This window comes from Pristiophorus japonicus, chromosome 7 (genome assembly GCF_044704955.1).
Source record: "Pristiophorus japonicus isolate sPriJap1 chromosome 7, sPriJap1.hap1, whole genome shotgun sequence".
Taxonomy (NCBI): domain Eukaryota; kingdom Metazoa; phylum Chordata; class Chondrichthyes; family Pristiophoridae; genus Pristiophorus; species Pristiophorus japonicus.
The window spans coordinates 91,819,174-92,395,889 of NC_091983.1; the positions used below are offsets into that span (position 1 = coordinate 91,819,174).

The 576,716-nt window shown below is 45.0% G+C and overlaps 3 protein-coding genes across 6 annotated transcripts; 2 read left to right on the forward strand and 1 right to left on the reverse strand.

Moving 5' to 3' along the window:
- The first annotated feature begins 18,706 nt into the window (after positions 1–18,706).
- Positions 18,707–306,329, forward strand: gareml (GRB2 associated, regulator of MAPK1-like). Of its 3 annotated transcripts, none has more exons than XM_070884410.1 (6): positions 18,707–18,897; positions 134,496–134,636; positions 219,487–219,617; positions 233,357–234,571; positions 294,439–294,608; positions 304,289–306,329. In XM_070884410.1, exons 1-6 carry the CDS (start codon positions 18,789–18,791, stop codon positions 305,313–305,315), a joined length of 2,793 nt encoding a protein of 930 aa, XP_070740511.1. In that variant the 5' UTR covers positions 18,707–18,788; the 3' UTR covers positions 305,316–306,329. The 3 variants fall into 3 exon arrangements, with proteins under 3 accessions (XP_070740511.1, XP_070740512.1, XP_070740513.1); XM_070884411.1 differs by having other exon boundaries at positions 233,357–234,544; XM_070884412.1 differs by lacking the exons at positions 18,707–18,897; positions 219,487–219,617 and having other exon boundaries at positions 134,558–134,636.
- A 47,016-nt stretch (positions 306,330–353,345) lies between these two features.
- Positions 353,346–458,913, reverse strand: hadhab (hydroxyacyl-CoA dehydrogenase trifunctional multienzyme complex subunit alpha b). Its single transcript, XM_070885137.1, has 20 exons — positions 458,812–458,913; positions 437,404–437,445; positions 435,513–435,583; positions 417,999–418,132; positions 414,619–414,757; positions 408,689–408,808; positions 407,819–407,921; positions 405,571–405,693; positions 395,977–396,095; positions 395,821–395,877; positions 394,984–395,093; positions 378,470–378,604; positions 377,693–377,864; positions 375,174–375,260; positions 370,931–371,071; positions 360,294–360,362; positions 358,549–358,744; positions 357,333–357,447; positions 356,134–356,279; positions 353,346–353,563 (listed from the first exon to the last, which is right to left on the reverse strand). Exons 1-20 carry the CDS (start codon positions 458,876–458,878, stop codon positions 353,418–353,420), a joined length of 2,292 nt encoding a protein of 763 aa, XP_070741238.1. The 5' UTR covers positions 458,879–458,913; the 3' UTR covers positions 353,346–353,417.
- On the forward strand, positions 458,839–507,233 carry hadhb (hydroxyacyl-CoA dehydrogenase trifunctional multienzyme complex subunit beta). Of its 2 annotated transcripts, none has more exons than XM_070885139.1 (17): positions 458,839–458,985; positions 460,565–460,640; positions 461,480–461,563; positions 463,104–463,145; positions 463,281–463,377; positions 468,456–468,500; positions 468,594–468,693; positions 475,001–475,088; positions 476,074–476,261; positions 479,872–480,052; positions 483,518–483,639; positions 491,455–491,534; positions 491,642–491,689; positions 491,780–491,867; positions 497,476–497,550; positions 500,012–500,176; positions 506,852–507,233. In XM_070885139.1, the coding sequence occupies exons 3-17, from the start codon at positions 461,497–461,499 to the stop codon at positions 506,888–506,890; spliced, it is 1,425 nt and encodes a 474-aa protein (XP_070741240.1). In that variant the 5' UTR covers positions 458,839–458,985; positions 460,565–460,640; positions 461,480–461,496; the 3' UTR covers positions 506,891–507,233. The 2 variants fall into 2 exon arrangements, with proteins under 2 accessions (XP_070741240.1, XP_070741239.1); XM_070885138.1 differs by lacking the exon at positions 458,839–458,985 and adding an exon at positions 459,439–459,553.
- The last annotated feature ends 69,483 nt before the right edge of the window (positions 507,234–576,716 follow it).

Sequence of the window (576,716 nt, forward strand, 5' to 3'; positions counted from 1 at the left end):
GCAACATGGGTGCTCCCAGGGTATCTTGCATCGACTGACATGATACGATGCATGTCATCACACACGAGCTGTAAATTAATGGAGTGGAAGCCTTTTCTGCTCCCGTACATCTCAAAATCCTCCAAAGGCACTCGCAAGGCGAAGTGGGTACAATCAATACAGTCCTGTAACTTTGGGAAGCCAGCAATCCTGGAGAAGCCCATTGCTTGGCCGGTCATGGGGAACTTTAAGAAGTCATTCCTCCACATATACAGTGCACTGTCACCGGGCAAATGCAGACATGTGTTGCATGTTGAGAGATGGCACACACATCCCCAGTTGTAGCTTGAAATGAGCCGGAAGCATAGAATGAAAGTGCATCTGTAACCATCACTTCAACTGACAAAGCAGTCCTCGCGATGCTTCTAGGTTGCAGGTCTGCTTTGACCAACTCACAGATCTCAGTTACAACTTCTTTGTGGAAACGCAGCCTTCTGACACAGTCTGCATCACTCAGGTGCAGGTACGAACGCCTGTCTCGATATACCCGAGGTGGGTAAGGCCTCCTGCCCAGCAACCTACGGGTTCTGATGCGATGACATCGAATCAATTGCCTCCTACCATGATGCAGAAGGCTCGCACAAGGGATGCGTGCAATAAAGGTACAGCAGTTATCATGGGTGACTTTAATTTACATATAGATTGGGCTAACCAAACTGGTAGCAATACGGTGGAGAAGGATTTCCTGGAGTGTATTCGGGATGGTTTTCGAGACCAATATGTCGAGGAACCTAGAGGGCTGGCCATCCTGGATTGGGTGATGTGTAATGAGAAAGGACTAATTAGCAATTTTGTTGTGCGAGGCCCCTTGGGGAAGAGTGACCATAATATGGTAGAATTCTTTATTAAGATGGAGAGTGACACAGTTAATTCAGAGACTAGGGTCCTGAACTTAAGGAAAGGTAACTTCGATGGTATGAGACGTGAATTGGCTAGAGTAGACTGGCGAATGATAGTTAAAGGATTGATGGTGGATAGGCAATGGCAGATATTTAAAGATCACATGGATGAACTTCAACAATTGTACAGCCCTGTCTGGAGTAAAAAATAAAATGGGGAAGGTGGCTCAACTGTGGCTAACAAGGAAAATTAGGGATAGTGTTAAATCCAAGGAAGAGGCATATAAATTGCCAGAAAAAGCAGCAAACCTGAGGACTGGGAGAAGTTTAGAATTCAGCAGAGGAGAACAAAGGGTTTAATTAGGAGGGGGAAAATAGAGTATGAGAGGAAGCTTGCTGGGAACATAAAAACTGACTGCAAAAGCTTCTATAGATATGTGAAGAGAAAAAGATTAGTGAAGACAAACGTAGGTCCCTTGCAGTCAGAATCAGGTGAATTTATATTGGGGAACAAAGAAATGGCAGACCAATTGAACAAATACTTTGGTCCTGTCTTCATGAAGGAAAACACATATAATCTTCCGGAAATACTAGGGGGCCGAGGGTCTAGCGAGAAGGAGGAACTGAAGGAAATCCTTATTAGTCAAGAAATTGTGTTAGGAAAATTGATGGGATTGAAGGCCGATAAATCCCCAGGGCCTGATAGTCTGCATCCCAGAGTACTTAAGGAAGTGGCCCTAGAAATAGTGGATGCATTGGTGATCATTTTCCAACAGTCTATCGGCTCTGGATCAGTTCCTATGGACTGGAGGGTAGCTAATGTAACACCACTTTTTTAAAAGAGGAGGGAGAAAGAAAACGGGGAATTATAGGCCGGTTAGCCTGACATCAGTAGTGGGGAAAATGTTGGAATCAATTATTAAAAATGAAATAGCAGCGCATTTGGAAAGCAGTGACAGGATTGGTCCAAGTCAGCTTGGATTTATGAAAGGGAAATCATGCTTAACAAATCTTCTAGAATTTTTTGAGGATGTAACTAGTAGAGTGGACAAGGGAGAACTACTGGATATGGTGTATTTGGACTTTCAAAAGGCTTTTGACAAGGTCCCACACAAGAGATTGGTGTGCAAAATTAAAGCACATGGTATTGGGGGTAATGTATTGATCTGGATAGAGAACTGATTGGCAGACAGGAAGCAGAGAGTAGGGATAAATGGGTCCTTCTCAGAATGGCAGGCAGTGACTAGTGGGGTGCCGCAGGGCTCAGTGCTGGGGCCCCAGCTATTTACAATATACATCAATGATTTAGATGAAGGAATTGAGTGTAATATCTCCAAGTTTGTAGATGACACTAAGCTGGGTGGCAGTGTGAGCTGTATGGAGGATACTCAGAGGCTGCATGGTGACTTAGATAGGTTAGATGAGTGGGAAAATGCATGGCAGATGCAGTATAATGTGAATAAATGTGAGGTTATCCATTTTGGTGGCAAAAACATGATGGCAGAATATTATCTGAATGGTGGCAGATTAGGAAAAGGGGAGGTGCAACGAGACCTGGGTGTTAAGGTACATCACTCATTGAATGTTAGCATGCAGACACAGGAGGCGGTGAAGAAGGCAAATGGCATGTTGGCCTTCATAGCTAGGGAATTTGAATATACGAGCAGGGAGGTCTTAATGCAGTTGTACAGGGCCTTGGTGAGGCCTCACCTGGAATATTGTGTTCAGTTTTGGTCTCCTAATCTGAGGAAGGATTTTCTTGCTATTGAGGGAGTGCAGCGAAGGTTCACCAGACTGATTCCCGGGATGGCTGGACTGACATATGAGGAGAGACTGGACCTGTGTTCACTGGAGCTTAGAAGAATGAGAGGGGATCTCATAGAAACAGATAAAATTCTGACAGGATTGGACAGGTTAGATACAGGAAGAATGTTCCCGATGTTGGGTAAGTTCAGAACCAGGGGTCACAGTCTAAGGATAAGGGGTAGGCCATTTAGGACTGAGATGAGGAGAAACTTCTTCACTCAGAGAGTTGTTAAGCTGTGGAATTCTCTACCGCAGAGAGTTGTTGATACCAGTTTGTTAGATATATTCAAGAGGGAGTTAGATATGGCCCTGATGGCTAAAGGGATCAAGGGTTATGGAGAGAAAGCAGGAAAGGGGTACTGAGGTGAATGATCAGCGATGATCTTATTGAATGGTGGTGCAGGCTCGAAGGGCTGAATGGCCTACTCCTGCACCTATTTTCTATGTTTCTATGTCCTTGTCAGTATTGCCCCCATACTTAAATTTAACATTTGAAAGGAGCTCAAAATGGCAGGAAAGGAGGCAGGACAGGTTCACAGTTTCTCTCCCCAAATCTGAATGGATGGACCACACCCAAGGTCTTGTGACTTCTCCCCTTCGCTCTCTCTCCACCACCCGCCCCCCCCACCCCCCCATCCCATCTCATTGCAGTCATCAGAAGCCTTCTGACCAGCACCTCACTCTCTGTCTCCTTGCCTCCCCCCACACCTCCCACCCCCCACCCCCGGGCTTGTTTTCCAGCTGAGCCCCAAGCCCCATGTGTCCGGGCGCGGGGCCTATTCTGCCAGCCAAAGCTACAACCCTCCAGCCCTGCTTCAAGATGTTCGGTGGTGGCATGTGAGTGAATAAAAAAAAAAGAGAAAACTTCTGAAATCCAACAAACTTCCATTTACAAGTTGACAGGTAAAAAAATGTTGAACTTTGTTATTGATTTTTACAGTGTTCTTGAGTTCCTCCAAAATCTTCGATTAAAAATGATGGCGTCTTTCAGTGCTGATTTGTCAATATACGCTGGTTTTCTTAAATGTCCAGAAGGTTTTTTGGGAGTGGCCAGATACACCGACTTAGGAGGAAAAAGTTTTGGCCAAACTGCGAAAAATTATAAAAACCAGCACAGACATGAGGAACCGTCATGAGGGAACATGATGCAAAAAGAAACTGGCCTCGAAAATCGGCACTAAGTCAGTTACACCAGCGCAGATCACAGAGGGAAACTTTGAAAAAAATAAATACACCAAAAAAAACAGTGCACACCAAAAAAACAATGCAAATGACCCATGAAAACTGAGCCCTATATCAATGATTTGGATGAGGGACCAAATGTAATATATCCAAGTTTGCTGGTGATAAAAGCTAGGTGGGAATGTAAGTTGTGAGGAGGATGCAAAGAGGCTTCAAGGGGTTATAGACAGGCTAAGTGAATGGGCAAGATCATGGCAAATGGAATATAATGTGGAGAAATGTGAAGCTTATCCACTTTGGTAGGAAAAATAGAAAAGCAGAGTATTTTTTAAATGATGAGTGATTGGGAAATGTTGGTGTTCAGAGGGACCTGGATGTCCTTGTACACGAATCACTGAAAGTTAACATGCAGGTACATCAAGCACTTAAGAAAGCAAATAATATGTTCGCCTTTATTACAAGTGGATTTGAGTATAAGAGTAAAGACGTCTTACTGCACTTATAGGATTCCAGTGAGACCACACCTGGAGTATTGTGTACAGTTTTGGTCTCCTTACCTCAGGAAGAATATACTTGCCATAGAGGGAATGCAACAAAGGTTCATCAGACTGATTCCTGGGTGGGTGGGGGATTGTCCTATGAGGAGAGATTGAGTAGACTAGACCAATATTTTCTAGAGTTTAGAAGAATGAGAGGTGATCTCATTGAAACATACAAAATTCTTACAGGGCTTGACAGGATAGATGCAGAGAGGATGTTTCCTCTGGTCGGGGAGTCTAGAACCAGGGGTCACAGTCTCAGAATAAGGGGTCGGCCTTTTAGGATTGAGATGAGGAGAAATATCTTCACTCAGATGGTGGTGAATCTTTGGAATTCTCTACCTCAGAGGGGTGTGGAGGCTCATTGAGTATATTCAAGACAGAGATCGATAGATTTTTGGATATTAAAGGAATCAAGGGATATGGGTATTGTGCAGGCAAGTGGAATTGAGGTAGAAGATTAGTCATGATCTTATTCAATGGTGGAGCAGGTTTGAGGGGCCAAATGGCCTACTGCTGCTCCTATTTCTTATGTTCTTATTTGTAATATAAGAAACGTGGCAGCCAATTTGCGTACAGCAAGCTTCCACAAACAGCACTATGATAATGAACAGATAATCTGTTTCAGTGATGTTGGTTGACGGTTAAGTATGGGCCAGGACACCAGGGATGCCGGAGGGGGATGAGAGGTAGGATCTTCCCTGCTCTTCTCCAAATAATGCCATGGGATTTTTTACATCCACCTGAGAGGGCAGATGGGAGCCTTGGTTTAACGCCTCATTAGTACTGCACTGCAGTGTCAGCTAGATTATGTGCTCAAGTCTCTGGATTACTTCCTACAGTTTCTCCTCTCTGGGAATTAAACTTGCTCCTTTTGGCACTTCCCTGTACGTCTACGGGTGAGATTGAGAAATCAATTGTATGGACAATTGTAGGTAATAATCCCATGTTTCTCCACTCCCTGCTGACAATCCTCTTTCACTATGCAGCTCAAGTAATAAAACAATTAATAAGGAACTTAGCATTTTTGCTATATAATAAAATAATTTCTCTTGCAGTTTTCTTATTATCTGTTTTGATTTTGGGAGTGGGAGTGATGGTTTGGTTACACATCTAGACATGAAGCTGATAATCAAACTCCAATTCTTCCACCCTGCAAGCACAGCACAGCCAATTTCCAATGATTGACGTGTGATTACATAACCTCCTCAGCTCAAAGGTCAACGGGTTAATATCACCAAAGGGGTTTAATTGTTGGTACAACTCTTGCTCAAAGGCCACTTGTTTGGTATGTATGCATATTATTGTGGATTTCATGGGGAATGTACATTTGCGGTTGTTGTAATACTCGTGACTAGGTGACTTGATGCCAAGTGACTCTATTAAATAACTTCTGAGTGAAAAATAATGATCTGCTTTTGACAGGGGCCAAGTAGTGTAAAATTAGCTTGCAACACACATGGTAGAAGACATAAACAGATTTGTCTGACAGCTTCCTATTGCCAAGTCCATAACCTATTGCCAGATTGCTAAAGTGGCACATTTACTTCCAGAAAATCGTTATTAAAATGAATACTGTATTTCTGTTTAAATTAAATCTAACTTACCTTAGAATAAATGAATTAAACATTTTTAAATTGAACTCAAACTATCAATATTCATTGTGTCAGAACAGAACTCAAATTCATTGTCTAATACTGACTGTCCTGTTATTGTGGCAAGAAACAGCTGCTATTGTGCACTGGAAAGACCCTTCTTATTAGGTTAAAAATGCTTTCATTTAAATGTCATCAATAGGTAGCTAAACATTGTCTTGATTCCAAAGTGGAGATCCCAATATAGAATTATAGAAAATAAAGCACCGAAGGAGGCCATTCAGCCCATTGCACATGTGCTGGTGCTAACAGTTCAACTGGAGCTATGTATTCTAATCTCATTTCCCTGCTCTTCCCCATGTTGTTTTATATTCTTCCTTTTCAAATTAATCCAATTCTATTTTAAATAATGTATAGCTTATGCCTGACTCATGGCTTGTGTTAAAGCATTCCACCTCTAATAAAATGCTGTGAAAAAATATCTTGTAACTTCCTCCTTCTTTCTTCTATATCTTCAGCCTCCTTGTTGCTGATTTGTCAATCAGTGGAAACTATCTTTCACTCTTTATCCTCTGAAACCCTCTCATAATTCTAAAAAAAACTATTAAATGCTTCATTAATCTTCTCTGTTTCAGTGAAAAGAGTCATATTTTTTCAGCCTTCATAACTCTCATTCCTTATCATTCCAGTGAATCTTCACTTTACCCTTTCTTTGGCTATAAACTCTTCCCATATGGGGTGCTCAGAGCTGCATACAAGGTTCTGACTATGACCTATTCAACATCACTCCTTACACTTAAATTCTATGGGCTGGATTTTCGGTTGTCTTTAGCCTCAATTAGTGGCCAGAGGGGGCGCTAATGCGAGCATTATTGCTTACCAATCGGGCACGCAGCTTTTAGCACCCCAACGGAAAAGTCATTAGAGGTTTACCGGGGGCGCAAACTGCTAGCGCCTGACTGCTGACGATCAGTCCTATCATGACGTGAATCCTGGTGCAACGCCAACACTTGCGCCCCGCTCGCTAAATGAGGTGCGGCCGCCTCATTTTGCACCTGCAAATAACCACATCTAAAAAAACAGTCACTACAGGCTTACAGTGGTTAACTGGTGGCTACTTAAAGGGATGAGGATGCGTTTCCCTCGGAGCTCACAGTCAGTACAACGTTTACACAGAGCATGGTGCATAAGCCTCCGAGTTTGCAGCGGCAGATAGACATAACACTTCGGCTTGAGAAAAAGTCATTTTGAAAACTTTAATGGGGGCATTACTAGTTCGCCAGTGTTGCATTCTACATGCTCTGGCAAGGCGGTGTCAAGAGAGAAGGGCTGTTAGCCATGTCTTTGGCCGAAGGAGGAGAGCCCCTAGAAGTCGGAGCAGGAGGCCTTATCCCCCACGGTTTTGCTGGCGGCAACACTCATACCCGGACCTGTCCGAGGAACAGTGTGTCAGAAGGCTGCGCTTCCGAAAGGGATATGCCATCTCTTGCACATAGACCTGCAGCCTCACATTGGCACCAGGACGGCGCTGCCTGTTGCAAGTGACAATCACGGTGGCACTCACCTTTATGCCTCCAGCTCCTTCCAGGCTGTATCATGGGACATATGCAGCATCTCACAATTCGCAGCACGACGCTGCAGTCTGAGATTGCATTCCAGCAACCAGTGTCTGCATGAAGATCTTGTGTGGTTTCGGCCTATGATGTCAAAGCTCATTGAGCTCGCTTTTTAATTTAGCCAGACAAGGATGGGCTCAGTGGACTGCCAAGAGTCATGGGCATTACTGGAGGGGGCCTCCGCCACACTCATAGCATGTGTATTCACGCTCTGCACCCATCATCTCTCAGTACATCTGTATGGACTCCCTGGACCTAGCCTTCCAATCCAGGTCCTCATCTGCCTGACTCTGAACAGGACTCCTGGGCCGACTTACCCTCCGGTGAGCTGGACCCCAAGTTTCCCTGCGCACTGCAGGCCACTGGGGCCAGGAGCCTCAGGATCTGGGAACCCCAGGAAAGTGGATTCCTCCACCGAGCTGGTCTCCCCACTCATCAGTACTGAGGACAGGTTCCCATCTGTGGCCACACACGTCTCCATGTCCTTCTCATCCTCCCCCTTGTGTGACGATGGCGGCTGATGAACAGGCTGTGGCTCATCTGGTTCATCATCTGTAAGCACAAAGCAACGCAAGTGTGGGTAGCAGTTGGGGAGGGGTCAAGAAGCCAAGAAGGAGGGGGCATCGTTATTTTGGATCTACATGTTGTAAGGCATGTGGGCTCAAGGGTCAGGGCTCTCATTCACAAACCATCACTGTTGTGTGGGGGCTCTGCTTCGTCGGCCGCCACCACCCTGACTTGTGCATCCATGAGGGAAAACACTCGCTCCTCAATGGCAGTAAGGTACAGGAGATCTGGCTCCCCACCCCCTGTCCGCTCCTGCTCTCTCTTGCTGTGGGCAAGTTTGGCCTGCAATGACCAAAACAAGAAGTTGTCAGTAGGTCTGTAGCTGCTCGTGTGCCACATGTGTCTGCAATAAGTGACTCGATTCTAATGTCACGAGGTGTGAATCTCTGCTTCTCAGCCTGCGTGGCAGCACACAGTGGATGTGTCAAAGGTGGGTTTTGGGGATAAAGAACTATGTAAGTATGAGGCTGAAGGCCTGTGAGCGCATATGGAGAGTCAAAAGGTGTTGGTGGGTATCCTCAGGCTGAGTCCGGAGCTAGAAGGTGAGAGACACTTGGATGGGCGGGGCATGTCTAGTGAAGCGATGGAGAGCTTTTAGGGTGTCTCCAACAACTAGGCGCATGGCCTAGTACACAAAGAGAAGGGATGGGCAGTGTAAAGCCTTTACATTGTGTGAGGCATAGACAGGTTAATGAAGTGGCCAAATAGGTAGCAGATGCAGTTTACTGCAAAAAAACCTCTCTGCCCGCGACACGTTGGCCAGGACAGCGACTCAGTGTTGCAAGAAATACAACAACCTCACTAGGATCATCAGGGTAAGTACCCTTTACATTAACCTTGCAATGCGTTCATGTGAGAGACGTTTGGATGGGCTTGGGTTAATGCTGCAACAGAGACGCGACCGAATTTCCACCCCAATGTCCCTTTATGTAAAACCCAGAATCCGAGTTACTTTTTTATAGCCTTTCCTACCTGTGCTCCCACCTTTATATACCTGCATCTGCACTCTGTTCTATCCCCCTATTACAAATCTTACCATTTAGAGCATACTTACATTCATTGGGTTTTTTTTGCAGTAAACTGCATCTACCACCAATTTGGCCACTTCATTAACCTGTCTGTCTTCCTGAAATCTCCTGCATTCCTCTCTGCAGTTTGCCCTGCCCCATAATTAGTTATCATTAGCAAATTTCAGTATGATTCCTCTTATGCCGCATCCAAATCACTTATATAAATGAAATTCCAGCATAGACCTTATAGGGTGCAGTAGTACCCACATCCCACCAATCCAAAAAGTATTAACTTACTCCCAGTTTTTACTTGCTATCCCCCAGCCACCTCCCTATCCTTACTACATTCTCTTTAATGCTATGTACCTTAATATTTTTCAACGTCTCTTATGTGGCACCTTATCAAACACCTTCTGAAAATCCATATGTACAACATCCACCATATTTTCTTTATCTATACACTCCGTAAATAATCAATTAGTCACAAATGACCTGTTCTTTAATAAATCCATGCTGACGATCGCTAATTAGCCCTTGCATTTTTCAGTGTTCACTAATTTCATCCCGGATTATGAATTGTAGAAGTTTACTCACAACTAACTGCTCTTTAAGTTATTTTCTTACCTCTTTCTCCTTACTTATGCAGGACGTTAACATTTGCCACCCTTCATTCCTTTGCTACAATTCCCATTTCCAAAGATTTTGGGAGAATTAAGATTAGCGTCTTCATTGCGGGCAATTTTTGATAATGGCATAGATCGGGCGGGCAGTGGGCCGTGCGCTTCGCCCGCCTGATGCAGTCGGTGGGAGGCACCAGCAGTTTTCATGGCTGCGCCTCATTTAGCTTTCAGCAGTAGCTACGCTGCTTATAGGCAGTTAGCCATCTGGGAGGGCATAAAATCCAGCAGGGCAGCCAATAATCATAGGCCTGCAGCTGCACCTTAAAGGGGAAGGGCAGAAGCATCAGTAGAGAAATGGAGAAGCAGTTTTCAGCAGCAGGGTAATTTTTGGTAGTACTCACATCAGCAAACACATGAAATATTGGAAGCATTTTAGGCTCAAAACACACGAGACTGCGCAAAAGTGAGTGCGAGACCTGCTTCCAGCTCTCCTTGACCGCAGCTAAGCATCTCTGCAGATACCGTTGTAAATGGTTGCCTCCCAACATGTACCATTCATGGTTTATGGGTGGGTTCAGGAAGTGGCAATAACAATGCAGTTAATGTCGAAAATGGTGTAGGGTCTTAACAATGTTAATTAACCCTCATTAAATACATTGCTGAAGTCCCTGCCTGTCTCTGACAGAGTGCTAGTGTAAAAGTCCCTCAGAAAACCGGAGTGGGTCATCTTCCAGCAATAAATCAGTGGAACATTTTTCCCAATTTTTGTCCTGCTGCCAGTTATAGGCATAAACTGGGTGGTATGAGATGAAAATTGGCTTCAGTATTTCTTCTGACTACCTTTAGAAGCAAAAGGCGTATGTCAGACTGGGGTTCCATGGATAAATAGAGATAAAGGGAGCTTAGAACCAAAATCAGGTTTAAAAGAGGTGTATGATGCACAATTAAATATTAAATCATATATATTACATATAATATATTATATTAATTTATTGGCTTAAACATTTTCCCTTTTTTGAACAGGAGTGTAACAGTAACCACACTTCAGTTATATATATTATATAATGCATTAAGGTATGAGGCGTGAATTGGCTAGGATAGATTGGCGAATGATACTTTAGGGATTGACAGTGGATAGGCAATGGCAGACATTTAGAGACCGCATGGATGAACTACAACAATTGTACATCCCTGTCTGGCTTAAAAATAAAAAAGGGAAGGTGGCTCAACCGTGGCTATCAAAGGAAATCAGGGATAGTATTAAAGCCAAGGAAATGGCATACAAATTGGCCAGAAATAGCAATGAACCCGGGGACTGGGAGAAATTTAGAACTCAGCAGAGGAGGACAAAGGGTTTGATTAGGGCAGGGAAAATAAGAGTACGAGAGGAAGCTTGCAGGGAACATTAAGATGGACTGCAAAAGCTTCTATAGATATGTAAAGAGAAAAAGGTTAGTAAAGACAAACGTAGGTCCCTGCAGTCAGAATCAGGGGAAGTCATAACGGGGAACAAAGAAATGGCAGACCAATTGAACAAGCACTTTGGTTCGGTATTCACTAAGGAGGACACAAACAACCTTCCGGATACAAAAGGGGTCAGAGGGTCTAGTAAGAAGGAGGAACTGAGGAAAATCCATATTAGTCGGGAAATTGTGTTGGGGAAATTGATGGGATTGAAGGCCGATAGATCCCCAGGGCCTGATGGTCTGCATCCCGGAGTACTTAAGGAGTTGGCCTTGGAAATAGCGGATGCATTGACAGTCATTTTCCAACATTCCATTGACTCTGGATCATTTCCTATCGAGTGGAGGGTAGCCAATGTAACCCCACTTTTAAAAAAAGGAGGGAGAGAGAAAACAGGGAATTATAGACCGGTCAGCCTGACATCGGTAGTGGGTAAAATGATGGAATCAATTATTAAGGATGTCATAGCAGCGCATTTGGAAAGAGGTGACATGATAGGTCCAAGTCAGCATGGATTTGTGAAAGGGAAATCATGCTTGACAAATCTTCTGGAATTTTTTAAGGATGTTTCCAGTAGAGTGGACAAGGGAGAACCAGTTGATGTGGTGTATTTGGACTTTCAGAAGGCTTTCAACAAGGTCCCACGTAAGAGATTAATGTGCACAGTTAAAGCACATGGGATTGGGGGTAGTGTGCTGACGTGGATTGAGAACTGGTTGGCAGACAGGAAGCAAAGAGTAGGAGTAAATGGGTACTTTTCAGAATGGCAGGCAGTGACTAGTGAGGTTTCGCAAGGTTCTGTGCTGGGGCCCCGGCTGTTTACATTGTACATTAATGATTTAGACGAGGGGATTAAATGTAATATCTCCAAATTTGCAGATGACCCTAAGTTGGGTGGCAGTATGAGCTGCGAGGAGGATGCTATGAAGCTGCAGAGTGACTTGGATAGGTTAGGTGAGTGGGCAAATGCATGGCAGATGAAGTATAATATGGATAAATGTGAGGTTATCCACTTTGGTGGTAAAAACAGAGAGACAGACTATTATCTGAATGGTGACAGATTAGGAAAAGGGGAGGTGCAACGAGACCTGGGTGTCATGGTCCATCAGTCATTGAAGGTTGGCATGCAGGTACAGCAGGCGGTTAAGAAAGCAAATGCATGTTTACCTTCATAGTGAGGAGATTTGAGTACGGGGCAGGGAGGTGTTACTACATTTGTACAGGGCCTTGGTGAGGCCATACCTGGAGTATTGTGTACAGTTTCAGTCTCCAAACTTGAGGAAGGTCATTCTATTGAGGGAGTGCAGCGAAGGTTCACCAGACTGATTCCCGGGATGGCGGGACTGACCTATCAAGAAAGACTGGATCAACTGGGCTTGTATTTACTGGAGTTCAGAAGAATGAGAGGGGATCTCATAGAAACGTTCAAAATTCTGATGGGTTCAGACAGGTTAGATGCAGGAAGAATGTTCCCAATGTTGGGTAAGCCCAGAACCAGGGGTCACAGTCTAAGGATAAGGGGTAAGCCATATAGGACCGAGATGAGGAGAAACTTCTTCACCCAGAGAGTGGTGAACCTGTGGAATTCTCTACCACAGAAAGTTGTTGAGGCCAATTCACTAAATATATTCAAAAAGGAGTTAGATGTAGTCCTTACTATTAGGGGGATCAAGGAGTATGGCGAGAAAGCAGGAATGGGGTACTGAAGTTGCATGTTCAGCCGTGAACTCATTGAATGAATGGTGGTGCAGGGTCGAAGGGTTGAATGGCCGACTCCTGCACCTATTTTCTATGTTTTTTCTAAGCCTCCTTCATTCAGCATTCTGGATGAGTGCCATCTGGGCCTGTTGATATTTTGCATTTTTAGCCCCAGGAACTCATATTTATAAATTTTCTTTTCAATATTTATCTCCACTGATGAGTCTTCCACATCCTCTACAGATACTCCGACAGTCCAACTTTCACTTTCCTTTGTAAAAACTGATATAAAATAAGCATCTCCAACATTCCTTCATTCTTCATCCCTCAGTAGTCTTGCATTTTTAACACTCGATTTATCCATTGAATTCCAACTTCTAATTGGCCCCTTTGCTCCCAGTCAGAACATATTTAACCTGTACCTTACTCATTGCATATTTAAATATTTCCCATTGTTGGGCCACTGTTTGATCTGCCATTTTTTCCAATTAATCTGGTCCAGGTGCCTTTCATCCAGTGAAATGAACTAATTTCCAATTAAACACTTTTATCTTTAATTATTTTTATTTATTTGTTTTCAATTTGCAGCCAATTAGATAAAGGGTACAATTTCTCAAGTGTTCTACTACCTTCAGTTTATTTATTTGCCTGCCTCGTTCCCAGTACCAGACCTAGAACTGCATTCTATGACATCTCAGGAGATCTGATAAGTCTGATTGCTGGAGAAGATTGGCATTACAACATTGCAGCATTGTAATACCAGTTGGTTCATGAATCCTCTTAACAGTGATTCATGAACCAATATCCACATAATCTTCACATTTATGATCTTATGATGATAGGCTGATCCTGTGTGCTGTTACTTTCCTCCAAGATTAGATAGCTGCTTGAACTGAATTAATGTATAGTGTAAGTTACTCTACTTAAAAAGCATATAACATTATTCATTTTTATTGGAACAAATTACCCATTGAGTTAAATTTTGAATCAAATAGTTAACACAAGGTCTGAAAAGCATCACAAAAACTCTAGTAACAAGTACAAAAATGTGTTTCGGCGATTCACTATTGGTGAGGACTGACTGCAGGCTGTTAGGTAATTGGTTACTTTTTTCTGATATGAGAATTGTATCCTGTTATGTCTTCAGATGCTCTAATAATGACTCCACGGGACAATGTGTTGTGCTTGAACTGTAGTGACCTTTGTCCATTTAATGTAACTCCAGTGTGAGGATCACACATGGTGGCCTGCCTTTTATACAAGGCCTGGCACACCTGTACAGATAACCTACAAGTCTCCCAATGCAGTGTCCTCAGGTGGCACACCTTGAATAGTACAAGGTGATGTCATGTAGGATACATGACATCACTCTCCCCCAAGTCTTTAGTGCAAATCGCCTTTGCTTTGACTGTGCTCTGGGCTTACCTCTATATGGTTGACCCTTGGAGGGTCGTTTCCATCTTGGGTGAGTAGGTGGTGTTTCATTGGCAGTAGAGTTGCTGGTGGTGTGTCCATGACCACTCCATTCTCTCCCCGCCCCCCCTCTCCTCCCCACATATAGATTGTGCCGTTGGCTCATTACATTCATATACATTCAAGTCCAAAATAAAATGTGCATTTATTGTATTGCATTCGTGGTACTATCGTGAGGTAAGTACATTTGAATGGTGAGGTACATAGTTGGAATATACTTGGAGTCAGTGCTGGGGTCAGCACCAGTGCGTGAGGACAAACTAGTGCCAGAACTGCTAGATGGTGTCCAGGAAGTCTGGTGGTGGCGCGATGCCCAGTGCTGGCAGTGGGAACCCGGGTGACTCAAGTTGCCTGCTCTCGGGGCTTTTGCCGTTGCTTCTAGCATCGGGCAGGTTCACCGATGCCTGTGACCTCCCGGTCTTCTCCTTGCGCCCCGAGTCACTGCTGCTCTCTGAGGAGCAGTCGTCTAGCAGTGCACAGGGAATCGCTGACTCGCTTGCCTGGACGTTATTTGGTTTGGGATCCTGGCTGGTCCCAGTCCCATTTGGGAGAACCATTGCGGGTGACCCTTCGTTCCTGGGTGTAACCTTGGTGGTGATAGGGTCTAGGGGCTATGCCTTAGCGCAGCTTGCTCTTTCAGGCTCGTGGCGGTTGGTGCCATCGGATGCCTGAGAGGTGGAGCCGATCGGGGGCAGGGTGTCGATACTGTTGCCGTTGCCCTCCTGAGATCGCTTGTTCTGCAGTTTGTATATATTAGCTGCTTGTGGCCACGCTCCGTGGTGCATCACTCTGGTCCCAGGAATGCAGGCTACAGCATTGGGTATCTTGCTGGACCTCATGGGTGCTCTCATGGGTGTTTGTCCGCTGCATTGACTGTATGCAGTTGAAATCCTACATCGCACAACGTTTCATTACTTATTGTGAATAACCTGTCGCTCCGATCGCAATTGCATGACTTTTCCTTGCTTATTGCATGTACACAACTCTGATCATCAATTACACATTTTACATGATGGCAATCGCGCGACTTTTCCTTGCTTATTGCATGTACACAACTCTGATCATCAATTACACATTTTACATCTAACTCACAGTTGCTGTTACATTGATTGAGAGTGTGGATCTATCCCTTTAAGTGCGGTGAGTTGTGGGCCTCCTTTAAGAGAGCTTTGCTATCTTTACCCCAATCCTCTTCTTCGTTTGGTGCCACGTGTTGCTCCATCAGCGCTGTACCTTGTGGTCTGGCTGCCACTATCTTTTTCTTCAGCGCCTCACCTCATGGTTTGGGCACCATCTTTCTTCCATCCACGATGTCGACTGCTATGATCCTCTTCTCCCCGGGTTCTGCCACCGAAGCTGGGAAATCGCCTTTGGATCTGATTTTCTTCCTCTGGAGTCCTGCCACTGGAGCCTGGAAGGTGCGTTCGGGTCATCTCGGCTGGATCATCTCCACGCAGTTGTGCTGAGCAGCCTGTGCCTTGGGTGCTGTGCTGGCCTGCTCTCTGGTGCCGGATCCAACCTCAGGTGGGGGTTTGCTTTGCCTCTAAGCGCGGAGGACGTCGGTTGCTGAAGGGATGAAATCTTCCCAGCTCCAATGGATCTTCTCCATCCACCTTCTTCCGAGTAGCATTGGTCCATCGCCAGCAACAATCCACAGAGGTAACTTGTGCACTGCACCGTCATGGAGTACCTTTACATCCGCACTACCAACGACTGGGATAAGTTCATTGGTGTAGGTGCGCAGCTTTGCCTGAACCGGGACCAACTTAAGTCATTTAGCCTGATTGTCCCATCGCCTCTCAAAGGCTTCTTGATTCATTACTGACTGGCGCGCCCCTGTGTCCACTTCCATGAATACTGGAACACTATTTATCTCGACTTCCATCCTCAACGGAGAACATTTGGTGGTGCAGGTAAACATGCTATATACCTCATCGTGGGGCTGAACTGCCTCTCTGACTATCGCTTCATAATCCGCAGTGATTCATGGCCATCTGCAGATTCTTCATCAACACAGTGAGTCATATTTCTTTTACACATTCGCTGGAGGTGGCCCTTTGTGCTGTAGCTTTTACATACATAGTCTTTAAAACGGCACTGGTGAGCCCTGTGATTCCCTCTGCAACGCCAGCATGGTGCTACTCGATTAGCCCCCCTCGGCAGACTCTGAGTTAAGGGACTCGGGGGCCTGTTCTCTCTTCCCTGAGAAGATTCATGTTCTACAGTACAGCCTCTAAAAGGTGCCACTCTGTGCCCAGTACTTGCCGAGTTTGAGTCCTGAGGATGAGTCGTCCGCCTAGAGCCGCAGGTCGAGATCGTGAATGCTTGGTTCACGGAGATGGCCTTCTGCAGTGTGACTGTGGTATCCGCAGATAGTAGCTTATGAAGAAGGCCCTCATGACCGATTCCGATGACAAAGATATCCCACAGCGCTTCGATGAGGTGGTCGCTGAAATCACATGGTGCCACCAGCCTCCTGAGGTTTGCAGCATATTTCACAATCTCCTGGCCTTCGGGCCGTCGGTGTGTATAAAACCGGTGTCTGGCTGTGAGGATGCTCTCTTTGGGCTTGAGTTGTTCTTGGATCAGCGCTACAAGCTCCTCGTACGTCTTGGTCGTTGTCTTCGCTGGTGTCAGCAAGTCCCTGACGAGGCCATAGACGGTGGGCCCACAACTGGTTAGCGGGATAGCTCTGCGTTTATCAGCCAGTGTGGCCGGATTGTCGCCTGCCAGGTCGTTTGCTGTGAAGAAATGGTCGAGCTCGCCACAAAGGCTTCCCAATCATCACCAACTGCTGCAACTTACCAAGGTTAGCCATTTTCACGTGAAGGTCCGTAATCTTGTTGCCAATTGTTATGACCTCAGATGCTCTAATAATGACTCCACAAGACAATGTGTTGTGCTTGAACTGTAGTGACCTTAGTCCATTTAATGTAACTCCAGAGAGAGGATCACACATGGTGGCCTATCTTTTATACTAGGCCTGGCTAACCTGTACAGGTAACCTACAAGTCTCCCTGAGACGCAGTAACCATGTAGGATACATGACATATCCCAATATTTTTTTTAAATTAGTGACTGTCTACAAGAACTATCTACAGGTTGACATGTAGTAATCAGATTTTGTTGCTGTTTATCTTGCAATGTAATGAGGTACAGTGTTAGAGTTTTCAGCGCAAGAATAGAAAGTGCATCAAAGAACTTAGAGAGAGCAGGTGCAGTGTTGAGTTTGGAGTGGAGTGGCTTCTGAGTTGAGTTTACAGAGAGGAGAGGTGCAATATTGTGTTTGGGGAGGAGAAGTGCAATGTGTTTAGAGAGAGGAGAGGTGCGGTGTTGGGTTCGGGAGGAGAGCAGTTTTCCAGTGTTGGGGTTGGGGAGGAGAGCAGTGTTCCAGTGTTGGGTTGGGGAGGAGAGCAGTGTTCCAGTGTTGGGTTGGGGAGGAGAGCAGTGTTCCAGTGTTGGGTTGGGGAGGAGAGCAGTGTTCCAGTGTTGGGTTTGGGGAGGAGAGCAGTGTTCCAGTGTTGGGGTTCGGGAGGAGAGCAGTGTTCCAGTGTTGGGTTGGGGAGGAGAGCAGTGTTCCAGTGTTGGGTTTGGGAGGAGAGCAATGTTCCAGTGTTGGGTTTGGGGAGGAGAGCAATGTTCCAGTGTTGGGTTGGGGAGGAGAGCAATGTTGCAGTGTTGGGATTGGGGAGGAGAGGTGCAGTGTTGAGATTGGGGAGGAGGGGTGCAGTGTTGAGATTGGGGAGGAGAGGTGCGGTGTTGAGATTGGGGAGGAGAGGTGCGGTGTTGAGATTGGGGAGGAGAGGTGCGGTGTTGAGATTGGGGAGGAGGGGTGCGGTGTTGAGATTGGGGAGGAGGGGTGCGGTGTTGAGATTGGGGAGGAGGGGTGCGGTGTTGAGATTGGGGAGGAGGGGTGCGGTGTTGAGATTGGGGAGGAGGGGTGCGGTGTTGAGATTGGGGAGGAGGGGTGCGGTGTTGAGATTGGGGAGGTGAGGTGCGGTGTTGAGATTGGGGAGGAGGGGTGCAGTGTTGAGTGGGGAGGAGAGGTGCAGTGTTGAGTGGGGAGGAGGGGTGCAGTGTTGAGATTGGGGAGGTGAGGTGCAGTGTTGGGTTTGGAGGGGAGAGTTCCAGTTTGGGTTGGGGATGAGAGCACAGTTCCAGTGTTGAGCTGCTCTGAGCTGAGAGGAGGTGCTGCCGAAATCCTCGCTGGGGGTTTGCCCGACTCTCTGCTTCTTTGCAATATGGCGTTTGGAGGAATCCCTGATCTCTCGGCAAGAGTTCGCGATTGCAGCTGCCTCTCGCACATCGCCAGTCGACGGCATAAGTTATGATGCCGGAAAATGGATAAGTCTTCGGGCAGTTCTGAAATCAAATGGAGCTCGATATCTTTACCTCTGGATCTTATCGTCGGCAAATTTCGGTTACCAACACTGGCACGGCTGAGCCAAGGTAAGGAAGGTTGCAGAGGGCTCGCTGAGATTGTCAGGACAGTGAGCTGCATTCTATGTACATTGTTGAAGTGCAACATTGTGTGGCTGTCTGTAAAGTCCCACACCAGACATGGTCTGACCTGCTGATAGTTGCACCGAACTTGTGGACCTGCTGGACGCCACGTCCCGTTAATAATAAAAGTTGGGCGTTTGGCATCGCCCAGCGCTCTGTCCTCCCGGATTTGCTCGGTGCTTGGCTCTGTGCTGTATGTTTCAGGTGCCGCTGTATGTTTCCTGGCGTTTGGGATTTCTCGGAGGATTGCTTGAAGCCAGTGCTGCCGACTTGGGGACCCAGCCGCAGCGGGTCGAGGTTTATCTGGGCTGCTTGTTGGAAGGAGCGGGCTCGGCGCACCGCATGTTACTGACCGCAGGGAGACAACCGCAGCGATCAGCCCCAGTTAGCGGCAGATACACAGACCGTTCATTGCTTTACAAGTTCACCTCCAGCCCGGGGATCATCAGCCCGGGACCCTTACCCTGGGACCCCCAACCCGGGGATCATCAGCCCGGGACCCCCAACCCGGGGGTCATCAGCCAGGGACCCTTACCCTGGAACCCCCAGCCCGGGACCCCCAGCCCTGGACCCTCAGCCCAGGACCCTCAGCACAGGGGTCCTCAGCCTGGGACCCCCACCCTGGGACCCCCAGCTCTGGGATCATCAGCCCGGGACCCCCACCCTGGGACCTTCAGCCCGGGACCCCCAGCCCTGGACCGGAGGATGCTCAGGCCGGGGATCCTGTTACTACGTGCAGTTTATGGCACAGCAAGTATGAGGGATGTTTTAAGTTCAGTTCAATAATGAATTGAACAAGAAAAATGTCTCAATAAACAGCGAACGCTGGAAAGGCACCTTGCAGGGCGTTGAGAGTGAATTTGTAGACTAGAAATCTACAAGTTGCATGTTTTCTTGTAGTTCAATATTATTGAGGAGAATTTTATATCTCACATAGATTTCCTCCAGATTGCGACGGGCAGCAACCACATGAACAAACCACCAATCGAGTAATAGTAATGGATCAGATATATTAGAAGTTTATAATCTTTCCTGCAAGTACTAATACCAGGGTGAGGTAAATTAAATCGATATTTACTTTGGAGCATTGGATGTTTGTGTCGAGGTTTATCATCGTTTGTATTTTGTAATGAAACAAACAGTTCATTGAGCTAAAGTAGTTTGACTCCCGGGGTGAGTGACTACTTTATTTCACTGGTTAGATAACTTGCCACCGCACAGAAGCAGAGCGTCACATTCAAACCAAGGAGAATGTTTGCTGTAGAATATTAACTGCAGGAGTGCTGCGGGCCATTGCAGTTTAAAAAATTCAAAAGCATTTTATATTATACAACCTATATATATTAGAAAAAACACTTTGATTGTTCTTGATGTTAGTTATTATAAAGGTGAGTAAAATAAGAACAATTTTTAATTTATATTTGTCTCTGGAAAAGAACTAAAATAAGTACAACCTTATTAAGTATTGTTCATGGTTTGACGTTTTATTCAATGGTCTGGTTACTTTTAGTTCCTACTGTCAGCTTGTTTTATTTGGTAGCACTCGGAGGAATAGATTCGAGCCCCACTCCCAGCTTTGACCATATAATCTCGGCCGGCATTTCTGTGCATTCCTGACCAAATGCTGCATTGTTGGAGGTGCCCGTCCTTTGGATGAGCTATTAAACCGAGACCCTGTCGGCTTCAGGAGGGTGTAAAACTCCCATGGCACAATTGGAAGATGAGCAGGGAGGTTCTCCCAGTGCCCTGGCCAACATTCATCCATCAGTCAGCACCACGAATATTTTAACTTGTCACTCATCTTATTGCTGTTTGTAGGATCATGTATGCAAATTAGATGAATGACCAGTTAAACAGTTAAAGGTGCTTGCCGACACAACAAACACGTGAAAAAAGTAATTCATTGGTTGTGAAACACTTTGGGCCATCCCGAGGATTTGATACGGTCTTAATGTATGTTGTTCCTTTTCATTTCTGGGTTCCCCGTATCATACATAAGTTTTCCAACAGTGAACTGCACAGCCGTAATGGTCTCCGATAACTTTCAAAATATTCACAAATAATCCTTGCCATGCAACTGAGCACATAAGCTTCATTTAGACTTTCTAAAGAATCATATATTAGTTGTAAACTTTTAAAAGCCATTTTGAAAACATCAACACCTAGTCTTTTTTTACAATGGGTGTTTACCATGTTTTACCAATAAAGAGATCTACTACATGATTCAAGTCCTCATCTCATGATATGTCTTCATTATTCAACAATATCTGTCCTGTGGCGCCGGCAGTGCTTCCAGTACTTCGAATTGGTTTGTTGCAGAAATGTCACTGCAGTTACAATTGGGTGAATGAGGTCCATCCCTGTGATTGTCTGTACTGCTGTTTCTCAGTGAGAATTGCAATGGTGTGGTTTAAAGGGATTCAGTAATAAGGTCAGAAGGTCCAATATGCCCAGCAAAAAGGTGTTTATAAATGATGCACTTGTCAATAACTGAAACTCCACTTATTGCCATTCACCTCTGTGTCTAGTATGTAGTGCTCTGCCTTACTGGCCCAGGTCCAGGAATCTGATGCTCTGCTTCTTATCAGAGAATTATAGGCATTACAGTACAGTAAGGAAGCCTTTTGGCCTGTTATGCCTGTGTCGATGATAACAATTCAATTAGAGCTACTCACTCTAATCCCATTTCGCTACCCTTTCGGGACCCAGTGAGGGAGAGAGATAGAACTCACCTCTGTCTTTAGTGACCCAGTGAGGGAGAGAGGGAGAGCTAACTTCTGTCTGTAGGGTCCCAGTCTTCTGACTGTCAATTCATGTAGTTTCCCATGTGAGGATTGTTATAAGTGTATGTATTTCATAGAATCTCAGAATTCATAGCATAGAAGGAATGCAATCGGCCCATTGTGCCTGTGCTGGCTCTCTGAAAGAGTTATTCAGAGTCCCATCCCTCTGCCCTGTCTCTATACATTTTTAACATTTCACTTCTAAAAACTATCATGATTTTGCTTCCACCACTGTTTCTAGCAGGGCATTTCATGAACTACTATCCTTTCATTCTTTTGGTGATGATCTTACATTTTTGCTCCCTAGTTACCAACTCATTGACCACTGGAAATAATGTTTCCCTATTTACCTTATTCTTGAACATCTCTATCAGATCTCCCCTTAGCTTTCTCTGTTCTAGGGAGGAGCCGCAATTTCTCTAGCTTCTCTTCTCCGGTATTATCTTAGTAAATCTCTTCTGTACCCTCTCTGTAGCCTTGACATCCTTCCTTAAATGGAATGTCTAAAGCTGGAGACGACAGGGTAAGTTTTGTAAAGTCTTGCACCTCTGACAGAGTCTCACAATTGATTGTATTATTGTAACTGCCACATAATCAGTAATTTGTATAGATTTAGCATTACCTCAGCAGAAAACAAACATTAATATTCAACAAATCACCCTCACTACACCTAGTAATCATTCTCACTCTGAAATCTCAAATGAGATTTTAAATTTTTGAATGGTAGTAGCTAAAAATTGAAATTTAATTTGATTTTTACTAAGTCAAGACACTGCAGAACTAATTTTCTGAATGTGCGCCATCAGTGGCAGGACTTGTTTGTCAGCTGTGCATATTGGGCGATTGTGGATGTGATGCCTGTTATTTCCCAATATGACCAGCACACGAGGTACCTGCAAGTAGCGTACATTCAAACACTGACCCCCATAGGTAAAATAAATTTAACCTGGTTCTGAAGTTAGTTGGAGTTGCATTTTTCTTTGTAATAGGTTTAATTTTCTTCTCTTCCCTTTCTGTGGAATTCTTATACATAATCATTCGTGAGCTGAGGGGGCAGGAAGTGGCCTGGACCTTTGCCAGTGCTACTTTATACATGGCTACTGGAAAATGTGCAAGATGGAGTGACATTTTCTTCAGTTCTCCTTTGATTCTTCCCTTCAGTAAAGCATGTGACTTCCTCTCCATGACAACATGCCTGATACTGGTAACTCATTATGGGGGAAGATGTCCTCTGTGTGCTAGGTACAGTGAAATCATAAATGTGTTTATAAAGAGTGGATCTATAATAATGGCACAAAGGAAATCTCCCCCTCCTGCCTTCCCTCCCCCAATGTAGCAAATCACGGTCATAAATCTGTGTCAATTTGTACTTCATTAATCAGTTGTACTTGTCCTTCAGAATGGAACAGCAGATTTTAAGTCCTAGCAAAGTATACCTCACTTGTTGAATTTCACATATATATATTTACAAATCTATTAATATCCTACTATGATCAGTGCAGCAAATAGTTCAGGACTGTGAAAACACCACAATATAAAGGTGATCTTCTACTTAAAATTAGGAATAGTTATGGTCAGAATTTATTTTCTTAACTTTGGGTCAAATTTGCAAAATTCTATCTACCTACCTTGCTAGGAAATCAGTCATTAGAAATTAATACACACGCAATCTATGTCCAAATATGATGCATACAAGTATGTTTATTTTCCAGCTTGATTTTGTGTAAACATCTCCTGCCATTGGGAAAATGCAGCAGTTAGATATTCAGCCACAAATTGTTGGAAAATATCTGAGGGACAGTATTAATCGTCATTTAGAAAGGCACAGATTAATCAAGGACAGTCAGCATGGATCTGTTAAGGGAAGGTTGTGTCTGATTAACTTGATTGAATTTTTTGAGGAGGTAACAAGGGAGGTTGATGAGGGTAGTGCGTTTGATGTAGTCTACATGGATTTTAGCAAGGCTTTTGATAAGGTCACACATGGCAGACTGGTCAGAAAAGTAAAAGCCCATGGGATCCAAGGGAAAGTGGCAAGTTGGATCCAAAATTGGCTCAGTGGCAGGAAGCAAAGGGTAATGGCCGAAGGGTGTTTCTGTGACTGGAAGGCTGTTTCCAGTGGGGTTCCGCTGGCTCAGTACTAGGTCCCTTGCTTCTTGTGGTATACAGCACTGATTTAAACTTCAATGTAGGGGGCATGATTAAGAAGTTTACAGATGATAAAATTGATTGATAGTGAGGAAGAAAGCTGTAGACTGCAGGAAGATATCAATGGACTGGTCAGGTGGGCAGAAAAGTGACAAATGGAATTCAATCTGGAGAACTATGAGGTAATGCATTTGGGAAGGGCTAACAAGGCAAGAGAATACACAACAAATGGTAGGATATTGAGAAATGTAGAGGAACAGAGGGACTATGGAGTGTGTGTCCACAGATCCCTGAAGGTGGAGATGGTCATCACATTTAAAAAGTACTGGAATAGGCACTTGAAGTGCCGTAACCTACAGGGCTACGGACTAGCAGCTGGAAAGTGGGATTAAGTTGGATAGCTCTCTTTTGGTCAGCACAGACACGATAGGTCGAATGGCTTCCTTCTGTGCCATAAATTTCTATGATTCTTTGAAACTGTGAGTAAAAATAACTGTGAATATGCAAGCTTGCTTATGTTCAGTTAGTTTCCTGAGTCCTGTAGAAAGCATCTCACAATGTAGATGTTGTGGTGTTTACAGAACACAGGATCCTAAAACACTCACGTAAAACTGCTTCCTAAAGTTAAAACAAAAATTTGTTGGAAACACTCAGCGAGTCAGCCGGCATCTTTGGAGAGAACAAATTAGTTCATATTTCAGGTGTGGCCCCTACAGCAGAGTTCCTCTCTGTTTTCTCCACAGACACTGGCTGGCCTGATGAGTGTTTTCAACATATTCTTTTTTTGTTTCAGATTTTTAGCAGCTACAGTTTTTGATGTTTGCTTCCTAAAGTTGTTCTGCAACAGAAATAGGGGTATAAATTGGACCTTTTTGCACTCGTTTTACGGGCATAAAACAGCCGCAATGAGGGCCAATTTCAGGGACCAACATCCTGCACCCTAAGGATACCTGATAGATGTCTGACCTGATATTGGGTTGGTCCAGGTCGGCTTTCAAAAACAAGTGTTAAGTACCATGCATATGCTAATAAAGGGCCTAACATCTGTTCTCATGGAAATTGGATAATCCTGAGGTATCGGGCCTACTCTGGTTTTCTAGGCGTGGATGCACCCTAGCAAGTGGCCGCCACCAAAATGTATTTTAGGTTTGATGTGGAGTCAGGAAAAGGAGGAGTGCTCCTCCCAACTCCACAGCATTCCCGAGGGCCAGTGCCGGCCCGCAATTGCCCCTTTCTTAGTTTCCTCCCATTTTGGAACTTCCCTTCAGGCTGCTACCGGTGAAGCAAGGTGCCAGCAACGCTCTCGAGAAATTTTAATGTGGTCCGAGGCCCAATTTCGGGCCTCCCGATTGGGGCTTGTGGTCCATGTGTGGTGCCCATTTTAGGCCTGAAAACAGACCTAAGGGAATGTCTATCCCATATGCTGTTGGTATCTTTCACACAGAGGATTTGGCAGTGTATTGGATGATATGCCCCAACAAAAAAATAACAGTATCGATTTAAAAATAAAAAGGGGGGGAAACTACAGGTGCTGGAATATTGAGACTGTTGTAAAGCAGAGGTTCATCAGCTTCTAAAAAGAGCAAAGACAGGGTGTAGAACTGTGTTTTAGTTGCTGGCAGATCAATTGCAACATTTTCTGTCTCATTAAACAAGAAAATTATGCTATTTTTAATAATTTGAAATGGTTTTCTGCAAGCTCTCCTGTTTGATTTTTTATTCAACATTTGTACAGAAATAATGGAGGTTGTTTTGAAAAGTTGCCTTGTAATTTGTTTGCTGATGGTTCCAACAGTTCCAAACCTAACAGTTTACCAGTGGTAATAACAGGATGGTGTGATGAAAGGATTTGTATTATAGGTTATTTTTAGTAACAACCGCTGTGTGTCATTTTCATGTCCTATGCCAGCCAAATTATTGTGGCCTTTCTGAGAGGGCTTGCAAAGATAGTGCCAATTAATCCTGAAATATGCCCAGTTTTATGTTGGAGCTTTGCAATTACCATGGATGGGTCTGAGGCTGCCCAAATCCATTTCAATTAGAACATATACAGGTGGTAGAGAGGAGAATCTTTTATCTATCAACTGGACCTAAACTTGAACTCAGTTTCTCGAGTCAAAGTGAATGGACAGTCAAAACGAATTTCTCTCGGATCATATTAGTGATACCATCTTTCAGATGAGATGTTGAACCGAGGCTTCGTCTGCTGTCTCAGGTGGACATAAAAGATCCCATGGCACTATTTCGAAGAAGAGCAGGGGAGCTATCTCCGATGCCCTGGCCAATATTTATCCCTTAACCAACATAACAAAAACAGATTATCTGGTCACTATCACATTGCTGTTTGTGGGAGCTGCCCAAATTGGCTGCTATGTTTTCCACATTACAACAATGACTATAATCCAAAAGTACTTCATTGGCTGTAAAGCGCTTTAAGACGTCCGGTGGTCATGAAAGGCGCTATATAAATGCAAGTCTTTCTTTCTTGGAGATTTGGGGCGAGAAATTGGACCTCGTTTTTCCCGTTTTCCAGGGTGGCGATTGCACCCGTCTTAAATTTTCCGGAAGTTCATTGACCACTATTTTGGTTTGAGCACCCTTTAGTTGTCCCAGATGCCTGCCTGAAAAAAACGGTCAGCCCCTGACTATGACTCCTGCCAGGAAACCGAGCACTGGATGCTGAAGAATGTTACAATTAGAGCCATGCTCTGATGGAACAAACCATTGGCTTTCTGAAGCAGAAGTTCCACTGTCTGGACAGGTCTGGAGGCATTCTGCAGTACAACCCCGACAGAGTCTTCAGATTCATTGTATCTGCTGCATGCTCCATAATTTTGCTCTGCAAAGCCGGCAACTCTTAGAGACAGCTGGGGAGGAAGAAGTGGAAGAGCAGGAACAGGAAGATCAGCAGGATGATGAGGATGTCAATGAAGAGCAAGAGCCACCAATTCTGTACACCAGCAAATAATCCAGGAGAGGTTCAGTTGAATAATCCCTTCCCTCCCCAGTGCATCCAGTCCCTCCCAGCATCTCACCAAGGTCCATATACCCACCACCTCAAATTATACACCTTCTTGGCAGGAACATCCACCAACAAAAATTTCAGCTCGGGAATCCAGAAATCCTATCCTCATCGCCAATGTGATATAGCTTTACAACATCACTAAGAAGCACACTACACAAGATGGCTCTTGACATAGAAAACTGTCATCATATGACCTTGCCACATGATCCTTTATTATTTACATTAGTAGTTGCAGTACATCAGTAGTTCACTAGTGGAATAATGTGTATGTTGGATAAAAGATGGCAGAAGTGTGGGGAAGTGAGGGAAGTAATTGTGAGGACAGTAGCTGGTGCTGAGTGTGCAAGTAATGGCAGAAGGAGATTCAATGAATTGTGCTGCTGTGATTGAGGTGAGTGAGGGAAAGCAGGATAGGGAAGGCTTGTGTTGTGAAAATTGGGACTACAGGTGGTGCGGGGCTCAGCAGAGAGTAATAAATATGATAGTTAGGAGTCTTACATTAGTAATCTGGTCAGGTCATTAAACTTCTTCCTGCATTGCAGCCAGGTGATCAGTGCAATGCTCCTGGCATTGACTTGTTTGGCCACCTCATACTAGGCTACTTGTTTGGAGACCCTTCTCCTTCCCTCGAGAAAAGCATTTCCCTCCTCCTACTGACCCCAGCCTCTAATGTGGCATCTGAGAATCTGGGGGAGCAAAGAGAGTCCTTGTTGATTTATAAATGTGACAAGAAGGTAATTTCCTATTGTGAAGTGCTTGATATTGATTATTATAGGTAAGAGCCTGACTGCTCACATCATTAAATATTTATTTGTTAGACCTTATTCTATTTATGCTGTGATGCCATTCAGTAATTTTAGTTTTGTTTATTTCAGTACTTGAAAGACGGCAGTAATTCATTTATCTGCTTGAGGCGATAAATGTAGAAATTTATTGACCAAGATTGAAATACTATAAGAATTGAACACTTAATTCTGAGAGTAGTGAATATTGTTCAAAGAACAATATTCTTCGATTTGAGCCTAAATTTCCACCTCCATCACATCGCCTGCCTCTGTCTTTGCCTCAGCTTATCTGCTTCGAAAACCCTCATTTTCAATGTTCACAGCAGAATTGAGGTTGCTTGCAGCCAAAGTGCAACTGCCCTTTAAGAGGTGCCTTTATACCGTATCAGTGATGCATTATATCTACCACCCCACCATTCCCCCCACCCTCCCCCGGAATGAAGCGAGGTGCCAGTAAAAAGCATGAGTAATTCTGGAAGCTTGCCTGTTTCAATCAAATGAGGCAGAAGCACCAATATTACTTGTACCCACGTGATTGGGCATGTCAAGCGATTGCTACACGAATTTCTGACCAGCTATGGACCTAAATGATTTCATCCCCCTTTGAGGTTATGAAACTCAGTCTAGTGGTCGAGTGCTGCAGCTGATGCCCAAATAAGAAGTGCGCAACATATATAGCAACTTTAATATATTATAGATATCCTGCTTCATGTTCACATTAATGCATTAACTTTAACTACGGAGGCCCAATGACAACCATCCGGTATTTTTCCAAAGTGGTCCAGCGTTGGTTATTCTCTGTGGTTTAGGGTTAGAGTTCATTCAGTGTCTGTCGCCAGACAGATTTTGATTTAACTTTAAACAGTTTGTGGGTGAACATTAACAATGCTAATGTCACTGCAAATTCACAAGATGTAACCCACAAAGCAAAGAGAGTCCTTGTTGATTTATAAATGTGACAAGAAGGTAATTTCCTATTGTGAAGTGCTTGATATTGATTATTATAGGTAAGATCCTGACTGCTCACATCATTAAATATTTATTTGTTAGACCTTATTCTATTTATGCTGTGATGCCATTCAGTAATTCTAGTTTTGTTTATTTCAGTATTTGAAAGACGGCAGTAATTCATTTATCTGCTTGAGGCGATAAATTTAGAAATTTATTGACCAAGATTGAAATACTATAAGAATTGAACACTTAATTCTGAGAGTAGTGAATATTGTTCAAAGAACAATATTCTTCGATTTGAGCCTAAATCGCCACCTCCGTCACATCGCCTGCCTCTGTCTTTGCCTCAGCTTATCTGCTTCGAAAACCCTCATCCATGCCTTTGTTACCTCGCGACTTGACTATTCCAATGCACTACTGACTGGCCTAACAAGTTCTATCCTTCATAAACTTGAGGTCATCCAAAACTCTGCCACCCATATCCTAACTCACAACAAGTCCTGCCCACCCATCACCCCTATGCTCGCTGACCTACATTGGCTCCAGGTTAAGCAACACCTCAATTTTAAAATTTTCATCCTTGGCAATAGAGCAGGGTAGTGATGGGGGAAATGATAACCAGACAGGAAGGGACAGGATATATAAAAATAAGGTTATATCAGAAAGTGGGGTCAAAGCAGGAAAAATGGTAAAAAGGCAAAATTAAAAGCTCTTTATCTGAATGCACGCAGCATTTGTAACAAGATAGATGAGTTGACAGCACAAATAGATAGAAATAGGTATGATCTGATAGCCATTACAGAAACGAGTTACAAGGTGACCAAGGCTGGGAACTGAATATTCAAGGGTATTTGACAATTTGTAAAGGATAGACAGAAAGGAAAAGGAGGTGGGTAGCTGTGTTAATAAAGGATGAGACCAGTGCAGTAGTGAGAAATGATATTGGTTCAGAAAATCAAGACGTAGGATCAGTTTGGGTGGAGATAAGAAATATTAAGGGGAAGAAGTCACTGGTGGGCGTAGTCCATAGGCCCCCTAAAAGTAGCTACACTGTAGGATGGAGTATAAATCAAGACATAATGGAGGCTTGTAAGAAAGGTACGGCAATAATCATGGGCAATTTTAATCTTCATATTGATTGGACAAATCAAATTGGCCAAGGTAGCCTTGAGGAAGAGTTCATAGCATGTATCCGGGATGGTTTCCTTGAACAGTATGTTGCAGAACCAATCAAGGAGCAAACTATTCTGTGTGATGAAACAGGATTAATAAATTATCTTGTAGTAAAAGATCCTCTAGGAAAGAGTGATCATAGCATGGTTGAATTTCAAATTCAGTTGGAGGATGAGAAAGTTGGATCTCAAACCAGTGTCCCGGTCTTAAATAAAGGTGATTACAAAGGTATGAAGGCAGAGTTGGCTAAAGTGATCTGGGAAAATAGATTAAAATGTAAGATGGTTGATAAGCAGTGGCAGATATTTAAGGAGATAGTTCATAACTTTCAACAAAAATATATTCCAGTGAGAAGGAAAGACTTTATGAGAAGGGAGAATCATCCGTGGCTAACGAAGGAAGTAAAGGATGGTATCAAATTGAAATCAATGGCATACAAAGTGGCCAAAATTAGTGGGAGGACAGAGGATTGGGAAATTTTAAAAAACCAACAAAGGACAACTAAAAAAATAATAGAGGGAAGATGGAGCATGAGAATAAATTAGCAAGAAATATAAAAACAGATAGTAAGAGCTTCTACAGGTGTATAAAAAGAGAGTAGCTAAGTAAACATCCTTTAGAGGATGAGACTAGGGAACTAATAATGGGGAACAGGGAAATGGCGGAGACGTTGAACAAATATTTTGTTTTGGTCTTCTTAGTAGAAAACATTAAAAACATCCCAATAGTGGATAATCAAGGGGCTATAGGGAGGGAGGAAGGAACTTAAAACAATCACTACCACTAAAGAAGTAGTACTCAGTAAAATAATGGGACTAAAGGTGGACAAGTCCCCTGGACCTGATGGCTTGCATTCTAGGGTCTTAAAAGAAGTCGCTGCAGAGAAAGTGGATGCATTGGTTGTAATCTACCAAAATTCCCTGGATTCTGGAGAGGACCCAGCGGATTGGAAAACCACAAATGTAACGCCCCTATTTAAAAAAGGAGGCAGACAGAAAACAGGAAACTATAGACCAATTAACCTAACATCTGTCATTGGGAAAATGTTGGAGTCCATTATTAAGGAAGCAGTAGCAGGACATTTGGAAAAGCATAATACGGTCAAACAGGGTCAGCATGGTTTTACGAAAGGTAAATCAGGTTTGACAAATTTGCTGGAGTTCTTTGAGGATGTAATGAGCAGGGTGGATAAGGGGGAACCAGTGGATGTGATGTATTTGGATTTCCAGAAGGCATTTGATAAGGTGCCACATAAAAGGTTACTTCATAAGATAAAAGCTCACGGGGTTGGGGGTAATATATTATCATGGATAGCAGATTGGCTATCTCACAGAAAATAGAGAATCGGGATAAATGGGTAATTTTCCGGTTGGCAAACAGTAACTAGTGAGGTGCCACAGGGATCGGTGCTGAGGCCTCAACTATTTACATTCTATATTAATGACTTGGATGAAGGGACCAAGTGTAATGTAGCCAAGTTTGCTGATGATACAAAGATGGGTGGGAAAACAAATTGTGAGGAGCACATAAAAAATCTGCAAAGGGATATAGATAGGCTAAGCGAGTGGGCAAATATTTAGCAGATGGAATATAATGTGGGTAAGTGTGAGGTTATCCACAGTGGCAAGAAAAATAAAAAAGCAAACTAAATTTAAATGGAGAGAAATTACAAAATATTGCAATGCAGAGGGATCTGGGGTCTTTATGCATGAAACAGAAAAAGTTAGTATGCAGGTATAGCAAGTAATCAGGAAGGCAAATGGAATGTTGGCCTTTATTGCAAGGGGGATAGAGTATAAAAGCAGAGAAGTCCTGCTACAACTGTACAGGGTATTGGTGAGGCCACACCTAGACTACTGTGTACAGTTTTGGTCTCTGTATTTAAGGAAGAATATACTTACATTGGAGGCAGTTCGGAGAAGGTTCACTAGGTTGATTCCTGAGATGAGGAGGTTGACTTATGAAGAAAGGTTGAGCAGGTTGGGCCTATACTCATTGGAGTTTAGAAGAATGAGAGGACATCTTATTCAGGCTATGTATAAGATTCTGAGTGGGCTCGACAAGGTAGATGCAGAGAGGATGTTTCCACTCGTGGGGACATCTAGGAGGCATCAGAATAAGGGGGCATCCATTTGGAACTGAGATGAGGAGGAATTTCTTCTCTCAGAGGATCGTAAATCTGTGGAATTCTCCGCCCCAAAGAGCTGTGGAGGCTGCATCATTGAATATATTTAACATGGAGATAGACAGATTCTTGAGCGATAGCGGAGTGAAGGGTTATGGGGAGCAGGCAGGGAAGTGGAGCTGAGCCCAAGATCGGATCAGCCATGATCTTATTAAATGGCGGAGCAGGCTCGAGGGGCAAAATTGCGTATTCCTGCTCCTATTTCTTATGTTCTTATGTTATGTTTTCAAATCCCTCCATGGCCTCACCCCTCCCTATCTCTGTAATCTCCTTCAGCCTCACGATCCTCCAAGATATCTGCAGTCTGCCAATTCTGGCCTTTTGAGCATCCCCAATTTTAATTGCTCCTCCATTGGCATCCGTGCCTTTAGCTGCTGAGGCCCTAAGCTCTGGAATTTCCTCCCTAAATCTCTGCGCCTGTCTACTTCTCTTTTCTCCTTTAAGACACTCCTTAAAACCAAGCTCTCTCATCTACGCTAACATCTCCTTATATGGCTCGGTGTTAAATTTTGTTTTGCTGTTAACACTCCTATGAAGCATCTTGCGCCATTTTATTACGTTAAAGGCACTTATATAAATATAAGTTGTTGTAAATTAGAATTTTTAACATAAGGACTTTGCTGTTTTCCTTATTTGTTAATTTTACATTGCTATTTTTAATTTTTTGCTCTAAGAATGTTAATACACTAAATTTAAAAAAATCATGCATTCATACAGATCACTATGCTATAATCCAAAGAGCATAACATTTCTCATAAAATCAGAGCAGCTGTGGAATTAGATATAACATTTACTCAGCTGGCTGAAAACTGCATAAGTTATGACTGTGATTTTCTTTTCTTTATAAAGTTTAGCACAAACACGATTAAAACCAACAGTAAAAAGTTGGAATTTAATTCAATGCTTTTCCTGACAATTTTTGACCCTTTTAGGTTTTTCCAGATCAGTTGTTATCGAGTTTTTGCTCAAAAATTTACAAACATTCCTTTGTGATTTTGTAAATTCTTAGGCCGTGAAATTCGGTAGCACCCCGTTTGGGGGCGGTAACAGCTGCGAGGTGGGAGTTACTGCGCCAGATGCGGAAGTCCTGCCCTGGAACCTATATTCGGGTTACCGCCCCTGAGAAGAAGTGCAGTGCAAAATATCGCGCTCCACTTCCTCAGTGGAACGAGTGCAGGTTCTGTAAAGTTCGCTGCGCTATACGTTGGGACGTAGACAGGGCCCTCCACTTCATTAAAGGGTCGATTCTGCAGGCGGGAAACAGGGCCACCCTGGACCACCAGGGAACGGGTTGCCACAGCAGCACACAAGCAGACTGCCAGGCTGCAAGATCGCGGCACGGACCCCGCAATCGACCAACAAGAAGGCCGCGACCAGTAAGTCGGCCATATTTTTTATTCCTTCCACTCTTCTCCTTTAATTATCGGCTCACGAGCGGCCTACAGCCGGGTACATGCCCCGTGAAGCTGTTGCACTACTGAAATTTTGCTCTGGGGCGAAACGGGTCGCTGAGTACGATGATGAAGTCAGCATCGCCGACGCAGCGGAGCGGGGCGCTACCAGTTACCGCTGCCGCTCACCTCCTGCAGAATTTCCCAGGAGTCAGTAGGGGCGCCGCAACCGGGCAGAGGTGCAAACACCCTGAATTTCTCCCCCTTAGCATTTCAACTCTTTCCACTGTACATGGAGATTGCGTCTGATGTGGTCAGAAGTATATTATTTTCTCTCCTCTCTCATCTCCTTTCAGTCAGTTACATAAGTGAACTAAATGGTTCGACATCTTTACCTACTAAGATACCCAACTGCCAGATACCTCATGCCCCTTTTGGAATCGCCGATATGTCAGTGATCATTTTTTCTTCCCTATCTCCATTTTTCCTGTTCACTCATTGGTCTCCTTGGCCTTATTTTACTGAAGCCGTAAAACCCCTTTCCTCTTTGTCCAGGGAACCTCAGACCTTGTTAATCTACGCCAGATCTCATGGGGTAGATTTTAAAATTGCTGGCTGGGCGTAAATCTAATGTTGCCGATCAGCCACCCATTATAGAAACCGCCTGATTTCCATATCCATTGACTTCAAAATGGAAATAACGACGGTGCTGTTTCTATAATGGGCAGTCAATCCACAACACCAGACTTGCAGCAAGTTGAAAATCTACCCCAACCGATCAGCTTTCATTTGTATAAAGATAGATGCAGTTCTAGCATCATTAGCGTAGTTGTCATTATACGAGTATGCTCTGCGTTATCTGCGTCATCGCCCCAACCCTCTTCTCAATCTTCCTCGCTGACATGCACCACCTCACAGTCGACAAGCTCCCCGCTGGAGTGGAACTAAACTACAGAACTAGTGGGAACCTGTTCAACCTCCGCCGTCTCCAGGCCAGGTCCAAGACCACCCCAACCTCTGTCGTCGAACTACAGTACACGGACGACGCTGGCGTCTGTGCACATACAGAGGCTGAATTCCAGGACATAGTCGACGTATTTACTGAGGCACACGAAAGCATGGGCCTTACGCTAAACATCAGCAAGACAAAGATCCTCCACCAGCCTGTCCTAGCCACACAGCACTGTCCCCCAGTCATCAAGATCCAATGCGCAGCCCTGGACAATATGGACCACTTCCCACATCTCGGGAGCCTCCTAATAACAAGAGCAGGCATTGACGATGAGATCCAACACCACCTCCAGTGCTTCAGTGCAGCCTTCAACCACCTGAGGAAAAGAGTATTTGAAGACCAGGCCCTCAAAACTGCCACCAAGCTCATGGTCTACATGGCTGTAGTAATACCCGCCCTCCTCTGTATGGCTCAGAAACATGGACCATGTACAATAGACACCTCAAGTCGCTGGAGAAATACCACCAATGATGTCTCCGCAAGATCCTACAAATCCCTGAGAAGATCGACACACCAACATTAGTGTCCTCGACCAGGCCAACATCCCCAGCATTGAAGCATGGACCACACTCGATCAGCTCCGCTGGGCAGGCCACATAGAGTTCTCATGCCAGACACGAGACTCCCAAAGCAAGTGCTCTACTCGGACAACTTCACGGCAAACGAGCCAAAGGTGTGCAGCGGAAACATTACAAAGACACCCTCAAAGCCGTCCTAATAAAGTGCAACATCCCCACTGACACCTGGGAGGCCTTGACCAAAGACTGTGCTAAGTGGAGGAATCGCATCCGGGAGGACGTTGAGCACCTCGAGTCTCGTCGCCAAGAGCATGCAGAAACCAAGCGCAGGCAGCGGAAAGAGCGTGCGGCAAACCAGTCCCACCCACCCCTTCCCTCAACGACTGTCTGTCCCACCTGTGACAGGAACTATAGTTCTTGTATTGGACCACCTAAGAACTCATGTTAAGAGTGGAAGCAAGTCTTCCTCGACTCCGAGGGACTGCCTATGATGATGCTCTGTCTGATAGCTGTGAATGGAGAAGTTTTTAAGATAACATTGAAGGGTTGATATCCTTACCAAATAGTTTATGACCATTCAGACCTCCAGAATCTCACCACTGGATTATATTTTTTGATTACTTTTCAACTTATGTTCTCAATTACTTTATGTTTATCTAGACTAAGAGGTATCGGTGCTGGAGAACTGAACACTTCGACGACCTAGAGATTTAATTTTCTGTATGGGTTGCAGCTAATGCGATGTGATTAGGCAGTAATTGACTGGGTATTACCTTTTGCTCACACTCCTAAACTTGTCCAAAGACTTCTTATTTCTGGTGTACATTAATACACAAACCTGGCATCAACACTCTTTTTTTGCTTGTTGTCAGCTTGTTAAGCAGAAGTTAATGGAGAAAGAAATATGCAAATTTTCTCAAGATTTGCTCGATTCTACATTGCATTAACTTCTATTTAAAGTTGGCATCTAAGTCCCAGAGAAAGACAGAAAAGTTACAGTGGTGAACTGAGGAGAAATTGCCGAGAGGAAGGGGGCAAAATTGACCTTTTTTATAGCCCCATTAGCAACTCCGGGGGATGCTAATGGGGTGCAACGCAGTTATTGCCTGGGGGAAGGGATCAGTAGTGCCTCCGAGGAAATTGCCCAGGAGGTTTGGGGGGGGTTGTTGTGCCGTTAGCCCCACGCCCCGTGATTTGCGCTCCAGACTGGCACATGCACGACGATGACATCATTGCCATGTGCACCGACCCTTTTGCATCCCGCCGTGTGAATTGCTCGGCAGGCAGCAATGATGACACCGGGTGATGTCACCGTCAGCTTCATGGGTCACGAAACTGGCAGACATCCGCTGCTAGGGCGCCCCTTAAAGGGGAGGCCGTTTGCGCCGTGGGCGGCCATATATTTATGTCGGCTGACTCTTCTGTCGATCCGACAATGGTGACCATCGTCTCGACCGGGCCGCCACCCTGTAGCCCGGCACTTTGTTATGTTGTCCCGGTCGAGGGCATCCCTGGTGGCCCAGTGATAGCTGCCAAAGGAACTGGTGAGCGCGCAGCAGCCCTCCCCTTTAATTGAAGGGAAGGGGCGTTCTGCTGCTCCATCGTTACGTGGAGCATCTGCCCCGGGAGCACCCTTCCACATACATGGAGCACCTCCGATAGCGCTCCGCCTCCGCTGAGAGGTGGAAGGGACGAATTCCGTGCTGGGGGTGGAACTTCCAGGCTGGGCAATAAATGTCCCGGTCCTGGAAGCTATCTGCCTCCAAATGGGGCATGGGGCAATTTCGCCCCCGTAGAGTCTTTTGGTAAACTCTGCAGGATGATTATCACAGCAAGAATCATTGGAAATGTTTGATACTTTAGAGGATGAAGAGGGACTACATAAGGAGACTGTAGTCTGGGGGGTTTAAGGTTGTAGGAGACAGTCCTATAAAACCCACATCAGTGTGGGTGCAGTGTGAATACATATTACTTATTTGACCTTCAGCAAGGAATGCAGGGTACGTCTCGACACAAATGCAACCTCAGAGCTCTGTTCGTTCCTGGAACCAAGGAGCAACATTGAGATGGCAATTCCTTCTTTTCTGAGATCACAGCAACACTGTGAATCATTTGCAGAGACAAAAGCAAGAGATTTGGGAGGTGAAATCCCTCGATTGGGGGCGGTAACTTGCTGTGGCTGGGACTTCTTCCGCCTGGCGCAGAAGTCCCGCTCCGGCCACTGAATTGGGCATACCGCCCCTCAAAGGAAGTGGAGCATAATCTCGTGTGCTCCACTTCCTGACGGGGTGGGACCAATGGCACTAATGTGGAGAGATGTTCAGCGCTATGCAGATACTCCGCGTTGCGCTGATGTGCTTCAATGTCCCTCCCCTTCACTTAAAGAGGAGGGTCACAGCGCACACAACAAGGTCTCTGATGGCTGGCTCTGGACCACCAGGGCAGCGTGGTACTGGGGCTGCAGCCCAGCACCCAAAATAAAGTGCTGGGCTGCACGATGGCGGCCCCGACCACTCTAGGGGACCACCTGAAGCCGACCCGATAGCCGGCAGAATGTTAAAGATGGTGGCGCGGGGCAATGGTAACCGCCCCTTTAACACCCACCAGCCTCGCAGGTCAAGGGGCAATTTCTCCCGTCGGGCGAAAGAGGTCAGCACGTGGCGCTGAGGGGTTGCCGCGAATGGCGATGACATCATCACCATTCGCGTAGCGGCCCAGGGTGTTACCCATGGGGCGTGATATTACCACAGCAATGCCTTCGCAAACACCTGGGCAATTTCCCGGGAGCCGGTAGCTCCCACCCCCGCTGAAAAAAGTCTTGCACCTCCTAGACGTGCTCACGTGCCTCTTAAAAAGAGGAAATTTTGCCCCCCCCTCCGGTTTATTCATGTAGATTTCTGTATAAAGCAAATTTTATTACAATGGATTCCAACATAGCTGGGTAAAGCTGTGAGTAATATAACTATTCAGACCAGGTCGCTTCAGACATGTTTTGATTTAGCTGATCTCAGCTAGATGCAGTAGAGGTACTACATCAATCAACAACCTCTGTACGTGTGTGGGCGTCAGGTGAAGACCAGATTGGGCTCAGCTGTGATGCATCCATGATAAAATATTCTGATGCGATTCACTGGCCTCACAAATGAAAAACAACCATTTGGCTGACTTGCCATACACCAGCAAGGAGCCAATATCTTTAAAGGATCAGTGAGGAGAACAGAAGAAGAAAAGGAAGGGAAATATTGTATCACAATAAGGCTTTGTTCTTGGCTGATGTTCAATATTAATCCTTAAAGTTGAAAATTCTTGAATTTGCATGTGCTGTGCAGAATTGCATATATAATGGGTTGGTCATTTATGAGAACATTTCAGGAAATGTCCATGTTTGGATAAGTAAAAAATGTATATAATTGATCGGTTATTAATTCCAATGTTGTAAATTGTATTATATTAATTCAGCAATGAAACTGATAGACAGTGTGATGAAATAATTATACGCACAAGGTGTGCTGCGAGAATCAACCAGATTGAATAACTAGTTTGGAAAAAGAGTACTCAGACAATTGGCTTCCTACACGATACATTATTGCATCAAATATTATATGATGTTCAATTACAATCTACTCCTTTTAGTTCAAAGTAGCTTAATTCATATTATCTGGCCATTCAATTTTTTGTTGCTTAATTTAAATTATTGGATAACACAATTTTTTCCATGCAAGAAAACAACTATCAGGAGTAGACTGTATAATAGTTAAGATTATAATAGCGGAAAGTAATAGAACACACAGGGCAGAATCTGGCTACCCATGCTCCAACCCATGTTGACATGTTCTCCTTTCGACACATCAGTCAGTGTGCTGCAATGTAATTCTGCTTTATTGACATTTTTCCTGCTCCCGAAGATACAATGTTTTTCCTTTCTTTCCTAAAGTTAGTGATTCATGCCTGCATATTACTGCCAGAACATAATAACATAAGAAACAGGAGCAGGAGTAGGCCACACGGCCCCTCGAGCCTGCTCTGCCATTCAACACAATCATGGCAGATCTGATCATGGACTCAGGTCTACTTCCCTGCCTGCTCCCCATAACTCCTTAATCCCTTATCGGTTAAGAAGCTGTCTATCTCTGTCTTAAATTTATTCAATGTCCCAGCTTCCACAGCTCTCTGAGGCGGCAAATTTCTCAGAGAGAGGAAATTCCTCCTCATCTCAGTTTTAAATGGGCGGCCCCTTATTCTAAGATCATGCCCTCTAGTTCTAGTCTCATCTATCAGTGGAAACATCCTCTCTGCATCCACCCTGTCAATCTTATACATTTTGATAAGATCACACCTCATTCTTCTGAATTCCAATGAGTAGAGGCCCAACCTCCTCAACCTTTCCTCATAAGTCAACCACCTCATCTCTGGAATCAACCTAGTGAACCTTCTCTGAACTGCCTCCAAAGAAAGTATATCCTTTTGTAAATATGGAAACCAAAACTTTACGCAGTATTCCAGGTGTGGCCTCACCAATACCCTGTATAACTGTGGAAAGACTTCCCTGCTTTTGTACTCTATCACCTTTGCAATAAAGGCCAAGATTCCATTGGCCTTCCTGATCCTTGCTGTACCTGCATACTAACCTTTTGTGTTTAATGCACAAGTATTCCCAGGTCCCGCTGTACTGCAGCACTTTGCAATCTTTCTCCATTTAAATAATAACTTGCTCTTTGATTTTTTTCTTCCAAAGTGCATGACCTCACACTTTCCAACATTATACTCCATCTGCCAAATTTTTGCCCACTCACTTAGCCTGTCTATATCCTTTTGCAGATTTTTTGTGTCCTCCTCATACATTGCTTTTCCTCCCATCTTTGTTTCATCAGAAAACTTGGCTACGTTACACTCGGTCCCTTCTTCCAAGTCGTTCATATAGATTGTAAATAGTTGGGGTCCCAGCACTGATCCCTGCGGCACCCCACTAGTTACTGATTGCCAACCCAAGAATGAACCATTTATCCCCACTCTCTGTTTTCTGTTAGTAGCCAATCCTCTATCCATGCTAATATATTACCCCCAACCCCGTGAACCTTTATCTTGTGCAGTAACCTTGTCAAATATCTTCTGGAAGTTCAAATACATCACATCCACTGGTTCCCCTTTATCCACCCTGTTCGTTACATCCTCAAAGAATTCCAGCAAATTTGTCAAACATGACTTCCGCTTCATAAATCTATGCTGACTCTGCCTGACCGAATTTTGCTTTTCCAAATGTCCTGCTACTGCTTCTTTAATAATGGACTCCAACATTTCCTCAACCACAGATGCTAGGCTAACTGGTAATGCCCCAAGATGCTTAGAGAAGAGAGGAAAAAAATATATACGGACTGAATGGCAAGTGATGTAGAGGGCAGGGGTTCGAAAGCTTGGTTGAAAATGTTTGTAGTTCCACAGGCACTGGCAGCCCTTTGATATTTTTCCTGAGTGACCATTTTTCTCGTGTGAACAAAGGCTGTGAACGTCAGCAGCCAATTTGACTATAGTGAGCATCATAGCCAAGACAGATCCTGTCTTCACTTGACACCCACGTATACACTTTTCAGCAGTGATCATTGAATAACAATCAGGAGCAAGAGCTCCAAATGATTTCAATAGGGTGCTGACGCCAGTAGTAGCATTCAACTGGTACTCTGGTAGACATTACTCAACCTGCTACAGGCTGGGAATCAAACTTGGGATTTTCAGCTCTTTAACTCGGGAACATATATTTATTAATCATTTAATTACCATGATACATATTCAGGATTCACTTCCCATGCAAGACTTACAAATTTACATTAAAAAAAAATTAGTGACTGCACACTGGTTTTCTATTGAATATTTCCTTCAGTGATGGTTTCCTTTCAAAAGTTATCAATTTATTACAATTGGGAGTCTGCCAATTGATGAACTGAAAATAGTCATGGTGTGAAGAGGCATTGTGGCACTGATGTAACTTGCAAGAAATGTTCTTATCCTTGTCCAATTTTCATATCCACATTGACAGTCCGCACACATCATGTAAACAAATGTGCCGTGGAAAGATCAAGTGTGAAAATATCACTAAAGATGAAATATTTGCAGAATGACTTAACAGTAGCTTGGAATTAAAGTTGTACAACTTACACACTTTGTGCAGTAGATCCATTTATGAATCTGTATTCTCAAAATTCATTGGTTTTATCTGTCTCCCTGGTCAATCAGCTTCCCTTGTAAATAAGGTTAGGCATTTCCTGTTGGGGTGCTCTGTGCAATCAGATTGTACGGATCACTGAAACGAGAAAACCTTACACATTGTCAGAAGTTGGATACCTACTGAAAACAAAAGGAAACAGTTAATTTTCGCTGCTGAAATATTTGCTGCAAAAAATTAATAATGAGAATTGAAAGCCCCCCCACCGCCATCCCAACCCCCCTCCGGAAGTCGGTGTGAGCATCAAGCAGGGAAGCCAAAGCCACAGAGCTGTGAGTGAAACACGATCAGGACATTGCAAAGCACAAGTGCTTGTGAAACACGATTAAAAATGACAGGAACTGATTTTGCTGCAGTTGACAATGACATTTAATTCTTCTAAGCCTAAGGAATGGCTGAGTTGCAAAGTGTTGGGAATTCTATCATCTTGTTTCAGGTTAAGTGGATAGAGCAGAAATTAAACAAATAAATGCATTAATTTTCAGTATAGATGATAAAGCAGAGGATTGAATCTGACAGATAGTGATAGTAAATAAGCAGGACGCGGGCAATTTCAGTGAGGATTTTGCCATCAAGAAAAATATGTTTTATGATCGGACTAAATTAAAACAGCAAATGTCATTGCTCAGAGAAGGTAATCCACAGTAGGCTGCAGCACCTGTCAGTACAAACAAACACACAAGCAGGAAAGTATCCAATCTCAAGCACGAGAAGAATTGTAATAGGCCTGGTAAGTGCAATAGATGTGGATGACTGCCACACAGCAGGAAGAACTGTGCTGCCATAAATACTGCAAGAATGCTGCAATTGTGGGGAAAACAGACATTTTGTGCATGATTGCAGTTCAAGCAAACGATATGTACACCAAAAGATAATGATGCATGATTTAGAAAATTATTATGATCAAAGGGAAGTTTCTCTAAATGAAATATGAGTTCCTTTTTGGAAACCGGAGCAGTGGAAGATCACGATTTGGAGGAAAACATCACAGTCAGCAACACTAAAACAAACGTTAAGCTTGATACCAGTGCACGAGCCAATGTCATAACATAAGGAGCAGTACAGCAAATTCCAGCTGAAGGACAGGGTGTTATAGGTACTGCCTACTAAACTGGCATAATTCACTAAATACAAATTAAGCTGAATTTTCGCCACCATTCTGCGCCGTTTTTTTTGGCCTATGCTGGTTTTTTTTGAGCGGACTAAAATCTGCAAGTTTCGCCATAGTTTCTGCGCCATTCTAAACAACTTAAGGCTGATTTTTTTAGTTCCCATTTTTTGACGTCACCGGGATGCCGGCTGCGCCATTTCTGGCCATTTAAACATGTTTGGCCAAGTAGTATTTTTTCAAAAATGGCGCAGCGCACCATTCTGAAAAACCTTATGTGCACTTAAGAAAATCGATGCAAAGAAGAGAAAATCGGCGCAGAGAAGACGCCATTGTTTTAGCGGAGCTGAAGACATGGCACCAGGGGCGGGGGGCCTTTCGGCCCGGGATAGTAGCAGCACCGACAGGAGGCGGGGGGCCTTTCAGCCCGGGATAGGAGCAGCATTGGCACCTGGGGTGGGGGGCCTTTCGGCCTTGGATAGCAGCGGCACTAGCAGGGGTTGAGGGGCCATTTGGCCCGGTATAGCACTGGTAGGTGGGTGGGGGGGGGGCCATTCGGCCCGGGATAGGAGCAGCATCGGGGCTCTACAAAAAAGTGGTAACCTAATGTGCGATTGTGTGTGGAATGACTTTCATTTTATTAGGCCTGTTTCATCTAAAATTACATAAATAAATATTGCAGAGTATGATAGTTTGTCTCTACAATCTTCCAATAAACAGAAGTGAAGAGATCTTGGTAATGGTAATGCATCTGTCTTGCTGCATCTTGTATACTTCACTTTGCAACCTCAGCCTTTCAGTGTGTCCCTCGTTACCTTGGCAACCTCAGTTTTTCTGCGCAGACCTTAAGCTCCACCCACAGAGCTGAAGGACAATCTTCGCCGCTCCAAAGTGAAAGGTAATGTCAGCAAAACTTGACACTTTTTTTTGCCGCAGTCGGCCACTAAAAAATCAGATGTATCTCTACAACTGTGCCAAAAATTGGCCATGTGGAAAATTGGCCCCAAAGTAAGGCCAGCTCAACCAAAGAAACTGGCTGTCAGACCGTGGGAACAATTAAATGTTTTGAAATTCTAGGTGGTGAGCCTTAGGCAATTACTGGTAAGAATGGTGATAGGGAACTAGGCCTGGTGACAAGAAGTGTTAAGTTTGATCAAGTCAGCAATGCTTCATGTACAAATATACTTGAAGAGTACAGCAAAGTAGCTGACAGTTTCAGTTTCATTAACCACTTACAATTTCAAAACTTATAGGCCGAGGACTTGCATACCAGTGGAAAACGTGCCAGCACTGCGATGTGAGATATGCCCGCGCCCGTTCAAAAAGCTCAGACAGCACATCAAATTCATGTTGTATGCTAATTACCACGATTGTAGCGCACAGCCTAGTGAGGAACTCGTGCTGAAAGGCCGTACGCACAGCAGGGACCGTAGCTCGCGTTGCTGGAGCGAATAGCTCTTAAAATTTCTGCAGATAAAAAAAATGAAAATTCCTTCAGCACTAGACCGTCTGCACCTCTTAAAGGTGAGCTACCTTCTGCTGATCAAAAATGCTGAAAGTGCTTCAGCACTAACACAAATGGCTCAACAGGTGAGGGAAAGTGCACCCAGGATCTCGGATGCAGCACTCGAACTTTGTGCAGGGGCTCAACACTGGAACAGAGGTGCTTTACCCACAGGGAGCCAGGAGACCCTCCAGAAAGAACAGACGGGCAGGTAAAGACCCTCTGGTCTGTAATGTATCTGCTTCATAGAAACATAGAAAATAGGTGCAGGAGTAGGCGATTCGGCCATTCGAATCTGCACCGCCATTCAATAAGATCATGCCTGATCATTTCCTCAGTTCCCCTTTCCTGCTTTTTCTCCATACCCCTTCATCCCCTTAGCCGTAAGGGCCATATCTAACTCCCTCTTGAATATATCCAATGAACTGGCATCAACAACTCTCTGCAGCAGGGAATTCCACAGGTTAACAACTCTCTGAGTGAAGAAGTTTCTCCTCATCTCAGTGCTAAATGGCCTACCCGTTATCCTAAGACTGTACCCCCTGGTTCTGGACTTCCCCATCATCGGGAACATTCTTCCCGCATCTAACCTGCCCAGTCCCATCAGAATTTTATAAGTTTCTATGTGATCCCCTCTCATCCTTCTAAACTCCAGTGTATAAAGGCCCAGTTGATCCAGTCTCTCCTCATATGTCAGTCCCGCGATCCCGGGAATCAGTCTGGTGAACCTTCGCTGCACTCCCTCAATAGCAAGCATGTCTTTCCTCAGATTAGGAGACCAAAATGAAAACACAATATTCCAGGTGAGGCCTCACCAAGGCCCTGTACAACTGCAGTAAGACCTCCCTGCTCCTATACGCAAATACCCTAGCTATGAAGGCCAACATACCATTTGCCGCCTTCACCGCCTGCTGTACCTGCATGCCAACTTTCAATGTCTGATGAACCATGACACCCAAGTCTCGTTGCACCTCCCCCTTTCCTAATCTGCCGCCATTCAGATAATATTCTGCTTACGTGTTTTTGCCCCCTAAGTGGATAACCTCACATTTATCCACATTATACTGCATCTGCCATGCATTTGCCCATTCACCTAACCTGTCCAAGTCACCCTGCAGCCTTTTAGCGTCCTCCTCACAGCTCACACTACCACCCAGTTTAGTGTCATCTGCAAACTCGAAGATATTACACTCAATTCCTTCATCTAAATCATTAATGTATATTGTAAAGAGCTGGGATCCCAGCACTGAGCCCTGCAGCACTCCACTAGTCACTGCCTGCCATTCTGAAAAGGACCCGTTTATTCTGACTCTTTGCTTCCTGTCTGCCAACCAGTTCTCTATCCACGTCAGTACATTACCCCCAATACCATGTGCTTTGATTTTGCACACCAATCTCTTGTGTGGACTTTGTCAGAAGCCTTTTGAAAGTCCAAATACACCACATCCACTAGTTCTCCCTTGTCCACTCTACTAGTTACATCCTCAAAAAATTCCAGAAGATTTGTCAAGCATGATTTCCCTTACATAAATTCATGCTGACTTGGACCAATCCTGTCACTGCTTTCCAAATGTGCTGCTATTTCATGTTTAATAATTGATTCCAACATTTTCTCCACTACTGATGTCAGCCTAACCGGTCTATAATTACCCGTTTTCTCTCTCCCACCTTTTTTAAACTGTGGTGTTACATTAGCTACCCTCCGGTCCATAGGAATTGATCCAGAGTCGATAGACTGTTGGGAAATGATCACCAATGCATCCACTATTTCTAGGGGCACTTCCTTAAGTACTCTGGGATGCAGACTATCAGGCCCCGGGGATTTATCGGCCTTCAATCCTATCAATTTCCCTAACACAATTTCCTGCTTTATAAGGATATCCTTCTGTTCTTCCTTCTCACTAGACTCTCGGTCCCCTAGTATTTCCGGAAGGTTATTTGTGTCTTCCTTCGTGAAAATAGAACGAAAGTATTTGTTTAACTGGTCCGCCATTTCTTTGTTCCCCATTATAAATTCACCTGAATCTGACTGCAAGGGACCTACGTTTGTTTTCACTAATCTTTTTCTCTTCACATATCTACAGAAGCTTTTGCAGTCATTTTTATGTTCCCAGCAAGCTTCCTCTCATACTCAATTTTCCCCCTCCTAATTAAACTCTTTGTCCTCCTCTGCTGTATTACAAAATTCTCCCAGTTCTCAGGTTTGCTGCTTTTTGTCTCCAATTTATATGCCTCTTCCTTGGATTTAACACTATCCTTAATTTCCCTTCTTAGCCACGGTTGAGCCACCTTCCCAGTTTTATTTTTACTCCAGACAGGGCTGTACAATTGTTGAAGTTCATCCATGTGATCTTTAAATGTTTGCCATTGCCTATCCACCGTCAACCCTTTAAGTATCACTCACCAGTCTATTCTAGCCAAGTAATGTCTCGTACCATCGAAGTTACCTTTCCCCAAGTTCAGGACCTTAGTCTCTGAATTAACTGTGTCACTCTCCATCTCAATAAAGAATTCTACCATATTATAGTCACTCTTCCCCAAGGGGCCTCGCACAACAAGATTGTTAATTAGTCCTTTCTCATTACACATCATCCAGTCTAGGATGGCCAGCCCTCTAGTTGGTTCCTTGAAATATTGGTCTAGAAAACCATCCCTAATACAGTCCAGGAAATCCTCCATTGCTACCAGTTTGGTTAGCCCAGTCAATATGCAGATTAAAGTCGCCCATGATAACTGCTGTACCTTTATTGCACACATCCCTTATTTCTTGTTTGATGCTGTCCTCATCCTCACTACTACTGTTTGGTGGTCTGTACACAACTCCCACTAGCATTTTCTGCCCTTTGGTATTCTGCAGCTCCACCCACATCATCCAAGCTAATGTCCTTCCTTACTATTGCATTAATTTCCTCTTTAGCCAGCAACGCCACCCCACCTCCTTTTCCTTTCTGTATATCCTTCCTAAATGTTGAATACCCCTGGATGTTAAGTTTTCAACCTTGGTCACCCTGGAGCCATGTCTCTGTGATGCCAATTACATCTTTTCCGTTAACTGCTATCTGCGCAGTTAATTCGTCCACCTTATTACGAATGCTCCTCGCATTGAGGCACAGAGCCTTCAGGCTTGTCTTTTTAACACACTTTGCCCCTTTAGGATTTTGCTGTAATGTGGCCCTTTTTGCTTTTTGCCTTGGGTTTCTCTGCCGTCCACTTACTTTTCTTCTTCCTATCTTTTGCTTCTGCCCCCATTCTACTTCCCTCTGTCTCCCTGCATAGGTTTCCATCCCCCTGTCATATTAGTTTAACCCCTCCCCAACAGCACTAGCAAACACTCCCCCTAGGACATTGGTTCTGGTCCTGCCCAGGTGCAGACTGTCCAGTTTGTACTGGTCCCACCTCCCCCAGAACCGGTTCCAGTGTCCCAAGAATTTGAATCCCTACCTTCTACACCAATCCTCACGCAACGTATTCATCTGAGCTATCCTGCAATTCCTACTCTGTGACTAGCACGTGGCACTGGTAGCAATGCTGAGGTTACTACTTTTGAGGTTCTACTTTTTAATCTAGCTCCCAGCTCCCTAAAGTCGTCTTGTAGGACCTCATCCCGTTTTTTACCTACATCGTTGGTACCCATATGCACCATGACAACTGGCTGTTTACCTTCCCCCTTCAAAATGTCCTGTACCCGCTCAGAGACATCCATGACCCTTGCACCAGAGAGGCAACATACTATCCTGGAATCTCGGTTGCGGCCGCAGAAACGTCTATCTATTCCCCTTCCAAAAGCATCCCCTATCACTACAGCTCTCCCACTCTTTTTCCTGCCCTCCTGTGCAGCAGAGCCCCCCACGGTGCCATGGATTTGGCTGCTGCTGCCCTCCCCTGATGAGTCATCCCCCTCAACAGTACCCAAAGCGGTTTTGCAGGGGGATGACCGCAGGGAACCCCTCTGCTACCTTCCTTCAACTGCTCTTCCTGTTGGTCACCCATCCCCTATCTGGCTGTATAACCTTTACCTGTGGTAAGACCAACTCACTAAATGTGCTGTTCACGTCATTCTCAGCATCGTGGATGCTCCAGAGTGAATCTACCCACAGCTCCAGTGCTGCAATGAGGTCCGTCAGGAGCTGCAGCCGGATACACTTCCCGCACATGTAGTCATCCGGGGCACTGGAACACATGCGTTCTTTGCTTAAGAATTCATAGCAACATATTGCTATTAAGAACTAGTTGGTTTATTAACAAAGGTTTAACAATCCACTACCCATTACCAGTTCATCCACTAGGCTCACAACTGCATGCCTCATCATGGATGACCCAGAGCCAACTGACTGGGGTTTTATTGAGTCTTATGAACATCACATTACTGGCTAAGCCACTCACAATGCAACTGTTCTACAAACCTATGAGCATACTCACAGGTGCATACATTACATGTTCCATCGAGCCTGTCCCACACAACTGCGATATCTTGTGTGTCCACCCCACCCGAAACCATGTGATCTCCTGAGAGAGGCAAAAAATAAGATTAAAAATCCCAGGCCAATTTTGGAAAAAAATTTGGGAAATTCCTCTCAAACCCCAATCTAGGTGATCTAAACTAGTCCAGGAGATCACTCTGGCCCTGAATTCCCTGCAGTATCTACCTTCTGTAAGAGGTGATCTCCGCCCCAGCCAGAAACAGGTTCAGCTCTCACTTGAAGGAATTCAGTGAATCAGCATCCAACGCAGGAGATGGCAGCCTGTTCCAGAGGTCCATTATTCTCTGGGAAAAGAACCACCTCCTGATATCTAACCTAGATCTGGTCTTACACAACATAAGTTTGTGACTCCTGGGCCTCCCCTGTTTAATTGGAACAACCTGCCAACTAGAACACAATCTATTCCCTTCATTATTGTATAACCTCAGAGTCTACGCTTCTCTAAAGTGTAGAGTCCCAACTCTTTTACTCTATCTTGAAAACTAAGATGCTTTAAATTGGGAATTAGTCTAGTGGCCCTCCTCTGCACCCTTTCCAAAGCCTCGATATCACCCACCATGTGAGGAGACCAAAACTGGACATAGTATCCCAAGTGCGACCTCACCAAGGTCTTGTACAAGGATAAAACAGTACGCCTTGTCTTATACAATTGTCCTACGGATACACCCCAAAACCCTATTTGCTCCAGCTATCACTTTGCTCATGTGCCTTTAAAAATGTATGCACTAGAATGCCTAAATCTCTTTTTATCTACAGCTTCTTTAATGCTTTTCCCTGAAGGATGTATCAATGTTGAGCATTTGCCCTGCCCACACATATAACACTGCACTTATCCAAGTTATACATCATCTGCCAGTTATAAGCCCAATCTCCCAACACATTAAGATCTGCCTGAAGCAAATGAACCGTGATAATCCTGACACTCACACAGATCTTGGTATCATCTGCAAATTTGCAGGTTGTGCCCCCAACACCTACATCCAGATCATTAATAAAAATAGTAAACAACACCGATCCCAACACCAATCCCTGCAAAACATCACTGGTGAATTGTCTCCAAATTGATCTATAATTCCTTTTCACCTATGTACTGCCAGCCAATTCACAATCCAGTTCAATATATTACCACTAATACCAGAGGCTTCGATCTTATGGGGAAGCCTCTTATTAAAATGTTTTTGGAAGTCTAAGTACCAACTTTGTAACTTTTTCAAAAAATACAATTAGATTTGTAAGACATTGCATCCCAAGGATGTGGGACCAGATCACCAAGGCCATCACTGCCAGAAATGTTGCCCCCAGGACCTGGCTCCGGTGCCCAAAGACCTCAGGCGAGTGGTCAAGGTCAGTGAATGCAGCTTCAAAAGCCATCTCCTACCAACTCCAGCACTAGCCACACACACTGCTCAGTGTACGACCCCCTGCCCATCACTCAGCTACAAACAATCTCAACCAAATGCGAGGCACACCTCACATTCCTAGCTTTACCTCGCCCCCTTGGAGGAGACGGTGCTGGCCATTCTTGGTAGGGGCATGGCTGAGTCTTGGCCAGTGGCAGGGCTGAAAGAGTACAAGATGCCGGTATCCTCATATGTCATCCTCCTTCTCACATCCCACTTCCCCCTCATCCCACAATCTCTTCTGATTTACAAGCTGCACATGGTGTAAGCATGCACCTCTTGCTTCCCCTGCCCCACCTTGTGCCTCCCTCATTTAAGACACCCAAGAAATCCAGCCTGCCCAGCCACTGTGTCAACAAGAAGAGGGAGAGTAGGAGGAAGAAGAAGAAGATGACAACGAAGACAACAGCGTCACTCCATTTCACACTCCCACCCACCAGCTCCTCGAGGTCATCCTACAAGGCAATCTGTGGTGTCCCCCACTGAAAGTCAGCAGTCTTCCACCAGCCATGCTGCAGTCACTGCAGCCACTGCGTAGGACCACCAGGATAGGCCAAGACACACGCAAGACAGTCACGAAGGGAATGCACAAGAGTGATTAGTTGATTTGTTGTAATATTGGATGCATATATGGATAAAGTTTGACTGGAAAGTTTGCTTTGTTGTGGCTTTTATTTCAGTATTGTGGCCAAGAGGATGCTGTGATGGTCAGTAACAGAAGGAAGGTAAGATGAAGGACAAATGTTGGAATTGTGGTTGTGTTCACTGGTACCGCAGGCGGATGATTCAATCTCAGATATCCCGGCCAGAAAGAGGCTGTCCGGGTTGCCTCCTTCCTTCTGCTTCCTCCTCCTCCTCCCTCTGTGAGCAGCTTGTCCGCTTTACTGTCTCTGCTCCATCTCCATGTCATGCTGCAGCCCTAGGGGAACTGCAACAAGTGGTGTTCCCAGAGGCCTTCCTTTAAGAGCCAAAGCTTTTCCAACGTAAAGCAGCACTGCCTGCACACTTTAACAACTTTTTAAATATATTGCACCAAGCCACTGCTCCAATAAAATATAAAGAAACCAGTCCAAAAGCAAAAATCTAAACTTGCCTGAAAGTTGTTCCTTTAAGAAGCGCTGGCAGCGGTTCGGTTGTATTGCTGTACACACGTTCTTCCGTGCATGGTATGGAGAGGGTGGTATCAAGAGTAGTGATGTCCAAAATCACAGATCATGCGTCAATTCAGGTATTGATGATTGATGGTACGATCTAGCTCATTTAAGTATGGGAAGCGAGTGCAGGTAACAGTAGCACTGCCGACCTGCCCGAAATGGCAGCCGCCATGGCAGGCAGAAGCGAGGCCGCTGTCAGCTTTTCTTCCAAACCGACTTTAACGGCCGGCACTAAGGGCTCCAATTTCCCATTAGGTGCTGTTTCTTTTGTCCATCTGACCTTCCTTTGAGTTTGATGAATGATCCTAGGTGTTGTTACCTAGGAGAGTACCATTAATGATGCCTAGAAAAAAAATGGAGTGTAGTTAGGCTGTTATCAGAAAAGTTTCAGAGCCAATGGTATTAGCTCGATGCTAAGAGTCAACCAGAAAAATTCCAATCGGATTCCCATTTTCATTGATCTCAAGGATATAAACAAGGCAATCATGAGGGAACACTACCCACTGCCAACAATTGAGGACGCTACACTAAACCTACCAGTGCGTGAACCTTCTCTGTGCTTGATGCCAAGTGATGATATTTGTAAGCAACTCTTGATGAGGAAAGCAGTAATCTGACATTTAATATCCTATTTGCATGATGAAGATTTACATGCATGCTATTTGGAATCACATCAAGACGTATCCGAGAGAAAAGTCCATGAGGTACCAGCCGGATTTGAGGGAGTGGAGATGAGAGTCAATGATATTTTGATATTCAAAACTACACAAGATTCATATAACAAAAACCTTAGAGCACTACTTCAGGGATGCTGGGATAAAAATCTAAGGCTGAGGAAGTACAAGATACAAGTCACAGTTCCAAAGGTAACAGTTATGACGAATGATCTTGAACCAGATCCTAAGGTTGAAGTTGTCCAAAATATAAAGTCCCCAAAGACAAAGGCAGAACTTGAGATGATCATGGGCGTATTGAAATAGTTTATGAAATGTTCATGCTGTATCTGTAATTGTTTACAATTCGTGCTCAGTGAGTTACATGTTTAACAGGAGAATGTTAAATCAGAATAACTAAGAAATGAAGCAAATGAAATGAGATGGAATCACTATTCAAACTTAAGTAAAGGAGAAAGATGCGGTGAATCAATCTGCATGATTCTGTATTCCCTATAATCCATTTTTTTGCCAGTTTCTGTGATCAATTAGCTTTCTTTGTAAATAAAGTTACGCACTCCCTGTTAGGTTGTTATCTGCGATCAGTCTGTCTGTATAGATAACGGAAATCAGAAAACTTCATTTCTATTGCCCAAAAATTGCTAATTATTGTTAGTGGTGTGATCAGCAGTCCTAATGATATTTATTGGTGTACAAATCATGTGGCATATTTTAATTCTCCCTCATTTGGAGCAGCATTGGAATGTGGCATTGGCCCATTATGGTGGAGCTACATAAATACTTCATGTGGTACAGGAAGCACTGATATCAACATTAGAGTTATGGTTGAATGCTCATCTCAACTTTCTGCTATTGAGGCAGATAACTCAAAGATGGTATAGCTGTTTGTAATTATTTCCAAAGGAGCTTTACATTATACACACAGCTTACATAAAGACTTGTGAAATGTTTGTCACTGGACTGTCTAATCTAGCAATTCTTGTAGGTACCATTTTTGAATACCTTTTTACAATTTATGATTATAAATTAAATAAAGCCTACAGAGTGAAAAATGTCTAGGCATTTGTAATTCTGATTCTAAACTGGAAGCTCTGGCAATTGTGGGAAGAGAGAGATCAGGTCAATAAAAATCAATTATTTAATATAATTAATTAGAAGAGTCCTGTAGTTTTTTTTTTACACAGCCTATGGGTGTTACAATAAGCTGCGATGTGGTGCTCGTGCCCAGCAAGCTGCGCCATGACTATGGGATTCGAAGATCCTATTTCCCATGTGTCATGTAGCTCAGCTCATCTGCACTACTATGGGGAGGCAGTGAGTAGAGACTAAATGTATCCCTACACGGATCGAGGGAATGTGGATAGAGAGTTACCCATGCTGCTCTTTCACATCTCCTAATGGGCACTGGAGATCAGTACTGATGACGGCCTTGGAGCAGACCCCCAACCCATTTGAAAACACAGCATCTGACCACCACGTGAATAACGTTTTAGTGACTTGAATTATGTTACTTAAGTTCCTTTAACAAAAACTAACTAATCGTACACAGTGGGAACAACGGATAACTGAAGCATCTTGTATTCTGTGAAGTCTATTGCAATTCTATCGCATCCAGAATAAAAGCTGTCTTGAAACATAAAAAATTGAACATAGAGACACAAAAACTCCTGTCCTTGATGCTGAATTTTAGCAGGTTGATGTAGCGGCAAAGTATGCTAGAGCACGAGCATTCGATGCTGTCGAGCGGTGGGATGTGGGTTTATGGTCACATTTCCTACATGCCAAGCTCCAGATCTTGGTTGTGTCACAGTGGGGAGTTGGGATGGGGAAAGGATATGCGAGGGAGAGTCACTTCTGACTGCTGCTGTGCACTTTCTGGAAGCCAGTTTTAGAATGACAGAGTCCAGTGAGCAGGTCGTCTGCTTGTTCTGTTGGTGTCCGGTGGCATTGGATACAGAGTGGGCGTGTGAACTGCAAACATAAACATGAAAAAGTTTAGTACTGTGTTGATTGATGCCTGTTTCCTTTAATGATGATGGAGCTGATAGTATTTGCATTAATAAAATCTCACTCATAAAAATATGTTAGGATAAACAGTGCATTTAGTATTCTGTCAATATATTTTTAAAGTTAAACTACAAATAATATTTCAATTTGAATATTGTAAAACAGCAAAACTTTTTTTGTGGATGTAGGTAAATGTTTTCTCCTGATTCCCTTTGTTTTTGTATCTCCTTTTCTTTGTCTGCTTATCTGATGCCTCAGCCAAGAGGTCAGTGGGATGCTCCGAGCTTGCTGGCACTGCCTCTCTTAGGCAGCTGTCAGGAGACTCCAGAAACCACTCAGGTGTGATCCTCCTTCTAGATTTATTTTTCCCTATTGAGATGCCATAGCTTCTGCATGAACAGAGCAGGACTGCAATCTGTACTCACATCTGCTCTGTGTTAATAACAGTGCCAAAAATTATAGAGTATCTGTAAATAACTGATCATTGACAATGTTACTTTGTAATAACATCTGTGTAACTATCAGGCTGTGGAGAATGTTGCCAGCATTCAGTGGCAACTGCTGCAAGCTTTCAGTATTGTGTAATTGGATAGGAATTATATATCAATATTGTATTAAAAACCTTACACCTGCATGCACTTCCTGTTAACACACTGTCATCAGACTTTTGTACTGCAGAGGGACTCCAAGCAACTTGATTTCTCAGCTTCTCAAATTGATGTAAATTTTGTACAAAACTATAAATAACATAAAATCAAAGTGCTATATGAAAATAAGGACAAAATGGATGACTTTAAAATGGAAATGGAATTGCATTTGCACCTTTATTGTGTATTCCCTTGCTTTGTTAGTCCTCCCCAAATACATTGGCTGGAATTTTCTGTACCTGGGCAGGTCGGGTACAGGCAGTTGCCATGGCGGGTCGCAACCCCGTTCTACATTCCATCCCGCTCCTGAGATTGGCTTTCTGTTAATGGCGCCTATTAAGGCAGCCCTACGCGTTACCTGGCCCTATGAAATGGTGCGGGTCTGATGACATCAGTGATAATGAGTTTTCAGCCAGGAGCCATAGCCACATTGCATTTGAAGTTTCCACGAGGATTGTACAGGCACTGCACTGAAGCATTGGAGTGTTGCAAAGAGTGGCAAACATGACTGCACAGAGGCAGAGGGCTGCGCCCAGGTTCTCAGATGACACCCTCCACATGCTTGTGGAGGGAGTGAGAACAAGCAGGGAGGTCCTCTTCCCTTTTGATGGGCGGAAGAGACCTCCACAAGCCAGAAACGCTTCAATGATCTCATCAGATCAGGAAAGGTGAGTACAAAGCCACACTCAACTTCATCCAGCTGTGCCTCTCATCACATTCCCATCACTCTGCCTTCCCAACCCTACTCCTGCACATCATTACTCACACCAACATACATAGAAACATAAAAACATTGAAGCATAAAAAATAAATGCAGGAATAGGCCATTCGGCCCTTCGAGCCTGCACCACCATTCAATAAGATCATGGCTAAAGATTCCTTCAGTACCCCGTTCCTGCTTTCTCTCCATACCCCTTGATCCCTTTAGCCGTAAGGGCCATATCTAACTCCCTCTTGAATATATCCAAGGAACTGGCATCAACAACTCTTTGCGGTAGGGAATTCCACAGGTTAACAACTCTCTAAATGAAGAGGTTTCTCCTCATCTCAGTCCTAAATGGCTTACCCCTTATCCTTAGACTGTGTCCCCTGGTTCTGGACTTCCCCAACATCGGGAACATTTTTCCCGCAACTAACCTGTCCCGTCCCGTCAGAATCTTATATGTTTCTATGAGACCCCCTCTCATCCTTCCAAACTCCAGTGAATACAGGCCCAGTTGATCCAGTCTCTCCTCATATGTCAGTCCTGCCATCCCAGGACTCAGTCTGGTGAACCTTCACTGCATTCGCTCAATAGCAAGAACGTCCTTCCTCAGATTAGGAGACCAAAACGGAACACAATATTCCAGGTGAGGCCTCACCAAGGCCCTGTTCAACTGCACTAAGACCTCCCTGCTCCTATACACAAATCCCCTAGCTATACCGCCTGCTGTACATGCATGCCAACTTTCAATGACTGATGTACCATGGCACCTAGGTCTTGTTGCACCTCCCCTTTTCCTAATCTGCCACCATTCAGATAATATTTTGCCTTCGTGTTTTTGCCACCAAAGTGGATAACCTCACATTTATCCACAATATACTGCATCTGCCATGCATTTGTCCACTCACCTAACCTGTCCAAGTCACCCTGCAGCCTCTTAGTGTCCTCCTCACAGCTCACACCGCCACCCAGCTTAGTGTCATCCGCAAACCTGGAGATATTACACTCAATTCCTTCATCTAAATCATTGATGTATATTGTAAATAGCTGGGGTCGCAGCAATGAGCCCTGCGGCACTCCACTAATCACTGCCTGCCATTCTGAAAAGGACCCATTTATCCTGACTCTCTGCTTCCTGTCTGCCAACCAATTCTCTATCCATGTCAATACATTACCTCCAATACCATACGCTTTAATTTTAAACACCAATCTCTTGTGTGGAACTTGTCAAAAGCCTTTTGAAAGTCCAAATACACCACATCCACTGGTTCTCCCTTGTCCACTCTACTAGTTACATCCTCAAAAAATTCTAGAAGATTTGTCAAGCATGATTTCCCTTTTATAAATCCATGCTAACTTGGACCGATCCTGTCACTGCTTTCCAAATGCGCTGCTATTTCATCTTTAATAATTGATCCCAACATTTTCCCCACTACTGATGTCAGGCTAACTGGTCTATAATTACCCGTTTTCTCTCTCACTCCTTTTTTAAAAAGTGGTGTTACATTAGCTACCCTCCAGTCCATAGGAACTGATCCAGAGACGATAGACTGTTGGAAAATGATCACCAATGCATCCACTATTTCTAGGGCCACTTCCTTAAGTACTCTGGGATGCAGACTATCAGGCCCCGGGGATTTATCGGTCTTCAATCCCATCAATTTCCCCAACATAATTTCACGCCTAATAAGGATTTCCTTCAGTTCCACCCTCTCACTAGACCCTCGGTCCCCTAGTATTTCCGGAAGGTTATTTGTGCCTTCCTTCGTGAAGACAGAACCAAAGTATTTGTTCAACTGGTCTGCCATTTCTTTGTTCCCCATTATAAATTCACCTGAATCTGACTGCAAGGGACCTACGTTTGTCTTCACTAATCTTTTTCTCTTCACATATCTACAGAAGTTTTTGCAGTCAGTTTTTATGTTCCCGGCAAGCTTCCTCTCATACTCTATTTTCCCCCTCCTAATTAGACCCTTTGCCCTCCTCTGCTGAATTCTAAATTTCTCCCAGTCCTCAGGTTTGCTGCTTTTTGACGCCAATTTATATGCCTCTTCCTTGGATCTAACACTATCCTTAATTTCCCTTGTTAGCCACGGTTGAGCCACCTTCCCAGTTTTATTTTTACTCCAGACAGGGATGTACAATTGTTGAAGTTCTTCCATGTGATCTTTAAATGTTTAGCATTGCCTATCCACCGTCAACCCTTTAAGTATCATTTGCCAGTCTATTCTAGCCAATTAACATCTCATACCATCGAAGTTACCTTTCCTTAAGTTCAGGACCCTAGTCTCTGAATTAACTGTGTCACTCTTCATCTTAATAAAAAATTCTACCAATTTATGGTCACTCTTCTCCAAGGTGCCTCGCACAACAAGATTGCTAATTAGTCCTTTCTCATTGCACATCACCCAGTCTATGATGGCCAGCCTTCTAGTTGTTCCTCGACATATTAGTCGAGAAAACCATCCCTAATACACTCCAGGAAATCCTTCTCCATCGTATTGCTACCAGCTTGGTTAGCCCAATCTATATGTAGATTAAATTCGCCTATGATAACTGCTGTACCTTTATTGCATGCATCCCTAATTTCTTGTTTGATGCTGTCCCCAACCTCACTACTACTGTTTGGTGATCTGCACACAACTCCCACTAGCGCTTTCTGCCCTTTGGTATTCCGCAGCTCCACCCATACAGATTCCACATCATCCAAGCCAATGTCCTTCCTTACTATTGCGTTAATTTCCTCTTTAAGCAGCAATGCTATCCCACCTCCTTTTCCTTTCTGTCTATCCTTCCTGAATGTTGAATACCCCTAGATGTTGAGTTCCCAACCTTGGTCACCCTAGAGCCATGTCTCCGTGATGCCAATTATATCATATTCATTAATTGCTGCCTGTGCAGTTAATTCGTCCACCTTATTATGAATACTCCTTGTATTGAGGCACAGAGCCTTCAGGCATGTCTTTTTAACACACTTTGCCCCTTTAGAATTTTGCTGTAATGTGGCCCTTTTTGCTTTTTGCCTTGGGTTTCTCTGCCCTCCACTTTTACTTTTCTTCTTTCTATCTTTTTCTACTGCCCCCATTCTACTTCCCTCTGTCTCCCTGCATAGGTTCCAATCCCCCTGCCATATTAGTTTAACCCCTCCCCAACAGCACTAGAAAGCACTCCCCCTAGGACATTGGTTCCGGTCCTGCCCAGGTGCAGACCGTCCGGTTTGTACTGGTCCCACCTCCCCCAGAACCGGTTCCAATGTCCCAGTAATTTGAATCCCTCCCTCCTGCACTACTCTTCAAGCCACATATTCATCTGAGTTATCCTACGATTCCTGCTCTGACTAGCACGTGGCACTGGTAGCAATCCTGAGATTACTACCTTTGAGGTCCTACTTTTTAATTTAACCCCTAGCTCCCTAAATTCACCTAGTAGGACCTCATTCTGTTTTTTACCTATATCGCTGGTACTTATATGCACCACGACAACTGGCTGTTCACCCTCCCCCTCCAAAATGTCCTGCAGCCACTCCGAGACATCCTTGACCCTTGCACCAGGGAGGCAACATGCCATCCTGGAGTCTCGATTGTGGCCGCAGAAACGTCTTATCTATTCTCCTTGCAATAGAATCCCCTACCACTATAGCTCTCCCACTCTTTTTCCTGCCCTCCTGTGCAGCAGAGCCACCCACGGTGCCATGAACTTGGCTGCTGCTGCCCTCCCCTGATGAGTCATCCTCCCCAACAGCACCAAAAATGGTGTATCTTGCATGTCCACCCATCCCTTGATCTCTATCTACATTATCACATCCCCATTTGACTAACCATCCCTCACACTCACTCTCATCCCAATGCAATCATACCTATTAACAAGGAAGCCATTTGGAATGTCACCCCACTCCATCATAGTCACCCTCTAAAGATATAACCCATCCATTCCTTACACTCATTCCATCACTCTCCCTCAAACTTCTCTTCTTTCCCTCCTTGCAGGAGAAGAGAGGCCACAATAAGAGGGAGAGGGAGAGAATCGGAGGTGGCCTTCCATCATTGGCCACCATAAATGCAGCAGAGGAGGCCGCCCTGGAAGTATCAGGGGCCGCAGAGCAGCTGGTGGTGGGAGGCGGAGAGAGGGGGACATCTTAGCAACCTGGTGACAGAATTACATCTCATACAGCCACATGGCATACAGGAGCCACTCATATTGGGATTGATGTCACAGCCAGTGAATGTTCATCATGTGCATAATGGTATCGTTACCCATTCTTGATATGACATTTCTAACTCATCTCTTTACTGTCCCACTGGTCCATTAAAAGTCCCCCTCCCCCCACTGTCCAGACAGAGGAGGCAGATGACTCTTCAGAGGAGCCTCCAGCCTCTGAGGGTGCACCGTGACCAGACATAAGCGCACCCAGCACCAGCGCAGATACACACACCTCAGTAGATCCCACACAAGATAGAGTAGTGTTGTCACCTGGTGTGTCACAAGTCACAAGTGAGCAAGAGGCGATGGTGGAGACAGGGACAGCAGTGGCGACTCGTCGCCGCAGAGCGCAGGACACTCCTAGCTCTGTTCAGCTCTGTGCAGACGCTGAGCATAAGAACATAAGAAATAGGAGCAGGAGTAAGCCATACGGCCCCTCAAGCCTGCTCCGCCATTCAATACGATTATGGCTGATCCGATCATGGACTCAGGTTCACTTCCCTGCCCACTCCCCATAACCCCTTATCCCCTCATCGTTTAAGAAACTGTCTATTTCTGTCTTAAATTTATTCAATATCCTAGCTTCCACAGCTCTCAGAGGCAACGAATTCCACAGATCCACAACCCTCAGAGAAGAAATTTCTCCTCATCTCAGTTTTAAATGGGCGGCCCCTTATTCTAAGATTATGCTCTCTAGTTCGAGTCTCCCCTATCAGTGGAAACATCCACTCTGCATCCACCTTGTCAAGCCCCCTCATAATCTTATAAGTTTCGATAAGATCACCTCTTATTCTTCTGAATTCTAATGAGTTGAGGCCCAACCTACTCAACCTTTCCTCATAAGTCAACCTCCTCATCTCTGAAATCAACCTAGTGAACCTTCTCTGAACTGTCTCCAAAGCAATTATATCCTTTTGTAAATATGGAAACCAAAACTGCACGCATTATTCCAGGTGTGGCCTCACCAATACCCTGTACAACTGTAGCAAGACTTCCCTGCTTTTATACTCCATCCCCTGAACCTCAGGGGCCATGCAGAAAGAGGGTGATCCTGCAGGTGCAAGAAGAAGTTCAGGAGGCTTTGACAGGTTTTACAACTGCAATGTCTGCAAATTTGAAGAGAATGGAAGAGTCCATCTCCAACATGAGCACCACTGTGTCGCAGGCAATGGTGACTTTATGCTCTTCCATGGAAAGGTTGGCCACCTGCAAGGAGCAGATAATGTGCCACTCACATGGCCAGATAGTCTCTATGGAGACTAGATGGCAGATGTTCATAGATCTCTTCTCTAGGAGGGATATCAACATAGATTTGAGTCCTCCTCATGGCCCCACTGATGTGCAGTAAGGTGCTCTCCAGCTCCTTGATGACAGGGAAGTGTGGATGGCCCATGAGAGGGATGGCGGTGAGAGGGGACATGGAAGTGTGGGCTGCTCTCAAAGTGCTCACACTTCTCCCCATTGCCTCCCCCTTAGTCAGAGCCCCAGATGCCTCCTGCGATTGCGATGGCTGAGACTGCCCCTGCACAGTCACAGGCTGAGCAGATTTTGGCCAGGCCATCACAGGCTCCAAAACCCAGAGAACGTTTACCAAAAGTGTCTATGCAATCGCAGCAAGGAAGTGAGCAGGTTGCCTCTACCTCTGCTGAAGCCGCAGGATTAGCACCTCTTAGAAGCACACGTAAGAGAAAGATGAAACACAAGTAGATACACAAGGGTAAACACAAGGGTTGGACTTTCCACTTCAGATCGCTGGGTGAGTGCCCATATGTTGATTAAAAAGTGGAAAGTTGGGCCGGAATATTGCCGGAAAATTGCCCGCCAAACTTTTGTGTCACATCGCCAAGGTGATCTCTGAGGTGATCGCCCACACATCGCCGATCGCAACTTTTGGCACATTGCCCACACATCGCCGGGCTGATCACTCGCTGAAAAGATTGCTGGACATCGCTGGAGAAAAGCTGCTTTTACCTGGCCTTCCTCACAGAACTTGGCACCACGGAAGCCATTTTGGACGTCGGAGGAAGTGAGGAGGCTGCTTAAACAAGGGGCTTATAATTTGATTCAGTACTCATGTGTATGCTGTTCCTTATTTTACTTTCATTAACTCTCCCACTCAGAATGGATTACAAATGCTACAAGCCTGTATAAATGCAACAGCTGGCTTTCAATAGTCCCCAAGACTTTTTAATTTTAGTAATCAACCGTGCAGCAATTTGAAATTCATAATCTTTGTAAATCGTTATTAAAATTAGATATTTGCAGTGGAAGTGATGTGGAGTTGCAGTACACTGTGGTGATCAACAAAATAACATTAAATAAAATTGCATAGCCGGAAGCATACTGAGTTCCAAACATGCATTACCCACCGGTTCTTTATGTCTTTTTACACCAAAAGCAGGATAAGAGGTTCAAACTGGCAAAATTAGTCTCTATGTTAGGAACATCTTCACACAAAGAGCAAATAACACTTAGTGGGTGGGGGATGGGGAGAAGGTTTATTATTTGTCGCAAAATTGTAAACATGGCTCCCGAATTTCTGAGGAACCCGGAGGGTATCACTTGTAGTGACTGATGTGCTCAACTATAAGTTCCAGTTTACTAATTGTTGTGCCTTTGGCAAAATTTAACTCTACTCTGTGTCAGTAATTTGATGCTGACTTTCTGCTAGTCAGAAAATAGAACTGGCTTTGATCATTTTATTGCCACAATGTAATTCCTAAAATGGGCTTAACTTGGCAGTTAATAGTTATTGTGACTGAACTATATACAGCACCAATTGAGACAATTATTAGGAAGCAGATCTAATGTTACATAATATAATCTAATATAATATTATCGAATGAGATCAAATCTATTATAATCTAATCTGATGCAATGTTCATGTAAAGTTTCGGTTAATGTGGTATCAAACATTGAAACCTTTATTTTCAACACTTTGCATTCTTGGACAGATTTGTGTGCACCTTTGGAAGTGGCTGAGTGAATGGTGAGACATAACGGTACCCCCCCCCGCCTCAATGGTCATGAGTGTGAAAGGAATGGCTTGGGCATCGTAAGGGTGCTTTATGGTGTTGGTGTGGGGTGGTGCCAACCTGGTGCACCATGTGGCATCCAAGATATACAGTGCCAAATGAAGTAAACCTGGCCATGGTGAGGCCATCCCTGGTGGCCTGATCATTGTTGTACAACAGTTGCATTAATGTTTTAACTTAACTTATGTTATTAGAAGACACTGCACAACAATTTTTTAATAATTTAGCAATTTAACTAAATTTTTCAATTGTAACAACCCCCTCACCGCCCCCCGCCCCCCCACCACCGCCAACAATCACCCAACAGTAAATTTAAAAAACAGCAACAACAATAAGAAAATACAACAATAACAATAAAACAACCCCCTTCCTACATTTCCCTCCAGATCCTGTACCCCCCCCCCACCGCATCTTAACCCCACCCCGTTTTGGTCTCCGGGTACCGGGAAGCTAGCATGTTGCGGGCAATGACAAGACTTCCTGCCGTGGTGGGGGTGATGGTGGCGTGATCGCCTGTTGTGGGGGAGGGACATCCTCCTCTGTCTCAGGCTCGTTTGTCTTTGGTTCATCATCATCATCTTCCTCCTCCCCACCCCTGGTGAGGACCACCTGCACTGGTGCAGGCACAGGTCTTTCCTCACTGTACATTGGTGGTGTGGGACCTGCAAAACACTATTGAGCTTATTAGAACGGAAGGGTACATGTGATTCTTGCGCTGTGCTGGCATACGAAGGCAGAGTAGCACAAATACAATAAATGAGACCAAGAGATGTTACATAATAATGCATCATACATATGGTAGTACATCTATGAGGAATTCAGTGACCCAGAGAGCTGTGAAGGCTGGATAAGTCGGAGATAGACAGAATGATAAGCGACTGAAGGTTTATGGGGAGCGGACAGAGCAGTGGTCACAGATGGCCTGCTCCTGCTCTCATGTACTTATGTTCTTATGTTGTCAACCTGAGAGTAGCACAGAGGCTGCATGCATAACATGACATCATTTGTATATTATAACTAAATGACGTTACATTACTTTAACACTGCTTGACACATTACTCATGTGATGCCCGGGCAGGTTCTTCATCACCACGGGTGGTGGCCGAGCGGCTGTGGGTCCCCACAAGTGCCGCCGCATGCTTTTTGAGTTCCGTGAGTTGCTGCAGCTGAACAGGACCCCCTTCGGTGCGCCTCTGCTCCCTTCTATTGTGAGACATCTTCCTCTGCAAACATGACAAGAGCATGGTATGAGCTAAGGTACTATCATGGAAAGACAACAGTTTCTAACGTTATAAGCTAATAGGGTTTTTATCCACAATTGATGCACGGTTATAACAAAGATCGTGTTTAGGAGCTAATGTTTGACACTTCATCTCTCTCGACTACAATCTCCATTGAACTCGGCAATAACAGGAGCTAATGTCCCAAAGTGTCCCAGGGCAGGCAGTGAGCAAGGGCAGCCCTCTCCCAATCCATGCTGGTCACTGTGTAAGTGACAGCAGCCAGAGAGACTTAAAAAGGGCACAGGTTCATAGCCCTGTCCTGATCTTAGCAGGGAATATATTTAAGAATAACAAGCTTAAATTCAATCCAGGAGATTAAAATTATAATTACAATTTCATCATTACAAAATATAAAATCCTACTAACTCTTGCCGAAGCAACCAGGCTGTTCCAGTGCTTCCGACACTGGTCAGATCCCTTCGCCTTATGGGAAGCCAAGGAGACCACGTCAGCGATCTCGCCTCAAATCTTGCGGTACGCCCAGGGTGGAGGTTTCCCACGCCCACCCCGGGTTAATCTGGCCCACCGGGAGTGCACCTCCTGGACAAGGGCCTTGTTTGCCTCGTCGGAGAAGGGCTTTGCCCTCCTCCTAGCCCCCTCCACATCATGAATACTGCTATCTGATGAGGACATATTTTCTCTTTATCTTATAATCTCTTTATCTCTAATCTCTTTTTATCTCTTTTCTTTATCTCCTTTTTCTCTTTTTGTCTCTTCTCTCTCACTCTATCTCATCACTCTAACTCTGCTTTCCTCCTCTTCTTTCTCTCTCCTCTCTCTCTCGCTCTCTCCCCCTCCCTTTGCCTTCTGCGCATGTGTGGATGACCCCTGACCTCCTGAAATGCGGGAAAACCTGTTTACCAAAAAAAACCGTATGCACAGAAGGCCGTTGCTGGGGAAGCTTTGCCTTCCACATCGCTGGGCTATCGCTGGGCCCATTCCAAATCGCTGGGGTATCGCTAGGCCCATTTCACATCACTGGGGTATCACTGGGCCCGTTTCACATCACTGGGGTATCACTGGGCCCATTTCACATTGCTGGGGTATCACTGGGCCCGTTTCACATCACTGGGGTATCACTGGGCCCGTTTCACATCACTGGGGTATCACTGGGCCCGTTTCACATCACTGGGGTATCACTGGGCCCGTTTCACATCACTGGGGTATCATTGGGTCCGTTTCACATCACTGGGGTATTGCTGGGCCCGTTTCACATCACTGGGGTATCACTGGGCCCGTTTCACATCACTGGGGTATCACTGGGCCCGTTTCACATCGCTGGGGTATTGCTGGGCCTGTTTCACATCACTGGGGTATTGCTGGGCCCGTTTCACATCACTGGGGTATCGCTGGGCCTGTTTCACATCACTGGGGTATCGCTGGGCCCGTTTCACATCACTGGGGTATCACTGGGCCTGTTTCACATCACTGGGTATTGCTGGGCCCGTTTCACATCACTGGGGTATTTCTGGGCCTGTTTCACATCACTGGGGTATCACTGGGCCTGTTTCACATCACTGGGGTATTGCTGGGCCCATTTCACATCGCTGGGGTATCGCTGGGCCCGTTTCACATCACTGGGGTATCACTGGGCCTGTTTCACATCACTGGGGTATTGCTGGGCACGTTTCACATCGCTGGGGTATTGCTGGGCCCGTTTCACATCACTGGGGTATTGCTGGGCCCGTTTCACATCACTGGGGTATCGCTGGGCCTGTTTCACATTGCTGGGGTATCACTGGGCCCGTTTCACATCACTGGGGTATCACTGGGCCCGTTTCACATCACTGGGGTATCACTGGGCCTGTTTCACATCACTGGGGTATTGCTGGGCCCGTTTCACATCGCTGGGGTATCGCTGGGCCTGTTTCACATCGCTGGGGTATCGCTGGACCCGTTTCACATCACTGGGGTATCACTGGGCCTGTTTCACATCACTGGGGTATTGCTGGGTCTGTTTCACATCACTGGGGTATTGCTGGGTCTGTTTCACATCACTGGGGTATCACTGGGTCTGTTTCACATCACTGGGCTATCACTGGGCCCGTTTCACATCGCTGGGGTATTGCTGGGCCCGTTTCACATCACTGGGGTATCGCTGGGCCTGTTTCACATCGCTGGGGTATCGCTGGGCCTGTTTCACATCGCTGGGGTATTGCTGGGCCCGTTTCACATCGCTGGGGTATCACTGGGCCTGTTTCACATCGCTGGGCTATCACTGGGTCTGTTTCACATCACTGGGGTATTGCTGGGCCCGTTTCACATCACTGGGGTATTGCTGGGTCTGTTTCACATCACTGGGTTATTGCTGGGCCTGTTTCACATCGCTGGGGTATCACTGGGTCTGTTTCACATCACTGGGGTATTGCTGGGCCCGTTTCACATCGCTGGGGTATCGCTGGGCCTGTTTCACATCGCTGGGGTATCGCTGGGCCCGTTTCACATCACTGGGGTATCACTGGGCCTGTTTCACATCACTGGGGTATTGCTGGGTCTGTTTCACATCACTGGGGTATTGCTGGGTCTGTTTCACATCACTGGGGTATCACTGGGTCTGTTTCACATCACTGGGGTATTGCTGGGCCCGTTTCACATCGCTGGGGTATTGCTGGGCCCGTTTCACATCACTGGGGTATCGCTGGGCCTGTTTCACATCGCTGGGGTATCGCTGGGCCCGTTTCACATCGCTGGGGTATCACTGGGCCTGTTTCACATCGCTGGGCTATCACTGGGCCTGTTTCACATCACTGGGGTATTGCTGGGCCCGTTTCACATCACTGGGGTATTGCTGGGTCTGTTTCACATCACTGGGGTATTGCTGGGCCCGTTTCACATCACTGGGGTATTGCTGGGTCTGTTTCACATCGCTGGGGTATTGCTGGGCCCGTTTCACATCACTGGGGTATTGCTGGGTCTGTTTCACATCGCTGGGGTATTGCTGGGCCTGTTTCACATCGCTGGGGTATCGCTGAGCCTGTTTCACATCGCTGGGGTATCGCTGGGCCCGTTTCACATCACTGGGGTATCACTGGGCCTGTTTCACATCACTGGGGTATTGCTGGGCCCGTTTCACATTGCTGGGGTATCACTGGGCCTGTTTCACATCACTGGGGTATCACTGGGTCTGTTTCACATTGCTGGGGTATCACTGGGCCTGTTTCACATTGCTGGGGTATCACTGGGCCTGTTTCACATCGCTGGGGTATCGCTGGGCCCGTTTCACATCACTGGGGTATCACTGGGCCTGTTTCACATCACTGGGGTATTGCTGGGCCCGTTTCACATTGCTGGGGTATCACTGGGCCTGTTTCACATCGCTGGGGTATCGCTGGGCCTGTTTCACATCGCTGGGCTATCACTGGGCCCGTTTTACATCACTGGGGTATTGCTGGACCCGTTTCACATCACTGGGGTATTGCTGGGTCTGTTTCACATCACTGGGGTATTGCTTGGCCCGTTTCACATCACTGGGGTATTGCTGGGTCTGTTTCACATCACTGGGGTATTGCTGGGTCTGTTTCACATCACTGGGGTATTGCTGGGTCTGTTTCACATCACTGGGGAATTGCTGGGCCCGTTTCACATCGCTGGGCTATCACTGGGCCCGTTTCACATCACTGGGGTATTGCTGGGCCCGTTTCACATCACTGGGGAATTGCTGGGCCCGTTTCACATCGCTGGGCTATCACTGGGTCTGTTTCACATCACTGGGGTATTGCTGGGTCTGTTTCACATCACTGGGTTATTGCTGGGTCTGTTTCACATCACTGGGGTATTGCTGGGCCTGTTTCACATCACTGGGGTATTGCTGGGCCCGTTTCACATCACTGGGGAATCGCTGGGCCCGTTTCACATCACTGGGGAATTGCTGAGCTGAAAGTCGCAATCATAAAAATGGGCGCTGTTCCAGCGATCATGAAGGCTGACACATCGCCAAGGCTGGAACAGTGCCCATTTTTTTGGTGATTGCCAGCAAAGAGGAAAGTCTAGCCCTTGGTTGTTTTAATAAATGTTTGTGTAAAGTTTCCGTCACTGTGATGTCACAGATAAAATATATATATTTTCACCACTTTTCGGTTACGGCCAATTTTGTGTGCAACTTTTGGAAGTAGCTCAGTCAGTTGGAGTGAATGGTGAGACATAATGTTACTGTCATGTATCTTACATGGCCACTGTTGATACTATATCAAGGTGTGCCACCAGAGGGCACAGCAGTGGGAGACAGGGGGGTGTGCCTGGCCTAGTATAAAAAGCAGGCCACCAGGTGTGATCCTCATTTTGAAGTTAACTATTGAAGGACTAAGGTCACTACAGTTCAAGTACAACACACTGCCTCGTGGAGTCATTGTTAGAGCTTCTAAGGACACAACAACTGGCGACGAGAATACGAACTTTCATGCAGAAATGGCTACCCTTGGTACTTTGCAGCAGTTTGCCGATGGTGATGATTTGGATGCCTTTGTGGAGAGGCTAGAACACTTTTTCACAGCAAACGACCTGGCAGGAGCCGACCCAGCTGCACTGGCTGATAAGTGCCGTGCTATCCTGCGAACCAGTTGTGGACCCAACGTCTATGGCCTCGTCAGGGACTTGCTGGCACCAGCGAAGACAATGACCAAGTCGTACAAGGAGCTCGTAACCCTGATCCAGGAGCAACTCAAGCCCAAAGAAAGCATCCTCACAGCCAGACACCAGTTCTATATCCAACGACGGCCTGACGAGGCTGGTGGCACCGTGCGAGTTCGGCATCCACCTTAACGAAACGCTGTGGGACATTTTTGTCATTGGAATTGGCCATGAGGGCCTTCTTCACAAGCTACTGTCAGCGGATACCACAGTCACCCTGCAGAAGGCCATCTCTGTGAGCCAGTCATTCATGTTCTCGACCTGCGGCTCTAGGCAGATGTCTCACCCTCAGGACTCAAACCCGGCAGGTACTGTGCACAGAGTGGCGCCATTCGGGAGCTGGACTGTAGAGCGCGAATCCTCTCAGGGAAGAGAGAACAGGCCCCCGAGTCCCTTAAATCAGAGTCCGCCGAGGGGGGCTAATCGAGTAGCACCATGCTGGTGTTGCGGAGGGAATCACAGGGCTCACCAGTGCCGTTTTAAAGACTATGTTTGCAAAGGCTGTGGCACAAAGTGCCATCTCCAGCGAATGTGTAAGAGAAATAGGACTCACTGTGTCGATGAGGAGTCTGCAGATGGCCATGAATCCAACGTGGATTATGAATTGTTCGGCAGAGAGGCAGCTCAGTCCTACGGGGAGGTACATAGCATGTTTACCTGCACCACCGAGTGCTCCCCGCTGAAGATGGAAGTCGAGATAGAGGGAAGTCCAGTCTTCATGGAAGTGGACACGGGGGCGAGCCAGTCAGTGATGAATCAAGAAGCCTTTGAGAGGCTATGGGACAATCCGGCTGAACGACCCGAGTTGGCTCCGGTTCAGGCAAAGCTGCGCACCTACACCAATAAAATCATCCCAGTCATTGGTAATGTGAATGTAAAGGTACCCCATGATGGCGCGGTACACAAGTTACCTCTGTGGATTGTTGCAGGTGATGGATCAACGCTGCTCGGCAGAAGCTGGATGGAGAAGATCCAGTGAAAGTGGGGAGATTTCACCCTTCCAGCGATCGAAGCCCTCTGCGCTCAGATGCAAAGCAAGCCCTCACCTGAGGTTGGACCCAGCACCGGTGAGCTGACCAGCACGGCACCCGAGACACAGGCCGCTCAGCACGACTGTGTGGAGATGATCCAGCTGAGACGACCCGAACGCACCTTCCAGGCTCCAGTGGCAGGACTCAGGAGGGAGAAAATCGGATCCAGCAGCGACTTCCCAACTACGGAGGCAGAACCCGGGGAGAAGAGGATCACTGCAGTCGATATCATGGACGAAGAAAGGATGGCGCCCGCACCACGAGGTGATGCGCTGAAGACAAAGATGGCCACGGCCAGACCACGAGGTGCAGCACTGATGGAGCAACGCGTGGCACCAAATGGAGAAGAGGATTGGGGTAAAGCAAACAAGGCTCTCTTAAAGGAGGCCGGCAATCCACTACAATTAAGCAATGTAACAAGAAGTGTAAGTTAGAGACTAAAAGTGTAACGGACTATGTAAAGTGTGGAACCAACCATGTAAAATGTGTAACTGATAATCAGAATTGTATACATGCAACCAGCGAGGAAAAGTCGTGTAATTATGTACAATGTGTAATTGATGATTTGAACTACGCATATGCAACCAGTGAGGAAAAGTCGCGCAATCGTGATCGGACCCTGAGAGTGTCCATCATAAGCAAGGAAAAGCTGTGCGATGCAGGATTCCCACCACAAGCAGCCAATGCAACGGGCAGACACCCATCGGGTGCACACAGGTCCAGCAAGCTACCCAATGCTGTAGCCTGCGTCCTGGGGACCAGAGTCAGGCACCACGAAGTGTGGCCACAAGCAGCCAACACACGAGCTGCGAAGCAATCGACCTCAGCAGGGCAAAGGTGGTGATACCATGCCCTGGGTCAGCTCCATCTCTCAGGCAATCGATGGCACCAACGGCCACGAGCCTGAAGGAGCAGACTGCACTAAGGCCATACCCCTAGATGTAGGGTCACCCGCCACTGTTTCCCCCAGAGGAAACAAGCACCAGCCAGGATTCCAAACCAAGCGACGCTCAGGCCAGCAAGTTAGCAGTTCCCTGTACACTCCTAGACGACAGCTCCTCAGGGAACAGCTGGAACCCAGGGCGCAAAGAAAGGACGGGGGGGTGGTCACAGACATCTGTGAACCTGCCTGACACTAGGGACCATGGTAACAGCCCCGAGAGCAGGCTACGCGAGCCAACCAGCTTCCCACTGCCAGCACTGGGCACTGAACCGCCACCAGATTGCAAGGACACCACCCAGCAGCTCCAGAACTAGCTCGTCCTTACGCACCGGTCACCGCATCAACAAAGCATCTAACGCTCTTGTCGCACCACGGAACCACACACACAAAAAAAATGCAAAACCCACTTACCTGAATTTGAACGTGCATGAATGCCAGGAGCCCTGCCACACCAACGTGGGAGGGGGGGAGAATGGAGTGGTCAGGAACACACACATACAAACAGCAGCCACCAGCACGTGACTGCACCAACTACTCACCCAAGGTTGAGCCGGCCCGTCAGAGGTCCACCTGACAGAACCCATATAGAGCTAAGCCCAGAGCATAATGCAGAGGCGATTTGCACTGAGGGTTCAGTGGGGAGTGATGTCATGTATCTTACATGGCCACTGTTGGTACTATATCAAGATGTGCCACCAGAGAGCACAGCAGTGGGAGACTCGTAGGTTACATGTACAGGTGTGCCTGGCCTAGTGTAAAAGTGTAAATTGTGCTCCTCACTCTGGAGTTAACTATTAAAGGACTAAAGTCACTACAGTTCAAGTACAACACACTGCCTCGTGAAGTCATTGTTAGAGCATCTAAGGACACAACAGTTACCTCCAGCAATGGTGTTCGGTGTGAAAGGATTGGCTTGGTCAATGTAATGATGCTTTACGGTGTTGCTGTGGGGTGGTGGGAACCTGGCACAGCATGTGGCAGCCATATGGGTGTAATGAGTGAAGTTAAATAAACCTGGCCATGATGAGGCCATCCCTGGTCTCCTGGGCAGTAATGTTCTCGGGTGCTAGTGGGATCCGGACCACACGTTCCTCCTCCTCCTCCTCCTCCTCCTCCTAGTCTTCCAGCTGAATCCCCTCGTCTTCCTCCTTATTCTCCTCCGGGCGCTCAGAGCCTTGCTCCTTATGCAGCTCCAGTCCTCGCTACTGCGCTATGTTATGCAGAGCGCAGCAGACCACGACGATTCTGGAGAGCTTGGCTGGTGTGTACCGAAGGGCTCATCCAGATCTGTCAAGGCATCTGGAGCGCATTTTCAGCATGCCTATTGTCTGCTCTATGACACATCTGGTGGAAATGTGGCTTTCATTATATTTCTCCTCAGCCTCAGTACTTAGTCTCCTCAAGGGTGTCATGAGCCACATCTTGAGGATAGCCCTTGTCTCCAAGCAGTCAGCCAGTAAATCTGTTTGGAGGAGCGAAGAACTGAGGCGGGGAGGGCTGGTGCAGGATGAAAGAGTCATGGCAGATGCCAGGAAATTTGGTGCACACATGCATGATAAGAACATAAGAAATAGGAGCAAGAATAGGCCATACGGCCCCTCAAGCCTGCTCCGCCATTTAATACGACCATGGCTGATCTGATCATGGACTCAGGCCCATTTCCCTGCCCGCTCCCCATAACCCCTTATTCCCTTATCAGTTAAGAAACTGTCTATCTCTGCCTTAAATCTATTCGATTACCCAGCTTCCACAGCTCTCTGAGACAGCAAATTCCACAGATTTACAACCCTCTGAGAGAAGAAATTCCTCCTCATCTCAGTTTTAAATGAGCGGCCCTAAGATTATGCCCTCTAGTTCTAGTCTCCCCTATCAGTGGAAACATCCTCTCTGCATCCACCTTGTTGAGCCCCCTCATAATCTTATACGTTTCGATAAGATCACCTCTCATTCTTCTGAATTCCAATGAGTCGAGGCCCAACGTACTCAACCTTTCCTCATAAGTCAACCCCCTCATCTCCAGAATCAACCTAGTGAATCTTCTCTGAACTGCTTCCAAAGCAAATATATCCTTTTGTAAATATGGAAACCAAAACCTTATGCAATATTCAGGTGTGGCCTTGACAATACCCTGTATAACTATTGCAAGACTTCCCTGCTTTTATACTCCATCCCCTTTGCAATAAAGGCCAAGATTCCATTGGCATTCCTGAACACTTGCTGTACCTGCATACTAACTGTGGTGTATGTAGACACCTTTAGTAATGACTTCACGAGGCAGGGTATGGTACTTAAACTGTGCAGACCTGCAGTCCTTTATTAGCAGCTCCTGAGTGACGACAACAAGCTGTGTGTTCCTTTTTATACTGGGTTACCTGCCGTGTGCAGGCAACCCCGGGTCTCCAGCAACAGCACCCTCTAGTATACCGGTAAGGTGTGTACAGTACAAGGGTACATTCAGTGTTGCATACAGTGTTACAGACATCACACAGTGAACAGGCATGCCTACACAACAATACTCCCCCCGAGCATTTTTCATATCCTAGTTGTCATGACCAGGGGAGGTGATCAGAGGTGGGCTATGGGAGGTTGTGGTGAGGGTTGTGTGATTGCCAGGTGTGACCCCTGTGCTTGAGGTTGGCCTCGTGTGTTTCCCCTCCCTCACACACAAACCAAGTGGGTGTCATTATTGTGGGATCTCTCGGGGAGGTAGCCACGGCAGCAGTGGGTGGTGTGTACACACTGTGATGTGGGTAGTTGTGGGGTGGTGGGCAGGGCCACAAGACTAGGTGGGCTCCTTGTCCACCATTGGGGATGAGGGTATTGGCCTCATGGTTCTGGTATTGGCCCTGGTGGCCAGGGGCTGTAGGGCTGGTCTGGTGCAGGTTGCCATTGGTGGTGGCTGGGCTGCCCATTGACCATTGTCCCTGTAGTGGGTCTGCTCCCACTGCCTGTATGTGTGTCCTGCAAGGGGCATCACATTCGTTCCAAAGGTCCAGGCTACATGGTCAGGTAGCCTGCTGGACCTGGGGGTCTCCCACAGGGGGATTCCATTGGCTTCAGCCTGGTCCCTGTAGGACCCAATGCTGTTTGGCAGTTTCCTACCGGTATACATGACACCTTGGCTCTGATCACACATAGTCGAGCCTGCATTATACATCCTAGCACTTGCATCACTTTTGGTTTCAACAGACATGGTTACATTAGGCATTTCACATTCTCTGTCATTATTGTTAAGCATAATAAACTTGTTCTTAATCTACTGACACCTGCATTCATTTCATTAGTCACATTAGTTAAACCAGCATCACAATTCATGGTTACATTGCATAAATTTTCATACTTGCACCCTTTAATTACATCTTTAGCTTTAAAGTCCGTGTACTCAAAATAGTTGGAACATCCCCTTTAAATGTTTTTTGTTACCGGTCTCCTTTAAGGGAGCCTTCAAATCCGATTGACCGCTCAATGTGACATGATGCTCCTCCCTGTTGACTCGTGGCATGGAGGAGGCCATTTTGAATACAGGTCTGCTGCTTGTGGTGCTGCAGCCATTTTGTGGTGCTCTTTTCTTCCACATGCTTGTGGTGCTGCAGCCATTTTGTGGTCTTGTTGCAGGCAGGCTGTGGTGCTCTTTTCTTCCACAGCACCACTTCGCCTGATGTGGACCTGGTTCATCCAATTCCGGCCCAGCAATGTGGGACCGTCGGCGGCTACAATCCACAGGGGGTGTTTGTGCAACACGCTGCTCTGGGAGACCTGGACGTCCACACTGGCAACAATTTGGATTTTACCTTTGGTATAGGTGAGCAGCTTTGCCTGGACAGGAGACAGTTTTGGTCGAGTGGCAGGATTCCTCCAAATTTTTTCAAAGGTTTCTTGGCTCATCACAGACTGGCTCGCCCCTGTATCGATCTCCATGGAGACTGGGACCCCGTCGATGTCCACTTCCATCATCCACGGAGAACTTCCGGTGGAGCAGGTAAAGATTCCATACTCTTCTCCCAGGGTTTGAGCAGCTTCATCTTCATCTGTATCGGAGCCCCGGGGATTAGCCAACTCATCAGAGACACAGTGAGTACAGCCTTTTCTGCACATTCTCTGAAGGTGCCCTTTTTCTTTGCAGCCTTTGCATGCATAGTCTTTGTAGTGGCACTGGTGGGTCCTGTGGTTTCCTCCACAGCACCAGCACGGGACCATCCGGTTTGCTCCATGTGGCGGACTCAGGGTTGTGGGACTCAGGGCAGCATTTCTGCCTTTAGAAGTGTCCATGCAGTGCACTGCACTCGCCGGTTTAGAGCCCTGGGTCACTATTCGCCTGGAGTCGCTGGCCGAAACCATGTAGGCCTGGCTCACTTGAATTGCTTTCTGCAGGGTGACCGTGATGTCAGCCGAGAGCAATTTGTATAGGAGGCCTTCGTGGCCAATTCCAATGACAAATATGTCCCTTAGTGCTTCATTAAGGTGGTCGCCAAACTCACATGGTGCAGCTAGTCTTAAGTGTGCAGCATACTTGGCAATTTCTTGGCCCTCAGGTTGTCGGTAAGTGTAGAACTGGTGCCTGGCTGTGAGGATGCTTTCTTTTGGTTTTAGTTGTTCCTGTATGATTGTTACAAGTTCCTCATAGCTCTTGGTGGTTGTCTTCTCCGGGGCTAGTAAGTCCCTGACGAGACCGTAGATGGTGGGCCCACAACTGCTAAGTAGGATGGCCCTGCGTTTGTCCCCGTCCAGGTCGTTGGCTATAAAGAAGTTCCAATCTTTCCACAAAAGCATCCCAATTCTCCCCCTCTGTAAATTGCTGAAAGTTGCTGAAGTTAGACATGTTAAGCGTGTAGTTCGTGATCTCGTATTCCCGTCGCCAGTTGTAGTGTATGTAGGCACCTTTAGTAATGACTCCACGAGGCAGGGTATGGTACTTAAACTGTGCAGACCTGCACTCCTTTATTAGCAGCTCCTGAGTGATGACAACAAGCTGTGTGTTCCTTTTTATACTGGGTTACCTGCCGTGTGCAGGCAACCCCTGGGTCTCCAGCAACAGCACCCTCTAGTGTACCGGTGAGGTGTGTACAGTACAAGGGTACATTCAATGTTGCATACAGTGTTACAGACATCACACAGTGAACAGGCATGCCTACACAACACTAACCTTTTGCTTTTCATGCACCAGGAGCCCCAGGTCCCGCTGTAATTTTCAATTTTTTTCCATTTCAGTAATAACTTGCTCTTCGATTTTTTTTCTGCCAAAGTACATAATCTCACACTTTCCAACATTATAATCCATCTGCCAAATTTTTGACCACTCACTTAGCCTGTCTATGTCCTTTTGCAGGTTTTTTTGTGTCCTCTTCACACGTTGCTTTTCCTCCCATCTTTGTATCGTCTGCAAACTTGGCTACGTTACACTCGGTCCCTTCTTTCAAGTCGTTAATATAGATTGTAAATAGTTGGAGACCAGCACTGATTCCTGCTGCACCCCATGAGTTACTGATTGCCGACCCGAGAATGAACCATTTATCCCAACTCTCTGTTTTCTGTTAGTTAGCCAATCCTCTATCCATGCTATTATATTACCACCAAACCTGTGAACTTTTATTTTGTGCAGTAACCTTTTATGGGGCACCTTGTCAAGTGCCTTCTGGAAGTCCAAATACACCACATCCACTGGTTCTCCTTTATCCACCCTACTCGTTACATCCTCAAAGAATTCCAGCAAATTTGTCAAACATGACTTCCCCTTCATAAATCCATGCTGACTCTGCCTGACCTGAATTATGCTTTTCCAAATGTCCTGCCACTGCTTTTTTAATAATGGACTCCAACATGTTCCCAACCACAGATGTTAGGCTAACTGGTCTATAGTTTCCTGCTTTTTGTCTGCCTCCTTTTTCCAATAGGGGCGTTACATTTGCAGTTTTTCAATCTCCTGGAACCTCCTTAGAATCCAGAGAATTTTGGTAAATTACAACCAATGCATCCACTATCCCTGTTGCTACTTCTCTTAAGACCCTAGGATGCAAGCCATCAGGTCCAGGGGATTTATCTGCCTTTAGTCCCATTATCTTACTGAGTACCATCTCCTCAGTGATTGTGCTAAGTTCCTCCCCCCCCTATAGCCCCTTGACTATCCACTGTTGGGATATTTTTAGTGTCCTCTACCATAAAGACTGATACAAAATATTTGTTCAGAGTTTCTGCCATCTTCATGTGCCCCATTACTAATTCCCCATCTCGTCCTCTAAGGACCCAACATTTACTTTAGCAACTTTTTTCCTTTTTATATATCTGTAGAAACTCTTGCTATCTGTTTTTATATTTCGTGTTAGTTTACTTTCACAGTCTCTCTTCCCTTTCTTAATCTTTTTTTTATCATTATTTGCTGATGATGATCTTCCTATGGTTGCAGACGAGCTGCACATTGAGGGAGTGGAAACCCTTGCGGCTGGCAGAGATTCCTGATTGATGATTAGGTGCTCTGATTGCCACATGTGTGTGGTCAATGATGCCCTGCACTTGTGGGAAGCCAGCCAGAGCGACAAAGGCCAGCACCCACTCAATAACATTGGCTTCATCAGTGACAAAGATTATATCATTGGCTGACTTGTCAAAAGGGCATTTGTGACCTGTGTGATGCCGTAAATTTTTGCTGCAGATCCCTGGAAGGAGCCTGAGGCGAAGAGGTTGAGGGCACTGGTGACTTTGATGGCCACTGGTAAGGCGTGTCCATCCGCTCCTCTGGGCTGCAGGTCTTGCTCCAGCAATCTGTAAATGTCTGCAATGACCTGACATAATAGCCTGAGCCTCCATTGGCACTGCTGCTCAGTTACATTGAGGAAGCTCATCCTCTGCCTGTATACCTTGTGTTGGGGGTATCGCCTCTGGCACGGTGGAGCTCTGCGCTGATGTCCTCTGTCCTGTGCAGCACCAGTTGATTGAGTAGAAGGTTAGTGGTGTTGTTATTGGTGTTTCTGATGTTGGGACTCATCGAGGCCTGATTCTGAGGACCAAGGTGAGACAGTATATACAGCACCCATGCTGATGTAATAGATGGCAGGTCAAGTAGAGATGACGGAAGCAATCTGTCGGTGATGTGACAGTGGACCTTGACTTTGTTGGAAACATTTGCAACCTCTAGAAAGATAAATCTGTGCGGACAATGCACTCAGCAACAGCATCTGCCTTAGGAAAGTGACCAGGTGTCAGGTGGGAGTTTTGGTTGTGCTTTTCATGCTGTGCACTAATGAACTGGATCAATGGCCACTCAACGTCCGCCTCAGGTTGACAGACGTGGTTCCTGAGCTGCGTGATTCCCGTGCTCATCCAGGGAAGTTTGAAAGGTTGGGGTAAAAAGACGATTCAGGGTCTGACAAGTACCTCATAATGATCTAAATTACCTCAGCCGCCTCTGCTGTTTGGGTCGCTACCACATTGGCAAATGTGCCCGAGGGAAATGCACGTGGGGGCGGGATGATGGTCAGTTCCTGATCCACTCCAAAGTATTTCAAAATTCCCTCCCGACCCGCCTCCAATCGTGCCCGCATGGACCCCAGAAACTTCATGCCATTATCTCACACTTCTCTGCATTTGCTATTTTTCTGGCCACCTGACCAATCCATTGATATCTTTCTGCTGTCGACAGCTTTCTTCTTCATTTTCAAGCACACAGCCAATTTTTGTATCATCTGCAAACTTCTTAATCACCCTCTAACCATTTTACCTGGGGCTAAACATTCCATTAAACACTCCTATGTAAACATCCATGAACCTTTTGCTGTGTGTAATCCCATTATAAACATTTTCACATTACTGTGACCCTTTACTAAGTCTCCACTAATGGTGCCGTGATTGGGGTTGCAATTTTAGAGAAGTCATGTCTTGCCCATCACATCACACTCAGTGCTCTGCAGGATACTCATATCCGTCTTTCCCCAGAAATCACTCAAGGTGCTTTCTTCAGCTTGGATTGGATGATGTGGAATCTATATGGGTAGAGCTGCAGAACACCAAAGGGCAAAAAACATTAGTGGGAGTTGTGTACAGACCTCCAAACAGTAGTAGTGATGTTGGGGAGGGCATCAACCATGAAATTATGGGTGCATGCAATAAAGGTGCAGCAGTTATAATGGGTGACTTTAATATGCATATAGATTGGGCTAACCAAACTGGAAGCAATACGGTGGAGGAGGATTTCCTGGAGTGCATAAGGGATGGTTTTCTAGACCAATATGTTGAGGAACCAACTAGGGGGGAGGCCATCTTAGACTGGGTGTTGTGTAATGAGAGAGGATTAATTAGCAATCTCGTTGTGCGAGGCCCCTTGGGAAAGAGTGACCATAATATGGTGGAATTCTACATTAGGATGGAGAATGAAACAGTTAATTCAGAGACCATGGTCCAGAACTAAAAGAAGGGTAACTTTGAAGGTATGAGGCGTGAATTGGCTAGAATAGATTGGCGAATGATATTTAAGGGGTTGACTGTGGATGGGCAATGCAGACATTTAGAGACCGCATGGATGAACTACAACAATTGTACATCCCTGTCTGGCGTAAAAAAAAAGGGAAGGTGACTCAACCGTGGCTATCAAGGGAAATCAGGGATAGTATTAAAGCCAAGGAAGTGGCATACAAATTGGGCAGAAATAGCAGTGAACCCGGGGACTGGGAGAAATTTAGAACTCTGCAGAGTTTGATTAGGGCAGGGAAAATAGATTACTAGAGGAAGCTTGCAGGGAACATTAAGACAGACTGCAAAAGTTTCTATAGATATGTAAAGAGAAAAAGGTTAGTAAAGACAAATGTAGGTCCTCTGCAGTCAGAATCAGGGGAAGTCATAACGGGGAGCAAAGAAATGGCAGACCAATTGAACAAGTACTTTGGTTCGGTATTCACAAAGGAGGACACAAACAACCTTCCGGATATAAAAGGGGTCAGAGGGTCTAGTAAGAAGGAGGAACTGAGGGAAATCCTTATTAGTCAGGAAATTGTGTTGGGGAAATTGATGGGATTGAAGGCCAATAAATCCCCAGAGTACTTAAGGAGGTGGCCTTGGAAATAGCGGATGCATTGACAGTCATTTTCCAACATTCCATTGACTCTGGATCAGTTTCTATGGAGTGGAGGGTAGCCAATGTAACTCCACTTTTTAAAAAAGGAGGGAGAGAGAAAACAGGGAATTATAGACCAGTCAGCCTGACATCGGCAGTGGGTAAAATGATGGGATCAATTATTAAGGATGTCATAGCAGCGCATTTGGAAAGAGGTAACATGATAGGTCCAAGTCAGCATGGATTTGTGAAAGGGAAATCATGCTTGACAAATCTTCTGGAATTTTTTGAGGATGTTTCCAGTAGAGTGGACAAGGGAGAACCAGTTGATGTGGTGTATTTGGACTTTCAGAAGGCTTTCGACAAGGTCCCACACAAGCGATTAATGTGCAAAGTTAAAGCACATGGGATTGGGGGTAGTGTGCTGACGTGGATTGAGAACTGGTTGGCAGACAGGAAGCAAAGAGTAGGAGTAAATGGGTACTTTTCAGAATGGCAGGCAGTGACTAGTGGGGTACCGCAAGGTTCTGTGCTGGGGCCCCAGTTGTTTACATTGTACATTAATGATTTAGATGAGGGGATTAAATGTAGTATCTCCAAATTTGCGGATGACACTAAGTTGGGTGGCAGTGTGAGCTGCGAGGAGGATGCTCTGAGGCTGCAGAGTGACTTGGATAGGTTAGGTGAGTGGGCAAATGCATGGCAGATGAAGTATAATGTGGATAAATATGAGGTTATCCACTTTGGTGGTAAAAACAGAGAAACAGACTATTATCTGAATGGTGACAGATTAGGAAAAGGGGAGGTGCAACGAGACCTGGGTGTCATGGTACATCAGTCATTGAAGGTTGGCATGCAGGTTCAGCAGGCGGTTAAGAAAGCAAATGGCATTTTGGCCTTCATAGCGAGGGGATTTGAGTACAGGGGCAGGGAGGTGTTACTACAGTTGTACAGGGCCTTGGTGAGGCCACACCTGGAGTATTGTGTACAGTTTTGGTCTCCTAACTTGAGGAAGAACATTCTTGCTATTGAGGGAGTGCAGCGAAGGTTCACCAGACTGATTCCCGGGATGGCGGGACTGACATATCAAGAAAGACTGGATCAACTGGGCTTGTATTCACTGGAGTTCCGAAGAATGAGAGGGGATCTCATAGAAATGTTTAAAATTCTGATGGGTTTAGACATGTTAGATGCAGGAAGAATGTTCCCAATGTTGGGGAAGTCCAGAACCAGGGGTCACAGTCTAAGGATAAGAGGTAAGCCATTTAGGACCGAGATGAGGAGAGACTTCTTCACCCAGAGAGTGGTGAACCTGTGGAATTCTCTACCACAGAAAGTTGTTGAGGCCAATTCACTAAATATATTCAAAAAGGAGTTCGATGTATTCCTTACTACTAGGGGGATCAAGGTGTATGGCGAGAAAGCAGGAATGGGGTACTGAAGTTGCATGTTCGGCCATGAACTCATTGAATGGCGGTGCAGGCTCGAGGGGCCGAATGGCCTACTCTTGCACCTATTTTCTATGTTTCTATGTTTCTATATTTCAAAACAATTATGCTGTTATTTTTTTCTCAGTAACTGACATTTCTGTTGTTCAAATTAGGGCTTTTAAAATGTTTTTTTAAATAAAAAAACTAAAATATTTCACAATAACACGATTAGATGTTTCTATTGAATTGCCTTTTAATGTCTTTAAAGTTTTTATTTGAAAACTACAGCCTCTTCCAAAAGCCTCGGCTTTGATTTGATATTTTTGTCTCGAGTTGTGAAATTGTTAACGGAATTCAGCTTGGATAGTCTCAGAGTGAGCATAGTATCTAATTTGACCATGATGCATGAGTATCATTCAATAGTTCATTGCTGGAATACATTTTTAAACTCTAGCAGTTTATGCTCAGTTGTTTTTAAAAGTTGTTTGAGAAAAGGCTAGATGACAAAGTCCCACTTTCACATCTGACTCCTCTGGCACTGTGAGGGTAATGAATGTTGGAGTTTCACACGTATAAAGTGACAACAAAGCAGCTGGCTTATTTTGGCTGTTTATGGTTAAAAAGTGGGATGGTTAAACTTCTTAACACACTTCAAATGAGTCCTGGGGTTCAAAGAGGTGGGACCCACTGCTGTAGACACCTCCCTTCACAAAGTGTGTAACTCCTTCTTGTCATTGCCCTTTTAAGCAACAGTACATTTTATATTCTGCTGCACCAGGTTTCTGCCTCTCCTACAGGTATCTTCTGCCCCTAGTCACTCCCTCCTAATCCTCCGCCATCATCCCACTCCTCATTCCAGGTATTTTCCAGCTCCCTCTTGTGGACCTTTTGGGACATAACTCCCATGCCGCCTCTATCTTCCGTGTTCCTCCCCGCCTCCCCATCGGCCCAGCTTACTGAGGGTATTCCCAGGTATTCACAGCCTACATGACTGTGCCTATGTAAATTAAGTGAAACAGTCATTTATGGCAAAGTCAGTGCTACAACCCGCAGGCAGCAGAAGTCTTATTCCACCTTAGTACTGAACGTGCAGTGGTGCAATCAGAATTTCAGGCCCTAATATTTTTATTCTTTCTTCATACTGAAAATGGCACTTTAAACAAAAGTCTAAAGTTATGCCAGGAAATACTGAAGCTTCAAAATTGTGTTGCTCACAAATTTAAACTTACACAGTTTCACAGTTGAAAAGAAAAGGAATATTCATGAACGTAAAATGTGAACATAAATGTGAAAAGAGAAAAAGATGATAGTTTTGTTTAAAATTAAATAATATATAGTTGTCCCATTTTTTGTTTGTATATCAGTTGATACTGCCCGGACAATACACAAACAAATTTCTCCAGGCCAAAGGGGGAATTTTCTCAGATAAGGGTGGAAGGAATTATCATTGCTGGTTTGCAGGCCTGTCAATATTGTGGTAATTTAATTATTTAATTTTCTTGCCAGTGGCTTTCAAGCAATTCCATTAATAACGGTCAAAGGGAATTCTAGCCCATCGTGAAGGATACGATAGATGGAGGCTACTTGGCCACATGGAGCATAACAGTAAACGGAATCCTGACCTCCTCCCATGAGCATATATCCCATTGGTAGTCACTGGAGACTGATCAGGAGTCTATCCCTGGCCAGTTTTTGCTGCCCTAATCTGGGGCCACTGAAGCTAAATGTTTCACCCTGACTGCACCCTGTCTGAGGTCAGCTAACAGTGTCGACTGGAGTTTGAACTTTGGGACCTTGCTAATCTGCTAAGTGCGTTAATCTGCTTCCTGGTCGCAGCTGAACCATCAGAGGAGCTTTGGGGAAAGTTTTTGAAAAGTTCTTTGTACAACTAGCTAAATATTGAGCAAACATTTGTCTGGAATCCAGTGCTGTTGAGAACCGAACTCTAGCCCAGAAGCCCTGAGCTCTGGTCCTTGCAGCTCAGGCATCTCAATCCTATTCGGACGTATGTTTCTTATTTCCTGTGTGAATTTCATGGACCTGGAGGTTTGCAAAAACGTTGTTGCCTCAGTGGTGAATCAGAACATCATTAGCTGATATCAGCAACTTTGTATATGTATGCAGTTTATAGGAATATTTAAACGTGTTTAAATCAATTCATGATCTTGCCTCTCACTACCTCTGAAACCTCTTGTAGCACTGCAATCTCCCCCCTGACCCCCACCCCCCCAAGCTCTTTGTTCTTCTGCCATCCATCTAATATGCAACCCCCTCCCTTTGTTCCCTCATTGGAGGCTATTGTCTCGGTCCCATATTCTGGAATTTGCTCCTTAAATCTTTCTATTTCCCACGCCTCCTTTTAGCCCCTCCTTAAAATGTACCTCTTTGACTAAGAACATAAGAACATAAGAAATAGGAACAGGAGTAGGCCATACGGCCCCTCGAGACTGCTCCGCCATTCAATAAAATCATGGCTGATCTGACCATGGACTCAGCTCCACATCCCTGCCCACTCCCCCGAACCCCTTATCCCCTTATCATTTAAGAAACTGTCTATTTCTGTCATAAATTTATTCAATGTTCCAGCGTCCACAGCTCCCTGAGGCAGTGAATTCCACAGATTTACAATCCTCTGAGAGAAGACATTTCTCCTCATCTCTGTTTTAAATGGGTGGCCACTTATTCTAAGATCATGCCCTCTAGTTCTAGTCTCCCCCATTAGTGGAAACATCCTCTCTGCATCAACCTTGTCGAGCCCCCTCATAATCTGATACGTTTCGATAAGATCACCTCTCATTCTTCTGAACTCCAATGAGTAGAGGCCCAACCTACTCAACCTTTCCTCATAAGTCAACCTGCTCATCCCCGGAATTAACCTAGTGAACCTTCTCTGAACTGCCTCGATTGCAAGTATATCCTTTCGTAAATATGGTATCCAAAACTGCATGCAGTATTCCAGGTGTGGCCTCACCAAAACCTTGTATAGCTGTAGCAAGACTTCCCTTCTTTTATACTCCATCCCCTTTGCAATAAAGGCCAAGATACCATTGGCTTTCCTGATCACTTGCTGTACCTGCATACTAACCTTTTGTGTTTCATGCACAAGTAGCCCTAGATCCCGCTGTACTGTGGCACTTTGCAACCTTTCTCCATTTAAATAATAACTTGCTCTTTGATTTTTTTCTGCCAAAGTGCATGACCTCACACTTTACAAAATTATACTCCATCTGCCAAATTTTTGCCCACTAACTTAGCATGTCTATGTCCTTTTGCAGATATTTTGTGTCCTCCTCACACATTGCTTTTCCTCCCATCTTTGTATCGTCAGCAAACTTGGCAACGTTACACTCAGTCCCTTCTTCCAAGTTGTTAATATAGATTGTAAATAGTTGGGGTCCCAGCACTGATCCCTGCGGCATCCCACTAGTTACTGATTGCCAACCAGAGAATGAACCATTTATCCCGACTCTCTGTTCTTTGTTAGTTAGCCAATCCTCTATCCATGCTAATTTATTACCCCCAACCCCGTGAACTTTTATCTTGTGCAGTAACCTTTTACGTGGCACCTTGTCAAATGCCTTCTGGAAGTCCAAATACACCCCATCCACTGGTTCCTCTTTATCCACCCTGTTCGTTACATCCTCAAAGAACTCCAGCAAATTTGTCAAACATGACTTCCCCTTCATAAATCCATGTTGACTCTGCCTGACCGAATTTTGCTTATCCAAATGTCCTGCTACTGCTTCTTTAATAATGGACTCCAACATTTTCCCAACCACAGATGTTAGGCTAGCTGGTCTATAGTTTCCTGCTTTTTGTCTGCCTCCTTTTTTACATAGGGGCATTACATTTGCAGTTTTACAATCAGGGAATTTTTGTAAATTACAACCAATGCATCCGCAATTGCTGTGGCTACTTCTCTTAAGACCCTAGGCTGCAAGCCATCAGGTCCAGGGGATTTATCTGCCTTTAGTCCCATTATCTTACTGAGTACCACCTCCTTAGTGATTGCGATTATGTTAAGTTCCTCCCCCCCTATAGGCCCTTGACTATCCACTGTTGGAATATTGTTAGTGTCCTCGACCGTAAAGACTGATGCAAAATATTTGTTCAGAGATTCTGCCATTTCCATGTTCCCCATTACTAATTCCCCGGTCTCATCCTCTAATGGATCAACATTTACTTTAGCCAATCTTTTCATTTTTATATACCTATCGAAACTCTTGCTATCTGTTTTTATATTTTGTGCTAGTTTACTTTCATAGTCTATCTTCCCTTTCTTAATCATTTTTTTAATCATTTTTGCTAGCTTTTAAAAGCTTCCCAGTCTTCTGTCCTCCCACTAGTTTTGGCCACTTTGTATGCCCTTGTTATTAGTTGGATACCATCCTTTATTTCTTTAGTTAGCCACAGATGGCTATCTTTTCTCTTACATCCTTTTCTCCTCGCTGGAATATATTTTTCTTGAGAGTTGTGAAATATCTCCTTAAATGTACATCATTGTTCATCAACCGTCCTACTCTTTAATCTATTTTCCCAGTCCACATTACCCAACTCTGCCCTCATGCCTTCATAGTTTCCTTTATTTAAACTTAGTATGCTGGTTAGAGATCCAATTTTCTCACCCTCCATCTGAATTTGAAATTCAATAATCACTCATTCGAGGGGAAACTTTACTAGGAGATTGTTTATTAATCCTGTCTCATTACACAGGACCAGATCTAAGATAGCCTGCCCTCTGGTTGGTTCCGTTACATACTGCTCAAGGAACCCGTCCCTTATGCACTCTATGAACTCCTCCTCAAACTACCCTGACCAATTTGATTTGTCCAATTAATATGGAGGTTAAAATCGCCCATGATTATTGCTGTTCCCTTTTTACAAGCTTTTTACTAAGCTTTTGGTCAGCCCTGCAAATAACTCCTCCTTTGCCTTGACATCATTTTTTTTCTTACACCTCTGTGAAGCACCTTGGAACAGTTTTCCACATAAAAGGTATATAAATATAAGTAGTTGTTCTGGTGGTAGTTGTAATAGTGGCAGAATGTGGCTCCATGGTGCATATCCACAAAAGCAGAAAGCTCGATACTCCAGCTCAAACCATTTTGAGGACTACCATCTATTTTTTTCTAAATTAATTTTAACTGACTAATGCAGAACTTAGAATGTCCTCCAACTATATCACTGTGTCATTGTAAAAAAAGTAGATAATTGAGAGCAAGTTATAGTGACATACACTGATTAATGTAACATGCTGATATGAAGAGACATGTATCCTGTAGGTGTTTTCTTAGCACCACTGGTACATTGGACAATCCCACAACCGGCACAGACACGATGGACCTCCTTCTGTGTTGTCAATTTTCTATGATTCTATGATTGATACAATCATTCAGAAATCCTTTCAAGTCCATCTTGATGGGTCGGTCCCTCCTTAAATAAGTGAGCACTGTCACAGGAAATTTCCTTGGGATTTCTCCCGATTGCCCACCACAACTTCGGCAGAAATTAAAACAGAAACTGCTGGAAATACTCAACAAGTCAGGCATCATCTGTGGAGAGAGAAACATGGTTAACAATGGAGATTGTGACCTTCTGTCAGAACTGGAAAAGGTTAGTGATGTAACAGGTTTTAAGCAAGTATAGAGGCAGGGAAAGGGGGAGAAGAGGAAAGAGCAAAAGGAAAGCTCTGTGATAGGGTGGAAGGCAGGGGAGATTAAATGACAAAAATGATAATGGTGCAAGGCAAAAGGAGATGGTAATGGGACAAGTAATAAAACAAAAGATGGGTTGAGAGTAGCTGTAAATGGCAACAGCAGAATCATACCAGCTCCCGCTGTTAGAGAAAATGGGAGCAGTGGTTGTGGTCTAAAATTGTTGAACTCAGTGTTGAGTCTGGATGGCTGTAAAGATCCTGATGGAAAGATGAGGTGCTGTTCTTCGAGCCTACGTTGAGCTTCAAAGGAACAGTGTAGGAGGCCGAGGACAGAGAGGGCAAAGTGGGAGTTCTGCAGAGAATTAAAATGACAGGAAGCTCAGGCTCATATTTGCGGACTGAACGAAGGTGTTCCGCAAAGCGGTCACCCAATCTGCGTTTGGATTCCCCGATACAGAGGAGACCGCATCGTGAGCAGCGAATACAGTATACTAAATTGCAAGAAGTACAAGTAAATCATTATTTCACCTGGAAGGAGTGTTTTTCCGCTATCTCTAGCATGATCTCACCACCAAACGCATCTTCCCCTCCCCTTTCAGCATTCTGACGGGATTGTTCCCTCCGTGACACCCTGCTCCACTCCTCTATCACCCCCAACACCCATTCCCCTTCCCACGACACCTCCCTGTATAAGTGCGGAGCTGCCACACTTATTGTAGAAATTTACATAAAAATGCATTGAAGTATCCGTTTGTCTCCACAGCACACACCACCAATACAGTCTAAAAAGTGAAACAGCAATAATGAAATTCTAGCTCTAAAATGTTTGAGCACAATTAGCAATAGAAAAGCACACACACATGGATCACAGCTACAGGATCAGTTACCTCTCCAGTGTACAGACTGGAGAGATAGCTGATCCCTTTTACCTCGTCCCTTCCTACAAACCAGGGCCCCAGAATTCAAACTGAGCAATTGATCTCTGAATAAAACAAAAAGTTACCTTCAAAACAAAATAGTTTTTGTCCAGTTTTTTTACTTGCAGTGTTTTTTTTTAAACCAACTGCACCTGAAATATAAAACAAATGCAGTGTTGTCAGGTCACAAAACCTTCATTATTTTTGTAATGCAGGTACTAGTTTTATTTGATTGCAGTAAATTATGGTTTAATTTTAGCATGTTGAGTTTTCACACTGTATTTACTAAAATTCCTAACAGTAAAGAAACCTGGGATATTGAAAGCATTGCACTCCCTGGAGTACTTGTGAGATTTATAACATAGAACAGTGAGAATCCTTTTAGGCTGCAAGACATGTAGCATGCAACATCTGCATATGTATTAAACAACTATCAATATGTTACTTAAAAACTGAACTTTGAACTGGAGGTAATTAACAAAGGAAAACTCCTTCATGTATCTAGCACACCATTACTTTCTAACACTAATTAGCCTGTATCTAACACAATTATAGCTTATGAAAACTGATGCTGTCGACAAAAAACAGTTGTAGACGGCTTCATCGGCAATTGAATTTAAACTCTGAGGGATCATCATGGGAAATCTGAGCTCTTTACACATCCTTGTTAAATATACAGATGGCTTAAAGTACTTCCCAAGCACTATTCAAACCTTGTAACTACTGTTGTGACAAACTGTAACAAAATTTATGGGCCTTTTATATTGCCAAACAAGGAATTAGCGATTTAGAGTCTGTACACTGGAGAGGTAGCTGATCCTGTAGCTGTGATCCATGCGTATGTGCTTTTTTATTGCTAATTGTGCTCAACCATTCTAAAGCTAGAATTTCATTATTGCTGTTTCACTTTTTAGACTGTATTGGTGGTGTGTGCTGTGGAGACAAATGGATACTTCAATGTATTTTTATGTAAATTTCTACAATTGGATGTGGAGGGGCGGCGGAGAGAAGGAAACCAGGAGCGGACCATTTTCTCTCATGTTATGTTTTTCTCCTTTTTAGGTCTCTCGATGCCACTCATCATTTCTTAGCACTTTACCTTGATAAGATGGCATACCAAAAATCTCATCCATAATAACTTGAAATATATCAGCAGATATTCATGACTGTTAAGTGATAACTATTGAAGAGGACTCTAGGCTAATCGATGTCTGGGGGGAGGCAGAAATTGTTCTGTAGATGGAAATTTTCTACATTTAAGTGCATAATATTAAATTATTTGATTGGAAATCTGGAATTATTGGCTGACTGCTGCTGGAAGCTGTTACTCCAAACTCACATTTTACTTTCCCTTTTCTTCCTACTTGAAACAAAATCCAGATTTACACAGGCTGCTACTTACATCTTGGCTACAAATAAGGGGTTTTGATCAGAGACACCGCAACTGCTAACTGATTTATTGTATGGAAGCATCTGCTTGGCATGCTTGCCGTTGACTCATATTTCTCCAAATTGGTTTTGCAATGTGTTTGGTTCATTGACAGGGCATTTAAGATCAAAAGTGTTTTAGCACAACTTCCTTACAAATAAATAATGATGACAGCTAAACTTGACTGTAATATGCTCCCCTTGTGTACCAGTTCTGACTATACTGTGTCAGTGGGATTGTAAGTTGCATTACAGCTCATCAGGGTTCTGGAAGACGACATCCAGGCTTAGGCTAATAAGTGACAAGTAATATTCACACCACACGAGTGCCAGGCAATGACCACCTCCAACAAAAGAGAGCCCAACCACCTCCCCTTGACATTCAACAGTATTACCATTGCCGAATTCCCCACCATTAATATCATGGGGTGTCACCATTGACCAGAAACTCAACTGGACCAGAGCAGGTTAGAGGCTGGCTTTTCTGCAGCAAGTGGCTCACCTCCTGACTCCCCAAAGTCTCTCCACCACCTAAACGGCACAAGTTAGAAGTGTAATGAAATACTCTTTTGCATGGGTGCAGCTGCAACAACACTCAAGCAGCTCGATGCCATCCAGGACAAAGTAGTCTGTTTGATCAGCACCTCATCCATTAGCTTAAACATCCACTCCCTTCACCCCGTACTGTGCTTGCATTGTGTACTATCTATAGGATGTACTGCAATAACTCACCAAGGCTTCTTCTAGAGCACATCCCAAACCCATGACATAGATCAAGTAGAAGAACAAGGGTAGCAGGTGCATGGGAACACCATCACCTCAAAGATTCCCTCCAAGTCACACACCAGCCTGACTTAGAAATATGTATTCCTTCATTGTTGTTAGCTCAAAATCCTGGATCTCCCTACCGAATAACATTGTGGGAACATCTTCATCACATTGCAATGGTTCAAGAAGGCGGCCGGCCACCAATATTCCCGCTAAGCTGCGCGGCCACATAGCTGCATAGCAATCTGCATGGATCAGCAGGCTGCTCACCGATATTGTAAATATCACAGGCTGTTCACCGATATTGTAAATATCATAGGCTGCTCACCGATATTGTAAATATCATAGGCTGCTCACCGATATTGTAAATATCATAGGCTGCTCACCTATATTGTAAATATCACACAGGCTGTTCACCGATATTGTAAATATCACACAGGCTGTTCACCGATATTGTAAATATCATAGGCTGCTCACCGATATTGTAAATATCACAGGTTGCTCACCGATATTGTAAATATCATAGGCTGCTCACCGATATTGTAAATATCACACAGGCTGTTCACCGATATCGTAAATATCATAGGCTGCTCACCGATATTGTAAATATCATAGGCTGCTCACCGATATTGTAAATATCATAGGCTGCTCACCGATATTGTAAATATCACAGGCTGTTCACCGATATTGTAAATATCACACAGACTGCTCACTGATATTGTAAATATCACAGGCTGTTCACCGATATTGTAAATATCACACAGGCTGTTCACCGATATCGTAAATATCATAGGCTGCTCACCGATATTGTAAATATCACACAGGCTGCTCACCGATATTGTAAATATCATAGGCTGCTCACCGATATTGTAAATATCACAGAGGCTGTTCACCGATATTGTAAATATCATAGGCTGCTCACCGATATTGTAAATATCACACAGACTGTTCACCGATATTGTAAATATCACACAGACTGCTCACCGTATCACACAGGCTGCTCACCGATATTGTAAATATCACACAGACTGTTCACCGATATTGTAAATATCACACAGACTGCTCACCGTATCACACAGGCTGCTCACCGATATTGTAAATATCACACAGACTGCTCACCGATATTGTAAATATCATAGGCTGCTCACCGATATTGTAAATATCATAGGCTGTTCACCGATATTGTAAATATCATAGGCTGCACAACGATATTGTAAATATCATAGGCTGCACAACGATATTGTAAATATCACACAGGCTGCTCACCGATATTGTAAATATCACACAGGCTGTTCACCGATATTGTAAATATCACACAGGCTGCTCACCGATATTGTAAATATCACACAGGCTGTTCACCGATATTGTAAATATCACACAGGCTGTTCACCGATATCGTAAATATCATAGGCTGCTCACCGATATTGTAAATATCATAGGCTGCTCACCGATATTGTAAATATCACACAGGCTGTTCACCGATATTGTAAATATCATAGGCTGCTCACCGATATTGTAAATATCACAGAGGCTGTTCACCGATATTGTAAATATCACACAGACTGCTCACCGATATTGTAAATATCACAGAGGCTGTTCACCGATATTGTAAATATCACACAGACTGCTCACCGATATTGTAAATATCATAGGCTGCTCACCGATATTGTAAATATCACACAGACTGTTCACCGATATTGTAAATATCACACAGACTGCTCACCGTATCACACAGGCTGCTCACCGATATTGTAAATATCACACAGACTGCTCACCGATATTGTAAATATCACACAGGCTGCACACCGATATTGTAAATATCACAGGCTGTTCACCGATATTGTAAATATCACAGAGGCTGCTCACCGATATTGTAAATATCACAGGTTGCTCACCGATATTGTAAATATCATAGGCTGCTCACCGATATTGTAAATATCATAGGCTGCTCACCGATATTGTAAATATCATAGGCTGCACAACGATATTGTAAATATCACACAGGCTGCTCACCGATATTGTAAATATAACACAGGCTGTTCACCGATATTGTAAATATCACACAGACTGCTCACCGATATTGTAAATATCACACAGGCTGCACACCGATATTGTAAATATCACAGAGGCTGCTCACCAATATATTGTAAATATCACACAAACTGCTCACCGATATTGTAAATATCACACAGGTTGCTCACCGATATTGTAAATATCACACAGGCTGTTCACCGATATCGTAAATATCACACAGGCTGCTCACCGATATCGTAAATATCACACAGGCTGTTCACTGATATTGTAAATATCACAAAGGCTGCTCACCGATATTGTAAATATCACACAGGCTGTTCACCGATATTGTAAATATCACACAGGCTGTTCACCGATATCGTAAATATCATAGGCTGCTCACCGATATTGTAAATATCATAGGCTGCTCACCGATATTGTAAATATCACACAGGCTGTTCACCGATATTGTAAATATCATAGGCTGCTCACCGATATTGTAAATATCACAGGCTGTTCACCGATATTGTAAATATCACAGGCTGCTCACCGATATTGTAAATATCACAGAGGCTGCTCACCGATATTGTAAATATCACAGGTTGCTCACCGATATTGTAAATATCACACAGACTGCTCACCGATATTGTAAATATCACAGAGGCTGTTCACCGATATTGTAAATATCACACAGACTGCTCACCGATATTGTAAATATCATAGGCTGCTCACCGATATTGTAAATATCACACAGACTGTTCACCGATATTGTAAATATCACACAGACTGCTCACCGTATCACACAGGCTGCTCACCGATATTGTAAATATCACACAGACTGCTCACCGATATTATAAATATCACACAGACTGCTCACCGATATTGTAAATATCACACAGGCTGCACACCGATATTGTAAATATCACAGGCTGTTCACCGATATTGTAAATATCATAGGCTGCTCACCGATATTGTAAATATCACAGGCTGTTCACCGATATTGTAAATATCACAGGCTGCTCACCGATATTGTAAATATCACAGAGGCTGCTCACCGATATTGTAAATATCACAGGTTGCTCACCGATATTGTAAATATCATAGGCTGCTCACCGATATTGTAAATATCATAGGCTGCTCACCGATATTGTAAATATCATAGGCTGCACAACGATATTGTAAATATCACACAGGCTGCTCACCGATATTGTAAATATCACACAGGCTGTTCACCGATATTGTAAATATCACACAGGCTGTTCACCGATATCGTAAATATCATAGGCTGCTCACCGATATTGTAAATATCATAGGCTGCTCACCGATATTGTAAATATCACACAGGCTGCTCACCGATATTGTAAATATCACACAGGCTGTTCACCGATATCGTAAATATCATAGGCTGCTCACCGATATTGTAAATATCATAGGCTGCTCACCGATATTGTAAATATCACAGGTTGCTCACCGATATTGTAAATATCACACAGGCTGTTCACCGATATTGTAAATATCATAGGCTGCTCACCGATATTGTAAATATCACAGAGGCTGTTCACCGATATTGTAAATATCACAGGCTGTTCACCGATATTGTAAATATCATAGGCTGCTCACCGATATTGTAAATATCACACAGACTGTTCACCGATATTGTAAATATCACACAGACTGCTCACCGTATCACACAGGCTGCTCACCGATATTGTAAATATCACACAGACTGCTCACCGATATTGTAAATATCACACAGGCTGCACACCGATATTGTAAATATCACAGAGGCTGCTCACCAATATATTGTAAATATCACACAAACTGCTCACCGATATTGTAAATATCACAGAGGCTGCTCACCAATATATTGTAAATATCACACAGACTGCTCACCGTATCACACAGGCTGCTCACCGATATTGTAAATATCACACAGACTGCTCACCGATATTGTAAATATCACACAGACTGCTCACCGATATTGTAAATATCACACAGACTGCTCACCGTATCACACAGACTGCTCACTGTTATTGTAAATATCACACAGGCTGCTCACCGATATAGTAAATATCACACAGACTGCTCACCGTATCACACAGACTGCTCACCGATATTGTAAATATCACACAGACTGCTCACCGATATTGTAAATATCACAGGCTGTTCACCGATATTGTAAATATCATAGGCTGCTCACCGATATTGTAAATATCACAGGCTGTTCACCGATATTGTAAATATCACAGGCTGCTCACCGATATTGTAAATATCACAGAGGCTGCTCACCGATATTGTAAATATCACAGGTTGCTCACCGATATTGTAAATATCATAGGCTGCTCACCGATATTGTAAATATCATAGGCTGCTCACCGATATTGTAAATATCATAGGCTGCACAACGATATTGTAAATATCACACAGGCTGCTCACCGATATTGTAAATATCACACAGGCTGTTCACCGATATTGTAAATATCACACAGGCTGTTCACCGATATCGTAAATATCATAGGCTGCTCACCGATATTGTAAATATCATAGGCTGCTCACCGATATTGTAAATATCACACAGGCTGCTCACCGATATTGTAAATATCACACAGGCTGTTCACCGATATCGTAAATATCATAGGCTGCTCACCGATATTGTAAATATCATAGGCTGCTCACCGATATTGTAAATATCACAGGTTGCTCACCGATATTGTAAATATCACACAGGCTGTTCACCGATATTGTAAATATCATAGGCTGCTCACCGATATTGTAAATATCACAGAGGCTGTTCACCGATATTGTAAATATCACAGGCTGTTCACCGATATTGTAAATATCATAGGCTGCTCACCGATATTGTAAATATCACACAGACTGTTCACCGATACTGTAAATATCACACAGACTGCTCACCGTATCACACAGGCTGCTCACCGATATTGTAAATATCACACAGACTGCTCACCGATATTGTAAATATCACACAGGCTGCACACCGATATTGTAAATATCACAGAGGCTGCTCACCAATATATTGTAAATATCACACAAACTGCTCACCGATATTGTAAATATCACAGAGGCTGCTCACCAATATATTGTAAATATCACACAGACTGCTCACCGTATCACACAGGCTGCTCACCGATATTGTAAATATCACACAGACTGCTCACCGATATTGTAAATATCACACAGACTGCTCACCGATATTGTAAATATCACACAGACTGCTCACCGTATCACACAGACTGCTCACTGTTATTGTAAATATCACACAGACTGCTCACCGATATTGTAAATATCACACAGACTGCTCACCGATATTGTAAATATCACACAGACTGCTCACCGATATTGTCAATATCACACAGACTGCTCACCGATATTGTCAATATCACACAGACTGCTCACCGATATTGTAAATATCACACAGACTGCTCACCGATATTGTAAATATCACACAGACTGCTCACCGATATTGTAAATATCACACAGACTGCTCACCGATATTGTCAATATCACACAGACTGCTCACCGATATTGTAAATATCACACAGACTGTTCACCGATATTGTAAATATCACACAGACTGCTGACCGATATTGTAAATATCACACAGACTGCTCACTGATATTGTAAATATCATAGGCTGCTCACCGATATTGTAAATATCACACAGACTGCTCACCGATATTGTAAATATCATAGGCTGCTCACCGATATTGTAAATATCGTAGGCTGCTCACCGATATTGTAAATATCACACAGGCTGTTCAGCGATATTGTAAATTTCACACAGGCTGTTCACCGATATCGTAAATATCATAGGCTGCTCACCGATATTGTAAATATCATAGGCTGCTCACCGATATTGTAAATATCACACAGGCTGTTCACCGATATTGTAAATATCACACAGGCTGTTCACCGATATTGTAAATATCATAGGCTGCTCACCGACATTGTAAATATCATAGGCTGCACACCGATATTGTAAATATCACAGAGGCTGTTCACCGATATTGTAAATATCACAGGCTGTTCACCGATATTGTAAATATCATAGGCTGCTCACCGATATTGTAAATATCACACAGACTGTTCACCGATATTGTAAATATCACACAGACTGCTCACCGTATCACACAGGCTGCTCACCGATATTGTAAATATCACACAGACTGCTCACCGATATTGTAAATATCACACAGACTGCTCACCGATATTGTAAATATCACACAGGCTGCACACCGATATTGTAAATATCACAGAGGCTGCTCACCAATATATTGTAAATATCACACAGACTGCTCACCGATATTGTAAATATCACACAGACTGCTCACCGATATTGTAAATATCACACAGACTGCTCACCGATATTGTAAATATCACACAGACTGCTCACCGTATCACACAGACTGCTCACTGTTATTGTAAATATCACACAGGCTGCTCACCGATATAGTAAATATCACACAGACTGCTCACCGTATCACACAGACTGCTCACCGATATTGTAAATGTCACAGACTGCTCACCGATATTGTAAATATCACACAGACTGCTCACCGATATTGTAAATATCACACAGACTGCTCACTGTTATTGTAAATATCACACAGACTGCTCACCGATATTGTAAATATCACACAGACTGCTCACCGATATTGTAAATATCACACAGACTGCTCACCGATATTGTAAATATCACACAGACTGCTCACCGATATTGTAAATATCACACAGACTGCTCACTGTTATTGTAAATATCACACAGACTGCTCACCGATATTGTAAATATCACACAGACTGCTCACCGATATTGTAAATATCACACAGACTGCTCACTGTTATTGTAAATATCACACAGACTGCTCACCGATATTGTAAATATCACACAGACTGCTCACCGATATTGTAAATATCACAGACTGCTCACCGATATTGTAAATATCACACAGACTGCTCACCGTATCACACAGACTGCTCATCGATATTGTAAATATCACACAGACTGCTCACCGATATTGTAAATATCACACAGACTGCTCACCGATATTGTAAATATCATAGGCTGCTCACCGATATTGTAAATATCATAGGCTGCTCACCGATATTGTAAATATCACACAGGCTGCTCACCGATATTGTAAATATCACACAGGCTGTTCACCGATATCGTAAATATCATAGGCTGCTCACCGATATTGTAAATATCATAGGCTGCTCACCGATATTGTAAATATCACAGGTTGCTCACCGATATTGTAAATATCACACAGGCTGTTCACCGATATTGTAAATATCATAGGCTGCTCACCGATATTGTAAATATCACAGAGGCTGTTCACCGATATTGTAAATATCACAGGCTGTTCACCGATATTGTAAATATCATAGGCTGCTCACCGATATTGTAAATATCACACAGACTGTTCACCGATACTGTAAATATCACACAGACTGCTCACCGTATCACACAGGCTGCTCACCGATATTGTAAATATCACACAGACTGCTCACCGATATTGTAAATATCACACAGGCTGCACACCGATATTGTAAATATCACAGAGGCTGCTCACCAATATATTGTAAATATCACACAAACTGCTCACCGATATTGTAAATATCACAGAGGCTGCTCACCAATATATTGTAAATATCACACAGACTGCTCACCGTATCACACAGGCTGCTCACCGATATTGTAAATATCACACAGACTGCTCACCGATATTGTAAATATCACACAGACTGCTCACCGATATTGTAAATATCACACAGACTGCTCACCGTATCACACAGACTGCTCACTGTTATTGTAAATATCACACAGACTGCTCACCGATATTGTAAATATCACACAGACTGCTCACCGATATTGTAAATATCACACAGACTGCTCACCGATATTGTCAATATCACACAGACTGCTCACCGATATTGTCAATATCACACAGACTGCTCACCGATATTGTAAATATCACACAGACTGCTCACCGATATTGTAAATATCACACAGACTGCTCACCGATATTGTAAATATCACACAGACTGCTCACCGATATTGTCAATATCACACAGACTGCTCACCGATATTGTAAATATCACACAGACTGTTCACCGATATTGTAAATATCACACAGACTGCTGACCGATATTGTAAATATCACACAGACTGCTCACTGATATTGTAAATATCATAGGCTGCTCACCGATATTGTAAATATCACACAGACTGCTCACCGATATTGTAAATATCATAGGCTGCTCACCGATATTGTAAATATCGTAGGCTGCTCACCGATATTGTAAATATCACACAGGCTGTTCAGCGATATTGTAAATTTCACACAGGCTGTTCACCGATATCGTAAATATCATAGGCTGCTCACCGATATTGTAAATATCATAGGCTGCTCACCGATATTGTAAATATCACACAGGCTGTTCACCGATATTGTAAATATCACACAGGCTGTTCACCGATATTGTAAATATCATAGGCTGCTCACCGACATTGTAAATATCATAGGCTGCACACCGATATTGTAAATATCACAGAGGCTGTTCACCGATATTGTAAATATCACAGGCTGTTCACCGATATTGTAAATATCATAGGCTGCTCACCGATATTGTAAATATCACACAGACTGTTCACCGATATTGTAAATATCACACAGACTGCTCACCGTATCACACAGGCTGCTCACCGATATTGTAAATATCACACAGACTGCTCACCGATATTGTAAATATCACACAGACTGCTCACCGATATTGTAAATATCACACAGGCTGCACACCGATATTGTAAATATCACAGAGGCTGCTCACCAATATATTGTAAATATCACACAGACTGCTCACCGATATTGTAAATATCACACAGACTGCTCACCGATATTGTAAATATCACACAGACTGCTCACCGATATTGTAAATATCACACAGACTGCTCACCGTATCACACAGACTGCTCACTGTTATTGTAAATATCACACAGGCTGCTCACCGATATAGTAAATATCACACAGACTGCTCACCGTATCACACAGACTGCTCACCGATATTGTAAATGTCACAGACTGCTCACCGATATTGTAAATATCACACAGACTGCTCACCGATATTGTAAATATCACACAGACTGCTCACTGTTATTGTAAATATCACACAGACTGCTCACCGATATTGTAAATATCACACAGACTGCTCACCGATATTGTAAATATCACACAGACTGCTCACCGATATTGTAAATATCACACAGACTGCTCACCGATATTGTAAATATCACACAGACTGCTCACTGTTATTGTAAATATCACACAGACTGCTCACCGATATTGTAAATATCACACAGACTGCTCACCGATATTGTAAATATCACACAGACTGCTCACCGATATTGTAAATATCACACAGACTGCTCACTGTTATTGTAAATATCACACAGACTGCTCACCGATATTGTAAATATCACACAGACTGCTCACCGATATTGTAAATATCACAGACTGCTCACCGATATTGTAAATATCACACAGACTGCTCACCGTATCACACAGACTGCTCATCGATATTGTAAATATCACACAGACTGCTCACCGATATTGTAAATATCACACAGACTGCTCACCGATATTGTAAATATCACAGACTGCTCACCGATATTGTAAATATCACACAGACTGCTCACCGATATTGTAAATATCACAGACTGCTCACCGATATTGTAAATATCACACAGACTGCTCATCGATATTGTAAATATCACAGACTGCTCACCGATATTGTAAATATCACACAGACTGCTCATCGATATTGTAAATCATCATAGGCAGTCCCTCGGAATCGAGGAAGACTTGTTTCCACTCTTAAAATGAGTTCTTAGGTGGCTTAGAGAGGCTTTGAGGGTATCCCTGTAACGCTTCCTCTGCCCACCTTTGGCTCATTTGCCATGAAGGAGTTCCGAGTAGAGCACTTGCTTTGGGAGTCTCGTGTCTGGCATGCGATACGATGTGGCCTGCCCAACGGAGCTGATCAATTGTGGTCAGTGCTTCAATGCTGGGGATGTTGGGCTGGTTGAGGACGCTAACGTTGGTGCATGTGTCCTCCTAGGGGATTTGTAGGATCTTGCGGAGGCATCGTTGGTGATATTTCTCCAGGGACTTGTGGAATTCTCTACCACAGAAAGTAGTTGAGGCCAATTCACTAAATATATTTAAAAGAGAGTTAGATGAAGTCATTACTACTAGGGGGATCAAGGGGTATGGCGAGAAAGCAGGAAGGGGGTACTGAATTTGCATGTTCAGCCATGAACTCATTGAATGGCGGTGCAGGCTAGAAGGGCCGAATGGCCTACTCCTGCACCTATTTTCTATGTTTCTATGTGTCTACTGTACATGGTCCATGTCTTTGAGCCATACAGGAGGGCGGGTATTACTACAGCCCTGTAGACCATGAGCTTGGTGGCAGTTTTGAGGGCCTGATCTTAGAACACTCTTTTCCTCAGGCGGCCGAAGGCTGCACTGGCGCACTGGAGGCGGTGTTGAATCTCGTCGTCAATGTCTGCTCTTGTTGCTAAGAGGCTCCCAAGATATGGGAAATGGTCCACGTTGTCCAGGGCCGTGCCGTGGATCTTGATGGCCAGGTGGCGATGCTGTGCGGCGAGGTCAGGCTGGTGGAGGACCTTTGTCTTACGTAAGGCCCATGCTTTCGTATGCCTCAGTAATACGTTAACTATGTCCTGGAGTTCAGCCTCTATATGTGCGCAGACGCAGGCGTCATTCGCGTACTGTAGCTCAACGACAGAGCTTGGGGTGGTCTTGGATCTGGCCTGGAGATGGCGAGTGTTGAACAGGTTCCCACTGGTTCTGTAGTTTAGTTCCACTCCAGCGGGGAGCTTCTTGACTGTGAGGTGGAGCATGGCGGCAAGAAAGATTGAGAAGAGGGATGGGGCGATGACGCAGCTCTGTTTGACCCTGGTCTGGACGTGGATTGGGTTGGTAATGGATCCGTTGGTAAGGATCACAGCCTGCATGTCATCGTGGAGCAGGTGGAGGATGGTGACGTACTTTTGAGGGCATCCGAAACAGAGGAGGACGCTCCATAGACCCTCGCGGTTGACAGTGTCAAAGGCCTTTGTAAGGTCGAAGAAGGCCATGTATAAGGGCTGGCGCTGTTCCCTGCATTTTTCCTGCAGCTGTCGCGCTGCAAAAATCATATCTGTTGTGCCCCGGAGAGGACGGAATCCGCACTGCGACTCCGGGAGGAGCTCCTCAGCCACAGGGAGAAAACAGTTGAGGAGAACACTAGCGACGACTTTCCCAGTGGCTGATAACAGGGAGATTCCTCTGTAGTTGCCGCAGTCGGACTTGTCCCCTTTTTTAAAGATGGTCATGATCACTGTATCTCTCAGATCTCCTGGCATGCTCTCCTCCCTCCAGATGAGCGAGATGAGGTCATGTATTCACGCCAGCAGTACCTCTCCGCCATACTTCAGTGCCTCAGCAGGGATTCCATCCGCTCCCGTAGCCTTGTTGTTCTTAAGATGTCTGATGCAGTCTTTTTCCACCTCATGCAGTGTTGGGGTTTCACTGAGGTGGTGGCGGGTAGCATGCTGCGGGATAGAGTCGAGAACACTCGAGTCAAAGGCAGAGTCTCGATTGAGGAGATCTTCGAAGTGCTCCTTCCAGCAGGCCCTGACTACCTCGGTGTCCTTGATGAGTGTTTCCCCGTTCTTGGCCAGCAGTGGGGTGGGGCCTTGGGTGTTTGGACCGTAGGTGGTCTTGACTGCGATGAAGAATCCTCGCACATCATGGCTGTCGGCCGGCTGCTGTATCTCCTGTGCTTTCTCCATCCACCACATGTTCTTTAGGTCCCGGGTTTTTTGTTGGACCTCAACTTTGGGCCGTCTGTAATGCTGCTTTGCTGCTCCCGAGTTAGGTTGTTGTTTAAGGCTCAGAAATTCCTTGCGCTTGCGATCTATTAAATATCACACAGACTGCTCACCGATATTGTAAATATCACACAGGCTGTTCACCGATATAGTAAATATCACACCAGCTGCTCACCGATATTGTAAATATCACACAGGTTGCTCACCGATATTGTAAATATCACAGACTGCTCACCGATATTGTAAATATCACACCAGCTGCTCACCGATATTGTAAATATCACACAGACTGCTCACCGATATTGTAAATATCACACAGGTTGCTCACCGATATTGTAAATATCACACCAGCTGCTCACCGATATTGTAAATATCACACAGGCTGTTCACCGATATTGTAAATATCACACCAGCTGCTCACCGATATTGTAAATATCACACAGGCTGTTCACCGATATTGTAAATATCACACAGACTGCTCACCGATATTGTAAATATCACACAGGCTGTTCACCGATATTGTAAATATCACACCAGCTGCTCACCGATATTGTAAATATCACACAGGTTGCTCACCGATATTGTAAATATCACACCAGCTGCTCACCGATATTGTAAATATCACACAGGCTGTTCACCGATATTGTAAATATCACACCAGCTGCTCACCGATATTGTAACTATCACAGGTTGCTCACCGATATTGTAAATATCACACCAGCTGCTCACCGATATTGTAAATATCACAGACTGCTCACCGATATTGTAAATATCACACCAGCTGCTCACCGATATTGTAACTATCACAGGTTGCTCACCGATATTGTAAATATCACACCAGCTGCTCACCGATATTGTAAATATCACAAACTGCTCACCGATATTGTAAATATCACAGGTTGCTCACCGATATTGTAAATATCACACAGACTGCTCACCGATATTGTAAATATCACACAGGCTGTTCACCGATATTGTAAATATCACACAGACTGCTCACCGATATTGTAAATATCACACAGACTGCTCACCGATATTGTAAATATCACACAGACTGCTCACCGATATTGTAAATATCACAGAGGCTGTTCACCGATATTGTAAATATCACACAGGCTGTTCACCGATATTGTAAATATCACACAGACTGCTCACGGATATTGTAAATATCACAGACTGCTCACCGATATTGTAAATATCACACAGACTGCTCACGGATATTGTAAATATCACACAGGCTGTTCACCGATATTGTAAATATCACACAGACTGCTCACCGATATTGTAAATATCACACAGACTGCTCACGGATATTGTAAATATCACACAGGCTGTTCACCGATATTGTAAATATCACACAGACTGCTCACCGATATTGTAAATATCACACCAGCTGCTCACGGATATTGTAAATATCACAGACTGCTCACGGATATTGTAAATATCACACAGACTGCTCACGGATATTGTAAATATCACAGACTGCTCACCGATATTGTAAATATCACACAGACTGCTCACCGATATTGTAAATATCACACAGACTGCTCACCGATATTGTAAATATCACACAGACTGCTCACCGATATTGTAAATATCACACAGACTGCTCACCGATATTGTAAATATCACAGGTTGCTCACCGATATTGTAAATATCACACAGACTGCTCACCGATATTGTAAATATCACAGACTGCTCACCGATATTGTAAATATCACAGACTGCTCACTGATATTGTAAATATCACACAGACTACTCACCGATATAGGAAATATCACACAGACTGCTCACTGTTATTATAAGTATCACAGGCTGCTCACCGAAATTTAATGGAACTGCACATTAAAAGAAACAGGATGCGTAAAACAAAGTGCAGATTACGGGAAACATGACTGTTATATATGTGGACTTGTATTTACTCTGTACAGCCACCAGAAGGCTCATTCTCCGGAGTCCCAAGGGATCCCATAATCCCTTGGGAGCACAGGTATTTAAGAAGGCTTCACAGGTTGGAGAGGCACTCTGGAAACCTGCAATAAAAGACTAAGGTCACACTTTACGTTGAGCTCACAGTGTTTAGTTTGACTCTTTCTCCATACACAACAACTGGCGTCGAGGTACAGATAGCGAACCCAAAGATGCAGAGAATAGTGGGCATCCTGGAGAAATTTTCGGAGGGAGATGATTAGGAAACTTTTGTGGAGCGACTCAACCAATACTTCGTGGCCAACAAGCTAGATGGGGAAGAGAGCGCTGCCAAACGCAGAGTGATCCTCCTCATCGTCTGTGGGGCACCGACGTATGGCCTCACGAAAAATCTGCTTACTCCAGCGAAACCCACGGAGAAATCATATGATGATTTGTGCACACTGGTCCGAGAGCATTTGAACCCGAAGGAAAGTGTTCTAATGGCGAGGTACCGGTTCTACACCTACAAAAGGCCAGGAAGTGGCGAGTTACGTCGCCGAGCTAAGACGCCTTGCAGGACATTGTGAATTTGAAGGACAGTTGGAGCACATGCTCAGAGACTTTTTCGTACTTGGCATTGGCCACGAAACCATACTTCGCAAACTTTTGACTGTAGAGACCCCAACCTTGAGTAAGGCCAGAGCGATAGCCGAGGCGTTCATTGCCACCAGTGACAATACTAAGAAAATCTCTCAGCACACAAGTGCTGCTACAAGTACTGTGAACAAAGTGATGTTGTTTTCGAATCGCAACGTACAGGGCAGGTCACACATACCTGCAGCTGCACGTCCGCAGATGTCTCAGAGTCCACCATCAAGGGTGATGAATGCAAGGCCATTAACACCTTGTTGGCACTGCGGGGGTGATCATCGTTTCCATTCATGCCGATTCAAAGGATACGTTTGCAAGGGCTATGGAACAATGGGACACCTCCAACGAGTGTGCAGGCAAGCTGCTAAGCCTGTTAAAACTGCAAACAATCACGTTGCAGAGGAGGACAGATCCACGGTGGATCACAACGAACCAGAGCCTCAGATAGAGGAAGCAGAGGTATATGGGGTACACACAGTCACCATGAATTGTTCCCCGATAATGCTGAATGTTGAACTAAATGGACTCCCGGTGTCAATGGAGCTGGACACGGGCGCAAGTCAGTCCATCATGGGCAAAAAGACTTTCGAAAGGTTGTGGTGCAACAAGGCCTCAAGGCCAGTCTTAACTCCAGTTCGCACGAGACTAAGAACTTACACTAAAGAACTGATTCCTGTAATCGGCAATGCTACCGTAAAGGTCTCCTACGATGGAGCGGTGCACAAGCTACCACTCTGGGTGATACCGGGCGATGGTCCCACGCTGCTCGGCAGGAGCTGGCTGGGAAAGATACTCTGGGACTGGAACGACGTCCGAACGCTATCGCCCGCTGACGACACTTCGTGTGCCCAGGTCTTAAACAAATTTCCTTCGCTGTTCAAACCAGGCATTGGGAAATTCCAAGGAGCAAAAGTGCTGATCCACATAATTCCAGGGGCGCGACCCATCCATCACAAGGCGAGAGCAGTACCGTACATGATGAGAGAAAGGGTAGAGAACGAGCTAGACCGGCTGCAACGAGAGGGCATCATTTCACCGATCGAGTTCAGCGAGTGGGACAGTCCTATTGTCCCAGTCCTCAAGAGAGACGGCACGGTCAGAATCTGTGGCGATTACAAAGTAACTATCAATCGTTTCTCCCTGCAGTACCGATACCCACTACCAAAAGCCGATGACCTCTTTGCAACGCTGGCGGGAGGAAAGACGTTCACGAAGCTGGATCTGACTTCAGCCTACATGATGCAGGAACTGGAGGAATCATCGAAGGCCCTCACCTGCATCAACACGCACAAAAGTCTTTTTGTTTATAACAGATGCCCGTTTGGAATCCGATCAGCGGTGGCGATATTCCAGAGAAACATGGAAAGTTTACTGAAGTCGGTCCCGCACACAGTGGTCTTCCAGGACGACATCTTGGTCATAGGTTGGAACACAGTCGAGCACCTACAGAACCTGGAGGAGGTTCTTAGTCGGCTCAACCGCATGGGGCTCAGGTTAAAACGCTCGAAGTGCGTCTTCCTGGCGCCTGAAGTGGAGTTCTTGGGAAGCAGGATTGCGGCGGACGGCATCAGGCCCACCAACACGAAGACAGAGGCAATCGAGAACGCACCAAGGCCACAGAACGTGATGGAGCTGTGGTCGTTTCTGGGACTCTTGAACTACTTTGGTAACTTCTTACCGGGTCTCAGCACCCTGCTAGAACCACTACATATCCTACTACGAAAGGGGGGTGAATGGGCTTGGGGCAAAAGCCAAGAAAATGCCTTTGTAAAAGCGAGAAAATTGTTATGCTCGAACAAATTGCTTGTGTTGTATGATCCATGTAAGCGTTTGGTACTAGCATGTGATGCGTCGTCATATGGCGTCGGGTGTGTGTTGCATCAAGCTAATGATTTCGGGAAACTGCATCCAGTTTCTTATGCATCCAGGAGTCTGTCTAAGGCCGAGAGAGCCTACAGCATGATTGAAAAAGAAGCATTAGCGTGTGTCTATGAGATAAAGAAAATGCATCAATACCTGTTTGGGCTAAAATTAGAATTGGAAACTGACCATAAACCACTTATATCCCTGTTTCCCGAGAGTAAAGGGATAAATATCAACGCATCAGCCCGCATCCAGAGATGGACACTCACGTTGTCCACATACAACTACGCCATCCGCTACAGGCCAGGCACAGAAAACTGCGCCGATGCTCTCAGTAGGCTGCCATTGTCACCACGGGGGTGGAAATGGCGCAGCCCGCAGATCTAGCCATCGTTATGGAAGCATTTGAGAGTGAACAATCACCCGTCACTGCCCGGCAGATCAAAACCTGGACAAGCCAGGACCCCTTATTATCTCTAATCAAAAGCTGTGTGCTTCACGGGAGCTGGTCCAGTGTCCCAGTGGAAATGCAGGAAGAGATAAAGCTGTTCCAGCGGCGCAAAGATGAACTGACTATACAGGCAGACTGCCTTCGGTGGGGCAATCGTGTAGTGGTTCCCAAAAAGGGCAGAGACACCTTCATCAATCACCTCCACAGTACCCACCCAGGCATCGTAATGATGAAAGCGATAACCAGATCCCACGTGTGGTGGCCCGGTATCGATGCGGACTTAGAGTCCTGCGTTCACGGATGTAATACATGCTCGCAGTTAAGCAATGTACCCAGGGAGGCACCGCTAAGTTTATGGTCTTGGCCCTCCAAACCGTGGTCTAGGGTACACGTCAACTATGCAGGCCCGTTCTTGGGTAAAATGTTCCTTGTGGTTGTAAACGTGTACTCCAAGTGGATTGAATGTGAGATAATGTTGGCTAGCACGTCCGCTGCCACCACTGAAAGCCTGCGGGCCATGTTTGCCACACACGGCTTACCCGATGTCCTGGTGAGCGACAACGGGCCATGTTTTACCAGTGTTGAGTTCAAAGAATTCATGACCCGTAACGGGATCAAACATGTCACATCTGCCCCATTTAAACCAGTGTCCAATGGTCAGGCAGAGAGAGCAGTGCAAACCATCAAGCAAGGCTTGAAGAGGATAACTGAAGGCTCACTGCAGACTTGCCTATCCCGAGTCCTGCTTAGCTACTGCACGAGACCACACTCACTCACTGGGATCCCAGCTGCTGAACTGCTCATGAAAAGAGCACTTAAGACAAGGCTCTTGTTAGTTCACCCTGATCTACATGAACAGGTAGAGAGCAGGCGGCTTCAACAAAGTGCATACCATGATAGAGCAAATGTGTTACGCGAGATTGAAGTCTATGATCCTGTTTTTGTATTAAATTATGGACAAGGTCCCAAGTGGCTTCCCGGCACTGTCGTGGCCAAAGAGGGGAGCAGGGTGTTTCGGGCCAAACTTTCAAATGGACTCATTCACTGGAAACACTTGGATCAAATCAAATTCAGATTCACGGATTACCCTGAGCAACCCACCTTGGACCCTACCTTTTTTGATCCCCCAACATACACACCAGTGGCAACCAACACCACGGTTGACCACGAAGCGGAACCCATCATCCACAGCAGCCCTGCAGGGCCCAACACACCAGGCAGCCCAGCAAGGCCAGCTGCACAGCAGCCCAGCGAGGGCCCAACAAATGATTCAACAACACCAGCTTTCACACCGAGACGATCAACCAGAACAAGAAGGGCCCCAGATCGACTCACATTGTAAATAGTTACACTATTGACTTTGGGGGGGAAAGTGTTATATATGTGGAATTGTATTTACTCTGTACAGCCACCAGAGGGCTCATTCCCCGGAGTCCCAAGGGATCCCATAATCCCTTGGGAGCACAGGTATTTAAGAAGGCTTCACAGGTTGGAGAGGCACTCTGGAGACCTGCAATAAAGGACTAAGATTACACTTTACTTTGAGCTCACAGTGTTCACTCTGACTCTTTCTCCATACACAACAATAACCATCACCACGTTCTCAAATGCAACTAGAGAAAGGCAATAAATGTCGGCTTTGCCAGTAATGTTCACGCCTCAAAATGATTTTTTGAAGTTATGTGGCTTCATCCATTAGAATTTTCCCATCTCTCGTGAACTTCTTTTTAATAACTACTTGCACCTGATTTTCCATTCACGTATGCCAAAATATCAACACCAGGCTAAATATTGGCCAGAAGCTCAAAATCATATGCGGTCAGCACACTAAAGTGTGGGGAGATGCTAATTCCTACCTGACTAAAATCTTTTCAGAAAATTACACCTGGATGTTTTTTTTCTCTCAAGAAATCACAATTGAAGGATGACAATACTATTTGTGAACATCAATAAGTTTACAGTTCCCCATCACTGGCCTGTTCCATACATCTGTTCTCAGTGAGGAATTATTCTTTCATATAATATCATCAAGCCACCTTCTCTTTAGATTCTGTTGATGCTACGTGTACATAAACAAATCTAACTTTGCCAATTGTAATGTGGCTCCAAGTCTCTCTCATTATGGCTCTGAAATAACTCCTTAAGTGCAACTTGGCCCATTATCTAACAGCTCTATTTCCTGTAGTGAGAATAGATTGGTTTCTGTGCAAGGGAGACTGGAATACTACTGTCTCCTCCAAGCCTTTCCCAAATCTTTCAATCAATCAATCAATCAATCAATCAATCAATCTCTCAGGGCTCTTGAGAAAGTAGTCGGGGTATATGAAGAACCACTTAAAAAGTTTAGGAGAGAAAACAGAAATAAAAAGAGGAAGAAAGAAATTTGGAGCCACTTAGAGAGGCCAGGAGGGAGGACCTGGAATGTAAGGGAAGATGTCTGTGATACTGAGGCAAAACAGAATGAAAAGGTGAAAGAAGACTGGTGAGATCATATTGAAAAGTATAAAAATGAGGACGAATAGAAAAATAGAATAGCTGGCAGAGAAATACAGTAATGAATCAGTCCCAGCAAATGAAATCCCAGAATTCAAATGCTGTGGCATCTGCACACGACAGCCTGGATGCTAATTCAAAGGTATTTATTCTCTGGCTGTAATTCTTTGGGAAACATTAGAAATAGACACTGGTGCTCACTCATTATTTGGACAGATAAGGCAAGTGTTCAGATGAGAAAAATCTGTGTAGCACTTGGAGCTCTTGGTTGAAGTGATGCTAGCATTCATCCAATAGTGGAGTCAACATAAAAACATTAAAAAAATGTGCACACTGTAAGCAAATTGAGTGTAAAAGTATTAGCTTCTGAACACTTTATATTTATATCATTCCCATAAAGAATCAAATGTCATTCAAAAAAGGGTAGGAAATTCCTCACAATTGCAGATGATTCAGAGCTAGTCACAGAATTAGCAATTTCAGAGGCTACAGGAAAGCTAATGTGGAAAGTGCAATAGTTCATAGGGCCTGAAATGATGTGGGAGTTCTCCTGATCTCCCACTGGAACTTCCGCAGGAGAAACAGCAAACACTGCTAACACTCTTGAAAATGTTATAACCAGGCATGTTAAGTTCCCAGCCATTTCCAAAATAATCCATGTCACTGCATCCCTTCCTCCATAATTATTAATAATTAAGTCTCCAATTTTGTTTGAACATTTTATGCATTCACATACAACCTTATTCTTTTGCCTGGTTATCTCATTTAATTTTTTGATATTATTAACCAGCTGACTTTACATAATTTTGTTACAAAACATACTGCAGTCTGAAGATTACTCTTTAATGCTATATACTGCCATATGTATTGGGAATTACATTCTGAGATAATAACCCAAGACCAATTCATGAAAAAAATCTGGAAATTTGGGGGCATGGCGATCAATACTAATACTCGAGACGCTGAAGGATATTTTGGGGGTGAAATAGCCCCACGCCTCGATCGGGGGTGGTAACCTTCCGGGCCGGGACTTTTATTGCCCTGCCCAGAAGTCCCGCCTCCGACCCGGAATTGGGCCTTACGCTCCTCAAAGGAAGCGGAGCGTTGTCTCCGGCGCTCCTCTTCCTTTGGGGGCGATAGCACGGCGCTGAATCCAGCGCTATGTAGATACTCCACTTAGCGCTGATGCACTACAACACCCCTCCCCTTCCATTAAAGGGGAGGGTCGCTGTGCACTTGCATGGTTGCCACTGGGCCACTAGGGACGCGTGAGACCGGCCAAGCAGCCCGGCACACAAGACGAAGTGTCGGCTGCACGATGGCGGCCCAGTCCACTCTAGAGGCAGCCGACCAATAAAGATGACAGCCTGGGGCGCTGCAGGCCTCCCCTTTAAACACCGCCCTGGGAGCATTGACATCTGCCCATGCCAGTCTTGTGGGAAATTATCCCGCGGGGCGTTAAGGGGTCGTTGCGGGGCAGTGAAAGGTCGCCGCGCACGCCGATGATGTCATTAGCTGTTGCGCTGTAGCCCGGAGTGCTAACCAAGGGGCACAGCACTGTCAGGACAGCACCTCCCAAACTTCCAGGGCAATTTCCCGAGAGGCAGGAGTGCCCCTCTATCCCTGGGCGAAAACTCACTCGCGAAAACCCCCAGAGGTGCAAACACGGTGCACAAAAGGGGCAATGTTTCCCCCTTTGTTTCTAAATGTGGGTTTAATTTGGAGCCTTTGGTGATCGACAACTCAAAAGGCTAAACTGTTGAGCACATAGAATTATGGGATAAATCTAAGGATGATCTCTCTCTTTTGCTCTTGCTGACTTTCAGGCAACCAAAGGGCAGAAAACGCTAGTGGGAGTTGTGTACAGACCACCAAACAGTAGTAGTGAGGTTGGGGACAATATCAAAGAAGAAATTAGGGACGTTCGCAATAAAGGTACAGCAGTTATCATGGGCGACTTTAATCTGCATATAGATTGGGCTAACCAAACTGGTAGTAGTATGGTCGAGGAGGATTTCCTGGAGTGTATTCGGGATGGTTTTCTAGACCAATATGTCGAGGAACCAACTAGAGAGCTGGCCATCATAGACTGGGTGATGTGTAATGAGAAAGGACTAATTAGCAATCTTGTTGTGCGAGGCCCCTTGGGGAAGAGTGACCATAATATGGTAGAATTCTTTATTAAGATGGAGAGTGTCATAGTTAATTCAGAGACTAGGGCCCTGAACTTAAGGAAAGGTAACTTCGATGGTATGAGTCGTGAATTGGCTAGAATGGACTGACGAATGATACTTAAAGGTTTGACGATGGATAGGCAATGGCAAACATTTAAAGAGCACATGGATGAACTTCAACAATTGTACATCCCTGTCTGGAGTAAAAATAAAATGGGGAAGGTGGCTCAACCGTGGCTAACAAGGGAAATTAGGGATAGTGTTAAATCCAAGGAAGAGGCATATAAATTGGCCAGAAAAAGCAGCAAATCTGAGGACTGGGAGAAATTTAGAATTCAGCAGAGGAGGACAAAGGGATTAATTAGGAGGGGGAAAATAGAGTATGAGAGGAAGCTTGCCGGGAACATAAAAACTGACTGCAAAATCTTCTATAGATACGTGAAGAGAAAAAGATTAGTGAAGGCAAACGTAGGTCCCTTGCAGTCAGAATCAGGTGAATTTATAATGGGGAACAAAGAAATGGCAGACCAATTGAACAAATACTTTGGTTCTGTCTTCACGAAGGAAGAAACAAATAACCTTCTGGAAATACTAGGGGTCTAGTGAGAAGGAGGAGCTGAAGGAAATCCTAATTAGTCACTGTATTGTGTTAGGGAAATTGATGGGATTGAAGGCCGATAAATCCCCAGGGCTTGATAGTCTGCATCACAGAGTACTTAAGGAAGTGGCCCTAGAAATAGTGGATGCATTGGTGATCATTTTCCAACAGTCTATCGACTCTGAATCAGTTCCTATGGACTGGAGGGTAGCTAATGTAACACCACTTTTTTAAAAAGGAGGAAGAGAGAAATTGGGGAATTATGGACTGGTTAGCCTGACATCAGTAGTGGGGAAAATGCTGGAATCAATTATTAAAGATGAAATAGCAATGCATTTGGAAAGTAGTGACAGGATCGGTCCAAGTCAGCATGGATTTATGAAAGGGAATCATGCTTGACAAATCTTCTAGAATTTTTTGAGGATGTAACTCGTAGAGTGGACAAGGGAGAACCAGTGGATGTGGTGTATTTGGACTTTCAAAAGGCTTTTGACAAGATCCCACCCAATAGATTGGTGTGCAAAATTAAAGCACATGGTATTGGGGGTAATGTATTGACGTGGATAGAGAACTGATTGGCAGACAGGAAGCAGAGAGTCGGGATAAATGGGTCCTTTTCAGAATGGCAGGCAGTGACTGGTGGGGTGCCGCAGGGATCAGTGCTGTAACCCCAGCTATTTACAATATACATTAATGATTTAGATGAAGGAATTGAAAGTAATATCTCCAAGTTTGCAGATGACACTAAGCTGGGTGGCGGTGTGAGCTGCGAGGAGGATGCTATGAGGCTGCAGAGTAACTTGGATAGGTTAGGTGAGTGGGCAAATGCATGGCAGATGCAGTACAATGTGGATAAATGTGAGGTTATCCGCTTTGGTGGCAAAACCAGGAAGGCAGATTATTATCTGAATGGTGACAGATTAGTAAAAGGGGAGGTGCAACGAGACCTAGGTGTCATGGTACATCAGTCATTGAAAGTTGGCATACAGATTCAGCAGGCAGTGAAGAAGGCAAATGGCATGTTGGCCTTCATAGCAAGAGGATTTGAGTATAGGAGCAGGGAGGTCTTACTACAGTTGTACAGGGCCTTGGTGAAGCCTCACCTGGAATATTGTGTACAGTTATGGTCCCCTAATCTGAGGAAGGACATTCTTGCTATTGAGGGAGTGCAGCGAAGGTTCACCAGACTGATTCCTGGGATGGCAGGAGTGACATATGAAGAAAGACTGGATGGAATTTAGAAGAATGAGAGGGAATCGCATAGAAACATATAAATTTCTGACGGGATTGGACAGGTTAGATGCAGGATGGATGTTCCCGATGTTGGGGAAGTCCAGAACCAGGGATCACAGCCTAAGGATAAGAGGTAAGCCATTTAGGACCGAGATGAGGAGAAACCTCTTCACTCAGAGAGTTGTAAGCATGTGGAATTCTCTACCACAGAAATTTGTTGAGGCCAATTCGTTAGATATATTCAAAAGGGAGTTAGATGTTGCCCTTACAGCTAAAGGGATCAAGGGGTATGGCGAGAAAGCAGGAATGGGGTACTGAAGTGCATGATCAGCCATGATCATATTGAATGGTGGTGCAGGCTCGAAGGGCCGAATGGCCTACTCCTGCACCTATTTTCTCTGTTTCTATGCTATTGCTCCTCGTGTGGAAACAGCAGTCACTACGTGGCAAACAATAAAATATTAAAATAAATTGGGATTTTACATGGTGGCTTCTTGTATAATGGGAGAATTGCGTGCTTTTAACCACACCCTGCAACTTAAAGGCCTCTCATTTTGGAGCACAAATGCCCACACCACTGCACAACCGAGACCATGGGCTTAAAACATGCAAAAATCCCAAACTGTCACTACTGGTAGATAAATACCCACAGTGAGGGCAACTGAGAGATTATTCTAAGTTACCTAACATTATTCCATATTTATTGATACCCTTACCTAACAGAAATCTATTGGTCTCATTTTGAAAATTTCAGTTGATCCAAACTGCACAGTTTGCAGGGAGAAATTTCCAGATTTCCACTACCCTTTGTGTGAAAAAGTGCTTCATGATTTATAGCCTAAGTGGCCTAGCTCTAATTTTAAGATTATGCCCTCTTGCTCTTGGGTTGTTCCACGTTAAAAACATTATATAAATGCAAACTTTTGTTATTGACTTTGTCATCATCGAATGACCAATTAGTAACTATCCTGCTTGGGGGATGGGAGGTTGACATGTTCTATGTGAGTTTGAGGTGGCTCCAAGATGGTGTCTGGTGAGAAAAGTTTGGAACCAAGTCAACTTTCATAACAGAGTTGATAACCCGATACCTGAGGTGTGCAGCACTTCAGGATTCTGTTAGGAGATTGACTCGCCAACCAGGCCCACTAATAGAACTTGGAGGGGTGGGAGTTAGGAATCTTCCAAGTAATCCTGCAAACTAATGACCAAATGCGTAAAGAAGTTCTGGCTGGACAAGCAATGGAAAACTTACCAGTGCTATGTGTTGGTATGCTGTGCAGTTTTAGCTTGTCAAACTACCTGAGGGTCCATAAGCCTTAGACTTAGATAAATAGGGTGTGTCCCTATGGGTGTAGGGTGTGTACTCCACATCAGGCCAACAAACCCTCTTCTTTCAATTTAGTATACTGTATTCGCTGCTCACGATGTGGTCTCTACATTGGGGAAACCAAGCGTAGATTGGGTGACTGCTTTGCAGAGCACCTCCGTTCAATCCGCAAGTATGACCCCGAGCTTCCGGTCGCCTATCACTTTAATTCTCCACTGCATTCCCACTCTGACCTCTCTGTCCTTGGTCTCCTCCACTGTTCCAATGAAGCTCAACGCAAGCTCAAGGACCAGCACCTCATCTTTCGTTTAGGCACTTTACAGCCTTCTGGACTCAACATTGAGTTCAACAATTTCAGAGCGTAACTGCTGCCAACCTTTTGCTCCCTACCTCCCCCCCCACTGCTCCCCGCCCCCCCCCCCTCCCCCCCCCCGCAGAGCCTGTTTCTTTCTTTTTTTCTCCTTGTCTCTAATGGCAGTTGGTCATTATCCCACCATTCACACCCTATCTTGACTAATGTTTTTCCAGCTCCTGGCATACCATTTGAATTTGGGCCATCATCCCTTTTGTCTCTCTAATCTCTCCTGTCTTCCAACCTATCACAGACCTTCCCTTTTGTTCTTTCTTCCCCTCCCCCTTTCAGTGCTTGTTGAGAATCTGGTCTTTCCGAAAACTCTACAGTTCTGACGAAGAGTCATTGACCCGAAACGTTAACTCTGCTTTCTCGCCACAGATACTGCCTGACCTGCTGAGATTTCCAGCATTTTCTGTTTTTATTTCAGATTCCAGCATCTGCAGTATTTTGCTTTTGTAATAGTGTTTAATTCACTGCCACTTCTCTTCTCGGAATGCCCACCCTGAAGAAGTTCTGCTCTTCCCTCAGACAGCATTTCCATTTGTCTCTTTTACCTTGTTCATCTTCTTTGCTTTCTGTTTCCCTTCTTGTGTTTGATCAAGTATTTGCCAGGACTCGCTTTCACAGCCACATCTCTTTCCTCATTAACTGTCTCCGCCTCAGACTTAATCCATGTGGATTCCAACTGAAATGCCACCTCTCATGTTTTGGATCCACTCAGGATTGCAGATATGTCTGAGATATTCAGCGTTCCTCCAACCACTGCTCTCGCCGCTTCCTGGGATCCACACTCAATGCTATACACCACTACATGCACACTCTCGACCTCTCTCTTCAACAGCACAGGCTCACTCTATCTCTAAGCTGTCCTGGTCCGCAGTTCCATTTCATCCTTCGCCTCATCTGGCGCTTTAACCAAAAATGTTTTCCTTCCTTTCAGGTGTCAAGATCGTAAACTTCAACAATTTTGGACACCAATACCCCTCCGGAACCTACTTCTCCCACACTTCCCTCTGATCCCATCCCTTCTTCCAATCTCTCCCACTGCCATGTTTTCACTATCCCCTCTGACCTTCCCCTCTCTGACCCTGAACGATCAGTCTTCAGCAAGGGCCTGAGTTTCATTCCCTTACGCTCCCACCTCAATGAATTTCGAGCTTGGCACGATGCTGAGCTCTTTTTCCACCACCTTCACCTCCGTGCCCACTTCTTCGGCCAGAGTCTTCCCCCTGCTCAGCTGACTCTTTCTCTCATTTTCAGCATTCTCGCTCTACCTGGACCCTTCCCTCTGGCCTCTTACCCTCTCTAGACCTCTTCATTGCAAACTGCCAATGGGACATCGGCCGTCTCAATTTCTCTGCTCCCCTCACTCACTCCAATCTACCTCCCTCTGAACTTGCAGCACTCCACTCGCTCAGATCCAACCCCAACTTTGTCATCAAACCTGCTGACAAGGGTGGCGCTGTTGTTTGGTGAACCGACTTCTACCTTGCAGAGGCTGATCGCCAACTCTCTGACACCTCCTCCTACCTCCCCCTGGACCATGACCCCACCACTGAACATCAAGCTATCATTTCCCAGACCGTCACTGACCTCATCTCCTCTGGAGATCTTCCCTCCACAGTCACCAACCTCATAGTTCCCCAACTCCGCACAGCCTGCTGTACCTCCTTCCCAAGATTCACAAACAGGACTACCCTGGTAGACCCATCGTTTCAGTCTGTTCTTGTCCCACAGAACTTATTTCTTCCAATGTCAACTCTATTTTTTCTCCCCTTGTGCGACAGAGGGGCGGCGGGGTGGTGGATTGCGAGGTCAGGCCAGCAATTGAGAGAGTCGGCAGTGAGGAATGCCTTCAATTTGTTCATGTCGGAGTTGTGCACATGCATCACCCAGTGGCCAGGAATGATTCTGGAAGTGGTTCCAGATAAGGGAGTTCTAGATAAGGGAGGTTCAACCTGTACTCAATGTGATTTGGGTCAAGTGTTGTAAATAGTACGTTCTCATTTTCCTCGACATACAATAATGATTGTTATGATAAGAAAGAACTTGCATTTATATAGAGTCTTTCACAACCCCAGGATGTCCCAAAGCACGTTACAGCCAATCAAGTACTTTTGAAGCATCGTCCCAGTTGCAATGTAAGGAAAGCACCAGCCAATTTGTGCACAGCACGTTCCCACAAAAAGCAATATGATAATGACCAGATAATCTTTTTTTTAAGTGGTGTTTGTTGAGGGATAAAAATATTGGTCAGGACACCAGGGCTAGCTCCCTTGTTCTTCTTAAAAATAGAGGTATGGGATCTTGTACATTCACCTGAAGATGGCAGCTCAGACAGTGCAGCACTTGCTCAGTATTATACTGGAGTGTGGGCCTTAATTTTGTGCTCAACAACAACTTTCATTTATATATCGCCTTTAACGTAGTGAAATGTCCCAAGGCACTTCACAGGATTGTTCTCAAATAAAATTTGACACCGAGCAACAAAAGGATATATTAGAAAAGGTACGGTAGGCTTGAAGGAGCGCCTTATAGCAGGAGAAAGAAGTAGAGAGGCGGAGTGGTTTAGGGAGGTAATTCCGTGGCTTAGGCCACAGACAACTAAAGGCACAAGTGCCAATGAAGGGGCGAAATCGGGAATGCACAAGAGGCCAGAATTGGTGGAACACAGAGTTCTCGGAGGTATGGACTGGAGGAGGTTACAGAGGGGTGAGGTCATGGAGGAATTTGAACATAAGGATGAGAATTTTAAAATTAAGATGTTGCTGGATCAGGAGCCAATGTAGCTCTGCGAGCAAAGGAGTGATGGGTGAAGACTGTGGGGTTGGGCTTGAACACAACCATCTGACTCTGAGCTGAGAATGCTATTACTGAGCCATGGCTAACACCATTGATTAAACGTTATAAGAAAATCAAAAGGCAGTTTGTTCAATACTATTGTCCTTTTAACTTCCAGAATGTAGTATCGTGATCATAATCATTCAGTTAAATGACCAGATTAAAAAGTAATGTTTAGACATTTCTGATTATTGTGAAAGTATACTTCAAGGGGCTGAAACTTTGGGAGTCCTGCTGCGCTGGAGAAAATGCCCAAGGAGCCTGCCATAGACACCTTCCCAAATTGTGGGGAAGTGGTCATCATCATATCTGGAGCAGGTGATCCACACCTGTAAAGGTACTTCAGAGGTGTAGCCCTGATCTGCTGGCATAAATCAGACCAGCCCACAGTCGCTCGTCCAGAAGGTTCCAAAGCCCAACCTAGGACGAAGATAACCCCAGGTAGTTTATTCTTCAGCTCTCGGCCCATCCTTGTCCCTCAGCAGAATTTCCTCAGCTTCCAACGGGGTTGAATCCTGGCTGAACCACGATCCATCATAAATTCTGGCCTTTGGTACAAAAAGTGCCAGCATTGCGCCCTCTCGGGCTCCCAGAATTTCAGGACTTATGGGTCAGCAGTCATGACCAAGATGGCATGTAAGATCTGATTCCATGGTTCTGTGTACCGGAAGAGAAGGTGTACCACTTGCAAGGAGGAAGCGTTGAACTGGGAGACTAGGTTCCATGGCAATTTTTTTTTGGCTTCCAATTCCATGCTCTTCTATTGTTAGTGAGGTGAAGTGCTTGCGTCCATTTCCTGGGCGAGCCTCATTAAGGCTTCAGATTTAATTAAAAAATATTTGAAAGTACTTGTGCTAGATTTACTCTATTTTCTTTGTGTACCCATTTAGAATGGGAGGAAGGGAAGGTACAGGAACTCTTAAATAGCCTTAATTAATCAACAGTGTATGGCTTAATATACAAATAATGTCTCAAATACATGAGGATGATTTTGAAATGATCAGTCAAGTAGCTGCAACAGACGGGTACCCTTCCCACCACTATATTTAACCCAGGTCATCGCTGATATAGATGTTGGACACTGCTTCACCACGACTCCCGACAGAAATCTTCATCAAAAGCAAACCACTGCAGATGCTGGAAATTTGAAATAAAAACAGAAAATGCTGGAAATACTCAACAGGTCAGGCAGCATCTGTGGAAATCACCAGCATGGTAAAAAGGGCAGAAATCTTTATCGATGACAAATTGCTGTGTGTTTTTGCAGCTGCTGTAAAGCTTGACGGCTCAATGGAGAAAAAAAACCTTTCATCCAAATTAGAGAAATTACACCGCAAAATGTTACTCTGGGATTTTCTGGAAATATTTCCTTTAGCCAAACAAAAAAATTTTGTCTTACATTATTTCAACTTATTTTCTGATTGCCTGTAGCAATTATGATGACTTTTAACATGCAATTATTATAACAGTGACAAAATTAAACAAATAATTAAAGTACAGACTTAAGGGGATGCCCTGCACTTTGTATTCCGTGTCCATTAATGGTAGCAAGTACAATCAAACTGCAAAGAGAATTAATTTAAATATTAATTATCCACTCTTTTTAACATGCTGGTGATTTTAATCATCGTTATTTATATTAGCAGTGGTTGCACATTTACAGCCCCAAATGTGTGCTTGTATTATAGAGGACTAGACTAAGATGCATAGGTGAGAAAGATTCAATGCAGAAGCTAAGGCTGGAGAGCACAGTAACATATGTGAAACACTGAAAAACACACGTGAAGTGCTGGGAAAAACTCAGATTACATGATTGAACCTTTCATGAAGGATTGTGAGAACTTAAAGGGTAATGAATAAACGTGCCAATTCTGGAGCCTTCTGTTAACAAGAGGAAAACAAGCATGTAAAATTCTTTGTCATACGAATATGTTCGGCCCACTTTAATCCCTGGTTGGAAGAATGTGTGCTGTAGGTTCATACTTATTGACCGAGTTAAGGGAGTTCTTCCGTGTCCTGGCTAATTTTTATTCCTCAACCAACATCACTAAAGCAGATTATCTGGTTAATATTACATTATTGTTTATGAGAGCTTGCTGTGTGCAACTTGGCTGCCATGCTTTCCACACTACAACAATAACGTAACTTCAAAAGTACTTCATTGGCTGTAAAGCACTTTGCGATATCCTGAGGTTATCAAAGGTGCAAAATAAATGCAAATGTGTTGTTTCTTCTTTCGTGACAACTCTAATAGCTTCCAGTTCCATCAAATATCGAGCAATGCCTCACTGCAGTATTTTGAGAGACAGGAGTTTTGAAAAGCAATATCTAGGAGATACAACATTGCAAGCATCTCCCTACAATAACTTTCCTTTTTAATGAATGACAAGAATGATTAACAAATCTGATTTCACTCTGAGAGAATTATATAGTAAATAGCTCAGGCTAGCATCTCTTTCAATAATCTCATTAGTGCATTTGGAACGCTGTCAGCAGCAGATCAATGTCAAATGTGGAGCCTGAGCCAGATTTTAAATGATTTTCTTTTGGGATTCAACAAAATGCACAGCCGACTGGTTTTTCAAGTTTAGAAGATTATTGGTTCCGCATGGCTAATTGGGAAGGAAAAGGTTTAGGACCTACTTTGTAGTGGTAGAGGACAGTATCATTAAGGGGATTGATATGGTTCTCTGCAGCCGAGAGCGTGAGTCCCGAAGACTGTGTTATCTGACCGGTGCCAGGATTAAGGACATCTCCTTAGGGCTGGAGAGGAACTTGGAGTAGGAGGGGGAAGATCCAGTTGTCGTGGTCCACGTGGGTACCAACGACATAGAAAGGACAAAGAAAGAGGTTCTGCTGAGAGAGTATGAGCAGCTCGGGGCCAAATTAAAAAGCAGGACCACAAAGGTAATAATCTCTGGATTACTACCCGAGCCACGAGCAAATTTGCATAAGGTAGATAAGATCAGAGAGTTAAACACATGGCTCAAAGACTGGTGTGGAAGAAATGGGTTTTGGTACGTGGGACACTGGCACCAGTACTGGGGTAAGAGGGAGCTGTTCTGTTGGGACGGGCGCCATTTAAACTGTGCTGGGACCAGGGTCCTGGCGAATCGAATAACTAGGGCTATAGAGAGGGCTTTAAACTAAATAGTGGGGGGGAGGATTCAGGTGAGCGAAAATTTATAAAGTCAAATAATAAGGAGAAGGCAATAGATCAGGGTAGCACTGGGGGAAATGAAAACCAGAATGTGACAGGAAAGGGCAGAATGTATAAACATAAAGGTGAATCAGATAGTGGGATCAAAGCAGGAAAAAATGGTAAAAAAAACAAGTTTCAAATCTCTTTATCTAAATGCACGTAGCATTCGTAACAAAATAGATGAATTGACAACACAAATAGACACAAATGGGTATGATCTGATAGCCATTACAGAGACATGGTTGCAAGGTGACCAGGACTGGGAACTAAATATTATGTGGTATTTGACAATTCGGAAGGACAGACAAAAAAGAAAAGGAAGTAGGGTAGCACTATTATTAAAGGATGAGACCAGTGCGTTAATGAGAAACGACATTGGCTCAGAAGATCAAGATGTTGAATCAGTTTGGGTGGAGATAAGGAAAAATAAGAGGAAAAAGTCACTGGTGGGCATGTCTATAGGCTCCCTAACAGTAGCTACAGTGTTGGACGGAGTATAAATCAAGAAATAATGGAGGATTGTAATAAAGGAACGGCAATAATCACGGGCAATTTTAACCTTCATATTGATTGGACAAAGCAAATTGGCCAGGGTAGCCTTGAGGAAGAGTTCATAGAGTGTATCCAGGATAGTTTCCTTGATACTTGTTGTGGAACCAACCAGGGAGCAGGCTAACTTAGATCTGGTACTGTGTAATGAGACAGGATTAATAAATGATCTCGTAGTAAAGGATCCTCTAGGAATGAGTGACCATAACATAGTTGAATTTTAAATTCAGTTAGAGAGTGAGAAAGTTGGTTCTCAAATCAGTATCCTAAGCTTACATAAAGGAGACCACAAAGGTATGAAAGCAGAGTTGGCTAAAGTGGACTAGGAAAATGGATTAAAGTATGGGACAGTTGATGAGCAGTGGCAGACATTTAAGGAGATATTTCATAACTCGCAACAAAAATATATCCCAATGAGAAGGAAAGACTGTAAGAGAAGGGATAACTATCCGTGGCTAATTAAGGAAATAAGGGATGGTATCAAATTGAAAACAAGCACGTACAATATGGCCAAGACTAGTAGGAGGCCAGAGGATTGAGAAACTTTTAAAAGCCAGCAGAGAACGACTAAAAAAATGATAAAGAGAGGGAAGAAAGATTATGAATGTAAACTAGTTTGAAATATAAAAACAGATAGTAAGAGTTTCTGCAGGTACATAGAAACAAAAAGACTGGCTAAAGTAAATGTTGGTCCCCTGGAGGATGAGATGGTGCAATTAATAATGGGGACCAGGGAAATGGCAGAGACATTGAACAAATATTTTGTATCGATCTTCACGTTAGAAGACACTAAAAACATCCCAGTAGTGGATAATCAAGGGGCTATAGGTAGGGAGGAACTTAATACAATCACTATCACTAATGAAGTAGTACTCGGTAAAATAATGGGACTAAAGGCGGACAAGTCCCCTGGACCTGATGGCTTACATCCTAGGTTCTTAAAAGAAGTGACTGCAGAGATAGTGGATGTATTGGTTGTAATCTACCAAAATTCCCTGGATTCTGGGGAGGTTCCAGCAGATTGGAAAACCGCAAATGTAACACCCCTATTTAAAAAAGGAGGCAGACAAAAATCAGGAAACTATAGACCAGTTAGCCTAACATCTGTCATTGGGGAAATGTTAGAGTCCATTATTAAGAAAGCAATAGCGGGACATTTGGAAAAGAATAATTCAATCAAGCAAAGTCAGCATGGTTTTATGAAAGGGAAATCATGTTTGACAAATTAGCTGCAGTTCTTTGAGGATGTAACAAGCAGGGTGGATAAGGGGGAAACCAGTGGATGTGGTGTATTTGGATTTCCAGAAGGCATTCGATAAGGTGCCACATAAGAGATTACTACACAAGATAAAAGTTCACAGGGTTGGGGGTAATATATTAACATGGATAGAGGATTGGCTAACTAACTAGAGAGTCGGGATAAATGGGTCATTTTCCGGTTGGCAATGTGGGGTGCCGCAGGGATCGATGCTGGGTCCTCAACTATTTACAATCAATATTAATGACTTGAATGAAGGGACCGAGTGTAATGTAGCCAAGTTTGCTGATGATACAAAGATGGGTGAGAAAGCAAATTGTGAGGAGGACACAAAAATTCTGCAAAGGGATATAGACAGGCTAAGTGAGTGGGCAAACATTTGACAGGTGGAGTATAAGTGGGAAAATGTGAGGTTATCCACTTTGGAAGAAAAAATAGAAAAGCAAATTATAATTTAAATGGAGAAAAATTGCAAAGTGCTGCAATACAGAGGGACCTGGGGTTCTTGTGCATGAAACACAAAAAGTGAGTTTGCAGGTACAGCAAATAATCAGGAAGGCACATGGAATGGTGGCCTTTATTGCAAGGGGGATAGAGTATAAAAGCAGAGAAGTCCTGCTACAATTGTACAGGGTATTGATAAGGCCACACCTGGAGTACTGCGTACAGTTTCAGTCTCCATATTTAAGGAAGGATATATTTGCATTGGAGGCTGTTCAGAAAAGGTTCACCAGGTTGATTCCGGAGATGAGGGCGTTGACTTATGAAGATAGGTTGAGTAGGTTGGGCCTGTTCTCATTGGAGTTCTGAAGAATGAGTGGTGATCTTATTGAAACATATAAGATAATGAGGGGGCTCGACAAGGTGGATGCACAGAGGATTTGGTGTCCCTGCATCATACTACAAACTCACACGAGGCATGTACTGCAGACACAGTCACTAAGTGACCGTAACCTTTATAGCCAGGACCAAAGAGTGCTGACCCTGGGTGGGACCTCCCCTTTTATACCTGAAAACCTAGGTGAGGAGTGTCTCCCACAAGTTCACCCCCTGTGGTCAGGGTGTGTATTTCTAGGGTATAAGTACAGTGTACAGGAGTTGCATGAAGGTTATAGTTACATGAAGATTACCGTTGCATGATGGTTACATACATGACAGAGGATATTTCCACTCACAGGGGAAACTAAAACTAGGGGACATAGTCTCAAAATAAGGGGCCCATTTAAAACTGAGATGAGGAGGAATTTCTTCTCTCAGCGGGTTGTAAATCTATGGAATTTTCTGCCCCAGAGAGCTGTGGAGGTTGTGTCATTGAAGATATTTAAGGCAGAGATAGACAGATTTTTGAGTGATAAGGGAGTAAAGGGTTATGGGGACCGGGCAGGGAAGTGGAGCTGAGTCCATGGTCAGATCAGCCATGATCTTATTGAATGGCGGAGAAGACTCGAGGGGCCAAATGGCTTACTCCTGCTCCTATTTCTTATGTTCTTGTGTTCTTACTACACGAATAAAGCAGCTCAATTGTTGCATTGGGTCTCAAACCTGAGGGATGTTAATCTGATATTTTAGTATGAATTCCACATTTATCGCCAGTGTTTTCCTCATACTGATTTAAGCTTTAAGGTAGCAGATGTAACTCCGCTATTTAAGAAAGGAGGGAGAAAGAAAACGGAGGACTACAGACCACTTAGCCTGACATCCAGAGTAGGGAAAATGCTAGAATCTATTATTAAGGACGTGTTAACGGCACTTAGAAAATAATAATAGGATTGGGCAGAGTCAACATGGATTATGAAAGGGAAATCATGTTTGACAAATGTGTTAGAGTTTTTTGAGATTGTAACTAGCAGAATAGTTAAGGGGGAACCAATGGATGTAGTGTATTTGGATTTTCAAAAGGCATTCGATAAGGTGCCACACCAGAGGTTATTAAACAAAATCATGGGATTGGGGGTAATATACTAGCATGGATTGAGGATTGGTTAATGTATAGAAAACAGAGAGTAGGAATAAACGGGTCATTTTCGGGTTGGCAAGCTGTAACTAGTGGGGTACTGCAAGGATCGATGCTTGTGTGTCAACTATTCACAATCTATATCAATGATTTGGATGAAGGGATAAATGTAATATATCCAAGTTTACTAACAACACAAATGTAGGTGGAATGCAAGTTGTGAAGTGGATGCAAAGAGGCTTCAAGGGGATATAGGCAGGCTAAGTGAGTGGACAGGAACATGGTAAATGGAATATAATGTGGAGAAATGTGAAGTTATTCACTTTGGTAAGAAAAATAGAAAAGCAGAGTATTTTTTAAATGGTAAGAAATTGGGAAATGTTGGTGTTTAGAGGTACCTGGGTGTCCTTGTACATGAATCACTGAAAGTTAACATGCAGGTACAGCAATCAATTAGGAAAGCAAATGGTATGTTGGCCTTTATTATAAAAGGATTTGAGTATAAGAGTAAAGGCGTCTTACTGCAATTATATAGGGCCCTGGGGAGACCACACCTGCAGTATTGTGTACAGTTTTGGTCTCCTTACCTAAGGAAGGATATACATGCCATAGAGCGAGTGCAACTAAAGTTCACTAGAATGATTCCTGGGATGGGAGATTGTCCTATGAGGATAGATTGAGTATACTAGGCCTATATTCTCTAGAGTTTAGAAGAATGAGAGGTGATCTCATTGAAACATTCTTACAGGGCTTGACAGTGTAGATGCAGAGAGGATGTTTCCCCTGGCTGGGGAGGCTAGAACCAGGGGTTACAGTCTCAGAATAAAGGGTCGGCCATTTAGGACTGAGATGAGGAGAAATTTCTTCACTCAAAGGTGTTGTGAGTCTTTGGAATTCTCTATCCCAGAGGGCTGTGGACCCTCAGTCGTTTAGTATATTCACGAGAGAGATCGCTAGATTTTTCGGAACAAAAGGAATTAAGAGATATGGAGATAGTGCGGGAAGGTGGATTGAGATAGAAGATCAGCCATGATCTTGTTGAATGGCAGGGCAGGTTCGAAGGGCCAAATGGCCTACTGCAGCTCCTTTTTCTTATGTTCTTTAATTTTTTTACATTTTTTTCGCTCACCATTTAGTCTGATTTATTGCCCTTTGGAGGACGCTTCGCATTGCACACACCTTCCAAGGAAGGGGAGGGTGTAGAGGTGGTACAAGAATCATTGGAAGTTCAGGGGAGCTGAAAGAGATGAGGGGGAGTGGGGTGAAATTTTACTTGTGCTTACAATGGGTGACCTTGCCACCCGCCTGATACTGGTGTCATGAGCACCTCAGTTAGGGCTTCATTTGGGTGCTGCCATTGATCTGTGGACATCTCACTGCATTTGGGAATTTGGCTGAGTTCCATGTTAAGCCTGTTGGCAGGTATGGCCTGGTGTGGGAAGGGGTGGGATCTGATCCGAGAGGGATTGGAGCTCAGGCCCGCTGCTGGCTACAATAGGCAGCAGAAAAAAATCCCCCCCCCCCACAATTTCTGGGTCTTTTCTGGAACGGCCAGCAGCAGTCCCTTTCAGGACAACTAGTTAGGCCGGTCACTTCTGCCCATTTATGCCTGAAAATTGCAAATGGGATCCGATAACCTTGATTTGTATATTTAAGTAGCAGTATGCCTAAACAGGCAGAAATACTGTTTGTCCATTTACAGGCCCATCTAAAAATTACATCAGCCAGGCATGAGTATTAATCAGATGGACTCGATGTCCCAAACCCATCAACTTTCAACTGCTGGCTTCTGTTTTCAGGTTCAAAATGGGCTGCACACATTCTCCAAATCCAAAGATTGAAGGCATTGTAGTTTGATACATTATATCTTCCTATCCTCACTCCACTTTCTTTACCATTACTTGTGTTGATGAAGACAATTTTCTGTTACAAGTTCATGTCCAGCAGAATCTGTTTTATGACCCGCAAGAATCACTAGAGAAAGGAAATTATTAGTCTATTTGTCAGCTAAGTTCAACCTCCTGTTTGGGATAATGTTTACTCATTGCGCAGTACTATATGGCACCCAGTTGTCTAGTAGGCTTGATGTTTGTGTTAACTGACATTTAAAACATATCTGTGTTTAGTGAGATGCAGAATAATACTGGAAATTTGCATAATTTTATCTCATTTTAATTTGATTACAAGGGGTGAATTCGTGAAGATCAATATCCTGAAATGAAGGTTTCAGTAAATTATGGAGTTCACTATGTGTAAACATGAAAGTATTTTCATTTATGCCATTGAAGCTGGGAAGAGTGTGCAATGGCAAGATTTAGGAAGATACATAAGAACATAAGAAATAGGAGCAGGAGTAGGCCATACGGCCCCTTGAGCCTGCTCCGCCATTCAATACGATCATGGCTGATCCGATCATGGTCTCAGCTCCACTTCGCTGCCTGCTTCCCATTACCCCTTATTCCCTTATTGGTTAAGAAACTGTCTATTTCTGTCTTAAATTTATTCAATGTCCCAGCTTCCACAGCTCTCTGAGGCAGTGAATTCCACAATTTACAACCCTCAGAGAGAAGAAATTTCTCCTCATCTCAGTTTTAAATGGGCGGCCCGTTATTCTAAGATTATGCCCTCTAGTTCTAGTCTCCCCTACAGCATTGGGAAACCCATTGTGTTGTCATCAAGTTCATTATTACAGAATCTTCTCTTTGCCAATGAATAGTATTTGATAGGGTAATCAGGGCAATATGTCTGATTTATTTTTAATGTTCTATTATTTGTTATCTGAGAGAAGTTGGTCCCGGTAGTAAATACAAATAACTTTTTTAACTAAAGCAATTTTTCATTTAGGTTAATTCAAGAATACTGTAGATTTTGCTCATCAGACACATTCCTCCTGAAAACAGCAGACAAAATAACATTCCATTTGCCCGTGACTCTGGCATTGAGCCACAGACTCAATTAGAATACTGCAGTGAACTTCAGCCAAGATGCAGTTAAGATGCAATTGCACTACTTTGTGGTTAGTACTTATGTTTAATAAAATTGGAATCCTCAATCTTACTGGGTGGGGAGAGGGTTGAAATAACTATTAACACACAAAAAGTGTTTTTATCCTCATAGTTTGAAAATTACTGACCTGTTGCAAGAATTGTTGCCTATGTATGTTGTACAGTTTTTTTTATAGTATCTTTAATTTGCTTCACAAGGGAAGAGTATTAGGTGCCGAGTAGAAATTGGGAGAAGAGCTAGGGGAAATGATGAAAGAGATGGCTTTTGGGAAGGCTTTTGAAGGTGGGAAAATGTAGCAATGGTTTGGGTTGGGTGATTCTAGAGTGTAAGGCATTGAGGCTAGAATGCCATTGAAAGTGGAGCAAAGAGAAAAGTCCAGGTTCAGAAGAGCAGAGGATGCAAACTGGGACATAAGACTGGAGAAGGTGTGTAGCGATATGGTGGAGTGAGGTCATGGAGAGATTGGTAAATGAGAATGAACATTTTAGAATCAATATACTGAGTGATGGGGAGCCAGTGGGGGTCAGAAAGGACTGGGCTGATAGGTAAGTGTGACGAGTTTGAGGTAGGATGTGGGTAGCAGAAGTCTGGCTCAGTTAGAATTTATGTAGGGTGTAGATGAGAGACCAGCAAGTGTCTTGGAAAAATCCAGCCAGAGGTAAGGAAGATATGATTGAGAGTTTCAATAACAACAGGTGTGATGTAAAAGTAGAGATGGAAGCGATGGCAGAAATAAGCAGTCTTGGTCGTGGATTCGATCTAAGATTTACAACTCAGCTTGGGCTACACAGGACCCATACAGGACCCATACATTGCACACTGTTGGGTTGTGTATGAGCAAGCAGCCAATGAGGGGAATGGAATCGGGTTAAAGTGCAGAGTTTCTGGTTTCTTGTTCATTTTTACCTGGAGGAAATTCTGGGCAGTCTGTAACTTGATATCAGTCTAGCGATAGGCTGTACACAAAGGAGACCAAGGAATGCTCCGACAAATATTTATTTTACCACCGGATCCAATTTTGTAATAAGAAAATAGCAGAATGTTTGCTGTTGCAGGCATGAGCTAATGCAGAGCCTCCCAGTACCTTGAATTTTCCACAGCTGTACTTGAGCCAATCCAAACAAAAAATATTAGAGGTGCGAGTACTGCACAGCGGCAATAGGCAGGTTTGAGCTGATATTCTGTGTTTGGTAGCTTTCGAAGTGGCTCAGCACCAATACTGCAATTATGTTCTTCGTCACCACTCACTTGTGCACTAGTTCTAACGCACCTGTGAATCAACTTCTAGATTCCTGAGAATGCTTTAAAAAAGGAGAAAAAAGATTAACACATAATTACTGCATCTCTCTGTGTTAAGAGTAACTTTACCCTCAAGGTGTTCTGTTAATAAAGTATTATGTAAGATGTTGAACCACAGAGTGCATGCAATGACATCAGCTAGTAGCTGGCAATATTATACTGAGATCATGACATCACCAATGTGCAAACTGCAAGGGTAAAGTCAATCATAATTTTTCTGTGGACGGATAATTTTGGATGTCTCCACTGGCAGCACGCATTGTTAACATTGACCCTTCGAATCCACACACACTACACTAAAATGGTAATGCATCTAAAACAAATAATCCTGAATGATAGACTATCCCATATGATCAATGGTGTCAGATTTGTATTTGGTTTCCAATCTAGAATCTGGATGATCAATGTACCTGTTATGTACTGTTATCCTAATTGATTACAATGTGAAGGCTGATGTGTATTTGTACATTTGCAACATTGGTTTGCAGAAATAACAGAGGAAATACATCTTGTTTGAACAAGTATGATACCATAAATACAGAGACATTGGCCTGGATTTTATGGTCAGTGGCGAAGGAACGGCGCTCGCCATTCATTACACTTACAGCTGCCCACAGACCTTCGTGGGCTTTTGTATGGTAACTTACAATATTTAGAGTACCATTTTAGCACGGTGCCCTCTACTGTGGAACTGGGACCTGTGTGAACAGGGAAAGCAACAGTGTGTCTCTTCAACCAGCCAGATTGAAGAATCTTTACTGATACAAGCAGGGGCTGAAATTGCCCACCGCCCCAAACGAGTCACACCTACCGTTTTCGAACAGTTCCGTCCACTCCAATGCATGGGGCGGACAATCCGTAGAAATTCAGGTGTTGGTACTTTTTTCCTGAGTGCGGCGGAAGTGGTTATAAACATCGGGGCGGAAGTGGGGGCGGGTCAGAGTCGCCGTTGCTAGCGGAACGGAAGTGGGGGTGGAGCAGTGTGACCGATGCTGCTGTCATCGCGCTGGCTCGTCGCAACGTCCCTCCCCATTAGTTAAAGGGGAGGGCTGCTGCGAAATTTGCAGCCACTTTAGTCGCAAACACTGGGCCACCAGGGAGGGTTTCGGCTGGGCCAGTGGCCTGGCACCCGAGAGGGGGTGCCAGGCTGCCTGTTGGCGATGCAGCTGAACCCGCGGCCATAATTGTCGGCCCAACATGGCAGTTGAGCGCCACCTCCCCTTGAAGGGCAGCCACAGAAAGGACACAGACAGGAAAAGCTGTTAGTGGCAGTGACCAGCGGCGGGGCCGCTCCCACAGGGCAATTCTGGGAAATGGGCAATTTCCCGTGGGGCAATTTCGGGAAGGGGTCGCCGCCGGTCGGTACGGGGTTGGCGCGTGCACACCATGGCAGGAAACTGGGCAGAGTGGTCCCCTACACCGCTCCAAACCCGAGGAAGGGCACTTTTTAAAATGGTGGCCCCTCCGCGGAGACGCGGCAGCCATGCCGCACCGACCCATTGGCCGCCGCTTTCAGGCAGCCACGGGCCTTATAGAAAGAGGTAATTTCAGCCTCGGAGAGTCTCAGCCAGGAAGGGTAAGTTAAAATATTGAAATCAATGTAAAATTGTGTACAGAAAGTGAAATAAATAGAGGGAAAGAAAGATGGGATTAAGTGAGAAAGAAATGAAAGAGACAGAAAGAAAAAGTTAAAAATAATATTTTATTCATTAAAAAAAAATCTCCAACAGCAATTAAAATCTGAAGGAATGAGACTCCACACTTGTAAAAATACATTTTCAGGGCCAGAGAGGTTGTTGGCAGTAATTAAGACTTATCATGCCATTAAAAATGCACTCATACTTGAATGTACATGCCCTAACTTTTTCTGGCATGTTTGGTGGGTATTTAGTGGATGAGTACTGCAAATTCACGCTGTTCATATGTTTGAATGCTGAGTCTCTCGGCAAGGTGCCAGTGTAGCGAAACTTGTGGAGGACCAGGGCAACTCGGACAGCATCTTCCTGATTTCCACATTTAAAAGCATATGTGTGGATGCTGGAAGTTGCAATACAAATTACTCCTTAATCACAGTGAGCGTTGATAGCCTCACCTTTATTCCTACCGCAAAATCCGGATCATTGTAAATGGCATCAACTCATTTTTCCGAGCTACAAGAAACTGCTAAAATATTGATTCTAATTGCTCAAGCTTCATTCCCATGATTAATGGCAATCTCATAGTTTGTGGCATCTTCCAAACTCTCTTGAGTATATTTCAGCCGTGTGGCATCTGCCCGGACATCTGTCTTTGTCTTACACTCTGTTTCTGTTTCTGTCTCCGTCTTGTCTCTCTTTCATTCCATTTGCATTATAATCCTACCTTAATAAGTGTAGCACTAATGCTTTGATTAAACGTTTAGCTCCAATTTAGTAATAGAAACATAGAAATATAGAAAATAGGTGCTGGCCCTTCGAGCCTGCATCACCATTCAATATGATCATGGCTGATCATTCAACCTCAATACCCCACCCCTGCCTTCTCTCCATACCCACTAATTCCTTTAGCCGTAAGGGCCACATCTAACTCCCTTTTGAATATGTCCAATGAACTGGACTCAACAACTTTCTGTAGCAAAGAATTCCACAGTTTCACAACTCTCTGGGTGAAAAAGTTTCTCCTCATCTCGGTCCTATATGGCTTACCCCTTATCCTTAGACTGTGTCCTCTAGTCTGGACTTCCCCAATATCGGGAACATTCTTCTTGCATCTAACCTGTCCAATCCCGTCACAATTTTATATATTTCTATGAGATTCCCTCTCATTCTTCTAAATTCCAGTGAGTATAAAGCCCAGCCGATCCAGTCTTTCTTCATATATTAGCCCTGCCATCCCGGGAATCAGTCTGGTGAACCTTCGCTGCATTCCCTCAATAGTAAGCACGTCCTTCCTCAGATTAGGAGACCAAAACTGCACACAATACTCGGGGTGTGGTCTCACCAAGGCCCTGTACAACTGCAGCAAGACCTCCCTGCTCCTATACTCAAATCCCCTCGCTATGAAGGCCAGCATGCCATTTGCTTTCTTTACTGCCTGCTGTACCTGCATGCCTACTGACAATGACTGATGTACCATGACACCCAGATCTCGTTGCATCTCCCCTTTTACTAATCTGTCACCATTCAGATAATAATCTGCCTTCCTGTTTTTGCCACCAAAGTGGATAACCTCACATTTATCCACATTATACTGCATCTGCCATGCATTTGCCCACTCACCTAAGCTGTCCAAGTCCCCCTGCAGCCTCTTAGCATCCTCCTCGCAGCTCGCACTGCCACCCAGCTTAGTGTCATCTGCAAACGTGGAGATATTATATTCAATTCCTTTGTCTAAATCATTAATATATATTGTAAATAGCTGGGGTCCCAGCACTGAACCCTGCGGCACCCCACTAGTCACTGCCTGCCATTCTGAAAATGACCCGTTTATTCCCACTCTTTGCTTCCTGTCTGCCAACCAGTTCTCTATCCACATCAATACATTACCCCCAATACCATGTGCTTTAATTTTGCACACTAATCTCTTGTGTGGGACCTTGTCAAAAGCCTTTTGAAAGTCCAAATACACCACATCTACTGGTTCTCCCTTATCCACTCTACTGGTTGCATCCTCAAAAAATTCTAGAAGATTTGTAAGCATGATTTCCCTTTCATAAATCCATGCTGACTTGGACCGATCCTGTCATTACTTTCCAAATGCGCTGCTATTACATCTTTAATAATTGACTCCAGCATTTTCCCCACCACCGATGTCAGGCTAACCGTTCTATAATTTCCTGTTTTCTCTCTCCCTCCTTTTTTAAAAAGTGGGGTTACATTAGCTACCCTCCAATCCATAGGAACTGATCCAGAGTCCATGAAATGTTGGAAAATGACCACTACTATTTCTAGGGCCACTTCCTTAGTCTGCATCCCAGAGTATTATCAGGCCCTGGGGATTTATCGACCTTCAGTCCCTTCAATTTCCCTAACATCATTTCCCTCAGTTCCCCCTTCTCGCTAGACCCTCGGTCCCCTAATATTTCCAGACGGTTATTTGTGTCTTCCTTCGTGAGCACAGAACCAAAGTATTTGTTCAACTGGTCTGCCATTTCTTTGTTCCCCATTATAAATTCACCTGAATCTGACTGTAAGGGACCTACGTTTGTCTTCACTAATCTTTTTCTCTTCACATATCTATAGAAGCTTTTGCAGTCAGTTTTTATGTTCCCAGCAAGCTTCCTCTCATACTCTATTTTCCCCCCTCCTAATTAAACCCTTTGTCCTCCTCTGCTGAATTCTAAATTTCTCCCAGTCCTCAGGTTTGCTTCTTTTTCTGGCCAATTTATATGCCTCTTCTTGGATTTAAAACTTTCCCTAATTTTCCTTGTTAGCCACAGTTGAGCCACCTTCCCCATTTTATTTTTACTCCAGATAGGGATGTACAATTGTTGAAGTTCATCCATGTGATCTTTAAATGTCTGCCATTGCCTATCTACCGTCAACCCTTTAAGTATCATTCGCCAGTCTATCCTAGCCAATTCACGTCTCATACCATCGAAGTTTCTTTTCTTTAAGTTCAGGACCCTAGTCTCAGAATTAGCTGTGCCATTCTCCATCTTAATGAAGAATTCTATGATATTATGGTCGCTCTTCCCCAAGGGGCCTCGCACGACCAGATTGCTAATTAATCCTTTCTTGTTACACAAGACCCAGTCTAGGATGGCCTGCTCTCTAGTTGGTTCCTCGACATATTGGTCTAGAAAACCATCCCTTTTACACTCCAGGAAATCCTCCTCCACAGTATTGCTACCAGTTTGATTAGCCCAATCAATATGTAGATTAAAGTCACCCATGATAACTACTGTACCCTTATTGCATGCGTCCATAATTTTCTGTTTGATGTCATTCCCAATCTCCCTACTACTGTTTGGTGGGCTGTACACAACTTCCACTAATGTTTTCTGCCTTTTGGTGTTTCACAGCTCTACCCATATAGATTCCACATCATCCACACTAATGTCCTTCCTTACTATTGCGTTAATCTCTTTACCATTAACGCTATCCCACCTCCTTTTCCTTCCTGTCTATCTTTCCTGAATATTGAATACCCTTGGATGTTGAGTTCCCAGCCTTGGTTACCCTGGAGCCATGTCTCCGTAATCCCAATGACATCATATCCGTTAACAGCTATCTGCGCAGTTAATTCATCCACCTTATTACGAATGCTCCTCGCATTGAGACTCAGCCTTCAGGCTTATTTTTTTAACACTCTTTGTCCTTTAGAATTACGTTGTAATGTGGCCCTTTTTGATTTTTGCCCTTGATTTCTCTGCTCTCCACTATTGTTTTTCTCTTTCCTACCTTTTGCTTCTGCCCCCTTTTTACTTCCCTCTGCCTCCATGCATAGATTCCCATCCCCCTATATAGTCATATTAGTTTAACCCCTCCCCAACAGCACTAGAAAACACTCCACCTAGGACATTGGTTCCAGTCATGCCCAGGTGCAGACCGTCCGGTTTGTACTGGCCCCACCTCCCCCAGAACCGGTTCTAGTGTCCCAGGAATTTGAATCTCTCCTCCTTGCACCATTCCTCAAGCCACGTAGTCATCCTGCGATTCCTGCTCTGACTAGCATGTGGCACTGGTAGCAATCCTGAGATTACTACCTTTGAGGTCCTAGTTTTTAATTTAACTCCTAGTTCCCTAAATTCAGCTTGTAGGACCTCATCCTGTTTTTTACCTATATCGTTGGTCTCTATATGCACCATGACAGCTGGCTGTTCACCCTCCACCTCCAGAATATGCTGCAGCCATTCCGAGACTTCCTTGACCCTTACACCAGAGAGGCAACATACCATCCGGGAGTCTCGTTTGTGGTCGCAGAAACGCCTGTCTTTTCCCCTTTCAACAGAATCCCTTATCACTATAGCTCTCCCACTCTTTTTGCTGCCCTCCTGTGCAGCAGAGCCACCCACGGTGCCACGGACTTGGCTGCTGCTGCCTTCCTCTGATGAGCCACCTCCCTCAACAGCACCCAAAATGGTGTATCTGTTTTGGAGGGAGATGACCGCAGGGGACCCCTGCACTACCTGCCTTCCCTTGCTCTTCCTGATGGTCACCCATTTATTTGTTTATTTGTATAATCCAAGTCTCTGGATGTTTTATCAGAATCCACCCATATGTATGCTTTGGTCTGTTTTGCAGGAGAATACATAGAGGGATTGACCGAACAGGACCTACTCCTAATCCATTCGTGTAGGCAGTGGACTACAGTAACTGCACACAGCTTAGAGGAGGGTCACTATGTGATTGGACCGAAGATCGACATCCCTCTACAATACCTAGGTAAGATAAACAATAAGATGAAAAGACTGAGAGTTGCTTGTTTCCAAATTTGGATGGAGTGCATCGGTTAATCCAAAACTTGGACAGCATGGTGTTGAAGCTCAATTTCATCTTCTGTACCCAACTCTACATTTCGGGGGCTAACGAATTTCTGGGCCATAGAGATTAAAATGAGCCAAAAAAAGGAGGCTTATGACAAATATAAGATTCCTAAAACAATCGAGAACCAAGCTGAATATAGAAAGTACAGAGGAGATCTAGAAAAAGAATAAGTAAGGCAAAGAGAGAGGATGAGAATAGATTACTGCCAATGTAGCAGTAAAGGAGGATGTAGTAGCGATATTGGATGGTATAAAGATAGATAAAGAGGTATGTTAGGGTTTTCAGTCTTCAGGGTAGAGGAGTAGCCCGGTCTGGATGGGGTGCATCCTGGGTTGCTGAGGGGGGCGGGGATGAAGGTTGCGGGGGCTCTGGCCGCAGTCTTCCGGTCCTCCTTCGATGTGGGGCTGGAGGACTGGAGAATTGCGGATGTTGCACCCCTGTTTATGGGGGGGGGGCGGGGGGGAATGGGCCTGAGTGTTGCGGGGGCGGGGGTGGGGGATGGGTCCGACTGTTGCAGGAGTTGGGGAGGGGTGGGTGGATGGGCCCGACTGTTGCGGGACGGTTGACCTGACATCGGTGGAGGGGAAACTTTCAAAGACAGTGGTCAACTAAACAATTGACTGGCATTTGGAAGAGTGTGGGCTGATGGATGAGCGTCAGAGCAGACTTGTTGGAGGCGGGTCGTGTTTGTCTGACTTGATTGAGTTCTTTGATGGGGTAGTATGGTTGACGTTGTGCATGTGGACTTTCAAAAGTCTGGTGTTTGATGGAGTGGCACATGGTGAACTTCTTGGCAGAGTTGGGGCCCCTGGGATTGGGGAGACGGTGGTGGCGTGTTTGCGAGGTTGGCTGGGCAGTCGGGGTTGAGTTGGAGGACAGATAGTTGTGGTGAATGGTTGTTTTTTGGACTGGAGGGAATTGTGCAGCGGTGTTCTCTAGCGGTCATAATTGGGATCACTGTTCTTTTTGGTATATATTGATAACCTGAAATTGGGTATGCGGGATGCGAATTCAGAGTTTGTGGATAGGAAGGGGCTGGGAGATGGGCTGGAAGGTGGAGGATGCGTTGGTGGTGGACTTAAGGGGGCGTGAATGGGCTAGTGGGGTGTGCAGACACGTGACAGGTGAAGTTTGGGGGGGAGATGTGGGGTGGTGCATTTTGGTGGGATGAGTGGGGAGAGGCAGTGTAAGCTAAGTGGTTTTGGAGGGACGTAGGAGCAGAGGTGACCTGCAGGTGTGTGTGCTCGGGTCCTTGAGGGTGGCAGGACAGGTTGGGAAGGCGTATGGGATCCTGGGCTTTTTGGGCGGAGGCATGGAGTGTGGGGCAGGGAGTTGTGCTAAACCTTTATGGAGCACTGGTTGGGCCTCGGCTTGAGTGTTATGTTCGGCTCTGGGCACTACACTTTAGGAAGGATGTCAAGGCCTTGGAGAGACTGGAGAAGAGATTTACTAGAATTGTACCAGTGATGAGGGACTTCAGTTACGTGAAGAGACTGGAGAAGCTGGGGTTGTTCTCCTTGGAGCAGAGAAGGTTAAGAGAAGATTTGATAGAGGTGTTCACAATCATGAATGGTTTTGATAGAGTAAATAAGGAGAAACTGTTTCCAGTGGCAGAAGAGTTGGTAACCAGAGGACACAATAAAGGCGGTTGGCGAGAGAACCAGAGGGGATATGAAGAAACATTTTCTTACACAGCGAGTTGTTGTGATCTGGAATGCACTGCTTAAAGGGGTGATGGAAGCAGATTCAATAGTAACATTCAAAAGGGAATTGGATAAATACATGAATGAAAAATCTTACAGGGCTATGGGTAAAGAGCAGGGTTGTGGCATTAATTGGATAGGTCTACCAAAGTGCTGGCACAGGCACGATGGGCTGAATGGCCTCCTTCTGTGCTGCATCATTTTCTATCATTTGATGCCTTGTCGCATGCAGTTGGAAGGCAGCACACAAAAAAGAAGTATGACAACTGCACTTTATAAACCCTCAACCAATTACCAGCAAAATCTTCACTGTTAAACCCCAGGAGCCGTGTAGCATGACGGTAATTGACCTGAATGGTTATAAGGTAGAAAGCTGTGCTGTCAAAGTGAAGTAAGGAACAGGTATTGAAAGTGTTGTACAATTGAACAGCATCATAAATGCCTTCATTATTCACCGATGCTAATTATTCTGACATATTGCTTCAACATTATTCTGGGAAGCCCGAGCTCTAAACATACCATCTGACCCAGTGTGCAGTTAATCTGTGCAAGCGGTGTTTATATTAGAAAATTCCTAACAATGCTTCAATAATTCACAACGTTACGCACTTCCGACTTGTTCCTTAACAAATTAGTGAGGATATTTTTAGAGTAAAGGTGGCAATGAGAAATAACTATTACAGCCCTTCCATCTCTTTTTAATTCTACATATACAGGATTCATTAAATGAATATCTGCTAGGTACAGCAAAGTGACAACCAATTATTAATGATTGATAACTTTAAAGAAGTTGAGGTAAATATGTGAAATAAAACTATTCTTTCTGTGCTTATCTCCATACTGAATGGAGTTGTTTAGTATGAAAGCCTACATGGAATGTTAATGCGCTTTACACTAAAGACACGTGGGAGTAATTTGTTTATAGTGAATGTCTGGTTCTTGGCAAAATCAGGTCTCCAGTACAGTAATCATGGAGATAGCAAAAATAAGCAAAAATAAGAGCTATTTGATTCTCTGCATTTTGTTTTATTTATGAGTAAATTATATCTGAAGCTGGAAAGTCTGTTGACTAAAATGAAACTGCTTTGCAATTGCAGTGCACTGCTTCAAGTCCAATGGTAATCGGTCTGGAACATGACAGACTCTGAAATAAGATAGTGAAATTCGTCTCGGGCAGTGGCGTAAAGCGGGCAGTATGAGATCAGCTGCCCGTTATATGCAGCGTCTGATATTTAATTCTATTGACTGCAGTGGAAGTGAATATCAGGCGCTCTGTGTAACGGGCGGCCGATCCCATACCACCCGCTTTGCACCACCGCCCGAGACTAATTTCTACCCTCAGGAGTCTAAAGCATGAAATTGCTGTTAATTGAACCAGACTCACTCAGAAGGTTGAATTTCTGTAAAACCACAGTAATGTAGCTCAGTTGTTCTGCATTGTAATTATGGCAAGTTGTGGTCATGAAGAGAGGCCAACAGACATGCAGAACAAATGATCCCTTTAAACAGCTTGACTGCGAGTTCGGACACGGGCAGCAGCGTTTTGGATGACCTCAAACTTACTGAGACCTTGGGAGGCCAGTCAGGAGTTAGATGGAATAGTCAAGTCCAGAGGGAACAAAGGCGTGGATGAAGGTTTCAGCAGCAGATGAGCTGAGGTAGGGGCGGAGTCGGGCAATGTTGCGGAGGTGGAAATAGGTGGTCTCAGTGATGGCGTGGATATATGGTTGGAAGCTTATCCGCGGGTCAAATATAACACCAAGTTTGGTTCAGCCTCAGACAGTTGCCAGGGAGAGGGATGGAAATTTCTGCACATCCAGTAATGGATGTTGGATAAGCAGTCTGATAATTTAGAGACAATGGAGGGATCGAGAGAAGTGGTGGTGAGGTAGAGCTGGGTGTCATCAGCGTACATGTGGAAACTGACACTTGTTTTTGGCTGATGTTGCTGAGCGGCAGCTTGTAGATGAAAAATCAGAGGGGGCCAAGGATAGATCCTTGGGGGACACCAGAGGTAACGGTGCGGGAGCAGGAGGAAAAACCATTGCAGGTGATTCTCTGGCTCTGATTAGATAGATAAGAATGGAACCAGGCGAGTGCAGTCCCACCCAGCTAAGCGACGGTGGAGAGGCGTTGGAGGGGGATGGAGTGGTAATCCATGTCAAAGGCTGCAGAGAGGTTGAGAAGAGTACCTTTGTCACAGTTATTTAGGGTGTCATTTGTGACTTTGATAAGAGTTGTTTTGGTGCTGTGGCAGGGGCAGAAACCTATTTGGAGGGATTCAAACATGGAGCTCCAGGAAAGATGGGCACGGATTTTGGAAGTGACAGCACATTCAAGGATTTTAGAGAGGAAAGAGAGTTGGAGGTGGGGCGGTAGTTTGCAAAATGGAGGGTTGGTTTTTTTGAGAAGAGTGGTTCTGATTGCAGATTTGAAGGAGAGGGGCCAGTATTTGAGGAGAGAGAACCGTTAACAATATCAGCCAACATAGGAGCCAGGAAGGGAAATTGGGTGGTCAGTGGTTTAGTGGGTATAGAGTCGAGGGAGCAAGAGGTGGGCCTCATGGACAAGATGAGCTCAGAGAGGGCCAAAGTGGGGATAGGAAAAAAATTAGGGAAAGATGTCAGGTCAGGGCTCGGGCAGGAGGAGAACCTGAGAGGAAATTTGGCCTGGTGGGCTAGGGGAAGGGAGGGAAGTGACAGAGGCAGCTGAACGGATGGTCTGAATCATAGAGAAAAAGGAATCTATGAGGTGAGGGTGGAGGAGTCAGAGTAGACAAGTTTAAGAAGAAGGTTTGGAGTAGAGAAAAGATGCTGGGGTTTATCTTTGCATTCCAGGATAATTCTGGAATAGTGATCAGTTTTGGCAGATGAGAGCAGGACCCAATAATGCTTTGTGGTCCAGCCAGATCTGACGGTGAATGGCTAAACCAGTTGTCTACCACATCCGTTCATGTCTGTGTCCCTTGGACTTAAGGGAGGAAAGATGAAGGCCGTACAAGGGGAAACGGCCAGGGTGAGAGAGACTACTGGTTTTAATGGGCATTAGGTCATCAAAGGTGGTGGTGAGGGTGTGGTTGAGCAGGTCAGTGGTTGCAGAAATGTTGTGGTGAATGGAAGGCCAAAGGCTGGACAGTTGGAATTTTGAAAGTGCAGTTGTAAGTGAATTGGGAGAGAGTTTTTTCAGGGGCAGATACTGAAGGAAGTAGGATTGGGAGGGGGAAGAGGGATGTGGGTGGAGAGCGATACAAGGAAGTGATCATAAATACACTTAGCTGTGATTGACACGATGGGAGGAGCAAGGTCACGTGAGATGGCAAGGTCAGGGGGGGGTGACCGTGAATATGGGTTGGGGAGTTTACATAAGGGAGAGATTGAGGGAGGATAGGTGGCTAGTAAACTCAGAGGAAAGAGTGCATGATAAATTGAGATGGAGGAAAGCAGTGAAGATGTCTCGGTGAGAACTTTTTACGGTACTTGGGTAGGTGGTAGAAAACAAGTATTTTAAATGAGAGGCGAGAGGGGTAGAACAAGGTGAGATGCTCAAGGAGGAGAAATCGCCATAGGGGGACAGACCAAAGTGTGATTTGGTGATAAGAGCCACACCGCCACAGCGACAGTCTGGGCGGGACAAATGGTGGAAAGTATATCCAGGCGGGCAGGCTTCATTTATGGGGAAGGTGTCATCACACCTCAGCCAGGTTTCCATCAGGGCCATGATGTCACTACAATCATGCACAATAAGCTTATGGATGGCACGGGCTTTTTTCACAAGTGAGAGGAAATTCTGGAGAGAGATGCGGAAAGAGGCAGCAATAACTGATCCGCTGCCAGAGTCCACATGGTCAGCACTGGGACGGGTGAGTTGGACGGGGAGGAGATTGGCAAGATTAGCCCCCAGCGAGCACACTGAGTGGGAAGGTCGGTGAGAGAGTAGGATGGGGCAGTTGGGATTGCTGCTTGTAAGGAGGCAGCGACGAGTGCCGCGATGGGCCCTTCGGATGATGCCAACAGAGGCAGAGAGGGAAGCTGTAGCCTTATCTAAGAGGGAGTCAGGCCTGGGGCAGCAGCAGGAGAGTAGGAAGGTCAAGGAGTACTGAAGGGTTGGGGTAGGGATTTAGGAGGGAAGAGTACCCAAGAGGGAAGAAATGAAAGGAGGCATGATGACAGGAGAGAGAGGGATTTAGTAGGGGTAAAGAGAAAAACAAAAGTAAAAAATGGGAAAGAAAAAGTGGAAATATAAGTGATGGACTCGGGTCCGGAGCAGCAGCCAAAATGCACACGTTTTGAGGGAAAACTCAATTTACGTCGGCCTGCTTATGGAGCAATTATTAGGATACTTATGTCCTGATAGTAAATGGGGAATAGATAGGAGACAACATGAGAGAGTCCAGGGGTAAAGTTAGAGATCCTGTGGTGGGATAAAGTTGACGTAGGTAGGATAGTGTCGACATGGAGCATCGATGAATTGTCAAGTTCGGAGACGTGTGGTGGGCGAGTGAAGTCCAGAAGCTATTTGAAGGGGAGAGTATCGGAGGATGGAGATATATCCATGGGAGTGAAGATCCAGGAGGTGTGCAAAATCAGTTGCGGGGCAGAAAGACGATGGCAATTGGAGGTCACCACAAGATCAGTAAGTGGCAGAGAAATGTACTTCGGCCCAGGAGAATGAATCTCTGGCCATAATCCAGGCTGTAGCTGAAGCTGAAAAACCAGTAGAACCAGTAGTCCAGTCTCAGGCTCAGCAGCGGTGGGGGAAGGGCTGTAAACTGATCGAAGAGATGCAGCAGCTGTATATTACGGTGTAGTCCAGTGCAGAAGCGTAGTCTTGATGTCCAGAGAAATCCAGGAATTTGGAATCCAAAATTTGAGCAAAGATTCAGTGCTGACTGAGAAAAACAAAAAGCACTGTGTGATTTTGCCATTCTCCGTGCTTTGTGAAAGATCCTGAATGGAGATCTTAGCTTGAAAATGAAGAATAATTAAACATGCTCTTTATCATAGCACAAGTCCAGTTCATGAAAAGTTCCTCAATCTGCTATTTTGAGAATCTATTTCTGTCCTGACATAGACTGGAAATCTGAAAACCTCTTCAGCACATGTGCTGCCAGCACTACGTTGAATACAAATCTGTAATGACATCACGCACATTGCCAATACCTCAGCAGTACGATGAGCTCAGCGTTTCCGCCCATGTAAGGGAAAACATTATTTTTGTTGATTTCCATTTATAATACGTGTCTTTTGAGTGATACTGCTTGGTTTGCATTTGGATTGGCTTACATGTATAAGAAAAGTGAATTTTACTTCCGTTTATAATCAATGGGCGAAAATACTGCCTTGGAGACTGTTTCTTAAGTGATACCTGTTAAACATTTTTGTAAATTCAGACACTGGATTCAGAAGAATTGGAGGGGCATTAATCCAACAATAGATTAATACAAAAGCAAAATACTAGGGATAGATTGATACAGTTGACATTGAATAAGACAAAGTCGTTGGAGCTTGCTCGATGTTAACACTTTGGGTAATGACATGGCATGCCATTGTTTACGCCTGACCTAAGTTCTCCTTCATTTACAGCAAAACCCTTTGGCAACTATGTGAGTAAGCCATTTCAATATTCAGGGTGGGCACCCATGCCTGCAGTAGTGTAACAGGGATGCCTGTGATCCACAGAGGAGGAGGAAAAACGGGGAGCCCAAGGCCTCGATCGAGCAAAAGAAAAAGGAGTACATTTTCAAAATCTTTTTCTGGAATGCAGTGTGGTTTTTTTTCTAATGGTAAGCAATCCTCCTTGGATTGATTGCTGCTGCCTTCTTCATGTGTAGTCCCACAATGGAACCTACTCATGATTTCAATAGACATAGGGGTCGAGATTCGGTACCGCCGTTTTTGAGGCGGTGTCACTGCCTGAGTGCTGATTTTACCGCCGGCGCAGCCTCAAAGTCCTAAATTCAGTTTTTACGCCCAAAGATGAGAGAGCAGCACTAAAAAGTGACGTTGCACACTCATCCTTGGGCGGGAGCTCAGGAGGCCTATGGAATTTCCTGACAGGAGGCTGCCACCATGCTAGAAAAAAAAACAGGAAGGAAAAAAAGAGAACTAAAACTTCTCCGATCCGCACACAAACGTCTCCACTCTTAAAACTAATGACAACATGCAGAAATAAATAAAGAGAAAAATGTACCCTCCTTTCTGGGAGATTCCACCTGATATCCGCTCTTTTACGACAACATTTTCCTGGCTATACGGCCGCCTGTTTGTACGGCAGCTGAACAAAGCAAATGTCACGACAGGGACATCAAAGAGGCGTTGTACGCTGGATGACGTCACCACACCAGTGGCGTTAGCCGGCGCAGCATTGCCTCTTGGCACCTCTGCCAAAGAGCCGACTGAATTTAGGTCGCGGCGTCGACGCTGCTTACCGTCAACAGTAGGCATTTGTCGCCCGTTAGCCGCCTCCCGCAAATGGTAACAGATGGCAACCACAACCGAATTTCAACCCCATAGGACCTATCAGGGGCAATATGGGCTAAATTCCCAGGGAAGTCAAGGAAACTCCCTGGAAAATGTCCCTGACTGCCACAGTGACATATTGGGAGTTGGAGAAAAAGCATCTTCCGCACACACCATCACCCCCCCCCCGCCCTCCCCGACCCCACCCCCGACCACAGCGTCATTTCAATTTTTAGAAAGCAGCAGAAACCCGGCTGTAAATTACAACTCGCTGCTGAACCAAATGCAAATTGTGTCTGATTTGCACAATTTCTGGGTGATAGGCCCCGATTTTAACATGAGCCCCGCCCAGCATGAACGTGGTGGGTTGGAGTCAGACACCTGTTTTGCACACCACCCAGTTTTACGTTGACTTTAATAGAGAGTAAAATCAAATGGGTGTAAAACAGGCATCCGAGCCGGATCTGCCCTGTTCCCCTCGCGCGTATTAGGTTACAGTCAGAGCTTTAGTCTGTAAGACTGCTTGCACTGATACATCAAGCAAAGCTGTTAGCCACCCACCACCCCAACACTTTTGCTGTATCATGAGCATGGTGCTTTTTATTGAAATTAATTGGAAAATTAAACTTTGTATGCTGGCACAGATCTGCAGCACAATGACAGGAAGCAAAGTTAGTAGCAGGGATAATCGTGCAGGCACTGAGTACGGTCTCAGCAAACTGAGCTCCAATTCTGAGCAAAAGCTGAAGATCCAATACATTTCATTACTGTTGACATCATGGTGGCCACATCTGTATGTCTTGGCACAGGCTGTGTTTGTTAGTTGGCCCAGTGGGATTCCTTTTAATATATAAAACAGATCAGGCAAGAATGGTCAGTCCAGACTTTATATAAATGATCTCAGCTTGACTTTTTGGCAGAATTACTGTCGAAGAAGTTTAATCTTAAACCACTTATTACCTCTGAACCATTGAATTGATTTGAAGCAGCAGAGGATGGTAATAACTATACCATACAAAGGACAACTGCACTGAATGTTGATTTTATTTCGTGACTAAATGCTAATTAATCATCTGAATGTTTACTGTCAATGGCTTGGCTGGAGTCTCCTATAATAACTTGCTTGCAATTTGGCGACTTAACCAGAATCATTTCTCCAATATATTTAGTTTTCAAGGCATCTCAATATTTGTATCAAGGATCATTGTTACTCAAAATTAGCTTTTGCAAATGTTTGCCAGAGCTGTCAATCATGACGATCTAAGGCTTACGCCATTCCTTCCTTTTTCAGACATTCAGTTAACCGAGCATTGATGTTGATAAATGTGACCCAAGCAGACTGTCCTGATGTTTAGTTCTGAATTTTTGATAAAAAGCTGGAAATATCTTGGGCATGAAATGCACTTAAAATGAGAGAAGAAGGTGTGCAACTGCTATAAGGTTGCACAATGCACTGGAACACCAGTGCCCAAGATAATTGCAATATCCAAACAGAGTGTACTAATCTCAGCAGTGGCATTGGGGAGCATAGTAAACAGGCGAGTCGACCCAAGCTGCTGTTGCAAAACCTTTGCTCAAAAACGACTGTGGCCATGATCTGGAACAAGCCCACTGCTTGTGCAGTGGAATGGTGGGTAGTGGGAAGGCTTAAAAAAAAAGGTAAGACAATTTGAAACAAGCAGAAATGTAGTGTTTGTTAAGTAACAAGTTTAACTATGAACTTGGAAATGATCAATAGCCAAAGATTGAGAACTGTGGCTCAAATGTAAGGGAATAAGACATACTTGACAATAGCATTTCATCATCATCATAGACAGTCCCTTGGAATCCAGGAAGACTTGGTTCCACTCTTAGTATGAGTTCTTAGGTGGCTGTATAGTCCAATACGAGAACCACAGTCTCTGTCACAGGTGGGACAGACAGTGGTTGAAGGAAAAGGTGGGTGGGGAGCCTGGTTTGTCGCACACTCTTTCCGCTGCCTGCACTTGATTTCTGCATGCTCTCGACGACAATACTTGAGGAACTCAGCGCCCTCCCGGATGCACTTTCTCCACTTAGGGCGATCTTTGGCCAGGGACTCCCAGGCGTCAGTGGGGATGACGCACTTTATCAGGGAGGCTTTGAGGGTGTCCTTGTAATGTTTCCGCTGCCCACCTTTGGCTCGTTTGCCGTGGACGAGTTCCGAGTAGAGCGCTTGCTTTGGGAGTCTCGTGTCTGGCATGTGAACTATGTGGCCTACCCAGCGGAGCTGATCAAGTGTGGTCAGTTCTTCAATGCTGGGGATGTTGGCCTGGATGAGAACACTAATGTTGGTGCGTCTATCCTCCCAGGGGATTTGTAGGATCTTGCAGAGACATCGTTGGTGGTATTTCTCCAGCGACTTGAGGTGTCTACTGTACATGGCCCACGTCTCTGAGCCATACAGGAGGGCAGGTATTACTACGGCCCTGTAGACCATGAGCTTGGTAACAGTTTTGAGGGCCTGGTCTTCAAACACTCTTTTCCTCAGGCGGCCAAAGGCTGCACTGGCACACTGGAGGCAGTCAATGCCATCTCTTGTTGATAGGAGGCTCCCAAGATAAGGGAAGTGGTCCATGTTGCCCAGGGCCGCGCCGTGGATCTTTATGTCGGGGGGTCAGTGCTGTGCAGCGAGGACAGGCTGGTGGAGGACCTCTGCCTTACTGATGTTTAGCGTAAGGCCCATGCTTTCGTACGCCTCGGTAAATACGTCGACTATGTCCTGCTGTTCAGTCTCTGTGTGTACACAGATGCAGGCGTCGTCCGCGTACTGAAGCTCGACGAGGTTGGAGTGGTCTTGGACCTGGCCTGGAGATGGCGAAGGGTGAACAGCTTCTCACTGGTTCTGTAGTTTAGTTCCACTCCAACGGGGAGCTTGTCAACTGTGAGGTGGAGTATGGCAGCGAGGAAGATTGAGAAGAGGATTGGGGCAATGACGCAGCCCTTGACCCCGGTCCGGACATGAATTGGGTCTGTGATTGATCCGTTAGTAAGGATCACGGCTTGCATGTCGTCGTGGAGCAGACGGAGGCTGGTGACGTACATCTGAAACGGAGGAGGATGCTCCATAGACCCTCGCGGTTGACAGTGTCAAAGGCCTTTGTAAGGTCGAAGAAGACCATGTATAAGGACTGGCGCTGTTCCCTGCATTTTTCCTGCAGCTGTCGCGCGGCAAAAATCATGTCTGTTGTGCCCCGGAGGGGGCGAAATCCACATAGCATTTATGAATAGTATGAACACAATGGGACTCAGAACAGATATCTACAGAGCTCCAGTGGTCACTGACCCCAGCCAGAGCTTTTTCCAGTTACCATCACCATCCACTTTCAATTGTTAAGTCAGCTTCCATTGTAATTGGCCAATTTGCCATGAATTCCATGAATCTGAGTCTTTCCACAGCTATACACGTGGAAACTTATTGGTGCAGATTTTCAGCAAGGCCTCTGCCCGCCCAAGTGCCGCCCAAAGTGCCGTCGTTGGCCGCCGAGGTACCGGACGGTACTTTGGGTGGGATATTCATGAAGAAGGTCCCTCGAAGGTCTGCGGGTGGCAAATGGAAGATGTACGCCGCCAGTCTGGGTGTCAGCAGGCGGGAGGTCACATTCTCGGTGGCAGAGGCACTTGCTGGCCAAGTGCCGCCGAGGATGGAGTCGGGCCCACGGAGGGTCGAAGACCTGAAAAAAAAAGCACAAGGAAAAGATACAAAAGCTATCCGAAGCCCTTCAGAGGACCCCATGCAGGTAAGTCGCTGTTGAAAAAATGTTTTTAAATGTTCACTTACCTTTTTTTCAGGTTCTTCAGACTTACCGTCGGGGACAGACCAGTCTGCAGTCAGCGGTCCACCCCCGTTCTGCCGCCAACTCCCGCCCACAGGAATCTGGGAGCTCGGCAGGCGGGAGCTCAGTGGCACCACTCGGCCATCCGCTGACGTCAGCGGGCGGTTCCCGGCGGCTCTCCCCTCCGCCCACTCCAGGCCACCTCCAAAGTGGCACTGGGCGGATCTGCAGGAGGAATGTCGGCGGGAGTGTGTGGTAGTCGGCAGCAGTGGGCGGTGGGCTGCTGAATGTCAGCCCCATTAAACCTAAGAGAGACCATTTTCTTTTTCCTTGTGCCTGGGGAACTCTTATTTTTCTGGCTGCAAAGCAGAGGGAGAAAGGGCAGAAACCCACAATACCAGGTTTATATTCCCTTTGCATTGCCTGGGGATTTCTGTGAGTCTTCTTGAGTCAGCACAGAATCCTTGAACCAGGAGCAATTGTAAGAATACAGATGCGAAAGAAATGAGGTAGGAGTGATGCCATCACTCTTGTATCTCATTTTTCTGGTCTCTGCATGGCGGAAATGCAAACACAGGTGCATTACTTCTTCCACCCAGCTCACTCAAATCGATCAATGTAGATAAAAGTTGTTAGCAGATTGTAGGCCTTTCTTTTTCACTGGTTCAGCATGAAAACTATCGAGGCTTGAGGCATTCTGGTTGTTCTTTTGGAAAGCATATCCCAAAGATTATGCCTATCTCTGGCACTGCAACAGAAGCTGACTTTCTTTCTCTGCTTCTGGGCATAGGCTCCTGACAAGGACAGATCTGCACCGGGGGAACATTAGGCCTAGGCTAATGTCCTGAACATGAAAATTCAAGCAGGTTCAGGTCAGGTCATGCGGCATGCAGTTTGGTATAGTGCACTCTCATGAAATCTTGACCTTAGTGTCAGAACTTGCTCTTGGACTTCATTTGACATTTCATCAGACTGAGATCTGGATTTCTGTAAAGTTTATGGTCTCTGGAAGTAGGAATTATAATAATATCTACTGTTCCCACATTTGAGATAGTTGAAATCTATTATTGCCTTCTTGAAGCCAAGATGTTCATGCCTGTTCCCTTCTCATTGATTTTGATGTGCCTTCCCTTGTGAATGTGTGCGTGTGCTCCTGTACCAGGCTGCGATGGAAGCAGCAACCCAAGCAGGAGTCTGGATACCTTTGCAGTCGTTACCTTTGCACATAGACCCAGGTGATTTATCTGTTTTTCATGCAAAATCCAGGAATTGGACGCATTTTTGTCCATTATCTTTGTTTGGGGAAACATTCGTAGAGTTAAAATCCATGATTTCTGTAATTATAAGTGGGCAGGTTCAATCAAAATAAAGAAGTCAACTGGATTGGTCACCGTATTTGGAACTTATATTTTAAATTCTACAAGGCAGAACAGAAAAGCTGGTCTCTAGAAATATAACAATGTGGACTGGGATCTTACACACATAAATTGTGTCAGTACTACTTTAGCACAGTATTACAAGAGCATCTTTGCAAATCAATCTTTTGAAAATTTGGGTTGCAACAAATAATTAATACACATGTTTATGAAATGGTAGAATTCAAACCACATAATGGGCCCAAGTTTCGGCCTCAGTTGCTCCTGATTTTTTGGAGCAACTGGTGTAGAACGGAGTATCTTAGAAATTCAAATTCTCAGCATTTAGTTTGCTCCAGTTCTAGTCAGTTAGAACAGTTTCACTTTGGAACAGAATTTTTTTTTCAAAAGGGGGCGTGTCCGGCCACTTACGCCTGTTTTAAAAGTTTCGGCAGTGAAAACTTACTCCAAACTAACTTAGAATGGAGGAAGTGAAGATTTTTGTACGCTCGAAAAAACCTTGTCTACACTTTAGAAAATCAGGCATAGGTTACAAATCAGGCGTAGGGAATGGGGGGAGGAGGGTTTAAAGGGAAGTTTACAAACATTAAACACTTCAGTTTTACAAATAAAGAGCCATCATCAATAATAAATGATAAAAACATCAATAAATCAACCAATAAACCAATCAAAAAAAATTAATAAGATATAATTTTTTTTAAAAAAATCAATAAATAAAACATTTTCTACTTACCGACTGCAGCACCGGGAGCCCTCCAACAGTGTGCTGGGATGCCTCCCCCCCAGTGTGTCTCTGTCAGTGTCTCTATCTCTCTGTCTGTCTGTCTGTGTGTGTCTCTCACTCTCTGTCTGTCAGTGTCTGTGTTTCTGACAGCGAGGGGTAGAGGGGAGGGGGAGGATGGGGAGGTGGGGTGGAGGGGAGGAGGGGTGGTGGAGTGGGGAAGAGGGGGTGGGCGGGGAGGGGGGTGACAAGTGAGGGAGGGGAGGGAGGGGAGGGGGATGAGGAGGGAGGGGGGGTGAGAAGGCAGGGAAGGGAGGGGGGGTGAGAAAGGAGGGAGGAGAGGGGGGAAGAGAAGTGAAGGAGGGAGGAGGGGGAGTGAGAGAAGGGAGGGAGGGAGGGAGGGAGGGGAGGGGGGAAGAGAAGGGAGGGAGGGGAAGGGGGGAGAGAAGGGAGAGAGGGAGAGAGAGAAAGAAAGGAGAGGGAAGCTGAACGGGCCGGGCCCGGCCGGGCCCAAGACTTCGAGTTTAGACTTACCGGATTGACAGGTAGGTGGCGTTGGGTCAGGGGTCCGGGGGGGTTGGGAACGCGGATCGGGGGGAGCGCGGGTCGGGGTGGAGGGGAGTGGGGGGTCGGTTGGGGGGGGGGGCGGAGATGGTCGGGGGGGGGCAGATCGGTCGGGGGGGGTGGAGATCGGTCGGGGGCGGGGGAGGAGATCGGTCAGGAGCGGAGGTCGGTCAGGGAGGGGGGGAAAGGTCGGGAGCAGGGGAAGCGGAGGTCGGGTCGGGGGTGGGGGGTGGGGCAGTCCGGTGGGGGGGAGGGTGGGAGCGGGAGTCAAGTCGGGTCGGGTCAGGTCCGGAGGAAGCAGGAGCTGGGCGTGGGAGGAGCCTTATGCACGCAGCCCCAGTGAGGCCATTCGGCCAGGGCTAGTGGCTGCGTGCTTCGGGCCCCTCCCACACAGTTTTGGGCGCCTGGAGCTACTGCACTTGCGTGCCCACTGTAGCGCGCATGTGCAGAGGTCCCGGCACTGTTTTCAGTGCAGGGACCTAGCTCCGCCCCCTACAGCTCGTGCTGCGCCGCGCCGAGGGCCAGAGGACCAGCAGGGAGCCGGAGAATCTGGAAGTTTTTTTCAGGCGCACTTTGTGGCGCAAAAAACGGGCGTCCAGGTCGGGGCTGAGCCGTTCTAGGCGCGGCCCGAAACTTGGGCCCATTATGTCTTCTTGACCTGTGCTGGCCCTGTGTAGGATAACCCCACCCCCTATATAAGAGATTGCTTTCCACCACATAACTACTCCCTAGGGCCATTCACCACTAAGTCTTTTTTGGGAATGCCTTCTATTTCAATGCCTTCCTCAGTCACACTAGCTTCGCACTGAGCAGAGAACTCCTTCTTCTTCGAGGTCAGATTCAGAATCACAATGGGTTTCTGTTGGTCGGCTATTCAGTGTAAGTCGCTGACGTGCTTCCTGCAGTTTGCAGGTGTTGCAGTTTGAGAATGTGTTCTTGGCGTTTTGGTTATAATACATCAACTGTATCAGCAGTTCTCACTACTTGACATTTAGTCATTGTGAGTTAAAATAAATCTTTACATTTTATAAACTTATAAACTGTATTCCAGTCGAAAACCTAGATTTTCACTGTGTTGTACCATATTTTCTCTCTGGTGCATGTGGAGTGAAAATCAATCTTTTCCTGCACCTCTTCAGTTTCCTTACCAGGAGTTGAAGTGGTCATTTGAAATTCAGGTCAATTCTGATTAGATGCCATATTCTTGCCAATAGACTTTTTAGTGTTGGCTTGATGGGCCATATGATAAAGGATTGGCATGTGGAACATTAGTAGAAATTAGCCAACTTTCTGTCTGCAACCTAAATGATTCTCCCATTTATATCTTCTATCGATTTCTTCATCACGTGTGCAGTAGATATTCAACACTAATACAGAAGGCCACAAAGAGCAATTAGAACATTTCTTCACACTCAATCATTTTTGATCTTGTATTTGAGAAGGGTTGGCTTACTAGATCTTCCTTTCTACGTTTTAAATAATGTAATCACATGAGAACTTGGTTGTTTGGCTATTAAATGTTCTGGATTAAAAAAGTCCTGCAAATTATGTCAATTTAATTTTCATCAAAGCATATTTTACGGTGAAAAATATATTTTAGTAGTTCAAACATAGTTGATGTAATTGAATTAATTAGATTGATGTAAAATGATGCTTTAAGATTTAACCTTACTAGGATAATGTCTGATGCACATCCCTTGTAGGCTGCAATGTAAAGTATTTTACTAATACACTGGCTCCTGTTTATCTTAAAATCAGCATACTGGATTCTTGAATCTACGCACTCTGGCGTGTCATAGTTATTGAATGTTAATGGACAATGTAGACAGGTGAGCATTTTCCTGTGCCAGTTTCTGCAGTACATTTTACATTGGCTACAAATATTTGAGATCTATCAATATGATACCATTCTAAAAGCCATGAAAGTGCTATCTATTGCCTCAGTTGAATTCTAGTGGAAGGTCATTTCTCTATCTTCATCAGGCAATGACCGAAGTACTATTGAGCAGCAGATACCTATACTTACATTTTAATAATAGGAACGTTCTCAAATTATGTGCTGAAAGCTATCCTAATTATTTAAGCAGTGTAATCCATTTGAACCAAAATGAAAAATAACTCTACCACGGATATTATCACAAAGTTTAAACATCAGGGGCTAGAAATTCTGCTTTTGGCCATGGCGGTATTTTTTCGGCATTTATCGTCAAAAATACCGCTAATCACGCCGCCATTTTTTAAAGGCCTAAGTTTCGTCACAAAATGTGCCCAGCATTAAAAATCGGCGTTGCACGAGGATTCACGGCAAAAACCGCGGTCCTCGCCAATTTTAGTCCGAAGCAGATTAGTGCTGTGAGCGAGGCCTTGGGAAGGGAGAAAACACAAAAAAAATAGCAAAAAAAAAATCACAAAACATTTATAAGACCCTTAACTAAGTAATCGCTGCAAAAAAATTTTAAAATAAAAACTTTAACTTACCTTTTTTTGCAGGTCTTTGTACGTACCGCCGTTTTTCTCGGGCGTTTTTTTTCCCCCAGAATATGGGTGTGTCAAACATCCAAACTACAGCGATAATGGCATTTCCAGTCTTGCACACCAGCGGTCTGCTTTTCAGCGGTATTTCAAAACCGCTGGCGCAAGACTTCGACGAAACTTGCGGATCACCGTTTTTCGCTAAAAACAGCGAAATATTGCCGAAAAAACAGGTGTAAGGTTGGTGAATTTCCAGCCCAAATCTCTTTCTATATTTTCATTTGAATATCAGTATTTTCTGCCAAATATGATTTTAGAAATTGTAGGGATGAGCATCCATTATTCTACTTCTTGTGTGCATTGGATCTTAGTTACAGTTACAGAAAAAGGATTGAATGGAACCGTTTAATAGTTATAAGCAACACATTTGTAGAATATTAATATATTGTCTGAACTAACCCCTGTGACTATATTAACTATATCAAAATATAGTGTGAGTTTACTGGTGAAAGGTAACATCCGTGCAATAAATGGCTCCGTCACATTCATTAGCGGCAGATGGTGATGGTATGATTTTATTTTTATTTTGAGAGAATGAGATCATTTAACCACCATAGCGCTCTTAATGGTCTGAGTGCTGCTTACTTTGGCGGTGATGCTTCCTAATAAATAAATAATGTGAAACATAGAGCCGGACCTCTTAATCGTTGTGCTTGAAATAGACGAGCAGCAGGAAGGGAGAGGGGACTTGCTAATGACACTCAGTCTTGGAAGAGGTTTTTGTTGCCCATTTTTGAAAGGTGATGTCAAGTGATTTAATCTTCCGCATGATTCATATTCCTTTCTAAATGATTCCACTATCTACCAAAATGGATTTACTCACTTGAAGAATGAATGTACAAAGATAACCAGGGAAGGGTAAGGAGAATTGTGCATCTCATTGATGCAGTATCTTGCTCACTATCACACTGGTTGTCAGTCCTTTACCTGTTGTCATCCTACATGACTCAGGTTATACATTACATCAGGTCCAAGTTGTCATGTATTCAACTATCATTGTAACCCATGTATAAGCTGACCTAAGTTGTACACCTTGAGAACATTGACCACAAGGGGGTGAACTTGTGGGAAACACTCCTAACCTGGACTTTCAGGTATAAAAGGGGAAGCTCCACCCACCTTTATCACTTGGTAATAAAGGTAACTGGTCACAGAGTGACCTTCTCTCAAGTATGTGCCTCGTGTGCATTTATACTGTATAGTAAGGATATATCATTGGTGACGAGAAACTGGGATTTAAACCATGCGAGCATGGCACTAGCAGAGCAGAAGAAAGGTACTGTGTTGGTGATGATTGGGACGACTTTATTGAGAGACTACAGCAAAGTTTTGTCACTAAGGAATGGTTGGGACAGGATTCGGCCGACAAATGCAGGGCTCATCTCCTGACGGTTTGTGGATCCAGAACGTACTCCCTGATGAAGCACCTTCCAGCGCCAGAGAAGCCGGTGGATAAGATGTTCGAAGAGCTCAGTAGGTTGATCGGGGAACGCCTTAAACCAGCGAGCAGCATGCACATGGCGAGACACCGGTTTTACACGCACCGGCAGCGAGAAGGGCAAAACGTTCCAGACTTCATGGCAGATCTCCGGTGACTGGCGAGCCTATGTAAGTTCACAGATGCATGCAGAGCGGAGATGCTGCGAGACTTTTTTATTGAGGGCATCGGGCACGCTGGGGTTTTCAGGAAACTGATTGAGACCAAAGTCTTGACCTTGGATGCGGCGGCTCTGACAGTCCAGACATTTATCTCAGGGGAGGAAGAGACCAGAATGATGTATGACAAAAATCTTGGCTCAAATGCGGTAAACGACCAGGGAGTCAACATTGTTAACGCGGCACATGGTTCTCTAGGCAGACAAGGGCAATCGGACATGCCCGAGCATGTAGTCGTACCTAAAGGGGGAATTCAACAGAGACAATGGCTAGCTGAACAGCGATTCATGCCATCGCAATGGACAATGCGGCCAGTAATGGGGCTATCAACACCTGTTAATGGTGCGCTTAAGGACAGTTACAGAGACAGTCAGAGACGATCCAACAACGGGGCCTGCAGCTCATGCTGGAGGTGTGGAGGCAAACACCCAGCCAGAGCTTGCAGGTATCAACAATATACCTGCAGAAACTGCAACGTCAGCGGTCACTTGGTGCGTATGTGCAGGAAGTCTGCAGCCAGGTTGATGTACGAGGAGGACGGGCCCGATGTAAGCCCTACGAGGCCAAATGAATACTGGGGAAAATCGCTGGAAGCTAAAGTTCAGCGAGTTCATGTGGAGCACATATACAGTTCATATACCAGGACGCCACCGATAATGATGAAAGTACTCCTCAGTGGCATCCCAGTATTAATGGAGCTAGACACGGGGGCCAGCCAGTCCCTGATGAGTATCAAACAGTTCGAAAGGTTGTGGGTGTCCAAGGCCAGGAAGCCAAAATTATTGCACAGGTACGGACATATACAAAGGGACTAGGCAGCGCCATGGTAGTCGTGACCCACAAAGATTCGGGGAACAGGTACCACTCTGGATTGTCCCGGGGGATGGTCCCGCACTACTGGGGAGAAGTTGGCTTGCTGTCATGAACTGGAAATGGGGCGACGTCAATGCAATTTCTTCTGTGGAACGAGTATCATGCTCACAGGTCCTGAACAAATTTGACTCATTATTTCAACCCGACATCGGCACTTTCATGGGGGCCAAGGTAGTGATTCACGCCAGACCAGTACACCGCAAGGCCAGAGTGGTGCCGTACGTGATGCAGGAAAAGATAGAAAGTGGATTGGACCACCTGAGGGAAGGCATCATCTCGCCAGTCGAATTCAGTGACTGGGCGAGTCCGTTCGTGCCGGTGCTCAAGGTGGATGGGTCGGTCAGGCTATGTGGCGATTACAAGGCCACCATTAATTGGGTGTCACTCCAAGAACAGTACCCGCTACCGAGAGCGGAGGACCTCTTTGCGACGCTATGCGGTAGCAAACTTTTTTCAAAATTGGACCTGAACTCAGCTTACATGACCCAGGAGCTGGCAAGTGAGTCAAAGAAGCTGACCACCATCACGACACACAAGGGGTTGTTTGAGTACAACAGATGTCCGTTCGGGATTCGTTCGGCCGCCGCGATCTTTCAGCGAAATATGGAAAGCCTCCTCAAGTCGATTCCAAGGACGATGGTTTTTCAAGATGACATCCTCATCACGGGTCGCGATACTGAAGAACACCTCCACAACCTGGAGGAGGTGCTACACAGACTGGACCGGGTAGGGCTGCGACTGAAAAAGGCGAAGTGCGTCTTCTTAGTTCCAGAGGTAGAATTCCTGGGGAGGAGGTTAGCAGCAGATGGGATCAGGCCTACTGTGTCCAAAACGGAAATGATCCAGAGAGCGCCCAGACCCCGTAACACGATGGAGCTGCGTTCGTTCCTGGGGCTCCTGAACTATTTTGGTAACTTTCTTCCCAAATTGAGCACACTGTTAGAGCCGCTACACGTGCTCCTACGCAAAGGTCGCGATTGGGTCTGGGGGGAAAGCCAGGAAAGGGCTTTTAATAGAGAACGCAATTTGTTATGATCCAACAAACTGTTAACGTTATGTGACCCGTGTAAGAAACTTGTGTTAACGTGCGTTGCGTCGTCCTATGAGGTTGGGTGTGTGTTGCAGCATGTGAATGCCAATGGTCAGTTACAGCCAGTAGCTTATGCCTCCAGAAGTCTGTCCCAGGCAGAAAGGGGCTGCGGGATGGTAGAAAAGGAAGCGCTAGCATGTGGACATGCAGTAAAAGAAAATGCACCAGTACCTGTTTGGCAGGAAATTTGAGCTGGAGACAGATCACAAACACCTAACGTCCCTTTTGGCCGACAACAAGGCCATAACTGCGAATGCATCGGCCCGCATACAGAGGTGGGCACTCACGTTACCCGCCTATGACTACACAATTCGACACAGACCGGGCACTGAAAACTGCGCCGATGCACTCAGCAGGCTCCCACTAGCCACCACTGAGGGGGCAACTGAGCATGATGCTGAGATGGTCATGGCTGTTGAAGCTTTCGAAAGCGAAAGCTCACCTGTGACAGCCCATTAGATTAAAGTCTGGACAAATAAAGACCCGCTACTGTCTTTAGTTAAGAAATGTGTCCAGAATGGGAACAGGGCAGCCACGTACGGCGCATGCCCTGACCACAAGCGTGTGACTTGTGGGAGACACTCCTAACCTGGACTTTCAGGTATAAAAGGGGAAGCTCCACCCACCTTTACTTTGGTGATAAAAGTAACTGGTCACAGAGTGACCTTCTCTCAAGTATGTGCCTCGTGTGCATTTATACTGTATAGTAAGGATATATCACAAGTTCTGCCCTGTTTATACATCAGAGCTTAGATCGAAGGTACCTGTGGGGAAAGTGATGAATTACAAATGGGAACAACGAGGGAAAACATTGACTTCCAGAGCAAAATGCAACAGGATACAACAACAATAACAACTTTCATTTATATAGCACCTTTAACATTGTAAAACGTCCCAAGGCACTTCACAGGAGTGCTATCAAACAAAATTTGACACCAAGCCACATAAGGAGATATTAACACAGAAGGAGGTAGGTTTTAAAGAGCATCCTAAAAGGAGGATGGCGCGATAATGGTGATGGCATTTCGCGAAGCTGGTAGACATCTACTGCTGGGGCGCTCCTTAAAGGGGAGGCCGTTTGCGCTGTGGGCCGCCATATTTTTCCGTCTGATGACTCTTCTGTCGGCCCAACACTGGCGGTCCTCGCCTCGACCGGGTCGCCATCCGTTTTGTGTGCACGGGCTGTTAGCCCGGTCAAGGACATCCTTGATGGCCCAGTGGCGGCTGCAGAACCAAAGAGACTGCAGAGCACGCAGTGGCCCTCCCCTTTAATTTAAGGGTAGGGCCGTTCTTCTGCATCAGCACTATGTGGAGCATCCGTATGGTGCTGACGTTGCCAGCTGCGCATCCCGGGAGGGTCCCTACATGGACGCAGAGCGTCTCAGATATCACTCTGCCTCCATTGAGGGGTGAAAGGGCCGAATTCTGCGCCAGAGGCAAAACCTCCGGGCCAGGCGATAAATGTTCCGACCCCAGAAGGTTATCGCCTCCAAACAGGATGCGGGGCAATTTTGCCCCCTATACCTCTATTCATGAAGCCCAGGATCCCGTAAACTTTTTAAACTGCTTTCTCAACCTGCCCTGTCACCTTCAATGATTTATACACACATACCCCCAGGCCTCTCTGTTGTACCCTTTAGCTTATATTGACTCTCCTCATTCTTTCTACCAAATGTATCACTTCACACTTTTCTGCATTTAACTGCATCTGCCACATGCCTGCACATTCCTCTTGAAGTCTATCACTCTCCTCCTCCATGTTCACTATACTTCCAAATTATGTGTCATCTGCAAATTTTGAAATTGTGCCCTGTACACCCTCACCCAAGCCATTAACATATATCAAGAAAAGCAGTGGTCCTAGTACAAACCCCTGGGGAACACCACTGTGTACCTTCCTCCAGTCCGAAAAACAGCCGTTCACCACTACTCTCTGCATCCTGTCACTTAGCGAATTTCACATGCATGCTGCCACTGTCCCTTTTATACCCTTTTATAGGCTTCAACTTTGCTGGCAAGCCGATTATGTGGCACTTTGTCGAATACCTTTTAGAAATCCATGTACATCAAGTCAACCGCATTTCCTTCATCAACTCTTTCTGTTACCTCATCAAAAAACTTTAACAAACCCATGCTGGCTTTCCTTAATTAATCCACACTTGTCTAAGTGACTGTTTATTTTTTCCCTGATTATTGTTTCTAAAAGCTTCACCCCCAACGAGGTTAAACTGACTGGCATATAGTTGCTGGGTTTATCGTGACACCATTTTTTGAACAAGCATATAACATTTGCAATTCTCTAGTTCTCTGGCACCATCCCCATTTCTAGGAGGATTGGAAGATTATGGTCAGTTGCTCCACGATTTCTTCCTTCACTTCCCTCAGCATTCTAGAATACATCCCGTCCGGTCCTGGTGATTTATCTACTTTAAGTACAGACAGCCTTTCTAGTACCTCATCTTTATCAATTCTTATCCCATCCAGTATCTCCTCTACCTCCTCCTTTACTATGTTTATGGCAGAATCTTCTTCCTTGGTGAAGACAGATGTAAAGTACTCATTTAGTATCTCAGCTAATACCTTCTGCCTCTATGCATAGGTCTCCTTTTTGGTCCCTGATCAGCCCCACCCCTCCTCTTACTACCTGTTTAATATTTATATGCCTCTAGAAGACTTTTGGATTATCTTTTATGTTAGCTGCCATTCTATTCTCATACCCTCTCTTTGCCCCTCTTATTTTCTTTTTCATTTCTTTGAACTTTCTATATATAGCCTGATTCTCAAATGTCTTCTTGGCCTGACATCTATCTATGCACTCTTTTTTTGCTTCCTCTTATTCTCTATCTCTTTCATCATCCAGGGAGCTCTGGCTTTAGTTGCCCTACCTTTCCCACTAGTGGGAATGTACCTCGACTGTACCAGAACAATTTTCTCTTTAAAGACAACCCATTGTTCCCCTACAGTTTTGCCTGCCAATCTTTGATTCCAATTTACCCGGGCCAGATCCGTTCCCATCGCACTGAAATTGGCTTTCCTCCAATTTAGTATTTTTACTCTAAATTGTTCCCCGTCCTTTTCCTTAGCTAATCTAAACCGTATGATACTATGATCGCTGTTCCCTAAATTTTCACACTGACACTTGCTCTATTTGACCTACCTCATTCCCCAAGATCCAGATCCAACAATGCCTCCTCCCTCATTGGGCTGGAAATGTACTGATCAAGAAAGTTCTCCTGAACATTCTTCTCTGCCCTTTACACTACAGGTATTACTATCCCAGTCGACATTGGGATAGTTGAAGTCCCCCATTACCACTACTCTATCGTTCTGGCATCTCTCTGTAATTTCTCTGCAAATTTGTTCCTCCATATTTTTCCTACTAGTTGGTGGCCGATAAAATACACCTAGTAGTGTAATGGCACCTCTATTATTTCTTAACTTTCGCCATATAGATTCTGTCCTTGACCCCTCCAGTACATCCTCTCTCTCTAGCACTGTAACATTATCCTTAACCAATACTGCCACACCACCTCCTATCTTTCCTTCCCTATCTTTTCTGAACACCCTACATCCAGGAATATTAAATAGCCAATCCTGCCCCTTTTTGAGCCAGGTCTCCATTATTACCACATCATATACCCACGTGGCTATTTGCAGCTGTAGCTCACCAACCTTATTTACCACGCTTCGTGCATTCACATACATACACTGTAAACCTATCTTAGACCATCCTGTGTTCTTTCTTAGTCTGACCCCATCTAATATCTTATTATTTCTTGCTTTAGTGCTATCTGTCTCCCTCAATCCTTTGTGCCCTTTGTTTCTCCTTTCTAATGCTACATCCTGGTGCCCATCCTCCAGCTGACTTTGTTTAAACCCAGTTTCTGTTTTTATTGCAGATTTCCAGCATCCGCAGTATTTTGCTTTTGTATTAGTTTAAACCCTCCCCAACAACACTAGAAAACCTCCCCGTGAGGATATTGATACCGGCTCTGTTGAGGTGCAACCCGTCTGGCCTGAACAGGTCCCACCTCCCCTGGAAAGAATGTTGTTTTTATACATAACCTGTCATTCTCTCAGTGTTGAAGTACCAAACTGTTTAAAAGATAGGTCAAGAAGCATTGTTTGTTTCTGCCATAAACCAACTTTTACCGTGACTAATTTGTCAATTTATATAAAGACCCTCTTGGGCAAAATTTTTATTGTAAACAAGCCGTCATGTTTAAAAGCTTGTTTTCTCAAACTTCTATAAGCATGGACTAAGGGCTGTGCAGATGGGTCAGAGTGAGCCTAAAATTCCTGGGCCTGGACAGGCACCACAAGAGTTTACGCAAGAGAGGTATCTGCTGGGTCTCCAGCACATTTTTCTCATGATGAGACAATGAGCGAGGTGCAGGCATTTCTTCCACCTGTTTCCCCAAATTATGAGATCAGTAGAGAAGGTAGAACTGGTGAAATGATATCACGTGTCAACGCACTGAATGCCTGCATAATGCCTGCTTTACATTCCAGCAGAAATGGGGCTCAAAATGCCAGTTTTCAAAATGCAACTTTTTATTAACAAAAGGATCCTAGGCCAGAACACACCCCGCCCCCCCCCCCCAACTCCATGGTTAAATTGCTGCTCCAAAATTCCTGACTCCTTACAGAGCTGATGGGCTGAAAGCACTGGAAATGACAGGGCCTTTATGCAAATTGACCCATCCCCAGGACTTGGAACAGGACTAGGGCAGGTGGACAGCAGTTCACATCCTGCACACAGCACTTCCAGTGGAGGATCAGGAATCCAAGAATGTTGGGCCCGCTATCTCTTTTATATAATTGCTTTTGGGATGTGGTCAATACTGGCAAGGTTACCATGAGAAGGTGGTGCTGGACCTTCTTCTTGAACCCCTGCAATTCTTATAGTGATGCTGCTCATACAATGGCATTAATTAGGGAATTCCAAGATTTTGACCCAGCAACAAGTCAGGGTGGTGCATAACTTGGAGGGGAACTTAGAGGTGACACTATTCCCATGACATTACAGCTCTTTAGGTCCATGGTGAAGGTTACAGGGGAGGGTGGCGCAGTCAAAGTAATTTTAGTGAGTTGCTGCAGTGTATTCCATAGACTATATATACGACAGCCAAAGTACGCTGGTGGTGGAGGGATACCTCTTGAGTACAATGCCAGCGGCACTGATCAAGGGATCTGCTCTATCCTGGATGATGTCGAGCTTCTTAAGTATTGTTGTGGCTTTACCCATCCAGACAATCACATTCCTAATATGAGCCTTGCAGATGGTGAAGAGGTTTCTGACCTGCTCTTGTAGTCACAGTGTTTATATGACCAGTTAAGTTTCTTAAGCTTGTTATAATTGTCGAAGACTCGTTATCACAGCCCAAGGACATCACTGCAGGACTTCCTCAGGGAAATGTCCTCAGCTCAACCATCTTCAGCTACATCATCATAAGTTCTGGGCTGAGGTTGTTCATTGATGATTCAAGTGTTCAGCTCCATTCATGACTCCGTCAATAAAGAAGCCGCTTATGTGATGCTAATGTGATTGAATGTCAAGAGGAGGCCGTTAGGTGATTAGGCTCTCTCTTGTTGGAGATAGTCATTGCCTAGTACTTGTGTGGTGCAAATATTACCTGCCACTTGACAGCCCAAACCTCGGTATTATCCAGGTACTGTTGTAGGCTGACATGTCATCATCATCATCGGCAGTCCCTCGGGATCGAGGAAGACATGCTTCCATTCTTAGCATGAGTTCTTAGGTGGCTGTACAATCCAATACGAGAACCACAGTTTCTGTCACAGGTTGGACAGATAATCGTTGAGGGAAAGGGTGGGCAGGGAGCCTGGTTTGCCACACGCTCCTTCCGCTGCCTGCGCTTGATTTCTGCATGCTCTCGGCGACAATACTCAAGGAGCTCAGCGCCCTCGCGAATGCACTTCCTCCACTTAGGGCAGGCTATGGCCAAGGACACCCAGGTGTCAGTGGGGATGTCGCACTTTATCAGGGAGGCTTTGAGGGTGTCCTTGTAACATTTCCTCTGCCCGCCTTTGGCTCGTTTGCCGTGGACGAGTTCCGAGTAGAGCGCTTGCTTTGGGAGTCTCGTGTCTGGCATGCGAACTGTGTGGCCTGCCCAGCGGAGCTGATCAAGTGTAGTCAGTGCTTCAATGCTGGGGATGTTGGCCTGGACGAGGGCGTTAATGTTTGTGCGTCTGTCCTCCCAGGGGATTTGCAGGAGCTTGCGGAGACATCACTGGTGGTATTTCTCCAGTGACTTGAGGTGTCTACTGTACATGGTCCACATCTCTGAGCCATACAGGAGGGCGGGTATTACTACAGCCCTGTAGACCATGAGCTTAGTGACAGTTTTGAGGGACTGATCTTCAAACACTCTTTTCCTCAGATGGCCAAAGGCTGCACTGGCGCACTGGAGGCGGTGTTGGATCTCGTCGTCAATGCCTGCTCTTGTTGATAGGAGGTTCCCGAGATAGGGGAAGTGGTCTACGTTGTCCAGGGTCACGCCGTGGATCTTGATGTCTGGGGGGCAGTGCTGTGCGGCGAGGACAGGCTGGTGTAGGACCTTTGTCTTACTAATGTTTAGCATAAGGCCCATGCTTTCATACGCCTCGGTAAATATGTCGACTATGTCCTGGAGTTCAGCCTCTGTGTCTGCATAGACGCAGGCGTCGTCTGTGTACTGTAGCTCGACGACAGAGGTTGGAATGGTCTTGGACCTAGCCTGGAGATGGCGAAGGTTGAACAGCTTCCCACTGGTTCTGTAGTTTAGCTCCACTCCAACGGGGAGCTTATCAACTGTGAAGTGGAGCATGGCAGCGAGGAAGATTGAGAAGAGGGTTGGGGCGATGAGGCAGCCCTGCTTGACCCCGGTCTGGACATGAATTGGGTCTGTGATGGATCCGTTGGTAAGGATCATGGCTTGCATGTCGTCGTGGAGCAGGCGGAGTATGGTGACGTACTTTTGGGGGCTTCCGAAACGGAGGAGGACGCTCCATAGACCCTCGCGGTTGACAATGTCAAAGGCCTTTGTAAGATCGAAGAAGGCCATGTACAAGGGCTGGTGCTGTTCCCTGCATTTTTCCTGCAGCTGTCGCGCTGCAAAAATCATGTCTGTTGTGCAAAAATCATGGCTGATCTGGCCGTGGACTCAGCTCCACTTACCCGCCCGCTCCCCATAACCCTTAATTCCCTTATTGGTTAAAAATCTATCTATCTGTGATTTGAATACATTCAATGAGCTAGCCTCAACTGCTTCCTTGGGCAGAGAATTCCACAGATTCACAACCCTCTGGGAGAAGAAATTCCTTCTCAACTCGGTTTTAAATTGGCTCCCCCGTATTTTGAGGCTGTGCCCCCTAGTTTTAGTCTCCCCGACCAGTGGAAACAACCTCTCTGCCTCTATCTTGTCTATCCCTTTCATTATTTTAAATGTTTCTATAAGATCACCCCTCATCCTTCTGAACTCCAGTCTACTCAATCTATCATCATAAGGTAACCCCCTCATCTCCGGAATCAGCCTAGGGAATCGTCTCTGTACCCCCTCCAAAGCTAGTATATCCTTCCTTAAGTAAAGTGACCAAAACTGCACGCAGTACTCCAGGTGCGGCCTCACCAATACCCTGTACAGTTGCAGCAGGACCTCCCTGCTTTTGTACTCCATCCCTCTCGCAATGAAGGCCAACATTCCATTCGCCTTCCTGATTACCTGCTGCACCTGCAAACTAACTTTTTAGGATTCATGCACAAGGATCCCCAGGTCCCTCTGCACCGCAGCATGTTGTAATTTCTCCCCATTCAAATAATATTCCCTTTTACTGTTTTTTATTCCAAGGTGGATGACCTCACATTTTCTGACATTGTATTCCATCTGCCAAACCTTAGCCCATTCGCTTAACCTATCTAAATCTCTTTGCAGCCTCTCTGTGTCCTCTACACAACTCGCTTTCCTACTAATCTTTGTGTCATCTGCAAATTTTGTTACACTACACTCTGTCCCCTCTTCCAGGTCATCTATGTATATTGTAAACAGTTCGAAGTGTTCCTTCCAGCGGGCCCTGATTGCCTCGGTGTCCTTGATGAGTGTTTCCCTGTTCTTGGCCAGGAGTGGAGTGGGGCCTTGGGAGTTTGGTCCGTATGTGGTCTTGACTGCGATGAAGAATCCTTGCACATCATGGCTGTCGGCCAGCTGCTGTATCTCCTGTGCTTTCTCCATCCACCACCTGTTCTTTAGGTTCCAGGTTTTTTTGTTGGACCCTAGCCTTTAGCCGTCTGTAATGCTGCTTTTCTGCTCCCGAGTTGGGTTGCTGTTTAAGGCTCAGAAATGCTCTGCGCTTGCAGTCTATTAGTTCTTGAATCTCCTGATCATTCTCATCAAACCAGTCCTGGTGTTTCCTGGTTGAGTGACCGAGCGTCTCCTTGCAGTCACTGGTTATGGAGGCCTGGAGGGCAGACCAAGCGCTGTGGGCATTCTGCGTCTCTGGGTCATCAAAGCACGCCAGGTTAGCTGTGAGGCACTGACTATAAAGGGCTCTCTTAGCTGGGTCCTTAAGTGCCCCGGCATTGACTTTTTTGCGACATTGCTTCTGCTGTCCCCTTCGCTTTGGGGCAATGTTAATGTTAATGATGGATTGGATTAGGCGGTGGTCCGTCCAGCAGTCGTCAGCTCCTGTCATGGCGCGAGAGATGCGCACATCCTTGTGATCCCTGGCTCGGCTGATGACATAGTCGAGCAGGTGCCAGTGTTTGAAGCGAGGTTGTTGCCACGATGCCTTGTATTTGTCTTTCTGGCAGAACAAGATGTTGGTGATGACAAGTTCATGCTCTAGACATTTTGTCAGGAGTAGGGTACCGCTGGAGTTGGCTTTCTCTACCTCCTCTCTGCCAATCACGCCTCCCCAGAGGTCTGTGTCCCTGCCGACCCTGGCGTTGAAGTCGCCGAGGAGGACCAGTTTGTCACCCGCGGGGTGCAGGACAGGGATTTTTCGAGGTTGGAGTAAAAACCCTCTTTGGTCTCATCTGTTGCATCAAGTGTCGGGACGTAAGCACTGATGACTGTGGCGCACTGGTTCCGGGATAGGGTGAGTCGAAGCGACATGAGTCATTCGTCAGTCCCGCAGGGGGAGTCTTTGAGGCGGTCGACCAGCTCGTTTTTGATGGTGAAGCTGACTCTGTGGAGGCGGCGTTCTGCTCTGGCTTCCCTTTCCAGAAGAAGGTGTAACCTCTACCTTGTTCCTTGAGCTGGCTTTCCCCTGCCCGCCGGGTCTCGCATAGGGCTGCGATGTCAATATCAAAGCGTCTAAGTTCCTGAGCAATTATGACGGTGTGGCATTCCGGTCTGTCGTTGTTGGGGTTGTCCATGAGGGTCCTGACGTTCCAGGTCCAGAACTTCATGTTAGTGGAGTGGAAGATGCCTGTGCATGATTTCTTTTAACGTGGGGTGATCGTTGCACACTGGCTACTACACGGGCTTAGCTGAGCGAGGTCTTGATCCAGTGGCAAGGGGGTCCAGGACGACTGGAGACCAGGCACTGCTATATGGGCCTAGTTGCCTATGGCGAGATGTTGGCCACAGGCTCGGTACTGGGTAGCGCCCTTGGTGGTAGGAGGTCCAAGACTTGGTTGGGGGTAGGCATTGGGGGGGGCCAGCGGTGCACTGGGGTTCAGAATGAGGGGGCAGGGGGGTCACAGCCATTGTACTCACCATGTGCTGTAGGAGGAGAGGAGACCAGGCCATCGGTGGGGAAGGAGAGCTCCAGGGGGAGGAGGTGGAGACCCGATAGCCAGGTCCAGCCGCCCAATCACCACAGGAAGTCCAGCCGGGAGGTCCAGGTCATATCGAGTCAGCAGGAGGTCCAGCCGGGAGGTCCAGGTCACGTCGAGTCAGCAGGAGGTCCAGCCGGGAAACGCCGATGTGCGGTGTGGCAGAAAGCCTGAGGTCGGCCCGAACTTTTGGGAATCGGGGGATTGGGGTTCGGGGTTAGGGTGGGGATTTAAGTCTTTAAGACCCCCCTATTGGGGTCTATTAGGGCTAGGGCTGGGGCTTGGGGATTTAAGTCTTTAAGACCCTCTATTGGGGTCTATTAGGGCTAGGGCTGGGACTTGGGGAAGTTTAGGCAGTGGGAGGGGAGAGGTTGAGGACCGAGGAGCTGTTTAGCAGGGGAGCTCCCTAGGGACCTGCTACATGTGTGGCTTCATTATTGATGGGGTCATGAATGGAACTGAACACTTGAATCATCAGTGAACAACCCCAGCCCTGAACTTATGATGATGTAGTTGAAGATGGTAGATCCGAGGACATTTCCCTGAGGAAGTCCTGCAGTGATGTCTTGGGGCTGTGATAACGAGCCTTCGACAATTACAACAATCTTCCTTTGACCAGGCAACATCTTTGTTACTTAGGTAGTGGTCTACCTGGTCACTGAAATTGGAAAAATCAGAGAGTATTGAATGGGGTCAAGCTGTAGTAAATATTTAGAAAGACTTGCAATAGACACTTGATTAAGAACCTCCTCGGCCTAAAGATAAAAAAGTATTGTCATGCATGTAACCTTTATGTAACAATGCTGCAATACTGTATATACATAAGAAATGCACACCTTGACCACAGGGGGTGAGCTTGCAGGAGACACTCCTCACCTGGTCATCCAGGTATATAAAGGGAGGTCCCACGCGGGGTCATGACTTCTTGGTCCTGTGAATAAAGGTTCAGGTCATGGAGTGACCTTGTCCATAGAATGTGCCTTATGTGGATTTGTGGTATCATGTAAGGACTTTACAAATATGAGCAGTTAGTATAAGTGGTCAAGGAATATCTGAGCCTGAAGCCACTCATTATTGTGGAACGGTTCAGGTTTAACCAGAGGAGGCAAAGGGATTTTGAAATGTTTCACAGTTTATGGTAGAAGTGAGGAAACTCTCCAAAACATGTGACTTTGGTGGGTTTCTGGACGAGGCAGTAAGAGAATGCTTTGTCTGGGGTTTGAAGCAAACGCTGATATAAAGTAAACAGTTGGTAGAAGACAGACTTGTGCCTGCTAGAGGTTGTGACATAGCACTTGGGATGGATATTGTTGCCAGGCACATTGGTGGGTAACAGGCCACAGAAGTCGCTGAACCATGTTGGAGATGTGGTAAAATAAATTATCCAGACTAATGTTTTTTTTAAAAGAAGGTTAAATGCCACAATTGCACAGAATTGGGCCGTTTCGCTAAGTGTTGCCAGAAGCCAATAGGTGCTGCTAGATTGGAGGCAGGAAGAAGAAATGAAGGCCCCAAGTCATGTCATATAGTATCAACAGCAGAAAAATCAAAAATCCAGTGTCCATTATGTCAGTGCCGACGAGGAACCTGAGAAAGAAACTAGGTGATACGAATCTATCCTCCGTGTAATGAATCAACCACTTCCCAACATGTTATGTGTCCTCTTGACTCCAGTGTGAACTCTCCAGCACGGTATCTGAAGAAAGTTGGGAAACATGAATCTGTCGAAACCAAACCTGAGATGTTCTAGTTCAAGCTCTAATACCTGCTATGGTTATTAGTCCCAGCTCACACATTGTTAAACCTACTCAAAGATAACTTCAGATGTCAAGGAAACCAACAAATTGTTTGGATGTGCAAATGTTATGGCCTAGAAATTCGGGAGTCCCTGAAAACGGGCACGGGGGTCACGATGTGATAGGAGCTCACGCCCGAACGAAGGACTGCTGGCAGCACCTTTCCATGATTGTGGCATTCAGCCCAGTGCTGAACATGCTGCTGAGTGGTTGAATGCTCAGCAGGGGGCCAAGTTTGTGTGAGGCTAGCACCAATTAAAGCACCTCTTAAAGGGAAGGTGCCTTCTTCCTGCAACAGGTGGTGGAAGTGATTGTGAAGATTGAGTAATGGTTTAACAGCCTGGAGAAAGAGCTCCATGATTCTCAGATGCAGCACTGGAGGCATTGGTCCAGGAAGTCAACTCCAGGAGAGAGATCTTCTTCCCACGGGGGTCCAGGAGGCCCTCCAGGCAACAGACGAGCGTGCAGTGGAAGCAGATAGCCAAAGAAGTCAATGCCAACAATGTATCCCCGAGGACCTAGTGCAAAAAGAAGTTTAATGACCTCTCACGAGTGGTCAAGTTCAATGAATTCATCTTCAAATGCCATATCACACGTTCTGCAACACTAGCCTCACACACTGCTCAATGCACACATCCCCATCACTCACCTACCAACAATCTCTACCAAACATGACTCATACCCCTCACAATCATAGTGTCACACCAAAAATCTCACAGCTTGCACACACTCTCAGCTATTCAACCTTGACAGGCACATCACCCAAACACATTGCACCACACTCACTGACACACTTCCCCTTCTCTTGCAGGAAAAGTTGGCACATAACTGCAGACAGCAGAACTTAACCATTGGGGGACAGACATGCCTGCGTCAACTCACCCCCTTCTCACATCCCATTTCCCCATATCCCACAATCTCTTCTGATTTACAATCTGTACATGGTGTATACATGTAACTATTGCTTCCCTCCAGCCCCTCCCCTCACCACAATCCTAGCTTTGTGCCTTTCTCATTTTGGATACCCAAGAATTTCAGCCTGCCCAGCCAATGGTCAAAGAACAAGAGGGAGAGGAAAATCCAGAATAAGAAGGAGAAGAAGAAACACTGTCACTCAATTTCACACTCCCAGCCACCATCTCAGATACTGACACTCCGCAGACTTTAGAGGACAGCTTAGAGGCAGAATCTGCACATGGTGAGGCACAAGTGGCCTGCAGCCAGGGCAGAGGGAAAGGATAGTTCAGGTGCCAGCTCCCCAGAGGTGAGGTCGCACACGAGTTCTGCTGCACAGGACTCAGATGAAAACCTTAGTGGGCAACCTACAGAAGAACGCTAGTGGGTATGTATAAAAAAATGCTTGGTACATTGATAGTCCTGCCAGAAAACCTGGCTGCAATGTCAAGGAGAATGGAAGAGTCCGGCTCCAGTCCTGCACAGGGCTTTGAACAGAGCTTGGAGCCCAACCTTTCCAGCGTGAAAGGGCTGGGCAGATCCATTAATGCACTTGTAGACCATTATGCAGTGTCTGATGGCCGAAGTCTCAGCTTCCATTGCAGCACAAACATCATCCACCCAACATCTGAGTGCTGCAGTGGAAGCTTAGACTGAACTCATGCAAGCACAGGCTGTGCTACCATCATGGCTGGGTTTTCCAGTGTTGAAAGGGGCTTGCAGGGTGTTAGAAAAGTCCAGCAGTCTGTACTCCAGCAGATTACAAGGATTGCTGAGAGGCTGCCCCGGGGGAGTGGCAATGGATCCATGTAGGCTGACACTGCTGTCCTCTCCTAAGGTAAGGTAAAGCTATGAATGTGAGGTAAGAGTCGTGTTTGGTGGAAATTGTTGGTGTTTGATGGAGGTGTGGTGCATTGAGCGTTGTATGAAACTCATGGTGCAGATGGTAGGATATGGCATTTCAAGATGTATTCACTGATCTTGACCACACGTATAAGGTCTTTAGCCTTCTTTCTGCACTGTCCTCGGGGCTATACTGTTGGCATTAACCTCATTGGCTATCTGCTCCCATTGCACTCTTGTCTGTTGCCTGGAAGACCCCTGGCCCCTTGAGGAGTTGACTTCCTGGACCAATGCCTCCAGTGCTGCATTGGAGAATCTTGGAGCCCTTTCCCTGGCCTGTTGAGCCATTACTCAATCTTCTTTTTCTGATAACAGCCTTCACAATTAATTCCACAACCTGTTGCAGGCAGAAGGCACCTCCTCTTTAAGAGGTACAGACTGCCTTTAAGTTGTGCAGGCTTGCATTAATTGGAACTAGCCTCACAGGAACTTGGCCCCCACTGCGTGTTTAGCCACTCAGCAGGACGTTCAGCACTTGGCTGAATGTTGAAATCATGCAAAGTAGTAGGCAGCATGAATTTTATGTCCTACAGTCCTCCAAATGGGCACATGTTGCTATCACATCACGATCCCCACATCCGTTTTCTGGGGCTCCCAAATTTCTAGGCCGACATGTCCTTATTCAGTGCAAAACTTGGTACAGCAAAGGGCATCTATGTTACTCCTTATTGTGAAGGAGGGCAGTGAAGCCAACATTTTGTAAGTCCAGAGCAATACCCTGTGCTCTAAAGGAAAGTGTATCAGTAGAGTGAGATTGCATCGAGAGTAAGGGCATACATGAGTAAATCAACCACAGTAACTAGGCAAGCCCGATCGTGCCCGTGAAAACCTGATCAGAATAGTTCGAAGAATGTTTCTGAAAGTGAAAGCACCAATACCAAAGATATCCCCGATGACAGTTTAGTGTGTAGCTTCCAAAGAAGAGCTGTGGAAGTTGCTCAATCCAGAGGACAAGAAGTGATATGACTGAGAATTTCTTCTTTGTTTCCAGTTCATACCAGCCAGTATCCAGAAATCAAAAGGTTTTTCCAGCAGGTATTAACCCAACCAAACTAATGACAAGACCTATAGGGCCTTCACCAGTGTTGCTCAGGGTCCCAGACTTCATGCCATCCTACGCAGATTGTAGAAGGCAGTTACAAAATGAATGAGAAGAAGTTCCTGATGATCCTGAAATCCACAAAAACACAGAAAATATTCTGAAGAGTGAGAAGCATCCTGAACAGACTCATGCCATGGGTGTTTCAACAGTTAATGAAGCAGGTTCAGCAGCTGACAGTTGATACTAAGTAAGTAGCTGTTACAGCTCCTCAGAAAGCTTCAGTTGTTTTGCGTATCCCTTGTGCAATGAGCCAACCAGCACCCAGGACATTGTACGTCCTCCTGATTCCAGTGTGAACTCTCCTGGATGGTCTCTGAAGAAAGCTGTGAAATATGACAGTGTTGAAACTGAATCTGAGAAGTTACCATCTACTGCTCCTGTTATTTGTTCCAGCTCACCTATTCTCCTATTCAATGTGGGACCAATTAGTGCTGGAAAAAGTTTAATGACTTTACCAAGCCAGACTTTTTCTTCAGTGTAAACATTATAAGTATCTTTAGCCCTTGTAGCTCAAGTGGCTAATCTCTGGTCTCAATTTAATTGCCCTCCCCTGTACACTCTCCAAAGCCAGGATGTCTCCATAGTTGCTCACTGAGACATGTGTACTATCCCTGTGGTTATGCACCCAAAGACCTTGTTTGCATACTGCATTGATAGTTTCAATGAGATATCCAGTAGTAGCTCACAATTCCTCTCATATGCATAACCTGAAATTTCCTGCCATTCACCTCTACTCCCATTGTTTATTCCCTTTCTCCAATCTTTTCACTGTATATCTATTCACATTAAACAACATCTGCCACTTATCAGCCCAATCTCCCAATCTATCCACATACCCCTGATCCATTGTTACCCCTGTTTGTAGTTCTCCCTACCCCTAAGTTTTTTTTATCATCTGTATCTTCCCTGGTTCTGTAATGTATCCAAGTTACCCATGTGCAACATTAACCCCTAATACCATAGGTGTCTTGGTATTGTACAACTCCATATGAGCAGAGTGCAACTGCTCAGAATGACAGAATCAAGAGTTCACATAAAATAGCAATTCTCTATGGGCAGAATGGAAGAACTACAAATTACAAAATCTTTCAAAATGATATGAGTTTCAGGAAAAGGTAATAAAGTAGGAAAACCACATCATAGCCTTACAGCAAACACTGACAAATTATCTTTACTTAGGTAGCTAAAACAGTAATTTTGAAATTCTTTTTTCGGTTGAGTTCTGTAATAGATAGACAATGGTATGGATGGAGTTAACAGGAGAGTCTTTTTTTAATCCTTCATGCCATTCTTTGTTTATAAGTATTGAAGCAAACTAATACTCTTTTTACCTCAGGGTAAAACTGTTTGTAAAAGCTGCACATTTTTCCATTTTTCACTTTGGGGATTTGGTTGAACTGTCTGTCTCAGCTTGTGTGCTGGGCTCAATCGATCTTGCATTACACTCAACTCTAGTGAGGAATGCCATGGTTACATTGATTGTTCTTTGTGCTTTTGCTTCCAGTCATTAGGGAAAAAATAAAAAAAATTAGGCCACAGATAAATGTTAAGTAGTTTACTGGATGTTAGATGTAAATTCAAAGAAAAAAAATATTCTGTACCCTCTGAAAGCTGACCTTGTTATGTTTCTTCGCATTTTTAAAATACTTGCATAGAAAATTACTTTTAGTATCCTTCGATAACAAAAAAAGTGTTAATTTGAATTTCCTCAGACACCCCCCATAACCACTATCTGCTTGGCAGGAGGGCGGGAATTCGGGTGCAAGGAGGGCCCACGGGAACTGTCTCCGGCAGTCAGGTAAGTAGGAGGCGGGGAAAGCCCAGGGCAAGGAACCACTACTGCTCCTCCTGGCCAACAAGGAAACCTGGGGGAAAAAAAGTAAACTTAACCTGCCTGGGTCTTTTCTGTCCACGAACCACCTCCCGGCAGGTTTAGCCTGATCAGGAAGCCATCACTGCTCCCCCACTCAGGCCTCTGACTAAAATTGCAGTTGGGTTCTGATAATATCATTGGGACTGATCTGCATATTTCAGTAAGGCACCGCAGCTTTTCTGCAGGTGTTCTGCTCGTCTGCTCAAAAGCGAAGGTTAAGACCTGGGGAGGAGGCAGCAGGATCACAGGGGGCAAGGCACTGCCGTTATTTTCACTTTCCCTCTGCCTGATTCCTGCTACATGGAGGAGTTAAAATTGGGGCCCAATAATCAGTTTGGAACTTCCAAGGGACATAGCTCAGATTACCATAGCTTCCACAGTAGCATAAAATACAGGAATGCATATTTAGCATTTAAATTGAAACTTTATATCCTTTTGAGGAGCTAGAAAGAAGGGCCTGTACTGTGTGCATGTATGTACATATCTGTGTGTGTATTACAGTTACTTATTTTCTTGTTTGCTAATGACACCCAGCTCTATCTTTCCACCACCCCTCTCAAGTGCTCCACTGCCTGTTTTATCAGTTTGCTTGTCTGACATCCAGTCCTGGATGAGCTGTAGTTTCCTCTGGTCAAATATGGTGATGGCTGAAACCATCGTCTTCAATCCACACCACAACTCCGAACCTTGGCCACCCATTCCATGCCCTTCTCTGGCCATTGTCTCAGGCTGAACCAAACTGTTTGCAATCTTGGCATCCTATTTGACCCTGAGCTGAGTTTCCGTTTCATTATCCTCTCCATCACCAAGACCATCTACTTCTGTATCTGTACCAGCAACCGTCTCAGCTCCTGCCTCAGCTCATCTGCTGCTGAAACCCTCAACCATGCCTTTTTCATCTTCAGACTCAAATATTCCAATGCTCACCTGGCCGGCCTCTCATCCTTCACACTCCATAAATATCAGCTCATCCAAAACTCTTCCGCCTATTGAGCAAATCATAGAATATATGAATAATATAGCAATAACACAAATTCCTCCCTCTACAATCTCTATTGACTCCATGCATTCAAGCAGCCCCTCCTGAACAGTTTTATGGCAGCTTTCTAATACAGCATTAACGGCTGGAAGTCTTCCTGTTCCAGGCTGCTACTTCCAATCGTATGCCAATTTGGTCTCTTGGTATTAGAGCAGTGGGGATGGAAGAGTGATTTTGCCTGCGGAAATTCCTTCAATCCTGTGTAATCTATTTCCCATCAAGGCAAGGATAATGTAATTTGCATAATGTTGCTATTTTCACCTCTACTATCCTACTAGCTGTATCCTTACTAATAATTCTCTGTGTCAGTCTGGTATTTTTTCATATATCTTTAACAACTGAATCTTTCCTTCTGTATACAGCTTTCTATTTCCTGTGTTGCTACTTTACAGGCCTATCCAACCCTTAATTTCATGCTGTTTTTAAAATCTTACTACTTCCTTCTTCCATAAGGTTTCGGACACCGAGTGTCATTTTAACTTTTTGTGGAACAAATTGCCACATTTGTTGCCTCCTTTACATCGTTGGACACTACCACCAAAAATGTGCTCATGTTTCTCCATTGCAACAGTAACCAGTAACTACAGGGCTTGGCCTGAAAGTTTGGCTTTCCACAATTGGCTTTGATCCATTTTGCCCAAGTTTTGTGCATTTAATTTCTGAATGACCAAACTGGACATTTTTACCAGTTAGATGGCTTGTTTGCTGCATGAGAAGCAGTAAAGGCTCATTATGTTGGTGCATCATAATTGATAGTTTTTTTTATCATTGCTAACAAAATGAATTTTTGAGAAATTGTATGTTTGAAAGCCACGTGATTGAGTTAGTTAGAAATTATGAGGGAAAACAAGCATTTCTATTTTTTTCCAATAGAAGAAAATCTAGCTCAGAATCATGAACACTCCAATGAATGTTTCTTGATGAGAACTATATTCTCAAAGTTAATGTTATATCTATTTTTTGTGTACAAATCTTTTCAGAGAAAGTTATTTTCGGGGAAGTCATATTTGAAAGGACAGTGTGGGTGAATTGCCTCTCCTGCTCCACCATCATAATGTACATAAGTGGGGTTTCCAACAAAGTTAGGGCAACGGAGCAGGAGAACCCCTGCGGAAATTCACCCCTGTTGCCTTTGTGAAAAAAAATGACTGGACTGTTTCCTTACTTAGAGAGAGAGAAGTTCCAAAAAAACATTATTTTCATGATGAGGGTGATGACATTTTTCATTCACCAATGTAATATCCCATATTGCAAGATTTCTAAACACATAAAAAAGTCAAACATTTTGTTTCATGAGGATGATGTCCCTTTTAGCCTAATGTTTTAGTGAGTTATATTTTAGAATTAGTGTTGGATGTGATTCAGATAATTTAATTGTGTCAGAAAATTTAGGAGCTCATAGCTTAGACATATTCAGCATTCAAGAAATGATAAATGAGCGCACACTAGACAGGAGTGTACCGTGCTATAAAACATTGGGTGGGGTTGCATCATCAGTGATAGAACTGCAAGCTGGAGCATTGCCTTATTTAATGTACTATATTCTGCTACTGAATGGAGGTAAGCAAAGTGATGTATTTAGACAGAAAGAGAGGATGATTCATGGCTTCTTTAATTATGTCTACTAAAACTCACCAGGATAAGGATGTAATTTGAGAAGTATCCAGACCTGGCAACCAAGTCCCTAGTTGCTTTCACCACCTGCCATGCTGCACTCTGAACCATCTGCTGCCTTGTGCTGACCCAGCATTTGAACGTCTGTCAGCTGATAAAATAGCAAATGATTGGTGATGACTGGAGCTGTGGCCACCAATAGACTTCAATGCAATATGGCTGCTGTGCAAGCACATGAGCGTGGAACTATGCAATGTCATGGTGGGTGAGGGGAACATCAGCTCCGCACAGCGGTCTTGCCTCTGCTTCAGGCAGTGATTGTTAAATCTCTACAGTCACTGTCACTGAGAAGCATTGCAATACTTTCAAACCACTGGATAACTTCTGTTTATTTCAGTCTGTTTCAGAAGCTTTGAGTTAAAAGGCATTGACTGCATCAAAAAATTGTCTGGAAAACATTTGGTGGGAAAGGTGGAGAGCCAGAAGAGTCTTGTGTGATTCTTCTCACAATAATATAACATGTGATTAACTTGTTAATACATTTCGATGAAAATAGTTGAAATGCTCTATCTGATCCATGTATGTGGCAGTATTCAGTATTAAGGACATTACTTAGTATAAATGTAAGACTGAAACCAGCGGTGGCCAACTTGTGTCTTGCGAGGTGCATGTAATTATTCTGTGACTGAAGCACAGAACTTTGCACATACTCACCCATTCAATCTTGATATGAGAGACCCAGATTAACCACAACGAAATAGCTGCCCTGCTTTCCATTCTGACAAGGTTAAAGTACTTTTTGAACAAATTAATTTCACCTTTTATGTGTTACTACGTCATGGGGGCTGGGGGTGGGTGGCGGATCTGTTGTGCAAACTTGCTTTTTAAACAAACCACACAGAATCATAGAATAGTACAACATAGAAGGAGGCCATTCAGCCCACCAAGTCTACGCAGGCTCATTTGAAGAGCAATCCAGTTAGTCCTACTCCCCGGTCACAGAGGAAATGGGGAACAGCATTGATGTTACCACCAGCACAAACTTGATGCATGCTTTTGGCCTCCACACTGAAAGAAGGCAGATTCTTGTGCTATGGGCTTATGGATATTGTTGCTACTTGTTAGAATGTGAGCATAATCTATAAAAGAGGGAAACAAGAGATAGAAGGGAGATCACAGTTGACAGACGATTTGAAAATTTCATTCATGGTAAAAGGAATTAAAAATTAGACCAACATGTGGTGGAGTAGCAACATCCGGGGCCCCTGAGTGGCAGGATACAAATCTGTCTGCGGTCTCTACATGCTGACTGCCTGATTTCAGCCTTCAAACCGAGACAGAGGCCAGGAAGGAAGAGTAAATTGGAAGGAGACTCACCACAGGATAACATTCACAAAACTTCTGGTGGCTATTTTCAGAAGATTTGCAAAGGTCATATTTCTTGGCCAGAGTTTGTCCTTGGCACAGGAATGGGGAAGGTGTAAAAGAACCTTTAAAATACATCTTTAAATCACATTTTTAAACACATCTTGCATAAACAATACTTTTTGTTGTGTTGACACTGTGCATGAGAAAATACAAGAACATCATTCAGGAAATGCTGGATCTTTTTTCCAATGAAATGTGAAATAGCTCGCAAATGGGATCAGTTTGAATTTGCTGCTGAACTGGGCTGTTTCACCTCAGAAAAACAGGCACAAATATGATGTAGGAGAGGGGGTAGATGACTTTTTCCAATGATATAAGAGCACTACTTAAAAAGAAATCATCATCATCATCATAGGCAGTCCCTCAAAACGAGGACGACTTGCTTCCTCGCCAAGAAGAATAGCATGTATGTGAAACCAAATGTTGTTCTGAACATGTATCATAGTTATTGTGGTTAAATGCAGTCCCTCACCATGGCAGGTGTTCGTGTCTCTAATGAAATTATAACGTTTATTTTTGAGTGAGTTAATGGCTTGCCTCCAATATGGGTTTCAGTCGGATGGTGATTTAATTATTATGTTTCTGTTTTTCACAACTATTCTACTGCTGCATCCAAATTCTGCAGTGGTGATTTGATGGATTTGTGTCTGGTGGTGGGAAAAGAGTATGGGGGAAAAAATTCAGGAGCGCTACCAGGTGCTAATCTTTTTCTACTTTAAAAAAATTTGGGGTTAGTGCTCCAAGAAGGAAGTGGAACGCTAAATCAGGCGCTCCACTTCCTTCCTGGAGCTCAAGAGGCACCAGACAGGGCGGTAGTTGTGTAGCACTACACACTGGGCCGTGCAGTGCTGCCACATGCAGAGGCCCCTTCCCTCCCCTAAAGGGAACGGTCATTGCAGCAGGCTCTGCAAAAGAAAAAAACGTACCTGAAACCCGATGGCAGCCGCGATGTGGCCCGATCAGCCCGATGCACAGCAGCAGAGTGCCGGGCTGTTCGATCACGGACAGGAACCAGCAACAAAACCTGAAAGAGAGGATTTAAAACATTTTCCCACTTACCTTGGCCACCTCGCCTTTAAGCATCGCCCCCGAATCACCTGGCCTCCTGGTGAACGCCTCCTGCAGCTGCCGGTGTTTTCATCCGCCAATGTTGCAGGGGGGCGGAACCCAAGTTCGCGTCTGGGGCGCTACGCACAGCGATGATGTCACGGTCTCCGTGCGAAAGAGATCGGGGTGCAACGCTGTACCGCTGCTGCAAACCTCCCACCGAATATGGCAAGAGTCGATGTTATCGCCATGCCTGGTTGGTACCTGGCTAGTGCCCAGTTATGGCCCCATGGAGGCGATAACAGGAGGAGCTAAGGAGGCCAATTTCCAGGCCTATGGCTTTAATAGTTTGGCGAATTGGGGGGGCGGGCAGGGGCTCTGAAGCAGTTGGGAAACCCGAGAGAACGGATTTCCCGTAGGCCCTATCGAATTTAATGGCCTGATTTGCATTGGAAACCTCTGTTTCCCATCTGCATCCAGCCAGATGAAGAGGCTGGCTGGCCTCAGGAGGGTAGGACTATGGCACTAGGCCGCAGAGAGGAGGTAGGCTGGGAATGTGTGGGGGCCAGGGGGATCGTCAAGGGGGGGTCGGATAAGAAGGGAGCAGGCGTCGGGAATGATCGGAGATCCCGGGGTGGGGCAGGAGTGCCAGATCGGGGGCTGGAGGAGCTGGGGGTGGGGGTCGGGAACGATCAAAGCTAGAGAAGTGGATCACGGGCTGGAGGAGAAGAGGAGTGTTTGGAGCATCATCGTAGGATCAGGAGGAGCATGGGGGGTGGGTGGCATGCCACCACGTTGCCCATGGCCGCTGTTCGCCGCTCCTTTTATGGCCCCGGCCTGCCACTGATCATCTCTCACAGGTCGTGGCTGTCACCTCTCTCGCAGGTCGGAGCAGGTCTCCAATCGTCTTGGTTAACCCTTGCCACTGGACCAAGACCTGGCTCTGTCAAGCCCGTGTGGTGGCTGATGTGCAACGGCCACCACACGTTAAAAAAATCCACGCACAGGCATCTTCCACCCTTCAGGATGTAGTTCAGGACCTGGAATATTAGGTCCTTCATTGAAACACCTGTGAACTCATCCTTTTTTGGTGTGGAAGCAAGTCATCCTCTTTCGAGGGACTGCCTATGATGATGATGTTGGGGTTTGGATGGGGGGAGGTGTGATGTCTCGTGGAGTGGGGGGGGGGCTCAGAGGCCTGGGGGGGGGGGATCGGAGCTCTCGTGGAGTGCTCCCCATTATGAGGGGTGGGTTAGGCAGAGACGCTGGATCCAGGAGACACGTGTAAAGGCACTTATCTCCTGGATCCAGCAGTCCTCACCTTCCATTGGCTGGTGGGTTTCACGAGGCCTGCAAAATCCAACCAGCCACTGTTAAATTCATAATGGAGGTTTGAACTGAGGCATGCCAGCCTCGTATTTAAATGGATGACCCGCCCCCTATTAGCGAGTTGGCTGCCCGGCCCTGCCTGCCTCCATTAAAATAGATAGGTTGGAGGCAGGTTCTGGTTGGGATTCAAATTTTTAACCTAACTTCCCACATGACCTCAACCCATCCATTATTTTGGGCTAGAATTACCTGTTATGTCTCAGATGCCGAGTAATTTCTAAATCTATGTGGCAGATGGAACATTCGCCTGCGCCAGGCTTCAGTGCAAAATCTCTTCTGGGTCCCACCCAATTTTATGCCCAAGCTGCACATCCAACTATTTTATGTTGCAGTGCACTCTTCGCCCCAAGGACATTTGGGGCTCTCATGCTTAGTAACTGGGAGGAGTCTGGTGACAGAGATAACAGGCCATTGCTGTGCTCACAAGATAGCCATGGTCATCGACACTATGGGCACGAGTTTAGTCAAGCTACTGCCCACAGCCACTGAGGTACCTGTCAAAAAATGCATTTTTGAGGAAAATCCTCAGGGAGTGCCAACCTATCGCCTAAATACCGCCCAGCGGGAGTTAGAAACATAGAAACATAGAAAATAGGTGCAGCAGTAGGCCATTCGGCCCTTCGAGCCTGCACGCCATTCAATGAGTTCATGGCTGAACATGCAACTTCAGTACCCCATTCCTGCTTTCCCGCCATACTCCTTGATCCCCCAAATAGTAAGGACTACATCTAACTACATTCAACGGGAAGTACCGCCTGAGGTAGTGCATACTGCCCACCCATGCAGAAGTTGCCAAAAACGCAAGTTTGGTCATTAGGATCCTGTAAGATCCTGTTACCGCCCGCCAGAAAGACCATTGGGAAAAAGGTAGTGTTACCTGGCTTTTAAGCAGACGGTAGGGACAATGGTGCAGAGCAGTTCAGAGCAGCACATCCCGGGTCAGATATAAATGCTGCAGCAATATTAGACCCTCAGAAAGAGTTTACACATTGAAGGAAAACTGCTCCGTTGAAGGGCAGGTGTGGGGTAGAAAGCAGAAAGGAGCTGCGAAATACAGTAAAGGCTCCATGGAATTGTGCTATAAGGGTCTTGACACCATTGCAGGCAGAACAGATTTAGTGATGCAATGTGAATCTACAGAGGTTATGCGCTCTGGTCAAAGTATATAGGCAATAATAAAATCCTGTAAGTTTCTCTTAGGTGCCAGGATGAGATCCTGAGAACAACATTAGTTCAAATACAGAAGATGCAATTATATATCTATTCGACTGTTATAATGTGACTGAACAACATGTAATGTTAGGGGTGGGGTTCGGAGATCTGTCACCTCAAAAATGTAGACACAAATGCCAACCATAATGTCTGGCCTCCAAGTTCTGTAACTATCTGTTATTCAAAGCCACCCATCCTGGATTGGTGACCCTTATTGTCGTAGCTAAATGACGTGATGTCAGGACCCATTAAAAAGTCGCATTATATCTGTAAGGCAAGATATTGATCAGACAGCACTACATTTAAAGGACATTTGTATATTTCTCAGCACGTACCCCTCAATACCCAAAAGTTAGACCCTGACCAAGAGTTGTTCAGAAATGTATCTGCATTGAATTGTACATTATTCAAAAGTGGCAGAACATTCCAACATGTAAAGCCAAATATTTTACATTATTTCAAAAAACAGTACATTTAGCATCAAAATGAAACATCTGAAACACCAACAATAACATTAACAATATATACAAACATCACCAAGACCAACACCCAATCCTCTACCCACTCCCACCACTTCTCTTCCCCTCCCTCCAAGTGAGCCCCATTGTCCTCTTGATGGGTTGCCCATCCCCACGCTGACCTGCACCCCTGCCCCTCACCTTGTCAGTACTAGCACGCAGTGCAGGAGTGCACCCAGAGCGCTGCTGTCGTGTTCGTCGGGGAGAGAATGGAGGTGGTGAGATGGAAGATGCTGGCATCTCCGGACCCTCGGGTTCTGACAGCCTGGCTGGTATGGCATCTGGGGGTTCTATGCCATGGCCCGAGACCATTGATTGCCATGTCGCTCCACCACAGTGATCAGCTGCGACATACTGGTAATATGCTGCTCTGCAAACGTGGCGATGTTGGCAGCTATCCCAGCTATGGCCTGGAGCAGATCTCGACCTAGGTCAATGCTCGTCCTCGACAGCTGCACCATTTCCTGTATTGCTGCCACCCGTTTTGCATCATCATTTCCTTGCTGCATCATCCTGGGTGGAGCCAGCTTGGTGGTTTTACCGGCTCGGGGTGCTGCACCTCACAACGCTTGATCCCGCTTCCTCCGACTCGAAGCCCAAAAACTCGGGCCCCGAGACCGATGTTGGCCGCACAGGTGGCACACATGTGTCAAGAGGTGGAGTCTTCCTCTTCCACCTCCTCGAGCTCAAGTGGGACAAACACTGGGCCTTCTCCCTGTTCTTCCGCCTGGTCTTTGTCTCTGTGGATTGCAGAGGTGGATGCGGTGGCTATGGGGGATCTTGAGGGGTGGGGGGTGGTGGGACGGAAGGAGCTGCTTTGGCAGGCTCCTGATGAAGTCGAGGTGAACGCTGTTGCTGTCTGACATTGCCTTTGTGTGCGAGAGGTGGATGGGGTGCCTAAGTCGGTGCTCTCCGATTCATCATCTGCAAGTACAAGACAACATTTCAGTGTTTAGCGGGGGCGGGGGTTTGTTGGTCATGCTGACATGAGTACCATGACATTTCACATTCTTATTTCAAGGACTACCATCGCTACATCACACAATACATTAAAAAGCATTTTACATCACATTACATGACCTTGCATAACATGAGCGTAACACAGACCGGAAAGTCGTATAAACTTACCATGCTGTAGCACGGGATTGGCATCACCGCGTGTGGTGGCATGGGGGTGGTCACTCACCAACGCCAAGGCACGCCCCTCCAGGTCAGTCACTTTGATGACATCTGGTGGGCCCCCTCCCATGCCACTCTGCTTTGATGTGTTGGCTGTTCTTTTCTTCTGCAGGAATAAATATTGCAAGCTTTAGCCGGTTTGCACATGCAACACACACACACAGTACGGCCACATATACTTTTTCAGTCGTACGGGAGTACAACAGTAAGATTTTTATTTACTCTTGCTGATGCTACCACATCGTTCCATCTCTTCCTGCACTGGTATCCATTATGAACCATGGTGCCCACTGCGGACACGGCCTACGCAATCTCCCGTCAAATGCGTTTATATTGGGGCGGTGCAGGCTTCCCACGACCAACCCGGGTGAGCTCTCTGTAACAGCACTTCACCTCAGAGTCAAATGCCTCCAGTTCATCATCTGTAAACCAGGGAGCTCTGAGCCTCCCTCCATTGGACTTCCTGGCAGCTTTTTTTACCATTCATGACAGGTTTGCAAGGTGGATGGGCGATGAATCTGTTGACTCTCTCTCTATTAATCACTCCCCTCTGCAACTGTCAGGTGTAAGTCAGTAACCAGATTTTATGCACACGCGCAGTTAAGCCCTCAGCCCCAATCGCAGGAAAAGTGATGTCATCGGGCAAAATAAACCACAAAAAAATGTCCAAATCTCGCGCATGCGCAGTGATCGGCCTCCGATGTTTCCCGAATCGAGAGGCCTGCTCCTACCGCCGACTCCCGCTGCCTCCCGCGCCCACTCCCGCTCCCGCCAATAAAAGGGGGATGAATCTCGTGCCCAACTGGCCCCGGCGGTAGCGGATGGAAAAACATCATGCACCGCCCTGGGAGCGCCGAAAAACGGGCGGACCTCAGGTTTGACCAAACTCGGGCCCTATGTTTTTACTCCTGCACCAGTGTCTCAATCGAATGAAAAGATGTTGATTCTATGGTTAAAAGTTCCAGTGCCCTGCAATTGTCAGATAATATATTTTTGTCAATCTGTTAGTAGGAGCTCAGAGCCTATATGCTAAAAGAACACTTTTTGCTGGTCTCAATTCATCATGCTCTCTCTCCTCTGAGTTCACTCGCCTCCTATCCTCCCTTAATCTCTCTCTCCATGTAAATTCCACAACCCATATTCACGGCCATCCCCTCGACCTTGCCATCTCCCGTGGCCTCGCTACTCCCATCGTATCAATCGCAGATAAGGTCATCTCTGACCACTTCCTCTTTTCGCTCTCCACACACATCCTCCTCCCACCCCCAACCCTACCTCCTTCTGTGTCCGCCCCTAGAAAAAACTCTCTCCCAACTCTCTCTTTCAACTGCACTTGTGAACTCCCAACTGTCCAGCCTTTGGCCCTCCGTTCACCATGACATTTCTGCAGCTATCGATCTGCTCAACCACACCCTCACCAACATCTTTGATGCTCTAGTCCCTGTTAAAATAATTATTCTCTCTCATGCTAGCTATTCCAACTGGTACAGGCCTGATCTTCGCTCCCTTAAGTCCAAGGGACGTAGGCTTGATGGATATGTCAGACAACTGGTTTAGTCATTCACCGCCAGATCTGGCTGGACTACATAAAGCACTATCGGGTCCTGCTCTTGTCTGCCAACATCGCTCACTACTCCAGAATCATTCTGGAATATAAAGATAAACCCCGGCTTCGATTCTCCACTGCGAACGGTCTTCTTAAACCCCACTCCCCAGTCTCCACAATCACCTCCGACAATAAGTGTGAGGAGCTCATGGACTTCTTTGTCTCTAAGATTGAGACCATCTGTTCTGCCGTCTTTGCCTGTTCCTTTCCTTCCCCGAGCCCACCCGGCCAAACTTCCTCCTGCCCTAGCCCTGATCTTACACCTTTCTCCAGTTTCTCCCTGATCTCCCTTCATGACCTTTCCGAGCTCATCCTGTCCATGGGAGACCCACTTCTTGCTCCCTTGACCCTACTCCTACCCAACTTCCTTTTCTGGTTTCCATCTTAATGGTTCTCTCTCCTCAGGTACTGTCCCTTTCTCCCTCAAATCTGCCATCATCACCCCTCTCCTCAAAAGATTAACTCTCAACCCTTCTGGCCTTGCAAACTACCGCCCCATCTCCAACCTCCCTTTCCTCTCCAAATTTCTTGAACATGTTGTCGCCTACCCAAATCCGTGCCTATATTTCCCGCAATTCCATGTTTGAATCCCTCCAATCAGGTTTCCACGCCTGCCACTGTGCCAAAACAGCTCTCATCAATGACATCCTTTGTGACTGTGACAAAGGTAGATTATCCCTCCTCGTCCTTCTTGACTTGTCTGCAGCCTTTGACATAGTTGACCACTCTATCCTTCTCCAACGCCTCTCTACCATCGTCCAGTTGGGTGGGACTGCATTCGCCTGGTTCCAGTCTTATCCATCTGACCGTAGCCAGAGAATCACCTGCAATGGCTTCTCTTCCTGCCCCCGCATCGTTACCTCTGATGTCCCTCAAGGATCTATCCTTGACCCCTCCTATTTCTCAGCTACAAGTTGCCCCTTAGCGACATCATCCGAAAACACAGCGTCAGTTTCCACAGGTATGCTGATGACGCCTAGCTCTATCTCACTACCACTTCTTTCGACCGCTCCACGGTCAATAAATTATCAGACTGCTTGTCCGACATCCAGTTCTGGAGGAGCAGAAATTTTCTTCAAATGAATATTGGGAAGACCGAAGTCACAAACTCCATTCCCTAGCCACTGACTCCATCCTTCTCAGAGTCAGCTGTGGCTCAGTGGGTAGCACACTCGCCTCTGAGACAGAAGGTTGTGAGTTCAAGTCCCACTCCAAGAACTTGAGTACATAAATCTAGGCTGGCATTCCAGTGCAGTGCTGAGAGAGTGCTGCACTGTCGGAGGTGCCGTCTTTCATATGAGACATTAAACTGAGGCCTCGCCTACCCTCTCAGGTGGACGTAAAAGATCCCATGGCACTATTTCGAAGAAGCACAGGGGAATGATCCCTGGTGTCCTTGCCAATATTTATCCCTCAATCAAAAACAGATTATCTGGTAATTATCACCTTGTTGTTTGTGGGAGTTTGCTCTGCGCATGTTGGCTGCTGTGTTTCTCACATTACAACAGTGACTACACTCCAAAAAGCACTTCATTGGCTGTAAAGCACTTTGAGACATCCGGTGATCATGAAAGGCGCCATATAAATGCAAGTCTTTCTTACTTTCTCTCCCTGACTTCTGGCTGAGGCTAAATCAGATTGTTTGCAATCTTGGTATCATATTTGACCCTGAAATAAGCTGTCGACCACATATCCGTAGCATAACTAAGATCGCCTATTTCCACCTCCGTAACATTGCTCGTCTCCGCCCTTGCTTCAGTTCATCTGCTGTTGAAGCCCTCATTCATGCCTTTGTTACCTCTAGACTTGACTATTCCAACACACTACTGGTTGGCCTCCCACATTCTACCCTACGTAAACTAGAGGGGATCCAAAACTCGGCTGCCCATGTCCTAACTCGCACCAAGTCCCGCTCACCCATCACCCCTGTGCTCGCTGACCTCCATTGTCTCCCGGTTAAGCAACGCCTCAATTTCAAAATTCTCATCCTTGTTTTCAAATTCCTCCATGGCCTCGCCCCTCTCTATCTCTGTAATCTCCTCCAGCTCCACAACCCCCCCCCCCCGGGATGTCTGCGCTCCTCTAATTCTGCCCTTTTGAGCATCCCTGATTATAATCGCTCAACTATTGGTGGCTGTGGCTTCTGTTATCTCGGCCACAGCTCTGGAATTCCCTTCCTGAACCTCTTCACCTCTCTTTCCTTCTTCAAGACACTCCTTAAAACCTACATCTTTGACCAAGCTTTTGGTCACCTGCGCTAATTTCTCCTTATGAGGCTTGGTGCCAATTTTGAAAAATCTTAATACTCCTGTGAAGCGCCTTAGAACGTTTCACTAGTTAAAGGTGCTATATAAATACTATGGATATCCATTTTTTTTAAGTTGTGATCAACTTTAGGAGGCTGTGATTTGTGTGCCTTTGCTGCTGACCCTATGGCCCTGACAATCGCAGAAACAGAACCAGAGCTTAAAAAGCAGAGCTCAGTAGTACAAGTACACAAACTGTGCATTGCTGCAATCTCCCATGAAATGTCTCAAAAGCAAGTAACTCTAAGAAGAATGAATTGGCTTATTTAACTCTTAACTGTATGTCATAACAGAAGTTAACTCTGTAACAGGCGTGGGACATTACAGCTTTAAAATAATAAATAATGCGAGTGACGTGCCTATTATTTCTTCATTTTGGATTTCTTGTAATCGAGTCACTGGCTGAGAATGAATTTTTCTTTGCCTCTCCCTCCCCTCCAGTTTTCTTTTTGTTCCTTTTGAGAAATGGCTAACCTTTGATGCTCACAATGCTCGGCCAGCCAAGGCTGTAAATTGGCTGTGTGTGAAGTTATGGTATCAAATTCAGATCCTATCACTGCGAAGCACAGTATGTCAGTGCACCAAAAGACTGCAATCCTCCCAAGTGCTCCATTTCAGCCTTTAAAAAAAACTTTAACAAAATGTGCCCCAAGTGCTGTGGCTCAGCTCTTTCTATTTGAAGATAGTCATGGGTGCTCGCTAATGGTATATGTCAGCTTAGAATGAACAGTGCAGTACAGAAAAGATTTCAGTGGACCAAGAAGCACTAATTGTAATCAACCTTTATGGATTTAAGAGTTACAGGGCCCTGTTTTGTGAGCCCTAGCTCATTCTCACAAAGGTTTTCCAGATGGCCTGGTCCTGAATTGTTGCTTGATGAAATCTTTTTTTTTCTTGCGATTTCACCATTCAACAGCATCACTTCAGTGTGAATAACAGAAAGGTCTGAATGAGGTTAGTGTGCATAAGAGCACAAGCTGCTGTTGCTGAAGGAATGTAGAAGTTGGGAGAAAGCAGCAATGGAAAAGCATAATGAAACACCAGGCGAAAATGCTTCAATCGAGTACTTAAGGCCTAAGTAGTCATTTGTAACCATTATCCTCATATAAGTATTTCCCAAAAAGGTGTTAAATGAATTATTACTGTCCTCAACCGGAATTATTGAAATAAAGTTTCCTCAAGTTAGTAAAAATAACTGTAAATAGCTGGTGTCCGTTACTTATATTTTGGAAGGTGCATGTTGTGCTTGTCAGGGTCAGTGATCTCAGTGCTGGGAGTGAAATAGTTTTCTACTTTGGGCAGCTAGTATCAGCATAACATTTAGCCAAGTCCAAATCTGGGCAGAGGGTGTCATTGGGGCAAGGCAGAGGTGTGATCGTTGCTGGGGTTCTACAGTTTACATTGAAAATTAATTGAACACCTCAATAATTAGTACTTCCACATCATCAACTGGAGAGAAAACGACTTAAATTAAAAAACATGGGGGCTGAAATTGCGCCTTCCCCAGGAGTGCGAAACAGGCTGATGGCAAATTACAGCCGTTTCACTCTGTGCCGATCAGACATGGTTTAAAACAGGCCGCTGTTTTGCTATGAGCCCATTTTCGCTCTATTGCTGAAGACCAATTTCACCCCCATATGGACTTTTAAGGTAGATTTTCTAATTCCTTGCTTGTGACAAGGTACCTAGCTCGCCATGGGTAGAATCGGAACATTATTGGCCTGAAAATGCAACATGGTCAATGGCCAGTGAATTTATCCTTTTATGTCTAATATGCATTACAGAAGTTCAGAACTTTCAAGGCAGCTTGCAAAGTGGTCTGTCCAGTTTAAAACCAGGCAGATGGCAACCCCATCAAACACTCCCAGATTAGACATAGATCTGATGCAGAGCAAAGTTCCATTAAATTGGAACATTACTGCTGGAAGGGGGTGGGACAAAGCTATCTTTAATGTAAGTCATCCTTCTTGCAGTTATGAAAAAAATTACAACAGAACTTTCCTACCTGTTAGGAAGAAATTGTCATATTTCTCACCTTCACTTTAGCTACTATATGGGGACTCAAATCCAAAAAAGTTGGCGTAATGGGATGGGTGTCAGTAATGTAAACATTCAGAATCAGCCAAGTATCCACCAGCCTTATTCTTAAATGCACAGAGCTCTGGAACCTGTGACATTTTTTATGTTGGTAAAGATCCAATGGACTTGTTAACAACATTGAAAATTTAAGAGCAGTCCATTGACCACCTGAATGCTTTTGAGACATTAAATTTATTGTTTAAAAATAAGGCTTTGTGCTGGTTGCACTTGTACTGGCCAAAGAGATGTGAGATTATTGATCAATGACCTCAATGATCTCACACTCAAAGATCTCACACCCAATGTTAAATCCTGAACTACACCACTAGGACTGCAGTTATACTGCTCAGTTTATATCGCTGTGTGACCAGAAACACTTTTCAGCAACACAAACTGTGCTGTATTAGTACCGAATGAGACTTCCAATTTGGACACACTGCAAACACTTTTGTGCTGTGGGCTCATGACCACATGGGCAAATTCATTTCATTTGAGATCTTTATAACCAGAGAGAACCTTTTATCTTATCGGCCTTGACTGTATTTTAGTCTGGGTTTTGAAAGTTAAGAACAGCATTTTAACTCCATTGGACTATGCCCCTCTCTCTGGAACTCCTTCCCTGAGCACATGTTCCTTATCACTTCCCTCCCTCCCTGCTTTCAAAGGATTCCTAAGGACCATCCTCTTTGGCCATGCCCTCATCCCACCAATCAGATTCTCCCTTTCTCTCTCCTCCTCAGCATCCACTTGTTGTCCAATACCCTGTAAAGCACTCTGAGGTATCTTTCTATATGTGAGGGAGTGTATGTTGTTGTAGCTGTTGCCTATCTCTGTCCTCCTCTTCAGCCCAGCAGCTAAAGTAATATATAATTCCCACAACAAAAAGGCAAGAGGCTCATGTTCTAGTGCTCGCTATGCTCCAGCTGTAACCACCAGTGCTCAGTCTAGGGCATGCTTTTGAACTGCGCCAACCGCACAATAAAGGTACACATTTGTTAATCATCGTAATACACACCATTGCAGACATTTTACTTGCAATGTATTTTTACACAACACCTAAAAGTAAGGCTTAGATGAAAAAAAAGCACCAACATGTCAGTTCACCGATTCACCAATGCCTGTCCTGGCTCAACATTAAAGCTGCGGGCCACAGCTCTCTTTCCCCCCCCACACCACCCGCACCCCACCAACCGACTCATCGTGGGCCCGGCTGACTTTCCTTATCTTCACAACTGCCGCACTGCCTCTTGGGGTGCAACTGGTGCCCCCAGTATGCAGGTCATGTCCTGATGATGCAAGAGAACCAATATTACATAGTCCTAATGTGGTGTGGACTTACGACCAGACAGGCAAATTAATTTCATTTGAGATCTTTAACGCCAGAGAGAGCCTTTTCTCTCATCAATCCTGGCTGTATTTTAGACTGGGTTTTGAAAGTTAAGGACAGCATTATAACGCCATTGGACAATGCCCCACTCTCTGGATCTCCTTCCCTGAGCACATGTTCCTTATCTCCTCCATTTAGGAGCAGTGGTCGTTGCTGCTGCACTAGTTTCTAGACCAAAAGCATTCTGTTATTTTCAGTTTGTGTCTTCTATTTTGCTTTTCACACTGGGAATTTTTTGTTTTGAATGATTTCCAAAACTTTCTCTGTTGATAGTTTTTTTCAACATTAAGTCAGCATCATCATAGGTGGTTTCTCGAATGAGGATGATTCACAGATGTTTCAATGGAGGATCCGATATTCCAGTTCTGAACTCCAGGGGTGGAAGATGCCTGTGCGTGGATTTTTTTAACGTGTGGTGACCGTTGCATATCAGCCACCACACGGGCTTGACAGAGCTAGGCCTTTATCCAGTGGCAAGGGTAAACCGGGATGACTGGAAACTTGCTCTGCTGCACGGACCTAGTGCGCACACATATCGCAGTGTGGGTTGGCCCGTGCTGCCCCTGGGCCCTCAGTTCTTCTGGGCCCCGCACCCTCATTTGCTTCATCTCCGCCACGATCTCTCGCCGACCCTTCACCATAAATATTCGCCACACCTCCGCCACGATCTCTCACCATTCCTCCACCACGATCTCTCGCCACTGATCTGTCACCACTCCTCTGCCACGATCTCTCGCCGCTCCTCCGCCACAAAATATTTGCCGCACTTCCGCCATGATCTCTCACCGCATCTCCGCACCAAACATTCGCCGCACCTCCGCCACGATCTCTCGCCGCTCATCCGCCCCGACCTTCCCACTCCTCGCCCCGCCAATGTTCCTGCCCACGCTCTAAACGGCGATCTGGGCCTTGATGACATGATCCCGTCGCCCGCCTCAAATTCGTCGCACGTTTGGAACGACAGTGGCAGACACAGCTTGCATGGCAGCACTCTGAGTGATGAACAATCAAGACCCATTTTGTCACAGACTGAAGTAACTGGAGAAATAAATAGATACAGCTAAAAAGAAAATTCATCTATTGCAACTATATGAATCAGTGCTTTGATATCAAAGTTGCGGGTGGAAAATATTTGCCTAGCAGTAACATGCTGCAATAATGTTGCCTACTCCCTGATTACAAAAGCATTTCTATATTTAATCCTGTGAGCTGGTACAGCAACATCTTTCAGAAGTAACTTTTAAAAATGCGTCATTTTATCTTCCTGAAAGTGGGGTGTGCATTTTTTTTTAAATTAAGACCTTCAGAATCTATTTAAAGGTTTGCAGAAATGTTGTTTAAATGTGTATGTGACTTTGTACTAATGAATAGGATAATTTAACAGTTGTTTTAGAAACCATCATTACTTTTAGTCAATGGGGCTTTTTTCACAGATAAGAAATCATTTGATGCAGATAAATACTATTGAGATATACTTGATTACATCAACCTACATTATCGTGATTTATATACCAAAATTGCTGCTGTGATAATCAGCACTTTCTATGGGCTAAACTTTCCCATCATTTTCAGCGGGTTCGTGGCGATTTTCTCAGTGGTACAGCTCTTTTTCCGCCCGGCGAAAGTTACCCCATTATTTTTTTATGGTATCACCCAAATCTGAACACGCCTGCCCGCTGACATGCAACCTTGAGAAAATCGCCAGGGCGTAAGTTTAGCCTCAACAGAAGCCCGTCCAGATCGCCGAGGGAACCGCCCTGTAAAAGCTGATTAAACAGGGCAGTAGGTGAGTACTCTGCACAGAAAGGTAAGTTAAAAAGGTTCTTTATTTTTTTTACATTTTAAAATGGCGGTTAGGTGTAAAAGTGTCTTGGAAATGCTTTTTACATTTACTTTTTAGTGAAAAATTTTTCTTTATGTTTTCCCCCCTCCCTAGGCCCAACCGCAGCCTCGGACTAAATTTTGAAAAAGATGTTTTACTTAGTTTTCCCTTAACTGCCAAGAAAACCGCCGAGAATAAAGGTGCAAGCATTTTCTCGCTGGGCGATTAGTTTTAATTAGTTTTAACATAAAAATGTAAATTTTCGCCAGCGTTACTTACCAAACGTTAGCAGTTTTTCTGAGCGGGCAATCAGGCGTTGAGGGGCTCTCAGGAAAGTCTAGCCCTATGTTTTCTTAAGTAAATAAAATAAATGATATTATAGCCCGAGGAGTAATCTTTATCTTTCAGCTTCATAAGATTTTACAAAATGTCGTCAGTGATGAGTTAGTTCAGAGCCACATGAATTTATGTCCTTAATTTGGACTCTTGATCAAATGATTTTATGTGAGTTTGATTTGCTGTAAAGAAAGAGGGAGAGCAAGAGAATACTACCATCAAGAATTCCTTTACACCATTTGAATTTGTACTGGGTCTTCAAGGAGTTCGATTTCTACAAATGTCTATCTAACATTGCAACTTTATTTATATCATGTTATAATTCTATTAGTTTATTTTCAATATACTTTATTAAAACTTCTGAATACTCAAAACTGTTTTAAACAGGTATTAGAATAGATTTATATAATAAACTAAAATAACACGTGTGAAATATATTGTTACAGGTACGATCTTCCTGGACAAATTCCTCTTTGAAAGAGTTAGGGGGAGAAATTTGTGTAATTTGCGCCTCCCGTTCTAACGAGGAGCGCTAACGGGCTCGCCTGGAGCGTGGTGCCACTACTGACTCCTGTGAAATTCCACGGGAATTAGTGGAGGCGCAAACCGCTCCTACTGGTAGTGCCCCAGGCCGCTGCGCCGGCAATGACAACATCATCACCGTGCGCAGCGGCATTTTTTCACCTCGGAGTGAAAATTCAGCAGCGGCCCGTGAAGCTGCCGTGGGCGATGTCAGTGTCAGTCTCGCTGGTCGCGAACCAGGCTTAAGTCCACTCGTGGGGCGAAAATTAAAGGGGACATGCGTCATCGACATTTTTTAAAATGGCCGATTTACCGGTCGCGGCCTTGCACTCTTCAAATCACAGGTCTGTGTCGCGATGTTGGAGCCCGGCATTCCACTTCTGTGCTGGGCTGCTGCCACGGTATCCCGCTTCCCAGTGGTGTAGTGGTGGCCCCTTCTCTCTGATGCAGAGTCCGCAAGTGTGCCCTCCCCTTTAACGGAAGGAGGGGGCCCTGTGCTCACGCCAATGCTATGCGTCTCTCCGTGCACTGCTGGAAAATTCCCATGGTCAGCGCCCCAGTCCTGCCCCCAAGAGGAAGTGGAGCGTGCGACATTGCGCTCACTTCCTCTCGGGGGTGGTAAACCCAATCTAGCTGCTGGGGCAAGACTGCCGTGTCTGGCGCAGGAAGTCCCGCCTCACAGTTGGTACCGCCCCCAAATGGAGCAGTACCGAATTTCGTCCCTTTAGACTTTGTTAAGCTACATGTTTGTATATATTTTAACATATTTAATCGCTCTTGAATAGTTTAGTAATCATTTTTCTAAACTCATATTGTACACTGTAAAACTAAATCAATTTCCACACTATTTAAGTGCCGACAACAACATTTTTTATTGTATTGGCGAAACAAACTTTCCCAGTTTTGTTTCATAATGATTATTACAATTGTGCAAAATGGCATATTTTTATAATTTCTAAATATTGAACATAGATGATCCGCTTTTACAAAAAACAAGGCATTATTACTCATGCTTGGTACATTTTCTATCTGGGTCAACATCAATTGTATGACACTCTACTCCACTGTAATTATTATTTAAAAAGCGACTTATAAATTTTACTTAGCTAAAACTATGAGAAATATGTTTGTGAGCAGAAATAGAACTGGATACCTTCAGGGTGCAATACAATCCTGAGATTCAGGAATGTTGGACCTGTAGAAAATGATCTGCAGACTCCTGAACTATCTGTTTGACATGTTATGAGATACAGAACATGAAGCAGAAAATGTCCATAAATCATGTGACTGCATTGAGAATTTGTGTCCACTGAGCACCAGATCATGCTGCTGAATCTTAATAAAATAAATACCATGACTGTCCTCATATCAGTGGGAAGTTAAACTTTAGCTGACTGAACCCGTCAATTTCAATTTGTTTGTTTAATTGATGCTGTGTGGGTGAAACCATTCCGTTTTCACACTGTGCTTTGGCACTGCCAATTTACAACTAGATAGATATGTGTTACAGTTACACATTTGAATATGCAAATACAAATTAAATATTTATGTAATGCCTATGGTTTATATCTTTTCTCTCAATTTTCTCCTTTGGATCTTTTCAGCAAGAACACCTCCCATTTATTTGCATCAACAGCAAAAGCATATGTAAATTTATGTAAATTCTTGTAAAGTTACTCTGTTTTGAATTGTTTGGCAGGCTGTAACTAGTGGGGTACCGCAAGGATCAGTGCTTAGGCTCCAGCTATTTACAATCTATATCAATGATTTGGGGGAGGGGACCAAATGTAATATATCCAAGTTTGGTGATGATACAAAGCTAGGTGGGAAAGTAAGTTATGAGGAGGATGCAAAAAGACTGCAAAGGGATACAGATAGGTTAAGTGAGTGGGTAAGAACATAGCAGGTGAAATTATCCACTTTAGTAGGAAAAACAGAAAAGCAGAATTTTTTAAAATGGTGAGAGATTGGAAATATTGGTATTCAGAGGGACCTGGTTGCCCTTGTATATGCATCACAGAAAGTTAACACGCAGGTACAGCAAGTAATTAGGAAAACAAATGGTACATTAGCCTTTATTACAAAAGGATTGGAGTATAAGAGTAAAGAAGTCTTACTGCAAATATATAGGGCTCTGGTGAGACCACACCTGGAGTACTGTGTACAGTTTTGGTCTCCTTACCTAAGTAATGAAACACTTGCTTTAGAGGCAAGTTCACTAGAAGGTTCACAACGAAGGTTCGCTAGACTGGTTCCTGGGATGGAAGGAATTGTCCTATGAGGAGAGATTGAGTAGACTAGGCCTAAATTCCCTAGAGTGTAGAAGAATGAGAGGTAATCTCATTGAAATGTATAAAATTCTTAAGAGATTTGACAATGTAGATGCAGGGAGGATGATTCTCCTGGCTGGGGAGTCAAGAACTAGGGGTCACGGTCTCAGAATAAGCGGTCAGCCATTTACGACTGAGATAAAGAGAAATTTCTTCACTCAAAGGGTTGTGATTCGTTGGAATTCCCTACCTCAGAGGGCTGTGAATGCTCGGTCATTGAGTATATTTTAGACAGAGGTCGACAGATTTTTGGATACTAAGGGAACCAAGGGATATGGGGTTAGTGCGGAAAGGTGGAGTTGAGGTAGAAGATCAGCCATGATCTTATTGAATGGCAGAGCAGACCCTAGGAGCCGGATGGCCTACTTCTGCTCCTATTTCTTATGTTCTTATAACCAATCTTCCTGTTTACTGCAATGTGAGTTCACAATTATTTTGGTAATCCAACAGGAGGTTGACTGTAAAATATAGGACTATATTATATGACTGTTAATTGTTTGTTCATCTACTGCAAAATAAATGCGCTCTATATTATAAACTTCAAACTTCTGCTGTGTTGCTTTTGCAGACTGAGTTATGCTTCTGGAGCCTTACCTAGATCTCAAAGCAAGGGCAGGCATTCCCGGTTATTGGGGAGTTGGAACTCACCCATGAGAACTGTTTAAGATTCAAGAGCTGAAATAATTAAGAGCAAGAAGACCCCAAAATGTAAGAGTAGGCCTACATGCCAATGCGAAGCGAGGATACAGAACTGGACTCATGCTATCCAATTGTTCTGCAGAAGATTGCTGCTATAGTTTCAAAAAGTGAACACACAAATCTATTATTCGGTTTTAAATTATATTCTAGGTTACTGACAGTAGAATTGGATTTAAAAATTGGTTTTAAATGAGTTGCAACTTGTTCAGCATAACAACAAGTTGCTATGGGGAACTGGAAAAAAATCGAGTGCCTCTTAAAAGGGCAGTGAGTGAAATCATTGGTTTTTCTGTTTGCTTCGATAGCTGAACTTAGAGATGTTGTTCACTGCTGGAACTTGATGGGATGGAAATGAAAATAGCCTTTGGGATTCTTTACCTCAGTTTTCAGAATATATTTTGAAAAATATTTTTCAATAAGGTTGGCTGCTCTGCCATAATCATTACAATAAGTGTGACTTAAATAAAACTTAAGCAAAGCTGTGATCATATTGCAAAATTAAACAATTTTTTTTGTGCCATGATATAAATTCTGCAATCGCCAATACAAACTGCAATTACGAGATTCAGCTACAAATTTCTCTGAAGTTGCTATGCCGATCACAATCTGGAGCAGAGTGCAGAACTTGGGAAAGGTACAATTTCCCAATAATAAATCAGTAAAAGAAAAGGTGGAAATGTTACAAACAGCGCTGGTTGCTAAATGTTTTCCAATTTGTTGCTGAATTGCCAACAAAACAAAAACCCAACCCGAGCTCGGATTAAATAGTCCATTACACCAGAGACCTTTGTGGACCAAAAATTACATTACAGAGGGAAACCACTGTGAATTAAAGTATTAACATAAAAACGATTGGAACAGCAGCAAAGTGAATGGAAGCTGGGAACAATAAGTGCGCAGTCAGTAGTCTCATGGATGTGATTAAATGCTTTTCCGCCTGAAGTTTCAACAGCTTTGCACAGCAATGAGCCTGGAGTCTGACTCTCTGCATTCTGATTGGTCTTCCTGTGGGCATGTGGACAGAGCGAATGTGTGAGAATAACAAACTATTGAATGGGTCTAAGCTTTCATTCTGAGCTATTGGTTTCCATGGCAATACAACACCCAGGGAGTGCAGAGGGGGAGTGAAAGGCGGCCATGAGATGATGAGATAACAATGAATTCAATTTTTCAGCTTTAATGAAAAAAATAGTTGAAGATTGTGCAAACAGAAGTGTACATTGTGTGGCTGACTGGATCAACAACAAAAAACTTAAGAGACTGTAATAGTTCACAGAAGACGAAGATAAATGTAAAATTATTATCTCAGAACAAAAGCAATGATTCAAAAAAATTAAAATATATATACATGTATGTTTCATTATATAAACATTTCACAATGCTATACCCACGTCTGAAGACTCAGTGTTGCCTGATCTGCAAATTCATTGTGTAAACATTTTCAGTTCTCAGGCCTTCTATATCAAGAGGCAGCATTTTCCTGCCAGCAAAGTGCTCACGACCATTTGAGTGATTTGCAACCAGTTCACCAATCTCCTGGTCAAGGATGAATGGCAGAGGATTAAAGTAACCTTAAAAATTAAAATATATAAACAAGTAGAAAGAAAGGCTATTAGTAAATGCAAAAATGATATTTTGACATGCTGAAAGGAGATGCATCAACAAATTTCTAAGCCTGATGGTTCCAATTCAAAGTAATTTAAATTCCTGAAATTTAGAGGATTAAAAGGATTAACTCCATTACTGGCCCATTATAGTTATGGAGCTAGTGTGGTTTGTTATACTGTAGTTTTTGTATTGATGCTACATTGTTTTCATGTTGAACACTTGCAGAAAGTGTAGTGTACTTGAGAGTTAAATGGCCAATCTGACAGAATCCCAAAATCTGGCAAGCAGCGTGAGACCACATCAAGAAGATAGTTTTGCAAAACTCAGGCTTCACACTGACTGCAGTATAGCTGTAACTGAGGTGAAACCACATTTTCAAAGTTTAAATGAGGGATATATTTTCACAAAGCTCTGGTGCAGAACCTCATCGCTGATACAAGGTCCTCACGATTTCTGATCATTAAAATCAACAACTAACATCAGGAGAGGCATGAATGGGACACACAGACCTCTGCATCTGATTTGTGCTCCCAGCAAAAGGAATCTTCGCCATACAAAAGTCAAAGTTCTGCATCACCTCTATAAAGTTTTAAAAGATATGAGGTGACCACTGCATTAATCTTCAAGTTTTTAATGTTAATACATAAGAACATAAGAACATAAGAAGTAGGAGCAAGAGTAGGCCATTTGGCCCCTCAGGTCTGCTTTGCCATTTAATATCATGGCTGATATGATCATGGACTTAGCTCCACTTCCCTGCCCGCTCTCCATAACCCTTCATTCCCATATCGCTCAAAAATCTGTCCATCTCGCCTTAAATATAGTCAATGATCCAGCCTCCACAGCGTTCTGGGGCAGAGAATTCCACAGATTTACAACCCTCTGAGAAAAGAAATTTCCCCTCATCTCCATTTTAAATGGGCGACCCCGTATTCTGAGACTATGCCCCCGAGTTTTAGTTTCCCCTATGAGTGCATCCACCTTGTCGAGCCCCCTCATTATCGTATATGTTTTGATACGATCTCCTTTCATTGGGCTCAATTTTCCCCAAAGCTGTTTTTTGACGTACTTGAAAAGTTACACCCGTTTTTTTCGGGCCCAAGTATGTCAAAAACAATCTTCCAAATTTCCCCTTTTGATTTCTTCATTTTGGCGCCGCCTAGCCTGTCGTATAGTTTTGGGGGTGGAGCCTTGATCTGCACAAAAAAGACCAGGTTGCCACGGTAACCAGGGACACAATGCGAGCTGAGGCTGGAAAGTGACACTTACAGCCAGCTCACAGCAACTTGAACAAACACATTACAGCAACTTAACAAGCATAAGCACGTTAAACATTGAAGCAACTTACCTCCATTAAATTATCAAATTCCCCCCGCCAAGCTCCGCCCCCCACCTCCGCCAACATACCGGTGCCAGACCCCGCTCCAATCCCAGATCGAAGACCTCCTGATGCCAGTTCCAGTCCCCGCACCTATCCCTGGCCGAATGGCCTCCTCCCTCTCGGTCCCCGCAACTATCCCTAGCCGAATGGCATCCTCTCTCCCGGTCCCCATTCCTATCCCTAGCCTATTGGCCTACTCCCTCCTGGTCCCCGCAGCTATCCCCTCTCTCCCACTTTCTCTTACCTCTCCAGCTGTTGTTGTCCGGGCATCTGCTGCGTTGATTTACATTCCTGCACCGATTTTCTTAACTCACCAGAAGGTTTTTCTACAGAGGCTACTGAGAGAAACTGGAGTAACTCTGAGCTGGTTAACCTTGCCTAACTGGCCAGTATTTGCGTGGGGGGCAGGTTACACCTGCTTTGACTCAAAAAAAACGACTGCAGTTGTACAGGGCCTTGGTGAGGTCTCACCTGGAATATTGTGTTCAGTTTTGGTCTCCTAATCTGAGGAAGGAAGTTCTTGCTATTGAGGGAGTGCAGCGAAGGTTCACCAGACTGATTCCCGGGATGGCTGGACTGACATAGGAGGAGAGACTGGATCAACTGGGCCTTTATACATTTGAGTTTAGAAGGATGAGAGGGGATCTCATAGAAACATATAAGATTCTGACGGAACAGGACAGGTTAGATGCAGGTAGAATGTTCCCGATGTTGGGGAAGACCAGAACCAGGGGACAGTCTTAGGATAAGGGGTAGGCCATTTAGGACTGAGATGAGAAGGAACTTCTTCACTCAGAGAGTTGTTAACCTGTGGAATTACCTGCCGCAGAGAGTTGTTGATGCCAGTTCATTGGATATATTCAAGAGGGAGTTAGATATGGCCCTTACGGCTAAGGAGATCAAGGGGTATCGAGAGAAAGCAGGAAAGGGATACTGAGGGAATGATCAGCCATGATCATATTGAATGGCAGTGCAGGCTCGAAGGGCCGAATGGCCTACTCCTGCATCTATTTTCTATGGCTCTATGTTTCTAACCTAAAAATATCGTAACTAACTGGGTTACGCAGGTGCAAATTGATTGGGGAAACTTGTATTTTTTAACTTAAGCCAAAAAAGCGGTGTGCGCCTAAAAAACGACGCAAATCACTGGGAATAATTGAACCCATTCTTCAGAACTCCAATAAGTATAGGCCCAACCTACTCAACCTATCTTCATAAGTCAACCCCCTCATCTCTGGAATCAACCTTGTGAACCTTCTCTGAACAGCCTCCAAAGCAAGTATATCCTTCCTTAAATATGGAAACCAAAACTGCATGCAGTACTCTAGGTGTGGCCTCACCAATACCCTGTACAGTTGTAGCAGGACTTCTCTGCTTTTATACTCTATCCCCCTTGCAATAAAGGCCAACATTCCATTTGCCTTCCTGATTACTTGGCATACATGATAATAAGCTGACAAGACAGTTAATTTTCAAATCTAAGCAGTAACTTGAATGGAGCTGTGCTCAACGTTTATTATAGATATGTCCTAATAATGTGCATTTTGTGTGGCTGACAAAAATAACATAATGGGAAGCAGTGGAGTACTGAGAGATAAAAGTGGGCTGGCCACCACTGGTTATCGTTTATTTGTTAAGGGTGAAGGAACAAAAAAGGTAAAAAGACAAAAAACAACTTGTTGTTTCACAGCTTTTGCAGATGTTTCAGAGGTAGGGATAAATACATTTAAACTAACAGATATTTCTTCGTGAATTAATCATCTTGATCACAGCTCACCTCTTGTTCAATGCCAATTAGGGGGTGTACGTACAATTCTGCAAAGCTTGTCCAAATCGGTTTGAATCTATTATAGAGCCTGACACTTCGAGAGAGGCGATATTATTTTCAAAGATACTGGATTTCAAATGAAACCATTATGATTTGTTGAACTTCCCCTTTTTGTGATGGTATACCTAAATGGTGGTATAAAAGACTGTATTCCTCAGTTACAATTAATTAGAGATTATAAAAACTGGACAATGATATTCACTCATAAGAACATAAGAACATAAGAGATAGAAACATAGAAAATAGGTGCAGGAGTAGGCCATTCGGTCCTTCGAGCCTGCACCGCCATTCAATATGATCAGGCTGATCATTCACCTCAGTACCCCACCCTCTCCACACCCCTGATCCCTTTAATCGTAAGGGCCACGTCTAACTCTCTTTTGAATATGTCCAACGAACTGGACTCAACAACATTCTGTGGCAGAAAATTCCACAGGTTCACAACTCTCTGGGTGAAAATGTTTCACCTCATCTCAGTCCTATATGGCTTACCCCTTATCTTTAGACTTTGACCCCTGGTTCTGGACTTCCCCAACATCGGGAACATTCTTCCTGCATCTAACCTGTCCAGTCCCGTCCGAATTTTCTAAGTTTCTATGAGATCCCCTCTCATTCTTCTAAATTCCAGTGAGTATAAGCCTAGCCGATCCAGTCTTTCCTCATATGTCAGTCCTGCCATCCCGGGAATCAGTCTGGTGAACCTTCACTGCACTCCCTCAATAGAAAGCAGGTCCTTCCTCAGATTAGGAGACAAAAACTGCACATAATACTCAAGGTGTAGTCTCACCAAGGCCCTGTACAACTGCAGTGAGACCTCTCTGCTCCTATACTCAAATCCCCTCGCTATGAAGGCCAACATGCCATTTGCCTTCTTCACCGCCTGCTGTACCTGCATGCCAACTTTCAATGACTGATGTACCATGACAACCAGGTCTCGTTGCACCTCCCCTTTTACTAATCGGTCACCATTCAGATAATAATCTGTCTTCCTGTTTTTGCCACCAAAGTGGATAACCTCACATTTATCCGTATTATACTGCATCTGCCATGCATTTGCGCATTCACCTAACCTGTCCAAGTCCCCCGACAACCTCTTAGCATCCTCCTCACAGCTCACACTGCCACCCAGCTTAGTGTCATCTGCAAACTTGGAGATATTACATTCAATTCCTTCATCTAAATCATTAATGTATATTGTAAATAGCTTGGGTCCCAGCACTGAACCGTGCGGCACCCCACTAGTCAATGCATGCCATTCTGAAAAGGACCCGTTTATTCCCACTCTTTGCTTCCTGTCTGCCAACCAGTTGTCTATCCACATCAATACATTACCCCCAATACCATGTGCTTTAATTTTGCACACTAATCTCTTGTATGGGACCTTGTCAAAAGCCTTTTGAAAGTCCAAATACACCACATCCACTGGTTCTCCCTTGTCCACTCTACTAGTTACATCCTCAAAAAATTCTAGAAGATTTGTCAAGCATGATTTCCCTTTCATAAATCCATGCTGACTTGGACCGATCCTGTCACTGCTTTCCAAATGCGCTGCTATTATATCTTTAATAATTGATTCCAGCATTTTCCGCACACCGATGTCAAGCTAACCGGTCTATAATTTCCTGTTTTCTCTCTCCCTCCTTTTTTTAAAAAGTGGGGTTACATTAGCTACCCTCCAATCCATAGGAACTGATCCAGAGTCTATAGAATGTTGGAAAATGATCACCAATGCATCTACTATTTCTAGGGCCACTTCCTTAAGTACTTTGGGATACAGACTATCAGGCCCTGGGGATTTATTGGCCTTCAGTCCCTTCAATTTCCCTAACACCATTTTCTAACTAATAAGGATTTCCCTCAGTTCCCCCTTCTCGCTGGACCCTCGGTCCCCTAGTAATTTCGGGAGGTTATTTGTGTCTTCCTTCGTGAAGAAAGAACCAAAGTATTTGTTCAAATGGTCTGCCATTTCCTTGTTCCCCTTTATGAATTCACCTGATTCTTCACCAATCTTTTTCTCTTCACATATCTATTGAAATTTTTGCAGTCAGTTTTTATGTTCCCTGCAAGCTTCCTCTCATATTCTATTTTCCCCCTCCTAATTAAACCCTTAGTTCCTCTGCTTTCTAAATTTCTCCCAGTCCTCAGGTTTGCTGCTTTTTCTGGCCAATTTATATGCCTCTTCCTTGGATTTAACACTTTCCCTAATTTCCCTTGTTAGCCACGGTTGAGCCACCTTCCCTTTTTTATTCTTACGCCACACAGGGATGTACAATTGTTATAATTCATCCATGTGATCTTTAAATGTCTGCCATTGCCTATCCACCGTCAACCCTTTAAGTATCATTCTCCAGTCTATCCTAGCCAATTCACGTCCCAAAGCGTCGAAGTTTTCTTTCTTTAAGTTCAGGACCCTAGTCTCTGAATTAACTGTGTCACTCTCCATCTTAATGAAGAATTCTACCATCTTATGGTCATTCTTCCCCAAGAGGCCCCACATGAACACATTGCTAATTAATCCTCTCTCGTTACACAAGACCCAGTCTAGGATGGCCTGCTCTCTTGTTGGTTCCTTGACATATTGGTCTAGAAAACCATCCCTTATACACTCCAGGAAATCCTACTCCACAGTATTGCTACCAGTGTGGTTAGCCCAATCAATATGTAGATTAAAGTCACCCATGATAACCATTGTACCCTTATTGCACGCGTCCCTAATTTCCTGTTTGATGCCATCCCCAACCTCCCTGCTACTGTTTGGTGGTCTGTACACAACTCCCACTAACATTTTCCGCCCTTTGGTGTTTCACAGCTCTACCCATATAGATTCCACATCATCCACATGAATATTCTTCCTTACTATTGCATTAATCTTCTCTTTAACCTACCTCACCTCCTTTTCCTTCCTGTCTGTCTTTCCTGAATATTGAATGTCCCTGGATGTTGAGTTCCCAGCCTTGGTTACCTTGGAGCCATGACTCTGTGATCCCAATTACATCATCTCTGTTACCAACTATCTGCACTGTCAATTCATCCACCTGATTACGAATGCTCCTCGCATTGAGACTCAGAGCCTTCAGGCTTGTTTTTTTAACACTCTAGGAGCAGGAGTAGGCCATATGGCCCCTCGAGCCTGCTCCGCCATTTAATACGATCATGGCTGTTCCGATCATGGATTCTTGTCCACTTCCCTGCCCACTCCCCACAACCCCTTATCCGTATATCGTTTAAGAAACTGTCTATTTCTATCTTAAATTTATTCAATGACCCAGCTTCCACAGCTCTCTGAGGCAGCAAATTCCACAGATTTACAACCCTCTGAGAACAGAAATTTCTCCTCATCTCAGTTTTAAATGGGCAGCCCCTTATTCTAAGCCCTCTAGTTCTAGTCTCCCCCATCAGTGGAAACATCCACTCTGCATTCACCTTGTCAAGCCCTCTCATAATCTTATACGTTTTGATAAGATCACCTCTCATTCTTCTGAATTCCAATGAGTAGAGGCCCAACCTACTCAACCTTTCCTCATAAGTCAACCCCTCATCTCTGGAATCAACCTAGTGAACCTTCTCTGAACTGCCTTCAAAGCAAGTATATCCTTTCGTAAATATGGAAACCAAAACTGCATGCAGTATTCCAGGTGTGGCCTCACCAATACCCTGTATATCTGTCGCAAGACTTCTCTGCTTTTATACTCCATCCCTTTTGCAATAAAAGCCAAGATTCCATTGGCCTTCCTGATCACATGCATACTATCCTTTTCGATAAGATCATCTCTCATTCTTCTGAATTCCAATGAGTAGAGGCCCAACCTACTCTTCATGCACAAGTACCCTCAGGTCATGCTGTACTGCAGCACTTTGCAATCTTTCTCCATTTAAATAATAACTTGCTCTTTGATTTTTTTCTGCCAAAGTGATGACCTCACACTTTCCAACATTATACTCCATCTGCCAAATATTTGCCCACTCACTTAGCCTGCCTATGTCCTTTTGCAGATTTCTTGTGTCCTCCTCACACATTGCTTTTCCTCCCATCTTTGTATCATCAGCAAAATTGTCCCTTCTTCCAAGTCGTTAATGTAAATATTTGGGTCCCAGCACTGATCCCTACGGCACCCCACTAGTTACTGATTGCCAACCAGAGAATAAACCATTTATTCCGACTCTCTGTTTTCTGTTAGTTCGCCAATCCTCTATCCATGCTAATATATTACCCCCAACCCTGTGAACTTTTACCTTGTGCAGTAACCTTTTATGTGGCATCTTGTCAAATGCCTTCTGGAAGTCCAAATACACCACATCCACTGGTTCCCCTTTATTCACCCTGTTCGTTACATCCTCAAAGAATTCCAGCAAATTTGCCAAACGCGATTTCCCCTTCATAAATCCATGCTGACTCTGCCTGACTGAATTTTGCTTTTCCAAATGTCCTGCTACTGCTTCTTTAAGAATGGACTCCAACATTTTCCCAACCACAGATGTTAGGCTAACTGGTCTGCCGTTTCCTGCTTTTTGTCTGCCTCCTTTTTTAAATAGGAGCGTTACATTTGCAGTTTTCCAATCTACTGGGACCTCTCCAGAATCCAGGCAATTTTCGTAAATTACAGGGCATGCTGGGCAGGTGTGTAAAATATGTCATGCCCAGAAACATTTGACATTTGAATAAGTTGGTTGCACAGTACAACCTGGATTTGTTAAGTGAAGATCGTATCTGACTAACTTGATTGAATTTTTCGAGGAGTTAGCCAGGAGGGTCGATGAGGGCAGTGCGTATGATGCAGTGTATATGGATTTTAGCAAAGCTTTTGATAAGGTCCCACATAGCAGACTGGTCACAAAAGTAATAGCCCATGGGATCCAGGGCAAAGTGACAACTTGGATCCAAAATTGGCTCAGAGGCAGGAATCAAAGTGTAATGGTGGAAGGGTGTTTTTGTGACTGGAAGGCTGTACCCAGTGGGGTTTCACAGGGGTCAGTGCTGGGTCCTTTGCTTTTTGTGGAATATATCAATGACTTGGACTTGAATTTTGGGGGTATGATTAAGAAGTTTTCAGATGACACTAAAATAGGCTGTGGTTGATAATGAAGAAGAAAGCTGCGGACTGCAAGAATATATTAATGTACTGGTCAGGTGGACAGAACAGTGGCAAATTGAATTCAATCCAGATATGTGTGAGGTAATGCATTTGGGGAGGTCTAGCAAGGCAAGGGAATACACATTAAATGGTACAACACTGAAAAGTGTAGAGGAACAAAGGGACCTTGGAGTGCTGGTCCACTGATCCATGAAGGTAGCAGGTTAGGTAGATAAGGTGGTTAAGAAAGCATACGGAATACTTGCCTTTATTAGTCAAGGCATGGAATACAAAAGCAAAGAGTGAAATAGGAGGTGGGTGGGGTGGCTTGACCCATCCACCTCCACGGAGGTGGGTGGGGGGCACACACCCACCTCCATGGCACGAACCTGGTATTGCTGTACTTCCAGGAACGGTGCAGTGGCTCTAGGCCTTTTGGCTAAGAGCATTGGCGCAGAGTGATCCTTGACAGGTGCAAGGTGACCTCTGGCGTTTGTGATTTGACAAATAATTGGAAAGATTGGCAACGAATAATAAAAAAAAAAGAAGTTATGCTTGAATTGTATAAAACACTGGTTAGGCCGCAGCTAGAGTACTGTGTGTAGTTCTGATCACCACATTGCAGGAAAGATGTGATTGCACTGGAAAGGGTGCAGAGGAGATTTACAAGAATGTTGCCTGGACAGGAGAATTTTGGCTATGAGGAAAGATTGGAGATGCTGGGTTTGTTTTCTGTAGAGGCTGAGGGGAGAACTGATTGAGGTGTATAAAATTATGAGGGGTCTGGATAGCATAGATAGGAAGAACCTGTTTCCCTTGGCGGAGGGGTCAACAACCAAGGGGCATAGCTTTAAAGTAAATGGTGGGAGGTTTAGAGGAGATATGAGGGGAAATTTCTTCATGCAGATTGTGATGGGGGTCTGGAACTCACTGCCTGAAAAGGTGGTAGAGGCAGAAACCCTCAGCACATTTAAAAAATACTTGAATGTGCACTTAGAGTGCCTTAACCTACAAGGCTACGGACCAAGAGCTGGAAAGTGGGATTAGGCTGATAGCTCTTGGTCGGCCGGCGTGGACACGATGGGCCGAAATGACCTGCTTCCATGCTGTAAATTTCTATGATTCTATGATTCTAACTTGGATAGTATTTTGTTCCCCTTTGCAAAAAATACATTGTTATGTATTTAACCCCTTGTAACCTATATTACACTACCACCAGAGGGCCTACCTTTTGGAGTCCCAAGGGATCCCTTGGGAGCACGGTACATAAGCAGGTTACCCACGAGGTACCTGCACTCTGGAGTCTTATTAAAGGAGCTAAGGGCACACTTGCTCATTGTACACAGTACTCAGTTTCATCCTTTATTGTGAACGTATCAGTTGGTGACGAGATAACGAACAACTGCGCGAAAATACAAAGAACAGTTGGTATCCTGGAGAAGTTCTCAGAAGGGGACGATTGGGAGGCCTTCGTGGAGCGACTCGACCAATACTTTGTGGCCAACAAGCAGAAAGGGGATGAGAACGCTGCCAAACGAAGGGCTATCCTCCAAACTGTCTTTGGGGCAACAACTTTTGGCCTCATGAAGAATCTCCTAGCTCTGGCAAAACCAACAGCTAAATCCTATGAAGAATTGTGTACGCTGGTCCGGGAGCACCTAAATCCTAAGGAAAGCGTTTTGATGGCGAGATATCGGTTCTACACGTGTCAACGGTCGGAGGGCCAGGAAGTGGCGAGCTATGTCGCTGAACTAAGGCGCCTCGCAGGACATTGTGAGTTTGAGGGATTCCTAGAATAAATGCTTAGAGACTTTTTTGGACTGGGCATTGGCCATGAGGTAATCCTTCGCAAACTGTTGACTGTTGAAACTCCGAATCTAAGTAAAGCCATAACGATAGTCCAGGCATTTATGTCCACCAGCGACAACACCAAACAGATTTCACAGAGTAAAGAAGTTTCGGCCAGTAGTGTGCACAAAGTAACGTCATTTTCGAGCAGGAATATACAAGGCAGAACGTACACGCCGCCTGCTGTGGCCCGACCTCAGGTGACCCAGAGTCCGCCATCAATCGTTAATGCGAGGCAGTTCCACCTTGTTGGCGCTGTGGAGGTGATCATCGGCCCCATCAATGCTGCTTCAAGCACTATGTGTGCAACGGTTGCAGAACAATAGGACACCTCCTGCGAATGTGCAGGCGAGCTGCAAACCCTGCAAACCCTGCAAACCACCACGTTGCAGAGGAAGATCGATCCACTGTGGATCAGGCTGAATTGGAGACTCATACTGAGGAGGCAGAAGTGTATGGTAGTACACACATTCACCATGAAATGTCCACCAATAATGTTGAAAATTGAACCGAATGGTATTCCACTATCTATGGAACTGGACACGGGTGCAAGTCAGTCCATAATGAGTAAAAAGGCCGTCGATAGGCTGTGGGGCAAAAAGGCACACAGGCCCAAGCTCAGCTCCATTCCCTGTAATTGGCAGTGCAGTACACGAACTCCCACTGTGGATCGTACCAGGGGAAGGCCCCACATTGTTTGGCAGAAGCTGGCTGGGAAAAATCTGCTGGAACTGGGACGACATCCGAGCGATTTTGTCCGTCGACGATGCCTCATGCCCAGGTTCTGAGCAGATTTCCATCGTTGTCCGAGCCAGGCATTGGAAGCTTCTCGGGGGCGAAAGTGCAGATCGATTTGGTTCCCGGTATGTGACCCATCCACCACAAGGCACGGGCGGTACCATTTATGATGCATGAGAAAGTGGAAATTGAGCTGGACAGGCTGCAGCGAGAAGGCATCATCGCGCCGGTGGAATTCAACAAGTGGGCTAGTCCGATTGTCCTGGTACTTAAAGAGGACGGCACGGTCAGAATTTGTGGGGACTATAAAGTAACGATTAACCGTTTTTTGCTGTAGGACCGGTACCCGCTACCGAAGGCAGACGACCTATTTGCGACCCTGGCTGGAGGGAAGACATTCAACAGCTGGACCTGATCTCGACCTACATGATGCAAGAGCTGGAGGAGTCTTTGAAAGGCCTCACCTGCATCAACACGTACAAAGGTCTGTTCATCTATAACAGATGCCCGTTCAGGATTTGGTCGGCCGCGGCAATCTTCCAATGGAACATGGAGAGCATGCTAAAGTTGGTTCCTCGCACCGTGGTTTTACAGGACGACATACTGGTTACAGGTCGGGACACCATTGAGCACTTGAAGAATCTGGAAAAGGTTCTCAGTTGGTTGGATTGCGTGGGGTTCAGGTTGAAACGCTAGAAGTGTGTTTTCCTGGCACAGGAGGTCGAGTTCTTGGGAAGAAGAATTGCACCAGACGGTATCAGATCCACCGAAGCCAAGACGGAGGCCATCAAGAACGCGCCGAGACCACAGAACGTGACGGAGCTGCGGTTATTCCTGGGACTCCTTAACTATTTTGGTCATTTCCTACCTGGGTTAAGCACCCTGTTAGAACCCTTACATGCACTACTGCGCAAGGGAGACGACTGGGTATGGGGGAATTCAGAAGAGGCTGCCTTTAAGAAAGCCAGAAATCTGTTGATTTCAAACAAACTGCTTGTCCTGTATTACCCTTGTAAAAGATTAGTGCTAGCTTGTGATGCGTCGTCATATGGGGTCAGGTGTGTGTTACAACAGGCTAACGAATCGGGGATTTTGCAACCAGTCGCTTATGCGTCCAGGAGTTTGTCTAAGGCCGAAAGGGCCTACAGCATGATTGAAAACGAGGCTCTGGCGTGCGTTTACAGGGTAAAGAAAATGCACCAGTACTTATTTGACCTCAAGTTTGAGCTTGAAACTGACCACAAGCTGCTCATTTCGCTGTTCTCTGAGAACAAAGGGATTAACACCAATGCCTCTGCCCGCATCCAAAGATGGGCGCTCACGCTGTCGGCATACAACTATGTAATCCACCACAGACCGGGTACAGAGAACTGCGCTGATGCTCTCAGTTGGCTGCCATTGCCCAACACTGGAATGGAAATGGCACAGCCAGCGGACTTGCTCATGGTAATGGATGCATTCGAAAACGAAAAGTCCCCCGTTACGGCCCACCAGATCAGGACCTGGACCAGCCAGGATCCTTTACTGTCCCTGGTAAAAAAACTGTGTCCTCCATGGGAGCTGGTCCAGCGTCCCAGCGGAGATGCAGGAGGCAATTAAGCCGTTCCACAGGCGCAAAGACGAAATGTCCCTGCAGGTGGACTGTCTGTTGTGGGGCAATCGCATGGTCTTGCCCAAGAAACGCAGAGATACGTTCATTTGTGAACTGCACAGCACCCACCCAGACATTGTAATGATGAAAGCCATAGCCAGATCCCATGTGTGGTGGCCCAGCATCGACTCAGATTTAGAGTCATGTGTGCGCCAGTGCAACACTTGCTCTCAGCTGAGCAATGCACCCAGAGAGGCACCACTAAGTTTGTGGTCCTGGCCCTCCAAACTGTGATCGAGGATCCACGTGGATTATGCGGGTCCATTTCTAGGAAAAATGTTTTTGGTTGTCGTGGACGCTTACTCAACATGGATTGAATGTGCAATAATGTCTGTAAGCACATCCACGGCCACTATTGAAAGCGTATGAACCATGTTTGCCACGCACGGCCTGCCTGATGTCCTAGTCAGCGACAATGGGCCGTGTTTCACCAGTGCTGAATTCAAGGAATTCATGACCTGCAATGGGATCAATCACATCACATCTGCCCCGTTCAAGCCCGCATCCAACGGCCAGGCAGAACGGGCAGTTCAGACCATTAAGCAAAGCTTGAAATGCGTGTCGGAAGGCTCCCTGCAGACCCGACTATTCCGTGTGCTGCTCAGCTGCCGCACCAGACCAGACCCCCCATACTCACCGGAGTTCCCCCAGCCAAGCTGCTCATGAAAAGGGCGCTCAAAACAAGGCTCTCTCTTGTCCACCCTGATCTCCATGATCAGGTGGAGGGCAAGCGGCATCAACAAAGCATGTACCATGACCATGCAAATTTGTCACGTGATATTGAGGTCAATGATCCTGTGTTTGTACTCAATTATGGACATGGTCCCAAATGGCTCGCTGGCACGGTCATAGCCAAAGAGGGGAGTAGGGTGTTTCAGGTCAAATTGGCCAATGGACTAACATGCAGAAAACATTTGGACCAAATCAAATTGCGGTTCACCACCAGCAGCCCAGTGAAGAACTGACCAACTCACCCACATCCGTATTTGTATCGAGACGATCGATAAGGGAGCGAAAAGCCCCAGATCGTCTCACCTTGTAAATAAGTGTACTATTGACTTCTCGAGGGAGTGATGTTATGTATTTAACCCCTTGCAACCTGTATCACACCTGACCACCAGAGGGCCTACCTGTTAGAGTCCCAAGGGATCCCAGCATTCCTTGGGAGCACTGTATATAAGCAGGCCGCCCACGAGGTACCTGCACTCTGGAGTCTTATTAAAGGAGCTAAGTTACACTTGCTCATTGTACACAGTTTCATCCTTTATTGTGAACTTATCAACCATGAAATGAAAGGCCGTCACCCAGAAACTAATCAGGATCTTTCCTCGAGTCCCATTACAATGTTAGACTGCTTAAGAATAGAGTCCGCATTTCTGCTGGATGAGCAGTGGATGGAAAGGTATGGGGCCGAAATTGCATATCGCCCCATTTGGGGGCAGTGACCTTTCCGAGACTGGACATTCTAGTCCCACCCTGGAAGCATAATTGGTCTTACCGCCCCCGACCAGAAGTGGAGCACAATGTCACAATTTCTCGGGAGTCGGTCGCGCCCCCTACCGCCAAGGCGAAAACACTTTCGCGCCCCACTAGTGCCCCCCCGCCCCCGGAGGTGCTGACATCAGGTGCACAGCAGGGGAATTTCGCCCCCATAATCTCTGAACCAATATTAATCAGATTAAGGAACAACGCATGCTAAAATCCAATACTTTGGTCAAGAAGCTCATAAATCTAAATGTGTTGTACAGTCTGCAAAGTCAGTGTTGCCCAGCAATTTAACAGATTGTGCTCAAACTGTTTGAGTGGTGATTGCTGAAAGTATAGAAAGTGCATTTGAATTTTAGGATTATTGAATATTTATATGTGGAGGGACAAAGGTACAGTATCATCCTGGGTTTGTTGATATCACTATCACTTCTGAGGTGGAAGGTACTGTTTTCAAGCCCTGTCACAGAACGTCAATACGTTCCGAAGGTTGTTATTATACAGTACTGAGGGAGTGCTGCTTTGGCAGTGGCAATGTCCTTTGCTATCAAACTAAGGTCCTGCTTTGATGGTTAAAATTGATGGAGTGCAGGATGTACTCCTAGCCACCTCATTCTTACCTCAACCAACACCACCATAACCAGATCAACTGGTCATTCATCTCACTGCTGAAAGTTTTATTTTCAGTACTGAGAGTACATATTCGGAATTGGGGTGTGCTCCTATCATGATTTCCATCCATTTAACTGAATGGACGGAACATCATTTGAGGCAGGTACTTCCAGCCCTGAGGCAGAAACATCACAAAGAAAAATAATCCCAGTGTTTTATGTGGAATCATGCTGTGCACAAAAGACAAAACAGAAAATCCAGAGCCGGAAAAGGCCATTTAGTCCATGAAGCCTGCACTGTGACATTCCATCATAGACTTTCCCCCCAGAGCACCACTTGTTGTCCCCCTATTTTAGGAAGCCCTAATATGCTTCACCAAAGTCACCTGTAAAAAGCAAGTAGTTTTGTTAATATTTCCCAAACCCTTAATCCCTTTTTTCAACATACATCAACTCAGCTCCTTTCTTAAAGCTGCCAATTGATCCAGAATCAGTTTCTTGTGTTTTTTTGATTAGTGTCCTCTCGGCCTGTGCTCATTGTCTAAGTTAGGTAGCTTCTTTACTTCCAACTCATCCATACCTTTCAGTACTTTATGACCTGAATCATGCCTCCCCTCAGTTTTACCCATGAAAATAAATGTTGTTGCCTGCACCTTTCTTCATCATCTAACCCCCTAATGCTTGGAATCTTCCTAGTCACTTTTCTCTGAATTCTTTCTATTTTCTCTATATCTTTTTTGAGGTAGGTTGACCGGAATTGCCTGTTGCTCCACAACTGGCCTCGCCATTGATCATAGTAAAGAATTCTCTTGGGAAGAGTGATCATAGCTTGGTAGAATTTCAAATTCAGTTTGACGGTGAGAAAACTAGTGTACTGAACTTAAATAAAGGCAAGTGAAGGCAGAATTGGCTAAAGTGGACTGGGAAAATAGATTGAAGGGTAAGACGATAGATGGACAGTGGCAAACATTTAAGGAGATATTTTATAACTCTCAGCAAAGATATATTCCAGTGAGAAAGAAAGACTCTAAGGGAAGGATGAACCATCCGTGGCTAACTAAGGAAGTAAGGGATGGTATCAAATTGAAAACAAAGGCATACAATGTTGCGAAAAATAGTGTAAGGCCAGAGGATTGGGAAATTTTTAGAAACCAGCAAAGGATAACTAAAAAAATAATAAAGAGAGAGTTTATGAGTGTAAACTAACAAGGAATATAAAAACACACAGTAAGAGTTTCTAGAGAAAAAGTACTAGGCAAACTAATGGGACTAAAGGAGGAAAAGTCCCCTGGACCTGATGACCTGCATCCTAGGGTCTTAAAAGAAGTGGCTGCAGAGATAGTGGATGCATTAGTGATAATCTACCAAAATTCTCTGGATTCTGGAGAAGTCCCAGCGGATTGGAAAACTGCAAATGTAACGCCCCTATTTAAGAAATGAGGGAGAAAGAAAGCAGGAACCTATAGACCAGTTAGCCTAACATCTGTCATTGGGAAAATGCTGGAGTCCATTATTAAGGAAGTAATAGCAGGACATTTAGAAAATCATAATTTAGTCAAGTAAAGTCAGCATGGTTTTATGAAAGGGAAATCATGTTTGCTAAATTTGCTGGAGTTCTTTGAGGATGTAACGAACAGGGTAGATAAAGAGGAATCAGTAGATGTTGTGTATTTGGATTTCCAGAAGGCATTCGATAAGGTGCCATATAAAAGGTTACTGCACAAGCAAGACAAGGGCACATGGGGTTGGGGATAATATATTGGCAAGGATAGAGTGTGGCTAACTAACAGAAAACAGAGTGTTGGAATCAGTGGGTCATTTTCAAGTTGGTTAACTGTAACTCGTGGGGTGCCACAGGGATCAATGCTGGGGCCAAAACTATTTACAATCTATATTAATGACTTGGATGAAGGGACTGAGTGTATTGTGGCCAAATTTGCTGATGATACAAAGATAGGTGGGTAAACAAGTTGTATGGAGGACACAAAGAATCTGCAAAGGGATATAGTGAGTGGGCAAATATTTGAAAGATGGAGTATAATGTGGGAAATATGAGGTTATCCACAGAAAAAATAAAAAAGCTAATTATTATTTAAATGGGGAGAGATTACAAAATGCTGCAGCACAGAGGGACCTGGAGTCCCTTGTACATGAAACACAAAAAGATAGCGTGCAGGTACAGCAAGTAATTAGGAATGTTGGCCTTTATTGCAAAGGGGGATAGAGTATAAAAGTAGGGAAGTCCTGCTGTAATTGTACAGGGTGTTGGTGAGACTACACCTGGAGTTTTCATGCAGTTTTGGTCTCCTTATTTAAGGAGAGATATACTTGCATTGGAGGCAGTTCAGAGAAGGTTCGCGAGGTTGATCCTGTGATGAAGGGGTTGTCTTATGAAGAAAAGTTGAGCAGGTTGGGTCTATACTCATTGGAGTTTAGAAGAATGAGAGGTGATCTTATTGAAACATATAAGATTCTATGGGGGCCTGACAGGATAGATGCAGAGAGGATGTTTTCCCTTTTGGGGGAATCTAGAACTAGGAGGCATAGTTTCAGAATAAGGGGTTGTCTATTTAAAACGGAAGTGAGGAGGAATTTATTCTCTCAGAGGTTCGTGAATCTTTGGAATTCTCTGCCCCAGTGAGCGGTGGAGGCTGGGTCATTGAATATATTTAAGGTGGCAATAGACAGATTTTTGAATGATAAGGGAATCAAGGGTTATGGGTAACGAGCAGGGAAGTGGAGTTGAGGCCAAGATCAGATCAGCCATAATCTTATTGAATGGCAGAGCAGGCTCGAGGGGCCAAATGGCCTACTCTTGCTCCTATTTCTTATGTTCTTATGTATAACGTTTGCATAATATTTTCTGCCTTGTAGCCCAATGTGACTTGTCATTATTCTTGGGATGCATTTCCTCACAATGACCAGAATATAATCAATAATCACATTTAAACCTTTTCTTTCCTTTTTGGCTTTTGCCAATTAAGACCTTTCATGTTGCACGTAAGTTTACTGTTACCTTTTCTTACTTGCACTACTACATAGTTATCCAAATTAAAATCTATCTTTCATATCTTTTTTGTATAATTGGTTCAAATCTATCTGAACATAATCAATCTCTTTTCTACTCATTACCTGTCCACAGACCTTTATTTCATCAGCAAAATGTAATAACATTAATACAGACAGACTGTTCCACAACAATCACAGATGTTGTAAATAGCAGAGGTTCCAGAACAGATCCCTGTGAATCTCCTCTCGTTACTTCTTTCTCCAGACACAGCACTTTCCATTTATCAACACCCTTGTTTTCTGTTAGCAAGCCTGTTCTCAATCCATCAAGGCAATGTGCCAACCATTGTATGAGCCTTGAGCTTCCTTACTAGTCTCACATAAGGAAATTTGTCAAACTACTTTTCAAAATCCAAGTAAACTGCATCTATTTGATGTAGCTTGTTTACCCGCTCACAACATTCCATGAGGCGCGTAAGACATGACCCATCACCGTACTGACTTCTCCCTATGATATATTTTTTCTTTAATTTCTTAATTAATGCCCTCAAACAATTTTCCAACTCCACATGTCTTTATAGTATAACTGGTCTGTAATTGTCATGTTCATTCCTGACTCCTGTTTGGAATATTGGAAGTAGCATTCTCCAGTTTTCGGATACTTCTCCACTATTAATGGAGCTCTAAAAAATATCAACCAAGTATCATTAATTTTTCCTTCATTGATCAAGGATTTTAGGATGTGTCACACCAAGAGTTTTGTGAATATTTAATCAGTTCACGTTCTTTACTAACTTGTAGCCGTAGAGTGAAATGTACAACCTCAGTTACTTTGACTGGATTTTGTCTGCAGTCCCCCTTTGTGAAAACTGATGTGAATTCATGCAAGGTAGCTGTGTTATCCTGATCATCTGTAATAATTTTACCCAATTTATCCTTTAATATGTCTACATGTTCTTTGACCTTCCTTTTACTATTGACATAGTTGTAAAACTTTGTTGGGTCTTTTGCAATTTACCTCTATTTCTGCCTCACTTTTTCTTACGCTTTCTTTAGTTACCCTCAAATTGCATTTTGTGGGAATCCCAATCCTTCCTATGTTTTGACTCTGTGTGGCTTTTAAGATATTTTTAATGTATTTTTTATTTCTTATCAAACCACTTCAGTCCAAGTCTTGCTGTGCTTATATTAACAAAAGATATACTTTCTATCCTCATCCTATGCAACAGCCTTTCTTCTGCTGCTCTATCACTTCCCAATTAATGTTGCTTCAGACTGTGCACATCATTCCACAAAAAGCTTTTCTCAATTTCCTTTATGATCACACTGTTGGCCCGGAATTTGTGGTTGTGATGATGGCGAACTGGCAGCGTTCATCGGCATTGTGCCTTTGAAACTGACCACAACTTTGGGATTTGGCGCAGGCCCAGGCAGAAATTGAAAACTTTGGCTCTTCTGCAGTAAGTACGCTGTTAAATTCCTCACTAAAATTAGACCCAACGGGATTAGGTGTAACTGGGGTTTTGACAGCATTATTACTGCTAAATAAATGTTAAGGGCCTGGAAAATTAATCTTAATTTTGTGCTGTAGAATCAGAAACAAAGGGCAAATTGGCCAAACTGGCAGAAGATACCAATCTCGGAGAGAGCATTGGAGGAGCAGGGAACTCAAAAATCAAAACATCAGTTGAATAAAATGTTCAAATAGGCAAAACAATGACAGCTGGAATTTAATGTGAACAAGTGTAAAGTACAGCACATAGGATGGACAAATGGGTGACACACATGCTTGGTGTTGAAATAGACCTAGGAGTCTTAATAGACTCAACACCCAGTACTCTCTTCTGCAATCTCGCCTGAAATTGGGCAGGATCACGGCAGAGAATGTCAGACAGAATATTTGGGCAACGAGTCCGCATTTCTGCTTTTTTAGGGTCCTTCATCGTGGCTTCAGGTGCTGCTCACCCTACTTGATGACAGGAATCTCACCGGGAGCCCGCTGTGCATCTCTAGTCAATCCCAGCCCAGGAAAATGAGTCGGGACTAGGGCAAATGTAAAAGGGTTAACAGAAGCTCAGCCCCGAAGATGAGAATCTGGCTCAGTATGTCCAACCAATGCCGAGCAACAATCAACAAAGCCTTTAGAATGTTGAATTGTAAATCCAAAACGGTTGTCTACAAGTTGGAGGAAATCATGATCGAACAGTATAGTGCTCTACTCAGACCACACCTTAGGGCTGTTTTGAACTGTTGGGCAGCCAGCCACAGCACACACAAGCAGGCCACCCGATCCCTCTGGGAGAAGGCCCAGTCCATTTAAAGGATGTGACTTCATTAACATGCCAAATGGGCTTCCTGCTGCAGCTCGCCGGCTCTGGGCCAGTGCAAAATCAGGTGGTCAGGAGAGCAACCTGACCAACAGGAAGGTAAGTACATAGGCGGAAAGGGGATGGCATACATGGAGGGCAAGGAGGGGGCGAATGTGAAGGGTGTGGGCGAAGCAGGCCACATTATTTTTGTGGAGGTTGGAAGAGCACTTCTGTTCCACCTGTCCCACAATTTCAAACATACCTTTTTGGTCCCTCTTCCGCTTGACTGCTAGATTTTACTGAGCAAACTGTCCAGTAGGTTCTCAAAATTATATCAGGTGCCTATGAACATCATGATCCCAATTTGCATGGATTACTGAGGCTCTCACGTGATTTGGGAGGCGCCTGAGCCACTTGGTAGAAGGCTCAAGTTAAAATTGTAGGGGGGCATGAACAAGGCGGTAAGTCAACCACGTTGATTTTAACTCTGCTACTACTCCATTTCCACCAGGTAGAGGGAATTAACATTGCCTCTCATGTCCACCTCTGGTCACAGAGAGAAAAAGCTTCAAGGATTGGAGGCAGTGCCGAGAAGAAACACAAGGCTGATCTGTAAAGTGAGAGGTCTAAGTTACAAGTCTCCGATGATCCAGTGTACCTATTGCTGCCAATAACTTGGAGAATGACAGCAAGACCCATGGATCGTAACAGAGAATCATTACACTGTACATTGGCCACTGGAATGTATCGCGTGCCACTGATTTGTTAGATAAAATAATAAAAATGCACTCAATTGCCCCCTAAACATAGATATTGAAACAATAGTGAACTTCTTACACTGCCACGACCTCTATGGGTTGGAAATTGCTCTACGCTGCAAACGGAGCGCACCTACCCTTATTGAAGTGTTCTGGCCGCCGCAATGGATGCAGGGCGGCCTATCCGACGAAATTCAGCTCCTCTGGGTTTTTCTACAGTGGGGCAGAAGTGGATCACCATGGGGGCAGAAGTGGGAGCGGAACGGAATGACCGTCACGAGCAGGGCGGTAGTGGGGACGGAGTAACCGAGGCTGTCAGTCAACAGCGCCGCACTGATGATGTCATCACATTGGCGCGACACAACATCTCTCCCTTTCAGTTAAAAGGGAGGGCCACTGCGAACTCTGCATTAATTTTAGTTAGGTCCAGTGGGCCTCCAGAGAGGGTTTTGGCCGGGCCAGTGGCCTAGCATCCAAGAGAGGGTGCCAGGCTGCCTGTTGATGGCCTGGCTGAACCCGGGGGGCATAATTGTCGGGCCGACCTGGCAGTCGCGGCAGTGCACCCTCCTCTTTAAGGGCGGCCGTGTTGCCATTTCACAGAGAGTGCACCGACAGCAAAATCTGTCGGGGGCACCGGCCAGTGTGGGGGCCGCTCCCGCAGGGCAATTTCGCGAGGGGCTTCCCGCCACACAGTAAGGGATTGTAGCGTGCACGCAGCAGCGGGAAAACGGGCGGAGCAGTCCCGGACATAACATTTTTTTTTGTGCCATTGTTTCTCAGTAACTGAAATTTTGACTGTCCAAAATAATTATTTAAACAAGATTAAAAATACAAATAATTACATATTTCACAATAACAGGATTAAATATAGCCATTGAATTGTCTTCTGCATCTTTTAATGATTTCATTAAAGATTTTACTTAAAAATCTTAACCTTTTCCGAAAGCCTGGGCTTTTAGATAAATATAGCTGTCAAAAACACCTTGGAGTGGAAGTCATTTTAGCACTCATGCCACGAGCTTTGTCCAAAATGCGCTAAATTTGGGTCATGCAGTTTTAGCATGTGCAGTGTACCTAATGTTCCAGGATGTATCAGAACTGTTCAGTTAGCTGCACTGATGGAATATTTTTCTTTAGCATCTAGCATTTTGTGCTCAGTGGCTTTACTTCAAATATTTTTTTTAACAAGAGGACACATTTTAAAAGCTTTGTTGAAGTAGAATTTATGTTAAATGTTTATAAAGAAAAATATTTTTAGAAATTTGGCAGTGTGTGTCAGAGAGAGAAAAGATGAGAGAATTCTGATCACTTACCTGGTGTAGCTTTTGCTTTATAAACTTTAAAAGGTGCATTCCATTTGAATAAGTGACAAAGTGACTAAGGTTAGAGAGAGTGAGCGAGAGACTGGGGTCACAGAGAGACCAGGGGAGATGACAAAGGGGATAGAGAGAGGTGAAGAGAGAGGGGAGAGAGTATCTTTGTTCAATGATAGTTATATATTTTTTTAATTGAATTTTGAAGCAAACTATTTAACTCACCTGCGTTTGGTTGATAGAGAAGCTCAATGATAATTGCTTGCATTATACCTGAGAAACAGAAATTCTAATTTCTTAACACCTATGAGACAGAGAGCGAGAGAAAGACAGACAAATAGAGAAAGAGAAACAACTCGCGAGAAAGACATACAGTTTCTTTCCTCATTTTAAATTGATTGTTTAAAGTAGAATTTTGACAGAAAACTAAGCCTCCTTGAGGGAAACAGATATTAAGGAGGGTGGGAAGAGATGGGGAAATGGCAACAGGTTGAAGGTGAGAGGGCCTCTGGCATCTTGGCAATTCACTTCAGGGGAGTGATTGAAAGTGGGGAAGTAGATGCAGGGTTAAGGGTGAAGTGAGTGATAACAGAGTCAGGAGAAAGGGACAAGTGGGTATTCAAAGGGGAAGGGGTGAGGGGGGGAGTAGGAAGGGGAATGAGTAGTAGGAAGGTAAATTGGTAGGAGCTGTAATGGGAGTGAGAGAGTGGAGGATTATGAGTGACATTAAATGGTTTCCATTCAAACTCAGGCCCCTCTAAATGAGTTCTGGAGATGTCAGGCTGCAGCAATAAATAGTTAACTCTCTCAAATTGACATTCCAATGTAAAGTGGACATTAAAATGCCAAACTCATTAGTGATTAATGACCCACGTAATTCCAAATGTTGTCTATTTGAAAAGGTATTTATGAATTTGGAGTAAAATGATAATGTCTGTTTCTTTCAGCAGCTTCTGCCTGTAATTACTCAGATGCTTACCTCATATCACTGTTGCTGTATACTCAGGACCAAGAGCTGGCTGGCCCGCCAATTTGCCAGCTGTGTACACAAATGTCAATTCTTACGTCTGTAAACAATGACTTTAGTGGTGATTTGAACAAAATTATTTAAACAGAATAATATTGTTTTTTTTCTGCTTGTTTTGGGATGCTTATTTTCGAGATGAGAAAATTTTTTCTTGTTATGAATCCCAGCAATATTAATCAACAAACCTATAAAGAGTGGTTCTGGATCGGAAGTTTGCACCCATGTATTACGTATAGGAACAAAAATGCATTCTATAAACAGGATGATGGTTCCATCTTAACTAACTGATTTGTGTATTATTGCATAACTAATCTCCAGCTATTGCCCAAAACTCCATTATGGTATTGAAACATATTAGTGAGATTTATCATCAAAGTGATTTTAATTTCATATTTTCACTCAACCTTTGTGGTTCTATTCCTAGGAAAGTTTAAATTGCTGGATCAGGATCGAGATGTAAGGGAGCCTGTGCAGTATTTTAACAGTGTTGAGGAAGTGGCCAATGTTTTTCCAGACCGTGTCTTCGTTATGGAGGCAATAACATTCAGCGTAAAGGTCAGTGGTGTGAAAAGTGAGATTTATCTTTTCAGAAAGAACGATTAGTCTTTGTTTGTGTATGTTTACTCATGAATTTGAGAGAAAACAGTGTCGAGAACTGAAACATCTTTCCACTGGAAAGCATCTTTTCCTCACAGATGATAATAGCATGGATTAATGCAGCAGCTTCATTGCCTAATGTTCTTCCTTGACTGCAAGCTGAAAAAATACACTGATACAATCTGTTACTTTGAGGAGGGTATAACAACAACAACAATAACTTGTATATTAACTTGTAGCACCTTTAGCATAGTGAAACGTCCCAAGGTACTTCACAGGCCTATTATGAGGCAAAACATTTGACACCAAGCCACATAAGGAGAAATTAGGGCAGGTGATCAAAAGCTTAGTCAAAGAGGTAGGTTTTAAGGAGTGTCTTGAAGGATGAAAGAGAGGTAGAGAGGCGCAGAGGTTTAGGCAGGGAATTCCAGAGCTTGGGACCTAGACAACAGAAGGCACAGCCACCAATGGTTGAGCGATTATAATCAGGGATGCTCAAGAGAATTAGAGGAGTGCAGACATTTCAGGGGGTTGTGGGACTGGAGGAGATTACAGAGATAGGGAGGGATGAGGCCATGGAAGAATTTGAAAACAAGGATGAGAATTTTGAAATCGAGGCGTTGTTTAACCAAGGGTCAATGTAGGTCACCGAGCGCAGGGGTGATGGGTGAGCGGGACTTGATGCGAGTTAGGACACGGGCAGCCGAGTTTTAGATCACCTCTAGTTTACGTAGAGTAGAATGTGGGAGGCCAGCCAGGAGTACGATGGAAAAGTCAAGTCTAGAGATAACAAAGGCATGGATGAGGTCTTCAGCAGCAGATGAGCTGAGGCACGGGCGGAGACGGGCGATATTACGGAGGTGGAAATAGGCAGTCTTAGTTATGCTGCGAAAATGTGGTCAAAAGCTCATTTCGGAGTCAAATATGACACCAACGTTGCAAACAATCTGGTTTAGCCTCAGTCAGAAGTTGGGGAGAGGGATGGAGTCAGTAGCAAGGGAATGGAGTTTGTGGCAGGGACCGAAAACTATGGCTTCTACAATCTGTTACTTTGAGCACTATAAGGTAGATTTTCTGATCAGGGTGCAGTTTACTCCCATGCACAAGAAGGAAGAGAAAACTGGAGGCAGAGTCAGCCTAACCCACAGTCATGCACCCATTAGCAGCCGATTACAAATTAGCCACTAGCTCACCCATCCTCTTGGCTAAGAGCTGATGTGTGGCACGGATTCATAATGGGGAGAAATGGAAACGGAAGTATTATACCTTAGTGTCAGTTTGCTGTTTTCTTTGCTGTAGCATTGACTTTGAAGCTATTGCAACTATTACACTAGGTCACCTGCTGGAGAACAAACCCAACAGGTACCCAACTAATTAGCTTGGACAAGAGAAAAATACTACGGATGCTGGAATCTGAAATAAAAACAGGAAATGCTGGAAATACTCAGCAGGACAGGCAGCCTCTGTGGAGAGAGAAACAAAGTTTATGTTTCAGGTCGATGACCTTTCGTCAAGCTAATTAGCTTGGAAATGTCTGCACTTCAATTTTGGTTACTATTTTCTGTGTGGTGATTGGTCCTGAACTTCTACAGGGATCTCCTGCCGTGGAGAACCAGTATAAATGGACATTCTTAGCTATTTAAACTAGTTCTCCAGGGATTCCAGCCATCTCCCACCAGAGAACACTTGTGGAAATTAAAGATACTTAAGTATAGGTACTTGCTTTGGCAGTAGTATCACATCACTTAGAGACTTTGAGATACATACAAATTAACAAGAAAGTAAATCATTTGGGGAGATGAAACAAAATATTAGGAATGCTGGAAATTTGAAATATATGCTGGAAAGGCACACCAGGCCAGTCAGATCTGAAAGAGAAAGATGGGTAAATGTTTAGGGTGGAACCTCTCATGAGTTTCTCTCTCTCAGTTGTTGATCGAGTTGCTGTGCATTCCCAGCGTTTTACACTTTTATTTTGAATCACTTGCAGATGTGTGCAGCAGCTTGGAGAAGGTAGCCCATTTTTCCCTCCTCACACAGAGGCTCTTCCCTCGTAAACACACTTTAAACTATATCAGAGCTAAGTTAAATTTTGCAGAGTGAATTAATTATAGACTCCTATACAAGTAAATCGTCATCAACTTAACCAATAATTAAGGGAAGGAATGAACTAAAATAAACCAAGTCAGGATTTTGGATCACTCTGAACATTAAACATGTCTTCGATTATAGCACATTTGAAGCATTAATTGTTTCCTCTGATCAAAATGATTAGTCACAAATTTGTCACATATCTTCTGCGAAATATGAAAGCGCTGATATCTATCGAAGTATTGTAATTATTGTAATTTATTAACAATAACTATACTGCATTCATGGAACACTTTTAGAATTTGTAAGCAACCTCTGAATTTTATAAACTGACTACGTTGATTAAAGGGATGGAGATATTCTGTGGATGGAAATTGCATTTGCAAGATCGCAGGGTAGGATCAGATTACAAAGAATTACATAGAATTTACAGCACAGAAACAGGCCATTCGGTCATACTGGTCTATGCTGGTGTTTCTGCTTCACATGAACCTCCTCCCACCCTACTTCATCTTACCATATCAGCATATCCTTCTATTCCTTTCTCCCTCATGTACGGTAGCACAGTGGTTACGTTACTGGAGTAGTAATCCCCCAAGCCCTGGGCTAATGATCTGATTTGTGAGTTCAATTCCCACCGTGGCAGCTGGGGAATTTAAATTCAGTTCCTTATGGTGAACAGGAAACTACTGGATTGTCATAAAAACCCATCTGGTTCACTAATGTCCTTTAGGGAAGGAAATCTGCTGCCCTTACCCGGTCTGACATATATGTGACTCCAGACACACAGCAATGTGATTGACTCTTAACTGCCCTCTGAAATGGCCTAGCAAGTCACTCAATTGTATAAGGTGGCTCACCACCACCTTCTCAAGGGCAATTAGGGATGGGTATAAATGCTGGCCTTGCCAGCGACGCCCACATCCCTTGAACAAATAAATTAAAAGAAACTTATCTAGCTTCCCCTTAAATGCATCTATGCTATTTGCCTCAACCACTCCATGTGGTAGTGAGTTCCATATTCTCACCACTCTGAGTAAAAAGGTTTCTTCTGAATTACTTAATGAATTTATTAGTGACTATCTTATATTTATTACCCCTAATTTTTGACTTGCCCACAAGCAGAAACATCAAACCTATTCATAATTTTGAAAACCTCAATTAGGTCACCTCCCATAGCCATCTCTTTTCTAGCGAAAAGAGCCCCAGCCTGTTCTGTCTTTTCTGGTGGTTATAACCTCTCAGTTCTGGTATCCTCCTTGTAAATCCTTGTATACTGAAATAATAAAAAGCGTTCATCTTCAGAAAACCTAACTTTAGCAACTGAATAAAAATAATGAACATATTGAGAATACAAACATTTCAACTCTGTAATTCTATTTCTCCGAGGGTAACTAATGCATGTGATATGAAAGTCTTTCAGCTGATAGGAAATCAGCAATGATTTAATTGAATGGTGGGACAGGCTCGAGGGGCTGACTGGCCTACTCCTGTTCCTGTGTTCCATTTGATTTCACTGTTGCAGAATAACAGTACTGCCATCTTCCCATTACAGTTGTTTCTTAAATGAGACCACTGTCCTGGCCTTAACTATCCTTCTTGACAACCCACTCCAGCTGTCAGTCACTCTCTGTGTAGAGAGATATTTCCTGAGACCTGTCGTAAATTTGTAGTTCACTACCCTGAACCTGTTCCTTCTTGTTCTGTTGTCCTGGCACATCAGAAAATAGTGTTTGAGATTTAATTTTGCTATTTTGTTAAATATTTTATATCTCTATAAGGTCCTTTGTAAGATAACTCATTTTAAAGCTAAAATGCATAAGCTTATCACATTGCTTTTCCCTCTGACACTTGGGGATCAGCTTTGTTGTTGTCTCCCACACTACCTCTGGGACCCGCCTAGCTCCCTTTTATCCTGGTGACCAGAAGTGGACAATGGTCATCAATGTTAAATGGTCACTGAGAGAGTGAGGAGGGAGATTAAGAGACCTGTAGCAGGTTGTTGGAACATCGAGCACAGGAGTGGTTGAAGTAGAAACCACTGCATCTTCTCAGGGGAAATTTGAATAAACGTTTGAAGCAGAGGAAGATGCAAGGATCTGGGAAGAGAGTGGGTCACTGGGATTAGTTTTGAATTGCTCTAGCAAAGAGCTGGCACAGACAGGATGGGTCACATGGCCTCTTTCTGTGCTGTGAACATCTCTCATTTTATACTTCTATGCACATTGTACACCATCAGGGAGGGCGCTGTACAGCTTCGGCATAGCATCTGGGTATTTGAACCCAATTAATTTGGTATTTTAACTCATCATCTTATTTATTGTGTTTATTGGTGCCTTGCAATGTTTAGACATAGTGAGCAACTAGCCTAGGTCTATTCCAACTTCCTCCTTAGCAAGTTCTACTATTTTTCTCCACATGCCTCCTATTTTTACTTTCAATATATGTAGGCTCTTGTATCTGACCATATTGAACTTCATTTGCCACTAATCAACCCAGGTGCAAAATCCTATTGAGCCAGTTTTGTAAGATCATGGGGGGTCTTCCTTTGAGTCCACAGTATTCCTAGTTTAGTGTCACCCTGTAATTTAACGACTTTACATTGAGAATGTGTTTTCAGGTTATGTATGTATACCAGGAGCAGAAGAGGTCCCAGCATTGACCCATGGGGCTCCCCACACCATATCACTCCCCATTGCAAACAGGCTCACTCCCTTCTGCTTCCTTCTCATTCACTAGCTACTAATCCAAAGCCCCAGATGATACAGGATTGCCATGTCTGCCAATAAACTCCAGAAAATAAAAATGTGGAACTCAGGGCACCTTGCAGAATTATATCTATCTGTTTCTATTTTATTTTGAAATGGCATGTTTTCTGGCACCATGAGAAAGGTTCTGGATGCAGAATTGTTAAAAAAATGTCCTTTTCCTTTCCTAATCCTAAGGGGGAAAAAAATGTTTATATCTGGAAAACAAGGAGGTGCACATCGACCACAGGGCATAGACAGTGCCCCCTCACAATGGGGTTTATATAAATCACTTGGCACTCAGCACTAAATGCAAATAGCCCGACAAGCAGAACAGTTCTACCTGACAATCTTTTTGTAGTATTTAATGTCATTTTTCTTTCTTTAATTAAAAGGAATAAAAAGGTTCATTTTTCAAAATGTTTTGGTTGCCTCTCCACTACCCTTGTAAAGCACATTCAGGCGTTTTGCTGGATGAAGTGCAAGTTGGAGTGCATCAATTTCCTGTTTATCCAGTACCTGAGCTATATCTTAAGATACACAGTTATTTCCTCCCCCTTCTGAATCCACGTTGGTTACTGTTTACTAGGTTACTGTTTACTAGGTTACTATTGCACAGATATTCCTAATAATCAATTCTATTATTTTACATAGAGTGGAGGCGAGACGGATAATTGTTTTTCCAGTGGTGGCTACACTCAGTTTGATTGTTTTTAACTGTCTTGTTTTGCCTTTAGTCGCAGAATAACCAATGGGTTACCATGGCAAAAATATATATTTAAGCCACGTTGAATCTTATGTTGATTAGGTTTGGTTGTTGACAGTTATTCTCACTTAAAGTGGGCCACCAACAACAGGAATCGGTTTCCCCATTTCTTTCAGTGACTGAAAGTCTTTAAGGATGATGAGGACACGTTTGGAAGAATAACAAATGCTATCCCTGCTGTTGAACAATTTCCTGTAAATCAGTTTTTAGAATGATGTGTCTTAAGGTTACCATTTTGAGAGTACATCCCACCCCTTCTTCACAATACAGCAATCTGTTCATTTGTGGAGTGCAGAATGAAAAGCCGCATTAGCAAAGCTCTACAGCATTTTCTCATTAAGATTCCAGTCCCTGTGTAGGACTCTTTACAGTTTACTGAAAAAACTGTAAGTGTTTTTAGAAAAGGGCTGCGCTGTGTGTGTGTGCATTGGCTGAACGGTGGTCATCTTTTCAGTCTGCCCAGCGCAGTCCGCTTCGATTTAAGGAGTGCGCTGTATGTAATGTATTTGGCAAGAAGTCGTTTGCATTCCTGCATGGTTCCGCATCTATTTTACAAATATTTTTTCTTCAAAGAGCTTCCACACCCTGTGTTTGTATAGAAGGTGCCGTTCACATTTTATTTTCTAATCTGCAGAGAGCGAGTAAGATGGCTGGACAAGGGGTATGAATAAAAGTGTATTTATTATACAGTTACTTACTGCAGCAGTGTGTTAGATATTGTCCCAAAGGCTTTAGGGTGACTGGCAGCAGATCTTATTACATCCTTCACTTGTGTTCTCAAAAGATTAAAAATGAGACATGGGTACATATGCCAACTATCCATGTTCGGACTGCGCACTTTCTTTTTTGACCCCTGTCCACTGAGGTCATGCAGTGGCTCCAAGATACAATGTTTTTCACTTTGGCTGAGTGCCTCCCGAAAATAATTTCCCTCTTCTGTGCATGAGTGACCCTCGGTGTCTGCACTCCTGCAACAATTCCTCGGCCTCCCGCGACCCCACCCCCTGTGTACCAGTCAGGTCAAGTTCATGCCTCTTTTGACCTCCCAGTGGAACCATTTCTTGGCGTATGTCGTATGTGAAGCTATTGAGCTTTTGCGTTCGTAACAAACAAATTGAATTGTGGAATGTGATCCCAAAGACTAATAAATATCCCGAAATTCAATGAAATATAAAGGAATTTAACTTGGGGTTCAGTCACTTTCAGACAGTGATCATGGTTAGAAACATAGAAAACATAGAAAATAGGTGCAGGAGTAGGCCATTCGGCCCTTCGAGCCTGCACCACCAATCAATAAGATCATGGCTGATCATTCCCTCAGTATCCTTTTCCTGCTTTCTCTCCATACCCCTTGATCCCCTTAGCCGTAAGGGCCATATCTAACTCCCTCTTGAATATATCCAATGAACTGGCATCAACAACTCTCTCCGACAGGGAATTCCACAGGTTAACAACTCTCTGAGTGAAGAACTTTCTCCTCATCTCAGTCCTAAATGGCCTACCTCTTATCCGAAGACTGTGTCCCCTGGTTCTGGACTTCCACAAAATTGGGAACATTCTACCCGCATCTAACCTGTCCCGTCCTGTCAGAATCGTATATGTTTCTATGAGATCCCCTAACATCCTTCTAAACTCCAGTGAATGAAGGCCCAGTTGATCCAATCTCTCCTCATATGTCAGTCCTGCCATCCCGGGAATCAGTCTGGTGAACCTTCGCTGTACTCCGTCAATAGCAAGAACGTCCTTCCTCAGATTAGGAGACCAAAACTGAACACAATATTCCAGGTGAGGCTTCACCAAGGCCCTGTACAACTGCAGTAAGACCTCCCTGCTCCAATACTTAAATCCTCTCGCTATGAAGGCCAACATACCATTTGCCTTCTTCAACGCCTGCTGTACCTGTATGCCAACTTTCAATGACTGATGAACCATGACACCCAGGTCTTGTTGCACCTCCCCTTTTCCTAATCTGCGCCATTCAGATAATATTTTGTCTTCGCGTTTTTGCCCCCAAAGTGGATAACCTCACATTTATCCACATTATACTGCATCTGCCATGCATTTGCCCATTCACCTAACCTGTCCAAATCACCCTGCAGCCTCCTAGCATCCTCCACACAGCTCACACTGCCACCCAGTTTAGTGTCATCTGCAAACTTGGAGATATTGCACTCAATTCCTTCATCTAAATCATTGATGTATATTGTAAAGAGCTGGGGTCCCAGCACTGAGCCCAGCGGCACTCCACTAGTCACTGCCTGAAAAGGACCCATTTATCCTGACTCTCTGCTTCCTGTCTGCCAACCAGTTCCCTATCTATGTCATTATATTACCCCCAATACCATGTGCTTTGATTTTGCACACTAATCTCTTGTGTGGGAATTTGTCAAAAGCCTTTTGAAAGTCCAAATACATCACATCCACTGGTTCTCCCTTGTCCACTCTACTAGTTACATCCTCAAAAAATTCCAGAAGATTTGTCAAGCATGATTTCCCCTTCATAAATCCATGCTGACTTGGACCGATCCTGTCACTGCTTTCCAAATGCGCTGCTATTTCATCCTTAATAATTGATTCCAACATTTTCCCCACTACGGATATCAGCCTAACCGATCTATAATTACCCGCTTTCTCTCTCCCTCCCTTTTTAAAAAGTGGTGTTACATTAGCTACCCTCCAGTCCATAGGAACTGATCCAGAGTCAATAGACTGTTGGGAAATGGTCACCAATCATCCACTATTTCTAGGGCCACTTCGTTAAGTACTCTGGGATGCAGATTATCAGGCCCCGGCGATTTATCGGCCTTCAATCCCATTAATATCCCGAACACAATTTTCCGCCTAATAAGGATATCCTTCAGTTTCTCCTTCTCACTAGACCCTCAGTACCTATTACTTCCGGAAGGTTATTTGTGTCCTCCTTCGTGAAGACAGAACCAAAGTATTTGTTCAATTGGTCTGCCATTTCTTTGTTCCCCATTATAATTTCACCTGAATCAGACTGCAAGGGACCTACATTTGTCTTCACTCATCTTTTTCTCTTCACATATGTATAGAAGCTTTTGTCGTCAGTTTTTATGTTCCCGGCAAGATTCTTCTCATACTCTATTTTCCACCTCTTAACTAAACCCTTTGTCCTCCTCTGCTGAATATAAATTTCTCCCAGTCCTTAGGTTTGTTGCTTTTTCTGGCCAATTTATATGCCTCTTCCTTGGATTTAACACTATCCTTAATTTCCCTTGTTAGCCACGGTTGAGCCACCTTCCCCGTTTTATTTTTACTCTAGACAGGGATGTACAATTACTGAAGTTCATCCATGTGCTCTTTAAATGTTTGCCATTGCCTATCCACCGTCAACCCTTTAAGTATCATTTGCCAGTCTATTCTAGCCAATTCACGCCTCAAACCATTGAAGTTACCTTTCCTTAAGTTCAGGACCCGAGTTTCTGAATTAAATGTGTCACTCTCCATCTTAATAAAGGATTTTACCATGTTATGGTCACTCTTCCCCAAGGGGCCTCGCACAACAAGATTGCTAATTAGTCCTTTCTCATTACACATCACCCAGTCTAGGATGGCCAACTCCCTAGTTGGTTCCTCGACTTTGGTCGAGAAAACCATCCCTAATACACTCCAGGAAATCCTCCTCCAGTTTGGTTAGCCCAATCAATATGTAGATTAAAGTCACCCATGATAACTGCTGTACCTTTATTGCATGCATCCCTAATTTCTTGTTTGATGCTGTCCCCAAACTTACTACTATTGTTTGGTGGTCTGTACACAACTCCCACTAGCGTTTTCTGCCCCTTGGCATTCCGTAGCTCCACCCATACCGATTCCACATCATCCAAGCTAATGTCCTTCCTTACTATTGCATTAATTTCCTCTTTAACCAGCAATGCCAACCCACCTCCTTTTCCTTTCTGTCTATCCTTCCTAAATGTTGAATACCCCTGGATGTTGAGTTCCCAGCCTTGGTCACCCTGGAGCCATGTCTCCGTGATGCCAAATACATCATACCTGTTAACTGCTATCTGCGCAGTTAATTGATCCACCTTATTCCGAATATTCCTCGCATTGAGGCACAGAGCCTTCAGGCTTGTCTTTCTAACACACTTTGCCCTTTTAGAATTTTGTTGTAATGTGGACCTTTTTGCTTTTTGCCTTAGGTTTCTCTGCCCTCCACTTTTACTTTTCTTCTTTCTATCTTTTGCTTCTGCCCCCATTCTATTTCCCTCTGTCTCTCTGCATAGGTTCCCATCCCCCTGCCATATTAGTTTAACTCCTCCCCAACAGTACTAGCAAACACTCCTCCTAGGACATTGGTTCCGGTCCTGCCCAGGTGCAGACCGACGATCTATACTGGTCCCACCTCCCCCAGAACCGGTTCCAATGTCCCAGGAATTTGAAACCCTCCCTTCTGCTCCATTCCTTAAGTCACGTATTCATCTGAGCTATCCTGCGATTCCTACTCTGACGAGCACGTGGCACTGGTAGCAATCCTGAGATTACTACTTTTGAGGTCCTACTTTTTAATTTAGCTCCTAGCTCCCTAAATTCATCTTGTAGGACCTCATCCTGTTTTTTACCTATATCGTTGGTACCTATATGCACCACGAAAACTGGCTGTTCACCCTCCCTTTTCAGAATGCCCTGCACCCACTCCGATACATCCTTGACCCTTGCACCAGGGAGGCAACATACCATCCTGGAGTCTCGGTTGCGGCCACAGAAACGTCTATCTATTTCTCTTTCAATTGAATCCCCTATCACTATAGCTCTCCCACTCTTTTTCCTGCCCTCCTGTGCAGCAGAGCCACCCACGGTGCCGTGAATTTGGCTGCTGCTGCTCTCCCCTGATGAGTCATCCCCCCAACAGTACCCAAAGTGGTGTATCTGTTTTGCAGGGGGATGACTGCAGGGTATCCCTGCACTACCTTCCTTGCACTGCTCTTCCTGTTGGTTATCCATTCCCTATCTGGCTGTGTACCCGTTTCCTGCGGTAAGACCAACTCACTAAACATGCGATTCACGTCATTCTCAGCATCGTGCATGCTCCAGAGTTCATCCACCCGCAGCTCCAGGGCTGCAATGCGGTCTGTCAGGAGCTGCAGGCGGATGCACTTCTTGCACAGGTAATCGTCAAGGACATAGGAAGCGTCCCTGACTTCCCACATAGTACAGGAGGTACATAACACGTGTCCGAGCTGTCCTGCCATGACTTAACCCTTAAATTGGCAACAACAGTGCTAAAGGTTACTTACTGATATAGAAAGGAACAAGAAAAACTACTCACCAATCACCAGCCAATCACTTACCCACTTCGCTGTGACGTCACCTTTTGATTTCTTTCTACTTCTTTTTTGCCTTTTCTCCAAGCTGCAGCTGTACCAGCTGGGCCTTTATAGGCCTCCCGAGCCTCCTCCTCGATACTGCCGCTCCCTGACTGACTGCTGGGCCTTTATAGGCCTCCCAAGCCTCCTCCTCGATGCTGCCGCTCCCTGACTGACTGCTGGGCCTTTATAGGCCTCCCGAGCCTCCTCCTCGACTCACCTCGCTCCCCGACTAACTGCTGGGCCTTTATAGGACTCCCGAGCCTCCTCCTCGATGCTACCGCTCCCTGACTGACTGCTGGGCCTTTATAGGCCTCCCGAGCCTCCTCCTCGATGCTGTCGCTCCCTGACTGACTGCTGGGCCTTTATAGGCCTCCCGAGCCTCCTCCTCGACTCACCTCGCTCCCCGACTGACTGCTGGGCCTTTATAGGCCTCCCGAGCCTCCTCCTTGACGCTGCCCCTCCCCGACTGACTGCTGGGCCTTTATAGGCCTCCCGAGCCTCCTCCTCGACGCTGCCGCTCCCTGACTGATGACTGCTGGGCCTTTATAGGCCTCCAGAGCCTCCTCCTTGACGCTGCCGCTCCCTGACTGACTGCTGGGCCTTTATAGGCCTCCCGAGCCTCCTCCTCGACTCACCTCGCTCCCCGACTGACTGCTGGGCCTTTATAGGCCTCCCGAGCCTCCTCCTCGACGCTGCCCCTCCCCGACTGACTGCTGGGCCTTTATAGACCTCCCGAGCCTCCTCCTCGACGCTGCCGCTCCCTGACTGACTGCTGGGCCTTTATAGGCCTCCTGAGCCTCCTCCTCGATGCTGCGCTCCCTGACTGACTGCTCTGCCTTTATAGGCCTCTCCTCCGCCCTCTCGAGCCTCCTTCTTGACGCACGTTGGTGCTGGTTTTCAGTTGTGTGTTATCTCATCCCTTTTTGGGGTGGAAGCGGGTCATCCTCGATAGGAGGGAGTACCTAATACTGATACTATTTTAGTTTTGTAGGTTGGAATTTATGCATTTGCTTCAATACATTTGCATACAAACATAGTTGTTGTGTGTAGAGAGGAGAGAGTTATAAGCTCACAAATATTGTCCTATGTCAAAGGGCCTAGAAATTTGGGGGGTTTAGAGCTGGTTGTTAAGACCCATGTTGATGAAAACATGTCTACATGCTCTGACCACTAGGTGGCACTACAGAGCACATCCTCTTTTCCGCTCTGACTCTCAGCCATGATGGATTTCTGGTCTACAAGAAAAGTTCTTCAGTTTTCTTTAAAATTTGAACTTTTAAATGTATACTTTAACTGTATAAATACCAGTTCGTTGTAGTCCAACAGTTCTCCCCATTACTCTTCTAAATTGATGTTCTGGCCTCTGTGGGCAGGTTGGACTCTTGGGGAATCAAGGGATACGGGGATCGGGTGGGAAAGTGGAGTTGAGGTCGAAGATCAGCCATGATCTTATCGAATGGCGAAGCAAGCTTGAGGAGCCGTATGGCCTACTCCTGCACCTAATTCTGTTCTTTTGTCAGCCAGGAGCCCAGCCAGTGTTGCTACCGCTGTCACTTCCCGCCCCCTCCTGCTTAATGTGCTGATCTATTCTTAGCTGGCACCACTGGCTGCTCCAATCCCCTCCCCCACCCCCACCCACAGTTTCCTGGTGTCACTGGTTGTAGCAGTCCATCCACTTCCTCCACCCTTCAGCCCGGCTCCGACATCTTTTGAAGGCCTTTGATTCTCTTCCTTCAACCTTCCCTGGGCCTCTAACTCTCCTCTGAACATAGGAATATAGCAACAGGAGCAGTCCATTTAGCTCTTCAAGCCTGTTCCGCCATTCAATGGGGCATTTTGTAATGTTCTACCAGAACCACTATCCCTCACAGACCTCTAACTCTGCCCTACCTTCTCCCTTGCCCTCACTGAAACCTTTCTCTATCTTCTTCAGCAGCCTCCAACCCTCCTCTATCTTTCCCTCCAACCCCTCTCTACCCTTCCCTCCAACCCCCCTCTATCTTTCCCTCTAACCCCACTCTCCCTTTCCCTCCAACCCCTCTCTATCTTTCCCTCTAACCCCACTCTACCTTTCCCTCCAACCCCCCTCTACCTTTCCCTCCAACCCCACTCTACCTTTCCCTCCAACCCCACTCTACCCTTCCCTCCACTCCACTCTACTTTCTCCCACCCTCCTCTACCTTTCACCTTTGCTCTCTTCAGGCCTCTATCATTGCAGTCCTCCCTCGGCCCTGTCCAATTATATCCCACCCTCTAACCCTGCTTGACCTGTAGATTGCATTTAGTCTTGAGTCCTGTGTGTAGCGGCCATTGGAAATCAGCTTGTATACAGTAAAGCCACCGAGGAATGTACAGAATGCATTGCTTAATGTATTTGTGTCAAATTTCTCTGTCTGCTAATTTAACTGGGCATGAGCCCATTCCATTTAACTAGATTTAAAAATTGTGCAGAGAAATCTGATACCAGCATATTACACCCCTCTGTGCCAACCTGCACAGTAACATGGTTGATTGGTGGAATCAGGGTCTCCTTTGCTCATTGTCGAGCACAATGTAGGGGCTCCTCCAAGACAAACACCACCCCTGGCAGTGGTTAAGGCCGATGCAACACTGGTTTATTCCCTATTATAAATTCACCTACTGAGTAAAAATGCAAATGTGTTAAATGATATTGCAACATTTAGTACATAGTATTACATCTATTCATGGTTAATTCATCCTATTTGAACAGTTCTAAATTTGTTTTGTTTCTTTCAGGTGGTTTCTGGTGAATTCAGTGAAGATAGTGAGGTGTACAATTTCACATTGCATGCTGGTGATGAGCTGACACTGATGGGCCAGGCTGAGATCCTCTGTGCCAAGACTGTGAAAGAAAAATCCCGCTTCAACACAATACTGCGAAAACTGGGTAAGACGAGCACCCTGAGCAAGCAGGTCAAAGGCAAGATGCCGTGCCTTATCTGCATGAACCATCGGACCAATGAGAGCCTTAGCCTTCCCTTTCAGTGCCGGGGAAAGTTCAGCACTCGCAGTCCCCTCGAGATACAAATGCAGGAAGGAGAGCATACCATCCGCAGTATTATAGAAAAGGTCCGATTACCGGTCAATGTCACCGTTCCTTCTCGTTCACCCCGCAACTCCTATGACCTCCATTGCATTCGCGAAGGACATCGCTACAAACTTGTCAGTATTATATCAAAGACTGTAGTCTTGTGCTGCATCATTCGTAAGGATGACATTATCCCTTTGCACTTTCTGCTGCTCTCAGACATGCCCAGGTTTGTGCTCCCTGAAGGGCTCATACGGGGCAACCCTCTGTATGAGAAGTTAGTGCATGAAATAACTTTGTTTAGCCAGGAGCATTTCAATGCCGATGAGTACTCGAAAGCAGTCCGAGAGGTCAAAACAGACTTTACTGATGACTGCACTAGTCCAAGGAGAATCAGGGTTTGTTTGCAGGGATATACAACCAATTCACTGAATTATGCCCGAGAAGAACTAACCCAATCATTTCAAAGGCTGTCCATGTGTACTTTCAGCGGTGCTGTGTTGCATAGCAATGGCGAGGTTACCTTTCAGAGTTGCAGGGATTCTATTGGGGAGCAGCAGATCATGCCGCATGAATTATTGACTCCGCCGGAGATGGTTGATGTGGACAGAGAGTACGTAACACCTGATTGGACAGAAAATTATTTTAGGACTCAGGAGCAGCCTGAGATTCCCTATGAGGAGCTGTGGACCAATCAAATCCCAGAAAATACAAAGGATCCCTGCGGCGTGTTGACAGAAAGTGAGAATAAAATGCAACAGAATTCCAGCACTTTCTACTCTCACTCTTCCGCATCCTCAAATGAGGATCCTGTTATTTCGTCACATTTGCCTGTGTTACAAATGCGAGAGTCCAGAGTGCCAAGCCCACCCCCAGTACCTCCAAAATCAGAAGCTGTGAGTATCATAGCAAACGGATCAAGTGTAAGTTTTTTTTAATGTTTTAACTGGAAGGGGCAGAATTGTGGGAAGGTGCATGGCGTATTAGTGCTCCAACACACTGTGCCTAGGGATGATAAAAGATGGGTTCACACCAGCAATTCTCAAATGGTAAATTCCCAGTCTAAGTCATGTGTGAAGCACCAAGTGGAGATGATGGTGTAGATTTTGTGAACTCACCCTCTTGGCATGGAGCTTTGCATGCTTGGAATATATATCTGGATTTACATAGAAACATAGAAAATAGGTGCAGAAGTAGGCCATTCGGCCCTTCGAGCCTGCACCACCATTCAATAAGATCATGGCTGATCATTCACCTCAGTACCCCTTTCCTGCTTTCTCTCCATACCCCTTGATCCCTTTAGCCATAAGGGCCACATTTAACTCCCTCTTGAATATATTCAATGAACTGGCATCACACAACTCTCTGCAGTAGAGAATTCCACAGGTTAACAACTCTCTGAGTGAAGAAGTTTCTCCTCATCTCAGTCCTAAATGGCTTACCCCTTATCCTTAGACTGTGTTCCCTGGTTCTGGACTTTCCCAGCATCAGGAACATTCTTCCTACATCTAACCTGTCCAGTCCCGTCAGAATTTTATATGTTTCTATGAGTTCCCCTCTCATCCTTCTTAACTCAGGTGAATACAGGCCCAGTTGATCCAGTCTCTCCTCATATGTCAGTCCTGCCGTTCCGGGAATCAATCTGGTGAACCTTCGCTGCACTCCCTCAATAGCAAGAACGTCCTTCCTCAGATTAGGAGACCAAAACTGAACACAATATTCCAGGTTAGTCCTCACCAAGGCCCTGTACATCTCCCTGCTCCTATGCACAAATCCCCTAGCTATGAAGGCCAACATACCATTTGCTTTCTTCACTGCCTGCTGTACCTGCATGCCAACTTTCAATGACAGATGTACCATGACACCCAGGTCTCGATGCACATCCCCTTTTCGTAATCTGCCGCCATTCAGATAATATTCTGCCTTCGTATTTTTGCCATCAAAGTGGATAACCTCACATTTATCCACATTATACTGCATCTGCCATGCATTTTCCCACTCACCTAACCTGTTCAAGTCACCCTGCAGCCTCTTAGTGTCCTCCTCACAGCTCACACTGCCACCCAACTTAGTGTCATCTGCAAACTCGGAGATATTACACTCTATTCCTTCATCCAAATCGTTAATGTATAGCTGGGGTCCCAACACTGAGCTCTGCGGCACTCCATTAGTCACTGCCTGCCATTCTGAAAAGGACCCGTTTATCCCAACTCCCTGCTTCCTGTCTGCCAACAGTTCTCTATCCACATCAGTAGATTACCCCCAATACCATGTGCTTTAATTTTGCACACCAATCTCTTGTGTGGGACCTTGACAGGCACAAAAGTCAGCAGGCCCCATGGGATTTTATGTCCATTAAAATGAATAGACCAAAAATTCTGCAGGGCTCACGGAAAGCTGTGCCTGAGTATGTGCTCCTGGCACATGAAACACTGCATGGTTGCTTGTGCTTACAATCTGCCAGCAAATCACAGACTATGTGCCGTATGTCCTATGTAATCCTATGTACTGATCAATAGGCTTCATTTGTGACAGGTGTCAGTCATTTGGATTTTTGACTTTATATGTGTGACATTAGAGAATTTTCAGAATTAGTCAAAAATGTAAGCAGTTTTATCAACCACCAACATTTTTCACACCAAATTATCAACAATGGCACATAAAACGATTCTATAATTGTGCTGTGTATTATGAATAACTAATGCATTCATTAGAAGTGCATCTGTCCATTATTTGAAGGTATTAATCCATTTAAAATATTGGGCAGAGAATTTTTGAATGAATGTGTTAACATTCATTACTAATATCACACAGTGCAATTTCAACACATGTTTTTAAAAACTGCTAATTAGAATGAATTAATTTGATGAATAAACATTATTTATTTTGTGTAAATAGGGCTGGTCATAGATGCTTTTATCTTTGGTGATTTCACTATTGTCTATATTCATATTGGCTGAGATATCCCACTTTCAGTGTTATAAAAATGATGAACGTTTCTTCCTGAGGCTATAATCCATTGTGTTTCTCAAGTTGTTAGTGTAACATCCAGTGAAAAACATTTTATTTCAGTCTGCAAAGCAGCTTACGGTATATCAGAATACCACATTGGCACTGCAAGACTACCTCTTATCAACAGGTGTAAATTCATCATCTAATTTAATCTTTATTCCTTTTGATGTAAACTTATTCTGCCCATATCTTATGGGAGCTATGACTAATATGTAAGAATATCACGATGTGTATTTTACCATATTTTCAGAATACTTCTTTAACTTTAACTTGACTTCTCTTCTGAAGATACTAATGACTCATGCTGGGAATTGATTACACAGGTACTGCTCACCTTCCTGTACCTCGCTCAAGTTCCTATTCAAAACAATCAAACCTACAGGCTCCCTGTCCAGGGGAGAGAAATGGAGAGAGGGTCAGCACAGCCAAGACTGATCTGCCCCCGCTCCTCCCACACACACACACTTTCTAGCAGTGGCGATCTGTAGTGGAAACCCTGCCTAATTTTTCCTCTTCCTTCTTCAGGGGTTCATAATAATTCTTCATTAGATCCTTGAACAATTACAGCACAGCATTTGCATCAAGCAAATATATATATATCGAATTGTGAATGGTTTCATGTGGGTATTAAGGCCCTAATTTAACAAAAGTGTTCATGTTATGCCATAAACTGCACATAATTTATGGAGAATATCTTAAATCTGAAATTGTTGTCTTTACCAACTGTAACAATATTTCAATACTATTTAGAGCAGAGTCTCAGTAAAATGTTCAGCATGTAAACAGTAACCATGGCAATTAGGGATGTCCATAATTTACATAATTGTCATGATATTTGAGGGGGACAGTTAATACACCATCTACATTTCAATCAAGAGAAGGGATAAATTAATGAGTACTCTGAAAACATAGAAACATAGGGCCCAAGTTTCCACATGATTTGCGCCTGATTTTTAGGAGCAACTGGTGGAGAACGGACTATCTTAGAAATCGCAGTTCTCCACATTTTTTTTTCTGCAGTTCTAGTCAGTTAGAACAGTTCCACTTTGGAACAGAATTTTTTCTTCAAAAGGGGGCGTGTCCGGCCACTGACGCCTGATTTGAAAGTTTCCACAGTGAAAACGTACTCCAAACTAACTTAGAATGGAGCAAGTGAAGATTTTTGTAGAACTGAAAAAACCTGTTCTACACATTAAAAAATCAGGCGCAGGTTACAAATTAGGCGTCGGGAACGAGGGGGGGGGGGGGGGGAAGGGAAGTCAATAATTTCTATAATAAATCCTTAGTTATACTTATACAAATATTATACAAATAAATCCAACCTGAATAAAAATTTATAAGCAAAGAAAAGAAAAGAAAACCATGTTCCTACCTGTGTGCAAGTTCTTCAGGCAGGCCTTTAGGAAGTAGTTTGCCGTCGGGACCGAAGGCTGAATGGGCCGGGCCCGAGATTTCGGGCAGGGCCCGTCCCCAGCACCAGAGGTAGGTGGCGTTGGGTCGGGTCGGGGAGAGAGGTTCGGTTCCGGTCGGCGGGTGGGGGGGAGGGAGAGGGAGGTGGGGGGGGGAGGGAGAGGGAGGTCAGGTCGGGGAGGGGGAGGTCAGGTCGGATCCAGTCTGGGGGCGGGGGCGGGAGTAGATTCGGGTCGAGTCGGGTGGGAGCGGGAGCGGCAGCGGCAGACGCAGACGTGTCGAGTCGGGTCCGGTCGGGGGGGGGGGAGGGGAAGCAGGAGCGGCAGCGACAGGCGGGTCGAGTCGGGTCCGGTCCGCGGGGGGGGGGGGGGGTGGAAGGGAAGCAGGAGCGGCAGACGGGTCCAGTCCGGGGGTGGGGGGGGCGAGGGGGAAAGCAAGAGCTAGCCGTGGGAGGAGCCTTATTCACGCAGCCCCAGTGAGGCCATTCGGCCAGGGCTAGGGGCTGCGTGCTTCGGGCCCCTCCCACACAGTTTCGGGCGCCTGGAGCTAATGCACTTGCGTGCCCACTGTAGCGCGCATGTGCAGAGGTCCCGGCACTATTTTCAGCGCAGGGACCTGGCTCCGACCCCTACAGCTCGTGCTGCGCTGCGCCGAGGGCCAGAGGACCTGCAGGGAGGTGGAGAATACGGAGGGTTTTTTTAGACGCACTTTGTGGCATGAAAAACGGGCGCCCAGCTCGGACGGGCGCCCGTTTTTTATCGTGTGGAAACTTGGGCCCATAGAAACATAGAAAATAGGTGTAGGGGTAGGCCATTCGGCCCTTCGAGCCTGCACCACCATTCAATATGATCATTGCTGATCATGCAACTTCAGTACCCCATTCCTGCTTTCTCTCCATACCCCTTGATCCCTTTAGCTGTAAGGGCCACATCTAACTCCCTTTTGAATATATCTAACGAACTGGCCTCAACAACTTTCTGTGGTAAAGAATTCCACATGCTCACAACTCTCTGAGTAAAGAGGTTTCTCCTCATCTCGGTCCTAAATGCCTTACACCTTATCCTTAGCCTGTGACCCCTGGTTCTGGACTTCCCCAACATCGGGAATATTCTTCCTGCATCTAACCTGTCCAATCCCGTCAAAATTTTATATGTTTCTATGAGATCCCTCTCATTCTTCTAAATTCCATTGAATATAAGCCTAGTTGATCAAGTCTTTCTTCATATGTCAGTCCTGCCATCCCGGGAATCAGTCTGGTGAACCTTTGCTGCACTCCCTCAATAGCAAGAATGTCCTTCCTCAGATTAGGGGACCAAAACTGTACACAATATTCCAGGTGAGGCCTCACCAAGGCCCTGTACAACTGTAGTAAGACCTCCCTGCTCCTATGCTCAAATCCCCTCGCTATGAAGGCCAACATGCCATTTGCCTTCTTCACCGCCTGCTGTACCTGTATGCCAACATTCAATGGCTGATGTACCATAACACCCAGGTCTCGTTGCATCTCCCTTTTTACAATCTGTCACCATTCAGATAATAATCTGTCTTTCTGTTTTTACCACCAAAGTGGATAACCTCACATTTATCTACATGATACCGCATCTGCCATGTATTTGCCCACTCACCTAACCTGTCCAAGTCACCCTGCAGTCTCTTAGCATCCTCCTCACAGCTCACACTGCCACCCAGCTTAGTGTCATCTACAAACTTGGAGATATTACATTCAATTCATTTGTCTAAATCATTATTGTATATTGTAAATAGCTGGGGACCCAGCACTGAACCTTGCAGTATCCCACTAGTTACTGCCTGCCATTCTGAAAAGGACCCGTTTATTCCTACTCTTTGTTTCCTGTCTGCCAACCAGTTCTCTATCCACGTCCGTACCCCCAATACCATGTGCTTTAATTTTGCACACCAATCTCTTGTGTGGGACCTTGTCAAAAACCTTTTGAAAATCCAAATACATCACATCCACTGGTTCCCCCTTGTCCACTCTATTACATCCTCAAAAAACCTCTAGAAGATTTGTCAAGCATGGTTTCCCTTTCATAAATCCATGCTGACTTGGACCGATCCTGTCACTGCTTTCCAAATGCGTTGTTATTACATCTTTAATAATTGATTCCAACATTTTTTCCACCACCGGTGTCAGGCTGACCGGTTTATAATTCCCTATTTTCTCTCTTCCACCTTTTTTAAAAAGTGGTGTTACATTAGCTACCCTCCAGTCCAGAGTCTATAGAATGTTGGAAAATGTCCACCAATGCATCCACTATTTCTAGGGCCACTTCCTTAAGTACTCTGGGATGCAGACTATCAGGCCCTGGGGATTTATCGGCCTTCAATCTCATCAATTTCCCTAAAACAATTTGCTGACTAATAAGGATTTCCTTTAGTTCCTCCTTCTCGCTAGACCCTCGGTCCCCTAGTATTTCCGGAAGGTTATTTGTGTCTTTCTTAGTGAAGACAGAACCAAAGTATTTGTTCAATTGGTCTGCCCTTTCTTTGTTCCCCATTTTAGATTCACCTGATTCTGACTGTAAGGGACCTACATTTGTCTTCACTAATCTTTTTCTCTTCATATATCTGGAGAAGCTTTTGCAGTCAGTTTTTATATTCCCTGAAAGCTTACTCTCATATTCTATTTTCCCCCTCCTAACTAAACCCTTTGTCCTCCTCTGCTGAATACTACATTTCTCCCAGTCCTCAGGTTTGCTGCTTTTTTTGGCCACTTTATATGCCTCTTCCTTGGATTTAACACTATCCCTAATTTCCCTTGTAAGCCACGGTTGAGCCACCTTCCCCATTTTATTTTTACGTCAGACAGGGATGTACAATTGTTCATCCATGTGATCTTTAAATGTCTTCTTTAAATATGATCTTTGAAGGTGACAAAGATGAAAAAAGATGCTGGCCCATTTAAAATTCTGCACAACATTACAAGCATCTAATTGGACTTTAAAAAAATCTTCTGAATAGAATGAGACTTCATTAAAATATAAGATTAAATAGTCTGTAACTTCTCTACTCCCCATATACACAGGTATATACACTTAGCTTTATCTTTGTAACTCCCACTAGTTGGTGTCATTAGTTCAGGTTCTGTGGCTACATCCAATTATATTATACATGTAGAATCTGTGCAGTAAAGAAAAAGGTCTCAGAATACCCCAACATTTTGTTCATACAAAAATAAAGTAATTGGCACTTGAGAATGATTTATGTAACTCATTAAGTGATTCTGGTGATGCTGTAATTTGCAGGAGCTTAAATCAAATACAATTTGAGCTGCCATCAAGTGAGGCTGCATGCCAGCTGGGCAGAATTTGAGGGTGTACACTTAAAAGTCTACTTTCTGAAATAATAGTGCATTTTTCCGCTTACATTTCATTCATTTTGAAGTTACGATTTTTGATGAATTTTCATTAATGGCTGATTAAACTTCAGAACTCGAGCCACCTCTGCCTTGTTTTAGACTTGGCAAAAGTTGACTCGAGACTCTGACTTGCAATTGAGTACACAAGATACATGAGGTAACGCTGTGACTTGCTACTAAACTGCTACATGGCCAACCACTTGGAAGTGAATTGTAAACAAACTGTGTTTGATCAACATCCTTTTTGTAACAACACTGTTTAAAACCATTGTAATGTTCCATTTCCCAAAATTTGAAAATTAAATCCAGAGTGCGCATCCTCAATGTTGTCAAGATTATGTTGGTTCCCCTTTTTCCTGTGAACTTTTCCATTGGAAGATGGGTTGAATGGATAATAGGAATGTGACCACGACCCAGTCCAGTGCCTTCATGTCAATGGAGCATAAGAACTTAAGAAATAGGAGCCAGAGTAAGCCATACAGCCCCTCGAGCCTGCTCCGTCATTCAATAAGATCATGGCTGATCTGATCATGGACTCAGCTCCACTTCCCTGCCCGCTTCCCATAACCCTTTACTCCCTTATTGCTCAAAAATCTGTCTATCTCCACCTTAAACATATTCAATGACCCAGCCTCCACAACTCTCTGCGGCAGAGTATTCCACAGATTTACAACCCTCTGAGAGAAGAAATTCCTCCTCATCTCAGTTTTAATGGGCGACCCCTTATTCGGAAACTATGCCCCCTAGTTCTAGATTCCCCCATGAGTGGAAACATCCTCTCTGCATCTACCTTGTCGAGCCCCCTCATTATCTTATATGTTTCAATAAGATGACCTCTCATTCTTCTGAACTCCAATTAGTACAGACCCAACCTGGAGAAAATTTGTAAAGAGCTGCAGTACAGAGAGAGCTGTAGGTCCTTGTGCATGAAACACAAAAAGTGAGTATGCAGGTACAGCAAGTAATCATGAAAGGCAAATGGAATGTTGGCCTTTATTGCAAGTGTGATAAAAGCAGAGAAGTCCTGCTACAACTGTACAGGGTATTGGTGAGGCCACACCTGGAGTACTGCGTACAGTTTTGGTCTCCATATTTAAGGAAGGATATACTTGCATTGGAGGCTGTTCAGAGAAGGTTCACTCGGTTGATTCTGGAGATGAGGGGGTTGACTGATGAGGATAGGTTGAGTAGGTTGGGCCTATACACATTGGAATTCAGAAGAATAAGAGGTGATCTTATTGAAACATATAAGATAATGAGGGGGCTCGACAAGGTAGATGCAGAGAGGCTATTTCCATTCAGATGGGAAACCAAAACTAGGGGACATAGAATACGGGGCCATCCATTTAAAATTGAGACGAGGAGAAATTTCTTCTCTCAGAGGATTGTAAATCAATGGAATTCTCTGCCCAGAGAGCTGTGGAGGCTGTGTCATTGAATATATTTAAGGCGGAGATAGACAGATTTTTGAGTGATAAAGGAGTAAAGGGTTATGGGGAGTGGGCAGGGAAGTGGAGCTAAGTCCATGATCAGATCAGCCATGATCTTATTGAATGGGGGAGCAGGCTCGAGGGGCTAAATGGCCGAATCCTGCTCCTATTTCTTCTGTTCTTATGTTCTTAACCTGCTCAACCTTTCTCCATAAGTCAACCCTTTCATCTAAGGAATCAACCTAGTGAACTTTCTCTGAACTGCTTCCAATGCAAGTATATCCTTCCTAAAATAAGGAGACCAAAATGTATTCAGTACTCCAGGTGTGGACTCACCAATACCCTGTTCAGTTGCAACGGGACTTCTCTGCTTTTATCCCTCTTGCAATAAAGGCCAGCATTCCATTTGTCTTCCTGATTACTTGCTGTGTCTGCATAATAACTTTTTGTGTTTCATGCACAAGGACCCCCAGGTCCCTCTGTACTGCAGCATTTTGTAATTTTTCTCCATTTAAATTATAATTTGCTTTTCTATTATTTCTGCCGAAGTGGATAACATTTTCCCACATTATACTCCATCTGTCAAATTTTTGCCCACTCACTTAGTCTGTTTATATCCATTTGCTGATTTTTTGTGTCCTCTTCACAACTTGCTTTCCAACCCATCTTTGTATCATCAGCAAACTTGGCTACATTACACTCGATCCCCTCATCCAAGTCATTAATATAGATTGTAAATAGTTGAGGCCCCAGCACCGATCCCTGTGGCACCCCACTAGTTACTGTTTGCCAACCAGAAAATGACCCATTTATCCCGACACTCTGTTTTCTGTTAATTAGCCAATCCTCTATCCATGTTAGTATATTACCCCCAACCCCGTGAACTTTTATCTTGTGCAGTAACCTTCTATGTGGTACCTTATCGAATGCCTTCTGGAAATCCAAATACACCACATCCACTGGTTCCCCCTTATCTACCCTGCTCGTTACATCCTCAAAGAACTCCAGCAAATTTGTCAAACATAATTTCCCCTTCATAAAACCATGCTGACTCTGCTTGACTGAATTATGTTTTTCCAAATGTCCTGCTACTACTTCCTTAATAATGGGCTCCAGCATTTTCCCAACGACAGATGTTAGGTTAACTGGTCTACAGCTTCCTGTTTTCTGTCTGCCTCCTTTTTTAAATAGGGGTGTTACATTTGCGGTTTTCCAACCCGCTGAGACCTCCCCAGAATCCAGGAAACTTTGGTAGATTACAACCAATGCATCCACTATCTCTGCAGCCACTTCTTTTAACACTCTAGGATGCAAGACATCAGGTCCAGGGGACTTGTCCATCTTTAGTCCCATTATTTTACCGAGTCATCATCATCATAGGCAGTCCCTCAGAATCGAGGAATACTTGCTTCCACTCTTAAAATGAGTCCTTAGGTGGCTGAACAGTCCAATATGAGAACCACAGTCCCTGTCACAGGTGGGACAGATAGTCGTTGAGGGTATGGGAGGGTGGGACAGGTTTTCTGCTGCCTGCACTTGATTTCTGCATGCTCTTAGCAATGAGACTCGAGGTGTCAGCGTCCTCCCAGATGCACTTCCCCCACTTAGGGCGGTCTTTGGCCAAGGACTCCCAGGTGTCAGTGGGAATGTTGCACTTTATCAGGGAAGCTTTGAGGGTGTCCTTTTAACGTTTCCTCTGCCCGCCTTTGGCTCGTTTGCCATGAAAGAGTTCCGAGTAGAGCCCTTGCTTTGGGAGTCTCGTGTCTGGCATGCAGACAACGTGGCCTGGCCAGTGGAGCTGATCAAGTGTGGTCAGTGCTTCAATGCTGGGGATGTTGGCCTGGTCGAGGACACTAATGTTGGTGTGTCTGTCCTACCAGGGGTTTGTAGGATCATGTGGAGACATGGTTGGTGGTATTTCTCCAGTGACTTGAGGTGTCTACTGTACATGGTCCATGTATCTGAGCCATACAGGAGGGCGGGTATTACTACAGCCCTGTAGACGATGAGCTTGGTGGCAGATTTGAGAGCCTGATCTTCGAACGCCCTTTTCCTCAGGCGGCTGAAGGCTGCACTGGCGCACTGGAGGTGTTGAATCTCGTCGTCACTGTCTGCTCTTGTTGATAAGAGGCCCCCGAGGTATGGGACATGGCCCATGTTGTCCAGGGCCACGCTGTGGATCTTGATGACTGGGGGGCAGTGCTGTTTGGCGAGAACAGGCTGGTGGAGGACCTTTGTCTTATGGATGTTTATCGTAAGGTCCATGCTTTCGTACACCTCAGTAAATGCGTCGCCCACATCCTAAAGTTCAGCCTCTGTCTGTGTGCAGACACAGGCGTCGTCCACGTAATGTAGCTCGATGACAGAGGTTGGGGTGGTCTTGGACCTGGCCTGGAGATGGCAAAGGTTGAACAGTTTCCCACTGGTTCTGTAGTTTAGTTCCACCCCAGCAGGGAGCTTGTTGACTGTGAGGTGGAGCATTGCAGCAAGGAAGATTGAGGTTGGGTGATGACGCAGCCCTATTTGACCCCAGTCCGGATGTGGATTGGGTCTGTAATGGATCCATTGATAAGCATCAAGGCCTGCATGTCATCGTGGAGCAGGCGGAGGATAGTGATGAGCTTTTGGGGGCATCTAAAACAGAGGAGAACGCTCCATAGACCCTCGCGGTTGATAGTGTCAAAGGCCTTTGTAAGGTATAAGGGCTGGTTCTGCTCCCTGCATTATTCCTGCAGCTGTCATGCTGTAAAAATCATGTCCGTTGTGCCTCGTAAGGGACGAAATCTGCACTGTGACTCCGGGGGGAGCTCCTCAGCCACAGGGAGAAGACGGTTGAGGAGGACTCTAGCAACAACTTTCCCAGTGGCTGATAACAGGCAGATTCCTCTGTAGTTGCCGCAGTCGGACTTGTCCCCTTTTTTAAAGATGGTCACGATCGCTGCACCTCTGAGATCTCCCCGCATGCTCTCCTTCCTTCAGATGAGAGAGATGTAACCCTGTTTGATTGGTTCATCTGATTGAGGTATTTGAATTTGGTTCACTAAACCCCACACAGAACCCTGGGGTCAGTAATGCTTCAATCAGTCTTCAATTATTTGAAGATCTCAGCCTCTTCCTGTTCACGAACTATCCCTCAATTGATTTTCTTACCAAATCAATGTCCAACTGCTCTTAAGATTACCGAGGTCCAGGTCACAATTAAGTGGGTTTCTGATTCTGGCGCCAAACTACGCAGAGATGGCTCCACTGAAGTGTGTAAACACAGGAGGACAGTGCCTGTGGGTCTCCATTCTGTTACTCAGACCTAGAGACTACAAAATGGCAAAGCACCTTTAGAGAATATTTTCAGAAGAGCCAGTGCATTGTCAGTTCAGCTCATATCTGTTACCATTGCCAATACTTCTAATATTTTAAAAATTTGTTCTGGTTTAAATTGTTTCCTTAAATCTCAGTTGCAGAATTAGTGACACAAAGGGGAGAATTTTAACCCCCAAAAACAAATGGGTTGGGGTTGGGTGGGAGGTTAAAGTATGAAAAAAATATGAATCCCAACCCCAACACACTTCCAACCCGCCCACCTCCGGGTTTAATGGAGGCGGGACAGGGGGCAGGCAGCCAACCCGCTCACAGGTTTAACTGTCGCTGGCCAGGGATCCCGGGCTTCGGGATTCCCAGCAGCTGCAGCGAGGAGAGGACAGCCTCGGGGAGCAATCCTTGTGGGCCATTAGGGGCAGGCGTGCTTCCTCTCGGCCCCCCAAGCTCCCCCACCATTAGTTCCCCCCTCCCCCCACGGATCAGAGAGCACACCTCCCACGGGTCGGAGATCAGACTTACAAGGTCAGATCCCAAACCTACCTGCTTCTGCAACCTCCTGTCCAGTGCTCCTCACCCGACTGGAAACCAACGTGTCAGTCAGGCTGATGTCCAGGCGGGGAACCTGTCTATGACGTCTCACACACACTCTACAGCATGTGGGCAAACCTGGAACGCCACTCCCATCGGGTCTAAACTTCAAAATTCTGACCAAATTGATCATTTTATTCAAGGCAGTCGAACTTCATAAATAAATATCCTGATGTAAGCATAATGGATGACTCAGCAATCCAGAAATCCCAGCAGGAAGCGGTGATTACTCCATCACCCCTGTGCCCGCTGACCTCTATTGGCACCCGGTCCGGCAATGCCTTAATTTTAAAATTCTCATCTGTGTTTTCAAATCCCTCCATGGCCTCACCCCTCCCTATCTCTGAAACCACCTCCAGCACCACAACCCTCCGAGATATCTGCGCTCCTCCAATCCTGACCTCTTGCGCTTCCCAGATTTTAACCGCTCCACCATTCACGGCCGTGCCTTCAGCTGCCAAGGCATGAAGCTCTGGAATTCCCTCCCTAAACTTCCCTGCGTCTCTACCTTATTCTCCTTCTTTAAGGCAGTCCTTAAAACCTACTTCTTTGTCCAAGCATTTGTTCACCTGCCCTAATATCTCTTTATGTGGTGTCAGATTTTCTTTGATAATGCGCTTGAGAAGCGTTATAGGCGCTATATAAATGCAAGTTGTCGTTGTTGTTGATGTGGGAAAATCGTAGGCTGCATGCTCAGAATTTCACAGCATGGGTCCCCCGCAAAATCTGCTCCTTAGTGGGAGCACCAGATCATGCAATCAGCCCTGATATCCCTTGGTTTCAAACAGTCTATATTTATCTAACGCTTATTAAAAAATATATTTTTAAAAAGTATGTCTCTTGTTACCCAGAGGAAAAACATGGCTTCAACCTTGCCCTTGTGGCCCATTTAATCTATGTGTTTCAATAAACAGGCCACATTGTTGAGGCTGTTGAATGCCAAAGTAAGTTTAGCTTTACTCACAATGAGCAGGCCCAAGGCCACGTTGTGAAAGAACCCACTGCATATGCATAATCTTGCTTGAGGTTCCAGTCACGTCTGTTTGGCAACGCTTGCTTAGCAGGCTCTGTGAAGTGCGGAAATTTGTCAAAAGCACAGGGAGAGTATAAAGGATGACTTAATGGGGAAAATCTCAAAGAACTGTTCCTGCAACAAACCATGTTTTTAAAAAAAAAATTAGGACAAGTTCTTTGCCATTTTCACATAATTAAGTGCTAAATATTTTCCTGATTGACCACTGAACTTTCAAGGTTGTGAAACCTAAAAGAATAGTATTTTGTTAGACATGATTGTCGATAGATCCAACAGCGAAAATTATATCCTTCAGTGACTACTACACAAAGCCTTGAACCAGCTATATAATTTATCAGTGTCAGAGTTTGGAGCACTCCCAGCATGGATCTGCAAAACTCTCCCACATCTTACAATGTGAAACCCATTTGTTTTTTCTTTCTAAATCACAATTCTGAATGCACAGCTTGAATATAGATGCTGTACGAAAGCATTCCTTCAGGAACAGATCTATGGGTTACTTTCAAGGCTCCATCCATCTTACGGATTGTTCTGGGTACTTTATGTCACGTTGAAACCAAGAGAAAAAAAACTTTTAAGTGACCGACATCTGACCTGGGTTTCCAGGAAACTGTTATTTACTGATTCCTGAAGCAATGCAGAAGTAGTTAAATCTATTTAAGTTTATTTTAAAATATGAACATCTGTTCTTTTGAATGTACTTCAGATAGTCCCTATTGTAAATACTTTTGTAAAGCTACACAAACTTCAGGAACATAGGGTAAATTCACTCATCCTGTACTCCCATCAGGGAAGTGCACTCAAAAAGAGCATGGGTCAGAGAATCAGTATTAGTGTTGTAAGCCTATCTCATGCTCCTGCAAGCATGGCTCCTCATTGTGAAGTGGAATTGGTGAATTTATCCTAATTACTTAGCTTCCTCCTGCGCACTTTCAAGCCCACTAATTTGAGCATCGACTTTAGCAACTCCTTATACCTTAACTGCCTCTCCTTTTTACTGCCAGTTTCTGCCCTTCACATTCCACTTTGGCCACTTCCATTTTGGAGCTGTTTCGTTCACTTTTTGTCCTTGTAATGTTTATAATGGGAATGAGTTAGGGCTTTGGACTGGAAAGAAAGAAAGACTTGGATTTATATAGCGCCTTTCACGACCACCGGACGTCTCAAGGCACTTTTACAGCCAATGAAGTACTTTTGGAGTGTAGTTACTGTTGTAATGTGGGAAAGGTTGTTGCACATAGAAACATAGAAAATAGGTGCAGGAGTGGGCTATTCGGCCCTTCGAGCCTGCACCACCATTCAATATGATCATGGCTGATCATGCAACTTCAGTACCACATTCCTGCTTTCTCTCCTTGATCCCTTTAGCCATAAGGGCCACATCTAACTCTCTTTTGAATATATCTCATGAACTGGCCTCAACAACTTTCTGTGATAGAAAATTCCACAGGTTCATAATTCTCTGAGTGAAGAAGTTTCTCCTCATCTCAGTCCTAAATGGCTTACCCCTTATCCTTAGACTGTGACCCCTGGTTCTGGACTTCCCCAGCATCGGGAACATTCTTCCTGCATTTAACCTGTCCAATCCCGTCAGAATTTTATATGTTTCTATGAGATCCCCTCTCATTCTTCTAAATTCCAGTGAATATAAGCCTAATCGATCCAGTCTTTCTTCATATGTCAGTCCTGCCATTCCAGGAATTAGTCTGGTGAACCTTCACTGCACTCCCTCAATAGCAAGAACGTCCTTCCTCAGATTAGGAGACCAAAACTGCACACAATACTCAAGGTGTGGTCTCACCAAGGCCCTGTACAACTGCAGTAAGACCTCCCTGCTCTTATACTCAAATCCCCTCGCTATGAAGGCCAGCATGCCATTTGCTTTCTTTACTGCCTGCTGTACCTGCATGCCTACTGACAATGACTGATGTACCATGACAACCAGGTCTCGTTGCACCTCCCCTTTTACTAATCTGTCACCATTCAGATAATATTCTGCCTTCCTGTTTTTGCCACCAAAGTGGATAACCTCACACTTATCTACGAGGAGGTTGCAGAGATAAAGTTGGGGGAATCTGCAAAGGGTTATAATGTCTGTGATGGCCATGCTCTTTGGTTCTCTAAATCTAGCCTCCTATACATTTCCCCATTGCTCCACTTCAGCATTATTCGCAGATTATTCTATATTAATATTAATAGCAATATTAATTATTCCTATATTACAACAGTGACTACACTCCAAAAATACTTCATTGGTTGTAAAGCACTTTGGGACATCCAATGGTCATGAAAGGTGCTATATAAATGCAAGTGGTTCTTTCAGAGCCTTCGGTTTTCTCAGTTTGAGTCGCCGGCCCTCCAGGATTGTCCTGCAGTCCCCAGGCATTAAAGACTAAGGGGGAGAAATTGCGTAGCGCCCCGTTTGGGGGCGGCAACAGTCGTGAGGACGGAGTTCTTGCAGTAGGCACAGAGGTCCCACCCCGCGACCTATATTCAGGTTACCGCCCCCAGCGTAGCGCTGCTGCGTAGACAGGGCCCTCCCCTTCATGAAAGGGGAGGGCCAAGCTGCTGACTGTGCAGGGGAGAAACGGGTCCCTACCTGGACCACCAGGGAGCGGGGTGCCGTAGCATCAGCCCGACACACAAGCCGAGTGCTGGGCTGCAAGATCGCGACACGGACCCCGCGATCCAAAATGAAGAAGGCCGCGACCGGTAAATCGGCCATTTTTCTTTTCAATTCCCCACCTCTCCTTTAAATTTTGCCCCGGCAGAGCATCAGGGTGCATGACCGAATTTTCGCTCCAGGATGAAAACGGGTCGCTGCGCACGGTGATGAAGTCACCATCACCAGCGCAGCGGAGCAAGGCACTCCCGGTTACCACCAGAATTTTGTACAGACGTTAGTGGCGCCGCACCCGGGCAAAAGCCGGGGGCACTAACGGGAGGCGCAAACACCCCGAATTTCTCCCCCCTGAGTTTCCTGGGCATCGCTGCAAGCAACCCTGGAGAAAAATCATAAGGGCATTAAAAAGAAAATTTTTTCTTTTTCATTTTCTTTCAACGCTTAGCTATAAAAATATTGAAGATGGGAATAAAGGCTGTTTGATTGAGGCTGAAGGTCACATGATGAAACCTCGAGAGTGGCACAACGGAAGCGTGCTGGGCCCATCACCCAGAGGTCAATGGATCGTGACCATCCTCTGCTATTTACATTCATAGAATCATAGAATCATAGAAATTTACAGCATGGAAGGAGGCCATTACGGCCCATCGTGTCCATGCCAGCCGACAAAGAGCTATCCAGCCGAATCCCACTGTCCAACTCTTGGTCCATAGCCCTGTAGGTTACGGCACTTCAAGTGCAATATCCAAGTACTTTTTAAATGGGGTGAGGGTTTCTGCCTCGACCACCCTTTGAGGCAGTGAGTTCCAGACCCCCATCACCCTCTGGGTGAAGAAACTTCCCCTCAAATCCCCTCTAAACCTCGCCCCAATTTACTTTAAATCTATGTCTCCTAGTTGTTGACCCCGCTGCAAAGGGAAATAGGTCCTTATTACTACTAATTCCTAATAATACTGATCCCTGTTAATACTGGTTCCTGTTAATAGTGATCCCTAGTAATATTGGTGCCTGGTAATACTGGTGCCTGTTAATGATGGTCCCTGTTAATACTGATCCCTATTAATACTGGTCCCTGTTAATACTGATCCCTATTAATATTGGTGCCTGTTAATACTGATCCCTTTTAATACTGGTGCCTGTTAATACTGGTCCCTGTTAATACTGATCCCTATTAATACTGGTCCCTGTTAATACTGATGCCTGTTAATACTGATCCCTATTAATACTGATCCTTATTAATTCTGATGCCTGTTAATACTGGTCCCTGTTAATACTGATACCTATTAATACTGACCAGTAGTCTAAGGGCTAGAAATTGGGTACATTTGCGCCTCCTGTTAGTGCCCCCAGTGCCTTCTCGTGGCCCACCTTGTTACATGAGCTGAGCTCTTACATTCTTCCAGCACAGTCACGATAGGCCGAATGGCCTCCTTCTGTGCTGTAAATGTATATGATTCTATGATTAATATGTCCAACCAGAGTTGGCAACCCTATTCTCAGCCTTGCTCTCTGAAACTTTATCGCTAATCCCTCCTGCCTTAATATTTCTCTCCTTATCTACCTTTTCTCAAACCTATCTTTTTAACCATCCTTTTGATTATTTTTCATAACTTTACTGCTGCTTATGCCATCTGCTTCTGCTCTGTGCAGCATTTTGGGGTTATTTTCTTGAATATTCACATCTGACATGGAGTCCCACTCGGCAGAAGTACTTTCAGAGATAGGGCAAAGCTCCACACTGGAAGCAGAGTTTTGTAAAATTATTCTTTATATAAATGTCAGTTTTTCTTGTACATCATTCGTTACTGTACAGTTCTTTCTACCTAATTTTCACAGGAGTTCTGGCAATTGTCCGCTGTAACTTCAGAGGAATATCCGGGGAAGCACCAGAGAAATGGCGTTATTGATGCTTACGTCATATCTCCGGGGTTTCTGTGGATCTCCCGCCAAAGCTACATTGGACGATCAGTTCAACACCCACGAATATTCAACCCCTAACTGTTTACAGACATAATGGGGCCAAAATTGCCCCTTTCCTTAAGACCTGTTACCAGCACAAATCGACTTTTGGTGAAGTGGCCGCTGCTAGCCCAATTGCCTTCCCGAGTTTTCCCGGCGGTGCCACTTCTCTTACCACTTCTCTGCTGCTGATCAGTGTTAAGCACGTCATCATCATGCACACCGCCAATCTAACCCCCCAATGGCGACGTTCCCCTCAAAAGATCTTCGGCCTGCCCTGCGGTGCCAAAACAAGCTTTTTATCAGTGGTCCAGTAAGGCTATGGCCTTCTGCAGTGGCCGTACGGCTTCCCTTAAAGGGGAGGGCTCACTGCCGCTGCTGTCACGTTTTTTTGTTGACCGACTGCCATGTCGGCCCGACAATTATGTTCCGGGTTCGGCCGGGCTACCAACAGGCAATCTGGCACCCACTCTTGGCTGCCAGGCTGCTGGCCCGGCCGAAACCCTCCCTGGTGGCCCAGTGGTCCGAAGTTTTAAAAAGCGCGGAGGCTCTCCCCTTTAAGTGAAGGGGAGAGTCGTGGTGACGCGGCGCCACTATGATGTCATCACGGCAGTGAATACGCACCGCACCCAACTTCCACCCCTCAGTTGTTATCACCACCGCGTTTTTGCCCGTCAGGTGTAGTCACCCTCTCCATTATGACCGACTTCCAGATGAAAACAAAAAGAAAACAAAGAGCGCAATTTCCCAAAAGAGTCGACCTGAACCGCAGCTGCGTTAAAAAACATTGAAACGGGATGGGAGCGCCATATTTCAGGTGGGGGGCAATTTGTACCCCAATCAGTTCTGGTTAGATTCCAATCTAAATTTCTTGTTTTACACCACTTTTTGCCTCTCAAACTCAAGAAATAAAACAGTGCTGGAAATGTGAAATAAAAGTAGGAAATACTGGAAACACACATCAAGATGGACGTATAAAATTATGAGGGGCCTAGATAGAAAGTACCTATTTCCCTTAGCAGAGAAGTAAATAACCAGGGGGCATAGATTTAAAGTAGTTCGTAGAAGGTTTAGAGGGGATTTGAGGGGAAATTTCCTCACCCTGGAGGTGGGTGGGGGTCTGAAACTCACTGCCTGAAAGGGTGACAGAGGCAGAAAACCTCATCACATTTAAAAATTACTTGAATTTGCACTTAAAGGGCCCAAGTTTCGGGCCGCGCCAGACCTGGACGCCCGTTTTTCGCGCCAGAAAGTGCACCTAAAAAAAACTTACCTATTCTCCGGTTCCCTGCAGGCCCTCTGGAGCCAGGTGCAGCGCAGCATGAGCTGTGGGGGGCGGAGCCAGGTCCCTGCGCTGAAAACAGTGCCGGGACCTCTGCACATGCGCGCTACAGTGGGCGCGCATGTGCTGTAGCTCCAAGCGCCCAAAACTGTGGGAAGGGCCCGAAGCATGCAACCCCTAGCCCTGACCGAATGGCTTCACTGGGGCTGCGTGAATAAGGCTCCTCCCACCCGACCGGACCCGACCCAACCCCTGCTCTCCCCCACCCCCTCCCCCCTCCCCCCCGGCGATCCGACCTCCGCTCCTCCCCCCCCCCCGGACCTCCGCGACCCACTTATCCTCCCCCCCGCGACTCCCCCCCCCCCCCCCCCCCGGACCTCCGCGACTCACCCCCCCGCCCCCCCGGACCTCCGCAACTCGACCTCTGCTTTCCCCCCCCCCCCCCCGGTGACCCGACCTCCGCTCCCCCCAGCGACCCGACCTCCGCTCCACCACCCCCCCCCCCCCCCGGACATCCGCGACACCCCCCGAGACCCAACGCCACCTACCTGTAAATCCAGCCCGAAGTCTTGGGCCCGGCCATTCAGCCTCCTTCTCTCCCTCCCCCCCCCTCCCTTCCCCCCCTCTCTCCCTCTCCCCCCTCCCCCCTCCCCTCCTCCCTCCCCTCCCACCCCACCCCCTCCTCCCCACCACTCCACCTCCCTCCTCCCCCCCTCTCCCACCGACCCACCCCCCTCCTCCCCCATCCTCCCCACCCCACCCTCCTCTACCTCCTTCCTCCCCCTCTCCCCCTCCCCCCCTTCTCCCCACCCCCTTCTCTCCCACCCCCCTTCTCCCCCTATCCCCCACCCCCTTCTCCCCCTCCCCCTCCCCCTCCCACACCCTTCTCCCCCTCCCCCTCCCCTCCCCCCTTCTCCCCCTCCCACCCCCCTTTCTCCCCCTCCCCTCGCTGTCAGAAACACAGACACTGACAGACAGAGAGTGAGAGACACACACACAGACAGACAGAGAGATAGAGACACTGACAGAGACGCACTGGGGGGGCCGTCCCAGCACCCTGTTGGAGGACTCCCGGTGCTGCAGTCGGTAAGTAGAAAATGTTTTATTTATTGATTTTTTAAATTTTTAAAAATTTTTATGATTGATTTATTGGTTGATTTATTGATGTATTTATCATTTATTATTGATGATGGCTCTTTATTTGTAAAATTGGTTTAATGTTTGTAATCTTCCCTTTAAACCCCCCCCACCCCGCCATTCCCTACGCCTAATTTGTAACCTACGCCTGATTTTCTAAAGTGTAGACAAGGTTTTTTCGAACGTACAAAAATCTTCACTTACTCCATTCTAAGTTAGTTTGGAGTAAGTTTTCACTGCCTAAACTTTGAAAACAGGCGTAAGTGGCCGGACATGCCCCCTTTTGAAAAAAAAATTCTGTTCCAAAGTGAAACTGTTCTAACTGACTAGAACTGGAGCAAACTAAATGCCGAGAATTCAAATTTCTAAGATACTCCATTCTAAACCAGTTGCTCCAAAAAGACAGGAGCAACTCAGGCCGAACCTTGGCCCCATTGTGTCACAATCTATGGGGCTATGGACCTAGTGCTGGAAGGTGGGGTTAGGCTGGATCGCTCTTTTTCGACCGGCATGGACACAATGGGCCTCCTTCTGTGTTGTAATTTTTCTATGATTCAATGATTTTATGAACATAAGAACATAAGAAATAGGAGCAGGAGCAGGCCATACGGCCCCTCGAGCCTGCTCCTCCATTCAATAAGATCATGGCTGATCTGATCATGGACTCAGCTCCACTTCCCTGCCCGTTCCCAATAACCCTTTACTCCCTTATTGTTTAAGAAACTGTAGATTTCTGTCTTAAATTTATTCAATGTCCCAGCTTCCACAGCTCTCTGAGGCAGCAAATTCCACAGATTTACAACCCTCTGAGTGAAGAAATTTCTCCTCATCTCTGTTTTAAATGGGCGGCCCCTTATTCTAAGATCATGCCCTCTAGTTCTAATTTCCCCCATCAGTGGAAACATCCTCTAATAATATGTCCTTACTATACAGTACAAATGCACACGAGGCCCATACTAGAGAGAAGGTCACCCTGTGACCAGTAACCATTATTTGCCAGCACTGAAGTGGAGAAGATGGGTTGAGCTTCCCCTTTTATACCTGAAAGTCCAGGTTAGGAGTGTCTCCCACAAGTTCACCACCTAGTGGTCAGTGTTCTCACGGTGTACAACTTAGGTCAGTTTATACATGGATTACAATGACAGTAGAATACATGACATCACCTCCCCCCCCCCCAAAGTCTTATTGGGATCACAGGTTAAGTCTCTCTGGTGGTTTATGCTCCCTTGTAGAGCGCCTGAGTTGGGGCTCCGATTGTTGGGCGCTGGCCTGAGTGTCTGCTGTTTGCAGTGCCTCAGGCCTGTCCATACTGCCCACAGTGACTGGGCTCTCCTCCACTTGTATCCGGTGTTCGGTCACCTGTGGTGGAGTGAACTCTACATCGTGTTCTTCCTCTGCTTCTTCTATGGGGTTGCTCAACCTTCTTTTTGTTTGATCCACGTGTTTGCGGCAGATTATCCATTGGTAAGTTTAACTACCAGAATCCTATTCCCCTCTTTGGTAATCACAGTGCCTGCGAGCCATTTGGGCCCTGCAGCGTAGTTGAGGACAAAGACAGGGTCATTGACATCAATACATCGAGCCCTCGCATTCCTGTCATGGTAGTCACATTGTTCATTAGCAGCCCTGCGGGTGGAACCCCTGTGAGCGAGTGTGGTCGGGATCTATTGGCCAACAGGAGGCGTGATAAACAGCTTTGTAGGGAACCCCCTTGGATTCTGAGCATCCCCTATTTGATTATCTGCACTGCTCGTTCTGCCTGGCCGCTTGAGGCCGGCTTGAACGGTGCCGTTCTGACATGGTTGATACCATTTCCTGCCATGAAATCCTGGAATTCAATGCTTGTAAAGCACGGGCCATTGTCGCTGACCAAGACATCCGGTAGACAATGGGCGGCGAACATTGCCCGTAGACTTTCTACCGTGGCAGAGGATGTGCTTGAATTGAGAATGTCACACTCGATCCATTTGGAGTAGGCGTCTACTACAACCAAAAACATTTTTCCCATGGAAGGACCTGCGTAGTCCACATAGATGCGTGACCATAGCTTGGCGGGCCAGGACCAGGGGCTAAGAGGGGCTTCCCTGGGCGCATTGGCCAGCTGGGCACATGTGTTGCACCTACGAACACAAAGTTCCAGGTCTGTATCTATCCCTGGCCACCAAATGTGTGACCTGGCAATTGCCTTCATCATGACAATGCCTGGGTGCTCATTGTGGAGTTCTCGGATTAACGCCTCTCTGCCCATCTGGGGCATGACTACTCAGTTACCACATAGTAGGCAATCGGCCTGAATCGAGAGTTCATCCTTGCGCCTGTGAAATGGTTTAAATTCCTCAGGGCATGCGCCGTACGTGGCTGCCCAGTCCCCATTCAGGACACATTTCTTGACTAAAGACAGTAGCGGGTCTCTATTTGTCCAGACATTGATCTGACGGGCTGTCATGGGTGAGCCTTCGCTTTCGAAAGCTTCAACAGCCGTGACCATCTCAGCAGCATGCTCGGTAGCCCCCTCAGTGGTGGCTAGTGGGAGCCTGCTGATTGCATCATCGCAGTTTTCAGTGCCTGGTCTGTGCCGAATTGTATAGTCATAGGCGGCTAACATGAGTGCCCACCTCTGTATGCGGGCCGCGCATTAGCATTTATGGCCTTGTTGTCGGCTAAAAGGGACGTTAGGGGTTTGTGATCTGTCTCCAGCTCAAATTTTTTGCCAAACGGGTACTGGTGCATTTTTTTTACTGCACATATACATGCAAGCGCTTCCTTTTCTACCATCCCATAGCCCCTTTCTGCCTGGGACAGACTTCTGGAGGCATAAGCTACCAGCTGTAACTGACCCTTGCTGCAACACACCCGATCCCATAGGACGACACATCGCACGTTAAAACAAGTTTCTTACATGGGTCAATATAACGTTAACAGATTGTTGGAGCATAACAAATTGCGTGCTCTGTCAAAAGCCCTTTCCTGGCTGTTCCCCCAGACCCATTCACAACCTTTGCTTAGGAGCACGTGTAGTGGCTCTAACAGCATGCTCAATTTGGGAAGAAGGTGACCAAAATAGTTCAGGAGCCCCAGGAACGAACGCAGCTCCGTCGTGTTATGGGGTCTGGGTGCTCTCTGGATCGCTTTTGTTTTGGACGCAGTAGGTCTGATCCCATCTGCTGCTACCCTTATCCCCAGGAATTCTACCTCTGGAGCTAGGAAAACGCACTTCGCCTTTTTCAGTCGCAGACCTACCTGGTCCAGTCTGCGTAGCACCCCCTACAGGTTGTGGAGGTGTTCTTCAGTATCGCAACCCGTGATGTGGATGTCGTCTTGAAAAACCATCGTCCTTGGAATCGACTTGAGGAGACTTTCCATGTTCCGTTGAAAGATCGCGGCGGCCGAGCGAATCCCGAACTAACATCTGTTGTACTCAAACAACCCCTTGTGTGTCGTGATGGTGGTCAGCTTCTTCGACTCACTCACCAGCTCCTGGGGTCATGTAAGCTGAGGTCAGGTCCAATTTTGAAAAAAGTTTGCCACCGGATAGCATCGCAAAGAGGTCCTCCGCTCTCAGTAGCGGTTACTGGTCTTGAAATGACACCCGATTGATAGTGGTCTTGTAATCACCACATATCCTGACCGACCCATCCGCCTTGAGTACTGGCACTATCGGGCTCGCCCAGTCACTGAATTCGACTGGCGAGATGATGCTTTCCCTCAGCAGGCGGTCCAATTCGCCTTCTATCTTTTCCCGCATTACGTACAGCACCGCTCTGGCCTTGTGGTGTACTGGCCTGGCATCCGGGTTTATGTGAATCACTACCTTGGTCCCCATGAAGATGCCGATGCCGGGTTGAAAGAGTGAGTCAAATTTGTCCAGGATCTGTGAGCATGATATTCACTCCACAGAAGAAATTGCATTGACATCGCCCCATTTCCAGTTCATGACAGCAGTGCGGGACCTTCCCCTGGGACAATCCAGAGTGGCAGCCTGTTCTCCGAATCCTTGTGGGTCACGACTACCGTGGCGCTGCCTCGCACCGGAATGATCTCCTTTGTATATGTCCGAGGCTGTGCGTCAATCGGCACTAATTTTGGCCTCCTGGACTTGGACGCCCACAACTTATTGAACTGTTTGATAGTCATCAGGGATTGGCTGGCCCCCCGTGTCTAGCTCCATTGATACTGGAATGCCATTGAGGAGCACTTTCATCATTATCGGTGACGTCCTAGTGTATGAACTGTATATGTGCTCCACATGAACTCGCTGAATTTCAGCTTCCAGCGATTTCCCCCAATGTTCATTTGGCCATGTAGGGCTTACATCGGGACGTCCTCCTCGTACATCAACCTGGCTGCAGGCTTCCTGCACATACATGCCAAGTGACTGCTGACGTTGCAATTTGTGCAGGTATATTGCTGATACCTGCAAGCTCTGGCTGTGTTTTTGCCTCCCCACCTCCAACATAAGCCGTTACCAGTCGATCGTCTCTGACTGTCTGTGCAACTGTCCTTAAACGCACCATTGACAGGTGTTGACGGCCCCGTTACAGGCCGCATTGTTCCTTGCGATGGCATGAATCGCCGTTCAGCTAGCCATTGGCTCTGTTGAATTCCTCCTTTGGTTCGACTACATGCTCGGGCTTGTCCGATTGCCCCTGTCTGCTTGGAGAACTGTGTGTCGTGTCAACAATGTTGACTCCCTGTCCATTTGCTGCATTTAAACCAAGATTATTGTCAAACATCATTCTGGTCTCTTCCTCCCCTGAGATAAATGTCTGAGCCATCAAAGCCGCCGTTTCCAGGGTCAAGTCTTTGGTCTCTATCAGTTTCCTGAAAACCCCAGCGTGCCTGATTCACTCAATAAAAAAGTCTCGCAGCATCTCCGCTCTGCATGCATCTGGGAACTTACATAGGCTCGCCAGTTGCTGGAGGTCTGCCATGAAGTCTGGAACGCTTTGCCCTTCTTGCTGCCGGTGCGTGTAAAACCGGTGTCTCGCCATGTGCATGCTGCTCGCCGGTTTAAAGTGTTCCCCGATCAACTTACTGAGCTCTTCGAATGTCTTGTTCGCCGGCTTCTCTGGCGCTAGAAGGTCCTTCATCAGGGAGTACGTCCTGGATCCACAAACCGTCAGGAGATGAGCCCTGCATTTGTCGGCCGAATCCTGTCCCAACCATTCCTTAGTGATGAAACTTTGCTGTAGTCTCTCAATAAAATCGTCCCAATTATCACCAACACAGTACCTCTCGTCTGTGCTGCTAGTGGCCATGCTCGCGTGGTTTAAATCCCAGTTTCTCGTTGCCAATAAAATGTCCTTACTATACAGTACAAATGCACACAAGGCCCATACTTGAGAAAAGGTCATTCTGTGACCAGTAACCTTTATTTGCCAGCACTGAAGTGGAGAAGATGGGTGGAACTTCCCCCTTTATACCTGAAAGTCCAGGTTAGGAGTGTCTCCCACAAGTTCACCACCTAGTGGTCAGTGTTCTCACGGTGTATAACTTAGGTCAGTTTATACATGGATTACAATGACAGTAGAATACATGACAACATCCTCTCTGCATCCACTCTGTCAAGCCCCCTCATAATCCTATACGTTTCATTAAGATCACCTCTCATTCTTCTGAATTCTAAGGCCCAACCTACTCAACCTTTCCTCATAAATCATCCCCCTCATCTCCAGATCATCCTTCTCTGAACTATCTCCAAAGCAAATATATCCTTTCATAAATATGAAAACCAAAACTGCATGCAGTACTCCAGGTGTGACCTCACCAATACCCTGTATAGCTGTAGCAAGACTTCCCTGCTTTTATACTCCATCCCTTTTGCAATAAAGGCCAAGATTCCATTGGCCTTCCTGATCACTTGCTGTATCTGCATACTAACCTTTTGTGTTTCTTGCACAAGTACCCCCAGGTCCCGCTGTACTGCAGCACTTCGCAATCTTTCTCCATTTAAATAATAACTTGCTCTTTGATTTTTTTTCTGAAGTTGATCAGCATCTGAAAGGCGAAGAGTCAGGATAGCAGTTTGGGTGCAGACCCTTCATCATTGGAAAATAGCAGGCAATCCTTTTATAGGACTGACCAAAAATAGGGAAGGGAAGAATAATAGGTAAGGGTGATGAGTCAGACATGCTGCATATTAATACAAAGCGGCAGCGAATGGCTTTGACAGCCTGCAAGCAGATGTTTTAAAAGCAGCAATTTAGTGACATAGGAATTTTCTTCATATCAACGTGATTGCACAATGATTGGATTGAGTAACAAGATGTATTTGTTATATTTGTCAAAAACTATTTAATGGTTATATGCACATCTCTGATATTCAGAATTAGAAATGACAGAAAATATTTTGGGAGAAATTTTACTGTGTATAACCCGAACCAGAGAAGTTTAAAAGCTGCCAGGACATTGAGTGATTAAAGGTTTCAAATATGAACTGGTGTCAGTGATGCCAAAGTATCTACTTTGACTAAAATCAACTGAACAGTTCAGTGTCACAGTCAAAATAAACAGAATCAGGGGGAAAAATATTTATATGTAATGTTTAGAACCTTGTTCTGGACACCTAGCCTTGATATTAAATAATAATCTGGAATTTCCACACTTGATTGTTTTCTTTAAATTTGTTCTTGCCACAACAACAACTTGCATTTAGGTAGTCCCTTTGATTTAAAGTAAACATCCCTAGGTTCTTTACAGAGGAGAACTGTATGCCAAGCTGTAACAAAAGAGTTGGTAAGGTGACCAAGACGTGGTTGAAGAGCTGGGGTTTGAGGAGCTTTTGAAAGTGGGCACAGAAGTAATGCGGTGAAGGGCCTTAGAGTGAGAGTTCAAGGGTGTCGGGTCAAGACAGCCGAAGACTCTGCTACTGATGGTGGAAGGGGAGACATGCACGAGAGGTCACAGTTTGAAAGCAAAGGAAATGAGTTGGGTATTGGCCTGGAAAAGCTTTCAGAAATATACCAGGGCAAAATCATGGATGACTTCAAAATGAGGACGACTATTTGAATTTAACACAGCGAGGAAAGACGAGCCAGCAGAGGCTGGAAAAGACAGGTGTAATGGTGAACACGACTTAGCATGAAATAGGTTGCATCTGGTATGGAGTTTTAACAATTTGGAGGTTATGTTGGTCAGAGCTCAGGAAGCTGATGAAAAAAGCATTGGACAAGTTGAGTCTGGAGATGATAAAGACACAAGTGAGATATATTCCACCAAAACTGATAGTAGCTGTTGAATATGTCTGACCAAATATGGGTGACATATTTAAATGATGCCGTAACAACAAAATGATGTTGTATAATATATTTACTGCCATTACTGCTACAGCAACGTTGGGCCCATGGATTGCTTGCTCAGTGTCCAAAACTCCTTTGTAAACATTTCAGACATTTTGTTACAGGAAGCAAATGTTAGTTGTTATTAAAATAAACAAATATATCATTTCTTTTACTAGAAGTAAAGAACCTATGACATAGAAATGTGATGATGCTGTGCTCGTTTTACAGATGTAAAACAGGATCAAAAGCGTCCAACATGGCGGGTAGTGTTTGCGTGCACATTCTGAGCTGGACGTGTGCCGCCCACCGTATTGGTACATGTAAAGTCCTGACCCTGCAGTACAGACTTACACGAGGCCCATGCTGAAGTCAGGGTCACTCTGGACCTGCACCTTTATTTCACTGCTCTCGAGTGCCACACTTGCCTGAGACCTGCCTTTATATACCTGTGTGGAACAGGTATGCAGTGTCTCCTGCAAGTGCATCCCTGGTGGTAAAGTATGCTTGTGGTTACAGGTCATGTCTAGTTACAGTCATGTATAGCATGGTAAGATACAGTTATATACAGTAGTGTGAGATACATGACATCACCCTCCCCCAAGGTCTTATTGTCTTTATAGATTGAAAAGTCTCTCAGGTGGTCTACGCTCTCGGGTGGAGCGTCTGAGTTGTGGTTCAGTTGTTTGCCTTGGTGCCTGTTTTTCTTTTGGTGTGATTGCTGGTATCTCACCTGGGTGGTCTGTTGAGACTGCCCTTTCCTCAAGTTGTTCCCTCTGTCTGTCCACCAGGTGTGATGTGAGTTCCACATTGTAGTCTGCCTCTGGTTCTGCAGTGTTGTTAGTGAATCTACTTTTTACTTGGTCTACATGCCTCCGGCAGGTTTGGCCATTGTCCATTTGTACAACCAGTAGCCTGTTTCCTTCCTTGCCTGTTACTGTCCCTGCAAGCCATTTGGGACCCCTGCCATAGTTCAGCACAAACACTTTGTCCCCTATCTCATTCCACCTCCCCCTCGAATTTCGGTCATGGTACTCAGTTAGCTTCCGGCGCTTTGCCTCAACAATTTCATGCATGTCTGGGAGGATTAACGAGAGCCTAGTCTTTAAGGTCCGATTCATCAATAGTTGCGCGGGGGGAACCCCAGTCAACGAATGCGGACGAGATCTGTGTGCCAGCAGCAAGCGCGGGACCCTGGATTTTTAGCATGCCTTGTTTAACGATTTGCACTGCTCGCTCCGCCTGGCCATTGGAGGCCGGCTTCAACGGTGTCGTCTTAATGTGATTTATGCCGTGGTCAACTATAAAATCTTGAAATTCTGCACTGGTGAAGATGTCAGGAATTCTGTGCGTTGCAAACATGGTCCTAATGCTCTCCACAGTGGTGGAGGTGGTGTTCGAGTTTAAAATGGTGCACTCGATCCACTTTGAAAATGCATCGACGACTACGAGGAACATTTTGCCCATGAATGGGACGTGGGATCTGACTGTGGCCTTCATAAGGACGATCCCTGGGTGCTCCCGGACAAATGCCTCTCTGCCTCGCAAGGGCATAACTACTCGGCTGCCCCACATCAGGCAGTCTGCCTGTAGTGATAGTTCATGCATGCGCCTATGGAAAGGTTTGATCTCCTCGGGACAGGCATCACAGGCCTCTGCCTAGTCACCAGTTAAAACACATCTTTTGACTAAGGATAACGTGGGGTCGCTAGTCGTCCAGGCTTTGATTTGGTGAGCCGTCATGGGCGAACCTGTGGATTCAAAGGCATTGATTGCCATGACCATCTTACAGTCCTGTTCGTCGGACCCTTCCGTGGTCACCAGGGGTAGCCTGCTAAGCGCGTCGGCACAGTTGTCTGTGCCTGGTCTGTGCCTTATTGTGTAGTCGTAAGACGCCAGCATGAGTGCCCACCGCTGAATGCGCGCCGAGGTGTTGCCGTTTATTGCTTTGGACTCGGATAGCAGGGACAGGAGGGGTTTGTGGTTGGTTTCTAACGCAAACTTGGCCCCAAAAAGGTATTGGTGCATCTTTTTGACACCGTACACGCACGCGAGCGCCTCGTTCTCAACCATACCGTACCCGTGCTCCGCCCGCGGAAGTGACCTGGAGGCATAAGCAATGGGTTGTAATTTACCCGCATCATTGACGTGCTGTAAAACGCACCTGACCCCGTACGCTGACGCATCACACGTAAGAACTAGCTTTTTACCTGGGTCAAAAAAGGCTAAAACACTGTTGGAACATAGAAGGTTGCGTGCCTTTTTGAAGGCGCGTTCTTGGGCATCCCACCCCCCAAAAATTAATCGCACCCCTTTCTGAGTAGCACGTGGAGAGGCTCCAGCAGCATGCTCAAGTTCTGCATAAAGTTCCCAAAGTAATTGAGTAGCCTGAGAAAGGCGCGCAGTTCCGAGACATTCCGGGGCCTGGATGCCAGGCGAATCGCTTCGGTTTTGGATTCGGTTGGGCGGATTCCATCAGCGGCAATCCTTCTGCCCAAAAATTCAACCTCGGGCGCGAGAAACAGACACTTGGATTTCTTAACTCTTAGGTCTACCCGATCCAATCGACTTAGTACTTCCTCTAAATTACGGAGATGGGAGTCAGTGTCCCTGCCCGTGATGAGTATGTCATCTTGAAACACAACCGTCCCCGGGATGGACTTGAGCAGACTCTCCATGTTGCGCTGGAATATAGCAGCTGCCCACCTGATGCCGAATGGGCATCGATTGTACATAAAAAGGCCTCGATGTGTGTTGATGGTGGTGAGTAACTTAGACTCTTCGGTCAGTTCTTGCGTCATATACGCAGATGTGAGATCTAGTTTCAAAAAAAGTTTTCCTCCAGCCAACGTGGCAAATAGGTCCTCCGCTCTGGACAGCGGGTATTGGTCCTGTAGGGAGACTCTGTTTATGGTAGACTTGTAATCCCCACAGATTCGTACGGATCCATCAGGCTTCATGACGGGGACGATGGGACTTGCCCAGTCGCTAAATTCCACGGGTGAGATAATGCCTTCTCGCAGAAGCCGGTCCAGTTTGTGTTCAATCTTTTCCCTCATCACATAAGGCACAGCTCTATTCCTTGTGATGGACCTGTCTGGCATCCTGTGTGATGTAGATTTTAACTTTAGCCCCTTTGAAGGTGCCCACACCTTGCTGAAAGAGATGTTCAAAATGACTTAGAACTGTTGAGCAGGAGGTCCATTCCTCTGACGACATGGCGTGAACATCATTCCATTTCCAATTTAGTTTTGCCAGCCAGCTTCTCCCCAACAGTGCTGGGAGATCTCCGGGGACAATCCACAGGAGAAGTCAGTTCACCGTCCCTTTGTGTGTGACTGAGCCCATGGCGCTGCCAAGGACTGGGACGATTTCTTTGGTATAGGTCCTTAGTTTGGTGTCGATCCTTGTGAGTTTTGGTCTGTTGCTTTTGTGCGGCCACAGCTGTTCAAATTATTGAACGCTCATGAGAGATTGACTAGCTCCCGTGTCCAGTTCCATGTTGACGGGTACCCGTTGAGTAGGACCCTCATCATTATTGGAGGCGTCTTGTTGTAAGAACAGTGGACATTGATCGTGTTGACCCTCTGTACCCTGGCATCCCGGGCACAGTCCCCACCGTCTTCTGGTCCACTTTCCGACCCTTCTGATTCGTATATCAGCCGAGCTGCTGTTTTTCTGCACATGCGAGCCGATGCCCTGTATAGTTGCAGTTTCTGCAAACAGCATGCTGAAATTGACACCCCCTTGTTGAATGCAGCACAGACCACTTCCATTGTTTCTGAAGGATGAGCTGCGTCTGGCTGATCTCTCTTGAGCTTCTCTCAGTCTGTAGTTGCTTAAAATGTGGGTTGATGAGGTGTGAACGGCCGTTCATGTGGCCCTTGATGGCTTCTGGCACCACTGCCTGCTGTTGAAGGCCTGCTCTCCTGCCTTTGTCTGTGTGTGGTGGTAGCGGCTTGTTTCACGCTGTGAACCCCTTGTTCCGATGTTTCGTTAGCTGTCGTACCCGCAGTATAGATCAACCTCGTTTCTTCTTCTCCTGCCAAGAATGTCTGTGCGACCAGTGCTGCTGCCTCTAGGGTCAAGTTCTTGGTCTCTATAAGCTTTCGGAATATGCCTGCGTGGCCTATTCCTTCAATAAAAAAGTCTCTCAGTACTTCTCTCATCGGAGAACTCACATAAACTAGCCAGCCTCCGAAGTTCCGCCACAAAGTCGGGTATGCTCTGGCCCACACAGCGTAGAACCTGTGTCTGGCCATGTGTAGGCTGCTCGCTGGCTTCAGGTGGTCTCTCACCAGTGTGCTCAACTCCTCAAATGACTTGCTTGCTGGTTTCTCGGGTGCCAGCAGATCCTTCATTAAGGCGTATGTTTTCGAGCCACAGCTGGTCAAGAGATGGGCTCTTCTCTTGTCTGCCTTATCGTCGTCCAACCAGTCTTTGGTTACAAAGCTTTGCTGGAGCCTTTCTATAAAGTCCTCCCAATTGTCTCCAGCATTGTATTTTTCATCTGAGCCATTGGTAGCCATTCTGTGAATTCTGTGATCCCGTAACTCGTCGCCACTGTAAAGTCCTGACCCTGCAGTACAGACTTACATGAGGCACATGCTGAAGTCAAGGTCACTCTGGACCTGCACCTTTATTTCACAGCTCTCAAGTGCCACACTTGCCTGAGACCTGCCTTTATATACCTGTGTGGAACAGATATGCAGTGTCTCCTGCAAGTGCACCCCTGGGGGCTTGGGAAGAGTTAGTGGCATAAAGGTTGAGAGCTACATTGGCTTTGACGGCCACAGGCAGAGATGCTTGGGCTGTTGTTCTGGGCTGTAGGTCAGTGTGAAGTTAGGCCAAATGAGTGCAAGACCCCCTGTGGAAATTCACACCTTCCCCTCCCCCCCTTTTATGTTTGTGAAGCCTCTCTGTATACAAATGCCTGTGTTTCCCTACATTATAAAATAAATTCATTGGCTGTGAAGCACTTTGGGGCACCCTGAGATCGTGAAAGATGCTACATAAAAGCAAGTTCTTTTTTTTCCTTTCACAATATGTGGCCTAGCCAGCCACTCAGTTGTAGAACAACTGCTGCAAAACAGAATAATAAGAGAAATATTTAACAGATCTATTGGCAACAGCCCAGGAATTGGATTAAGACAAGGTACAAACAATTCCAGCCCAGCTGACCCTGCAAAGTTTTCCTCATTAACATCTGGGGACTAGTGACCTTGTTGTGTGAGCTATACTGACAGCTATACTTCGGCCGCCTGAGGTAAAGAGTGTTCGAAGACCAGGCTCTCAAATCTACCACCAAGCTCATGGTCTACAGGGCTGTAGTAAATACACGCCCTCCTGTATGGCTCAGAGGCATGGACAATGTACAGAAGACACCTCAAGCCGCTGGAGATATATCACCAATGATGTCTCCGCAAGATTCTGCAAACCCCTGGGAGGACAGGCGCACCAACATCAGTGTCCTCGTCCAGGATTGAAGCATTGACCACACTCGATTAGTTTCTCTGGGCAGGCCACATAGTTCACATGCCAGACACGAGACTTCCAAAGCAAGTGCTCTATGCGGAGCTCCTTCATTGAAAATGAGCCAAAGGTGGGCAGCGTAAACGTTACAAGGACACCCTCAAAGCCTCCCTGATAAAGTGCGACTGACACCTGGGAATCCCTGGCCAAAGACTGCCCGAAGTGGAGAAAGTGCATCCGGGAGGGCGTTGAGCACCTCGAGTCTCATCGCCAAGAGCGTGAAGGGGTCAAGCGAAGGCAGCGGAAGGAGCGTGCAGCAAACCAGTCCCACCCACCCCTTACCTCGACGAATGTTTGCCCCACTTGTGACAGAGTTTGTGGCTCTCGTATTGGACTGTTCAACCACCAAAGAACTCACTTCAGGAGTGGAAGCAAGTCTTACTCGATTCCGAAGGACTGCCTATGATGATGATGATGACTCACAGAATCATATCGGGTCAAATATGTTCAAGGAAACTTCCTGTTAATTACCAGCTACTGCACCCCTCACAACTCACAAATCATATTCCTTCATTTCCTTTGAAGAAACTCTGAAGGAAGCATGGATAGATGATTGGCTAACTAACTAACTAACAGAGAACAGAAAGAGTCAGGATAAATGGTTCATTCTCTGGTTGGCAACCAGTAACTAGTGGGGTGCCACAGGGATCAGTGCTGGGACCCCAACTATTTACAATCTATATTAATGACTTGGAAGAAGGGACTGAATGTAATGTAGCCAAGTTTGCTGATGATACAAAGATGGGGGGAAAAGCAATGTGTGAGGAGGACACAAAAAATCTGCAAAAGGACAAAGACAGGCTAAGTGAGTGGGCAAAAATTTGGCAGATGGAGTATAATGTTGGAAAATGTGAGGTCATGCACTTTGGCAGAAAAAAATCAAAGAGCAAGTTATTATTTAAATGGAGAAAGATTGCAAAGTGTCGCAGTACAGCGGGACCTGGGGGTACTTGTGCATGAAACACAAAAGGTTAGTATGCAGGTACAGCAAGTGATCAGGAAGGCCAATGGAATCTTGGCCTTTATTGCAAAGGGGATAGAATATAAAAACAGGGAAGTCTTGCTACAGCTATACAAGGTATTGTTGAGGCCACACCTGGAATACTGCGTGCAGTTTTGGGTTCCATATTTACGAAAGGATATGCTTGATTTGGAGGCAGTTCAGAGAAGGTTCACTAGGTTGATTCCGGGGATGAGGGGGGTTGACTTTTGAGGAAAGGTTGAGTAGGTTGTGCCTCTACTCATTGGAATTCAGAAGAATGAGAGGTGATCTTATCGAAACGTATGAGATTATGAGGGGGCTTGACAAGGTGGATGCAGAGAGGATGGAGCCAAGTTTCGGCCTGAGTTGCTCCTGTTTTTTTGGAGCAACTGGTTTAGAATGGAGTGCCTTAGAAATTGCAATTCTCGGCATTTAGTTTGCTCCAGTTCGAGTCAGTTAGAACAGTTTCAATTTGGGACAGTTTCTCTTTTTCAAAAGGGGGCATGTCCGGCCATTTACGCCCCTTTTGAAAGTTTAGGCAGTGAAAACTTACTCCAAACTAGCTTAGAATGGAGTAAGTGTAGATTTTTGTACGCTCAGAAAAACCTTGTCTACACTTAGAAAATCAGGCGTAGGTTACAAATCAGGCGTAGGGATTGGGGTGGGCGGGAGGGAGGGGGTTTAAAGAAACATTAAACACTTCAGTTTTACAAATAAAGAGTCATCATCAATAATAAATGATAAATACATCAATAAATCAACCAATAAATCAATCAAAAAAAATGAATAAAATTAAAAAATCAATAAATAAAACATTTTCTACTTACAGACTGCAGCACCAGGAGTCCTCCAACAGCGTGCTGGGACACCCCCCCCCCCCCACCCCCAATGTGTCTCTGTCAGTGTCTCTATCTCTCTGTCTGTCTGTGTCTGTGTTTCTGACAGCGAGGCGGGGGTCGGGTCGGGGGTGGTGGGACGGGTTCGGGGTCAGGTCCGGGGGCATGGGGGAGAGTGGGAGTCGAGTCGTGTCTGGTCCGATCCGGGGGGGGGGGGGGGGAGAGCGGGGGTTGGGTCGGGAGGAAGCAGGAGCTGGTCATGGGAGGTGCAGCCTGATCCACGCAGCCCCAGTGAGGCCATTCGGCCAGGGCTAGGGGCTGTGTGCTTCGGACCCCTCCTACACAGTTTTGGGCACCTGGAGCTACTGCACATGCGCGCCCACTGTAGCGCGCATGTGCAGAGGTCCCGGCACTGTTTTCAGCGCAGAGACCTGGCTCCGCCCCCCACAGCTCGTGCTGCACCGCGCCCAGCTCCAGAGGGCCTGCAGGGAGCCGGAGAATAGGTAAGTATTTTTTAGACACACTTTGTGGCACGAAAAACGGGCGTCCAGGTCGGGGCTGTGCCATTCTAGGCGCGGCTAGGAACTTGGGCCCGATGTTTCCACTGATGGGGGAGACTAGAACTAGAGGGCATGATCTTAGAATAAGGGGCCGCCCATTTAAAACAGAGATGAGGAGGAATTCTTCTCTCAGGGGGTTGTGGATCTGTGGAATTCGCTGCCTCAGAGAGCTGTGGAAGCTGGAACATTGAATAAATTTAAGACAGAAATGGACAGTTTCTTAAACATTAAGGGGATAAGGGGTGATGGGGAGCAGGCGAGGAAGTGGAGCTGAGTCCATGATCAGATCAGCCATGATCTTATTGAAAGGCGGATCAGGCTCGAGGGGCTGTATGGCCTACTCCTGTTCCTATTTCTTATGTTCTGATGTTCTTATGTTAAGCAAGGGCACAAAGTATACTCCGGTTGGGGATTTCTGTATTCACCACAAGGAGTGTTTCAGTTGTATCACAACTGACTGAGCTAGCCAAGTCTGTTAGGATATAACTGCGAGATTAGGCCTGCACCAGGTTGTGAGAGAACCAACACAAAGGAATAATCAGTTTGCCTATGCCCTCACTAACCTACCTGTTGCAGACATGTCAGTCCATGATAGTATTGGTAGGGACTGATCTCCACACAGTCCAGTGTGAAGATAAAGTCTTGTTTTCACAGTGAAGACTCACTCCATCTGGTAGTATGGTGCTTCTATCATGCTAAGTGGGACAGATCTAGCAACCCAAAACTGGGGCTACATGAGGAACTGTGGGCCAGATCAGCAGCAGAATTCTTTGCCACCAGTTTATTCCCTCATTCCACCATCACCATTAAACCAAAAAATTACCATGTTTCAATGGGGAGTATAGAAGGACATGCTAGGAACACAACCAGGCTTATCTTAGAATGAGACACCAGCCGAGTGAAGCTACAGCACAGGACTATCTGCTTACTAATTACAAAAAAGCAACAGGCCAAAGACAGAGCTAAGCAGTCCTCCAACCAATAGATCAGAGCAATGTTCTATAGCCCTATCACATATAGGGCCCGAAATTGGTGGACTTCCGTCCGAATTTTCTTGGTGGTCTCCCTGGTTTCTGGGTGGTCTCTCCTCCGAGCGAGTTTGGCGGAGTCCTCCCGCCGGCGGGGTGGGAAGACCGCTGGTTACCGTCTGCTAACGTGCGCTGCATACATCGCCCAGTAGTGTCCTCCCGCCCGACGAGCTGCCAGTTGGTTCCGGGCGGTCCCCCACTGCAGCAGGGGAATAGACCACTGAATGGAGGCAGGTCTAACCTCAATGGTAAGTAGGAAGACCTGCAAAAAAAGATTAGTACACTTCTTTTCTTTATTTTTTTTTGCAGGGATTCAGGTGGATGAGGTCCCCTGAAGGATTTCTAGTGGGTTTTTTCATGTTTAGAAATGTTTTTACTTCATCAGTTCCCCCCTCCCTGGGCCCGACTCAATCCTCAGCGGCACTTTGCCAAGGATCGCATTTGCCGCTGAGAATGGGAGCTACTGCCTACTGCCGCCTGGAATCAGTGTGTAAGTCCCATTTTTGCTGCTGGGCAGTCTTTCCTAGATTTTTCCATGAAAGTTCCGCCCAAATTACCGTCAGGATCTCAGCGGTCCTTTGGAGAGTACTTGGGCAGAACTTAGCTTTCAGCAATTTCGGGCCCACAGTCAAGAGCAGTGGTGGATAGTCAGGCAACTAATGAGAGGAGAAGGCTCCTTGAACAGCCTCATCTTCAACCATGGTGGAGCCTAGCAAGTGAGTGAATGAGACAAGTCTAAAGTGTTTGCCAAATTGATGATTGTACTCAACTTCCCAACGTCCTCGACATCATAAATGCAAATGTCCAACCAATTTGGTTCACTCCATGTGACAGTACAAAGCAGCTATGTACACTGGACACAGAAAGGGCTATGAGCCCTTAAACATCCTGGCAATTGTGCTTAAGATTTGAAGCCCCTTCGCCAAGTTATTCCAGTGCAGCTATGATATTGGCATTTACCCAACAATGTGAAAAATTGTCTAGGTGTGTCCAAGCCTCAAAAGATGGAACAAATCTAACTGGGGCAAGTGCTACCCTATTAGCCTCCTCCCAATCATCAGCAAAGAAATAATCAACAATGCCATCAAGTGATAGCTGGTCATCAATAATTTCCTTGTTGATGCACAGTTCAGGTTCCTGACCTCTCATTAAAGCCCTGATCCAGACATAGACACAGATATGAATGCCAGAAGCGATGCAAGAGTAGCTAAACTTGACATTGGCAACATTTTACTGAGTATGGCACCAAGAAGCACGAGCAAAACCGAGATCCATGGGAAATCCTCCAATGACTGAGTCATTCCTGATATCCAGGAAGAGAGTCATGGTTATTAGAGGTCAATCATTGTTCTTCAGGGCAGTGTCCTTGGCCCAACCATCTTCAACTACAGGTACTTCAATAATGACATTCCCTCTGTCATAAGGTCAGAAATTATGCTGTTCACTGATGATTGTACAGTGTTCAGCTCCATTCACAACTCCTCTGATAATGGAACAGCCTATACCAGCACACAGTAGGACTGGACAACATTAAGCCTTGGACTGACAAGTGGCAATTAATATTCTCACACAGAAGTGTCAGGCAATGATCATTTCCAAAAAGACAAGGCCCAACCACCATCCCTTGACCTTCAATGCACCATCATCCCTGACTGTCAAAATTCTAGTGTTTTCCATTGACCAGTAGTTTTAACTGGACTAACAATTGTCAACACTGTGGTAACAACAGCAGGGCAGAGGTTGAGTCCTCTGAGACGAGTGGGTCATCTGATCCCTGAATGCCACTCCACTATCTACATGGCTCAAGTAAGGATTGTGATCGACTACTCACATTCACCTGGGTGGGTGCTCGCAGAACAACACTCGAGAAGCTTGATACAAAACAATCTGTTTGACTGGCACCCCTGCCAATGATCTCAGAATTCACCCCTCCACCACTGTGGCCCTAATATGTATTATCCACAAGATGCACTACAGCAACTTTCCAAGCTAACTTTGATAGCACCTCCCATACCTGCAACCTCTATCACTGAAAAGAACAAAAGCAACAATGTCATAGGAACACTATCACCTGCATGATCCTATACTAGTCACATACAGCAACAACAACTTGCATTCATATAGCTCCTTAAATATTAAAACGTCTCAAGGTGCTTCACAGGAGAGTTATCAAACAACATTTGACACCGAGCCACATAAGATACTAGGATAGGGAAGAGGTAGGATTTGAGGAGCATCTTAATGGAGGAGAGAGAGGCAGAAAGGTTTAGAGAGGAAATTCCAGAGCTTAGGGCCTAGGCAGTGAAAAAACTGTGAAACACCATCCAGGCTTTGATGTTCAGGACTGTTAATTCATCAAAATCCTGGAATTCCCTACTTAATACCATCATGGAATAGCACATTTAGCGAGCTGGTCACACCGCAGGTAAAGGGTACACAGCCAGATAGGGAACAGGTGACCAACAGGAAGAGCAGTACAAGGAAGGTAGTGCAGGGGTCCCATGCGGTCATCCCCCTGCAAAAGAAATACACCGCTTTGGGTACTGTTGAGGGGGATGACTCATCAGGAGAAGGCAGCAGCAGCCAAGTCCATGGCAACATGGGTGGCTCTATTGCACAGGAGGGCAGGAAAAAGAGTGGGAGAGCGATAGTGATAGGGGATTCAATGGTAAGGGGAATAGATAGGCGTTTCTGAGGCCGCAACCGAGACTCCAGGATGGGATGTTGCCTCCCTGGTGCAAGGGTCAAGGATGATCAAGGCGGATGGGTCGGTCAGGATATGTAGTGATTACAAGCCCACTATCAATCGGGTGTCACTCCAAGACCAGAACCCGCTACCGAGAGCGGAGGACCTCTTTGTGACGCTGTCCCGTCGCAAACCTTTTTCAAAATTGGACCTGACCTCAGCTTACATGACCCAGGAGCTGGCGAGTGAGTCGAAGAAGCTGACACACAAGGGGTTGTTTGAGTACAACAGATGTCCGTTCGGGATTCACTCGGCCGCCGCGATCTTTCAACGAAGCATGGAAAGTCTCCTCAAGTCGATTCCAAGGACGGTGGTTTTTCAAGACGACATCCTCATCACGGGTTGCGATACTGAAGAACACCTCCACAACCTGGAGATGATGCTACGCAGACTGGACCGGGTAGTTCTGCGACTGAAAAAGGCGAAGTGCATCTACCTAGCTCCAGAGGTAGAATTCCTGGGGATGAGGGTAGCAGCAGACGGGATCAGACCTACTGCATCCAAAACGGAAGTGATCCAGAGAGCACCCAGATCCCGTAACACGACGGAGCTGCGTTCCTTCCTGGGGCTCCTGAACTATTTTGGTAACTTTCTACCCAAATTGAGCACGCTGTTAGAGCCGCTATACGTGTTCCTACGCAAAGGTCACGAAAGGGTCTGGGGGGACAGCCAGGAAAGTGCTTTTGATAGAGCAAGCAATTTGTTACGCTCCAATAATCTGTTAACGCTATATCACCCATGTAAGAAACTTGTTTTAACGTGCGATGCGTTGTCCTATGGTGTCGGGTGTGTGTTGCAGCATGTTGGTGCCAAGGGCCAGTTATAGCCGGTAGCTTATGCCTGCAGAAGTCTGTCCCAGGCAGAAAGGGGCTACAGGATGATAGAAAAGGAAGCGCTTGCATGTGTATATGCAGTAAAAAAAAATGCACCAGTACCTGTTTGGCAGGAAATTTGAGCTGGAGACAGATCACAAACCCCTAATGTCCCTTTTGGCCGACATCAATGCCATAAATGCGAATGCATTGGCCCTCATACAGAGGTGGGCACTCACGTTAGCCGCCTATGACTATACAATTCAGCACAGACTGGGCACTGAAAACTGTGCCGATGCACTCAGCAGGCTCCCGCTAGCCACCACCGAGGGGGCAACCGAGCATGCTGCTGAGATGTCATGGCTGTTGAAGCTTTCGAAAGCGAAGGCTCACCCGTGACAGCCCGTCAGATCAAAGTCTGGACAAATAGAGACCCGCTACTGTCTTTAGTCAAGAAATGTGTCCTGAATGGGGACTGGGCAGCCACATACGGGGCATGCCCTGAGGAATTTAAACCATTTCACAGGCGCAAGGATGAACTCTTGATTCAGGCCGATTGCCTACTATGGGGAAATCGAGTAGTCATGTCCCAGATGGGCAGAGAGGCGTTCATGAGAGAACTCCACAATGAGCACCCAGGCATTGTCATAATGAAGGCAATTGCCAGGTCACACGTTTGGTGGCCAGGGATAGATGCAGACCTGGAACTTTGAATTCGCAGGTGCAACACATGTGCCCAGCTGGGCAATGCGCCCAGAGATGCCCCCCTTAGCCCTTGGTCCTGGCCTGCCAAGCCATGGTCACGCATCCATGTGGACTACGCAGGTCCTTTCATGGGAAAAATGTTTTTGGTTGTAGTGGATGCCTACTCCAAATGGATCGAGTGTGACATTCTCAATTCAAGCACATCCTTTGCCACGGTAGAAAGTCTACGGGCAATGTTCGCCGCCCATGGTCTACCGGACGTCTTGGTCAGCGACAATGGCCCGTGCTTTACAAGCATTGAATTCCAGGACTTCATGGCAGGAAATGGTATCAACCATGTCAGAACGGCACCGTTCAAGCCGGCCTCAAACGGCCAGGCGGAATGAGCAGTGCAGATAATCAAACAGGGGATGCTCAGAATCCAAGGGGGTTCCCTACAAAGCCGCTTATCACACCTCCTGTTGGCCAATAGATCCCGACCACACTCGCTCACAGGGGTTCCACCCGCAGAGCTGCTAATCAAAAGGACGCTCAATACCAGGTTATCCCTTATACGCCCCACCATGAAAGAAATTGTTGAGAGCAGGCGCCGATCACACTGTGACTACCATAATGGGAATGCGAAGGCACGATGTATTGATGTCAATGACCCTGTCTTTGTCCTCAACTACGCTGAGGGCCCAAATGGCTCGCAGGCACGTGATTGCCAAAGAGCGGAATAGGATTCTGGTAGTTAAATTTACCATGGACAAATCTGCCGCAAACACGCAGATCAAACAAAAAGGAGGTTCAGCAACCCCATAGAAGAAGCAGAGGAAGAACACGACGTAGAGTTCACTCCACCACAGGTGACCGAACACCGGAACCAAGTGGAGGAGAGCCACGTCACTGTGGGCAGTCCGGATAGGCCTGAGGCACCGCAAACAGCAGACACTCAGGCCAGCGCCCAACAACCGGAGCCCCAACTCAGGCGCTCTACAAGGGAGCGTAAACCACCAGAGAGACTTAACCTGTGATCCCAATAAGACTTTGGGGGGGAGGTGATGTCATGTATTCAACTGTCATTGTAATCCATGTATAAACTGACCTAAGTTGTACACCGTGAGAACACTGACCACTCGGTGGTGAACTTGTGGGAGATACTCCTAACCTGGACTTTCAGGTATAAAAGGGGAAGCTTCACCCACCTTCATCACTTCAGTGCTGGCTAATAAAGGACTGGTCACATTGGGCTCGTCCTCCTCGTACATCAACCTGGCTGCAGGCTTCCTGCACATACGCGCCAAGTGACCGCTGATGTTGCAGTTTCTGCAGGTATATTGCTGATACCTGCAAGCTCTGGCTGGGTGTTTGCCTCCACACCTCCAGCATGAGCTGGAGGCCCCGTTGTTGGAAACAAAAGGTCCATTACCAGTCCAACGTCTCTGACTGTGTCTGTTACTGTCCTTAAGCGCACCATTAACAAGTGTTGATGGCCCCATTACTGGCCGCATTGTCCATTGCGATGGCATGAATCGCCATTCAGCTAGCCATTGTCTTTGTTGAATTCTCCCTTAGGGTTCGACTACATGCTCGGGCATGTCCGATTGCTCTTGTCTGCCTAGAGAACCATGTGCCGTGTTAACAATGTTGACTCCCTGGTCGTTTGCCGCATTTGAGCCAAGATTTTTGTCATACATCATTCTGGTCTCTTCCTCCCCTGAGATAAATGTCTAGACTGTCAGAGCCGCTGCTTCCAAGGTCAAGTCTTTGGTCTCAATCAGTTTCCTGAAAACCCCAGCGTGCCTGATGCCCTCAATAAAAAAGTCTCGCAGCATCTCCGCTCTGCATGCATCTGGGAACTTACATAGGCTCGCCAGTCACCGGAGATCTTCCATGAAGTCTGGAACGCTTTGCCCTTCTCGCCGCTAGTGCGTGTAAAACCGGTGTCTCACCATGTGCATGCTGCTCACTGGTTTAAGGCGTTCCCCGATCAACTTACTGAGCTCTTCGAACATCTTGTCCACCGGCTTCTCTGGCACTAGAAGGTGCTTCATCAGGGAGTATGTTCTGGATCCACAAACCGTCAGGAGATGAGCCCTGCATTTGTCGGCCGATTTCTGTCCCAACCATTCCTTAGTGACAAAACTTTGCTGTAGTCTCTCAATAAAGTCGTCCCAATCATCACCAACACAGTACCTCTCTTCTGCACTGCTAGTTGCCATGCTCACGTGGTTTAAATCCCAGTTTCCCGTCACCAATGATATATCCCTACTATACAGTATAAATGCACACGAGGCACATACTTGAGAGAAGGTCATTCTGTGACCAGTTACCTTTATTACCTAGCGATAAAGGCTGGTGGAGCTTCCCCTTTTATACCTGAAAGTCCAGGTTAGGAGTGTTTCCCACAAGTTCACCCCCTTGTGGTCAATGTTCTCAAGGTGTACAACTTAGGTAAGCTTATACATGGGTTACAATGATAGTTGAATACATGACATCACCTCCTCCCCTCAAAGTCTTGAGCGTCCCTTTCATTAGCAGCTCTGCGGGTGAAACCCCTGTGAGCGAGTGTGGTCGAGATCTATTGGCCAACAGGAGGCATGATAAGCGGCTTTGTCGGGAACCCCCTTGGATTCTGAGCATCCCCTGTTTGATTATCTGCATTGCTCGTTCCACCTGGCTGTTTGAGGCCCGCTTGAACAGTGCCGTTCTGGCATGGTTGATTCCATTGCCTGCCATGAAGTCCTGGAATTCAATGCTTGTGAAGCACGGGCTATTGTCACTGACCATGACATCCGGTAGACCATGGGCGGCGAACATTGCCCGTAGTCTTTCTACCGTGGCAGAGGATGTGCTTGAATTTAAAATGGAACACTCAATCCATTTGGAGTAGGCGTCTACTGCAACCAAAAACATTTTTCCCATGAAAGGACCTGCGTAGTCCACATGGATGCGTGACCATGGCTTGTCGGGCCAGGATCAGGGGCTAAGGGGGCTTCCCTGGGTGCGTTGCCCAGCTGAGCACACATGTTATACCTGCGAACACAAAGGTCTGCATCGATTCCTAGCCACCAAATGTGTGACCTGGCAATTGCCTTCATCATGACAATGCCCAGGTGCTCATTGTGAAGTTCTCTGATAAACACCTCTCTGCCCATCTGGGGCATGACTACTCGGTTTCCCCATAGTAGGCAATCGGCCTGAATCGAAAGTTCATCCTTGCACCTATGAAACGGTTTAAATTCCTCAGGGCATGCCCTGTATGTGGCATTCAGGACACATTTCTTAACTAAAGACATTCAGGACACATTTCTTAACTAAAGACAGTAGCGGGTCTTTATTTGTCCAGACTTTAATCTGACGGGCTGTCATAGGTGAGCCTTCGCTTTTGAAAGCTTCAACAGCCATGACCATTTCAGCATCATGCTCAGTTGCCCCCTCAGTGGTGGCTAGACGGAGCCTGCTGAGTGCATCGGCGCAGTTTTTGGTGCTCGTTGTGTGCCGAATTGTGTAGTCGTAGGCGGCTAACGTAAGTGCCCACCTCTGTATGCGGGCCGATGCATTCGCATCTATGGCATTGTTGTCGGCCAAAAGGGACATTAGGGGTTTGTGATCTGTCTCCAACTCAAATTTCCTGCCAAACAGGTACTGGTGCATTTTTTTTACTGCATATACACATGCTAGTGCTTCCTTTTCTACTATCCCGTAGCCCCTTTCTGCCTGGGACAGACTTCTGGAGGCATAAGCTACCGGCTGTAACTGACCAATGGCATTCACATGCTGCAACACACACCCGACCCCATAGGACGACACATCGCACGTCAAAACAAGTTTCTTACACGGGTCATATAACGTTAACAGTTTGTTGGAGCATAACAAGTTGCGTGCTCTATCAAAAGCCCTTTCCTGGCTGTCCCCCCAGACCCATTCGCGACCTTTGCATAGGAGCACGTGTAGCGGCTCTAACAGCGTGCTCAATTTGGGAAGAAAGTTACCAAAATAGTTCAGGAGCTCCAGGAACGAACGCAGCTCCGTCGTGTTACGGGGTCTGGGTGCTCTCTGGATCGCTTCCGTTTTGGACGCAGTGGGCCTGATCCTGTCTGCTGCTACCCACCTCCCCAGGAATTCTACCTCTGGAGCTAAGAAGCTTCGTCTTTTTCAGTCGCAGCCCTACCCGGTCCAGTCTGCGTAGCACCTCCTCCAGGTTGTGGAGGTGTTCTTCAGTATCGCGACCCGTGATGAGGATGTCGTCTAGAAAAACCACCGTCCTTGGAATCGACTTGAGGAGGCTTTCCATATTTCGCTGAAAGATCGCGGCGGCCAAACAGACATCTGTTATACTCAAACAACCCCTTGTGTGTCGTGATGATGGTCAGGAGCTGGCGAGTGAGTTCTTTGACTCACTCGCCAGCTCCTGGGTCATGTAAGCTGAGGTCAGGTCCAATTTTGAAAAAAGTTTGCCACCGGATAGCACCGCAAAGAGGTCCTCCGCTCTCGGTAGCAGGTACTGGTCTTGGAGTGACACCCGATTGATAGTGGCCTTGTAATCGGCACATATCCTGACCGACCCATCTGCCTTGAGCACCGGCATGATCGGGCTCGCCCAGACACTGAATTCGACTGGCGAGATGAAGCCTTCCCTCAGCAGGCGGTCCAATTCACATTCTATCTTTTCCCGCATCATGTACAGCACCACTCTGGCCTTGTGGTGTACTGGCCTGGCGTCCGGGTTTATGTGAATCACTACCTTGGCCCCCATGAAAGTGCCAATGCCGGGTTGAAATAATGAGTCAAATTTGTCCATGACCTGTGAGCATAATACTCGCTCCACAGAAGAAATTGCATTGACATCGCCCCATTTCCAGTTCATGACAGCAAGCCAACTCCTCCCCAGTAGTGCGGGACCATCCCCCGGGACAATGTAAAGTGGCAACCTGTTCTCCAAATCTTTGTGGGTCACGACTGGGCACTGTCTAGCACCGGAATGACCTCCTTTGTATATGTCCATAGCTGTGCGTCAATCGACAATAATTTTGGCTTCCTGACCTTGGACGCCCACAACTTGTCAAACTGTTTGATACTCATCAGGGACTGGCTGGCCCACGTGTCTAGCTCCATTAATACTGGGATGCCATTGAGGAGCACTTTCATCATTATCGGTGGCGTCCTGGTATATGAACTGTATATGTGCTCCACATGAACTCGCTGAACTTCAGCTTCCAGTGATTTCCCCCAGTATTCATTTGGCCTCGTAGGGCTTACATCGGGCCTGTCCTCCTCGTACAACAACCTGGCTGCAGGCTTCCTGCACATACGCGCCAAGTGACCGCTGACATCGCAGTTTCTGCAGGTATATTGCTGATACCTGCAAGTTCTGGCTGGGTGTTTGCCTCCACACCTCCAGCATGAACTGGAGGCCCCATTGTTGGAAACAAAAGGTCCATTACCAGTCGATCGTCTCTGACTGTCTCTGTAACTGTCCTTAAGCACACCATTAACAGGTGTTGATGGCCCCATTACTGGCCGCACTGTCCATTGCGATGGCATGAATCGCCGTTCAGCTAGCCATTGTCTCTGTTGAATTCCCCCTTTGGTTTTGACTACATGCTCGGGCATCTCCGATTGCCCTTGTCTGCCTAGAGAACTGTGTGCTGCATTAACAATGTTGACTCCCTGGTCATTTGCCGCATTTGAGCCAAGATTTTTGTCATGCATCATTCTAGTCTCTTCCTCCCCTGAGATAAATGTCTGGGCTATCGGAGCCGCCACTTCCAAGGTCAAGTCTTTGGTCTCAATCAGTTTCCTGAAAACCCCAGCCTGCCCGATGCCCTCAATAAAAAAATCTCACAGCATTTCCGCTCTGCATGCATCTGGGAACTTACATTGGCTCGCCAGTCGCCGGAGGTCTGCCACGAAGTCTGGAACGCTTTGCCCTTCTCGCTGCCGGTGCGTGTAAAACCAGTGTCTCGCCACGTGCATGCTGCTCGCTGATTTAACTTACTGAGCTCTTCGAATGTCTTATTCACCGGCTTCTCTGGCGCTAGAAGGTCCTTCATCAGGGAGTACGTTCTGGATCCACAAACCGTCAGGAGATGAGCCCTGCATTTGTCGGCCAAATCCTGTCCCAACCATTCCTTAGTTACAAAACTTTACTGTAGTCTCTCAATAAAGTTGTCCCAATCTAGCTCCTAGTGGGAGTGAGTCCACAGCACTTGAAATGTTCTTACTATACAGTATAAATGCACACGAGGCCCATACTTGAGAGAAGGTCACTCTGTGACCAGTTAACTTTATTACCAACACCTCCAGTGATGAAGGTGGTTGGAGCTTCCCCTTTTATACCTGAAGGTCCAGGTTAGGAGTGTCTCCCACAAGTTCACCTCCTTGTGGTCAATGTTCTCAAGATGGACAACTTAGGTCAGCTTATACATGGGTTACAATAATTGTTGAATACCTGACAGAATTCTTTATTAAGATGGAGAGTGACACAGTTAATTCAGAAACTCGGGTCCTGAACTTAAGGAAAGGTAACTTCGATGGTTTGAAGCGTGAATTGGCTAGAATTGACTGGCAAATGATACATAAAAGGTTGACGGTGGATAGGCAATGGCAAACATTTAAAGATCACATGAATGAACTTCAGCAGTTGTACATCGCTGTCTGGAGTAAAAATAAAATGGGGAAGGTGGCTCAACTGTGGCTAACAATGGAAATTAAGGATAGTTTTAAATCCAAGGAAGAGACATGTAAATTGGCCAGAAAAATCAACAAACCTGAGGATTGGGAGAAATTTAGAATTCAGCAGAAGAGGACAAAGGGTTTAATTAAGAGGGGGGAAATAGAGTACGAGAAGAAGCTTGCCGGGAACATAAAAACTGACTGCAAAAGCTTTTATAGATATGTGAAGAGAAAAAGATTAGTGAAGACAAACGTAGGTTCCTTGCAGTCGGATTCAGGTGAATTTATAATGGGAAACAAAGAAATGGCAGACCAATTGAACAAATACTTTGGTTCTGTCTTCACGAAGGAAGACACAAATAACCTTCTGGAAGTATTAGGGACCAAGGATCTAGTGAGAAGGAGGAACTGAAGGATATCTTATTAGGCGGGAAATTGTGTTAGGGAAATTGATGGGATTGAAGGCTGATAAATCCCCGGGGCCTGATAGTCTGCATCCCAGAGTACTAAAGGAAGTGGCCCTAGAAATAGTGAATGCATTAGTGATCATTTTCCAACAGTCTATCGACTCTGGATCAGTTCCTATGGACTGGAGCGTAGCTAATGTAACACCACTTTTTAAAAAGGGCGGGAGAGAAAAAGCAGGTAATTATAGACCAGTTAACCTGACATCAGTAGTGGGGAAAATGTTGGAATCAATTATTAAGGATGAAATAGCAGCGCATTTGGAGAGCAGTGACAGGATTGGTCCAAGTCAGCATGGATTTATGAAAGGGAAATCATGCTTGACAAATCTTCTGGAATTCTTTGAGGATGTAACTAGTAGTGGACAAGGGAGAACCAGTAGATGTGGTGTATTTGGACTTTCAAAAGGCCTTTGACAAGGTCCCACATAAGAGATTGGTGTGCAAAATCAAAGCACATGGTATTGGGGGTAATGTACTGGCGTGGATAGAAAATTGTTTGGCAGACAGAAAGCAGAGAATCGGGATAAACGGGTCCTTTTCGGAATGGGAGGCAGTGACTAGTGGAGTGCCGCAGGGCTCAGTGCTCGGACCCCAGTTCTTTAAACTATATATTAATGATTTGGATGAAGGAATAGAGTGTAATATCTCCAAGTTTGCAGATGACACTAAACTGGATGGTAGTGTGAGCTGTGAGGAGGATGCTAAGAGGCTGCAGGATGACTTGGACAGGTTAGGTGAGTGGGCAAATGCATGGCAGATGCAGTATAATGTAGATAAATGTGAGGTTATCCACTTTGATGGCAAAAACACGAAGGCAGAATATTATCTGAATGGCGGCAGATTAGGAAAAGGGGAGGTGCAACGACACCTGGGTGTCATGGTTCATCAGTCATTGAAAGTTGGCATGCAGGTGCAGCAGGCGGTGAAGAAAGCAAATGGCATGTTGGCCTTCATAGCTATGGAATTTGAGTATAGGAGCAGGGAGGTCTTACTGCAATTGTACAGAGCCTTGGTGAGGCCTCACCTGGAATGTTGTGTTCAGTTTTGGTCTCCTAATCTGAGGAAGGACGTTCTTGCTATTGAGGGAGTGCAGCGAAGGTTCACCAGACTGATTCCAGGGATGGCTAGACTGACATATGAGGAGAGACTGGATCAACTGGGCCTTTATACACTGGAGTTTAGAAGGATGAGAGGGGATCTCATAGAAACGTATAAGATTCTGACGGGACGTGACAGGTTAAATGCGGCAAGAATGTTCTCGATGTTGGGGAAGTCCAGAACCAGGGAACAAAGTCTTAGGATAAGGGGTAGGCCATTTAGGACTGAGGTAAGGAGAAACTTCTTCACTCAGGGAGTTGTTAACTTGTGGAATTCCCTGCCGCAGAGGATTGTTGATGCCAGTTCATTGGATATATTCAAGAGGGAGTTAGATATGGCCCTTACGGCTAAAGGGATCAAGGGGTATGGAGAGTAAGCAGGAAGGCGGTACTGAGGTGAATGATCAGCCATGATTTTATTGAATGGCGGTGCAGGCTCAAGGGGCCGAATGGCCTCCTCCTGCACCTATTTTTTATGTTTCTATGTTTTTATGGAAGCACCATTACTACATTGGCAGTAGTCCAAAGAGAAGGCCCATTACTTCTTTCTAAGGATATGCAATTAGTGTGACTTTGCCAATGTTGCTGCCCTCAATCTGAGAACAAATAATTTTAAATTTGTGGACAAAGTATGCAAGTATGTACAGTGCTTTTGATTGTGCTAGTAGCCTGGTACATCATGTCGGTAATACTACCTGGTGCCATAAGAGTGGAATACATTCTTGTAGAACACAGAGAAAGGCACCAATGACTCCACATCTGTTATGTTGCAGGGGGTTCTTCACAGGGAGCCTCAGAAGACATGAGTTAGATTAAATAGATTAACCATCCTCAAAATAGAACCCAAGATTGCTGGTCCGATTTTCGAGCACCACACACAGTTCCACAAGTGAAGAATACAGGCAGGTGAGCTGCTTTCCGACCTTTACTAGCGATGTTGGTAAAGGTGGCTAATAGTCTAGAGTGCCTTGCCTATTGATTTTTCTCTCCTTTCTTGTGTAGAAGCACTTTTCCTCAATATTACTTGAAATATTTCAGAACAGGAAGCATTTATTTGAACATTTTAGGATTTCCAGCATAGACAAATTTGGTTAATATTGTTTTATTTACCAAAATACATGGTGATTGTTCAGCTCATAAAAAGCAAAGTGTCGGGTATGAGGTGAGACTTGAGTTGTTGTGATGCCACATTGCTACGCTACCAGCATCCCTACATGTAATCACATTTGGCAGATGCTGTTTAGTAGTTTTTAATAATAAGTGATATATTTATCTTTGGTTTTAAGATATTTTAGCATTTTTAAGCTTATATTCTGTTTTTATTTAGAAGAAGTCAGGCATTCTTTTACAGACATATTTGAGAACACACGTAGGTATTACATCTGGTCGCAATTGCATCTGGTTTTCCCAACGTTTTGACTACTTGAAGGAGGTAGATTGGTGATCTTAAATGAAATGCTGAAGAGTGCAAAATTAGGTGTAATCAAAATAAATTGGTTAGAGTGTGGTTGTAGCCTCGCCACAAATGGTTAAAGGAAAGCAGATGGATATTTGTCAGGAAATATTGACCTTCATAAAGTGGCTGACAGATAGAGATACAGCACAATGCTGTTTGAGTAATGCAAGAGTTATGAGTTTTGGTAATGTGCAACATTTAGGCCTGCCAGTTAATAGTTCTGGGTGCAGGAGCTGTTCCTGTGGGAAGTGCTTAGCTTGCAGCTGTCTCTTCCTGTAAGGTAGGACCATCTCTGCCCACTGACAAATTGCTTTCTGTTCCTAGCCATGTTAAATAATTTATGCCACTTTAAATGTTGTTAATGCCAGGAACAAGAAACAGAAATGTATAGAAGGCCATGTGTGTCTGTAATCTCCTTTTAGGCTTTCTTACATTTCTCACTCGCACCAACTGTTAGGACTGTCCATTCATTCATTACGAAAGATATAAATATTTTAATGTGTTTACAAATGTTGTCCAAGCATTGTAACCTTGATTCACTTGATGACCTATTTTAGTCAGAAAGAAAACACTTGTGGCACAAATTGATGAGGATGGATTTTCTGCAGGAGATTTTAAAAAGTCAATATCCAGAGTAGGTGTCAAGTTGTTATTATTTCCCTGAATATTGTTTCCTTATTCAAAGTAGGTGGGTTAGAACTACATGCGGTCCGAGCTTGACATCATGTACTAATGTAAGTGAAGTATCTTCTGCTGATCATTGTACCTGTCCACATGCAGCAGGTTTGATAAATGGAAGAGACACAATTGAGTTTTAGCAGTTTATTCAAACTTGAGTGATGAGAAGGCACCTTACAATACGTTATGTATCCAGTTTATACTATAGATAACACAAGTCCTTGATTTAACTCTATATGCAAATATTTATGCAATGTAACAGGGAGAAAAAAGAATAGGAGAGACAAATTTCAGCAATGCAGAGGATTACAGCGGGTGGAAATATGTGAGGTTTATTGTCTTGTTGGTGGCAATCAGGAGCAGAGTCACTGACCAGAGCCCTTCAAAATTTGAGTCAGATCTGCACTGTTGTCGTAGTTCATAAACTATATATGTTGGGGCTGATTCCACAAATATGTGCACTGGCAGTGCAGGTGCCAATCAAAAAACATGATGTGCATTAACAGGCCTGCAAGCTTTAAGCCATTTGTTCCCTTGAAGGGCAGAGCAAACTATAACATCCTGGGCCCGTATAAAGGGATCAGAAGACCAGTGCACATGGAATGCATTTCCCTCATTAAGTCTGTCCCATATCCTGGACTCAGCACTGGAAAAGTGCTGCAAACGTCCAGTGTTTGGCTCGTGTCCCATTAAGCCATTTTGGGGCTTCCAGTCTTAATAGGAAATATTAGGGTACATTTTCACCGTACCGCCCAGGTGTAAAACTGGTATTGCGTGATTTCAATGGAAATTAAAATAGGGCGATTTCTGTAACAGGTTAACTGATCCACAATGCCAATTTTATGCCCGCATGGCAAGTTGAAAAGCTACCCTATTATTATTACTGAGGCAAATTTAGTCTGACTGCCTGCAATACATATTTTTCACATTCTGGCAACTTTTCTTTCCATTCATTTTTTTCCCCCATTGACTATTTGTAGGTGTTTGTCCAGTGCTACTTAATTCAACAGTGCTACAATTCTGATCATGGGTATGCTGCTGCTGATATTACTGTATTTGCTGGTTCTGGATGAGGAAGGAGAAGATTAACGGAGGCATGAGGGAGAGAGAAATGTGCTTCCATCTTAGGCAGTCATGACACACCTACCCTTACCCAACTGTACAGTGTACAAATCATGGTGCACCTACCTTGATGATGGAGGTGGACCAGGAACGGTTCTCAGGCCCAGAGCCAGCCAGTCAGGAGACTCTGGGAAGTCATGAGGACATTTTTCAAAGCTGCATTGACGGCTGATTATGTTGCATTTGAAGTTCAAAGACAAGCGAGGACTAATTTCAGTCACATGGCTTTAGATAATAGCATTTATTGCACAAAAATTAACTTTTGTTGATGCACTAGTGATGAAGATTAATTGATTCCTGTACAATAATCCATGGGAGTTTGGTGCAACTGCTGCTATCTCTCAGAGACAAAATAATATTGACAATATCGCAAGAAAATTATAGATAGTGGTCGTCATTCAATCCATCTTAATTCATTGGTAGCACCACTACTGACCAAGCTGGCCAAATCCTGAAGGACATAGCTGCCAGGCTGGGCCTGGTGCAGATGGTGAGAAAACCAACACGAGAGAAAAACCTCCTTGGCCTAATCCTCACCAATCTACCTGGGGAAGCTACAACACAGGACTTCATGCATGCTAAACAACAGAAGCAGCATGCTGTAGACAGAGCTAAGAGATCCCATAACCAACAGATCAGCTCAAAGCTCTGCGGTCCTGCCACATCCAGTCATGAATGATGGTGAACCATTAAACAATTAACGGGAGGAGGAGGCTCCATGAATATCATCATCCTCAATGATAGCAGAGCCCAGCATGTGAGTGCAAAAGACAAGGCTGAAGCGTTTTCAGCCATCCTCAGCCAGAAGTGCCGAGTGGATGATCCCTCTCGGCCTCCTTCTGAGGTCCCCACCATCACCAAAGCCAGTCTTCAACCAATTCGATTCACTCTGTTATGTATCTGTAAAGCATGCACTCCCACGTTCCGCCACCAGGGAGCGCATCCCCTGAAGTCCCAAGGGATCCCAGCATCCTTTGGGAGCACTGTATAGAAGCCGGCCCCAAAGGCCTGTTCCTCACTCTGAAGTGTCTTAATAAAGACTGAGGTCACTGTTACTTTAACCTCCCTGTGTGCAGCCTCATCTGTGTTAGGACCACAATAACTGGTGGCGAGTATACGAATCCAACGCAAAGATGCAGCAAACTGTGGGCATCCTGGAGAAGTTCTCGGAGGGTGAGGACTGGGAAACCTATGTCGAACAGCTAGACCAGTACTTTGTAGCCAATGAGCTGGACGGAGAAGGAAGCGCTGCAAAAAGGAGAGCAGTCCTCCTCACAGTCTGCGGGGCATCGACCTACAGCCTCATGAAGAATCTTCTGGCTCCGGTGAAACCCACAGATAAGTCGTATGAGGAGCTGTGTACACTGGTTCGGGAGCATCTTAACCCGAGGGAGAGCATGCTGATAGCGAGGTGTCGGTTCTACACGTGCCAGCGATCTGAAGGTCAGGATGTGGCGAGCTACGTCGCCGAGCTAAGGCGACTTGCAGGACAATGTGAGTTTGATGGCTACCTGGAGCAAATGCTCAGAGACTTTTTTGTACTGGGCATTGGCCATGAGACCATCCTGCGAAAACTTTTGACTGTAGAGACACCGACCCTCAGCAAGGCCATTGCGATAGCACAGGCGTTTATATCCACCAGTGATAACACCAAACAAATCTCTCAGCATACAAGTGCTAGCAATGTTCATAAATTAACTGGAACTGTGTTTGCGAGCAGAAATGTACAGGGCAGAAACCAAGAGTCTGCAACTGCCAGCAGGCCTCAGGTGACCCAGATAACTCAGACTGCATAACAAAGGATGAATGCAAGGCAATTCATACCTTGCTGGCTGTCCTTCAGCCTATTTATGCCGCTTCAAAGGGTATGTTTGCAAGAGCTGTGGAACAATGGGGCACCTCCAACGAGCTTGCAGATGAGCTGCAAGCTCTGCAAAATCTGCTAACCACCACGAGGCAGAGGAAGATCGGTCCATGGTGGATCAAAACAATTTCGAGCCTCAGAGAGGAGGCAGATGCTGAAGTACACGGGGTGCACACATTTTCGGCGAAATGTCCACCTATAATGCTAAACGTAAAATTGAATGGCTTACCCATAGCCATGGAACTGGACACTGGCGCTAGCCAATCCATCATGAGTAAAATGATGTTTGAGAGACTGTGGTGCAACAAGGCACTCAGACCAGCCCTGAGCCCCATCCACACGAAACTGAGAATCTACACCAAAGAGCTTATCACTGTCCTGGGCAGCGCCATGGTCAAAGTCACCTGCGAGGGCACGGTGCATGAACTGCCACTCTGGATTGTCCTGGGCGATGGCCTCACACTGCTTGGAAGGAGCTGGCTGGGCAAAATCCGTTGGAACTGGGATGATATCCGAGCGCTATCACATATCAATGAGGCCTCATGTACCCAGGTTCTTAACAAATTTCCTTCCCTTTTTGAGCCAGGCATTGGAAACTTTTCCAGGGCAAACGTGTGAATCCACTTGGTCCCGGAGGCATGACCCATCCATCACAAGGCGCGAGCGGTACCTCACATGATGAGGGAGAGAGTGGAAATCAAGCTGGACAGGCTGCAATGCGAGGGCATCACCTCCCTAGTGGAATTCAGCAAGTGGGCCAGCCCGATTGTTCCAGTACTCAAAAGTGATGGCACGGTCAGGATTTGCAGCGAATATAAAGTAACTATTAATCGTTTCTCGCTACAGGACCAATACCCGCTACCTAAGGCAGACGACCATTTGCGACGCTGGCAGGAGGCAAGACGTTCACCAAGCTCGACCTGACTTCGGCCTATATGACGCAGGAGCTGGAGGAGTCTTCGAAGGGCCTCACCTGCATCAACATGCACAAGGGACTGTTCGTCTACAACAGATGCCCGTTTGGAATTCGGCCGGCTGCAGTGATCTTCCAGCGAAACATGGAGAGCCTACTCAAGTCGGTACCACGCATGGTGGTTTTTCAGGATGGCATATTGGTCACAGGTTGGGACACTGCCGAGCACCTACAAAACCTGGAGGAGGTCCTCCAGCGATTGGATTGCGTAGGGCTGCGGCTGAAAAGGTCGAAATGCGTCTTCATGGCAACAGAAGTGGAGTTTTTGGGGAGAAAGATCACGGTGGACAGCATTCGGCCCACAGACACCAAGACAGAGGCTATCAGGAACGCGCCCAGGCCACAGAACGTCACGGAGCTGTGGTCGTTCCTGGGACTCCTCAACTATTTTGGTAACTTCGTATCGGGTTTAAGCACCCTCTTAGAGCCTCTACATGTGTTATTGCGTAAAGGTGAGAACTGGGTATGGGAAAAAAACAAGTAATTGCTTTTGAGAAAGCCAGAAACATTTTATGCTCCAACAAGTTGCTTGTATTATATAACCCATGTAAAAGACTTGTGCTAGCATGTGATGCGTCGTCATACAGAGTCAGCTGTGTATTACAACAAGCTAATGTTGTGGGGAAGTTGCAACCTGTCGCCTATGCCTCCAGGAGCTTGTTTAAGGCCGAGAGGGCCTACAGAATGATTGAGAAAGAGGGATTAATGTGTGTGTTCGGGGTAAAGAAAATGCAATGGGGAGCGGGCGGGTAAGTGGAGCTGAGTCCATGGCCAGATCAGCCATGATCTTATTGAATGGCGGAGCAGGCTCGAGGGGCTAGATGGCCTACTCCTGTTCCTAATTCTTATGTTCTTATGTTTATGTTCTTATCAGTACCTGTTTGGCCTCAAATTTGAGCTGGAAACCGATCACAAGCCCCTCATATCCCTGTTCACTGAAAACAAGAGGATAAATACTAATGCCTCAGCCCGCATACAAAGATGGGCACTCGTGCTATCAGCACATAACTATACCATCCGTCACAGGCCAGGCACCGAGAACTGTGCGGATGCTCTCAGTTGGCTACCATTGCCCACCACGGAGATGGAAATGGCGCAGCCTGAAAACTTGTTGATGGTGGCACAGCCCGCAGACTTGTTGATGGTCATGGAAGCATTTGAAAATGATAAATCACCTGTCACGGCCCGCCAGATTAGGACTTGGACCAGCCAAGATCCTCTGCTGTCACTAATAAAAAAACTGTGTACTGCATGGGAGCTGGACCAGCATCCCCGTTGAAATGCAAGAGCTAATCAAGCCATTCCAGTGGCGAAATGACGAGCTGTCCATTCAGGCAGACTGCCTGTTGTGGGGTAACCGCATAGTGCTACAAAAAAGGGCAGGGAGACGTTCATCTCGGATCTCCACAGCACACACCCGGGTACAGTAATGATGAAAGCGATAGCCAGATCCCACGTGTGGTGGCCCGGTATCGACTCTGTCTTAGAGTCCAGTGTACGGCAATGCAGCGTGTGTGCTTAGTTGAGCAACGTGCCCAGAGAGGCACGACTAAGTTTGTGGTCCTGGCCCTCCAGACCATGGTCGAGGATCCATGTCGACTATGCGATAAAATGTTCCTGGTGGTGGTGGATGCTTTTTCAAAATGGATTGAATGTGAAATAATGTCGGGAAGCACCGCCACTGCCACCATTGAAAGCCTGAGGGCCATGTTTGCTACCCACGGTTTGCCTGACATACTGGTCAGTGACAACGGGCCATGTTTCACCAGTACCGTATTTAAAGAATTCATGACCTGCAATGGGATCAAACATGTCACCTCGACCCTGTTTAAACCAGCCTCCAATGGGCAGGCAGAGCGGGCAGTACAAACAATCAAACAGAGCCTCAAACGAGTCACAGAAGGCTCACTCCAAACCCGCCTGTCCCGAGTACTGCTCAGCTAGTGCACGAGATCCCACTCGCTCACAGTGAAAAGGACACTTAAAACCAAACTCTCGCTGGTTCACCCCAACCTGCATGATCAGGCAGAGAGTAGGCGGCAGCAACAAAATGTAAACGATGGTCGCGCCACTGTGTCACAGGAAATTGATCTGAATGACCCTGTGTATGTGCTAAACTATGGACATGGTCCCAAGTGGATCGCGGGCATGGTGATAGCTAAAGAAGGGAGTCGGTGTTTGTAGTCAAACTAGACAATGGACAAATTTGCAGAAAGCTTCTGGACCAAACGAGGCTGCGGTTCACAGACTGCCCTGAACAACCCACAGCAGACACCACCTTTTTCGAGCCCACAATACACATCCAAAGGATCAATGGCACCACCCCGGACCAGGAAATCGAACCCATTATGCCCAACAGCCCAGCAAGGCCAGGCTCACCCAGCAGCCCTGCAGGGCCAACAACACGCCAGCCCAGCAAGGGCACACCCAACACATCAGAACAGACATTTGTACCGAGATGGTCCACCAGGGAAAGAAAGGCTCCCGAGCGCATCACCTTGTAAATAGTTTTCACTTTGACTTGGAGGGGGGGGGGAGTGATGTTGTGTATTTGTAAAGCATGCACTCCCATGTTCCGCCACCAGGGAGTGCATCCCCTGAAGTCCCAAGGGATCCCTGCATCCTTTGGGAGCACTGTATATAAGCCGGCCCCTAAGGCCTGTTCCTCAGTCATAAAGACTGAGGTCACTGTTACTTTAACCTCCCTGTGTGCAGTCTCATCTGTGTTAGAAACACAATAGACTCCACTCCATGTGATATCAACAAACGGCCGAACGCACTGGATGCAGCAAAGGCTATGGGGCCCAACAACATCCCAGCTGTAGTGCTGAAGACTTGTGTTCCAGAACAAGTCGTACCTCTAGCCAAGCTGTTCCAGTACAGCTACAACACTGGTATCTATTCGACAATGTGGAAAACGGCCCAGGTATGTCCTGTCCACAAAAAGTAGGACGAATCCAATCAGGCCAATTACCACCCCATCAGTCGACTCTCAATCATCAACAAATTGATGGAAGGTGTCATCGACAGTGAAAAGATCGAGAGAGGGTAAGAGGCCAGAAGGAGGGGTCCAGGTAGAACGAGAATTCTGAAGACGGGAGAAAGGGGGAAGACTCCTGACAAAGAAGTGGCTGCCCAGGTGAATGTGACGGAAGAAGAGCTGTTCCTGGATTATGTGTGTAGCTTATTTTTCCTTCCTGTGTGAAGTGCACTTATCCACATTAAATTTCACCTGCCTACATACTTATTTTATCCAATTCAGTCTGTAATTTCTGAGCTGTTTCCTTCGATTCTACTGCCCATCACAGTTTGTTATCATCAGCAAAGTTGATCACTTTTGCCTTGAGTTTATGAGTTTACATAAGTGAGAAACAGCAGTAGTCCCAACACTGAGCTCTGGGGCACCCCACTCAGTACATCCCCCACCCCAACAAGTCTCCTCTAGCCAATACTCATTGGTTAATACCCTTCGGCCAGTTTTTGAATCCTCACAGCTTTGAGTTTAGGTACTATCTTTCATGAGAAATGTTGTCAAATGCCTTTTGGAAGTCAAGGTACACTACCTTGTAGGGTTTTCCACAATCCATTTGGGATGTTAGTTCCTCAAACCTGTGAGGATGTTGGTCAGGCATGATCTTCCCCTTCTAAGTCCATGTTAGCTAGTAATTCCTAGGTTATTATCGTGTAAATACTCCTGATAATCAATTTCATTATTTATATGGAAGGAATGTGTAACTAACGTTACATGACAGGACAGATAACGTTGATATTTTGAATGGAATATTGTGTCATTTTAATATAATATCGTTACCTATAAGTAATTATCATCTTTGCAACAACCTTACAGAGACTCACTATGTAAGGTATTCTTCTTTTCTCAGCTGCTCCATGATGTATTTTATAGGAACAGCGCATTGCACTGGGGCTGTGACTTTGGACCATACTGAGAGCCAATTCATAGGATTACCTAGAATTTTACATCAGAGAAACAGGCTATTTGGCCCAACATGTCTATGCCGGTGTTTATGCTCCACACAAGCCTCCTCCCACCCTACTTCATCTAACCCCATCAACATATCTTATATTCCTTTATCCCTCATGTACTTATCTAGTTTTCCCTTAAATCCATTCAAAACCACACAATCTTGGAAAGCTCTCTATGGAGCAATACTCAGCCAGTAGTGTCTCATAAGTCAGCATGTGCATCTGTAAATAAATTCCAACATGGTGATGCTTTGTGAATCTGCTGCAGTATGTTTTGGCAATTTCTGTTTCATCATAAAGTCTATTCAGCAAACAAAACATTCTACTTGAGAATCACAATAGATTTTCTAATAATCCTGTTAATGAAACAATGTTGGATTGTGTTGTCAATAACAGTAACTTCTAGACTGTGAATGCAGTTTCAATGAACAGATTAGCTTTGATTCATTGTGCCGCATTTATCTCCACTCCTACCAAGTGTTAGTTTTGATTTTTCAAGATTTATCACTTTCTTATCTGGCTTATATTTTCAAACATAAATTGACAACTTGCACGAGTTGGCTGTAGAAATAATCGATCATTAATGGTATTTGTAGGTTTCTAACCATCTTTCAGTGCAGCATAAAAGTTCACTCGAACAAACTAATGTTCTTCAAATGCGATGGTTATTCAATTGACGTGCAGAATATGTGAAGTCAGCTGAGATGTTCTGATTGACTTCTGATTTTTATTGTGTAATTGAATTGGCAAAAAAGTTCTACTCAAATGCAGATCGATGTAACCTCATTCTGCATTGAGTTTGAATCTTGACCTATGTCACGTTTCACTGTTTTCTTTTGATAGGTGAAAGAGGAATGCCGTCTTCTAAATGCGCCCCCTGTTCCTCCACGGGGTACAAAAGGTGTTCCTACCCCAAGCCCACCAGTTCCACCTCGATTTGCAAAGGCCCAGCTCCAGCAAGTCCATTCACCGAGCCCTAGCCTGTCCTATTACTCATCTGGTCTTCACGAGATGTAAGTGGTTTTCAATTCAATTATAGTTAACTATAAATAATGAATGCAAATTTTGTAGGATTCTATGGGTCATTGATTCCTCCAAACTAAAGAAAACCTGTAATTTGATCCATCACCATTCAGGAAATGAATTCTCCCTTCCTTCCATTAACATTAATAAAACATATTAATCTATATGCATATATTATCCAACCAACCATCCATCTATTGTTAAAATATTGCACATATGAGCACTTCCTGTCCACAAACCTTACTTCCTGTTGTCACCATTTTTGGGAATGCTATTTTGTCAACATTTCATATTGAAGCTACCTGTATAAATATTTTATAATGGCATTTCACAATGTAACCTGTTGTCTTTCACTGCTTACTGACAAACCAATCAAATATTTCAAAACATTTTTTGAAAATAAATTGTCCATAATTTTTTCTCTGGAATTGAAATTTCTAATGTACAAATTAAGGTTTCAAAGAAAATTCAAAAAGTTACATATTTCACATTAAATGTATCTATTATATTTTTATTTGTGTCTTTTAATCCCTCCCTTTAAGTTTTTACATCTAAGCCTTGTCCTTCTATTCTCCATTGCTGTGAGGATTTGTGGAACATTTTATGCAGAGTCAGACTAGCATCATCTTGTTGATAGTTGGAAAATTAAACTATTCTAATTAATGCGAGTTGTGAGACACACAGTCATACACATATACAGATAAAGTGTCAGAGGCAGATGCACTGAGACTCATGCACAACCCCAGCACAAGACAATTCAATGTTTGCAAAGATCGCCTTAAAAACTTACAAACTATTGCTGCCAGACATAGAAACATAGAAAATAGGTGCAGGAGTAGAGCATTCGGCCCTTCGAGCCTGCACCACAATTCAATAAGATCATGGCTGATCATCACCTCAGTACCCCTTTCCTGCTTTCTCTCCATACCCCTTGATTCCTTTAGCCATAAGGGCTATATCTAACTCCCTCTTGAATATATCCAACGAACTGGCATCAACAACTCTCTGCAGTAGAGAATTCCACAGGTTAACAACTCTCTGAGTGAAGATGTTTCTCCTCATCTTGGTCCTAAATGGCTTATCCCTTATCCTTAAACTGTGTCCCCTGGTTCTGGGCTTCCCCCATATCTTGGAGCCCCTGCACTACCTTCCTTCCACTGCTCTTCCTGATGGTCACCCATTCCCTATCTGCCTGAGTAACCTTTAGCTGCAGGGTGACCAACTCACTAAACGTGCTAATCACGATATCCTCAGCATCGCGGATGCTCCAGAGTGAATCCATGCGCAGCTCCAATGGTGCAATGCGGTCTGTCAGGTGCTGCAGCAGGATACACTTCCTGCACATGTAGTCGTCAGGGACACTGGAAGAGTCCCTGAGTTTCCACATAGCACAGGAGGAGCATGACATGGGTCTGGGCTCTCCTGCCATGACTTAACCCTTAAATTAACTTAATTTGGCAACAATGCTAAAGGTTACCTACAAATAAAGGCAAAGAAAAAGAAGAAAAGCTACTCACCAATCACCAGCCAATCAGTTACCCCCTTGGCTGTGACGTCACCCTTCAATTTCTTTTTGGTTCTTTTTTGCCTTCTCTCCCTGCACCAGCTGGCCTCTTCGATCTCCCGCTGCACCGACTGTTGGGCCTTTTATAGCCCTCCCCCGGACTCCCGCACCGCCTCCTCCGATCTCCCGCTGCTCCGACTTTTGGGCCTTTATCGGCCTCCCCGGTCTCCCACGGCACCTCCTCTGATCTGCCGATGCTCCTCCAACTGTTGAGCCTTTATAGGCCTTCCTGGACTCCCACGCTGCCTCCTTGATGACTCACTGCTGCCCTCTGACTGTTGAGCCTTTATAGGCCTCCCCGGACTTCCGCACCGCCTCCTCGATGACTCACTGCTGCCCTTCGACTGTTGGGCCTTTATAGGACTCCCGGACAACATCCACTCCTGATCACATATTGTGTGTTACATGTGCACTCCTCTATTTTTTAAACCCTGTTCCCCACTGTCTCCTTTCCCCCAAAACCTTGTCCTACACTTTTTTTGGAAGCCTCTTTCCTTTTTTTAAAAATTTAGAACATAAGAACATAAGAAATAGGAGCAGGAGTAGGCCACATGGCCCCTCGAGCCTGCTCCGCCATTTAATACAATCATGGACTCAGCTCCACTTCCCCGCCCACTCCCCATAACCCCTTAATCCCTTATCGGTTAAGAAACTGTTTATCTCTGTCTTAAATTCATTCAATATCCCAGCTTCCACAGGTAGCGAATTCCACATATTCACAACCCGCTGAGAGAAGAAATTCCTCCTCATCTCTGTTTTAAATGGGCGGCCCCTTATTCTAAGATCATGCCCTCTAGTTCTAGTCTCCCCCATCAGTGGAAACATCCTCTGTGCATCCACCTTGTCAAGCCCCCTCATAATCTTATACGTTTCGATAAGATCACCTTCATTCTTCTGAATTCCAATGAGTAGAGGCCCAACCTACTCAACTTTTCCTCATAAGTCAACCCCCTTATCTCCGGAATCAAACCTAATGAACCTTCTCTGAACTGCCTCCAAAGCAAGTATATCCTTTCGTAAATATGGATACCAAAACTATATGCAGTATTCCAGGTGTGGCCTCACCAATACCCTGTATAACTAGCAAGACTTCCCTGCTTTTATACTCCATCCCCTTTGCAATAAAGGCCAAGATTCCATTGGCCTTCCTGATCACTTGCTGTACCTACATACTAACCTTTTGTGTTTTATGCACAAGTACCCGCAGGTCCCGCTGTACTGAAGCACTTTGCAATTTTTCTCCATTTAAATAATAACTTGCTCTTTGATTTTTTTCTGCCAAAGTGCATGACCTCACACTTTCCAACATTATACTCCATCTGCCAAATTTTTGCCCACTCACTTAGCCTGTCTATGTCCTTTTCCAGATTTTTTGTGTCCTCCTCACCCATTGCTTTTCCTCCCATCTATGTATTGTCAGCAAACTTGACTACGTTACACTCGGTCCTTTCTTCCAAGTTGTTAATATAGATTGTAAATAATTGGGATCCCAGCGCGGATCCCTGCGGCACCCCACTAGTTACTGGTTGCCAACCAGAGAATGAACCATTTATCCCGACTCTCTGTTTTCTGTTAGTTAGCCAATCCTCTATCCATGCTAATATATTACCTCCAACCCTGTGAACTTTTATCTTGTGCAGTAACCTTTTATGTGGCACCTTGTCAAATACCTTCTGGAAATCCAAATACACCACATCCACTGGTTCTCCTTTATCCACCCTGTTTGTTACATCCTCAAAGAATTCCAGCAAATTTGTCAAACATGATTTACCCTTCATAAATCCATACTGACTCTGCCTGACCAAATTATGCTTTTCCAAATGTCCTGCTACTGCTTCTTTAATAATGGACTCCAACATTTTCCCAACCACAGATGTTAGGCTAACTGGTCTATAGTTTCCTGCTTTTTGTCTGCCTCCTTTTTTAAATAGGGGCGTTACATTTGCAATTTTCCAATCTGCTGGGACCTTCCCGGAATCCAGCGAATTTTGGTAAATTACATTTTGATAAATTACATTTTGGAACTCTTTTTTCCCCTTCACCACCAACCCAAAATCTAACACTCTCACTCAGCATACTGAAAACTCCAATACTTCCTCCACCCCAACAAGTCATTACTCTCCCCCTTCATTACTAAACCCCAACTACCCCAGCAAATATCCTCAATACCCTGCTTACCAATTCTCATGAAACCCACAACTCCTAATTTCAGCAGACCAATTAATAATTTCTACATCCCTCCAAAATTCCTTTCAATCCAAACAAACTCTCTCACAAAGCATGTCATCTAATGTACTGTATGCATCATACTTGCTCCATGTAAAATGTTCCTGTTATGCTTAATCTATTTCTGTCATGCCTGTCAGTTATGTCTGAAGTGTACCTATCTATACTTAATGTATGTTTACCTTTGATCATTCCCTCCAGTTCCTGTCTCCAAAGTAGGTGGTACTGTAGCACTATTCTCCCTACCTGAAACCTACTCGGTCTGTCACATCTAGCACCAGCTCGTGCTGTATTGAAACGCTGGGTGGCAACTTATGGTCTTGTTAATAAGGGGGAGAGAGTTAGGGGTTATTTTGGTGAAAATTTGAAAACAGATGCTAATAAAGAGGCGTAAAAGCCAGTCACCTTTCTTGCTTCTTCTGACCTTGGGGAGGCACTGGGGATTTACAAGCAGCTGCCAATCTATGAAGAAAATTCTCCAGCAATTAGCCTTTAATTTATTCCAGAAATATCTAACATCAATTAACATTGAATTGACCGTGGAATGTGTTTATTTACAGCAAATAGACTTCATGGCTTTAAAGGAACATGCCATTTACATGCTCCATCTTGGCAGTAAAATAATACATTTCGCATTACATGACATAATGGCCCAAATTTTTCTGTATATGTAGCAGAGCATCTAACGGTGTCAAGCCGTTAGCTAGAAATGCCCTTGCAAGTTTAGGTTTTTAATCTTTTTGCATGGCAAGTTGCTGAAATTCTGAGCTGATAATGTCACAGCAAGGGAAACTGGCCATCTGGGACCTGAGAGAACAGGCCAAGCAATGGTGTACCTCCTTAACCAATCAGATTGAAGGATTGAGAACTAAATAGTGCAAGGACTGTGAAGAAATTCTGAATTAGAGAGGATAAATTCAATGTCAAATCAGATAAGAGAAATAAAGATAAAGAAAGATTTGGATTTATATAGCGCCTTTCACGACCACCGTAGGTGTCAAAGCACTTTACAGCCAATGGAGGACTTTTGAAGTGTAGTCACTGTTGTAATGTGGGAAACGTGGCAGCTAATTTGCGCACAAGCAAGGTCCCACAAACAGCAATGTGATAATGACCGGGTAATCTGTTTTTTGTTATGTTGATTGAAGGACACCGAGATAACTCCCTTGCTCTTCTTCAAAATAGTGCCATGGGATCTTTTACGTCCACATGAGAGAGCAGATGGGACCTCGGTTTAACATCTCATCCGAAAGACCTCCGATAGTGCAGCACTCCCTCAGCACTGCACTGGAGTGTCAGCCTAGATTTTTGTGCTCAAGTTCCTGGATTGGGACTTGAACCCACAACCTTCTGACTCAGAGGCGAGGTGCTACCCACTGAGACACAACTGACACTGGAGAGGGAAATAAAGATTGGATCAAGAGAGAGTAAAAAGAGACAGAAAGGAAAAATTAAAAAAGTTAAAATTTGACATTTTTAAAATCTCCAACAACAGTTATTACCTGAAGGAATGAGACTCCACACTTGTAATAGTTAATTTTCAGTGCCAGAGAGATTGACTAGCAGTAATTAACATTTATCAAGTCATTAAAAGTGTCCTTAGACTGGAATGGACAAGATTTAACTTTCTGTGGTGAGTTTAGTTTGTATCTACCACGCAAATACAGCAATGTCAATGCATTTCAATGTGAGATACCATTTTTGTGCAATTCGGACAGCAACTTTTAGATATTGGCATTTAACCGTGTATCTGCCACTTGCATGAATTTGCTGTACCATTTATGCAGAAATAATGAAGAGTGTTATTAGCCTTACTGTTATTTTTACAGCAAAATCTGAGCAATATGTGCTCCAACATACAAGTAATCTGCTAGTAAATCAAAATTTTGAATGCAGTTCGGACCAACTGAGTAAAAACCCTCTGTTTACTGATTAAAAGCATCTTGAAAAGAGTTTGGACAATCTCAGTCCAGTTCCTAAGAGTTAAGAGTTACACCACAAAATTGCCCTTAATTTGGCAGTAATTCACTTCAAATTGGTGATCACACTCATAGCCTAAGGATGACTGATGTTGATATGGTGTAGAGAATGAACGTTAAACGTGTTTATATGACAGTCCTTCTTCTGCTATGTAATGAAGCTGTTAACCTATTTATTTTGAATCCCCATTAAAATATGAACATAAAAATATCATAGCAACAAATTAAGCCTTCAGATGCTAATATTGCAGGCAGTAATTTTTACTCTATAGCTTCTAGTTCACTATTGTCAGCAGATTTGGAAATAATTATTCAACAGTTTTGTATTTTCAGAATTTATTCAGGTTTGCGGATGGGACAAATTTGTTACTGCACTCAGTCCTTCGAGCAGCTTCAACTAATTCTCCAAAAATAGGACAGTCCTACCCACTTTTGTTGACATGTTGGGGAGCATTCTCATTTTGGCAATATAAATGGACAGAAAAAAGGAAGCCCTAGATTTGGAAACAGGAAATGGTATCCTGCCACAGGACTTAAATGCCTAGAGTATTTTAAAGGGCCTGGAATAATCAAAACAAAGTTTGATTAAAAGCAGTTTACTTCCTTGGATTATGTTAGATAAGTTGACTTCAGAACTCAAAGCCCTAGGTTCTTGCAGAGGAAGTGCTGCTGGTTTAAGCAAAGCAGAGGAAGGAAGCTTTGCCTGGGATGATTAACCAGCAAAGGCCCTCAAAAGAATATGCTTGGATTCATTGAAAGGAGATGGTCAGAGCAATGACTGTCAGCTGGATGACTCACACATGGGGTTGGATATTAAGTTCGAGTTGGGGAGGGAGCAGCGGAGACTGGATTTAGGTCGGGAAACCCGGAGTAACGGGTTTCCCACAGGCTCTGCCGAGGAAGATCGTGAGTCCTGAGCCGGGGGAGATCGGAGCAGGGGGAGGAAGATTGGGAGTCCTGAGCCAGTCAACACAAGAGAACAGAGTTCAGGATGATTGGAATCTGGATGTCTCAAGGTATATCAGAGGCCAGAGCAGGAGGTGGGCGATCGGAAAGATTGGGGAGTGAGATTGGAGGCCTTGTGGAGGTGATTGGAAGGGTCATGGGATGTCCGATCATGACGGGTGTGAGAAGCAGGTAAGCTAGATTCAGCGGATAAGTGTTAAAAAGAAACTTATCACCTGGATCCAGCAGTCCGCGCTCCCTTTAGCCACCAGGTTTTCTGAGGCCTGGGAAACCAGACTGACCGGGGTTAAATTTTAAATGGTGGTTAAATGTGAGGCTTCCAGCCTCATTATAATATTTAAATTGCCAACCTGCCTCCTGTGCATGGGTTGGTTGCCAAACCAATCCCATCCCGCCTCCGTTAAAATCGGAAGTGGGCAGGTTGGAGTTGGGATTCAGATTTTTAGCATTTTAACATCTCACCCAACCCACCCATTTCTGAGGGGCAAGATTCCCCTCATGGCAACTCAGTGCTGCAAAATGTTTAATGACCTAACTAGGTTAAGAAAGGTAATAGAAACTAGCCACATCGTTTATGTTAAGAAGTACAGATTTGTTAATTATTTTAATAAAAACTGTGTTGGATTGTCGCCGATGTAGCATCTATTGCGTCATTGACCAACCAGGGCACTTGCCACTGCGATTGCAGCATAGACTTCAGAATAGCTGTTTAGGTGTGTTCCAGCAACTGAGGCCACCCAAAAAGTCTAGTATAATGTCATGCTCCTTAAAGTGTTTGAAGGGATTTGTTATTGCAATGCTTCCACATTTCTGTGAATCCTATCCTATTCTGTTATCTGTGTATAGTACACCTACAACAAATACACTGCTACTAGCAGATGAAAAAAAACCTCCGTTGATAGTACAGTATTATGGTGTTTTAAGTTACATTCACTTAGTAATGCAAAGTGCATTCAAGTCAAATGATGCTAACATGAATGGCCAATTTAATGACAAATGGACTTTCCTTAATATTGCAAATTCAATTTTGAAATGCTTATGTCTTGTCTTTTCCGCGTTTGTGCTTCCTGTTGTGTACATTAATTATTTCTTATAAGTGCTTTAATATGACAGGCAATTTCTCTGACTGCCTATGGACCTTTGAATCTTTGGCAATTACTGTCATAGTTTTCACTGTCGGACATAGGGGTTTATTTCCCACCCGATGCTAATTTTAATGCAGTAGTAGTTTCGGGCATTTGTTGGCATTTATGTGGTTCACAAATTCTGATAAGTTTAATTTGTTTACACAGATAGAGTAATCATGTTGCCATAGTCAGTTATTTGGGGAGTAGATACAATAAACAGACCTTCCTTGCAATACATTATGGGCTATATTTCCTCTGTTTAGAAAAAAATAAATGGAAATATGTCTTTAACGTGATTGTGATTGTGATTGTTACCATGTTTGAAAAAAATGTCAGCCATGCATCTGTAATAATGAACCTTTAATGCTTCCCATGCAGTGAACCAGTACATTATACACTGAGTATAAAGGTTCCTTAATATATCTGTGGCATGCACAACATTTGTTGAGAATGACACAACAAAATCTGACAAAGGCCAAATTTGCAAGCAGATCCTGAATGTGTTGGTAACTATTGTAATGGAGAAAAGTTCTATTTTGATGAGGGAGGAGGTCCTCCAAATATACAAAAGGTGTCAACAAGTGTGAGAGTTTGTGACTAAAAACGTCAATGTAATCCCAGTGGTTCAGACCAGTCAATGAAACTGATTGACACAATTAATATTTTACAGAATTTCTCACTTTATGGTCTAATGCTTTAAAGGTTGGGCCTAAATTTGCTGAAGAAATAACTGCGTGTGAATGATGCACATTGTTATTAATGCGCAAATTGGCCAGCAATTTGTGTTGAGGAAGAGATACCACGTAAATTGCGAATCACTGCAAGTTGCTAGCTGGTTTTCGCGGTTCCACCATTTGCTTTGTGAAAACGATATCTCGCACTTAACCTCCCTGTGATTTTTGTGAAGTTGCTGAATTTTCACTTTAATTGCCACAGAAAGTTGTCTCAAAATTAATAGCATAAATACCCTTTTAACAACATGAAAATTGTAAATGACTACCAATCAACTTCTCTGGTCTAGAAAATGAACAATTAAAAGTGTGGCGTCTCATTCCTTCAGGTAGTGAATTATTGTTGGAGATTTTAAAAATGTAATATTTAAATGTTTCTTTTCTTACTTTTCCTTTTTGTCTTTTTTCTCTCGCAATCCAATCTTTCTTCCCTCTCTTTATTTCTCTTTCTGTACCTGATTTGATATTGAATTCACCCACTCTAATTCACCCTCCTTCTCAGTCATTCCTCTGTTTATTTCATAATCCTTAAATCTCATTGGCTAAGGAGATACCCTGCTAGTCCCGTTGTTCACAAGGTTCCAGATGCCTCCCATGATCAGCTTGCGCTTCCAGTGACTGTATGCAGGGACAAATCCAGCCACCAGGGCATGCTGTGAGATGCCCCACTTCAGCAACTTTCAAAGTGTTACCTTATAACAATGACAATCAAAATTTCTACAAGGAAAGTTTGGTTGTTCAATTTAATGCAAAAATTAGGCTTGCTTTTGAACTAGAATACAACACTACCAGGTAAACTTATAATTGGGTGTGATTATTTTGCAGCATAGTATAATGAAATTGTAGAAATTGGGATCCTTCCCAGGATCTTCCCAGAATGCAGTTTTACATTTTGAATTGAATGTACTTGGTATATCCATGGTTACTTTGCCCGCTGTTCATTGTGCTCATGCTTCATCTTTTTGGTTCATGGTGGTAGTTCCATTAAATAGTTTTTTTTCGCAGTGTGGTAATAATATTTTAGAGGATTAAGCCATAATTGTAATGCAGCCTTAATATTTTTCGTTCTGTTTTCAGTTCTGGAACCCGCAGTGGCAGCTGTTCGCCATCCCCAGACTCGTATTCCCTCTACTGTTACCCATGCACATGGGGAGACTGCAAGGCTACAGATTCTTCCAACCGTCCAATATCAGGGAATATTTCATCTAATATCCAGAACGTGCAGACCTCCTGGTCGGATCCATGGGCATATTCAGATCAAAGTGCTCAAAGTGTGATCAGTGGGCGATCTACACCGCAATTATCTGGAGATGCTGTTTTCAAAAGTTACTACAGTTGCCCTCGACTGAAAGCGCCAAGTTCTCAGAAATGGTTTGCCCCTTTTGGGGCGTTGAACCCTTTTGCCAATCCTAGTTACTCATCTAGTCCATCAGCAGCAGATTGGTTGGAATCTTCTGATCATCACAAGTCTCCATCTGCCACATCAGAGCATTTTGATCCTTTTGATCTTACGGTCAGCCGTAGTACTTCTCCTGATCCAGGCTCTGTCATCAATTCCGGAGACTTAAGGTACAATCAGGAATTTAGAAACTGTGCACAGGATTCTTTGTACAAACAGACTGAGAGCATATCTTGTCCAGTCCCACCACCACGGCCTCCAAAAGTCTGTGATTCAGATAACATTATCATCAGAAGTACAGCTTCTCTTTCTCCTACCATTGTGAGAGGTGCCGAGGGTGGTGTCACAAGGGTCTATCTCACGCAAGGCGTTATAGAGGTCCCTCCGGTATCATCTAGGAGTAATACAGACATACCTGTCTCCCATCCTTCATCTAATACACTAGGTGTGCCCAGATTAAATGGTAGTGGTTTATACTGGCACCCACCATCTGACCTATCTTCTCTTTCAGTGGAGGAAGTCTCCAAATGTCTACGGTTCATAGGCCTTTCAGAAGATGTGGTGACATTCTTTGTCCGTGAGCGAATTGATGGAAACATTTTTGTTCAGCTGACTGAGGAAATTCTATCTGATGATTTTAAACTCACGAAACTGCAAGTGAAAAAGATCATGCAGTTTATTAAAGGATGGAGACCTAAGATTTAACCTGATTCTTTGTTTAGTCAATTTGGTTAAGGTTTAACTCTTTAACTCATAGAAGAACATTATGATAATTTGAAACACCTCTAGATGTTTAAAAGTGTCTCAGAACATGTTTTGCCATAGAAAATACAATTTATGTAGGTTAGTGTGAAGAATAGGTGTTAGCAAAATGTAATAACTGTTGTTGCAGACATTGTACACTTTAAAAATACTATCCTTCCCTTTCTAGTTATGGGAAGTGTTACACTGAATTTTGTAGGAACAAATATGAGTTAAAGAGTTAAATCTTTTTGAACTGCAGTCAATGCTGCCTTATTGGAGATAGAATAGTCTTCAGTTTATGCAAGCATCAGGCTATCTGTTTCGTCAAGCTCCATATGTTTTCATGAATGTTTAAAATGCTTCAACAGTGGAGTGCTGAAATGCGATTTCCATTGCTTCAGTTTTTAATCAGTTAACTGCTATGGTTTGTGGTACTGAGGATGAATTAGATTAATGGTGACTAAGTCCCTTCTAACATTTACTGTACTAATAAAGCTATGGAACACCATTTAAAAAAGCTTTTTTTATTACCCATATAATTTTTCCTGTACTTGCAGATCCCTCCCCTACCTCCCCTTCAAACAAAAATAGAAAGCCCAGGAAAAACATTATAGATAGCAAAGTAATTCTTGTATGGCATGCGGTTATTGTGACAACTAAAAGGAAAAATAAAGCACACATCTGTGAAGAAATAAACAGTTGCCCTTTTCCATAGTACACTGCATATGCCTATAATTTAGCACATTGTTTAAGTCAGTAATTTGATCTAAAAATGTACTGTACTAATCACCACTGTCTTAATAACTGTCTAGTCTGTTATTTGTGGAAGACAACTCTAAATTATACAGTTTAATGGCTATGGCTTTTCCAACTAATTTTTGGGAAATTTCTGTGTATGTATATTTATGGACAAGCAAATTTTCTCAATGTAGATGTTCATGTTGATATAATTTTCTTTTTTAACAATGCAAGTTGATAATACTATAATTGTACTGAAATGCCCAAGATTATGCATAATTTAATCTATACAAATCAATACAGAGAATAGAACACAAAAACAAATAGCATCCATGTATGATTTTGGTGTTTTATTGTGTGAACCTTTCCACCTGCTATTCTACGGGAAATAGTTGTTGTACCTGAGCTCATTTTATTTTCCCAACAGTGAATCAGCGTTGGCCATCTTATAAATTGTTAGATCTCTTAATTTTCAATGAGATGCGAATTCCGGTTGTAGATCTTTAAAATAATTTTATTCTGGCGGCTGCAACAAGCTCTGGCCTTATGCCAGGTCCTTTGTCCTTCTGAGAACACATGGCAAAAATGGCTGTTCTTATCCTGGATCAATTTATAGAAATGAACTCGCCTTCTTTGACCTTATTGGCTCAATTGATATATTCTTAACCCCTAATTGGCTCACTGCCAAAAGTCCTGAAATGTCAAGTTGATTGATGACTTAATGCAATGTGCTCACTAGCACATAGACATGGGGTCTGTGTTTTCTCAACTCTGTAGCCTGTTTGAATTCGCTATCAATTGCCCCTTTGATTCTTTCACAAACTGAATCATAAAACATCAGGTGTCACTGGTTAAACATTCTACAAAATTATTTCATACATGTTAATAGAGTTTCCTTCTAAAATTTGTTGATGTGTTTCGCCACATATCCGGACTAGTAGCTTCCACACAAATTTACATCAACCCGAATTCCATCATGGCCAGAATGGAAGTCTGGTTTTAGTAGGTTAATTACCCTCATTCCAATTTAATCCAATTCAATATCTTAATTCAACCAGTAAACAACCTTCCTTTAAGCATAACATACCCCTGTGCCATGTACAGACGGTCTGCTGGGACCTGCAAGGTGTCTCACCTGCGGGACAGTAGCTACAGCCGCCTGGTTGCAACAACATTTAATCAACATAAACAAACAAAATAAAAGTAAAATAATTACAACGAATAGAATTAAACCTTCCACCAATGAAGTTCCTATTGAACCTAGCCATTCAGTGGCTCCGCTCCACAAAGTGAATGATGGGGGTTGCTTAAGTTTTTCTACCTCCTTTTGGATATGCTCGGCTAAGTGGGTAATTTCTTCGGAGCTATCTGGGATATATGTGCAACACTCAGTTCCGAGTAGGGTGCAAGTACCTCCCTTTTCAGCCAGAATGTAGTCAAGGGCCAGTCTTTTCTGTAGAGCTACTGTGTGGATTGCGACCATTTCTGCATTGATTTTAACGAGGGCCTCTGAAGTATCATTGGCTACCCATTCCACAACGGATGCCATGTTAATGGATTCCCTTGCCAGTTTGGCGGTCCCATACCTGGGGATCAAAATGGCAAAGAACCTCTCTGTTTCTGTGATAGCTCTCTTAGGACGGTGTAGATGTTCTGACAGTGACGTTATATGATACATATATGGCACAATATAGGTTAAATAGCAGGATCCCGTCCAATTCTGGGGCAGCCAAGGGTAGGCCTTGTGGCAACACACCCAATAAGTGCCATTATAGGCAATGAATGTTAGCTGTTTCTTTCTCAGCAACACTCCGGGGCCTGTCCAGGCTTTTCCATCTGTTTTATTCAGAATCCCTGTTATGTTAAGAATCCCCACATCGGCCCAGTTTGGACGGTTCCATGCTTGATTACATTATAATTCCGGGAGCAGTTACTATACCCCATATTTTGGCCTCCTTTGATGTTTCTAATCAGACAGACCGATTCCCCCGGTCTTCCTATCCCCGTTGTATTAGTGATAACAAAAAATGGGGGCCGTTTGGAATTATTGTAGCACGGTTGGTACCCCCCTTCAAAGATAGTCAGATTATAACCTGCTGACTTCCATTTACGTGCCCAGTTTTCCGTATCCTGAAACGCATTGCCTGTTTTGTTTTGATTAATTATCCACTCAGCCATTTCCGAGATATTCAAGGGAACTGGCCTCAAGGGAATCCCTCCTTTTGACTGAATAGGAATATGCGCACACATCCAACAACTAGAAATGTTACTTTCTTTGGCATAAATGTATGACATATGTAAAAAGGTATTTACATGTAATTCTGTGGGTACTCTACTATTTCCCTTTGGTGCAGAGGGTCAGCTAGTAAGAAATAGGCAAATGCCTAGAATACCTACAGTCAGTAGTACAGTAAATTTATACATTTTGGCAAAAAGTAATTGTCCTTATTAGATTTCAGCTTCAGTTACGGGTGCTCGTTTAACGTGTGAGGTGTGGATCCAGGCTTTCTTTCCTTGGACTTTAACAGCTGCCTAGGTGGTCAATAACACTTGATAAGGTCCCTCCCACTTGGCACCCAAAGGTTCTTTATGTAACTTTTTCACATACACCCAGACTCCCGGGATGATGTTGTGTCCTCCTTCGGGTGGATTACCCCAAGCTGCCGATACCTGTCGGGAAACAGAACTAATAGCATTGGTTAGGTCCTGACAGTATGATAACAAAGTGTCACTCATTAAGTGAACATCAGCTTTCCGTAAATCAATAGTTCCTGGCAGCGACATGGGTCTTCCTGTTATTTCAAATGGGCTGAGACCTGTAGTTCTGTTTGGGGTTTTCCTAATGCTACATAGCACTACTGGTAGTGCCTGGGGCCATGGTGTTCCTTCTTGGTGATATTTGGCAAGCCATTGTTTCAGAGTTCGATTCATTTGCTCTACTTGTCCTGATGATTGTGGATGATAAGGACAGTGTAAATCCCACGTAATGTTCAGTAACCTACAGACTTCTTGGCAGACAGCACCTGTGAAGTGTGTTCCCTGATCTGAGTCAATGCTACTCTGGACTCTCCATCGGAGAATGTAATCCTTACACAAGACCTTTGCAGTGTGATTGGCTGTGGCTCTTTCAGTTGGGACAGCTTCTACCCATCTAGAGAATCAGTCGACCATGACAAGAATGTTAGTGTATCCTTGGCATGGAGGGAGAGATATATAATCAACCTGCAGATGCTGGAATGGTCCGACAGGGGCAGGAGGCTTCAGTTGTGGCATTACCATGATGGGTCCAGAATTATTACAGAGGTCTGCTACCAGCTGGGCTTGTTTTTAAATCCCCGACCCCACCAGCTTTTCTGGAACTGTGCCGTCATCTGTTGTGAGGCCAAGTGTCCCCATCTGTTGTGAGGCCAAGTATCCCCACGAGTGGATCTGTTGGGCTAAAAAAGACATAAGCGCTTGTGGCGCGACTGGCTTGTCCGTAACTCTTTGGGCCCAAGTTTCCACACGATAAAAAACGGGCGCCCCTCCGAGTTGGGCGCCCGTTTTTCGCGCCTAAAATGGCGCCGGAAAAAGAACGCGTGATTCTGGAGCGCCCTGCAGCTCCTTGTCTGTTTGGCGCGGCGCCCAGGGAGGCGGAGCCTACACTCGCGCCGATTTTGTAAGTGGGAGGGGGCGGGTACTATTTAAATTAGTTTGTTCCTGCCGGCAACGCTGCGCGTGCGCGTTGTAGCGTTCGCACACGCGCAGTGTGAAGGATAAATTGGCACTCGGCCATTTTTGTAGTTCTTTGTAGCTGTTTAGTTTTTGAACATTTTTTAATAAAAGCACATTGCCATCAGCACATCAGCACTGAGAAGGGTGCAGGAAGCCTCAGAAAGTTGAGGCAGTCGTTTCCCGACGACCTCCCCCTTTTGCTGTCGGGAAATGGCTCCTCAATTTCTGAGGCTTCCTGCAGCCTTCTGTCTCCTTCCCTCCCTCCCTCCCTCCCGCCGTCTGGAACGGCTCTCCCCCCCCCCCCCCTTCCTCTGCGTTCGGTCCCTCCCCGCCATTTGGAACGGCTTCCTCCCCTGCGTTCGGTCGGTCGGTTCCCTCCCTCCCGCCGTCTGGAACGGCTCTCCCCCCCCCCCCCACCCGCGTTCGGTCGGCGGTCGGTTCCCTCCCTCCCTCCCGCCGTCTGGAACGGCTTCCCCCCCCCCCCCACCCGCGTTCGGTCGGCGGTCGGTTCCCTCCCTCCCTCCCGCCGTCTGGAACGGCTTCCTCCCCCCCGCCCCACGTTCGGGAACGGCTGCCTCGTTTTGTGAGGCTTGCTGCAGCATTCTCCCTGCCTGAAGCACTTTCACACAGGTAGGAACATGGTTTATTTAATCTTTTCTTTGCTTATAAATTTTTATTCAGGTTGGATTTATTTGTATAATATTTGTATAAGTATAACTAAGGATTTATTGTAGAAATTATTGACTTCCCTCCCCCCCCCACCTCGTTCTGGACGCCTAATTTGTAACCTGCGCCTGATTTTTTAATGTGTAGAACAGGTTTTTTCATTTCTACAAAAATCTTCACTTGCTCCATTCTAACTTAGTTTGGAGTATGTTTTCACTGTGGAAACTTTCAAATCAGGCGTCAGTGGCCGGACACGCCCCCTTTTGAAGAAAAAATTCTGTTCCAAAGTGGAACTGTTCTACCTGACTAGAACTGCAGAAAAAAAAATGTGGAGAATTGCGATTTCTAAGATAGTCCGTTCTCCACCAGTTGCTCCTAAAAATCAGGCGCAAATCATGTGGAAACTTGGGCCCTTTGTCTCTGGACACCATCTTCGCATAGCTTAATTCCTGCCTCAATCCATGTCCATTTTTCCTCTCGAGAGCACTTGCCTTGCATTGTTTGAAGGTCTCATGTCAGAGTCCTGAGTGCTTTCAATCTGCACATCTGTGTTGATTCTTCTGGGGGAGCGCCCTGTGAGGCGGCATCTTTAGCTGCCTGGTCGGCTAGGGCATTTCCCTGTGCTTCCGTGGTATTTTCCTTGGTTTGGGCCTTACACTTCAGGATGGACACTTCCTGAGATAATTGTATGGCCTCCAGTAAGTCTCGGACTTCTTTTCCATTTTGGATAGGTGTACCAGCAGCAGTGAGGAATCCTCTTTTCTGCCATAATAGACCAAAGTCGTGAGCAACTCCAAAAGCATAACGCGAATCTGTGTAGACATTAGCTTTCTGTCCTTCTGCTATTCGACATGCTTCTGACAGGGCCCGTAACTCGGCTTGTTGTGCTGACGTTCCTGAGGATAAACATCCTTTTGCCACTACCTCATATAAGGTTGTAACTGCCCATCCTGCTTTTCTGGTACAATTGTCAACAAAGGAGGAACCATCTGTAAACAGGATGAGGTCTGGGTTGTGTAGAGGCTCCTCTGCTGCTAAGGCTGCTTCTTCTGTTTCTTTTTAAATCTCCAGGCAGTCATGCTCTTCACATTCTCCCCCCTCTTGCTCCCTCAATTCTGACATCGGGAGCATAGTTGCGGGATTAACCGGGCTGGCCCGGATGATATGGAGATTAGGAGCTTCCAAAACTGCTGTCCAGCGGGTCCATCTAGCTGCTGTCACCTGAGACATTCTATTCACAGACAGCAAAGCATGTACGGTGTGGGGACACTTGACAATCAGCTTTTGGTCGAGGACTAGACCCGCAGTGATCATTACCGCTCGACATATCACTTTCATGGCCCTTAGGCAACTTCCCCATCCGAGGGCTACCGCATCCAGTTTTGCCGAATAATAGCCAATCGGTCTTTGCCGATCCCCATGTTCTTGTGTCAGTATAGCTGTCATGTATCCTTCTTTCTCATGGACAAACAGGGTAAATGGCTTACCACTGTCGGAGATTCCCAGAGCCGGTGCCGAACACAAAGCCTTTTTCAAACTCAGGAAGGCCTCTTGCTGTTCCTTAGTGAGGGTGATGGCTTCTTTAGAGGCACGTTTCTCCTTTAAGATATCATTCAGTGGCTGAGCAAGCTGTGTGAAGGAGTCAATCCAATTTCTGTTAAAGTTACACAATCCCAAAAAGGATCTTAGTTCCTGAATAGTGGTGGGTTTTTTAGCAGCCCAAATGGCTGCAGTTCTATCCATGGTAAGTTCTCTCTTTCCTTGTGAAATCTTTTGTCCCAGGTATACAACCTCTTCTTGGGATATTTGTGCTTTGTCGATGCTGGCTTTATGTCCTTTCAGCCGAAGGTGATCCAGCAAAGCTCGTAAATCTTGTTCATGCTGTTCTTCCATGTTTGAAGCTAGCAGGGTATCGTCTACATATTGGATGACTGTGGATGACAGGGGAGGTAATTCTCGCAAATGGCTTTGTAAAGCCATGTGGAATACCGTAGGGCTGTTGTGGCAACCCTGCGGTAACCGGGTCCAAGTATACTGTTGTCCTTGGACCGTGAAAGCAAACCACTGTCGAACCTCCGGTGCCAGAGGCACCGACCAAAATCCGTTGGCCATATCTATAATCGAGAAATATTTATGTTCCGGTTTGAGGGCATTAAAAATGGTGGAGGGATCTGCGACCAAAGGAGCTTTTTGATCAATACACTGGTTAGCTTTCCTATAATCGACAGTCAAACGCCAAGTCTCATTAGATTTCTGTACTGGCCACACGGGGCTATTGGAGGAGCTATGCGTTTTAATAAGCACCCCTTGTTTCTCCAATTGCTGAATAACCGGTAAGATTCCCGCGATGGCAGTTGGACTGATGGGATACTGTTTAGTGCATGGAGGCTTGGTCCCGGTAAATTATGCAGGCTCCATCTGGAGTAGGCCACAATCGTTCTTATCTTTAGCCCATATCGAGTGTTCCTTCAATTCTTCTTTCTTCAAAGTTCTAATTTACCATGTCACCCGACCATCCTCGAAATGCAACAATGAATCTACTTGGATTAGAACGTCCATTCCCAAAAGGGGTTGATCGACTGAGCCTATCCAGACCGGCGTGGTTAGTTCATGTGGACCCAGCCCTATAAGTACCAGTGTTGTCCTTTTAATTTCCATTTTATGGCCTTCAACTCCATAGGCTGTACCATCCAACGGCAAAAAGTCTCCATATTGTAAGCATGTTAATTCCACCCCTGTGTCTAAAAGACAGTCCACATCCTTATCGCCCACCCTCACAGTTATATATAGCCCATCTCCCCTCTGTTGTAATAGTGCGAGGAGGGGGGCCAGGGTGGGCTCTAATCGTTTTTTGCTATCCCAAGTAACTCCTTCTGTTGTTGTATTGTCAGTCGCTTAAATGCTTCTATGAGGTCGTTATCTTGTGACAAGCCTGGTTTGTTGGCTGAATTGTATCCCTGGCTGCATCCTCTTCCCCGGCCGTGACCTTGCTGTTTCGCCCTGCACTTCTTGGTCCAGTGACCTTCTTTCCCACAATAATGACATTTTCCGGGTAATTTTCCGAATAACTTTATCGGAATCCTGGGATTTCCATCCCATAGCCTGCACAGCTCGGACTTTAGCTCCCATATCCCTGTCTAATTGGTTACATCGATCCATCAACACTGCAAAGGTAGTTCCCCTGCCTTCCCAGTCCGGTAATACTACCTTAAGCAGTTTGGACAGTTCTGGCTTTAGACCTGCCACGAAAGCTGCTTTCAGGGGTCGAAACACTTGTTCATTCATTTCCTCATCCGTATTATTCATACCCGAATGTTCTAGCCACGTGAATCTAAACCGCTCATCATACTCCAGGACCTCCTCTGTTCCTTTCTGTTGGCAGGCTGCAATTTTTCCCGAGTCTGTCTTAGCTGGACTGAAGGCTTGCTGCCAGTGCTTAATCGCCTCCCATCCTGCGTTTAATTCTTGCTCATCCTGCCCCAAAGCTTCTTCTACCTTGTCGTGCAATTTTCTTCCCTGTGTTTTTGGCACCATTATGGTCAAAATTTGCACTCCGTCCCAGGGATGAAGTTGATGTATATTTCTTAAGTGGTCCAATTGGTCCCACGTTTTCACTCCCCCTTTCTTTGGATTGGGCAACTTCTTGTACTATTTATCAATTTTCTCTGGGTCCACCGGATCATGAAATAAGTATTCTGCATACATCCTTTTCTTCGTTTTTTGGTTCCGTCCTCATCCGCAGTCTCTTCTGATTTGACTACAACTCGTTTTTTTTTAAACAGGGCAAAGTACACCCCTAATTCTTCATCCTCCGACCCTGTATCGTCGGAGGACTCAGAATCCGTATCTATTCTTCGGTCGCGCCTTTGGGTTTGCGCTTTTAATTTATCCAAACATGGGTACCCTCGGAATTGACCGATACATTTTCCTTTTCCTATTATTGTATCTTGATTTTTTCCATTCTTTAATTTCACCTTTAAGATCTTTAACTTCCGCTTCTGACTTTTCAAGTTCAAAATTTTTCTGTCGCAGCTGTTCACTTGGTCCTTTGTACTGGTCAGGTCCCGATCATGTTGGGAACGCATTGTAATCTCATTCCGCTGTCGGATCTTTCCCATAACAGCTAAGGACCATCTGGTTCGCTCTTTATTTTTCATATGGGTCGTTTTTCCCCAGACCCTTTTGATCTCGTCCAAGGACCATTGTCCTTTGGAGGTTCTGTACTTTTGTTCGATCTTAATACAGGTTTTAGATAAGTCGAATTGTTGCTCTCTGTATTCTTTCAACTGTTCGAGGATTTCGTCTATCGAAACCTCAGGTGGTGCCCGCCCACCTTTAACATTTGTAGGCAATTCTTTGCTCTTATCTTCTGCTGTCATATTACTAATTTCTTTACTGGGGTCTCGAGTCGTAGGCTTTCCAGCCGAATTAGTGGGTCGGTGATGAATTAATTAACACACCGCCGAAGTTTAGACGTCTATGGGATCTCGAGCCGATTACCAACCGGAGGGTTCGCAAACCGGAGGCTTTCGGAATCGCTTAGAAGGGGAGGCGAATTTAGACAATTGACCAAGGACTTTTATAAAGAGGAGTCCTTACCTCAGTATGTAGGTCCGATGTCCAAAATTCAGTTTCTTCCCTCAGCAATCCTGTTCGTGATGCCAAAATTGTTAATTTTCTATGAGATGCGAACTCCGGTTGTAGATCTTTAAAATAATTTTATTCTGGTAGCTGCAACAAGCTCTGGTCTTATGCCAGGTCCTTTGTCCTTCTGAGAACACATGGCAAAAATGGCTGTTCTTATCCTGGATCAATTTACAGAAATGAACTTGCCTTTTTTGACCTTATTGGCTCAATTGATATATTCTTAACCCCTAATTGGCTCGTTGCCAAAGGTCCTGAAATGTCAAGTTGATTAATGACTTAATGCAATGTGCTCACTTGCACATCGACATGGGGTCTGTGTTTTCTCAACTCTGCAGCCTGTTTGAATTCTCTATCATAATCTTCCATATCATTCTGGTACTCTTGCTTGGGAGTTAGTGTCATAGCTTGAGGGAGTGAGCACATAGATTAATGTGGTGTGGAAAATATAACCTGCTATAAGTTCTGCTATCCTGCTATCTGCTGCTCTAGGAGTAAAGTTGGTGCAGATAAGGCCAAAAGAAAATGTCATACATTGAGTTTGCATAGTAAAATTTACACGTTTTTACATCCTCCAGGATTTGGGCTTCTCTCTTTGAACAGCCAGCTCTAGTTTCTTGGCAATGAAAAATATTTCAACAAGACCAATCCCTTATTGTATTACATGTGGCCAAAATACCAGTATGATAACCTACTGTTCTGGTAATGGACTAGCAACCAAGAGGCTGTGGGTTCAAATCCTTCCATGGCAAGTTGTGAAACTGAATTCAATGAATCTAGAAGTTTGTGGGCTAGCATCAGCACAGTAACATTCAAAACTGTTGCACTGTCATTAATCCTAACTTGATCACAAATGTACTTCAGGGAAGGAAGCCTACCACTTCTGTGACGCCACAAAAGCACAGACAATCCTTGAGACTTGGGGTCAGTGGGAAGGCACCTACTTTGCATCGGGCAGGAGGCCACTGTAGGTTCTTCACCAGCTACTGCCTGTCTTTTGCAGCAACTAGCCATCAAGTAAACAAGGCCAAGTAAACCGCCTGCTGGTAACCACCTACTGCACCCCTCAACTAATGAATCAATACTCCTCTATATTGAACACCATTTTGAGGAAGCACTGAGGGTAGAAAGGGTACAGAATGCCTTCAGTTTCAACAACAATAATAACAACTTGCATTTATATAGCACCTTTAAAATAGAAAAATGCCCCAAGGGGCTTCACAGTGGTGTAATCAGTCAAAACTGGATGCCGAGACAAAGAAGGAGATACTAGAAGGGGTGATCAAAAGTTTGGTCAAAGAAGTAAGAGAAGTAGTGGCAGGGATTGTGGATGCATTAGTTATAATTTACCAAAATTCCCTGGATTCTGGGGAGGTCCCAGCAGATTGGAAAACTGCAAATGTAACACCCCTATTTAAAAAAGGAGGCAGATGTAGACCAGTTAGCCTAACATCTGTGGTTGGAAAAATGTTGGAGTCCATTATTAAAGAAGCAGTAGCAGGACATTTGGAAAAGCAAAATTTGGTCAGGCAGAGTCAGCATGGGTTTATGAGGGGAAGTCATGTTTGACAAATTTGCTGGAATTCTTTGAGGATGTAATAAGCAGGGTGGATAAAGGGGAACCAGTGGATGTGGTGTATTTGGACTTCCAGAAGGCATTTGACAAGGTGCCACATAAAAGGTTACTGAACAAGATAAAAGTTCACAGGCTTGGGGTAATATATTAGTATGGATAGAGGATTGGCTAACTTACAGAAAACAGAGTGTCAGGATAAATGGTTCATTCTCTGGTTGGTAACTAATGGGGTGCTGCAGGGATTGTGCTGGGACCCCAACTATTTACAATCTATATTAACGACTTGGAAGAAGGGACTGAGTGTAACGTAGCCAAGTTTGCTGACGATACAAAGATGGGAGGAAAAGCAATGTGTGAGGAGGACACAAAAAATCTGCAAAAGGATATAGACAGGCTACGTGAGTGGGCAAAAATTTGGCAGATGGAGTATAATGTTAGAAAGTGTGAGGTCATGCACTTTGGTGGAAAAAAAATCAGAGTAAGTTATTTAAATGAAGAAAAATTGCAAAGTGCTGCAGTATAGCGGGACCTGGGGTGCTTGTGCTTGAAGCACAAAAGGATAGTATGCAAGTACAGCAAGTGATCAGGAAGGCCAATGGTATCTTGGCCTTTATTGCAAAGGGGATGGAGTATAAAAGCAGGGAAGTCTTACTACAGCTCTACAGGGTATTGGTGAGGCCACACCTGGAATACTGTGTGCAGTTTTGGTTTCCATATTTACGAAAGGATATACTTACTTTGGAGACAGTTCAGAGAAGGTTCACTTGGTTGATTCCGGAGATGAGGGGGTTGACTTATAAGAAAAGGTTGAGTAGGTTGGGCCTCTACTCATTGGAATTCAGAAGAATGAGAGGTGATCTTATTGAAACGTATAAGATTATGAGGGGGCTTGACAAGGTGGATGCAGAGAATAAGTTTCTACTGATAGGGGAGACTAGAACTAGAGGGCATGATCTTAGAATAAGGGGCCGCCCATTTAAAATTGAGATGAGGAGAAATTTCTTCTCTCAGAGGGTTGTAAATCTGTGGAATTCGCTGCCTCAGAGAGTTGTGAAAGCTGGGACATTGGATAAACTTAAGACCAAAATAGACAGTTTTTTAAACGATAAGGGGATAAGGGGTTATGGGGAGTGGTCAGGAAAGTGGAGCTGAGTCCATGATCAGATATTATTGAATGGTGGAGCAGGCTCGAGGAACTGTATGGCCTACTCCTGCTCATATTTCTTATGTGAATTTTACAGAGGGTCTTAAAGGGTCAGAGGCAGGAGGAGAGACAAAGCGATTTAGTGGATGGGAATTTCAGAGCTTGGGGCCTAACCGGCCAATATTGGGTGATGGAAAGGGGAATGCATGAGAGGCCAGAATCAGAGGAATGGAGAGTTCTGTGGAGGTTGTAGGGCTGGTGGAGGTTACAGAGATAGGAATTGTGAGGTGATGAAGGGATTTAAACATGAGGATAAGGATTTTAAATTAGAGTCATTCGGAACCGGAAGCCAATGCAAGTCAGCAAGGACAAGAGTAAAAAGGGAGATGGGTGACTGAGACTTGGTGCAGGATAGGATACAGCAGCAGAGCTTTTGATGAACTGAAGTTTACAAAACATTAAGAGAGGTAATGGTGAGGTCGAGCTGGGAATTTGACCCCAAGTCTGTGGATGATTTTGCAAAGGGGACCAAGGATAGATCTTAGGTGAACTCCAGAGATAATGATGAAACTATTGCTGGATATGCTTCAGCTATGATTAGATAGGCAAAAGTAGAACCAAGCGAAGGCAGTCCCACTGAGCTGGACAGTGGAGGAGAGACATTGGAAGAGGATGGTATAGTTAATGGTGTCAAATACTGCAGAGAGGTTGAGATGGACATAGGAACAATGTGTCCGAGTTTGCTCAAATCTAAGTTCCACCCAGGACCTCTAAGATCCTGATGGTACTTTGGGTGGAAGTTTAGTGGGAAAATGTGGGAAAAAATGCCCAGCGGAAAAAATGGGTCTTACACACCGATTCTGGGCGGCAGCAGGCAGTAGGTCGCATTCTGGGAGGCAAATGCAATCCTCGGCAAAGTAACACTGAGGATAGAGTCAGGCCCAGGGAGGGGGAACAGGAAAAATTAAAATTTTCAACACATGAAAACAAAACTGCGACAGATCCTTCAGAGCACCCCATCCACCATCATCTCTGCAAAAGAAATGAAGAAAACAAGTGTACTAACCTTTTCTTGCAGATCTTCATACTTACCGTTCAGATAAGACATGGCTCCACATGACGGTCTCTTCCGCTGGAGCGGAGGACCGCCTGGACCAATCTGGGGACTCAGCGGGCAGGAGGACTTTTGTCGGCGTTGCACACCGGCGCATGCCAGCGGACTCTCCCCAGCGGTTTTCTCTCCCCGCCGGCGTGGGGACCTGACCAAACCCGCTCCGAGTGCAGAGCTCCCAGAAAACATGGAGACTGCTGAAAAAACTCGGCAGCAACCGATGGTAAGTCGACCAAACTTGGACCCAATGAAACAAGAGTAGGCCATTTAGCCCCTCGAGCCTGTTTCCCCATTTAATGAAATCATGGCTGATCTGTGACCTAACTACATATCCCTTTGGCCCATATCCCTTAACATCTTTGGTTACTAGAAATATATAAATATCAGACTTAAAATTAACAATTGACCTAGCATCAACTGATATTTGTGGAAGAGAGTTCCAAACTTCTACCACCCTTTGCGTGTAGAAGTGCTTCTTAACTTCACTTCCGAAAGGCCTGGGTCTAATTCTTAAGCTAGTTCTGGATTTCCCAACCAGCGGAAATAGTTTCTCTCTATCTACTCTATCTGTTCCCCTTAATATAACATAAGAACATAACATAAGAATTAGGAACAGGAGTAGGCCATCTAGCTCCTTGAGCCTGCTCCGCCATTCAAAAAGATCATGGCTGATCTGGCCGTGGACTCAGCTCCACTTACCCGCCCGCTCCCCATAACCCTTAATTCCCTTATTGGTTAAAAATCTACCTATCTGTGATTTGAATACATTCAATGAGCTAGCCTCAACTGCTTCCTTGGGCAGAGAATTCCACAGATTCACAACCCTCTGGGAGAAGAAATTCCTTCTCAACTCGGTTTTAAATTGGCTCCCCCGTATTTTGAGGCTGTGCCCCCTAGTTTTAGTCTCCCCGACCAGTGGAAACAACCTCTCTGCCTCTATCTTGTCTATCCCTTTCATTATTTTAAATGTTTCTATAAGATCACCCCTCATCCTTCTGAACTCCAACGAGTAAAGACCCAGTCTACTCAATCTATCATCATAAGGTAACCCCCTCATCTCCGGAATCAGCCTAGTGAATCGTCTCTGTACCCCCTCCAAAGCTAGTATATCCTTCCTTAAGTAAGGTGACCAAAACTGCACGCAGTACTCCAGGTGCGGCCTCACCAATACCCTGTACAGTTGCAGCAGGACCTCCCTGCTTTTGTACTCCATCCCTCTCGCAATGAAGGCCAACATTCCATTCGCCTTCCTGATTACCTGCTGCACCTGCAAGCTAACTTTTTGGGATTCATGCACAAGGACCCCCAGGTCCCTCTGCACCGCAGCATGTTGTAATTTCTCCCCATTCAAATAATATTCCCTTTTACTGTTTTTTTTCCAAGGTGGATGACCTCACATTTTCCGACATTGTATTCCATCTGCCAAACCTTAGCCCATTCGCTTAACCTATCTAAACCTCTTTGCAGCCTCTCTGTGTCCTCTACACAACCCGCTTTCCCACTAATCTTTGCGTCATCTGCAAATTTTGTTACACTACACTCTGTCCCCTCTTCCAGGTCATCTATGTTGTGGTCCCAGCACCGATCCCTGTGGCACACCACTAACCACCGATTTCCACCCCGAAAAAGACCCATTTATCCCGACTCTCTGCTTTCTGTTAGCCAGCCAATTCTCGATCCATGCTAATACATTTCCTCTGACTCCGCGTACCTTTATCTTCTGCAGTAACCTTTTGTGTGGCACCTTATCGAATGCCTTTTGGAAATCTAAATACACCACATCCATCGGTACACCTCTATCCACCATGCTCGTTATATCCTCAAAGAATTCCAGTAAATTAGTTAAACATGATTTCCCCTTCATGACTCCATGTTGTGTCTGCTTGATTGCACTATTCCTATCTAGATGTCCCGCTATTTCTTCCTTAATGATAGTTCCAAGCATTTTCCCCACTACAATATGGTGGACGAGGCGGGGAAACTGCACCACAGTCACAGCCTCTGGAAGTCATTTGTGACTTTGATTTTAGCGATTTCAGTGTTGTGGCAGGGGCGGGAAGCTGATTGGAGAAATTCAAAAATAGAGTTGCGGGGAAAATGGGCACAACTGGGTGACAACACATGCAAGTACTTTCGAGAGAAAAGGGATGTTGAAGATAGTGCGATAGTTTGTAAGGACAGAGTGGTCAAGGATGGGTCTTTTGAGGAGGGAGGTGATTATAGGAGTTTTGAAAGGTATGGGGACAGTATTTGAGGAGGAAACCATTTATAATATCAGCTAGCTTGGAGGCCAGAAAAGGAAGTTGGGTGGTCTGCAGTTTAGTGGGAATGGGGTTAAGTGAGCGTGGGTTGGCTCTCATGGACAAGATGATCTCAGAGAGAATGTAAGGGGAGATGGAAGAGAAACTAAAGAAAGATGCCAGTTTAAGGCTAGGGCAGGGTGGAGCCTGGCTCTCTGGGCTTGGGGAAGGGGAGAAGCAGCTGAACTGGAGATCCAAATCTTAATGTCAAAGAAGTCAATGAGCTCCTCGCACTTGTTTTTGGAGGTGAGGTGGAAGGGGCGGAGAGAGGAGGTTTAAGGAGACAGTTAGTAATGGACAAAAGAAGCTTTAGATTGGCTTTGCTCTCCAGGATGATCCTGGAATAACAGGAGGTTTGGCAGATGAGAGTGAGGCCACTTGATGTGCTCCAGCCAGATCTGGTGATGGGTGGCTAAACCAGTTGTGCACCAGATACACTCACATCTGCATCCCTTAGGTTTGTGGAAGTGAAGGTGGGGACAATACCAGGGGGATTGACCAGAATAGGAGACAATAAAGGTTTTACTGGGGATAAGGGAATCAAAAGTGGAGGTGAGGAAATGGTTGAGCAGATTGACAGCTGCAGATATATTGTGGTGAATGGAAGGCCAAAGGCTAGGCGGTTGGGAGTTTAAAAGTGCAGTTCTAAGTGCCTTGGGGAAGAGTTTATTTCTAGGGCTGATGCAGAAGGAAGCAGGGGATAAGGGAATATGGGCGGTTAGATACAAAGAAGTCAGAGATGGCCTTCTTTGTGATGAACTAATAGCAGTGGAGAGGCCAAATGAAATGGCACGGTTGAGGGGGGTGGGGCATGAATATTGGTATGAGAATTTACATGGATGGAGAGGTTTAGGGAGAACAAGAGGGCAGTGAATATAGAAGAGAGCGTGCAAGGGGAGTTAAGATGGAGATTGAAATCATCCGGGATAAGAAGTTACTTATTGCAGAGGCTGAGGGAGCAAAAGACGGAAGGATATCATGGGGAGAAACACAGGATGGAGCTTGGGATGTGATAGAGAATGAGGATTTAAAAGTAGAAGTTAGAGGGATGGAACAAGATGAGGTGAAGGAGAAGATGCCAGAGGAGTGTAGGGGGACGGACCAAGGTGTGAGTTAATAATAAGGTCATGGATTGCAAGGACTTTGTTTACGAGTGAATGGACATTGTGAAGGGAAATGTAGAGAGGGTGGTAATTGTCAATCCACTGGCATGGTGGGTGGAGTGAATGGTACTAGAACTAGGTTGGTGACATTAGGCCCTAATGGGCATGCAGGGGTGGAAAGGTCAATGAGAAAGGAGGATGGGATATTTAGGGTTACTGCCTGTAACAAGGCCTTTCATTGAATGTCAGGAGAAGTTAATAGGGTAGCCTTGTACTTATTGAAGTGGAATTCAAGCCTGGGACAATGGTAGGAGAGTAGGTAGGCATAGGAATGATGATGGGTTGGGATACAGTTTGGGGTGGGAGCAAATTATCCAAAAGGGGAGAAATGAAATGGCTACCACAATGAATGGCTCAGTAGTCCTCCCACTGACTGAACTGGCAGTGGCCTGAAGAACACAGCTGTCATACCAGGCATACATCAGGTGATGAGAGGAATAACTTGTTTGACTTCATCCTCCTCATCAGCTTACCTGTTACAGACATTTCTGTCTTTGATAGCATTGACAGGAATAACAAATGTTCAGTTCTTGCAAAGGCAAATCCTCAACTTCACAATGAGGACAACATCCATCATGTAGTGTGGCACCACCACTGAGCTATGAGGGACAGCTGATGGACAAGTCTAGCAGCCCAAAGCTGAGAATAGACAAGGCACTATGGGCCATCACCAAAATAATATATCTCCACAAACTCTAACCTTATGGTTTGGTACATCACTCACTTCTCCATCTCCATCATCTAAGGAGATCCACCCTGTTTCATGGGGAGTGTAGAAAGGCATGCCAAGAGCGTCACCAGGCTTACCTCCAAAAAGGTACCAACCTACGGAAACTGCATACTAAACGCAAAAAGCAGCAGGGTTAAGTAGCCCCACAATCAATGTACCTGTAGCCCTAGCACATCGAGTCAAGAATGGTAGTGGGCAATCTGGCAACTAACGGGAAAACAAGGCTCTAGCAACAACCCCATCATCAAGCATGCCAGAGCCCAGCACGTCACTGCAAAAGACAAGGCTGAAGTATTTGCAAGCATCTCCAGCAAAAGGCGCCAAACTGAAAATCCTATTTGCCCGCTTCTCAGGGTCCCCACCATTATAGGTGACAATATCCAGCCAATTCTGTTTTTATTCCAGTCAACATAGTGATTGGACATGCTAAACTAGGCTTCCCAACTCACATGACATTAAGATGCAACTGAGTATACTGGATACAGCAAAGGCCATGGGCCCTAACAACATCTTAGCTGTAGTGCTGATACTACACCAGAACTAGCTGCGTGTGAAAGGAGCTGCCCTTGACATCAAGACAGAATTTGACTGACTATGGCATCAAGAAGCCTAGCAGAACTGGGGTCAATGGAAAAACCCTCTAGTAGCTGGAGTGATACCTAGCAAACAGGAAAATGGTCATGATTGTCCGAGGCCAATTACTGCAACACAAGGGCATCACTGTCGGAGTTCCTTGGCCAAACCAACTGCTTCATCAATTACCTTCCCTCTATCAAAAGATCAGCATTCGAGCTGTTTGCTGATGATTCTACAGTTTTAAGCTCTATTCACAATTCCTCCTATAATGGAGCTACCCAAGCCGGCCTACAGCAGGACCTGGACAACATCCAAAATTGGCCTGACAAGTGGCAGGTAACATTCATTCTATATCCGTTCTTGGCCTTGATCCTTCAAAACTCTGTAACCTCTTCCAGCCCTACAACCCTCCGAGAACTCTGCCTTCCTCCAATTCTGGCCTCTTACGCATCCCAATTTCCTCAGCCCCTTAATTGACTCCCCTATTTTCAACTGTCTAGGCCCTAAGCACTGGAATTCCTTCCCTAAACCTCTCCGCCTCTCTACCTCTTTCTCCTCCTTTAAGACTCTCCTTAAACCTACCTCTTTGACCAAGCTTTAGGTCACCAGTCCTAATATCTCTTTATGTGGCTCGGTGTCAAAAATTGCCTGATGCGGTTCATAACTCCCCCGACCTTCAATGCACCGTCATTCCCGAGTTCACCTTCATCAGCATCCTGGGAACCAGCAGTGTCTGTCCTATTGACCATCAAAATATTATGACTGACAAAGTGTGTTGGGTCTGCCTGAAGATTTAAATTTAGGGGCCTATAAATTGGATGGCACTCCTGTTTTTTGGGCACTGAACAGCCTCCATATTGGGCAGCCTCCAATATGGCGGGCAGGAAGTGCATGTTCATTACGAGCCATTGGTGTAGGCAAAGAAATAGGAGTCCAGGTTTCACGCCTAAAACAGGTATTAGGCCCTTTGAATAATCAAACAAGAGGCCTAATACTTGTTTGAGGGTTGGCTGCATTCAGGAAAATGAGGTCAATATGCAGCCTAATAGGTGGTCCTTAAAAGACCTGCTGTGTAGGAGTTCCGAGTAGAGCGCTTGCTTTGGGAGTCTCGTGTTGGGCATGTGGACGATGTTCCCACCCAACGGAGCTGGTCGAGTGTGGTCACTGCTTCGATGCTGGGGATGTTGGCCTGATTGAGAACACTGATGTTGGTGCGTCTATCCTCCCAATGGATTTGCACTTATTTGGAATTTAATCTGTTCGGAACTCCTACACGGCAGGCGAGCCCCAGGTGGGCAGAGGAAACGTTTCAAGGACACCCTCAAAGCCTCCTTGATAAAGTGCAACATCCCCACCGGCACCTGGGAATCCCTGGCCCAAGACCGCTCAAAGTGGAGGAAGAGCATCGGGGAGGACACTGAGCACCTCGAGTCTCGTCGCCAAGAGCATGCGGAGGACAAGTGCAGGCAACGGAAGAAGCGTGCAGCAAACCAGACTCCCCACCCACCCTTTCCTTCAACGGCTATTTGTCCCACCTGTGACAGAGACTGTAATTCCCGTAATGGACTGTACAGTCACCTGAGAACTGATTTTTCAGGTCTTCTGCGATTTCGAGGGACTGCTTATCAGAATGGTTCTTAAAAGGACTGCTTCAGGCTGCAACCAACAGGGTAAGTGTTTAAAATATTCATGTGGAGTTGGGAGGGCAGGAGTGTTCCTCCCGGCTCCACATTCAAACCACGCGGGCCACTCCCGGGCACCGCTGCAGTCCCCCACCCCTGACCCTAGCCTCAACTTCCCACGATTGTGGCCTCAATGGCACCCCCACCCCAATCGATGCCACCACCCTTCCCAATCGCCCCTCTTTAAGGACTTACCTGAGGACCACTCCTGCCATCGCAGATCTTCATCTGCTGGTTGCAGCAGTCCGATCTTCGAGTCCCCTTCTCTGGTGAGCTGCCTGGGGATGCACATTAGGTATTTGCAGCTCGCCAGCTCGATAATAATGAGGCCTAATATTATGTGTGCCTCAGGCTTATAATTGTAAGTAATTCTATTATCTGGTACCAATCCCTTTCTCACCTATCGCCTACAACCTCTTTTTTTCTATTAACCGAGGCTCCATCTGCTCTCTTAGGTGGATGTAAAAGATCTCATGGCACTATTTTGAAGAAAAGCAGGGGAGTAATCCCCGATGTCCTGGCCAATATTTATCCCTCAATCAACATAACAAAAATAGATTATCTGGTCATTATCACATTGCTGTTTGTGGGAGTTTGCTGTGTGCAAATTGGCTGCCGTGTTTCCCATATTACAACAGTGACTACATTCCAAATGTACATCATTAGCTGTCAAGCATTTTAAGACATCTGGTGGTCATGAAAGATGCTATATAAATGCAAGTCTTTCTTTTATTGAAACCTTTCTTATCTTGCTCTATTTAATCAATACTACTATGGTCAGTGCTTCTATAAACTCTTCTCTCTTGTTCCTTAGCTTGATTAAAGAATGGAATACTGCATGGAGGTGTGAGGCCCCCAAACTTCAAACCTTTTACCCATATAAGAACCATTGAATTCCTTGATAAAAAAAGATCATACAGGGTGTCCAAGAGCTGGAGACCAGATGCCAGCTCAGGGTTTTTGTATCAATTTCTGCTGTTCTTCTTGTTTGTGGGACATGCTGTGCGCAAACTGGCTGTTACATTTCCCAATCATTACAACAGTGACCACACTTCCAAGTACTTAATTGGCTGTGAAGCGCTATGGGACGCCCTGAGATTGGGAAAAACTTTATATAAATGCAAGTTTGTTCTTTCTTTAAACCTACTCTCTCATTCATTAATTGTTAGCAAAGAATATACTGAAGCTATTTTTACTACGTTACTGCTTCTAAAAGTTGCACGTGAAAGCCGCTCCTTAGAATACTATTGTAGCCGACTTTGCTCTTCCTTTTCTCGAGAAGTGGCCAGTCCAGTTCATCCAGCCCTGCCACCTCTTCACAGAAAACAACATCACTCTCTCTCACCGCTCCCCCCACAACCCCCCAGCACCAGCTCGTATATATCCATTCCAGAGTGAGCCAGAAAATGAGTGCATTCAGTGAAATACCAGAAGGAGGAACTTGCAGTTCTGCTTAAAAAATGACTAATTATCCACAGCTGCGACTATCATCCCTACCTCTAGCTCCAACCACCAACTGTCCTTAGTTGTGGCAACTTTTTCACCATACTTTGCTCCTTGTAGAGGAATAGGCTGAAGAAATCTACAGAGTTAAAAAAATTAAGTGAAATATTGGAGAGAATGCAGCTGTAGGTGCAGACTCATGAATGTTTAGCTTTCTAAAATTCACAATTATAAAGGAAATATTGGGGGACACTTGTCGATTGGAAACTTGTGACTCTTACTGGACAATATTGACAGCAGAAATACTTGCAAATTATTGCTTAAAAAAAAGCCTTTTGTCTCTGGGATTTGAGTTCAAACCCAACTCAGACAGGGGTGACAATCTCCATCTGCTGGTTGCAAGGATAATAAATGGAATAAGTTTGGGCTATCTCAGCAAAAATGCGCCATTTCCTACAATTAACATTTTATATTTTAACAAGCACAAAAATCATAATAAAGACAAAAAATTGCATAATGAACTCTCCAAAATTTAAAATCATAATGCTATAAAGTCAAGTAAAGTAAGAAGAGTGTCTTTTAACAGCAGTGAGGTATTCTCAACAGTTCTAAAATACATTGCTATGTTCCAATGGAATTCCGCTATGAATTATCCACAGGTTGATTAATGGTGTTATATAAGAAAGGGGAAATGAGTGAGTCAAATACCAAGTGACAGATTTCTTATATTTTTTTTTATTGCTTTACTGTTCAACCATAAATGGAAAAATTAACTGTTATATTTTAGTGAATATTTATAAACATCACATAGGGGCCACAATACTTAGAAATCAGGCAACACCAAGATCACCGTCAATCAGTATTCTAATGAAATAATGAACAGTTTCTAAAGCATATAAAACCCCCAAATGTTTTAAATCACCGATTGTTTCCATAGATTGCAGTGGATGGATGGATTGTTGAATAATGCTTGAACTGAGCACCATCTGCTGGATACTCACACAGACTAAGGTTTTTAAAAAAATTGTCAGGTTCACATACAATACTTGTCCTTCTACAACTTTGACTTCCTTAGTGAACAAGTTTAAACTGTTTTCATAATGATATGGGCATTATTTATGTAGCATAAAACCAAACAGCTTATTTTTTGATGAATCGTGTGAAAGCATAGCCGTACTTCAGCAAGGGTCTGAATACTGAGCAGGAATTACATTTATTTACGATCACTAATTTGAATATTGTTTATTTTGGTGCCAGAGGGTTCAAATTTCAGCAAATGTTGAAGTTGTCAAAAGTAATAGAGTTGTGTTTTCTCGAGAGCTCCCACTGTTAGCCTACTTTTACATCTTTGACTCTTCTTTGCTTCAGCACAATCATACGTGATCACCACATTAATGTTTCTACCTGAAGAGAGTTTACAAGAGAGTTTCTAGTTAATTTAAAGCAGAGATTAGTGGTGAACAATTGTTTTCAGACTGGAGGGAATATGCAGTGGGTGTCCCCCTGGGGTCAGTGATTAGACCACAGCTCTTTTTGATGTATATTAATGATTGGGACTTGGGTATAAAGGGCATAATTTCAAAATTTCAGAAATGTAGAAAACACTAGGGAGGATAGTAGTAAACTTCAGGAAGACATAGACTTTTGACGCAGAGAAGTGTGAAGTAATGCATTTTGTAAGGAAAAATGAGAAGCAATATAAATTAAATGATATAATTTTAAGGGGGTGCAAGAACAGGGAGACTTGGGGGTTCACATACACAAATCTTTGAAGTTGATAAAGCTGTTACAAAATTATATGGGATCCTAGGCTTTATAAATAGAGGCATAAAGTAGAAAAGCAAGGAAGTTATGCTAAACCTTTATAAATCATTGGTTAGGCCTCACCTATTGGCTGGATTTTCGGCTTTTTGTGATTTCACCCGTTTCCGGGCGCATTCAAAAATTTAGCGTCAGGTTACCATTAGCATCAGAGTTCACAACTTTCGCTGAATGAAAGTTCACGAGGAGTGATAGCATTACCTCCGGCATTGTACCACACACTTTGTGCGCGGAGCCGAAAGTTCGGGCGCTAAAACAAAAATCGGCCGTTCTTCACATGCGCGCATTTTTTCTTCTTCCTGCGCTTCTGGTCTGCTCTTTAATCGCAAACGCTAATGCAGGGTGCGGCTGGGCACATGCGCAGTACACCCGGGGCTGAATCAGCCATTTTACATTGGGATTTTAATGATGGAGGACGATGATTCTAGATAGCGTGTCAGGCGATTCAGCCCAGAGGCTAATGAAGCTCTAGTGGGGGCTGTGGAAAGAAGATGGCAGGAGTTGTATCTTCAGGGTGGATGTGGACCACTGCCATCCATATTTAAAAGGATCTGGAGGCAAATCGCTGAGGAGGTCTCTGCCTCAGACACTGTGGTCAGGACTGGCACGTAGTACCGAAAGAAGTTTAATGATCTTTCAAGGGTCGTTAAAGTGAGTACAATTTTAATTCATGCACTCCTTCATTACCGGAATTATAAATCTGACACACAATTTGTTCTCATGCTGCTGGTGCCTCTCAGCACCCTGTGGGTTGCCTCCTAAAATGCATGACACAGGTAGGCTTAGTTCGGCACCCTATTTGCTCTGAATGATCTTTATACATTACTAAGATTGCTTTCTGAGATCTCATGAGATTGCTCCCCACTTCGATATCCTCCTGATGAACCACGTGCAACTTCCAAGGCCATTAAACAGAGGACTGTATTACATTCACACAGTATGGTATATGTGCTTTGGTGGCTATCTGTGCCACAAGAGCAGATGGAGCCTCTGGTAACCATTCCCATTTTCATCTTTGCAGACAAAAACGTCGCATAATCGCTGCGAGCAGGTGCGGACAGGCGGCGGTCCCTGCCACTCACGGATATCGAGGAGAGAATGGCAAGCCTCATCGGCGTCAGTGTTCGGAATATTGAGAGTAAGTCCTGCACACTCCCTGGGATAGATTGGGGCAATGTCATGCACACTCCCTGGGCTGGGTTGAGGCAATGTCCTGCAGTGTCTCTGGACTACATATATTGGCGTAGCGCAGTCCTTCAAATGAGCCTGTGCTATGCGATCTTCCTCATGCCACCTGGTCCCCTCCCCTGCTGCTAACCACTTGTCTGTTGCTTTCTACTTCCAGATGACCACAGGTGCCGCATCCCTCAAGGGACCACTCCATGTCAGGCCATCATCTGGAGGAGGAGGAAGAGGAGGATACAAATGAGCCGACTCCTGCGCAGTGTCCACCGAGGAATCATTCCATCCGTGCTCCACCACCAGCACTCAGCTACTCTGACGTGATGTTAAGAACATAAAAACATAAGAAATAGGAGCAGGAGTAGGCCTTTTGGCCCCTCGAGCCTGCTCCACCATTTAATAAGAGCATGGCTGAACTGATCATGGACTCAGCTCCACTTCCCTGCCCACTCCCCATAACCCTTTATTCCCTTATTGCTCAAAAATCTGTCCATCTCTGTCTTAAATATATTCAATGACCCAGCTTCACAGCTCTCTGGGGCAGAGAATTCCACAGATTTACAAACCTCTGAGAGAAGAAATGTCTCCTCATCTCAGTTTTAAATGGACAGCCCCTTATTCTGAGACTATGCCCCGTAGTTTTAGTTTCCCCTATGTGGAAATATCCTCTCTGCATCCACCTTGTCGAGTCCCCTCATTATCTTATGTTTCGATAAGATCGCCTCTCATTTTTCTGAACTCCATTGTGTATAGGTCCAACCTACTCAACCTATCTTCATATGTCAAACCCCTCATCTCTGGAATCAACCTGGTGAACCTTCTCTCAACAGCCTCCAATGCAAATATATCCTTCCTTAAATATGGAGACGAAAACTGGATGCAGTACTCTAGGTGTGGCCTCACCAATACCCTGTACAGATGTAGCGGGACTTCTTTGCTTTTATACTCCACTCCCTTTGCAATAAAGGCCAACATTTCATTTGCCTTCCTGATCATTTGCATACTAAATTTTTTGTGTTTCAGGCACAAGGATCCCCAGGTCTCTCTGTACTGCAGCACCTTGCAATTTTTCTCCATTTAAATAATAATTTGCTTTTCTATTTTTTCTGCCGAAGTGGAGAACCTCACATTTTCCCACATTATACTCCATCTGCCAAATGTTTGCCCACTCACTTAGCCTATCTATATCCCTTTGCAGATTTTTTGTGTCCTCCTTACAATTTGCTTTCCCACCCATCTTTGTATCATTAGCAAACTTGGCTAAATTACACTTGGTCCCTTCATCCAAGTCACGGGTTTCGAGGAATACAAGGCTCCTGGGACCAGTGACAGGCAGCAACGCAGTGCTGGGGTTGAATCCCGCATGACATCTCTGCGGAGGGCGAGTCGGCAAAGTCGGTCTGCTGACAGACAGGCAGACATGGAACAGGACATGGTGGGAATGTCCAGGGAGAGCATTCAGGTCTGCCGTCAGCTCTTTGATGTCTTCGGTAGGATCACGGCGAGCACTGACAGTCTGAAAGCGACCATTACGGAGGTCAGGTCGCAGATCGTCAGTGTGAGCCATGATACCTGCAAGGCCATCAATACCCACACGAGGCTGGTGGCCTCCAGCAGTGACAGTGGAGTCCTGGAGAGCGTGACACGGACCCTTGCAGAATATGGCTCATCACAGGCACAAGCTCTGCTTTAGCTTGGGCAGCTGATGCTGTCCATGACTGCTGCCATACTCTCTGCGTTCCCACTGTCACACCCAAACCACCTGTGACTGGTGATGCCAATGAAGAGGCTAGCCAGTTAGAAGCCGGGCCTTCCAGTGCATCCCCAGGCGGTATCTCTGTGGTCTCTCTCCCCAACACAGCAGCGCTCTGGCAATCTTGCTGCATGTCATCTTGGTGCCACTTTGATTAGGAGCAGAAAGCAAGGCAAAGGGTGGCAAAAGATGGTGGGAAAATATAGTGGGGCAGGATTGCTGCATCATGTTGTTGATGCTGCATGCATTGTATGTTTTATATATGTTAAAGTTTCACATTAAAGTTTCACACTGTTGTTAATGTTGTTGAATGATCACATTGCTGGATGCAGCTTATTTTATTTTATTTTATTTAAGTCTCACAATAACCTCAGTGGTGGGAAAATTATTGGAATAAATCCTGAAGGACATGATAAATCTTCACTTAGAAAGACACGGATTAATCAAGGACAGCCAGCACAAATTTGTTAAGGGAAGTTTGATTGAATTTTTCGAGGAGGTAACCAGGAGGGTCGTTGAAGGCAAAGTGTATGATGTAGTGTATATGGATTTTAGCAAAGCTTCTGATAAGGTCCCACATGGCAGACTGGTCACAAAAGTAAAAGCCCATGGGATCCAGGGCAAACTGGCAAGTTGGATCCAAATTTGGCTCGGAGGCAGAACGCAAAGGGTAATAATGGTTGATGGGTGTTTTTGCGACTGGAAGGATGTTTCCAGTGGGATTCTGCATGGCTCAGTACTAGGTCCCTTGCTTTTTGTGATATACATCAATGATCTAGACTTGAATATAGGGGGTATGATTAAGAAGTTTGCAGATGATACTAAAATCGGCTGTGTGGTTGATAATGAAGAATAAAGCTGCAGACTGCAGGAAGATATCAATCAACAGGTCAGGCGGGTAGAACAGTGGCAAATGGAATTTAATCCAGAGAATTGTGAGGTAATGCATTTCGGGAGGGCTATCAAGGAAAGGGAATACACATTAAATGGTAGTGTCATGTATCCTACATGGCTACTGTTTGTACTATCACAAGGTGTGCCACCAGAGGGCACAGCAATGGGAGACTTGTAGGCTACCTGTACAGGTGTGCCTGGCCTAGTATAAAAGGCAGGCCACCAGATGTGATCCTCACTCTGGAGTTATCAATAAAAGACTAAGGTCACTACAGTTCAAGTACAACACTTTACCTCATGGAGTCATTATTAGAGCATCTAAGGACATAACTATTGGCGACGAGATTACAGACTTTCATGCGAAAATGGCTACCCTTGGTATGTTGCAGCAGTTCGCCGATGGTGATGATTGGGACGCCTTTGTGGAGAGGCACGAACTTTCTTCACAGCAAACGGCCTGGCAGGAGGCGACCCGGCCACACTGGCTGATAAGCGCAGAGCAATCCTGTTAACCAGTTGTGGGCCCACCGTCTATGGCCTCATTAGGGACTTGCTGGCAACGACCAAGAAGTACAAGGAGCTCGTAACACTGATCCATGAGCAACTTAAGCCCAAGGAGAGCATCCTCACAGCCAGATACCGGTTCTATGCCCACCGACGGCCCGAAGGCCAGGAAATCGCGAAATATGGCGGCGCCGTGTGATTTTGGCAACCACCTCAACGAAGCGCTGCGGGACATTTTTGTCATTGGAATCGGCCATGAGGGCCTTCTTCATAAGCTACTGTCGGCGGATACCACAGTCACACTGCAGAAGGCCATCTCTGTGAGCCAGGCATTCACGACCTCAACCTGCGGTTCTAGGCAGATGACTCACCCTCAGGACTCAAACCCGGCAGTTACTGTGCACAGAGTGGCACCTTTTAGAGGCTGGATTGTAGAAATCGAACCCTCTCTGGGGAGAGAGAATAGGCCCCTGAATCCCTTAACTCAGAGTCTGCCAAGGGGGGCTAGTCGAGTAGCTCCATGCTGGTGTTGTGGAGGGAATCACAGAGCTCACACGTGCCACTTTAAAGACTATGTATGCAAGGGCTGCAGCACAAAGGGCCACCTCCGGCAAATGTGTAAGAGAAATGTGACACACTGTGTCGATGAAGAGTCTGCAGATGGCCATGAATCCAGTGCAGGTTAAGAAACGATAGTCAGAGAGACAGAGAGGCCCCACGATGCGGTATATAGTACGTTTACCTGCACCACCGAGAGTTCCCGGTTGAGGATGCAAGTCGAGATAGATGGCGTTCCAGTCTTCATGGAAGTGGACACGGGGCGAGCCAGACAGTAATGAATCAAGAAGCCTTTGAGAGGCTATGGGACAATCAAACTGAACGACCCAATTTGGTCCCAGTTCAGGCAAAGCTGCGCACCTACACCAACGAACTTATCCCAGTCATTGGTAGTACGGATGTAAAGGTACTCCATGATAGCATGGTGCACAAGTTACCTCTGTGGATTGTTGCAGGTGATGGACCAACGCTAGGCGGAAGAAGGTGGATGGAGAAGATCCATTGGAAGTGGGAAGACTTCACCCCTCCAGCAATTGACGTCTTCCACATTCGTAGGCACAGCAAGCCCTCACTTGAGGGTGGACCCGGCACCAGAGAGCAGGCCAGCACAGCACCCGAGGCACAGACCGCTCAGCACGACTGCGTGGAGATGATCCAGCTGAGACGACTTGAACGCACCTTCCAGGCTCCAGTGGCAGGACTCCGGAGGAAGAAAATCTGATCCAAAGGCGACTTCCCAGCTTCGGTGGCAGAACCCGGGGAGAAGAGGATCACCGCAGTCGACATTGTGGATGGAGGAAAGATGGCGCCCAAACCATGAGGTGAGGCGCTGAAGGAAAAGATGGCCGCGGCCAGATCACGAGGTGCAGCGCTGATGGAGCAACACTTGGCACCAAACGGAGAAGAGGATTGGGGTAAAGAAAGCAAAGCTCTCTTAAAAAGGCCTGCAACCCACTACAATTAAAGGGACAGTTCCACACACTCAAGCAATGTAATAGCAACTGCAATTTAGAGTAAATTGTGTAACTGATGATCAGAGTTGTGTACATGCAATAAGCAAGGAAAAGTCACACGATCATGTCAAATGTATAATTGATTATCAGAATTATGTACATGCAACCAGCGAGGAAAAGTCGCACGATCGCGATCGGAGCTACAGAGTATCCACAATAGGTAATGAAAAATTGTGCGATGTAGGATTTCAACTGCACGCAGCCAATGCAGTGGGCGGGCACCCATCGGGAGCACACAGGTCCAGAAAGCTACCCAATGTTGTAGCCTGCATCCCTGGGACCAGAGTTTTGCACCATGGACTGTGGCCACAAGCAGCCAGTACACACGAGCTGCAGAGCAAGCGATCTCAGGAGGGCAACAGCACCGGTATCGATACCCTGACCCTGATCGGCTCCACCTCTCAGGCACCCGATGGCACCAACCGTCACAAGCCTGAAAGAGAAAACTGTGCTAAGGCGCAGCCCCCAGATCCCATCACCACCAAAGCCTTACCCGGAAACGAAGGATCACCTGCTACAGGCCCCCCAAAGGGGACCGGGACCAGCCAGGATCCTAAAACAAAAAACGCCCATGCTAGCGAGTCAGCAGTTCCCTGTGTAGTACTAGACGACAGCTCCTCAGGAAGCAGCAGCGACCCAGGGCACAAACAAAGGACAGGGAGGTCACAGGCATCTGTGAACCTGCCCGATGCTAGGAACCATGGCAACAGCCCCAAGAGCAGGCAACTTGAGCCAACTGGGTTACCACTGCCAGCACTGGGCACCGCACCACCACCAGACTGCAGGGAACATCCCCACTTCTGACCTTATGATGGAGGGAAGGTAATTGATGAAGCAGGTGAAGATGGTTGGGCCTAGGACACTGCCCTGAGAAACTCCTGCAGCGATGTCCTGGGGCTGGGATGATTGTCCTCTAACAACCACAACCATCTTCCTTTGTGCTAGGTATGATTCCGGCCAGTAGAGAGTTTTCCCCCTGATTCCCATTGACTTCAATTTTATTAGGGCTCCTTGATGCCACACTCGGTCAAATGCTGCACCATCCAGCAGTTCTGGAATTAGTTTGTCCTTATGACCATGTCACCACATCGATAATGTATTTCACGAGTACTTGTCTCATAATGGAACCACAAATGTAATGCAAACTTGTTTTTCTGAACTTGAATGTATATGAATGCAATGAGCCTCCAGCATAATCTATATGTGCGGGCGTTGGGGCGATGGGAGGGGGAGGAGAATGGATTGGTTAGGGACACACACAAACAGCAACCACCAGCACTGTACTGCAACAACCACTCACCCAAGATGGAAACGACCTGCCAAGGGTCAGCCAGATAGAGCTAAGCCCGGAGCACAGTAAATGCAGAGGCGATTTGCACTAAAGGCTTGGGGGAGCATGATGTCATGTATCCTATTGTTTGTACTATCACAAGGTGTGCCACCAGAGGGCACAGCAGTGGGAGACTTGTAGGCTACCTGTACAGGTGTGCCTGGCCTAGTATAAAAGGCAGGCCACCAGGTGTGATCCTCACTCTGGAGTTAACAAATAAAGGACTAAGGTCACTACAGTTCAAGTACAACACATTGCCTCGTGGAGTCATTATTAGAGCATCTAAGGACATAACAGGTAGGATTCTGAGAAGTGTAGGGGAACAAATGGACCTTGGACTGCAGGTCCACAGAGCCCTGAAAGTAGCAGGCCAGGGAGATAAGGTGGTTAAGAAGGCATACGGAATGCTTGCCTTTATTAGACGAGGCATAGAATACAAGAGCAGGGGGGCGGGGTTATGCTTGAACTGTATAAAACACAAGTTAGGCCACAGCTGGAGTACTGCGTGCAGTTCTGGTCACCGTATTACAGGAAGGATGTGATTGCTCTGTTGAGGGTATAGAGAAGATTTACGAGGAAGTTGCCGGGAGTGGAGAATTTAAGCTATGAGGACAGATTGGATAGGCTGGATTTGTTTTCATTGGAACAGAGGAGACTGAGGGGAGACCTCATTGAGGTGTATAAAATTATGAGGGGCCTAAATATAGTGGATAGAAAGGGCCTATTTCCTTTACCAGAGCAGTCAACAACAGGGGGCATAAATTTAAAGTAATTGGTAGAAGGTTTAGAGGGGATTTGAGGGGAAATTTCTTCACGCAGAGGGTTGTGGGATCTGGAACTCACTGCCTGAAAGGATGATTGAGGCAGAAACCCTCACCACATTTAAAAAGTACTTGGATGTGCACCTGAAGTGCTATAAACTTCAGGGTTACGGACCTACAGCTGGAAAGTGAGATTAGGCTGGATAGCCTCTTGTTGGCAGCATGGACACGATGGACCAAAATGTCCTCCTTCCATGCTGTAAACTTCTATGATTCTATGATTCTATGATTCTAGGAAGGTTAAAATTTACAATGTTACAAAGCTTAATACATTTTTTGTTCACCTTAACCATTCCTGTGTAGTGTCTCATTTGCAGAATAATCATCAGGCTGAGATAGAGTGTCCAGACAACACACAAACATACCGTTCCCTCTTCAAGCAAAGCGTTCAATTATGAGCTGCTGACGTAAGGCTTTTACTTCGGCGAAATCTCCACGAGGGCTTCTCTGTGATTGTGCATGTGATGGTAGCATGGGTTCCTCACCAGGCTCCTCTTCCTCATCTTCCTGCCCCTCCTCCTCCTCCCCCCCTCTCTCCCGAGGTGGTCCTGCAGTCCCCATTGGCAATTCCTGTCCCCTCATGATGGCTAAGTTATGTGGCATGCAGCACACCACAATGAACTCAGAGACCTGCTGAGGGGAGTATTGCAGGGAGCCTCCAGAGTGGTCCAGGCATCGGAAGCACTGCTTGAGCTCTCCAATTGTCTGTTCAACAATATTGCGTGTGGCTGCATGGCTCTCATTATCGTGATGCTCGGCTTCTGTTTGAGGGTTCCAGAGGGTAGTCATGAGCCAGGTGGCAAGGCCATAACCTTTGTCCTTGAGCATCCAGCTTTGGCCTTGTGGTTGACGCTGGAACATGCGTGAGACACTGCTCTCTCGCAAGATGAAAGCATCATGGATGCTACCTGGATATTGGGCATTGACTGCCATGAAGCGCTGAGTATGGTCGCAGACGATCTGTACATTCATGGAATGGAATCCCTTTCGGTTTCAGTAAACCTCAGGTTTCTGTAAAGTGCTCATAGGGCGATATGCATACAGTTAATTGCACCCTGAACCTTGGGGAAGTCAGCATATCGTCCAAAACCTACAGCCCTCTCATTTTGGTTCTCTTTGGTCATTGGGAAGTTTATGAAGTCTATCCTGTGTGCATACAGTGCAGTAGTCATCTTGCGAATGCAGCAATGTGTAGTGTGCTGCGAGAAGGAGCCTATGCCCCCCGCTGATGCTTGAAAGGAGCCAAAGGCATAGAAGGAAAGTCCCACAGTCACCTTCATCTCGACGGGCAGTGTAGTCCTGTTGCCGCTGATAGACTGTAGCTCTGCCTGTAGAAGCTGGGATATCTCTTTTCGGAAGCACAGCCTTCTAACGCACTGTGCCTCAGAAAGGTGGAGATATGAGCGATGTTCCCTGTAAACTCGTGGGGGGGTAAGGCCTTCTCTCCATACGCCTGCGATTTCTTAGATTATGATGCAAATGATCTTCCAGCTTGAAGCCGTATAGTGTTATATATATAGTGTTATGTATGGAGAAAGAGTCAGACTGAACACTGTGAGCTCAAAGTAAAGTGTGACCTTAGTCTTTTATTGCATGTCTCCAGAGTGCCTCTCCAACCTCTGAGGCCTTCTTAAATACCTGTGCTCCCAAGAGTTTATGGGATCCCTTGGGACTCCAGGGAATGAGCCCTCTTGTGGCTGTACAGAGTAAATACAAGTTTACATATATAACAATTCCCCCCCCCCCCCCCCCCCAAAGTTAGTAGTGTAACTATTTACAATGTGAGTCGATCTGGGGCCCTTCTTGCCCTGGTTGATCGTCTCGGTGTGAAAGCTGGTATTGTTGAATCATTTGTTGGGCCCTCGCTGGGTTGCTGGGCAGCTGGCCTTGCTGGGCTGCCTGGTGTTAGGTCCTGCTGGGCTGCTGTGGATGATGGGTTCTGCTTCGTGGTGCAGTGGTGCCGGTTGCCTCTGGTGTGTTTGTTGGGGGATCAAAAAAGGTAGGGTCCAAGGTGGGTTGTTCAGGATAGTCCGTGAATCTGAGTTTGATTTGGTCTAAGTGTTTCCGGTGAATGAGTCCATTTGAAAGTTTGACCCGAAACACCCTGCTCCCCTCTTTGGCCATGACAGTCCCAGGAAGCCACTTGGGACCTTGTCCATTATTGAATACAAATACAGGATCATTCACTTCAATCTCGCGTGACACATTTGCGCTCATGGTATGTACTTTGTTGAAGCCGACTGCTCTCTACCTGTTCATGTAGATCAGGGTGAACTAACGAGAGTTTTGTCTTAAGTGCTCTTTTCATGAGAAGCAGTTGAGCAGGTGGGTTCCCAGTGAGCGAGTGGGGTCTCATGTGGTAGATAAGCAGGACTCGGGATAGGCGAGTCTGCAGTGAGCATTCAGTTACCCTCTTCAAGACCTGCTTGTTGGTTTGCACTGCTCTCTCTGCCTGACCATTGGACACTGGTTTAAATGGGACAGATGTGACATGTTTGATCCCGTTAGGGGTCATGAATTCTTTGAACTCAGCACTGGTAAAACATGGCCCGTTGTCACTCACCAGGACATCGGGTAAGCCGTGTGTGGCAAACATGGCCCGCAGGCTTTCAGTAGTGGCAGCGGACATGCTAGCCGACATTATCTCACATTCAATCCATTTGGAGTACGCGTCTACAACCACAAGGGACATTTTACCCCAAAACGGGCCTGCATAGTCGACATGGACCTTGGACCACGGTTTGGAGGGCCAAGACCATAAACTTAGCGGCGTCTCCCTGGGTACATTGCTGAACTGCGAGCATGCATTACATCTGTGAATGCAGGACTCTAAGTCCGCATCGATACCGGGCCACCACACGTGGGATCTGGCTATCGCTTTCATCATTACAATGCCTGGGTGGGTACTGTGGAGGCCATTGATGAAGGTGTCTCTGCCCTTCTTGGGGACCACTAACCGATTGCCCCACAGAAGGCAGTCTGCTTGTATAGACATTTCACCTTTGTGCCACTGGAACGGCTTTATCTCTTCCTGCATTTCCACTGGGACACTGGACCAGCTCCCGTGAAGCACACAGTTTTTGACTGAGGACAATAAGGGGTCCTGGCTCATCCAGGTTTTGATCTGCCGGGCAGTGACGGGTGATTGCTAACTCTCAAATGCTTCCATAACATGGCTAAATCTGCGGGCTGTGCCATTTCCACCCCCGTGGTGGGCAATGGCAGCCTACTGAGAGCATCGGCGCAGTTTTCTGTGCCTGGCCTGTGGCGGATGGCGTAGTTGTATGCGGACAACGTAAGCGCCCATCTCTGGATGCGGGCCAATGCATTGGTATTTATCCTTTTAATCTCGGAAAACAAAGATATGAGTGGCTTATGGTCAGTTTCCAATTCGAATTTTAGCCCAAACAGGCATTAGAAACATAAAAAATAGGTGCAGGAGTAGGCCATTCGGCCATTCGTGCCTGCACCACCATTCAATATGATCATGGCTGATCATTCCCTCAGTACCCCTTTCCTGCTTTCTCTCCATACACCTTGATCCCCTTAGCCGTAAGGGCCATATCTAACTCCCTCTTGAATATATCCAATGAACTGGCATCAACAACCCTCTGCGGCAGGGAATTCCACAGGTTAACAACTCTCTGACTGAAAAAGTTTCTCCTCATTTCAGTCCTAAATGGCTAACCCCTTATCCAAAGACTATGTCCCTTGGTTCTGGACTTCCCCAACATCGGTATCATTCTACCCGCATCTAACCTGTCCCGTCCCGTCAGAATCTTATATGTTTCGATGAGATCCCGTCTCATCCTTCTAAACTCCAATGTATAAAGGCCCAGTTGATCCAGTCTCTCCTCATATGTCAGTCCTGCCATCCCGGGAATCAGTCTGGTGAACCTTCGCTGCACTTCCTCAATAGCAAGAACGTCCTTCCTCAGATTAGGAGACCAAAACTCAACGCAATATTCCAGGTGAAGCCTCACCAAGGCCCTGTACAACTGCAGTAAGACCTCCTTGCTCCGATACTCAAATCCCCTAGCTATGAAGGCCAACATACCATTTGCCTTCTTCATCGCCTGCTGTACCTGTATGCCAACTTGCAATGACTGATGAACCATGACACCCAGGTCTCATTGCACCTCCCCTTTTCCTAATCGGCCGCCATTCAGATAATATTCTGTCTTCGCGTTTTTGCCCCCAAAGTGGATAACCTCACATTTATCCACATTATACTGCATCTGCCATGCATTTGTCCACTCACCTAACCTGTCCAAGTCACCCTGCAGCCTGCTAGCATCCCCCTCACAGCTCACACTGCCACCCAGCTTAGTGTCATCTGCAAACTTGGAGATATTACACTCAATTCCTTCATCCAAATCATTGATATATATTGTAAAGAGCTGGGATACCAGCACTAAGCCCTGCGGCACTCCACTAGTCACTGCCTGCCATTCTGAAAAGGACCCATTTATCCCAACTCTCTGCTTCCTGTCTGCCAACCAGTTCTCTATCCACATCACTATATTACCCCCAATACCATGTGCTTTGATTTTGCACACCAATCTCTTGTGTGGGACCTTGTCAAAAGCCTTTTGAAAGTCCAAATACACAACATCCACTGGTTCTCCCTTGTCCACTCTACTGGAAACATCCTCAAAAAATTCTAGATTTGTCAAGCATGATTTCCCTTTCATAAATCCATGCTGACTTGGACCGATCCTGTCACTGCTTTCCAAATGCGCTGCTATTTCATCCTTAATAATTGATTCCAACATTTTCCCCACTACTGATGTCAGGCGAACCGGTCTATAATTACCTGCTTTTTCACTCCCGCCCTTTTTAAAAAGTGGTGTTACATTAGCTACGCTCCAGTCCATAGGAACTGATCCAGAGTCGATAGACTGTTGGAAAATGATCACCAATGCATTCACTATTTCTAGGGCCACTTCCTTTAGTACTCTGGGATGCAGACTATCAGGCCCCAGGGATTTATCAGCTTTCAATCCCATCAATTTCCCGAACACAATTTCCCGCCTAATAAGATATCCTTCAGTTCCTCCTTCTCACTAGATCCTTGGTCCCTAATACTTCCAGAAGGTTATTTATGTCTTCCTTCGTGAAGACAGAACCAAAGTATTTGTTCAATTGGTCTGCCATTTCTTTGTTTCCCATTATAAATTCACCTGAATCCGACTGCAAGGGACCTACGTTTGTCTTCACTAATCTTTTTCTCTTCACATATCTATAGAAGCTTTTGCAGTCAGTTTTTATGTTCCCGGCAAGCTTCTTCTCGTACTCTATTTCCCCCCTCTTAATTAAACCCTTTGTCCTCTTCTGCTGAATTCTAAATTTCTCCCAGTCCTCAGGTTTGTTGCTTTTTCTGGCCAATTTATATGTCTCTTCCTTGGATTTAAAACTATCCTTAATTTCCCTTGTTAGCCACAGTTGAGCCACCTTCCCCATTTTATTTTTACTCCAGACAGGGATGTACAACTGCTGAAGTTCATTCATGTGATCTTTAAATGTTTGCCATTGCCTATCCACCATCAACCCTTTATGTATCATTTGCCAGTCTATTCTAGCCAATTCACGCCTCAAACCATCGAAGTTACCTTTCCTTAAGTTCAGGACCCGAGTTTCTGAATTAACTGTGTCACTCTCCATCTTAATAAAGAATTCTGTCATGTATTCAACTATCATTGTAACCCATGTATAAGCTGACCTAAGTTGTCCATCTTGAGAACATTGACCACAAGGAGGTGAACTTGTGGGAGACACTCCTAACCTGGACCTTCAGGTATAAAAGGGGAAGCTCCAACCACCTTCATCACTGGAGGTGTTGGTAATAAAGTTAACTGATCACAAGTGACCTTCTCTCAAGTATGGGCCTCGTGTGCATTTATACTGTATAGTAAGGACATTTCAAGTGCTGTGGACTCACTCCCACTAGGAGCTAGATTGGGACAACTTTATTGAGAGACTACAGTAAAGTTTTGTAACTAAGGAATGGTTGGGACAGGATTCGGCCGACAAATGCAGGGCTCATCTCCTGACGGTTTGTGGATCCAAAACGTACTCCCTGATGAAGGACCTTCTAGGGCCAGAGAAGCCGGCGAACAAGACATTTGAAGAGCTCAGTAAGTTGATCGGGGAACATCTTAAACCAGCGAGCAGCATGCACATGGCGAGACACCGGTTTTACACGCACTGGCGGCGAGAAGGGCAAAGCGTTCCAGACTTCGTGGCAGACCTCCGGCGACTGGTGAGCCTATGTAAGTTCCCAGATGCATGCAGAGCGGAGATGCTGCGAGATTTTTTTATTGAGGGCATCGGGCATGCTGGGGTTTTCAGGAAACTGATTGAGACCAAAGACTTGACCTTGGAAGTGGCGGCTCTGATAGCCCAGACATTTATCTCAGGGGAGGAAGAGACTAGAATGATGCATGACAAAAATCTTGGCTCAAATGCGGCAAACGACCAGGGAGTCAACATTGTTAATGCAGCACACAGTTCTCTAGGCAGACAAGGGCAATCGGAGATGCCCGAGCATGTAGTCAAAACCAAAGGGGGAATTCAACAGAGACAATGGCTAGCTGAACGGCGATTCATGTCATCACAATGGACAATGCGGCCAGTAATGGGGCCATCAACACCTGTTAATGGTGCGCTTAAGGGCAGTTACAGAGACAGTCAGAGACGATCGACTGGTAATGGACCTTTTGTTTCCAACAATGGGGCCTCCAGTTCATGCTGGAGGTGTGGAGGCAAACACCCAGCCAGAGCTTGCAGGTATCAGCAATATACCTGCAGAAACTGCAACGTCAGCGGTCACTTGGCGCGTATGTGCAGGAAGCCTGCAGCCAGGTTGTTGTACGAGGAGGACAGGCCCGATGTAAGCCCTACGAGGCCAAATGAATACTGGGGGAAATCACTGGAAGCTGAAGTTCAGCGAGTTCATGTGGAGCACATATACAGTTCATATACCAGGACGTCACCGATAATGATGAAAGTGCTCCTCAATGGCATCCCAGTATTAATGGAGCTAGACATGTGGGCCAGCCAGTCCCTGATGAGTATCAAACAGTTCGACAAGTTGTGGGCGTCCAAGGTCAGGAAGCCAAAATTATTGTCGATTGACGCACAGCTATGGACATATACAAAGGAGGTCATTCCGGTGCTAGACAGTGCCCAGTCGTGACCCACAAAGATTCGGAGAACAGGTTGCCACTTTAGATTGTCCCGTGGGATGGTCCCGCACTACTGGGGAGCAGTTGGCTTGCTGTCATGAACTGGAAATGGGGCGATGTCAATGCAGTTTCTTCTGTGGAGCGAGTATCATGCTCACAGGTCATGGACAAATTTGACTCATTATTTCAACCCGGCATTGGCACTTTCATCAGGGCCAAGGTAGTGATTCACATAAACCCGGACGCCAGGCCAGTACACCACAAGGCCAGAGCGGTGCTGTACATGATGCGGGAAAAGATAGAATGTGAATTGGACAGCCTGCTGAGGGAAGGCTTCATCTCGCCAGTCGAATTCAGTGACTGGGCGAGCCCGATTGTGCCGGTGCTCAAGGCAGATGGGTCGGTCAGCATATGTGCCGATTACAAGGCCACTATCAATCGGGTGTCACTCCAAGACCAGTACCTGCTACCGAGAGCGGAGGACCTCTTTGCGATGCTATCCGATGGCAAACTTTTTTCAAAATTGGACCTGACCTCAGCTTACATGACCCAGGAGCTGGCGAGTGAGTCAAAGAAGCTGACCATCATCACGACACACAAGGGGTTGTTTGAGTATAACAGATGTCTGTTCGGCCGCCGCGATCTTTCAGCGAAATATGGAAAGCCTCCTCAAGTCGATTCCAAGGACGGTGGTTTTTCAAGACGACATCCTCATCACGGGTCACGATACTGAAGAACACCTCCACAACCTGGAGAAGGTGCTACACAGACTGGACCGGGTAGGGCTGCGACTGAAAAAGACGAAGTGCGTCTTCTTAGCTCCAGAGGTAGAATTCCTGGGGAGGGTAGCAGCAGACAGGATCAGGCCCACTGCGTCCAAAACGGAAGCGATCCAGAGAGCACCCAGACCCCGTAATACGACGGAGCTGCGTTCGTTCCTGGAGCTCCTGAACTATTTTGGTAACTTTCTTCCCAAATTGAGCACGCTGTTAGAGCCGCTACACGTGCTCCTATGCAAAGGTCGCGATTGGCTCTGGGGGGACAGCCAGGAAAGGGCTTTTGATAGAGCACGCAACATGTTATGCTCCAACAAACTGTTAACGTTATATGACCCATGTAAGAAACTTGTTTTGACATGCGATGTATCGTCCTATGGGGTCGGGTGTTTGTTGCAGCATGTGAATGCCATTGGTCAGTTACAGCTCGTAGCTTATGCCTCCAGAAGTCTGTCCCAGGCAGAAAGGGGCTACGGGATAGTAGAAAAGGAAGCACTAGCATGTGTATATGCAGTAAAAAAAATGCACCAGTACCTGTTTGGCAGGAAATTTGAGTTGGAGACAGATCACAAACCCCTAATGTCCCTTTTGGCCGACAACAATGCCATAGATGCGAATGCATCGGCCCGCATACAGAGGTGGGCACTTACGTTAGCCGCCTACGACTACACAATTCGGCACACAACGAGCACCGAAAACTGCGCCGATGCACTCAGCAGGCTCCGTCTAGCCACCACTGAGGGGGCAACTGAGCATGATGCTGAGATGGTCATGGCTGTTGAAGCTTTCAAAAGCAAAGGCTCACCTGTGACAGCCCGTCAGATTAAAGTCTGGACAAATAAAGACCCGCTACCGTCTTTAGTTAAGAAATGTGTCCTGAATGTCTTTAGTTAAGAAATGTGTCCTGAATGCCACGTACAGGGCATGCCCTGAGGAATTTAAACCGTTTCATAGGCGCAAGGATGAACTCTCGATTCAGGCCGATTGCCTACTATGGGGAAACCGAGTAGTCATGCCCCAGATGGGCAGAGAGGTGTTTATCAGAGAATTTCACAATGAGCACCTGGGCATTGTCATGATGAAGGCAATTGCCAGGTCACACATTTGGTGGCTAGGAATCGATGCAGACCTTTGTGTTCGCAGGTGTAACATGTGTGCTCAGCTGGGCAACGCACCCAGGGAAGCCCCCTTAGCCCCTGATCCTGGCCCGACAAGCCATGGTCACGCATCCATGTGGACTACGCAGGTCCTTTCATGGGAAAAATGTTTTTGGTTGCAGTAGACGCCTACTCCAAATGGATTGAGTGTGCCATTTTAAATTCAAGCACATCCTCTGCCACGGTAGAAAGACTACGGGCAATGTTCGCCGCCCATGGTCTACCGGATGTCATGGTCAGTGACAATGGCCCGTGCTTCACAAGCATTGAATTCCAGGACTTCATGGCAGGCAATGGAATCAACCATGTCAGAACGGCACCGTTCAAGCGGGCCTCAAACAGCCAGGTGGAACGAGCAATGCAGATAATCAAACAGGGGATGCTCAGAATCCAAGGGGGTTCCCGACAAAGCCGCTTATCATGCCTCCTGTTGGCCAATAGATCCCGACCACACTCGCTCACAGGGGTTTCACCCGCAGAGCTGCTAATGAAAGGGACGCTCAAGACTTGGGGGGGCGGGGAGGTGGTGTCATGTATTCAACTATCATTGTAACCCAGGTATAAGCTGACAAAAGTTGTACACCTTGAGAACATTGACCACAAGGGGGTGAACTTGTGGGAAACACTCCTAACCTGGACTTTCAGGTATAAAAGGGGAAGCTCCACCAACCTTTATCGCTAGGTAATAAAGGTAACTGGTCACAGAGTGACCTTCTCTCAAGTATGTGCCTCGTGTGCATTTATACTGTATAGTAAGGATATATCATTGGTGACGAGAAACTGGGATTTAAACCATGCGAGCATGGCAACTAGCAATGCAGAAGAGAGGTACTGTGTTGGTGATGATTGGGACGACTGTATTGAGAGACTACAGTAAAGTTTTGTCACTAAGGAATGGTTGGGACAGGAATCGGCCGACAAATGCAGGGCTCATCTCCTGATGGTTTGTGGATCCAGAACATACTCCCTGATGAAGCAACTTCTAGTGCCAGAGAAGCCGGTGGACAAGATGTTCGAAGAGCTCAGTAAGTTGATCGGGGAACGCCTTAAACCAGCGAGCAGCATGCACATGGCGAGACACCGGTTTTACACGCACTGGCGGCGAGAAGGGCAAAGTGTTCCAGACTTCGTGGCAGACCTCCGGCGACTGGCGAGCCGATGTAAGTTCCCAGATGCATGCAGAGCGGGGATGCTGCGAGACTTTTTTATTGAGGGCATCAGTCACGCTGGGGTTTTCAGGAAACTGATTGAGACCAAAGACTTGACCTTGGAAGCAGCGGCTCTGACAGTCCAGACATTTATCTCAGGGGAGGAAGAGACCAGAATGATGTATGACAAAAATCTTGGCTCAAATGCAGCAAACGACCAGGGAGTCAATATTGTTAACACGGCACATGGTTCTCTAGGCAGACAAGGGCAATCGGACATGCCCGAGCATGTAGTCAAACCCTAAGGGTGAATTCAACAGAGACAATAGCTAGCTGAATGGCGATTCATGCCATCGCAATGGACAATGCGGCCAGTAATAGGGCCATCAACACCTGTTAGAAATAGAAAGTCATACTGCAGTCAAGCAGAGTCAGCATGGTTTTATGAAAGGGAAATCATGTTTGACAAATCTGCTGGAGTTCTTTGAGGATGCAACGAGCAGAGTGAATAAAGGAGAACCATTTGATGTTGTATATTTGGATTTCCAGAAAGTATTCGATAAGGTGCCACACAAAAGGTTACTGCATAAGATAAAAGCTCACAGCATTGGGGTAACATATGAGCACGGATAGAGAATTGGCTAACTAACAGAAAACAGAGTCGGGATAAATGGGTCATTTTCAGGATGGCAAACTGTAACTATTGGGCCACAGGGATCAGTATTGGTGCCTCAACTAGTTCTATTTATAATCTATATTAATGACTTGGATGAAGGGATCGAGTGTAAAGTAGCCAAATTTGCTGATGTTAGAAAGATAGGTGGGAAAGCAAGTTGTGCGGATGACGCAAATAACCTACAAAGGGATATAAATAGAATGTGAGTGGGTAAAAATTTGGCAGATGGATTATAATGTGGGATAATGTGAGGTTAACCACTTTGGTAGGAAAAAGAAAAATACTATTTAAATGGGGAGTGACTACAAAGTACTGTAGTACAGAGGGATCTGGGGGTTCTTGTGCATGAAACACAAAAAGTTAGCATGCAGGTATAGCAAGTAATCAGGAAGTCAAATGCAATGCTGGTCTTTACTGCAAATAGAATGGAATATAAAAGTAGGGAAGTCCTGCTTCTCTACATGACTCCCCTCCTGCTCCCTTGACCCCATTGGCACTAAACTGTTGACAAGCCAACTTCCTTTCCTGGCCTCCATGCTAGCTGATATAGTGGATGGTTCCGTCTCCTTGGGTACTGTCCTCCCTTTCAAAACTGCTGTTATTACCCGCCCTCACCCCCCACCACCCCACTCTCCTTGCAAGCAAGCTACCATCCCATCTCTAACCTGCCTTGAATGTGTTGTTGCCTCCCAGATTCATGCTCATCTTTTCAGCAACTCCCTGTTGAGTCTCTAATCAGGTTTCCGACCCTGTCACATCCTAACAAAAGTCACATTAATGTCTGTATTATAAGAACATAAAAAATAGGAAGAGGAGTAGGCCATACGGCCCCTCGAGCCTGCTCCGCCATTCAATAAGATCATGGCTGATCTGATCATGGACTCAGCTCCAGTTCCCTGCCTGCTCCCCATAACCTCTTATTGTTTAAGAAACTGTCTATTTCTGTCTTAAATTTATTCAATGTCCCAGCTTCCACAGCTCTGAGGTAGCAAATTCCACAGATTTACAACCCTCTGAGAGAAGAAATTTCTCATCTGTTTTAAATGCGCAGCCCCTTATTCTAAGACCATGCCCTCTAGTTCTAGTCTCCCCCATCAGTGGAAACATCACCTCTGCATCCACCTTGTCAAGCCCCCTCATAATCTTATATGTTTCGATAAGATCACCTCTCATTCTTCTGAATTCCAATGAGGCCCAACCTACTCAACCTTTCCTCATAAGTCAACCCTCTCATCCCCAGAATCAACCTAGTGAACCTTCTCTGAACTGCCTCCAAAGCAAGTATATCCTTTCGTAAATATGGAAACCAAAACTGCACGCAGTATTCCAAGTGTGGCCTCACCAATGCCCTGTATAGCTGTAGCAAGACTTTCCTGCTTTTATACTCCATCGCCTTTGCAATAAAGGCCAATGGTCAGTTGCTGTACCTGCATACTATCCTTTTGTGTTTCATGCACAAGTACCCCCAGGTCCCGCTGTAGTGCGGCACTTTGCAATCTTTCTCCATTTAAATAATAACTTGATTATATTATCATCTTTCCTTTGATGTTCAGCTCAGTGGGATAAGTAAGACCACACCTGGTACAGTTTTGGTCACCTTATTTAAGGAGGGATATACTTCTATTGGAGCCAGTTCAGAGAAGGTTCCTGAGGTTGATTCCTGAGATGAAGGATTTGTCATATGAAGAAAGGTTGAGCAGGATACATGCGGAAGCTGATCCCACGTCTGCAGATGATGTCGCTGAAGGACAGCATGCAGATGAGGAAAAGGGGCCTCATGATAGATCCTTGAGTCAACGATTCTAGGGGCAACGGGGTGGTGGTAGGAAGAGAAGCCATTGCTGGAGATGATCTGGTTACAAGCGGATAGGTAAGAGCGGAATCAAGCAATCCCGCTGAGCTGAACAACAAAGGAATGATGATATAATAGACATTAATGTGACTTTCGTTGGGATGTGACAGGGTCGGAAACCTGATTAGTGACTCAAACAGGGAGTTGCAGAAAAGATGAGCATGAATCTGGGAGGCAACAACACATTCAAGGCAGGTTGGAGATGGGATGGTAGTTTGCAAGGAGAGTGGGTAGGTTTTGAGTGGGGTGGGGGGTGAGGGCAGGTAATAACAGCAGTTTTGAAAGGGAGGACAATACCCAAGGAGACGGAACCATCCACTATATCATAAGAATTAGGAACAGGAGTCGTCCATCTAGCCCCTTGAGCCTGCTCCGCCATCAGCTAGCATGGAAGCCAGGAAAGGAAGTTGGGTTGTCAGCAATTTAGTGACAATGGGGTCAAGGGAGCAGGAGGGGAGTCACATAGAGAAGTCAAGCTCAGAGAGGGCTGATAGGACAGAAACTAGAAAAAGGTTCAGGACTAGGGCCTGAGATGGTAAGAAGGGTGTAAGCAGTGGAGCAGCTGTGCAGTTTCTCTCAATCTTTGTGACAAAGTCCGTGAGTTCCTTGCACTTGTTGAAGTGGAGGGTGGCAGAGCCAGGGAAAAATAGGAGGGGGTTAAGGAGGCGGTTGGTAGTGGAGAAGGCGGTAGGGGTTATTTTAGCGCTCTAGGATGATCTTGGAGAAGTGGACATTTTTGCTAGAAGGAAGATCCAATGCAGCTTGATGAGGGCTAGACAGATCTAATGGATAACAAAACAGATTGCCTGCATGATGGTAGACATCATGGGTGGAGAGGCCGCAAGAGATGGCAAAATCAAGGGAGTGGACATGAATATGGGTAGAGAGATTTTTGGCAGGAGCAGTTTAGGGAGGGCAGTGAATTCAGATAGGGGTCAGGGAAATGGAGATAAAGCTTTAAATCGAGAATGAGGGAGGTTATCAGGGATAAACTCTCGGTGGGGCTTGGGGGTCAGTAGACAATGAGGATTTATAAGGGGAGAACCAACGGTGAGGTGCTTGAAGGAAAGAAACCAAGGTGTGATTTATATACCCAATCAGGTATGTACTTCCAATAGCTTAGAACTCAGAAACCATGGAAAATGTTTAACTTTCTTGAACCTGACCTTGAAAATGGGTGTAATGTTACTGAACTCTTATGGAATTTCATGTACCCAAATGTTTTCAGATAACTTTTCAGAAAAATGATGCTCAACAATGCTACAGATGCATAATGGCTTTCTCCAATTGCAAGATAAGGAATCACTGGGATTGAGTTTAACATTGGGAGGAGCTTAGACCATCTTTCACTGGTACTTTAGCTATCTTAATTTACACACATTGAACTTGTATCATTGGTAAGCAGCCAAATAGCAAATATTTCTAAGATTAGGATTTTTTCTTTTTTGGCTTAATGCTACAGGAAATCTTTTATAATAACCACATCCATGAAACAATGCCAGTATTGGACTGCTTGATGTTATGGTCTGCAGCACTGAATATCACTATGGCACTTTGTAAAGAAAGTTTGATTCAGACTGATGTCGAGTTTGAGGGTTCATTATATTTTTTATGCACCTAGTTCATAAAACAATTTCAAACAGAAAAATTACAACCAGCAAAAATTACATGCATAATGCATCAATAAGAAAAGGCCCAATGTTTTACTCAATTAAAAGATTGGAAGAAAGTGTCAAAATATATACACTATCAGGACTATGGCCATTGCACTAAGGTTATCAATGTACCAGTAGTTCAGAGTTACATATCTTTGATGGCAACTACAAATTAATTTACTTTGTTAATATGATGCAAACTTTTAAAATCTGTTTTAGCCACAATCCCTATTTTGTTTTCTTTTGACGTTTAAGCTATCTGAAAACATATCTTATGAGAACATAAGAAATAGGAGCAGGAGTAGGCCATTTGGCCCCTTGAGCCTGCTCCGTCATTTAATAAGATCATAGCTGATCTGATCTTGGGCTCAGTTCCACTTCCCTGCCCACTCCCCATAACCCTGCACTTCCTTATTGCTCAAAAATCTGTTTTATCTCCACCGTAAATATATTCAATGACCCAACCTCCACAGCTCTCTGGGGCAGAGAATTCCAGATTTACGATCCACTGAGAGAAAAAATTCCTCCTCATCTCAGTTCTAAATGGGCGACGCCTTATTCTGAAACTATGCTCCCCCCCTAGTTCTAGATTCCCCCACGAGGGGAAACATCCTCTCTGCATCTATCTTGTTGAACCCCCCTCAGTATCTTATATGTATCAATAAGATCTTCTGAACTCCAATGAATACAGACCCAACCTTTCTTCATAAGTCAACCCCTTCATTGCAGATGAAGCACTTTTTAAAAGAGTTAAATGCCAGCACTTTAATCTATAGCCGCAATGCTAATCTCAATATATTTGGCAATATATTTCGCTTCATAATACCAATGAAAAATGACAATAAAATGATCAATTTGGTCGAATGATTCACCATGCTACTTGTACATTTGTCCACATATATTTTGACTGATCAAGGATATTACCAATGTTCCATTCTATAGAGGGCAAATGATTCCCCAAAAGATTTAAATGCAGTGTTATTAGACTACCTGGCCGAGGGACACAAATTAATCTAGACCTTTTAATCAGAATGTTACAACAATTCAAGTTCAGTTTTACAATACTGTGCAAGTTTCAGTTGAGGGAATTGATGCCCTTTTGGACCTCCCATACTACTGGTCACCCTGCAAAGAAAATCTCCAATAACTACCGTCTTCAGGTGTAAGCCTGGACAGTGTCGGGAGGCTATTTAAACATGGCAGCATCACAACTTCACCTGATATCTATACATAGTTTCCAGCAAGGGTCACTGGATTGCAAACAGGAGTGGGAACATTGGCTAATGCTATTTTTCCCCCTTTCCTGGCAGAGAGGCTAAACTGCAGCAATCCAAGATCATGCCTGGGTCACTCCTTGTTCATATGACTGAGTGTCACACTAAGCAGTGGCTTTACTAACTAAACCGTCTGTGAAGCTTCCTGTTAGCCCAATCATAAACCAGTTTTACAACTGGTATTAATTTATAAGACAGCAATAAAAAGCCAACTAAAGTGCGTTAGTCTACTAGTGTTTGGCTCATCTTCAGCTGATCAGTAAAGAATTGGATAATACTAGATCTATATATGTATTACCTCAATGGCTTTGGAAATGCACAGGATAACAAAGCTACAAGAAAGGTTTCTTTCTAGTCAAGTCATAACATTTCTGCATTTGAAACAAATGTTCAGATTTTAAATTCAATGGTATTTGACTCTCTTGCCAAATTTTAACATTTATCAGCTGGTAAACAAACTTAAGAGGATCTTTCTCCTCTTGAAACAGATTTTTGTGCCAGATTGCCAACCCACAAAGTTGTTTTAAAACATCATGATAATTTAGTGTTATTAAATAAGGGACAGAGCATAATATTTTTTTTAATGTTATAACATTGCATTGGAATGGCCTTACTGCTACCCTCAAGAGTAGACAAATTTGATATGAACTTACCAGGCTCCACAAAAAAAAATGCCTAAACAAATCTTCAAAAATATTAAGTACAATTTAACAGCATTTAAATTGTATATTATGCCGAAGTGGTGTCTGAATAAGTTGCAGTTGAAGGCACTAATCAAAACTCATTAACTAAAATATCCAGTTAAAAAACAGGTGTAATCTGATTGTATATCATTTAATGTTAACGAAATCAACAGTTCAGATAAAACTACCTCATGTATACAAGAGAAACTTGATTGCAACCTTTTGAAAATTCAGCAATTATGTACATTTTTATTGGTTGAATTTGGTTACGTAGATAGGTACAAGCTTTAACTTAGTGACGGAATTTCTTGCTCGTGTCTTTCGCGTAGTCCAGAAGCATTTGGCAAGGTGTGAACTCTCTGCCGTACACATTTTCATATTTCGCCATTTTGTCAACCAACGTGTTTGCTCCATAGGCATCTAAAAATTTGAATGGCCCTAAAGTGGATGAAACCCCATTAACATTAATTTCATTCTGAATAATGACATTTAAATAAAAGTGAATTATTTACTATGTTTGTAATACCTGTACAGCAACACTGACTCCTATTTTAAGCATTGTAAATATTTGGCTATTTTAGTGATAATACTTTTTCTCATCAGTGAGATTACACTTATTCCACTCAAGTGAGGTTGTAGACAATCTTTTTTGCATGATCCATTCAAATACAACACTGGGACAGCACTGTTGCAACAAATCAAACTGTATATTTAAAATTTATCATCCAGTTAAATAAAAACTCTACGAGCAACTAAAATATACAATTCTAACAGAAATTGCATAGATTTTTTTAAAACTTCAGTTACCAATGTGATTTTCAAGATTCTGCTGTATCTAAACACAAGAACCACAATGTACTAGGTGACCCTGAAATAAAAACCAGTGAAGCAATTTGATTTTCTGCAATATTTTATAATACACCTGTTGACATATAAAAGCAGAATATTTGATGACAAGCAGTTGAAAACAAAATTTCTCACAAGAAAAATCCACAAAACTAACATGGACAGGAAATATTCCGTCATTTGGTCCTCGTCACTCTTCAGAAATTCTGCATTTTGTTAACAGAGTATCCTCTGGATTGGAAACCTACACATTTATCATCTAGTGTTGGCCACTTGTAATGTTAATTCAACCCTTTTACACTACATTCAAACAATCTAATGAATACAAAGGGGAAGAAATTATGTTTCAGTTGTCAGAGGCTTGGTCAGACTCCATCTGGAAAACTGTGTTCAGTTCTGGGCACCGCACCTCCAGAATGATATATTATAGGCCTTGGAGAAGGGATACTGTTCCGATTCACCAGAATTATACCAGGGCTTAAAGGGTTAAATTATGAGGACTGATTGCATAAACTTACCTTGCATTCCTTGAGTTTAGAAGGCTGAGGGGTGAACTAGTTGAGGTGTTTCAAATGACAAAATGATTCAGTAGCATAGAAACAGAGAAACTATTTCTTCCGGTGTGGGAATCCAGTCAAGGGGGCACAATCTTAAAATTAGAGCTAGGCCATTCAGGATTGAAATCAGGAAGCATTTTTTCACATAACCGATAATGGAAATATGGAACGCTCTCCCCAAAAGGCTGTGGATGTTGGGTTAATTGAAACATTCAAGATTGAGATTGATAGATTTGAGATCAGCCATGATCAGATTGAATGGCAGCACAAGGTCGAAGAGCTGATTGGCCTGCACCTCTTCCTATGTTCTACTATACAACTTTCCACAGAATTTCAGTTAGAGATCATTCTTTCGCCTCCTCCCAATGCAAATCAAATAGCATTTTTTCCTCCTCTCCCTACCCTCACATTTAATTTTCTCTCCTCTCAACAGTATACAGTTCAACAGGTGCCGGGTTAAGTTGACTACCTCAATCTAATGAATACAAAGGGGACTATGATTAACTAGAGTCTGGACGGTGTCAGAAGCCTATTCAACCACAAGTCCTCCACAGCAATGTTCACTTTCATTTTCTTTTGGGTGCACAGCCCCTTTTTCCTATTTAAAAGCTGGTGAGCCATCTGCACGGAAGCTGCAGAGCACTTAGAGAGAACATTGCACCACATCCACGCCCAATCTTGTCCTCTTCTATTCCACACATATACACATTCGACAAAGGTTGCTGGAAAGCCATCGGGAGCAGGAATCCTTTGATAACTCAACATAGACTGGTGATCAAACCTAGAAATTCCATTGTCTGTACTGCTTCGTTAGTCAATATCATAATGGAAATGCTTTGTATTTTTAAAAAACTAATGGATAATCTTCCAAATATGTGCTTCAGTTTTTCCGTACTGCTATCAGCCATTTTCCACTCACAATGGATGGAAATTCATGGGCACACTGCATTAGTGGCAGGTGAGGATCCCTGCTGCTAGTGTATATTCAGAAAGGTGAGTGCACTCTGCCTAATTTGGCTTCATTTTTCTAGATTTTCCCTTTTATCCATTCTGTCTCTCTTTCCCTCTCTCCCACTCCCTACCTCCACTTAACTTGGTGTAATTAGACATTACCACCAGACGGTCTGCTTTTCCAGAACACCTGACATTGTACACAAAGCTCTTCTATTTGTTCAGCTTAGTTTTCAAGTGGGAAACATTAACCAATGGGAACATTTTGTCTCTTGCATTTTGTATTTACTAATAGCTTTACCTCAAATCCAAGTACATCAATCAAGAAAAATCTTTGCTTGCAACAGAAAAGTACCAAAATGACTGGAATTTGGGGAAAAAAAGATTAATATGAATTGGCAATTCTGTAGAAATGTTATCCAGTAATTTTAAAACTTTGCTTTTCAAAAAGCAGGCTTCAGACAAAATTCCAGTGAATGGTCTAGAAAAATAAGGTAAACATACAACTCATTTTGCATCAAATGCTCAACATAGGCCATATTGTTTATTATTAGTATAAAGTTTCAGGGTTCTGGAAAAGCACAAAATCCTAAGATACAAAATATTTAGTAGTTGATAAGTAGCAGGTCACTTCAAATTTAGCAATTACTTTACCTCCAAGGCGTGGTGGGAATCCTAAGCCAAAAACAGCACCAATATCTCCTTCAATTGGGTCGCTTAATATTCCTTCTTGAAGGCACAATACTGCCTCGTTCACAAATCTCGACACCAACCGCAACTGAATATCTTCATCGGATGAACTGCAAAGGGAGAAAACGAGTCAGTATATTCTAAACTGAAACAGGATAGTGTCAGCACAGAATAGAGTACTTCAAACAATTTGTCCAATAATTACATGCTGAAAATTCTGGATAATTATTTTTTTACATGATGAATGCAGACTACATTTCCATGTCCCCAACATTCTCTATCCTCCATAAACACATATACACACAAAACATCAGTGCCTGAATATTTGAAAGCATTGTTGTGTGAAACTGCTCCATAGGCAAATTCAGATAGTAAAACAGCACAGCTGCTACCTGCATGATTACCCACCCATAAGTGGTTACAATTTGCTTAAACGTGCACAGAACATGAAACCAATGAGTATTTACACCCAGTTGCATTTAAACAAACTTATTTAATATTAAATTAGCTAATCTTAAACATGATTCATAGCAGTAAAGATTAAGTACAAGTTTGGCCCAAAGCAACAACAACTCGCATTTATATAGTGCCTTTAACATAGTAAAACATCCCCAAGGTGCTTCACAGGAATTTGACACTCAGCCAGTGTCTTAATAAGGAGAGATAGAGAGGCGGAGTGTGTTAGTGAGGGAATTCCAGAGCTTATCTCCTAGGCAGCTGAAGGCACAGTTGCCATTATGGGGGAACTAAAAATTAGGGATGCGGAAGAGGCCAGAATTGGAGGAGCAAAGCCTAACCGTACATTACAACAGTAGTGCACCTTATTGGCAATAAAGTGTTTTCGGACGTCTTGAGGTTATGAAAGCCTCTATATAAATGCAAGCCGTTTCTTTATTTAAACCTGGATATCCCAATATGTGGCAGAGCTCGTTATAAACAGCGACGACAACACTTGTAATTAATTGGTTGTAAAAGCTTTTTGAGACATTCTGAGGACATGTAAGGTACTATATGGATGCAAGCTTTTAAAAAAAAAATAATGGACTATTTACTGGTATCCAAGTTGTCATAAACTATGCAATTGCATGAGCATAGATAGTATTAGTCCTCCAGTCAACATACTGCATTTGAAGAATTTACAAAATATTTTACATTTTACTTACACCTCAGGGTTGGCAGGCAGTTTAAAGCGGTCTAGAATTTCCTTAGCACCTGGATTCAAAGTTTTACCTTTCACACCTGCCTGGTAAAGGTAGCAACCTTTTCCCGTCTTACGGCCTGAAATTGAAAGAATTAAAACTGAATTTGATTACTTTCATTCAAGTAAATATGAATCAGAAAGCTTTGAAGTTCACTGGCGTTACTGTAACATTTAATAGTTTCAATAGCCTTATTTCACAAGTTTTTTACTCCTATTTTATTAATTTAAAAAAATGGGTTCCATGGTATTTGAATCCTCTGTCATCGTGAATAATTTCCCTGAATCAACTTAGTCAATCCCTTTATAATTTTAAAAATTTCTAGTAGGTCCCCTCATAATCTACTCTTTACAAAAAGAGAGCAAGTCCAGTGGGGAATGGGAGATCAGGGATAGAGAGGGAGACTGGGAAATGCAGTGGCTGTGGTGCACAGAATTTTCTGCAGAGCCGGGAGTAGCAGCAGCAACGTGGTCAACGCAGAGAAAGGAACAGTGAAGGGATGAGTGAAACCTGGACACTTTATCATGTGCAAACAGTGAAAGATTGTTTCCACGATTAGGATAATGGGGAACAAGGAGACAGAAACCACAGATTATAACTGGAAGAACTTAGAGGGAAGGGAGAAGGAAGGTTTTAATACAGAAGACCCATGGGATGCATCACCACAAGTAGCTATTGAGATAGAGACTAGAACATCAAATAAATCACGTGCAAAGATACTCAACCACAGAGACCCAACCTTTATAAAAGGTGGAGGATTGAGCAACATTATTCAGATGTCAGAGGTTGGGTGTGATTTTGGTTGAAACAAAATAAATTGACATGCTTTGCCTGTGAAATTTATTATATAAAGCAGTCTGTTCTCTAAACATAGGAGCAGCAATATTGAATCAGCTACAAAAGCAACAGTGAAGAAAACTTGAAAAGAGATCAAGGATTATGAAGGAATCATCTGATGCATATTGGGCTGAATTTAATCCTGGTGTGGAACTGAATTGCAGATCCAGAATCTGATCCTATACTGTGACAGAGCCAGGTGATAACAGAAATAACTAGTGAGAGAAAACATTGCATAAAGGGACTCCAAATATTTGGACATCTTATTGGTTAGGATGGAGGATAAAGAATTATTTCCATGTTGTGTCTATAGATTTCTCATATTACAGCTGATTTTACTTACCCAAAAATCCCTTTGCAACCATAATCTGTAATACTTCAATACTTCCACCTGCCATTCGAGAGCCAAATGCTTTCCCCAAATCCTCCGCGACATGCGCTGCTACATCAATACCAACTTCATCAATCAGTGTGGCGGTGCCCACAGGAAACCCAAAGTTAGTTGTAACTGAATCTAGTTTCTTTGGGTCACCATGTTCCTGGAAATGTAAGTCATTATTATCTTAGGTACACATTCCAATAAACAAACACCTATTTCCCTCACAACCGAACCATAAAAATTGAAATTCCTTGAATGATTATTTTGTAAGAGGAAATGTCATTTTAGTGCATACAATATTTTTGCTTCATTCCATTATGAAAAGTATAGCTAGGAACATTACAATGGAGTGAGAGATTAGACCCTTCTACTTTAGTTCAATAAATTTTAGGCCAGTGTTAAATGAACGTGAAGAAACCAGTTAAACAAAGCCCTCCAGAGAAATTCTTATTCAAAAATGAAAACATGTTGAGCCTAGCTTTTTTCAACAAAATTTCATGACTTTATTTAACATATAAAACACCCTATGTAAAATATTGTGCACAGGACATCTAGGGGCAGTTACATGGTGTTACCATAACTACTTAAAATCAAGTTACTATGTTTAGGGCATGAGCAGCTACACTTTTTGACATCCAAACCATTATTCACTTGCAGCTGTAAGTCCCAACTTACAGTATATGGAAACATTGTAGTGTGGACAAAAAGTAAAGGAATTAGCGACGTTTAATGTGCATAAGCCAGAACTACAGTATTATATACTACCAGTCTTAATAAATATGAATTTGGCTAACACCTAGGAACTAAAAAATATATATATATTTTTTAAATGGTAGCTGCTTTAGATGTTTATTTTAAAGCTGAGACTGCTATTGCAGCAGGGTGTACATTTAGGCTTTGCATACATATCCTATTATGCTCATTTGGTAAGCACATTAATACTTCATCAATAATCATGACTGAAGTTTGGCAAATTTAACAACTCAATGTTAAATATCACATATTCCAGCTCAATGACAGCAAATGGTCCACCTCAAATTTTCATTCCTACCTCTCTGGAAGCAGGTGATTCATACTAGGGTATAGGTCAAGTGTCAGCTGCCCTAAAGAATCTCACCTAGATAACCACTGTACACATGGCCACAGATTGGGTGTTGGCAGAATATTCAACCACAGGACACAGAACAGACAAGCCTCATCACCAGACATATTCTGATATACAAGGATCACTGGAGAGTGATCAAGAGCAAGTGTGAATGGTGGCGGCAGTTCAAACCTACATGATCAGAAATGAAGACAAGAGAATCTATGGAAGAAATAAATTCTGAATGCTACAGTGGGGACTCAATGATGAACAATTTTTACACTAGGCTTCATTTAATTTCAGATCAGGTCTACAAAGTCCCGCTAGCCCTTAGAACTCTATTGTAGTTAATTCATACTGTTGTTTTTAGTAAGTTATCCATGATTTGAGTGGAAATAGGTTTCTTCTGCAGTGCAAAATTTACAAAGATTACAACAGAATCACTTCACAAGTTTAAGACAACGCTGCATTTATTGTATAAAATTGTTTTAGAAGCTTCTCCATAATGTATGCATATTTATAGAAAGCTAAACTTACATACTAAACTATTTTTCAATAAAAATGTTGGGTAAAGATTTATGGAGAGCAAACAATTTTAATTCAAGCTAACACAATCTAAACAAACCTGCAAGATTCTGAGTGCTTCTGCTAATGTAGGTCCAAGACATCTTGTAGTATAAAAACCAGGGCCATCCTAAAGAAAATACAAAGTCAACTTTACAATCAAAATGTTTGAGAATCAAAAGTCTTTTTCCACACAGAAAAATATATATTTGAAGTAAATTTTTCAACTGGCATCTAACCAGAACCAGATGAGACTTTAAACTCAGACCTATCTGTCTGGTTAGGTTGACACTGCATTTTTTTTTAAAGATCCAACTGCGCTATGGTAAGAGGAGTAAAACGTTCTTATGTCCTGTCCCTCAACCACCACTACCAAAAAAGATTAGTTGATCATTCATCTTGTTGCTGTTTGAGTAACCTTACTTGACACATAAAGGGCTCAATTTTTCCCAGTATTTGCGCTGTTTTTTTGGAGCAGGCTGCTTTTTCTGGCCTAACTTAAAAATCCCCAGTTTCCCCAATCAATTTGCACCAGTGTAACTCAGTTAGTTACAAATTTTGTGTCAGTTTTTTTTTCAGCCAAAGGGGGCATAAGCAGCCACCTACGCCACTTCTGGCCATTTAGGGAAGTTTGGCCAGCTGAGAGTTACTCCAGTTCTGATTAGGCCAGCGTATGTGGCCTGTCCTGAAAAACCTTCCCTGGAGTTAATGAAAGGCAAGGAAAGCGGTGCAGCAGATGCCTGGACACACTGAAAGAATTGAAAAACACATAACAGCAACTTACCTTCAACCCTGGCCGAAGGCTGTCCGATCCCATTCTCGCTCCCTGGTTCATACACACAGAGTCCGGTCCCATTCACTGATGGACGGATGGACCGGACCAGACAGACAGGCACAGACCCAAACCGGCAACCGAGAAGACCAGACAGGCAGGGTTGAAGTTGCTACTCCTATGTGTTTTCCAATTCTTTTAATGTGTTGGGAACTGGCTGAATGCTTCACTTTGCAGCCTCAGCTCGCATTGTGTCCCTGGTTACCATTGCAGCCCGATCTTTTTGGCGCAGATCAAGGCTCCACCCCCAAAACTAAAAGTCGGGTTAGGCCACGCCAAAATGAAGAGAACCAACGGGGAAACTTACAACACTTTTATTTTGGCGTACTCGGGCCCCCCAAAAATGAGCGTACCTCTTCAAGTACGCCAAAAAAATGCTTTGGGGAAAATTGAGCAAAAAATTACTACATTAGCCTTCATTACAACAGTGATTGCATTTCAAAGTAAATCCGGCAAAACACAAAATCCGGCACGGATTCGGTCCAGGATACCGGATTTCAGACTTGATTTTCTTGTCTGAAATCTGGAATCCTCGACCGAACCGTGCCGGATTTTGTGTTTGGCTCAAAAATGTCCGGTTTTTAGACAATAATTCCGGATTCTGGATGACTCCATCAGCTATGCGCAAAAAGTTCGGTTTTCGGACAATTCTGGTTTTCGGAAATCCGAATTAGGGACATTGCACCTGTATCAGTAATGGTGATCATGAATCTACTGGATTGTTGTAAAAACCTAGCTGGTTCAGTAATGCCCTTTCGGAAAGGATACCTAGGTGTGACTTGTCTGGCATACGTGTTACTCCAGACTCATAGCAATGTGGTTGACTCTTAACTGCTCTCCGAAATGGCCTAGCAAGCCACTCAGTTATATCAAACCGCTACGTCAAAGCATGTTAATAAAACCAAATGGACCACCCAAAGGGCAGACCTGTGGATCCCATGAAGTCTCATGACACTAGTTCAACCATGGGCAATGAAACCTCTTGTTATTAACCACCTAATTACAATGATGTTGAATATCACAAAGAACCACCACTGAATGTACTCTGTCAGGTCTTCAATGCCCATCACCAAGAGTGACTTGGTAGCACCACTACTGACAGAAGAAATAGGAGCAGGAGTAGGCTACCAGGCCCCTCGAGCCTGCTCCACCATTTAATAAGATCATGGCTGATCTGATCATGGACTCAGCTCCTCTTCCCTGCCCGCTCCCCATAACCCTTTATTCCCTTAATCGCTCAAAAATCTGTCTATCCCCTTTTCGCATCCACCTTGTCGAGCCCCCTTATTATCTTACATGTTTCAATAAGATCACACCTCATTCTTCTGAACTTCAATGAGTATAGGCCCAACCTATCTTCATAAGTCAACCCCCTCATCTCCGGAATCAAACTAGTGAACCTTCTCTGAACAGCCTCCAATGCAAGTATATCCTTCCTTAAATATGGAGACCAAAACTGTACGCAGTACTCTAGGTGTGGCCTCACCAATACCCTGTACAGTTGTAGCAGGACTTCTCTGCTTTTATACTCTATTCCCCTTGCAATAAAGGCCAACATTCGATTTGCCTTCTTGATTACCCCTGCTGTACCTGCATATTAACTTTTTGTGTTTCATGCACAAGGATCCCCAGGTCCCTCTGTACTGCAGCACTTTGCAATTTTTCTCCATTTAAATTATAATTTGCTGTTTTATTTTTTCTGCCAAAGTGGATAACCTCATATTTTCCCACATTATACTCCATCTGCCAAATGTTTTCCCACTCACTTAGCCTGTCTATATCCCTTTGCAGGTTTATTGTGCCCGACTCACAATTTGATATCCCACCCATCTTTGTTTCATCAGCAAACTTGGCTACATTACACTCGGTCCCTTCATCCAAGTCATTAATATAGATTGTAAATAGTTGAGGACCCAGCACCGATCCCTGCGGCACCCCACTAGTCACTGTTTATCAACTGGAACAGGACACATTTATCCCAACTCTCTGTTTTCTGTTCGTTAGCCAATCCTCTATCCTTGCTAATATATTACCCCCAACCCTGTGAACTTTTATTTTGTTCAGTAACCTTTTATGTGGCACCTTATCGAATACCTTCTGGAAATCCAAATACACCAGATCCACTGGTTCTCCCTTAACCACCCTGCTCGTTACATCCTCAAAGAACTCCAGCAAATTTGTCAAACATGATTTCCCTTTCATAAAACCATGCTGACTCTGCTTGATTGAATTATGCTTTTCCAAATGTCCCGCTACTGCTTCCTTAATAACGGACTCCAGCATTTTCCCAACGACAGATGTTGGGCTAACTGGTCTATAGTTTACTGCTTTTTGTCTGCCTCCTTTTCTAAATAGGTGCATTACATTTGCGGTTTTCCAATCGGCTGGGACCGCCCCAGAAGCCAGGGAATTTTACAACCAATGCATCCACTATCTCTGCAGCCACTTCTTTTAAGACCTTAGGATGTAAGCCATCAGGTCCAGGAGGCTTGTCCGCCTTTAGTCCCATTATTTTACCGAGTACGAATTCTTTAGATGTTTTGAGTCTTCTACCGTGAAGACCGATACAAAATATTTGTTCAACATCTCTGCCATTTCCCTGTACGCCATTATTAATTCTCCAGTCTCATCCTCTAGGAGAGCAACATTTACTTTAGTCACTCTTTTCCTTTTTATGTACCTGTAGAAACTCTTGCTATCTGTTTTTATATTTCATGCTAGTTTACTTTCATCATCTATCTTCCCTCTCTATCATTTTTTTTAATCGTTCTCCCACTAGTCTTGGCCACATTGTATGCTCTTGTTTTCAATTTGATACCATCCCATATTTCTTTAGTTAGCCACGGATGGTTATCTCTTCTCTTACAGTCTTTCCTTCTCATTGGGATATATTTTTGTTGCAAATTCTGAAATATCTCCTTAAATGTCTGCCACTGCTCATCAACTGTCCCATACTTTAATCTATTTTCCCAGTCCACTTTAGCCAACTCTGCCATCATACCTTTGTAGTCTCCTTTATGTAAGCTTAGGGTACTGCTTTGAGAACCAACTTTCTCACCCTCCAACTGAATTTGAAATTCAACCATATTATGGTCACTCATTCCAAGAGGATCTTTTACTATGAGATCATTTATTAATCCTGTTTCATTACACAGTACCAGATCTAAGATAGCTTGCTCTGCAATGTACTGTTCAAGGAAACTATCCCGGATACACTCTATGAACTCTTCCTCAAGGCCATCCTGGCCAATTTGCTTTGTCCAATCAATATGAAGGTTAAAATCGTCCATGATTATTGCCATTCCTTTATTACAAGCCTCCATTATTTCTTGACTTATGCTCCGTCCAACACTGTAGCTGCTGTTACGGGGCCTATAGACAACACCCACCAGCGACTTTTTCCCCTTATTATTTCTTATCTCCACCCAAACCGATTCAACATCTTGATCTTCTGAGCCAATATCGTTTCTCACTAACGCACTGATCTCATCCTTTATTAACAGTGCTACCCCACCTCCTTTTCCTTTCTGTCTGTCCTTCCAAATTGTCAAATACCTCTGAATATTTAGTTCCCAGTCCTGGTCATCTTGCAACCACGTCTCTGTAATGGCTATCAGATCATACCCATTTGTATCTATTTGTGCTGTCAACTCATCTATTTTGTTACGAATGCTACATGCATTCAGATAAAGAGCTTTTAAATTTGTTTTTTTTAACCATTTTTTCCTGCTTTGATCCCACTTTCTGATTCATCTTTATGCTTATACAATTCTGACTCTTCCTGGCACGTTCTGGTTTTCATTTCCTCTGGTTTTTATTTCCCCCAGTGTTATCCTGCTCTTTCGCCTTCTCCTTATTCTTTGATTTTTTGCTCAGCTGAATCCTCCCCTCCACTCCCCTCCCACCGCCGCCCCCCCCCCCCCCAACTAATTAGTTTAAAGCCCTCTCTACAGCCCTAGTTATTTGATTCGCCAGGACCCTAGTCCCAGCACAGTCTAAGTGGAGCCCGTTACAATAGAACAGCTCCCTCTTACCCCAGTACTGGTGCAGTGTCCCACACCAATCTTTGAGCCACGTGTTTAACTCTCTGATCTTATTTACCCTAAGCAAATCTGCTTGTGGCTCGGGTAGTAATCCAGAGATTATTACCTTGGTGGCTCTGCTTTTTAATTTGGCCCCTAGCTGCTCATACTCCCTCAGCAGAACCTGTTTTTTTGTCCTATCTATGTCATTGGTACCCATGTGGACCACGACAACTGGATCTTCCCCCTCCCACTCCAAGTTCCTCTCCAGCCCTGAGAAGATAGAAACATAGAAAATAGGTGCAGGAGTAGGCCATTCGGCCCTTCTAGCCTGCACCGCCATTCAATGAGTTCATGGCTGAACATGCAACTTCAGTACCCCATTCCTGCTTTCTCACCATACCCCTTGATTCCCCTAGTAGTAAGGACTTCATCTAACTCCTTTTTGAATATATTTAGTGAATTGGCCTCAACAACTTTCTGTGGTAGAGAATTCCACAGGTTCACCACTCTCTGGGTGAAGAAATTCCTCCTCATCTCGGTCCTAAATGGCTTCCCCCTTATCCTTAGACTGTGTCCCCTGGTTCTGGACTTCCCCAACATTGGGAACATTCTTCCTGCATCTAACCTGTCTAACCCCGTCAGAATTTTAAACGTTTCTATGAGGTCCCCTCTCATTCTTCTGAACTCCAGTGAATACAAGCCCAGTTGATCCAGTCTTTCTTGATAGGTCAGTCCCGCCATCCCGGGAGTCAGTCTGGTGAACCTTCGCTGCACTCCCTCAATAGCAAGAATGTCCTTCCTCAGGTTAGGAGACCAAAACTGTACACAATACTCCAGGTGTGGCCTCACCAAGGCCCTGTACAACTGTAGCAACACCTCCCTGCCCTTGTACTCAAATCCCCTCGCTATGAAGGCCAACATGCCATTTGCTTTCTTAACCGCCTGCTGTACCTGCATGCCAACCTTCAATGACTGATGTACCATGACACCCAGGTCTCTTTGCACGTGCCCTTTTCCTAATCTGTCACCATTCAGATAATAGTCTGTCTCTCTGTTTTTACCACCAAAGTGGATAACCTCACATTTATCCACATTATACTTCATCTGCCATGCATTTGCCCACTCACCTAACCTATCCAAGTCGCTCTGCAGCCTCATAGAATCCTCCTTGCAGCTCACACTGCCACCCAACTTAGTGTCATCCGCAAATTTGGAGATACTACATTTAATCCCCTCGTCTAAATCATTAATGTACAGTGTAAACAGCTGGGGCCCCAGCACAGAACCTTGCGGTACCCCACTAGTCACTGCCTGCCATTCTGAAAAGTCCCCATTTACTCCTACTCTCTGCTTCCTGTCTGACAACCAGTTCTCAATCCATGTCAGCACACTACCCCCAATCCCATGTGCTTTAACTTTGCACATTAATCTCTTGTGTGGGACCTTGTCGAAAGCCTTCTGAAAGTCCAAATATACCACATCAACTGGTTCTCCCTTGTCCACTCTACTGGAAACATCCTCAAAAAATTCCAGAAGATTTGTCAAGCATGATTTCCCTTTCACAAATCCATGCTGACTTGGACCTATCATATTACCTCTTTCCAAATGCACTGCGATGACATCCTTAATAATTGATTCCATCATTTTACCCACTACCGATGTCAGGCTGACCGGTCTGTAATTCCCTGTTTTCTCTCTCCCTCCTTTTTTAAAAAGTGGGGTTACATTGGCTACCCTCCACTCCATAGGAACTGATCCAGAGTCAATGGAATGTTGGAAAATGACTGTCAATGCATCCACTATTTCCAAGGCCACCTCCTTAAGTACTCTGGGATGCAGTCCATCAGGCCCTGGCACCGGGCAGGCAACACAGCCTTCGGGACGCACGCTCTTGGATGCAGAGAACCTTATCTATCCCCCTAACGATACTGTCCCCTACCACTACAACGTTTTTTTTTTATTTATTCCCCCCACTTGAATGGCCCCGTACCATGGTGCTGTGGTCAGTTTGCTCATCCTCCCTGCAGTCCCTGTTCTCGTCCACACAGAACCTGTTGGACAAGAGCAAGGGCTGAGGCTCCTCTATCACTCCATCCAGAGTCCCCAAAGTTTCCTCACTTATGGTCACACCCCCCCTGTCCCTGACCACGGATCGAATTTGAATTAATTACTCCAATTGGTGTGACTAGCGCCTGGATCGCGGCGTCCAGGTAACTCTCCCCCTCCCTGATGTGTCTGCAGTTCGGATTCCAGCTCATCAACGCTGAGCCGAAGTTCCTTGAGCTGCAGACACATGCTGCAGATGTGGTTGCCATGGACCTCAATAGGGTCAACCAGCTCCCACATGCAACAGCAGAAACACATCGCCTGTCCTGCCATCTCTAATGTATTTAATTAATTAGATTTAGCTTTTAGTTATTAATCCCGGCCCCAATCTAAGGCCCTTAATTTAAAGCAAGAAAAGAGAGAAAAACTCACCAATCACTTCCCTGCCTTCCTGTGACGTCGAATGTAGTCGCCCTGTTCTCCTTTGTCGCCCTCTCTTACCTGCTCACGCTGCTCCCTGCAGTGGCTGGCTGCTCGCTGCTTTAAGCTGCACTGTTCCTCAGGGTGTTCCCTCCTAGGTCGGGGGTGTCGGCGCTGGCCGAGTCCTGAACGACATAGCGGCCAGACTGGGTCTGCGGCAGGTGGTGAGAGAAATAACACGAGGGAAAAATCTACTTGACCCGGTCCTCACCAAATCTACCTGTCACAGATGCATCTGTCCATGACCATATTGGCAGGAGTGACCACCACACAGTCCTTGTGGAGATGAAATCTCATCTTCACATTGAGGACACCCTCCATCGTGTTGTGTAGCACTACTATGTGCTAAATGGGATAGATTCTGAACAGATTTAAAAGCTCAAAACTGCGGGCCATCAGCAGCAGCAGAATTGTATTCCACCACAAACTGTAACCTCATGGCCTGGCATATCCCTCACTCTACCATTACCATCAAGCCAGGTGACCAACGCTGGATCAATGAAGAGTGTAGAAGAACATACCATGAGCAGCACCAGGCGTACCTAAAAATATGAGGTGCCAACTTGGTGAAGTTACAACACAGGACTACATGCACACTAAACAGCAGAAGCAGCATGCTATAGCAGAGCTAAATGATCCCACAACTAACGGATCAGATCAAAGCTCTGCAGTCCTGCCACATCCAGTCATGAATGGTGGTGGACAATTAAACAACTAATGGGAGGAGGAGGCTCCATGAATATCCTCACCCTCAATGATGGCGGAGCCCTGCGCATGAGTGCGACAGACAAAGCTGAAGCGTTTGCAACATCTTCAGTTATAGGTGCTGAGTGGATGACCCATCTCGGCCTCCTCATGAGGTCCCCGCCTTCACAGATGTCAGTCTTCAGCCAATTCAATTCACTCCATTATGTGACATTAAGAAACGGCTGAGCTCACTGGCTACAACAATGGAATTTACCTGACAAAGTGAAAAATTGCCCAACTATGTACATTTACTGCCTACTCTCAATCATCAGCAAAGTGATGGTAGGGGTCATTGACAGTGCTATCAAGTGGCACTTATTCACAAATAACCTGCTCACTGATACCCAGTTTGAGTTTTGCCAGGATCATTCAGCTCTCGACCTAATTATAGCCTTGGTCCAAACATGGACAAAAGAGCTAAATTCCAGAGGTGAGGTGAGAGTACCTGCCCTTGACATCAAGGCAGCATTTGACTGAATATGGCATCAAGAAGCCCTAGTAAAATTGAAGTCAATGGGAATCAGGGGGTAAACTCTCCACTGGCTGGAGTCATATCTAGCACAAAGGAAGATGGTTGTGGTTGTTGGAGGCCAATCATCTCAGCCTCAGGACATCGCTACAGAAGTTTCTTAATGCAGTGTCCTAGGACCAACCATCTTCAACAAGTAACATATGCGTAACACAAACGTCCCAGGCAATGACCATCTCCAACAAGAGAAAGTCTAACCACGGACCTTGACATTCAATGGCATTATCATCGTTAAATCTCCCACCATCAACATCCTGGGGGATCACCATCGATCAGAAAGTTAACTGGGCCAGCCTCAAATACTGTGGCTACAAGAGGTCAGAGGCTGGGTACTTTGCAGCAAGTGATTCACCACCTGACTTGTAGCATCTACAAGGCACAAGTCAGGAGTGTGATGGAATACTCTCCACTTGCCTGGATGAATGCAGCTCCAACACTCAAGAACCTCAACACCATCTAGGACAAAGCAGCCCACTTGATTTACACCCCATCCACCATTGACGTGCATTAAACATTCACCCCTTCCACCACTGGTGTACCGTGGCTGCAGTGTGTACCATCTACAAGATGCGCTGCAGCAACTCACCAAGGTTTCTTCAAATGCACCTCCCAAACCCGCGACCTCTACCACTTGGAAGGACAAGGGCAGCAGGCGCATGGGAATGCTACCACCTCCAAGTTCCCCTCCAAGCCACATACCATCCTGACTTGGAAATATAATATAATTCCTTTGTCGTCGCTGGGTCAAAATTGCTGAACTCCCTCCCTAACAGCATTGTGGGAATACCTTCACTACACAGACTACAGTGGTTCAAGGTGGTGGCTCACCAACACCCTGTTAAGGGCAATTAGGAATGGGCAATAATGGGCCTTGCCAGCAACACCCACATCGCGTGAATGAATTTTAAAAAGTCTACAAATAAAAAAGAAAGTCCACAATATGCGATAGTTTGATTAGATGCACATCACAAAAAAGTGCTCTTCCTTCACTCACACATTCTAGTTTGGCTAGTAAAGTTAGCATAAAGTTTCTAAAAGGATAACAAATACAATGATTAATTCAATTTGATTATGATTAAAGGTTACATCTAAAATATTTACATTTGTAACTTGCAGTAGGTTTCTAACCAGAAGATCCAAATAAAATCTAAATCTATGAACTGACCTGTGTCATTTAAACCACTGTTAAAGCTGCAATTCTCTCATTTTAAATAGTACAAAACAATCAAATTTAAAATTTCCAAAGATAAAATAACGTGATCCTACATTTTGAACCATTATTGATAAAGACAAGACCAATTATAGAGAAAAGTGAAACTTACTGTCTTCATGGGAGCCAACTCGATAGAGTATATAATTTCTTGACTGATCTTACAAATCCGGCTTCTCTCTCTCCCCGCACGACCTATCAACTACTGTTTCACTTATCTGTGTCTAGTATACATAACGTTAGCATAGTAATTGCTCAACTATCACAGACAGAACATAAACATTTAAAATGCTACCAACCCATTAAAATGAAGAGTGATGACAGGAAATCCATGAATGTAATAGTGTGATGGCTGAGCTGAACAAAACCATAACGAGGAAAATGATACCCATGGGGAAAAAATGAATCTACAATTGAGTTATCTATCCATAATAATGGAACAGGGAAGAAACAAGACTGAGAGGTTGTCTTATTTTCAAAATGCAGTATCATAACGTTTAAAAATACATGATTCGGTCAAGACACAGATCTGCAACATTTCAACATTTTAAAACTAGGAAAGCAGTAGTCTATTGGGGTAAGAAAAAGCAACCATCTGCAGTGGGGATTCCCAGTAACAATTATCAATATGTGATACATTTGAATAGAAAGAGCCTTTCGGGACTAATCTGTGCCAAAATAGTCCAAATTGTCAGATTTATTCACATATATGGAATAATTCTATACTCAACACATTTGAGAATAAACTAACTGTACAGTTTAAGGCCATAGAAGTTTAGATTATAAATGTAGGACAAGTAAAATATAAAAAAGGTTACGAGTAAATTACCTTTACTACAATGATGATTTTTCCCTGCTTAAGACCAATTGCTACAGCGGCCGCAGTTGTGTCTTTGGAGGTTTTATCGGTGGTGATGATTTCCAGTAACTGCATCTTGTCCACAGGTGAGAAATAGTGCATTCCAATTACCTAGACATCAGAATATAGAGGGGAAAATATTCAGCAGCTCCTAACAGTAAGCCTAAAGGACTCCAAAATATGGTAACTATTCCATTGGTTGATATTTTTCCAGAGGTCGAAAATATTAGAGAAGCATCAGAGGTTTAGCAAACATAGTTCCAACATTAAAAAATGAGAGTAGGGCACAAATCTGATCATTAGCCTAATATCCAGTGTGGAAATGCTTGAAGATATTTTGCTGGATAGTAAAAATTAACATTTGAACAGCACTGGTATCGTAGGGAGTAATCAGCATGGTTTTATTAAGAGATCGGGGCGAAGGATCGGCGAGAGATTGCAGAGCGATGTAAGCGGGGCCCAGGAGAGGCACGAGTTCTGGGCCCAGAAGAGGCGAGGGCCCAGGGGCAGCACGTGCCAGCCCACACAGATATGTGTGCGCATTAGGTCCGTGCAGCAGAGTTGGTCTCCAGTCGTCTTGGTTAATCCTTGCCACTGGAACAAGACCTAGCTCTGTCAAGCCAGTGTGGTGGCTGGTGTGCAACGGCCACCACACGTTAAAAAAATCCATGCACAGGCATCTTCCACCATTCAACATGTAGTTCGGGACCTGGAATATTAGGTCCTTCATTGAAACACCTGTGAACTCATCCCTTTTTGGACTGGAAGCAAGTCATCCTCGATACGAGGGACCACCTATAATGATGATTAATAGATAATGCCTCAAACTCCTACTAGAATTCTTTGGTGAGGTATGTGTGGTTTACTAGGGTTTTGAAAAGGTGTGCAACAAAGTTCATTATGTGAGGCATCTTTGCTCATGGAATAATTGATACATTTCCTTGATGGATTGAGAACTGGCTTGGCAACAGAAGGCAAGGATGGTGATAAATGAAAAGTGCTGTGCCTTGGGGGAAAAAAATTGATGATGACACAAAACTCTAAGTAGAAAGCAGATGCATCTTCAGAGATGCTTGGGCAATTAGGTAGGTGGGTTTAGATATGGCAGATGGATTTTAATTTAGATGGATTTTAATTTAGATAAATGTAGGGTAAATCATGTTGGAATAGCTAATGTAATTCTTTGAGGAGATAACAAACATGTAGAATGGGGAAATGCAGTAGATGTAGTCTACATGGACTGTGGAAAAGCCTTTGACAAGGTGCCACATGGGAGATTACTAGAGAAGATTAAAGTGAAGAATTAGAAGCAAGGATAGCAAACTGGATTAAAAATTGGTTAGAAGTGAGAAAACAGCGAGTAGGAATTAAGTGTAGTTTTTCCAGATTGGTTAGAAGTAGGTTGTGGTCTCCTTCAGGATTTAGTTTTGGGGCCATTTCTATTCACTTGTGTATATCAAAGATTTGTATATTGGCCTAGATGGAGTCGTGTCAACATTTGCAGATGATACCAAAATAAGAGGTATAGATAATTTTTCAGAAGACCAAAGAAAACTGCAAAGGAATATTGATACGATGGGGAAAAGGGCTAAAAATTGGCAAGTCAGGTGATAATCTTTGGAAAATAAATAACAACAGTAATTACTCTGAATAGAAGTAGGCTTAGTGCTGTGGAAGAGCAGAGGGTCTTAAGGGTACAGGCTCACAGAACATTAAAGGTAGCACCTTGGGTTAATCAGGCTGTGAAAAAACCTAATAGAACTCTAGCTTTCATCTCAATAGATATATAATATAAAAACAGAGGTAATGATTAGCCTATATAAAACATTAATAAAGACATCTGTTAGATTAGTGATGTTCATCTCAACACTATAGGAAGGATATCAAGGTTTTAGAATGGGGACACTAGAGTGCTGCCTAGTAATTAGGAAATACAGATACAAAGGTAGAGTTGAAAAATTGGGTCTTTTTTCACTAGAAAACATAGAGATTACGGAACCTAGGTGCTTAAAATCATGAAAGGATGGGAGAGGGTATATAAAAGCAGATTGTTTCCAGTAGTTGAAGTGTCAAGAATGAGAGTCCATAGATGCTAGATTAAATGCAAGAATTTTAGAACAAAGGGCAGGAGAAACTTCTGCAAAGAGTTGAGGCTGTGGAATTCACTTCAAAGGTTAATGGTGGAGACAGAAACTATGCCAACATTCTAGATTAAATTGGATAGGTGGATCAAGAAAAAAGGGGTTGAAGGGATATGGGAACTGGGTGGGCAAATGTGATTAGAATGATTTGCTTGCGTAGAGTGTAAACAGTAAACAGTGGTTGGGCCAAATGGCCTATTCTTGTTTTGTAACATTTATCTAGGCAACAGTAAATGTTGTTAAAGTGAAAAGCTCCATTGGCAGAGGCTGAAAAGGGAAAGGGAAAGGATTTGAGTGTATTCATTGATCATACTCTGAATGCATCTAGTCAGTGAGCAGTAATAAAGGGCCCAAATTTGGCCAGGAGTTGCTCCGTTTTTTTTTTGGAGCAACTTGATTTTTCTGGAATATTTTAAAAATCCCCATACTGCACATTTAATTTGCGCCAGTGTAAGTGAGTTAGTTAGGATTTTTTTTTGTTTCATTTTTTTTTCTCAAAAAGGGGGCGTTATCAGCCACCTATGCCTGTTTTGGCCATTTAAGCCAGTTTGGACAGCTAATAGTTGCTCCAAACTAACTTAGGCCAGCGTATGTGGCCACTTTGGCCGCACAGAAAACCCTTGCGGAGAGTTAAGAAATCAGCGCAGGTAGCCAGAGATAGGGGAAGCGGCAAGGAGAGGACCTTGCAAAGCACTAAACACCTTCACAACAACATTTAAGAAGCATAAAAACCATCAATAATAAATAAAAAATAAATAAAACTTAAGTCCTACCTTCATAACTGGGCCCGGGAAGTCAGCTGGCTTGCTAGTGCAAGAGGCCATTCTATTGGGGATAGGTGCGGGTGGGTGAGACGCCCGGCAGGAGATAGGGCACAGGTAAATGACCACACACAACACACAGCAGGCTGGGCTCGCAGAACACGGAGACTGCAGGAGTCAATGCCGAGGGACTTCTCTCTCCGAGGACTGCTGACTCTCCCCCCGCCCCTCCCATCAAAACTCATTAAACAAAGCACAGCCATAAATAAATAAAAAATAAAACTCAAGTCCTACCTCGGCCCGGGAAGTCAGTAGGCCGGCCGGTGCAGGAGACCACTCGGCCGGGGATAGGTGCGGGACCCTCTCCACGATGTGCAGCAGCCTGGCGCGCGTCGTGAGGCCACTCGGCCTGGGATGGGGCGGGACATCGGGTCCCACGCTGCAGAGGAGCTACTGCGCATGTGCGAAACTTCCAATGCGTATGCGTTGAACTGCCGGCACTTTTGAGTGCAGGTCCCTAGCTCCGCCCCCTAATTGAGTTGCCACGCTGCACCAAGCACAAGGACAGTCGACAGAGCGGGGAGAATACGGGGATATCTTTTCGGTGCCATCGAGCGTAGGAAGTCGGCGCACTCAAAACAGATGGCCAAATTTAGGCCTTATGTCAAGTACTTGGGTGCATCTGGAGGGCACTGGACCACAAGTCAGAACAACTTACTCTGATTGCACAGTTCGAAAGTGAGGCTAGTTGTGGAGTATGGTATGCACTTTAAGGTCATTACTTTAAAAAGAATATATAACTGTGTTGGCCATAACAGACTAAGCTTTGAAGAAATGCTCAAGTGATTAAACTTTTGGCTAGAGAAATAGTGAATGCCGTCATGATGCAGGTGTTCAAAATAATGAAAGGTATGGATTAGGACCAAATGACAAAAGTACAACATTCACAATCCTTGAACAAGGTTTGGGATTTTTTTAAAGTTCTAATTCAGCATGTTTCACTTTCAGAAACGTACAATTTATAACTTTGATATTTTTTGTTTACAATTTAACTTTCATCCTAAAATATACTTTTAGTTTAAAAAAAACTGACAATTACAGTTGCTCAAAAACTATTCCACAGGATTTCAATATAGGTTAATTTATTACAAAGCGTGTTCTAAACACTGCTAAGTTCCCATTTATATGAAACGGGACTCGATAAACTTCAAATTTAGTTACATTTTGCATTTTTTGTCATCTTGAATTTTAAATGTCTGTGTTATTTACGAATATTTGGAGAAAAGTACCAGTCAAGTATTCACAACTTACCTTCTCTGGTCTCTTACTGACAGCAGCAATTTCAGAAATTGGAAGACTTGATGTGTTACTTGCAAATATACAATGGGGAGCTACAACCTGTCAGAAAAAAATATATAGTACAGTACTGCATTGTTTTTTTTTTAAACTTAGACATCAATAATCTACATAACTGCTATCCAAAAAAGTACATGATATACAATCAAGTTCATCAGAATACGATTAAATGTTTACAAGCAAACATGCGGAGTGTACTAGGCCAATGTTTCACAAATGAGGAAGATGCACTGTAGAGGGCAATGTAAAACAGGTTCTGCCATTCTACTTGTAAAAGTCTACTTGTCAACATGAGCTGTAATAAAGTTAAATTACTCGGAGCTGATTACACACCTGCATAACAAAAAAGCTGGGGTTTTAAGTATCAGGTGGAAAGATGTGGAGAGGTGCCAAACTCAGTTGCCGTGGGATGCCCAGTCGATTTTAAAATGTGTAAAAAAGCAGCTGCCCGGCAAAGATTGAGTGGTACAGATGCTGCCTGCAGGCACTCGGGTCAATCACAGGAGGGAGTTAGGGAGGGTTTCGCAGGTAGGAAGGGAAGGGGAGCCCAGGCCAGCAAAGCCTTCTGGGGCCTGGAGAAGTACTCCTGTTCCTCCTGGCCCCACAGCGATAAGTTTTATACTTGCTATTTGAGGCCCCTGGTTTTGTTGGTCCGAGTGTCCACGGCAGACACACTGGCCGTCAAAGTTGCCTTAGGGTCCATTCTGCACAATAGTTCCCTGATTTGCATATATTTATGAAGCGCCAGCCCGAGTCAGAGGGGCAGCTCAACCGTTAAAACAGCCGTGGGGGCGGTGTCGAAGCAGCAAAAAGTACCACGCCTTTTTAACCTCTGTTCCACCTGGTTTTTGCTGAGTGGAGAGATTTAAAATCCACCCTAACTAGGTCAAATATCAAACGTCAGAGCCCAATTCTAGAGAAGTCATACTCAGCTACTATAAAGTCCCACGTGGTAGACTGGTCACGAAGATTAAAGCCCATGGGATCTAGAGCAAAGTGGCTAGTTGGATCAAAAATTGGCTTAGAGGTAGGAAACAAAAGGTAATGGTTGACGGATGTTTTTGTGACTGGAAGGATGTTTCCAGTGGGGTTCCGCAGGGCTCAGTGCTGGGTCCCTTGCTTTTTGTGGTATACATCAATGATCTAGATTTGCATATAGGGAGTATGATTAAGAAGTTTGCAGATGACACTAAAATTGGCTGTGTGGTTGATAATGACGAGGAAAGTCATGGTCTGCAGGAGGATATCAATCTACTGGTCAGGTGGGCAGATCAGTGGCAAATTCGGAGAAGTGTGAGGTAATGCACTTTAGGAGGGCTAATAAGGAACGGGTATACACATTAAGCGGTAGGCCACTTAAAAGTGTAGAAGAATAAAGGGACCTTGGAGTGCTTGTCCACAGATCCCTGAAAGCAGCAGGCTAGGTGGATAAGGTGGTTAAGAAGGCATACGGAATGCTTGCCTTTATTGGCCGAGGCACAGAATACAAGAACAGTGAGGTTATGCTTAAATTGTATAATACTCTGGTTAGGCCACAGCTGGAGTACTGCGTGCAGTTCTGGTCGCCATATTATAGGAAGGACGTGATTGCACTAGAGAGGGTGCAGAGGAGATTTACTAGGATACTGCCTGGAATGGAGAATCTTAGCTATGAGGACAGATTGGATAGGCTGGGTTTGTTCTTATTGGAACAGAGGTTGAGAGGAGACATCATTGAGATGTCCAAAATTTTGAGGGGCCTGGATATAGTGGATAGCAAGGGCCTATTTCCCTTGGTGGAGGGATCAATTATGAGGGAGCATTGGTTTAAGGTGGTTGGTGGAAGGTTCAGAGGGGATTTGAGGGGAGGCTTCTTCACGCAGAAGGTTGTGGGAGTCTGGAGCTCACTGCCTGGAAGGGTGGTGGATGCAGAAACCCTCACCACATTTAAAAGGTGCTTGGATGGGCAATTAAAGTGCCGTAACCTGCAGGGTTACGGATTTAGAGCTGGTAAGTGGGATTAGACTGAATACCATTGTATCTGCGCCAGCCAACAAGAGGTTAATTACTGCAGGGAATCGAATACGGCCAGGGTGATCGCCTGGACTAGTTTTGATTGCCTGGATGGGTCGGAGAGGAATTTTACAAGGTTTTTTCCCCCCAATTGGCCTGGGTTTTTAATCTGTCTTTTGCCTCTCCCAGGAGATCACATTGCTCCGGTTGGGGTGGAGTGTAGAATGTTTCGGTGCAAGGGGTGTCGCAGTTGTGTGGGGCAGATTGGTTGGGCCGGATGCTCTTTACCTGCCTGCCATTGTTCATAGGTTTATATGTAACCTTTAGGGCTGCTGACCGAGGGCCGTGTGGCTCTTCGTTGCCTGGCACGGACACGAGCCAAAACGGCCTCCTTCTGTGCTGTGGATTTCTATGTTTTTATATATAATTATTGAGCAATACACAAGATATGATTTACTATGCTGTGATTTTTAAAAACTTACAGCTTCAACTTCCTTCAGGACAGTGTGTTTGATCTTTATATCTTCAAATACTGCTTCAATCACGATGTCTGCTTTTTCAAATCCTTTGTAGTCTAACTGACTAATCAGGTTTGACTGGATTCTATCACGCTCAAATGATGTCAGCGTCTTCCTCTTCACCTTATCATTCAGTCTGTTGAGATTCCAAAGAGATTCTCATTATAGTAAAACTATAAGCATCAGTGCTTACAATGATAGAAAACATACTATGTTCAACATTTGAGAACTGCTGCATTTCTGCACCAATAAATGCATTATTCAAAATAACCTGAAAAATATTCTTTGATTCCATGTAATTCAGCAAATCAGTATTACAAGCAATGTTCCCTGTAATTTTTTTTGCCGCCATGTGACCCATTCAAAATATTGTGCATGCACTGTTTTTGGATTGAAATACCAGCAAGCTGGCTGTACGGGTTTCTCGAAGGGAATACTGCATGATCATATTGAATGGTGATGCAGGCTCGAAGGGCCGAATGGCCTACTCCTGCACCTATTTTCTATGTTTCTATTGTGATTACAAGATTATAGAATTAGAGAAAACAGTTCTTGTAGACTGTATAAGCATAAGATTGCACGAGAAGCGTTTAACAATATAGTATGATCCTTTAAATCTGCATGACACAAATATAACTAGTATTTTGACATGTAATATCTTGTAAAGCTGCATTATCGGAATACAAAAGACATTCAGTAAAAGCACCAAATAAAGGACATCATATGCAATTGTTCACATACCCTTTATAGATTTGTTGTTGACCCCTGTCAAGGCCTTCTAATGTAGTATCCTTTAAGATAGCTAAAATGTCTTTGTCTACCGTGACCTGTGCAATACCAGCTCCCATTAGACCAGCCCCCAAAACAGCAATTTTCCTGAAGAAAATGAAAAAATTGCAATACATCAATTAATGCACTAATAACACAAGCTATTCAAAGAAAAAATAAAGACTTGCATTTATATAGCGCCTTTCACGACCACCGACGTCTCAAAGCGCTCCCACAAACAGCAATATGATACTTCGCAGATAATCTGTCTTTTAGGGATGTTGATTGAAGGATAAATATTGGCTAGGACACTGGGGATAACTCCCCTGCTCTTCTTTGCATTAGTGCCATGGGATCTTTTATGTCCACCTGAGGGAGCAGACGGGGCCTCAGTTTAACGTCTCATCCGAAAGACAGCACCTCCGACAGCACTGCACTGGGAATGCCAGCCTAGATTTATGTGCTCAAATCCCTGGAGTGGGACTTGAATCCACAACCTTCAGACTCAGAGGCGACTGTGCTACTCTGAGCCACGGCTGACACTGTAAAGACTATTAGATGCTATATATAAATAAAGTCTTGTATTTCTCTACTCTGCGTAAGGCACAATAAACTTGTTGCAATCTTTCTGTGCAAATATAACGGTTCACCTCTTTAAAAACAAGGACAATGCAGCACTCATTCGAAAGCAGCCTCATTTGGTTGCACATTTTTGTCCTCGTGGAGAGTTGCCAGTTTAGGGGCTCAATTTGGCCAGGAGTTGCTCCGTTTTTTTTTGGAGCAACTTGATTTTTCTGGAGTATCTTAAAAATCCCCATTTTGCACATTCAATTTGCATCAGTGTAAGTGAGAATGGGACCAAATCTGGCCCAATTGTTTTTTCGGCACATTCACGTGAGATGCGCCAAATTCCTAGGCTCAAAACAGCGCCAAAAAGATGTCCCTGGATTCTGGCCGCTTTGTCGACTCTCCCGGGGCTTGGCACGGCGTGACGATTCCATTGGGGGCGGAGCTAGGACCCTGTGCGTGAAAGAGTGCCGGCAGCTATCCGCATGCGCATTAGTGCGTTCGCGCATGCGCAGTAGCTCCTCCCATGATGATGATGATGTGTATTGCAGCGTAGGACCCGATGCATCCCGCACCTATCCCCGGCCGAGTGGCCTCTCGCACCGGCCACCTGGCCCGCTGTCCGCTGATTCCTGCAGCCTGTGTGTTGTGCGAGCCCAGCCCAGCCTGCCTGTGTGGTGTGTTCTGCGAGCATGTGGCCAGTTCCCTGTTCTCTCCCCCCCGGTTGTCCCGCCCGCACCTATCCCCAGCTGAGCGGCCTCTCGCACCTGCCGGCCCGCTGACTTCCAGGGCCGTGTTAGGAAGGTAGGACTTAAGTTTTATTTTTTATTTATTATTGATGATTTTTATGCTTCTTGAATGTTGTTGTGAAGGTGTTTAGTGCTTTGCAAGGTCCTCTCCGCTTCCCTTCTCCCCCCCCACCACCCCATCTCTGGCTACCTGTGCTGATTTCTTAACTCTCCGCAAGGGATTTCTGTGCGGCCCAAACGTTGGCCTAAGTTAGTTTGGAGCAACTATTAGCTGTCCAAAGTGGCTTAAATGGCCAAAACGGGCGTGGGTGCCTGGTAACGCCCCCTTTTGAACTAAACGCAAACTAAAAAATCCTAACTAACTCACTGACACTGGCGCAAATCGAATGTGCAAGATGGGGATTTTTAAGATACTCCAGAAAAATCAAGTTGCTCCAAAAAAAAACGGAGTAACTCCTGGGCAATTTTGGGCCCTTAGTTAGGATTTTTTAGTTTAGTTTTTTTTCCCTGTAAAGGGGGCGTTACCAGCCACCTACGCCAGTTTTGGTCATTTAGGCCATTTTGGGCAGCTAATAGTTACTCCAAATCTACTTCGGTCAGCATATGTGGCCACTTCAGAAAACCTTTACAGAGTGTTAAGAAATCAGTGCAGGTACATCGGAGGCCACTCGACCTGGGATAGGGACAGGAGGCCAGCAGAACTTAATGACTTGACTAAAGAATGTGAATAGGATCAAACAGCTATACAGGACATCATATGATAAACTTCGGAAAGTTAATTTACTATACAACAGAAGCATTCATGGAAGCTTAAACTACAAAAATAAAAGTAAAAGATCGTTGAATTAAATTGCCCTAATCTCACAACTAATTTAAACAACTATTTGTTTGCAATGATTATATTGGGCTAAAATTGAGCCCATATTATCTAAATAAAGTCTACTTCAATAAATAAGATATTCTCTCAGTGTTCCTCCGTCACTTATGTTCTTCTTTCACAATAGCACCAGGTAAATAGGCTTGACAAATTATCACCACTATTCACGAAAGACAAAATATTTTACATAATTTTTTCAAAATATCCAAAAGTCCAGGAAAATGACAAGCCATTAAGAAAATTCAAAAATAACTACAGTGCATAAAACTTCAAACCTGAGGTCGATCGCACCGGGATGCCACTTGGCCTGGGCTAGGGGCGGGCATCGGGTCCCCCACACACAGCGGCTGCAGCACGCACACAGAGAGGCTGTGGGCGAGGAGCTACTGCACATACGCGGACACTCCACTGCGCATGTGCAGACATCCCGGCACTGTTTTCAGCGCAGAACGCTGACTCCGTCCCCGATTCGGCTGGCCACGCTGCGCGACGACCAAGGAGATGCCGGACAGCGGCCAAAGTGGGGAGCGATTTTTTTGCTGCACTTATCCAGGGAGGAAAGCCGCGCATCTCTGGTAAGTGCGCCGAAAAAAGGGGAGGGTCAAAATTGAGCCATAGGTCTCTACCTTCACTTCTAGACAGCTCTAATGTAGGTAGCCTTGAGCAACTTCACCAATTGTAATGGTAGCCAATGCCCCAGACCAACTGAAGCAAAAAAAAAAACACTACCAGCTTACGATCAGTAAATATCTACAAGAAAGCAAGGGAACCACTTCTAGCGAGTAGTGGAAATCAGCAGAATATTGATAGTTTCGCTAAATTCAGATTAAAGTAGTACAGGTTGAACCTCCCTTATCCAGCACCTGAGGATTTGGCCAGTGCCGAATAAGGGATTTTGCTGGATGAGAGGAGGTCATGTGTTTGCAACCCACTCCCAGCCTCAAGCCACTTCGGGACCCGCTGACACCTCTGTACTCACACACATGGTTCACACTTGGCTCTATTGAGCACAATGGGGTAGACAGGGCGAGAGTGAATCTTCCTGTTTGATTTGTCCCTGTGCCAGTGTGGGGAGACTCCAGGAACGACTCCGGGAGTGGGACCAGCAGCAACTGGAGTTTGTGCTGGAGCAGCGGTTCCTCATCCCCTTCCCCACCGACCCTTACATCAACCCTGGGCACAGCGCAGAGGGACGGTGATGATCAACACCTCACACATCCACTGCTGGTTGAGGAGCCAGCACCGCGCAAACGGAAGGTGAGTCAACGGACCGCGAGGTGTTGGTGGGCCTCGAGGTGTCGGTGGGCCGTGAGCTGTCGGCGGGACGGCGGGCCGTGAGGTGTCAGCTCCGAAGTTGAGTAAATTTATTGTGGGTCGGTTCAGATTGAAATGTGCTGTGCAAGTGTAAATGGCCAAGTTTTTTTTTGAAACACATTAATATTTTTCTCGGATTTTGACCGGCAGCATTCTGCGCATGCGCCACCCGGGAATGGTCCTGAACGAGGGGTGGTGCTGGATAAGGGAGTCCCAGATAAGAGAGGTTGAACCTGTACAAAGATGAACCAAGTAATCTAATACTGGTGAAACACATACAGTTGATATTTACATTAGTCATACTGTTCTGGGCAAGTTGACCATAATATCAAGGTATCCAAGCTATGCAGATTCATTAAACAGTATCCTGATCAAACAGCACAATTGTCTATTCACATCAGTACATTAAAGTGAGTCAAGTTTCCTGTGTTAGGTGATGACCAATAAATCATCATGGTACACTCTGGAAACACAGCACATAAGAACATAAGAAATAGGAGAAGGCCATTTGGCCCCTTGAACCTGCTCCGCCATTCAATAAGATCATGGCTGATCTGATCAAGGGCTCAGCTCCACTTCCCTGCCCGGTCTCCATAACTCTCTACTCCCTTATCGCTCAAAAATCTGTCTAGCTCCGCCTTAAATATATTCAATGACCTAGCCTCCTCCACAAATTTACAACCCTCAGAGAAGAAATTCCTCCTCATCTCAGTTTTAAACCTATGCCCCCTAGTTCTAGATTCCCCCATGAGTGGAAACATCCTCTCTGCATCTACCTTGTCAAACCCAGTCAATGGGCCCAAGTTTCTGCCCCTGAAAAAACGGCGCACCTGCAAAAGGTGTGGTGACTTTCTAGAATAAAAAGGGCGCTGAACACTTACCTTCTAATTCTCCCAGCTCCTCAGGACGTCTTCGGCCTAGGTGTAGCGCAGCACAAGGGGTGGGGGGACGGAGTCAGCGGCGGGACCTCTGCACATGAGCGCTTGAATGTGCGCGCATGTGCAGTAGCTCCTCGCAGCCCGACACTCTGCAGTTCAGCCTCCTGTCACAGTAGTTCACATTTTATTTCATCTCTACTTGCATATCCCTTAGGTCAGTGAATCATAAACCATTCCGTAGCCAAGAGAGCAGACAGGTGATATTTCCCAGCCTCTGCCAATTGGTATGCTTGAGTTGTCTATTGGGAAGTGAACGAAAACAATGTAATTTGATTGTACTTTTGTTGTCCCTCCCTCTGCTAGCTTTTTCAAATTGTCATTTCGTGGAACCTTAGCTAAGGTGAAGAAGTTGCATTATAGAATCGTGTGTATCAACTTGCCATTCTATGGCTTAGAATGCTGGGGCACCAATGTAGTATAGCACTACCGTGTTTTAAAATAATAAAACTGCTTAGTATCAGGGATTCAAGGGAGCTTAAGCAATAGATCAAAATAGGTGGTAGCATTTGTGAAACTTAGCATGGAGAATGATGAATAACCCATTACTGTACTATATGCAAGGAATAACTAAAGTGTATCCTATTTATTTAGTTATTCGTGGTCCAAATCATAAATACGCTATTTGCAAAAAGGTTTTCTTGACATGCCTCATCCCCCCTCCCCACAGCGTTCAGCCTCTGTTCATCACCCCCACCGCATTCAGCCTCCTGTTCAGCCTCCCCCACCGCCCCCGTTCAGCCTCCGTTCACCCCACCTCCCGCGTTCAGCTTCCATTCAGCCTCCCCCCTCACTCCCATTCAGCCCCTCCCCACCTCCCTCTTCCTCCCTCCTCCCTCTTCCCTCCACCACCTGTCAAAAACACAGAGACACTGACAGAGACAGAGAGAGAGAGACACTGACAGAGAGACATGGACAGAAACACAGAGAGGGTGACAGAAACACCTTCCCTTCACATAAAGGTAGGACTTCTATTTTTTATTTGTTATTGATTGCTTGCTTATTACTTTGGTCTTGGTGCTTTAGGTGCAGGATTCCTTCTATTTTTTATTTGTTAATTAATTGTTCATTACTTTTTGTGCTTTGTTTAGTGCTTGGTGCTTTAAATGTATTGCTTTGTTTAGTGCTTAAAATTTACTTGTGCTCCTTTACCAGCAGGAAGAGCAGTGCAAAGAAGGTAGTGCAAGGATCCCCTGTGGTCATCCCCCTGCAAAACAGATACACTGCTTTGAGTACTGTTGAGGGAGATGACTCATCAGGGGAGGGCAGCAGCAGCCAAGTTCATGGCACCGTGGCTGGCTCTGTTACACAGGCGGTCAGAAAAAAGAGTGGGAGAGCGATAGTGATAGGGGATTCAATTGTTAAGGGAATAGATAGGCGTTTCTGCGGCCACAACCGAGATTCCAGGATAGTATGTTGCCTCCCTGGTGCAAGGGTCAAGGATGTCTCCGAGCGGGTGTAGGACATTCTAAAAAGGGAGGGTGAACAGCCAGTTGTCGTGGTGCACATTGGTACCAATGACATAGGTAAAAAAAGGGATGAGGTCCTACGAAACGAATTTAAGGAGCTAGGAGGTAAATTAAAAAGTAGGACCTCAAAAGTAGTAATCTCGGGATTGCTACCAGTACCACGTGCTAGTCAGAGTAGGAATCGCAGGATAGCACAGATGAATACATGGCTTGAGCAGTGGTGCAGCAGGGAGGGATTCAAATTCCTGGGGCATTGGAACCGGTTCTGGGGGAGGTGGGACCAGTACAAACCGGACGGTCTGCACCTGGGCAGGACCAGAACCAATGTCCTCGGGGGATTGTTTGCTAGTACTGTTGGGGAGGAGTTAAACTAATATGGCAGGGGGATGGGAACCAATGGAGGGAGACAGAGGGAAACAAAAAGGAGATAAAAGCAAAAAACAGAAAGGAGATGAGAAAAAGTGGAGGGCAGAGAAACACAAGACAAAGAACAAAAAGGGCCACTGTACAACAAAATTCTAAAAGGACAAAGGGTGTTAAAAAAACAAGCCTGAAGGCTTTGTGTCTTAATGCAAGGAGTATCCGTAATAAGGTGGATGAATTTACTGTGCAAATAGATGTTAACAAATATGATGTGATTGGGATTACGGAGACGTGGCTCCAGGATGATCAGGGCTGGGAACTCAACATCCAAGGGTATTCAACATTCAGGAAGGATAGAATAAAAGGAAAAGGAGGTGGGGTAGCATTGCTGGTTAAAGAGAAGATTAATACAATAATCAGGAATGACATTAGCTTGAATGATGTGGAATCTATATGGGTAGAGCTGCAGAACACCAAAGTGCAAAAACGTTAGTGGGAGTTGTGTACAGACCTCCAAACAGTAGTAGTGATGTTGGGGAGGGCATCAAACAGGAAATTATGGGTGCATGCAATAAGGGTGCAGCAGTTATAATGGGTGACTTTAATATGCACATAGATTGGGCTAACCAAACTGGAAGCAATACGGTGGAAGAGGATTTCCTGGAGTGCATAAGGGATGGTTTTCCAGACCAATATGTCGAGGAACCAACTAGGGGGGAGGCCATCTTAGACTGGGTGTTGTGTAATGAGAGAGGATTAATTAGCAATCTCATTGTGCGAGGCCCCTTGGGGAAGAGTGACCATAATGTGATGGAATTCTGCATTAGGATGGAGAATGAAACAGTTAATTCAGAAACCATGGTCCAGAACTTAAAGAAGGGTAACTTTGAAGGTATGAGGCGTGAATTGGCTAGGATTGATTGGCGAATGATACTTGAGGGGTTGCCTGTGGATGGGCAATGGCAGACATTTAGAGATCGCATGGATGAACTACAACAATTGTACATTCCTGTCTGGCATAAAAATAAAAAAGCGAAGGTGGCTCAACCGTGGCTATCAAGGGAAATCAGGGATAGTATTCAAGCCAAGGAAGTGGCATACAAATTGGCCAGAAATAGCAGCGAACCCGGAGACTGGGTGCAATTTAGAACTCAGCAGAGGAGGACGAAGGGTTTGATTAGGGCAGGAAAAATTGAGTACGAGAGGAAGCTTGCAGGAACATTAAGACGGATTGCAAAAGTTTCTATAGATATGTAAAGAGAAAAAGGTTAGTAAAGACAAATGTAGGTCCCCTGCAGTCGTAATAGGGGAAGTCATAACGAGGAACAAAGAAATGGCGGACCAATTGAACAAGTACTTTGGTTCGGTATTCACTAAGGAGGACACAAACAACATTCCGGAAAAAAGAAGGGTCAGAGGGTCTAGTAAGGAGGAGGAACTGAGGGAAATCCTTATTAGTCGGGAAATTGTGTTGGGGAAATTGATGGGATTGAAGGCCGATAAATCTCCAGGGCCTGATGGACTGCATCCCAGAGTACTTAAGGAGGTGGCCTTGAAAATAGCGGATGCATTGACAGTCATTTTCCAACATTCCATTGACTCTGGATCAGTTCCTATCGAGTGGAGGGTAGCCAATGTAACCCCACTTTTTAAAAAAGGAGGGAGAGAGAAGACAGGGAATTATAGACCGGTCAGCCTGACATCGGTAGTGGGTAAGATGATGGAATCAATTATTAAGGATGTCATAGCAGCGCATTTGGAAAGAGGTGACATGATAGGTCCAAGTCAGCATGGATTTGTGAAAGGGAAATCATGCTTGACAAATCTTCTGGAATTTTTTGAGGATGTTTCCAGTGGAGTGGACAAGGGAGAACCATTTGATGTGGTATATTTGGACTTTCAGAAGGCTTTCGACAAGGTTCCACACAAGAGATTAATGTGCAAAGTTAAAGCACATGGGATTGGGGGTAGTGTGCTGACATGGATTGAGAAATGGTTGTCAGGCAGTAAGCAAAGAGTAGGAGTAAATGGGTACTTTTCAGAATGGCAGGCGGTGACTAGTGGGGTACCGCAAGGTTCTGTGCTGGGGCCCCAGCTGTTTACACTGTATATTAATGATTTAGACGAGGGGATTAAATGTAGTATCTCCAAATTTGCGGATGACACTGAGTTAGGTGGCAGCGTGAGCTGCGAGGAGGATGCTATGAGGCTGCAGAGTGACTTGGATAGGTTAAGTGAGTGGGCAAATGCATGGCAGATGAAGTATAATGTGGATAAATGTGAGGTTGTCCACTTTGGTGGTAAAAACAGAGAGACAGATTATCTGAATGGTGACAGATTAGGAAAAGGGGAGGTGCAACGAGACCTGGGTGTCATGGTACATCAGTCATTGAAGGTTGGCATGCAAGTACAGCATGCGGTTAAGAAAGAAAATGGCATGTTGGCCTTCATAGCGAGGGGACTTGAGTACAGGGGCAGGGAGGTGTTGCTACAGTTGTACAGGGCCTTGGTGAGGCCACACCTGGAGTATTGTGTACAGTTTTGGTCTCCTAACCTGAGGAAGGACATTCTTGTTATTAAGGGAGTGCAGCGAAGGTTCACCAGACTGATTCCCGGGATGGTGGGACTGACCTATCAAGAAAGACTGAATCAACTGGGCTTGTATTTACTGGAGTTCAGAAGAATGAGAGGGGACCTTATCGAAACCTTTAAAATTCTGATGGGTTTAGACAGGTTAGATGCAGGAAGAATGTTCACAATGTTGGGGAAGTCCAGAACCAGGGGTCACAGTCTGAGAATAAGGGGTAAGCCATTTAGGACCGAGATGAGGAGAAACTTCTTCACCCAGAGAGTGGTGAACCTGTGGAATTCTCTACCACAGAAAGTTGTTGAGGCCAATTCACTAAATATATTCAAAAAGAAGTTAGATGTAGTCCTTACTACTAAGGGGATCAAGGGGTATGGCAAGAAAGCAGGAATGGGGTACTGAAGTTGCATGTTCAGCCATGAACTCATTGAATGGCGGTGCAGGCTAGAAGGGCCGAATGGCCTACTCCTGCACCTATTTTCTATGTTTCTATGTTTAATGTTGTTGTGAAGGTGTTTAGTGCTTTGGAAAATCCTTTAACTTTCCTTCCAACACCTGCCCTCTTGATGTTGATGTGTCTGCCTCAGCCGGGAGCCTACACTTGCTTATTTATAAAAAGAGAAACAACTGTCCTCACTCAGCAGATACAAGGCAAAATATAATTGCAAGAGATTTTAGGCCATTTTAAGTCATGTGTTTAATGCTTTAGTCCTTTGTTTTTAATGCTTCCCACCCCCTGTCTCTGGCTGTGCCTGCACTGAACTTAACTCTAGGTAAGGTTTTTCAGAACTTACAAAAGTGGACACTTACTCCATTCTAAGTTAGTTTGGAATAAGTTTTCGCTACCTAAATTTGCAAAACAGGCCTAAGTGGCTGGACACAACCCCTTTTGAAAAAAAACGGAACTAAAACTAAACTAAACTAACTCACTAGAACTGGAGCAAACTAAATGCCGAGAATTGTGATTTCTAAGATACTCCAAACGAAACTACTTGGGCCCATTATCTTATATGTCTCAATAAGATCACCTCTCATTCTTCTGAACACCAATGAGTACAGGCCCAACCTGCTCAACCTTTCTTCATAAGTCTACCCCTTCATCTCAGGAATCAACTGAGTGAACCTTCTCTGAATAGCCTCCAATGCAAGTATATCCTTCCTTAAATAAGGAGACCAAAACTGTATGCAGTACTCCAGGTGGGGCCTCACCAATACAGTTGCAGCAGGACTTCTCTGCTTTTAGCCCCCTTGCAATAAAGGCCAACATTCCATTTGCCTTCCTGATAACTTGCTTTACCTGCATAATAACTTTTTGTGTTTCATGTACAAGGAACATGCACAAGGACCCGCAGATTCCTCTGCACTGCAGCAATTTGTAATTTTTCTCCATTAAAAATAATAATTTGTTTTCTTTTTTCTGCAAAAATGGATAACCTCACACATTATACTCCATCTGCCAAATGTTTGCCCACTCACTTAGCCTGTCAATATCCCTTTGCAGATTTCTTGTGGCCTCCTCACAACTTTGTTTCCCACCCATCTTTGTATCATCAGCAAACTTGGCTACATTGCACTCGGTCCCTTCATCCAAGTCATTAATATAGAATGTAAATAGTTGAGGTCCCAGCACCGCCCTATGGCACCCCACTAGTTACTGTTTGCCAACAGGGAAATGACCCATTTATCCTGATTCTCTGTTTTCTGTTAGTTAGCCAATTCTCTCTCCATGTTAATATATTACCCCCGACCCCGTGAACTTTCATCTTGTGCAGTAGCCTTTTATGTGGCACCTTATTGAATGCCTTCTGGAAATCCAAATACACCACATCCACTGGTTCCCCCTTATCCACCCTGCTCATTACATCCTCAAAGAACTCCAGCAAATTTGTCAAACATGATTTCCCGTTCATAAATCCATGCTGACTCTGCCTGACCGAACCTTGCTTTTCCAAATGTCCTGCTACTGCTTCCTTAATAATGGACTCCAGCATTTTTCCAACGACAGATGTTAGGCTAACTGGTCTATAGTTTCCTGCTTTCTGTCTGCCTCCTTTTTTTTTTTAAATAGGGGCATTACATTTGCGGTTTTCCAATCCGCCGGGATCTCCCCAGAATCCAGGGAATTTTGGTAGATTACAACCAATGCATCCACTATTTCTGCAGCCACTTCTTTTAAGACCTTAGGATGCAAGCCATCAGGTCCAGGGGACCTGTCCACCTTTAGTCCCATTATTTTACTGAGTACTTTTTCTTTAGTGACAGTAATTGTTTTAAGTTCCTCCCTCCCTATATCCCCTTGATTATCCATTATTGGGATGTTTTAGTGTCTTCTACCATGAAGACCGATACAAAATATTTGCTCAAAGTCTTTGCCATTTCCCTGTTCCCCATTATTAATTCCCCAGTCTCATCCTATAAGGGACCAATATTTACTTTAGCTACTCTCTTCCCTTTTATATACCTGTAGAAACTCTTACTATCTGTTTTTATATTTTGTGCTCGTTTACCTTCATAATCTATCTTCCCTCATTATTTTTTTTAGTCATTCTTTGCTGGTTTTTAAGTTTCCCAATCCTCTGGCGTCCCACTAATCTTGGCCACTTTGTATGCCATTGTTTTCAATTTGATACCATCCTTTATTTCCTTAGTTAGCCACAAATGGTTATCCCTTCTCTTACAGTCTTTCCTTCTCATTCGAATATATTTTTGTTGAGAGTTATGAAATATCTCCTTAAATGTCTGCCACTGCTCATCAACTGTCTTTATACTTTAATCTATTTTCCCAGTCTACTTTAGCAACTCTGCCTTCATACCTTTATAGTCTCCTTTATTTAAGCTTAGGACACTGGTTTGAGATCCAACTCTCACCCTCCAACTGAATTTGAAATTCAACCATACCATGATCACTCTTTCCCAGAGAATCCTTTACCAGGAGATTATTTATTAATCCGGTCTCATTACACAGTACCAGATCCAAGATCGCCTGCTCCCTGGTTGGTTCCGCAATGTACTGTTCAAGAAAACTATCCCGGATACACTCTATGAACTCTTCCTCAAGGCTACCTTGGCCAATTTGATATATCCAATCAATATGAAGATTAAAATTGCCCATGATTAGAAACATAGAAAGTAGGTGCAGGAGTAGGCCAATTGGCCCTTCGAGCCTGCACCACCATTCAATATGATCATGGCTGATCATGCAACTTCAGTACCCCACTCCTGCCTTCTCTCCATACCCCCTGATCCTTTTAGCCGTAAGGTCCACATCTAACTCCCTTTTGAATATATCCAACAAACTGGACTCAACAACTTTGTGGTAGAGAATTCCATTGGTTCACAATTCTCTGGGTGAAAAAGTTTCTCCTCATCTCGGTCCTATATGGCTTACCCCTTACTCTTAGCTGTGACTCCTGGTTCTGGACTTCCCCAACATTGGGAACATTCTTCCTACATCTAACCTGTCCAATCCCGTCAGAATTTTATATGCTCCTATGAGATCCCCTCTCATTCTTCTAAATTCCAGTGAATATAAACCTAGTCAATCCAGTCTTTCTTCATATATCAGTCCTGTCATCCCGGTAATCAGTCTGGTGAACCTTCGCTGCACTTCCTCAATAGCAAAAGTGTCCTTCCTCAGATTAGGAGACCAAAACTGCACACAATACTCAAGATGTGGTCTCACCAAGGCCCTGTACAACTACAGCAAGACCTCCCTGCTCCTATACTCAAATCCTCTCGCTATGAAGGCCAACATGCTATTTGCTTTCTTAACTGCCTGCTGTACCTGCATGCCAACTTTCAATGACTGATGTACCATGACACCCAGGTCTCGTTGCACCTCCCCTTTTACTAATCTGTCATCATTCAGATAATAATCTGCCTTCCTGTTTTTGCCACCAAAGTGGATAACCTCACACTTATCCACATTATACTGCATCTGCCATGCATTTGCCCACTCACCTAACCTGTCCAAGTCACCCTGCAGCCTCTTTGCATCCTCCTCACAGCTCACACTGCCACCCAGCTTAGTGTCATCTGCAAACTTGGAGATATTGCTTCGTCTAAATCATTAATATATATTGTAAATAGCTGGGGTCCCAGCACTGAACCTTGCGGTACCCCACCACTCACTGCCTGCCATTCTGAAAAAGGAGCCGTCTATTCCCACTCTTTGCTTCCTGTCTACCAACCAGTTCTCTATCCACGTCAATACATTACCCCCAATCCTATGTGCCTTAATTTTATACACTAATCTCGTGTGTTGGACCTTGTCAAAAGCCTTTTGAAAGTCCAAATACACCACATGCATTGGTTCTCCCTTATCCACTTTACTAGTTACATCCTCAAAAAATTCCAAAAGATTTGTCAAGCATGATTTCCCTTTCATAAATCCATGCTGACTTGAACCGATCCTGTCACTGCTTTCCAAATGCGCTGCTATTAAATCTTTAATAATTGATTTCAGCATTTTCCCAACTACCGATGTCAGGCTAACCGGTCTATAATTCGGTGTTTTCTCTCTCCCTCCTTTTTAAAAAGTGGGGTTACATTATTTACCCTCCAATTCATGGGAACTGATCCAGAGTCCATGGAATATTGGAAAATGACCATCAATACATCCACTATTTCTAGGGCCACTTCCTTAAGTACTCTGGGATGCAGACTATCAGGCCCTGGGGATTTATCGGCCTTCTATCCCATCAATTTCCCTAACACCATTTCCTGACTAATAAGGATTTCCCTCAGTTCCCCCTTCTCGCTAGAACCTTGGTCCCCTAGTATTTTCGGGAGGTTATTTGTGTCTTTCTTAGTGAAGAAAGAACCAAAGTATTTGTTCAATTGGTCTACCATTTCCTTGTTCCCCATTATGAAATCACCTGATTCTGACAGCAAGGCACCTACATTAGTCTTCATTAATCTTTTTCTCTTCACATAGCTATAGAAGCTTTTGCAGTCAGTTTTTATGTTCTCTGCAAGCTTACTCTCATAATCTATTTCCCCTCTCCTCATTAAACCCTTAGTCCTCCTCTGCTGAATTCTAAATTTCTCCCAGTCCTCAGGTTTGCTGCTTTTTCTGGCCAATTTATATGCCTCTTCCTTGGATTTAATACTATCCCTAATTTCCGTTGTTCGCCACGGTTGAGCCACCTTCCCCGTTTTATTTTTACGTCAGACAGGGATGTACGATTGTTGAAGTTCATCCATGTGATCTTTAAATGTCTGCCATTACCTATCTACCGTCAACCCTTTAAGTATCATTCGGCAGTCTATCCTAGCCAATTCACGTCTTATACCATCGAAGTTATCTTTCTTTAATTTCGGGACCTAGTCTCTGAATTAACTGTGTCACTCTCCATCTTAATAAAGAATTCTACCATATTATAGTCACTCTTCCCCAAGGGGCATCGCACAACAAGATTGCTGATTAATCATCTCTCATTACACAAGACCCAGTCTAGGATGGCCTGCTCTCTAGTTGGTTCCTCGACATATTGGTCTAGAAAACCATCCCTGATACACTCCAGGAAATCCTCCTCCACAGTATTGGTTTGGTTAGCCCAATCAATATGTAGATTAAAGTCACCCATGATGATTGCTGTACCTTTATTGCACGCATCCCTAATTTCCTGTTTGATGCCATCCCCAACCTCATTACTACTGTTTGGTGGTCTGTACACAACTCCCACTAACGTTTTCTGCCCTTTGGTGTTTCGCAGCACTACCCATATAGATTCCACATCATCCAAGCTAATGTCCTTCTTTACCATTGCATTAATCACCTCTTTAACCAGTAACGCTACCCCACCTCGTTTTCCTTTCTGTCCATGCTTCCTGAATATTGAACACCTCTCAATGTTGAGTTCCCACCCTGGAGCCATGTCTCCGTAATCCCAATTGCATCATATCCATTAACAGCTATCTGCGCAGTTAATTCATCCACCTTATTACGAATGCTCCTCGCATTGAGACTCTGCCTTCAGGCTTGTTTTTTTTAAAACACTCTTTGTCCTTTTAGAATTATGTTGTAATGTGGCCCTTTTTGATTTTTGCCCTTGATTTCTCTGCCCTCCACTCTTGTTTTTCTCTTTCCTACCTTTTGCTTCTGCCCCCTTTTTACTTCCCTCTGCCTCCCTGCATAGATTCCCATCCCCCTGCCATATTAGTTTAAACCCTCCCCAACAGCACTAGCAAACACTTCCGCCTAGGACATCAGTTCCTGTCCTGCCCAGGTGCAGATCGACTGGTTTATACTGGTCCCACCTCCCCCAGAACCGGTTCCAGAAAAGCAAGCCCGACATGATTTAATGGTCCGTAATTTGCAGTGAAGCAAAGGCTTTCACTGCTGGCCCCCGAGGTAAGCTTTGCTCAGAGATCTCGCGATTTCTGTATCGAGTTTGGTTTCCCGACGTATAATTCAAATCAATGTAGTTTAGTAGGAATCTCATACTGCAAGCTGCTGTGGTGTCAACAAGCTGTCTAAGCAGTCAATCAAAACACAGAATTCTCACAAGACAGCAAACCAGGAAGTGGGTAAGTTCTTAGTTTAACTCTTAAAAAATGTTAAAGGGGGCAAAACAAAATTGAGGCTCTCACATGGGGAAAAAGCAAACCTGATTTTTTTTTTTAAAAAGTTTCTCAAAAATTTTAATTTTTATTAAAATGGATAAATTTGACACTGCACAAAATTAAAATTAGTTTCTCAGGACCATAACCTTTGTTTAGCAGTCAATATGTTGTTAAAACCACTGTTACACCGAATCCATTTGGGTCTAACTTTTACTGGGTAATTTAATACATAATTACGACGGAAGAGCTGACGGGTTTCATCAATTTCCATGATTAAGAAATTTCACTGATTGCCAGCTCTGGGGGATTGGAGGGGCACCGCTCAGCAAATGGAGGAGCAGTGAATGACAGACCGCAACTTCAGGATTTCTACATTAGGCTGCGCATGCACTAAATCCTGAAGTTGCGGTCAGTTTCAAAGGCGAAATGGCAGCGCATGCAGTCAATTCGATGTCATCAAGACCGCAAATTCTGAGCCAATATTTCTATATTTATCTTACTTGTGATTCAGCCAGCACTGCGATGTGTGTGCGCACTAGGTCCGCGCAGCAGAGCTGGCCTCCAGTCATCTTGGTTAATCCTTGCTACTGGACCAAGACCTAGCTCTGTCAAGCCCATGCGGTGTTCAAAAAATCCACGCATAGGCATCTTCCACCCTTCAATATGGACTTGGAATATTAGGTCCTTCATTGAAACACTTGTGAACTCATCCCTTTTTGGTGTGGAAGCAAGTCATCCTCAACACGAGGGACTGCCTATGATGATGATTCAGCCAGTGTAGTTTGGCAATAATCTGATCAAGCCAACAATCCTATTTGTTTAAAAAGTCTTCTATAATGGGTTTTCAAATTGTTCAATTATGGTCTGAAAAATGCAGCCATCAACTGAAGGCAATTATCTTTAAAATTAACAACTGAGATCTCAGGTTTGATCAACATTGCAGTATTTTAACAGTGATATTGCAAGACAAAAAGCACAAGGAAAAAGAATCTTTGAACATCCTTGGACAGATTAGAAAGAAAACACCAGAAACCCATTTTATTAAGGAAATGTACTTACTCAATTTCCTTCTGTGGTTTTCCAAACTTGTTCTTCTTGCATGCTACTTGACCATGATAAAGTCCAATCAGAGCTTTTGATTCATTTGTCATTGCTAATTCTCCAAATTTCTAGTCAAGAAAATGAAAAAGATTTCCCAGCGTCCAGAAGAGAAATTCTTACCAATATTATCAAGAATGTCAGCAATACGCATTAAGGCGGCATAATTAGTCAGGAGAATAAAAAGTGACTATATGCATAGCTTCTGTAACATTACAAGAGAGTCAAGATGAGCCAAAAACTTTTGTTCGAAGCAAGCTACATGTCACCAGTTATAAGGTTTAGAACACTTGTAGCACATTTATTACAATCGCTAAGTTAAAGCTAAATAATTCTGTTTATACTATGAAACTATGTACAAATTAAGTCATAAATTTATATTGGGGATTAAAACCTTCAATTGTGAACAGAAAAACCCACTACTGAAGCTGAGGTAGTAATATCTGACCTAACTCAGGGATATGGCCAGTTAGTGCTGCAAGGCAAAATGTGAGTGAGGATGACAATGGAGAAATGGGATGAGCGGCAAGTAGAGGGAGAATCTTTGCAAAGCCTTAGAGACTGAAGTTAGAGAGCCAAGCTTTGGTTAGGGTACAAAGATAATTGGCATTCTGAGTAACCTTGCACTCATTTTCTTCTCTTCTTCAAAATAATCCTAGGATTTAATTTTCATAACACTTACATAGCACCTATCCAATGTATCTCACAGCGACTTTGAGTATAATTTAGATCTACTCCCTAGTTAACTTTTCCCAGAATCTCATGATTTTATATAAACACTTAATATATTTATCTTACTTGTGATTCAGCCAGATAACCAGCATCTGATCCCTGCTCCAATCCAGTCTTCACAACCTTAAATGAAGCAAATATGTTAAATCACTAATTTGAATTTCACACTTTTTTACTTATCTAAGCTTAATTAACCTCAAGAAATACGGTTCCAATAATTACCTCAATGATCTTCAGTGGGGCAGGATAGAGTCCCTTGGTCTGCGCCATCACCTTTTTTTCCACCATTTTGTAAACCTGCTGCCTGATTAAAGGGAATTTCAAAACCCATGATTGTAATCCTGCAATAATAATTATACAATATATTAGAAAATAAAATTTCCCTTTTACTACCCAGCATACAAACCTTCATGGCATTCTGTAATCTGCATTTGTGCAGCGCCTTTAACATAGGAAACAGCACAAAGTGCTTCACAAAAAAATGGACCAAGCAGCAGTAGAATTTAAAGAGTGAACTGAAAGCAGGTTATGGGGAGGCTATTAAAAGAGGGGAGCAAAGTAGTAAGGCAAAGAGATTTAGGACAGGGGTTCGAAGGGATTGGATCTAGATGCTGAAAACTCTGCCACCCCATGAGCAATGCCTAGGAAGGGATGTGGGAGGCGAATGCAGAGGAGCCGAGTATTATAGACTGTAGGGTACTGCTCTCTCCCTGCCCGTGTCACCATTCCCCCTCCACTCTCTGCCCCCATAGTGTCCCTTCACTCGTTGCCTCTGTATATTTCTGAGGCTTGTATGAGGTGGAGAGAGCTTGAGGCTCAAAAAACTGTGGGGAAACCAAAGTGGGCCGAAATGGCAGCATTGGGAATCCAGGGAAAAACTGGAAAGGTATAGAAGTTAAAACTATAGATGTTATAATAAGCACTTAAATAAAAAGTCACTTAATTCACACAACTCAAAACAAGGAGCCCAAATTTGCCCAGGAGTTACTCAGTTTTGTTTGGAGCAACTTGATTTTTCTGGAGTATCTTAAAAATCCCCATTCTGCACATTTAATTTGCGCCAGTGTAAGTGAGTTAGCTAGGATTTTATTTAGTTTAATTTTTTTTCCCCAAAAGGGGGCGTTACCAGCCACCTACGCCTGTTTTGCCATTTAAGCCAGTTTGGACAGCTAATAGTTGCTGCAAACTAACTTAGGCCAGCGTATGAGGCCACTTGTGGCCGCACAGAAAACTCTTGCGGAGAGGTAAGAAATCAGCGCAGGAAGCCAGAGATTTGGGGGGGGGGGGAGCGGAGGGAAGCGGAGAGGACCTTGCAAAGCACTAAACACCTTCACAACAACATTCAAGAAGCATAAAAACCATCAATAAATAAATAAATAAATAAATAATAGAACAAGTCCTACCTTCATAACTGGGCCCGGGAAGTCAGCTGGCCTGCCGGTGCGAGAGGCCACTCTATTGGGGATAGGTGCAGGTGGGTGGGAAGCCCGGGTGGGAGGCCCGGGTGGGAGAGAGCGCACAGGTAATTGGCCACACACAACACACAGCAGGCTGGGCTCGCAGAACATGGAAGCTGCAGGAGTCAACTCCGAGGGATTGGTGGACTTCTCTCTGAGGACTGCTGATTCCTTCCCCCCCCGCCCCCAAATCAAAACTCTTCTCCTCTCTCCCCCCCCACCTCATCCCGATCAAAACTCTCTTTCTCTTTCTTTCTCTCTCTCTCTCTCTCTCTATCTATCTCTCTCCCCCACCCCCACGACCCCCCCCCCCCCCAATCAAAACTCTCCTCGTTAAAAAGCACAACTATCAATAATTAAAAAACAAAACTGAAATCCTACCTCGGTGTGGGAGGCCACTTGGCTGGGGATAGGTGCGGGATTCTCCTTGACGTGCAGCAGCCCAGCGCGCGTCGTGATGCCACTTGGCCTGGGATAGGTGCGGGACATCGGGTCCCACGCTACAGAGGAGCTACTGCGCATGCGCGAAACCTTGAGCGCAGGGACCTAGCTACGCCCCCCACTGTAATTGCCACGCCGCGCCAAGCACAGTCGACAGAACGGGAGAATACGGCGATATCTTTTCGGTGCCGTTTTGAGCGTGGAAAGTCGGCACACCTCACGTAAGTGTGGCGAAAAAAACGAGCCAAATTTGAGCTCCAAGAGTGGAACTTTGCTTTAAAAACTGCTTTACACCACTGTCAGGTGGCCATAGCCTGGCATTACATGCAGACTCAAAGCAGTTTTTGTTTTTCATGCATCTCAGCATATTACATTAACATAGAAGCATACAGCACAGAAGGAGGCCATTCAGCCCACTGTTCAAGAGCTATCCATTTAGTCCACTACCATGGTCTTTCCCCATAGGCCTGCAATTTTTTCCCCCTCAAGTATTTATCCAATTCCCTTTTGAAGGAGATTATTGAATCTCTATCAAGCAGTGCATTCAAGAACACAACACGCTGCGTACAAAAAACCTCCTCATCCCACTTCTGGTTCTTTTGCCAGAACATTGGAAAATTCCAGTGGTGTGTCACAGGCATCACAAGCAAATGGGTTTCTATTTAATATAAAACAAAGTATACCATTTTGACCTTGTACAAGACCTTAATTAGGCCTTAGTTAGAATACTGTACCCTGTTTGGTCTCATTATATGATGGGGGGTTCATTAAAGTTTTGGAAAGGGTGCAGAGGAGAGCCACAAGATTAATTCCCAGTTTAAAACACCTTAGTTACTCAGAAAGACTCAAAGAGCTAGAACTCTATATTTTACAGAAGCACAGACTTGGGGGATGAAGGGATTAAATTGTGTTTGTTTCAATTAAATAGGTTATGGAGGACCAGGGGTCACACTCTCAGGTTAGGTTAGGGCAGAATAAGTTTAGATGTTAAGAGGTCCTTCTTTTTCCAGAGCACAGTGGACCTGTGGAACAGATTGCTGGCTCGTGTGGTGAATGCCGATTCGCTGCATTCCTTCAAATGAGAGCTGGACCTGTTTCTGGCTGGGTGGAGATCACCTCCTAAAAGAAGTAGATATCCTGTACAGTAAATCAGGGACAATTTTATCTCCTGGACTAGTTTCAACCACCTAAGCAGATTGGAGAGGAATTTTCCATTTTCTCTTTTAATTGGCCTCTCGTAGGAGATTACATGACTCAAGGGGGGTGGGGGGAAATGGATATATTGTGATGCATAACACATTACAACTGCATGGAACAGGCTAGATGAACCAGGTCTTCTCCTGTTCGCATTTTTGTATATTCATATGTACGAATATACTGCAAGTGTGGACATTTTTGTTTATTCAAAGGATGTGGACTTCGCTGGCAAGGCCAGCATTTATTGCACGTCCCTAATTGCCTTTGAGAAGTGATGGTGAGCCACCTTCTTGAACCATTGCAGTCTGTCTGAAGTTGTTCCCAACAATGCTGTTAGGTCGGGAGTTCCAAGAATTTGACCCGTCAATAATGAAGGAACGATGATAATATGGCCAAGTTGGGATAGTGTGTGACTTGGAGAGGTTGGTATTCCCATGTGCCTACTGTCCTTGTGTTTCTAGGCAGTAGAGATCATGGGTTTGGGAGGTGCTGTTTAAGCTGCAATGCACCTTGTAGATGGTATACACTGCAGCCACGGTGCGCCAGTGGTGGAGAGAGTGAATGTTTAAGGTGGTGGATGGGGTGCCAATCTTTGAGTATAAATAGAGAATTCTCAAAGAACCATGAAATATATCTGGGATAAAACATCCCACTTAATTTGCCTAATCACGCCCCCGCCCCACCACCACTAATGTACTGTGGCTTTAGTATGTACATACTAAACTGCAATAACTCACCAAGGCTTCTTTAGCAACACCTCCCTAAGCTGCAGCCTCCATCGCCTACAAGGACAAGGACAAGGACACTGGGTGCATGGGAATACCATCACCTCCAAGTCACACACCATCCTGATTTAGAAAAATATCACTGATCCTTCACTGGGTCAAAATCATAGAACTCCGTACCTAACAGCATTGTGGGAGCACTTTAACCACACGGACTGAAGAGATACAAGAAGAAAGTCCACCACCACCACCTTTTCAAGGGCATCTTGGGGTGGGCAATAAATGCTGGCTTTGCTAGCTACACCCACATCCGAAGAATGAATAAAATAAAATAATCCTCAATTCAATATATATTCTATTAATGACACATACTAACAATTAAAACTGCACAAATAGTAAACTATCTAAGTGCCAGTGATTTTGCAAATCTGGGCAGGTGATTCGACCGGAGAAGGGAAAAAGGAAATGACAACCAAGCCTAACTGTCAGTGTTCTGACTGGATATCCACATGCACTCATTTCTAACAAGGGTGAATAGTAATCAGGATGGGGACCCTGAATAATTTCATCTCAATTCTAACCCAGTGACGCGGAGACCCCTACTGCCAGACTGACAGATTTTTTTAAACTCGGAACAGGAATCAAAACTCCTACCTTCCTGGTCTTTACAGCTCAGCTTCTCACTGGAAAGACTCACTAGGCCAGCCTTTAGGGGAGCTTGTGTAGAAACAGGATTAAAGCCTCGAAGAAGAATTATTCTAAAAGTTTGCTATAAGTCGTGTTAGTTTGAGAAAATCAAGCTTTCATGGACAAGTTTCCATGGACAGATCGTGTCTTGACCCCAAGATCCTGAATTCCAGATCACAGACATTACAATTGCCTGTCATCATCACAGGCGGTCCCTCAAACGAGGATGACTTGCTTCCACCCAAGTTCACAGATGTTTCAATGAAGGACCCGATGTTCCAGTCCTGAACTCCAATTGAGGGGGTGAAAGATGCCGGTGCATGGATTTTTTTAACGTGTGGTGATCGTTGCACATCAGCCACCACATGGGCTTGACAGAGCTAGGCCTTTATCCAGTGGCAAGGGTTAACCAGGACGACTGGAGACCTGCTCTGCTGCACAGACCTAGTGCGTACACATATCGCAGTGTGGGCTGGCCCGTACTGCCCCTGCGCCCTCGGCTCTTCTGGGCCCTGTACCCTCATTTTCAGCACATTCTCCACGATCTCTCACAGCTCCTCCACCACAAACGTTCGCCGCTCCTCTGCCACAAACATTCGCTGCACCTCCACCACGATCTCTCGGGAGTTGGTGCAGCAATGAGATGGAAGGCCTATAAAAGGCTCGAGAGGTATCGAGGAGGCTAGCTGGTGCAGGGGCAGAAGGTAAACAAAGAAGTAGAAAGAAATCAAAGGGTGATGTCACAGCCAAGCGGGTAAGTGATTGCTGGTGGATTGGTGAGTATTTAATCTTTTTTTCTTACTTTTATTTCCTTATCAGTAGGTAACCTCTGACATTGTTGCCAAATTAAGTTAATCTAACGGTTAAGTCATGGCAGGAGAGCCCAGACACGTGTCATGCTCCTCCTGTGCTATGTAAGAATTCGGACGCTTCCGGTGTCCCTGACGACTACATGTGCAGGAAATGTATTCTGCTGCAGCTCCTGACAGACCGCATTGCAGCACTGGAGCTGCGCATGGATTCATTCTGGAGCATCTGTGATGCTGAGGATGTCGTGAATAGCATGTTTGGTGAGTTGGTCACACCGCAGACAAGGGTTACTCAGGCAGATAGGGAATGGGTGACCAGCAGGAAGAGCAGAAGAAGGAAGGTAGTGCAGAGGTCCCCTGCGGTCATCCCCCTCCAAAACAGATATGCCATTTTGGGTACTGTTGGGGGGGATGACTCATCAGGAGAAGGCAGCAGCAGCCAAGTTCATGGCACCATGGGTGGCTCTGCTGCACAGGAGGGCAGGAAGAAGAGTGGGAGAGCTATAGTGGTATGGGGTGTGGAGAGAAAGCAGGAGGGGGGTGCTGAGGGAGTGATCAGTCACGATTTTATCGAATGGTGGTGCAGGTTCGAAGGGTCGAATGGCCTACTCCTGCACCTATTTTCTATGTTTCTATGGTAGGGGATTCTATTGTAAGAGGAATAGATAGGCGTTTCTGCGGCCGCAATCGAGACTCCAGGATGGTATGTTGCCTCCCTGGTGCAAGGGTCAAGGATGTCTGGGAGCGGCTGCAGGACATTTTGGAGAGGGAGGGTGAACAGCCAGTTATCGTGGTGCATATAGGTACCAGCGATATAGGTAAAAAATGGGATGAAGTCCTACACGCTGAATTTAGGGAGCTAGGAGTTAAATTAAAAAGCAAGACCTCAAAGGTAGTAATCTCAGGATTGCTACCAATGCCACATGCTAGTCAAGAGTAGGAATCGCAGGATAGCTCAGATGAATACGTTGCTTGAGGAGTGGTGCAGGAGGGAGGGATTAAAATTCCTGGGACATTGGAACCGGTTCTGGGGGAGGTGGGACCAGTACAAACCAGACAGTCTGCACCTGGGCAGGACCGGAACCAATGTCCTAGGGGAGTGTTTGCTAGTGCTGTTGGGGAGGGGTTAAACTAATATAGCAGGAGGGTGGGAATCTATGCAGGGAGACAGAGGGAAGTAAAATGGGGCAGAAGCAAAAGACAGAAAGAAGAAAAGTAAAAGTGGAGGGCAGAGAAACCCAAGGCAAAAATCAAAAAGGGCCACATTACAGCAAAAGTTGAAAGGGACAAAGTGTGTTAAAAAGACAAGCCTGAAGGCTTTGTGCCTCAATGCGAGGAGTATTCATAATAAGGTGGACGAATTAACTGCGCAGGCAGCTATTAACGAGTATGATATAATTGGGATTACGGAGACATGGCTCCAGGGTGACCAAGGCTGGGAACTCAACATCCAGGGGTATTCAACATTCAGGAAGGATAGACAGAAAGGAAAAGGAGGTGGGGTAGCATTGCTGGTTAGAAAAGAAATTAACGCAATAGTAAGGAAGGACATTAGCTTGGATGATGTGGAATCTGTATGGGTAGAGCTGCGGAATACCAAAGGGCAGAAAAAACGCTAGAGAGAGTTGGGTACAGACCACCAAACAGTAGTAGAGGGGTTCGGGACAGCATTAAACAAGAAATTAGGGATGCATGCAATAAAGGTACAGCAGTTATCATGAGTGATTTTAATCTACATAGAAACTGGGTTAACCAAACTGGTAGCAGTACGGTGGAGGAGGATTTCCTGGAGTGTATTCGGGATGGTTTTCTAGACCAATATGTCGAGGAACCAACTAGAGGGCTGGCCATCCTAGACTGGGTGATGTGTAACGAGAAAGGACTAATTAGCAATCTTGTTGTGCGAGGCCCCTTGGGGAAGAGTGAGCATAATATAGCAGAATTTTTTATTAAGATGGAGAGTGACACAGTTAATTCAGAGACTAGGGTCCTGAACTTAAGGAAAGGTAACTTCGATGGTACGAGACGTGAATTGGCTAGAATAGACTGGCGAATGATACTTAAAGGGTTGACGGTGGATAGGCAATGGCAAACATTTAAAGATCACATTGGTGAACATCAACAATTGTACATCCCTGTCTGGAGTAAAAATAAAACGGGGAAGGTGGCTCAACCGTGGCTAGCAAGAAAAATTAAGGATGGTGTTAAATCCAAGGAAGAGGCATATAAATTGGCCAGAAAAAACAGCAAACCTGAGGACTGGGCAAATTTTGTAATACAGAAGAGGACGACAAAGGGTTTAATTAGGAGGGAGAAAATAGAGTATGAGAGGAAGCTTGCTGGAACATAAAAACTGACTGCAAAAGCTTCTATAGATATGTGAAGAGAAAAAGATTAGTGAAAACAAAGGTAGGTCCCTTGCAGTCAGATTCAGGTGAATTTATAATGGGGAACAAAGAAATGGCAGACCAATTGAACAAATACTTTGGTTCCGCCTTCACGAAGGAAGGCACAAATAACCTTCCGGAAATGCTAGGGGACCGAGGGTCTCGTGAGAAGGAGGAACTGAAGGAAATCTTTATTAGTCAGGAAATTGTGTTAGGGAAATTGATGGGATTGAAGGCCGATAAATCCCCAGGGCCTGATATTCTGCTTTCCAGAGTACTTAACGAAGTGGCCCTAGAAATAGTGGATGCATTGGTGATCATTTTCCAACAGTTCTTATGGATTGGAGAGTAGCTAATGTAAGACCACTTTTTAAGAAAGGAGGGAGAGAGAAAACAGGTAAGTATAGACTGGTTAGCCTGACATCAGTAGTTGGGGAAAATGTTGGAATCAATTATTAAAGATGAAATAGCAGCGCATTTGGAAAGCAGTGACAGGATCGGTCCAAGTCAGCATGGATTTATGAAAGGGAAATCATGCTTGACAAATCTTCTAGAATTTTTTGAGGATGTAATTAGAATGGACAAGGGAGAACCAGTGGATGTGGTGTATTTTGACTTTCAAAAGGCTTTTGACAAGGTCCCACACAAGAGATTGGTGTGCAAAATTAAAGCACATGGTATTGGGGGTAATGTATTGACATGGATAGAGAACTATTTGGCAGACAGGAAGCAGAGAGTCGGGATAAACGGGTCCTTTTTAGAATGGCAGGCAGTGACTAGTGGGGTGCCGCAGGGCTCAGTGCTTGGACCCCAGCTATTTACAATATACATCAATGATTTAGATGAAGGAATTGAGAGTAATATCTCCAAGTTTGCAGAAGATACTAAGCTGGGTGGCAGTGTGAGCTCTGAGGAGGATGCTAAGAGGCTGCAGGGTGAATTGGACAGGTTAGGTGAGTGGGCAAATTCATGGCAGATGCAGTATAATATGGATAAATGTGAGGTTATCCACTTTGGTGGCAAAAACATGAAGGCAGAATATTATCTGAATGGCGGCAGATTAGGAAAAGGGGAGGTGCAACGAGACCTGGGTATCATGGTACATCAGTCATTGAAGGCTGGCATGCAGGTGCAGCAGGCAGTGAAGAAGGCAAATTGCATGTTGGCCTTCATAGCTAGGGGATTTGAGTATAGGAGCAGTGAGGTCTCGCTGCAGCTGTACAGGACCTTGGTGAAGCCTCACCTGGAATATTGTGTTCAGTTTTGGTCTCCTAATCGGAGGAAGGATGTTCTTTTAATCGAGGGAGTGCAGCGAAGGTTCACCGGACTGATTGCCGGGATGGCAGGACTGACATATGAGGAGAGACTGGATAGACTGGACCTGTATTCACTGGATTTTAGAAGTATGAGGGGATCTCATAGAAACATATAACATTCTGACGGGACTGGACAGGTTAGATGCAGGAAGAATGTTCCCGATGTTGGAGGGAGTCCAGAACCAGGGGTCACAGTCGAAGGATAAGGGGTAAGCCATTTAAGACCGAGATGAGGAGAAACTTCTTCACTCAGAGAGTTGTTAACCTGTGGAATTCTCTTCCACAGAGAGTTGTTGATGCCAGTTCATTAGATATATTTAAGAGGGAGTTGGATATGGCCCTTACGGCTAAAGGGATCAAGGAGTATGGAGATAAAGCAGGAAAGGGGTACTGAGGTGAATGATCAGCCATGATCTTATTGAATGGTGGTGTAGGCGCTAAGGGCCGAATGGCCTACTCCTCCATCTATTTTCTATGTTTCTCGCCACACCTCCGCACCAAACATGTGCCGAACCTCCATCACGGTCACCCACCAAATCTCAGCCACGATGCCTCATCACTCCTCCTCCCCGATCACTCGTTGCAAATCTGCTACGATCTTCCCACTCCTCTGCTGTACCAGGGCCCAGCCGTACACTTGTAGTAAAGCACTCAATTTTTCATGCCAGAAAAAGTTTATAGGTGCTTGTTAAACTTAGCATTAGAGAGTATGTAGAAATCAGTTACCTCAGCATAAATTAACAAAACTCGATTAGGCACACAGCAAATTATATTACTTATCAGTTGCAAGTACTTACTGTCAATGAGTTTCTTTTCCCTCTTAAGAGAAATTTGCTTATTTGCTATTCCTCTGGCACAATGAATTGCCACCTCTTCCAAGTATTCCATTGTCCTCTCTTCTGCATTCTTGAGGCCAGGTCCTATAAAAATTTACAAAATACTGCACATTGCTCAATTTCAGGAAATTATTCACTTATTTATCAATGCATGAAACCATCAAAAGCTAAACTCACTATAGAACATAGACAGTCTTTCTGCCAACACATTTTAATAGTGCTCCTTCAACATTGGGACATGGCTGAAGAATCCTCCATCTCCATGGGGCCGAACATGTCCAGGGAGTGCAGCGAAGGTTCACCAGACTGATTCCCGGGATGGAAGGACTGACATATGAGGAGAGACTGGATCGACTGGGCTTGCTTTCACTGGAGTTTAGAAGGATGAGAGGGGATTTCATAGAAATATATAAAATTCTGACGGGACTGGACAGGTTAGATGCGGGAAGAATGTTTCCGATGTTGGGGAAGTCTAGAACCAGGGGACGCAGTCTAAGGATAAAGGGTAAGTCATTTAGGACTGAGATGAGGAGAAACTTCTTCACTCAGAGTTGTTAACCTATGGAATTCTCCAACGCAGAGAGTTGTTGATGCCAGTTCGTTGGATATATTCAAGAGGGAGTTAGATATGGCCCTTACGGCTAAAGGGATCAAGGGGTAGGGAAAGAAAGCAGGAAAGGGGTACTGAGGTGAATGATCAGCCATGATCTTATTGAATGGTGGTGCAGGCTCGAAGGGCCAAATGGCCTACTCCTGCACCTATTTTCTATGTTTCTATGAATTGTTCACAAAGACAATGTTTTGGGGACAATGACATTTGTTTTTAAAAACTCTTCAAACTTTTTCAAGCTCCATTGTTAACTTAGTCAATTTTAAGTGGCTTTGGTTTGCTCATCATACAACAGCGTGACCACATTTGATTTTGCAAGAAAGTTAGTTTTAGATGCAAGGCACTTCAAGGACATTTTAAAACACCATTATGTAATATATAATCACAATGAATAATGCAGTGCCAAATTATTGTACAAAATCATCAGTAAATGTCGTATAAATGTTCACAGTGATAAGATATACACTATGTAAATAAGAATATAAGAAATAGGAGCAGTAGTAGGCCATTTGGGCCCTCGAGCCTGCTCCGCCATTTAATAAGATCTGATCATGGACTCAGCTCCACTTCCCTGTCCGCTCCCCATAACCCTTCACTCCCTTATCGCTCAAAACTCTTGTCTATCTCCACCTTAAATATATTCTCTGGGGCAGAGAATTTCACAGATTTACAACCCTCTCAGAGAAGAAATTCCTCATCTCAGTATTAAATGGGCGGCCCCTTATTCTGAGACTATGTCCCCTAGTTTTAGTTTCCCCTATGAGTGGAAATATCCTCTCTGCATCCACCTTGTCGAGCCCCCTCATTAGCTTATATGTTTTGATAAGATCACCTCTCATTCTTCTGAACTCCAATGCGTATAGGCTCAACCTACTCATAAGTCAACCCCCTCATCTCCGGAATCAACCGAGTGAACCTTCTCTGAACAGCCTCCAATGCAAGTATATCCTTCCTTAAATACGGAGACCAAAACTACGCAGTACTCTAGGTGTGGCCTCACCAATACCCTGTACAGTTGTAGCAGGACTTCTCTGCTTTTATATTCTATCCCCCTTGCAATAAAGGCCAACATTCCATTTGCCTTCTTGATTACTTGCTGTACCTGCATACTAACTTTTTGTGTTTCATGCACAAGGACCCCCAGATCTCTCTGTACTGCAGCACTTGGCAATTTTTCTTCATCTTAAATTATAATTTGCTTTTCTATTGTTTCTGCCAAAGTGGAGAAGCTCACATTTTCCCACTTTATACTCCATCTGCCAAATTTTTGCCCACTCTCTTAGCCTGTCGATATTCCTTTGCAGATTTTGTGTCCCCCTCACAATTTGCTTTCCCACTCATCTTTGTATCATCAGCAAACTTGGCTACATTACACTCGGTCCCTTCATCGAAGTCATTAATATAGATTGTAAATAGTTTGTTTACTTTTGTATGCAAGAAACTAAGCATTGTAGATACGTATATATCGAATACAAATGGCGCTTCAGAATAATCAAACCTGGTTCAGGACAAGCAAAGTAATCAATGAGCAAGCCAATATATTTACTGTTGCTAACTACGAGTAACTATTGCTCAGATGTTTTGAAAGTAGAAGCTTACCAAGGGGAGAAACTAACTGGTCAACCAAACCCATCTTCTTGGCTTTATCAGCACGAATGTTTTTCCCAGTCAACATGACATCAAGAGAATTAGGAAGACCAATCTGATAATAAACCAGTTTAAAAAAAAAAATTAGGACATCGAGTTACACCAAGTGAACAGCACAGAAACAGGCCATGCAGCCCAATTGGTCAATGCCGGTGTTTATGTTCCACACGGGCATCTTCCCACCTACTTCATCCACCCCATCAGCATCTCCTCGAATTCCATTCTTCCTTGCGTACCTATCTAGCTTCCCCTTAAATACATCTAAGCTATTTGCCTCAACTACTCCTTGTGGTAGCAAGTTCAACATTCTCACCGCTCTTTGGGGGAAAAAAAGTTTTGCCTCAACTCCCTTTTGGATTTATTAGTGACTATCTTATATTCTCTTTTATAATGAATTGTTATATATATGTGTGTAATCGTGCCTCTGCAATCTCTTTCCTAACTTCTTTTGATATGCATGTATGTATTGTGACCAGTGTTTTAAAAGGGTTTACACTTCGACAATCTCTAAAATAAACTTTTGTTTTTTTATATATATTTTTTGGAAAGTTGATCAGCCTAAAAGTGTTTTTTGTTAGTTGTAATTTCAACTGTTTAACAAAACATTTTCTGAGGCATCTCCACAATGGTGTCTAATAGGTATGAGAAAAATTATACAATGCTCCAGCACAGCAACAGGCCATTTGGCCCATCAGTATTTTTCTCAACGTTATGTTACCTATACTCAGGTGCTCTTGTATGAATTCTAGCATAAATTTGGCAACTAAGATCAGCAATATCAGTTTATATTGTAATTGAATTTACATATTAAAAGTTAATTACCATCTTTGGCAGCCTCTGAGTGCCACCAGCTCCTGGCAGTAAACCAAGCATGACCTCTGGAGTGCCCAGTACTGTCTTTCTGTCCTTTGTTGCTATCCTGTATTGGCAGGCAATGGCGACCTGTAAACACATTTAATAATTTAGATTCTGTGACAGATGTACAAAAATAATTAAACTTTTTAAATTAAGTTACCTAATAGAACTTTTGCCTACAGTGAAACATAGAAAATAGGTGCAGGAGCAGGCCATTCAGCCCTTCTAGCCTGCACCGCCATTCAATGAGTTCATGGCTGAACATGAAACTTCAGTACCCCATTCCTGCTTTCTCGCCATACCCCTTGATCCCCCGAGTAGTAAGGACTTCATCTAACTCCCTTTTGAATATATTTAGTGAATTGGCCTCAACTACTTTCTGTGGTAGAGAATTCCACAGGTTCACCACTCTCTGGGTGAAGAAGTTTCTCCTCATCTCGGTCCTAAATGGCTTACCCGTTATCCTTAGACTGTGACCCCTGGTTCTGGACTTCCCCAACATTGGGAACATTCTTCCTGCATCTAACCTGTCTAAACCCATCAGAATTTTAAACATTTCTATGAGGTCCCCTCTCATTCTTCTGAACTCCAGTGAATACAAGCCCAGTTGATCCAGTCTTTCTTGATAGGTCAGTCCCACCATCCCGGGAATCAGTCTGGTGAATCTTCGCTGCACTCCCTCAATAGCAAGAATGTCCTTCCTCAAGTTAGGAGACCAAAACTGTACACAATACTCCAGGTGTGGCCTCACCAAGGCCCTGTACAACTGTTGCAACACCTCCCTGCCCCTGTACTCAAGTTAAGTGTCCTAATGCAATTATATAGCTGAAAGCAATCACAATTCTTCAGTAATATAATGGGGAATCTAAGCACTCACCTTCAATTGTTTAGCTTATAGAGGCATGGTAATGAGGGTTATCTGTTTTTGCCTGTTTCCCCACCTCCAAAATAAATGGTGATACAGGTGCAGCATTAAAATCCAGAGTTCCAGAATCCGAACTCTGGACCGATTGGTGGCAGGGTTGTCCAGAATCCGTAAAATGTTCCGGAATCCGGACCCGGCGACCTCGGGGCCCTGCCGCTGCCCTTACCTTGGACCACGCCCCTGGCCGGAACACCTCCTCCTCGGCGGTGGGGCGGCTCGAACAGCTCCTCCTCGGCGGGCCGGCCCGAACACCTCCACGACAGCGGCGGGGCTGCCTGAATACCTCCTCCATGGCAGCGGGGCTGGCCCAAACACCTTCTCGGCGGTGGGCTGGCCTGAACACCTCCTTCACGGTGGGCCCGCCTGAACACCTCCTTTACGGTGGCAGGCCTGCCCGAACAGCTCCATCGTGGCAGGCCCGAACACCTCCTCGACGGTGGGCTGGCCTGAACACCTCCTTTACGATGGCAGGCCCGCCCGAACAGCTCCTCGGCACGCGGAGCCGGATGGCCGAACAGCTCCTCGGCGGGGACCTCCCGCCTCCCCCTTTCTGACGTTCCGAAATCTGGAAGTACCCGAACCTGAAGATCGAAAATCTGGAAAAGCCCGGAATCCAGAATAGCCTCGGTCCAGAGGGTTCCGGATTCTCGATGCTGCACCTGTATCAAGCTTTCCCATGTGGAATACAGATTAGATTAAAGCTTCTTGTATTGTGCCATAAATTATGTGTTTTAACCATGAAAACCAGTGCAAAAGTCTGGGTTTGATTCAAACCAAGTATCAAAGGTGAAATGGTGAGGTTTTAACCTAACGTTTCAGATTAAGCAGTTTTTATGATATTGCATATAAAATAGTAAATCTCATCAACTTTCTATTCTAAAAATTATTACAATTCAGAACAGTAAATAGTGAAAGCAAGAAAATCCATTCCATTGTGTGTATTTTAGACAGTAGTATAGATGGCACATAAACCATAATTCACATCAAGCCGGATTACATTCATCATATTGTCTTTCTGATAGGAAAATTACAAGAAATTGAATGCAAACGGTCACTGCATGCGAGTCTTTTTTTAATGCATAGAAGATGACTTAATTAAAAATCGTACTTCTTCAGTACCTAAACTGGAAATGAAGCAGGATTGCTTCAAAATAGCGAGGTATAGAACAAGGCATTCAATTATTCAAGTTCTGAGAGAGGGCTTCAAAACATGATCTATTGAATCATCAAATTGCTAAGTAAAAAAAAAAAGAATTACAGGTGCAAACATGATGCCATAACAGCAATTCATGGCCCAGGTAAAGTCACAAAAAGTCAGATCAAGTATGCCACTGGACTGGAGTTTTTTTTATAAATAGAAAAATAGACAGGAATAGGCAGAATTTGATCCCATAACACTCATACAAAATCCTATGTTTTAAAAGTGAAATTTGACATGTAAATTGGTGGCTTAGCAACAGAAAATATAGCTTTGCATTATGGCCATTTTTCACACTGAAAAGATGTTACAATTAACAGGGGACTGTTTTGAAATCTATGTCATTTGATATATTAGCTGGAACAAAGTTATAAGCAAATTATGATACCAAAATAGGAGGAAGGGGAAGGCAGAAAGAAAGCAATTCAATTCCAAGGGATTCAGAACTTTTAGGTAACTGCTTCCTAGGTGGCTGATGCAGTTCACTCAGGACAAATTTTAATAGGGCAGATATTCCGACCTCCTGGGTCCGTACTGAGTGTGTTTCTCATTCATAATAATGAAAACTCCAACTTACTGAGTTCCCATTATGAATGAGAACAATACTATACCTGATTGGCTGCCCAGAGCCATGTGACTCCAGCTCCAGGCTTACACATGTCCAGACGTGCACGTGCAGTCAGAGGAGGCCTCAGGACCGGGGACTCGCGTGAGTGCAGCAGAATAAGGTAAGTGCGCATTTTTTTAAAAAGTTTTTTTTACCCGAACGCCTGCGGGAAGCAGCCGATCTGGATTTCTGGGACACTATGTTTTATATGGAACAGTGGTACATGGCACTAACAAGAAGTAGAACTAGGATTTTTTGGATACATTTATAAAACCATTAATCAGGTGCGTAATGGAGTAAAAAGGCATTAGCAGAGTGATAGAGCACAAATCAAAAGATGTTGCCCTCGTATGTACAAGGTATATCTGGAGTACATAAGAACATCTGAAATAGGAGCAGGAGTAGGCCATTTGGCCCCTCGAGCCTGCTCCGCCATTCCTGAGCCTTCTCCGGACTCAGTTTCACTTCACTGCCCGCTCCCCTCTATCTCCGCCTTAAATATATTCAATGACACAGTCTCCACAGCTCTTTGGGGCAGAGAATTCCATAGATTTACAACCCTCAGAAGAAATTTCTCCTCAACTCAGTTTTAAATGGGCGGCCCCTTATTCTAAGACTATGTCCCCTAGTTTTAGTTTCCCCTATGACTGGAAACATCCTTTCTGCATCCACCTTGTCGAGCCCCCTCATTATCTTATATGTTTCGATAAAATCACCTCTCATTCTACTGAACTCCAATGCGTATAGGCCTAGCCTACTCAACCTATCTTAATAAGGCAACCCCGTCATCTCCGGAATCAACCTGGTGAACCTTCTCTGAACAGCCTCCAATGCAAGTATATCCTTCCTTAAATACAGAGACCAAAACTGTATGCAGTACTCTAGGTGTGGCCTCACCAATACCTTGTACAGTTGTAGCAGGACTTCTGCTTTTATAAAGGCCAACATTCCATTTGCCTTCCTGATTACTTGCTGTAACTGCATACTAACGTTTTGTGTTTCATGCACATGGACCCCCAGGTCTCTCTGTATTGCAGCACTTGGCAATTTTTCTCCATTTAAATTAGAATTTGCTTTTTTATTTTTTCTGCCAAAGTGGATAATCTCACATTTTCCCACATTATACTCCATCTGCCAAATTTTTGCCCACTCACATATCCTTTTGCAGATTTTTGTGTCCTCCTCACAATTTGCTTTCCCACCCATCTTTGTATCATCAGCAAACTTGGCTACATTACACTCAGTCCCTTCATCCAAATCATTAATATAGATTGTAAATAGTTGAGGACCCAGCACCGATCCCTGCGGCACCCCACTAGTCACTGTTTGCCAACCGGAAAATGACCCATTTCTCCCGACTCTGTTTTCTGTTCGTTAGCCAATCCTCTATCCATGCCCCCAACCCGTGAACTTTTATATTGTGCAGTAACCTTTTGTGTGGCACCTTATTGAATGCCTTCTGGAAATCCAATTACACCACATCCACTGGTTCCCCTTTATCCACCCTGCTCATTACATCCTCAATGAACTCCAGCAAATTTATCTAACATGATTTCCCTTTCATAAAACCATGCTGACGCTGCTTGATTGAATCATGCTTTTCCAAATGTCCCTTAGTAATGGACTCCAGCATTTTCCCAACGACAGATGTTAGGCTAACTGGTCTATAGTTCACTGCTTTTTAATCTGCCTACTTTTTAAAATAGGGACATTACATTTGCGGTTTCCAATCTGCTGGGACCACCCCAGAATCCAGGGAATTTTGGTAGATTACAACCAATGCATCCACTATTTCTGCAGCCACTTCTCTGAAGACCCTAGGATGTAAGGCATCAGGTCCAGGGGTCTTGTCCGCCTTTAGTCCCATTATTTTACCTAGTACTACTTCTTTAGTGATTGTTTTTAGTTCCTCCCTCCCTATAGCCCCTTGATTATCCACTATTGGGATGTTTTTAATGTCTTCTACCGTGAAAACCGATACAAAATATTTGTTCAACGTCTCTGCCATTTCCCTGTTTTCCATTATTAATTCTCCAGTCTCATCCTTCAGGGGACCAACATTTATTTTGGCCATTCTTTTTCTTTTTATGTACCTGTAGAAACTCTTACTATCTGTTTTTATATTTCTTGCTAGTTTACTCTGATACTCCAGCTTCTCTCTCTATTATTTTTTTAATCGTTCTTTGCTGGCTTTTAAAAATTTCCCAATCCTCTGGCCTCCCACTAGTCTTCGCCACATTGTATGCCTTTGTTTTCAATTTGATACCCTCCCCTATTTCCTTAGTTAGCCACGGATGGTTATCCCTTCTCTTACAGTCTTTCCTTCTGACGGGGATATATTTTTGTTGTACGATGCAGAGCAAATAGGAACAATGCAACTATATTCAAAAGGATTTGGATCTTATAGACGAGATGGGAGCGGTGGAAGACACAATTTCATCATGTGAATAACCAAAATAATTAATATGGGAGCATGAAATCAAGACTTCCTGTCTGTGTTGCATGAGAGTTATACAATGTATTGAACAAGGGTGTTTTAGGGTTTATTATGGGTACATCTATGAATCTCTCAACTGCCTGTTAGACTCCAGGAAAACAAAATATACAAGGTACTTGGTTGCATTACCAGCAGGATAGAGTCGACAATGTTGTTGCAGTTTTAGCATTGGAAATGCATAAAGTCAGCACATGTATACCAATTGATCTGAACTAAACAAGCACCAATGTAAAAACTCCTTGAAGAGAATTACATATTGTTGCTGTTCAAGGTGTTGGTCAGTCTCAATTTGGAAATTGCATGTTATTTAATTAATAGGAAGGATATAATTGCCCATTTGCAGGAAACAAGCAAGATAAGTCCAGCTAGCAGACTTGAGGAAAGATCAAGGAAGTTTGTCTTATTCCCTTCAGAAAAAAGACCTCACAGCAACTTACCTGATACTTTCAAGATTGTGAAAAGTAGTTGATCCTGACAAATTATTAACAATGTTGAAGTGATCAAAGTACCAGGTAAGACAAACCCAAAGACACCCACTGAGGTCAAACCGAAGAATTAAAAACAAGTTGTTCAGCATTTAAGATATGCTGGTTGTCAGCTTCAAGCTCTTGCTGCAAGTTTTTCTGCAATGTGATAGGTTACACGTAACAAATTGGATCACATTCCATACCTCAAGACCACCTCCAAGGCAGGAACCACTGATAGCAGCTACAATAGGTTTGGCGGATCTTTCAATCTTCTCAAACATTTTCTGTCCCTCCTCAGATAACTGTGTCACTTCTTCAACAGTTTTACATTCCTCTATCATACTGTAAATAAATATAAAGTTCATACATGATTATGTTTAATGCTGACATAGCTCCTTTCCAAAACACCTTTTCTGGTGTTGTCAGGATATAGCAATGCTGCAGCCACTGCAGCCCTTGGGCTGATGGTGTTCCCATGTTAAGGAATTCCAGAAACTTGACTCAGCAGTGGTGAAGGAACAGTTAGGACGATGTGCAACTTGGAAGTCATGTAATTCCCATCACGTCGCCATTTCTCCTTCTTGGTAAGAGAGATCTTGGGGCTGGGAGATAGTCAAAGTAAACTTGGCTGCAGTACATACTGTAGCCACTTTATATTGTAGTGGAGGGGTGAATAAGTGTGGCAGGGATGCTGATCAAACGGACTGCTCGGTCCTGTATGGTGTTGAGTTCAAATATTACAGCGGTGCCTAACTTGATGAGTATTCCATCACACTTTTGACATGAAGATGGTGAAGAGGCATTGCGGGGAGGGGGTCAGGAGGTGAGCCATTCGTAACAGAATACGCAGCCTCTGCACTGCTCTTATTGCAACAGTGTTGATGTGGCTGATACAGTTAAACTTCTGGGCAATAGTGACCCCCAGGATGCTGATGGTGCAGGGCTCAGTGATGATGGTGCTGTTCAAGGTTGGGGGAAATGGTTGGGCAGTTTCTTGTTGGAGATGGTCATAAACTGCCATTTATGTGACATGAATACTATCTATTTGTCTAGATTTTGCCATTAACTGGCATGGGCTGCCTGATTATTAGAGCAGCTGTAAATGCTGAACACTAGAATTCCTACCTACTCCTGACCTTACGACAAAAGGAAAGTTATTGATGAGTCAGCTTGCACTAATGGGCCAGATAAATATCATGTGTTTCATTTCTCACACCATTTAGATACAGCACTTGTAGCTTTGTTTAACTTATTTAAGTAGTTATAATGAAAAGACCTGGAATGGAAAGTATACATATTTGAAATCTATCTGCACATCACCCAGACATATTGCTTTGTGACATGCAGTAGTGACACTCTACTTCTCTTTTCGAATGAATTTACACAACATGAGGTCCAAAATGGGTCGCAAGCTGCTGGATGGTACTACTACAATGAAATAACAAAAAATGGCATTGGGGACATAAGTTTAGCACTATGGGGTGCACCTACTTCTACACTGCCCCCTTTCAATTTAAAAACATTACAATGAGCTTAAAGCATCTAAATATTCAAGAGATCTAAACTAACAATGGCTCAAATAAATCATCCTTCTCTATGGCTGTAATGAAAGAGACAAACAAGGAACCAAGAGATAGAATGCAACTAAAAACAGTAATGTTATACAGGTGCAGCGTCCACAATCCGGAGTTCCGGAATCCGGACCGATTGGTGGCAGGGTCATCCGGAATCCGTAAAATGTTCCGGAATCCAGAGCCGCCGACCGCGAGGTCCCGCCGCTGCCTGACCTCGGGCCTTGCCTCACCGCCGCTGCCCTTACCTCAGGGCCTCCTCGCCAGCCTGCCTGAACACATCCTTCGTGGCGGGGGCCCGCCTGACCAGCTCCTCCTCGGCGGGGGCCCGCCCGGACACCACCTCCTCTGCGGCGGGGACCATGCCCGACCAGCTCCTCCTCCGCGGCGAGGACCACGCCCGACCAGCTCCTCCTCGGCGGGGGCCCTGCCCGGACACCACCTCCTCGGCGGCAGCTCGGCCCCATCCGAACAGCTCCTTGGCGGCTGGGCCCCGACCGACGACCTCATCGGCGGGACTGGCAGCCCGAACAGCTCCTCGGCGAGCATCCCCCCCGCCCCCTTTCTGACATTCCGAAATCCGGAAATACCCGAACCTGGGCTTGGGCGTTTCCGGATTCGTGATGTCAGAAAGATGTTCCAAAGTCCGGAAAATCAGGAACGGCCTCGGTCCCAAGGTTCCGGATTCTAGGCGTTCCACCTGTACTCTATTTTAAGCATTGTGCCTAATATTGGTCACTGTACCATAAGAACACTATTACCCGCGAGAGAGTGCAGTATTGTTAACCTTGTAATAAGCTGGCCTATCTGGATAACAAAGATGATATCAGATCTCTGAATCATTAGTAATAACTTGCATTAATACAGCATCTTTTACGTAGAGAAACACCTCAGGGGGTCATACAGAAGCATAAGGAAAAGGCATTAAATAAGTTGGGCTTGCTCTCATTGGAAAGGTAACCTAATAAACATTTACAAAATTACAATATTCTTATTCTGATCAAATAAGGAACTACAAAGTTTCTTTCAACGTGTGAACAAGTAACGGTTTAATCCAGGTTCATGTTGCTCTCCTGATTAGCTCGGCAAATCTTCTGCTACTTCTTGGATTTTGCTCCGAAATCTGATTTGTAAAATTGTGCATCAAGCAAAGTTATCCTTCCCTTGAAGATTGCCTTACTGGTTAAGCCTGCCAGGAAAGGTTCAAGTAAGTTTCACGCACACTTTGAAGTTTTAACTGGTGGAAAAGGGGCATAGTCACCAGGTTAAAAAGACCAAACACGATCAACCGGGGGGGGAGGGGGCGGGGGCAGGGAGGAACTGAAAAAAAAACTATCCCACAGCCCTGCAAGTATTTCCTTTCCTATCCAACTCCTTTTGAAGGTTACTGTTGAATCTGCTTTCTGTACCCTTTCAGGCAATGCATTCCAGAACATAACAACTTGTTGTATAATTACGTTTCTCATATTTTACAAATTATCTTAAATCTGTGCTCTCTGATTAACCTTCTTGCCAGTGGAAACAATTTCTCCCCATCTGCTCTATCAAAATCCTTTGTAATTTTGAACACCTCTATTAAATCTCCCTGTAACCTGCTCTGCTCTAAAGAGAACAATCCCAGCTTCACCAGTCTATAATTGAAGTCCCTCATCCCTGGTACCGTTTCAGTAAAGCTCCTCTGCAGCCTCTTTCTAAGGCCTTGACATCCTTCCTAAAGTGTGGTGCCCAGAATTGGATACAATATTCCAGCTGAGGCCTAACCAGTAATTTTTTTTTAAAACATAACGTCTCTGCTTTTGCACTATGCCTCGATTTATAAAGTCCTGTATGCTTTAAAAAAAAAACAGCCTTAACAACTTATCCTGTCACCTTCAAAGGCCTGTGAATGTGAAACCCTCTCTCTTCCTGCATCCCCTTTAAAATGAGAGAATCAGTTACAATCACTTTTCATCTTAAAAGTACATTTTATACAGAAACAGATGTCTGGAACTTTATTTAAAAATGCAACCTACTTGATGTCAGCACCAGCAATGAAGGAGCCTGGTTTTGATGAGATAAGAACAGCACTTCTAACAGCATCATTTGCCCAGACTTCATTCATCACCGCAATAAACTCTGACTGCAGCTGTTGAGATAGGGTGTTAACCTATACAGGATCAAAAGGAAACAAATTACAAGTTACATTATTTTTCTGAAAATCTCAATCCGTGGGGCTGGATTTTTGGCTCATTGCGCCCAGTTTAGCGCCTGGGCCAGACGCAAAAATGATTTTTTGGGGGAAGCAAATGAGGCGCACAACATTTCCCCCCCGGGCAGAAATTCTCGGCAGCGGCACTAAAAATTAGTGCTCGCCCAGTGCTTTCACCGTTTGGATGACGTCAAAGCTGCGCTAATGCCCCGGGCGGAACTTTCGAGCATATCGCCCGATTTACCGTCCGCCCGGGAACCCGCCAGCAAAAACCAGTCGCATCCAGGACGCACCCGGCGCCATCTTTAAAACGGAGGAGAAGTTGAGTGCATGAAAGGATTGGGAGAAGGCGGCTGCATTTTTCATAGTGAAGATTTATGTCAGTTTATAGTTTGTTTTAAAGGACTTTTTAAAAAGATGGGGGCTATACTAGGTCAGTCATTAGTCCTGGCTGCTATATTTATACAGCGTCGAGCTGCAAGGCTTATTGATGATCATTTTGAATGTAATCGAAGAGATCGCAGACGTTATAGGGAGGAGGTCTTACCCCACCCCCGCCCCCCCCACCCGAGTTTACAGGGAACATCGCCCAGACATGCAGCTCTCTAAAGTACAGTGCGTTAGAAGGCTGCAGCCTAACAGCGGCAAAAAAGAAATTTGCGCATGCGCAGAAGGGACGATTTGTTTCAGGGCAGTTTTGGCCCTGGTGCACAAAATCTGTTGCACAACGACGGAGATAGCGTTAATGCTCGTAGGCAACTTTCATTTGGCGAAGGTTGCGCGGGCGCTCATGCTAACCCGCCGCTAAAAAAAAATTTCTGTCACAATTTGCACCCGGAAACGGGCGAAATCGCAAAACCCGAAAGTCCAGCCCTAGTTTCCAATATGCACTTCACCAGTCCTCTTTTCAAAGGCAGTGAAGGAATCAGAGATATCTCCATAAACACCAATCCCTGTATTCATCTTAAAGGAGGCACATTTACCACAGGTGCAAACACCAGTTGTTCCTTTACCAATAGCGCATTCCTAAGAGCCAAGATTTATCCCCTGAGCTTCAATATCGCATCAACTGTTACACAAGTAAGATTTTTTACAAATAATTTTGCAATGTGATAATTCTTCTTTACGAAACTTAGCAGAAAGAGTTGTACATTAACAACTTGCATTTATATAGTACCTTTAACGTAGAAAAACCACCCAAGATGCTTCACAGGAGCATAATCAGACAAAGATCAACACCAAGCCAAAGGAGGTATTAGGAGGGGTAACCAAAAGCTCCATCAAAGAGATGGGTTTTAAGTAGGGTCATAAAGGAGAGGGAGGTGGAAAGGGAGGCAACTCCAGAGCTTGGGGCTGAGATGGAAGACATGGCTGCCATTAGTATGTCGAAGGGAGTGAGAGTGGGAGCTGAATAAGAGGCCAGAGTTGGAGGAACGCAAGATTCTAGGGTTGGAGAAGGTTAGAGAGATGGGGAGGAGGGCGACCATGAAGAGATTTGAATACGAGGGACTGGGAGCCAATGTAGGTCAGTAAGTATAGGGGTATGGATGAGTAGGACGTGTGGGTGTTTTCTTTGTTTTCCAGGATGATTCTGGAGCAGTAAGCTGTTTTAACAGATAACAGCAAGGCCCAATAGTGCTTGATGTGGTCTGGTCAGATTGCTGTTTCAACAGATAACAATGGGTTATTTCATAGAATTATAGAGCACAGAAGGAGGCCATTTAGCCCATTTGTGCCTGTGCTGGCTCACTGAAAGAGCTATCCATTTAGTTCCACTCCCCTCCTCTTTCCCCATAGCCCTGCAATTTTTTCCACTTCAAGTATTTATTCAATTCCCTTTTGAAAGTTATTATTAAATCTGCTTCCACCACCATTTCAGGCAGTGCATACCAGATCATAAGAATTTGCTGTGTCATTTATGTTTCTTCTTTACGTCACCTCTGGTTAGAAACATAGAAAATAGGTGCAGGAGCAGGCCATTCAGCCCTTCTAGCCTGCACCACCATTCAATGAGTTCAAGGCTGAACATGAAACTTCAGTACCCCCTTCCTGCTTTCTCGCCATACCCCTTGATCCCCCGAGTAGTAAGGACTTCATCTAACTCCCTTTTGAATATATTTAGTGAATTGGCCTCAACTACTTTCTGTGGTAGAGAATTCCACAGGTTCACCACTCTGGGTGAAGAAGTTTCTCCTCATCTCGGTACTAAATGGCTTACCCCTTATCCTTAGACAGTGACCCCTGGTTCTGGACTCCCCCAACATTGGGAACATTCTTCCTGCATCTAACCTGTCCAAACCCGTCAGAATTTTAAACGTTTCTATGAGGTCCCCTCTCACTCTTCTGAACTCCAGTGAATACAAGCCCAGTTGATCCAGTCTTTCTTGATAGGTCAGTCCCACCATCCCGGGAATCAGTCTGGTGAATCTTCGCTGCACTCCCTCAATAGCAAGAATGTCCTTCCTCAAGTTAGGATACCAAAACTGTACACAATACTCCAGGTGTGGCCTCACCAAGGCCCTGTACAACTGTAGCAACACCTCCCTGCCCCTGTACTCAAATCCCCTCACTATGAAGGCCAACATGCCATTTGCTTTCTTAACCGCCTGCTGTACCTGCATGCCAACCTTCAGTGACTGATGTACCATGACACCCAGGTCTCGTTGCACCTCCCCTTTTCCTAATCTGTCACCATTCAGATAATAGTCTGTCTCTCTGTTTTTAACCACCAAAGTGGATAACCTCACATTTATCCACATTATACTTCATCTGCCATGCATTTGCCCACTCACCTAACCTATCCAAGTCACTCTGCAACCTCATAGCATCCTCCTCACAGCTCACACTGCCACCCAACTTAGTGTCATCCGCAAATTTGGAGATACTACATTTAATCCCCTCGTCTAAATCATTAATGTACAATGTAAACAGCTGGGGCCCCAGCACAGAACCTTGCGGTACCCCACTAGTCACTGCCTGCCATTCTGAAAAGTACCCATTTACTCCTACTCTTTGCTTCCTGTCTGACAACCAGTTCTCAATCCACGTCAGCACACTACCCCCAATCCCATGTGCTCTAACTTTGCACATTAATCTCCTGTGTGGGACCTTGTCGAAAGCCTTCTGAAAGTCCAAATATACCACATCAACTGGTTCTCCCTTGTCCACTCTACTGGAAACATCCTCAAAAAATTCCAGAAGATTTGTCAAGCATGATTTCCCTTTCACAAATCCATGCTGACTTGGACCTAGCATGTCACCATTTTCCAAATGCGCTGCTATGACATCCTTAATAATTGATTCCATCATTTTACCCACTACTGAGGTCAGGCTGACCGGTCTATAATTCCCTGCTTTCTCTCTCCCTCCTTTTTTAAAAAGTGGGGTTGCATTGGCTACCCTCCACTCGATAGGAACTGATCCAGTCAATGGAATGTTGGAAAATGACTGTCAATGCATCCGGTATTTCCAAGGCCACCTCCTTAAGTACTCTGGGATGCAGTCCATCAGGCCCTGGGGATTTATCGGCCTTCAATCCCATCAATTTCCCCAACACAATTTCCCGACTAATAAAGATTTCCCTCAGTTCCTCCTCCTTACTAGACCCTCTGACCCCTTTTATATCCGGAAGGTTGTTTGTGTCCTCCTTAGTGAATACTGAACCAAAGTACTTGTTCAATTGGTCTGCCATTTCTTTGTTCCCCGTTATGACTTCCCCTGATTCTGACTGCAAGGGACCTACGTTTGTCTTTACTAACCTTTTTCTCTTTACATACCTATAGAAACTTTTGCAATCCGCCTTAATGTTCCCTGCAAGCTTCTTCTCGTACTCCATTTTCCCTGCCCTAATCAAACCCTTTGTCCTCCTCTGCTGAGTTCTAAATTTCTCCCAGTCCCCAGGTTCGCTGCTATTTCTGGCCAATTTGTATGCCACTTCCTTGGCTTTAATACTATCCCGGATTTCCCTAGATAACCACGGTTGAGCCACCTTCCATTTTTTATTTTTACGCCAGACAGGAATGTACAATTGTTGTAATTCATCCATGCGGTCTCTAAATGTCTGCCATTGCCCATCCACAGTCAACCCCTTAAGTATCATTCGCCAATCTATCTTAGCCAATTCACGCCTCATACCTTCAAAGTTACCCTTCTTTAAGTTCTGGACCATGGTCTCTGAATTAACTGTTTCATTCTCCATCCTAATGCAGAATCCCACCATATTATGGTCACTCTTCCCCAAGGGGCCTCGCACAATGAGATTGCTAATTAATCCTCTCTCATTACACAACACCCAGTCTAAGATGGCCTCCCCCCTAGTTGGTTCCTCGACATATTGGTCTAGAAAACCATCCCTTATGCACTCCAGGAAATCCTCCTCCACCGTATTGCTTCCAGTTTGGCTCGCCCAATCTATGTGCATATTAAAGTCACCCATTATAACTGCTGCACCTTTATTACATGCACCCCTAATTTCCTGTTTGATGCCCTCCCCAACATCACTACTACTGTTTGGAGGTCTGTACACAACTTCCACTGACGTTTTTTGCCCTTTAGTGTTCTGCAGCTCTACCCATATAGATTCCACATCATCCAAGCTAATGTGCTTCCTAACTATTGCATTAATCTCCTCTTTAACCAGCAATGCTACCCCACCTCCTTTTCCTTTTATTCTATCCTTCCTGAATGTTGAATACCCCTGGATGTTGCGTTCCCAGCCCTGATCATCCTGGAGCCACGTCTCCGTAATCCCAATCACATCATATTTGTTAACATCTATTTGCACAGTTAATTCATCCACTTTATTGCGGATACTCCTTGCATTAAGACACAAAGCCTTCATGCTTGTTTTTTTAACACCCTTTGTCCTTTTAGAATTTTGCTGTACAGTGGCCCTTTTTGTTCTTTGCCTTGGGTTTCTCTGCCCTCCACTTTTCTTCATCTCCTTTCTGTCTTTTGCTTTTGCCTCCTTTTTGTCTCCCTCTGTCTCCCTGCATAGGTTCCCATCCCCCTGCCATATTAGTTTAACTCCTCCCCAACAGCACTAGCAAACACTCCCCCTAGGACATTGGTTCCGGTCTGCCCAGGTGCAGACCGTCCGGTTTGTACTGGTCCCACCTCCCCCAGAACCGGTTCCAATGCCCCAGGAATTTGAATCCCTCCCTGCTGCACCACTGCTCAAGCCACGTATCCACATGGTTGTTTTGCCAATTACCTTAAATCTGTGTCATCTGGTTACCAGCCCTTCTGCCTCCTTATTTAATCTATCAAAACCCTTTGTGATTTTTGAACACCTCTATGAAATCTTCCTTTATCTGTCTCCGTTCTGTGACAAACAACCCCAGTTTCTCCATGTAACTGAAGTCTTTCATCCTTAGTACCATTCTAGTAAACCTCCTCTGCACTCTCTCCAAGGCCTTGACATCCTTCGTAAAGTGTGGTGCCCAGAATTGGACACAATACCCCACAGCTGCAGCCTAACCAGCATTTTATAAAGATTTAGCAGAACCTCCTTGATTTTGTACTCTATGGCTCTCTTTTTGAGTCTTCTCAACTTGTCCTGCCACTTTCACAGACTTTTGTATGTACACCTCCAGATCGTACTATTCCTGCATCCCCTTCAAAATATATCATTTAGTTTCAATTGCCTCTCCTCAATGTTCCTATCAAAATGAATCACTTGACACTTCTCTGCAATAAATTCCATCTGCCACATCTCTGCCCATTTCACCAGTCTGTCTGTGTCTTCCTGAAGTCTAAGAACTTAAGAACATAAGATATAGGAACAAGAGTAGGCCATACGGCCCTCGAGCCTGCTCCGCCATTCAATAAGATCAAGGCTGATCTGATCATGGACTCAGCTTCACTTCCCTGCCCACTCCCCATAACCCCTTATCGTTTAAGAAATTGTCTATTTCTGTCTTAAGTTTAATCAATGTCCCAGCTTCCACAGCTCTCTGAGGCAGCAAATTCCACAGATCCACAACCCTCAGAGAAGAAATTTCTTCTCATCTCTGTTTTAAATGGGCGGCCCCTTATTCTAAGATCATGCCCTCTAGGTCTAGTCTCCCCCATCAGTGGAAACATCCTCTCTGCATCCACCTTGTCAAGCCACCTCATAATCTTATATGCCTCGATACGATCATCTCTCATTCTTCTGATTTCCAATGAGTACAGGCCCAACCTACTCAACCTTTCCTCATAAGTCAACCCCCTCATCCTCAGAATCAACCTAGTGAACCTTCTCTGAACTGCCTCCAAAGCAAGTTTATCCTTTCGTAAATATGGAAACCAAAACTGCACGCAGTATTCCAGGTGTGGCCTCACCAATACCTTATATAGTTGTAGTAAGACTTCCCTGCTTTTATACTCCATCCCCTTTGCAATAAAGGCCAAAATACCATTGGCCTTTCTGATCACTTGCTGTACCTGCATACTAACCTTTTGTGTTTCATGCACAAGTACCCGCAGGTCCCGTTGTACTGCGGCACTTTGCAATCTTTCCCCATTTAAAATAATAACTTGCTCTTTGATTTTTTTTTGCCAAAGTGCATGACCTCACACTTTCCAACATTATACTCCATCTGCCAAATTTTTGCCCACTCACTTAGCCTGTCTATGGCCTTTTGCAGATTGTGTGTGTCCTCCTCACACATTGCTTTTCCTCCCATCTTTGTATCAGCAGCAAACTTGGCTACGTTACACTCAGTCCCTTCTTCCAAGCCGTTAATATAGATTGTAAATAGTTGGGATCCCAGCACTGATCCCTGCGGCACCCCACTAGTTCCTGGTTGCCAACCAGAGAATGAACCAATTATCCCGAGACTCTGTTCTGTGTTAGTTAGCCAATCCTCTATCCATGTTAATATATTACCACAACCACTTAAACTTTTATCTTGTGCAGTTAACATTTTATGTGGCACTTTGTCAAATGCCTTCTGGAAGTCCAAATAGACCACATCCACTGGTTCCCCTTTATCCATCCGGTTTGTTACATCCTCAAAGAACTCCAGCAAATTTGTCAAACATGACTTCCCCTTCAGAAATCCATGCTGACTCTGCCTGACTCTGCTATTCCAAATGTCCTGCTACAGCTTCTTTAATAATGGACTCCAACATTTTCCCAACCACAGATGTTAGGCTAACTGGTCTATAGTTTCCCGCTTTTTGTCTGCCTCCTTTTTTAAAATAGGAGTTCACCACTGCACTCTGCTTCTGTCCTTAGCCAAATTTGTATCCATACAGCTACTCCCTCACATGGACTTCAAGTTTGCAAACAAGTCTACTATGTGGTACTTTATCAAAGTCCATTTTGAAAGTCCATATACACACCAACCACACTACCCTCATGCACCCTCTTTATTACTTCATAAAAAAACTCAATCAAGTTAGTCAAACACAATTTGCCCTTAATAAATCAGTGCTGACTTTCATTTATTAACCCATATTTTTTGTGCCAATTAATGTTGACCTGGATAAAAGTCTCTCAAAGTTTCCCCACCACCAAAGATAGGTTAATTGGCCGGTAATTGCTGGGTTTATTCCTCACCTCTTTTTTGAACAAGGGTGTAACATTTGCAATCCTCCAGTCCTCTGGCACCACTCCCATATCCAAGGAGGATTGGAAGGTTGTGGTCAGAGCCTCCGCAATTTCCACCTTTACTTCCCTCAGCAACTTAGTAGGCATCCCATCTGGATCGGGTGACTTTTCTACTTTCAGCACTGCCAAACTTTTAAGTACCTCCGCTTCATCCTATTTAATTTCTCCATTACGTCCTCCTTTACTGTGATGTTGACAGCATCCTCTTTTTTAGTAAAGGCAGGTGCAAAGTACTCATTTAGTACCTCAGCCCATGCCCTCTGCCTCCACAGAAAAACCCTCCTTTTTTTGTTCCAAATCGGCCCCACCTGACATTTGACTACTCTTATTATTTATATTTATAAAAGACTATTGGGTTCTCTTTATGGTTACCCGCTCATCTATACTCATACATTGTCTTTGCCCCTCATATTTCCTTTTTCAGTTCTCCCCTGTACTTTTTGTATTCAGCTTGGTTCTCTACTGAATTATGGGGCTCAAGTTTTGGTCTGAGTTGCTCCTATTTTTTTGGAGCAACTAGTTTAGAATGGAGCATCTTAGAAATTGCAATTCTCGCATTTAGTTTGCTCCAGTTCTAGTGAGTTGGAATAGTTTAATTTTAGAACACATTTTTTTTTCCAAAAGGGGGCATGTCCAGCAACTTACGCCTGTTTTGCAAGTTTAGACAGCGAAAACTTACTCCAAACTAACTTAGAATGGAGTAAGTGTAGATTTTAGTACACTCAGAAAAACCTTGCCTACACTTTAGAAATTAGGCGAAGGGAAAGAGAGATGGGGGGGGGGGGGGGAAGGCGGGGGAAGGGAAGTTTACAAGCATTAAACACTTCTCTTTTACAAATAAAGAGCCATCAATAATAAATGATAATTAAATCAATAAATCAATCCAAAAAAATTTTAAAAAAAATTTGAAGATCAATAAATAAAAAATTACGTTTCTACTCACCGACTGCAGCACCGGGAGCCCTCCAACAGCGTGCTGGGACGGGGCCTTCCCAGGAGATGCCAGTCAGGTGGGCCCTGCCGCCGCCCAGAACTTCGGGAGGGGCCCGCCCCCAGCGATGATTGCCGCTGCCGAGGACTTCGGGCGGTGCCCGCCCCCAACGAGATGCCGGGCGGGCAGACCCTGCCGCCGACGAGGTAAGGGCTTGTCAGGCCTCTTGGCCGGGATAGGGATGTGCTGGGAGGGCCAGGAGTTACTTCGCATGCCGCGCCGAGCTGGAAACGGGCCTACAGATCGCGGAGAATCGCGAGATAAGTATTCGGCGCATTTTATGTTCTACAAATTAGGCGGGCCTCTCCGATGTGCGCCGTTCTCGCGAGAGTCCAAAACTTGAGCCCATGAACTCAACATTTATCGTAAGCTTCCTTTTTCTGTTTAATTTTAATCTCTATAGCTTTACTAATTATTAAATTATTAAATGCATACAGTCATGTGTCGAATTTTACACTACAAAAATATAATGGCCCAGATTTTGCATTAAGAATAATGGTCATCATCATCATAGGCAGTCCTTCAAAATCGAGGAAGACTTGCTTCCACTCCAAAAGTAGTTCTCAGGTAGCTGTACAGTCCAATGCGGGAATTACAGTCTCTGTCACAGGTGGGGCAGACAGCAGACAGTTGTTGAAGGAAAGGGTGGGTAGGGAGTCTGGTTTGCCGCATGCTCCTTCCGCTGTCTGCGCTTGATTTCTGCATGCTCTCGGCGACGAGACTCGCGGTGCTCAGCGCCCTCTCGGATGCTCTTCCTCCAGTTTGGGTGGTCTTGGGCCAGGGATTCCCAGATGCCGGTGGGGATGTTGCATTTTATCAAGCAGGCTCTTTGAGGGTGACCTTGAAATGTTTCCTCTGCCCACCTGGGGCTCGCTTGCAGTGTAGGAGTTCCGAGTAGAGTGCTTGCTTAGGGAGTCTCGTGTCGAGCACGCAGACGATGTGGCCCGGCCAATGGAGCTGGTCGAGCGTGGTCAGTGCTTCGATGCTGGAGATGTTGGCCTGATCGAGAACACCGATGTTGGTGCGTCTATCCTCCCAGTGAATTTGCAGGATCTTGCAGAGGCAGCGTTGATGGTACTTCTCCAGTGTTTTGAGATGTCTGCTGTATATGGTCCATGTCTCTGAGCCATATTGGAGGGACGGGTATCACTACTGCCCTGTAGATTGGTGCCAGATTTGAGGTCCTAATCTTCAAACACACTCTTCCTCAGGCGACCGAAGGCTGCGCACTGGCACACTGGAAGGACCTCGTCATCGATGTCCGCCCTTGCTGATAGAAGGCGTCCGAGGTATGGAAAATGGTCCACATTGTCCAAGGCCGTGCCATGTATTTTGATGACTGGGGTGGGGGGGGGGGGGCAGTGCTGTGTGGCAAGGTCAGGTTGGTGGAGGACCTTTGTCTTGTGGGTGCTTAGCGTAAGGCCCATTGGTTTCGTATGCCTCGGTGAATGTGTTAACGATGGCTTGGAGTTTGGCCTCCGAGTGTGCGTAGATGCAAGCACCGTCCACGTACTGTAGTTTGATGACAGAGGATGGGACAACCTTGGATCTAGCCTGGAGGCGGCAAAGGTTGAACAGGTTCCCATTGGTTCCATAGTTTAATTCCATTCCAGCGGGGAGCTTGCTGAGAGTAAGACGGAGCATTGCAGCAAGGAAGATCGAGAAATTTTGTTGGTGCGATGACGCAGCACTGCTTGACCCCAGTCCGGATGTGGATTGGGTCTGTGGTGGATCCATTGGTCAGGATCACGGCTTGTCTGTCATTGTGGAGCAGGCGGAGGATGGTGACAAATGTTTGGAGGCAGCCAAAACGGAAGAGGATGCTCCGTAGTCCCTCGTGGTTGACAGTGTCAAAGACCAGCCATTTACAAGGGTTGGTGCTGTTCCCTGCATTTCTCTTGTAGTTGTCGCGTGATGAAGATCATGTCCGTTGTACCCCTTAGTAGATGGAATCCATATTGCGACTCTGGGAGGAGCTCTTCAGCCACAGGGAGAAGACGATTGAGGAGGATTCTTGCAATGACTTTCCCAGTGGCCGACAGCAAGGAGATTCCACTGTAGTTACAACAGTCGGACTTGTCTCCTTTTTTGAAGATGGTCACAATTACGGCATCTGAGATCTCCTGGCATGCTCTCCTCCTTCCAGATAAGAGAGATAAGGTTATGCATTCATGCCAATAGTGCTTCTCCACTATACTTTAGTGCCTCAGCGGGGATTCCATCTGCTCCTGAAGCCTTGTTGTTCTTGAGCTGACGGATGGCCTTTTCTACCTCATGCAGGGCTGGGATTTTGCTGAGATGGTGGTGGGTAGCATGCTGCGGGTTGGAATCGAGGACAATCGTGTCGAAGGCAAAGTCTCGGTTAAGGAGATCTTCGAAGTGCTCCTTCCAGCGGCCCTGACTGCCTCGGTGTTCTTAATGAGTGCCTCTCTGTTCTTGCCAGCAGTGGGGTGGGGCCTGGAGTGCTTGGGCCATAGGTGGACTTGACTGCGCTGAAGAATCCTCGCACATCGTGGTTGTCGGCCAACTTCTGGATCTCCTGTGCTTTCTCCACCCACCAGCTATTCTTTAGGTCGCGGGTTTTTTGTTGGACCTCGGCCTTCAACCGCTTGTAGATCTGCTTTGCTGCTCCCGAATTGAGTTGCTGCTTTAGGTTCAGAAATGCCTTGCGCTTGCGGCTTATTAACTCCTGGATCTCCTGGTCGTTCTCGTCACACCAGTCTTGGTGTTTCCTGGTTGAGTGACCAAGCGTCTCTTGGCAGGTGCTGGTTATGGAGGCCTTGAGGGCAGACCAGGCGCTGTGGGCACTCCGCGTCATCGAGGGTTGCCAGGTTGGCAGTGAGGCGTTGGCTATATCATCATCATCATCATCATCATAGGCGGTCCCTCGAATGACGACGACTTGCTTCTACACCAAAAGGGATGAGTTCACTGATGTTTCAATGGAGGATCCAATATTCCAGTCCTGAACTCCAGGGGTGGAAGATGTCAGTGCATGGATTTTTTTAACATGTGGTTGACCGTTGCACATCAGTCAGCACACAGGCTTGACAGAGCTAGGCCTTTATCCAGTGGCAAGGGTTAACCAGGACAACAGGAGACCTACACTGCTGGCTGTATAGGGCTTTCTTAACTGTGTCTTTGAGTGCACCAGTGTTGATTTTTCTGCGGCATTGTTTCTGTTGCCATCGTTGTTTTGGGGCTATATTGATGTTAATGACGGAGCAGATTAGGTGGTGTTCCGTCCAGCAGTTGTCAGCTCCTGTCATGGCAAGGGTGATGCGCACTTTCTTGCGGTCCCTCACTTGGACAATGATGTAGATGAGCAAATGCCAGTGCTTGGAGCGAGGGTGTTACCTTGATGCCTTGTACTTGTCCCTCTGACGGAACAAGGTGCTAGTGATGACAAGGTCATGTTCTAGGCATTTTGTAAGGAGCGGGATACCGTTGGAGTTGGTTTTCCTTACCCCCTCTCTGCCGATCACACTTCCCCAGAGGTCTGTGTCTTTAACGACTCTGACGTTGAAGTCGCCAAAGAGGATCAGCTTGTCATCCATACGGACTCGGGTCAGGGGATGTTCGAGGCTGGAGTAGAATTCCTCTTTGGTCTCACCTGTTGCGTCGAGTGTTGGGACGTACGCGCTGATGACTGTGGCGCACTAATTCTGGGCTAGGATGAGTCGGAGAGTCAAGAGACATTCGTTTATTCCTTAGGGGGAGTCTCTGAGACGGCCCACCAGCTCATTCTGGATGGCGAATCCAACTCCCATGAAGGCGGCGTCTTCTTCTGGTTTGCCCTTCCAGAAGAAGGTGTAACCACCACCTTCTTGTTCTTTGAGCTGGTCTTTTCCTGCAGGCCGGGTCTCACTTAGGGCAGCGATATCAATGTCGAAGCGTCCGAGCTCCTGGGCAACGATAGCTGTGAGGCATTCCGGTCTGTCGCTGTTGGGGTTGTCCATGAGGGTCCTGACGTTCCAGGTCCCGAGCTTCATTTTGAAGGGTGGAAGATACCTGTGCGTGAGTTCTTTTACCGTGGGGTGGCCGTTGCACACTGGCTAACACACGGACTTAGTACAGTGGCAAGGGGGTCCGAGATGACTGGAGACCAGGATCTACTATATAAGCTGAGTTGCCTATGGTGGGATTTAAGTCGTAAGCTCTATTTCAGCTTCTCGAGGGGTCGTGAGAGGGGTCAGAGTGGCTGCCGCCATTATCTGCGCCACGTTCCCGACAGTGGCTCCGCCACTGTTCCTCCAGCTGCTTTCGCCTCTACAGATTGGGCCTCCGGCCGAAGGGATTCCGGGGTCACCGCCAGGGCCGGCGTCGAGCCGGCCGAAGGAACTCCGGGGCCAGCGTTGAGTCGGCCGAAGGGACTCTGAAGGTCGCCACCAGATGGAGAGAACAGAGTTCAGGGGGAGGGCAGAGTTCAGACCTGGGAGGACAGAGTTCAGACCTGGGAGGACATGTTCCAAATCCTCGGAATCCGGAGAGGGAGCGAGTTCCAGGTTCAGTGGAAAGGTCAAGGAGATTCTTGGTGCTGCGGAGAGGTCCGATAGGTGGGCCCAGGTTATTGTCCGTGCAGCATGGGTTTGTGCTGCATGGCGAATTTATAATCGGGAATAAAGAAACGGCAGACCAATTGAACAAATACTTTGGTTCTGTCTTCACGAATAACCTTCCGGAAATGCTAGGGGACCGAGGGTATAGCGAGAAGGAGGAACTGAAGGAAATGGTGTTGGGGAAATTGATGGGATTGAAGGCCGATAAATCCCCTGGGCCTGATAGTCTGCATCCCAGAGTACTTAAGGAAGTGGCCCTCGAAATAGTGGATGCATTGGTGATCATTTTCCAACAGTCTATCGACTCTGGATCAGTTCCTATGGACTGGCGGGTAGCTAATGTAATATCATTTTTTTAAAAAGGAGGGAGAGAGAAAACGGGGAATTATACACCAGTTAGCCGGACGTTGGTAGTGGGGAAAATATTGGAATCAATTATTAAAGATGAAATAGCAGCGCATTTGGAAAGCAGTGACAGGATCGGTCCATGTCAGCATGGATTTATGAAAGGGAAATCATGCTGACAAATCCTCTAGAATTTTTTAAGGATGCAACTAGTAGAGTGAATACGGGAGAACCACTGGAGGTGGTGTATTTGGACTTTCAAAAGGCTTTTGACAAGGTCCCACACAGGAGATTGGTGTGCAAAATTAAAGCACATGGTATTGGGGATAATGTATTGACATGGATAGAGAACTGGTTGGCAGTTAGGAAGCAGAGAGTCGGGATAAATTGGTTCTTTTCAGAATGGCAGGCAGTGACTAGTGGGGTGCCGCAGGGCTCAGTGCTGGGACCCTAGCTATTTACAATATACATCAATGATTTAGATGAAGGAATTGAGTGTAATATCTCCAAGTTTGCAGATGACACTAAGCTGGGTGGCGGTGTGAGCCGTGAGGAGGATGCTAAGAGGCTGCAGGGTGACTTGGACAGGTTAGGTGAGTGGGCAAATGCATGGCAGATGCAGTATAATGTGGATAAATGTGAGGTTATCCACTTTGGTGGCAGAAAGATGAGGGCAGAATATTATCTGAATGATGACAGATTAGGAAAAGGGGAGGTGCAACAAGACCTGGGTGTCATGGTACATCAGTCATTGAAAGTTGGCATGCAAGTACAGCAGGCAGTAGAAGGCAAATGGTATGTTGGCCTTCATAGCTAGGGGATTTGAGTATAGGAGCAGGGAGGTCTTACTGCAGTTTTACAGGGCCTTGGTGAGGCCTCTCCTGGAATATTGTGTTCAGTTTTGGTCTCCTAATCTGAGGAAGGACGTTCTTGCTATTGAGGGAGTGCAGCGAAGGTTCACCAGACTGATTCCCGGGATGAGGAGAGACTGGATCGACTGGGCCTGTATTCACTGGAGTTTAGAAGAATGAGAGGGGATCTCATAAAAACGTATAAAATTCTGACGGGACTAGACAGGTTAGATGCAGGAAGAATGTTCCCGATGTTGGGGAAGTCCAGAACCAGGGATCACAGTCTTAGGATAAGGGGTAAGCCATTTAGGACCGAGACGAGGAGAAACTTCTTCACTCAGAGAGTTGTTAACCTGTGGAATTCTCTACCGCAGAGAGTTGTTGGTGCCAGTTCGTTAGATATATTCAAGAGGGAGTTAGATATGGCCCTAGCGGCTAAAGAGATCAAGGGGTATGGGGAGAAAGCAGAAAAGGGGTACTGAGGTGAATGATCAGCCGTGATCTTATTGAATGGTGGTGCAGGTTCGAAGGGCCTACTCCTGCACCTATTTTCTATGTGCTTTGGGGTGTGGGAAATGCATCCGCGCGATTAGAACCGGGGGGGCGGGGGCGGTAGACTTAAGCTTAAACGTTGTGGGGGAAGAGAATGGGGGAGGGAAGGTGTAGGATGGCCACGGGTAATGATGTTCAGTGGAGCTCCCTAGGGAGCTGCCATCCTGGGCGCCATCTTACAGTTCAACGGTGAGGCTATCAGTGCTAATCGTTAATATGGAGTAACTTCTGACATCCGCTTATGTGCAGTTAAAAGCAGAAATCAGAAAGTTGCTGTCCAAGTTACCCATTTCCTACATTAGCTTCGCTACACCGGTACCTTGTCGATAGACTCGGCATTGAAATACATGATGGGCGTGAAGTTGCTGTACCTACCCACTAGACTCATCAGAAAAAATTATGGCTTGTGCATTCAGGTATAAGTGAATTTCTAAACAGTGTGATAGAAACATAGAAACATCGAAACATAGAAACTAGGTGCAGGAGTAGGCCATTCGGCCCTTCTAGCCTGCACCGCCATTCAATGAGTTCATGGCTGAACATGCAACTTCAGTACCCCATTCCTGCTTTCTCATCATACCCCTTGATTCCCCTAGTAGTAAGGACTTCATCTAACTCCTTTTTGAATATATTTAGTGAATTGGCCTCAACAACTTTCTGTGGTAGAGAATTCCACAGGTTCACCACTCTCTGGGTGAAGAAATTCCTCCTCATCTCAGTCCTAAATGGCTTCCCCCTTATCCTTAGACTGTGTCCCCTGGTTCTGGACTTCCCCAACATTGGGAACATTCTTCCTGCATCTAACCTGTCCAAACGCGTCAGAATTTTAAACGCTTCTATGAGGTCCCCTCTCATTCTTCTGAACTCCAGTGAATACAAGCCCAGTTGATCCAGTCTTTCTTGATAGGTCAGTCCCGCCATCCCAGGAATCAGTCTGGTGAACCTTCGCTGTACTCCCTCAATAGCAAGAATGTCCTTCCTCAGGTTAGGAGACCAAAACTGTACACAATACTCCAGGTGTGGCCTCACCAAGGCCCTGTACAATTGTAGCAACACCTCCCTGCCCCTGTACTCAAATCCCCTCGCTATGAAGGCCAACATGCCATTTGCTTTCTTAACCGCCTGCTGTACCTGCATGCCAACCAGGTCTCTTTGCACCTCCCCTTTTCCTAATCTGTCACCATTCAGATAATAGTCTGTCTCTCTGTTTTTAATTACGGCCAAACAAACTCTTTGGCACTGAAAATTTACTTTTCAAGTGTTGAGTCTCTTTCCTTCAGATTTTAATTATTGTTGGATATTTTTTAAAGTTAAAAAAATATAAAAATTATTATACTCGTTTGTTATGTCTCTTATCTTTCTCTCAATCCCATCTTTCTTTCCCTCACTTTATTTTGCTTTCTGTACATGAGTTTACATTTAATTAAATATCCTAATTTAAACTTCCTGGTTTCGACTCTACGTTGCTCAGTGAGGATTCCTCAGTCTGATTGGTTGGAGACATTCTGCTGTGTGCCCCGCTCATACACGCCACAGATCCCCTGTAGAGGGCGCTGCACTGAAAAGGATCTCTAGTAGCCGCAAGTTGCTGCTCAAAAGCCCACAGAAAGTCTTTGGGCAGCTGTAAGCGTGCCGTTCCTTCACCGCTGACTGCAAAATCCAGGCCAATATATAATTGGCAAAAACCAGAATGTGTTTCCTATCTTTTTAAAAATTCAATGTTGTGCTCATTAAGGTGAGCGAGATTAGTGCTGGAGAATGGAACACTGTCCACTTCAGAAACTCAGTCAGTAAACTCAGGTGATAGCATAATTAGATACAAAGCAAAGGTACCTCTACTCAGTTTCAATTCAGAAGACTATTGGCCCAGTGTGACATTTTTCCTATTTCTATTGTTAGTTAGTACCAAATTTGGAGGTGCTTTAAGCCATGCCTATCAGGAACTGCACTGAGACTACAAAATGCATTTCACTTATGATCCAAACATCCAGGAGTCTATGCTGGATTTGAACCTTGGCCCTGGAAGTGAAAAGCTAGTGCCGAACTCATAATTCATCCTCAAAATTACTGCATATTGTTCACTTCCATGATAGATCAATATGCACATAGATAACATTTAATGATAGAGGGATCTCTCGCTGCGACTGGAGCAAGACTTTATGAAAGTAGTAATATCATTAAAAAAAAGATAGACTTGCCCTTCAAAAACTCTCGTCAATTCCTTGGATTTTGGAGATTTGCTTTTATAAATCAGAATAAATATGCAACAGAATGACTACTGAAGGACACTAAAATACCCTCTGTGTAGTTCAGCAATTGGTTAGTGGCTAAATGAAATACAGCTTACCTTTATTCTTTGCTACAAAAGGCAAATTGATGATTGGACTCATTCAATATTAGCAGTCGGAAATAAAAGATATTAAAGGCCCAAATGAGTTATTACCTTAGAATTCGGTGTGTTAAAACGTACAACTGCAACATCGCCCTTAATTTCACAGTTGACATTGGTCCTCTCTAGAAGACAGACAGTAACATTTAAAAAATGCAGGAGCATTATTTATTTTTTTTAAAAAAACAAAAAATTAGAATTCTGCATATGGTACGTACCCAACCTTTCAGAATATTAAGGAATGGTGCCAGGTTTGATGGTGGTTTTAGGGGGGCACGGTGGAATGCAACTGCTTTCCCAAAGAAAGGATGCAGATACATAACTTGCAGGCAATTCATCTTGGACTGTTGTAGATATTCTTACTACTAAATCAAGAGCAGCATTGGCTGATATTAAAGAATAAATTGCATGGAAATAGGAATCATGCTAATTCCAGCAAGTGTCACTGCCCCTAGGATAAGAAGGGATTTTATTTTGGAGGGTGGGGGAGCAGGGGAAGATTGGAAGAAATAATTATGGACTGTAACTTTCAGCCAATTGTGGTAAATATAAAACTTGATCTGGTCATGGCAATATATTTTTGTATGGGCTTAGTCAAAATGAATGCCGTCCTGGGTTTCCAAACAGAAAGGTGCCCATTGCCTCAACGTATGCAAGAGCTGTTTCTTCTGATTAGGAATTTATTACAATCAATATTTTCTTCAATCTAATTGGGTATTAGATTGCTGTATATGTTATGAGCTGGAGTTATAACAGGTGTCAGAATGCTTGGATTCCAGACAATGCAACTTAACTTTCTCATTCGCATACCATGAAATTTCCTCTGGATTTATATCCTGATGTCACCCTGTATTGTCATTGTAAGATGTTGGTTAGGTGCAAAAAATGCAGATGGAGGATACAATGATCACAAACTACGATCCCATTATGCACTGAAGATGATGAAACTATTAAAGTGATGGTACATTAAAAGAAAGTAAATGTAGAAATGTTATGGGTCAGTCTGTATTTCTTCAGTTCTGACCAAGTTGCTCATTCATTTGAATGCAGGGTTCCCCATGACTCAAATTCCAGTTATATCACCTTTTATTGGAGCATCCATAATGAGACTGTATTCTGTTTATAAAAAGACAAGATTCCTGTTTCATACTAATAAGCTGTTTCATTCCATGAAAATAAGAAATCAAGGGAGCAAGGTATACTAGACTTCATTTTTACTTGTAGAAAGCTTGTAAAGTGTAAAATTAACTGCTCATTGATTATTTTTAGATCTTCTATCGGTTTACTCTTCTGCTATATAGTATTTGAGTAATCATTTTGCTTCTGTAAATCATCAATCATCTATGTGAAATTGGTCCAATATCCAGAGAGTGTAATGAAACTACTACAAACATTCCATTGCAGAATGTTACTGCTAAAGCAGACAATTTTTAGCTCTGGGCTGGCCAATCCAAAATGTACACTACCTGATGAGGGACTAAGTTTGTTTTGTGAGAAGAAGCTTGGTACAGACATTAAGAAAAAAATGTCTAAAAAGCCCAAGTTAAAATACTAATTACCTATCTTTAAATCTATGTACTGCAGTTCTATCAGTACACTTATTTATCACGTGCTAAAAATATGTTCTGCCAAGTACAAAGTAATCATGCCATTTCAGCATTTTAATTGAAATGATCAGAATAGAAAATATCCAGTTTTTGCAGATTTTAGCATAGAATATATTTTTCCTCACACATTACTATTTTACATTGAAAAACAGACCCGACAGCCTGCTGTACATTATATGAAAAATTGACTTGGAGGCATTTTTGTTTGTCGCATGCAGTATTTTACATTGTAAATAGTCAGAGAGCCCAAGAACTTCCAATATGAATATTAAAAAAAGGGAAAAAGAAAGACAGGTTGCATACAGCTTGCTTTTAATCCTCTTGTTGAAAATACTTACCCATTATAATTGAAGAAACTGTGAAACGGCGACAGGTATAACCTAAAATAAAATGATTACAGCATTTAGATATGGCATATTAAAGATTAGCCAACCTCAGAGGAAGCCAGAATCAGGCTTCATTTAAACCAAATACATTTTTTTTTTAAAAGGCAAAAAATTTAATTCCAAACAAGCTGAACAGTTTTAAAATAGTGAATGTCTTTATTCAATTTTTCAGGATTTTTCTTTAAGAGTTCATTCTTGACAAGATAACCCCCAATGATTCAGCAAAACTAAACTTCATCTATAATATTAGCAGAGTAGGCTCCTCAGAATGTTAAGGATTCACTTTGCACAAACACAACTGATAAAGATGATGTTCTACTAAGATAATACTTTATAAAGCGATCAATACAAGAGTGCGGTGAAAGATTTGACTGAAGTGTTCCTAAAAAAGTCTATTTTTCCCTTCAAATGGATAAGGTAGCATAGTAGTAATGGGCCCAAGTTTCGGCCTCAATTTCTCCTGATTTTTTGGAGCAACTGGTATAGAACAGAGTATCTTAGAAATTCAAATTCTCGGCATTTAGTTTGCTCCAGTTCTAGTCAGTTAGAACAGTTTCACTTTGAAACAGAATTTTTTTTTCAAAAGGGGGCGTGTCCGGCCACTTACGCCTGTTTTTAAAGTTTCGGCAGTGAAAACTTACTCCATACTAACTTAGAATGGAGTAAGTGAAGATTTTTGTACGCTCGAAAAAACCTTGTCTACACTTTAGAAAATCAGGCATAGGTTACAAATCAGGCGTCGGGAATGGGGGGGTGAGGCAGGTTTAAAGGGAAGTTTACAAACATTAAACACTTCAGTTTCACAAATAAAGAGCCATCATCAATAATAAATGATAAAAACATCAATAAATCAACCAATAAATCAATCAAAAAAAATAAATAAGAAATAATATTTTTTTAAATCAATAAATTAAACATTTTCTACTTATCGACTGCAGCACCGGGAGCCCTCCAAAAGCGTGCTGGGATGCCCCCCCCACCCCCTCTCCCAGAGTGTCTCTGTCAGTGTCTGTGTTTCTGACAGCGAGGGGAGGGGGGTAGAGGGAGAAGGTGGGGGGGGTAGAGGGAGAAGGTGGGGGGGGTAGAGGGAGAAGGTGGGGGGGGGTAGAGGGAGAAGGTGGGGGGGGTAGAGGGAGAAGGTGGGGGGGGTAGAGGGAGAAGGTGGGGGGGGTAGAGGGAGAAGGTGGGGGGGGTAGAGGGAGAAGGTGGGGGGGGTAGAGGGAGAAGGTGGGGGGGGTAGAGGGAGAAGGTGGGGGGGTAGAGGGAGAAGGTGGGGGGGGTAGAGGGAGAAGGTGGGGGGGGTAGAGGGAGAAGGTGGGGGGGGTAGAGGGAGAAGGTGGGGGGGGTAGAGGGAGAAGGTGGGGGGGGTAGAGGGAGAAGGTGGGGGGGGTAGAGGGAGAAGGTGGGGGGGGTAGAGGGAGAAGGTGGGGGGGGTAGAGGGAGAAGGTGGGGGGGGTAGAGGGAGAAGGTGGGGGGGGTAGAGGGAGAAGGTGGGGGGGGTAGAGGGAGAAGGTGGGGGGGGTAGAGGGAGAAGGTGGGGGGGGTAGAGGGAGAAGGTGGGGGGGGTAGAGGGAGAAGGTGGGGGGGGTAGAGGGAGAAGGTGGGGGGGGTAGAGGGAGAAGGTGGGGGGGGTAGAGGGAGAAGGTGGGGGGGGTAGAGGGAGAAGGTGGGGGGGGTAGAGGGAGAAGGTGGGGGGGGTAGAGGGAGAAGGTGGGGGGGTAGAGGGAGAAGGTGGGGGGGTAGAGGGAGAAGGTGGGGGGGTAGAGGGAGAAGGTGGGGGGGTAGAGGGAGAAGGTGGGGGGGTAGAGGGAGAAGGTGGGGGGGTAGAGGGAGAAGGTGGGGGGGTAGAGGGAGAAGGTGGGGGGGTAGAGGGAGAAGGTGGGGGGGTAGAGGGAGAAGGTGGGGGGGTAGAGGGAGAAGGTGGGGGGGTAGAGGGAGAAGGTGGGGGGGTAGAGGGAGAAGGTGGGGGGGTAGAGGGAGAAGGTGGGGGGGTTGAGGGAGAAGGTGGGGGGGTAGAGGGAGAAGGTGGGGGGGGTAGAGGGAGAAGGTGGGGGGGGTAGAGGGAGAAGGTGGGGGGGGTAGAGGGAGAAGGTGGGGGGGGTAGAGGGAGAAGGTGGGGGGGGTAGAGGGAGAAGGTGGGGGGGGTAGAGGGAGAAGGTGGGGGGGTAGAGGGAGAAGGTGGGGGGGTAGAGGGAGAAGGTGGGGGGGTAGAGGGAGAAGGTGGGGGGGAAAGGAGAAGGTGGGGGGGAAAGGAGAAGGTGGGGGGGAAAGGTGAAGGTGGGGGGGAAAGGAGAAGGTGGGGGGGAAGCAGGAGTTGGGCGTGGGAGGAGCCTTATGCACGCAGCCCCAGTGAGGCCATTCGGCCAGGGCTAGGGGCTGCGTGCTTCGGGCCCCTCCCACACAGTTTTGGGCGCCTGGAGCTACTGCACATGCGCGCCCACTGTAGCGCGCATGTGCAGAGGTCCCGACACTGTTTTCAGCGCAGGGACCTAGCTCCGCCCCCTACAGGTTTTGCTGCGCCGCGCCCGACTCAAGAGGACCAGCAGGGAGCCGGAGAATCTGCAAGTTTTTTTTAGGTGCACTTTGTGGCGCGAAAAACGGTTGCGGCTGCGCCGTTCTAGGCGCGGCCCGAAACTTGGGCCCTATGTTGCTGGATTAGTAATCCAGAGGCCTGGACTAATAATCCAGAGATATATTTGAGAGTTCAAATCCCACCACAGCAGCTAGGAAATTTAAATTCAGTTAATTAAATAAATCTGGAATAAAAAGCTAGTATCAGTAACGGTGACCAGGAAACTACAGGATTGTCATAAAAACTCATCTGGTTCACTAATGTCCTTTAGGGAAGGAAATCTGCCGTATGTGTGACTCCAGACCCACAGCAATGTGGTTGACTCTTAACTGCCCTCTGAAATGGCCTAGTAAGCCATTCAGTTGGTACCAAACTGCTACATGGACTGTAGCGGTTCAAGAAGGCAGTTCCTTCCGAAGGGCAATTAGAGATGGGCAATAAATACTGGCCTTATCAGTGACACCCATATCCCACCAACGAATAAAAAAATGCCTTTCAGCTCGCTCTTCAACTTTATGCTAAACAGAGATAACCCACTACTGGCTACTTTAAAATGTTATACTGTGGGTAATTACAAAAAATCATATAGAATCAGAGAATGGTTACAGCACGGTGGAAGGCTATGCCTCCCGTCGAGCCCGTGCTGGCTCTCTGTAAGAGCACCTCTGCTAGTCCAACTGCCCCGCCCTTTCCCCATAGCCCTGCAAATTTTTTTTCTTTCAGGTATTTATTCAACTCATTTTTTGAAAAGTGATCGAGTCTGCCTGCATCACGCTTTCAGGCAGGGGATTCCAGATCCTAACCACTCGCTGTGTAAAAATGTTTTTTCTTGTGTCGCCTTTGGTTCTTTTGCAAATCACCTTAAATCTGCGTCCTCTGGTTCTCAATCCTTCTGCCATGGGAACAGTTTGGACACCACCTCTATCAAATCTCCTCTCAATCTTCTCTGCTCCAAGGAGAACAATCCCAGCTTCTCCAGTCTACCCATGTAACTTAAGTCCCTCATCCCTGGAGGGTGCTCACAAAAATGGGAGCTGGTTGCAACGAGCCCTGTGCTCATATATTTAACAGTTCACTCGGGTGCAGGATGATTTCCATGGACTGGCAGAAGGCCCACATAGTGCCAATATTTAAAAAGAGCACAAAGTCAGAATTGGTACATTGCACATCCATTAGCTTTGGTTATAGGCAATTTGCTAGAAGGAATCATTAAATATACACTGTATGATGACGTGGATAGAGAAAGTGTTATCAGAGAATCCCAACATGGCTTCTGGAAAAGGTGATGAACACCTCCATTCAGTCCGTAAGTGTAACCCTGAGCTTCAGATCGCTTGTCACTTTAATTCTCCACTCCACTCCACTATCTCTGTCCTCGGGCTCTTGCACTGTTCCAATGAAGCTCAATACAAGCTCGAGGAACAGCACCTCATCTTTTGTTTAGGCACGTTGCAGCCTTCTGAACTCAACATCGAGTTCAACAATTTCAGAGCATAACCTCTGCCCATCTTTGGCTCCTGCAACCCCCCTCCCCCCCTCCCCACAATATTTGGTCATTTTTGCCATGGCATCAATTTAAGATCACATCCAAAAATAATTACATAAGAACATAAGAAATAGGAACAGGAGTAGGCCATACAGCCCCTCGAGCCTGCTCTGCCATTCAATGAGCTCAAGTTTCGGCCTGAGTTGCTCCGATTTTTTTTGGAACAACTAGTTTAGAATGGAGCATCTTAGAAATTGCAATTCTCGTCATTTAGTTTGCTCCAGTTCTAGGGAGTTAGAATAGTTTCATTTTAGAACAGATTTTTTTTCCAAAAGGGGGCATGTCCAGCCACTTACACCTGTTTTGCAAGTTTAGACAGGGAAAACTTAGAATAGAGCAAGTGTAGATTTTTGTACGCTCAGAAAAACCTTGCCTACACTTATAAATCAGGCGCAGGGAATGAGAAATGGGGTGGGGGGGGGGGGGGGGGGAGGGAGGGAAATCAATAAATCAAATCAATAAAAAATTAAGTTTCTACTCACCTACTTCAGCACTGGGAGATCTCCAACAGCGTGCTGGGACGGCCTCCCCCCACCACCCCCCAGTGTGTCTCTGTCAGTGTCTCTCTGTGTTTGACAGCGAGGAGGGAGGAGGAGGAGGAGGAGGAGGAGGGGGGGGGGGTGTGTGTGGAGAGGAGGAGGGGGGGTGTGTGTGGAGAGGAGGAGGAGGGGGGTGTGGAGAAGAGGAGGAGGGGCTGAACGGGAGAGAGGAGGGGGGGAAGGCAGAACGGGAAGGAGGGAGGGGAGGGAGGCTGTACAGGAAGCGGGGGGGGGGGGGGGGAGGCTGAACGGGAAGGAGGGAGGGGAGGCTGAACAGGAAGGAGTGAGGGGAGGGGGGTGAGGCTGAACGGGAGGGAGGGGAGGCTAAACAGGAAGGAGTGGGAGGGGCGGGTAGGCTGAACGGGAAGGAAGGAGGGGAGGGGGGGTGAGGCTGAACGGGAAGGAGTGAAGGGAGGGGGGGTGAGGCTGAACGGGAAGGAGGGAGGGGAGGGGAGGGGAGGGGGGGAGGCAGAACGGGAAGGAGGGAGGGGAGGCTGAACAGGAAGGAGTGAGGGGAGGGGGGTGAGGCTGAACGGGAAGGAGGGAGGGGGGGGGGAGGCTGAACGGGAAGGAGGGAGGGGAGGGGGGGGGGGGAGGCTGATCGGGAAGGAGTGAGGGGAGGGGGGGGTGAGGCTGAACGGGAAGGAAGGAGGGGAGGGGAGGGGGGAGGCTGAACGGGAAGGAGGGAGGGGAGGCTGAACAGGAAGGAGTGAGGAGAGGGGGGTGAGGCTGAACGGGAAGGAGGGAGGGGGGGGAGGCTGAACGGGAAGGAGGGAGGGGAGGCTGAACAGGAAGGAGTGGGGGGGCGGGTAGGCTGAACGGGAAGGAGGGAGGGGAGGGAGTTGAGGCTGAACGGGAAGGAGTGAAGGGAGGGGGGGGGGTGAGGCTGAACGGGAAGGAGGGAGGGGAGGGGGGGGGGGGAGGCTGATCGGGAAGGAGTGAGGGGAGGGGGGGGTGAGGCTGAACGGGGGGCGGGGGAGGTGCGGTAGGAGGTTGAATGGGTCCTGCCGATGACGAAGAAGAAGCCGGGCCCCCGCCGCCGCCACTTTGGGCAGGGCCCGCCCCCAGCGAGATGCCGAGCGGGTGGGCCCCGACACGGGGGAGGAGGCGGGGGGGGGGGGCAGAGGCTGAACGTGAGGGGGGGCGTTGGGGAGCTGAACGGGGGGGAGGCTCGAGTCCCGATCTTCACCCGGGGAGCCCATTCAGCCAGGGCTAGGGCCGGCGTGCTTTGGGCCCCTTCCACAAAGCCTCGCACACTCTAGCGCGCATGTGCAGAGGTCCCGGCCCTGTTTTCAGCGCCGGGACCTGGCTCCGCCTCCGACCCTTTGTGCTGTGCCGCGCCGAGCACGAAGACGTCCTGAGGAGACCGGAGAATCACAAGGTAAGTTTTCGGCTCCCTTTTTATTCCAGAAAGTCGGCGCACCTTTTACAGAGGGCGGAAACTTGGGCCCATAATGATCATGGCTGATCTGATCATGGACTCAGCTCCACTTCCCCGCCCGCTCTCCATAACCCCTTATCACTCAAGAAACTGTCTATTTCTGTCTTAAATTTATTCAATGTCCCAGCTTCCACAGCTCTCCAAGGCAGAGAATTCCACAGATTTACAACCCTGAGAAGAAATTCCTCCTCATCTCAGTTTTAAATGGGTGGCCCCTTATTCTAAGATCATGCCCTCTAGTCCTAGTCTCCCCCATCAGTGGAAACATACTCTCTGCATCCACCTTGTCAAGCCCCCTCATAATCTTATATGTTTCGATAAGATCACCTCTCATTCTTCTGAATTCCAATGAGTAGAGGCCCAAACTACTCAACTTTTCCTCATAAATCAATCCCCTCACCCCCAGAATCAACCTACTGAATCTTCTCTGAACTGCCTCCAAAGCAAGTATATCCTTTCGTAAATATGGAAACCAAAACTCCACGCAGTATTCCAGGTGTGGCCTCACCAATACCCTGTATAGCTGTAGTAAGACTTCTCTGCTTTTATACTCCATCCCCTTTGCAACAAAGGCCAAGATTCCATTGGCCTTCCTGATCACTTGCTGTACCTGCTTACTATCCTTTTGTGTTTCATGTACAAGTACCTCCAGGTCCCGCTGTACTGCGGCACTTTGCAAACTTTCTCCATTTAAATAATCACTTGCTCTTTGATTTTTTTTCTGCCAAAGTGCATGATCTCACACTTTCCAACATTATATTCCATCTGCCAAATTTTTGCCCACTCACTTAGCCCGTCTATGTCCTTTCGCAGATTTTGTGTGTCCTCCTCACACATTGCTTTTCTTCCCATTTTTGTATCATCAGCAAACTTGGCTACGTTACACTCAGTCCCTTCTTCCAAGTCGTTAATATAGATTGTAAATATTTGGGGTCCCAGCACTGATCCCTGCGGCACCCCACTAGTTACTGATTGCCAACCGGAGAATAAACCTTTTATCCCAACTCTGTTTCTGTTTTCTGTTAGTTAGCCAATCCTCTATCTATGCTAATATATTATCCCCAACCCCGTGAACTTTTATCTTGTGCAGTAACCTTTTATGTGGCACCTTGTCAAATGCCTTCTGGAAGTCCAAATACACCACATCCACTGGTTCCCCTTTATCCACCCTGTTCGTTACATCCTCAAAGAATGGCAACAAATTTGTCAAACATGACTTCCCCTTCATAAATCCATGCCGACTCTGCCTGACCGAACCTTGCTTTTCCAAATGTCCTGCTACTGCTTCTTTAATAATGGACTCCAACATTTTCCGAATCACAGATGTTAGGACAGCTGGTATATAGTTTCCTGCTTTTTGTCTGCCTCCTTTTTTAAATAGGGGCGTTACATTTGCAGTTTTCCAATCTGCTGGGACTTCCCCAGACTCCAGGGAATTTTGGTAAATTACAACCAATGCATCCACAATCCCTGCCGCTACTTCTCTTAAGACCCTAGGATGCAAGCCATCAGGTCCACGGGATTTATCTGCCTTTAGTCCTATTATCTTACTGAGTACCACCTCCTTAGTGATTGTGATTGTGTTAAGTTCCTCCACCCCCCCCCCCCCTCCACACCCCCATAGCCCCTTGACTATCCACTGGTGGAATATTGTTAGTGTCCTCTACCGTAAAGACTGAAACTAAATATTTGTTCAGAATTTCTGCCATCTCCATGTTCCCCATTACCAATTCCCTGGTATCGTCCTATAAGGGGCCAACATTTACTTTAGCCACACTTTTCCTTTTTCTATACCTATAGAAACTCTTGCTATCTATTTTTATATTTCCTGCTCGTTTACTTTCATATTCTATCTTCCCTTTCTTAATCATTTTTTTAGTCATTCTTTGCTGGCTTTTAAAAGCTTCCCAATCTTCTGGCCTCCCACTAGTTTTGGCCATTTTGTATGCCCTTGTTTTTAAATTGGATACTGTCCTTTATTTCTTTAGTTAGCCACGGATGGCTATCTTTTCTCTTACACCCTTTCCTCCTCACTGGAATATATTTTTCTTGAGAATTGTGGAATATCTCCTTAACTGTACACCACTGTTCATCAACCGTTCTACTCTTTAATCTATTTTCCCAATCCACTTTAGCCAACTCTCAACCTTAATGTGGTAGCCTTATTGACTAAAAATATAAATCAGAACACCAAGATTTGTTACTATCAGCAACTTGAGGCCGATACAAATTATTGGAAACTTGGATTAAAACTATATATGTGGATCAAAAGGTTCCATGATATGTACCCACACAACCCTCAAAAAAGCTTGGGCACCTTTGATTTTTATTATTCCTGCAGTCGGACATCACTGGCCATGTGCTTTGGCTACTGTAGACTTCACTTGCCCCACTGTCAATTTACAGTGGTAAAGTTCCTTCGCCAATTATAATTATTGGTCAACATTAGGTTCATTAAATCTGATCATAGTATTTTGGAATAGCAAATGACATCTGAATGTAATTCCTTTGCTGCTCTAATTGATAGCTGTTCCAACTGTGCTGATTTTCAATAGGAAACTATGTAAAAGTTATTGAAACCAAAAATTACTTTGGAATGTCTAAAGCATAATGCCATTCATGCTTTTATTTGGGACGGAGAAAGTAAAAAGAATGCTGCCACAATTCAATTTTTTCTGTTCATTGACCTTTCCCCCATTTAATGATCTTACTAAATAACCATGCTCTGTTCAGTTAGCAAAGCAAATTGCATCGATCACATGGATATATTGTGAAAGAACAGTATCTTGGGCCAACACTAAGTAAACTAAAGATTAAACCACCCTTTGTCCTTTTGCCTGAAGGCCATGTATATTGAGGGAGAAGAATAACTGGGAAGATAGGAGACATGAAAATAGGATGCCATAATCCTCAGATACTCTATGGTATACTTGATATTCTAGTTTAACCCATGTAGGTTTACAATGGAAAGTGAATTGCAAGATCCCATTTTGCAGTCCTATCTGTAGAAAAAAGATTTACTTAATTTCTCCACAAAAGTATTATGATCACCTATGGCATTTTTGGAAATGGACATTTGTTCTATTCGTATAGAATTTAAACTTACAAACATTTTTTTATTTGATTCTAAACTTTGGTGATGGTCCAAATATGTAAAGTAGCCTTAATACAGTGGTAAATATAGGCAGCAAAGAATACTGAACTCATCTACCCTCTGAATCATGCAAGTTTGCTAGAACCTGCCTGCTATTTTGGCTTGAACTTTGGCATAGATTCTTTTCACGTCTCCTACACATGGCTATAATACAGAACGGGGATGACCTTTGTCCTACTTCCAACATGAATGCTTATTTGCAGTTTAGGTCATCCACCCTTTTGTTAGCCTAGCACTCCTACAAATACTTGGATTGCTCAGCTTGATCTAAATATTTTGCAATTACGGTAAATAATATCCAGTAACTGAGTTTAATGTCCAGGAGGGAGAATTGGGCAACAACAACAAAGCACAAAACTTGCAAGATGAAACGTGCTCTTCATGACTGTGTTTAAACTACAACTATAGCATTAGTGTAAAGCAGTCAAGCCCCAAACTCAGCCCAGAGTGAAGCAGAATGAGAGGCCTTGAAGGAGTGAATCACACTCTGCTTTAAATTCAGCTCAGGCCTCAACATTGAGCATTGTGTTGATGCAAAGCCAAAATAGGTTTTTTAATTATTCGTTCATGGGATCAGGGCGTCACTGGCAAAGTCAGCATTTATTGCCCATCCCTAATAGCCCTCGAGTCGGTGAGCTGCCTTCTTGAACCACTGCAGTCCTTGTGATGAAGGCACTGCCAGTGCTGTTGAGGGAGTTCGTGGATTTTGACCCAGCGACGATGAAGGAACGGCGATATACTTCCAAGTCAGAATGGCGTGCGACTTGGAGGCGAACTTGGAGGTGGTGGCATTCCCATGCGCCTACTGCCCTTGTCCTTCTAGGTGGTAGAGGTCACAGGTTCGGGAGATATTGTCGAAGAAGCCTTGGCAAGTTGCTGCAGTGCATCTTGTAGATGGTACATACTGCAGCCATACTGTGCTGGTGGTGGAAGGAGCAAATGTTTACGATGGTGGATGGAATGCTAATCAAGCGGGCTGCTTTGTCCCGGATGGTGTTGAGCTTCTCGAGTGTTGTTGGAGCACTTATCTCCACAAGGATTGTGTGGTGGTCATTCCTACCAACACGGTCCTGGACAGATGCATCTACAACAGGTAGATTGATGAAAATGAGGTCAAGTAGGTTTTTCCCTTGTACTGGTTCTCTCACCACCTGCCACAGACCCAGTCTGGCAGCTATGTCCTTCAGGACTCAGTCAGCTCAGTCATTAGTAGTGCTACAGAGCCACTCTTGATTATGGACATTGAAGTCCCCCACCCAGAGTACATGCTATGCCCTTGCTACCTTCAGCGCTTCTTCCAAATGGTGTTCAACATGAAGGAGTTGTGATTTATCAGCTGAGGGAGGGCGGTAGGTAGTAATCAGCAGGAGGTTTCCTTGCCTATGTTTGACCTAATGCCATGAGACTTCATAGGGTCCGGAGTCAATGTTGAAGACTCCCAGGGTCACTCCCTCCCGAATGCACACCACTGTGCTGCCACCTCTGGTGGGTCTATCCTGCCCATGGGACAGGACATACCCAGGGATGGTGATGCAGGAGTCTGGGATGTTGGCTGAAAGGTATGATTCTGAGAGTATAATTACGTCAGACTGTTGCTTGACTAGTCTGTGGGACAGTTCTCCCAATTTTAGCACAAGTCCCCAGATGTTAGTGAAGGCTAGGTCGATGGGGCTGGGTTTGCCTTTGTTGTGTCCGGTGCCTAGGTCGATGCCGGTGGTTTATCCAGTTTTATTCATTGTATGCCTCTTTTTACTGACACTAAATATTTACTGATACTAAATTTGTAGTCTAAATACACTTTTCCAAAGAACATATGGAGGCACAAAATATAACCAAGACAATGTGGTCCACTGCAACTGATTAATGTGATTGCTCATGCTCATTGAATGTAATCTAACCAACATCTTCAGATTAGTCGTGATTTTTTTTTCCTTCAAGAAAAAGTCTAGTTCTACAATCACTGGACTATCCTTGTAATATTTTCTGACTGAGTTTCAAGAATGCATTATTTTCTGACTGAGTTTCAAGAAGGAGAAACCACATTAATTGTACACCTCATTTAAGTTTTGAAACATTAAATGAGAAAAGTTATAGGATAGATATTACAAAATGTCATATGCAAGATGCATTTCTCAAATTTGGAGCTATTTAATTAAAAATGCATTTGTGTTGCTACCTATTGCAATAGGAGGCAGGAAAATTCTGTTGTCCTAATGTACCCTTTTGAATTTTGGTTCACATCTGAAAGGATTAATGTACTTGTAAAGCATTTATAACACTGAAATAAAGTAGGCAAAAGCAGCAGCCATTCTGGACAAGTAACATCCCACAAACAGCACAGAGCCAAACTACCAGTGGATCTGTTTTTAGAAGGTATCAGGTGACAGAGATACCTTTGTGCCACCAACACATACTCTGTTCTTCTATGAATAGTGTCGTAGGATCTTTAACAACTGGTTGAACTGTCGAAAGAGAGAGACAGGATCTTGGTGAAATATCTTACCCAGAAAGGTACCTCTAACAATGCACTTGTGTGAATAAACTAGACTGACACTCAAGTGCTGATGTGGGGCTCAAGTCTACCATTATGCTACAGTATCTTTCGCATCCATATCATTTTTCTTAAGTTTTATTTGCATTAACTGTTTTTCCATTCCATTGTGTTTTTTTTATAATCAATTTATTCAAATCATTCTTTTTTTCTTTTCTTTTGTGCACTCACTTCAAATACTGATAGTGGTTGAAGTTGGTTCTGAGATGTTTTTCCAGTATTTTTTTTGTGCAAACATTACTAACATTTTGCTAATTTTTAGGACAACATTCTATTTTCTGGCAACACACATCTTTTTCTCAAGATCTGATGAGATTTTGGGTGAAGATTTCTTATGTACAACTAGCTACAGCAAGCTGGTATAATCATTCTTGTATTCTTTATAAAATACATTTACAGTGTTGTCACAGTGCAAACAGAAGCCTCCCCCATTAACTTATTCTTCAGCTGTTTTAGTACTTTTCTTCTCATCACTCATTTTATTTTTTTTCTATTCATTTCTGCTCTCATTCCTCAGCCCCTCCCCCGAGGACAATGGCAAAACTGTCCAATTAGCAGCACCTCATCATAGTCACATGGGTCAGCATTTTACAGCACAATTTTCTGCTGATAATTTTAGACTCAGAAGGCAGTCGATATTTTGACACTGCTGTCAGACAAGAGGGATGAGAAGATTTTTCAATAAGCAAACTTGAGAGTCTAACCACTAGTGGTTACTTGATTGCAAATTCAGAAGGGGATAAATATGATATTCCTAGGGAATGGTGATACATCTTTAGGCAGGTGACAAGCTCTAGACACATAGGGAGACATTTCTTTATTCAGAGAATGGTTGGAATGTGGAACTCGCTACCACAGCAAATGGTTGAGGCATATAGCTTAGAGGCTTGTAAAAGGAAACTACACCAGTACAGGAGAGAAAAAGGAATAGAAAGATATGCTGAAAAGCTGAGATGAGGTAGATAGAATGGGAGGAGACTCACATGGAGCATAAACACCAGCACAGACTATTTGGGCCAAAGAGACTATTTCCATGCTGTATATTCTATGTAATGTTTCCTCCTTTCACACCCATTCCCTGGTGACAATGTTCTCCTTCACATACGCTCCCAGCCCACATATCTGCTGCCTCCAGGCTGATCCAGTGCTCAAACTGGGGAGGCAGACCATCCTCCACTGCCAACCATAGAAACACATTTGGATCAAAGTCTTTCATGTTCCCAGGATGCCCAAAGCACTTCAAAGCCAATTTAAAAAAAAAATAAGTATAGTCACTATTGGTCCCACCAACAGCAAATGTATAATTAACCAATTAATCTATTTTGGTGGTGTTGGTAGACAGACTAATGTTAGCAAGGACACGAGGATATCTCCTTGCTCCTCCTCAAATAGTGCAGACGGAACCCTGATTTAACCGCTCATCTGAAAGATGGTTCCTCCACGATGCAACATTTCTTCAATATTGCACTGAGGTGTCACCCTAGATTAGATGCTCAAATCCTGGAGTGGGTCTTGAACTCTCAACCACATTGTTTAACTGAGCCAGAATGGAAGTCGTCAATTATTATCCCAAATATCATGACAATCCATCGGAAAGTGCAAAGAACTGCACTCCAACAACAGAAGAGCAGCATGCAGCTCAACAGACGTCAGCTGGTCATTCCTGCCAGTTATCAAATCCCATTTGTTTCTGAAAACATTTTGGGCTAGACTTTCCACTATGATCACCTTTCTGGCCTTAGTATTTTTTTTATTTTTCAGGATCACTGGAATATCGCCCATTTAAAGACGAAAGACCAGTAGTTTCGGCTTTTTATTTTGGGCAATAGCTTTAGTGATGTGAAATGGGCTTTAGCAATATATTCAGTCGTGCTAGGCTGGCTGGCGTCCATAGTAAAGGCCATTCTGCGCATGCGCTTTTTTTTTTAGCAAAGAAGTCTATCCGTGATTTGGAAGTTCAGGGGTCATCTGCGCATGCTCAGAAGAGTCAAAGAGAGTGAGAAGAGTGAGAAAGAAGCAGTCATCTGAGTTGATCATTGATTTAGTTGTAATTTGAGCATTAAAGAACAGAGACAAATTTCAGTCTTAAATCTTGGAGGTATTTATATTATTTTTACTCAAATATGTTGAGTGATACAAGTGTGCAGCAGGAGGAGCTGTCAGGGAGAAGGAGGGTGAAAGCCTTTTCCGATGAATCAAATAAGGCCCTCGTAAATGAGGTGGAAAGTCGGTGGGGACAATTAACCCGGGGTGGGCTTGGGAAACCACCCCCGCCCCATCAAAAAATATGGGGCAATATCGCCACCATTGTTTCCTCAGTGGCCCACAATAGGCGTGAGGCAGACCTGTGCTGCAAGAGGTGGAACAACCTGGTTGCTTTGGCAAGAGTAAGTACCTGTATTAAATTATTAGATTTTAAATTGTAAGGATCCATTGAATTAATTAGAATGTAAATGTGCCGGATTGTAATTAAGCTGGGTAATCTTGCATAGCTTCCCTGCTAAGATTTGGACTGGGGTCAGAACCTGCGCCCTTTTAAGTCTAATTTTGCTCAGATGCCTTACATTTAATGAACAGTATTAATTATTATTATTTAAAGGAATGACTGGAAACAGACAGATTGCAAACATTCGGCATATGTATCATGTTAGTTTAGAAGGAGAATGTGTGTGTGCTATAAGCAAGTCTTTAACTTGGGCACTGTCTCCTTTTTGGTTACATTGGTGGATGGGGCACGACTGAACACTGAGGGGTCCAGTCACCTTTACCCAGACTGTAAGAGTCTCTCTGACTGCTGTCACTCACACAGTGACCCAGCCTGCACTGGGGGGGGGGGGGGGGGGGGGGGGGGGAAGAGCTGCCCTGGCTCATCGTCTGCCTTGGGACACTTTGGGACATTAGCTCCGGCCACATGGAGGTCTCTGAGCACAGCCCATGGACATGGTGCCCCCTCCCATTGCACTCCTGTCATTGCCGAGCTCACCAGCGGTCTTGATTTCCCCCCCTGCCCCGGAAGACATCCATCGATTCAGACAAACCGCCTACCTCCCCTCAGGTGCCGAATGGCACGGCCCGTGGACGGGGCCCTTCCTGGAGATTGTACGCGAGATGTTTGGTGTCAAACATTAGTTCCTAAACACGATGTTATTAAATATTTTCTTTGAACTTAGATGTTATAACCATGCATCCATTGTGGATACAAACTGTATTAGCATAGAACGTTAGAATCTGTTGTCTTTTTATAATAGTACCTAGTCAATTAGCTTATGCCATGCTCTTGTCATGTTTGCAGAGGAAGATATCAAAGAATCGGGCAGAGCAGAGGCACACCGGAGGAGGCCCTGCTGAGCTGCACCCGTTCACCGACTTGGAGGAACATGCTGCAGCACTAGTGGGTACCCACAATCGTTCTGCCACCCGTAGTGGTGCAGATCCCGTTGTTGCGCCACGTGAGTAATGTGTAAAGCAGTGGTAAACCAGTGGTAGCTTAAAGTAATTTAATGGCATTTCATTAGAATATATGAATGATGTCATGTTATGCATGCAGCTTCTGTACTACTCTCAGGTTAAGAACATAAGAGATAGGAGCAGGAGTAGGCCATTTGGCCCCCTCGAGCCTGCCCCACCATTCAATAAGATTATGGCTGATCTGATCATGGACTCAGCTCCATGTCCCTACCCCTTCCCATAACCCCTTATCGCTCAAAAATCTGTCTTTCTCTGCCTTATATTCAATGATACAGCCACCACAGCTCTCTGGGGCAGAGAATTCCATAGATTTACAACCATATGATTTAATCATAAGTAACGTCTCTCGTTCACATTTATTGCAGTAGTGTTGCTCCTCGTACATATGCCAGCGCAGCGCAAGCATTCGCATGTCTACCCTTCTCTTCTAATAACCTCAATTATGATTTGCAGCTACCCAGACTCCCGAGATGCAAAGGAAGGCCCCTGCAACAATACCTTTGCCGCTGCAGGTGGTTATCACGGGTGAGGAACAGGAATCCGAGGAGGAGGAAGACGACCAGTTCTCATCTGTGGTATCTGCGGCCACGTCATCATCTACAGATAAAGTAGCGGGGCCAAGCGTCCAGTACCCACGCCAACCCCACGGAGGTTGAATCAGCAAGATAGACACGCGCTGTGACAGGCAGATCCAAATGAGGACATGGTCTCACTGTCAACATAGGTAGAGAGCTCCTCCAGGCGCTTGGTGGGTTGACTGGAAACATTGCCACACTTTCCGCACGAATAATGGAGGGCATGGAGCGGATAGTTGTGGCAATGAGGCGAACGACCAACTCTGTTGATGCCTTGTGGCTTGCGATAGTTTCGGGAGACGGTACTGCTACCCCAAGGTGTCGTTCCACCAAGCACGACAGATGCGAGACAGGAGGATGAACTTCCTTCTGACTAAGGTGATTCTGCCAACGTCACCCCCCTACAGCAGCAGGCCTTGAGGTGCCCTGATGCAAGATGTTTTGGTCCCATTACTCGGGGAGTTAATACAAGGGGGGAGGGGATCAAAGTGCAGGAGGGAAGCTTGGCCGCAGGTAGGGAGGCGGGGTGCTGTATATTGTTATTGTTAAAAATAAATTTTTGTTGAACGTTCACTGTTTGGGATGGTGAGAGGGTGCTATAGTGTTGTGTTACAACTGTTGTTGACTGTTAGGGGTTGGGGGGTGTTATATATGTTTTGTTCGAAAAAAATTCACATTCGTCTTCAGTTCTTAAACATTTTTATTTAATTTTATAGTTGTCCTGAAGTCTCTGCTAATAACGCAAGGTGAAACATCAATACACTGGTTGATGCCTTGCGGCTTCCAATAGTTTCGGTAGATGGTACTGCACGCAAGAGTTTTGCAGCTGCCTAACTACCACAAGACTTTTCCGGTATTGCCTGGGGGGGGGGGGGGGGCCCGCGGGGCATGGACCTATCACCTGGCCGATTGTCCTCTCCGAGATCAGATCATCATCCTCCTCCTCCTCCCTCGAGGTGGATCGGCGGTCCCATCTGGCAATTGTTGTCCTCTCCTCATAGCTAGGTTATGCAACATGCAGCACACCACAATGAACTCAGCAACCTGCTCAGGGTGGTATTGTAGGTTGCCTCCCGAGTGGTCCAGGCATCTGAAGTACTGCAATTGTCTTTTTGACGATATTGCATGTAGCAATATGGCTTTCATTGTAGCGTTTCTCGGCTTCCATCTGGGGCTTACGCAGGGGGATCATGAGCCAGCTTGCAAGGCCATATCCTTTATCCCCCAGCATCCAATCGTGACCTAGTGGCTCACTCTTAAACAGGTCAGACACAGTGCTCTCACGCAAGATGTGCGCATCGTGGATGCTCCCTGAAAAATTTGCATTTACTGCCATGATTATTTGCTTGTGGTCAAAAACGAGCTGCACATTCAGGGAGTGGAATCCCTTTCGGTTCCGAAATACCTCTGCATCCTGTAAAAGTGCTCGCCGGGCGATGTGCGTACAGTCTATTGCTCCCTGCACCTTGGGGAAGTTTGCTATTCACGAGAAACCCAAAGCCCTCTCAGTCTGTGCCTCCCTGGTCATAGGGAAGCTTATAAAGTCCATCCTGCGTGCCTAAAGGGCTTCAGTCACCTGTCGAATGCAGCAATGTGTGGCGTGCTGAGAGATACTGCAAATGTCGCTAGCTGAGGCCTGAAAGGAACCCAATGCGTAGAAGGAAAGTGCCGCAGTAACCTTAACCTCAACGGGCAGTGTGGTCCTGATGGTGCTGGTAGGCTGCAGATCTCCCTTAATTAGCTGGTATATATCATTAATGACCTCCTTTCAGAAGCACAGCCTCCTAACGCACGTGTTATTGGACAAGTCCAGGTATGATCGCTTATCCCTGAAAATGCATTGGGTATAACGTCTCCTCCGCAGCAGCAGTCTGCTATCTCTTTGATGAGCATTATGTGCCCATTCAATATACCTTCTCCCATCTCTATTCTGCAGCATGTGATTAGTGATCAATACTGGTTGAGAAATTACAGGCCCCATCACTATAAGTTGCTAAATTTGTCCTTAATTTATCCTCAACAGATACAAATGTGATTAGATGAAAAAAGGCTCTTAAAATCACTCAAATTTATTCTCCTCACAAGCACTTGAAGCAGCCTTTTACTACAGATCCTCAGAGTTAGAAAATGGCGACCGTAGTGCCGAGTTAAGGTCAGGTGATCACAACTTTTCTTCAGCATCTTTTTCGGCCAGGAATCATCTGAGCGAATTGTGGGTGAAATGCCGAAAGTAGCAGTCGGCGATAATCGGGCGCAAGTTTCCATTATAAGCACTATTCTCGGCCTTGCACGAGGATGACATCATATATATATTTTTTAAATTAGGCCGGGCGATGCAGCTCATTCATGTATGCTGAAAGTTGGGCCAGCGATAAATGGGCTATAATCGGGCGCTAATTTCCACTTTCCATCAAATATGGGCGATAACCTGCATCTCACCGTTTATATGGGCGCTAAATGGGTAATGATGTACCCTTAAGAGTTTACATTGATTTACCAAGTATTGAAGTTCCATTAAATACTGAATAGTCTTTCTCCCGTACAATTTTCATTGTAAATGCGTACAACATTTTACTCAGTTTTTGCTGATAGCTGAAGAAAATTTCAAATGGCTTCACCATGAGTAAATCATTTACACATTTAAGGACTTTCTACCCCCCCCCCCCCTCCCAAGCCATTTAGAAGCATAATTTATCAGAAGTTTTCTGTAACCATGATGTATAATAAAGGAAACCAGATCATATACATCAATAATAGGTTTTCTGTGCCTAGGATATACAGCACAGAAACAGGCCATTAGGCCCAATCAGTCTACGCCAGCGTTTATGCTCCACTCGAGCCTCCTCCCGTCTTTTCTCATCTAAATCTATCAGCATAACCCTCTATTTCCTTCTCCCTCATATGCTTGTCTAGCCTCCCCTTAACTACATCTATACTATTCGTTTTAACCGCTCCCGGAGGCGTGTGCCACATTCTCACCACTCTTTGAGTGAAGAAATTTCTTCTGAATTCCCCATGGGACTTCTTGATGACTATCTTACATTGATGGTCTCTAGTAAAGCTCTTCCCCACAAGTGGAAACATTCTCTCTGTATCCACTGATCAAAACCTTTCATAATTTTTTGGACTTTTATAAAGTCACTGCTCAGCCTTCTTTTTTCAAGAGAAGAGACCCAGCTTGTTCATCCTTTCCTACCCTCACATTTCTGGTATCATCCTTGTAAATCTTCTCTGCACCCTCTCCAGTACCTCTATCCTTTTTAGAATATAGTGACCAGAATTGTATGCAGTATTCCAAGTGTGGTCTAACCAAGGTTCGATACAGGTTTAGCATAACTTCCTTACTTTTCAATTCTATATCTCTAGTAATAAACCCTAGTGCTTGGTTTGCTATTTTACGGTCTTGCTAACCTGTGTCGTAACTTTTAGTGATTTGTGTATTTGTCCTCCAAGATCCCTTTGTTCCTCTACCCCACCTAGACTCTCACCCTCCAAGTACGAAGTGACCTCCCTATTCTTCCGACCAAAATGTAATACGCTGTACCTCACATTTATCTGTGTTGAACTTCATTTGCCAATTATTTGCCCATTCTGCAAGTTTATTAATGTCCACCTGTAATTTGTTGCAGTCCTCCTCAGTATTGACTATCTCCCCCCAATTTGGTGTCAACTGCAAATTTAGAAAGTGTTTTTAGAAAGTCTAAATCATTAATGTAAATTGTGAACAACAGTGATCCCAGCACTGATCCTTATGGAACATCACTACCCACCTTCTACCACTGTAAATAGCTACCCTTTACCCCTACTCTCTGCTTTCTGTCTTGAAGCCAGCTAACTATCCATTCTGCTACTTGTCCCCTGACTCCACATTAAATGGAAGTACAGTTACAATAAATCTGATAAGAGCTACATGCTTGATTACCAGGAAAAGTATGACATATCTACTGTGGTAGTATGCTAAATATAGGATAGCAAAACCTCCGTTTAGGGTCAATTCAAAAGGACGGGCTTGGCCAGGATAGATTTTAGTAAGATGCTCACTTTTAATTTTACAAAAGATTTTCAAACTTTCCTACTACAATCACTGAATTTTCTATGGACACAATTTAAATTTCAGTGTCAAAAAGCTCAGGTTTTATTTAATTTTCCAAAAATGTTCATTTATATTCAACATTTAGAGCAAAGGGGTGCTAATGTGTTACAGGTTCTGCTGTGAATGCCTTTCATCCTGCAAAATACCACCAAGGCTGTAGCATAAATTGTCAAATTGATCTTGACTTTAGCAACTCTGTCAATACTACTTCCAACCAGTGGTCTGTGAGTTTTCTTTTTATTGGCTGCTATGTAATTGCAATACATACAACTTTATTAAAAACAATCTCAACATCCATGAGCTGACACCATAGTTAAATTGTGAGGCCACTGGGAAAACACTGCTCTTTTTCACATAGAGCTATGGGAGCTTTAACATCCACCTGAACTATACAAATAGACTGACAGGTCTTCTAGTCCATATTTCATCATCATAGGCAGTCCCTGGAAATCAAGGAAAACTTATTTCCACTCTTAAAATGAGTTCTTAGGTGGCTGAACAGTCCAATACAAGAACCACAGACTTGGTCACAGGTGGGAGATAGTCGTTGAGGGAAAGAGTGGGTGGAAATCATCTCATCACTGGACATTGTATGTCAAACAATGCGTTCGTTATTCGCTCGTTACTACACTAGTGTCATTTAAGGAGTCGAGTTTGAACCCACAGCTTTCTGACTTATTTTAATGCTACCAACTGTGCCAAGCTAAACTAGCACTTTAGTATTGAAAATTATACTTATACTCTAACGTGTAACTATATTTTTCTGCACAGACATAACTAGTAGGAATATAAAGTACAAGAAAATAGTTTTAAAACAAAATACTGCGAATGCTGGAAATCTGAAATAAAACAGAAAATGCTGGAAACACTCAGCAGGTCAGTGAAAAGAGAAACAGAGTTAACGTTTCAGATCGGTGACCTTTCGTCCGGAAATATTCCTCTTCTGCTCCGCACAAAGCACGCCTCGACCAAAGCCAAAATATCAGAAATAAAACCAGAAACACAAAATATCAGACATTTGAGACAAATCAGACAGACTCGTCCCTTGGAGAAAGGAACCATAAGGGATTGTTTTTAAGGCGACGAGTGGTAGGATTTCTTCTGATTGAAAAGATCGGACTGTTGTCCTGGTGACATTTTTATTTCAGGACCTGCACCGATAGAGCAATTTCACCGCACAAATTATTAACTGGTCGCAGCATTGTGATTCCAAAATCCACAGAAACAGTGTAGTTGCACAGCTCGCGATTTATAGACTCTATTAACAAGTTGCTGCTCGTTGCCATGATCCCCTAACTTCAGGCAACTAAGTTATTCGAGACTTGGGGGGCGACGGTGACCTATCTAAACGGAACAAACGACTTAGCACCCGCCACTAAAACTCTTCAATAACATGAAGGGACATGTTAAACCTCGCGTACCTGAGTAGCGCAGATGCCGGATGGCCGAAAGCCGGGACACCATCCCCACCGCCCGCACAGCCGCCATCTTCAGGCTGCAGAGCAAGAACCGCCCCGCCCCGCTCCACTCCTGACCGCCCACCTCACACCGCCTGAGCAAAGTATCCCGGCGCCGATCACCCAATGTAACCGCTGGTAATTACCATTTACTCGGTAATATTTTACCGTATCAATCTTCCCCACTGCTGGAGATGTTATTATGCGGCGTAGGTGGGGGGATGGCCGAAATGTAGCGAGGGTGTCATCAGGCGGGGGTTGGGATAGGCTGTCAGGGTCCTCGGATTGTGCTGGGCTGGTGGTTGGGTGAGAGCTCCTGGAATCGGCTCGGAGAGAGAGCGGAACGGACAGAACAGGCCGGGTCGGGGGAGAGAGAGCGGACAGGACAGGACAGGCCGGGGGCGAGAGAGCGGACAGGACAGGACAGGCCGGGGCCGGGGGAGAAAGAGCGGACAGGACAGGACAGGCCGGGGCCGGAGCCGGGGGGGGAGAGAGCGAGCGGACAGGACAGGCCGGGGCCGGGGGAGAGAGCGCGGACAGGACAGGCCGGGGCCGGGGGGGGAGAGAGAGAGCGAGCGGACAGGACAGGCCGGGGCCGGGGGCGAGAGAGCGGACAGGACAGGCCGGGGCCGGGGGCGAGAGAGCGGACAGGACAGGCCGGGGGCGAGAGAGCGGACAGGCCAACGCCGGGTGAAGGAAATCCAAGGTAAAAGCCAGCGGGGGCGCATTCGGTGATGGTTGGGAAGCGGCTCCGGTCCTGCCGCTCTGTCTGTGCCCTGGGGTGGGTTGTGAATTAACGCTGCAGGATTTAAGGTCCTTTTGTTTTGCGGACCTACACTCCAGTTATTTTTTACGTGGCGCGTCAGTCCGTGTGGAGCTGCGGGCGATTGTCTGCTGTCACTGAGGGCTGGGAGCCCTGTGAGCGGCAGTGTTTATTTACATTGATGGTTGCGTTATGGATTCACTGTCAACCTGTTCTGTACCTGTTGAAGTCCTATGTATTTTTTAAGATTCATTCACGGGATGTGGACAATGCCAGCATTTATTTCCCATCCCTAATTGCCCTTGAGCTGTCGCAGTCTTATTACTGTTTTTCGTAGTGGCTTACTCGGCCATTTCAGAGGGCCGCTAAGAGTCAACCACATTGCTGTGGAGTCACATATAGGCTAGACTTGATAAAGATGGCAATTTCTTTCCCTTGGGGTTTTTACAACAATCTAATAGTTACATGTTTACCATTACTGATTCATTTAATTACATTATTCCAGATTTATTTAATTGACTGAATTTAAAATCCACAGTGGGATTTAAACTCTCATGTCTCTAGATCATTAGTCCAGGCCTCTGGATCACCAGTCCAGTATTATAACCACTATTCTATCGTTCCCAGGTGACAGAATTGACTTCTTCAAGAAGGACCTATTAATCTGTTGCACTCAGCTAGAAAGCCTTTTCAACGAGATTTTTAAAATCGATTTATATGTTGCAATATTTCCCCTATGTTAATTTAAAATAACCTGATGATAAATAGGATAGCAGTAAGCCTGTTCATGTAAATTACATTGTTCCATAATTTAATTTGTTACGGTGATGTCACCCAAGGGTGTCCAAGCTGAAACCTTGACCCTTGGTGCATTGGCCCTAAAAGTTCAGGGAACTCAGTCCTATTTGTGGTTGTATTTATTAGTCATTGGTTTGTGTTGTTTTAATTTTGTAGGTGCGTGGAGGTTTCCTGCTTCATCGTTGTTTGTAAATTGTAAATTTTCTGCCTGGTTGTCGCTGCACATGAGTAGGTGAGAACTTCAAAGCCCCTGATCCATCCTTCTGTCATACAATTTCTCCACATTAGATGAAACTTCCTGATCCTTTTTCTACCTGGTTTTCATTTGATGTGGGTGTAATGATGCATATTTTTGTCAATTTAATAATAGAGGATATGTCATGACTATAGTGATATCAATATTTTCACTCACATAACAAAGCTGTGACATTGCCATTCCTATGGTAGGTCTCTCATTGAGACTATTTTACTGTTATATATTCTGTTTACTATCCTGGTAAAATCTGAATGCATAGAACTGTTATAAATTCACAAAGCAATTTTAACCATGTTAAAGTAGCTTAATAATAGGTGTTGATAGCCTTTCAATACTCGAGGATTGTATTTGGTTTGACTGTGCCTTGGCCAAAGTAAAAATGGCAAGATGAACAATGAACTGAAATACCCTTTGAGTATAGATGGTAATTTATTGTTGGTGTCTATTCCACATGTAGCTTCTCTTATGATTTTTGTTGTATTGTATATAGGGAATGCATCATGGTCGGCTGTGTAATAAATGCATTTACGCAAGTTAAATGGATGACTTGGTCAGTCTGACGAGTGAAATATTAATTGTACATTGCTTCTAGGAATGGCATTCTGTATACCACAAGAAAAAAAATACTTTGTAATGGTGTTCTCATGAAGAATGCCTTGTTTAAAAAAATATATCAGTTACCTTAGCCAGTCATCATGTGTTCAGACATTTGCTTGTGTGTTTGTTCAAGTTACTGCTAGTGAGGGAAAATAAATAGGCATTCTGTAGATTGTTGAACAACTGCCGTATAATTAAAACTTGCTTTCCTTCTATAGAAATTAACCTTTTAATCATGGCTTCCATGTTGGTGCACGCATTCAGAAATGTCCCAACCAATTTGCTGTGGGCTGCAAAGTTAAGTAAGTATATGTAAAGTACTATTTTAGAATATTCTTTATTTCCACAAAATGGTACTTGAACTATATAAGATTTAACTGCCATTTCTTGTTAGTCATTTTGGGAATACTGAGATCCCACCATTTCTCTTTATGACCCATCCAGGTGGGCATACCTGCTGCCAAAATTACATACTGTGTGGGGAAGTGGGGGAGAGAAGGAAGGGTTTTGACATGCTTGTTTGCTCTCCCATTTTAAGTGAGAAAGGAAAATACGCACATAAACCACAATCTCATCTTATTCAGATCAAAATGTGCAAAAAAATGGAGTCAAAAATTCTTATATTTTGGGGGGGAAATGCTACTTGTGTTGATATGGTTTGTTTTGTTTCATGCATTACAGTTGGACCTGTGATCTCTACCAGTATTACATAGATTGTAGAAACACTTTTTACTTGGGCCTATCACGTATCTTCAGTACCAGTATTGCACCTCATTCAATAATCTATCTATTTTAATATCTGATATCATTGCTCTTGGCATGTGCTGGACCATGAAAGTATGAAATCAGGACATTCCAAAGTGCTTTACAGCCAATGAAGTACTTTGTGAAGTGTAGTCACTATTGCGGCAAGCTCCCCAAAACAGCAATGTGATAATGAACAGATAATCTGTTCCTTTTATGATGTTGTGACGGATAAATATTGGCAAGGATACTGAAGATAACTCCCCTGCTCCTCTTTGAAATAGTGCCATGGGATCTTTTATGTCCACCGGAGAGAGCAGACGGGGTCTCGGTTTAAGGTCTGATCTGAAAGACGGCACATTTGACAGTGCAGCATTCGCTCAGTACTGCACTGGAGTGTCGGCCTAGATTTTTGTGCTCAAGTCACTGGAGTGGGACTTGAACCCACAAATCTTCTGACTCGGAGGTGAGAGCGCTGAACTCTGAGCCACAGTTGACATGTAGGAGAATACAGATTCACTTTCATTCACTCTGCTGAGTTCCCATTCTTACCTGTACTGTTTAGGGAGGCAGTGGGTGCCTTGCGATTGGAGGAAGAGTATGAAGAGGGATTTATCCCTCTCATCTTGGAGACATCTAAGTAAATGGCTGAGTGTCACGATTGAGATGTGAGAGCAAATCCCCACAGCTGATGTTGATTGCAATTGTGCCTTCTGGAGAGAAAATGGAGAGATGTAATGCCATTAAATATTGTGTATTTTGTTTCTCGTTATTTTACATTTCCATGCAAAGTATTTGTGTTTATTTCATGTCACGCCAGTTAAGTGCAATTTAGGTAAATCATTTCAAAATTGTCTGGCAAAATTAAACTAGGTAATGTTATTACTGCTTCCCTGAAATTAAAATTTACTTTTTTTAGTCTGAGAAGTTGAAAATGATCAGAATCCAAAGATTTATAAGGACATTAAGTATAAAACTTAAGGGGTCTCATGGAATTACCAATTTCTTCGCTAGTTTCATACAATGAATATTTTTGATATCTGCAATGAGACAAATAAGATGTAATGTTTAATTATTAAAACTTTCTTTTGAAACTAGATGCACGTTTGTTGAGCTCAGTAGCTCACGTTCAGTCCCAAGGTACAGTGCTTTTATACCCATTTTTCTAATTGCTGGCATGCATTTACTTACTGGTTAACTTAGTGTTTGACTTTGAATCGTAAAAATTATTAGGGACATATAATTTAACATATGCCTTAAAATTTTGTCCAACAGTACAATCAAACAGTAAGAAAACTCTAGCAAAACCAGGGGTAAGAAATGTTGTCCTGGTTGAAGGTGTCCGAACTCCCTTCTTGTTGTCTGGTACCACGTAAGTATTAATGGTTACATGATTTGAATCTGCACACCACACTTGGATCGCAATTTTAATCAGGAGTGGGGGTGCTAGGAAGCGGTCGGGTAACACGGGAGGGAAGCATCGGGTGAGGGGGGGAGGCGGTTTCCGATCGTATTGTGGAGGGTGGATTAGGCAAGGACGCTGGATCCAGGAGGTAAGTGGAAAGGCACTTACCTCCTGGATCTCGCAGTCCTCGTCTTTAGCTGGCGGGTTCTCTGAGGCCTGAGAAACCCAACCAATCACAGTTAAATTTTAGACGCTGGATAAATCTGAGGCACGCCAGCTTCATTGTAATATTTAAATGGGCGACTTGCCTTCTGGGAGCAGGTTGGGGTCGGGATTCATTTTTTTTTTAACACTTTAACCTTCCACCCGACCCCATTTGTTGGGGTTAAAATCTCCCCCCCCCCATGGTGTCTAAAGGTTTGTTCGTGGGGTCATCTGGTCATATTTTTGTTGAAGCAAGGAATTTTTTTTTTTTTCGCCTCTGCTTTCCCCTCCTTACCTCTTCTCTCCCGAAGATGGTCATTTATGCTGTTGTCTGATTACTCGTGCTTGTAAGTATTTATATTGTGTGCTTAACCATGGAAACCAATGCAACTGAGTTCAGTAATCTTATAATAGTGAAGAGTAGGACTACTGGCAGGAAAGTGCTCATAAAAGGAAACTTAATCCATAAAGGAATGAGATTTACCTTTGGCAGGTCCTGAAGTCCATCACTATTCTGTGAGACCATGGTCATTACATTTAATAGCAAATAGTGGGCATGCAGCTAGTTCGAATGGACCATTAAATGGCTTTTAATGCAAGCAGATGCTCACTGCATTATGCTTCCATATGGAAGCAGCTGCTACTTCTGCAAAAGTTTTACATATTGAGCTCAATTTTCCCTCGTGATTTGTGGTATTTTTTTTGTGCCGACGCTTTTTTTGGCCTAAATGTTTCCCAATTTAAGCAAGCCCATTGCACATGCTCAGACCTGGGTGTGGTCCATACTAGGGCAGTGAACTTGGGGAGAGAGGCAACAAAGAAGCTTGTCCTGCCTGTCATTTTGAGTTTCTTGCAAAGGTACAATTTAATGGGGGCAATATTGACAATGCTGTACCTCGTGCAAGCCTTCTGCATGATGGTGCTGCGGAGGAGACAATTGATTCGACGTCATCGCATGAGGAACCTCAGAGCAAGTAGGGTGATGGGCAGGAGACCTTACCCATGTCTGGTATATCGAGACTGGCGTTCATGCCTGCACCTGAGTGATGCAGACTGTCAGAAGGCTGCGTTTCCACAAATAAGATGTAACTGAGATCTGTGAGTTAGTAAAAGCAGACCTGCAACCTAGAAGCATCAGGAGGACTGCTTTGTCAGTTGAAGTGAAGATTACAGCTGCACTTTCATTCTATGCATCTGGATCGTTCCAGGCCACAACTGGGGATGTGTCTGGCGATGTGTGTGCCATTTCTCAACATGCAACATACCTGCATTCGGCAGGTGACTGCTACACTATATGTCCGAAGGAATGACTACATAAAGTTCCCCATGACCACCCAGGCAATGCGTGAAAGGGCTGTGGGCTTCTCCAGGATTGCTGGCTTCCCAAAGGTACAGGTCTGCATTGATTGTACCCACATCACCTTGCGAGCACCTTTGTAGGCTTGTGAGATGTACAGGAACAGAAAAGGCTTCCACTCTGTTAATATGCAACTCGTGTGACGACATGCATCGCATCATGTCAGTTGATGCAAAATACTCTGGGAGCACCCATGATGCATTCATCTTATGCGAGAGCGCTATATCTGCCATGTTTCAGCAGCAGCCAGAAGGACAGAGCTGGCTACTGGGAGACAAAGGGGTACGGCCTCGCCACCTGGCTCATGACGCCGCTACGCATAACTCGGATGGAAGCTGACTGGGAATACAACATGTCGTCGCACATTGCGATGCGCAGCATAATGGAGAGGACCATTGGCAAACAGCGTTTCCGATGCCTGGACCATTCCGGAGGCTACTTACAATACTCCCCTGAGATTGTCGGTCAGTACATTATTGTGTGCTGCATGCTGCATAACTTAGCCACCATGAGGCAGCAAAAGCTGGTAGTAGAAGACACCTGAGGTGAGAGTGGCTGATGATGATGAGGAAGATGACGAGGAAGCCATGCAACTACCTGAACCCGGAGCACGACGGCAGAGGAGGGTGGGCCGTCATGCTCCTTTAACGATTGCTCGAGCCTTGCGCCAACAGCTCATCCATGAACCCTTTGCTGCCTGAAGCCTCAGCAGCAACTATTACAAATGGACCATGTTTACTGTTTGGACCTGTTCTGTAATGTTGTGTTGTGATAATGGAACAAATAATGGAAATGATTCTTCTTTACTTCAAAAAGATGTGTTAATCATTTCCATTATTTGTCCCATTATTAAGTTATAATTTAAAATATATTTTATTCAAAAGTTTAACAAACATTTGCTTGTACTTAACCTTAATAAAAATATTCTTGTATCAAACTTTAAAGTTTTCAGTTAAGATCACTTACAAACTTTAAGATCCCTTACAAACTTTTAAACTTATACATTTACATAACTTACAAAAAACTTTTAATTTGAGAACAGTTATAACAATAATAACAACAACATCATCAGCAGCAAAGAAAGGCTGCACCCATGTTTCCTTCACCTTATTCTAAGCGCCCGCTGCACTTGGTCTTGTTGTGCAGCGTTTCTTGGATTGGTACCAAGCTTATTCTTTCGAACATCTCTGCTAATGCACACTTCTTAATGCGGGGTGGGGGGCAGCCGGTAATGTGGAAGGCCCAGCTTGGGCCACTTCGGAAGCTGGTCTGGGGATTGGAGTGGGAGTGGCAGTTGATTCTGTCAATAGGCGCGGAGTCTGGGCGTGTTCCCTTATTGCAGTAGTTAACTCTGACATTCTCTTCCTCATGTGCCCTGATGGTGTGTCAACTACTTGAAATATTCCCTCCCTCACGTTCGCCGACAGTGTCTCAGCTACCTGCGACATTCCCTCCCTAATGTGCACCGACATTGTATCCGCTGCCTGAGACATTCCCTCCCTCATGTTCCCGGACATCATTCCCATTTCTTGTGAGATTGCTGTTACTTCTCCCGACAGTCCCGCTATCTCATCACCCACCACACTGATGGTGTCCAGGGGTGATCGCGTAAGGTCAGTGCTCTCCGCACTCATTGCCATCATCTGAACCACATCCGTTAGATCCTGCACCTCAGAAGAGCGCGGTTGAGCTCTCCTTCCCCTCCTCACCCTGGGTGTGGCTCGCTGCACCTACTGGGACCCGCAGCCTCGGATGGTGGGGCCCTGGATGTGCCTCGTTGCACCCCACTGGAACCCCCAGCCTCGAACTGTGGGAAACCATGGAATGTCCAAGCAACACCCATACCACTCGGGAAAGGAGCTGGCATCTCAATGGGCGGCACCTGCATCTCTCCAAAGTGAGTATAACAGTGGGGGCTTGATCCATCCCCTCCCTCTGCTCCTCTTAGTCTGGAAGGTGGGATTGGAAGATGTTCTCCTCTTCGTGCTCATCCTCCTCTGAATCTTCTGCATCGTTAAGGTTGGCCTCAAGTTCTGCCAAATAGTTAGTAGCAGAGGAGGGGGCAGGGTGGGTGGCATGAGTAGGTTCACAGTGCAGACAGCAGGCTGATTTGAAGAAATAGCATATTGCAGCAACCGAAGTGTAGCTGACGGAGACATCCCCATGAACCGAAGCATTGCTAGCCCGCGCAATACTTAACATTTAGCAAAGCCAGACTGTGGAATTTGCAGGACTTGCTCTCTTCCTCGGTTGTGCGCCCAGCTTGTGCAGTGGTGGTTTCTTTTCTCCAGGCAGGACCCATCAAAGCAGCGTTCCTCTCTTCCATGGGTGTCAGTGGCTGCAGATTTGCCGGGCCGCCTCCTGTTCGAGTTCTTTCCCGTTTGTTGTGTGCCACCTTCTGCAATGATGAAAATATAACTTTTGAAAGTGGTGTTTTTCTGCTGGGTAGGACATTATACAGCTGGCCACATTTACAATTGCAATTGCATTGAAAAAATAAAAATATTACTTACACTAACTACTTGACCAAGGTCCTGCCACTTTTTTTGCACTGGCCTCCAGACCTCGGGGTGGTCACCATTGCACCGTAATCTTCTGCAAGTTGGTTCCAATGTTTCTTCTTTTCTTTTGGTGAAACTTTTATGTGACCTCTGCTGGTGTCAGCTCATGCCATCTTGCCTCAATTACAGTAACCAGTGCTTCTACTTCATCCAGTAAGAAATTCTTGGTCCTTGAGCCGTGTTGCATCTTGTCTTGCAGCTCTGATTTTTTCCAATGAGAATTAAAATTCTCTCATACATCTGGCTCTTTAAAAATGGCCGAATGCAGACCGGGAGCTGTACTGAGCTTGCGCGCCGATGGCAATCACGTAAAAAAATCCTTTTTTATGCGCATGTGCAGGGGAGGGGGGTGGGGGGCATTGTTCTTATTGGCGCAGACATTAGGCTCCACCCCCCCCCCGCAAGCTACAGGACAGGCTGCGCTGCGCCAATTTAAAAAAAATAGAATGGGGAAACTTGCTCCTTTTTTTTGGAGTAGTTGGGGACAAACAAAATGGGTGTAACTAACAATACGCCAGAAAATGGCATTGGGGAAAATTGAGCTCATAGTCTCTTACAAGCATGTATTGCAGAGGGCAGCAAGCACTTTTAATCAGTCATTCAATTTTGTTTTAAGTCTAAAGTGAAGGTACTGATCCTGCTGTCTTAATGGTTCTCCAGCTTTCAGTGCTTGAGTGCAGATGACGAGTTGACCAGTGAAGTGGAAACGTATTAAATGTAGTGCAGATGAAGTACAAGTTGTTGGATTGGTATCCTTTTCAACTGACCAGAGGTTAAAACATATCTGCTTCTGCCTAGTAGGCAAGTTGAATTGTCAAGTCCTGAATGGTACATTGCCATGTATAATTCTGTTTATTTCTAAAATATATGTTTTATCTAACTGTTTAAAAACATGTTAATATATTGGATCTGTGCTCTTGTAGATATGCAGATTTGATGCCACATGACTTGGCCAGAGCAGCACTACAGTAAGTGAGGAGATCAAACTTTGGAATTCTTGTGCCCTATTTCAGAATATTGGAATCCCATTATGGAAACTGACAATATTTTTATTCTTTTAGAGGACTACTTACAAGGACCAGTGTTCCAAAAGCAGATATTGACTACATTGTGTTTGGTACTGTGATTCAGGAGGTCAAAACAAGTAATGTTGCTCGAGAGGTATGTGGGAATACTACAATTGTTGTTCATTTTGTTTTTATTTTTTTGCTCATAGTACAGCATGTCTTACTACAGTTTTGCTGTTGACAGTAATCTTTTTACATTACAATGCTGTCAGTTTCTATACTAGATATTTTCTCTGGTTCAGTGTCATCAGTCACCCCTGTAAGTGGACCTCGCATCCCCTACAACCTTTCTGCCCGATATCTAGTTAAATGCTAGCATGACTCTCAAATGATAACAGAGAACCCTTACTTCATACACCAACAATTACTATCACATGAGGAGTAGTAGTCATGAATAGTAGTAGACCAAAACAACTTAGACCTTAGTTCAAGCTGATGGCTTTCTGTCAAAAAAAATACTATATGTAGTTTTGGGAGTTAACCCCTCGATTTTTAACCAAAATTTTGAGGCAGAAAGCAAAGAGTCGAGATAAATTATGTTTTTCAGATTGGTGTGGTGTGGATGTGTCCTGTGATCTGTACATGGATGTTTTTTTTTTCTTCTAAGCATTACAAGAATACAAGGTACAGAATTCAACGCAGGCAAAAATATTTTTTGGAACTATGACTCAATTGGAGGAGTGTCGCTCATTGCCGAGGAGGTGCGGAATATTCTGCTGGGGGGGGGGGGGAGGTTGGGGGTGGAGTCAAAGGGAAGGGAAAGAGCCAGAAGACATGGAACCAACAACATAGGGAGAAAGAGGGTTAAGATCCTGCAGTCAGAGTTTAAGGAGCTAGGGAGGAAGTTAAAAAGCAGGACCTCAAAGGTAGTAATCTCTGGATTGCCCCCAGTGTCACATGCTAGTGAGAGTAGAAATAGGAAGATATGACAAGTTAATGTGTGGCTAGAGACATGGTGCAGGAGGGAGGGCTTCAGATTCCTGGGACATTGGGACCAGTTCTGGGGCACAAGAGATCTGTTTAAGATGGACGAGGTGTACTTGAACATAGCTGGGACCAATATAGTGGCAGGCAGGTTAAACATAGAAACATAGAAACATAGAAAATAGGTGCAGGAGTAGGCCATTCGGCCCTTCTAGCCTGCACCGCCATTCAATGAGTTCATGGCTGAACATTCAACTTCAGTACCCCATTCCTGCTTTCTCGCCATACCCCTTGATCCCCCTAGCAGTAAGGACCTCATCTAACTCCTTTTTGAATATATTTAGTGAATTGGCCTCAACAACTTTCTGTGGTAGAGAATTCCACAGGTTCACCACTCTCTGGGTGAAGAAGTTCCTCCGCATCTCGGTCCTAAATGGCTTACCCCTTATCCTTAGACTGTGACCCCTGGTTCTGGACTTCCCCAACATTGGGAACATTCTTCCTGCATCTAACCTGTCTAACCCCGTCAGAATTTTATATGTTTCTATGAGGTCCCCTCTCATTCTTCTGAACTCCAGTGAATACAAGCCCAGTTGATCCAGTCTTTCTTGATAGGTCAGTCCCGCCATCCCGGGAATCAGTCTGGTGAACCTTCGCTGCACTCCCTCAATAGCAAGAATGTCCTTCCTCAGGTTAGGAGACCAAAACTGTACACAATACTCCAGGTGTGGCCTCACCAATGCCCTGTACAACTGTAGCAACACCTCCCTGCCCCTGTACTCAAATCCCCTTGCTATGAAGGCCAACATGCCATTTGCTTTCTTAACCGCCTGCTGCACCTGCATGCCAACCTTCAATGACTGATGTACCATGACACCCAGGTCTCTTTGCACCTCCCCTTTTCCTAATCTGTCACCATTCAGATAATAGTCTGTCTCTCTGTTTTTACCACCAAAGTGGATAACCTCACATTTATCCACTAGGGGTGGATTTAAACTATCCCTCGATGTAGTATTAAAAAGTAGAAACAAGGTGCACAGAGGATGGTGAGAGACAGTTAGAGTTAGAAATAATACAGAATAGGTGGGATCATTAAAAAAAAAAAGATTTCGAAGTTAGGATTGGAATACTTGTGTGTAATTGCACGAAGTGTGATAAGGTTGGTGAGCTTCAGGCACAAATAGCCACATGGCAATATGATGTTGTGGCGATAACTGAGACCTTGCTCAAAAAGGATACTTATTATTCCTGAGTACAAGGTATTTTGGAAAGCTAGGGAAGGAGAAAAGGGAGGAGCGGGTAGCAGTTTTGATGAAGGAAAATGTTACAGTGCTAGAAAGAGCGAATGTCCTTGAGGGATCAAATACAGAATTTAATAGGCTGGAGGTAAGAAACAATAAAGGAACTATTAGACTACTTGGTGTATTTTATATGTCACCAAATAGTGGGAAGGAGATAGAGGAGCAGATTTGAAAATAAATTACTTAGAGGTACAAGAACTATAGAGTAGTGATAAGGAAAACTTTAACTACCCCAATATTAAATGGGACAGTGATTGTGTTAAGGGCATAGCAGGGAAGGAATTTCTGAAGTATGTTCAGGAGAATTTTATGGATCAGTATGTTTCCTGCCCAATGAGGAAGGAGGTATTTCTGGATCTAGTCCTGGGGAATGAAGTGGATAAAGTGGAGAATGTCACAGTTGGAGAGCATCTTGGGAATAGTGATCATAGTATTGTAAGGTTTAGACTAGTTATGGAGAAGGACATGGGGAAATCAGAATAAAAATACTTAACTGAAGGAGGTCTAATTTCAGCAAATTGAGGAGGGATCTGAGCCGGGTAAATTAGAGTCAAACACTGGCAGGCAGAAATGTAATGGAGCAATGGATGGCCTTTAAAGAGGAGCTGGTTCAGGTACAGTCTTGGTATATTCCTACAAGGGGGAAAGGAAGGGTAATCAAAGCCAGAGCCCCCTGGATGATGGAGTTGGAGAGTAGGATGAAGCGGGAAAAAGGGGCGTATAGCAGATGTCAGCTTGATAATACAAGGGAGAATCAGGCTGATTATAAAAAGTACAGAGAAGTGAAAAAGGAAATAAGAAGGGCATGGAGACAGTTTAAAAAAAATAGATTGGCGGCTAACATAAAGGTAATCCAGAGGTCTTCAATAGGCATATTAACAGCAAAAGGGTCGTCGGAGAAGCGGTGGGGCCGGTTAGGGACTAAATGGAGGCAGAAGGCACAGCTGAGTTACTAAATGACTACTTTGCATCGGTGTTTACTGAGGAAGAGAACTTTGCTGAAGCTACGGTAAACAAGGAGGTTGTCTGGATACTGCATGAGATAAAAATAGAGAGGAGGTACTAAAAAGCATGGCAGTACTTAAAGTGGATAAGTCACCTGGTCCAGATGGAATGCATCCTTGGCTGCTGAGGAAAGTAAAGGTAGAAATTGCAGAGGTGCTGTCTACAATCTTCCACTCCTCCTTAGATACAGGGGTGGTGCTAAATGACTGGAGGATTGCAAATGTTATATCCTTGTTCAAAAAAAGGATAAACCTGGCAATTACAGGCCAGCCAGTTTAATGTCGATGGTGGGGAAGCTTTTAAAAATAATAATCTGGGAGAAAATTAGCAGCCACTTGGACAAGCAAGGTAAATAAATGACTAATAAAGGAATTTGTTAAGGGCGGATTGTGTTTGACTAAGTTGATTGAATTTTTTGATGAGGTATCAGAGAGGGTGGGTGAGGGCAGTGCAGTTAATGTGTATATGGACTTTCAAAAGGCATTTGATAAAGTGCCACAACATAGGCTTGTTGGCAAAATTGAAGCCCATGGAATAAAAGGGGCAGTAGCAGCATGGATACACAAATAGACTAAGGGATAGAAAACAGAGTTATGGTGAATGGCTGTTCTTTTTGACTGGAGAGCGCTAAACAGTGGCATTCCCCAAGTTTCAGTACTCGGACCAACATTCCATCGAAGCTGCGTGGCCCGGGACTGGCTTTTTCAATATTAAATTTTGCACTTGCAAGAAACTGTTAATGGGCTGCGTAGCTCCTTAAAGGGGTTGCGCACCAAAAAAAAAATCGGGGAAACATTGACTAGGACCACTGCTGATTTTGATATACATAAATGACTTGGACCTGGAAGTACAGGGCACAATTTTGAAATTTGCAGATGACACGAAACTTGGAAGTGTAGTGAACAGTGAGGAAGATAGTAATAGATTCAAGAGGACATAAACAGGCTGTGCAGACACATGGCAAGTGAAATTCAACGCTGAGCAGATACATTTTGGTAAAAAGAATGAGAAACCGAACATACTAAATGATACAATTTTAAATGAGGTGCACCTGGGAGTGTTTACACATTTTTGAAGGTGACGGGACAGCTTAACAAATCAGTTAATAAAGCATATGGGACACAAAAGCAAAATACTGCAGATACTGGAATCTGAAATAAAAACAGAAAATGCTAGAAATCTGAGCGGGTCAGGCAGCATCTGTGGAGAGAAACAGAGTTAACGTTTCTGGCCAATGACCTTTCGTCAGAAAGCATATGGGATCCTGGGTCAGGAAGTTATGCTTAACCTATTTAAAACCCTAGTTCAGCCCTAGCTGGAATCTTGTGTCCAATTCTGGGCACCACACTTAGAAAGGACGTGAAGGCTTTGGAGAGGGTACAGAAGAAATTTACTAGAATGGCTTCAGGGATGAGGGATTACAGTTACGTGGATAGACTAGTGAAGCTGGGATTGTTCTGAGAGGAGAGAAGGCTGAGGAGATTTGATGGTGATGTTTAAAATGATGAAGAGTTTAGATAGAATAAATAAAGATAAACTGTTTCCAATGGCTGAAGGGTCAATAATGAGAGAGCACAGATTTAAGATGATTGGCCAGAGAACTAGCGGTGAATTGAGGAAAAACCTTTTTATGGAATGAGTGATTAGGATTTGGAATGCATTGTTTGATGGATACAGATTCAGTAGTAGCCTTCAAAAGGGAACTGGATAAATACTTGGAGAATAAAATGGCAGAGATATAGGGAATGAGCGAGGGAATGGAACCAACTGAATTGCTCTTCGAAAGAATCAGCTCAGACTCAATGGGCCAAATGGACTCCTTCTGTGCTGTACTATACTATGATTCAATGATCTGTTCCTCCAGCAGAAGCAATGTTGCAGCTATCAAATGTAAATTGCAGCAGTGGCCACGATTTCTTTCCATTTGTCCATGAGCTGAGCACTCAGCCAGCCTCAACTGGTTAGCTGTAGAACTTTCAATCACTGACCTTCCCCAGATAATAGAACAGAAAACTTTACTGAAATCACTGCTCATGATGAGGAAGTATTAGGGAATGGAATGTTTTTCTATTTTTGTGTATACAGATGACCAGAAAATTATAGGTTGATTTAGTTTTGCTTGTTATGTTGGTATACTTTGAAGGAAACATTTTTTGTGCTGCTAGTGGGAAGCCTCGCCGACAAAGAGCACATATCAGAAGTTCTGGCGCAAGCTGAGTGAGATTTTTCAACTGTTTAAAATAATGGTCAGAAAGTCGTGCACAGCACGTGCTGGAATTTCTGATATATGTTCTCAATTGATGAGACCTTGCACCAGCAGCACAGATTTGGAAAATGACTATTCTACAGTCAATAAAATGGAAATATTTGAACACGAAGGAGAAATGCTAACAAATTTGTGAAGGACATGCTGAAACTGATGCGTGCAATTCTGGGCCACCTATTAATAGGAATGAAGGATATTTGACCTATGAAAAAGGTACAGCTAAGATTCACTGGATTGACACCAGGAATGAGAGAATATAGTTATGAAGAAAGGCTTGAAAAATTATGACTTCATTCACTAGAACAAAGAAGGCTAGGGGGATCTAGTAAGCGGTTTTCAAAATTATTGTAACAGTTTGTTTGCACTGGTTGGTGAATTGGTAATGAGAGAACACAGATTTCAGATTAACACCAAAAGACTGAAGAGGATGTTTGAAGAAATGTTTTCACATAGGGTTATGTGGCTATTGAGGCAGAGACTATAATATTAAACACATGAATTATATAAGTATTTCAAAAGTAAGAATATGAAGGGATATAGGGAAAGAGAGCTCCAGTTGAAGACTTGGTAGTGGCACAGGCAAGTGAGCCAAATAACTCGTGTGTTGTAAGTGTAGTGATCTTCACCAAGTCAGATATAGCATTGTTTAAATAAAATGCAAAGTTTTCCCTCACTCGTCCAATAGTGTGCCTTAATTCGATTTTTGAAGAACATCTCTAACTACCAGGTTTTATGAATCAAATGTATAATTTTTGTATCTCTCTTAGTATAAAGAGTTCCCCAACCAATTGAATGTTATTAGGACTGAGTTAACTCCACTTGACTCCTGAAATAGTTATATTTCATATTATGCAAAATGCCATATTTTATTGTTTCATTATATGTTGCGGCTATTGTTTTAACAGGCTTCACTTGGAGCAGGGTTTTCAGATAAAACTCCATGCCACACAGTTACCATGGCTTGCATTTCCTCAAATCAGGCGATGACCACAGGCAAGTGCACCCAGCTGTAGCTGAGTTCTTCAGCAAATAGATAAGACTTGCAGTGACATTTTGGCATATCAAGTGCAGTGTAAGAAAGGTGACCAATGTTAACTGGTCAAGCTCAACTAACTTGGAATTAAACAGGTTGTATGTATGCCTCTCTTTGGGAGGAGATTCCATTCTTGTAAAGAGGTTGGTTTTCTCAACAGTCCTGGATATAGGGGGAGAAATTGGGGGGGTTTGACGCTAATGGGGCACAAACGACTTTTTGCGGTGCCGCTACTGACTCTGCAAAATTCTACGGGAGTTTAGTGGTGGCGCTAGCTGGTATTCCCCTGCTCCTGCTGGTATCCCCCTGCTCCTGCTAGTAGTGCCCTGGGCTGCTGTGCCAGCGATGGCGACCATCACCGTGTGCAGCGACCCATTTTTGCCCCCAGAGTGAAAATTCGGTAGTGCCCCGTCGGGCTGCTGCGGGCATTGCCCGCGACAGCTTCGCGGGGTGTGTACCACGCTTTAGGCATCTCGCAGGGCGAAAATTAAAGGGGCTCACAATGTTAAAAATGGCCGACTTGCCGGTCGTGGCCTTCTGATGTTCATATCGCGGGGTCTGTGCCGCAATGTTGCAGCCTGGCTTCTGCCACAGCAGCCCACTCCCTAGTGGTGTAGCGGTGGCCCCTTCTCCCTAATGCATAGTCCACAGTGTGCCATCCCCTTTAATGGAAGGGGAGGCCCCTGTGTTCCCACCAGCGCTATGCGTCTCTCCGCAAAACACTGCAACATTCCCGAAGGTTAACGCCCTGATCCGTCCCTGAGAGGAAGTGGAGCGCGAGACTTTGTGCTCCACTTCCTCTCTGGGGCGGTAAGCCCAATTTAGCTGCTGGGGCAGGACTTCTGCGCCACAATTTCACCCCCAAATATTTTAATGTATGGACTACAACAGGACCAGCTTTCTGAAGTTTTGTGTAATGTTTCTGTTGTTGCATTTGTATTGCAGCTTTTGGCCTAATTGCCTCTGGTCAGTGTGAAACAGTGATAGCTGGTGGCGTGGAGTTCATGTCAGACGTTCCCATTCGTCACAGCAGGAAAATGAGGAAGACTTTACTTTCACTTAGTAGAGCTAAGACAATAGGACAGAGATTGTCTCTCCTTGGAAAAATCCGCCCAGATTATTTTGCTCCTGAGGTATTAATAAAATGCATTCTTACAATAAGGTGGGCAAGTAGGCAGTTGTAAGTTTCAAAATGTTTCCATATTGATATAAATCAGCTGTTTGAGTTTGTTTCGGTTTATGTCAAGCCACATGTCTAATTGGTAATGACTTAACCTTGAAATGATATTTCTCCCATGTAGAAACAACTGAAACCAAGTTTCCACAAATAGTAGCACCCGAGATTGGTGTTATGCCTTCTTTACATCACAGTGCAGCTTTAAAAAAAATTTGTTCCTGAGATGTGGGCATTGCTGGCAAGGCCAACATTTTATTGCACATCCCTAATTGCCCTTGAGAAGGTGGTGGTGATCTGCCTTCTTGAACCGCTGCAGTTCGCATGGTGAAGGTACTCCCGTAGCGCTGTTAGGGAGGGAGTTCCAGGATTTTGACCCTGCGACTATGAAAGAACATCGATATATTTCCAAATCACGGTGGTCTGTGACTTGGAGGGGAACTTGGAGGTGATGATGATCCCATGTACCTGCTACCCTTGTCCTTCTAGGTGGTAGAGGTCGTGGCTTTGGGAGGTGCTGTCGAAGAAGCCTTGACGAGTTGCTGCAGTGCATCTTGTAGATGGTGCACACTGCAGCTGCGGTGCGCCGATGGTGGAGGGAGTGAATGTTTAAGGTAGTGGATGGGGTGCCAATCAAGCGGACCAGATTTCAGGAAGCAATTTTCCAACACTCCAAGCGCTGCTAATGGAAAACGTAAATGGCCGCTACTCGCAGTAACACCTGTCACTTTTATCTGGTTGCCCATGCAGACTGTTAATGTAGTTTTTGCAGTGCTGGCAAAATGTACCTTGCCCGTCCATTAGACCAAGAATGAAAGTCACTTGTAGTTTTTAAACTCCTATTTAATGGGACACAAAGCTGGAAAATCCACTGGACCTGATGGCCTACATCCTGGGGTTTTAAAAGAGGTGGCTGCAGAGATAATGGATGCATTGGTTCTGATCTTCTAGAGTTCCCTAGATTCTAGAATGGTCCCCATGGATTGGAAGGTTGCAAATGTAATCTCACTGTTCAAGAAAGGAGCAAGAGAAAAAACGGGGAACTGCAGGCCAGTTAGCCTGACATCAGTAGTGGGGAAGATGCTAGAATCTATTAGTAAAGACATGATGACAGGGCACTTGGAAAATCACAATATGATTAGGTAGAGTCAACAGTGTTTATGAAAGGGAAATCATGTTTGGCAAATCTATTGAGTTTTTTGAGGGAGTAATTAGCAGGGTAGCTAAGCGGGAACCAATGGATGTAGTATATTTGGATTTTCAGAAGGCATTTGATAAGGTGCCCCACAATAGATTGTTGCACAAGATTAGGGCTCATGGGATTGGGATAATGTATTAGCATGGATTGGTTATTGGACAGAGAATAAGAATAAACGGGTAATTTTCAGGATGGCAGGCTGTATCTAGTGGAGTGTGCAAATATCCATGCTGGGGCCTCAGCTATTTACAATCTGTCAGTGACTTAGATGAAGGGACCTTGTGTAATGTATCCATGTTTGCTGATGATAGAAAGCTAGGTGGGAAAATAAGCTGTGAGCAGAACCTAAAGAGGCTGCAAATGGATATAGACTGGTTAAGTGATTAGGCAAGAAGGAGGAAGAATGGAAAAGCAGAATATTTTTAAAAGATGAGAGACTGGTAAATGTTGGGATTCAAGGGCATTTGGGTGTCCTTGCACACAAATCACAAAAAGTTAAAATGCAGGTACAGCAAGCAATTTGGAAGGCAAATGGTATGTTGGCCTTTATTGCAAAGGGATTGAAGTACTAGAGTAAAGAAGTCTTGCTGCAATTATATAGGGTTTTGATGAGACCACACCTGGAGTACTGTGTACAGTTTTGGTCTCCTTACCTAAGGAAGGATAAACTTGCCTTGGAGGGGTGAGGGGGCTGCAACAAAGATTCACTAGATTGATTCCTGGGATAAGAGGGTTGCCCTTTGAGGAGAGATTGAGTCGAATGGGCCTATATTCTCTGGAGTTTAGAAGAATGAAAGGTGATTGCATTGAAATGTATAAATGTTCTTCGAGGGGCTTGATTGGGTAGATGCTGAGAGGCTGCTTTCCCCTGGCTGGAGATTCTGGAGCTAGGAGTTATAGTCTCCGGATAAGGGGTCGGCTATTTAGCACTGAGATGAAGAGAAATTTCTTCACTCAGAGGGTTGTGAATCATTGGAATTCTCTACCCAAGAGGGCTGTGGATGCTAAGTTGATGAGTATATTCAAGACTGAGATCGATAGACTTGTCACTCACAACAACAACTTGTATTTATACAGCGCCTTTAACATAGTGAAACGTCCCAAGGTGCTTCACAGGAGTATTATGCGATAAAGATTTGACACCGAGCCGCACAAGTAGAAATTAGCGAAGGTGACCAAAAGCTTGGTAAAAGAGGTATGTTTTAAGGAGCATCTTGAAGGAGGAAAGAGAGGTAGAGAGGCGGAGAGGTTTAGGCAGGGAGTTCCAGAACTTGGAGCCTAGGCAACAGAAGGCATGGCCACCAGTGATTGAGTGATTACAATCAGCGGTGCTCTGGAGGCCAGGATTAGAGGAGCGCGGACATCTCTGGGGTTGTGGGGCTGAAGGAGCAAGGCCATGGAGGAATTTGAAAATAAAGATGAGAATTTTGAAATTAAGGCGATGTTTAATCGGAAGCCAATGTAGGTCAGCGAGCACAGAGGTGATGGGTGAGCGGGACTTGGTACAAGTTAGGACACGGGCAGCCGAGTTTAGGATCACCTCTAGTTTACATAGGGTAGAATGTGGGAGGCCAGCCAGGAATGCATTGGAATAGTCATGTCTAGATGTACAAAGACATGGATGAGGGCTTCAGCAGCGGATGAGCTGAGGCCATGACGGAGGCGGGCAATGTTAGAAGTGGAAATAGGAACTGGGAATCAAGGAATTATGGGGATAGGGCGGGAAAGTAGAGTTAATGTAAACATTTTTCTGTTGTTTTATTGAAAGGCGGAGCAGGCTCAAGGAGCCATGTGGTCTGCTCCTGCTCCTCTTATGTTACTGTGATGTGCAGCTATTGCTGCGTGTAGTGTGCAAATGGATCAGGTTCCACTGCAGCAGGATCTGCAGCATCTTGCAGGACCAATTCTACATTAAGCTGTTCTGTAATGTAAAGGAGGCACTGGATGCAAAATACTTGTGTGGCTTGATTTTTTTTTTTACTTCTGTGTTCCCACGCTTTAATTGGAAAAAATACACTATAATCCTACTGGTGTGAACTTTCACAGTCCCTGAAAATAATTTAAAGTGCTTTTCAGAGCTGTATAAAGGTGTTTTACTTCAACAATAAGATGTGCAGCTCCTCTAACCTGTTCATCCTCATTAAAATTTGGATGAAAATGATGATGGTGAGATATAGAAAACTGTTGAATGTGGGATAAGGATGTTTTTTTTTTAATGCCGCAAATTGCCTGCAGTGGAAGTGGACTGTTTGGTTCAAGGTCAAATCCTAATTAATGCAGCAAAAACTGATAGAATAGCACAAACTAGGTAAATACTGTACTTTAATCAAAAACGCAACTTTAGACTTTGTTTATATAATCATTTCTCCAGCTCCCGGCTGTAGCTGAGTTCTCCACCAGTGAGACTATGGGCCACTCCGCAGACAGACTTGCAGCAGCGTTTGGTATATCACGTGCAGAACAGGATGAATTTGCTTTGCGTTCCCATTCTTTGGCCAAGAAAGCAGAAACTGAGAAGCTACTTAAGGATGTCATCCCTTTCAAAGTGCCAGGTAGTTACCTTAGCAGAAAATCTGCAGCAAACTATTTAACTGAAAATAATGCGCTGGTCAAATTCTATTGTAAGTACTTGCCTTTAGGATACTTCTGTGTGTATAGTTTTAAAGAGCCTTACTTTTAAGGATGTAATGTGTGTGTGCATATAGAACATCTTTTCTCATTTAGATTGACCCACAGAATAGTCCTCTTTATTTTGGAAAAACTATCGCCGCAAGAATTGCAGCGGTTCAAGAACGCCCATCACCACCACCTTGGGCAACTAGGGATGGGCAACAGAAGCTGTCATGCTGGTGTCATCTACATCCCAGGAAGAAGTTTTTTAAAAATCACCTTTATTTACTTTGGCAAACAATGGATTAGAACCAATGGGGAAATCCCCTTCAATTCCATCCGTCAGTAAAATCAGTTTCAGTAGGTGTCTGCATGTATGTGCTGAAATTTAAATACTTAGCTGAAATGCAAATGGAGGAACACAATAAAAGAAAGATAGATTTTTATTATACAGCGCCTTTCACTGCTTCTGGATGCCCCAAAGTACTTTACAACCAATGAAGTACTTTTAAAGATTAGTTACTGTTGTATTGCAGGGAAATGTGGCAACCAACTTCTGCTGGGTTCCACAAACAGCAAAGCAATGAGATAATGAACAGATAATATATGTTAGGTGTTGATTGAGGGATTAATGTTGGCCATGACCCCGGGAGAACGGAGAACTCCCCTGCTCTTAACTGTGGTGTTCTGCTGACAATTATAGTTTGAATATTGCGCACAATGCTTTGGATTAATGTATTTTTCAGAATAAGGCTGTAATATACTGCTTTGGTTTTCTGGTGTGTAGGAATATAAGTGAAACTCAATGCCTGAAAGGGTGGTAGAGGCAGAAACCCTCATCACATTAAAAAAAATCCTTGGATATGCACTTGATGTGCCGTAACCTACAAGGCTATGGGCCAAGAGCTGGAAAGTGGGAATAGGCTGGATAGCTCTTTTTCGTTCAGCACAGACACGATGAGCCGAATGGCCTCCTTCTGAACCATAAATTTCTATAATTATGATATTCTAAGTGCAGTATAATGCAATTTGAAGGAAGAAATATAAATTGTAAATGACAAAAACTTTGCTTTGATATTGTTTAATTCTATACCACTTATTTCATTTCTTGCAAGAATGTTCTATAAATTTTCTTAGCTCAAATTAATCAAGTGAAACCCCAGAATATCTAAAATAAAAACAGAAAATGCTATAAATGCTCAGTGGGTCAGGCAGCATCTGTGGAACGAGAAACAGTTACCGTTTCAGGTCGATGACCTTTCATCATATAGCTTCCGACAGCTCAACTATTCGACCCATGCCAGCTGTTTTTCCCAACTGACATTTCTTCAGCCTCAATAAAACAAACACACACTATCTTTTGTCATTATCCCCCAGTCTCTCTCTCTAACTTGAGTCTTAAGCAACATGTATTCATACTTGAAGCCTGCCTAATGTATTAGTGCCTTTTTCACACAGTATCACAAATTTATCCTCCGCAGTGATCTATATCAGGTTTAAATAACCTGTTTTAACCTGTAATCAAACACAATCAAATTTCACCTGAGTACTTAATTCACTTTCTTGATAAGCGTTTTACTTCCAACTGGAAAAAAAAGTAAGTAATCGCCCTAGATTCTTTTTCCTTTTCAGCCTTTGCTAATCAATAAACTTCAAAATGAGCCCTTCCCTCATGCCCCTTTTAATAACAACAGCTTGTATTTATATAGTGCCTTTAACATAGTAAAATGTCCCAAGGCACTTTACAGGAGCATTATTAATCAAAATTTGACAGCGAGCCACATGAGATATTTGGGGAGATGACCAAAAGCTTGGTCAAAGAATTAGATTTTAAGAAGTGACTTAAAGGAGGAAAGAGAGGCGGAGAGGTTTAGGGAGGGAATTCCAGAGCATGGGTCCTCGGCAGCTGAAGGTGTGGCCGCAATGGTGGAGTGATTATAATCAGGGATGCGAAAGAGGCCAGAATTGGAAGAGCGCAGATATCTCTGAGTGTTGTAGGGTTGGATGAGATTAGAGATTGAGAGGGTTGAGGCCACGGAGGGATTTGAAAACAAGGATGTGAATTTTAAAATTTAAGGGAAGGTATTTTGTTATATCTATGCCCCACAAGTCCACCAGTTTACATAAAATAGGATTCTTTTATTGGTGTTCCTGATTTGATCTTTTGACTTCTACCTCTTCTCCCCTGAAATGTCAGTAATATCACCCTTTTAAGTTGAGGCAGTTGAATGTGTACCGATGGGGTAAATCAGTTTACTGTCCTACTTATAAATGGGGCCGTTTCATTGTTTGCCTATGGCTACATTAAGCTTGAAAACTCCTGATACCTGATTGTGAATGCTAAGCAGCAACGGGACTGTTAAATACTTAGATGGGAGACTGTCTGGAAATACCAGGTGCAGTAGTTTTATCTCCAGTGATGGGCCCTCCATTCAGTCTTCTTAGCAGAACCACAATGGTTTATAAAACCAAGCCTTCCTGGTAGTTTGCTCCTTGACCTGATGAAATCTGTCGTCCACAGGTCCAGGATGTGCAAGATTACCGGGCAGGATTTCTTTGACTGCTCATGTTTTGAAAGATAGCTTATGCCCAGATAACCCTTGAACACTGGGCACGGGAAGTTTGGGTTAAATTTTTCACCTGCATTATTTGCTCATGCTTATCTAGTAAAGATAAAGATCTGTCCATTCTCATCTAACATACCTTAGCCCCAACTTCAGAGAGAACCCGTACTGAACGAGTATGACATTTTCCATCCTTGTTACTGCGCTGAGTCAAATTGCAATTAGTTACAAATTGGGACAATGTTGTGCTCTGGAATTAGCCCATTAGGAACTAAGTTGATAGTGTTCAAATTCAAGCAGGATTCTTACAACAGTATTTGTTTACTTATTTTTAAGTATATTGTACTTTAGTAAAATCTGCCTGTTTTCCTCCACCCAATGGAGCTGGACCTATAAAATTTGATTGATTTCAAAGGCCAGTTTTTCAAGCAATTGAGACAGAAAATGGAAGTTTGACCTGTTCACATCATTAAAACTACCTGCACTCTCCTGAATCTAAGGAGCAAGACAGACTCCGTGGAGTTGTCAGCAGCCCAAGTAAGCAAATGCACCAGAATGGGTTTTCTTCTTAGTGTTGCTTGAAGGGAATAGAAGTAAGAGCTGGGAAATGTATCAGTTTCCCACTGGTTGTTTGTCTGTATCCCCAGCGATCTGGCACAGCTGCTTACACAAAACTCAGACTGTATAACAGGTGGCAAACGCACAAAAGGATTTATATCCGAGCAAGTATTGTAATTCCAATCAAACAAATTGTTGCTTGCTGCAAAGCAAGAATGAATTTGTATGGCCAAGCAACTTGGAATAGATTTGAATGATTTATTTCTGTATTTTGTTTTAAATCAGGCCGTCACACAGTCACCAAAGACAATGGAATTAGACCATCCACACTTGAACAGCTGGCTAAATTGAAGCCAGCATTTATCAAACCACATGGAACCATTACTGCTGCCAACGCTTCTTTCCTGGTAATAACTTGCAGCAAGGCAATATTTATATTAAATTACTGAAGAAATATTATGACAATGATTAGGGAGAGGAATGCTTATCATTGTATCTAAAAAGTGACATAGCAATTTATTGGATTCTTATCGCGCACACATCTGTTCGTATTGATTATTACTAACGGTTTCGGAAAGCTACAAGAATATACAATAGAGAGGCAAAAGTGTCACTCCAAGTGCATTATTACTTAAAAGCATTTCATTACATCTATCTAATTACATCATTCTATTTCAGTTGGACATCTTGAAATTTTGGTTGGGTACAGATGGTCAGGTTAAAAGATATTTTGAACTTTAACGTAAGTGGCAGAGATACTTGTTTTGAAAAACATTCTAGATATTGACGACCTGTGAGTGGCTGCTGTTCTAACGTAAATGAAAACCATAACTGTCCAGTCTCCTTTCTTTCGTTATATCTTCAGTCATTCAATGCTCCACCACAGGTTGCAGTGTGGACCTCCCCAGAGCCGGCAATCAGTTGAAATCACATATAAGGATGAAAACATCTCCTTTTACAATGGATTATCATTGTTAAAACCCCTCCCTAAAACTTTAAGCCTTGTTGAAAGAGATATAATTGGGTTTTGAATGATGTACCGACTGCTGAACAACCATTCTGGCCCTGAAAAACTAATTTTATATTTGTTTATAACCGGGAACGGTAGCATAGTGGTTATGTTGCTGGGCTAGTAACCCAGAGGCCTGGATTAACAACCTGGAGACATGGCTTCAAATCTCCCCACGGCAGCTGTGGAATTTAAATTCAGTTCATTGTATAAATCTGGAATAAAAAGCTAGTATCAGTAATGGTGACCATGAAAGTGCCTCTGAAATGGCCTAGCAAGCCACTCGGTTGTAACAAACTGCAATAAGAAACAATAATCAGAATAAAACCTGACGGACCACCCGGCATCGACTTCGACACCAGTTTCGGACATGACAGCAGCACACGCAGCCCTGTCGACCCTGCAAAGTCCTTACATCTGGGGACTTGTGCCATAATTGGAAGAGCTGTCTCACAAGCTAGTCAAGTAACAGCCTACCATAGTCATACTCACAGAATTATACTTTTCAGCCAATGTCCCAGACTCCTCCATCGCCATCCTGGGTATGTCCTGCTCCACTGGAGGTGGCGGCACAGTGGTAGACCGTCTGGAGGGAGTGGCTTTGGGAGTCCTCAACATTGACTCCGGACCCCATGAAGTCTCATGGCATCAGGTCAAACATAGGCAAGGAAACCTCCTGCTGATTACCACTTAACCACCCTCGCTCAGCTGATGAATCCGTATTCCTCCATGTTGAACACAATTTGGAAGAAACACTGAGGGTAGCAAGGGCACAGAATGTACTCTGGGTAGGGGATTTCAGTGTCCACCACCAAGAGTGGCTCGGTAGCGCCACTACTGACCGAGTTGGCATAGTCCTGAAGGACATAGCTGCCAGATTGGGCCTAGTGCAGGCAGCGGGATAACCAATATGACAGAAATACCTACTTGACCTCGTCCTCAATAATCTGCCTGTTGCAGATACATCTGTCCGTGATAGTATTGGAGTGACCACTGCACAATCCTTGTGGAGACGATGTCCTGTCTTCACGCTGAGGACATCCTCCATCGCATTGTGTGGCACTACTACTGTGCTAACTGGGAGAGATTCAGAACAGATCTAGCAGCTCAAAACTGGGCATCTATGAGGCACTCTGGGCCATCAATAGCAGCAGAATTGTATTCCAATCCTGGTTCAATGAGGAGTGCAGAAGAGCATGCCAGGAGTAGCACAAGGCGTAGCTAAAAATGAGGTGCTAAGCTAAGTGATCTCACAAACAACGGATCAGATCAAAACTCTGTAGTCCTGCCATTTCCAGTCATGAATGGTGGTGAACCATTAAACAACTGACGGGAGGTAGAGACTCCATGAATATCCCCATCCTCAATGATGGCGGAGCCTAGCACGCAAGTGCAGAAGACACAGCTCAAGCGTTTGCAACTATCTTCAGCCAGAAGTGCAGAGTGGATGATCCATCTCAGCCAACTCCTGAGGTCCCCACCATCACAGAAGCCAGTCTTGAGCAAGTCTTCAGCCAATTCGATTCACTCCACGTGATATCAAGAAACAGCTGAGCGCACTGGATACAGCAAAGACTGTGGGTCCCGTCAACATCATGGCTGTTGTGTTGAAGACTTGTGCTCCAGAACTATACATGCCTCTAGCGTAAGCTGTTCCAGTACAGCTACAACACTGGCATCTACTCGACAATACGAAAAACTACCCAGGTATGTCCTGTTCACAAATAGGACAAATTACTGCCCCATCTATCTACTCAATCATCAGCAATGTAATGGAAGGTGTTGTTGTTAGTGCTATCAAGTGGCACTTACTCACCAATAACCTGCTCACCGATGCTCAGTTTGGATTCCGCCAGGACCACTCTGCTCCAGACCTCATTACAGCCTTGGTCCCAAAATGGACAAAAGAGCTGAATTCTAGAGGTGAGGTGCGAGTGACTGCCCTTGACATCAAGGCAGCTTTGAACTGAGGAGCCCTAGTAAAATTGAAGTCAATGGGTATCGGGGAAAACTTTCCACTAGCTGGAGTCATATCTAGCACAAAAGAAGATGGCTGTGGTTGTTGGAGGCCAATCATCTCAGTCCCAGGACATCGCTGCAGGAGTTCCTCATGGCAGTGTCCCAGGCCCAACAATCTTCAGCTCCTTCATCAATCACCTTCCCTCCATCATAAGGTCAGAAGTGGGGATGTTCGCTGCTGATTGCACTGTGTTCAGTTCCATTCACAACTCCTCAGATAATGAAGCAGTCTGTGCCCGCATACAGCAAGGCTTGGGCTGATATGTGGCAAGTAATATTCTCACCACGCAAGTGCTAGGCAATGACTATCTCCAACGAGAGAGTGTCTAACCACCACCCCTTGACATTCAACGGCATTACCATCGCTGATTCCCCCAACATCAACATCCTGGGGGTCACCATTGACCAGAAACATAACTGGACCAGCCACATAAGGGCTATAAGAGCAGCTCCGAGGCTGGGTATTCTGCAGTGAGTGTCTCACCTCATGACTCAGCAAAGCCTTGCCACCATCTGCAAGGCACAAGTCAGGAGTGTAATGGAATACTCTTCACTTCACTCCCTCCACCACGAGCGCACCGTGACTGCAATGTGTACCATCTACAAGATGTACTGCAGCAACTCACTAAAGCTTCTTCGACAACACCTCCAAGCCCACGGCCTCTACCACCTAGAAGGAACGTGACCTCTACCACCTAGAAGGACAAGGGCAGCAGGCGCATGGGAACACCATCACCTCCCAATTCCCCTCCAAGTCACACATCATCCTGATCAGGGAATATATCCCCAATCTTTCATAGTCGCTGGGTCAAAATCCTGGTGGGCAGAGGAAACGTTTCAAGGACACCCTCAAAGCCTCCTTGATAAAGTGCAACATCCCCACCGACACTTGGGAGTCCCTGGCCAAAGACCGCCCGAAGTGGAGGAAGAGCATCCGGGAGGGCGCTGAGCTCCACGAGTCTCGTCATCGAGAGCATGCAGAAAACAAGGGCAGGCAGCGGAAACAGCATGCAGCAAACCAGACTCCCCACCCACCCTTTCCTTCAACGACTGTCTGTCCCACTTGAAACAAAGACTGTAATTCCCGTATTGGACTGCACAGTCACCTGAGAACTCACTTTTACAGTGGAAGCAAGTCTTCCTCGATTTCGAGGGACTGCCTATGATTTCTCTGTACTGCAGAACTTGCAATTTTTCTCCATTTAAATAATAATTTGCTTTTCTATTTTTTCTGCCAAAGTGGATAACCTCACATTTTCCCACATTATACTCCCATCTGCCAAATTTTTGCCCACTCACTTAACCTGTCTATATCCCTTTGCAGATTTTTTGTGTCCTCTTCACAATTTACTTTCCCACTCACCTTTGTGTCATCAGCAAACTTGGTTACACAAGATAAGGGCTCATGGGATTGGAGGTAATGGGCCAGAAATCGCACTCCCCACAGGCGTGTACGGAGTGTGCAAGCACCCGTGGGGTCCCCATAAGCTCCGGGTACGCAAAGCGCATGCGCCTAAACCCGGCACTTGCGATCTATCAAAAAAATCTTTTTCTGTCAAAAAAAATCTTTTGCCAGATCGCTGCATGCAAAGGAAAAGAGCCTCCGCGGGGGGAGAGTTCGGTTATTTGCCCAGCTGTTATCCAGTGAATGTCCTTCAAATCCTTACGCAGTTACCAATATAAAAGTTTTGAAAAATGAAATGTTATCACTCATATTTATATATTTAAAAACCCTGTCCATTAAGGTAAGTTTATTTTTAGCCCTGTTAAAACATTTTTTTTAATTCAGAAAAATACATTTTTGTATAAAATATTCAATTAAATTGCATTTTAATTAATCTTAAATATGTAATGTAGTTTTTACATTTATTTTTAGTGTCTGTGTGTTTTGGGGGGTATTCCTATCATACTTACAGCAGCTCCGTACATACGGAACTCACTAGTATGAATTGGGATCCCCTTACTCTGATGGGTTGGGCCAGCCCACGTGATCCCAGAGATCGTTACGAAACCCGTACGATCCTACGATACGTGGGCCCCTATGAAGGCCTTCGCATAGAGCCCAAGGACCGCAAGTCTCCGAACCTCCGGGACCACCAGGTACTTTCGTAGAAATTATTGCGGTCGGAGGCCTCCATCTGCAGGAAGGCTGTAACTAGTGGGGTGCCGCAAGGATCAGTACTGGGGCCTCAGCTATTTATAATCTATATTAATGACTTGGATGAAGGGACCGAGTGTAATGTATCCAGGTTTGCTGACGAAAGAAAGCTAGGTGGGACAATGGGCCCAAGTTTCCACACGATAAAAAACGGGCGCCCCTCCGAGCTGGGCGCCGTTTTTCGCGCCTAAAACGGCGCCGGAAAAAAAACGGGCGATTCTGGAGCGCTTTGCAGCTCCTTGTCTGTTTGGCGCGGCGCCCAGGGGTCGGAGCCTATACTCGCGCTGATTTTGTAAGTGGGAGGGGGCGGGTACTATTTAAATTAGTTTTTTTCCTGCCGGCAACGCTGTGCGTTGGAGCGTTCGCACACGCGCAGTGTGAAGGAAACATTGGCACTCGGCCATTTTTGTAGTTCTTTGTAGCTGTTTAATTTTTGAACATTTTTTAATAAAAGCACATTGCCATTAGCACATCAGCACTGAGGCTTCTTGCAGCCTTCTCACTGTTTCCTTTCCCCCCCCCACCCCCTCCCGCTCTGCGGGAACGAACGCCTGCAGAATTCTCCCTGGCTGAAGCACTTTCACACAGGTCGGAAGATGGTTTATTTAATCTTTTCTTTGCTTATAAATTTTTATTCAGGTTGGATTTATTTGTATAATATTTGTAGAAGTATAAATAAGGATTTATTATAGAAATTAATGACTTCCCTTCCCTTCCCCCCCACCTCGTTCTGGACGCCTAATTTGTAACCTGCGTCTGATTTTTTAATGTGTAGAACAGGTTTTTTCAGTTCTACAAAAATCTTCACTTGCTCCATTCTAAGTTAGTTTGGAGTACGTTTTCACTGGAAACTTTCAAATCAGGCGTCAGTGGCCGGACACGCCCCCTTTTGAAGAAAAAATTCTGTTCCAAAGTGCAACTGTTCCACCTGACTAGAACTGCAGAAAAAAAAATGTGGAGAATTGCGATTTCTAAGATAGTCCGTTCTCCACCAGTTGCTCCTAAAAATCAGGCGCAAATCATGTGGAAACTTGGGCCCATTAAGCTGTGACGAGAACACGGAGTCTGCAAAGGGATATAGATAGACTAAGTGAGTGGGCAGTAAGGTGGCAAATGAAGTATAATGTAGGGAAATGTGAGGTTATTCACTTTGTCAGGAAGAATAGAAAAACGGAATATTTTTTAAATGGTGAGAAACTTTTAAATGTTGGTGTTCAGAGAGATTTGGGGGTCCTTGTGCAAGAATCACAAAGCTAGCATCCAGGTACAGCAAGGAATAAGGAAGGCAAGTGGCATGTACTTTATTGCAAAGGGGTTGGAGTATAAGAGTAAGGAAGTCTTGCAATAATTGTACAGAGCCTTGGTGAGATCACACTTGAAGTACTGTGCACAGTATTGGTCTCCTCATCTAAGGAAGGATATAATTGCCTTCGAGGCGGTGCGACGAAAGTTCATTAGATTGATTCCTGGGATGAGAGGGCTGTCCTCCGATGAGAGATTGTGTAGAATGGGTCTATACTCACTGGAGTTTAGAAGATTCTGAAGGGGATTGACAAGGTAGATGCTGAGAGATTGTTTCCCCTGGTTGGCGTGTTTAGAATGAGAAGCATCATCATCATCATAGGCAGCCCCTCTAAAATGCTTCCACTCTAAAATGAGTTCTGAGGTGACTGAACAGTCTAATATGGGAATTACAATCTCTGTCACATGTGGGAAAGACAGTCGTTGAAGGAAAGGGTGGTGGGACGGGTTTTCCGCACGCTCCTTCCGCTGCCTGCGCCTGGTTTTTGCATGCTCTCGGCGATGAAACTCCCGGATGCATTTCTTCCACTTAAGAACATAAGAACCTAAGAAATAGGAGCAGGAGTAAGCCATTTGGCCCGTCGAGCCTGCTCCGCCATTCAATAAGATCATGGCTGATCTGGTCATGGACTCAACTCCACTTCCCTGCCCGCTCCCCAAACCCCTTTACTCCCTTATCGCTCAAAAATCTATCTCCACACTTAGGGCGGTCTTTGGCCAGGGTCTCCCATTAGGGGCATAGTCTCAGGATAAAGGGTGTAAGCCATTTAAGACCGAGATGAGGAGGAATTTCTTCACTCAGAGGATTGTGAATCTTTGTAATTTTCTGCCCCAGAGGACTGTGGATGTTGACTGAGTATATTGAAGGCTGAGATCGATAGATTTTTGGACTGTAGGGGAATCGTGGGATATGGAGATGGGGCGGGAAAGTGGAGTTGAGGTCGATGATCAGCCATGATCTTATTGAATGGCTGAACAGGCGCGAGGGGCCATGTGGTCTACTCCTGCTCCTATTTCTTATGTTCTTAACTCCATCCCGAACAGCACTATGGGAGTACCTTCACCACGCAGGCGGCTCACCATCACCTTCTTAAGGGCAATTAAGGATGGGCAATAAATGCTTACCTTGCCAACCACGCCCACATCCGAGGAACTAATTTTTTTAAAGTGTCAATTTTTCCATTAATATGATTTCAGAATTATAAGTTTTGAATATAATTTTTTAAAGTTTGATTATGATAATACAGCTTCTATCTTAATCCTGTGTATTTCCCAATCTTTATTTCGCTCTCTGTAAAATTTATAAAAAGTAAAGTAGAATCTGTGCATTTTACTTCCTGTGTTTGTTGTCTGAGAATTCTTCATTGTGATTGGCTGCTTAGACAGTTTGATGACATCACTATTGCTGTACACTTAGGAGTCGCTTGGTTTGGCACCAGATTCAAACAAAGGCTCGGAGAACTGAAATTCATGCCACTGATATCGCAAGATCTTTGTGGCCAGCTTTCTTTGATGTCAGCGGCGAGTGCTGTCACTTCGCTGCTGACTGCAAATTCCGGGCCATTATCAAACGGTAGATTTTTCATTGTGGAATATATATTGTTAATGAGTTGAAGATGTTTGTAATTCCAGTACCAGAATGGAAAAACATCACTGATGTTTGGAAATTCCAAGGTTTTGACATGTCTTCGGAGATAATCTTATCAGTAAATCTTTCCATGGTCTTAATTTCAGACTGATGGTGCATCAGCAGTGTTAATAATGTCTGAAGATAAAGCACTGGCTATGGGCTACAAACCTCTTGCATATCTGAGGTAAGAAAGCTGTCTTTTCTCTTGTCTGGAGGGAACGAATAAAAGAAGTAAATAGAAATTTGACATGTTAATAAACAATATAGACCTTACTATTTGGTTTATTTCAGGGACTTTGTATATGTCTCTCAGGATCCTAAAGACCAGTTGTTGCTAGGGTAAGTGTTTTTTATTAATACTCCCAACTGTTAAACTTGTATATTTTCTATCTGTTTTCTTTCTGTAATTCATATTTATTTTAATTCTAGGCCAGCATATGCTACCCCTAAAGTTTTGGGAAAAGCTGGATTAGCTCTTGAAGATATTGATGTCTTTGAGTTCCATGAAGCTTTTGCAGTAAGTTCACTCTATAAAGATGAATAGAAGAACATAAGAAATAGGAGCAGGAGTAGGCCATACGGCCCCTCGAGCCTGCTCCGCCATTTAGTACGATCACGGCTGATCCGATCATGGACACTGGTCCATTTCCCTGCCTGCTCCCCATAACCCTTTGGGCTAGATTTTCCACTTCACATCGCTGGGCTAGTGCCCATATATTGCCCAAAACGGCAGGCAGGCAGGCAGAGACCCATTTTGATGAAAAAGTGGAAAGTTGGGCCAGAACATTGCTGGAAAATTGTCCCCCCAACTTTGGGCTCACATTGCCGAGGTGATCGCCCGCACATCACCCAGCGCGATTTTTGGCACATTGCCGGGCTGATCGCTCACCGAAAAGATCGCTGGAGAAAAGTTGCTTTTACCTGGCCTTCCTCACAGAACTCGGCACTACGGATGCCATTTTGAACATTGGAGAAAGTGAGGAGGCATCTTAAACAATGGGCTTATAATTTGAGAGTTATTTAAGGGCCTTTTACTGATCGATCCACTCACATTTATACTTATATTTATATGTATATTTTTATATTTATTTATATATATTTTTAGTACCAAGGGCATTTATAACAACAGTGATAGTGATGGGGCCTGTAGCTTCTCTACCAATACTTGTAACTACTCACATGCTGGTGTCTGAAGTTGAATTAAGTGAAGGGGCAATCGAAGAGGTGGCAGACTAATGTGGAGGAGGAGAACGTACAGCCGACGAACGTACAGGGAAAGGCAATCTTACCTCAACTTGTCTGATAACGCGTGCTTTAGGATGCACGGTTATAACAAAGATCAGCGTGTTTAGGAGCTACAGCTTGACACATACATCTCTCTATACTACAGTCGCCATTGAACTCAGCAATGGCAGGAGCTAATGTACAAAAGTGTCCCACGGCAGACAGTGAGCAAGGGCAGCTCTCTCCCAGTCCATGCTGGGTCCCTGTGTAAGTGACAGCAACCAGAGAGACTTAAAAAGGGCACAGGTTCATAGACCTGTCCAGACCTTAGCAGGGAATATATAATATATATATATATATATATATGTATGTATGTATGTAAGAATTTACAAAATTCATTCAATCCAGGAGATTTACTATTTTATAATTATAATTACAATCTTCATCAATACAATATAAAATCTGTATTTACTCTTGCTGACGCAACAAGGCTGTTCCAGCGCTTCCGGCACTGGCTGGGCCCCCTCTCTTCGTGGGACACTGAGCAGAAGACGTCCGCGATCTTGCCCCAAATTTTTCTGTAAGCTCGGGGTGGAGGTTTCCCACGCCCACCCCGGATGAATTGGCCCACCTTGATTGCACCTCATTAACCAATACCTCGTTCGCTTCATCTGAAAAAGGTTTCACTCTCCTCTTCCCCTCCGCATCTTGGATACTGATATCGAAGTCTGACATTTCTGTACTATAATTGTACTATTGTGATCTCTTTCTTTTTTCTCTTTTTCTCTCTCCTCTGCCTTCCAGTCCTTCACCTCTCTCCCTCTCTCCCCCTCCCTTTGCCTTCTGTGCATGTGTGGATGACCCCTGACCTCCCAAAACGCAGGAAAAACTGTGAACCTAAAAAAAAGCATGCGCAGTAGGTTGTTGCTAGGGAAGTTTGCCTTCCACATCATTGGGCTATCGCTGGGCCCGTTCCGCGTCGCTGGGCTCATCTCACTTTGCTGGGCTATCGCTGAGCCAAAAGTCACGATCCAAAAAATGGGCGATGTTCCAGCGAACTTGAAGGCTAACACATCGTCAAGGTTGGATCATCGCCCATTTTTTGGGTGAGAGCCAGCAAAGTGGAAAGTCTAGCCCCGTATTCCCTTATCGGTTAAGAAACTGTCTATCTTTGTCTTAAATGTATTCAATGACCCAGCTTCCACAGATCTCTGAGGCAGTGAATTCCACAGATTTACACCCCTCTGAGAAGAAATTTCTCCTCATCTCAGTTTTAAATGGGCGGCTCGTTATTCTAAGATTATGCCCCCTAGTTCTAGTCTCCCCCATCAGTGGAAGCATCCTCTTTGCATCCACCTTGTCAAGCCCTCTCATAATCTTATACATTTCGATAATATCACCTCTCATTCTTCTGAATTCCAATGAGTAGAGGCTCCACCTACTCAACCTTTCCTCATAAGTCAACCCCCTCATCTCCAGAATCAACCTACTGAACCTTCTCTGAACTGCCTCCAAAGCAAATATATCTTTTCGTAAATATGGAAACCAAAACTGCACGCAGTATTCCAGGTGTGGCCTCACTAATACCCTGTATAGCTGTAGCAAGACGTCCCTGCTTTTATACTCCACCCCCTTTGCAATAAAGGCCAAAATTCCATTGGTCTTCCTGATCACTTGCTGTACCTGCATACTATCCTTTTGTGTTTCATGCACAAGAACCCCAGGTTCCGCTGTACTGCAGCACTTTGCAATCTTTCTCCATTTAAATAATAACTTGCTATTTGATTTTTTTTCTGCCAAAGTGCATGACCTCACACTTTCCGACATTATACGTCATCTGTCAAATTTTTGCCCACTCACTTAGCCTATGTCCTTTTGCAGATTTTTTTCTGTCCTCCTCACACATTGTTTTTCCTCCCATCTTTGTATCATCAGCAAACTTGGCTACGTTACACTCAGTCTCTTCTTCCAAGTCATTAATATAGATTGTAAATAGTTGGGGTCCCAGCACTGATCCCTGCGGCACCTCATTAGTTAAAGATTGCCAACCAGAGAATGAACCATTTATCCCGACTCTCTGTTTTCCGTTAGTTAGCCAATCCTCTATCCATGCTAATATATTACCCCCAACCCCGTGAACTTTTATCTTGTGCAGCAACCTTTTATGTGGCACCTTGTCAAATACCTTCTGGAAGTCCAAATACACCACATCCACTGGTTCTCCTTTATCCACCCCGTTCGTTACATCCTCAAAGAGTTCCAGCAAATTTGTCAAACATGACTTCCCCTTCAGAAATCCATGCTGATTCTGCCTGACTGAATTTTGCTTTTTCAAATGTCCTGCTGCTGCTTCTTTAATAATGGACTCCAACATTTTCCTAACCACAGATGTTAGGCTAACTGGTTTATAGTTTCCTGCTTTTTATCTGCCTCCTTTTTTAAATAGGGGCATTACATTTGCAGTTTTCTAATCTGCTAGGACCTCCCCAGAATCCAGGGAATTTGGTAAATTACAACCAATGCATCCACAATCCCTGCCGCTACTTCTCTTAAGACCCTAGGATGCAAGCTATCAGGTCCACGGCATTTATTTGCCGTTTAGTCCTATTATCTTACTGAGTACCACCTCCTTAGTGATTGTGATTGTGTTAAGTTCCTCCTCCCCCCCACCCCCCCCCCCCCCCCCCCCAATAGCCCCTTGACTATCCACTGTTGGAATATTATTGGTATCCTCTACCGTTAAGACTGATGCAAAATATTTGTTCAGAGATTCTGCCATCTCCATGTTCCCCATTACTAATTCCCCGGTCTTGTCCTCTAAAGGACGAACATTTACTTTAGCCACTCTTTTCCTTTTTATATACCTATAGAAATTCTTGCTATCTATTTTTATATTTTGTGCTAGCTTACTTTCGTAGTCTATCTTCCCTTTCTTAATCATTTTATTAGCCATTCTTTGCTGTATTTTAAAAGCTTCCCAATCTTCTGTCCTTCCACTAGTTTTGGCCACTTTGTATTCCCTTGTTTTTAATTGGATACCGTGCTTTATTTCTTTAGTTAGCCATGGATGGCTATCTTTTCTTTTACACACTTTCATTCTCACTGGAATATATTTTTCTTTTGGTTGTGAAATAATCTCCTTAAATGTACGCCACTGCTCATCAACCGCCCTACACTTAAATCTATTTTCCCAGTCCATTTTAACCAACTCTGCCCTCATACGTTTGTAGGAAGCAGGAAAACCATGTTAAGAAGTCCATACTGGTTATAGCTATCTGAGTGGAAAGGTTGTATCCAAATCTATTTTAGTTTCTGATGGAAACCCAGTAACCAGGATGTTTGTCAGCAGTTGTGGGTATTTGATAAAAGTAAACAGAATGGAAAGGCATTGATTTAGCATTAATTGACTGTGATGAATTGCTAAATATGTCTGTGGTGCTCTTTAATGCACAGACTGATTCTCAACTGACCTTTATATATCCAACAAAATATTTAATTTTAAAACATTTTATTGATTAGGCACAGACTATCCATAAAGGAAATGCAATTTTATTCCAAAGCTCTTTAGGCCTGTAGTAGCATTACTATTATCGATGCTGTGGCCAGGTCTGTCATAACTTGTAAAAATTCACAATTATTTGTATTTATTTCGCACCTTTAACATAGTAAAACGTCCCAAGGCGCTTCAGAGGGGCGTTATAAAACAAAAGTTGACACCGAGTCATATAAGGAGATATTAGGGCAGATGACCAAAAAAAATGTAGGTTTTAAGGAGTGTCTTAAAGGAGGAAAAAGAGGCAGAGAGATTTAGGGAGTAAATTCCAGAGCGTGGGGCCTTAGCAGCTGAAGGTACGGCTGCCAATAGTGGAGCGATTGAAATCGGGGATGCAAAAGAGGCCAGATTTGAGATGTGCAGATATCTCGGAAGGTTGTGGGGCTGGAGGAGATTACAGAGATGGGAGGGGTGAGGCCATGGAGAGATTCGAACACAAGGATGAGAATTTTAAAATTAAGGCTTTGCTTAACCGGGAGCCAATGTAGGTCAGCGAGCACAGGGTTGATGGGTGAATGGGACTTGGTGCGAGTTAATAAATGGACAGCAGAGTTTTGGATGACCTCAAGTTTACGGAGGGTAGAATATGGGAGGCTGGCCAGGAGTGTGTTGGAATAATCAAGTCTAGAGGTCACGAGGACAATAATTGTAACCTGGAGGATGTATTTCCACTGGCTTTGCTGTTAAATGATTATTACATGAAATACAGGTACAACGTCTGAAATCCAGAATCCTCGGGACTGAATCCAGGCCGGTGTTTGGGGTTTTCAGGAACTCGGACAAGAAAATCAATAGTCTGAAATCTGAAATCCGGAATCCTCGACTGAATCCATGCCAGGATTTGAGCGGCGAGGTCTGAAATCAGGCAAAACCCAAAATCCGGCACGGTTTTGGTTGAGGATTCTGGATTTTAGACTTGATTTTCTTGTCTGAAATCCAGAATCCTCCACTGAATCCATGCCAGATTTCGGGTTTTGCTTCAAAAATGTCCGGTTTTCAGACAATAATTCTGGACGACTTCATTGGCTATGCGCAAAATATCCAGTTTTTGGACGATTAGGGTTTTCGGAGTTCTGGATTCAGGACGTTGCATCTATTGTGCTTTTACTATTGTAATTTTAAGTTTTTAAAATAAAACCACATCTGTTTGAGAAGACATTGTCAAATAGTAATATGTATCTGGTTACATTTTTATTCTTGTGAGATTACAGCATAATCTCTGTCAAACCATCATATCATACTCATTAATAGCTAGCGTTGTACTAAGGTGGTGTCCATACTGATCACTATTTCTGACCTTTTACTTAATGTGTAATGTAATGAATTTAAATTGTCACTTTTTAAACAGGCACAAATCCTGTCTAATATGAAAGCTATGGACTCTGACTGGTTTGCAAAGACTTATATGGGCAGAACGTCAAGGGTATGTTTGAACTGAACGTATCTTTTTTTTACTTACACAAACTCTGTAGTCTAGTCTTGGATGCAAATTCAGACCCTCCGATTGGAAAGGAACTGCTAGAATGACAATGAATTTTGAATATGCGTTCCTCCTTTGACTCACTAACTTTTCTCTTAAATCCATTTCTTCTAATTTGCTTTTAAAATTCACTCTGTTTAATTTCTCCACTCCGCTCCACAGCTACTCTCAAGTGAGATCGGGCAGAAGAGCAGGCTGAGTGGGCAATGTTCTTGGTAGGGAAATTCAAGTTGGGAAGAACCGAGAGTGTGTGGCCTATTAGGGGTGGGGTGCAAAGAATGAAACTATAAATATTTTAATGAAAAGAACTAAAAATAAAAGTGGTCAAAATTTGAAAATGGGGAAGTAAGGTAAAAAGGGAAGTTCTGGTAGAGAATATATTTTTTAAACTGACATCTCTCGTTGAACATGGATAGTTGAGATCAAGTGCAGCATTAGGGTCAAGCAGGGTTAGAGGAGTGGGAAGGTATGGTGGCGTGGTGGGGGGGGAGCAAAAGGAGGAAAACTACATTGCATAATGTGGGGGTGAAGCAGACTCTTTCTTTCAGGAAGGGTGTTCTGGATAACCACTCTTCGGCCAGACTGGAATATCATCAACTTTTTATTTAATAGACGTCTGCTGTGTTTTTTTCTTGTGAAATGGATTACTGGGATGTGATTAGTTCAGGGCAACTAAGTGGCTATCCTGGCCAGTCAACAATACACAAAGCTCCATAATCCTATGCACTGCGCTCTACAATTTTGCAACTCTTCAACAATCATAGAATCATAGAATCGTACAGCACAGAAGGAGGCATTTGGCCCATCGAGTCTGTGCCGGCTCTTTTGAAGAGTAATCCAGTTAGTCCCACTCCCCACTCTTTCCCCATATCCCTGCAATTTATTTTTCAAGTATTTATCCAATTCCCTTTGGAAGGCTACTATTGAATCCGAAACCAATAAAATTTAAAAAATTTAACTTTCTTGGCCTCTTCTGACCCTGGCTGTTGTTCCCTGCAGGTTTAGCAAATCGGAGCCCCAATTATGTTACCAGAGCATGATCTGCAAATTTCAAGAGGACCCCGCTGGCTTGGGTGTCCTTGATGCCTGTAATTTTAAATTGCAGTTGGTCAGATCAGGGCAGGAAAGGGATGAGCAAGGCCCCCCACTCCATTTTAACTGTCCACCCCACTGCCAGGCCCCGGGGATTAAAATTGAAGCTGCAAAGTGTGGACAATAACATAACTCCAATAACTTCTATTACAATGCACCTTTTTGTATAAGCTGCATTCTAGCAGAAAAATCAAGTGGTGCCATTACACCCGTTCCCCTGAAAATGTTTCACTCTACATCCTTTACCATATGTTAATTAAAATTCCAAACCTTTACTGAAAGATTGTATGGAAAATTCTTACCGGCAATCTTTTAATAGAAGCATATATAAATTTTAGCAAATACTAAAACATACAACAGCACTGATCCTGCTGCAGAGATTTTAAAAGAAATGACCTCTATTTATATTGTGCCGTTCACACCTTCACGACGTCCTAAAATCATTTACAGTAAATGAAGTGCATTCATTGTTGTAATGTAGGGAACCATAGTAGCTAATTTGCGCACAGCAATGAGATAATGATCTGCTGTGATGTTGGTTAAGGGATAACCTTTGGCCTGGACATCAGGAATAATTCCCTGCTATTCTTCGAATAGTGCAATGGGATCTTTTACATTCATCTGTGAGGGCAGACGGGATCTTGGTTTAATGTTTCTCACCCTCCAACAGTGCAGCACTCCCTCAGTACTGCACTGCAGTTTCAAGTGTGTTCAAGTCTCTGAAGTGGGACTTGAACCCACAACCTTCTGACTCTTAGACAAGAGTGCTAGCTTTGAGGTAAGGAAATAACAGCTAATAATATTGGGCATCATTGCAGGGTAACACTTTGGCAAGAAATTTAGTTCAATTTGCTTAAAAGCATTTTGTTTAACTCTGATCTTCAGTAGAGTTGGGAATACTTTGCAGCAGTCTAAATAGGATATTTGTTTTTGCTTCTAACATGTTAATTAAATCAATATTTTTGTTTGGTTTAATAGCCAAGCTTTTTGAATGTTGAAGTCAGTATGTTACTTACGGAATACCACGTCATTTTCACATTTTATTCACTTCAATTGCAATGAAATAGCTCCATTTACCTAACTATTGGTTAATACCGTCCAAACAGGTGATTAATAGCATGTATGGATAAGCAGGAGGCAGTCAAAGTGAACTATGAACAAAAGTGCGGTCGAAATCAATCGCTTTAATACTTTAAGATGTCTTAAAATCTTTAGCACAACTGAAAAGTACAGTACAGGGTGCCTAATCTAAATGCAAACAATGAACTATGCTTTTTATTATACATTGTAAGACTTTTTGTAATTTTACTAGGTTGGTGTTCCTAAAATGGATAAGTTTAACTGTTGGGGTGGTTCGTTATCCTTGGGACATCCTTTTGGTGCCACTGGTTGCCGCCTCGTAACCACAGCTGCTCACAGACTGATCAAGGGAGGCGGACAGTATGCACTGGTTGCAGCTTGTGCTGCTGGAGGACAGGTTTGGCTTTTATTTTTGATTATGTATATTTCAACTTTAATGTGGCGGATAATAAAATTTCACAATTTGGAATAATCTGTTCATACTGCTTTAGTGGTCCAAATCATGCCTCGGCAATAGGTGACTGAGAAAACAGTTTTCACTATCATCTTAAAACATTTTCTCTATTAAAAAATTTATTGTTCAGTATGTCGTAAATCTTGCTATTAATGAATTTAAGAAAGCAACATAGTCTTTGGGTTCAGCTGAAATATTACTCATGTCTAATTTCCCATGAATTGCATTAGAATTTTGTAATTTACTAAAAGTCATCTGATACCCTTTACAAATACCAGTATTTCATTAATACAAGGAAAAATATTGGTCCTAAGGATTAGTCTCCATTAACATGTTTGAATTCTTTGTGATAGTTTTGAGTTCACACTACCCCCATATCCTGACAATGGTAGCCTATCTACGCCTCACAGGTCAGGGCCTCCACGCTGCTCCCGGATCGCCGTACCTCCGCTACTTTTTTGGCCCCGACCTGCGGCTGTTGGTTTCTCGCAGGTCGGGGCCTCCACGTTGCTCCAGGGCCGCCGCACCTCTGCTCCTTTTATGGCCCCGACCTGCAGCCACCAGCCACAGGTTGGGGCCATAAAAAGAGTGGAGGTGCGACGTGGAGGCCACTTCAGAGAGCAGCACGAGCTGGTGCAAGAGGGCGACGACTTGGAGAAGGGTGACTCGATTGGATGTCACCAAAATCAAGGTCGCTGATTGATTGGAGCGTGGGCAGGTATAGCAGGAGAGGAGGGGCAAAGGAGCGGCGAGAGATTGTAGAGCGATGTGATCGGGGCCCAAGTTCAGGGCCCAGGGGCAGCACGGACCAGCCCACACTGCAATATGTGTGCGCACTAGGTCCGTGCAGTAGAGCTGGTCTCCAGTCGTCTTGGTTAATCCTTTACCACTGGAACAAGACCTAGCTCTGTCAAGCCCGTGTGGTGGCTGGTGTGCAACGGCCACCACACGTTAAAAAAAATCCACGCACAGACATCTTCCCCCCCCCCAACCCCCCCCACCTTCAATATGTAGGTCGGGACCTGGAATGTCAGGTCCTTCATTGAAACACCTGTGAACTCATCCCTTTTTGGTGTGGAAGCAAGTCATCCTCGATACAAGGGACTGCCTAAGAAGATGTACACCTCCAGAAATGATTTTTTGTAACCCACAAATAATTACCATTCTTCATGTGTGCATGCATTTAGGTTTAAACCATTCTTAAATCTTCAGCATGACTGAAGAGTACAGTATTGGGTATCTCATCTAAGTTTTAACTATTGCTTTTTCTTTTCAAATTAGCACATAAGTGACAGGGTCGATGTTGAGAGGTTGTTTCCCCTGGCTGGAGAGTCTAGAACTAGGGGGCCTAGTCTCAGGATGAGGCGTTGGTTATTTAAGAGAGAGATGAGGAGGAATTTCTTCACTCGGAGGGTTGTGAATCTTTAGAATTCTTTACTCCAATGGGCTGTGGATGCTGAGTGATTGAGTATATTCAAAGCTGAGATAGATTTTAGGACTCTACGGGAATCCAGGGATATGGGGATCAGGCTGGAAAGTGGAGTTGAGGTTGACGATCAGCCATGATCTCATTGAATGGTGAAGCAGGCTTAAGGGACCGTATGACCTACCCCTGCTCTTAATTCTTATGTTCTTATAACTTAAACTATTTAATTACTTGAAACTGTTGATTGTGTTTTGCGAAGTGGAACAAAAGGAATGGGAGTACAGAAAGTTTTCATTCATCTTTTCAGATACAGACCTATGGTTTTCCTTAGCCTACTGAATAATAGAAACATAGAAATTTACAGCGCAGAAGGAGGCCATTCCGGCCCATCGTGTCCGCGCCGGCCGACAAAGAGCCACACAGCCCCCGGTCAGCAGCCCTAAAGGCCAACATAAACCCATGAACAATGACGGAAAGGCAAAAAGTACCTAGCCCAACCAATCCACCTCACCACAACTGCGACACCCCTTATACTAAAACATTCTACACTCCACCCCAACCGGAGCCATGTGATCTCCTGGGAGAGGCAAAAGCCAGATAAAAACCCAGGCCAATTTAGGGAGAAAAAAATTTGGGAAAATTCTTCTCCAACCCATCCAGACGATCGAAACTAGTCCAGGAGATCACCCTGGCCATATTCTATTCCCTGCAGCACTTACCATTATATCTGCACCATCCAACAAAAGGTCATCCAGTCTAATCACAATTACCAGCTCTAGGTCTGTAACCCTGCAGGTTGCGGCACTTTAAGCACCCATCCAACCATCTTTTAAAAATGGTGAGGGTTTCTGCATCCACCACTCTTCCAGGCAGCAAGTTTCAGATCCCCACAACCCTCTGCGTAAAGTCCCCCCTCAAATCTTCTCTAAGCCTTCCACCAACCACCTTAAAACTATGCCCCCTCGTAATAGACCCCTCCACCAATGGAAATAGACCCTTACTATCCACATAGTCCAGGCCCCTCAATATTTTGTGCCCCTCAATATTTTGTACACCTCAATGAGGTCTCCTCTCAACCTCCTCTGTTCCAATGAGAATAAACCCAGCCTATCCAATCTGTCCTCATAACTAAGATTCTCCATTCCAGGCAGCATCCTAATAAATCTCCTCTGCACCCTCTCTAGTGCAATCACATCCTTCATATAATACGGCGACCAGAACTGCACGCAATACTCCAGCTGTGGCCTAACCAAAGTATTATACAATTTAAGCATAATCTCCCTACTCTTAGATTCTATGCCTCGCCCAATAAAGGCAAGCATTCCATATGCCTTCTTAATCACTTTATCCACTGGCCTGCTACTTTCAGGGGTTTGTGGACAAGCACTCCAAGGTCCCTTTGTTCATCGACACTATTAAGTGGCCTACCGCTTAATGTATATACCCTTTCTTTATTAGCCCTCCCAAAGTGCATCACCTCACACTTCTCTGAATTAAATTCTATTTGCCACTGCTCTGCCCACCTGACCAGTAGATTGATATCCTCCTGCAGCCCATGACTTTCCTCTTCATTATTAACCCCACAGCCAATTTTAGTGTCGTCTGCAAACTTCTTAATCATACTCCCTATATTCAAATCTAAATCGTTGATATATACCACAAAAAGCAAGGGTCCCAGTACTGAGCCCTGCGGAACCCCACTGGAAACATCCTTCCAGTCACAAAAACATCCATCGATCATTTGGGTAAGTGGAGCTGAGTCCACGGCCAGATCAGCCATGATCTTTTTGAATGGCGGAGCAGGCTCGAGGGGCTAGGTGGCCTACTCCTGTTCCAAATTCTTATGTTCATTACCCTTTGCTTCCTACACCCAAGCCAATTTTGGATCCAACTTGCCACTTTGCCCTGCATTCCATGGGCTTTAACCTTCATGACCAGTCTGCCATGTGGGACCTTATCAAAAGCTTTGCTAAATACTACATACTATATACTACGTCGTACGCACTACCATCATCGACCCTCTTGGCTACCTCCTCAAAAAATTCAATCAAGTTAGTCAAACACGATCTTCCCTTAACAAATCCATGCTGACTGTCCCTAATTAATCCTTGCCTTTCCAAATGCAGATTTATCCTGTCTTTCAGAATTTTTTTCCAATAATTTTCCCACCACTGAGGTTAGGCTGACAGGCCTGTAATTACTCGGCCTATCCCTTTCTCCTTTCTTAAACATAAGCAGTCCTCCAATCCTCCGGCACCATGCCCAAATCCAAAGAGGACTGGAAAATGATGGTCAAGGCCTCTGCTATTTCCTCTTTTACTTTGCTCAACAGCCTGGGATGCATTTCATCTGGGCTTGGGGACTTATCTACTTTCAAAGCTGCTAAACCCCTTAATACTTCCTCTCTCACTATATTTATTTCATCCAGAATATCACACACTTCCTCGATAGCAGTACCTGCATTGTCCCTTACCTTTGTAAAACAGATGCAAAGTATTCGTTAAGAACCCCCCCCCAACTTTTTCCGCCTCCACACAAAGATTACCCTCATGGTTTCTATCTAATAGGCCCTACCCTTTCTTTAGTTATCCTCTTACTCTTAATATATTTAAAGAACATCTTGGGGTTTTCCTTAATTTTACTGGCCAAGAATTTCTCATGCTCTCTCTTAGCATTCCTAATATCCTTTTTAATTTTGCCTCTTAACTTTCTATATTCCTCTAAAGATTCTATAGTAGTTAGCCATTGATATATGACATAAGCATCCATTTTTTTCTTAATCCTCCCCTGTAAGTCCTTAGACATCCAAGAGACTCTAGAATTATTTCTCCCAGCCTTTTTGTTTCAGGGCACATGTTTGGCCTGAGCCTTCCGGATCTTCTCCTTAAATGCCTCCCACTGTTCCGACACTGATTTACCCACAAGTAGCTGTTTCCAGTCCACCATGGCCAAATCACTCCTTAACTTAGCAAAATAAGCTTTTCCCCAATTTGGAACTTTTATTCCAGGCCTATCCTTGTCCTTATCCATAACCAACTTGAATCTGACTGAATTATGGTCACTGGCACCCAAGTGCTCTCCCACTAATACCCCTTCAACCTGCCCAGCTTCATTCCCCAAAACTAAATCCAAGACCGCCCCCTCTCGTGTTGGACTTGCTACATACTGACTGAAAAAGTTCTCTTGAATGCATTTCAAGAATTCCGCACCCTCGATACCCTTCATATTAAATTTGTCCCAATCAATATTTGGATAGTTAAAATCCCCTACTGCCCTATGGTTTTTGGACTACACAGCAATTTGCCTACATATTTGCTCCTCTATCTCCCTCCCACTGTTTGGGGGTCTATAATACACGCCCAGCAGTATGATCGCTCCTTTTTTATTTTTCAATTCGACCCATATGGCCTCATTTGATGATCCCTCTAACATATCATCCCTCCTCACCGCTGTAATATTTTCTTTAATCAGTACCGCAACCCCCCCCCCCCTGTCTTTTTACCCCCCCTCTCTATCTTGTCTAAAAATCTGTAGCCAGGAATATTGATCTGTCAAACCTGCCCCTCTTTCAGCCATGTTTCCGTAATGGCTATAATGTCATACTTCCAAGTGTCTACCTGTGCTCTTTGCTCATCCACCTTATTCGCTATACTCCTTACGATAAAGTATATACCATTCAGCACAGGAAAACCTCCTTGCTTATTACATACTAAGCCCTGTTTCCTCTGTCTTACAGATTCGCTTTCTAGATTCTTGCTATCCAATTTCAGCTTTACTTCCTTCTGAATTCGATCTCAGGTTCCCATCCCACTGCCAAGCTAGTTTAAACTCTCCCCAACACCATTAGCAAAACTCCCCGCGAGGATATTGGTCCCGGCGCTGTTGAGGTGCAACCCGTCCGGTTTGTACAGGTCCCATCTCCCCCAGAAGCGGTCCCAATGCTTCAAGAATTTAAAGCCCTCCCTCCTACACCAACTTTCCAGCCACATATTCATCCTCTCTGTCCTTCTATTCTTATACTCATTAGCACGTGGCACCGGTAGTAACCTGTAGATTACTACCTTTGAGGTCCTACCCTTAAATTTTCTTCATAGCTCCCTGAATTCTTCCTGTAGGACCTCATCCCTTATTTAACCCCGTCATTGGTCCCAATATGAACCACGACCTCTAGCAGTTTACCCTCCTCCCCCACAGGGATGCCCTGTGTCCGCTCTGTGACATCCTTGACCCTGGCACCAGGGAGGCACAAAACCATTCGGGAGCCATGTCTCCAGCCACAGAAACGCCTGTCTGTTCCCCTAACTATAGAATCCCCTATCACTAGGCACTTTTGTTCTTCATCCCTCTCCTCTGTGCAGCTGAGCCACCCGTGGTGCCATGGAATTGGCTCTGGCTGCACTCCCCAGAGACACCATCGTCCTTACCGATACTCAGAAGTGAATATTGGTTTGAAAGCGAGATGGACTCACGGAGGGACTCCTGCGCTACCTGACGAGCACACTTACTACGTCTGGTGGTCAACCACTTCCCCTCTTCTTGCACGCCTTTAAGCTGTGGGGTGACCACCTCCTGAAACGTGCTAGCCACGTAGTTCTCAGCCTCGCGGATGCACCTTATTGACTCCACCCGCTGCTCCAGCTCCGAAATGCGGAGCTCGAGCAGCTGAACAGTTGTCTAGGCTACGCAAAGCGTCCAGGACTTCCCACATGCCGCAGTATGTGCACTCCACGGGACTGAGCTGCACTGCCATCCCTCTAGTTAGTCTTATCTAGTTTAAAATCTATTTAAAAAGAAATAGAGAGGAAAGAGCTACTTACCAACTCACCCCACCGACCTCTGTGGCCTCCCGATCTCTCGGCCTCCGAACTCCCGACCTACTTAAAAAGAAATAGAGAAGAGAGCTACTTACCAACTCACCTCACCGATCTCCGAGGTCTCCGAACTCCCGACTCGCCGACCACACAGGGCCTCCCAACTCGCTGACCTCCCGACTCTCCCGAACTCGGACTCTCCCGCTCTCGGACTATCTGAGCATTCAAATGCATAGCACTTCAGGGTTATGATTAATTATGTTCAGAATGATTTGTTCCAAAATAAATTTGGATTATTAAATTATTTCTCTTTGACAAACTTAGGTTTTTTCCATCGATTAGTTACTTGACTGATTGATAACTTGCATTTTCTCTTCTCAGGGTCATGGAATGATTGTTGAAACCTATCCCCAGCAATGAAATGTGTTTTGGATTTCCAAACTAAATCAATGCCATTCCAAAGCAATGGCGAAATACATGAAGAAAAGTCAAAATATTCTGCTAATCCAAGCAGATAAATTTTGAAATACCACCCACATTTGTCAATAAAAATTTAAACCATTGGACCGGTATCTAAAATCAGGAATTCTGAAGGTCTTTTAGTCGATGATTTTGTTTCTGTACCTTTTGAAGCCTAATTCTGCCTGAAAGCCCAGAATACGAGTACCTATTATTGATTTGTAAAACGATCAAGTTGGATATGCAGAAGTATATTAACACCAGATTGTGTGCCTTGTTCTTTAATAAACAATGACTTTATTAAGTGTGTGGACCTTCTATGATGCTATGTTCAAAATATGAACATCTTAAATTGGTATCCAAACACTGGGGAAAAATCAAATTGCATTTCTGACTTTTAAATAGGTTATGACTGCCACACAAACAGTCTCGAAAAGCACCAATTACACCAGCATGAGATTTTTCCATTTCCTACTCTAGCCATCATAAAAAACCTCTTGTGAGATTGCAAGTTTAGTGTTGAATTAGTGGCAGTTATGTGCTGTGGGATCAAGTTGACTAAGATTGCCCAAACTTATTGCACGTGTGACCTTGCAGCCAGTACACAGAGGCCCCTTTATCATATAATTCTAGGCCTGGTTTGAACCTAGGTCCTACAAGTGAAGAGGTTAGTATCTAATCCACTGCACCACCCAGTCACTTATCCTAATTCTTTCAAGAAGAAATACACTGAAATAGTCCAGCTTGTTCTGCAGAGATCTGTGTGCTTCAGTCAGAACTGATTATTTTTAAAAAGTCATTGGTAAGAATGCCCTCCCAAAGTAAGGGCCAACATTACCTATCTACTTTTTAAAAACCTGGAATATGATTTCAAATGTTGAGTCTTTGAAGACCTAGGCTGAGAAATATTGTTGTGCCCCGTTTGGTAGTGGTAACATCTGTGAGGCGGGACTTTTTAAGCCAGGCATGGAAGTCCCACCCCGCTCTCGGAATTGGGGTTACCGACCCCGAGAGGAAATGGAGCGCAAGAAAAGTGCCCAACTTCCCCTCTCGGGTGCTAACGGAGTGGATGGGTTGGGAGTGGGGCGCAGCGCTATGCACTGGGCCACAAAATGCTGCCACGTAGGAGGGGCTCTTTTAATTAAAAGGGAGGGTCCAGGCTGTCAACTCTGCGGGGCCATACCTGAATTACCGAGGAGCGGAGGTGCCATACCACCAACCCGGCATTCGAGTGGACTGCCGGGCTGCCACATCACGGCACGGACCACGCGTTCAAAGCGGCAACGAGCCGCCACAAGTAAGTCAGCGCACTTTTTATTGATCCGCCCACCAACTCCCCTTTAAATTGCGCCTTGCAAGCCTCTTGCCACCGTTTACATCCCCTAAAGCTGTCGCTGTATCACCCAGCGCAGCTTCAGGGGGCATGGGCCAGTTTTTGTTCCATGGCAAAAACTGTGCTGCACACAGTGATGACGTCATCGCCAGTGGAGCAGGGCACTACCGGTTACCACCGCCACTAAACTCCCGTGGAATTTAGTGGGAGTTAACGGTGCTGTGCCCGGGCGAAACATCATTTGCTCCGGCGCTAATGTGAGGTGCAAACTACCCCAATTTCTCCCCCATAGGGTGAGAGGAGTTGAAAGGTATGCTCAGTGCACTATCCTTGGTTGTGAAATGATAACTAATTATTTTACTGCAGTAGGATTGTAAGCTATTATGACTTACAGCTTACCCATTAGATGAAAAGCTGCCGACTAATAGATCAGCTGTGCAAATTACAATCGGAAAATAATGAAATTACTTTATGTAAAACTGCAGTTGAAATAGTGTTATAAAATATTTGCATCAGTGGCCATATTGAAAAACTGATACTTTATATGGTCTCAGCCATGACTCAGTTGCTAGCACACTCGCCTTTGAGTCAGCGGCAGTCCAAGGTTGGCGGCAATCAGGGAGGAGCAGCGGCCTATAAAGGCCCAGCAGCAGTCCGGGGTCAGCAGCAGTCGAAGAGGAGCAGTCGGAGGAGCAGCAGTCCGGGGTCAGCGGCAGTCGAGGAGGAGCAGTCGGAGGAGCAGCAGCGGCCTATAAAGGCCCAGCGGCAGTCTGGGGTCGACGGCAGTCGGAGGAGCAGCAGCGGCCTATAAAGGCCCAGCGGCAGTCTGGGGTCGGTGGCAATCTGAGGAGCAGTGGCAGTCGGAGGAGCAGCTGGCTGCAGTTGCAACAGGGTCAATAGTAAGCAAGAAGTAAAAAGTAATCGAAGTGTGACGTCACAGCCAAGAGGGTAAGTGACTGGCTGGTTGATTGGTGAGTAGTTTTCTTTTTCTTTATCTTTTTTCTTTTTCTTATCAGTAAGAAACCTTGTTATTGTTGCCAAATTAAGTAATTTAAGGGTTAAGTCATGACCGGAGAGCCCAGTCCCGTGTCATGCTCCTGTACTATGTGGGGATTACTATGTGTGCTGGAATTGTATCCAGCTGCAACTCCTGACAGACCGTATCGCGGCACTGGAGCTGTGCATGCATTCACCCTGGAGCATCCACGATGCTGAGGATGTCGTGAATAGCACATTTAGTGAGTTGGTCACACCGCAGGTAAAGGTTACACAGGCAGAAGAGCAGTGGAAGGAAGGTAGTGCAGGGGTTCCCTGCGGTCATCTCCCTCCAAAACAGATATACCACTTAGGTACTGTTGGGGGAGATGGCTCATCAGGGGAAGGCAGCAGCAGACAAGTTCATGCCATGGCACCATGGATGGCTCTGCTGCGCAGGAGGGCAGGAAAAAGAGTGGGAGAGCTATAGTGGTAGGGGATTCTATTGTAAGGGGAATAGATAGGCGTTTCTGCGGCTGCAAACGAGACTCCAGGGTGGTATGTTGCCTCCCTGGTGCAAGGGTCAAGGATGTCTCGGAGCAGCTGCAGGGCATTCTGGAGGGGGAGGGTGAACAGCCAGTTGTCTTGGTGCATATAGGTACCAACGATATAGGTAAAAAGCCGGATGAGGTCCTACAAGCTGAATTTAGGGAGTTAGGAGTTAAATTTAAAAAGTAGGACTTCAAAGGTAATAATCTCCAGGATTGCTACCAGTGCCACGTGCTAGTCAGAGTAGAAATAGCAAGATAGTTAAGATGAATATGTGACTTGAGGAATGGAGCAAGAGGGGGGGATTCAAATTCCTGGGACTTTGGAACTGGTTCTGGGGGAGGTGGGACCAGTACAAACCGGATGGTCTACACCTGGGCAGGACTGGAACTGATGTTTGCTAGTGCTGTTGGGGAGCATTTAAACTAATAGGGCAGGGGGATGGGAACCTATACAGGGAGACAGAGGGAAGTAAAATGGGGTCAGAAGCAAAAGGTAGGAAGGAGAAAAGTAGAAGTGGAGGGCAGAAAAATCAAAGGCAAAAATCAAAAAGGGGCACATTACAACATAATTCTAAAAGGACAAAGAGTGTTTAAAAAAAACAAGCCTGAAGGTTCTGTATCTCCATGCAAGGAGCATTCGTAATAATGTGGCTGAATTAACTGCGCAGATAGCTGTTAACGGATATGATGTAATTGGGATTACGGAGACATGGCTCCAGGGTGGCCAAGGCTGGGAACTTAACATCCAAGGGTATTCAATATTCAGGAAAGATAGACTGAAAGGAAAAGGAGGTGGGGTAGCGTTGCTGGTTAAATAGGAGATTAACGCAATAGTAAGGAAGGACATTAGCGTGGGTGAGATGGAATCTGTATAGGTAGCGCTGCGGAAGACCAAAGGGCAGAAAACGCTCGTGAGAGTTGTGTACAGACTACCAAACAATCATAGTGAGGCTGGGGATGGCGTCAAACAGGAAATTAGGGATGCGTGCAATAAAGGTACAGCAGTTATCATGGGTGGCTTTAATTTACATATAGATTGGGCTAAACAAACTGGTAGCAATACGGTGGAGGAGGATTTCCTGGAGTGTATTCGGGATGGTTTTCTAGACCAATATGTCGAGCAACCAACTAGAGAGCTGGCCATCCTAGACTGGGTGTTGTGTAATGAGAAAGGATTAATTAGCAATCTTGTGCGAGGCCCCTTGGGGAAGAGTGACCATAATATGGTAGAATTTTTCATTAAGATGGAGAGACCAGAGTCCTGAACTTAAAGAAAGCTAACTTCGATGGTATGAGACATGAATTGAGGATGTAACGAGCAGGGGTGAATAAGGGGGAACCAGTGGATGTGGTGTATTTGGATTTCCAGAAGGCATTTGATAAGGTGCCACATAAAAGGTTACTGCACAAGATAAGGTTCACAGGGTTGGGGGTAATATATTAGCATGAAGAGAGGATTGGCTAACTAACAGAAAACAGCGAGTCGGGATAAACGGGTCATTTTCTGGTTGGCAAACAGTAACTAGTGGGGTGCCACAGGGATCGGTGCTGGGGCCTTAACTATTTACAATCTATATTAATGACTTGGATGAAGGGACCAAATGTAATGTAGCCAAGTTTGCTGATGATACAAAGATGGATGGGAAAGCAAATTCTGAGGACACAAAAAATCTGTAAAGGGATATAGACAGGCTAAGTGAGTGGACAAAAATTTGGCAGATGGAGCACAATGTGGGAAAATGTGAGGTGAACCACTTTGGCAGAAAAAATAGAAAAGCAAATTCTTATTTAAATGGAGAAAAATTGCAAAGTGCTGCAGTACAGAGGGACCTGGGAGTCCTTGTGTATGAAACACAAAAAGTTAGTATGCAGGTACAGCAAGTAATCAGGAAGGCAAATGGAATGTTGGCCTTTATTGCAAGGGGGATAGAGTATAAAAGCAGAGAAGTCCTGCTACAACTGTACAGGGTATTGGTGAGGCCACATGTAAAGTACTGCATACAGTTTTGGTCACTGTATTTAAGGAAGAATATACTTGGATTGGAGGCTGTTCAGAGAAGGTTCACCAGGTTGATTCTGGAGATAAGGGTTTGACTTATGAAGGTAGGTTGGGCTTATACTCATAGGCATTCAGAAGAATGAGAGGTGATCTGATTGAAACATAATAAAATGAGGTGGCGCAACAATGTGGATGCAGAAATGATGTTTCCACTCATGGGGGAAACTAAAACTAAGGGGCATAGTCTCAGAATAAGGGACCACCTATTTAAAACTGATGAGGAATTTCTTCTCTGAGGGTTGTAAATCTGTGGAATTCTCTGCCCCAGAACGCTGTGGAGGCTGGATCATTGAATATATTTGAGGTGAGATAGACAGATTTTTGAGCAATAAGGGAATAAAGGGTTATGGGGGGCGGGCAGGGAAGTGAAGCTGAGTCCATGATCAGATCAGCCATGATCTTATTAAATGGCGGAGTTAGCACGAGGAGTCAAATGGCCTACTCCTGCTCCTATTATGTTCTTATCTACGAGTCAAAAAAGGAATTAAAAATGTGAAGCCACTTGTTTAGAAAAATAACTAACTTAGCAACACCCCTACTATTTATGCAAAATGCAGCCATTCCTTAAAATAATAAACTCTTTGAGAGAAGAAACCAGTGCATCAATACTTGTTTATAAAGCCACTCTAAATGTAGGACCTCACAGACCATATATAGATCCAAGTTTAAATTAACATAGTAAAAGCCATCACCATAACCCAGTTTGTGTAAGAAAAAAGAAACAAAGATGAGTTAGTAACTGAGTGAAGTCGAGTTTTTTTTTCAAACAAATCTCTGGTTATGAATTACAGCATCGACCATACCGCCCAAACCTGCCACAGAGAATTCCAGGCAGCAAGCACATTGGAACACTATCACCTGAAAGTTCCCCTCCAAGTCACACACCATCCTTACTTGGAAATATATCACCATTCATTCATCGTCGCTGTGTCAAAATCCTGGAACTTCCTAATATACTGTGGGAGTACTTTCACCTCATGGACCACAGCGGTCCAAGAAGACAACTCACCACCACCTACTCGAGGGCAATTAGCAACACCCACATCCCAGGAATGAATACAAAAAACCCAGGATGGATTTTGTTAGTTCTCATTTAGATCATGATAGGCTAGTATTTGGTCGGCCCCTTAGAGCACAATATTCCTCGTTTGTTTATCTTTTTATATGCATTTAGGTATGTGGGAAGCAAAGCTTCAACTGTCCAGATGGACTGAAATAGCCTTTTCTAGTCATGTGCATTGTATGTTCCCGATCCAGAAGATTACTGGAAATAAGTGGAGAAAATGGTGGATATACAATCACAGAGCAGCCATGTCCTAATTGAATGGCGGAGCAGGCTCAAAGTTGCTAGAAAAGGAAGAAAGTTAAAATCAGTTTTCTCAATTTGAATCCAACTTTTTATGGAAATCTATGTTATGCCAATTGTTTAGGATAATATTGAAAAAAACCACTGAACAAAAACACCCAAATGGAAATATAAAAACTACAAGGAACTTCAGAATCTACAAATTGCTCAGTCCTGGAATTTTAGGTTTGTATGATGTGCTTTGTGTGAATCTTGCAGCACAGAAGGAGACAATTTGGCCCATCATGCATGAGCTGGCTCTTTGGAAGAGCTCTCCAATTAATCCCACTCCCCCACTCTTTCCCCAAATCACTACAAGTACATAGCCAATTCCCTTTTGAAAGTTACTATTGAATCTGTTTCCACCACCCTGTCAGGCTGTGCATTCCAGGTCATCATAACTCACTGCACAAAAAACATTTCTCCCCATCTTCCCTTTGGTTCTTTTGGCAATTATCAGCAAAGAATGACGAAGAAAGCAATAAAGAAAGGAAAGATAGATTACGAAGGTAAACTTGCGCAAAACATAAAAACAGAAAGTAAAAGCTTTTACCGATATATAAAATGGAAAAGAGTGACTAAAGTAAATGTTGGTCCCTTAGAAGGTGAGAAGGGGGATTTAATAATGGGAAATGTGGAAATGGCTGAGACCTTAAATAATTATTTTGCTTCGGTCTTCACAGTGGAAGACACAAAAACCATGCCAAAAATTGCTGGTCACAGGAATGTGGGAAGGGAGGATCTTGAGACAAATACTATCACTAGGGGGGTAGTGCTGGACAGGCTAATGGGACTCAAGGTAGACAAGTCCCCTGTCCTGATGAAATGCATCGCAGGGTATTAAAAGAGATGGCGGAGGTTATAGCAGATGCATTCGTTATAATCTACCAAAATTCTCTGGACTCTGGGGAGGTACCAGCGGATTGGAAAGCAGCTAATGTAATGCCTCTGTTTAAAAAAGGGGGCAGACAAAAGGCAGGTAACTATAGGCCGGTTAGTTTAAATCTGTAGTGGGAAAAATGCTTGAAACTATCATTAAGGAAGAAATAGCGGGACATCTAGATAGGAATAGTGCAATCAAGCAGACGCAACATGGATTCATGAAGGGGAAATCATGTTTAACTAATTTACTGGAATTCTTTGAGGATATAATGAGCATGGTGGATAGAGGTGTACTGATGGATGTGGTGTATTTAGATTTCCAAAAGGCATTCGATAAGGTGCCACACAAAAGGTTACTGCAGAAGATAAAGGTACGCAGAGTCAGAGGAAATGTATTAGTATGGATAGAGAATTGGCTGGCTAACAGAAAGCAGAGAGTCGGGATAAATGGGTCCTTTTCGGGTTGGAAATCGGTGGTTAGTGGTGTGCCACAGGGATCGGTGCTGGGACCACAACTGTTTACAATATACATAGATGACCTGGAAGAGGGGACAGAGTGTAGTGTAACAAAATTTGCAGATGACACAAAGATTAGTGGGCAAGCGGGTTGTGTAGAGGACACAGAGAGGCTGCAAAGAGATTTAGATAGGTTGTGCGAATGGGCTAAGATTTGGCAGATGGAATACAATGTCGGAAAGTGTGAGGCCATCCACCTTGGGGGAAAAAAACAGTAAAAGGGAATATTATTTGAATGGGGAGAAATTACAACATGCTGCGGTGCAGAGGGACCTGGGGGTCCTTGTGCATGAATCCCAAAAAGTTAGTTTGCAGGTGCAGCAGGTAATCAGGAAGGCAAATGGAATGTTGGCCTTCATTGCGAGAGGGATGGAGTACAAAAGCAGGGAGGTCCTGTTGCAATTGTATAGGGTATTGGTGAGGCCGCACCTGGTGTACTGCGTGCAGTTTTGGTCACCTTACTTAAGGAAGGATATATTGGCTTTGGAGGGGGTACAGAGACGATTCACAAGGCTGATTCCGGAGATGAGGGGGTTACCTTATGATGATAGATTGAGTAGGGTCTTTACTCGTTGGAGTTCAGAAGGATGAGGGGTGATCTTTTAGAAACATTTAAAATAATGAAAGGGATAGACAAGATCGAGGCAGAGAGGTTGTTTCCACTGGTCGGAGAGACTAGAACTAGGGGGCACAGCCTCAAAATACGGGGGAGCCAATTTAAAACCGAGTTGAGAAGGAATTTCTTCTCCGAGGGTTGTGAATCTGTGGAATTCTCTGCCCAAGGAAGCAGTTGAGGCTAGCTCATTGAATGTATTCAAGTCACAGATAGATCGATTTTTAACCAATGAGGGAATTAAGGGTTACGGGGAGCGGGCGGGTAAGTGGAGCTGAGCCCACGGCCAGATCAGCCATGATCTTGTTGAATGGCGGAGCAGGCTCGAGGGGCTAGATGGCCTACTCCTGTTCCTAATTCTTATTATGTTCTTATATTCTAAGTCTGTCTCCTCTGGTTACCGACCCATCCGCCAGTGGAAACAAAGGAATGAAGAATTTATGATACTCTTCATTAATGTGCAATAATATGTTACATAAATTTGAATTTCTTGGCATGGTATTGGGTACCATTTTTAAGAAGACAACAATTTGTGTCTGCGAATAAAATTGACACTTCAGTAGCAAAATTAGTAGATTTATCAAACATAAAGCTGTTGAGTAACAAAATATTTTGAATGAAGCATATTTAAAGGTTACCTCACCTCTAGTTTTAAAATGACTATCTGACAGGAGTACCTAAATTTACTATTAATAATAAAGAATCGGTGGCGAGGGCATGGAGTTTATGGTGGGGACTGAAGATGATGGCCTTGGAGTTCCCAATATTTAACCGGAGGAATTTGTGACACAGAGACAGTGGAGGGGTTACAAAAGGTAGTGTTGTCAGCTTACATGTGAAATCTGACCCCTTAGCATCAGATGATGCTGTCCAGAAGCAGCATGCAGATGAGGAAGAACAGGTGGCCAAGGCTAGATTCCTAGAGGACTCCATAGGTAATGGTGCAGGGGTGGAAAGAGATGTAATTGCTATTGATGTTCTGGCTATGTTTGGATAGGGAAGAGTGGAACCAAGCAAGGGCAGTCCCACTTCACTGGACAATGGAGGAGAGGTGTTGGAGGACGATGATGTGGTTAACCTTGCTAAGGCCGCAGAAAGGTCAAAAAGAATATGGATGGGCAGTGATTACGGACACAGAGGGTGCCATTTGTGACTTTGATTAGGGCTGTTTTAGTGCTATGGCATAGGTAGAAACCTGAGTGGAGAGATTCAAACAGAATTGTGGAAAAGATGGGCACAGATTTGGGAGGAAACACATTCAAGGACGTTAGAGAGGAAAGTTTAAAAAACATGGGGTCATGGGTGCTTTTGTTGAGATTTTGAAAGGGAAGGATAGTACCTGAGGAGAAGGATTAATTTACAATGTCAGTTAGGTGGTCAGCAGTTTAGTTGGAATGGAGTTAAGAAAGGCAGAGATGTGTCTCATCAAGAAGATGAGCTTGAGAGGGCATAAGGAAATGATTGGTAGTGCAGAAAAGAAGCCAGCAATTATCTTTGCTTTCCAGAATGTTCTTGGAATAGTGAGCAGTTTTGACCGAAAAGAGCAAGGCCCGAAACAGCTTGATGTGGTCCAGCCAGATCTGGTGATGGATAACTAAATCAGTTGTGCACCAGATACGCTCAAGTCTGCACCCCTTGGACTTGAAGGAGAGATGTTCAGGGGAACTATCAAGGTGGGAGAGAGTAGGGGTTTTACTGAAGACAAGGATATCAAAGGTGGAGGTGAGAGGGTGACTGAGCAGATCAACAATTACAGATGTATCATGGTAAATGGAAGACCAAAGGCTCGATAATTGGGAGGTTGTAAGTGACTTTGGAGAGAGTTAATTCGAAGGATAAACACAGAAGGAAGTCAGGTTGGAAGGGCGTAGGGGGATACAAGGAAGCGGTCGGAGATTATCCTTTCTGTGATCAAAACATGAAAGTAGAGAGGCCATGTGAGCAATGTTCCCTGTAAGCTGTGCGTTATTCTGCACGGCCTGTTTCTTTTGCAATCTGTTTATTTTACGCTACAGTCCCTTTAAATTTCAATGCATATGCAGTACTTACAATGCAAAAGCTGGTTAGCAGCCTGCACAAGTTCTTTTGCATTACTGCATGGCCGCACAGCTTAGAGGGGACATTGCATGTGAGATGGCAAGGTTGAAGGGGTGACTGAATATGGGTAGGAGAGTTTATAGGGAAGGAGAATGTAAGGAAGGACGGGAGAGCAGTGAAATCAGGAAAGGTGAGTTGAGATTTACAAGCCACCGCTTCCACATCGTTACCTCTGGTAACCCCCAAGGTTCTATCCTTGGCCCCTCCTATTTCTCATTTACATGTTGCCTCTTGGCGACATCATCTGAAAACACAGCATCAGTTTCCACATGTACGCTGATGACACCCAGCTCTACCACACTACCACTTCTCCCAACCCCTCCACGGTCTCTAAATTGACATACTGCTTGTCTGACATCCAGTTCTAGATGAGCAGAAATTTTCTTCAATTAAATATTGGGAAGACCGAAGCCATTGTTTTCGGTCCCCGCCACAAACTCCATTCCCTAGCCACTGAATCCATCCCTCTCCCAAACATCTGAGGCTGAACCACACTGTTTGCAGCCTTGGTGCCATATTTGACCCTGAAATGAGCTTCTGACTACATATCTGCAGCATAACTAAGACCACCTATTTCCACCTCTAACGTCGCTCATTTCTGCCCTTGCCTCAGCTCATCTGCTGCTGAAACCGTCATCCATGCCCTTGTTACCTCTAGACATGACTATTCCAACCCACTCTTGCCTGCCCTCCCACATTCTACCCTATGTAAACTTGAGGTAATCCAAACTCAATTGGCCTGTGTCCGAACTCGCACCAAGTCCCGTTCACCCATCACCCCCTGTGCTCGCTGACTTACATTGGCTCCTGGTTAAGCAGCGCCTCAACTTCAAAATTCTCATCTTTGTTTTTGTAGTGTCCCTGCACCTTACTACAAACTCACACAAAGCATATATATATCAGACACCGTCACTCTGTGACCTTCACCTTTATTACCAGGACCAAGGAGTGCTGACCCTGGGTGAGACCTCCCCTTTTATACCTGGAAACCCAGGTGAGGAGTGTCTCCTGAAAGTTCACCCACTGTGGTCAGGGTGTGCATTTATAGGGTACAGGTACAGTGTACATGAGTTACAGTTACATGACTATGTCATTGCAAGATGGTTAAAGACATGACATCGCCTCCCTCCTTAAGTCTTTTTGTTTGAGGTTAAGTCTATCAGGTGGTCGATGCTCTCTCGTGGAGCGCCGCAGTTGTGGCTCTGGTGGTTGAGCCTTGGCACACGTCTCTGTCACTTGAGGTGATTCCGGGCTGGCCGCAGAGACTGTGCATGCTGAGGATTGTCTTTGTTGCTCATCCGCTGGCAGTGGTGTGGGAGCCATCTCATGCTCTTCTTCAGGTTCCTCCGTGTCTATGCTGAACCTTTTCTTTACTTGATCCAAGTGTTTGCGGCATATCTGCCCATTGTTTAGTCGGACCACCATGACTCTCTTTCCTTCTTTGCCAATTACGGTGCCCTCAAGCCACTTGAGTCCCAAAGCATGGTTAAGAACAAATACCGGGACATCTATTTCTATGCACTTCCCCCTTGAGTTTCGATCATGGAGCTCGGTTTGGGACTGGCGCTTGCCCTCAACAATGTCTGCCAGGGCTGGGTGAATGAGCTCCATGAGCGTGCATTTCATGAGGAGTTCCACTGGCAGGACTCCCGTGAGCGAGTGCGGTCGGGACCTGTAGGCCAGCAGGAGGCGCGATAGGCGGTACTGAAGGGAGGGTCTTTGGATGCGTAGCATGCCCTGTTTTATGACTTGGACCACCCGTTCTGCCTGGCCATTGGAAGCCGGCTTGAACGGCGCTGTCCGGACGTGCTTGATACCATTGCCCGACATAAACTCTTGGAATTCATGGCTGGTGAAACACGGGCCATTGTCGCTGATCAGGATGTCCGGCAAGCCATGGGTCGCGAAAACCGTACGCAGACTCTCCACGGTGATGGATGTCATGCACGAGTTCAATATGATGCACTCGATCCACTTCGAGTGTGTATCAACAATGATCAGGAACATTTTCCCCATGAACGGACCCGCGTAGTCTACATGAATACATGACCATGGTCTGGTGGGCCGGGGCCACGGGCTGAGTGGGGCCTCCCTGGGAACATTGCCCAGCTGGGCACACATCATGCACCTGCGAACCCAGTGTTCCAGGTCTGAGTCAATCCCTGGCCACCATACATGTGACAGGGCAATGGCCTTCATTAACACGATGCCAGGGTGCTCGCTGTGGAGTTCCCTGATGAGCGCTTCCCTTCTTTCTGGGGCATGACTACCCGGCTGCCCCATAGCAGGCAGTCAGCTTGGCTGGAGAGCTCATCCATCCGTCTCTGAAACGGTCTGACTTCCTGGGGGTACGCCCTGTGTGCGGGCGCCCAATCTCCAGTCAGGACACATTTCTTTATCATGGATAGGAAGGGGGGGTCCCTGTTGGTCCAGAGTTTGATCTGGCGGGCTGTGATGGGGAGCCCGCAGTGTCAAAAGCCTCAACGGCCATGACCATCTCGCACTCTGCTCCGACGCCCCCTCGGTGGTGGCCAGTGGGAGCCTGCTGAGCGCGTCAGCGCAATTTTCGGTGCCTGGCCGGTGCCGTATGGTGTAGTCATACGCAGCCAGCGTGAGGGCCCAGCGCTGTATGCGAGCTGACGCATTGGCGTTGACAGCCTTGCTGTCGAACAACAAGGATGTTAACGGCTTGTGATCCGTCTCTAGCTTGAACTGTCTACCAAAAAGGTACTGGTGCATCTTTTTCACACCGTAAATACACGCGAGTGCTTCCTTTTCGGCAATGCCGTATCCACGCTCTGCCTGGGAGAGCGACCTGGAGGCGTAAGCCACCGGTTGGAGTCGGCCGTCATCGTTACCCTGCTGTAACACACACCCAACCCCGTAGGATGACACATCGCATGTTAAGACCAGTTTTTTTACAGGGGTCATACAAAGTCAACAGTTTGTTGCAACACAGCAGGTTCCTCACCTTATTGAAAGCCTATTCTTGACAGTCCCCCCAAAACCATTCACAACCTTTACGCAGGAGCATGTGTAACGGCTCCAACAATGTGCTTAAGTTCGGCAGAAAGTTCCCAAAATAGTTCAAAAGTCCCAGGAATTATCGCAACTCCGAGATGTTGCCTGGGCGCCCGGCGGATCGCCTCCGTTTTTGATTCAGTGGGCCGGATCCCGTCTGTGGCAACCCTCCTGCCCAAAAACTCGACCTCTGGGGCCAAAAACACACACTTGGCCTTTTTCAGCCGCAAGCCTACCCGATCCAATCGGCGTAGCACCTCCTCCAGGTTGTGGAGGTGTTATTCGGTGTCTCAATCCGTTAGGAGAATGTCGTCTTGGAATATGATCGTTCCAGGAATGGATTTTAGCAAGCTTTCCATGTTTCTCTGAAAGATAGCTGCTGCCGAACAAATGCCAAACAGACACCTGTTGTAGACAAATAATCCCTTGTGCGTTGTGATGGTGGTCAGAAGCTTGGATTCTTCAGCCAGTTCCTGAGTCATGAATGCCGAAGTGAGGTCCAATTTCATGAACAGCTTGCCACTTGCCAGCGTGGCTCTCTGAAGCAGGTATTGGTCTTGCAGCGATACTCAGTTGATGGTGGCTTTGTAGTCGCCACAAATCCTAACCAAGCCATCTGCTTTGAGGACGGGAATGATGGGACTTGCCCAGTCGCTGAATTCAACGGCCGAAATTATGCCCTCTCTGAGCAGCCTGTCCAGTTCACATTCAATTTTTTCACGCATTACATATGGCACTGCTCTGGCTTTGTGGTGCACTGGTCTGGTGTCTGGAGTGATGCGTTTCACTACTTTAGTGTCCTTGAACGTTTCGACACCAGGTTGAAACAGTGACCTGAATTTTTGCAGGACCTGTGAGCATGGACTTCGCTCCACGGATGAAATGCGTGCACATCCCCCCCATTTCCAATTCATCTCAGCTAGCCAACTCCTCCCCAAAAGCGCGGGGCCATTTCCCGGAATGATCCAGAGTGGCAGCTGGTTCTGTAATCCATTATGTGTTACCACCAAGTTTGCACTGCCCAGCACTGGGATGATCTCTTTGGTGTACGTCTGTGGCTGCATCTCAATGCGGTTCCAGTTTGGGCCTGCTAGCTCTGTGTGGCCAAAGTCTCTCAAATTGTTGGGTGCTCATGAGTGACTGGCTAGCTCCTGTATCCAGCTCCATGTGCACCGGGATGCCATTCAGTAAGACTTTCATCATCATGGGTGGCGTTTTAGTGTATGAGCTGTGGACGTCAACCACATGAACCCGCTGAACTTCAGCATCTATGGCTTTACCCCAGGCCTCATCCTGCATTGCAGACCACTCATCTGGTTCCTCTGTCTCACAGATTAGCCTCACTACTGCCTTTTTGCACATCCTGGCCAACTGTCCACTGACATTACAAATCCTACAGGTATATTGCTGGAACCTGCAGCTTCTCGCAGTGTCTCTACCCCTGCACCTCCAGCATGAGCTGAGATTGAGATTGCTGTTAACAAAAGGACTATTACCAGGCATTCCTCTCTGATTGCCCATTTGGCTGTTTCTAAGCACTCTGATGGTGGGTGTTAATGGTCCCATCGCGGGGACGCATTGTTCCTCGAGATGGCGTGAATTGTCGATCCCCTTTCCATTGTCCTTGTTGCAGGCCCACCCTAGAGCCTGTTGCTGCCTGGGCGATTTCAAAATGCCCTTGCCTGCCTGTGGGGTCCCGAGCCGTGTTCACCATGTTAACTCCCTGGTCCGCCGCCACGTTTGGACCAGGGCTGCGTGCGTAAATTAGCTTGGTCTCCTCTTCCCCTGCCATAAAGGTCTGAGCTATCAACACCACCCCTTCTAAAGTCAAGTCCTTAGTCTTTATGAGCTTCCTGAAAATGCCGGCATGATAAATGCCCTTGATGAAAAAGTCCCTTAACATCTCCCCCTGCAGGCATCGGAGAACTTAGAGACTGGCCAAGTGCCGCAGTTCCGCCATGAAGTCCGAGACGTTTGTCCCTCCCGAAGCCGGTGAGAGTAGAACCGGTGCCGGGCCATGTGTACGCTACTAGCTGGCTTGAGATGCTCACTGATCAGCTGGCTGAGCTCTTCAAAGGACTTGTCCGCCGGCTTTTGCGGTGCGAACAGGTCTTTCATCAGCGCATACGTCTGTGGTCCACAGCTGGTCAGTAGATGCGCCCTCCGCTTGTCAGCCGTTGTCTCGTCCGTCCAGTCAGTCCTTTGTGACAAAGCTCTGCTGGAGTCTTTCCACAAAGTCGCCCAGTCCTCACCCACACAATAACGTTCTTCTGTGCCACTCGTGGTTCGGTGATTCCCGTTTCTCGTCGCCAAATGTAGTGTCCCTGCACCTTACTATAAACTCACACGATGCAGACCATCAGGCCCTGGGGATTTATCGGCCTTCAATCCCATCAATTTCCCCAACACAATTTCCTGACTAATAAGGATTTCCCTCAGTTTCTCGAACTTACTAGACCCTCTGACCTCTTTTACATCCGGAAGGTTGTTTGTGTCCTCCTTAGTGAATACCGAACCAAAGTACTTGTTCAATTGGTCTGCCATTTTTTGTTCCCAGTTATGACTACCCCTGATTCTGACTGCAGGGGACCTACATTTGTCTTTACTAACCTTTTTCTCTTTACATATCTATAGAAGCTTTTGCAGTCCATTTTAATGTTCCCTGCAAGCTTCCTCTCATACTCTATTTTCTCTGCCCTAATCAAACCCTTTGTCCTCCTCTGCTGAGTTCTAAATTTCTCCCAGTCCCCGGGTTCGCTGCTATTTCTGGCCAATTTGTATGCCACTTCCTTGGCTTTAATACTATCCCTGATTTCCCTTGATAGCCACGGTTGAGCCACCTTCGTTTTTTTATTTTTATGCCAGACAGGGATGTACAATTGTTGTAGTTCATTCATCCGGTCTCTAAATGTCTGCCATTGCCCATCCACTGTCAACCCCTTAAGTATCATTCGCCAATCTATCCTAGCCAATTCACGCCTCATGCTTCAAAGTTACCCTTCTTTAAGTTCTGGACCATGGTCTCTGAATTAACTGTTTCATTCTCCATCCTAATGCAGAATTCCACCATATTATGGTCACTCTTCCCCAAGGGGCCTCGCACAATGAGATTGCTAATTAATCCTCTCTCATTACACAACACCCAGTCTAACCTAGTTGGCTCCTCGATATATTGGTCTAGAAAACCATCCCTTATGTACTCCAGGAAATCCTCCTCCACCGTATTGTTTCCAGATTAGTTAGCCCAATCTGTATGCATATTAAAGTCATCCATGATAACTGCTGCACCTTTATTGCATGCACCCCTAATTTCCTGTTTGATGCCCTCCCCAACATCACTACCACTGTTTGGGGGTCTGTACACAACTCCCACTAGCGTTTTCTGCCCTTTGGTATTCCGTAGCTCCACCCTTCCCAATTCCACATCATCCAAGCTAATGTCTTTCCTTACAATTGCATTAATTTCCTCTTTAACCAGGAACGCCACCCCACCTCCTTTTCCTTTCTGTCTATCCTTCCTAAATGTTGAATACCCTTGGATGTTGAGTTCCCAGCCTTGGTTACCCTGGAGCCATGTTTCCGTGATGCCAACCATATCGTATCCATTAACTGCTATCTGCACAGTTAATTCATCCACCTTATTCTGAATACTCCTCGCATTGAGGCACAGAGCCTTCAGGCTTGCCTTTTTAACACACTTTGACCCTTTAGAATTTTGCTGCAAAGTGGCCCTTTTTGTTTTTTGCCTTGGTTTCTCTGCCCTCCACTTTTACTCATCTCCTTTCTGTCTTTTGCTTCTGTCTCCATTTTGTTTCCCTCTGTCTCCCTGCCTTGGTTCCCATTTCCCTGCCATATTAATTTAACTCCTCCCCAACAGCACTAGCAAACACTCCTCCTTGGACATTGGCTCCTGTCCTGCCCAGGTGCAGACCGTCCGGTTTGTACTAGTCCCACCTCCCCCAGAACTGGTTCCAATGCCCCGGGAATTTGAATCCCTCCCTGCTGCACCACTGCTCAAGCCATGTATTCATCTGAGCTATCCTGCGATTCCTACTCTGACTAGCAAGTGGCACTAGTAGCAATCCCGAGATTACCACTTTTGAGGTCCTACTTTTTAATTTAGCTCCTTAAATTCGTCTCATAGGACCTCACCCCGTTTTTTACCTATATCGTTGGTACCAATGTGCACCACGACAACTGTCTGTTCACCCTCCCTTTTCAGAAAGTCCTGCACTCGTTCTGAGACATCCTTGACCCTTGCACCAAGGAGGCAACATACCATCCTGGAGTCTCGGTTGCGGCTGCAGAAACGCCTATCTATTCCCCCTACAATTGAATCCCCTATCACTATCGCTCTCCCACTCTTTTTCCTGACCTCCTGTGCAGCAGAGCCAGCCACGGTGCCATGAACTTGGCTGCTGCTGCTCTCCCCTGATGAGTCATCCCCCTCAACAGTACTCAAAGTGGTGTATCTGTTTTGCAGGGGGATGACCGCAGGGGATCCCTGCACTACCTTCCTTGCACTGCTCTTCCTGTTGGTCTTCCATTCCCTATCTGGCTGTGGACCCTTTACCTGCGGTAAGACCAACTCACTAAACGTACTATTCACATCATTCTCAGCATCATGGATGCTCCAGAGTGAATCCACCTTCAGCTCCAATTCCGCAACGCGGTCCGTCAGGAGCTGGAGGCGGATACAATTCCCGCACACGTAGTCGTCACGGACTCCGGAGGCTTCCCTGATTTCCCACATAGTACAGGAGAAGCATAACATGTGACCGAGCTCTCCTGCCATGACTTAACCCTTAGATACACTTAAATTGGCAACAACAACGCTAAAGGTTACTCACTGTTATAGAAGAGAAAAAAGAAAAACTACTTGCCAATCACTTACCCCCTTGGCTGTGACGTCACCTTTCTATTTCTTTCTACTTCTTTTTTGCCTTCTCCCTGTAGCTGCACAAACTGGGCCTTTATAGGCCTCTCACCAAAGTCACAACTGCCTCTCCACGCACCTCCTCGACGCTGGGCCCCGGACTACCTGCTGTGCCTTTTATAGGCCCCTCGCTGAAGTCCTGACTGCCTCTCCACGCACCTCCTCGATATAGTCGATGAATTCACCGCGGCATGTGAAAGCATAGGCCTCACGCTTAACATCTGTAAGACAAAGGTCCTCCACCAGCCTGTCCTCGCTGCACAGCACTGCCCCCCAGTCATCAAGATTCACGGCGTGGCCCTCGGCAACGTGGACCACTTCCCATATTTCGGGAGCCTCTTATCAACAAAAGCAGACATTGATGCGGAGATTCAACATCGCCGCCAGTGCAGCCTTCGGCCGCCTGAGGAAAAGAGTGTTCCAAGACCAGGCCTTCAAATCTACCACCAAGCTCATGGTCTATAGGGCTGTAGTAATACCCGCCCTCCTGTATGGGTCTGAGGCATGGACAATGTACCGAAGACACCTCAAATCGGTGGAGATATATCGCTAACAATGTCTCTGCATGGTCCTGCAAATCCCCTGGGAGGACAGGTGCACCATCATCAGCATCCTCGTCCAGGCTAACATCCCCAGCATTGAAGCATTGACCACACTCGATCAGCTTCGCTGGGCAAGCCACATAGTTCGTATGCCAGTCACGAGACTCCCTAAGCAAATGCTCTATGCGGAGCTAATTCATGGCAAACGAGCCAAAGGTGGGCAGCGAAAATGTTACAAGGACACCCTCAAAGCCACCCTCAAAATGCGACATCACCACTGACACCTGGGAGTCCCTGGCTGAAGACCGCCCTAGGTGCAGAAAGTGCATCCGGGAGGGCGTTGAACTCTTTGAATCTCAACGCTGAGAGCGTGAAGAGGTCAAGCGCAGGCAGCAGAAGGAGCGTGCGGCAAATCAGTCCCACCCACCCCTTCCCTCGACGAATGTCTGTCCCACCTGTGACAGGGTCTGTGGCTCTTGTATTGGACTGTTCAGCCACCAAAGAACTCATTTCAGGAGTGGAAGCAAGTCTTCCTCGATTCCGAGACACTGCCTATGATGGCATCGAGACAACCAAAATGAAACATAGGGATGACTATAATCAAACTTAAGTAATGGAAAACAAATATCAACTGGTGCAACAGTATCAAGCAATGGCAAAACATTCAGGAGAACATGGAAAGCTAGAAAAGATGATGGCAGATTATTATATACCTCCCTAAAAGTGAAGATCCAAGAAACGATATGGCAAGAATTTTCCCCTAAAAGAACAGGTGGGTTTGGAGCGTGTGGGCAGTTAAATTGTTAAAAATGGGATTCCCGACCTGATCACACTTCCAAACTGCCCACTTCTGGTTTGAATGGAGATGGGACGGGGAATGCGCGACCAACCTGCCCCCTGGGGGTGAAACGTCAACTTAAATATAATGAGGTTAGAAGCCTCCTTTTTTATCCTCCATTTTGAATTTAGCTGCCTGTGGACTTGTTTCACACAATTCGTGAAACCCAGCAGTTAAACTGAGGTGGGGAGTGCTGGATCCAAGAGTAAGTTGCTTTATATCTACCTCCTGAATCTAGGGTCCCAACCATACCCACCCGCCCTGCGAACAGAGACCCTCCCCAGAAGTCCTCCAATCTCCTCCCCAGGCCTACAATCCCCACAATGAGATCTCCCCCCGCAACCGCACCGATGATTCTGAGGCTGGCCCTGATCCTTTCTCCCCATCTGCCGATCCCCAGCCGACCGACCGCCCTCTGCCCTGCTAATCCCCGATCCCTCTCCCCATCCCCGATCCTCCCCTGACGATCCCCAAGCCAGCGGACATCGAACACCTCCCCCACCGATCCCCGAGACAGCAGATCCCCGACCGTCCCCTCCGCACACGATACCCGACCGAGCCAGCCGATCCCTGACTCCCCTCCGCGATCCCCCCCACCCCCCGGACAAACACTTCACTCCCTCTCTGCATCTGCATCTGCCTCTCAATCTGGCTGGCTGCGGACGGGAGGCCCCACATACCCCGCCCACCTCGGAGGCCCCCCTCCCCACCCCACCCCCGTCCCCAACCCACCTACCTGAGCAAAATTCCAGCCAGTTAACGGACAGCATAATCGGGTAATATTAAGCAATACGACATGCCTTGGGAAAAATTGGACCCAGCTGCACCAATGGCATGGTGCTATCTCCTGTGCTGCAAGGGTGCCAGAAATTAGGCTTCACAGCCAACACAACTGAGATTCCTATTTCTAATTCTGACAATCACTTTTGGAAATTTCCTTATAAGGGTGAAATAGAGTTTTTTTTTACAAATTTAAATGCAGTCTATTGCAAAGATATCACATCTTTAAATTTGCAGATAAGACTACATGAGTATTTCAGCAAGATAATTTACTGTCATTGTCGCCATAATTGAATTTCATTCTGTTATCAGTCACTATTTTTATGACTGTTTCCAAAATCTCCACTACAGTGGAGCCTGATAAAAGGACTATTTCTTTCCGATTAGGAGGAAAATCAATATTTAGTCTCTGTACTACTGCTGGAATCTCATTGTGGATTTCCCAATCCAGTGCCTAAATTCTAAAATGTAATTTTTTGTAAGTACACTACTGCAGTTATAGTAAACTTATAATTGTATTTATCTCTGTTGCAGTCCCAGAAGTAAAAATTGTATCAATGTTTTTATAAAAATATAGACCATGTACAGTAAACTATTTGTTAGGCACATAAATCAGTGTATTACTATTCATTCTAACAAATCCATACTTAAATGTCAGTTCTTTTTTCTATACTGAAGATATCTAATCAGTCTCTTCTGACTACATGGTTTTATGTAAAATGAGATTGAGCACTCGCAATGCAATTCCTGGTGCAGAACCAATCATGGCAATGAAATATTCAGAGAAAATAAAAGTGGTACCCTTATAATGGTAAACATAATCTATGGACTTCTAAAAGATTTAACAGAAACAATATGGAAGCAACTATTTTCATTAACTGGAACAATTCCTGGGGTACAGCATTTAAGGGGACATGAGGGAGAAAGGAATGGAAGGATATCTTGATGGGGAGGAGGCTCGTGTGGAGCATAGACACAGACATGGATCTGTTGGACCGAATGGTGTGTTTCTGTGCTGTAAATACTAATATGTTCTCCTATGACGTTTCTCCCTATTATCGACCTGATCATTAAATATTCAATGTGTAGTGTATCCAATGCGACTTTGGACAAATGGCCTTAACTTCCTCACAAGGAAATTGGAATAAAATAATTCATTCTGCAAACAATTTACACAAATCGTATCACAGATAAATAATGGTATAGACATGGGGTCAGTAACACCAAGGGAGATCTACAAACATAGATCAGTGAAGAGGGCAAAGGGTTGGCAGATGCAATTTAATGTAGATTAGTGTGAGGTAATACATTTTGGGAGAAAGATAGGGAACAGGAATATATACTTAATGGCAAGGCACCGAAGGATGTAAATGAACAACAAGTTACAATACCGAATTCCCTGAAAGTGTGAGCGCCAATGTTCGCCGTAATGTTTGGGGGTCACACGGCCCATTCAAAAGTCCATGCATGCACAGTTTTTTAATATAAGAGCTGGCTCACTGACTGGGTGGGACCCCTGGAGCGTGCAGCTTAAAGGGAACACTGGAAAGCACAGGCCAATAAATACATAAAAAAGGCCAATAGCATTTTAAGTTTTATAATTTGGATTGCAGAACACAAGAGTTAAGAAGTAATATATTTGTATAAAATATTTAGATTTGTGTATGCAGTTTCAGATTCCCTTTTATAGAAAGGACATTAATTCCACAATGTATTCTTACCTGAATGATGCCAGAGATAAGAAACTAGAACTGTGAAAAAAGACTTGAGATGCTGGAGCAGAGACGGCTAAGAGCAGATTTAATGAAAGCTTTTATAGTTATGTAAGGTTTTGATAAGGTGAATGAAGAAAGAATATTTCCTCTGGATCCATCAATTAATAATTGTCACTGAGAAGTTAGGAGAAAGTTCTACCTGCAGCAGGTTGTTGAAGTGGTTGGAAGTGGCTCAGAGACTAGTGCATCTTTTTAGGGAAAAATAGATAAATATGTGAAGCAGAGGAAGATACAGGATGAAAGGGGGGAACGCATGGCAGTGAGATTAGTTTTCGTTTGCTCTAGCAATGAGCCAACATAGACTTAATTTGCTAAATGAGCTCCTGTTGATTCGTAAACTTGTGATTCTATAGTACTTTGTTCACTAAGAGGTTAGGTAATAACAGAAGACACTACACATGTGCTTATCAATCTATGATAATACACAGATGATAAATATTATTCATGATGTAACTTTCAGAAATGTATCTTTTTCTTTATAGGTTGTCTCTTCCAAACCATTACAATTTTGTTTTTTACACATCAGTTTTTTAAAATTTTAAGATATTTCATTCAACTGGTCAGTAACCTGTCCTCATACTGTTCTGGTTTTGTATATTCACAGTAGTCATCTCCTCAGTGGGTCACCATCAATTCAACCTCCTCAATATTTCCATTATCAGTTCAACCTCTCAATTTGCAAGTAATGAATCTCTTCTATAAAGATTCCATTTTGGAATTATTGTATAATTCCCACAAGGGAACTGCAGGGAAGCCAGTGCGGCACCTTTGTCCAAGAAGGAAAAGTAGGATAAAGCAGCTAACAATAGATCAGATAATGTGTCGTTTGTAGACTAACTCGTGCAGCCAGAAGTGAGGTGAAATTTATGAGCATTCAGAAATGCATGAGTTAATAAAGGGCATCCAACATGGATTTGTTAATGGCAAATTGTGTTTGACAACTTTAATAGTGTTTTTTGAAGAAGTGATCGAATTAGCGAAAAGAAATGCGTTCGATGTGGTATATATGCATTGTTGAAATGGATACACTTTGCATTGAGAGGCAGAGAATGTTGGACCTGACCAGACACCAGAGAGAAATGGTGCAAGAGTCCCTGGATGAAAGAGTCCTATGCCACTTCGTTCACATATCATTATATGATATGCGCTACAACTGCTAAATATTTATTGAAATGAGGGGCCAGAATTTGCTGTAAACGGTATCTAATGGTGTCTACCATGAGTTAGACTTGCCCCTGCACTCTTCAGCTCAAAACATTTTTGCCCACAAAGTTGCTAAACGTGTGAGCTGATAATGGCACAGTGCAGCCTTCGGCCGCCTGAGGAAAAGAGTGCTCGAAGATCAGACCCTCAAATCTGTCACCAAGCTCATGGTCTACAGGGCTGTAGTAATAGCCGCCCTCCTGTATGGCTTAGAGACATGGACCATAGAAACATAGAAACATAGAAAATAGGTACTGGAGTAGGCCATTCGGCCCTTCGAGCCTGCACCACCATTCAATATGATCATGACTGATCATGCATTTCAGTCCCCCATTCCTGCTTTCTCTCCCTACCCCTTGATCCCTTTAGACGTGAGGGCCACATCTAACTCCCTGTTGAATATATCTAATGAACTGGCCCAACGACTTTCTAACTAATAACTAATTCTGCAGGCTGTGCCATCTCCACTCCTGTGGTGGGCAATGGCAGCCTACTGAGAGCATCGGCACAGTTTTCTGTGCCTGGCCTGTGGTGGATGGCGTAGTTGTATGCAGACAACGTGAGCGCCCATCTCTGCATGTGGGCCAATGCATTTGTATTTATCCACTTACTTTCAGAAAAGAGGGAGATAAGTGGCTTATGATCAGTTTCCAATTCAAATTTGAGCCCAAGCAGATATTGATGCATTTTCTTTACCCCATGAACACAAGCTAACGCTTCTTTTTTGATCATGCTGTAGGCCCTCTCAGCCTTAGACAGACTTCTGGATGCATAAGCAACCGGTTGCAATTTCCCAGATTCATTAGCTTTTTGCAATACACACCCGGCACCGTATGACGACGTATCACATGCTAGTACCAAACGCTTACATAGATCATACAACACAAGCAATTTGTTTGAGCATAACAGTTTCCTAGCTTTCTCAAAGACATTTTCTTGGCTTATAACCCATACCCATTCATCTCCTTTATGCAGTAAAGAGTGCAGTGGTTCTAACAGTGTGCTAAGATCCGGTAAGAAGTTACCAAAGTAGTTCAGGAGTCCTAGAAACAACCGCAGCTCCGTCACATTCTGTGGTGTGGAAATTTACTTTTAGAAGTTACACTTTCTGTTAAATGTACCCTTTTGTAATAAAACAAAATGGAGTCTCAGTTCTCCCAGAAACCCCTGTAGCAGACAGCCTGTTTCTGCATAAACATACTAATCTTGACTGATAGCTAATTAAAGAAAGGCAGGAGCCATCTGTGTGAGCGAAGGAACCTTGAATTTACCCTCCCTAACAGAAAGAATGTCCTGTTAGAATTATACTCCCCACTAATAACTGTCGCTGTGCTAAATCTTAGAAGTATTAGATAAAGGCTGTATAGATATGTAGAGAACTAAAACAAGGATGTAATGTTAATTAAGTGATTGAAGAACACCTTATCTGTATTTGCTGACCGCAAGGGCAAAACTGATACACGTGACGGACCATAATTTCTTTCTTTGTTCTTCTGTATAAAGATAATGTGATTTTGTATCTCAGAAGAAGTCTTCGCGGAGCCTTTGACTTAGTGAGACTTTTCCTTGCAGCAAGTAAATCTATTAAAGGGACATCTACCGAGCTGTTTGTGTCGAGTTTCATATTTTTTAGTTAAATTGAGAGTCGAGATTTCGACAGTGGTCTCGGTGCATGCTTGATTGTCTCCGTCATCGAATCGGTGGGCCTGATGCCGTCCGCTGCGATTCTTCTCCCCGGGAACTCCACTTCAGGCAACAGGAAAACACACTTCGAGCATTTTAACCTGAGCCCCACACTATTAAGCCGACTAAGAACCTCCTCCAGGTTGTGCAGGTGCTCAACAGTGTCCCGACCTGTAACCAAGATGTCGTCTTGGAAGACCACGGTGAGCGGCACCGACCTCAGCAAGCTTTCCATGTTCCTCTGGAATATCTGGAATGGCTGATCGAATCCCAAACAGGCATCTGTTGTAAATGAAGAGACCTTTTTTCGTGTTGTTGCAGGTGAGGCCCTTTGATGATTCCTCCAGCTCCTGTGTCATGTAGGGCGAGGTTCATTCCAGCTTCGTGAATGTTTTTCCTCCCGCCAGCATCGCGAATAGGTCATCTGCCTTTGGTAATGGGTATTGATCCTGCAGGGAGAAACGATTGATAGTTACTTTGTAATCACCACAGATTCTGACGGTGCCATCTTCCTTGAGGACTGGAACAATCAGGCTGGCCCACTCATTGAACTCGATCGGCGAAATGATGCCCTCTGATTGCGGCTCGTCCAGCTTGATCTCCACCCTCTCTCTCATCATGTTCAGTACCGCTCTCGCCTTGTGATGGATAGGCCGCGCCCCCAGAATCAAGTGGATCTGCACTTTTGCTCCTTGGAACTTCCCGATGTCCGGTTCGAACAGCGAGGGTAACTTGTTTAGGACGTGGGCACATGAAGTGTCGTCGACTGACGAGAGTGCTCGGACATCGTCCCAGTTCCAGCGTATCCTTCCCAGTGAGCTCCTGCCGAACAGCTTGGAGCCATCACCCGGTACCACCCAGAGTGATAAATTGTGCACCGCTCCATTTTAGGTAGCACTGCCGATTATGGGAATCAGTTCCTTTGTGTGCGTTCTCAGTTTAGTACGAATGGGAGTCAGGGCTTGGGGCCTTGCTGCACCACAATTTTTCGAAAGTCATTTTGCTCATTATGGACTGGCTTGTGCCCATGTCCAGCTCCATTGACACCGGGAGTCCATTTAATTTAACCTTCAGCATTATCGGGGGGACACATTATGGTAAATGTATCATCCCATATACCTCTGCCTCCTCAGCCTGAGGCTCTGGTTCATCGTGATCCACCGTGGATCTGTCCTCCTCTGCAACATGGTGGTTTGCAGGATTAGCGGGGTTTGCAGCTCACCTGCACATACGTTGGAAGTGTCCCATTGTTCCACAGCCCTTGCAAACATATCCTTTGAAGTGGCATGAATGGAAACGATGATCACCTCTGCAGTGCCAACAAGGTGTTAATGGCCTTGCATTCACCACCCTTGATGATGGACTCTCAGACATCTGCGGATGTGCAGCTGCAGGCATGCGAGTCCTGCCCTGTACGTTACAATTCGAAAACAACATTACTTTGTTCACAGTACTTGCAGTCGCACTCGTGTGCTGAGGGTTTGTTTGGTATTGTCACCAATGGCGATGAACGCCAGGGCTATCGCTATGGCTTTACTCAAGGTTGGGGTCTCTACAGTCATAAGTTTGTGAAGTATTACTTCATGGCCAATGCCAAGTACAAAGAAGTCCCGGAGCATGTGCTCCAAAGTGTCCTTCAAGTTCGCAATGTCCTGCAAGGCGCCTTAGCTCAGCGACGTAGCTCGCCACTCCCTGGCCTTCAGACCTCTTGTACGTGCAGAATAGGTACCTCGCCATCAGAACGCTTTCCTTCGGGTTTAGATACCCCCAGATCAGTGTGCACAACTCATTGTACGACTTCTCTGTGGGTTTTGCTAGAGCGAGCAAATTTTTCATCAGGCCATATGTTGGTGCCCCGCAAACGGTGAGGAGGATCGCCCTTCGTTTGGCAGCGTTCGCTTCTGCTTCCAGCTCGCTGGCCACGAAGTATTGGTCGAGTCTCTCCACGAAGGTTTCCCAATCATCTCCCTCCGAAAATTTCTCCAGGATGCCCATGGTTCTCTGCATTGTTGCGGAGTGATTCGTCATCTGTATCTCGTTGCCAGTTGTTATGTCTTGAATAAAGAATCTGACCAGATACTGTAAGCTCAAGTAATGTGTGACCTTAATCCTTTATTACAGGTCTCCAGAGTGGCTCTCCAGCCTGTGAGGCCTCCTTAAATACAGGTGCTCCCAAGGGATTGTGGAATCCTTTGGGACTCCAGGGGATGAGCCCTCTGGTGGTATAACAAGGTATTTATAGGTTTACATATATAACAGAAACGATAGCTTTCAGCCATTTCTAAGGGTACCGGGTTGTGGTGCTGCTCCAGCTTAGTTAAAATCTCTTTAAGCATTGTGTCCTTTGGTTCAGCAGGCACAAGCAAATTTATCAGCGTTTCATACAACTCTGGTTCTGCTTCAGATAAGAAAATAGCTCTTTTTCGTTCCAACACCGCACGGTTCTGCTTAGCATTGTCTGGCACTTTGATTATGTTATTTGCAGTGAAATAGATTTCTAGCCGATCCACATATGTTTTGAACCTTTCCCGGTCGCGTTCATATTCACCTAAATGACCCATCACTCCTTTGGGTGTGCAGCCATTTTTGACTCTGCAGTTCAGACAGTGTGCTTGTATTTTACCTCGGATTTTGTAGCTGTTTCAAAACAGAGAAGCTTCAAAAGTCTCTCTGTCGGCTGGCTGAATCCTTCACCAACAAAAATTTTAGCTTTATATTATTTGAAATATACCATTCTCATCGCCAATGTATTTCCACGGAGCACACTTCACATGAGTCTTTTAAAATTGCAAATCTTCCTGGAGGTCTCCGAAGCCTGTTGCTTCTTTATTAAACACTCTGGTGCAGTAACACAATACGTCCACAGGGTGGAGCTACAGGCATTACAATGGTTACTGCACAAGATAAAAGTTCACAGGGTTGGGGGTAATATATTAGCATGGATAGAGGATTGGCTAACTTGCAGAAAACAGAAACAGAGTTGGGATAAAAGGTTCATTCTCTGGTTGCCAACCAGTAACTAGTGGGGTGCTTGGACCCCAACTATTTACAATCTATATTAACGACTTGGAAGAAGGGACTGAGTGTAACGTAGTCAAGTTTGCTGACGATATAAAAAATGGGAGGAAAAGCAATGTGTGAGGAGGTCACACAAAATTTGTAAAAGGACATAGACAGGCTAAGTGAGTGGGCAAAAATTTGGCAGATAGAGTATAATGTTGGAAAATGTGGCAGAAAAAATCAAAGAGCAAATTATTATTTAAATGGAGAAAGATTGCAAAGTGCTGCAGTACAGCGGGACCTGGGGGTACTTGTGCATGAAACACAAAAGGATAGTATGCAGGTACAGCAAGTGATCAGGAAGGCCAATGGTATCTTGGCCTTTATTGCAAAGGAGCTGGAGTATAAAAGCAGGGAAGTCTTGCTACAGCTATACAAGGTATTGGTGAGGCCACACCTGGAATACTGCGTGCAGTTTTGGTTTCCATATTTACGAAAGGATATGCTTGCTTTGGAGGCAGTTCAGAGAAAGTTCACTAAGTTGATTCCGGGAATGAGGGGGTTGACATGAGGAAAGGTTGAGTAGGTTGAGCCTCTTCTCATTGGAATTCAGAAGAATGAGAGGTGATCTTATCGAAACGTATAAGATTATGAGGGGGCTTGACAAGGTGGATGCAGAGAGGATATTTCCATTGATAGGTGAGATTAGAACTAGAGGGCATGATCTTAGAATAAGGGGCCACCCATTTAAAACAGAGATGAGGAGGAATTTCTTCTCTGAGGGTTGTAAATCTGTGGAATTTGCTGCCTCAGAGAGCTGTGGAAGCTGGGACATTGAATAAATTTAAGACAGAAATAGACATATTTCTGGAACGATAAGGGGTTATGGGGAGCGGGCGGGGAAGTGGAGCTGAGTCCATGATCAGATCAGCCATGATCTTATTGAATGGCAGAGCAGGCTCGAGGCGCCGTATGGCCTACTCCTGTTCCTATTTCTTAGATTCTTATGTAAACCAGTCCCACCCACCCCTTCCCTCAATGCCACTCTGTTCCACCTGTAACAGGGACTATGGTTCTTGTATTGGACTGTTCAGTCACCTGAGAACTCATTTTTAGAGTGGAAGCAAGTCTTCCTCACTTCCGAGGGACTGCCTATGATGATGATGAGGGAAACTCTGGGACCTGAATGAACAACAACAACAGCAACAACTTGCATTTATATAGCACCTTTAACGTAGTGAAATGTCATAAGGCACTTCACAGGAGTATTATGAGATAAAAAATTTGTCACTGAGCCGTATAAGTAGAAATTAGCGCAGGTGACCAAAAGCTTGGTCAAAGAAGTATGTTTTAAGGAGTGTCTTGAAGGAGGAAAGACAGGCAGAGAAGTGGTGAGGTTTAGGCAGGGAGTTCCAGAGCTTGGGGCCTAGGCAACAGAAGGCACGGCCACTAATGGTTGAGTGATTATAATCAGGGATGCTCAAGAGGGCAGAAGTAGAGGAGCGCAGACATCTCGGGGCGATTGTGGGGCTGGAGGAGATTACAGAGATAAGGGGGGCCAAGGCCATGGAGGGATTTGAAAACAAGGATGAGAATTTTGAAATCGAGGCGTTGCTTAGCCAGAAGCCAATGTAGATCTGCGAGCACAGGGCTGATGGGTGAGCGAGACTTGGTGCGAGTTAGGACAGGGTCAGCCGAGTTTTGGATCACCTCAAGTTTACGTAGGGTAGAATGTGGGAGGGCAGCCAAGAGTGGGTTGGAATAGTCAAAGTCTAGAGGTAACAAGGGCATGGATGAGGGTTTCAGCAGCGGATGAGCTGAGGCAAGGGTGGAGATGGATGATTTTACGGAAGTGGAAATAGGCAGTCTTAGTTATGCTGTAGATATGTGGTCAAAACTCATTTCAGGGTCAAATATGACACCAAGGTTGCAAGAAGCCTGGTTTAGCCTCAGACAGCAGTTGGAGAGAGTGATGGGGTCAGTGTCTAGGGAACGGAGTTCGTGACGGGGACTGAAAACAATGGCTCGATCAGGGCAAGCAATAGGGTATTTCCTTAACCAATCGGATTGAAGAATTAGGAAATGAACATAGGAAGATCTGGGAAGTAGGGTGAATTAAAGGTTGTGAATTCAATATCAAATTAGGTGCAAAATAGAAATTTAAAAAGGGAAAGAAAGATTGGATTGAGAGAAAAAGAGACGAAAAGTAAGAATTTTTTTTTAAAGTAACATTTTTTAAAACACCCTGAAGAAATGAAACTTCACACTTGTAATAATTAATTTTCAGTGCCAGAAAGGTTGATTGGCAGTCTTTAACACTTATCATGTTGTTAAAAGGATACTTCATCATAGGCAGACCCTTGGAATCGAGGAAGACTTGCTTCTACTCTAAAAATGAGTCCTTAGGTGGCTGAACAGTCCAATACAAGAACCACAGTCCCTGTCACAGGTGGGACAGATAGTTGTTGAGGGAAAGGGTGGATGGGACTGGTTTGCCGCATGCTCTTTCTGCTGCCTGCCCTTGATTTCTGCATGCTGTCAGCGATGAGACTTGAGGTGCTCAGCGCCCTCCCGGATGCACTTCCTCCACTTAGAGTGGTCTTTGGCCAGGGACTCCCAGGTGTCAGTAGGGATATTGCACTTTATCAGGGAGGCTTTGAGGGTGTCCTTGTAATATTTCCTCTGTCCACCTTGGGCTCGTTTGCCGTGAAGGAGTTCCGAGTAGAGTGCTTGCTTTGGGAATCTCGTGTCTGGCATGCGAACAGTGTGGCCTGCCCAGCAGAGCTGATCAAGTGTGGTCAGTGCTTCAATGCTGGGGATGTTGGCCTGGTCGAGGACGCTAACATTGGTGCGTTTGTCCTCCCAGACGATTTGTAGGATATTGCGGAGACATCTTTGGTGGTATTTCTCCAGCGACTTGAGCTGTCTACTGTACATGGTCCATGTCTCTGAGTCATACTTGAGGGCGAGTATTACTACAGCCCTGTAGACCATGAGCTTGGTGGTAGATTTGAGGGCCTGGTTTTTGAACACTCTTTTCCTCAGGTGGCCGAAGGCTGCACTGGCGCACTGGAGGCTGTGTTGAATCGCATTTTCAATGTCTGCTCTTGTAATTAAGAGGCTACTTACGCTTGTAATGACATGACTTCCCTTTCTGTGACTAGTTTGATGGGAAAATACAGCAAGTTCATAGAAGAAAATGGGGAGGCTCAGGACGAGATGCTATTTTTACAAACATAATGGCGGAGCGGCGCAACTTGGACAGCAACTTTTGGATATTCACGTTTAACCACCAAATGCTCCTTGCCTGAGGTTGCCCGTAAATAATGGCAAGTGCTAGCCTTATCATTATTTTGACATCTCATCTCACTTTTAATCAGTTTAGGATTTATCTCTTACACAGTATCCTTCTCTTCTATAAAATTGAAGCAAAGTTCTTATTAAGTATCTCCACAAATTTTCCATTTATCCTCTACTAATTCAGTATCTTCTCCTCTCAGAGGGTCATCTCACATTCTACACTTGTTCTTTTACTAATGTATTTGTAGGATTCTTTAGTGTTTTTATTTTTTCAGATTCTCTCCCTCAACTTTTCTTATTGTTTCATTCTCTTATTTTCTATCATTTTTAATCATAGCTATAGGACCCATATGCCGTCTTCTTCAATTTCTGTTTGTTTTTAACCACTTTATAGAAATTAACCACTCATGAAATTGAAATAGCCTCTTTTTTTAATAGTATATATTTATTCTGCAACTTAAAAAATATCGCATTGTTGATTTACAGTCTTGTCTTCCAATTTTTCTTTCCATCTGCCCTCTGCTAGCTCATTCCTTATCTTTCTGAGATCTTCCCTATTCCAATCTGGTGCCCTTGTTTTTGGATTAACTATGTTTCCCTTTCGATCTGAATCTTAAACATTATAATATTATGGTCACTACTCCTGGGGTACTCACCCACATTTAACGGCGGCAGCTTGTGTTTGTGTTGTGCTTTTGGCGTGGTGAGGCATCCCAAGTCGCTTCACAGGAGTGTTATAGCACAAAAAAATTAATTTGACACCGAGCCAGATCAGGAGAAATCAGGAGGCCTTGGTCAGAAAGGTGGGTTTTAGGGAGCGTCTTGAAGGAGGAAAGAGAGGTGGAGAGATTTAATTCAGCAAACTGATTTATTTTGTTATTCATAACTAGATCTAGCAATGCCTCTACCCTTGCAGACTGTCCTCCTTTAGCCAAGCTAATTCCTCTAATATATTCCTTTGCTTGACTGCTTAAGTAATGAGTCCTGAACACATTTTAGGAATTCCATTCCCTTTTGTCCATCTCTTGAGAAAGGGGGAAGATGACAGCAGTTTTGAATAGGAGTGGAAAGTGCCTAAGGAGAGGCAACTATTTACATTTACAGCTAGCATAGAGAAGAGGATGGGAAGTTGGATAGTCAGCATTTTAGTGGAAAGGGATCAAAGGAGCAGGAGGTGTGCCTTATGGATGAGATGAGCCTGGAGAGAGCGTGGTGAGAAATGGAGAGAAACCAAAGAGAGTTAGGGGTTCAGGACTAGGATGGGAGGGGTGCTTGGGGGGAGGTTTGGCTTGGTCGGCAAGGTGAAGCGGAGGGGTGGTGGGGGGAGGCAGCTGGACAGATGGTCTCAGCCTTAGTAATGAAAAACTCCATGAGTTGCTGCACATAAGGGTTGGAAGGGAGAGGGGGGTTAAGGAAATGGTTGGCAATGGTAGCCATGTTGGTAAAAAGATGGATGTTTTCTTTTTAAATTGAGTAGTGCCAAATATAGTTGAGGCTGAGGGGTTCAATACCTTTATTTCTTCCTTCAGCAGATAAAGCAATTTACAAGTGGAGCAGGGTTCACAGAGTACAATAGTTATCTTTTACAGTAGTGAGCATTTTTGGCGGAGGAGAGTGAGGCCTGGTATACCCTTTATGTGATCCAACCATATCTGGCTAAACCAGTTGTGCACCAGATTCACCTGTCTGCGCCCTTTGGACTTGAGGAAGCAAATATGGAAGGCATAACACAAGGAACAATTGGGTTGGGAAACTGTAAGTTTTGCTGGGGACAAAGGCATCAGAGGTGGAGGTGAGTGAGTGGTTGAGCAAATTGATGGCTAAGGAGTCGCTCAGTACAGTGGCTGAAGGAGGAAAGGAGGGAACATATCTCAGGAAGCGTTAGGTATAGGACGTTTTATTTCATCGAACCATAGAATTTGTTTGAAAACGAAATATATATGTTAATAAGAGGTTTCTTTCATATGTGTACAGTGATTTCTTGCTTTGTAAAGATTGTTGAGATATATATATGTACATCTGAAATAATGAATTACCGATGATAAGTGATTGCAGAGCTGTATAACTGACAGCATCGACAAGTGTCGATCGAGTAATGAGTAACTCCTTTTCTATAACTCACTACCCAGTAATTAGATTTTTGTAAGACTGTATATACAGTATTTTAGAGTTTACTGTGGAATATTACTGCTCGGGAATGGAACACTTTCCCTTTTTTTCTCATCCAGTGTCCACGGGAAGTAGCACAGGCCAGATAAATGGTAATATCAATTTGTGTTGTTACTCGGGCAACATGATCCAGTTTTTTAATGCTGTGAATGGATTTGGCAACACATCATCATCATCATCATCATAGGCAGTCCCTCGGAATCGAGGAAGACTTACTTCCACTCCTGAAGTGAGTTCTTTGGTGGCTGAACAGTCCAATACGAGAGCCACAGACTCTGTCACAGGTGGGACAGATAGTCGTTGAGGGAAGGAGTGGGTGGGACTGGTTTGCCGCACGCTCTTTCCACTGTCTGCGCTTGATTTCTGCATGCTCTCGGCGTTGAGACTCGAGGTACTCAGCGCCCTCTTGGATGCACTTCCTCCACTTAGGGTGGTCTTGGGCCAGGGACTCCCAGGTGTCAGTGGGAATGTTGCACTTTATCAGGGAGGCTTTTAGGGTGTCCTTGTAGCGTTTCCGCTGCCCACCTTTGGCTCATTTGCCAGCACCGAGTAGAGCACTTGCTTTGGGAGTCTCGTGTCTGGAATACGGACTATGTGGCCTGCCCAGCGGAGCTGATCGAGTGTGGTCAGTGCTTCAATGCTGGGGATGTTAGCCTGAGTGAGGACACTGATGTTGATGTGCCTGTCCTCCCAGGGGATTTGTAGGATCTTGCGGAGACATCGTTGGTGATATTTCTCCAGCAGCTTGAGGAGTCTACTGTACATGATCCATCTCTGTTAGCCATACAGGAGGGCAGGTATTACTACAGCCCTGTAGACCATGAGCTTGGTGGCAGTTTGGAGGGCCTGGTCTTCAAACACTCTTTTCCTCAAACGACCGAAGGCTGCACTGGCGCACTGGAGGCGGTGTTGGATCTCATCGTCGATGTCTGCTCTTGTTGATAGGAGGCTCCTGAGATATGGAAATTGGTCCACGTTGTCCAGGGCCGCACCGTGGATCTTAATGACTCGGGGGGGAGGGGGGCAGTGCTGTGCAGTGAGGACAGGCTGGTGGAGAACCTTTGTCTTACGGATGTTTAGCGTAAGGCCCATGCTTTCGTACACCTCAGTAAATACGTCGACTATGTCCTGAAGTGCGGCCTCTGTGTGTACGCAGATGCAGGCGTTGTCCGCGTACGGTAGCTCGACGACAGAGGCTGGGGTGGTCTTGGATCTGGCGTGGAGATAGCGCAGGTTGAACAGGTTCCCACTGGTTCTGTAGTTTAGTTCCACTCCAACGGGGAGCTTGTTGACTGTGAGGTGGTGCATAGCGGCGAGAAAGATTAAGAAGCGAGTTGGGATGATGACGCAGCCCTGTTTGACCCCGGTCCGGACATGGATTGGGTCTGTGATGGATCTGTTGGTAAGGATCACGGCCTGCATGTCGTCGTGGAGCAGGCGGAGAACGGTGACAAACTTTCTCCATAGACACTCCATAGACCCTCGCGGTTGACAGTGTCAAAAGCCTTTGTAAGGTTGAAGAAGGCCATGTATAAGGGCTGGCGCTGTTCTCTGCATTTTTCCTGTCGCTGTCGCGCTGCAAAAATCATCTCCGTTGTTCCCTGTAGGGGCCGAAATCCGCACTGTGGCTCAACTCTTTCTCCAATTCTGTGCTTTCAACCCAATGATAGAAGAGCAGTCTATTCCATTGTAAGGGCCTCTGTGAGTGTAATTGTGAATCACTGTCAATTTATTTGCAGATTAGTGCTGTCATGTATTCAACTATTATTGTAACCCATGTATAAGCTGACCTAAGTTGTACACCTTGAGAACATTGACCACAAGGGGTGCATTTGTGGGAGACACTCCTAACCTGGACTTTCAGGTATAAAAGGGGAAGCTCCACACACTTCATCACTTGAGGTCTTGGTAATAAAGGTAACTAGTCACAGAGTGACCTTCTCTCAAGTATGGGCCTTGTGTGCATTTATACTATATAGTAAGGTCATTTCAAGTGCTGTGGACTCACTCCCACGAAGAGCTAGATTGAAACTGCCCCGTTTTTATATACTGACATTTTAAAGCTTTTGTGGTACAGTCATCATCATCACAGGCAGTCCCTCGGAATCGAGGAAGACTTGCTTCCACTCCTGAAGTGAGTTCTTTGGTGGCTGAACAGTCTAATACAAGAGCCACAGACTCTGTCACAGGTGGGACAGATAGCCGGTGAGGGAAGGGGTGGGTGGGACTGGTTTGCAGCACAGTCTTTCCGCTGCCTGCGCTTGATTTCTGCATGCTCTCAGCGTTGAGACTCGAGATGCACTTCCTTCACTTAGGGCGGTCTTCGGCCAGGGACTCCCAGGTGTCAGTGGGGATGTCGCACTTTATCAGGGAGGCTTTGAGGGTGTCCTTGTAGCGTTTCCGCTGCCCACCTTTGGCTTGTTTGCCGTGAAGGAGCTCCGAGTAGAGTACTTGCTTTGGGAGTCTCATGTCTGGCATACGAACTATGTGGCCTGCCCAGCGAAGCTGATCAAGTGTGGTCAGTGCTTCAGTGCTGGGGATGTTAGCCTGGACGAGGACGCTGATGTTGGTGCGTCTGTCCTCCCAGGGGATTTGTAGGATCTTGCGGAGACATCGTTGGTGATATTTCTCCAGCAACTTGAGGTGTCTACTATACATGGTCCATGTCTGTGAGCCATACAGGAGGGTAGGTATTACTACAGCCCTGTAGACCTTGAGCTTCTGGCAGTTTGGAGGGTCTGGTCTTCAAACTCTTTTCCTCAGGCGGCCGAAGGCTGCACTGGCGCACTGCAGGCTGTGTTGGATCTCATCGTCAATGCCTGCTCTTGTTGATAGGAGGCTCCCGAGATATGGGAAATGGCCCACGTTGTCCAGGGCCACGCCATGCTGTGCGGTGGTACAGTATCATATGTTGTGCAGAGGTGGGAAGGTTTTCACTGTGATCTGGCAGTCAGTGTAATTAAGACGTCACAAAAATAGTGGGATGCTGGGCAATAGGGAATGAGGGCAACTGAGAAAGATAAAGGGATAAGAATATGAAAAGAACAGGTCAGCTGACAGATGCATGAGCAAAACAAGCTAGGGAAAATACAGAATGGTTAGGGAAAATGAAAATGAAACATTTCACCCGTTGACTAATTTAATATCTCGAGTGTCACATCTCTTCAAAAAAATATCAGTTTCTGAACAGCTTGTATTCTACTCTCTCCCCAAACTGTATTTATCTTAGATCAAATACCTATTTGTGAAATAAAACAGTTTATCTTTGTGTTTGACATTTCCTATTTCTGAAACTCAATGCAATAATTACCTTTTAGGCGTAGAAAATGGAACTTACATTTTTCCAAGTTATGGCATGTCATTTCTATGTAAATCTGTGTCTCGTCCAGCATTGTAATGTATTACATGTAGCCAATTTGTCTGACCACAATCCACTCATCCACTCAGAACTTTGTAATTTGAAAGTGGAATGTGTGATAAATTCATCTAATGCCCATTGTAGGTTTTCAGTGGGAATGGGGGATATATTTGTGATATGCTGAAACTGCTTTGTTCTGTCCTACCAGGGTAAATAAGATTATGACCTGGAGTTTACGCTCGGTTGCACTGGTTTTGTCGGCGCAATTTGCCCGAAATCGGCCTAACCAGCGCAGAAGATTGTGGAATTTTAAGCGCAAATTACGTTCAGCGCATATTGAGTTTCCGCGATCTTGTTCACGAGTTTTAAAAACATCGCTCTAGAAGCAGACCATCCCCCCACTAAATTGGCCACACCCCCAGGATGAATTCATCACCACTGGGAGTTTCTGCTCATTGCATTAATTTGCGGGCCTTTGAGGAGGCTCCAAAATTAAGCTGGTTCTTTTGGGCACAAAGACACTAATAGCTCTTAAAAGCTTTTGAATATATAACTTTTTTAATTTACTAAGAAACAGATGACTGTATCCCAATATAACTAGGAAACGGTTCTGTATATTTTTTTTAAGTCGCTTTCAGTAATTTAAGATCGGGCTACTCAGATGGTAGGTAGACACTGTGATTAAAAATCCTTATTTTTTTGTGATAAACCCATTTTCAGCTGTATTAATCAAACTGCACCAAGTAACTACTCTTAAATATATCACAAAATATTTTTAAAGCACAATGTTTCAAATACAATTACATTTTAAAACACTGCCTGATTGTGCTGGTTCATGGCAGATTAAGTATTTTATGATATGCAAATGAGTTTGAGCAGAAGCTCGAGGGAGGAAAAAATTACTTTTCAAAACAGCCACCGCTTACACCCAGAGTGGAAACTCTACCCCTATTATTTCCTCAAAGACTGTCAATAAAGTGTCCTACATTCTGAATATTTAGTAATATGTCCTTACTATACAGGCCCATATTTGAGAGAAGGTCACTTTGTGACCTGTTACCTTTATTACCAAGACCTCAACAGACGGACGGTGGGTGGAGCTTCCCCTTTTATACCGGAAAGTCCAGGTTAGGAGTGTCTCCCACAAGTTCGCCCCCTGTGGTCAGTGTTCTCAAGGTGTACAACTTAGGTCAGCTTATGCATGGGTTACAATGACAGTTGAATACATGACATTTAGTATCCTGGTAATCTGCACTGGAATAGAAGGGTAGAAAATGCTGCTTTACTATGAGGTGAAAATGTAAGTAGTGTCATGTAAGGGCAGCTGATCCCTAGTGTTAGATGGAAAAGTTATGAGGAATCACATCATCAGCTCGGGCTCTTCAGCCTCAAAAAATATGTCTATTTAGAGAAAATAAACCTGAAACAAGATTTTCAATTACCTTTTGAGTAACTGGAGAAGAAGGCACAGGTTCAGTTATATGAGGAAAATTTAGGTAAAGAAAGTATTTATTTTCAATAATTACATTGTGTTACTTGGAATAGTGACTGATTCAGGGGCAGTGGACTCATATAAATAACAGCTAAATAGAGTAATGGGAAGACAATGCATTTTTATCCTATAAAGATGAGATCAAAGGGGTTGAAGGGTCTTCTTCATCTAAACATATTTTATGATGCCATATACCATCAGCTCCCATTTCCCCATCATCTTTATGGCATTGTGATCTTCACATTGCCTCCATTCTGCTCATTGTGTGCTCAGAGGAGAACTTCAAAAAGTCACACATTGTATATTATAAAAAACACTAAATATTGTGCAGTGAGTTTAATACAATAATGGAAACCTTAAATGCTACTGACGCATTTGGACAATAGGTTTTCAAACTGGGCTCCGATAATCCTTGGAGGTTTGTGAGGGTTCACCATGGAGTTATCACAAGGGGAATAACCTGTGATTTTTGTCATCCTGGTCACCTAGCGGGCTTCTGAGGCTGTTGGGAGGGAAACCATTTGTCCTGAGTAATATTCCAATTATACAATCACAGCTTCTGTGCTGGAGTTTGCCTCTCAGGTGATGCCAGATCTGGAAAGAGGCACCTGACATTGAGTTGAGCTGTTACTGTGCACCGTGTGCAGTTGAGGATTGATTTTTTTAGTCACGTTCCAGTTTAAACAGATTCAAACCAATTTTCTTTTGAAAGAATGATTTAAAAAAAACTTAAAGCAGAACATGTGCATTCAGAAGTGGCCATAATCCGCATGTGTTCTGGTATTTAAGTATACGCAGTACTTTCAGTATTTATAAGGGGCTCCAAAACCAAAAAGTTTGGAAACCACTTGCTTGGACTACCCAGGTTTTTCTCTTGTTTTATTATGTAAATATTGCTTGATTGGATTACAGCCACGTAGCTCACCTTATGTATAGAGGTCAGCCAAAGTGTCCATCTGACATCAAATAACGAATATTGATAAATTATGAGTAAATAAATGATGGTCAGAATGTCCTTGCTGCCTGTGACTTGGGTCTGCAGTATTTGTACTACATTTGTAGACTCATATTTTTGTTTTGAGGCACCATTAATATTCCCCGCTTATCTGAAAGGTGTTCGTAAATATGAATGAAGTTAAAATCTTTTATGAGCTGTATAAGCTCTCTCTCATCAAATTATACTTACTGTTTGAATATTTTGTTGTGTGTTAATTTTTTTTAGCTTTGGAGTAAAAACATGTATGAATTTACTATTTTCTGGACCATAATTCAGTGCAGCCAGAAAGCTGGTGGTGTTGAGGCCTTTTTATCCCCCCAAAGTTTGTGCCGGCCATTGGATCCAAATTCAGCTTTTTGACCACAAAATGTGTTTCAGTACTATTTGCCCTTCAAACCTGAAAGTTAGTCCCATGGGAAATTCACCCCTCGGGTGAGGTGGCAGCTGCCATTGCAGCACAGACGCGAGGGAACGAGCGTATCGGTGCTGCTTTGGAGAGGATGACCGCGGCTCTGCTAGAGTCGACGGAGCGTCTAAGTGCTGTCATATCTGGTGGCTTTCAGACTGTGGCTGCTCACATGCAGTCTCAACTGGAGGCCACCCGAGACCTCAGTGTTGCTTTCAAGGCTGGGTCCACTACGGGCCACAGGGGACCATCCGGTGTGGCGCCACATCACTGACCTGAGCTCCCTCAGATTGGTGGTCGTGATATTGTGTCGTCCCTGGTGAGTTATTCAGGCTCCTCAGGTCAGGATACGGATGATGCACTCCCTCCGGCTCGCAGCATTCCTGGCCCCAGATCTGCCACTCTGCCAGTGCCTTACCCGAGCCAAGTCAGACTAAACCCTCCCAGGAGAGTGTTGACCAGTCTCCAGCCAACCCTTCCAGGCCCAAAGCTGCTTGAGGACATCCTGGAAGGACATTTGCAGCTTCCACACAGGGAACACAGCAGTCTTCCCAGACCCATGAGGCAGCCACAGGGGAGTCACAGGTTAGGCACGCGTAAGATCATCAAAGGCAGTCCCGCGAAGTCGAGGAAGACTTGCTTCCACTCTAAAAGTGAGTTCTCAGGTGGCTGAACAATCCAATGCGGGACCTACAGTCTCTGTCACAGGTGGGGCAGACAATGGTTGAAGGAAAGGATGGGTGGGGAGTCTGGTTTTCCGCACGCCCCTTCCGCTGTCTGCGCATGATTTCTGCATGCTCTCGGCGATGAGACTCGAGGTGCTCAGCACCTTCCTGGATGCTCTTCCTCCAATTTGGGCGGTCTTGGGCCAGGGATTCCCAAGTGCCAGTGGGGATGTTGCATTTTATCAAGGAGGCTTTAAGGGTGTCCTTGAAGCATTTCCTCTGCCCACCTGGGTCCTACTTGCCGTGTCGAGGCTCCGAGAAAAGCTCTCTTATTGCTTTGGGAGTCTCGTGTCAGGCATGCGGACGATGTGGCCCGCCCAGCGGAGCTGATCAAGCTTGGTCAGTGCTTCAATGCTGGGGATGTTGGCCTGAGTTAGAACACTGATGTTGGTGTGTCTGTGCTCCCAATGGATTTGCAGGATCTTGCAGAAGCAGCGTTGGTGGTACTTCTCCAGTGCTTTGAGGTGTCTGCTGGAAATAGTCCATGTCTCTGAGCCATATAGGAGGGCAGGTATTACTACTGCCTGGTAGACCATAAGCTTGGTGCAAGATTTGAGGTCCTGTTCTTCTTCAAAATCTCTCTTCCTCAGGCGACCGAAGGCTGCGCTGGCACACTGAAGGCGGTGTTGAATGTCGTCATCGATGCCTACCCTTGCTGACAGAAGGCTCCTGAGGTATGGGAAATGGTCCACGTTGTCCAAGGCCTCACCGTGGATTTTGATAACATCATCACAGGCAGTCCCTTGGAATCGGGGAAGACATGCTTCCACTCCTGAAGTGAGTTCTTTGGTGGCTGAACAGTCCAATATGAGAGCCACAGACTCTGTCACAGGTGGGGCAGACAGTCATTGAGGGAAGGGGTGGGTGGGACTAGTTTGCCGCACGCTCCTTCTGCTGCCTGCACTTGACCTCTTCACGCTCTCGGCATTGAGACTCGAAGTGCTCAACGCCCTGCCGGGTGTACTTTTTCCACCTAGGGCGGTCTTTGGCCAGGGATTCCCAGGTGTCAGTGGTGATATCGCATTTTATCAGGGAGGCTTTGAGGGTGTCCTCGTAACGTTTCCGCTGCCCATCTTTAGCTCATTTGCCGTGAAGAAGCTCCACATAGGGCACTTGCTTTGGGAGTCTCGTATCTGGCATGCGAACTGTTAAGTTCAGAATTGTCATGTATTTAACTGTCATTATAACCCATGTATAAACTGACCTAAGTTGTACACTGTAAGAACATTGATCACTAGGTGGTGAACTTGTGGAGACACTCCCAACCTGGACTTTCAGGCATAAAAGGGGAAGCTCCACCCACCTTCTTCACTTCAGTGCTGGCGAATAAAGGTTACTGGTCACAGAGTGACCTTCTCTTAAGTATGGGCCTCGTGTGCATTTATACTGTATAGTAAGGACATATTGGCAACAAGAAACTGGGATTTAAACCACGCGAGCATGGTCACTAGCAGCACCATGCTCGTACTGTGAGGTACTGTGTTGGTGATGATTGGAAGATTTTATTGAGAGACTACAGCAAAGTTTCATCAGTAAGGAATGGCTGAGACAGGATTCGGCTGACAAACGCAGGGCTCATCTCCTGACTGTTTGTGGATCCAGGACCTACTCCCTGATGAAGGACCTTCTCGAGCCAGAGAAGCCGGCGGACAAGACTTTTGAAGAGCTCAGTAAGTTGATTGGGGAACACTTTAAACCGGCGAGCAGCATGCACATGGCGAGACACCGGTTTTACACGCACCGATGGCGAGAAGGGCAAAGCGTTCCAGACTTTGTGGCAGACCTCCGGCGACTGGTGAGCCTATGTAAGTTCCCAGATGCATGTAGAGCAAAGATGCTGCGAGACTTTTTTATTGGGGGCATCGTGCACGCTGGGGTTTTCAGGAAACTGATTGAGACCAAAAACTTGACCCTGGAAACGGCGGCTTTGATGGCCCAGACATTTATCTCAGGGGAGGATGAGACCAGAATGATGTTTGACAAAAATCTTGTTTTAAATGCAGCAAATGGACAGGGAGTCAACATTGTTAACACAGTTCTCCAGGCAGACAGGGGCAATCGGACATGCCCGAGCATGTAGTTGAACCCAAAGGGGGAATTCAACAGAGACAATGGCAAGCTGAATGGCGATTCATGCCATCGCAAGGGACAATGCGGCCAGTAATGGGGCCATCAACACCTGTCAATGGGGTGCTTAAGGACAGTTACAGAGACAGTCAGAGACGATCGACTGGTAATGGACCTTTTGTTTCCAACAACGGCTCATGTTGGAGGTGTGGAGGCAAACACACAGCCAGAGCTTGCAGATATCAGCAATATACCTGCAGAACTTGCAATGTCAGCGGTCACTTGGCCCGTATGTGCAGGAAGGTTGCAGCCAGGTTGATGTACGAGGAGGATGGGGACAATGTAAGCCCTTTGAGGCCAAATGGACACTGGGGGAAATCGCTGGAAGCTGAAGTTCAGTGAGTTCATGTGGAGCACATATACAGTTCATACACCAGGACGCCACCGATAATGATGAAAGTGCTCCTCAATGGCATCCCAGTATCAATAGAGTGAGACACAGGGGCCAGCCAGTCCCTTATGAGTATCAAACAGTTCGACAAGTTGTGGGCGTCCAAGGCCAGGAGGCCAAAATTGTTTCCAATTGATGCACAGCTACGGACATAGACAAAGGAGATCATTCCGGTGCTAGGCAGCGCCACGGTAGTCATGACCCACAAAGATTCGGAGAACAGGTTGCCACTCTGGATTGTTCTGGGGGACGGTTCCACACTGTTGGGAAGGAGTTGGCTGACTGTCATGAACTGGAAATGGGGCAATGTCGATGCAATATCATGCTCACAGGTCCTGGACAAATTTGATTCACTATTTCAACCCGGCATTGGCATTTTCATGGGGGCCAAGGTAGTGATTCACATAAACCCGAATGCCAGGCCAGTATACCACAAGGCCAGAGCGGTGCCATACGTGATGCGGGAAAAGATAGAATGCGAATTGGACTGCCTGCTAAGGGAAGGCATCATCTTGGCAGTCGGATTCAGTGACGGGGCGAGCCCGATTGTGCCGGTGCTCAAGGCGGATGGGTCGGTCAGGATATGTGCTGATTACAAGACCACCATCAATCGGGTGTCACTCCAAGACCAGTACCCATTACCGAGAGCGGAGGACCTCTTTGCGACGCTATCCAGTGGCAAATATTTTTCAAAATTGGACCTGACCTCAGCTTACATGACCCAGGAGCTGGCGAGTGAGTCAAAGAAGCTGACCACCATCACGACACACAAGGGGTTGTTTGAGTACAACAGATGTCTGTTTGGGATTCGCTTGGCCGCCGTGATCTTTCAACGAAATATGGAACGCCTCCTCAAGTCGATTCCAAGGACAGTGGTTTTTAAAGACGGCATCCTCATCATGGGTTTTGACACTGAAGAACACCTCCGCAACCTGGAGGAGGTGCTACGCAGACTGGACCGGGTAGGCCTGCGACTAAAAAAGGCGAAGTGCATCCTCTTATCTCCAGAGGTAGAATTCCTGGGGATGAGGGTAGCAGCAGACGGGATCAGACCTATTGCGTCCAAAACAGAAGCGATCCAGAGAGCACCCAGATCCCGTAACACGGAGCTGCGTTCATTCCTGGGGCTCCTGAACTATTTTGGTAACTTTCTTCCCAAATTGAGCACTCTGTTAGAGCTGCTACACGTGCTCCTATGCAAAGGTCGCGAATGGGACTGCGGGGATAGCCAGGAAAGGGATTTTGATAGAGCATGAAATTTGTTATGCTCCAACAATCTGTTAACGCTATATGACCCATGTAAGAAACTCGTTTTAACATGCGACGTGCCGTCCTATGGGGTCAGGTGTGTGTTGCAGCAAGTTAATGCCAAGGGTCAGTTACAGCCGGTAGCTTATACCTCCCGAAGTCTGTCCAAGGCAGAACGGGGCTACAGGATGGTAGAAAAGGAAGCGCCTGCATGTGTATATGCTATAAAAGAAATGCACCAGAACCTGTTTGGCAGGAAATTTGAGCTGGAGACAGATTACAAACCCCTAACGTCCCTTTTGGCCGACAACAAAGCCATAAATGCAAATGCATCGGCCCGCATACAGAGGTGGGCACTCACGTTAGCCGCCTATGACTATACAATTCAGCACAGACCGGACACTGAAAACTGCGCCGATGCACTCAGCAGGCTCCCACAACCGAGCTTGCTGCTGAGATGGTCATGGCTGTTGAAGCTTTCGAAAGCGAAAGTTCACTAGTGACAGCCCGTCAGATTAAAGTCTGGACAAATAGAGACCTGCTACTGTCTTTAGTCAAGAAATGTGTCCTGAATGGGGATTGGGCAGCCAAGTTTGAGGCATGCCCTGAGGAATTCAAACCATTTCACAGGCGCAAGGATGAACTCTTGATTCAGGCCGATTGCCTACTATGGGGAAACCGAGTAGTCATGCCCCAGATGGGCAGAGAGATTTTCATCAGAGAACTGCACAATGAGCAGCCGGGCATTGTCATGATGAAGGCAATTTCCAGGTCACACGTTTTGTGGCCAGGGATAGATGCAGACCTGGAACTTTGTCTTCGCAGGTGCAACACGTGTGCCCAGCTGGGCAATGCGCTCAGGGAAGCCCCCCTTAGCCCCTGTTCCTGGCTCGCTAAGCCATTGTCACACATCCATATGGACTACGCAGGTCCTTTCATGGGAACAATGTTTTTGGTTGTAGTCGACGCCTACTCCAAATGGATCAAGTGTGACATTCTCAATTCAAGCACATCTTCTGCCACGGTAGAAAGTCTATGGGCAATGTTCGCCGCCCATGGTCTACTGGACGTCTTGGTCAGCGACAATGGCCCATGCTTTACAAGCATTGAATTCCAGGACTTCATGGCAGGAAATGGTATCAACCATGTCAGAACGGCACCGTTCAAACCAGCCTCAAATGGCCAGGCGGAATGAGCAGTGCAGATAATCAAACAGGGAATGCTCAGAATCCAAAGGGGTTCCCTACAAAGTCGCTTATCACGCCTCCTGTTGGCCAATAGATCCCAACCACACTCGCTCACAGGGGTCCCACCCGCAGAGCTGCGAATGAAAAGGACGCTCAAAACCAGGTTATCCCTTATACACCCCACCATGACAGATATTGTTGAGAGCAGGTGCCAGTCACAATGTGACTACCATGACGGGAATGCGAGCGCGCGATGTATTGATGTCAATGACCTTGTCTTTGTCCTCAACTACGCTGCAGGGCCCAAATGGCTCGCAGGCACTGTGATTGCCAAAGAGGGGAAAAGGATTCTGGTAGTTAAATTTACCAATGGACAAATCTGCCGCAAACATGTGGATCAAACAAAAAGGAGGTTCAGCAACCCCATAGAAGAAGCAAAGGAAGAACACGACATAGAGTTCATTCCTCCACAGGTGACCGAACACCGGAACCAAGTGGAGGAGAACCCAGTCACTGTGGTCAATCCGGACAGGCCTGAGGCACCGCAAACTGCAGACACTCAGGCCAGCGCCCAACAACCGGAGCCCCAACTCAGGCGCTTTACAAAGGAGTGTAAACCACTAGAGAGACTTTACCTGTGATCCCAATAAGACTTTGGGGGGGAGGTGATGTCATGTATTTAACTGTCATTGTAACCCATGTATAAACTGACCTAAGTTGTACACCATGAGAACTTTGACCATTAGGAGACACTACCAATCTGGACTTTCAGGTATAAAAGGGGAAGCTCTACCCACCTTCATCACTTCAATGCTGGTGAATAAAGGTTACTGGTCACAGAGTGACCTTCTCTCAAGTATGGGCCTCGTGTGCCTTTATACTGTATAGTAAGGACATATTAAGAATAATTCCATGAGACTGTATTGTAAGCTCAAACCATTGTGACCTTGGTCTCTTTAATATCACTCCAAAGTGAGGCAGCAGTATGGTGGACTGCCTTTTATACCTGCTTGCTCTAAAGTGCACAGGTGACCCATAGGTCTCCCACAGGTGTGCCCCCTAGTGGTAAGTCTTACACATAGGTGAGGTTTGCATACATAACACGAACTATGTGGCCCACCCAGCGGAGCTGATCGAGCTGGGTCAGTGCTTCAATGCTGGGGATGTTGACCTGAGCGAGAACACTGATGTTGGTGCGTCTGTGCTCCCAATGAATTAGCAGGATCTTGCAGAAGCAGCATTGGTGGCACTTCTCCAGTGCTTTGAGATGTCTGCTGGAAATAGTCCATGTCTCTGAGCCATATAGGAGGGCAGGTATCACTACTGCCCGATAGACCATAAGCTTGGTGGCAGATTTGAGGTCCTGGTCTTCGAAACCTCTCTTCCTCAGGTGACCGAAGGCTGCGCTGGCACACTGAAGGCGGTGTTGAATGTCGTCATCGATGTCTGCCCTTGCTGACAGAAGGCTCCCGAGGTATGGGAAATGGTCCACGTTGTCCAAGGCCTCACCGTGGATTTTGATAACTCATCATCATAGGCAGTCACTCGGAATCAAGGAAGACATGCTTCCACTCCTGAAGTGAGTTCTTTGGTGGCTGAACAGTCCAATACGAGAGCTACAGACTCTATCACAAGTGGGGCAGATAGTTGCCAAGGGAAGGAGTACGTGGGACATGTTTGCTGCACGCTCCTTCCACTGCCTGCGCTTGACCTCTTCACACTCTCGGCATTGAGACTCGAAGTGCTCAGCGCCCTCCCGAATGCACTTTCTCCACTTAGGGCAGTCTTTGGCCAGGGATTCCCAGGTGTCAGAGGTTGCACTTTATCAGGGAGACTTTGAGGGTGTCCACGTAACATTTCCGCTGTCCAACTTTGGCGCATTTGCAGTGAAGGAGCTCTGCATAGAGCACTTGCTTTGGGAGTCTCGTGCCTGGCATACAAACTGTCATGTATCTCACATTACTGTATATAACTGTATCTTACCATGTTATACATGACTGTAACTGGATATGATCTGTAACACTAAGCATACCTTACCATCAGGGGTGCACTTGCAGGAGACACTCCATACCTGTCCCACTGAGGTATATAAAGGGAGGTCTCAGGCAAGTGCAGGACTGGGAGAACTGGAATTAAAGAGTGACCTTGGCTTCAGCTTGTGTCTCGTATAAGTCAGTACATTCGAGTCAGGACTTAACAGTGGCGACGAGTTACGGGATCACAGAATCCACAGAATGGCTACCAACAGCTCAGATGAGAAATACAATGCTGGAGACAATTGGGATGACTTTATAGAAAGGCTCCAGCAAAGCTTTGTAACCAAAGACTGGCTGGGCGACGATAAGGCAGACAAGAGAAGAGCCCATCTCTTGACCAGCTGTGGTTCGAAAACATACGCTTTAATGAAAGACCTGCTGGCACCCGAGAAACCAGCAAGCAAGTCATTTGAGGAGTTGAGCACACTGGTGAGAGACCACCTGAAGCCAGCGAGCAGCCTACACATGGTCAGACACAGGTTCTACAACTATAGACGCTGTGTGGGCCAGAGCATATCCGACTTCGTGGCGGAACTTCGGAGGTTGGCTAGTTTATGTGAGTTCTCCGATTAACTGAGGAGAGAAATGCTGAGAGACTTTTTCATTGAAGGAATAGGCCACGCAGGCATATTCCGAAAGCTTATAGAGACTAAGAACTTGACTCTCGAGGCAGCAGCACTGGTCACACAGACGTTCTTGGCAGGCGAAGAAGAAACGAGGCTGATCTATACTTCGGGTACGACAACCAACGAGGCATCGGAACAAGGGGTTCACATTGTGAAACAAACCGCTACCCCCACACACAGACAAAGGCAGGAGAGCAGGCCTTCAACAGCAGACAGTGGCGCCAGAAGCCATCAAAATCAAGAGTCACATGAACGGCCAATCACACCTCATCAACCAACAGATTGAGAGAAGCTCAAGGGGGATCAGCCAGACGCAGCTCATCCTTCGGAAGCAATGGAAACGGTCTGTGTTGGAGATGTGGGGGAAGGCACTCAACCAGGGTGTGTCGATTTCAGCATGCCGTTTGCAGAAACTGCAACTACGCAGGGCATCTGGCTTGCATGTGCAGAAAAACAGCAGCTCGGCTGGTATACGAATCGGAAGTGTCAGAAAGTGGACCAGAAGATGGTTGGAACAGTGCACGGACGCCAAGGTACAGCGGGTTAACACGATCGATGGACACTGTTCTTGCACCAAGACGCCTCCAATTATGATGAGGGTTCTACTCAACGGGATACCCGTCAACATGGAACTGGACATGGGGGCCAGTCAATCCCTCATGAGCGTTCAACGATTTGAACAGCTGTGGCCGCACAAAAGCAACAGACCAAAACTCACAAAGATCGACACCAAACTAAGGACCTATAGTAAAGAAATCGTCCCAGTCCTTGGCAGCGCCATCCTCTCAGTCACACACAAAGGTATGGTGCACCGACTTTCCCTGTGGATTGTCCCCGGGGATCTCCCAGCCCTGTTGGGGAGAAGCTGGCTAGCAGAACTTAATTGAAAATGGGATGATGATCACGCCATGTCGTCAGAGGAACGGACCTCCTGCTCAACAGATCTAAGCCGTTTTGAACATCTCTTTCAGCCAGGTGTGGGCACCTTCAAAGGGGCTAAAGTTAGAATCTACATCACACAGAATGCCAGACCGGTCCATCACAAGGCTAGAGCTGTGCCTTATGTGATGAGGGAAAAGATTGAAAACGAACTGGACCAGCTTCTGCGGGAAGGCATAATTTCTCCCATGGAATTCAGTGACTGGGCAAGCCCCATCGTCCCCGTCATGAAGCCTGATGGATCCGTGCGAATCTGTGGGGATTACAAGTCTACCATAAACAGAGTCTCCCTACAGGACCAATACCCGCTGCCCAGAGCGGACGACCTATTTGCCACGTTGGCTGGAGGAAAACTTTTCTCGAAACTTGACCTCACATCTGCATATATGACGCAAGAACTGACTGAAGAGTCTAAGCTACTCACCACCATCAAACATATTTTTGTGTACAATCGATGCCCATTCGGCATCAGGTCGGCAGCTGCTATATTCCAGCGCAACATGAAGAGTCTGCTCAAGTCCATCCCGGGGATGCTTGTGTTTCAAGATGACATACTCATCACGGGCAGGGACACCGACTCTCATCTCCGCAATCTTGAGGAAGTACTAAGTCGATTGGATCGGGTAGGCCTAAGAGTTAAGAAATGCAAGTGTCTGTTTCTCGCGCCTGAGGTTGAATTTTTGGGCAGAAGGATTGCCGCTGATGGAATCCGCCCAACCGAATCCAAAACCAAAGCGATTCGCCTGGCACCGAGGCCCCGGAATGTCTCGGAACTGCGCGCCTTTCTCGGGCTACTCAATTACTTTGGGAATTTTATGCAGAACTTGAGCATGCTGCTGGAGCCTCTCCACGTGCTACTCAGAAAGGGATGCGATTGGTTTTGGGGAGACGTCCAAGAACGCGCCTTCAATAAGGCATGCAACCTTCTATGTTCCAAGAGTGTTTTAGCCTTTTTTGCCCAGGTAAAAAGTTAGTCCTTACTGTGATGCGTCAGCATACAGGGTCACGTGCGTTTTACAGCACATCAATGATGCGGGTAAATTGCAGCCCGTTGCTTATGCCTCCAGGTCACTTTCGTGGGTGGAGCGCGGGTATGGTATGGCTGAGAAAGAGGCGCTCACGTGCGTGTCCGGTGTCAAAAAGATGCACCAATACCTTTTCGGGGCCAAGTTTGCGTTAGAAACTGATACAAACCTCTCACGTCCCTACTATCCGAGGGCAAGGCAATCAACACCAACGCTTCGGCGCGCATTCAGCGGTGGGCACTCATGCTGGTGGCTTACGACTACACGATAAGGCACAGACCAGGCACAGACAGCTGTGCCGACGCGCTTAGCAGGCTACTCCTGGCGACCACAGAAGGGTCCGACGAACAGGACTGTGAGATGGTCATGGCAATCAATGCCTTTGAATCCACAGGTTCGCCCATGACGGCTCGCCAAATCAGAGCCTAGACGACCAGCGACCCCACGTTATCTCAAGTTAAAAGATGCATTTTAACCGGCAACTGGGCAGAGGTTCGCGATGCCTGCCCCGAGGAGGTCAAACCCTTCCATAGGCGCATGCATGAACTCTCACGACAGGCAGACTGCTTGATGTGGGGCAGTCGAGTAGTCATGCCTCTGCGAGGCAGGTAGGCGTTTGTCCGGGAGCTCCACCGCGAGCACGCGGGGATCGTCCTTATGAAGGCCATAGCCAGATCTCATGTCTGGTGGCCTGGCATTGACGCGGACTTGGAGCTCTGCGTCCGTCGGTGCATCATTTGTGCCCAACTCAGTAATGCCCCCAGGGAGGCCCCCCTAAGCCCCTGGCCCTGGCCCATCAAACCGTGGTCGCAGGTGCATGTAGACTATGCAGGCCCATTCATGGGCAAAATGTTCCTCATAGTCGTTGATGCATTTTCAAAATGGATCGAGTGCACCATTTTAAACTCGAGCACCACCTCCACCACTGTGGAGAGCCTTAGAACCATGTTTGCAATGCACGGCATTCCTGACATATTGGTAGTGATAATGGTCCGTGCTTCACCAGCGCAGAATTTCATGATTTTATAGTTGACCATGGTATAAATCACGTTAAGACGGCACCTTTCAAGCTGGCCTCCAATGGCCAGGCGGAGCGAGCAGTGCAGATCATTAAACAAGGCATGCTTGGAATCCAAGGTCCCACGCTGCAGAGCCGCCTGTCGCGACTGCTGCTGGCATACAGATCTCGTCTGCATTCGTTGACTGGGGTTCCCCCCGCGCAACTATTGATCAAACAAACCTTAAAGACCAGGCTCTCGTTAATCCTCCCAGACATACATGAAGTTGTTGAGGCTAAGATTCAAAAGCTAACTGAGTACCATGACCGAAATTCGAGGGGGAGGTGGAATGAGATAGGGGACAAAGTGTTTGTGCTAAACTATGGCCGGGGTCCCAAATGGCTTGCAGGGACAGTAACAGACAAAGAGGGAAACAGGCTACTGGTTGTACAAATGGACAAGGGCCAAACCTGCCGGAGGCATGTAGAGCAAGTAAAAAGTAGATTCACTGATAACACTGAAGAACCAGAGGCAGACTACAATGTGGAACTCACACCACACCTGGTGGACAGACAGGTGGAACAACCTGAGGAAAGGGCAGTCTCAACGGACAGCCCGGGCGAGATACCAGCAATCACACTGAACGAAACAGACAGCCCAGGCGAGATATCAGCAATCACACCGAACGAAAAACAGGCACCAAGGCAAACAACTGAACCACATCTAAGACGCTCCACGCGAGAGCGCAGACCACCTGAGGGACTGAATCTATAAAGGCAATAAGACCTTTGGGGAGGGTGATGGCATGTATCTCACATTACTGTATATAACTGTATCTTACCATGTTATATATGACTGTAACTGGATATGACCTGTAACAATAAGCATACCTTACCACCAGGGGTGCACTTGCAGGAGACACTCCATACCTGTCCCACTGAGGTATATAAAGGGAGGTCTCAGGCAAGTGCAGGCCTGGGAGAGCTGGAATTAAAGGTGCAGGTCCTGAGTGACCTTGACTTCAGCATGTGTCTCGTGTAAGTCAGTACATTAGAGTCTGGACTTAACACAAACAATGTGGCCTGCCCAGCGAAGCTGATCGAGTGTGGTCAGTGCTTCAATGCTGGGGATGTTGGCCTGGACGAGGACACTGATGTTGCTGCACCTGTCCTCCCAGGGGATTTGCAGGATCTTGCGGAGACATCGTTGGTGATATATCTCCAGCGACTTGAGGTGTCTTCTGTACATGGTCCGTGCCTCTGAGCCATACAGGAGGGCGGGTATTACTACTGCCCTTGTAACCATGAGCTTGATGATAGATTTGAGGGTCTGGTCTTTGAACACTCTTTTCCACAGGCAGCCGAAGGCTGCACTGGAGGCGGTGTTGGATCTCCATATCAATGTCTGCTCTTGTTAATAAGAGGCTCCCGAGGTATGGGAAATGGTCCACGTTGTCGAGGGCCATGCCATGGATCTTGATGACTGGGGGGCAGTGCTGTATGGCAAGGACAGGCTGGTGGAGGACCTTTGTCTTACGGATGTTTAGCGTAAGGCCCATGCTTTCATATGCCTCAGTAAATACATTGACTATATCCTGGAGTTCAGCCTCAGAATGTCCGCATACTGTAGTTCAACGACAGAGGTTGGAGTGATCTTGGACCTGGCCTGGAGGCGGCGTAGGTTAAACAGCTTCCCACTGGTTCTGTAGTTTAGTTCTACTCCAGCGGGGAACTAGTTGACTGCGAGGTGGAGCATGGTAGCGAGGAAGATTGAGAAGAGGGTTGGAGCGATGATGCAGTCCTGTTTGACCCCGGTCCGGACGTTGATTGGGTCGGTAATGGATCCGTTGGTAAGGATCACGGCCTGCATGTGGTCGTGGAGCAGGCGAAGGATGTTGACAAACTTTTGGGGGCTTCCGAAACGGAGGAGGAAGCTCCATAGACCCTCGTGGTTGACGGTGTCAAAGGCCTTTGTAAGGTCGAAAAAGGCCATGTATTAGGGTTGGCGCTGCTCCTTGCATTTTTCCTGCAGCTCAAGCGCTGCAAAGATCATGTCTGTTATGCCCTGTAGGGGACGAAATCCGCACTGTGACTCCGGGAGGAGCTTTTCGGCCACAGGGAGAAGACGGTTGAGGAGAACTCTAGTGACAACTTTCCCAGTGGCTGATAGCAGGGAGATTCCCCTGTAGTTGCCGCAGTCGGACTTGTCCCCTTTTTAAAAGATGTTCATGATCACTGCATCTCTGAGATCTCCCGGCATGCTCTCCTCCCTCCAGATGAGAGAGATGAGGTCATGTAGCCGCGCCAACAGCACCGCTCCACCATTCTTTAGCGTCTCAGCAGGGATTGCATCTGCTCTCGCAGCCTTGTTATCCTTGAGCTGCTTTATGGCTTTTCCTACCTCGTGCAATGTTGGGGTTTCACTGAGATGGTGGCGGATCGCATGCTGCGGGATGGAGTCGAGAATACTCGAGTCAAAGGCAGAGTCTCGATTGAGGAGATCTTCGAAGTGCTCCTTCCAGTGGGCCCTGACAGTCTCGTTGTCCTTGATGAGTGTTTCCTCATTCTTGACCAGCAGCGGGGTGAAGCCTTGGGAGTTTGGACCGTAGGTGGCCTTGAAGAATCCTCGCATTTCGAGGCTGTCGGCCAGTGATTGTATCTCCTGTGCTTTCTCCATCCACCACCTGTTTTTTAGGTCCTGGGTTTTTTGTTCGACCTCAGCCTTGAGCCGCCTGTAATGTTGCTTTGCTGCTCCCGAGTTGGGTTGTTGCTTGAGGCTCAGAAATGCCCTGCGTTGCGATCTATTAGTTCTTGGATCTCCTGATCATTTTCATCAAACCAGTCCTGGTGTTTTCTGGTTGAGTGACCAAGTGTCTCTTCACAGGCAGTGGTTATGGAGCCCTGGAGGGCAGACCAAGCGCTGTGAGCATTCAGCATCTCAGGGTCATCAAGGCACGCCATGTTAGCTGTGAGGTGCTGGCTGTATAGAGCTCTCTTAACTGGGTCTTTAAGTGCCCCGGCATTGACTTTTTTGCGGCACTGCTTCTGCTGTCCTCTCTGCTTTGGGGCAATGTTAATGTCAATGATGGATCGGTTTAGGCGGTGGTCCATCCAGCAATCGTCAGCTCCTGTCATGGCGCGGGCGATGCGCACATCCTTGCGATCCCTGGCTTAGACGATGACATAGTCAAGCAAGTGCCAGTGTTTGGAGCGAGTGTGTTGCCACGATGCCTTGTATTTGTCCCTCTGGCGGAACAGGGTGTTGGTGATGAGGAGTTCGTGTTCTCGACATTTTGTCAGCAGTAGGGTACCGTTGGAGTTGGCTTTCCCTACCCCCTCTCTGCCAAACACGCCTCCCCAGAGGGCTGTGTCTTTGCCAACCCTGGCGTTGAAGTCACCTAGAAGGATCAATTTGTGGGGACACAGGACAAGGATGTCTCGAGGTTGTAATAAAAACGCTCTTCAGTCTCATCCATTCCATTGAGTGTTGGGGTGTACGCACTGATGATTGTGGCGCATTGATTCCGGGATAGGGTAAGGTGAAGAGTCATGAGGCATTCGTTAACCCTGCAGGGGGAGTCTTTGAGGCTGTCGACCAGCTCGTTTTTGATGGCGAAGCCGACTCCATGAAGGCGACATTCTTCCTCTGGTTTCCCTTTCCAGAAAAAGGTGTAACCTCCACCATGTTCCTTGAGCTGGCCTTCCCCTGCCCACCGGGCCTCACTTAGGGCGGCGATGTCGATGTCAAAGCGTCTAAGTTCCCAAGCAACTATGGCGGTGCGACGTTCCAGCCTGTTGCTGTTGGGGTTGTCTATTAGGGTCCTGATGTTCCAGGTCCCGAACTTCATGTTAACGAAGTGGAAGATGCCTGTGCATGAGTTCTTTTAACGTGGGGTGGTCGCTGCACACCGGCAACCACACGGGCTTAGCTTGAGCAAGGTCTTGGTCCAGTGGCAAGGGGGTCCAAGACAACTGGAGACCAGGCACTGCTGTATGAGCCTAATTGCCTATGGCGAGATGTTGGTCGCAGGCTCGGCAACAGGTAGCGCCCTTGATGGTAGGTGGCCCGGGGCTTGGTTGGCGATGGGGGGTGGGGGGGCAGGCATTAGGAAGGTCAGCTGTCCGCTGGAGTTCTGAGGGATGTTTTAAAAGTTTCTTCCGAAGTTTTCCAAAGTTATTTAAAAGTTTCTCCAGAGGTTTCAAAGAAGAAATTCTCCAAGTTGTTTAAAAGTTTAAAAGTTTTCCCAAATTGTTTCATAAGTTACTCAGGTTGTTTAAAAGTTTGAACATTGATTAAAAGTTGATTAAAAGTCTAAAATGTAAGTCAGTAGTAGGTTACTCCCCTGGCACTGCTCCATGGGCAACGCCAGTCCTTTGTTGTCCTGGGCCGGCCCCGGAGTTCCTTCAGCCGGTTAAACACTGGCCCCGGAGTCCCTTCGGCCGATTAACACTGGCCACGGAGTCCCTTCAGCCGCTTAACCACCAGCCCCGGAGTCCCTTCGGCCGATTAACACCGGCCCCGGAGTCCCTTCAGCCGGTTAAACACTGGCCCCGGAGTCCCTTCGGCCGATTAACACTGGCCCCGGAGTCCCTTCGGCCGCTTAAACACCAGCCCCGGAGTCCCTTCGGCCGATTAACACCGGCCCCGGAGTCCCTTCGGCCGATTAACACTGGCCCCGGAGTCCCTTCGGCCGATTAACACCAGCCCCCGAGTCCCTTCGGCCGATTAACACTGGCCCCGGAGTCCCTTCAGCCGCTTAAACACCAGCCCCGGAGTCCCTTCGGCCGATTAACACTGGCCCCGGAGTCCCTTCGGCCGCTTAAACACCAGCCCCCGAGTCCCTTCGGCCGATTAACACCGGCCCCGGAGTCCCTTTGGCCGCTTAAACACCAGCCCCGGAGTCCCTTCGGCCGATTAACACCGGCCCCGGAGTCCCTTCGGCCAGTTAAACACCAGCCCCGGAGTCCCTTCGGCCGATTAACACCGGCCCCGGAGTCCCTTCGGCCGCTTAAACACCAGCCCCGGAGTCCCTTCGGCCGATTAACACCGGCCCCGGAGTCCCTTCGGCCGCTTAAACACCAGCCCCGGAGTCCCTTCGGCCGATTAAACACCAGCCCCGGAGTCCCTTCGGCCGCTTAAACACCAGCCCCGGAGTCCCTTCGGCCAGTTAAACACCGGTCCCGGAGTCCCTTCAGCCGATTAACACCGGCCACGGAGTCCTTTCGGCCAACTCAGAGCCGGCCTCGGCAGTGACCCCAGAGTCCCGGCGGCCCAATCTGCGGAGGCGAAAGCAGCTGAATGTTGTTTCCTGTGTTGTTTTGATAACTGAGGCGGGGGGGGGGTGGGGGGCGCAGTGCTCTGTGGCGAGGTCAGGTTGGTGGAGGAACTTTGTCTTATGGATGTTTGGTGTAAGGCCCATGTTTCCGTTTGCCTCGATGAAGGTGTTGACGATGGCTTGGAGTTAGGCCTTCAAGTGTGCACAGACGCAAGCATCGTCTGCATACTGTAGTTCGATGACAGAGGATGGGACGACCTTGGATCTAGCCTGGAAGCGGCGGAGGTGGAACAGATTCCCATTTGTTACCGCACGAAATGCTGAGCTGTGGCGACATTTCCAGTCTGAGCCCCTGGATTGAGATTTCAGTTTTTCCTCTGTGAATCTCGGGATCTCTATTTCTCTCTCGTTTTTTTTCCCCTTTTTCTCTTTCTCGCTTCCTATTTCTCTCTCCCCCAATCAAATGTTCTCATTCTGTTTCTCATTCCCATTCCTCACTTCTATCTTTTTCCTTTCTCTTTTGCTCCCTTCCCCCTCGCTCTCTCTCCCTCTCTCACTCACCCTCTCCCTCTCTCTTCCCCTCTCTCCCTCTCTCTCACGCTCTCTCTTTCCCTCTCCCTCTCTCACTCCCTCCCTCTTCCTCTCTCTCCCTCCCACCTCTCTCCCTCTCTTTTACGATGTTCATTTAAAAGCTGGAGGAAAATACGGCGACTGAGGTTGGCACCTCTTTCCTATAATGGGATGTGATTCCCAACTTAATTTAGGCCAAAAGATCATGGGCTAGATTTCAACAAATTCAGTGTCAACAGGCAAAATAATTTATGTTTCAGTAAATTATCCAACAGCTATTTTTATTGATAAGCTATTTTCTTTTTTCCTCCCTGAGTCAGAAAATAAGTCACCAAATTATTGGATAAATTATTGAAACAAAGGATGCATGTATGGCACACATGTATCCTCACTGAGAAGATCTGCTGGGCAACCAAGTCTCCAACAATGTTACTGTGTAGCTGGCCATGGGGAAATATATAAAGGTAGCCTGTCTTGACATCTCGTGCTCTGATTTATTTCCCTTCCTTCTTTCTGTGCCTGGCATGTAACCTTAAAATTGGAACTATGCCTCTCTGGGGAGATGTCGGGAGGTGCTTCTTCGCATGAAGTGTGGTGGAGATCTGAAACACTCCTCCCCAGGGGATGTTGAGGTTAGGTCAAAAGATATACACTTTCCAACAGGTGACAAATGCAACTTTCAAATCAAGAGACTAATCCACTGACTTGTCCCTTAGAAGCTGAACACAGATTCTACTCCATTAATTTATTTAGAATTCTTACCTTCTACTCATGTATAACTAATTATGTACCTGGTCCTAGGCAATTATTAATTTCTTACAGAAATAAAACCTGGGGTAAACCAGATTCCACCTGCACCTAACTAAACAGTTCTTGGAATGTACTTTATTGGGATGTACCTCATTCTGACATCAATTTGTACATTGAGAATCGATGCCCAAGAATGTGTTAATTTAATTTTCTTCAAAACTGACTCCTATGGTGATATCATCCTTAATCCCTTACTGCTTTTTATTTTTATCTATAGTCCTGTTCATACTTATAAACATCTTAAAATTGAGTTTGAAATATAATGATCCCAGCGGCTTAGAGTAGGCGTTGCTTTAAGTCATATTGTGCTCTACGAGATAATTTACAAGTTACAACAGAAGTCACAGTTATTGAGCTCATCCAGGTCCTGCTTCATGACCCATTTTAAAAATATTTTTCTTCACTCCACAGGCCCACTTTGCTGAACCAGGAATTACATTTTCTTTTGAATACTTTAATTGAACTAGCAAAGAGCAAGCTACATTTACATTGCAACTTTAACACAGTGGTGCAACCTAAGGTGTTTCACAAGAGAGGGGGAAAGTCAGACACCAAGCAGGAATGGGGAGAAGATTTATAAGAGGTGACTAAAGGCAAGGTTAAAGAGGTAGGTTTGAGGATGCTTTTGAAAGTGAGAAGAGATGACATAAGGCGGAGGAGTTTAGGAAAAGAGTTCAAGAGTGCAGGGTTTTGATGGCTAAAAGCTCTGCCACCAATGGTGGAGTAGGGGGAAAGGGGGACATATAGTAGTCCAGATATAGAAGTGTGAAGAGTATAAACTAGGTTGTGGGCTTGGATGATCTTAAAGAGGTAGGCTGGAGGGATGCCATGGGGAGACTAGTGGACAAGGATGGAATTTTAAAATCAATGCATTGGGGAAGGGGGAGTCACTGGAGGTCAGCAAGGAAAGAAGAGATGGTTGAGTGGTTGGCAGATATCTGGATAAGTTGGAGGCTGTGTAGGAAGGATCTCGAGGCTGGTGAGGAGAGCATGGGAGAAATTAAGTCTGAAGTTGTGGATCAGGTTCCAGCAGTGGTGGGAAAAGAGCTGAGCGATATTGCAGAGGTGGAAATAGGTAGCCTTGATTATGGAGCAAATGTGGGGTTTGAAGCTTAGCTAAGGGTCAAACAGAGCTGCCAGGAAGGAATCAGGCAAGCAAGAACCAAACAGGCTGTCTTTGGTCTTACAGTTGTAGAAATTTCTAGCTATCCACAATTTGATGTGATGAGAGATGGGGTACAGTAGCTTAGTGGTTATGATACTGGATTGGCAATCCAGAGGTCATGATTTCAAATTCTACTATGCCAAGTTGTAAAATAGAAGTTAAAAAATGGTAATGATCATGAAAACGCCAGGATTGCTGAAAAAAATTTTTTTTCAAAGCAAGGAAGCTGCCTCCCCTATCTGGCCTAGCTTACATGTCAGTGACCCTATGCTTATGAATAATGGCCCCAATATGAATAGGGAGGCAGCAACAGCACATGGAAAATTCGGCAAGTCGGTGGACAGGGAGGTCTGGCCAATCCTAACGACAGGACCTCATTTAAATAACATGCTGCAGTCTGCCACCTGGCAGCCAGTCAAATTGACAGCCTGGCTGGTGGGCGGGAGCGCAAACAAGTGGCAGGAGGCCGCAGCTGGGGACCTATGGGGACGGAAGTTAGTGAGAGGGGAGAGCTCAGAGCCACGATCAGGAGGTAAGAGGGGAGATTGAAAGATCATGACTGCGATCAGGGTGGGGTGGGGAGGGGGAAGAATGAAGACTATGAGATTGGGGTCACGATTGTGGGGGGGGGGGGGCGGGGTGTAACTTGGCTTAAGGGAACCCCAAGGCCTCCTTGTGAAGCCCAATGGAGCTGCTCCTGCAGCTCCTGGCCCACAAGAAAACCTGACATATAAATGTAAAATCTTCTGGCCCAGGACCCTGCTCCTGGCAGGTTTTGCTGGATGCTGTCACCCCCACCCGCAGGCCTCAGGCTGATTATAAAGATCAGGACATAATTGTCATGTATTCAACTATCATCGTAACCCATGTATAAGCTGACCTAAGTTGTACACCTTGAGAACATTGACCACAAGGGGGTGAACTTGTGGAAGACACTCCTAACTTAGACTTTCCGGTATAAAAGGGGAAGCTCCACCCACCTTCATCACGTGAGGTCTTGGTAATAAAGGTAACTGGTCACAGAGTGACCTTCTCTCAAGTATGGGCCTCGTGTGCATTTATACTGTATAGTATGGACATATCATTGGCGACGAGAAACTGGGATTTAAACCACGCGAGCATGACCACTAGCAGCACAGAAGAGAGGTACTGTGTTGGTGATGATTGGGACGACGTTATTGAGAGACTACAGCAAAGTTTTGTCACTAAGGAACAGTTGGGACAGGATTCGGCTGACAAACACAGGGCTCATCTCCTAACGGTTTGTGGATCCATAACGTACTCCCTGATGAAGGACCTTCTAGCGCCAGAGAAGCCGGTGGACAAGACGTTCGAAGAGCTCAGTAAGTTGATCGGGGAACACCTTAAGCCGGCGAGCAACATGCACATGGTGAGACACCGGTTTTACACGCACCGGTGGCGAGAAGGGCAAAGCATTCCTGACTTCGTGGCAGATCTCCTGCGACTGGCGAGCCTATGTAAGTTCCCAGATGCATGCAGAGCGGAGATGCTGCGAGACTTTTTTATTGAGGGCATCGGGCACACTGGGGTTTTCAGGAAACTGATTGAGACCAAAGACTTGACCTTGGAAGCGGCGGTTCTGATAGCCCAGACATTTATCTCAGGGGAGGAAGAGACCAGAATGATGTATGAGAAAAATCTTGGCTCAAATGCGGCAAACGACCAGGGAGTCAACATTGTTAATGCGGCACACAGTTCTCTAGGCAGGCAAGGGCAATCGGACATGTCCGAGCATGTAGTCGAACCCAAAGGGGGAATTCAACAGAGATAATGGCTAGCTGAATGGCGATTCATGCCACCGCAATGGACAATGCGGCCAGTAATGGGGCCATCAACACCTGTTAATGGTGCGCTTAAGAACAGTTACAGAGACAGTCAGAGATGATCCAACAACAGGGCCTGCAGCTCATGCTGGAGGTGTGGAGGCAAACACTCAGCCAGAGCTTGCAGGTATCAGCAATATACTGCAGAAACTGCAACGTCAGCGGTCACTTTGCGCGTATATGCAGGAAGCCTGCAGCCAGGTTGATGTACGAGGAGGACGGGCCCGATGAAAGCCCTACGAGACCAAATGAATACCAGGAGAAATCGCTGGAAGCTGAAATTCAGCGAGTTCATGTGGAGCACTTATACAGTTCATATACCAGGACGCCACCGATAATGATGAAAGTGCTCCTCAATGGCATCCCAGTATTGATGGAGATGGACACTGGGGCCAGCCAGTCCCTGATGAGTATCAAACAGTTCGAAAGGTTGTGGGTGTTCAAGGCCAGGAGGCCAAAATTATTGCCAATTGACGCACAGCTACGGACATATACAAAGGAGATCATTCCGGTGCTAGGCAGCGCCACGGTAGTCATGACCCACAAAGATTCGGAGAACAGGTTACCACTCTGGATTGTCCTGCACTACTGGAGAGGAGTTGCTGTCATGAACTGGAAATGGGGCGATGTCAATGCAATTTCTTCTATGGAGCAAGTATCATGCTCACAGGTCCTGGACAAATTTGACTCATTATTTCAACCCGGCATCGGCACTTTCATGGGGGCCAAGGTAGTGATTCACATAAACTCGGACGCCAGGCCAGTACAACACAAGGCCAGAGCGGTGCCGTACATGATGCGGGAAAAGATAGAATGCGAATTGGACCGCCTGCTGAGGGAAGGCATCATCTCGCCAGTCGAATTCAGTGACTGGGCGAGCCCGATCGTGCCGGTGCTCAAGGCAGATGGGTCGGTCAGGATATGTGGTGATTACAAGGCCACCATCAATTGAGTGTCACTCCAAGACCAGTACCCGCTACCGAGAGCAGAGGACCTCTTTGCGACGCTATCAGGTGGCAAACTTTTTTCAAAATTGGATCTGATCTCAGCTTACATGACCCAGAAGCTGGCGAGTGAGCCGAAGAAGCTGACCACCATCACGACACACAAAGCGTTGTTTGAGTATAACAGATGTCCGTTCGGGATTCGTTCAGCCGCCGCAATCTTTCAGCGAAATATGGAAAGCCTCCTCAAGTCGATTCCAAGGACGGTGGTTTTTCAAGACGACATCCTCAGCACGGGTCGCGATACTGAAGAACACCTCCGCAACCTGGAGGAGGTGCTACGCAGACTGGACCGGGTAGGGCTGCGACTGAAAAAGGCGAAGTGCGTCTTCTTAGCTCCAGAGGTAGAATTCCTGGGGAGGAGGGTAGCAGCAGACAGGATCAGACCCACTGCGTCCAAAACAGAAACGATCCAGAGAGCATCCAGGACCCGTAACACGACGGAGCTGCGTTTGCTCCTGGGCTCCTGAACTATATTGGTAACTTTCTTCCCGAATTGAGCACGCTGTTAGAGCCACTACACATGCTCCTACGCAAAGGTCGCGATTGGGTCTGGGGGGACAGCCAGGAAAGAGCTTTTGATAGAGCACGCAACTTATTATGCTCCAACAAACACCGTTATATGACCTGTGTAAGAAACTTGTTCTAACGTAAGATGCGTCGTCCTATGGGGTCGGGTGTGTGTTGCAGTATGTGAATGTCAAGGGTCAGTTACAGCCGGTAGCTTATGCCTCCAGAAGTTTGTCCCAGGCAGAAAGGGGCTACAGGATGGTAGAAAAGAAAGTGCTAGCATGTGTATATGCAGTAAAAAAAATGCATCAGTACCTGTTTGGCAGGAAATTTGAGCTGGTGACAGATCACAAACCCCTAATATTCCTTTTGGCCGACAACAAGGCCATAAATGCGAATGCATCCGCCCACATACAGAGGTGGGCACTTACGTTAGCCGCCTATGACTACACAATTCGGCACAGACCGGGCACTGAAAACTACGCCGATGCACTCAGCAGGCTCCCACTAGCCACCACTGAGGGGGCAACTGAGCATGATGCTGAGATGGTCATGGCTGTTGAAGCTTTCGAAAGCGAAGGCTCACCTGTGACAGCCCGTCAGATTAACGTCTGGACAAATAAAGACCCGCTACTGTCTTTAGTTACGAAATGTATTCTGAATGGGGACTGGGCAGCCACGTACGGGGCATGCCCTGAGAAATTTAAACCGTTTCATAGGCGCAAGGATGAACTCTCGATTCAGGCCGATTGCCTACTGTGGGGAAACCGAGTAGTCATGCCCCAGAAGGGCAGAGAGGTGTTTATCAGAGAACTTCACAATGAGCACCTGGGCATTGTCATGATGAAGGCAATTGCCAGGTCACACGTTTGGTGGCCAGGGATAGATGCAGACCTGGAACTTTGTGTTCGGAGGTGCAACACGTATGCTCAGCTGGGCAACGCACCCAGCGAAACCCCCTTAGCCCCTGGTCCTGGCCCGCCAAGCCATGGTCACACATCCATGTGGACTACGCAGGTCCTTTCATGGGAAAAATGTTTTTGGTTGTAGTAGACACCCACTCCAACTGGATTGAGTGTGCCATTTTAAATTCAAGCACATCCTCTTCCACGGTAGAAAGTCTACGGGCAATGTTTGCCGCCCATGGTCTACCGGATGTCTTGGTCAGCGACAATGGCTCGTGCTTCACAAGCACTGAATTCCAGGACTTCATGGCAGGCACTGGAATCAACCGTGTCAGAACGGCACCGTTCAAGCCGGCCTCAAACGGCCAGGCGGAACGAATAGTGCAGAGAATCAAACAGGGGATGCTCAGAATCCAAGGGGTTTCCCTACAAAGCCGCTTATCACGCCTCCTGTTGGCCAATAGATCCCGACCACATTCGCTCACAGGGTTTCCACCCACAGAGCAACTAATGAAAAGGACGCTCAAAACCAGGTTATCCCTTATACACCCTACTATGAAAGAAATTGTTGAGAGCAGGCATCAGTCACAATGTGACTACCATGACAGGAATGTGAGGGTGCGATGTATTGATGTCAATGACCCTGTTTTTGTCCTTAATTACGCTGTAGGGCCCAAATGGCTTGCAGGCACTGTGATTGCCAAAGAGGGGAATAGGGTTTTGGTAAGTTAAACTTACCAATGGACAAATCTGCCGCAAACACGTGGATCAAACTAAAAGGAGGTTCAGCAACCCCATAGAAGAAGCAGAGGAAGAACACGACATAGAGTTTACTCCACCACAGGTGACCGAAAACTGGAACCAAGTGGAGGAGAGCCCAGTCACTGTGGGCAGTCCGGACAGGCCTGAGGCACTGCAAACAGCAGACACTCAGGCTAGCGCCCAACAACCGGAGCCCCAACTCAGGTGCTCTACAAGGGAGCGTAAACCACCAGAGAGACTTAACCTGTGATCCCAATAAGACTTTGCGGGGGAGATGATGTCATGTATTCAACTATAATTGTAACCCATGTATAAGCTGACCTAAGTTGTACACCTTGAGAACATTGACCACAAGCGTATGAACTTGTGGGAGACACCCCTAACCTGGACTTTCAGGTATAAAAGGGGAAGCTCCACCCACTTTCATCACTTGAGGTCTTGGTAATAAGGGTAACTGGTCACAGAGTGACCTTCTCTCTAATATGGGCCTCGTGTGCATTTATACTGTATAGTAAGGACATATCACTAATTACATCATTGTACCCGATTTGCATATTTGAAACAGGACCCCGCTTCCTTCCTGCAGGTTACTATGGTGACCTGATGGAAAGGAGATGGGATGGGTGGGGGTAAGTGTCCCCTGTTATTTTAACTGTACCCCCCCCCCCCCGCCACCTTGTTTTCACCAGGTGGTAGCAATTAACATCGAGGTCAAAGACAGTTACAGGAAGAGAGAGAAAAGGACAATTTTTTTGTTTAAATTGAGATTATCGCAGATCATCAAATATAATTCTTTTAAATGCTACAAAATATTTGTTAACAAGTCGGGTGTTTTCCGTGTTGCTAGGCCACAGAGTGATGTCAGCAATGTGGAGCAGCCTGAAGCAGCCCAATGCAAATAATTGAGGCTAGGATTTGGATCAGCGAAGAAGCCAGTCAGGAGCTGCCCAACCCCACAAACCACAATAATGAATATTTATGTATAGGATGACTGAAATGTGCTCTATTGCCATTTTATTTCACAGCACAAGTAAAGAGTTATCACCCACCATGAGCTTTGGCTCAGTTAGCAAAAGTCAATTTTGCTGATCAAGGCTGTTTGGGTTTTGAGTGAATCTTGTTGAAACATTTGACTTGTTCCTATAGGAATTTGTCTGTGGGGCTTGCAATAAAGGAGAATCTGACAGCTAATTGTTCTCTCTTCACAAGTAATGTCTCCAGAAATACAGTTCATAAAGAACTAAGTGCAATTGTCATTTAAATTAAATGTTGAAAATATGTAGAAGAATCCATCTAATGCTGTTGGAATTTTACCAAGAATAATCTTAATCACTCCTCTCCCCAAAAGTGTACTCAAAACTACCTATTTTTTTTTGTGATCTGAACTGCCAGACGTAATAACATTGTGATAAGGCTCTAATTTTGGCTGGTTTTCTTTTATCCTCTGCAGTATAGTTCTCTTGTGTTTTCCCTTTTTTCTTGATTTAAGGTCAGATTGTTTTCTACATTTCTGCATGATGTTTAAAAAAAGTTCTCAGATGTCAGGATGTCTCTACTCACAATGTTTGTGTTTAGCCTTGCTTTCTGTGATCTTTTCCTTCATTTTCCTGAAATATTCATTTTGTCAGGTTCTTTTCTTTGTTGTCCACACTCCCTCAGCTATACTGAATTGCAAAGACAGTTGCCATCAATAATAGTGCATCTATCTGTTCCAGTAGCTCCTCCTACATATCATATAACTTTAACAGCTAGTAGTCTTATGCTGTGAGATTTTGGTGGCAATTTTACCTCCATCTCACTCCTCTTTACCACTTCAATCATGAATTCTCCTCACTTTCTGCTTGGTGTCCACCGGTGTTTCTGTAAAATACCTTGGGTGTTTTGTTATGTGAAAAGCACTATATAGATATATGAACCGCAAGGGTACGTTAAACAACACCGGCCTGCAGGAACCATCAGCGGGTCGGGGCCTTCAAAGGAGCATACCACTTCAAGGTCCAGCACATGCTGGAGAGCTATGGCTGTGAACAGGGCGATTGGAATGGACATCACCATAATCCAGGTCGCTGATTGGAGCGTGGGCAGGTACAGCAGGAGTGGCAAGGTTGGGGCGCAGGAGCAGTGAGTGATCATGGAGTGATGTGATCGGGGCCCAGACGAGGCGTGAGATCGGGGCCCAGAAGAGGCGAGGGCCCAGGGGCAACGCGGGCCAGCCCACACTGCAATATGTGTGTGCCTAAGTCCATGCAGCAAAGCTGGTCTCCAGTCGTCTTGGTTAATCCTTGCCACTGGACCAAGACCTAGCTCTGTCAAGCCCGTGTGGTGGCTGGTGTGCAACGGCCACCACACGTTAAAAAAATCCACGCACAGGCATCTTCCACCCTTCAATATGTAATTTGGGACCTGGAATATTAGATCCTTTATTGAAACACCTGTGAACTCATCCCTCTTTGGCGTGGAAGCGGGTCACCCTCGATACGAGGACCGCCTATGATTTTGACATCAAGTTCTGGCCCGAGATGATCTCGCCTTCTAGCATGAGGTCAACTCAGTGGAGCGGAGGTGCACTCAGCACCCGAATAGCAATGTTTGTGGCTCCGCTACACGCAGACTGCATTATCAGCTTTGTAGTGTAACTTCAGTCTTTATCAGGCATCAGTGTGAAGAAAAGTGGATTTCAAATCAGCACTGGGAATTTGCTTGGGGATTTTCCCGATCAGTTGCCGTAACTTCGGAGGGAGATGAACGGAAACCCTATTTATGAGGAGCTCAGATTTTTCTATTCTTTTGTCTCTTTAACCTTTTCTGCCACCTGGTGTTCACAAAGTTTAAATAAAGTGCAACATAATGGGGTTGAAATTCCTTTAAGCCCAATTTCGGGCTTGAAATGGATGCCACGCACGGAACATGCGCAGAGCACGCACCCCAACCCGGAGGCCCAAGGCCGGCCTGAAATTGAGCCTCGGGCCTCATTGATAATAATTGGGTGAGCTGCCAGAACCTGTCGCGCCTTCACAGGCATCTCGCCCATTTGAATAAAATGAATATCGGGCCGCTTGCCTCGTCGGCAGTTCTCCGAAGGCAAGTCCTGGTGGAAGTGGGAGGGTGGCAAAAGGGGAGGGGCATTGAGATATTATGGAATCAGGAAGAATATCTCTTCCTCCCAGCTACACAGCAATGTTTCTTTTAATTTTTTTCTTTAAAAACTTACCTTTTGTTGATGGCCACTGAAGAATCCAGAGTTAGCCTGCCCGGTTCCTGCTCTGCTCTGCGATATCCAAATTCCCAGAGGGAGCCTAAAGCAGTTATTAGGCCTGGCCAAATAGCAGACATCTGGATTTGCATACAGACAGTTTTGGGAACACTAGCTTTGGTGAGAAAGAGAGCAATGCAGAAGAAACTTGGCAGAATCAGGAAAGGGCCAGAAAACTTTTTATTTTAAATGAGCAATGCCAGCTAGACTGAAAATTGATTAATCGACAGTAATGGAGTTTACTTATCTGGAAATTCAATAAGTAGTGCTGCAATCTTTGACACATAGACAAGATTCATTCTGCCACTCAGCTTGTTTTTAAAAAAATCAGCAAATATCAATTAATAATAAACTTCACAAAGGTTTTAAAGGTTGGTGCATGCTTTATTGGATACAATTTTTTAAACAATATTAACAACTTGGAGTGTGTAGTGAAGGGAGATATTGTATTACAGTATCTCTAGGTGGGCTAGCATAACGATCATCTTTGCATTGTAATAATTTAATTTTTTTTAAATCCTCAAAATTACTTTGCTGCTATTGGTACGTCATGCCATTCATAAAATTATATGGTTTCATATAAGGAATGGTGACTTGGATGAACTAATTGAGGATGCTGGCACCAGTATCTTACTAACCCATCCTCAGAAAAGAAAGAAAGGCAGAATTCTGACAGGGACTAAATGCAAAAGACTTTGTTTGATCCCCTTTTCCTTCGGGCCTTTGCTGGGGCAACAACAGAACACTCGTCAGCTTACAGCTATTGAGAATTTCATTGAAATGTGCCAAGGCGCTAATGGTCAGAATTTCCATGGTAGCCTGAGAGCTCCCCCAGACACTCAGCCCACCCCCTTGATGTTTAGTGGGGATCAAAAGATTAATTCATGCCTCCACTCGCAGAATTTCTCAGAAGGGTGGAATCCCGACAGAGCCAGGTTCTGTCCCATTTTTTAGTCCCTTGACCGGGGATCCAATACACTTACCTTGATCCCGTACGGAATTTTGGCCCAACCCCTACACTATTGGACAAACGAATTTGCAACATTTGGTCCTGAACCACTCTTCTTCTCCATGCTACAGGCAGACTTATTTATTTATATAACTGTGGTATGTGAGGTGCCTCATTAGATGAGAGTGCAGGTTGGAGTTCGGACTTTAGCATTATACAGCTGACTCAGCATCCCAGCAAAATTGTTCTTCATTCATTTATGTTCCAGGAAGCAATCAAAAATACACTTATTTCACAATCCTAAAGTGAGTGCATGAACAGAGAGACCTGAAGTATATGTGTACAAATTGTTGAAGGTGGCAGGGCGGGTTGAGAAAGCAATTTTAAAAACTTATGCAATCCTGGGCTTCATGAATAGAGGTATAGAGTACAAAAGCGAGGAAATTATGATGAACATTTATAAAACACTGGTTCGATCTCAACTGGAGTATTGTGTCCAATTCTGTGCACTGCACTTTAGGAAGGATGTGAAGGCCTTAGAGAAGGTGCAGTGAGATTTACGAGAATGATTCCAGAGATGAGGGACTTCAGTTACGTGGGTAGACTGGAGAAGCTGGGGTTGTTCTCCTTGGAGCAGAGAAGATTGAGAGGAGATTTGATAGAGGTGTTCAAAATCATGGTGGATCTGGACAGAGTAGATAGAGATAAACTGTTCCCATTGGCAGAAGGGTCAAGAATCAGAATGTTATGTATGCATGTTAATGTATTTACTGTAACACTAGACCACTGAATGTACCTTCACCCTGTATACACTATACCTGTACCACCAGAGGGTGCTGCTGCTGGAGACCTAAGGGTCACCTGTACACTGCAGGTAACCAAGTACAAAAGGGAGCTCATCTCTTGGTGTCCTTACTCGAAGAGCTGCAATAAAGGACTAAGGTCATTACTGTTCAAGTACTATACCCTTACCTCGTGGAGTTGTTATTAGAGTGCTTGCATATACTACAACTGGCGACGAGGTTACGAATTTCCACACACAATATGTCTAACCTAAGCAACTTCCAACAATTCGCTGATGGGGAAGATTGGGATGCCTTTGTGGAAAGGCTAGAACACTTTATCATCGCGAACGACCTGGCTGGGGACTCACCGGCCTTGCTGGTGGACAAGTGCAGAGCCATCCTGCTCAGCAGTTGTGGGCCCAATGTCCACGGCCTCGTCAGGAACCTGCTAGCTCCAGCGAAGACGACAACCAAGACCTATGCGGAGCTCGTAACTTTAATACAAGAACAACTCAATCCTCACAGCCAGACACCAGTTCTACACCCACCGCTGGCCCGAAGGCCAAGAAATTGCTAAATATGCTGCAGATCTGAGAAGATTGGCTGCACCATGTGATTTTGGCGACCACCTCACCGAAGCACTAAAGGGACACCTTCGTTATTGGAATCAGCCATGAGGGCCTCCTCCATAAACTGCTCTCTGTGGACACTACTTTCACCCTGCAGAAGGCAATCAAAGTGATCCAGGCCTACATGATTTCAGTCTGCAACTCCAAACGGAT

What these genes read in the sequence shown, in the direction of transcription:
- hadhb (XM_070885139.1), top strand. Translation starts at nt 461,497, where the DNA reads ATGGCTTCCATGTTGGTGCACGCATTCAGAAATGTCCCAACCAATTTG. An exon ending in TTGGCCAGAGCAGCACTACA is followed by an intron (nt 468,501 to 468,593) that starts GTAAGTGAGGAG and finishes TTATTCTTTTAG; the next exon opens with AGGACTACTTACAAGGACCA. An exon ending in AAATCAGGCGATGACCACAG is followed by an intron (nt 475,089 to 476,073) that starts GCAAGTGCACCC and finishes TTTGTATTGCAG; the next exon opens with CTTTTGGCCTAATTGCCTCT.
- gareml (XM_070884410.1), top strand. Translation starts at nt 18,789, where the DNA reads ATGGATAAGTCTTCGGGCAGTTCTGAAATCAAATGGAGCTCGATATCT. An exon ending in ACTGGCACGGCTGAGCCAAG is followed by an intron (nt 18,898 to 134,495) that starts GTAAGGAAGGTT and finishes TCTGTTTTGCAG; the next exon opens with GAGAATACATAGAGGGATTG. An exon ending in TCATAGCAAACGGATCAAGT is followed by an intron (nt 234,572 to 294,438) that starts GTAAGTTTTTTT and finishes TTCTTTTGATAG; the next exon opens with GTGAAAGAGGAATGCCGTCT.
- hadhab (XM_070885137.1), bottom strand. Translation starts at nt 458,878, where the DNA reads ATGGCGGCTGTGCGGGCGGTGGGGATGGTGTCCCGGCTTTCGGCCATC. An exon ending in ATTGCTGGTGCTGACATCAA is followed by an intron (nt 414,758 to 417,998) that starts GTAGGTTGCATT and finishes ATTTATTTACAG; the next exon opens with TATGATAGAGGAATGTAAAA. An exon ending in AAATCATCATTGTAGTAAAG is followed by an intron (nt 360,363 to 370,930) that starts GTAATTTACTCG and finishes TATTTTCTTTAG; the next exon opens with GATGGCCCTGGTTTTTATAC.